The 442359-nt window shown below is 42.8% G+C and overlaps 14 protein-coding genes, 1 long non-coding RNA gene and 5 other non-coding genes across 31 annotated transcripts; 9 read left to right on the top strand and 11 right to left on the bottom strand.

Annotated features, from left to right (window-relative positions):
* Positions 1-11797: 11797 nt before the first annotated feature.
* Positions 11798-11869, bottom strand: TRNAE-UUC (transfer RNA glutamic acid (anticodon UUC)). The gene has a single exon. It is a non-coding gene; the product is annotated as a tRNA-Glu (tRNA).
* Positions 11870-12129: 260 nt separating this feature from the next.
* On the top strand, positions 12130-31711 carry LOC134490107 (uncharacterized). Its single transcript, XM_063292988.1, has 21 exons — positions 12130-12293; positions 13662-13720; positions 14612-14704; positions 15646-15773; positions 16504-16650; positions 18777-18860; positions 18981-19148; positions 19442-19538; positions 19697-19920; positions 20580-20733; positions 22148-22359; positions 23353-23470; positions 23850-24055; positions 25555-25672; positions 27272-27441; positions 27868-27941; positions 28377-28504; positions 29547-29736; positions 30326-30464; positions 31225-31321; positions 31674-31711. The coding sequence occupies exons 1-21, from the start codon at positions 12130-12132 to the stop codon at positions 31709-31711; spliced, it is 2808 nt and encodes a 935-aa protein (XP_063149058.1).
* A 4884-nt stretch (positions 31712-36595) lies between these two features.
* On the bottom strand, positions 36596-49835 carry LOC134490775 (transforming protein RhoA-like). Of its 2 annotated transcripts, none has more exons than XM_063294047.1 (5): positions 49612-49835; positions 40182-40342; positions 39348-39468; positions 38343-38473; positions 36596-37938 (listed from the first exon to the last, which is right to left on the bottom strand). In XM_063294047.1, exons 2-5 carry the CDS (start codon positions 40335-40337, stop codon positions 37765-37767), a joined length of 582 nt encoding a protein of 193 aa, XP_063150117.1. In that variant the 5' UTR covers positions 40338-40342; positions 49612-49835; the 3' UTR covers positions 36596-37764. The 2 variants fall into 2 exon arrangements, with proteins under 2 accessions (XP_063150117.1, XP_063150116.1); XM_063294046.1 differs by having other exon boundaries at positions 40182-40339; positions 49612-49834.
* A 3038-nt stretch (positions 49836-52873) lies between these two features.
* UBA1 (ubiquitin like modifier activating enzyme 1) lies at positions 52874-76414 on the bottom strand. The gene is made up of 26 exons (XM_063294042.1): positions 76308-76414; positions 68180-68296; positions 64448-64506; positions 64066-64234; positions 63828-63962; positions 63400-63506; positions 63079-63169; positions 62822-62954; positions 61820-61917; positions 61437-61583; positions 61043-61219; positions 60714-60821; positions 60178-60258; positions 59946-60101; positions 59506-59671; positions 58849-59045; positions 58457-58521; positions 58001-58196; positions 57818-57892; positions 56724-56913; positions 56224-56312; positions 55878-55970; positions 54564-54755; positions 53837-53938; positions 53610-53710; positions 52874-53510 (listed from the first exon to the last, which is right to left on the bottom strand). The coding sequence occupies exons 2-26, from the start codon at positions 68294-68296 to the stop codon at positions 53375-53377; spliced, it is 3180 nt and encodes a 1059-aa protein (XP_063150112.1). The 5' UTR covers positions 76308-76414; the 3' UTR covers positions 52874-53374.
* Positions 76415-95495: 19081 nt separating this feature from the next.
* LOC134490771 (caM kinase-like vesicle-associated protein) lies at positions 95496-116029 on the bottom strand. Its single transcript, XM_063294041.1, has 10 exons — positions 115935-116029; positions 107439-107570; positions 103707-103781; positions 102466-102604; positions 102147-102267; positions 101738-101813; positions 100806-100942; positions 100303-100381; positions 98298-98385; positions 95496-97224 (listed from the first exon to the last, which is right to left on the bottom strand). The coding sequence occupies exons 1-10, from the start codon at positions 116027-116029 to the stop codon at positions 97021-97023; spliced, it is 1146 nt and encodes a 381-aa protein (XP_063150111.1). The 3' UTR covers positions 95496-97020.
* Positions 116030-143164: 27135 nt separating this feature from the next.
* Positions 143165-191795, bottom strand: NDUFB11 (NADH:ubiquinone oxidoreductase subunit B11). Its single transcript, XM_063294040.1, has 3 exons — positions 191586-191795; positions 156955-157085; positions 143165-143343 (listed from the first exon to the last, which is right to left on the bottom strand). Exons 1-3 carry the CDS (start codon positions 191766-191768, stop codon positions 143214-143216), a joined length of 444 nt encoding a protein of 147 aa, XP_063150110.1. The 5' UTR covers positions 191769-191795; the 3' UTR covers positions 143165-143213.
* A 1216-nt stretch (positions 191796-193011) lies between these two features.
* On the top strand, positions 193012-224892 carry RBM10 (RNA binding motif protein 10). The gene is made up of 24 exons (XM_063294043.1): positions 193012-193157; positions 200997-201115; positions 204828-205014; positions 205907-206098; positions 206334-206403; positions 208666-208739; positions 210770-210856; positions 211754-211814; positions 211911-212084; positions 213422-213582; positions 214310-214407; positions 214532-214619; positions 215136-215343; positions 215448-215608; positions 215711-215849; positions 216001-216092; positions 216283-216459; positions 216988-217137; positions 217555-217620; positions 217948-218133; positions 223406-223480; positions 223578-223681; positions 223891-224020; positions 224641-224892. Exons 2-24 carry the CDS (start codon positions 201099-201101, stop codon positions 224764-224766), a joined length of 2823 nt encoding a protein of 940 aa, XP_063150113.1. The 5' UTR covers positions 193012-193157; positions 200997-201098; the 3' UTR covers positions 224767-224892.
* Positions 224884-231843, bottom strand: LOC134490774 (uncharacterized). 2 transcript variants are annotated; one of them, XM_063294044.1, is made up of 8 exons: positions 231764-231843; positions 229200-229453; positions 228931-228994; positions 227204-227331; positions 226621-226739; positions 225921-226056; positions 225392-225488; positions 224884-225222 (listed from the first exon to the last, which is right to left on the bottom strand). In XM_063294044.1, the coding sequence occupies exons 1-8, from the start codon at positions 231831-231833 to the stop codon at positions 225176-225178; spliced, it is 915 nt and encodes a 304-aa protein (XP_063150114.1). In that variant the 5' UTR covers positions 231834-231843; the 3' UTR covers positions 224884-225175. The 2 variants fall into 2 exon arrangements, with proteins under 2 accessions (XP_063150114.1, XP_063150115.1); XM_063294045.1 differs by lacking the exon at positions 231764-231843 and adding an exon at positions 231080-231729.
* A 5613-nt stretch (positions 231844-237456) lies between these two features.
* On the bottom strand, positions 237457-250732 carry LOC134490768 (adiponectin receptor protein 1-like). Its single transcript, XM_063294039.1, has 7 exons — positions 250546-250732; positions 249426-249578; positions 245861-246032; positions 242523-242709; positions 240845-241032; positions 239937-240130; positions 237457-237602 (listed from the first exon to the last, which is right to left on the bottom strand). Exons 1-7 carry the CDS (start codon positions 250663-250665, stop codon positions 237474-237476), a joined length of 1143 nt encoding a protein of 380 aa, XP_063150109.1. The 5' UTR covers positions 250666-250732; the 3' UTR covers positions 237457-237473.
* Positions 250733-252773: 2041 nt separating this feature from the next.
* Positions 252774-252845, top strand: TRNAE-UUC (transfer RNA glutamic acid (anticodon UUC)). Its single transcript has one exon. It is a non-coding gene; the product is annotated as a tRNA-Glu (tRNA).
* Positions 252846-253035: 190 nt separating this feature from the next.
* On the top strand, positions 253036-253107 carry TRNAE-UUC (transfer RNA glutamic acid (anticodon UUC)). The gene has a single exon. It is a non-coding gene; the product is annotated as a tRNA-Glu (tRNA).
* Positions 253108-253531: 424 nt separating this feature from the next.
* Positions 253532-253603, bottom strand: TRNAE-UUC (transfer RNA glutamic acid (anticodon UUC)). The gene has a single exon. It is a non-coding gene; the product is annotated as a tRNA-Glu (tRNA).
* A 1425-nt stretch (positions 253604-255028) lies between these two features.
* TRNAE-UUC (transfer RNA glutamic acid (anticodon UUC)) lies at positions 255029-255100 on the bottom strand. The gene has a single exon. It is a non-coding gene; the product is annotated as a tRNA-Glu (tRNA).
* A 1656-nt stretch (positions 255101-256756) lies between these two features.
* CCDC115 (coiled-coil domain containing 115) lies at positions 256757-260762 on the bottom strand. The gene is made up of 5 exons (XM_063294038.1): positions 260579-260762; positions 260188-260291; positions 258527-258633; positions 257908-258069; positions 256757-257115 (listed from the first exon to the last, which is right to left on the bottom strand). Exons 1-5 carry the CDS (start codon positions 260705-260707, stop codon positions 256991-256993), a joined length of 627 nt encoding a protein of 208 aa, XP_063150108.1. The 5' UTR covers positions 260708-260762; the 3' UTR covers positions 256757-256990.
* Positions 260763-262868: 2106 nt separating this feature from the next.
* IMP4 (IMP U3 small nucleolar ribonucleoprotein 4) lies at positions 262869-272225 on the top strand. Its single transcript, XM_063294037.1, has 9 exons — positions 262869-262969; positions 263563-263671; positions 264796-264879; positions 265000-265109; positions 265532-265664; positions 266219-266373; positions 267200-267294; positions 269496-269569; positions 271663-272225. Exons 1-9 carry the CDS (start codon positions 262967-262969, stop codon positions 271773-271775), a joined length of 876 nt encoding a protein of 291 aa, XP_063150107.1. The 5' UTR covers positions 262869-262966; the 3' UTR covers positions 271776-272225.
* A 754-nt stretch (positions 272226-272979) lies between these two features.
* PTPN18 (protein tyrosine phosphatase non-receptor type 18) lies at positions 272980-315040 on the bottom strand. The gene is made up of 17 exons (XM_063294036.1): positions 314867-315040; positions 299131-299239; positions 297403-297479; positions 296208-296303; positions 295587-295625; positions 295371-295439; positions 294203-294265; positions 292990-293132; positions 291569-291635; positions 289879-289956; positions 288987-289076; positions 281383-281462; positions 280429-280769; positions 278345-278427; positions 277265-277292; positions 276208-276306; positions 272980-273435 (listed from the first exon to the last, which is right to left on the bottom strand). The coding sequence occupies exons 1-17, from the start codon at positions 315029-315031 to the stop codon at positions 273368-273370; spliced, it is 1695 nt and encodes a 564-aa protein (XP_063150106.1). The 5' UTR covers positions 315032-315040; the 3' UTR covers positions 272980-273367.
* Positions 315041-325220: 10180 nt separating this feature from the next.
* Positions 325221-347347, top strand: MON1B (MON1 homolog B, secretory trafficking associated). 4 transcript variants are annotated; one of them, XM_063294032.1, is made up of 6 exons: positions 325221-325295; positions 330531-330635; positions 332213-332671; positions 336796-337594; positions 339277-339424; positions 340874-347347. In XM_063294032.1, the coding sequence occupies exons 2-6, from the start codon at positions 330551-330553 to the stop codon at positions 341093-341095; spliced, it is 1713 nt and encodes a 570-aa protein (XP_063150102.1). In that variant the 5' UTR covers positions 325221-325295; positions 330531-330550; the 3' UTR covers positions 341096-347347. The 4 variants fall into 4 exon arrangements, with proteins under 4 accessions (XP_063150102.1, XP_063150103.1, XP_063150104.1 ...); XM_063294033.1 differs by having other exon boundaries at positions 325226-325288; XM_063294034.1 differs by lacking the exon at positions 325221-325295 and having other exon boundaries at positions 330401-330635; positions 332213-332398.
* Positions 347348-352328: 4981 nt separating this feature from the next.
* On the top strand, positions 352329-379797 carry LOC134490763 (synaptonemal complex central element protein 1-like). Of its 3 annotated transcripts, XM_063294029.1 has the most exons (12): positions 352329-352640; positions 353648-353707; positions 355674-355748; positions 356447-356494; positions 357194-357248; positions 357519-357608; positions 358903-358966; positions 367143-367200; positions 369665-369779; positions 370147-370236; positions 377256-377348; positions 379639-379797. In XM_063294029.1, exons 1-11 carry the CDS (start codon positions 352601-352603, stop codon positions 377311-377313), a joined length of 753 nt encoding a protein of 250 aa, XP_063150099.1. In that variant the 5' UTR covers positions 352329-352600; the 3' UTR covers positions 377314-377348; positions 379639-379797. The 3 variants fall into 3 exon arrangements, with proteins under 3 accessions (XP_063150099.1, XP_063150100.1, XP_063150098.1); XM_063294028.1 differs by lacking the exon at positions 352329-352640 and having other exon boundaries at positions 353270-353707; XM_063294030.1 differs by lacking the exons at positions 352329-352640; positions 369665-369779; positions 379639-379797 and having other exon boundaries at positions 353267-353707; positions 377256-377333.
* Positions 379798-383244: 3447 nt separating this feature from the next.
* Positions 383245-418943, top strand: CXXC1 (CXXC finger protein 1). Of its 5 annotated transcripts, none has more exons than XM_063294024.1 (17): positions 383245-383467; positions 383607-383847; positions 384452-384567; positions 386606-386706; positions 388832-388974; positions 392016-392171; positions 392335-392361; positions 393238-393387; positions 396432-396539; positions 399270-399454; positions 400053-400260; positions 403950-404060; positions 408037-408086; positions 416066-416162; positions 416704-416856; positions 417684-417834; positions 418386-418943. In XM_063294024.1, the coding sequence occupies exons 2-16, from the start codon at positions 383665-383667 to the stop codon at positions 417828-417830; spliced, it is 1935 nt and encodes a 644-aa protein (XP_063150094.1). In that variant the 5' UTR covers positions 383245-383467; positions 383607-383664; the 3' UTR covers positions 417831-417834; positions 418386-418943. The 5 variants fall into 5 exon arrangements, with proteins under 5 accessions (XP_063150094.1, XP_063150093.1, XP_063150095.1 ...); XM_063294023.1 differs by having other exon boundaries at positions 392013-392171; XM_063294025.1 differs by lacking the exon at positions 392335-392361 and having other exon boundaries at positions 392013-392171.
* On the top strand, positions 414255-415814 carry LOC134490762 (uncharacterized). The gene is made up of 2 exons (XR_010067244.1): positions 414255-414692; positions 414989-415814. It is a non-coding gene; the product is annotated as an uncharacterized LOC134490762 (long non-coding RNA).
* Positions 418944-442359: the final 23416 nt, after the last annotated feature.

Below are 442359 nucleotides of genomic sequence, written 5' to 3'. Positions count from 1 at the left end.
TGTTTATTCTGTATCCTGAGCTCTATGTTAGAGAATAGGTAGACTCATTTTCTGAGTTCTACCTTTGAATAACTTGCAGAAGGCTATCCCCCTCTGCCATCTTTTCTCTAGACAAGTGTTTTTTAAACTTTTTTCTCTCAGGACCCCTTCCCACTTTTAAAAATTATGGAGGACCCCAAAAATACTTTTGTTTGTATGGATTATATTTATCAATATTTTCTGCATTAAAAATTTAAATTGATGCATTCGCTGCTGCTACCGCTTCTCACAATTTTCTGATGGGATTTTAATATTGTATTATTTTTCAACATACACTGGCAAATAATTTTGATTTTGTGGACCCCTGAGAGGGTCTTGGGGGACCCCCCAGGTGTCCTAGGACCACACTTTAAGAAACACTGCTCTGAACTAAAGTTGCTAGCTCCTTCAGTCTGTCCTCATAGGAGACTTAGTTTATAATCTCCTGCTCCATCCCCATTTCCCTTTTTTGCATCTTTTCTAATTTCTCTTTCTTGAAATATGGTACCCAGAACTGGACACAGTATTAGAAAAGGGGTGTGAGCAGTGCAGAATAGAATGAAATTATTCCTTCTCATTTGGGGGAAAATATATTTCCCTTGATTCAGCCATTTGCCTTTTTGGCAGCTTTATCCCACCGCCAACTCACTTTCAAATTGTGATCACTTCAGGTCCAAGATCATTTTCCCAAGTATGCTTAACCAAATATCCCCCATCCTATCCTTGTACATTTGTTTCCTCCGTGAAGAGCTTTGCTAAAATTACTTCTGTTAGTTTAGCCCACTACAATAATGTCATGAGCTTGGGATGTAGCCTACGAAGACCTCCAAACACAGCTTTACTGATAACATCAAGAACATTTGGTCCATATATTTGGTGATGCTACTACATCCTTGTATTCATGGAAGACAACAGCTGTGATGCTTCTATTGAGGGACTGACTGAGACAAACAACTTACTCTTGTAGAAGATTTTTGCCTGGAAAAGCAGGATGTAATTATCCCAGTAATAATGCAGGGCTGTGTAGTGGATTTTCAATCATTCAATTTTTCAACAAGGTCTTCAAGCATGTAGTATAGTCTCAACTCTAGATTTTTAAAAGAACGATATTGTGATCCTTTTCAATCTGGCTTTAAGCCTCTTAATTTTGCTGAAAATAATCTAAGTTGCTTGGACAAGGATAGAATTGGTAACTTATTGTTATGCCGGCCAAGTCCTTCTTTGCATAGTAGACCCAGAGGAATTTCTGTTCAGAGCCTTGGCTATTGTTCTCTGTCAGCCTCTTTCAACTTTGTATGTTCCAGATAGGCTAGCTAGATTATAACATCCAGAATTCCTAATTGGTATGCAGTTCTTGATGAAGGCCTGTATTTTTTTAAATTCTGTTTTCTCTAGTGCAGTGTTTCTCAACCTCAGCACCTCTAAGATGGGTGGACTTCAACTCCCAGAACTCCCCCAGCCAGTATGAAAGTTGTGAAGTCCACCCATCTTAAAGGTGCTGAAGTTGAGAAACACTGCACTAGTGCTTTAGAGTTCATGGCTGTTTTATTATTTTTGTTATCAATATAAACATTTTTTAAAATTCTCATTTTAGGTAAGTCAGAAAGGCCAAAATAAAATATGAATCAATAGCGCTGGCCTCTCTGCTCTTTATTATTCTTTTAATAAATTAAAAACTAAATCTGTCAATTGATGCAGATGTTTTATTGCTGCCATTTTGACCTGACCAATGCCAGCTTTCCCATAAAGCATGAGGGAAAGGGCCCTAATTCACTTTGGATTCCTACCTGCCAGGACTAAATAAATCAAAAGAGAGGTGAAAAGGGAACAGATGGAGAAAGCCATTTTTCTGCCTCCTGGTAGCAAGCTTGCTGTGATCAATCTTCTGCCAAAATTGTCAGCTGTAAATATTTCAATGATGGTGGTGTATAAAAAGAGTTCTGATGGGATCTCAATTCCATGCTTGCTCACATGCATGTTCATATTGTTGTGGGTTTTCATTTTGGAGGTTGGTGCAGAGGGCACAGTGACAAAGCTGCTTTTGTTTCATAGATAAGGATCAGAAAAATTGTTTAGTAATAGATATTGAAAGGCCCTGGAACTAGGGCTACCAGATTTGGACTGCAGAAATCCAGATAGCAACAAGAAGTTAGCACATCCTATACCTCTTTGCTGTCATCCAGTGGCTGTTCAGATGTTTGCAGTCCAAATCTCATAGTCTTACCATATTAGCTGCTCATTTCTTTCAGGCATTGGCTACCAGAATTGCATCACATTTATAGCAAAGGACAAAATAAGGTACTGTAAGTTCCATAAGGGGCCATTGCTAGAGGTTTATGGGGACTGAATTCCAAAACTTCTGGAGAACATCAGATTGCTTAGCTATTACTATGGTTTGTTGAATAAGCAACAAAGTCCAACACCAATTACATCTCATTACAGCTTGGTGTTGGGTGAACCCAACTTGTATCAGACAGCCATGGCAGCAAACATATCACTATTATAGCTAGTCCTGGTAGACTGCTTTTTTCTTCTCCTTTTTGAAAACCACATAAGTGAAGATTGAAATTGAATAAGAATATAAAAACCTGGTTCATACTGTATTAAGCCACATTTTGTTTAAGCATGGTTTATTGTCTAAGCCATAATTGGCTGGTCTCATACAATATATTGAGTCACTAACTATAATAATAGCAATGATAATTTATTAAATTTGTATGCCGCCCAACTCTCAATGACTCTGGGCAGCTCATAACAATCAAAGAAATTAAAATAAAGCAATAAAAAAATAAAGATAAAGATGGCAAGCACAATGAAGTGAGGGAGGGGACTCACTCTCCCTCACCAAAGGCCAGGGTGAAATTGCAAACTATGGTACACAAACCATAGATAGATTCATATAACACTCTAAGGCACAATCAAACGATGGGAGTCCACTTGCTATATCTGGCGCTAATAAACTTTTCAACAGCAGGCAGGAGCCATCTTCAAGTCTTCTCTGCATCAGAACCTAACCTGCCTTATGAGACGTACAGTTTTATATGTCAGCTAGGTTATGCAACAAGGCTAAAATGTAGTTGGCTGATTTCTAACTCTGGCTGTGTTTGCATTACATGCTTGCCCGCGCTTAACTAACTTGATCCAATTTTCTTGGTTCATATTACACGCTGAACTAGAAACTAACCAAGAGCTGGAAATTAAAAAAATATATTAAGCTAAAATGTGATTGGTTACATTGTTATTCACTGTGCTGTACAAACAAAGCCATTTTTCATGCAGACACAGCAAATGCAGTTAGTTTATGGGGCTGTACATTTCCTAAACCCAGGCAATGGGGTTAATTCAGTGAACTATAGCGAAGTAAACCACACATTAAAAAAAACTTGTATCTTTTGTATCTTCTCCATCTGTGTGAAATCTAGGCTGGAATCAGGTAGAGCAAGGCTATCTGGCTCTCTAAATGTCACAGGACTTCAACTTCCAGAGGTTCAGCCAACAAGGCCAATGGTATGGGATGCTGGGAGTTGTATTTCAGCACCTAGCAATCTGCAGGTTGCAGCACCCAGCAATCTGCCCCCACCACCACCACGAGAGGCAAGATGCCTTTTTGTTGTTTATTCATTTAGTCACTTCCGACTCTTCATGACTTCATGGACCAGCCCACGCCAGAGCTTCCTGTCAGTCGTCAACACCCCCAGCTCCCCCAGGGATGAATCCATCACCTCTAGAATATCATCCATCCACCTTGCCCTTGGTCGGCCCCTCTTCCTTTTGCCCTCCACTCTCCCTAGCATCAGCATCTTCTCCAGGGTGTCCTGTCTTCTCATTATGTGGCCAAAGTAATTCAGTTTTGCCTTTAATATCATTCCCTCACTTCAGCAAAGGATCGTTATCTTGTCATGGTGCTGGAGCTTGAGCACCTCATTGATGCCATGAGCTAAACCGTGAAGGGCCACCCAAGACGGGAAGGTTGTGACAGAGAGGTCAGACTAAATGCGATCCCTGGGGAAGGTAATGGCAACCCACCCCAGTATTCTTGCCGTGAAAACTAAATGGATCAGTACAACCAGAGATATGTCGGTATACCATCGGAAGATGAGACCCCCAGGTTGGAAGATGGTCAAAATGCTACTGGGGAGGAACAGAGGATGAGTTCAACTAGCCCCAGATGTGATGACGCAGCTAGCTCAAAGCCAAAAGGACGGCTAGCAGCCGACGGTGCTGGTGGTGAACGGCGAATCCGATGCTCTAAGGATCAACACACCATTAGAACCTGGAATGTAAGATCTATGAGCCAGGGCAAATTGGATGTGGTTATTGGTGAGATGTCAAGATTAAAGATAGACATTTTGGGTGTCAGTGAACTGAAATGGACTGGAATGGGCTACTTCACATCAAATGACCACCAGATCTACTACTGTGGACAAGAGGACCACAGAAGAAATGGAGTAGCCTTCATAATTAATAGTAAAGTGGCTAAAGCAGTGCTTGGATACAATCCAAAAAACGACAGAATGATCTCAATTCGAATTCAGGGCAAGCCATCTAACATCACAGTGATCCAAATATACGCCCCAACCACAAATGCTGAAGAAGCTGAAGTAGAGCAGTTCTATGAGGATCTGCAGCACCTACTGGACAACATACCTAAAAGAGATGTTATTTTCATCACAGGAGACTGGAATGCTAAGGTGGGCAGTCAACTGACACCTGGAATTACAGGTAAGCATGGCCTGGGAGAACAAAACGAAGCAGGACATAGGCTGATAGAATTTTGCCAAGACAATTCACTCTGCATAACAAACACTCTCTTCCAACAACCTAAGAGACGGCTTTATACATGGACTTCACCAGATGGACAATATCGAAATCAGATTGACTACATCCTTTGCAGCCAAAGGTGGTGGACATCTGTACAGTCGGTAAAAACAAGACCTGGAGCTGACTGTAGTTCAGATCACGAACTTCTTCTTGCACAATTTAGGATCAGACTAAAGAGATTAGGGAAGACCCACAGATCAGCTAGATATGAGCTCACTAATGTTCCTAAGGAATATGCAGTGGAGGTGAGGAATAGATTTAAGGGACTGGACTTAGTAGATAGGGTCCCGGAAGAACTCTGGACAGAAGTTGGCAGCATTGTTCAGGAGGCGGCAACAAAATACATCCCAAAGAAAGAGAAAACCAAGAAGGCAAAATGGCTGTCTGCTGAGACACTAGAAGTAGCCCAAGAAAGAAGGAAAGCAAAAGGCAACAGTGATAGGGGGAGATATGCCCAATTAAATGCAAAATTCCAGAGGTTAGCCAGAAGAGATAAGGAATTATTTTTAAACAAGCAATGCGCGGAAGTGGAAGAAGACAATAGAATAGGAAGGACAAGAGACCTCTTCCAGAAAATTAGAAAAATCGGAGGTAAATTCCAGGCAAAAATGGGTATGATCAAAAACAAAGATGGCAAGGATCTAACAGAAGAAGAAGAGATCAAGAAAACGTGGCAAGAATATACAGAAGACCTGTATAGGAAGGATAACAATATCGGGGATAGCTTTGACGGTGTGGTCAGTGAGCTAGAGCCAGACATCCTGAAGAGTGAGGTTGAGTGGGCCTTAAGAAGCATTGCTAATAACAAGGCAGCAGGAGACAACGGCATCCCAGCTGAACTGTTCAAAATCTTGCAAGATGATGCTGTCAAGGTAATGCATGCTATATGCCAGCAAATTTGGAAAACACAAGAATGGCCATCAGATTGGAAAAAATCAACTTATATCCCCATACCAAAAAAGGGGAACACTAAAGAATGTTCAAACTATCGAACAGTGGCACTCATTTCACATGCCAGTAAGGTAATGCTCAAGATCCTGCAAGGTAGACTTCAGCAATTCATGGAGCGAGAATTGCCAGATGTACAAGCTGGGTTTAGAAAAGGCAGAGGAACTAGGGACCAAATTGCCAATATCCGCTGGATAATGGAAAAAGCCAGCGAGTTTCAGAAAAACATCTATTTCTGTTTTATTGACTATTCTAAAGCCTTTGACTGTGTGGACCAGAACAAATTGTGGCAAGTTCTTAGTGGTATGGGGATACCAAGTCATCTTGTCTGCCTCCTGAAGAATCTGTATAACGACCAAGTAGCAACAGTAAGAACAGACCACGGAACAACGGACTGGTTTAAGATTGGGAAAGGAGTACGGCAGGGCTGTATACTCTCACCCTACCTATTCAACTTGTATGCAGAACACATCATGCGACATGCTGGGCTTGAGGAATCCAAGGCTGGAGTTAAAATCTCTGGAAGAAACATTAACAATCTCAGATATGCAGATGATACCACTCTGATGGCTGAAAGCGAAGAGGAACTGAGGAGCCTTATGATGAAGGTGAAAGAAGAAAGTGCAAAAGCTGGCTTGCAGCTAAACCTCAAAAAAACCAAGATTATGGCAACCAGCTTGATTGATAACTGGCAAATAGAGGGAGAAAATGTAGAAGCAGTGAAAGACTTTGTATTCCTAGGTGCAAAGATTACTGCAGATGCTGACTGCAGTCAGGAAATCAGAAGACGCTTAATCCTTGGGAGAAGAGCAATGACAAATCTCGATAAAATAGTTAAGAGCAGAGACATCACACTGACAACAAAGGCCCGCATAGTTAAAGCAATGGTGTTCCCCGTAGTAACATATGGCTGTGAGAGCTGGACCATAAGGAAGGCTGAGAGAAGGAAGATAGATGCTTTGGAACTGTGGTGTTGGAGGAAAATTCTGAGAGTGCCTTGGACTGCAAGAAGATCAAACCAGTCCATCCTCCAGGAAATAAAGCCAGACTGCTCACTTGGGGGAACGATATTAAAGGCAAAACTGAAATACTTTGGCCACATAATGAGAAGACAGGACATCCTGGAGAAGATGCTGATGCTAGGGAGAGTGGAGGGCAAAAGGAAGAGGGGCCGACCAAGGGCAAGGTGGATGGCTGGTATTCTAGAGGTGATGGACTTGTCCCTGGGGGAGCTGGGGGTGTTGATGACCGACAGGAAGCTCTGGCGTGGGCTGGTCCATGAAGTCACGAAGAGTCGGAAGCGACTAAACGAATAAACAACAACAACATCATTCCCTCAAGTGAGCAGTCTGGCTTTATTTCCTGGAGGATGGACTGGTTTGATCTTCTTGCAGTCCAAGGCACTCTCAGAATTTTCCTCCAACACCACAGTTCCAAAGCATCTATCTTCCTTCGCTCAGCCTTCCTTCCTACCTGTAATTTATTATCATCATCTGAGGTCCCATTGTGATAAACACCAGCATCTGGAAAAGCTAGATTGGTGGATATCCCAGATAAGGTCCCTTCAGTGTTAAGAGTCCTGAGAGTAATGAAGTTGGCTTTTCCTTTTGACAAGATGTAAATCCTGTGGTCTCAGCCTTTTAATATTGCACAATGTTTTGATGTACTCTATTTTCCCCCTTAACTTCAGTGTTTTGTATTTTTAATACATTTTAATTGACACACTTCATCAGCAGCATTACCTTGGCTACCGGGCAGGGAGACTGGATGATTAAAACTGCAACAATAAAAAAAGTAAGGCAAAATAGCTCTTCTGTATTTGGTGATTTCTGAAACAGAAGCTTGAGAGATGAGCAAACCCACTTCTCTCCGCAACCTAGAAGTAGTGTTTTCTGGCTCCAAAGAGCCTCCACTCCAGAGGAGAAAAAAATTGTTCACAGATACATATTCTCCCACCTCTCCTTTCCCTGCTTGACATTTCTTGCTTCTCTGTCTGCCCCAAGCAACAGCAAAATGTATTTCCCTGCCACACAGCAACCTGGGCAGTCCCCTATCAAACTAAACCAATTTAATTCAAGGGGACACCTGCCAGGGTTTGCCTATCATGTTGCCTAACAAGCATTACAGTTGGAAGAAAAAAGGTGGGCAGCAGGTGTGTGAGGCATACACACACACCCAGGATCTCACCCACCCTAGAGAGAGAGGGGCATTGTCTTTGGAGGCCTGGGAAGTGTGAAGCCAGTGGCTAACCAAGCACAGCAGAGTTGCCAGATGAACCGGGATTAAAAAATACACCCTACCCTTGCTCCTTTACCAGCCAGCCCCTGCTTTTCACAGCAAGATAAATCTGCAGGTAAAGCAGCTCTTAAAGTCACAGGAGTTGCAAACCAACTGATGAAACATTCTACCGAGATTTATGGATCTTTACACAGAAGGAAGTCTCTGAAATTGAAATAAAAGTGTGTAGAAGGCTGTGCGTGTTTTCTTGGAACTGATTCCCAATTAACATTGTATTGGGGAAAAAGTAGCTTGGAGCATCTTCAGTGTTTTCCATTGTCCACTTTTGTAGACCTGGAGACTTTCTGCTTCATATTCCATGCTTAGAATTAAGGAACAGATGGTTGGGCAGCTACATAGAAAGACAGTAGTTGGCTTTGGCCAAATGGGCAAGATGCACAAAACTGATGATATTCATATAAGCGTGCAATGCCATATTGTGGTTTGTCTTGTCTTGGGAGAACACAACCATTGTGGTTTATAAATCATGGTTTATCATGCAAACCCAGCCAATTGTGGTTTACATTAAACCATAATTAAAGACCCTGGCTTAGCATTGTACAAACCCAGTTTGTGAAACCCTGGCAAAGTAGCCAGATGACACTCAAAAAGAGATGGCAGCCCGTTTGGGCAGTTTTAAAAAGGAATCAGACACATCCACATTAATAATAATAATAAAGCCATCAGAGAGCAGTGGTCACAAAGACGGCATATTACCCTCAATAAGGGAAGTTGTATGCTGTGTTTCAGATGAAGAATCTGGTTACTCATGAGAAAAACACAAGTGGAATCAAAGTGTTTGACTCGCCAGGCTTTTGATCTGATCCCAGAGACTGTCTTATGTTCAGGGCAGTCATTTAGGCCAATGGACATTCATTCATTTAAAAAAAAAAAGCATACAAGCTTCTGACTCACCCAGAATTTTTTTCAGCCAAGTCCTTGGTTGATGTGAATTATAGCCTTCAAATGATTAACTGGAAGAGACTTTTAGAGACATGATTAGATTAGCTCTGAGCAATTTAACAGCCCTCTGGGGTTGTTTTAGACTTCTTTTGCCTAGCAGGATTAAGTTAAAGTTTCTGTATTTAGCTTCTTGAAAATTATCATTTGGTCTGGCAATTTCCGCAAGCAGCAACACAGAGAATGTTCCACAACTTCTCCTTTTTTAAAAAAAATAATTTTTATTAAAGTTTTCAACAGAATAAAAACAATACAAATTTTGAATTGAAGAGAAAAAGAATAAAGTAGAAAGTGGGGAAAAAAGAAAAAGAAACAAAGAAGTGGCTTCCAATCTTCTTAACAGTAGTTATAAGTACATTTATATTTTACCCTCTCTCTCTAAGGTTACATCATAATTTTCTTCTTTCCATAATCTACCCTTTCTAACCTTCAAACCCATAAATCTACCAGTTCATTCTTTTCTTTTTTCAGCAAAAAGTCCATAAAGTCACTAATAAATGTAGTCATTGATCTTTCTCTAAGCAAACAAGCTGATTTTGCCATCTCAGCAAGTTCCGCCATCTCCACCAACCGCTCCTCTGTTGTGGGTATTTCAGAGGCTTTCCGTTTTTGCACATAGAGTAGTCTTGCAGCGGTGATCATATATAAAAATAATCTTCCATGGCTCTTTTCTAATTGTCCATTAGTCCCAGCAAAAAAAGTTCTGGTTTCAGTTGAATATTAATTTTTAAAATTCTTTGTATCATTGTTTGTATCAAACCCAAAATTTTCTGGCTTTTTTACAAGTCCACCAGGCATGATAAAATGACCCTTAATGTTGTCCACATTTCCGACATAAATCTGAAGTACCATTATACATTCTAGATAATTTTTCTGGAGTCATATACCAACGGTGCCTCATTTTATAAAAATTCTCTTTTCAATTATAACAAAGTGTGAATTCCAATCCTTTCCCACATTTCCAACAATATAACCAAAGTTCTTAGCCCATTTTATCAGTAGTTCTTCCTCTGTTTCAAATTTCAGCAAAAGTGTATACATTTTAGCAATTATATGTTCGTCATTTGTACATAATTCAACTTCAAATTCTGTCTTCTGTTGCTCAGTTCCAAATGTCCTGTTATCTACTTTAAATCTTTATCTTAATTGTGCGTACAAAAGCCATTGAAAACGAAATCCCTCTGCTGCCCGTTTTTCTTAGTTTCATCTTATATTCTCCATATTCTTCTTCTTATATATCTCAAGAGGGTAACCATTTCTCTTTGCCTGCTGTTTCTTTCCTCACTCCTTCTTCTGAGAAAGAGGTGCTGTGCCTTTAAAACCAGGATATTCGAGAGGTGAATCTCTATTTTGGGGGAAGAGGCCTCCGAAGGATTTTTGCTTGCAAAAGGCTCAAGAGGTTGCCAGCAGTTTTTTTTAAAGAGAGAGAAATAACAAGCAGTCATAAAGCAAATAATGCCAAGGGAATTTCTTTAAACTAAATGGCATTCTAGGCAAAAAAAAAATCTTTCTGCTGGAAGGCCAAGGCAAAAACTTAAGAGAGTAACAGCTCTGTCAACAGGAGATAAAAGAAATGAAAAATGATAGGAATGTATAATGCCATGGTTGCCCACGTTCCTAAGTAAAAATTGCAGGCTAAAAAACAGATGAAGTTAAGACTCCGTGCAAGACTCACATGACAGATGCCATTGTCCTTTCTCTTTAGCTGCCATTCCTCCATAATCCATACCGCTCTTCTCTCTTCCCAAGTATGTCAGGCAAATTCAGAAAATTAACATTGTACAAACACACCACAGTCTGATTAGGACTCAGCTCCTCAATATGTAAAGAAAGGTATCAAGAAAGTCTGCCCCGATCATATGCAAAGTATATCCTCTCCCATAAGGCAGCTTTCCCACAAGAAGATATTTACATATCTTGGACTACAGTTCCCATAATCTTTGACCATGATCTTTGAGAGCGAGTGTGGTGTAGGGGGTAAGGCATCAGGCTGGAAACAGGGAGACCGTGAGTTCTAGTCCAGCCTTAGGCACAAAGCCAGCTGGTGACTTTGGGCCAGTCACTCTCTCTCAGTCCTGGGAAGGAGTCAAGGGCAAACCACTTCCGAAAAATCTTCCCAAGTCCAGGCAGTCACCAGGAGTCAAGACTGACTCAAAGGCATATCATCATCATCATCATTATCATCAACAACCACCACTGGAAATGAAAGGTAAATACCAAAACATCTGGAGGTGAATCAAAACACCTGTATGCTCCCAGGTTGGGGAATGATGTATGAAGTGGGCTGTATCTCTCCCTAAAATGGCCAACAATGAGGGATGTTGGGAGGCATAGTTCAGCAACTATGGTCTGGAAGCCATAAGCCTCTTCCTCCAAAATGGGCTTTATATAAGGCATATGCCCATCTTACTTTCTGTAAATTTGCATTGTAATTTTCAGGGTGTCAAGTAATGCAAATCTTACTCTAAGATGGCTGTATTTTACAAAAGTTGCATTAAACTATATTTTCTCATGCAACATTGCCTTTCTTAAATATTGTAAAATGCCCTTGAATTCATTTTACTGAAGGGGTGGTATGTAAAAATATAGAAAGTGTATGCAGGAAATGGAATTTACCGATTAATAGCACTTTGGCAAGGATTTTTTTTTAATCTAGGGCAGTATTTGCACAAGCACAGCACCTAACCAAAATATTTCATGTAATCTAACTTAAAATTAGCATTTTCCTGCTTTATAAGAAGGCGGGAAGCAATTATTATTCTAAAACAAAGCTTTCCCATACCGGGAGTCGAACCCGGGCCGCCTGGGTGAAAACCAGGAATCCTAACCGCTAGACCATATGGGAGAGACATACTAACACAGCTTCCTCGGCTCAAGTCAAGGCTGAAGAAAGCCAAGTCAAGCCAGCTCGTGTCTGCCATCTCTTGGAGGAACAGCGAACCCCAACAATTTAAAACGGACTCATTTTTTGAGCTACCATCCTTTGCATCGTCAGCCCTATGCAGTAATAAGGCTACTACAGCAGGACCTTAATGGAAGGATACCTCTGTGCCCCGCTTGAACCCCCCTACGTTTACCTGATAGTAAATGCCAGGGAGTCTGATGATGCTTACTTCCAGGAAGGCGCGCTTAGGACTGCAGCCCAAGGTCCGTTCCGCCTTAGATGGTGATCCCAGATCTAGACTGCAGGACTCCGAAAATCCACCAGAGGGCAGCAAAGAGGAAGAGGATGCTGTTTCGAATTGCTGCCATCCAGTGTTAGTCCAGAGGTTTGTAATCCAGTAGGAGTCCCCCCATAAGAGCAACATCATTCTTTGATGTATACAATTAAGGAGTAAGGAAAAGAGGTAACTGGCTGGAGATAACTGCGGACACCTGGGAGACCGTGGTGCTGAGCTGGTTAAAAAGCAGCTGCAAGCTCTGCTACCTGATGTTCTCTTCTGAAGTTATTTTTGTACTGATGGGCAGAATCTGAGGGGTTGCAGAGAAGAGGAGAACTTTTATCTTGGTAGTTTTGTCCTTCTCATGTCCCAGCAGAATGGTCTGGTATCTTGCAGTAAGGTGAGCTTAGGGGGTTGGTGAAAGCGTTGGCCTGGACTTGAAAAACTTTTATCTGGTTTTGTGTTACTTAAAATAGATTTACTAATTAGTATTGTGAGTCATATTAAGCTGTATTTTATTTAACCATGATTTATTGGGTAAGTAACAACTGGTCGGGTTTTCGTAGCTTGCTAAACCAAATCAATTATCTTATAACTAATTATATTTATTATAATGTCTAATTATAATTATATCTTATATCTTATGTGATATGTGAACCCAAGTATTTGGCTCAATAGGGGGTTAGCTTTCCTCAGCTGTATCCTACTAGTTTTATAACTATATTCTAAAAACCACCTAGCACCTTATACTAAGTCATAGTGTGGCTTGTTTTGTTTAATTTTGGCTTAATCTTCTGTGCCTTGTAAACCATACCATGTAGCTTAATGTGCCTTATAAAATATAGTTAATTATATGTGAATCTGGTTATAACTGAGTCTGCCTCTAACCCAAAGTTGTGTGCATGTTTGGCTTTATTCACCTAGTGCATCCTGTGATTTATTTGGTTTGGCCTGATGTGTTGGTTGAATCAACCCATTGTGGGTTGTAAACCATGGTTAAGAGCACTGTGTGAACCCAGCCAGTGGCACCACATGAATAAACTATGGTATAGTGTGAGATGTAAACCCAGACTGCATTTATTATGCTCTCTGGATTCACCAGTCAAACAGAACCATGATGTGATTTATCTGATTTTGTCAAAGTTGTACATGAACCCATCTACCGCGCCTTACGGTTTTTGGCTTAATACGAAGAATGAGCTTAAGCGTTAAATTATTCTGGCAGTGGATCTTCTGTGAGGACTAGAGCTGAATGAAAACTAATGAGTAGCTGCCCTTCCTGCTGGGGTCAGTTAGGGAGGCCTTGAAGTGGGTTTTGGCTTTCCGTTGGGCTGGAGGCTGAAATCTCAGCTTCTACCACAGCTAGCCAGCATCTTGTCAAACACACGGAGCCAGCCTGGGGAGGGTGAGGAGGATTCCCCCCTGCAGCTGGGTTGCCCGTATGAAATGTGACCCTTGCTCTGATTTCTCTTTCAGGCTGTTTCTTCTCATTGTTCTGGCCCCCAGAACGTGGCTCCAGTTTGTTTCTCTGGCAGGTAACCAGGAGGCTGAGCAAATGCAAAATGGGTTGCTTTGAAATATCCTTGCATGGCTTTAACTGCCCCTAGAGAAGATTGCTGGCTGGGGAATTCTGGAAGTTGGAAGTCCACACATCTTAAAGTTCCCAAGGTTGAGAAACACTGTAGTAGAATGTGTCCTTGATTAATCACATGGGCAGAGTGTGTCTTGTTCTTTCCCAAGAGTCCCTCCTTGGGAGGGAGATGGGCGGTGATAAAATTTGGTAATAAAAATAAATAAACCCTGCCAAGGAAAGAAGTTGGTACCTTCTAGATGTCTGGCCAGTCCTATCTTCCATTCCTAACTAGAATGGCTAATAAGGAGGATCAGATTTTTTGACCCAGCTGGAGATAACAACAGATGTTATACTTTGGGCTATTGCTACAGACTGGATAATAATTTTGGAACCAAATCTTAGGAAAAACGGAGAGTGTTGTTAGTTGTTAATCGTCCATGCTACTTCCATAATTCATACAGGTTCTGCACAGAGTAAGCTGGTTTCATGTTCTTTATCGCAGTCTTCCCCAACTTACCTTCTTGGCCTTTGGTTTTGCTGGCTGGAAAGAAAGGAATTGGAGAGTGGAATGTCTGGAGGGTACCAAATTGGTGCAGGCTTCTGTAGTTATCATCTGGAGTATGTCAGGAATTTCAGATGTTCTCAGAAGTTGCTTTTGGAAACTTTGTTCCCATGCTGATTCAAGAATGCCAAAACATTAGAGATCTGGTCGGCTAGCAACAGGACACAGGATGGTTGTTGGGAGAAATAGGCAAAGGGAGCATTAGGTACACCACCTTGAGCTCCCAAATGAAAGGTAAGATTAAAATCTAATTAATAAATAAAATAAAAATTCCCCCTCTTTGCCATTCAGATCGGGTGGAAGTGGAATGTCTAGGTAGCCTCGCAAAACTCAAGTTGAACCGGAGTTATTTCCAGAACAAGTATGTCAGTTTTGCTGCCCTTGGTGAGTCTTGATCCTTCTGTCTTGTATTGTGAATTATTAGGAAATACTTAATCTGGGTCTTGTCTTTCCATATGGGATTGCTGTCTGATGATGCAAGGCTGAATAGATGTTACCTAGTAGAGCCGTGCAGTGCCTCAGATTCAATCTCTACAGGGTGCTTTGAAATGCGCCACAGGAGCATGAATGTAGCATCTGTCCGCAGCACCTTGAAGCAGCTGTGAGTTTCCCCAGGATCATATGGCAGCTGCCTTAAGGTGTTGCGAACAGATGAAAGGTGTTCATTCTCTGAAACACCTTTCAGAAAGTGAATCCAAAGAGCTTTATGGCTTTTCTATCTGAGCAGTTAACTCTCTAAGATTCTAGGCAACTTGTGCTAGCTTCAGCTTGTCTGCCTAAGTTAACCTCCTCACCTCATTCAGCTTGCTGGAGATCAACAGGTTTGGGTCTGTTCAGTGTCTGGATGGGAGGCTGTCTGAAAGTCCCACCTAGGTCCTCCCACTTGCATACTGAAGGCATGTGCTTAATAATAGCTTTTGTAAGTTGTATAATTCCTCTGCAACTCCCCACCACCATCAGATTAAAAAACCCTGGTACACTAGGACTATTGATGTCAAGTGGTTTTTGAGGCAAAATCCATCTTAGCAACCATTTAGCATTGTAGACATCTCTGTAGTAGGGCCCGTTCCCTGCCAGTGGTGGCATGTCCCTGTAGTTATGATGCATATTTTCTCTACTCAAACTCTCCATCTCTTACGCTGTATCACAATGGAAGAAGTCACTTTTCCCAAAGATGTGCAAACCTGGAGCTGGCTTAAGTAGAAAGAAGGACTGTGCTGCTGTCTTTTATGCAAGATCAAACTTGTCAACAATAGGGTGCTGAGGTCCCTGTTTAGAAAAGCAGTTTCCTTGTTTCAAAATAACCAATGTATTTGTTCTTCTAGATCAGTTTGGCAGAGCATGGTTGATCGATGAGGTCCAGGCTACGAAATGTGGCTATACCATCTTCCAGGATGCTTGGGGGAACATTGAGTTCCGGGCCTCCCTGATTGGCTGCCATACTCAGATAGTGGTAGGTAGGAGAGGTGCATGATAATGGAAGGGCTGTAAACCAGGCTTTGGGATTCTGTACTGACATCTTAAGTCTGAATCAAGGCCATTTGTCCATGGGCTCTCCATCTTCTTTTGGGCCAAGGCTGCAGGTAGATGTTCTTTAGTGTGTTGAGGGGACCTATAAGGGTAGAGCAAAAAAGTAGGTGTGGTCAAAAGAAAATGGCTGTGTCCTTATAATGTCATAAACCAATCTGTAAGGTGCTCAAACATTTTCCTCACTATACCTAGGTTAAAATCAGTACATTTAATTTGAACCTACCAAAAATCTGAGGGACACTTAAAAAAAGAGGCAGAATGTTGCTCCCAGGTCAGAAGTTGTACACACATTCTCTAGCCTAGGGGTAGCAAGGTATGATGCTTCCATCTTCCTATGGAACACATAGTTCTTACTATGAAATCGTGATTCATCATCATTTGGAATTGTACAGGATCCCTGTCCCTGTGAAGCCTGTAATTTGCTCTGCAACACTATTACTCCTGCCCACAAGATTTATGTGGAAATTGTAATCCTGTTCCAGCCATTCTGAAGATGTCCTCTTCCTACATTGAACTGGCCTCAGTACATTCTAGCAACTTTGTTCCTTAAGGGGTTAAACCAGCACAACTTAACAAATTGGAGGCTTCGTTCCCATATGCACATCCTTGGCCTTAATTATTGGTTTATCTTCTTTCTGCAACCATTTATTCAGGATGATCAGCAGTTCACTCTAACCATACAAATCAAGGCAGCGACAGACCCAGAAATGCACAATGAGGCTTTGCTTATTGTCCCCGTGAGTTGCACATACGGCCCATGGCAGTCCAGGGAAATTGTCTGTGAGACGAACTATATGGAGGTAAGTTTGGAGAAAGGCCAAACAATCTTCAGCACTGATAGTGCTGCATAATCAAGATTGTGATGATTGTATAATTTTCCTATAAGTTTGGTGTGGCAGCTAGGAGGTCTCAAGTACATCATGACAGTGGACTGACATGTGACAACTAAACTGCACTATTCAAGGCATTGAATAGCTGTGGTTCTGTGTACATTGCATAGGAATGATGGGAGTAGAATGGAGTTGGTATTTTAACCTGTATGAATGCTTAGATTCTCCTTTAGATTTTTTAAGTATGAACAGGTTAAAGCCTGTAGGGAAATGATGTGCAAAAGAGGTTAATGCTGGAACTGTATGTTCTCTTTTATGGGGACCAACTGCAGAATCTGTACCCAAGAAGTCCTAATCCTCTGCCAAAGAAAGCCACAATCTGCAAGTATAATTCTGTACTCAGAGTAGATGTTGAATTGTGTCAATTTGGGAGAGAGGCAACTGCGGGAAGGATGAGGACATGGAACTATTGCCCAATTGCTACCTTTCATTCTAGGCATTTTGACAAGTATTGATAATACCCACAAGTAGGGCTGTGCTCTCCTCTGTTTGGCTGCCTGAGACAAAACAGGCACACCCAGCTTTCCCCTGTAGTGGCTGGATTTGACCTGCTTGCTAGGCTGAGATTGATCAGTAGTTCAATGTGTGATCAGCTAAGGCAGTGGCTGGATTCCTGTCATGTGAATGTGAGGCCATGGAATGTTTTTGTTATGGGGATAGTCTATTAAGTAAACATTAACCCGTTGTGTGATCATGCCAGCCATTGGATCCAACTGGACTGACAGCTGAGTCTGGTTTTGAGGGCTGTGCCGGAAGACCACCTCCTCCTTCAGAAAGAACCAATTGCCTAACTTCAGAGGAAGGGTCAATCCAATCTGGGGACCGGGGAGGGATAATGCAGGGCTGGGCCCAGCATTTTCTGTGTGAAGGAGTTCTCCTCCTCCTCTTCCTTTTTTAAACAGTAAGGCTGGTTCTGCTTTCAGATATCCTTCAATGTACCTGGAGGGTAGGACTGGAACTGAATAACTGAAGTAAACCATATAAACAGCCATATTATATCATACCCAAGGGCCCATCAGTTATTATTGTTGCCAATCAGATGCCTCCGAGAATTTAAACAGTGAGAAGTAGTTAGGGACAACAATCTCTCTATCCCTCAATTTTCTACTGATCCATGATGGAAAACACAGCTGAAGTCAGGACAGCCTGCGTACTTTAGCACAGGTTGGTCTCTTTGATCAGGAGAAGCAACAATACTTAAATGGTAGCATGGACATAGGATAAGGCTGCCCATCACCTCCTGCTTACAATTTAATGTGTCTTGCCTCTTCTCCTGCAAAGCCAGGAAGCATGGACCAGCATCCCAAAGAGATAAATTGTCTCCTGGGCTCAGGATTCCAAACATGAGGAAGGTGACCTCTTGCAAACCTGAGTGCTCATTTGCCAATTGCATGGTATCACTGTGGCAACTAGCCAGACTGCACTAAAGCAAGCCTCCATGCCAACTCAGGGCTTTCCCAATTTAGTGTAACACATTTGCTTTATATGACCTGCTAAGTTTCTGACAATACACACACACACTTCTGACTGCAGGAAGCTGTGGTGAACTGCCAGTGTGGCTGGTGAGCTAGATTAATCCACTTCTAAACTCTAATCCTCCTAGCTGAATGGATGTTTGGTGCTCCTGCTTCACATGAGCAGCAGAAGTCAGGCTGTGGAAGCAGAAGGTATTCAACTACTTTAACCTGGGCAATAGAATATTTATTAACCATTCTTGACCCTCCTGATTAAGGAAAGCGGCATCCGCTTAGTGTATGGCTGCACTATGCTGTGTTTTCCATCACAGATCAAGCCAGGATAGAGGGGCCCCAAGATGGTAACGCTGCAGATCAAAGCATGACACTTCTTGGCCAGCATGAAAGCAAGGAACAGGCTGTAGTTATTGATAGGGTTGATACCTTAATGTCTGCAAAAACATCCAGGCAGAATTCTTTTAACAACTGGAAGCGGGCTGGAACAATGGAGGTTTATGCTCTCAAACCTCCCAAATGCCTTGAAGTATCTCCCAACCATACTGTCTCTTGTTTCTCCTCAAGGTCTCTGTGAGAAGGAATGTTCCACCAATCTCAAATGATGTTCTTCAAGATCAGCCTGAAGACTGGGCATCTGCTTTCCCAGAGGTATTTCTGTGTCTTCTCCGTGATGAAGAAAGAGCATGAATAGCATAATTTCCATGCAGAGAATTATATACAGTAAGTCTAAAATATTTCCTTCTCTTGCTTTCCTCCCCCTCATTCTAGGCCAAAACTGGAGCTCCCTCTATTTGGCAAATAGTCTTTCACATGGACTCTGGGAAGAAGTCCATGTTGGTTGAAGAAGCTCAAGCTGCCGGTTATGGGATCAACACGACAGACACCAGGATTGTGTTGAGAGCTCCCTACAATGCATCGCAAGCTCAGAAAGTGGAAGTGAGCTCACTTTAATTTTCAGAACATATGAAGATGCAGGGCAGAAGGCAGTGACAAGAATCCATGCATTCAGCTAAAACCACCATAGCTTATGGGGATAGGTGAACCCTTCATTTCCATCCTTCTCCATTAGTATTAGTATGGATGGGCACATGGGATTGGTGCCTTCAATCTAATGAACCTAGTGACACCCCTGATCCCCTACCCATCTATCCATCTATAATCCAGGGATACTTGCTCTTTTTAAAAAAAATGTAATTTCATCATATGTGATTCGCACATTCACGATTCAGATCAGTGGGGTCCCTTTTTCTTCTGTGAGATCCAGTACCTACTACAAGCAGCGTTGGATGCTCCTGATGGTGGATACTGCTGTGGCCTGCCCTATAGGTGGGTAAATAGGGTAATTTATTTTTCAAATATATATATGATCTCCAGGCTATGGATCCCTGATGCCTAAACCTCTCAAGGCTTGGGTTTCCCTTCTCATCGCTTTAAGCTTTGACCTGTAATATCTTTTCCTCTTCTCCTACCTTGTTACTCCCTAGATGGTGTAACCTATACAAAGGAAACAATCACTTGGACTATCCCAAAGAGTGTCTCTCCTCTTCTAGTTGGAGTTGGTACAATCAAAGAATTGCGAATAGAGATGGGTGTTGACCTATACAAACTGCCAGCACAGGATATAAAGAGCCGAGGTTACATGCTGGCCAGTAACGCGGAAGCCGTTATAGTAAAGATACCCATTGGTGCGCCGGGTGGTAACTACAAGGTAGGCACTGGAAACCTTTTGGGTATTGCAAGCTGATGTAGGAGGTTACAAAGTGGGTGTTGTACATGCTGATGAGTCAGGTGCTTTGGTGTGAGTTGTTAAATTTTCTCTTCATTTTTATTGTGTTAAGCCCATTGTAATACAATATAGTTCTCATCTGTTTCCTGTCCCACAATAATGGGGAAAGGGACCTCTTTTTTTTAGCTGGAGAGGGTCTAGAGGCTGTGAAAAATATTTGAGGGCCTTATCAGTTTCTTAAGGTCACAAGCTTCTCAACCCTAGTCTAGCATAAAGAAGGACAAGGTGCCCAGATGTTGAATTCCTACTCCCATCAATCCTAGACAACTTAGCCAATAGTAAGAGATGATGGGGGCTGCAGTCTGACACCATTTGGAGGGCCACATTTTCACATTCCTAATCTATCAAGATTCGTTCTTTGGGGTGGAGAGAAGAAAAACAAATGGTTGACCACAGTTTAACTTCTGCTTCTGAATTGTATGCTGCATGAAATGTCTTGGTGGTACTGCTATACAAACTGATGGCAGCATCAAGAAAAAGATCAAACTGAATTATAAGAGTGCTGCCCATTTTAACACAACATGACTTGTGTTGGTATAGGGCCTCTTAAGCAATGATTGCTAGCTGATCTTATCTTCCAGAGTCACGTGGTTGATGGAAGATTGATGATCACCTACAGAATCAACACCTTTGTGGAGCATTTGTGGGAAGATGATAAGAGAGGTATTACAAAGCATCTTATACTGAAGAAGATCAGCACACCTCTGCAGCTTCCACCCATCAGGATTACAGACCGTGAGTCTTCTTTATAAGAATTAGTACAGGACGGTAGAAAGATGCCTCTGATTCTACAAAGATAACATTGCATAAAGGCTTTTAGTGATAGAATGTTCTCCATTCCCCACTGGTGGCTGGGTAAGCTCCCTAGAAATGTGGGCACGCTTGAGATATGCAGGATCTATTTGACTTTTAAAAAAGGTTTTACTAGAACAATGATCTATGGTTTAGATGGTTATTTAAGGAGGACTTGTTGTCTATATGCCCCCTGTTTCCCCTGAACTCTCCTTAGTTTACCAGCAAGCTAAGAGAGGAGAAGTCCAGGGAATATAAAAGCTGTTGTAAAAATATCCCTGAAGAAGGCATTGGCAAACAACTTCAGTGATGTTGCCAAGAAAACTGCATGGGTGTGTCTATGAAGTCATCGAGAGTTGCTTGAAGGAGATGTTATATTACTGCAGAGCACAGCTTTAGGCAACCACACCCACTGTCTTCATTTCCTAAAGTGTTGGAGCTCAGTTAGACATTAAAAAAAACAAGTTGTGGCAAATGCTGTCGTCATATCCCTCAATAGCAAGGGGTAGGGGAACGAAAGGGGCTTAGAAAACAAAGGTCTTTTTATTAATTTGTAAGCTGTGGGTCAGAAGACAACGAATAAGTGGCTTTGTACTTCTCAAGGACAGAGAGCAACAGGTTTGCTTTTAGAGGCAATGGTGGGATACAGGACCTCTTGTCCAGGTCCCCCTACAATCCTGGCTGCACCATTCTTAGTGTGTTATGTGTGTATATATATACACACAGAGAGGAATGCATGATGTTGTATAGAGAGGAAAAATCTAAAGTCAGCTTCACTGAGGCTTAGTGTATCTATCTGCAACTTTTTGCAAGGGTGGTGGGTGAGTGGCAAAGAAAGACAAAAAATGCACCACTTTGGGCAGTAAGGGTTGCTCTGGGAGCCAGAACATGGGGATTGGGTGATGGTCTGTGGATTGTTCATTCCTGATCTACACTAACTCATTCCTATTACCCTAGCTTTTTTAAAAAAAATGTCAACAGTAACAAAAGAGAAAATTGCTTTGTTGCCCCTGGACAATGGACACTCAGAAACCCCTTGAAGATCTTTCCAGTGGACCCTAATCCTAATTCCTGTCCACTAGTGATGGAAAACACACTGGCTGATGATGCTTTGCATCATGCCAACCTTCCAACTGATTAATTTATTTAAAACTTGTTAAATGCCATCCATGTTAAATAGGGTAGGAAGTCTGATGGGCCTCATGGGGTATCTCTGGGTACACTGGTGGCCATGGGCATCTTGTTGGCTATTCAAATCTTTGAGCCAGAGGCTTGTTAACAGAGCAGCTAAGGGAAAAGGTGAGAGCTTCGAGCTTAAACCAGCCTTCTCCTTCAAATGCCTTTCTTTCCCCTGCAGATACAAAGATAAATCTCCAGCTCTTCAATGCAACAGTTGGATCCTTCTTGCCAGATGTAGACCTGGTTGGTGTGACAGTGGGTCATTCAGGGCTCTTGCCTTTGCCTGAAGCTGAGAAATGGAGCTGTAAGATCCTTGAAATCAAACACCCTAATGGCAGCAAAGATTACCTTGTGCAGATCCCATTTGATGCTCCTGGAGTTGAGAAGGAGGTAAGAACAGGTATCAGTTTAGGCCTTGTTGGGTTGGAATGTCTTTCCATCAGCAGCAGCAGAGCATTGACAACAAAACTGCTGATGCTCCTTTTAACCCCAATACAATCATTCAACCAAAACGGAATTATAATGTGGAGTGGTTTGGAACATTTTATTTTTCCAGATGCTGTGTTTTCTTGGGCATGCTTATAATTAGCACACATGTACTACTTCAGACTTCCCCCTTCTGTGCTGGAGGGAGATCACCTCTGTGTTGAGCACCAATAGATCCTTGGACCATCCATTCTTGAGAATTCCTGGGAATTTCTAACCTGAGGATAGATTATCCTTCCTTAGTTTTCAAGAGAATTTTAGGCAGTTTGGATCTCTTTCTCTTCCCTCCCCAGCACAAAATGGAACATGTTGGTCAAAGGCTGTGTAAGAGCAGGTGTTAGATAACTATGTTTGCAGAGAAACAATCGGTGAGGCAGGCTTAGAATGCATGGGCATCTTTTATCAAGTTGTATAAAAGAGGTTGCTAAGATTCAAGCTGTAGGCTGTCTGGGGTAGGGGTATGTCAGTGTTTCAATGTACTACATGTGTAAACAAGTTTTGTAATGTCAGTTTTCCAAGATGGAGTCAAGGATCTTGGTGTTCTCCAAATATGTGGACTTCAGCTCCCAGAGTTCTTAGCGATGGCCATGCTGGCTGGGAAATCGTAAGAGCTAAAGTCCACATATCTGGAGGTTGCTTGGCTGGATAAGGCTGCTCTAAACAGTTTTCAACCGTCTGTATGCAACCCATTTATCTGTGTAAATCGTTAGCTAGTATGTAGGTTTTAACCTAGAATTTTTTTTAAAAAAGACTGCATGGTAAAGACACATTTTGTAATCCATAAATTTCATCCATCTATACAGACTGCATGAACACAATACCATGCCCAGCTCTCTTTAGTGGTTTCACTGTTAGTGATAATGTAGAAACTAATACCTCCCCATTAACTTTTCCCAGTATGTGCCAGATCACTTCCGAAATTATTCCATCCACCCTGTATTGCAATTCCGTGTGATTCCTCAGGCAGAAACCTTTGAAGTCCCAGTTCCTCTGTTTGCCTTGGTGAAGGATGCAGGTGAGTTGATTGGAGCTAATATTTCCTGCCTTTTTCCATTAAGGATACCGGAAGCAAAATGGGTAGAAGCTGGTTATAGATCCTGGGATAGTAGACATTTCCATTGCAACGGAGAAAATAGGCTATTGGTCCAGAAGATGTTACTGTAAAGTTGTTAGAAACAATTATAGTCTTCCATTGATATCTTAATGCTCTTTAATGAGGCAGTTAAACAGTGGCACCATGACATAGCTAGTCACTTGTATAATTATCAAGTAGTTACTCATGCCATTCTGTGCAACTAAGCTGTGAGACTCGTTAATGGCAAATGCTCATTGATTGGTGCAGTGGATGGGAAAGTGAATGGACAGGCACTGGTCTTGTTTCCTCTTCTCTGCAGTGCTGCCCTATGCAGAAGGGTTCTGTGATGATGAAGCCCTCTATTTAGTGGTGAAGCGTGGCAACGTGGACCAGAATTGGTTACCCTTTGTGGGGAACACCCCCTTAACCCAGGAGACCACACAGACCCTTGGCTATGGGTTGCAGGAGAACAGAACTCACCTGGCCCTGAGGGTTCCAAGGCTCGCCACTCATGTGTTCCTTGAGGTATGACAAAGCTTGTGCTGGGCAGCCCTCTATTGAAGTGTGGAAAGTGGTGCCTTTGGGGATGGAGTGAGAAAAAAGCCACCCTGGGGCCTGCAGGCACAGGTATGCATTGAACTCCCCCTTGCCCACTTCTTGTTCAACTTCAACAATCTAGGTGGCAAACATCTGGATGGCACTAGAAGGCAGCAAATAGTTAGTTTTCTGTGTCTCTGCACTGCCATCATCTGGATTTCATACGGCATGAACCATAGTGGAAGACCAGCACAGAATAAGCTGGAGGAGTGGGCAAGTGAGAGACCACCCACCTGCTGCTGTGGCTGCTACTATCTTCTCCTCTGCTGTTCCTGAATGAGCTGTTGCCCCATCACTAGCAGCATGACGCTGTGGGAGCTGAGCCTTGGAAATTGGTGGTGACTTCCTTACAATTGATGCTGCCCACTCACTTCCTCTTCTCCCTCATCCTACCTGTCCAGGGAAAAAGTCCAGGGAACTACTAAATGGCAGGAAAGAGGGGGATTCTTTACCATATTCAAGAGGCTTGTTTTGGGGGTGCAGAGCACCACTTATACCTTGGGTGGGAGAAGCAATTTGTTACTGTTAATTCCTGCTTCCCTGGAAAAAGGCCTGCAATCAGCTTCCTCTACTTCTGTGAGTTTGCAACGTGCTTGTTTATTAGAAGTCAGTATCAGAACCCCCTTGCTTTCAGCAACAGGATCTAGGCTATACATCATTCCTATCTTCCGCCATGGTCTAGATGTGTTATTGTAATCTTCACACTACTCCAAAAGAGGCCCTTGATTTCTGTATAATGAATGGGAAAAAGAGTCTTCCTGGGAGCCACCTCAGGCAAAGGCAGACAAGTTGATAGGACCAAGAGCTGCATTTGATCTCTGAATGGCAAAATGGAGCCGGGAGAAAACCTAAATAAAATATGGAAGTCTAATGTTAAATTGTACTTGATGGTATAAGGCTTAATCATTTCACCCTTCTGTCACTTGAAAGCCAATTTGCTAACAAGGGTACCAGGGGTAGCACAAGATGCCCTGGGGCCTCAGATTAAGTATCTCTGATCTAAGGCCTAAATACCAGCTGTAAGGAATATCAGTAGAAGAAGGCAGTCATTCTCATGTCCCATTTGTGGTTCATGGGTTCAGTTGACTGGCTCCTAGATAGGTCTCTGGCTTAACCCCAGCAAGGTTGTGATGTTCTCAGTTGATGGCTTAGAATCTTAGGGTGCCTCCACTCACCTGCCATTTTCATCACTCAAACTGTCACAATCAAACTCATGCTCCCCACAAGTATACCGATCATGCTGTTGAGTAAGCTTGCTGTATAGACCAGCATATCGTCCAGCTGGTCAACAGAGTAGATTAGACTCTCAAGCATGTTTCAAGGGCTTAATTTCTATTCCCCTATTTCTTCAGAAAGACTGAGGCTCATCAACTTTGACTAATAAAGCAAGCCTTCATGAGACTAATCTGCTCTTTTTTGTGCCCTAGGAAATAAACTCCTTTGGGATTGTGGCCACCTTCCAGTTGCAATTTAAGGACCATCTCAGTCAAACTGAAATGATTGAATTTACCATTTCCTGCAGCTTCTCTCCAAAAGATCTAATTGGTAAATGTCATTCCTGGGCTGGCTAAATGTTTGAGGGATGTTGATCCTGATATCCCTCAGGAAGTTGGTATGTTAAGTCCTTTTGGGAAGTAGTCTAGACTTGAAGATGTCACTTTCAATCTGATTTACTCACATACTTAGTAGCATATTGCTCATTTTATTTTGTACAGTACTCCTAAATATATCCAATGATTTCTTCCCTTTCTCCCAGCAAGAAAACTGTAGTTTATATTTGGGTTGGGGGCACTTAAATATTTTCTCGCAGATTCTTGGCTCCTTTCTCTCCCGTACACTGTAGGAAAACTGTATTGTACAGAACTTCACATAGCATAAAGAAGGTGTTGTACAGTGTAGAGAAGGCATTTTGGCTTTCTGCCAGCTTAAAAATTAAGGCTGCTTGCAGCTGAGGATTGCTTTTGGAATCGCTGTATCTTGTTTATTGATATTTCATTAGCATCAACACAACACACAATCTTTCCCCAATGCTGAGTTAGTGCTCTCCACTTATCCTTAAGTCTACAGGAAAGTCCTGGCTTGAATTTGGCTGTCCTCGTTAGTAACCTGTGTCCGTCCTCTGTTTTAAGTCTCTGCAGTCACCCAGCTTCCTTCCAATGGGTGGCAAAACCCTTCCTTCCTTCCTTCCTTCCGCCACCCAACACCTTGACAACTCTTACAAATAAAAAGAAAACAGTACATATAAAACAGATCACAGGTGACAGTGAGGACCATGGGGGAATAAAGGGAAAGTATTAATTTAATGCTGATACAGAGCTAAGCACAAGGTTTTCTCACCCATGGACTAGGAATGGAATGAAGGCAATGTCCTGGGGGCTAGGGGGGAATTGCTGCTGTTGAATGATTGTGCCCTGAGGAAGTGTAGATGGGGACATAGTCATGGTCCTCTTCTGCAATCTTCCAGTGTTTCCATGTCATCTTCATCTTTTTCAGGAAAAGGATCGATAAGTTAATGCAGCCTCCATAGCTGGCTGCAATGCACTCCATTCTTACTACTGTTGTAATTTCCTTTTTTCCCCCCCTTCTAATGAGGTGTGACTTTGATGTGGGCTCTGGGGGAATTATAGGGCAGGTGATTTTCGGTAGCTCTGCTTCCCTCCTCTTCAACTGTATAGCCTTATCACACTTTTCAGTCTTTTGCTGCTTTTTAAAAAAGGCATTACAGTATTCTCCTGTATGAAGGGTAGGAGATTAATATGTAAGTGAGGGAGGGAGTGAATGGTAAAAATGGTGCCCACTACTGAGGGAGGTGGTGAAACTGTTGTCTTCAGCAATCCAATTGCTTGCAACTATGACAAAATCCTATTTTGGGGGGGATGGAAGGCTAGTATGAAGGTACTGGAGTGGATGGGTGCCCAGTAGTGCTGGTTAACATGGAATGTCAGCTGCAATGCTTGCTTGTAGCTGACCATGCAAGACTGTGATCAGCATGGAGAGCTGATTGTCTGGAGGCATGCCGTCTATGGTGCCATCAGTGATGGGCCCTGTTCGAGGCAAGAGGTGACAGAGTTGGGATACTGGGGTTAGCAAGGAAGAAATCCTTATCCCCTGAACTGTCTGGAATGACCTGTCTATCTCTTGCAGACTGCCAGCCTAATGGCACAGTTGTAGTCTCCGCTCGGATGTTGCTTGGCATGCCAGACTTGGAGACCTCCACTTTAGTGCTGAGAGACAAGCGCTGCAGGCCAGCTTCTGTGACAAAGGCAGGAGCAGTCTTCCTCTTTAGTGTAACCTCTTGTGGCACAACTCGCAAGGTGAGAGATTACTGGGATTTTCTTCCCCCTCTCCAGGATGGTCTGGAAAGAATGCTCTAAAGTAGAATAGGGTGCATCCACTGACCTTCTCCCAGCCTGTTTACCCTCTGGCTGTGTTGGGATGATTGCTCTCAGAATTCCCAATCATTCCCAATGGGGAGGCCAGGATGGGGAAAACAACTTTACGCCCACCCAGTAGGACAAGCACCAGTGGTTGTGTGCTCTTAATGAGCAGCTTTGGGTATAAGTGACAACGGGAGGAAAACTGTATATTTTCTACTACGGTACTGGATCTTTCCTGCTTCACATGATTTATGCGGTGATGCAGGGGAGGAACATAGGCCTTTGAGTAACTTGGAGGAAGGGCAGGATCCAATTTCTAAGACTGGCCAAGCTTTGGAATGTTTCATTCCATCTTCTTTACAGTTTGAAAACACCATCATGACTTATGAAAATGAGGTCTTGTACTTCCTCCCAGGCCAAGCAACACCTGTTTATCAGTGAGTACTTGTGACTTGAGAGCTTGGGGACAAAGGTGAGGCCAACTTGTCCCTTCCCCGGGTGGCTTCCAAACATGCTGGAATGGCAGCTTGTAGAATTCCTAGGTTGGGAGAGTTTGAATTAAAGCATTGCATTAGGAGGTATCCTTAGCCAACCATGCTTGAGGAAGAATGGCTTTGACACCACACTGAATACTACTCTAAAACATCAAGCAGTGAAAAAATGGTACAAGAGTATCGGGTGATTTGGGCCCATCTGGGGAGACTCTGCAGACATGGGTCTCCAACATAGCCAGCTAAAGCTCCTCTGAAATTCCTATGTGCATCAACTTCCCCCAGAAGGTGTGAAAAGGGAGAAGCTATATTTTAGAGCAATTTGTGAGCTGGGTGAATAAAACAAGACTCCTTTTGCTGGCAAATTCTCATCTTTTCAAGGTTGAAATGTGCTTGCCAGTACTTCGTTGGTAATACACTGCTGCTCCAGTATAGCCCTGCACAAGCACCATCACCAAGCATCCTGCCTGGGACTGGGCAGCTGGAACTTGCCCTCAAACTGGCCAGAGGTAATCTCAAAGCAGAGGGGTCACCTATAACATATTTAAGACTGTAGTCAATGAAATTATAATGCTCTATTTTGTTGTATCAGCCACCAGCATGAGAAACAGTTTCTGTCTTGGATTTAGCACTAATTTGAAGGCATGTGCTTTGCACAGGGATTGTCTTAGAGGTGTTCCTTTTGGATGGGAAGGAAGAAAGCAACTAAAGGCAACAGTTATTTGTACTTTTAAACAAGCATTTGTATTTACCTTTTAAAAATCCAACTTTAAAAAGAATGAAAGATCTCATCAAAGATATTTTTAAGTATTATAAGCTTTGTAATAAACCAGGGCCTACAGGATTTCTAGCTTTATGTAGGATTCATTTTTGATGAGTCTTTCAACTTCCTCTATGTGAGCACTAGTCAACCTGCATTGCTACCTTGGCCTCACTGGGAGTTTTTATATTGTTAGGGAGTTGTGAGTTTGAGTCCTGAAACTTGGGCTGTTTAGACTTGAATAACTAACTTTAATTAACTTTGCATATCATGTTGGCCAGTTGAGGGAGCATGCCAGATCATCCAGCAGAATACGATTCAGTTTTATTGTCTCATTTGTCTGTTCCTCCTCCCAATCCAAGCATGTGGCAGGAGCCAAGAACACCTCTTGGCTGTATTTTGGGTTAACAATAAGCAATTACCTTTGATCTTATTGGCATAGCTGGATCAGTATGACGTGTGGAAGAGGAGCTTCTTTCAGTCCTATCACAAAATCTCTACTTTAATCAAAGATAAAAACATTCAGATCCTGGTTTTCTTACTAATGAAAGAATCAGCTCTGACTCTAGAGATGCCTTTGCCTCTACTCCAGTTGTCTGATCTGGGATTAAAATTTAAGTGTACCTCTTGCATTGTGCTAATACACAATGGGAGTGGGAGATACATATTCTTAGTTTAGACTGGTGATGCTGTACCAGTGAATGAAGACTGATTCCTATAAATTTAATAAATTAGTTTAGGATACTAGGCTCCTAATAAACCTTTCCTTTGCCCATCTCACTTTTCTGTAGACCAGTCCTACAGGGACTTCTACCACGACACCGAGTATCCAATAAGTCACTACCTTCAAGAGCCTCTCTACTTCCAGGCAGAGCTTCTCCACAGTCAAGACCCACAGCTGGAGTTGTTCCTGGAGGACTGCTGGGCCACTGCATCATCCGACAGGAACAGTTTCCCACAATGGGACATAGTGGTTGACAGGTACCAATTTTAACTGTGGGTTGGGGGTTGCTTGCCACTTAGATGAAAAGTTGAGCACCATAAGTGAAGATGCTGCAGAAGGCACATTGACAAGGCCTGAACAGAAAATGCAGCTGGCATGGGTTATGTTGGGGGATGAAAGACCTTCTGTAAAAACTACCCAAGGCAGAACAAGACACAACACTTTGTACTGGCCGCAGAAATTGCTGCTCTTCTGTGTTCAATAATCCAGCCATCTAAAGACCCCAAGACACATGGCCAATTCTTGTTATAACTTCAGAACCCATGATAGAGCTTGATGGTACATCTTCTAGAGCCTTAATACTATATTATCTAGCATGAGCACTGTAATTCATCAATCATATATTATGGCTTTCTTTGAGATTGAAGTTGCGCTGATATTGTAATTCTATGGTATTATCTAGTTAAGAGGTCCTTTCTGGTCTTTGAGGCCAGCTTGGCACAGGCTGGACCTCATAGCTACAGCTTTGTTGAGAAACAAAAAAAATATTTGAGTTATATGTATAGCATCTGTATAGGTGTATGTGTAGGTATATATCAAATGAATTATTTTTATCTTGCATGCTAGTTGTGAGAATACGGCAGATTCACATCAGACCATATTCCATGATGTCCCCAGCACTTCTGTCCCATTCTCTACACACCTGAAGCGGTTTGAAGTGAAAATGTTTACATTCGTGGTGAACAGCCAAGCTGTTCAAGGGCAGGTAAGGGTTAGGTAAGACTGCCTTCACTGGTCAATTTGGGTAATTTTTGACATGATGCTTCATGGTCTTATACTTGGAATGGTAATTGGATAAGCTGGTCCTACTGATGCTATGAGCCTCATGTGGCGCATAGGGGTAGGTGGCAGTATTGCATCCAAAACTCTCCCCACGACCCGAGTTTGATCCCGAGCTGGATTCTCGGGTAGCCGGCTCAGGTCGATTCAGCCTTCCATCCTTCCGAGGTTGGTAAAAGGAGTACCAGCTTGCTTGCTGGGGAAGGTGATGACTGGGGAAGGCAATGGCAAACCACCCCGCTATAGCCTGCCAAGAAAATGTGAAAGCGACGTCCCCCCAAAGGGTCAGACATGACTTGGTGCTTGCACAGGGGACCTTTCACCTTTCACTGATGCTATATCAGGGTGGCTGATTATTCCATTGATAAGCCCTAAGATTCTTCTCCAAAGTCCTACCTTGATAGCGTTACTGGCTGTTTCTATTTCCTGCCCAACCCCACCAAAGGTATTGTATGACAGTAAGGAAATACAGCTTTTCTAAGTTCCATGGACTTTTACAAGGATATTGTTGTAATACTGTGTTAAAACTGGAATTAGTGTCCTTCAGTTTTATTTTAAAATAACTTGAATCCAATTCTTCCCAAGGAATGAATACTTTCAGTACTTCACCACCTTTGTTTAGTAACATGCTTCCTAATTCTCTCAAACTATCTTGTGATGCCTGGTGATTTTTATCTGTTGTTCAGATCTACTTCCACTGTAGTGCAGTAATCTGTGATTCCATCCAGCCATCTTCTGATGCCCTTTGCACTAGGTTGTGCATTCCCAGAAAGCAAAGAGCAGGTAAGGGACTAGAGTACAAATGACCTGGACTGCTGTGCCCATGTGTGGCAAAGCACTCTGCTTTCTACTACAACCTTGCCCAACCTCGTATCTCCCAGATGTGTTGGACAACTGATATAGCCACTGAATGCATTAGCACGCCGCTTCAATAGCCTATTGGGGGCAGGGGGAGAGAGAATGGTTTCCCCCATGTCCATTGCTCTTTCTAACCTTTCAGTTTTTTAAAGAAGTGGTTATCAAGCTATATTCTGAAATGGAAGCTTGCTCTCTAAAATGTGTAGAATTACATCTTTTGTCATGTAGGTTAATGATTTTTCTTCTTGGGCCTACTCTGTCCATTACTTCCCTGTAGTGGCAGATATGGCTTGTGCCATGCTCAGAGACAGGTGATCAGCATGAGGTCTACCATAGCTGGTTTGTGGAAAATAAAAATACACCCGTTAGGCAGTACTTAGAGATGTGGTTCTTATATAGTTTTTGTTTTTTAAAAATGGATTAAAATGTTTTGTTTTATACGATACGGTAAAATTCTAGGTCTGCCGTCTCAAGTTCTAGGTCTGCCATTTCTGCCATCTCATGGTCTAGGGCTGGGCACTACTTATGAAAACACCTAAACATGAGTCTCAAAGAAGCCATAATATGCAAACATCCACATATTCAACTCCACATGGGTATTGGTTGGTCTCTAACTTTCAGTTCTTCCAGCAACTGCCCTGTCTTGGGTGTAGACAATATTGACAAAGAGCTAGGACAACAGGACATGGCCATAATCCCTTAACCTCCATAAGTGTTACAAGCGATAAAAGCCCTTGGTCTCATCCACGTCATAACCATGGGATGTGTCCTCATAGCATTGCTTTTGCCCTATCTTGAGCCCATGGTGGAGGCAGTTTAAATTCACCTTCAACTGTTCCAGGTTAAAAGTAGCATTTCCCCTTTTCTCCTGATGTAAGTTTTGCTCTATGATACCTCATTGACAAGACAGTCCAGAGCTGGGATCTGCTCAGTCCCTATTGAATACGTTATCCTGGTGCAGGCGTGACTCTTGCCTCTGTAGCCATTTTGGTTTGGACTACAGTAGCAACTGGATTCTGTAGAGGCATCTGCCCATGTAATGCCTGACTGATGCTTTCTGAAGTGCTTCTTGGGTGTCCCGGTTTTAAAAAAATTAACATTTGCTGGAAAGAGTGCTAGTTCTCAGATGTGAATGCACATGGGAAGGGTAAGGAGAAAGAGGTAGCCTTGGTTGCCTCTTGCTTTTCCACCCCCCTCCTTCAGGACTGGCACAAGTCCTCCAGCTGTGAAACTAGACAGAGGGTGTGAAGCTGATCAGGCTTTGAAAATGGACAAAAAAGCTGGCCAGGATCCTTTGATTCAGTTTCAATGCAGTGGCTTCTTTGGCACCTCCACCCATCCTATGTGTATCCATCAGTTCCACTTCTTGATCCTCAGCCATTCAGTTATACATTGGACAAGCAAAAAATGGCACCTGCGCCAGATTCCCAATCAGTCTGTTCTCAGCCAGAACTGAGGCTGTTTGCTCTATATTAGGGATTTTTTTTTGATAAACATGGGTTTATTGCTGCTCCAGAATAATGCTTCCAAATTGATACTATTCCAGAATAGCACTAAACCCATATCAGAATGGAGCACAATTATCAGATGAACATAGCCATGTGAAAGACTTGCACAAAACTGAAGCAATTTTTTGGCAAATGGCCTAAACCCACCACTTGAGCCATCTGTCAAAACTCACTTCCTCCCCAGCCCCATCCCATGTTAGGGGAGTGTTTTTCCCACCAGCTGGTGATGTTTGTTGGGAAGGTAAACAAAGTCACAAGATGCCACCAGCTCCATTCTTGCATCAGAAGTATAAGAACTGTATACTGGCTTTGTTACTGAAGCAGAATAGAGTCCGAGGGCCGTGCAAAATATGCCAACCTACATTTCTGCCATCTGAAGGACTAGAGGAAAGCCCTTTAAATGGTCCACAAGAAAGAGGGCTTTGTCTCTGCAAAACGGTACTTTCCCTCCTTCAACCCAGAAGTGTTAAAAACAAATACATTTCAATGTAGCTGATGTAAAATGAGCTGCAGTACATTCAGGATCATGTAACTAGCATAAAGGTGACAATGCTCTTCTGCTTGGAAACGTGTGGCTTTGAAGATGAGAAGGCTAATATTTTAAAATGCTTTCCAGGCCGGAGCATTGGTTCCTCGAATGACATCCAGGGATATGTTTCATCTGGAGCAATTGTGATAGGAAGGAGGAAGGATCCCTAAACATCTTATGAAAAGACTTGAATGGTGGCAAGACGTAACTGCTGAAATATTTATTTCTAGGTGTTGCAGCTGTGTATTATGTAATAAAAAGCCTACAATAGGTGAATTCAGGTATCTTTGTGCTTTCTGTAAATCTCTAGAGCAGTTTTCCCAAAACTTTTAGGGACAGTGGGCATAGCTGGAACTTCTAGGGTTCGGAGGGCATTGTCACAAAATATTGGTTACAGGAATGCTTTTGTAATGACTAGTCACAAAATACACATTATAGGAAGGGAAACTAGTGAGGATACTAGATCGTAACATGTACTAGAGGCAAGGGTCTGATTTTGAACACATTCCAAAATTCCCTTGCTTTAAGGCTTCCTGGTTTCCATGAAATGAAGTTGTATCAAGCAAGCTCCGTTGCAGGGAAAGCCATCCTACGTGATTTAGGCACAGCAACAGAAATGGCTGAGTGTCTGCTACACAGGGTGTGCAACATGCAACATTCCAAAGATAAATCATTTCTAGACTAGTAGCCATTCAAGCCAGTATTTTTAAGTGTAATGAGTAAGGCCTATATTACTCAACAGCACTTAATGTTGCTCTACATAATGTAGTCAACCACGACACTGTAGTCAGCTTCATTTACTATAGGTCAGAAATGGAAGCTTGAGCCTTCTGCGGTTCTGCAATATAAACGTGCCTTACACATTAAATAAAAAGCCATTTTCAATGTTCTACAGCTTCTGGATTTGGCCATGATCTAGCCCTGCCTCTGGCCCCTTGTAAATTTTACGTGTTACTTGAACAACCTCTGATGGCCATAGGGGTGTCCTTAACCTACATCATATACAGTATAGTACTAATATTGGGAGGTGAATATAAATATATATGTGGGTATATATGGAAGATAAATTAGTTTATCTCCAAAACGGGTGCACCATGTGGAACAAATGACAGGCAAGGACATTTTAAATTAACCATTGAAAAAAATCTGGGCAAAGCAACGAGGGGATTAAATATCCACAAGCACTAGCAAGTAATTTGGTAGGTAGAATGATAAGTGGTAGGGGAACCAGATTTTGAAGACAGGAAGCAAAAGTATTTAGCATGATTACCTGGCAGTCTTATCTAGCTGAAGTAATCTTTATAACTACTATAGAGAGGAAATAGAATGCAGCTCACACCTGAGAACATTAAAAAAAAACAAACAATATGCTGTGAAAGTCGCTAGTTGATAGGCGAGATTTCAGTGAGGAATGTCCTGCCAACTCACTTTTAGAAGCAACACTAGTGCTATCATGCTTTAGATCCACATCTCAGTTTTATTAGCCATTGCGCATTTCTGCTTTGATATAGTGGTCATTTTGGAGAAGATCCATGCACTCTAAGTTAAAAGTTGCATTAGTGTGTTTACACGGATTTCCCCATTAGAAAAAGCTATCATGCTGAATACTTTTCCATTATATAATTGTGCTTTTTAGAATTACTGAAGCCCCTAGCAATCGGATTTCAATAGAGTTTATCTTGCCACTATTCTGAAATGGGAAAGGACTAGTGCCTGGCTAGAAAATGGAATGTGCACCCTCAACCATGCTCAAGTAGCTTATACAGCAGGTTTTACAACCCCATTAATCCCAGCTAAGCATGGGAAATGCTCCTATGCAGCATATAAAGACTTCCCACTTGATTGCATTTTCTTAAAGTAGAAAATTACGTTTTCTCTCCATCAGTGACAACTGTTAGCAGCCCCAGTTCTTTCCTCTGTACAACATAAGATGCATGGGTTTTCTAAATCCAAAGCATCTACACTGCATTCAGCCACAAGTTATTTCATAAATAAGCATCTAGGTGAGCCATCCCCAACTTGCTGTCCTGCAGATGGGCCACACTGTACCGTCCAGAATGATCCAGCTAGCATAGTCTTTGACTGTCTTGTCTGGCTATGATGTCAGTTGAAGCCTTAATGTAGACCTTCCAATTACAAAGCAAACAAGTATGCTTTATGTGGGAGAAACTGAGAATGATTTCCAGCTTTTAATGAAGCAAGATTTCTCAGAATTGTAAAGCCCCTTGCCAATGCGAAACCAATGAAAGAATTTCTGCAAAGTTGCAGGATTGTTATTTTACTTGAAAAAAATTGATCTCCATGGTGTAGATTGCTTCAGTGTCAAATAGCAGCAGTGGAAATAAGATGTTGGGGAATTACCAACATCAGCATCATAATGCTTCTCCTGCTGGACAGATAAAGCAGCAGCACAAATATCTGTCTTCCCTTGAACCACTTTCTCTTTAACAAGGCTAGTAGTTGGGGAAGGTGTATGTGGATTGAGAACAAATGGCTCAGGTAGAACTAAGATGTACTTAATAACAAACTCAGAACATCCCAGTTGCCTGACACCAGAATGCTGCTAACCATTTCCATCATTATTTCCTTTACGACTAACTAGTAGTTTCTAGCAAGTAAAATGTTCCAAATTACAGCTAGGAGTACTGAGGTTCCAGTAGATTTAAAAATTTTAAATTTGACTATGAAACATTGACCATCTGACCATTTAAAATCTGACCCTGAAACATTGCTTTTGTTTAGTTTGCCTCGCTTCACCCATGTACGCTTAAAGTGGAACAGGTAGGTGCTTTTGTGCGTTATTACCGAAACGATATGGTCTCAGGAAAGTGAAGGGTTATCAGGATTGCTTGTGGCAGGATCCAAGACAAATTGTGCTTCCCACTGGATTTTCTTCTTTGCATTGTGTTCCTAACTATGTCGTTCTTAGGGTATTTCCCCCAATTTCTTAACATTAGGGGTAAGAAATGCTCTTTGTCTTCACGGTGGACATGAATTACTCCAAATGCAACATGCCATTCGCTCGACTTTCTTGAACTATATGCTCTAGTGAGAACTATCCTGAGACCCTGCCCTACCAACATTCAGCTTTATTGGCCACAGAGCAAAATGCTCCCTTTAGACAGCAGATGTGTAAAGAGGCAAGAAGCAGAACCCCACCTATACTAAACATTGCTACAAATTTATTACAGATTTGTCTTTCAAGTACATTTTGAAAAGTAACAACCACTTTTTAAACATGTGAATACAAATTAAACTCAAAAATCATACACCCCGGTGGCAACGCAGTGAATACAAATGGGGAGGGAAGAGAGGAGGCAGCAGCAGGAGTGAAAGAGAGCGAAGAGACAGAAGCAACAGAGTAGGTCCTTTGCACTTGGGAGCTGTGGCCATGACTATTTCAGCCACAGGAGGTCCAGAAATCTGGCCCATAGCACCTCTGCTTACAAATGTAGATCTGCTACTAAAAAGGGTCCACGCTGTAAGACCCAATCTCCTGGGCAGACTGAAGGAAAAAGCTCCCTGCTCTGCTGATGGGAGATTAAATATTCTATTCAAGAAAACCTTATTCAGGGTACAGGGTAGAAGGAAAAGATACAGGAGCCTGTGCCATTTTCATAAGGCAGCCCTCCAAATAGAATCTTAAATTAGATGGCTTTTTAATTGGTCTGTTTTCCTTGAGAGCGGGGACATGGTCCAAAGTAAGTCTGCTACATCCTGAACAGCAGAAAAGGCAGCTACGGGATCGATGTATCTGCCAAGGTAGGAGGTGCTAAGTGAATTGTTGCCCGCTGTGCTGGAGGACTACATTCCATTCCCCACCTCCCAAAGTGAGTGACTTGTTTCACAAATCAATAGTCCCTTCCGAGCTGGGGGAAACACTCTGGGACTGGATGTTCAAACTACTAAAGCAAGAAGCTTTCACACTTTGCAGGAAGTCTTCTCTAAAAGAATTGCCAAGAACAATGTAGTGCCATGGGCTACTAACAAAAGAGGCAAGACTGCTGTGAGCAAGCAGGCATAGAAGGACAAGGAGCTCTCCCACTGACCCATCAGAGGCCAGCACCTTCTGTGGAAGGGTCAGACTTTTGTAATGGAAGGGGAAAATGCCACCCCTGCACAGTGATGGGAACAGCCTGGGACAGATTGAGGAGCCCATCTCCATAGTTAGTTGCCATGCTCCAGAAGAACCCCTGCCCAGCTCTAGCAGGTTCCCCCTCCGAAGAGACATGCCAGTCCTGCCTTCAGCACAGTATCAGAGGGGAGGCAAGCCTGGAAGCTAACAGCTCAATGACTTGGCTGGCAGGCAGGGAAGGCAGGCTGGGGAGAAATTAGAGCAGTTGGCATGAGGTCTTCTTGCGCCCACGTTTGGCTTGTAGGGCAGCTCGAGTAGCCATCTCAAACACTTCCCGCACTCCATCCTTTGTTTTGGCAGAACATTCCAGGTAGCCAAAAGCACTAATCCTGTTGGCCATATCCCTGCCCTCCTCTGGCTTCACTGGTTCCTAAAGGAGAAAAAGAGAGTGAGGTCTCCTGGCCTTCATACTGAGGAAGGAAATAAGAGGCAAGTAGCACTCATAGCAAAAATCCACTGACAAGAATTATGGGCTTCTACAAGTAACTTTCAACAATCATTAATCTAGGACTAAGACTGTGAAGTTGGAGGTTTACCAAATGCAGTAATCACAGCCTCACAGACATCTTCTTTATGTCTCAGCAACCTCTCTTTCAAAAGAGAGGTTGCTGACAAATACTTATGTCAGCTCCTTCAGATGACATGCCACCCTAGATAAGGATCTTCAGCTACTTAAATGAGTAACTATTTGGGTTTTCTCTAACAGCATCCAAAGCATTTCCATTCTGATGACAACAGTAGGTCCAGCAAGGGATATTAAGCTCTTGACTTCACCTGCTTCATCTTGGCTAACTCCCGACGTGTATGTTCATCATTACGCAAATCCTTCTTGTTCCCTACCAGGATGATAGGCACATTGGGACAGAAGTGCTTGACCTCTGGAGTCCACTTTTCAGGGATGTTCTCTGTGCAGGAAGAGAACAGAATTCAACCAACACCTTTACAGGAGAGGCTCCAATTCATTGAGCAGTTTGGTTATAAGACAATAGTACAGTGGTGATAGAAAGTTTGTGAACCCTTTACAACTATCTGTAACCTTGCAGTATTGTGACCTTTAATATGATCTAAGCATCTTAATCCTATTAATATATAAAGACATCCTGGTTATACCAACAACACATGGAAAAACATCTTAATGCCAAAGGTTTCCCAGAGCCAAAATCTGAGAAACAGTTGCAATGGGACTACTGCCTAGAAGAAAGGTAAGTGCCCTTCCCCTTCATGGAACATTACTGAAATCCTCAGAAAAGGAAGAAAGTACAGCTTAAGTAGCAGCATGGCTGTGGGGAAATATAATAAATGGCACAAACATATCCTCCTACATTGACAGTTTTGCTCAAGAATAGATACCATGAGTATATTAATATTTCTAAAGAGATAAAGGAAAAAGAAGACAATCTGTGGGTTCCACATTCTTCCCTATACCAGGAATGGACAACCTGAGGCCCTGGGACAGCAAACAACCCACAAAAACCTGAAGGCAGTCTCCAGAGCCTCTCCAAAAGTTCCCTCTGAAATATAAAGCTTTAATAAATAGCACAATATTTAATGTAACCAACAAATTAAGCATGGTATACACATGGGGCCATCAAATTAACTATACTAAATTTTTAATTAAATAAAATGGGGGCACCCTGGTCCCACCCACCATTTTCCATGCCCTTACTCCAGTTTTTGGAGCACAGAACCCAATGCACTACTCAGAAGGAGAATAGGACCCTCGGCCCTACTTCCCAACTTACATATTCTCATCCTGGACAAAAGAGATTAAGGACTCACCTAAACTGTCAGGGCTGTCAATGGAGAAGCACATGAGGATAACATCTGTATCTGGATAGGACAGGGGTCTCAAGCGGTCATAGTCTTCTTGGCCAGCGGTATCCCACAGGGCAAGTTCTACCTGTACAAGTACAAAGTTGGCAAACTATAGGGACATGGGCTCAAGAGTATATTCTGAAATATTTATTTACTTTTCTATCCAGCTTTATTATTTTTATAAATAACTCAAAGCGGCGAACATAACCTCATACTCCTTCCTCCTCCTCTTTTCCCCACAACAACAACCCTGTGAGGCGGGTTGGGCTGAGAGAGAGAGGAACTGGCCCAAGGTCACCCAGCCGGCTTTCACGTCTAAGGTGGGACTAGAACTCACGGTCTCCAGAATCAAAGCACATGGTATTAATTGAATTCAACCAGAAAAAGAAATGCAGTTCCAAAAAAACTATTTTCTTTTTACCACATTTTCTTTCACACTAATTTTAATTTCTGTTCTTCAGCAGATAGAGCAAATCAGGGCATCAGCATTGCACAGATCAATCAGAAAAGAGAAATATGTTTAACCTCAGATATGTGCACTGGATGGCCCAATGCCCCGAAGCAATAGGTAAAAGACAGACCCATAACTTATGTCACACTTCACTAGACACTTCATGCATTCCCAAACTTATTTCAAAAACACACCCCACAGAGTTAAATAACTTATTTTCTCTTCTGCATATATCCAGAAACGTATGCAGAATACAAATGTATCTTACTGTCACCCCATTCCATCAGCTGCATTTTGAATTTCATACTCCTACAGAATCAGACGATTCCTGAAGATCAGGAAATTACCTGTTTTCCATCCACTTCAATGTCAGCCACGTAGTTCTCGAACACAGTGGGGACATAGACTTCTGGGAATTGGTCCTTGCTGAAGACAATAAGCAGGCAGGTTTTTCCACAAGCTCCATCTCCCACAATGACAAGTTTCTTGCGTATGGCAGCCATCTCTACTAAAAGAAGTATATTCTTAAGCAACTGATCACATGGCTCTAGATGCACTTTGGGGGGGGTAAGAAGTATTAAATATTGTCCCACTTAATTTTACTTTTAGACTGCCTTACCTTAAAGAAAGCTATCATGCTACAGAGACTCAAGTATAATCTTTATTTTCAAAACTTTTGGACACTCATATATCCCCGAGGCATCTTTAGAAAATTAAAACTGGAGGTGGCTGTTGTCAAGTACATGCCCCCCTGCTCAGAAAAAGGATGGAAATAAACCTGAGGTGGTAGAGAGCATCCTAGGAAGCAGGAACAGGCGCTGAAAATTACCAGAGGGCAATTGTGTGGTTAAGCCTGTCAAATGCACCAGGGCTGCTATTTTGAAAAAAAATCTCGAAACATGTTGCCAGAATTCCAGATGTGCTCACTGACCCCAAGAGTTGGAAACCCCACTGTAACTAAAGTTGCACTTTCTCCAGAACCGTGAGTTGCTTTATCTGCAATGCAGATAAACCATATTAATTTCAAAATGAAATATCAAGAGAAGTAAAAATCATCAAATAAAAAATGGAGGCCTGTATTCTGGTGGAACCAGAACATGAACTGCAACCCAAGAAGTTTCAAGAACTGTGGATGGCAATGCAGTTTCAAGAGGTACAGTATAAGATTAAGACTGTCTGAATATGGAAAGATCATCAAAACTGAAAAAAAAAATTAAGTGACAAGAGGATATACCAAATAAGATTTTCATTACTAAGACATTTTAAAATTTCACTCACTGCATTTGATTCCTGGTGAATAAACATTTTCTTGACAAGATTCCAGACATGATTTCTGGAACTTTCTCCTGCAATGCTTGACTTCCCAGTCTAGCAAACATTTATTTTTTATTCATATATACACAGTAATATCCATAATAAGCAGTTTTATTCCATTATCCGCTTTTGTATGCCTCAAGCTGCAGCAGTCTCTCTTAATTTAGAGCTTATTTTAGATCTTCTTCCTGCTTTTCTATTAGAGTTAACACAGTTGCATAGTTCTGCACAGAATGGTGGTGTCAAAACCAAGAATCATGACATAATAGTAAATCACTGCTAGTTCAGATGACCAATTTAGAGAAATTACTCAGTGACAATGATAGCTCCATAAGAATAACAGTTCTGAAACCTGAAGCAAATGCATAAGGAGAACAAGTAATTGCATATGGCACAAATATTCCTATTCAAATTTCGATCATTAGAGGGAAAGACAAGAAGCCAGGCAATGTATTAAACCATGACCCTTTTAATGAGTGAAAAACCTATCTGACCACCTTCTGAGCTTTCCTTACATTTTTTCAGGTATATAATTGTCTTCTACAAGACAGGAAACTTCTCTTTTTAAAGGAAAGGAAAGCAATAGTCAACCCCTTCCATATATTTTTGAGAAGATCAGTTCTGAACCCACAACTGGATCCACAGCAATCCTCTCTACTGCAAAGACTGGCCTGTATTAAACAGGCAATTCTCTTCAGAGTGTCTCTCTCACAAATGAGCTGAATGTGCTCAGTGATCTTTTTCCTTACATATCAAAACTGATTTAAACTGAATACCAGCTTCCTATGATAAATTATTCTGAAATTAGAAGAGGGACATGTATTACAACAATGCTGTAAAGCAACTCATATCCACCATCATATACCATAAAATGGGATCTAAGGTAATGGCTTGTTCAGGTAATACTGTATCAGTGTTGTTGGTGTTATCAGTGTTGGTAGATCCCACATCTCATGGGGAGCATTTGGACACAGTCCATGTTGGTCCCAAGGGAGACAGAACACTACTATGAATCTGTCATTCAAGGATTTCCAAAATGGCAGGGCAAGAGTTAAAGAGAAGTGGCAATGTGAAATTAAAACTATGGTTTTCTTAAAGTCAATCTGTTCATGACTGATATCTAACCTGGGGACCTCCTATTTTACACTTATTTTAATCAGTATGAATGTAAAGCCATACAAACAGAAGTGCTGTATTATCTAAATCCCAGAAATCTGAGGTTTACTGTATCTTCGGTTTGGCCCCAATTACTACCGTCTTTTCTAAGACAATATTCAGTTTCACTGGAATATCAATCATCTACAATCTTTACCAACCAAGGAAGCTAGGGAGAGGCAGGAAAGCATTTTGGGAGAGGCAGGGTGAGTCATTACTATGTAAAGTATTGATCTCAATTCTTGTAAATGTTGCATAAAACAAGATTGTTAAAAGTCATGTGGAAGGTCCTTTTGGCTAACAGATTATAACTCTGAAACTAAAAAAAATGTGAATTTGGCAAAAAATCATTTATCAGCAAAGACTGATACCGATACAATAATGGAAAAGTGAGCAAGTACTAAACACTGTTCTAATGTTGGGATGTACACTGAGCAGCTCTAACAGTGCAATCCATTCCTGTGGCAAAACATGTTGCGGAAGAAGGATTTCTACAAATGTTGATGCACAAAGCAGGCATAGTCATCCCCGAGATGCTAAACTTGGGTCTGGACATCTTATTTAAAACAAACAGGGAGACACAGAACTAGTAGGTCAAGGGATACAACTGAGCTAGAATCACATATAAATAAAATCAAACTTTTTTTCAAAAAATGCTCACCCTCACTTGAAATATTAAATTGTGTCACATAAACAAGCACAACAAAAAATTAGATCTCATAGACAGTTTTCTTTTGCAGTATTGGCAACGAAAGTCTTATGGGAATTTACACTAAACATATAATAATCTAAAACATTAAAATAATAGTCCAAATTTCATTTTAACTGTTAATTATTAAAAGTCTATTTTTAAAAATGTGGTGTCAGGCATTTTTAAATGCCAAAAAGGAGGTTACATTCCCAGTTCAACAGGGAGTGCATTCCAGAGGTTTGGGCCTGAGATTGACAAGAGATCTATTTCTGACCTGCAAGAAGTTAGAAGTTATGCTTCACTGCAAAAATTTCTTATAGTAGTACCACTACAAGTGAAAGCTACATTGTGTATGTAATGACAATATTCTATGCAATATATGCTCAAGTAGGTATTTATTTATTATTCAAATTTTGCTACCACCCATCTCCCGCAAAAGAGGGACTCTTTTACTTGTCCTAAAACTAAAGGTAATTTAACAAGTTATTCATCCTAAGTCTCTTTAATATGATTTAATAAAATCGTATTATTGATGCAATAAGCCATTATTCATTCATTCATTCAATTTGCATGGCCCCTCATCTCAACAAGTGACTCTGGGTGGCTAAAAAAATTAAAATACATAGCAGCTGAGAATATATCACCTACCATAGTCACTAATGCAATCAAGAAACAGATCCCTGCCCACACTTGAAGCCCCAGGCCCGGGCACACAGCCAGGTCTTTAAGGACTTCTGAAAGGCCAGCAGGATTGGGGCCATCCTGATCTCCGGAGGGGGAATGTTCCATAGGGTGGGCGCTAGGGCAGAAAAGGTACATCTTCTAGGCCCTGCCAACCAGCACTGCTTAGCTGATGAGACCCAAAGTATGCCCATCCTGCCTGACCAGATTGGGTAGGTAGAAACAAATGGGGAGAGGCAGTCCCTAAAGTAACCTGGTCCCAAGCCATGAAGGCCTTTAAAGGTGACAACCAGCACCTTGAATTGCACCTGGAAGCTCACTGGCAACCAAGCCAGTTCACCGAATACCCGACGCCATTTACTATCAGTGCTGCCGCATTCTGCATCAGTTGAAGCTTCCAAATGCTCTTCAAGGGCAGCCCCATGTAAAATGCATGGCAGTAGTCCAGACGGAAGGTCATGAGGGACAGTTATGCAGCTTGTCTCATTCTGCTTTTCTTACAACTTTGAATATATCAAGCACCCACAGGATCCCCAAATTAAATTACAGGTAGTCCTCATTTAACGACCACTTGTTAAGCGACCAAAGTTACAACAGCACTGAATGAGGGGGACTTAAGACTGGCCCTAGTAGTAGTGGCCGTTGCAGCATCCCTATGGTCATGTGATTGCGATTTGGATGCTGGCAACTGGATCGCAGTTACAACATTGCAGCATCCCGCAGTCAAGGGATTGCCATTTGTGACCTTCACTGCTGGCTTCCAACGAGCAAAGTTAATGGGGAAGCCGGCTGGAGGTTGCAAATGGCAAACGTGACCACAGGATGCTACAACTCCATGGGATTTGCCTAGTGACAACAACTGGGACCGCTGGAACTGCCATCGTAAGTCCATGATGTTGCACTTTACGATCTCATCACTTAGCAACTGAGTTCCCAATCCCAATTACCATCGGTAAGTGAGGATACCTGTATTTTTCAAAATGGCCAAAGTCCCATAGTCATTTTATTTTTGATGTCTGTGAAATCACATGGTATCTGAAATGTTTCTGATCCCTAGTTCAGTATGCTGTTTGAACCCACCTTTATATATTTGCTTATAAATTTTTAGAACCCGTCCCTATCTTTAAGGATTCTGGGCAGCATATAAATATAAAAGTCAACTTACAACATGGAAATAAAATTCCAAGTAAATACCTCTAATAAGTACCACTGCCCACTCACTCACTGGAGCCAAAAGCACTTGAAATGAAATAGCTTTAAGTTGCTTTGGAAGGCTAAAAAAAGAGTAGGAGCTGTACCTACTTCCAGGAGGAGAGTTCCGAAGGCTGATGGCTATTACAGAGAAGGCCTGCTGCCTAATCTACCCCCATACATCTCTTCCAGGGACAGGTATTGTCAACAGGCTTCCTCTAAGTGACTAGACTAGACAGTCAGATTCAGTTTTGCCAAGGCAGTGCCTGCTAGATCCCAGTGCCGCACCATGAAGAATGTTTGATAAATAGGCAGTCTTACAAAGCCAACAAATCAATACAATAACCAGGTATCCGAACTGGGCCTGGAAGCTTACTGACAACTGAAGTCATGATAAAAGTTGTGCTCTTAGAGGCTGACGGGACTTTTAGCCTGCAGTAGCCTAGCCACCACAAAATGATTTACATACTAAGTTTTATAGGACAACACATTATGCAAACCCAGCCAGCAGTGGCTTATTTAAAAGCATGATTAAACAAACCATAGCTTAGTAAGATGAGTGAAGCAGGTTAGCAATTGTATGTGCTCTAACCGTGCATTTACTTGCACTTAATTTAACTAATGCTTCTTTAATATAAGTAACAGCCTAGCCTTAGAAATCTGGAGTTCAGTGACACCAGGGGAAACGTGCTTCTGTGTATCTGTGTTCAGTATATATCACAAGTGCAACTATACAACATCAGATGTCGCTGTACAGATCCAATCAGATACAGCTATTGGCCACACTGGCGGGCAACTGATGTAAATTGCAGCTCGACAATAACCTGAGGGCCTTAAGTTCTGGAACCTTGATTTACAGCAAGACCAAAACAGCTATGACTATTCTCTTTTTTATTTAAAAAAATGTGTGTATTTAAATTTTTATTTGCATCAAAAATGTAATCTACCATATTAGTAAATGTCATATTGACAACGCTTATGAAGAAGGACTGAATGAGTTAATTGGCATTTTCTACAGTTTGACTCATCAGATCCAAAACAGAAGCCTTTTTCTCTAGGAAAAATTCTCATTGCCCAGTTCTGAAATCGGACACTACAAGTTTAATGTTGCTGGAAACCTGCATGCTGTTTTTAAAGATGATCAAGTTTTTATACCATAACTCAGGATGAGTAATGGAGGAACTGAATAATAACTGCTTTGGATGTGCATTGACAGGATATTTAAGGCCAGGAAAGTTACACCAGTATCTGGTGCTCTAAACAGCCTTTTCTCATATACTCAGAAGGAAAGAGCATACAATCTACTTGACCAAGATTTACAGTAAATACTTATTAAAAGATTTTAAGGGCAGGAATTAACTGATAAAATTCAGTTCCATATGAATCCTCCAGAGAGAGACTTCATACTACTAGAGAATCCTCCATTAGAGCAATCAGCGTTAACCTCTCCTTGGTGCTAGACTGCAATCATCAAAGAGACACAGTTCCAATTAAAAGAAACTCTAAAACTAAACTGTTATTCTCGTCTAGTGTATGATTAGAGTCAACATCCTCAAGTGACTCAGCAGGTTGGCAAACAATTTTATTATGATCTGATTAAGGAGCACAGGGTGCGAGCGCTAAAAAATGTTTCCTATATTTAGTCACCAAAACCAGCCCCCAAATTCTAGTATACAGAATTCAGGCTGGCCTCCCCAGAACAATTCTATTTGGACAAACACCCAGGTCAGCTGCTCCTTTACTCTTTCACTGCAATGGAATCTCTTTTCATAAGATTACTTTAAAAAGAGCAACAGACAGAGCCCATTCACCCTGCCTCAAACTACAATGAAATCAGCATCACCCCAGTGATCTAAGAAAGCCATAGAACAATCATCTTCAACATGATGCCCTCCAAGAGGGCTAATTCACAGTAACAATTTACCTGCCGAGAAAGTTTCACATAGCCCACAATTAAGAACTGTAGCAGCTCAGTATAGGGATTTGACAGCATTTTGTCCCCATTCTTATATACAACCTATCAACAACAGTGCTATTCATATTTGAGAAAGAATGCTTCTAATGTAAGAAAATTGTTAATTGTAATTTTCCAAAAGATTAAGATTCCCATACAATTGTCTCTAGAACTAGGGGACTAACAACAAATTGCTGGAAACAAATATTCCCATATTTCAAGAACAGTTAGGAGATAAGGTTGAGATGTGTTATATCCATAGTGCAATCCAGTGATTTTCCCTGTATTACAGGAAGAATAGTTGAATGTTTAGAAAAGAACATTAAGAGAAGGATGAGCAGGATTTAACAATCTGCAGCCCTTGAGATACTGTTGAATTCCAATTTATTATCAGTTCTAGCCAGAATGGTTGACTAAGCAGAATGATAGTTGATCATAAACATTGTGAGAAAAGTGCCACATAGTGCCTCCTCTCATTTAGAGAGATAGGATCTACTTAGTTAATTGCTTTTTTTTGAAGAATGGCTATAATAAATTGAAACTGAAATTGCTGAATCTCAGAACTTTTGGAAACAAATTAGTGAGCAAACAAAAACAAGCCTCAATAAATTAAATACAATCATAGAACAAGATTCCTCCAAGGACATGCTCAGCTCAAGAACCTGTATTCAACACCAAAATCAGAGTCTGCACCCAAGTTTTTAAATGCACTAATCTACTTCTATTTCCTTTCAAGATTAAATTTCTCCCAATTTAGAACAAGCAGTTTTTCTGGGAACTATTATTAAACGATTCAATCAATTCCTTGCTGATCTAATGTACTGCAAATCTTCCAGAGAATTACCACATGCTGACTGTTGCCCATCTCTGACTTAAAGAAAACATAAAGTTAGATAAGGGGGAATAAAAAGAGTGGTTGGAACATTTTGTACTCCTCCTGGGTGGATGTATCACCCTTCATTTTTTTCACTGGAAAAAGAGGAAGCTTTGAAAAACAGGACCTTACACTGGCGTTTCTCTTCCAAAATTAAAAAAGTTGCTTAAGTGGGCACTGTTATAGGGGTGCCACAAAAGAAGATCAATATACAAGAAATACTATTAAGAGCACTCAAAAATCTACCAACAGAGTAATAATCCATTATTATTATTATTTCAAATGTGGGCAACTTCACATTGAAGAGGTAAGTTTCATCCTTTATTTTTAGTTTAAGAACACTGTTAATGCCTATATACAGGCCTACACATGAAACAAATAAAATAATTTTGTAACTTCTGGCCTATATTTGAGCCTGAATGTGCAGGGGTTCCCCAAGGCCTGAAAAATAGTTCAAGGGTTCCTCCAGAGTCAAAAGGTTGGGCAAGGCTGCTATACATGATGCAGGCATCTGCAAATATACACATATTCAAGACACAAACATACAAAACAGCTGTCAAAACTTAATTCCTGAAAACTTTCAATATACATGAAGCTGAAAGAAAATGTTTAGATTATGGATCTTTCACATTGATTGGAGAAATGAAGAACAGTATTGCAATATATGCAGCACACTCCAAATTTCTACAGAAACTTAATTCACAAAATTCAACTGACTTAATAAAATTAAATTTGACTCCCAAATCAGCACACTGAGGATTGCACTTATACAGTATATAATGACTGAAACTTATTGTGCAATTGTAATCATACTTTAATAATAATGTGTGTGCTCTCTCTTAAACTGTCCTTCCTATTTATGAATGAGAATGCTTAAGTCCACAGACTAAGATGAAACTACATTTTTAAATTTACCACAAAATTTGTGGTCTTGGTTCTTCTCTAATTTTCAACTGGCCAAAACTAAGATATACCTAGAAGTGGTAAAGTTTCATGTTTAAAATTTGTTATTGTCCAATCAGGAATAAAAACATATACATTCACTTTTCAGTATTCTCAGGGCAAGAAAACACTGCATATATTTGAGGAGATTTCATTTTCCAACAAGAAAGGGAAAATGTGTTTTGCAAGGCTTCAAAAGTTCCCAAACTTCCTATTATCAGTAAAACTGTGATGTACAAACTTCTATACCCCTTTGTGATCAGGATAATACAGCAATTACAACTTTCTACTCCTTTTTATCAGGTCAAGTTTTCACTACGGTCCTACATCATGGTCCTAAATCTACGACCGCCCAAGAAACTATGTTAGAGACTGCACAAATATTACGTACAAACAAGTATTTGCGTCTGTCATCCGAACTCACTTCAACTTCATTGTGAAAACAGACGACGAAGGAAAGTGTAGAGGCCGCGGCAGAAAAACACGTCTAGAAGGCTTGCCCGCTCCCCTCGAAGGGGATTTCCAGCGCGCCTTTCCCACTTTTATCGTGTAAAATGGAGATTTCCGAATCGAGCCGGAAACCAGCGGGCGTTACTTGACTCTTTTTCATAAGCTGCCCCCGCCTCACGCTACAAAACTAAGCTGGACGTGCGCGAGGGACCCCGTAGATGCACCCCCCCCAACTTCATAACTAAGACCCTCCCCACCCAATCAAAATCCCTTCACCCCTCCCCAACCCCGGCTAGGAAGGAAGCACCAGCCGCCAACTGTCTTCTCACTTCGCGCATGCGCCCCAGACACCTCTCCGATTCCTTCCCACCCCGCAACCAACTTTACCCCAACAGCTTTTTTTTTTTTTTTTAAAGCTGCAGCCCTTCAACTTTGAACCCCCAAAACTTCTAATATGATCTCACGCTCTGGAAAAAAAGTGTTCTAATCTTTTCTTATCCAATCTCCTACGAATTGCCACCTTACCGGTCTGGTTTTATCCAACTGCCGGCTCCACCCGGCTCCCTGACCGCCGCCGCCGCCGCCGCCCGGACTCTCCACAGCTGCCCCTTACAGACCCCTCCCACTTCGTGATTGACAGAAACCTCCACCCTATTGTATAACCCTATGCAAACTTCTTGGAGCGCTGCCGTCATATAAAAGAGGGCCGAGTCCGCCCCATCATCAGATTGACAATAGAGGGCAAGCAATGGGAAAGCACCGTGCTCCTCAACTTCTGTTTGATCGTGTCATCGGGCGCTGTCTGATTCCGGAATGATGGACCACGACGACCAATCGCCAGCCACCTCCTGAAAAATCTGATAGGCGGTCGGGATAGACCAATCGTACTTGGATTAAGTAAAAATTTGTCCAACTACACACGGAAGGCGGACCATCCTTGCACAGACATGGTTGTCATTGGTCGCGTGCGGCGGCCAATTAGGACGGCTGAAGAAGGGACTCTGGTCATTTCCCAGCAAAGGCGGGTTTAGGTAAGAGGCCACGCCTACCCAGTGATAGGAGTCAGCGCAAACCAATAGGGACTTTCCTGGCAAGCTCCGCCCCTTTAACCCTCGCTACCAGGCTCCTTTCAGCCAACACACGGAGCTTCGCTTCCCGCCCAGTTATCGCTCTCCAGGACAAAGTGATTTTCTGTGGCAGCCATGTTAGGTTTCTCGCTCGCGCCCCCAGAGGCGAATGGAAACGTTGCCTCCCTTCCTCCGTCTTCCCACCCGAAAACCTGCCAGCGGATTCTGTCTCACGTCTGTGCCAGTTGGCTGGGTGGGGTGAAGCCCCTTGAGCAGCCAGGACGCTCCTCTACAGTCCCGGACTCAAGGGATGACGTCTTAGTGAAGGCGCAGAGTGGAACCGGGGACCGGAAAGGTTCACTTTCGACGAGCATCCAGAAGGGCTTCATAGGTAGCCAGACCATTGAAAGCGGCTGAACTAGGAGAACCAGAGAACGTTGTGATCTGATTGTATGATGCTAGAAGAATGAGGTGAAGCAGAAATACGTGAGGTGTGTTTCCAGTTTCTGAGACCTTTCTCCACCCTGTACTCTAGACCAGCATATCCAGGTTGCAGCAACAAGCCAGTGTTGGCAAAACATGTCAGAAGTTGAAATTTAATTGTAAATCTTTGGCATGCTTTGAGACTGCAATTCCAACACACTTAGCTAAGTCCAAGTATAGGGAAGAGTTGTGGCTTCCTAGCTGCATGTGGAGACTGCAGAGAAGTTATCCAGACCCCAATTATATGTGCAACTCACCCTAAAGGTGGAAGAACTAAACTTTATGTAGGACTAAGACTTGCAGATGCTAGAAGTTAAAGCTAGGATATTCCAATTCTAACTAGAAATACATGGGCAAAAGGAATGAACATGATAGCCAAAAGGGGCCTAACATTAAACAGAATTACATCTTGTGTATAGAAACTAGATTTAAATTTAATCTAGCATTGTCATGCTATGATATTTGGATGCTGGTAAACTCTTAATCCTAGCTAACATACTAGATTTGCAGTCCAACACCAGAAAAAGGCCAGTTTTCCCCTACATTAGTAAACCCATTACACATTTTTATGGCAACACATGCATTTGAACTTTTCCTGATAGATTTTTTTTTTGGTAATTTTTTTTCTTCTGCACAAAGGAGATTAGAAAACTGATGCCTTGATACCTCATTTCAAAAATCAAGCCCCAATTCAATCACTACACATGGGTTTTAGGAAAGCATTAAGAGGATTTATAAAAAGCATCAAGATGATATTCTTTCAGTAACACAGAATACTTGTAGAACTGAAGTGCAATTCCATTCACATCTTTGAACGGCAATAACTGCCACCTTTGAAATTAGTGTCATTTGATCCAATTGTCAAATTCCTTCTGGGATGAGAGAGAGAATTAAGTAATAGTTGCAAAATGAATTCACCACTCCATTAAAATCCTTCCATGTAAGCCCTCACAAGATTCTGTGAAAATTCATTTGAGAAACATAACTGGTGTTTCCTCACAAATGTATTTGGTAAAGCCTATGACTGAAGTTCCCGATGAACTTAGTGGATAAACCATACTGTGAATTGTTTGGCTTTGGCATGCATGTCCAGCTTTGTGCTTGTAAACTATAATTTTATGTGTTATGTGAACACAGCCAACCGTAGTTCAATAAATCATGCTTAACTAGGCCAGCTCAGCATGTTGCAAACTCATCAGCTGTGCTGCTGAAAGAGCAGCATAATTCATTTAATTATGAAGTTGTGAAAATATGTGAATAGATACGAATATCGATCAACAGCCATTAGATTTTTGCAGCTTCCAAAGACAATGCCACAATGATTTTACCTGACTGTAGGAGCAAAGCTGTACAGCTTTCACATTCCAAGTTAAATTTATTAACTAGAGCTGCAACTCTAAATAGGAATTGCCTGCTTGATGCATATTAAGCTTAAGTACACCCTGAAAAAATTGCTTTCAAGGACATATAGAGCATATTTAAGACTACAGCAGCCAATCAAATTGTGCCTAAGTACACAGAACTGTTTATATATTGTAGAAAAGTAGAAATAAATAAAAATGCTACCTAGTTTCTGAAAATGCAGACATCTTATTTATGTCCCATCCATGGATTCAAAATTCAAGATTTTATAGACTAAAGGAATGCTGTAAAGCTTACAGAAGTTTGTAAGTTATTATCACTGAAGTAGTCAATTGAATCTTTCTTTGTAAACAAGGAACGTTATAATCATTCACCTCTCTAGAGTCCTACTTTTCAGTGGATGCCAATCTAAAAAAATTTAGAAACACAAATAATGAAACAGCTTCTTCATATAGCCAAAGAACTGATAAATGATGACTGACTAGGTTGGGACCTTAGCCAATATACAGAATCAGTGCATGGACATAAAGTGAAGCTGCTTGCAGTCTAGTCTATATACATGCACCTAACTTCATTAGTAGTCCAAGGATAGACAGTATGGTTGTCACTGTTATTATTCCAGATGTCACAAACAAACAAGCAAGATACAAAAAATTCACAGCAGAGGATTAGAGGAAATTTCAGACAGTAGCATTAAACACCTGATTATAATGGAAACACAAGCTGCTTTCAAAAAATGAGAAATTATGCTATAAATCAAGATAAATTAGGAATCTGCTAGCATACTAGAAGTGCCAAGCATCTGAATCAGGATCAAAGTTTTATGTTATGTACATAGCAACTCTCCCCACTCCACTTGAACAATAAAGGACTACTGGCTTTTGCAAATGTTTATTGACTCATTTACTTCTCTTATCAGTTCTGACCTACACTCTCTACCCACTCGTATCCTCTCCCCGCAAAACCAGCCTGGGCAAGTTCTCAGAAGACAACAAAGGGGCATTTCCTCTCAAGATGAGAGAGGAGAGCAGCTTCCCTTACCAGTGAGTACTAAGGATGAAGGAGAGGAGGTGGTCCAGGAGCCAAAACACAACACGACTAACATTAACAGGAAAGGACAGAATGGGAAGTGGGTGTTAAGGCGCCTCAATAACATGACATAACTGCACGGGCTAAGGATAAGAGGGAGCAGCCGCAGGAGTGGAGAATTTCCCAGGCCCTGATGGACACAAAAAAAGGAAAAAAATCCTAAAAGATTACAAAAGTTATTTCATGTTTTGAGTCACTTTAACCGTGACAGGTGAGGGAGGGAGGCAGTTCCTCCCCCGCACTAACAGTCCGTGGCAGGCAAGTGGGCAGTGCTAGCGAGGGAGCTGCTAGCGGATGGTGTAGCGCACATACGGCACCTCTGTGTCTTCACCACTGTCGTCATTGCAGCACAATTCAAAGACCAGAGCTTTCACGTGACGCCCAATCTTCTTCTTGGAAACTCTGGTGACAATCTCCGTCATCCTGGGGGTGGGGGAGAGGAAAAGGACAGCCGTCAGACAGATGCAGATTCAATTGAAGTATCCAGTGCCCTTGTTCAGACACCCTTGAAACAATACATACGGCTGATCGTGGCGCTCCTTCAGCTTTGCTGGCTGCATAAAAAATGAGTAAAGCATAGAGACTCCTTGGGACAGCATTGTTATCTCCAGTTTGTGCTCTTTCTACATGTGGGAAGGAAAGGAAAAATGGCTCTTTACTGAAAAGTTCTTCATCTCCATTAGAAACCCTCCTTCTGCAGCCATTAACCTATTGTGACAAATGGCCACTGGGACCCTGTCAATTCTCACCTTGAAATAGGCCAGGAACTCACGCAGTGTCATCTCCTGTCCGTCCGCCTGGATACCTTGCACCTCAAAGCGGTCCCACAAAGTCCACTCGGTATTATAATACTGAAAAAAAAATGTTAATACAAGTCTTAGTTACTACAGTTAATGTTCAATAGAAGAGTCAACTATGTCTCACAGAAGCATAATTTATGGTCATCCACTCCATGTAAGAAGGTATCGTGGTTAGAATTTCTAACAAGTGAACACATGTGAAAGATCTTAGAGCCACTCTATTGAATTCTATGTCTCTACCCAAATAATGCATGGAGAAGAGGGATAGAAATACTCTCCCCTAACAGATGGGGATAGTGAAAACAAGGCAATGATTACAGAAACGAAAGAAATGATAGGGGCAGTTGTATAAAACATCTAAAAATACTTGGGAGTAATTAGATAAACACTCTTAGAAATGTTGATCTAGGTAAACTTCCAAGAGGCATCAGTGTGTGTCTGGTTCTCTCTCCTTTCTCCACCTTAAATTGCCAAGGAGAGATGTCCCACTTGCACCGAATAAAGAAGGAAAAAACTTTGACAAGCCTTAGTAATATTAACATATTCTTTGCACAGTATTCAAAGAAGGGACTATCAAATGCAAGTTGAAAAGAGTATTTTTCCATGTAATACCAGAGGCCACTTGTGTGAACAAAATAGAATTGAGTATATGTGGAAAAAAAGCCATCCCACTTACCTTGTTCTTGGGGCAAGCAATAGGCTCAGAGAAGCCAAAGAAAGGCAATGCCAGGTTAAGGAAGCCATTCTTGTAGGATTCAAGTCGCTTGTGGCCCTGTATTACTTTGTATAATTCTAGACATACCAAGCCTACTACCGCTGCAGTCGTCGTGGCAATTGCAGGTATAATTTTCCCTGCAATCAACTTGCTCTGAAAAGAGAAAAAATAGGAGCTTCTTTTATTTTTACTTATTAGATCTCTATCCCACCTTTCATTCAGGAGTGCATGGCAGCGTACATGGCACTTCCTCTCCCAGTTTTTCAACCAGGTGAGGCAGGTCAGGCTGAGAGGGAGTGATTGGCTCAAAGTCACCCAGTGAGCTTCCATGCTGAGGCTGAGGTATATGGAAAGTCTGCACTGTCCCCCTCACACCCCTAATACATTCAACTGCACATGATCTTCATCCATCAGAGTAAGCCTATCTCAGTGCCTAGGAGGCTGTAGGGGCCTGGATGGGGTGCAATGGGCTTTGGCTCAGCCCAAGCAAGACTGCCTCCCAGTACTGAGGTTTTTCCATCTTTGGTCCTGGAGCGGTGGCACTGCCCCAGATGGACCTGGTACACAATTTGGGGGTCCTCTTGGACTCATGGCTGCTGCTGCAAGAGCAGGTAGCAGCCTTGTCTAAGAGGGCCTTTGCACACCTTCGGGCTGTGTGCCAGTTGCACCCATTCCTGAACCGGGAGGCTCTACAGAATGCAGCTGCCTGGGTTGTAAATAGTGTTGACTATTCCACACATGTAACCCCACTGCTTCGGGGGCTGCATTGGTTGCTGGTGTGTTTCCAGGTGCAACTCAAGGTGCTGGTTGTCACCTTTAAAGCCCTTCATGGCTTGGGACCGGGGTTACCTGAGGGACCATCTTTTCCCTGTTGTTTCTACCCATCCAATCCGGTCCAGCAGGATGGGCATGCTCTGGGTCCCATCAGCCAAGGAATGTTGGCTGGCGGGGACCAGGAGACATGCCTTTTCTGCTGTGGCACCTGCCCTCTGGAACCTCCTCCCTGCTGAGATTAGGATGGCCCCGACCCTGTTGGCTTTTCGGAAGGCCTTGAAGGCCTGGCTTTGTGCCCGGGCCTGAGGCCCCGAGTGTGTGAAGGGCGTTTCATGGTTGTGCTAACACCAATGGCTTTTAAGATCTCTTGGCTGTATTTATATTTATATTTAATTTTTTGGTATTGTTTTTATTGTTGATTGTTTTTATTATTGTTAGCCACCCAGAGTCACTGGTCTGAGATGGGCGGCTATATAAATTGAATTAAATAAATAAGCCTACCTTATGCCGGTCAGCAGGAGGAATATCATAATTTTCAGCACGCAAGTTGGAAGCAGCCACAATAAAATCCATATGGAAATTTGTGTCATCATCCTGAAATTTGATACAAATAAAGTGACAGTTACAACCAGTGATACTACTGCAATGTCACAGTCCTCAAAAGATGCTTTTGACTTTGGGAGCTGCACAGTGAACCCCAGAAAAGGCCTGAAGCAGCTTGCAAGGCAAAACCAAGAGCTTGCCTGTGGCTTCAAGACTAAATTACAGAGATCACTTCTGGTCTCATTCTGATGTCAGATTATAGTTAAATAACAGTTTATCCATTAAAAAATGTAGTTTGTTTTACCTTTTCAAAATCGACTGGAAACATCCTGAAGTCATGAAGTTGCTGAGGACTCGGAAGTGAAGATTTTAGCTCTTCCAATCGGCTGTCATCTAAGAAAAATAAATATATAAATCTTGGAAAAGACGACTACAATGCATGTCACCTTTTCCTTGGCAATCTAAGATCCTCTCTGCCCTAAACTGATCTAGTACATTGCAATTTCAACCCCCCGACTTCTTTAGCAGTCAAATTCTACCATGAATCCACGAAAAACATTAAAAAAAAAGTATTACAATTTGATCGTAATTCTGCAAGCTGCCCCAGAAATGAAACAGAAAATCAAAATCTGCACAGTGAACTTGTGGGAGACAGAAACACTTAGAGAAGAAACTGGCCCCTCCATTCAACAGAATGAGAATTATTCAGAGAGAAGAGGTTCTCATTCAAGCCCTGCCATTCTTTGCTTTTCTTTGAAGTTAAAATCTTGCCTTTGGCAGACCCAGCTCTTTCTCAGTTCTTACCAACTGAAGCATTGGCATTCTGTAGCTCCTGATCAGAGATATGGATGCGGATGCCAGACTTGGGAGTGAATTCTGGAACCTGCACCTGGCACAGCAGCTCCACAATAGCTTCTCTGTCTCTAGTGCCAGTGATGCCATAAGTTTGGGCAAACAAGTTTGCAGCTGCCACTACATAATCCATGTGCAAAGGCTGTGGAGGTAACATTAGTTGAGTCAGACAGACAGTTTTTCTGAATTCAGTCTTGTTAACTGAAGGTTCTATACTGTGACCAGATGAAGTTACTTCAGCAACTAGCTTCTATCTGAACCCACTACCTAAAATGAATCCATAGATATATTTATATAATTATACAGAACTGAAGACTATCTACTACAGGTTAATTATATCACCCCTAGGTTTCACTCACTGTCTTATATGCTACATCCTCCTTTCCAACAATACCATATTTTCTTTCCTCCTGAGGATTATATTCCATGCATCTGATGGATTGTGCTCTATAGCATATGCAGTAATTTTGTTGAAGTGCCATACAACTTTTTTTTTCTACCAACAAACATCTATTCCTCTGAAGCTCCAATAACCGAGACAGTTTAAGCAAAAGGTCCAGACTGAATGCTAGTGGTCTCTCCATCACAGTGCCTTTAGCCAAAACTGACCAAAAAGAATTATTCTGACCCCCAAATATGATAATCAGATCTAAAGCAGAACCATTCATAAATTATTTTGCACAATTTTTCTTTTCTTTTATCCCCTATACCTCTCTGGGAGTTATCAGAAGGTGCCTGAGATGGGTAAGCAGAAGTCTGGAATAACCTATTTCATTGTTTAGCAAAAAATATATTTGCTTCTCACGAGTTCATTCACCAGCTAGTAGTCTACTCCTTTTCCAAAATGGACAAACTGTAAGCCTTATTTCCTTCCTTCTAGCCATGCTTCTCTTCTTATATCTTTATTTTAAAGAACATCTACATTTAAATATAATACCAATACTGCACTTTTTAAGGACAGCAGACAGAAGTAGAAATCCATTTCTTCCACCACCTATCATCTAATTAGTGAATTTTTCAATTCTCAAACAGATCACAATGCTTACATTTTTGACATCAAAAGTGAGTGGATGAGGACATCGCTTTGGACCTGACCAGAAGAGGGTTCCTGAATTAGTTTTCTGAAAAGGAAAATGGAAATAGTATTAAGAGGACACAGAATAAAACATACCATTTTTCCATGATAAAGAAGGGCTGAGTCCATGATACAACGATCCTTACCAACTCACCTGGTTTGGAGGGAAGTTGTGCAGCAACTGACGAATATTGTTGCTATACTGGGTATGCCAATGATTACAAGCCCAGGCCACACAGTCAGCCCATGATTTAGGACGGTCAGTCACTAAGCTTTTGTATACAGCTTCCAAAACTTCTAAAGGCTGAGTGCCAGGCAGCTTCTGAGTCCGCTCCATGAATTTGGAGTCTCTGGAGGAAAATGAGAGCTGGCTCAGTGATTTTCCAGATTTTTCCTGAAACTAAAAGAAACTGCAAAGCCACACCACAACTACAGGTACATATTTTCATCATTTTGAATCAGTTTGCTTTATCAGAGATGATCAAAGAAGCATTACACATTATTGACAAGTGTCAAATCTATCAATGCATGGAGCTATACTTTAGTATTTATAATGAAAATTTAACCACCTTTAGCTGATTTTGGGCCCTCAATACAGTACTGTACTTACGTGATATACTGGTTGACGTTCTCTGCAGGCTGCTTGAAAAGGCCTTCAAATTCATCACGAGCCCACTGGAAAATAAAACAATGAGTTGACTTGACACGGTAGTTTGACTGTCTTATACTAACTGGAATTAGACAAAATAAAATACCACACACTAGTCAATATATAGAAGTCAGCAGAATCTGCTAACAAGGTGAAGAGGGGATCCAGTTTGCTCCTTAGAAAGACAGGAAGCAGGAACCACAGGCAACATCGTGAAAAACAACTCCCTGCCCATGTCAACAGCAAGATCATTCAGCCAAAAAGGGTCACTATCACACTCCAACTGTCACCTTCCAACTAAAAAGATAACCCATTATTGTTGCTATTAAGCATTTACATCACTGGAGTCTCACCTGCAGAGTATGCTCAATAGCATTAGGAAAGTTCTTCAGTGTACAGATAGGGATGGATTTTTCAGGCGGATCTTGGCTAGAGCTGTATGACTCTGTAAGGAATGGGATCACCACCTGGATGTTCCCTTTGGTCCCCAGGGTCCCTGATTCCAACAGGGGCTTGCGGTAGTAGACACAGCGACGATCCATGTACATCCCTAAAGACAATTATACAAAAAATAGTGAATGACTGCCAGCCAGGACTGCACTGGAGGCTAAAAGCATCAAGTAAGGAAAGTTGGATCATTTGTGTTTTGAGTGCTCGAAGCAAGAGCACTCTTAACATTTCATTTCAATATCTATATATTTGCTGTGAGAACATTTGTGACCGAGAGAAGCAGACCAACCTCATCTTCAGTCACTTACAACCAATCCATTTTCAAAGTTAAATTTTGAAGATAATGTAACCCCCTTTGATAATGACTTGGTTTGATTCAGTCTGAACTCTTGGCATTGTTTCAAAAGTCACTGGAATTGGTCACATTCTTGCCTACTCTGTAACAATGAAAACACAATGGCATAAAGCTTTGCTACATTAACCTGGCTGCAGCTGTCACCCTACCCCCAGATATCTTTCTAACGTCCAGAGGAGTAAGGAAACCACTTGCAGTTACATACTAGCATCCACATTGTCCAGTGCATTTGCCACCCCATCAAGGTTCTCAAAGAAGTCATCGTCATAAACACGTTCCGTGTCTGGGCCTACACGATCTTGGTGGCTTGTGATGTGAATGTTTGGATTCATTTCTTTCACAGCAGCTGCTGCTGTATCAGATTTCATTTTCTAGATAGATTGAAAAATTAAGTCTTACTCTGGGAACAGAAACTCACATTATAGCTTCCAGACTTATCACTAAAAAAAAAAAGGAAAATAAAGAGCAAACAAAGTATCACAATGGATCACAAAATGGCAGGTTTCTGGCCCTTAACTTTGCCAAAAATCAACTGTTAAACCTCCCCAAACTCTCAGGGCAAACCGCGTCAATTTTTCACAGAAAATCCCATGACTGACCTTCTGGAACATCAGGAACCCTACCCCCGATACTAATGGAACTGACCGTAACATCCCAAGGCCGGAAGAGGAATTGCCGGTTAAGATTGGACTTCTCAATGGTGTCCATGTCAGTCACAGCCACCTGTCCCCCTTGCCCGCATCCTAGACCAATCATAGCAAAGTTCTTCAGCAGCTCACAGCCAATGGCACCAGCACCAACCTAGGAGAAAAAAAAAATGTCAGCAGGTTGCTGGGATGGAAATACCAAGAAATTGAAACATCATGCTAAGACTCACCAGAAAGTATTTTTGCTGGCTCAGTTTAACCTGTAATTCACTGCCAAAGACAGCAATCTGCCCATCATATCGGCAATGTTTCTATCAAGACAGGGAGAAAGAGAGACAACCAGTTTGCACCATTCTCCCAAGTATGGGATTTCCCCATTTCCCTAATCCTGTTCAAAATAATAAGAACCATATTTGTTTTATTACAGTAAATGCAGAATATTGCGTTTTGTTCATGTGCTGCTTCAAAAGTTTCGTATTTCAAACACTGCTTTTTTCATCTAAACGGTACAATAATTTATTTATGAGCCTGTTCCTGGTCTTAAATGCTATTTCAATTGCATACCAAAAGTATATCAAGGAACAGAATACATTATAACATACTCCACCATCAGGTTTAGTATAAACAATTAAAACTGCTCAATTTTTTGGCCCTGGGCCTCCATATGTAATTCTCCTGGTCTATAAATTATTTTCCCAGCAATCCTGAGGAGCACTTCTTTTCATTATTTCCACTGTACATCTTAAGCCTTATACTAATTACTCACAGGACTGCAATTTTCCTCAGTCAGGGTATCCTTATTTTCCTCAGGCAAGCACTCCAATGCATCAAAATACAGCCACTGGGTGACAGGCATGAATTTGCCTGAACAGGCCTGAAACAGAGAAATAGAAGAGAACATTGCTTTGATACCACACAGTTTAGTTCTGTCTGAAAAAGCCAACTTCAGGAATGAACTGGCATTATATACCATCACCTCTGTATCTTATTACAGAGGCTAGGATTTTTTTTACCAAATCCAAAGCTGCTAGTTAAGAGAGACTTGGACTAAACAGAAAACTTTTTATTACCGGGCCAGCTTTTCAAATATTTTACCTTCATAACCTCTTGTGCAGCCAGGCCTCCAATGAAGGCATTGACAGGTGCCAGATCTCCAGAGGCTTGAAAAGCCACTTCCTTGATGATGTCCTCATTTAAATGTTCTTGCTTAAGTGGGGGCATTGCTTGCTCATTCAGATCCTTCACCAAAGATAGCACCTCATTAGCGTCTGCCTGAGGAAGAATGGGAGAAGTCAGATAAAGGCTAAGGAAAGGCTTCATAGCAGCTGCGAGGAAGGGCCGTTTTTCATCAAAATCATAAACGCTAACTTCTTCATCTGTGCTAAATGCAGTCTGTATGATTTCTTTTCAATAATTAAAATGATGGCTATCGTTAAAAAAAATGCGTAAGCAGTACATAAAAGAGAAAGGGGGAACCTGAAGGGCCTACCTGATTACGAGGCTTGGGAAAATGGCTGTGCTTCTTGTGGAACTCATGCAAGGCCTGAAATCCCAAATGCAGCTGGCCTGGCCGATCAAACTTGCCAAAGTCAGTGACGACAAACTCTGGCCCTGGCAGAGAAGAGCGCAGAGATTTCTGAAAGAAAAATAATGGAGATCTCAACGAGACTGAAAGTAGGCAGTGATGCCTTCACAGCTACCCTTTTATGCAGGCAAGTTGCTTCCTTCCAACCTCCAAGCCGGTGCCTAGATACCACCCAAGGACAGGCACATGCAGATCAAAAGGTGCCAGACTGTTCCAAGAACACTGCTGGGAACCATGGGAATCTGCCCAGCAAAAAAAAGGCAAAACCTGTCAGAAAGGACACTTACAAAGCTAATCTTCTTTGGCATTTTGACCTGGGTAACAATGCCGCCACGCACATAGTCTGAAAAGTTGGAGGTGTCACCAATACTAAATGTGTAGGGGCCTAGAAAAGAATGAGAAGTACACCCATACACAAGTCACGTCATATCCATGGCCACAGGCAAAGAAATGCACTGGAAGAAAAAACAGTGGCACTGCAGAATTGCAGTATTATCTTGGACCAAGAGTCCTCAACCATCATGTCAAATTACCACAGTCTTAGAGAAACTTTCTTAATAGCCACAAGGAAGAAATAAGGGATTTTTCTGATACTTCCACAACAGGATTAAATTACAAGTAACTGTGGAAGAAAAGAAATATGCCCTAACGTTGCAATAAACAAGCAGCAAAGAGAGGAGACAGATTGTGGAAAACATTTCTGTTATTCTGTGCCAGAGGAATTATATTCTGAATAAAGAACTGGAGCATTCACAGGAGATCAGAAAAACGTAAAATTGCTCTTACAAGAGAACGAGGATGCTACAATGAACAGCCTTCCACATTTTCTAAAACGTTTATTTCTGACATGCTTAAGACTCACAACCCATTCAATGTTTGTAGGGTTCTTTTTTGTTTTCTGTGCCTCCAAGTCAAAGTCAGTCTTCACTCCTGGACAAGCCTCTACAGATTTCTTGGCAACAATTTTGGAAGTAGTCTGCTCTTGCCTTTTTCCTCGGGCTGAGAAAGTGTGACTGGCCCAAAACCACCCAACTGGCTTTGTGCCTCCGACAGCCCTAGAACTGTTGCTGGCCTGGTACTTTTAACCACTACACCAAACTGGCTCTCACTTGTAGGATAGCTCAGGCTAAAATTACAAATTGTTACATAATTGACACTCTCCATGATTCCCAACATGCCAGTTCAGGTAATTTTGTCAAACACTAAACAAGAAACCAACTTTGACAGATATTCCATTCCAGTGACATCTAAACTCTGTGCTGTCAAGTCATGGCAACACCATGCCTCACCCAACACTTTGATTTCCATTGGTTCACAGCTGTTAAGCTCCTTCATGCCCTCAACTTCCATGAAAGAAACAAAGTCTCCGCTTTCGAAACCATGCCGAGCCTCATCCAGACAGGTTACCTCTCCAGGGCACCCCTGCACAGGAAAAAGTAAGTTGAGGAAAATTGTGTTAAGACCTACTGTGTATCTCACTAAGAAAATCAATACATCCACCTCAAAAAGAACCCTGACTGCCAGCCTCATGAAATAATCACATTACCTTAGTAATCATTGACACCATAGCACTAAGTGGCTGCTCTCCATTGGTATCTGTCACAACCATGTTCTCACCAAAGTCGCAGAACAACTGGCTGTAAGAGAGAGAGAAAATGGATGAAGTTGGGGACCCCTGGAGCACCCTCAGCACTGTGACAAATGGCCTTAAAAGCCAAGATTGGGAGACCCATAGCTGGGCTGTGGGGGCACACCACCCATGGAGGGTGGGACTCCCAAAGCAGCTCATCCCAAACGGAAAGGAGAACCCTACTGAAGGAAATGGCTACAGCACAGAAAATGGCATAGACACAAGGCGCTGTCTTACCCAAAGAGTCCCTTTGTATCTGCCACTACAAGTTTGATGTTTTGGCTGTGACAGAAATCACCAATACGTAGCTGTTCCTCCAAGGGACAATTGGTGAGCACAACCACCTGCAAAAGGAAGAAGCAGCCTCTGAAGAACACCACACCAGAAATCCAGAGCTCTCCAGTATCAGCTCACTGATCACGCTTCCTGGGCTATGGCAAACAAAATTCTCCAACCATTTCTTCTCCCCCATCCTATTTTTTTCACTTTATTTTGTGATGCACAAGAACCTCTCAAGGTTTTTGTGGAACTTTTCACCACCTAGTGCCTGCATATAGAAAGTACAGGCCAAATACTTAACTAGATGGTTTACTCACCCAGGAAAGTAACTCTTGACATCAAGTGCTTAGTAACCCTCTCTTCTGAGAAACTAAGGAATTAAGTACCTGGAAGTTGTTAAGAAAGTCCTCACTGAGGGGCCCAGTATAAGCATTAACAGGTACATAGGAGTTGAGCTCAGCTAGCCGTGGCTGAGATATTTCAGCACGATTCTTTCCAAGGTCTTCCTCACGAAGGTAGAACTGGAAGAAAGGATGGGGGGGGGATGTTTTAGTAGTGAACATATGGAACAATATAGGGAATCACACACAGAGCCAAATTTAAGTGATTGGATGAAGATCCTACCTGGGAAGAGAGATCGGACCATTCAGCTATGCCCTGATCATGGATTGTGACTGATTTAACTCCACCCAAGATGATGTTTTTTGCTATCTCCACACCTAATCCTCGCAAACCAGATACCAGGATGTTGGCATTCTGCATTCGTTTCATTGCCTCGTGGCCCAATACGTATCTATTCAGGACAAATGGGAAAAAGGATTACATTTTCAGTGCCTTGTTTGTCCAGCTTGAAAACTAAGCATCCCATACAAAGGCAGCTTCTTCTCAGCACCTGATAAAGTTCAACAGCTCCAGAACACATCAGAACTTACTATTCACATACTAGACTAGTCCTGACAAACTACTTTTCAAAATGTTCCCCCACTCTCTTCCTTTTGATACTTACAGTTGCCTTGAGTATAGACCCTCATCAATGTCTGTTTCACTTCCATTCTTGGCCATACCCTGGAAAGAACAAATACAACCACTTAGCCACTTGCTGCCTTTTGACCATTAAAAGAATAAGATGAAGGAACACAAAAAACCCAAGAACAGCTGCTATTTGATTTCTATATTCTATCACTCTCAATGAATTTCGATTATTAATTATTTGCCAAGGAAGAATTTAAAGTACAAAAAGCAAATCAAGAGACCCGGTTAATTGAATCACAAATGGCAACTCAAGGAACAGTATTCCACAAACCCCCAACCGCATTATAAGAAATAAGAACAAATACAAAAGGAAATGGGTATTACAGCATTTTCTATCCCTCCATTTCCCCCAGACAAATTTGATATTTCTTTTAACAATATATGAAGAATCACTTTGAGCCCCATTAATTCCTTACAGAAGTGTGCTAGCAAGTTTTTGCAGGTGCATAGCTAAGGGTAGCTATTACTGGGGAGGAGGAGCTGCAGTTTTAATCCCTCACCACACCATCCCCATCTGTAGCATTCTCAATGCATAATAGCAGTGGTTTCCCAGTATTTGACAACCTGCCCCAAATTATTTCTCCATAATTTAAAGCTAAATAAAATTATTTATACACAAACACAAATTTTATTTAAATTTAAATTATTATTATAAAATATGTATGTATTCATTCATACCTAAGGAAAAGCTGGGCACAAGCCAGTCATAAATCATACAAGTGGGGTCTTTAGTCTCATGACTGGATGAATGATTGGGGATTCATACTAAGAATACCACCCACTGCCTGCTACACCACTTGCTCTGGTAGGACAGGAGCGTTTATGTTGTAATGTGTACAAAAGCCAGACACAAGAGATGGTAATAATGGGTACACTGGCATATCTTTGCACATCACTAAACGTCTCCAAGAGTTGTTAATGCAAAATCAGGGAATTTGGCTTCTATATAATCAAAGGCTGCAGATTCCAGATCATCTTATGTATTTTTTATAGAAGAATAAACTCTTGTACTGATCTCTTCCAACAACCTAAGAGACGGCTTTATACATGGACTTCACCAGATGGACAACACCGAAATCAGATTGACTACATCCTTTGCAGCCAAAGGTGGCGGACATCTATACAGTCGGTAAAAACAAGACCTGGAGCTGACTGTAGTTCAGATCACGAACTTCTTCTTGCACAATTTAGGATCAGACTAAAGAGATTAGGGAAGACCCACAGATCAGCTAGATATGAGCTCACTAATGTTCCTAAGGAATATGCAGTGGAGGTGAAGAATCGATTTAAGGGACTGGACTTAGTAGATAGGGTCCCGGAAGAACTATGGACAGAAGTCCGCAACATTGTTCAGGAGGCGGCAACAAAATACATCCCAAAGAAAGAGAAAACCAAGAAGGCAAAATGGCTGTCTGCTGAGACACTAGAAGTAGCCCAAGAAAGAAGGAAAGCAAAAGGCAACAGTGATAGGGGGAGATATGCCCAATTAAATGCAAAATTCCAGAGGTTAGCCAGAAGAGATAAGGAAGTATTTTTAAACAAGCAATGCGTGGAAGTGGAAGAAGACAATAGAATAGGAAGGACAAGAGACCTCTTCCAGAAAATTAGAAACAACGGAGGTAAATTCCAGGCAAAAATAGGTATGATCAAAAACAAAGATGGCAAGGACCTAACGGAAGAAGAAGAGATCAAGAAAAGGTGGCAAGAATATACAGAAGACCTGTATAGGAAGGATAACAATATGGGGGATAGCTTTGACAGCGTGGTCAGTGAGCTAGAGCCAGACATCCTGAAGAGTGAGGTTGAATGGGCCTTAAGAAGCATTGCTAATAACAAGGCAGCAGGAGACGACGGCATCCCAGCTGAACTGTTCAAAATCTTGCAAGATGATGCGGTCAAGGTAATGCATGCTATATGCCAGCAAATTTGGAAAACACAAGAATGGCCATCAGATTGGAAAACATCAACTTATATCCCCATACCAAAAAAGGGGAACACTAAAGAATGTTCAAACTACCGAACAGTGGCACTCACTTCACATGCCAGTAAGGTAATGCTCAAGATCCTGCAAGGTAGACTTCAGCAATTCATGGAGCGAGAATTGCCAGATGTACAAGCTGGGTTTAGAAAAGGCAGAGGAACTAGAGACCAAATTGCCAATATCTGCTGGATAATGGAAAAAGCCAGGGAGTTTCAGAAAAACATCCATTTCTGTTTTATTGACTATTCTAAAGCCTTTGACTGTGTGGACCAGAACAAATTGTGGCAAGTTCTTAGTGGTATGGAGATACCAAGTCATCTTGTCTGCCTCCTGAAGAATCTGTATAACGACCAAGTAGCAACAATAAGAACTGACCACGGAACAACGGACTGGTTTAAGATTGGGAAAGGAGTACGGCAGGGCTGTATCCTCTCACCCTACCTATTCAACTTGTATGCAGAACACATCATGCGACATGCTGGGCTTGAGGAATCCAAGGCTGGAGTTAAAATTGCTGGAAGAAACATTAACAATCTCAGATATGCAGATGATACCACTTTGATGGCTGAAAGCGAAGAGGAACTGAGGAGCCTTATGATGAAGGTGAAAGAAGAAAGTGCAAAAGCTGGCTTGCAGCTAAACCTCAAAAAAACCAAGATTATGGCAACCAGCTTGATTGATAACTGGCAAATAGAGGGAGAAAATGTAGAAGCGGTGAAAGACTTTGTATTTCTAGGTGCGAAGATTACTGCAGATGCTGACTACAGTCAGGAAATCAGAAGACGCTTAATCCTTGGGAGAAGAGCAATGACAAATCTCGATAAAATAGTTAAGAGCAGAGACATCACACTGACAACAAAGGTCCGCATAGTTAAAGCAATGGTATTCCCCGTAGTAACATATGGCTGCGAGAGCTGGACCATAAGGAAGGCTGAGAGAAGGAAGATAGATGCTTTTGAACTGTGGTGTTGGAGGAAAATTCTGAGAGTGCCTTGGACTGCAAGAAGATCAAACCAGTCCATCCTCCAGGAAATAAAGCCAGACTGCTCACTTGAGGGAATTATATTAAAGGCAAAACTGAAATACTTTGGCCACATAATGAGAAGACAGGACATCCTGGAGAAGATGCTGATGCTAGGGAGAGTGGAGGGCAAAAGGAAGAGGGGCCGACCAAGGGCAAGGTGGATGGAGGATATTCTAGAGGTGATGGACTCATCCCTGGGGGAGCTGGGGGTGTTGACGACCGACAGGAAGCTCTGGCGTGGGCTGGTCCATGAAGTCACGAAGAGTCGGAAGCGACTAAATGAATAAACAACAACTGATCTTATAGTAACTGCTATCTATAAACATGTTCAAGATATAATTACTTGGGCACTTAATAGTTTCTATTCAATTTCACTGATGATGGGGGAAGGGCTATAATTAAGACTGTTACAATCTGGGAGCAAAATTTAGAAATCCAGTTTAGATACCTGATACACACGAACAAATAACCCAGCCTCAAACGAAAGGACAGTACGGACCTATAGTGCGTACAGGTTGTAGGTGGTTTTGTAATATTAAGGTCTTTTGCCACCTCTCTGTATCATGACAACAGGCCATTTACCAGGAACAAAATTAATGCTGGATTTACCATTGCTCTTCCTTAAAACTTACATATTTTCTCTGTGCAGGCAGAGAATCAGAGCTAATCAGTACCATGCATTAATCAATACAGGAACTTACGTTGGCAGGCGCTTCACGCAAATCAGTCTGTACAGATTTTCCAGAGGAGCAGTTTGAACCCGTCTTTGACTCCGATTCACCCAAGCGACGCTTCTTGGACAACGGCGAGCTGGACATCTAAATGCCACAATGGAAAATACAAATGTGAGAATACAATGTTTGACAATCTGCTCATCTTGCAGCAGGATTATGACTCTGGCCAAAAACATAAATATCCTACGTAATAGGGAAAGCACCTGTGGGAATAGAAGAGAAATACAGAAATAGTGACTGTTGCAATGAAGCAGGAGCAGTCAGCGATTTCCTCCCAATACTGGCCCTCAGTCTTTGCTGCCTGAGTGATCCTAAGAGCTTCTCCATATGAAGAACATGTTGTTACCATGGCCTCTCAGGACATGCAAGAGGGACAATTCCCGAAGTCCCATTGGAGCTGCTAATTGCAATATCAAACAACTAAATCATACCAGTTAATCAAACGTGGCAGCAGCACAGTGGAAAACAACCTTCTTTGGGGAAGCACAGATCTCCTGACTTTAGTTCTGTGCTAAAAAAATGTACTTTATATTGGATCAACTGAAAAGGGCACTGCCTTAGATTTCTCATCAGAAAAAAAGCAGGTATTTCCAGTGTACTAAAACAATACAGCATGCCGTTTTAACTGTTTTAAAATATGAGGTTTCCTTTTAATCTACTGTATAAAGCAGGTGTTTTTCAATGCCACACCTATTATCACAGAAATCTGAAACAGATGACCTCAGTCTAGTCTGTTCTTTTCTGGTACATGTCTCCAAGTTGCCACAGAAAGAAAGTAATCAACAGGCTGACTGAGGAAGGGCTACTAATGAATCAGTTTTAGTTGGCAAAAATGAGCATATGAATCAATCTTAGCTGGCAAAAATGAGATCATTAGCAATTTCCCACGAGCTCTCTGCTCAAACAGCATTATAACGTGATATTAAAATGCTTTTACAGTTCTAAGAAAACTTCCAACAGTTTACAGTAAGGAGACTTCTGTAGAAATTGACAAAAAGACTCCAAGAGAAATACCTCAAATATAGAGATAAAGATAAAGAGAGCCAGTTTGGTCTAGTGGATAAGGCAATGGGCTAGAAACCAGGAGACCGAGAGATCTAGTCCCACCTCAGGCATGAAATACGGCTGGGTGACCTTGGGCCAGTCCCTCTCTCTGAGCCCAACTCACCTCACAGGGTGGTTGTTGTGGGGAAAATAGGAGGAGGAAGGAGTATTAGGTATGTTTGCTGCCTTGAGTTGTTTATAAAAATAATAAAGGCGGGATGGAAAATAAATAAATAAAGCCGGACTTGATCAAACAACAGCTAGATTTACATATCAAACTAAGCCAAAAACCCATGAATTACAATGGCTAGATTCATGCAACACCCATTACCACTTAGCAAGTTTGTAAACCCAGCAAATACTTCTTAGCGCTAAGAAGATTCAGTTCTATGCCTCTACATATATAGCCTAATACATACCAACTTTGAAGCCTTACTAAAATCCACAAGCGTTACTCCTTAGAAACTCTGAACTGCAAAAGGTTAAACTATTAGCTCAACACCTGGATTTAGCAATGTGTAGACATTTTATTTACTTGGAAAAATTCACACATTATTCATGCTAAGAATAGAAAATATCAATCCTAAGTGAGATTTTTTATTTTGAAAAATCCCTTGTATCTGCATATTAATATTTAGAAATTAAGCATACTAATCCTGAGGAGATACAAATGCTTTATAATATGCATAATCCCAACAATCCCAATATATACTTAGTCCAGCACTTTTTCCAATCATTCTAACAGATTCCAGTTTTACACTAGATTACTATTTAGTGGTAAATGCAGGTAGGAAGAAGCATGAAGGAAGACAAAGCAAAGTTAACTATCCAGTACCACAAATTCATTGGTAGGAAGCATATCCTTATTTCTTCCTATTCTCAACAAGGTAAAAACAGGGTTCTTTGACTGAATCCTAATGCTTTACCTACAGCCTGCTTAAATCCATCCAAAAACACCGTATTTATTCTTGTTGTGTAAGACATGCAGGAATATTCAGGGGTAACAGTTTCAGTTTCAGCACTTCTCATACCAGCTCTACTCATCCTCCTAGAAAAAAAGCTGCTTTACAATCCTGCAGAGTTATTGCATGCCATCCCTCGCAAGCTCAATAAATGAACATCCATTCTGGCAGCATCTGGCTCTTTTGCCATATGCCGAGTTTAAGTTAATTAATGGCACCCTACACCACACAGCCAGCCCACAGTGACGCAGCAAGTTAGAGGCAAGTGACTGAATTTCCTCAGTCAGAAGAAAACCGCCATCAAAAAGACATGTGAGCCAGACGCTACCTTAAAGTGCTGATATTCTATTCTAGCAGCAAGGTAGTATTAATCTGGTCCTGTCTTGAGAAATCACAACATGAAAGGGAAAAGTAACACAGATTCAATGGCTGCAATGGTTCTCACACCTAAGGAACTATAATGCTAGCTGCAAGGTAAGTTAACAGCGCTTTGAAGTTTTAGTTTAATTCAGTAGTTTCTGCAAAGCTAATAGCTGTTTCCCACCTTTCCCACCAATTGTCTATTTGGCTTTGGTGTTATGTAAGTAAACTTTCCTATCTGCTTGAAAAAAGAAATGACGACGACAAAGACAAATGAAGGGTTCCTTGTTCACTCATGCAGCTATGAAATGGCTGTAGCTATCAATGTTCAAGCAGGTATCCACAGCCACATGACAGCATTTTACTTTCTGATTACTTACAACTGCTGGTTTTTGAAAAAGTATGTACCGTATTCAATCATCCAACAAAGGTATGTACTGCAATGTCAACAGCATGTTACTTTGCAGATTCAAGAGAAGGAGTCTGAAAAAGAGCACCAATAAGCATAATATGCAGTAGGAAATAGAGTCTCCTGTATGAGAGAGATGGGCAGTGATAAAAATATGATAAATAAAAATAAGTACAACTGATTTCAAATCAAAACCAGACCAACAAAAATAGTGTGTGTTTTAATTCTAAGGCTTCAATATGTGCCAGAATATATACATTTAGCAGGGTTTTTATTGCTTCATAAAAAAGGAACAGAAAAATGAAAAAGCCTTTGGCAAGGTAGAGGAAAAATATAAACAGACTGAAGTAAAACTGGGGAAAAAATAGAATGCTGCGAACTCCAGGCAGACCTATTACTGAGATAAATCACAGCATTGATTTGTGATAACCAATGAGGCAATCAAGAGCCAAATAGTCATATGAAAATTTTAAATTAAAATCAGTTAAAAAACTGTTCTGCAGAGCTTTTGAAGAAAGAACATTATTGTTACATCTGAGTTATGGGTGTGCTATCAGACAAGAATTTTTTTTGAGACAGTTTCTGTTAAATTGTTTCTGATACTGATAACTGATCTGCTGGTTCAGTAATTATTGGCTGTTATGTTACAGTCCTAAACTGGTTTAATTGTAAGCCTCCTAGACCCTATATATGAAGTGGCATACACATTTTGTGTCTCTCTGAAGTGGATTTTGAGGCTGTTTGGGGGAGACAAAATTGTCCTATACCATAAAAGGACACTGCTACTGCTGACTGAAACATACAACTGGATTTCATCCCTGGACCCAACATGCTCAGCATTACAATTATGGAGCTGGGGCAAGGACAGCTTCCATTACTTATAAGTTAATCCATCCTTTATGCAGGGACCATGGAGGAAACCACAGCTGTCAGCTTTTTGGTTAATAAAACTAAGTGAGCAGAGCTCAGCAATTTTAGTATGATTGTTGTTTAAGCATTATATCTCTAATAAGAATGACAATTTTTGTTTAGCCAGTACATTCACTGAACTAAAAGGCTACTGAACAGTATCATTACCGTACTGATAGCCCTAAAAGATAGCTTTTACTGTATTCACCTCTCCAAAGTTATATTTTTAGTAATTTTCTAGCAGAAATGACTAAGTAGAATAAATTAAGCAGAAAAAGGCAAAAGGGAATTTTTATCTTGGGATCTGAATATACAATAATCCAACTCAATAATTTCCCTAAGAACTCTTGAAGATAAAGGATTCCTACATTTAATGAATGAATTTTTTTACCTCAAGATTAATTATCAGCCATTATTGTTCTTTTTCAGCAACAGAAAGCCACAGGGGAGTACTGGACATTCTCAGACAAATTCAATTAAAAACAAGGAAACAGTTCTTGCTACTCCTACCATACTGAATTATGACTCTATAGTCTGCAGTATGCAGTTCTGGGACAAGCACACATTAGCAAATATGTTCATTTTAATGGGCATCCAAGAGAGCCCAAAGTTTGAAAACAATTAGTTACTAAAAATACATGTACGCTATAGTAAAACAAACTTCCAGCTAACTTAATTAAAACAGAAAGAATCAAAATACAGAACTTTTTTTTCCTTTGGGTGCCTGAAAGGCAGTAAGAACAACCAATGAGTAATCATTCCAAACACCTTATAATATTAAGTCATTTCGAATGAAATTGATATCATATGGATATTAATCCTAATAAAACCTGATGAAAACACACGAGGTACATATATGGTGCTTTCACCTCCAAGTGTTTGCTCTTATTTGAACTGGGAGGGGAAAAAGCAGTAACACAAGAGTCACATTAAATTAGTATCAATAACTGTGGAATAAACTGTGAGAACCAGTGTGGTGTTGTAGTTATGGTGCTGGACCAGGAACAGGGAGAACACATGTTCTAATCCTTCCTTAGGCACAGAAATCAGCATCAGGCTCTGTGACAAAATGGCTGAAAAACAAAACCCCTTGTTGCTTCATGCACTGATAACTCTGCTACGTGGACTAAAGTGGGCACAATGCAAAACAAGAGGACCCTGCAACCAAGTGAGACGAACACTGCTACAACAGTGAAATAAACAGCTGTGACTTGAACCAAACAGGAAAAGAAAATACAGAGAAGCGCCATACAGTCACCAGAAGTTGAGCTCTATGCAAGGGAATCTTTCTCTTAGACTAAGGACAGGCAGAAAGTAGACCTGGATATCCTGGCATGAATGATTTGCTGTAAAACAAATTTCAGATATCCAACTATTTAACAATACAACAACAATAAAGTCTCCATATCAACAGGTTGCTCAAAGTTTGGGGAAAAGCCAGGAATAAATTTTATGTAAAATTATACTAAGTTTTGTTCTGACATTGAAAACAAATTTTGTTTGTGTGTAGTCAGATATGTTTTCTTTAATTATAAGTCAATGTGTTATATCTATTTCTTATCTGTGAATCTCAAAAATAAAGCAAATCTCAACTCTGTAGCCTACAACTTCCTATTCTAGACTCATTGGTGAAGTTTTCTATATGAACCGAAAACCAAGAATCTGTGTCACACACAGGGTATCTTAACCCTAGAATCTATACCCTGAATTTAAGCCCAGCAAAACCCAAACAACAATAAAAATGCAAGGTAAGTTTTAGGAAATATAAAGCATAATCTCTCTAGTAAAGCAAAAAGCAGGAATATTCTCTGTAATGATCAACTATCACATCAGATATGTTTCAGGAAAAAAGAAAGATAAAAAGACTTAGGGCAAATAGAATAATCTCTGCTATACAGAGTCAAGATTAAATTTAGTCCAGCTATCTAAGGATTTTCCATCTAACAAACACCCACTTCCATTGGCTCAACATGTCCCATGTTTCCGTGATTGACAATTTTGCAAGTTGGTGCGTGTACCAAATAGTAGATAAGACTGCTTCCAAAAATAAAGTTTCCAACCAAAAGATGAGATAGAAGCCAGGGCTAGAAATAAAATAAAAATTATTATGGATGTCAGAGATAAAAGTCTGTAAAATTTCACAACCTTGGGATAAAGTCCTCATTAGGATAACCGTCTACACAGAAACCTATATTTCATCTCTATATATGTTAACCTTCTTGCTTAGGGTTCAAGAAGAACCTGCAAAGGCATATTAATAGGCACAAACATTAAAATATGAGAAAGCATACTAATTCAATGAACTGTCCAAACTCAGCAGCCACAACTCCTATAATAAGCCTTTGTTATTCATCAAAGCAGTTTCCTAAAAAAGTGCTTAACAGCTCATATTTGGTATGTTTGTTCACAGCCATGTGCTACAAAGACATATACTTTTTTAAAAAATTAATCCTGAGCTAATAAAAGGACAGTAACGCAAAGGAAAACCAAGGCAATACACTGGGATCTTATATAAATGCCAGAATCAGATTCAGAATCCTATGCTTTCCATCTGGAGTTCAATTCCCAAACTTCTTGACCTCTATAAAAGAAAGCATAAAAACAGAATTGGAGATAATATACTCTAAATACTTTTGGCCTGACATGAAGAAGGAAGGAAAGATGAAACAGATAATTCTCATGTGAGATAAAGTTCTGAGCTTTCCTACTAGAAAATCCAAGAGCCAAGAATGAAAACAAAATCCATGGTTTCTTCCTCTCCACAGCTATCTCAGGTTGAAATTACAGTATCTGAAGAAATAGTTACAAATAAAAATAATTGCCATGGAAACCTGACCTGGCATATTAATTATCAATTCTCATTGGATCTACAAGATATATCAGGCCAACTGCCATCATTTTTTATACATTCCAAACAAGGACTACCAATAAAGGATCAGAGTAAACAGAGCATCTTTTAATTAACTTCTTTTGCAAGGCAATTAAGACACAATTCAGTTCAGGCAGCACTTGCCAGAATCACATTCAAGCTGCCCTATGACACACATGCACAAGCAGATAAGCACAATGAATATGGGCTGTATTACTGCTAGACGGGATTATCTGAAAAGATAAATGTGATTGTATGACATACCCAGAGGTGCATAAAGAGCAACAGCTCTGATTTGCCACAAAAGTCCTCACATATTCCTTTTAAGATATGAACTAGTAATCCTATTCTCTAGCTTCCCTACTTTCATTTGTATGGAGTCTACTCCAAACATGGGTTCTCAAAGTGTAAAAGCCCAGATAACAAAGCTTGAATTTTTTCAAAATGTCAAAAATTCTTGGAAAACAACTCCCAGTTGTAGAGAAAATCAATGGAAAATTGAGGGGGAAACTGTCATTTTGTTTTTGAAATCTATGTATTTTAGGGATAGGTACTGAGCTAACAAGTGCAACCAATGATGCGGAGAGCCTACAACTGGTTTAAACCCCTGCCAGAGACCAGCAGTGCTAAAGAATCTTGGTTCCCTAGACCCACCCCCAGGAGAGGAAAAAATCCTACAAAGATCTGCTTGCCCTCTACTGGCATGATTGAAAGAGATTCTGTTTTTAGCCCCTAATGCTTTGCAATTCCACAGCAAACTGAAAAAGTAAAAGGAAGCAGAAGTGAGCTGACATGGCCTCTCCACAAATACCGTTAGAACAGACAGATGCCAAGAACCCACCCACGACAGGGTTAGCTCATCACCCCACCCTAGCAATTCGCAATCCTTCCCACCAATTGCGCCCAGATGACTGACCCCCTGAACTTTTTATTCGGGCTCTTCTCTGAAATCCCCATCCTCTCTATCCTAAGAGGAAAAACAGAAGAAAACTACAGCAGCTAACGGCAGCCTACACTTTCCTCTCGCCATCCCCAAACTTTCAGCGTTCGGGCACACGAAAGGACAGACCAAGAAGCATCACAACCCTTCGCTCGGAAACGCGATCATCTTTTCGAAACGCGATATTTCATTCAGTTTTCATAGAAGAGGAAGGGAATTTGGGCGACGGAACGAAAGAGCAGGAAAGGGGGTATTTTCTGAATGGGCGGAAAACGCAGCGCAAAAACTAACAGGGAGGGAGGGAAGTTCCTGCTAAGGGCAGCTCTACCCCAGACTGCCTCAGAAAAGTGCGTTGAAAGGTAAGGAAGGGTGGAAATCCCAGGCGGGTAGGTAAGGAGCGGAAGCGAGGCAGTTACACGAGGAGCAGTTGGCCATAATGCTACTTGCCGGCGAGACGTGCTAGGCCTTGCCGGCTTGCAAGAAGGAACCCTACATAAAGGGAGGGGGTGTTCCTATGGAGACCAGATTCCTTTGGAATGTTCCTGTTTCTATGGAAACAGACGACAGAGAGAGGGGGGAGAAAGAAAGGCCCCAAAGGTTACCAATGAGGCTGTGTCAGGCCCCGCCGCGGCCGCCGCTGCTGCCGAGTCACCGCTCTGCGCTGCTGCCGTTTCCTCCTCCGGCCTGCACTGACATAAGATGGCCGCGGCAGGGCCCGGAACAAAAACCTCCCCAGTGCCGCACCGCTCCTATCCGGACTGCGACTAAATCCAACCCTTCCTCGGCGCGACTCCATTGGAGTCAGCCAACGTCCGTCACACAGAGGTTCACCCTGATAGGCTAGAGGAGGAAAGCAGCGTGGGCTACGCCCACTGACCTGGAGATCTGCCTCCCTTTATGATGAAAAACTGAGGCGGGGAAGCTCCTCCCGCCCGGCCTCAGCTTTGGGGTAAGGAGGCGGCCCTTGCAGTATCGGGGCCATGCCCCTCCGAAACTTTACGCGAAGGCGGAGGGAAATGAAGGAACCCAGCAACGCCTTAAGGAAGAGAAACGCGATTCTCACTCCTGAATTAGAAGGAAGAAAATACCACCCCTCCTTTAAAGGAATTGCAAACAAGAGGGCTATTTCGAAAGCAGAAACGTTTCGCGCCGGTGTGGAAAAACCCTACACTTACTAAAATTATCTTTGTTAGCAAGCAAGCATAAAAGCCTACAATATACTTTACATATTAATCCTATCTTGATTAGAGTGTTACATATACTTTTCTTATATGATCTCATTTACCCCTAACCAACTGTATAAAATAGGACAGTGTAAATAGTAATGGAAAGACCTGTTGTCCCAAATTGGAATTTATAGTAGGCAACATTTCAAATCAGTTATCTCCATTTGTTGTTTATTTGTTCAGTCGCTTCCAACTCTTCCGGACTTCATGGACCAGCCCACACCAGAGCTTCCTGATATCTCCATTAGTTTTTACCAAAACATGCACATCCAGCTCAACCACATAATATGAGACAGTATGGCCAACCAAGGGCAAGGTGGATGGAGGATATTCTAGAAGTGACGGACTCATCCCTGGGGGAGCTGGGGGTGTTGACGACCGACAGGAATCTCTGGCACGGGCTGGTCCATGAAGTCACGAAGAGTCGGAAGCGACTAAACGAATAAACAACAACAAGCACAACTCCGCACAGTACAATTGAAATAATTTCTGCTGCATACCTGTAGGTCAGCATTCATCATGGCCATTTGCCTTGACACAATTGCAGGATGTCTAGGGGTACCAATCATTGAACGTTTATGTCTGAAGACTGATGTTCAAAAATATCAAACCACATTCATCCCACCTCATTGCATTTACAAAATACAGTTCTATTCTGGAGGTGACACAAAGAACAATTAAGGAAAACAAAAATGGAAAGATCTGTTCTTACATGTTTTCAGATACAGTAACCTATACCAATCTGAAGGGCTCAACAAGCAATTACAATTATTAATTGACAAGCTCCCTGTAATCTCTCTCATGTGTAACTTGCATCTGCATAACTACCTGTCTTCTATCTTCCCCTCCCTGACTCATCCCAGTCTAAATCCTACATCAGTCTAGCTACTCTGTTGCATCTGATTTAGTGAGCTGAGGCTCATGAAAGTTTATGCCTTTTAAAAAAAATTGTTAGTTGGAAAAGGTGCTACCAGACTATGGTTGGAATAACCATCTCTCAGCCCATCACACCCTACAGAGATATTGTAATGACACAAATAGATGGAAAATACTATATATCTCACATGAAAGTGATACAGAAAATATGGGTTTTATGGCCCTGACCCTGCTGTCCTTTAGGAAGGCCTTAAAAACCCTAGCTCTTGTCCTGGGCCTCGTGCTTGCTAGAAGAGCCAGGGTTTCACGTTTTTCTCTTCCCCCAGGGCAGTTGTTTCGTTGTTTTATTGCCTGGCAATTTATGTTAAAAGCTTAAAAAGCTGCCTTGAGTCACTAGTGAACTGAATAGCTCTATACACTGAATTAATAAATAATAAATATATAAATAAAATTAAAACCTCCACCCCAAAATACCAGTATGTAGTAGTCAGAAGCAACCTGGGAGCACAGCAAAGGTTCTCTCATGACAATCTGCCATAATTCTAGGCACAATCAGCGGTCATCAGTGACAAAGGTCCCTGCTTAATGGGTGGACTGTTGGATTAGGGCTCAAGACCTCACTCAGTCATCTTGTGACCCTGGGTGAGACACTATCTTTCAGCCTAACCCAACACACCCAAAGGTGTTGCAAGAATAAGATGAGGTGTGCGCTCTATGCATGTTGTCTCAAGTACTTTGGGGGGGAAAGATAACAAGAAACAAAAAATCACTGTCATGAGTAAGGATGGCGAGCAGGGGGCTCCCACCCAGACTGTCAAGCGCATGCGTAGCACTGAGGAACTGTTCAGCCATTCAAAGAGACACAGATCGGGACCGCCTTAACCTTTGGGGTTTATATGGCTGGGTTTTCCCACGCTTCCTCAGTTTGTTAGGATTCTTGTTAAGTACTACTATTAAATATTAGAGACCAAGTCATTGTCTCAGTGTGTTTCCTGGTAATCAGGACAATCACTGCTTAAAAAAATCCTTTGTGTGTCGCTGTTTCATTATAATAGAAGGCAGAACAATGCTACAGGGAGGATTGAGTGAACTCACAAATCATCTATGAAGTCCAATGTGAGGCAGAGGCCTCTTTGCCAGGCTTTTAAGCCTGGCAGATTTATATGCAGAAGACTTCTACACCAGCTCTGGCTTACTGTAGCTCTGGACACCACCACACTCATTATATCAACATAGACATGGCTTTTAAGAACAGGATTAAAAGTGAATAAATCCTATCTATCTATCTATCTATCTATCTATCTATCTATCTATCTATCTATCTATCTATCTATCTATCTATCTATCTATCAAATTTATATAGCCGCCCATCTCACTAAATATGACTCTGGGAAGTGTACCACACAACAAACAGTTAAAAACAAATACTAAAAACAATTAAACATAAATAAAAACCAAGACTGCAGGACAATGGACAACATCCTAAACACAATACACCCATCTTGCAGGCTCCCTGTTCCCATGGGATCCCCAAGGTTGCTGGAAAAGCCATGTTTTAAGGAAAGCTGGTAGGGATGGGGATAACCTCGCCTCGAGGGAAATGATGTTCCAGACAGCAGGAGCCACAGCAGAAAAGGTGCATCTCCTGGGTCCTGTCAGATGGAACTCTTTAGCAGACAGGACGCATAACATACCCCTCCTGCCTGGTGGAGTTCACTCAACACACTAAGTCGTAAGCCACTCTTTACAAACTGCAATGGCTGGATTCATGCATCTCAAACTAGATACATGGTTTGTTTGGTACATGGACTCAGCCAGCGTCTTTCTCAGTTCTGGTACTTGATGTCTTTGAACCAGAGGCTGGGATTGAACTTAAAGTCTTGACCTCCTAATTGAACTTAAAGCCTTGACCTCCTAATTGAAAGATATTATATAAATCTAACAAATGTAGTCAAAAAATAATATATATCTTTGTAGCTTTTCAACCTTTGCTGCATCTTATATTAAAGATTTTACTGTAAACCACCCAGAGTCCCCCTTTTGGGAGAGATGGGCGGTAACAGAAATTTGAAAAACAAACAAACAAATAAAGTGCAAAATGATACTTGAACTTAGCATTTTTGTGGAGCTTTTTGACAGTGCAAAAAGTCACAGCTCTAGAGATAATTTAGCAGAGATCTCTAGGTTTGTCATTTCTGGAATTAATATGTGTGTATTTTTATTATTAACACACATATTACATACCCAGCGTGTAAGATACACCATTTCAGTTCTGACTACGTATATGTATGCAAAAATGAATGCTTTTCCATATAAAGTTTGGTATAAAAATTAGGGCCATACATGATGCTAAGCCAAAATGTTGTGTTTGGTTCTAGGTTAGCTTGTTGTCCAAATCTAGTTGCTCTGATTTTAAATGGTTTATGGCTTAGCTTGAACAAACCAGATCATTATCACTTATTCAATAAACTATTATAAGCAAACCATGGCTTAGTATGTTATGCAAACTAGGTCCAAATATTTCTTCTTCCAAAACACTTTTTAAAAACTCAGAAAGCCCAAGGAGTAAAGGATCAGTTTCCCTTGGATTTCAAGATGTTTGAAGGCTGGAGAAGGAAATGACAATGCATTCCAGTATTCTACGCAGAAGCCAAATGGACATTCACAAGGACAATGTCAGCAGAACATGATACTGAAAGCTGACCCCTCCCCCCACTGATTTAGAAGGTACCCATCAAGCTACTCAGGAAGAGCAGAGGATAAGTATGAGCAGAACTAATGCTTATGATGTAGCTGGAGTAAAGCTGAAAGGATGACCAGCTGCTGATATGCCCACAGCCAAAAGGAAAATTTAATGCTGCAAAGATATGTACAGTATACCACTGGCATGTGGAACAAGGCAAATTTGATGCTGCCAGAACAGAAATGTCAAGAATGTAGACAGACATTCTGGAAGTTGCCAAACAGAAAATGGACTGGAATAGATCACATCAGAGGAACATCAGATTTACTGTGGAGAAGGAAAGCATAGCAGAAATGAAGTAGCCATCATTTTAAATAAAAGGATAAAAAGGTAATTGCTTTGGTTCATCCCCCTAAAATCAAGCCAATCAGTATTACAGTAATTCAAGTTTATTCTCCAACCACAGATGCAGAGGTTGAACATTGCTATGGCAACTTGCAACTCCTTGTCAATATAACACCAAAACAAAAAAACAAAAAAGATCTCATTCTAATTAGAGGAGACTGGAATGCTAACATTGGAAGTAAAATGGCATCTGGAATAATGGAAAAATTTCGCATCGATGTACAAAATAAAATAGGAGACAGATGAACACGTCTGTCAAGGGAATTCAATGTTTACAACAAATACTTCTTCCAGTAACCTAAAAAATTATTCTACAATGGATATCACCTGATGAACAACCTCAAAATCAAATCACCATCTCCAGGCAAAGATGTGGAAATTCTCTTCAGATCACAAACTCCTGGCAAAATTACTTAATCTAAAGAACAGGAATATAATCATCAGATCAACCAAATGTGACCTTAGCAACATTCTATCTGATTATACATTGGAGGTATTGTTGTTTATTCGTTTAGTCGCTTCCGACTCTTCGTGACTTCATGGACCAGCCCACGCCAGAGCTTCCTGTCGGTCGTCAACACCCCCAGCTCCCCCAGGGATGAGTCCATCACCTCTAGAATATCCTCCATCCACCTTGCCCTTGGTCGGCCCCTCTTCCTTTTGCCTTCCACTCTCCCTAGCATCAGCATCTTCTCCAGGGTGTCTGGTCTTCTCATTATGTGGCCAAAGTATTTCAGTTTTGCCTTTAATATCATTCCCTCAAGTGAGCAGTCTGGCTTTATTTCCTGGAGGATGGATTGGTTTGATCTTCTTGCAGTCCAAGGCACTCTCAGAATTTTCCTCCAACACCACAGTTCAAAAGCATCGATCTTCCTTCGCTCAGCCTTCCTTATGGTCCAGCTCTCGCAGCCATATGTTACTACGGGGAACACCATTGCTTTAACTATGCGGACCTTTGTTGTCAGTGTGATGTCTCTGCTCTTAACTATTTTATCGAGATTTGTCATTGCTCTTCTCCCAAGGATTAAGCGTCTTCTGATTTCCTGACTGCAGTCAGCATCTGCAGTAATCTTCGCACCTAGAAATACAAAGTCTTTCACCGCTTCTACATTTTCTCCCTCTATTTGCCAGTTATCAATCAAGCTGGTTGCCATAATCTTGGTTTTTTTGAGGTTTAGCTGCAAGCCAGCTTTTGCACTTTCTTCTTTCACCTTCATCATAAGGCTCCTCAGTTCCTCTTCGCTTTCAGCCATCAAAGTGGTATCATCTGCATATCTGAGATTGTTAATGTTTCTTCCAGCAATTTTAACTCCAGCCTTGGATTCCGCAAGCCCAGCATGTCACATGATGTGTTCTGCGTACAAGTTGAATAGGTAGGGTGAGAGGATACAGCCCTGCCGTACTCCTTTCCCAATCTTAAACCAGTCCGTTGTTCCGTGGTCTGTTCTTACTGTTGCTACTTGGTCGTTGTACAGATTCCTCAGGAGGCAAACAAGATGACTTGGTATCCCCATACCACTAAGAACTTGCCACAATTTGTTCTGGTCCACACAGTCAAAGGCTTTAGAATAGTCAATAAAACAGAAATGGATGTTTTTCTGAAACTCCCTGGCTTTTTCCATTATCCAGCGGATATTGGCAATTTGGTCCCCAGTTCCTCTGCCTTTTCTAAACTCAGCTTGTACATCTGGCAATTCTCGCTCCATGAATTGCTGAAATCTACCTTGCAGGATCTTGAGCATTACCTTACTGGCATGTGAAATGAGTGCCACTGTTCGATAGTTTGAACATTCTTTAGTGTTCCCCTTTTTTGGTATGGGGATTAAGTTGATTTTTTCCAATCTGATGGCCATTCTTGTGTTTTTCAAATTTGCTGGCATATAGCATGCATTACCTTGACCGCATCATCTTGCAAGATTTTGAACAGTTCAGCTGGGATGCCGTCGTCTCCTGCTGCCTTGTTATTAGCAATGCTTCTTAAGGCCCATTCAACCTCACTCTTCAGGATGTCTGGCTCTAGCTCACTGACTACACCGTCAAAGCTATCCCCGATATTGTTATCCTTCCTATACAGGTCTTCTGTATATTCTTGTCACCTCTTCTTGACCTCTTCTTCTGTTGGAGGTATAGAATAATTTAATTGATTAGATCTGATAAATATAGGGCCTAAAGAACTCTGGACTGAAATTTGTGACATCATTAAAGATGAAGCAAACAAAAATATCCCAAAATGCAAAAACCAGAAAAAGGTGAAATCGCTGTCTGCTGACATGCTGAAAATAGCTGAAGAAAGGCAGAAAACAAAAAGCTATAGAGGCAGACAAAACTGTGCCCAAATGCATGCTGAGTTCCAGCGAAGAAGAGACAATCAGTTGCATCTAAAGAAGCGATGCAATTCAATGGGAAGGTTTAAGAAAATAGAAATCAAGAGAACCTTTTACGCAAAGATGAGCACAACAAAAAGGTGGTGTGGATATATGAAAGAACTGTACCAAAAAAGATTGCCAAATTGATATGCACAAAGGTTTGTTTGCTGATATTCTGGAAACTGAAGTTGAATGAGCCATAGAAAATTTTGCTAACAACAAAGCTGCAGAATTTGATGAAATACCAGAAAAACTGCAATTTTACAAGATGACACAGTTAAGCAATACTTGCAGTTTGTGAGCAGGTATGCAAAACAGAGCAGTAGCCAAAGGACTGGAAAATATCAATTTATATTCCAAAACCAAAAAAAAAAAAAAAAAGAGTAGTACTAAAGAATGATCAAACTGCCAAACAATTGGACTTATTTCAAATGTTAGTAAGATGTTGTTCAAGATTTTGCAATGCAGATTTAAACAATGCATGGAATAAGAACAGCCAGATGTACAAGCTAGATTCAGAAGTAGATGAGGTACCTGTGATCATACTGCCAACATCCAATGAATAATGAGAAATGCAGGAGAACCCCAGAAAGACATCTACTTTTACTTTATTGATTAGACACTTAACCATATAGACCACAACAAATTGTAGATAGCCCTTTAAAACATAGATGTATTTGGGCTACCTTATATGCTTATTGAAGAATTTATATATTGACCAGAAAGAAACAGAACAGAATATGGAGCAATTAATGATCCAAAATTGGGAGAGGAATATGCTAAGATTCTATATTATCCCTTTATTTTTTAAACTATTTGCAGAATATGAGAAATGCTGGAGTAGAAGAAATAGAAAATTGGTCTTAATATTTCTGGAAAAACACCAATAAACTTAGATAGAGTGATACAACTTTGATGGTTGGAAATGATGAAAACTTAAGGAATTTCCTATTGAGGGTAAAAGAAAAGATTGCAAGCCAGTCTACTGCTTTCTTAAGAAAAAAGCTAAGATTTTCCCAACGTAGAGATGTAGTTGAAGTAGGAAGAGACTATCTTCCTATGGTTGAAAACTCTGTCATTACCACAGTCACCATCCCTGTGAAGTGACGTCTGTTATTTGAACGAAAGACGTCAATCAAGACAAAATATTAAACTGTAGAGATATCACACTGACCACAAATATACCTATTGTCAAAGCCATAGTTTTCCCAGCTGTAGCAAACAGATGTGAAAATTGGATCATCAAAAAGGCTGAACGAAGAAAAATCAACACCTGTGAATTTTGAGGAAAGAAAAGATGGTTGAAAATATCTTGGACAGCAAGAAGAACCAGCGAAAAATCAGACTGTTCATGACAAGTACAAACAAAGAATCTAGTGCTTAGATATTTTGGCCATATAATGCAATGGCAAGAATCATTGGAGAAGACCCTGATTCTTGGAAAAAAATAAAGGCAGTTGGAAAGGCCATCAGAAGACAAGTTGGCTACATACTACTGCATACATGATAACAAGAAGCATAACTCAGAGAAGCAATTACTGGCAATCCTGGTGAAATGATGTTGATTGGGTTACCAAGAGTCAGAAGCAACTGAAGAACAACAGCTATGCTGTATGTTCCTTCAAATGGGGGAGCATGATGTCGAGCTGATTGTCCTCTTTTTTTGCCAATATACGGGCAAAATACTTTTCTGGAACAAGAATGTTCAAGGAATTAGATTTCAAATGTATGCAACTTCAAGAAACATTTTCACTGCCTGGCAAACACAATCATGTTTCTCTCTGGATAAAAGAGTAGGCTGGACATCCGGAGGTAAAAATGGCTAAGTCATAAGACCCTCTGAAAAACTTTGAAAGATAGCTCATTAATATTAAAAATAAGAAATGTCACACATAGTACTAAGCCATAATGGCTGGATTCACACATCTTACTGTGCTAATATCAAATCATGTTACAGTTTAGCATTGTAAGTCAGCAAGGGCGTTAGCTCAACTATTTTGCATTTACGGAGAAGATATCTGCTCATGAGTATGCATGGATCTGGGGAGGCTAGGGGACAAAAAGGAGGAAATGTGTAAGATGATGTCATCACACAAATAATACAGCAGTTTATGTACTCTGTTAGAAATTGAGATGGAAGTAATGGTGACATTAGCATGATGACATCATTTTGGCATCATTGTGGTTTGCTCAGATGCTTCTACGCCAGCTCTTTGTTCTAAAAGCTGATAGCCATGCACATTTAATTTAGTGAGTATGGTATAGTAGTGAAGGTGTTAGACTAGAACTAAGGAGACCCTCAGCCACAGAAGCTCACTGGTGACTTTGGGCCAACCTACTTGCAGAGCTGCTGTGGGGAAAAAAAGTGGAAGAGGGAGTGTTGTTTATGCCACCTTGAGCTCCTAATGGAAAGGCAGGGTGTAAATCTAATAAATAAAATAAATGAAGGTTGGGATTAAATGTTGCACGTACTGTACCACCTTTCTGCACTAATAAACTTACTGACCACTAGGGGCGATAGAATTAGCAGAAGGACCCTGCCCTTTTATCATTTTCCCTTGTCTAAAATGTTTACTTTACATGTTTCTACATAATATGTTTCCTGCTGGTTAAATTAACATTCTCAGGGTTATCATCACTTCAGCTCTTTTTTCTCTGTCTCTGACCTAAGCAATTCAGGTACTCATCTGAAATCCCTCTCTTTCCCTCTACTCTATGCAGATGATGCAGCAATACTTTCAAGAACACCTATTGGCCTTAAAAGAGCACTGAGAGCACTAACACAATATTGCATGAAAGACCAGCTAGAACTCAATTATCAGAAAACTAAAATCATGGCATTTGCCAAAAGGCCCAAGAGCCACTCCTGGAGCATAGATGGCCATAAAATTGAGGACGTCTCGTGTTTCAAATACCTGGGAGTAGTCCTCCATTCTGCCAGCAGTAGAAAAGCCCATGGGGACCACGTTGCTGAAAGTGCACAAAAGAGCTCATCTGCCAGCCTTAAATACCTCAAGTCAAGAGGTGGCCACTATATACCTGCAGCACTCAAACTATTTGAAGCCAAGCCAACAGCACAACTGCTGTATGGAGCCCAGCTTGGCCCCTTCTCCAATTCTGCACCATTGGAACTTGTGCAATCCAAATTTCTAAGATTGGCCATTCAAGTCCCCAAATGTGTCTCTAATGCCACCGAGACTAGAGGCAGGCCTCATGAAAGTGAAGGCTAGGGTGTGGGTGGTCATACTCAACTATTGGCTCAGATTATCCCCTTTTCCCCTTGGCCTTGCCCCATTAACTATGAGGGATGACTTTCAGTCCACATGGAATCAGGCAGTGGCAACTAAAATCTGATCCTTGGGCTTCTCTCTTCTACTCAGCACGGGATATGATCAGGCCAAACCACTCATTCAACAGTGTATAGCAGACACAGAGTGCCAACTGGATCTAGCCAGATCCCCAACCTTTATTGCCAGTGAATCCAGCAGGTATTCTGCCTCCTCTATGACATCCTTAACTAAACTCGAGGTACCCAGCCATTGGAGGGCCTTCACTCTGGCATAATGTCATGCCCTCCCCTCAGCTGTCCTTGAAGGCCAATACAGGAAGATTTCTTACCCGGAAAGCCAACGCCCCCATGACTCTGGTCACATAGAAACAACAGGGCATTGTACTCCTCCAGTGCCTGCATTATAGGGGCAGTTGAACTAGCCTCATTTTACCATTATTGTATAAATACCCAGGGCGCACAGGACAATTTTACACTGCTGTCAGATACCAACCCTGCTACAACATACAATGTTGCCAGGTTCTGCGCAGCAGCGCTTAAAATTCGCCAGATGATGACTGGTGCCACAAACTAGTGTTTAATTTTAATTTACTAGAGTACTATATTTACATATATACTAACTATTATGCTCCCCCACACTCATCTAATGCTCCTACCCCTCCCCCTAGATTTTCTTTCCTTTCCTTTTACTTTCTCCTTTTCCTCTAGACTTTTCTGTTTTAGCTTTTTATATTAGATTTGAATGTATTTTTTATCTCTGTGTTTTAGCTTTTTATAGCAGACCTTAATGTATTTCTGTGTTTTAGCTTATATTAGATTTTAATGTACCTTCTATTCTTTCAACTGACTGTATCCCATCCTCTTTACTTTATTTATTTACTTACTATCCCACCTTTATTATTTTTATAAATAACTCAAGGCGGCGAACATACCTAATACTCCTTCCTCCTCCTATTTTCCCCACTACAACAACCCTGTGAGGTGGGTTGGGCTGAGAGCGCGTGACTGGCCCAAGGTCACCCAGCCGGCTTTCATGCCTAAGGCAGGACTAGAACTCACAGACTCCTGGTTTCTAGCCTGGTGCCTTAACCACTAGACCAAACATGCTGGTCTTTGACCGTAATAAAGATTTGTTTGTTTGTTGTATATTCCTAACTTCCATGTTTCTGTCTAAATGCTTCCTTTCTCCTATGCAAAGCTATCTGCTGACCATGATTAAGTACCAAGTGAAATATGCCTCCCATTTTAATTTGGAAGGCAGAGGTGCCTCATATACCAAATTTTTTTGGGATGTGAGGAGAGGAGAGACCACCACTGCAAAAAGCAGGTTAGATGTTATGGAGGCATGGTACTTTTCTGACATTTTGTTGCCACTGACTATTTTCCCTGTAAGCTACTGTGCTATTCCAAGAACCAAAGACATGTGATAATAATATAGTGACACCTTGATTTAATGGACACCCATTTAGCAGATTTTGTATTCAGTAGACCAAATTTCCACCTGAACACCCTTCTCCTGAAATAGCAGATAGGTCCACTGCATCCACAATCAACATATACATGATTTTATGTCATTTGCAGTGATTAACATCGTTTGAGTCAATTTACGCCATTTGCAAAATTGTATTATACATATTATGTCACTTGTATTCATTTACATAATATATTATGCAAATGAAATACGTCACTGGGAATGACACAATTTGCAATTTAATGGACATTTAGGAGTAACAGACACCCTCCCTCCAAATAGTCCATTAAATGAAGGTTTCCCTATAGTCATGAATTGTTAACAGCACTGTTCTTACCCTACAGCTTTTTCACTTTTCACATACTGAAGCACTGTATACACTTTGCCTCCTAAAGAGGACCAGCCTCAGTAAATATCATAGATTTCTACTTTGTCGTATCTTCCCATAATTTCACATTCTGGGGAGAACCATGTGTCCTCAAATGTGTACAATCAAAAGCTATATGACTGTCAATCATGTCAAAGCACTGGCATAAGTTATCTCTACACAGGCAATTCATTTTTGCTCACATGTGAGCAGCTCAATAGTTGTGAAAAGTCGTGAGAAGAGGGAAATAAAGCAGGAGTATTTGATTTTAGCATACTGTCCATAGGAGAAAGTTGAACAACACTGGCCTCCTTCCTATATAGTACGGTCTGCACATTTGGCTGTCTGAGCAGAGAACAGCTTCTCCACATGGGAAGTTACTTAAGAATGAAACAAGAACTTCACTGGTCAGACAAAAGTCTCTCCATTCCCAATATTCTGCTTCCATACTAGTTAGTCAAGTGCATCAGAGACCTCACATTCACAAAGCACAAACAAATCAGCTCTTCTCTATAGTCTGCGCTCAATAACTAGTTATCTAAGCTATCTGACCACTGAACATGGACATTCCACTGACCATCAACAGAGCAATTGTATGAAACAGTTCCCCCACTGTACTACCTATCCCAATCATGCCAGAGCAAAACACCAATTGTTCTCTTCTGCCCCATAATCTGCAGTGTGTTCTGCCTGCCTTGTTTCAAGTGGCGTAATTATATGAAAAAGGACACTGAAGAAACATTTGATGTAATTGCCTGCTACCTCAGAAGACTTGAGAAGGGTGCAGTTTGGCAATTTTCTGGGAGCAATGCAAATCCTTTTTACTGGGGCAAGCATCTTCAGCAGGTGGCAAAGAACCTGAATTATAACGCCTGAAAAAAATCACATTTTTATTTGCTAGATGTATATCCCACCTTTCATTCAAAAGCACCATACACAGTCCTCCCTCCTCCTATTTTCCCCTACCACAACAATTTTGTGAGGTAGTCTGGGCTTTCAAGAGTCATCAACTGAAGATGGAATAAGCCAAGGGTTGGTGACAAGCTCATTGTCACCCAGTCAGCTTCATGACCAAATGGGAAGTTGAACCTGGACCTCACCAATCACAGCCTGTCAGCCCTTCCTAGCCCAACTAGCTATTAAATCAAAAGGTCCATCATCTCTTTTATAAATACTGATGTGTGCATACAATATAATGCATAAAATATTATATATAGTCCAGGCTACTGTCATTTCTGTGTTTTACCCATCTGTCTGAACAATGTGCCTGGGGCCCTGAGCGAGTGAATGGTCCCATTTCTTGGTTATATTAACATCCATACATTGCTTACTTGGCAGCCATCTATATTTATTTTGTATTTTATCATTTTAATTGTAATTGTTTTAATTGTTTTATAGTTTTATTGTTGTAAGCCGCCCAGAGTTACTTGTTGAGGTGGGTGGCTATAGAAATCGAATAAATAAATAAATGTGGGTATTTAAATAGGAATCAAACTATTCCATTGTTAGGAAAGCAAAAGCCTTCTGGCATTTTAAGCCAGGGGATGCCAACTGGCAACCACCACTTAGTTCCTGTTCTGTGGCCCCGAAAGCCCCTATTTTGAGATGGAAAATACATGAATGCTATGGAATAAGCCCATCACAGCTATAAAACAAAGCAGAAAAAACCCCCAAATCCCACTGCAAAACCCAGCCCCATCCATTTTGCAACCTCAACCTCTCAAAAAAGTTACATGGAGTCACCAAAAGATTGCCCACTCCTGCCTGAAAGACTTTAGTTCTAGCACGGTTCTTCAGCAATTCTCATCCTTCCTCCAGGACCAGCTCCATTCAGCGTTGACTGGGGGAAGAAGTTTAGCCATAGGCCTCTACTTTACAGGGTGCAGGCTTGACTCTTTCCCTGTTCCTATTTAACATCTGTGTGAAACTGCTGAGTGAGGTCATCCATTGGCTTGGGGTCAAGCATCATCACTATGCTGATGATACTCAGTTGTACATCTCTGCCCCAGGCCATCCAAGTTATGCTGTGGAGGTGTTTCTCAGTGCCTGGAAGCTGTGTAGTTCTAGATGGGGAAGAACCAGCTTTGACTCATCCTGACAAGACTGAGTGGCTGTGGTGTTTATGTCCTGCCATATCTAGTGATTTACCATCTTTAACTTTAGCTACAGTCCACTAGTTAGAGTTGGTGGGCAATCTGGGGGTCCTCCTAGACTCATGGCTCCTGCTCAAAGAGGGATTACTCACAGCGATTCATGCCTTAGTCACCTCCTGACTATTGCAATACACTCTATATGGGGATGCCCTTGAAGATCATACAAAAACTTCAGCTAGTCCAGAATGCAGTGGACCAGTCAGTAGTGGGCACACTACAGTACACCCACATAACACTGCTGCTACATGAGCTGCACGGAATCCCAGGGGTTGGTTGTTACCTTTGAAGCTCTATATGACATGAGGCCAGGTTATTTGTGGGACCAGCTATCCTTGATGGTTTCTGTCTATCCCACTTAATCTGGCAGAATGGGCATGGTGCAGGTCCCCTAAGTGAAACTGTATTACCTGGTAGGGCCTTAGAAACATGCTTTCTCTGTCAAGGCACCTGCCTTATGGAAAAGCCTCCCCCCAGAAATATAGATGGCCCCAACTCTATTGGCCTTCAGGAAAGTGACAAGCACTGGCTTATCCCACAGGCGCCAGGCCATGATGTTGATGGAGTTAGCACTAAGGAGATACAGTAAGTTATCAATCTATAGGAACTGCACAGAATTTTTCTTGTGATGTATCATAACAGATCTTTGACTAAGCAGCAGCTATCTTACCCTGAACTAGCATGATCGGCACTTTGGACCAGTTCACAACCACAATGAGCCATAAAATTCAAATAACAAGAGCTCAAATAATGTCTAGTTTTTGTAGAAAACCATTTCAAGAAGTGAACAAGCGATGAAGAGTTAATGCCACCACTCCAGTAAGTCTGCCTATCAGTCAAGTTTTGCTTTGCTAGAAAGCATGTTTCTTCTTTAATGTCTAGGTTGGCAACTGAAGGGCCCATTGACATTCCCATGGGACTCAATCAACATGGCCACTGACAGCCACCAACCTCTATCCTAAGGGGACATACATTTTTTGACAGTACAAGGAATAGTGCAAATCTTTTTCCTCCCCTTTGGGTGACATGCCAGAGGCTACCCTCCAAAAAACTGATGGAGCCTGATCAAAAGCTAAATTTGATTTAAACTGACTTATATTTAAAACTACTCTAGAGTAATTAGATACAGAAAAGATAGCTCCAACCCATCTATTTAATAATTTTTTCCATGGGTCACATTAAAAATATAAGTTTGGTAACAACTTATGGAGGGGCATTCTGGAGCACTTTTGACTTAAAGTACAAATTGTATTCTGAAGTATTTTAACAGCTCAGTAACAGGTGGCCATAAACTGAGCTATCCTGCTCCATGTTGACAAGATCAAATGGGTCAGTTACAAAGCATAAACAAGACATATAAAAAAGACTGAGAATTAATTCTAGCTTTTGGGGTGCTTACTCAAACCATTTTGTGACTTCACTGAAATACAATATACACAGTGCCTTGCTTTCCTGAACAGTACAGATTTACTCCATCACAAGCTTTTGCTGACTAAGAGTTCTGATACCTTTAGCCCTACAGTATAAAAAAATCCTACTCATTATATTCTGAGGAAGATTGGAGCCTTTATTAATCAACTACGAAATTTAGTTGATAAGGCTGAGATTTATTTTTTGAAATTCAAATGAGATCTCAGATGCTTTTCTTTCTAACAGGGCTTTTGCAAACACTACTGAGATCATGTCTGCAAAGCTTTTTGACTGCTGTTAACGGTATCACTTATACTGTTGCACACACAATAAAAATAATACATTCAGCCAAAAAACAAATGTATCTTGAGTTCAGAAGATATGCTTAGCTACAAACCAACCAAACTCAGAGTTTATAAACCATGCCACCTGTTATAGATGGAAGGAGTCAGTGAGAGCATGCCAGGCATAGCCACAAGCAGTACAGTATTACCTGTGCAGCCTTGTGTTAACCTATTCTACAAATGTGACCTCAGACCATTCCCTAGCAAGGGGTTCACAAGCACACAATATTAGATCTCTCTCCTGCTTCTGTCTTTAAAAAGCTTGCTTAATTTTATTAGGCATATGGCTGTCTAAAATCCTTTTTAGCTCCATATACAGTACTCCAGCTGGTAACCTAGATAGTCTAATCAAAACAGAGAGAGATCACAGAGATCTAATGTCTGTCCAGCTCTCCTTTAGTTCACATCAGAATGTCACTCTTACTCCCAGAGTTAAACAAGAGTGGAAGACTTCAGGTTTACGGGATCTATTTTGCTTTTTATTAAAACTCTGGAGATCTACCAACTGGAGCCTGGTGCAAAAGAGTAACTGAACAGAGCTTATAGTCCTGCCACACAAAAATCCATTCCTAGTGTTTCCAAACTTCCACTATTTCATCAGCATAATTTAGAGTGAAGCATTATAATTAAAAATCAGTTCCTTGCAGATCTACTGCAAATCACCTAAATTCCCTAAAAGTACATCGTTTTTGTTGGTCTTTGGATTAACCTTGCCAAAAAAGGCCCTCATTATCATTACCCATTGATGAGGAAAGTGCATCTTGCAGTATGCTCAGTGAGTCTTCCTTAGGTCTAAGTCTGGGCTGCAAACCTCCAAACAACCACTAGATGGCAGTAACACTACTTCTTTTCTGTCACCTAGTGGTGGTCCAGATTTCTGCAGCCTAGTTAATGCCTGCCTCATTTAGATTTACATCCCCTTCCTGACAAGCCCTACAATAGAACTGATAAAGACCCTTTGTCTCTTTCTCTAAATACAGAAAAAAAAAAGATTGGAGATGCTGCTAGAGGCTTCATAGCAGTGCTAAGGGCAAGGTTTGTTCTGTGAGGATGCAATAAGACAAAAATAAAGGGAGGCATGGAAGTGAAAATATCTAGCATAGATTAAGCCACCCTTTTTAATACAGTATTCTCTTCACAGGCCAAGGTGCCATAAATGTATATGTCGAGAGAAGAAAGGGGTCCCACTGGCCATTATAGAGATCCAGGGCAGGTTGCTTTGCTGAGGTCGGTTTTCCCACGTGCAAACTTAGGTTGCCTCCGGGGAGTTTTGAGAGATGTTCCCCTCTTTGCTTACGAAAGGGCAAAGTGCCCTGACCACTGCTGCGGCTCGCATAAAGCATACCAAACATTGCGGATTGTCCTGAGTTGGTTAAAGGGGAGTGACTACACCTTCCCGCTATCCTATGTATGTATCCGTGTATCTGTTTACCTATCTACCTACCAGCCAACGGACTGGACTCAAACTCAGCGAAGCACAGGATTGCCGAGCTGGGAAAAATGCTTTCGGTAAACCCGTCCATACTGCTTGATCCCAGCGAAGGAAAAATATGCCCAGCTGGGAAATACTGGGGTGGGGAAGTGAGCTACACACCCCCAGCCTGCAAACTGGATGACAGGCTGTGAACTTTCCTTCCCCGGCCATACGTTTTCCAGAGACCTTGATGCCCCCATCAGCAAAATGACCTTGTGCTTCAACGAGCCGCCTCCGCCCCCCGTGCCTTCTCCAATCTCACCCTTTCCGCCCATCATTTTACCACCATCTCTGCTAAACGATGCCCCCACGCAACCCGGGGAGAGGGCTGCTTCTTATCTTCGCTTCCCGCCCCTTCCCTGCCCCCTCTCTTCAGGTCTCCCCCGTTTGGATCTTACCCCCCCACTCTGGACCGCCTGAGTTCCTACTCCGGCTCCTGCTCCCGCCGCTACAGATGCCTGCAGGCCCTAGCCGCCGCCTGCTATGCAGAAGGGGTCGGCCTGGCCCATTCAGGCTGAGAGGGGAGAAAGGTGTCTCGGTCCTCCCTAAGCAGCCCTCCCAACTATCCTGTCATTCATATAAGTATTCCTGTGCAGTCCTGTAACGTTGTCCTACTTTTCTACGGCGATCCCTTTTGGAAAAGAATTGCTGGAACGAAGGAAGGGGAATCAAAGCAGTTATTTCCCCCTACCACGTTCAGAATGGTGGAGCTCAGTGAGCGCAAGGCTACTAGGGAAATGTAGTTTATAATCGGCTGGATGGGTGAGCGAGCACGTGGCTTCCGAGGTCGCGTGAACTGGGAGTAGATTAGAATGGTTGTAAAAAGGGACGGAGGCAGAGACGGATTAGCGGGATGCCACGAGCAGGAGAACTGAATAAGATCAAATATAGAGACAGACACCTGCGCGAGAAGTGTTAAAAAGGAGCACCGGACAGAGGAGGATAAGAAAGGAAGAGGGTAGATAGGAGAATTTGGCAGGTTCATTTGAATCGGCTAATGATGGAAACATGACCTTCTTTGAGGGCCTTAGGAAAATAGAGGATGCTTCTGAAAGCGTGTAGAATGGTTTCTTTATCCTGTTCAATCACAACAGCCTGGGATCAACCCTTTGTTGTTGATGGAGCAGCGTCAGTTGGTCCCAAATGTTTTCTTCAGGCAAATTCACATTTCACCCCGAGGCACGTGATGAGGAGGGAAAGATATAGCTTAATATGAACCAAGAACGACTAGAAACCTGTTTTCAGTGTCAAGGTTCTGCTTTTTAATATAGATTTATTCCAAAGCACACACAATAGCTTGGTCTCTGCCATTTGGGAACCAAGAAATGCTTCCAGACAGAAAGTATCCAAGCATGTTAGACTATTTTAACACATCCTTTTCTTTGATTTGGAGATGTATGGAAGATGGGTGGATACCTGTCAGATATATGGTCCTGGGTAAGAAGGTTGCTGGTTTTGGTGACAACTGAGCTACCTCAAGGTGAGTCATCTTGATTGATAGGTAACAGTATTTCATATTCCATTTAAATTCAAAAGGATCCACTTTTAATTTTTAAAAAAAAAACAAGTCTATAATATATATTGTATATTTGCAAAATTCCACCTCTCAACTGAGAGGCAAACCCAGTTTTCCTCCAGATGTGTTGAACTAAAATTTTGGAATTTGTATAGTTCAACATGTCTGGAGGGCAACAGGTTGCATAAGGTGGCAGAGATTAAAAACTTATTTAATGTGATCTTCATGTATTTTAGAATGGAACAGGCAGTCAAAAACCTCTGCTTATTCTGAGGTTTCTCTGTGCTTTTGTTTCAAGATATTCTCTCACTGGGAATCAAAAGATAGCTTTAACACAGGATGATTGATAAGTCATTGCCTGAAAGAGGTCTGAGCATTGTAATGTTAGATTTAAGCTGCAATAACCCAACACTTTTAATTCTGTTACTAAATTAATCTAATTAACCCATTTTCTGCCTATATACATGGCACTGAAGTAACCAAACAGACTGATCAAGGCTAACCCTAATCCAGATTCAGCAAGTGGTGCAACAGCAGCTGTAGGTCTTTATAAGTAGCCCGAATGAATGGGTTCTGGGGCCTGAACAAGTGTGTTCTATGAACACAACGTTATATTTTTCAAGGCAGGAAAATAAAAAGTATATCCTTACCCTTCTCCCCAAACCTGTTTGGGGATTTTTGAGGTACCTGGATTATAAATCTATCCCCAAGAAGCACATTTTTAAAAAAAGACAATAATCAGAGAAAGACCCTGTTTATTTTCTTTCCCAGAGCTGCCCCAGGGGAGGAAAAGACAGCACCAGGAGAGGGCAGCTAGGCATTTCTGTATTAAAATAGCATCTTCATAAAACATGCAGCTGGCCTGGACATGCACCCCACTTACTCCATTCCCTCCTTCCACAGTCCAGCTGAGGTTGAGATTCCAGGTAGCCGAGTAACAATTCATCATTACTCCCTTTCCAAGCTGTCCCTGCTGTTGCTAACAAATACATGCGAAACCAGCACTGTTGAATGGGGGAAAAGCTGGAAAGTTGACCTCTGACTCGTGGAATGGACTCTCTTCTGCTTCACTAGCTTGGCATCACCCTCTTTTCCACCGTCCTTGGATGTATTTTAGCCAGCAGTGTAGGAGTTCTTGGCTCCTAAGAGTACCTACAAGTAGGAGGTGAAGCTTTTCCCCTTTTGACTTTCCACCATGAGGGAAGCAACTGTGGATCAAACTCTCCTGTCCTCTAAGCCCCTGTGAAACCACAGAGGCAGGGATGCAAACGTTGTGGAACCTTGGTCTTTGGACCTGAGAGATACTGTCACTCAGCAAGGCATAAGGGTTCATTGCATGGGGGCAAGTAAAGCTGGAGGATATGGGCCATGGCTTATACTGGCTACTGGGAAAGGCTTCAAAAGCAGGCCTATGCTCCCATAAAGGTATGAGGCATATGCTGTGTATGACGACAGTTGAAAATCATCTATCTAATGGTGCCTCTGATCCTCAGTCTTTATTTCCTATACACAATACATATCTTGATGTGGTTGATTGGTCCTGATGTCCAGTTGCCTGTCCATCAAACCAAGTAGTTCCTGACCAATAGGCAGGGGTAGGGAAAGGGATAACACCACTGTGAAGCTCCAGAGTTCTTTGCCTCATGCTGCTGCCCCACAGAACCTCCCCTTTGAAGAGCAGGATGTGTCGATTCACCAGAGAAGGCATCAGGAGATAGCTTTGAGGAAGCAAGAGCAATTACTCTCTCTGCTCAGCAGCTACCTCTTTCTTGCTCTGTTGTTCCTCTAGTGAACATGGAGTCTCCAGATGTTCAGCCAGCCTGGGAGCTTCAATGGTGACCTCATGAGCCACACTCATGGAGGTGCGAGGAGTAACAGGGAGGCGGCCACTGACATCTGTGGCCCGGAGACGTTGCATGAATGTAGTGACACGAATGGCTTTCTGCAAGGAGAAAAGCAGTATCAAGAAATGGTGTGAAATGAGCTTCCAAACTTCTACCCCTTTGGTTCTTCATCCAAGAACCAAATGACATTGGTTCTTGGATGAAGAACCGGTACAGATCGAGGCATTTGCAGCTTGCAACTGCCGTAACTAAAGAAGTAAAACGTTGGGAAGTGGGGACATGGCTTTGTAGACTTACAACAACAACAATACACTTGCATCAATGGTTTCCCTTGAAACACTAGATTCTAAGGGTTCATAGGAGAGAAGAATCAAAAACATGACTCTATTTATGTGTCCTATAAGGCCTTACATGACTTAGGGCCAGGCTTCTCAGGACCCTGCTGGGAGGAGTCCATCCTTCTGCCCCATCACCACTGAAGATACCTTTTCCCTACTTGTTTCTTAACAATATCTTATTTTCTGATCGCTTGCCATATTCCTCTTTGTTATAGAATCATCGTTGGAAGGGACCTAAGAGGTCATGAAGTCCAACTTGCTCACTGTAGAATTCACTATGCCATCTCTGTTAGATGACTATCCAGCCGCTGTTTAAAAACCTCCAGTGAAGGGGAAGAAACCATTCCAGTGGTAACCTCTTTCACTGATTGGTAGCTCTTACTGTCAAGAAGTTCTTCCTTATATTTAATTTTTATCTGCATCCTTGAAGTTTCATCCTATTAGTTTTTGTCTTGCCCTCTGGAGCAAGTGAGGATAAGTCTGAATTCTCTACAGCAGTGTTTCTCAACCTTGGTGGCTTGAAGATGCATGGACTCCAACTTCTAGAATTCTGGGAGTCGAAGTCCACACATCTGCAAGCTGCCAAAGTTGAGAAACACTGCTATACAGTGTGACAGCCCTTCAGATATTTGAAGACAGCTATTGTGTCCCTCTGAACCTTCTCTTCTGCAAGCTAAACATCCCTAGGTCTTTTAACTGTTCCTCATAGGACTTGATTTCCAGTCCTTTCACCATCTTGGTAGCCCTTTTCTGGACTTGCTCCAATTTATCAGTGTCTTTTTTAAACTGGGGTGTGTAGAACTGAACTGCTCCACAAAATCATTTGGACTCACCCTCCATTTGGCCTTGGCAAAGTTTTTCTCAATCTGTGCACAGACTCCTTCTTTGAGGTTCTTTTCAGAAGCAATGTTTCCAGATATCCTGAGGAGAGAGAAAGAATGCAGAATTATGGCTTAGAGCACCCAAAGGGGAGGTGAAGAATTACCTAAACCAAATGGGGAAAATTTAAGCAGGTTTTCAAAATCAAGGAGCAGTTTAAGAGGTCTGCATCTAATTTTGCAAGTAATTCTAAATGAGAACCTGTAAAACAGAAAAAGAATTTATGGAAACTTGCAAATAGACAGGGTTATTGTTGCTGTTGTTTTAGGAAGGATACATGGAGACAAGGTAGAAATGGAATGATGGAAATAGATTAGCTGTACCAGTTGGAATAACCTAGGGAAAAGATACCCTATTTCTGTTTATAGACGTGTTCATTGGCTTCACCAAAGACTGCCTTAATCATTACTTATGAGTAGAACAGTTTTACCATTGCAGTTTCATCGTATGTTTTATATTTGATACTGTTCTTGCTAGCTGCCTTAAGTGTTCAGTTAAACAGAAAGGTGGGATATAAATTGAACTAACAATGACGACAACAGTAACAACAATTTAAATGATAAGGACCAGAAATATACACTGAATACTTGAAATACTACTGTTGTTCATTCTGTGTAATCAGCAGGGCAACCTGGGTTTGACTGAAAGTAAAAATGAGCTGTCACTTGAATAAACCTTATCTAATTACTTGGGAATTGGCCCACTAAGTTTCAACACAAGACAACATCTGCCTAGATGCATCAACTACATTTCTCTGCATTAGTTCATGAATATAAAAGTAGATCTAAAAGGGGGGAAGAATTGTCTCTTTATTTTGGGTAACTCATCTATCCTACAGGAGCTGGCATTTAGAAGAGGTGTTCCTAAATACAATATATGGGAGGGAATGTCTTTTATGTAGAGTGATCATTGGCTTGTGTGTACCTCCTCAAGGACTTGAATGCTTGTTCTCTATTCTGTACCAAGATTCTTTTATCAGCAGTTTAATTTATCCATTCAGGTGTATCCCTGTTCTTAATTACATTAGGAAAGAGCTAAGAGCAAACCAAAAGTTATTTGTAACAGGATAGTGGAAATAAATGATCACTAAAACATGATAAACTCTTTTTAACAGATGTGCACACTGAGAATTTATGAGTATGATTTGCTTAGCAAATTGGCTTAGCATCGAAATGGAGGCACTGATTTTTTACTTATTGACTTAATACAGGAATGGCTTTGGACCTCCCAATTCATGGGAGAAAATGTGCCTATCATAACAGCAATTATACCAGACTCTACATGATCAGCACAGGCCTAAGGTAACTCACACAGTTTGTGATACTTTTTATTAAGGATGCACTAAAGTTTGCTACAGTCGCTTGCTTCCAATATGACAAATAGGCCCAGCCTTAGGAGTTGGCTGCTGATCTTACAAGGCCACTGCTTCCAATCTGTTATTTATATGCCTGTCAACTGTAGTGGCATCAGGCCAATATGAACATAGAACCAAGCTTCAGCAGATTAAGGTTTTATTTTTATTTCACATTTTCCTCCAAGTTGTTCAAGGCAGTGTTTGTGCTCCACCCACCTCTTTTATCCTTGCAATAATTCTGCAAAATAGATTAATGCAGAGATAATGACTGGCCTCAAATCATTCAGTGACATTCATGGCAACCTGCATATTTGAATTTAGTCCAATGTTCTTTCCACTGCAATATTATTTTGGGAGAGAGAAACTTGCAGGTTCTGACTGTTGGCCAGAGGGAACAGAGGGAATGAGTTGGGAAGTAAAATGGCCATATTTTTAAAAGTATTCATCCTCATTCTGCTAGTATTGATACAATTGTGTGTCATACATAACTAGGTATGTAATGCTGCAATATTACATGTAAGCCATTTTGGTTCATGCATATGTACATGTGGGCACAGGACCCCACAAAGGATTCATTTGCTCCTGCCTGAAAGCGTTCCACTCACCAGATATGTCCCAAGGCTTCTTGGGCTGTGATTCGCTGGTCCTGATCCACCTCCATAAGTCTTGACACCAACTTTTTAGCTGCAAGAAAAAAAGAAAAGATAGGGAATTAGGAAATGTGTAGGAAAGTCAGATGATCACCCTCAGGGCTAGGTTTTGGATCTACATTCCAGAAAATGAAGAGGAACCATACTAAGGGAATAGAACAGGTTGTTTCTTCTAGGCTAATGCATGGAGAATTACAGTTTTGAACACTAGGTTTTCAAATAGGAAACTAGTACAGCAAAGAATGGGCAGAGTTACAATCTCCCTCCTTATTGTGCTTTTGCCTTCTTAAAGTTGGCAAGCATTTTCCTTTCCATAGTGACACCCCCAACTTGCAGAGAGGAATTGTCTTCATGGTTCTCCCACTTCCTGCTGCCACGTACGTGCTCCTGGCCTGGTGTAGTACATGAGAGCAATCCCATGTATATGAGAGAGTCTATCGAGACTGGGTGGTACTTACCAGCGAGGGAGATGTCATCCCAATATGGAGAGTCAAAGTCATAGTCCCCAGCCAGAATTTTGCGGAAGATGCGGCGGTTGTGACTGTCACTGTTTTCGTCATCTGTATCATCATAGAATGGGGGGTTCCCAGACAGTCTGTGATGGTGAGGGAGGGGAGTGGAAGAAGTCACAATCACCACAGGGCAAAGTGGGTATGTTTTCTTAGTGTTCATGCTTATAGCCAAACTTGGTGGTCAACTTCTTGTGATTTTTCAACTTATATTAACTTTTTCCCACATGACTCTTAGGCTTCAGACCCAAGTTTGGCAGTAAATCAAAAGTTTCCAGCCTCTTAATCCTTAATTCAACTCTAAGGTAGTTTTGGCAGAAGACCCTTAGACACAGTTTGGCTAGATTAGAATCTTTATTGCAGACAAGAATGAAGCCTGAAACACAACAGTTGGCAGCCTGTTACGATGCAAGGAAGTCAGAGATTTCTGTGTGGCTCTGCTCCAGAATTTAAGCACTGAGCTTCTTCCCCCCATTCTTCCAAATGAATGGATATCTGGGTGGGGGGGTTGCTTGGAGGCCTTGGGAAGTGGCTGAAACATGTTTATGTAACAGCCCACTCTAGCCTGGGACCCACTAGCTCTCACCTCACCCCTCACAGCAATGTGCTTCAAATGTGCTTGATTACAGCTCCTATTATGCCCACCTGGCATAGCATACCTAGGCTACAGAAATCCTGGTAACCAGTAGATGGCAGCAAAGAATTCGTATTTTCTGTATCATTCTACTGCTTAGCAGCTGTTAGGATTTCTGTAGCTCAGGTCTGATAGTACTAGCATAGCAATGGCAAAAAGATGGACCTGCCCTCTCCCCAGACATTCTGTCATGCACAGATGTGCATGCACACACACACACACACACACACACGCTAATGGAACTCACAGAATAAACATGATAACTCCGACAGCCCAGCAGTCAACAGGACGTCCATAGCGTTGCCGAGCAACCACCTCAGGAGCTGGGAGGGCAGACAAACGGATCAAAGAAAACTATAGAAAATGTGGGTAAGATATATCCCGCGCAGCAAGAGGCAGATGCTAGGTTTGCTATTTCACTTTTCCCAGGAGAACTCTGTTGATGCACAAAAAGCAGAAATTTAAGAGGTGAGCTTTTCTGTCTTACGTGGAAAAAAACTCCACTTGTTGAATTTTTGCCTGTGTAATTCTTTTTCAGGACAGGAAGCTTGCAACTGTATGCAGCTTCTAGTTTTCAGCCCAATTACTGCAGTGTAGCAGGGAGAAATTATCCCATGTCTGGGATATTTCTTCTCTGCCCAAAGGCAAGGACGTACCTAAATATTCAGGTGTCCCACATGGCTCTGTGATGGCACCGTTCTCAAAGCGTGAGAGATAAAAATCCCGCAGGACCACTTTTGAGCGGTTATTCTGGTTGTAGTACATGAGATTCTCCAGCTAAAAGAAAAAGCCCCAAATTAGCCATCTTCCTTGCACTCCCCTTCACTGCAGGGAGCAAGGGTGTGGTGCCCCCCATTCATCAAAATATCAGCCTTTTTCTTCCACCACTGAAAGGACAGCTATCCCAGATAAAACCACTAGAGGGGATAGTTGCTTTGAAAATTCTGGGTTTAGGATTCAGTGCTCTTTCTTTACCTTTAGATTGCGGTGAACAATGTGCAGATTATGTAAATAAGCTAATGCCTCCAGCACTTGCCGCACAACGTTACTGGCATCCTTTTCTGTGTAGTAGCCCTGGTCTAGGATCCAGTCAAAAACATCGCCGCCAGTAGCCCTGTAGGGAACACCACAGCCAGCTTGACTGGTGGAATTAACTGGGCCCCAGATGGCCACTCAGTAGCACACAAAGAGATACGGGAAAGGCTCATCCTTTGCTACCATCTCGTGGTCATCCAGACTTCCTCAGCAAAGCTATGGTATGCTTGACTAATAGGCAAAGATGCAGTATATATCGTGCTAGAGTAGGGCCTGCCATATGTGGAGGATCTGTGTTCAGACTGCTAAATGGCAGCAAGATGAAGGCTGGGCTGAATCACACTTGGGTTGGGTTATATATCCACTAAGCTATGGCTTGCTTAACTATCTTCTACTGAATAAACATTTGGGTGTATTCACGTAAGCTGTAAAGCATGGTTTAGAAACCACAATAGATTGGTTCAGTTTATTCATCATGCTAAAGTCTAAAATTGTTTGATTATAGTTTGGGATGGGAGTGGGCAACTTTCTCCAGGCCAAAGATGACCCCTTTGACATGCTAGGGGCTGCAGTCCAAAAATTTGTGGATGGAGCCAGGGCAAAGAAGTGGGCAGCTGCAATTAAAAAACTCCCTTTTGTGTCATTAAAATGTAATTCAAGTTAAATTATTGATATGATTCCCCTTTGTATGTAGAATAACTATTTTCTTCTGTTGCTTTAAAAAGTATAATTTGGTGATAATGTTAGGGGAGGCTTTCTGTGGGTTCTCAAATCTTCTAGGAGCAGCTTGGGGCTCCTGTGCTTCAGATTGGGCACCCTTGGCTCGGTGTGTTGGGTAAGCCTAGCCTAGAAATGGAAAGGCCCCAGTTCATATCAGCCACAAAAGCCCTCTGGATGACTTTGGGCCAATAAACCCTGTTCATATTAACCAATTTCATAGGATTGTTGTGATGAAAAAATGGGGGTATGTATATGAAAGCTACATATGCTATTTTAATCTTGGAAGGGTATAAACACAATAAAACAAAGCTGGCATTCCAGCCTAGAAAAAAAGGGGAACATAACTTTAGTACATTAATATTAATGTTCTGTGCTCATTTTGCATTTCAGGCCCCCTCCCCACCACATGGTACCATTTCCAGAAGCACATGTATATATCTCCACCTCTCAGTTAAACTTACAGTTCTTGGATAATGTAGAATTCCTTCCTTGTTTCAAATGTGTCAATCAGTTGTAAGATATTGGGGTGATTCACCCTGGAAGAAAAATGCAGTGATACCTTAATTTCCCCTTCCCCTTAGCCCAGGCATAATGCTTCTGCCTCTCATCAACTTGCCTGGCCTGTGATATTTTCCATCTCCTCCCCTGCTGAGATCTTCCTTGCCTTGCCTGTCCCCTACTGGCCTGGCTCTGTTGTTTGCCCCCCAGAGTTCATTTCTGCAAAGACCAAGTCAGCAGAAATCCCAACCTGCCCTGGGGCTATCTCAATAATTCATGCCTGGCCTTTAAATGAGTAAAGAAACTTAAGACAGTTCTCGTGCTGCGGGCAGGTCAGGAAATAAAAGGTGCAATTTTTTTTTGATGGGGAGCAGTATTAGTTACAATGAATGATGGGCACAAAGAAGGGAATGCTCTTTTTTTCTCTGAGGATGTGAACCTAGAGCTCATTCTTCCTTGCCATTACTTTACTTTTTGCTTGCTTGCATGATAGCTGTTGGACTCAAAGCACTGGAGATGAATTTAAAGCAAAAACTTATCCTGTTTTGGAAATGCTACTCTTTTACCATTCTGGAAACAAGTTAAATGTAGAAGCACCAATTGAGGACATTTGTCTTGGGTATCTGGTTTGTGATTTTATTCTTCTTCTTTACTCTGTTCTTTGCTGTTATATACTGCCCAACCTTTTGCAACTGGAGCAGAGTATTAGCACTGTTAAGGAATGGAATGGTGAGTTTTGCTGTAATTATGCCTCAGTTGTTTCTGTACCATTAAAAAAGAACAGGAACAGGAGCAGTTAATAACCTTGCTGTTATTAAGGCTATCATTAAAAGGTGTTAAACCTGTTGGCATTATTTGAGAACAAAAACAAGAAAAGCTAACGAACCTTACAATAAATCCTAGGATTAAGAGGCCTGGTGGGCAGCTCTGAGGCCTCTAGGTCCTACTATATATACTATGATGGGCATCAAGAGCTGCTAAAGAACAGGCTTCCAGTGAGGATTCATGGAGAACTAGACATCCTTGAAAGAACGGGAATGGCATTACAGTGGAGATTGGTGGGCCAGAAGGTGAATTCTGGCTTGTGCAGTCTCTCCAGAAAAAGGAGAAATGGTGAGATTGCCCACCTGCACTTCAGACAGCTGCTCCTCATGAATAGACTGCAGGAACTGAGGTTTTTGTGGTTGACTCCTGAGTTGAGCAGCTGGGAGTTAAGGGATTTCAACCAAGCTCAGAGCCGTAATGCAGCCTATATAGACTTATGGTTCCCACAAGGCTCATTTCTTAAACCCTTTCAGGTGTAACTAATTTACAGCTAAAGAGAGATTTTCTGAGTGGTAGGATGAGAGAATTCCACTTGGTGCGTCAACATTCTTTCCAGATTACAAAGGGGGAAAAATGTTTTAAAGATTTAAAAACTTTTGGCAAAAAGCTTCACAAGGAGAGGATGTAAGAAATTTTAAAACAGATAAAGGAGATAGTTATTTTGAAAGATTATTTTTTGGTGAAAGTGCTTTTGAACAAATTGGAATTAAAATAGCCAAACGAACTGGACCTTTGTGGGAATGCTTTTTGTTTACTATTAAAGAGTTCAGACAATTGGTGGATTTTACAGAACAAGATTCGGCATTACCCATCATGGAGGAACGGTTGGTAAAGATGTTGGAACTTGCTGAGATGGCTAAATTAACTTCTTTGATCAGAGAAAAGAGAATATCTATGTGTATTGCTGACTGGAAACCCCTTATGGACTTTTTGCATGAAACAGAAAAAAATGAACTTATGATTTACGGTTTTGATGATTAGACAGGATAGATTATAGAGAAAAGAGTTATGTTGTAACTATAGAGTAAGAGGTAAATTTATAATTGTACTTATAACTACTGTAAAGAAGATCAGAAGCTGCTACTTTATATCTTTTTTCTTTTTTTTTCTATTTTTCTATTACTTTTTTTCTTTCTTGTACTTTTAGATTTCTCTTTGATTTCTTTCTTCCTTTTTGTTTTGTTTTGTTTTTTTACTTTATATTAGCTTGTATTAGTTTTTATCTTCCTTTTTAAAAATCAGAGAGAAAGCTGCTAAAGAACGAATCAAACAGGTACAGATACCTTATGCCCAGGAGGAGCGAAAGAAACATAGGAATGACTTCCAGGGGAAAAATGTCAGGAGCAAAGATTACAAAGCACATCTTTCCTTATACTAGTTCTCTACTTCACACTCAAATTTCCATGGCTTAGTGTGCCTTTGGATGTGTTGGTTGCAGGGAAACATATATACAGTATTGGGAAATCAGTAATTTTCATTGAATGAATAGTTTTCCCTCCTTTTTCTACTGCTGCAATGATATATACTGTATATATAAAGCTTTGATTGGCAGGGAGCCCCCCCCCCCTTGTGCAAGTTTCTCCAGATCCTGAGCCCAGTTCTTCTATCATTTGGATAGCCAGAGACTTGCTGCAGTTGGTCCCAGCATAGCGTCTTAAGCTGAGTCTGGCTCAGAGGTTGTCTGGGAGATTCCCTTGGAACCATGTTTACATCAAATTAGTACAGTGCAGTAGATAAAAAGCAGGATGTAAATTAGGAAACATATACAGTAGTCCTTCGTCCTATGGCACTAGGTAAAGGTAAAGGTTTCCCTTGACATTAAGTCCAGTCGTGTTCGACTCTAGGGGGCGGTGCTCATCTCCGTTTCAAGCCAAAGAGCCGGCGTTTGTCCGTAGACACTTCCGTGGTCATGTGGCCGGCATGACTACACGGAACACCGTTACCTGCCCGCCGAAGCCTATGGCACTAGGAACTCTAAAAAGAAGCCATTTTGCCATCCCCTACTATGCCAACATTGATCCACTTTCCAGTGCGAAGGATCAGCATTGCAAGGTTCCAAGTAAGGCTGGAAATTGATACTTTAGCAGTGATCCATAGCCAGATAATCAGAGCATTCTCATCTAACCCTGCCTGATCTAAATTTGGCTACCTTGCACTGCCCTTATTTGATCATAAGTTGGTCAAACATTTTCCCCATAGATGCAGCTTTCATTAAGAGAACATTTTCCCACTCTTCAAAAATAGTGAGGAGGAAAGCTTTAGTGGACAATTTTCTGTCTTGTGGTACAGTTGTTAAAGGGCACAGAAGCCTTGCCAGGAAAACAAAGAAGCAGATGGCTCCTTAATACCTCAGCATGTTTGCTGCTGTCTGTGTTTTAATTTTCCTCAATATTTTCGTGTCTCTCTGTCCCTTTCTCATTATCCTAGAGCTCTCAAGTTCCTGCCCTGTACATCTGTCACCATCACTGAACATGTAGGCTACAACTTAGCTACAGGTGCCATTAACTCATTATAGACCCTCTCTGGTTTAGGCATCTACTGAGGATGCAGAAGTCTAGCACCAATGATGTTACCTACTTGCGTAATCAAATGTCTGCAAGCAAACAACCAAGCTCAGAGAGCACCAAGGACTGCACATGCAGAAATCTGGACAACCCCTAGATGACAGCGAAGAGTGGCCATCTGGATATATGCAGCCCAGGTGTAGTCTATCTAACCCACTTGTAATTGCTACAAAGAAGGGAGTATCCTTATCTACAGTGTTAGACATGGTGGCTCCTACTGAAATTCCTTTTGCTACCCAAGGATGCAGAGGGATAATGCCAATCCTTGTACATGCACACGCACACACACAAATATTGTCCACCTACATCTTTAGGATGAGGATTTCATTCTTGGCTGCTCTTCGCACTTTGCGCCCATCTTTCTTGAGAAATTTCTTGCAGATGTACAGCCTGTCTGTCTGGCGTTCGCGGGCCACACAGATCTCACAGAATTCCTTCCTGTGGAATAGTGATCAGAAAGAACCCTGTTTTTTAAGGATGTCTAGCTTGATGTTCTGTTTTCTATAGTGACTGGCCAAATATCGTTACAGGGTATATAGCCAAAATGGAAAGGAGATGCCCAATCCATCCCTGTTGCTTATCCCAGCATCCAGTAATTAGATCTTTTTAGCTATCAGAGCTAATAGACAGTGACAGAACTATATATGCTCTCTTGTCAGGATCAAAGAAAGCAAGACAGCCAGGGAGGGCATTGTTTCTCAACCTTAGCAACTTTAAGATATGTGGACTTCAACTCCCAAAATGCTGGCTGGCAAATTCTGGGAGTTGAAGTCCACATATCTTAAAGTTGCTAAGGTTGAGAAACACTGATCTAGGGAGATCTTAAAGCCCAATCTGTTCACCAGTTTTCAGCCTCACCTACCTCATGTGCTTATTGTAGGAATAAAGAAAATGTGTGTGTGTGTGTGTGAGAGAGAGAGAGAGAGAGAGAGAGGAGAGCATGTGTAGTGTTTTACCTCCTTGGAGAAAATATAGAATAGAAATACTAAGGGCAAGACACCATGGCAAGCTTGAAACATCTAGAATTCCTTTGAGTATTTGTGGTAAGATAAAAGTGATTAAGATTATTTCAATTCCAAGGTTGATTTACATTTTGGGAGGCCTTGCATAAACAAATTTTTAGGCCATTGAATAAATTTCTTTGGCAAGGACATACTATAGAATTACCTGTAAAGAAAGGTGGACTTCCATACTACCACCCTTATCACTGGCATTTATCTAATTACTGACTGAAGTAAGAACTTCAGAATTCAACTCTTCTTTGGACTCAGTTTAACAGAGGTTGAGCGACCTCACTGAAATCCTGGCACAGACTGGGATTCTTGCTTATGCCCTTAATGCTGTAAGACATAGTTTATGGAAAATATTGGGCTGCAGATGTAATTTTTATCTGCTTACCTTTTTTAAAAAGAACATACATTATGGGATAATCTCTATTCTAAAAAAATCACCTAAACCTGTTTTGTGGAAAAAATGGGCCTCTCATTACATTATTACTTTGGATCAGCTCAGATCTGAGGAAATTGTTTTTAACCCTAACCCTAAACTTTTTTTTTTAAGGTTTGATTGACCTCAGAGTGCCTCTTGGCATCTTACTCAACTTTAATATTTGTCATTTTAGACCAGGTGTTTCTGAAGTTCCACAATGAGGTTTTGGAGAAATTAACTGTGGCTCCTAAGCTAGTAACCCTATTTTATAGGTAGATGAAAAATTCACATTAGTTATTGATATGAACTCTGGAATAATGAGTCTGAGTATCCTGTCCTGATAAACCAATGGAACATTACTTTATTCAGGTGATTTCCTATTGCAGGAGTCAGAACATTAATCCGTATGCCTTAAATTTGTCCTACTATTGTCACAGTTTGGGTATTTTATATGACTGGATTGATCACTAAATGTTGAACATGCATCTATTATTTTTGGCTATACCTCTAATATTTGGAGTCTATCAGGACATCAAGGTTCATGGACGTTTGGGTCATGGGATCCAGCTATAAGAGTTATATCCCTTTGGTAGGAGAAATTTACCTTTGATTTGAGATAAAGAAGACTTTTATGCATTTTGTCACATTTGGAATTTAATTTAATTGATTTAATTTAATTTAGAATGGCCACCCCTTCAGGAAGACTACACACACACACACACACACACACAGAGTAAAACAGTTAAAACCCATCTAAGCAGACAGCCTGGACTACAACATCTAGATGACCAATGATACAAACAGTACAAAAGCACAACAGGGGCCCTGCCAATAAATAACAACCACATTAACCCCAGGCCTAGGAACAGAGCCAGGTCTTAAGGACCTTCTGAAACCCCAGGAGAGTGAATGCTGTCTGTACCTCTCTGCTGCTCCAGAGGGCAGGGGCCATAATACAGAAGGTGTAATGATTGCCTATTCTAACATACTCAGCCTCACAAGCGGGTTCTTAATGAAAACTGATTTATTGAAAGAATAGTGTGCAAATACAAAGAAAGCTGAGAATGACCAAAAGCGCGCCAAATACAAACTAAAACCCTCGCTTCAAACCTGATCCCGCCCCTCGCCCCACCATAGCAACCACCCCCTCCCAGGTGTTGGTAACCGTTACACATCGGCCTGGGAAAGTAACCTTGAACACGTGCCATAACCCAAACACACATTCCTCAGTAACATGAAGGAGAGTACAGCCATGCCAGGCTGAAATTCCTCTCCCAGCAAATGACAGACACGAACCTGGAAATTGACATGTGAAACGTTACGATGTACCCAGACCATTGGAACGATGAACATGACATACCGCCCCCCTTAAAGAAACTAAACTAAGGTGCAGGCTTAGCAGGATAGGCAGTATGAAAATGGGCAATTAAAAGAGGGGAGTGAACATCGCGGGCAGCAACCCACTCAGGATGAGGGAAATGTTTCCAACGAACAAGGTATTGCAGTGTAGAATGAAGCTGCCGTGAATCAAGAATTTCTTTGACTTCAAAGTGTTGCTGACCATCAATCATAATGGGTGCAGGAGGTGCAGGCTGTGGGTGCCAGCGATCCGACTGGTGGAAAGGCTTGAGCAGACTGCAATGAAAAACGGGGTGCAAACGTTTAAGATTGTGTGGCAAATCCAATTTAAATGTAACAGGATTAATTTGTTCCACAATGGGGAAAGGACCTATGAACTTGGGTGCCAATTTCTTAGAGAGTTGTGGGGACTTGATAAACTTGGTGGAGAGATAGACTTTATCCCCGACTTTGAAAGGTGGCTGCTGTGCACGCTTGGCATCTGCGTGGCGTTTGTAAGCAGCCTGGGCATCTGCCAGAGCCTGTTGAATTTTGGGCCAGGAGTCCCCCAAATGTGCTGCCCAATCCATAGGAGACGAAGGAGGAGACGTCGGTTGAGGCAGCTCAGGAATGGGAACAAAATCCCTGCCAAACACAGTACGGAAAGGGACTTGCCCAGTGCTTTGATGCACTGCATTGTTGTAGGCGACCTCAGCAAAGGGCAGGAGATCGACCCAATTGTCCTGCTGATAATTAACAAAAGCACGCAAATATTGCTCCAGCGTGGAATTAAGTGCCTCTGTAGATCCGTCAGTCTCAGGATGCGACGCAGTGGACAATGCTTGTTTAGTGCCCACCAATTTCATAAAAGCCTGCCAAAACTGGGAAGTAAATTGTGTGCCTCTGTCAGTCCCAAACGGGCGGGGCTCCCGTGGAGTCTGTACACGTGTACAAGGAAGAGGCGGGTCAGCTGTTGAGCGGAGGGAATAGAAGCGCAGGGAATGAAATGGGCTTGTTTTGAGAAATAGTCTTTTACAACCCAAATCACAGTTTTCCTCTGGCTCGGAGGTAAATCCACGATAAAATCCATAGAAATTTCCTCCCAGGGGTGAGAGGGATTGGCCACGGGTTGCAATAACCCCTGGGGCTTGCCAACCTTCCTTTTGGATCTGGCGCACACTGGGCAGGAGGCAACGTAAGTTTTGACATCATGCCTTAGCGTGGGCCACCAGAACTGGCACCGAATCAAGTTGAGGGTTTTCACAAACCCAAAGTGACCAGCCACTTTATCATCATGGGAACGGAGCAAAATGTCCTTGCGCAAATCGTCAGGTACATAGAGGCGATCGTGCTTCCAAGCAAAGCCCCGGTCAAAAGTAACATTGTTCATATTCACTTGCAACCAAGTGTCAGATTTCAATTTAGAGAGAAACTGTTGTTGCAAGTTAGAGGGAATTGGCAAACTTCCTGTACGGGGTGGAAGTGAAACGTTGGGCTGCTGTGCACGAGTCTGGCTGCGAGTTACAGCTGCCATCCCCAATTGGGGTTCAGTCCATAAGGTGCCCACCACATCAGGAGCAGAGCTTGAATCCTGGGGCAAGCGGGAAAGAGCATCAGCTAGAAAGTTTTTCTTCCCCGGAATAAACTTTGATTTGAAATCAAAACTGCTGAAGAATTGAACCCATCTGACTTGCTTGGGGCTGAGCTTTCGAGGCGTGCTGAGCGCTTCAAGGTTCTTATGATCAGTCCAAACCTCGAAAGGGTAGGTAGCGCCCTCAAGCAAGTGGCGCCAAGTGTCTAACGCAGCTTTAACTGCAAAAGCCTCTTTTTCCCAAACGTTTCACCACCTTTCTGTCTCAGAAAATTTACGAGATAGGTAAGCACAGGGCTTTAGACACCCTGACTCATCTGCTTGCAGCAGGAGTGCTCCAATGGAAAAGTCAGAGGCATCCACTTGAACCACAAAAGGCTTGGTTGGATCGGGATGTTGCAGAATAGGTTCAGCAGTGAATAGCTGTTTAAGTTTGTCAAAAGCCACCTGGCATGCAGGCGTCCATTTGAGCAATGCCCCAGGGTTCTTTACCCTTCGGGTATCCCCCAACCCTTTCGTTTTGAGTAATTCAGTGAGCGGCAGTGCTATCTCAGTGAACCCCTGGATGAACTGCCGATAATAGTTCGCGAACCCCAGAAAACTTTGGAGCTGCCTACGCGTACGTGGCCGCTCCCATTCCAGGATGGCTTGAATCTTAGCTGGATCCATTTCAATACCTTTGTCAGAAATTCTGTAGCCCAGATAGTCAATTTGAGACTTATGAAATGCACATTTAGATAGTTTAGCATACAGTTCAGCTTTTCTCAGTTTGCTGAGCACTTGCCTCACCAGTTTTTCATATTCCTCCATTGTTTCAGTATAAATCAACACATCATCCAAATACACTAAGACCCCTTTGAATAAATGGTCATGCAAGACCTCATTGATCTGAAGAGAACAGGAGCACCTACCGGGGAATTGGCCGGTTCAATAAAACCTCTTTGTCGACAAACTCTCGAAGCGTGGCCAGTTCCTTCTGGGTCACAGCATAAATTTTTGGCTTAGGCAATTGTGCATTAGGGATAAATTCTATGGCACAGTCAGTTTTGCGGTGCGGCGGCAGCTGATCCGCCTCCTTTTCGCCAAACACATCTGCAAAGTCCTGGTATTGTTCCGGCAGCCCGTCTAGCAGACTGGTGAGGAAATGCGGAGTTGCTGCTGCCGCCCTCCCCACAGCGCCGTTGTCCACGTCATCCCCCTCGGGCTTTGTAGAACCCATCTGCAAAAGTCACCGTCCTGTGCACCCAATTTATTTGTGGGTTCTGTTGGACAAACCAAGGCATCCCCAAAATGACAAACGGACCCCCCACAGGCGCCACCACAAAAGGCAGTTTCTCCCAGTGGCTGCCCATTTGCAATGCCACCATCCCTGTGGAGTGAGTCACCGGTTTTCCCCCCGCTGTAGATCCATCCAACTGGGTAAAGATCATGGGCCATTTCAAAGGGAACGTGGGTAGCTCTAACGCAGCCACCACGTCAGGGTGCATTAAACACCGCGAGCACCCTGAATCGACCATTGCCCACACTTCAACAGTTCGTGTACGGGACCCCAATTTCACCTTCACTGTCAGTGTAGGGAAATTTCCACTCACCGAAGCGTGGTCGCGCCCTTCCTCTACCACCTGCCCAGCGGCGCCTCTTAGGGCAGGTGGCTGGTGTTTCCCGCTGGCTGAGACAGCTCGGTCTCCCCTTCGTCCCCATAGGAACGCTCTCAGCCTCGGTTTCAGCCATCGCTGCCTTCATCTTCCTGGGCACAGAGGGGGATTTCCCTGACGGCTTTGCCGGACGCTCCTCGGTCTTCCTCTGCGGGCACGCCGCTGCTCAGTGCCCCTCTTTCCCACATCGCAGGCATTGCCCTTTTGCAAAACGGCTCTCCTTCTCTTCCTGCCAGGCCGTACATCCCGCTCTGCCAGTGGTGCCCGGTGCCTTGCTCATCCTCGTCATGGCCATTTGCTTTGGGCCCCTCCTGGTTTGTGCGAACTTAGCCTGCACTTGCTCAACATTCCCCGCCAGTTGAATCCAATCATATAGGGTGATCGGATCTGCCCTTCCTAACGCCCATCTCAGCAAGTCGGGTCTCATTCCATCTCTGAACATTTCTATTAGAGTGGTTGGCGACCAATCATCCACCTTGGCCGCTAGGGCTTGGAATTCTAGGGCATAGTCGGCCACGGACTTGGATCCTTGGAACAGTTCCCTCAGAGCCACCTTAGCTTTCTCCTTTGCTAACGGGTCAGCAAAGTGCATTTTTAGTGCCCACAGAAAGTCTCTGAAATCATCCAAATCCAGGGCGTCCATTTCGGTTAATTGGACAAACCAATCAGCTGCCCTCCCCTCCAGTTGGGTAGCTACAGCGTTTATCTTTGCCCTTTCCAAAGGAAACAGCCTCCCAACTTCTTCCATATAGCTTTTTGCATTAGTCAAAAAGAATGACAGCTTCGTGGGATCCCCATCAAACTTGACAGTGAAATCCCTATACCTGGCTCTTTGTGGGCTGCTCTTCCTCTCCTTCCACCCAGTCCTCCTTCTGGGCTCTGGAGACCTTTCCTCTCGAGGGGGGGGGGGACTCGCAACCCCAACTTTGGGACTTTTCTTCCGATCCCTGCTTCGTCCCCTCCCTTTGTCCTCAGCCCGCTGCGGGGGCGATGGAGACACCCGTCGGGGACTGCGCGGTGGCGATCCCCCCAGTACCTCCTCCGGTCTTTCCTCCTCACACTCGGAGGAGGGGAGGGAGAAATAGACAGGGATGACCATCTGGACTGATGTTCCCTTCTTCCTCTGTCCTGGCTGCCCCTCGCAAATGACATCCTCACCATCATGTCTTCTAAAGACTTTACCCTGGCTTCCAACCTCTGTGATTTCTCAGTGGCCTCGGAGACGTCCGACCCACTCCTCTCCATTATGGCCACATCTGGGTACAGCGGATACCTTGGCTTTACAGGTGCCTGGGGCGTTCCGGACAGGGTCCCCTCTGCCTTCCTGACCACCTTGGACTTTACCGCTTTCGCAGTAGCTGAGCTGGCGTCCGAGGTCTCCGACAATTCCTCCGATTCCGGAGTGAGGGTTCTTTCCCTTCTTTGTCCCATGGAATCCGAGTCCCCCACACTGGACTCCTCACTCTCTCCCGAGCGAGAAGTAGGTTCAGCCATCACTAACTTTATTTCCTCACAGTAACACTGGAAGGATGTTAGTGGTAAGAGATTTAAGGAATTCTCAGCTTTACGTAATGATTGCCTATTCTAACATACTCAGCCTCACAAGCGGGTTCTTAATGAAAACTGATTTATTGAAAGAATAGTGTGCAAATACAAAGAAAGCTGAGAATGACCAAAAGTGCGCCAAATACAAACTAAAAACCCTCGCTTCAAACCCGATCCCGCCCCTCGCCCCAGCATCGCAACCACCCCCTCCCAGGTGTTGGTAACCGTTACACATCGGCCTGGGAAAGTAACCTTGAACACATGCCATAACCCAAACACACATTCCTCAGTAACATGAAGGAGAGTACAGCCGTGCCGGGCTGAAATTCCTCTCCCAGCAAATGACAGACACGAATCTGGAAACTGACATGTGAAACGTTACGATGTACCCAGACCATTGGAACGATGAACATGACAGAAGGTAGAGAAGCTGTTCTGTTAGAACAGTTTTCTAAGCCTTTTTTTTCTTCTATTATTAGCATGATTATTAATTTTGGTGATATTATATTAGCAATACTGTTGTACGTATCTAAACTTCCCCCCTGTTAATTACTTGAGCGTAATAATCTTTATGTTGAAAAGGTTTGAAATTGAGCTGTGTTACATTATAAATACCATATGGACAAGACTGTCTAATTGGCAGTCAGAATGTTTGTTCCACATGCTCTCTTGAATGGGGAGCCATCTACTAGCTATTGCTCATCCCTCCTAGCAGCCAATAGTGCATCAGCAATCAGATAAGTCATTTCACAGCACCTACGTTGCTCTTCCTTCCCCCTGCTGCTTGTTGCAAACTGGCTGACCAGGTACAGGCTGAGATGACTCTCAGCATCATAGGCTGCATTTCAGGAACCCCCGTGCAAAGAGCAAGACAAGCAAAGAGAGAGGGGCTATCAGTCCACAATGAAAGGGAGGCCATAGAGCCATGACCTGAAGGTGCAAGGCCCAGAACCTTGGATGTACCAGGTAGCAGCAGGGAAGGTGGGGTACCTGTTCTGCAGTTTGGAATCCACATGCCTATTTTCATATTAGGTTGACTGTGAGAAGATGCCACAGTGTGTTGGATATGGTAGTGTGAGGGACTGCAGGAAGGGAACTCCTAATAGCTGAAAAAGAGAGGAAGAGGCTTCCTTAATGATGCATCTCCCAAATTATTAGGTCCCAGGTTGCAAATCCACTGCTTTCTAGGGTGGCCCTCAGGACTCCAGTAAGCTGGGAGTAGTTTCAGGCAGGGTCCCTACTTACGCTCGTAGCAGCTGTCCAATCTCATACTTGTCAGTGATGTCAGAGAGGCTGTTGTAATTCTTTTCATCCCGCAGTCCGATGCAGCCAAACGGCATCCTGGGAGGAAACAAGGACATACTATGAGTCTTGGTGTGACTTTTCTGAGGCTGTTTATCCTGAGCTCCCTACAGGTTATAAGCCAGGGATGGAGCTTGGCTTTTGCTGTAGAACCTCAAGCAGCCAGCTTTCAAAGGAAACATTAAAGCAAGTTGTAGCCATACAGTTTTTAGTACAGCCCTGAATGTTAGATTCCAGGCACAAACCAGAAGGATCAGCTGGCTTTGTTCTGAACCAACGGCGTCCTTCTTCTCTTTGCAGAATTCAGATGTATAACTTTGGCAGAACATGTGACAGTGCACTCTGCAGGTACCAATTCCCATGCTTACTTTTCCAGCCCCATGGGGCTGCCAGCATCTCTAAGGATATACTTCCCAACTTTTGTAACCAAATCCCCTATTTCTATCCTCTCGTGGCAGCTTCATGTATATTCCAAATGAGGTCTTAATCAGAGGCATTGTCCTTCAGTGGAGAGAGGGGATCAGGCTGTGTCATAGCATGAAGTGCCTAGGCATTCATGACCCCTTTTCCTGTCAGGATTCCCTTCATGCTTCATTAGCATAGCCTTCACACTTCACACATAGCAAAAGTGGAAAAACAAGAAGTCTTCTAGAGCTGGGGATAAAAGCTTAAGTTCTGCCTCTCTCTCCTCTCACCACCCCCACTTTCAACGTGTTCTCCAATTCTCTAAAAGTCCTCCACTTTTCCTGTGGCTAAAGAGGCAATAAAGGATCTTGGGTCCTATCATCAAGGAGGAAAGCATGATAGAGTAGTGTGTTGGAACATATACTATGACCTGAGGTCACACTGATTTCATGAGTACCAAACTTTTCATCTCCAAATTTATTGAGCATCTCAATTTACAGAAGGCCAGGTGCACTGAAATCTCTGTTAAATTTTAATTAATTAAATAACATTATGACTGATGTGTCCCAATGATTTCAATGGGACTTAAGCAATTTCCCCCAGCATGGTGCCCTCCAGATACGTTGGACAACAATGCTCATAATCTTTCTTCAGCATACTATTGTGGCTTGATTTGCATAAATAATTATCCATATGAACAACATCTTTATGATTGCTGTTTACTAGAGGCTTCTGATATTTTTGCATTTAAAAATTCTTCATATACAAACGGTCTTACTTTTGTAACAGCACCCATTCCCAAAAGGAGAAGAACAAAGTTTTGCAATATCTTATTAAAGTAAGTATTATGATATGGCTTTTTAGACAATATTCTATTTTGATTCATAATGTCATAGGCTATCTTTGCAGTTCTTCACCTCCTTCATAATCTTGTCAGGCAGCTCCAAAAACTCCAACTGATTTTAAGACTTGGCACATAAGTGTGTATGTGTATTGCCTCAGATCAATGTCCAAATCTATTTTAGGGTTAACGGCAGGCTATAGCATCTTCTAGCTATCCATGATGTTTCTTTCCTCCATTTATTGACTGCAATTATGTCTGGTCTTTCTCCAAAGATCTCAGGGTAGCATTCAGGGTCCATATCCAGTATGTGAGATAAAAGATTGCAACGGCTCAGGAACTTAGTCATTTAGAATGGTAAAGTTGGTCACTAGTTCCTTATTCCTAAGTTTTGTTCCAAATTCTCATACTTTATACCACATAGTACAGACCCAATGCTTTTGATGGAAATATGCATCTTGAGAGGCAAATTCTTTCTAATAAGTTTGTTCTTGGTCAAGCAGGGCCCATGGTGTGTAATGTGTAGCCTGAACCAAGGTTAATGGTGAGTAGCTATTAGTCCTTTAAGAAAACGAGGTCAGGCATAGCAGGAGCATCTGTTCTGCCATTCCATATTTGTTTTTCATCCTTTGCAGGTTTGAAGGGCTACCTTTGGGGAAAAAAGGGGGATGTGGGAAGGGTTAGACATTTCCTGTTTCCTGTGTAGTGGCTCTGTGAGCTTTCTGTTGTTTATCAGCTGATTACTGGGATACTATCCCTGCTAAAAGAGGAGAATGGGTGACACATGACTAGCTGTGATTTGCACTGGCATGGCCTAGTGGTTAAGGCAGTGTTTTTCAACCTCAGCAACTTTAAGGTGTGTGGACTTCAACTCCCAGAATTGAAGTTGTGGCGTTGGAACTTCAGAGAATTCTGGATGACACAGATTATCTAGACCCCTTCCAGTAAGGTTTCAGGCCAGGATATGGGACAGAGACTGCATTGGTCGCACTTATGAATGATCTCTTGCAGGAGTGGGATGGAGGGAGTGCATCCATCCTGGCTCTTCTTGACCTCTCAGCGGCTTTCAGTACCACGACCATGGTATCCTTTTGGGGCGGCTCAGGGAGTTGGGGGTGGGCGGCATGGTCTTGTACTGGTTCACCTCCTTCCTCCCGGGCCAGTCCCAATTGGTGGTGATAGGAGATGAGAGATCTGACCTTCGACCCCTCTTGTGTGGGTTGCAGCAGGGTTCAGTTCTCTCCCCTCTCCTATTTAACATCTGCATGAAACCATTGGGTGAGATCATCTGTCACCACGGGATGAGGTATCATCAATATGCTGATGATACTCAATTATATATCTCCATCCCAGGTGAGGTAAGTGATGCGGTGACTGCCCTTTCTCAATGCCTAGGGGCTGTGGGGGTCTGGATGAAGAACAACAGGCTTCAGCTGAACCCTGGTAAGATGGAGTGGCTGTGGGTTGATGGCTCCTCTGTATCCAGAAAGTTGTCATCTTTAGGTCTGGATGGGGTTGCACTGCCCCATTCAGACCCAGTGTGGAATCGGGGGGTCCTTCTGGACTCACAGCTCCTGCTCAAAGAGCAGGTGGCAGTCGTGGCCAGAAGGGCCTTTGCACAACTTTGTTTTGTGCGCCAGTTACACCCTTTCCTGGATCAAGGTGCCCTCCAAACAGTCACTCATGCCTTGGTCATCTCCCATATAGACTGTTGCAATGCGCTCTACATGGGGCTACCCTTGAAGAGTATCCGGAAGCTTCAGCTGGTCCAGAATGCAGCTGTGCGGACAGTTACTGGTGCCCCAAGATTGGCACATGTGACACCACTGCTGCGCGAGCGGTACTGGGTACCAGTTTGCTCCTGGGTCCAATTCAAGGTGCTGGTTATGACCGTTAAAGCCCTACATGGCATGGGGCCAGGCTACCTGAGGAACCATCTCATCCCTGTAACATTGACTCATCCCACCTGGTCATGCAGAGAGGGCATGCTACGGGCCCCGTCAGTAAGGGAATTCTACTTGGCGGGGTCCAGGAGATGGCCCTTCTCTGTAGGGGCACCCACGCTCTGGAACATTCTGCCCCTGGAGGTGAGGCAGGCCCCTTCGCTCCCAACCTTCTGGAAGAATTTGAAGACCTGACTCTGCCACCTCGCCTGGGATGGGAAGGGCAATAGTTCTTCCTGAGGGTGGCTGGCCCCGTAGAGTCCTCCCCACGGAATTAGATCTCATTGCTGCTTGGATTTTATACTTATTTTATTCCTATTTATATTTGGCTGTTTGTACTGTATTTTACATGTTTTATGGTTTTAATTGTTAATTTTATTGTAAACCACTCAGAGTCCCCCTTTTGGGGGAGTTGGGTGGTGATAAAAATTTGAAAAATAAAATAAATAAGTTGGAATTGAAGTTGAACTCTAGGAGTTGAAGTCCACACATCCTAAAATTGCTGAGGTTGAGAAACCCTGGGTTAAGGTGTTGGGATGGACTGGGGAGACCCAAGTTCAGTTCCTTCCTCTGCCACTGGATAACTTTGGGGCAGTCATTTTCTGTCAGCCAACTTACTTCAAATTTGTGTTTTTCTGGGGAAAAGGGAAGACAGAATATGAAGCTTTTATGTATTTGATGATTGGGAAGTGGGGGTGTTTGTTGGCTGCTTAACTATAATCATGGTTAACCATTAATCACCATATGTTTACTGTAGTTAAGCTTGTGTCAGCGTGTCACACAAATGCAGTCTCTTTTCCATAAAGATCTGAGAACAACTGTAGAAATAAACTTCAATTCATCGGTGTAAAACCTGCCATGATAGTGCTAGCAGGACACTTTAAAAGGGTGGGACAAGTGTTTCCTCAGGATCAAGGTAATCCATGGAATCCATCCTAAATTTCCAGCACCTTTTCACTCAAGGGATGGTTAAACTACCCATTCTTCAAATCTTCCTCCACAATGTATTCTAAATGTCTCAGCACACCAAGGGATGTCATTAGACATAGCTGCTGCTGCTTGTTCAAACAGAGCAATAGCAGACTTGATCTTCCTTGCTAAAAGTAACATTGAGAGCTGGAGCCATATCCATGCAGCCAATTCTGGGTGAGTCATCATCATGCATCTCTGTGATGAATCCATAGACTTCTGGCTCCCCACTTCAATAGCCCAAGATAATATCTGGAGGCAGCTGCATAGAGCCCAGAAGTAAAATATTGCAATTTTCTTTTATGGATGGTTTGGATTTGAATTTTCACTCAATTTCTCTCTCCTTAGTCTCTATTTCTCTCTTTGACCTCTTCCCCTTATTCTTCTCAATAAATCTATTCTTTTGACAACCAGCTTGCTAAATATCCAGAGTGACAGTGCTTTATATTCATTGCTGCAAAAAAGGTTGCAAAATGCAGAAGCCTGGCATAAGGAAGATCCTACTACTCATTTTTAGCAGTTTTTTTTAGGAGCTGGTGGATACTGGACATAGTAGGCATGTAGACCCTCTGGAGTTTTTGTTCTATTTCCTTCAACAGGCAACTTGGAAGGGGGGGGAATTATTGAGTTTAATGCCACTCCCTTCTGAGCAGTTCCTTGGATGAAGTCCTTGAAATGATCAAACTGTAAGTTCTCATGAGATAAAATATATAAAGTAGAATTAACAGCTGTCCATTATATGGAATCCAGTGACTTAAATCCATCAGTGAAGGAGGGAAAGGGGCGTAATAGAAAATCCCATTCTATGAGAATCTTCATTGCCAGTGTTCGAGTTTGCCCACTGTCTATTAGTCTCCAAGCTCTTATCCATTGACTGAATGGTTATGGTGTCATGGAATGGTTAAAAGCATTCTAATTGAAGAGGGAAGAACAATTAACAAATGAATGCTCACAAACACTAACATTTCTAAGTGGGAAGTAAAATGTCAGTGTTTATCCAGTGAGAACATCATGAAGAAGAACAAAGAACTGCATACAGAAAGACAGAGTTCAGATGATAAATGAGAAAAGAGAAAAGAGAACCTTGTATAAGGAAAGTAAGATTCGGGATCCCAAAGGACAGGCGGAACAGTTGAAAGAAGAACTGGAATAGGCAGTGATGGAAAAAGAACCTCATGGGGAAGACTTGCCAAAGAACAAAGGCTTGAGGACGAGGAGCTGAGGAAAATAATCAATATTGTTCTCACATATCTCTAAGCTGTAAACCACAGTTCATCAGCCACAGTAGCTGGGTTCATAGTGGTGATAATGATGATAAGCAGACCACATTAGGGCTAAGCATGATATGTGATCCCAGGAAGTAACAAAGAAGATAGGAAGAAGAGCTACAAAATGAAGGAGAACAAGAACAAGTGTACAGCAGAGAGAAGGTAGTTGAGAGCCAGGGAGCCACATGGCCGAAAGAAACAGAATGGGAAAGGGATGGCAAGAAGAAAGTATGTTGGGTCGAAAAGGAAGAACTGGATGAAAGACTGAAGTTTGGGGAAGACAGAGGCCTGGAAGAGTTGCAAAATTTGCAAGGATCTCAGGGAAAAGGGACTAAGAAAAACAAGAAATTGGCTGGGCAGAGAAAGGTCAGAGTATATCCACAAGATGGCAGCAATGTCATATTTGCTGGCATCTATAGGTCATCTGTATTTTTGCAGCCCAAATATGGTAGCCCAATCCAATTACATGAGGACTGGAAGCTGTCTTTAAGAAGGGCAGGGCACGTACTTTTTGGCCACTCACTCCCTGCTCAAGATATTAACAGACACATATCCTATATAGTTGTAGGTGGTTCATAGCATCAACACAACCAAAATCAAACCAGAAGACCGCAAAACAATACGGAAACACCAAGTATTTAAAATACTAAAAATGGTGTGAGAGTTATACACTGAAGGGTCTCCTAATTCTCCATCTTCTGGAAGGTAATTGCTAATGAGGAAGTGACACAGGCCTCCCGCAGGATGGAGTTCCAGAGCCTAAGTGCACTCACGGAACAGGCCCTCCAACCAAGCCTCTACTCACTGGCCAAACACAGAAATGCAGCAGTGCAGGAGCGGTTGCATCTTACGGGCTGAGTAAGGCTCATGTATGCAAGGCCTAATCTGACTGCTTTTTTGTCTCTTAACTAAGAAGAAAGGCTTTTCCCAATGGCTCCACATGTTCTCTGTCTGTCTGTCTGGCTATCAATCAAATTTTGCCACCGCTCATCTTCCCCCGAAAGAGGGACTCTGGGCAGTTTACAATAAAGCTAAAAATTTAAAATACAATAAAACCACAATTAATACATTTAATATAAATATAAGTATACATACAAACTATAAATTCTTGAGGGTGGCTCACACCTTAGAGTCCCTCCCACCGGATTGGAATCTTTATAGCCACTTGGATTCTATATCTATTTATATTGGATTTTATATTTTGACTTGTTTTATTTTTTATGGGATTTTAACGTTTATTGTTATTATATTAATTTTATTGTAAACCGCCCAGAGTCCCTCTTTTGGGGAAGACGGGCAGTAATAAAATTTGAATAATAAATAAATTTGAATAATAAATAAATCTAAAATAGAATCCAGATGGCAGTAAAAAGTTCTAAATCAGTTCATGTATATATGAGGACTACTTTAGGGTACCAGCCATCCCCAAGAATGACTACCCCACACCCCAAGCAAGATGGCAGAGCCAGGTCTTCAACGTTTTCAGGAAGGTCAGGAGAGAGGGGGCTTGCCTCACCTCTGGGGGAAGAATGTTCTAAAGGCAGGAACCACTGCGGAGAAGGCCTGCTTCCTGGACCCCACCAGACAGCATTTTCTTATCGATGGGGTCTGTAACATGCCCTCTCTGCATGACCAGGTGGGACGGGTCAGTGTAATGGGGTTAAGATAGTCCCTCAGGTAGCCTGGCCCCATGCCATGTAGGGTTTTAAAGGTGATGGCCAATACCTTGAATTGGACCCAGAAGCAAACTGGTACCCAATGCAGCTCTTGCAGCAAACATGTTACATGTGCCAATCTTGGGACACCTAAAATTGCCCATGTGGCCACATTCTGGACCAGCTATAGCTTCCAGATACTCTTCAAGGGTAGCCCCATGTACAGCTCATTGCAATAGTCTATATGGGAGATGACTAGGGCATGAGTGACTGTTCGAAGGGCTTCCCAATCCAGGAAAGTGCATAATGAAGTTGAGCAAAGGCCCTCCTGGCCACAACTGCCACCTGCTCTTTGAGCAGGAGCTGTGAGTCCAGGAGGACCCCCAGATTCCGCACCAGGTCTGTTTGGGGCAGTGCAACCCCATCCAGGACTAAAGATGACAACTTCCCGGATACAGAGGAGCCATCAATCCACAGCCACTCCGTCTTACCAGGGTTCAGTTGAAGCCTGTTGTTCCCCATCCAGACCCCCACAGCCCCCAGGCACCGAGAGAGGGAGGTCACAGTATCACTTACATCACCCAGGACGGAGATGTATAATTGGGTATCATCAGCATACTGATGATACCTCATCCCATGGTGATGGATGATCTCACCCAGCGGTTTCATGCAGATGTTAAATAGGAGAGGGGAGAGAGCGAACCCTGCGGCACCCCACAAAGGAGGGGCCATGGGTCAGATCTCTCGCTGCCTATCATCACCAATTGTGTCGGGCCCCGGAGGAAGGAGGTTCCTAGTCAACCCACCATCCTGAAGCGGTAACATTATTTCTAGTAGGATCATCCTGAAGACTCAGAAGACATCACACAAGACACTGAACCCTAAGTCTGGGTTAACAAAACACAAGTGCTATACAGTATATCACAGGTTAGACTCAAAGAATAAACCATATTATTTCTTAATGTGGTGTGGATCACACAATCTCTTAACGCAATGGCTGGATTCCCACAATGTACTGAATTGCAAATTACGCAACCCCATTTTTGCCCAGGCATCCCATGTCTGGGCTTCAAGAATCAAGAGAACCACTAGGTGGTAGCAAACAGCAAAAATGTTTGGTATCACTTGCTGCCATCACTTGGATTTTTGCAGCTGAGATAATGCGATCCCTATTTTAATCTAAGTAAATGGGGATGTGAATGGGGAGGCAACTTCCTACAGCTTCACTTTGTGTAACAGGAGGAAAGGAAGTTAAAATGCAATCATGAGCTGATTTGAACTACCTGTAAATTACCAGAATACAAGGCAGTACAGATTATGGTCAAAGGAGGACACAATTATTTTTATTTTTATTTCTGGCCAGAACGAGGAGGGACAGTGAAGCAAAAGAGGGAGGAAAGGTAGAGAAACACAAAATAAATAGGCAAGAGGTTTATAAACATAAAATTGAATAAACTGAGTACATTTTATTCATTTTCAGAATAACATTTGTACGTATTTGAATATCACCTGCAGATCATTGTTTATTAATATGCAGGTATCCACAACAGTAATTAGCAGAATATGAATTATAAACCTAAATGAACAATTAGTCTTATCTAGTCAGTTGGACAAAAGAAGCTATCCTTGTTTAACCAATTATCCAAGAGTTAAAACTTTAAGAGAAACCCCAATTTTGGATGTAGAATAAATCTATGAGTAGAATATAATCCAAAAATGGTTACCAAATCAGGTTAAATTTTGTATCTGAATTATTTTTCAGGAGGCGCACATTTAAACAGTTTATTTGTATTTATAATGTAAGTCACTTTGTAGAATGAAATGGGGTTTAAAATGCAATTGGGGGAGGGGAGTGTTTGAAAACCTAATTCCTGAAATGGTTATTGCATTGGGAAGAAGCCATACCAGCAAAAACAGGTCTGGGTAAAGAAAAGCAGAGAAGATGAACATTGAAAGCAGACTGAGCATGACTGGAAAAACGGGCTGAACAGCTGAGGCAGGAAGGGGATGTGGAGTCCAGAGGCCTCCATAGGTCAGGAAATTAGGTGTAGGAGAGAAAATGGCATAAAAAATGGAAGCAACTGACAGCACACCAATTTTGTGTACCTGCAGACATGGCTTCTAATTTCTGCAGATTCAACTGCTGTTCAAAAAACAAACAATCCAAGTCCCTTTCTGTTCTAGAGCCCTCCTTGGCCAAAGATCTTGCCGTTTGGCTGTTGCTTTTCAGGTAATCATTTCTTCTCTATTCCCCAATCCATGGAAATGAGCAGGATATAATTAATAAATCACTCTCTACAGCAGTGTCAACATTATAAAATGTTTGGGATTTGGGGTAGAAAGTGATTTATTTGGTGGTAGCTTTTCCAATATGTTTTTGAAGCAAAAGCTTTAGATTTTAACAGAATTACGGCAATATGTGATTGTAGTCTGCACATGCCACATCATTAAATGTACAACCTGGGAATAATATGTAAACAAACAAAAACAGTTTAGAGCTATGCTTGCAATCAGCAAGTTGACAGGAATAAAGAAGAAGCAAACAGACACAATAATCAAACTATAAAATAAACTGTTTAGAACAAAGGTAAGGAAGAGAAAGTTGGGTTCTTAACAAAATTACTCAGACTCCCTGTGGGGGCTTTACAGCTCTAAGTTTGGCTGGATTCAGGATTGCTTTCCAGGGAAAATTGTTGGGGCTATATAGTGTTTCAGGGAATAAGCTTCACTGAATGCATTGGGATTTGTTTTGGGGTAGGCCTTCATTGGAGGATTGCTCTGTAAGTATGATAAAAGCAACAGGGTGGATTCAGCCGTTGTAATCAATTGTTCCATTGGTTTCACAGGGTCTTATTTGTGTGTAAAGCAAATTTACTTAAGATTGCAATGTAAAGTTCTGCGAAGATCAAGTGATCTTACACAAAAAATGGCTACTGGATATTGGATAAGATATTTCTGCTTGGAAATAGATTCACCGTTATAGCACTCCCCATATTTTATATTAAGAATCAGTGCCTGAGCTTTCTGCTCTGCATAACAACAGCTCACAGTTAACACATTGCCAAGGGTTCTCCTGTGCCTCTAATTTAGCCTTCTCTGCCATACCTTATCTTCTTCCAATTTGGGTTTTGTTTTCTGTTTTGTTTTTGTGCCTTCAAATCATTGTTGACTCCAGGTGACTGCCTCAACTTGTCCCTGCAGTTTTCTTGGCAATATTTTGGAGGTGGTTTGCCCTTGCCTCCTTCCCAGGGCTGAGAGAGAGGAGCTGGCCCAAGGTCACCCAGCTGGCTTTGTGCCTAAGGTGGGACTGGGACTCACCCTGTGCCTTAACCACTACACCAAACCGGCTCGTCAAATTTGTTATCTGTAGTATAAAATATATGCTAGAAAATAAGGTCACATTTTATTGGAGAGTTATCAGCCATTCCAAATGTACTTCAGCAACTTAAGGATGCCTGCCTTTTTACAAATTAAAGACATCCAGCTTTCACTCAGTTGTACAGAGCACAATCCTTTACCTATCTCTTTAGAATCCCCACTGGGTTCAGTGGATTTATTCTTAGATGAATGTGTATAAGCAGGAGGAAAAAATCTGAGGCTCTTTAAATATCGTTGGACTCTCAGTTCCAGCTTCCCCAGCCATCATGATCTAGGAAAATGGAATTTGGAACCATCTTACTTTAGAGAGCTGCTGGCTGTTCAAAGTCTGATATACAGACTTCTAATGATCCTGAGCAAGAAATAAAACTCTTGAGAAGCAATTTCTGCCATTCACACTAACAAAAGTTTTAAAAAGCATTTTTTGCAGGAAAAAATAATAATGACTAATCCCAATAAACAGGTGTGACTGCAAGTCCATGTACCATCAGCAGCTGAGTGCAACTTGTGGGATACTTTATCTTTACTAAAAGTAGGGCCTTGGGTGGGATGGCTCCTCTCTGGCCAGGGGAAAATGTGCCAAATCAGTTCCATTGGTTCTTGAGAAACGCAGTGAAAATGAGATCCTTCTGCCAGTGTTAGACTGCTGAAATATCCTAATTAGTTGTAGATACTGCCTTCTGCTTTTGCAACACACATTCTTATGTTTTATCACTTCATTGTTCTTTTTCATGAATTTTTGCCGAGTTGTTTATAATATATATGACACAACCTCCCTGAAAGGCCTCGATTGGCAGAAAATGTAGGAGAGATGCCACATAAAATAAAATGAAACGGATTTTCTGTTCCAGATCAAAATTGACCTGGCACTGAAATTTGGTATCATTTCTCATTTTTCTAGGCAAGCTGGGGCACCCAGTGGAAGTAAAACAAGACAAAACAGATTTAAAAGAGAAATTCTTGGAATGGATGTAAATTTCCCTCTCTTCTTTCTCCACCCCAACAGAATTTCTTTTCTCGTACCAGCTGTTCAACAAGATGAAATTCAGCCCATAAAGGGTTTCTGAAGGGAAAGACTACCCCCATACTGTAAACCTCATTTTAAAAATATGATAAAAATTAGTGCTTCATTCATTTTCTTCTCCTCCTCTTTAACTACAAAGAAAAACGAGCAAAATTCCCTCTGTGGCTGTCTCCACAGACTCCAAAGTAGACACGCACCATGATGATGCTTCATACTAATAACTGGGTGAGAAGACAGAAGTGGAGATGAAAAAGAAGAGAAAGACAAGAGGGTACCAGCCTTCTGTAAAGGATGGGAAGCTTCAAGCAGTTTCTTGGGGAGAGAAGGTCTCCAGCATCTCAAGTGCCACTGAGAGGCAGAGTGAGGAGGCTGCCTTAGATGAGAGCTTTGGACCCCTATTATGCACCCTCATATGACAGTAAATTGTCACTTGTTCATTTCTAAAGGAGTTAAAGAATCCCTTTGGATTTTCAGTGCTGAAACATCTCAGGCAGCCGGGAAAGCTTGGGGAAAACAAGGAGAATTTGGGCAGAATTTACTGTGAAGTTTGAGGGGCACCCAGTAATGTTCACTGTATTCCATTATGGGAAACCTCAGAAACACAGAGTGGAAATCCAGAGAATTAGAAATTTAAGGAATAGAGATGGCTTAAAAGATTACACTGAGATTAGAAACATTTGACCACTGCCTTCATTCTGCCAGAAATCTGGCACAGTGTTCTCTTACCGCTTTCTGGTGGAAAAACTGCAATCTGTGTCTGCCTGAACTATTTATGTCCGTCCTTTGTTGAAGAAGAAAGCTGGTTTCGGTTGCTCCACTGCCCCAATGATAGCACAATGTTCTTCTGATATATAAAATATGTGGAATCCCTTAGAATCCACAAGGAGGTGCCACCACACTGCCAGACAGTTAGCTCATAGCTGCTGTGGTACTACTGGGTTTGTGGTCTCTGACTGATCAAGTATGCACATAGGGATAGGTGTGTAGGGGACAGGCAACTTTGTTACTTTATGAGCAACAGAATTCAGAGAAGGTGAAGTCATGACTTGAAGGAACCTGAAGGCAAGCTGCCAGGGGTGGATTTGGAGAAATAATGTGGAAGGCAGGTAGAAAAGGAAGAGATCAACTCAGAGAGAAGGTCAAAGTGGCTTTTGGTGGAAAGATCCCCAGTGGACCCAGAGAGCCAGGGCTGCAGTCCATGGGTGCTGCTACCTCCTTAGATGTGCACAAAATGTTATGGAAGTAACTGCATATCCCATAGTAGCTGGGACAGATTCCATTGCCGAATTGGGGGTCTGGCCCTCTTCTGTTGTCCTACTGCAAGGCAGCAGTCCTTCAGGCTGGTCTGAAGAAGCCTCCTCCTGCTGTCTGTCTCAACTTCCAGTCCTCCAAACCTGTTGCTGACAGAGAATGCCTGGGGGAAGTTCTCCTAACCCTGTTATTGGTGCTTTAACCCCAAGAAAGCTGGATGTTTCCATGGCAACCCACCAACTCATTAGCAACACTGTCAGGTAACTTAATGGGCCACAATGGATAGGGAGCCCAGCTACGTCCTGCAACACACATATACAGACAGAGCTAGTATAGGAAATGTTCAGAGGGCACACACAGGTGCGACTATGAACCTAGGGAGCCCTGCAGGCAGGCCACGTCTGTTGTCATCTGGTTGAATTACCAGTAGGTACCTCAATAAGGAAGATGAATCACACAGTCACAGTACTCAAGTCCAGGGCCACAGGCCTGTGCACAGTCGTGCCCAACACTTCTGTGGCAAAGTGCCCATCTGTACAACATTCACCTGCCTTGCAAGATGTACCCACACCACCAAATCATGCCCAGTGGTACATGCACCATAAGCAAAGACAGGAAGACAAATGCCAAAGAAGGTCTTTTCCTGAAAAAGCCATTTGCTTGCTAGAAGCCATAAACAACCACACTTAGCTGCACAAGCCTGCTGTGTCGCGTACCTCTCGGCATACATGCCACCGTCCCCAGTGATGGGAATGCCCCACTCACGTTAGCAGAATCACAAAAGGAACACTGCAAATGGAATGGCTTGCCTAAACCGGCTGATAACTCACTAGGCACACCCAGAACCCCCATAGTTTGCTACATTTTGGGAATTCTCCAGAAAGACTTACTTGTTTGTTTTATAGTATTTGGATGCGGCCCCTATCAGACTGGCTTGCTGTTGTAAAAACATAAAGAGAATAAAACCTGACATCATAAAACTACATAGCTAGCCATAATAAAACATGGCCACCAGAGACATTAGAGGGCAGGCACAATCACTGCCCACAAGGATGGTCTTCACCTGTCTCTTATATGAAAACAAGGACTGCTGAACATGCCCTCACACCCATGAAAAAATACCTAATTGTGGCTCCCAAGGCTGGACAGCATAAATCAGACTGAGCCCAGGCAACACAGTCTATCCTTTCTACCCCTAGGATTCTCGGCTTTCTTCCTACACCTACCCACCATACCATGAGCCCCCAACAGTATTTGTCCAGTGAACCAAGGTAGTCTTCTGATTGTAGAAAAGAATAGCTACTTCTGGTGAGGCATGAAGCAAGCAACGCAAAGCCATTTCTTTGAGCTACTATGCACCATTCAGGACTTTCAGAGATCTGATAACTGGTAGGAGTCAGCCACCCACCCACTCACCCCCACCTTCAAACCGCCTAATAAATAATATTTATTCTCCTTGCCCTCCTTTTGGAGCAACTGATCTTGCTGACCTATTGTTTTAAAAACCCCAGACAGTTTTAAAAAGTGGTCTTTGCAAGTCTGGTTGCCTTGGCGTTCAGTAGTCTGGGGAAAAAACAGCTCAAAACCTTCTGTGGGGTCCCAAAAATCCAGCTAATGGCCCTTTGAAATAAGCACATGCTGCCTAAGGCAAGCCAGCAAATGGTTTATCATCCTGACCCCAAGTGAAGGTTCATTGTACCTTAAACATATTCAATCCCAATCCGGTGTGATTGGGATGGATGGATGGATAGATAAAAATAAAAATAAACACACAGACATTGCAAATCAGCCACCTGAAACAACAGCCTCAACTTGCCTAAAGGCAAGCAAAATTCAACCCCACACCCCCAAATTATCCTTCCCTGCAGGAGAAACATATATTTGGAACCAAAACAGGGTAATAGTTTTCCTGGATGTGTGGGCTTTCAAACTTGGCACAAAGATAGCACACATCAACAACTAACAGAGATAGTGCAGCAATTTTTACTTGGTTCTACAATATTCCGGTGCCTGATCCCCAGCTATGGTTGTTTTTGACAACAGGATAATCTTGCCAGTGTACTCATGGTATTACAGCAGCCAACTCCAGCTTGGTGCCCTCCAGGTGGTTGGGTTTCAACTGATGTCATCCCGCGTCAGCATCTCTGTTGCCCTGCTGATAGGGAATTATGGGAGTTGGTCCAATTAACCTGGAGGACACCAAGTTCTGGATGGCTGCAACAAAGATCAGATCAAATAATCCTTAATTCACATTGCAATCCTTTGTCTTTGGCGCTCATAACTTTACCCAACCTGAACATTGGGGAGGAGGTAGTCGTTTCAGACGGCTTCTGTTTGGACTAGAGGATCATGAGAAGTTGCATCCTGAACATACAGGGCTTTTTAGGCATGAGATTAATGAAATAAAATGCTTGAACTAATATCATACCCTTCTCTCCAAAACTCAAGGGCAAACAGAAGAGTTACCCTCAAAACCCTTGTGTTAGAATGGTTCTTAAGCAGAGAAGCCTAGCAAAAAATAGAATTAGAAAAATTGCATATGTGCATTTCAAGAATCACAGCTCATTTTTCAGAACTCTTCCCTTTTTCTGCAGCTCACTTTCAGCTTCCTTCCTCTGTTCCTCACCAGCATTTATAGCTAGCCACCCTTTCATTTCAAATCTTTCCTTTCCTTTGCCATAAAATCACCAGATGGCCTTTTACAAACCATCATATCTTAGATGGAAGGCAAACAGTTGTTTTTGAGATAATTAAGTTTGCAAAGGTTTCAGTGCCTATGGCACACATGCCCCTAGATTTCATTTGTTCCACAGTTGTACCTAATGAAAGAGGCTTTCCCCTTTTTTTCAGGCAATAAAAAACCCTGCCAAATCTGTTTACCTCCATGAACAAAACTGGCAATCTTTATTTCAAGCTTAAGAGAATTAAGAAATTCTTCACATTTCAAAAGTTATTCTCCTTTCAGGGAAATCATAATACTGATGATAAGAATTGCTGAGATAATAGACATAAAGCACTTTTCACTTTCCAAAGTGATATTTAATGTCTACTGTTACTTTGCTTCTGCTGTTAAAACCACTATCAACTTGTTTATTATAACTGCTTTTATGTTATTTTCAAATAATCATTCTGATTTCAGGCCAGCAGGGAAGTGAATCCCAGGAAAATCTATCCTGGAAATCCTTCCTGTTCTTGGTTTGTTAATCCTTGTTAACCCTTGTTAACCTCACTAGCAAGCATTGGTACTCATGGTAAACTGCAGGAAAAGCAATAACTAAAACTATGGAAGCTGGCTCAAATGGGCAGGTACTGCTGGCTAGGCTCATCTGCATTCAAAGGAAAGGTCAGAAGAAGGCTAAAGTCATGAGGGATGCTAGGGTCCCTGACTGATATAGGATGGGGGGCAGCCCTCACTATGGGCTACACAGAGGACAAAGCATTCGGTTTATGTAAATCAGTTATTTTGTGTGGCTTTCCCTGAGTCTGTGGATGGCCTTGCATCATCCAGTGCCCTGGATGAACTGCATCATCCAGTTCATACATTCAAATCTCTACGTTTATTATTTTACCCTTGTTTAGCAACAAGAAGTGTGAGCATTGTTGAAAAGCATTTCCTTGGAGGAGCTAAAAAAGGGTGCAGTGGTGGGAGCTAGATCTATGATGCCCTATTCACATATGCAAGAATAGTTAAACAGTCCTCAGCATTTTGAGAAACAGAATTCTTTATTCAATCCACACCATGGCTGAGTCTAATGTTTCTCCCTTGCTTCACTGTTCCTCCTCGTTCTGGCCAGCAACCCGAAAAACCCCTCTCAGCAAGGAAGAGTCTCACATTCTCACTTTACTGTACTTTTTATTTATTTCTCACATTTATTTATTTCACACCAGAATCCAGTGATGCTATATGGGATGTATATTATTGGCCCTAGACACAGCCTCACGGTTGACCTTTCAGCTTAAGAAGAGATGTATCACTCACTGCTGAAGTGCGAACACAGCTGTACCAGGGCAGTGGACAGCCAGCCTTTTGCTGTTTTCAGTTGGACAAGATTGTCACAAGGGCAAATTCAAATACGGCATACAAAATGTGCAAGTTGCTGCTGAGCAGCAATTTGCTAGGGTGAAACACCCCACAGCCCACCCCAGCCAATAACACAGATGGGTCCTTGGCCAAAGAGAATTCCAGGGACCCCTGGCTAATTAGGAAATCAAACCAGGGTGAGGGTGAGGGTGGGGAGTGGGAGAACAACCATGGAGTGCTATAACTACAAATTGTGCTATGCTGTGTTTGCTTCACTATGGTTTATGTCATAAACTATAATTGCCTGGCTTTACCTAACTCTTTAAGTCATAAACTGGGGCATACAGACCTCAACGCTCCCTTCATACAACACATTACATCAAAACCAAATGAACCACCCCATGGCGATGTGAACCTGGCCATTGTACCTTCCCATCATCCCTTCTGTTTTTTCTGATCCGGTTCTGCCTGCTGGGCCTTGAATAAAACATGCCTCTTTGTTTCAGTTGAAAGGTGTGGATGCCACTAGGAAAATATTTAACCTGGTGGGGATAACACAAGGACTCCAAAACAATCTTTTCATCGCCACCGAAGGGGAAACAAGATACATGGAGGATGGGGAGGGGGTGAGAGAGGGGAAAGGAGGTAAAGTGAAATGTATTTTCACCTAGAGTGACAAAATAGCTCAAGCTGGCTCGAGTGTTAATGAGCTCACAGCTTACTTACTAAACCCCAAATCTAAATCCATTGCATTCTCTGCAAGAGAAAGAGAACAAACAAACAATCCTGTGTATGAAGGACCAGGGGCTTGCTCAAGATCAAACAGAGAGCTGGAAGCTAGGCTTATGTTTTGGTTCCTGACCAGCTGAGTGGCACCTCTTCTGGCCATCCTTAATTTCAAGGAAGCGATCTGCAGGGGTTGGTCCAATCCTTGCAGGCACAGTGAAGGTCAACAGAATTAAGTCTCTCCAAAGAACTATCCCCAGATGGCAAAATTGTGTGCCCATGAGAAGGAGGTCTTTACTTGGCTGAGGTTAGCAGTTTCTTAAATGACTTGTGCTGGACCTGAAGAACAAGGCTGAGTAGAAAGCGCTTTCTAAGGAGAACACTGCTGGATCAGACCAGCACCCCATTCCAGCCAGCACCAGCATCCTGTTTCCTACTCAGCTGCTTCTGGGAAAGCTCTGAGCAGGGCATGAAAAAAGTCTTCACACTGGTGTTTTCCAGCTCCTGGGATTCAGTGGTACGTTGTTTCTGGCAGTAGGTTCCATAGCCATGGAGAGGTCTCCTGTGCAAGCTAGGACCATTATGTTATCTTGGGGCAAGGAAATGCCATACATTAACAATGTAAGCAAATGATTTTTTTTCCTGCCCTGAATTGATTGCCAATGGGATTAACTCTTCTGCTATCATGGGAGATCCTCTATGCATTCATTTGAGGAGGGAAGCAGAGAAATCTTGTCTATTCCAGAGTATCATTTGATTTTAGTCTCTTTCTGAGCTGTGTTATTTTAATCCATGAATTTATAACATCTAATTGTGCAGCACACATAAGCAGGGCAGGCTTTTTCACTCACATACATGCATAAATGCCCAGAGTTTGAACATCATTTCTGACACATCCTCAGCAAGATACCGTCCTATAATATTTCCATCACTTTTTAGTATACTTCATCAGTGTGATTACACGGAAAGTTTTCTCTTTGATCCCGACACAGATTTCAGTCAGTGGGGAATTTTGAGACAATAGAAGAATATGAAAATGAGGCCTTTTAGCCTCTGGCATCCCCAAGCCTCAAATTCTACAACCAAAGAAGCTTCAGTTTGTAGGTTGTGCAATGCACACATGCACAGGCACAAATCAAAAACACATGCTCATTGAATCAATCAATCAGATGTTATTTACACACAACACAAATCCCATGGAGTATCAGCTGAGTGAGGACAGACTCTCAGGAAGCTCTTGAGTCAATCAGATCTTTTGCCCTAATTGCAAAACAATATGATGGGGAGGAGAAGGTGAAAATGCAATTCCAAAGAAAGTCATGGGCTGCAGAGAAAGGTAGACAAAGAGGCTTCTTGATAAGAGGAATGGACAAGGAGCGTCAATTAGACCAATTAGGAGTCTTCTAAAAGCATCTGTCCCACAGTCATGGGCTAGCTATTCTTGGATATCAAGTCCATTGCCCAGATCCCCAAAGGATGCCATCCTTGGCTGATGCCGCAATTCAGTTTTGTGGCTGTGGCTCTGCAGGGGCCCTTGGGCCCTGGCAACAGCTATTCCAGAGCCAGGGATGTGGCAATTTGCAGTGAAAAGAGAGAGAGTGATTTTCTGTGCATAAGGAGTCTCAAGGAAGTTGCCCCTATGGCTGTGGATGTACATGGCACACACATCTATGTCCAAAGACACCAACTAATTGCAGGGCAATCTAACAGGCGCTGTTACGCATAAACGAGCACATAGGAACGCACTGTTGCAGACGTCCATGGATGAATGGATGCCTTTCACAGGCACAGAAGATTCATGATCTTACGGGTGTGCTTAAACATATGCATATGGTCCACATTACACCCATCCTGTGAACATGTACAGAACAGCCAGTTTATAGCGTATCTGCCTTGGAGAATGAAGCAGACACTCAGACACAAGCTTGTTCAAAACCCTTTAGCCTCTGTGCACCTAATGCACAAAATGAAGTATCACTGCCTGTGTATGCCTGCAAAGTAAATTGCCTTTCTGTGAAATACTGCTGCCAGCCTCTTTTATCTACTGCTTACACACACACGTACACACACACACACACACACCTGCTCCTGATCACCCCACCTTTCCCCACACATGATCATACTCTGCCCCCTTGTCCTAAAGATGCTTCTAAACTTTCTGGCCATCCAGTGTATAGAAAATAATTATACTCACGCCGCCGTTGTCCATCGAGCAGCACATGCCCTCCCTTTTCAAGATGAGCGCCCTCCCCACTTCTCCATTCCTGGATTGTATGCCCTGGTACACCCGCCTTAGCCCCTTCTTGCCACCTTCTGCAGCCCACCCATCTGTGGATCCTACTCCCCATCCTCGGCCCAAAGATCAAGCACCCCCTCTTTGTTCCCAGTCCTACCTGGGGTGGAGCTGGGTGTCCCTCCCCCACCTGGGGCTGGCTGGCTGGCTGGCCGCGTTACAGCTTGCCGCGGGGCGCAGGATCGGCCGTCCGGGATGGCTCAGCCATGGCACGGAGTTGCCCGCCTCTGCGCTTCCTGGCAGAGTCTGAGCGCTGCCCGCGCTGGCAAAGAGCCCAAGTAGCGGAAGGCAGGAGCGGGAGGGGGCGGCGGCTGGGCGGGGGCTGAGGGAAGAGAGACCCGGAACCACGCGGAGGGGGAGCCCGGGGCTGGGGACGGGGGTTGAAAGCGGCGTGTGGGGGCAGATCCTGGCGACGGCGGGCACGCGTGCCTTTCTCAGAGACGGGGCCCGATTCCAGCTCCCGGGTGCCTGGATGGGCGCGCAGAAACGCGCTGCCATTTCGCCTCGCTTGCGCCTCACCTGCGCGGCGCGCTTTCGCTCGGCTGCTCTCCGCCGTTCGCCGGTGAGGAGTTGTGTGTGTTGGAGGAGAGTCCCCGCCGAGCAGCGAGGCTTACAAGCAGCTGCCACTTGCTCTTGGTCGAGGTGGATCTTGGGGGGATGAGAAGTTGGGGCGCGGGCAGCCATACGGCTTTCCCCGAGAAAACGGGGCTTGGGTAGGGGCGCGTGTAAAAGCCGCACACACCGTCGCCTGTTGCCCAGGCGGGCTCTGGAAGGCTTGTCCTTACTTCGGAAGGTGGGGATTATCACAACTACGGCCAAGTTCTAGGGGACCCTGCCATAGGCTTCTGCCGAGCGTCCTCTTTTAAGGGGCGACTTAAAGATTTGTGGTCCGTTCAGTGTTTAATCCCTATATATGAGAAATAAAAGCAGCTTTTCTACAGATTAGAACAGCGAGCTGGTATAGTGTGACGTGGTGTGCGCAGGCAAAATACATTCATTTGTTTGTTGGCTTATATGATGGCAGGCTCCTTGGATTTCATTCACTTTTCCTGGTTGTGCGTGTGTGGCACAATGTAATTCAGATTAACGCAGGTCAACATGCTAGACAAAGTGAGGAGCGTTGACCCTACAGGCACAATCATCGTGCGAAAAAGACCAGAAATTCGCAGTCTTCGACCTGCTCCTCCTCGCAGGAACCAGAAGGGGAGTCAGATACAGCCAGGAACAGGATGGCAGGATGTAGAAAGGGCTGGATCAAGGGCTGTAGATGGGGAATGAGATACAGGAATGGCTGGACCAGACACTGAGTTGAAAGTTGGGATGCCCAGATGAGAGAAAAGGCATACAAAACAGGAGAATAAAAGCGTTTCTAAAACATCCACTATCTGACTTTCAAGGGACTGGCTGCCATCACTTAACTGTGCATAAGCAATCATAGGAATCCTAGCTGTGTGCATCCAAGCATTTTCTCCAATATGTCATTGTGTAAACAAGAACTGGGCATTTTAAATAGCTCAAAATTTGCATGGAGATATAAGTCTGGGTACATGGGATGCCGAATATACCTCTCCTGAATTCTGTTACTGCAGTTGTGTAAGACACTCTTATGTCACCCTATGTATGAATCGGTAGAGCAGCACACCTCATGGTGTTCTTGTGCATATCCACCAGGTTTCTTCAGAAAGCGGAGGAGCGCACTCTGTATATTTCCTAAGGGGTGGGCAGATCTTTGTGCATTTGCTCCACATAGTATCCTCGGTGTGAATGTGTCACTCACTAATCTGTTTCTACAGCATGAAGCTCCAGGGGGTTGAGAGACATTGCCCACCATGTCCTGCTTGGAAAATGGGTGAGGCCAGTCCCAAATATGGTTCAAAGTCCCAGCCAGCAAGAATTGAAGATTGCTTGATTGTATTCATTCCTGGGGGTGGAGGGTTGGGTGGGGTGGATGGGGAGTTCAGTAATATGTAGCTGAGCTGAGTGATAGTGAGAGCAGAGATCCCTGGAGTGGAGGGTTGGGGTGTGTTTGGCAGTCAGACACCATTAGCCATAGGCCCCCAAAGGATCAGGTCACTTTTGCTTTAAAGCCCCAGAGGGCTTAGCTTATGTTTTCGGCCTATTTCTATTTCATCCTAGTTGCTTCTAAACTGAATGGGGATGAGAGAGCAGTTCGCGTGCTACCTGTCTTCACTCACTGCAGACAGGTGGAAATAGACTCACCCCAACCTTCAAGCTGCCCCGCATCATCCGCCCATAAAAGCAGTACAGCTTTGCAGCCATTAGTGGCTGACGCTGATCCCTGTGTTAGGAAAAGCGAGAGCTGCTGATTTCTGAAGCTTAAGCTCTGATTGAAAGCAGGAGAGCCAACAAGGCTCTGTGTGTTCGTAGGTGCGCATGTGTACGTGTGGCTTTCAAAAGTGATTCTTTTCCCCCTGATCAACAGGGCATTCCAGTTAATAAGAACCGCCACTTTGTAAGTTCAGCCACATCATGCGGTGAAGATTTTGACTTGCCTATAGCCCAAGAGGCAGGAAGAATGGAGAAGTTACACAATTCTCACCCCCACCTGAACAATAAGGCCATCTCTTATTATTAAGGTCTCTTCGCCATGTATATTTTATTATATTTATATTTTTATTGTATTTTTAATTGTAATGGTTTTATATTTTAATCTTGTTTTATTGTAAGCCACCCAGAGTCCCCCCATTGGGGAGAGATGGGCGGTGAATAAATTTATAAAATAAACAAATAAACAAATAAATATCTCCCTGTCCATGAAGGAAACGAAGTGATGGTCCTCACCAGCAGAAAGCTAAAGTGCTAACGTTCTACATGGAATGAACATATGGCATTGCCCCTTCTGCAATTTGAACTTTCTCAGAAATGGATTATTTTTTTCCCCATTTTGATTCTCTGCTGTATATAAACCCCATTAAATCCACACATTAGACACATATAGGGTGTGATTGCAGAAGCACAACCTTATGCAAACACAACAGCATGTGGTCCAAACCTTTTCTCTTCAGATAAATTTTCAACTTTCCAACTCTGCAGTTTTCTGCCAAGTAGCATCCAGGCCCAACTCTGCTTCACTTCCAAGTTCAGACGTGGGTCTACAGGCACTACCACCTGATTAATCCTGATTTATAGTGTAAACTGCAGTAGATGAAATTCACATTACAGGCAAAGCCAAGTAAACCATATTATGGCTAAATGTATATGAGCTTAGCCAATAGGTCGAAACAAGGCCCCATCTGTAGGACTATACCAAGGATATGCAACATGATACCCTCAGGTCAGATACTGTTGGCCATGCTGAATGGAGCATCATGGGAATTGTAATCCAAAACATCTGCAATGCACCTATTTCAGTGAGATGTACAGGACTGCCACATCTGGTGGCAGATGATCTCACCCAGTGGTTTCATGTAGATGTTAAAAAGGATCAGGGAGAGTAATAAACCCTGAGGCACCCCACAAACATGGGGCCATGGGCCAGATCTCTCGCTCCCTATAGACACCGATTGGGACCCACCCTGGAGGAAGGAGGTGAACCAGACCAAAACTGTGCCAGGATATCTATAAAACAAGATTATTAGAGTAATGTAACTGGCAAATTGCCAGATTTTGGCTGTGACATTAACAAAAATAACACAAAGATCTGATTCAAAGAACGAGACACTAAAAAAAGAGGTCAGGATGACTAAGTTTTCAACTAGCTACTAGAACTGTGATTGAAATGTGAAAAGTTTATTAGGGAATTTTTCTGGTCAATAGGCAACTCGATTGATGGCTAGGACAAAGGGAACTTCTTTTGCAATCATATTCTTTATTTTCTGCATTCCCTCCACTCTTTCTACATTGGGGCAGTATACATAATTTCCCAATGTATGCCACCTCACCTGTGGGACAATGTCATGCAAACACAGTGACTTGTCATTTTAGACTATCAAAATATTGCAAGGACAACATAGATAGTGTGGAGAGATCTCGAAGAAAGGCAGACTGATGATGCAAAGGGAGGCTTCTTGGAGTCCCAAAGCAGAGCCCATGGGCATCCATGTCCTGTGAGCCTCTTTTTTGCATCCTCCAGGCTCTGCCCAGCATTCTTGTTTTGAGACTGGCCATGCCACTGTAGCAGCTATTTTGCTAATGGGCAAGCAGCTTTGACCCTTCTCACTTTACAACACCCTCTCGCATGACCAAGCAACCCATAACAGGGAACACAATCACTTCTCTGAACCCCCAGACGTTAGCTTTTCCCTCCCTTCCCTCTGCCTCCCCACATCCCTAGATTTAACTCCCAGCCTCCAGATGTCTGCCTGCCACACATTGGAAAGGATACAGCCACCTTTGGGGCGGGCCTAGCAGTGCAGCCGTCTAGAGAGCTTCAGCACGTTGGCAAGATGAAATCACAGCTCTTCCTTGGCTGTGAATGGAGATTAGCACCATTTGCTGAATGGGAACAGCTGTGCCCGAATTAGGAACTGCTATTCCCAGGGAGAGTGTAGAATACCCTGGTGAAAAGCTAAGACGGCAAAGAGTTAGGACGCCTGGGTTCCAGCCACAGCCGAGAGGGGAGAAAAAGAGGAGCTGAGCACAGGGCAGGGCAGGGCTGGGGGAACCCTTTCTGCTCATCTTGGAGAGCTAAAAGAGGTGGGGCAGAAACAGTGAGAAGGCCGAGGTCCCAAAGCACTGCCCGCCGCACTCCCACGGCTGCCTGCTTGTGAAGCACGTGTGTGTGTGCGCGCGCGGGAGCAAGCGCAGGCATACATGTGAGTCATAGCTGCTCTTTGAGACGCAGTTTCTCTCCCCTCCCTCCACCAGGCGGGCAGCTTCTCCTCCCTCTCTAAACTGGAGTTGCACAACTCAAGGGAGACTCTACCAGGCAGGGTATAATCTGGAGAGGCAAGAGGCAGAGCAACGCTCATTCAGGCTGCTAGTGAGAAGAAAATACACAAGGACTGCGGCGGGTGTGTGCATGTGAAATGGGCAGAGGGCAGACCCTGGCCTGGTTCACGCATTTCACTGAGCCAGGTTTAAATAAGCCCAAGTCCATGGTTTCACACAACCTGCAAAGTCGAAACTAACCCAGCCACTGCATCTGGATCAAAGCAGGCGGTGTGGGTGCGACTGAAGCTTGATGACTGGCTGTGACTACTTTTCCCATAAGTAACAGGCAGAAATAGGTGTTTCTTTCCCTTTCTTTTCAAAAAGCAGCTGGCAGGCGGCTTGGCTTACCAGATCCAGCTGGCAGAGTATTATCCAATATGTTTTGTCTCCCCTTATTCCCAACAGTCTTCTCTGAAGCAGCCCCCAGTGTCTGAAACTGGCCTCGCCTGTATTCTAAAAAATAGGTTTAAGCAGAATGCAGAAGCAATCCAGGAACAGAGAAGGAAGTTAATGCTAACTTCCATCAGCCCCAGCCAACATGGCCAATGGTTAGAAATGATGGGAGTTGGAGTCCAATACTATAATTCTCACTTTTCTTGAGTAGAGAGGGCAGGAAATAAAGTTACGGGGTCGCCCTGTCCAACTAAACCCTTAAATAATTGTGCTCCTTTTCAACTTCAGCCACTAAGTATTTCAATCCCGTGAATACTATAAAAGCCCTGCTGTTTCCTTTTTGCTTCATCTCTTCAATGAAAAAAGGAGACGGGGGTGGGGGGAGTATGCAGCAATGGTCTCTCTCTGTTCCTTTCTATTAAAGAAAGGCCCAGTCAGGATGACAAAAGAAGTTGTACAACCAAGCATCTCTGGCAACAGGATAAGAAATCTTTCCTACAGAATCTAATGCAAAAGCTGAGGCTGCAGTGGCAAATGGGCACTGTAAATGCACCTCAGAAGGGCCTTACTTTCAGAACATCTGTACTTAGAGTTCTATCCCACCTTTCATTCAGGAAGTCAAGGAGGTGTATGCAAAACTCCAACACTTCCTCCTCTTATTCTCCCTTGCAACAACAAAGGTGGGGCTGAGAGGGACTGGTCCAAACCACCAATGAGCTTCCACGGGTGAGGATGGGCCAGAAGCTGGGCATCCCCACTCCTAGTCCATCCCTTTCGCCCCTAAATCACCTGGGTCTCTTTTGTATTGGCTGCCACAGCCCTGATGGGCACTAAGTTCTGTGACAATACAAGATCCTTGGTCTGGTTCTCACCACCCAGCTGCTGCTGCACAGAAAGGCTAGGCTTTTTCACGGTAATCCCTTGAGATGCTTCGATTACCAGCACCCAGCACTTGGGGGGGAAGGAGAGATTGTCAGTGGAGTTTTGCAGTTTTACTGTAAGAAAGAAACAACAGCAACTCCCCAGACGGGGGTTCCTCATTCAAAGTGAACCTTAAACATAGAAGTGATGGAAGAGCAACGTTAAGGTGGGAATCACAACACCCTTGATATTTAAAATGTAAATATGACATCAGCATTTTCAAGGGGAATGTTTAAACAGGGCCCAGAAATCTCTCCAACTCCTGTGTCCAAACAGGAGCTGTTCCTTTCGCTTGCACTCACACCCCTTCCATAACAGGGCTCCTATGTGTTTCCAAAAACATGTGCAGCAGACAAAAATCCAACCAAAACAACAGAATGCAAGCGATGTAATAGCATAGCTGTTGGATTTCTGCTTAACACACTCCTACAAAGACTTAATAGTACTGCCAGAAGGATTAATCCGATGGCAGTACCAATAACTGTGCGCAATGCATACATTCTTGTGTGGCCAACAAGTGATATTTATCAAATTCCAATGTGAGGGAAAAGGTACAGTGCTAGGACCCTGGAGAACTATATTCCAGGCTTGTTGCCAGTAAAATGACCATACTGGGATTGGCTGGATACTAGGTAGGCACTGTAGACAGAAAGAGCGAGTTGAGCTAAGGCAAAAATGGGCAGTGGTGTGTGTGTGTGTGTCCCTCCACTGCAAGGCACCAGGCAGGGCCATCTGCTCAGGGCACAATTTTGCCTGGGACTGGATGGTGCTGCCAAATGCTACTAGATTCTCAATAGCTTTAAGAGAAGCCTGGCAGAAATCCTTCCATTATCCTTCCCAAGAAAATATACCTAGAATTCTCAACTCTGAGGTTTACCCCCTTTTTCAATTCTAGAGTCTGCTGGCAATGTACTGCACCTGCCAGCATCTCAGCTCAATTTCTGTTCTCACCTTGGAAGGCCTTGTGTGTGCAGTTCTTGCCCCAGCCCTGCAGGTAGGATACTGACACCTACTACTAAGAGTAGGTATGCATGGGAAAAGCAGTGACTCCCCACCCCAGGAAAGCATCTCAGGGACAGTGACGCCTGGCCTGCTCCATACTGTAAGAAGGCCACTTCTTTCAAGTAGCCGAGTCTCTTTCAAGCCCCACAGACAGAGAGAGAGACAAATAAGAGAACGCTGGCAGCAAGGACAGATATCTTGGAGGTTTATTCTCAGCATACAGGCAAACATTAAAGTGATCATTCCTCTTCCTCAGGAGGCAGCACAATCTTGCTAGGGTCATAGTAATCAGAGGTAAGAACGGGTAACCCTTGTTCTGTTCGCTCCTTAATTTTTCGTTCAGCTTCCCGGCGAGCCCAATGAAACATCCTACAGGGGAAAAGAGACAGAAGATCTGAGTGAATTATCAAGAAGTGTCATCTGGAAGTGGTTATGTAGATGTTCTACACAAGTGAGCCTTTGATCCTGCTCCAGGAAAAACAGCAACAAGAACTCCCAGGTATCAATCTGCAGAGCTGAGCAGAGAAACAGGATATATGCCGGGTAACACACATGAACGTTTCTAAAAAATCAGAACTTGCATTACAGAAATGTTTTTTATTTCATACTGATGCAAATGTGCTTATTACATCATTTGTTCAAGCTGTGTGCTTTAACTGGAATCAGTATCTTTGCTGTTATGGATAAGACAGGGAGAAATTGTGGAATTTGTGTTTCTTTGGAAGGGGGAAAAATAGCATAGTAGAAAAGCGACATCAGAATTTCCCAGAAGGAGAGGAATGGCCAGCCCATCTGCAGAAATCCATTCTTCAAAGCACAGATCTTTTATGACTCTGAGGACTAGAAGAAACTTGATTAAACTAAAATTGTCCAGGACACAGAATTTAGCTTGACTAGACTGAAGCCAAGCATGCTCATGTCCTCAGATCGAAAGATACAAAGAGCCTTTAAGGGGACAGAAATCCCACGTAGCCCTCATACTGACCCCCACAAGTCCCACCACCTCCCAAGGATATGTTTTCCCCCATACTCTCTCTTACGCAGCACCCTCTAGCCGTGCTTTTGAGGAGCACCCCCAGCTGTTTTGTCCACAGCATCTTTGACATGCCATCAGCAGACAAAGTTCAGAGTATGAACCCAATCAAAGCTACAGCATTAATTACACTGTGCCAGGATGAAGTGCAAGGCTGCTTGCCTTAATTAGTGCTCCGTCAAGGAGTCACCAAGCTGCTGCTTAGCTGGAGGGAATGAAGACACAAGCTCTTTTTTTGTACAGTTCTATTCTGCTCCAGTTTGTGGGACTTTGGGAAGGGCCTCCCACAGAGAGATCAAAATCACAAGGATGTGGAAGGGGCGATCTCAAGTGTGATTTCCATCAATTCCATCCATCCATCCATTTTCCATTCCCTGCCTTATTTGGACCATTCCAGATCACTTGATCCTTAGAGCTTCCTGCTTGAACTTAATCAGTGCCACCAGGAAGAGCAAGCCTGACATGCCCAAGTGGCTAATTTGAGCCACACTATTTATATGTATATATTACATAAATAAAATCTAAAGAGCCAGCCATCTGCTTTTGTGAATTAGAAAGCAGTAATGGGGCCTGGCCTAGTTTACAAGTGCCTGCTGCTATTTCCATCTCTCCTCCAAATGGAAAAGTAGGAAGTCAGGCAAATTCAACAGGCAGAGGGAGAGAGGATGCTTTACAGCCTTCTTGTGTTGGATAGCACACTATTCTAGCATGGACAAAGCCACCTCTAAGCCAGGGTCCACCCATTTTTCTTCTCAACACTTTTCATCTCCCCAACCCAATCAGAAATCCTCCTTGAGCATGCAAGTAAACAAATCTCACACACAACTCACAGAGAATCCAGTCTACTAAGAACTAAATGCATCAGGATGGTCTAACTGGCACATGGCTCAAAGCCCTGTCATGGAAGAGAGTGTTAGTTCCAGTTATCACAGGCTCCCCCCTCCCCTCCGTCAGCCAGCAAATAGAAGGGGGATCATGTCATAAAGGCAAAGGACCCTTATCCTGCTTCTGCTACCTTTGAACCTTCTACCTCCACGTGTAGCTCCAACTTTAATATGAACCCTTTCTGTGGCAGAACCCTCTTCTGCCTAGAGCTTCATTTCCCACCCGACTTTGCTATGCTGCCTTCCTCATGGGATTCCCCAGCTTGACCTAAACCCAGGTTCCCCAGTAAGATGTGTGTGGATACCAAGGTGCCTGCAGAAAATTCTTACTGGTGTATTAGAGGCTCCCTGATCCACATATGTTTTGCTTTGCACGTCAGCCCATCTCGTGCCCTGCCCCTACAAGTTGCTCTCAGCATGCTAAATATGCCCTGTGACCAATAAAGCTGGAAGACATCAGGTCTTGTTCCTTGAGAGCCCCAGCTTAACAGGAAGGGTTTGACAACAGTTAGCATTACAGAAGGGGTGGAAACTGATTTTGTGGGCTTCTGATTTTGCTCCGTCTGCACAATGTGGGGACCCAGTCACTGTAGATTGTAAATCATAGTTTGTTAATTCAGCATTACATGTGAACTAGAACGCTATGCTTTGTCAGCAAATCAAGGTTAAAACAAACCATGGTTAAAACAGACCATGGTTTACCAAAAGGGTGGGCAAACTTTTGGCAACAGGGACAGTTAACATTTGGGGTGAGGGTAACAATGGGTGGGACAATGATACAAAATAGCTGAAATGTTCATTTTTAAAGTCATTTTTTGGAGAGAATGGTTGCTACTTATGGTGGATTTTGGTGCTGCTGCTGATTCCCAGGAAGGAAGGAGCGCATTCCAGGCAGATAAGAGGATTCACAGTCCTGAGACCGTTGCTGGGAAAGTTAAGAGGTTCAAGGTAGCTCCGCCCTAGAGTTTCCCAGGTTATTTACCCTTAGGTCAGTTAGAGTAGCTTTAGTCTGGCAAGATTCTGTCTGTACGGTGAAAGCAATAAAGAACTGGAGTTTGAATTACACTGACTCAACATTGTTCTTGGGCTGGCCCTGACACTACTAATTTTTAACTACCTGAAGTTTCTTTAAGTGCTTGTGCTACCATTTTAATACGTTGCATGCCTTAAAATGGCAGAAAACTATATTATTAAATTTTAGCAATCATGCCTCTGAAATTCAGTAGCAGTTGGAAGGATCTCCATGGGAGTGCATGGGATACCTAAGGGCAGAGTGCAAAGCCAGCTGCTCCAGGACATGACCAGACTGTATCTTTAGATTGGCAAATACCAACCCTTCGAGGCAGACCGGATCAGGAAATGCACTCCACGGGAAGACCAGAACTCTACTTTATTAAGATAGGCTATAACAACAGAACCTTGCAAACCTGATTGTGCTTCTCCTCCCCTCCCTCTTATATTTCAGGGAGTTAGGGAGGAGCCAGTTGGAGTCTCTCCTTAATACTCTTTCCCTTCCCAGGACATAAGGAACGCTTCCGTCTTCTTCCTTTACCTAGCGGTTTCTGAGTATTAGCTTCAAGGTCATCCCCCTGGCTCTCCTCGCCAAAGGAGGTACAGTAGACTTGAAATTTCTCTTGGAAACTCAAAGACCACATGCCACCAATATTGGCATTTCTACTTTTTTTTTTTTAACCGTGAGCATAAAAGGTGTTCTGCTGAATCAAGCCAAGTCAACCCAACGTTGGGTCATGCAGTGGCCAACCAGATGCAACCGGGAAGCTCAGAGACAGGAGGGCACAAGGCCTCTTCCATGGGTGCTTCTTAGCTGTAGGGGTTTAAGGGAAGTCCCATTTGGAGCCTCTTTTGTTTACATTCTGGAGGGGAAAAAGTAAGTTTATGCTTGAACTGTTTTTACTGTAATCTTGAGTACTAGATAGTTGGTTTCTACTGAGACTCTTTACCTCAGTAACCCTGGCCTACAGCAACTTTAATTATTATTCCTCAACCTTGGTGACTAGAAGATGTGTGGACTTCAACTCCCAGAATGCCCCAGCCAGCCATGCTGGCTGGGGCATTCTGGGAGTTGAAGTCCACACATCTTCCAGTCACCAAGGTTGAGGAACACTACTTTAAGGTAAAACCTCCTAATAGCAAGACTGAAATGTGAGCAGCTACTCTGAACTTCAGCCAACGATATATATAGTTGTGAACCATGCTATCTTTATATCTTCCGCCTGCTCTCAAAGCAACCATGACTCTCCCTCTCCAAGGAAAGGCTTATGCAAACCAGCCCTCCCCAACCTGTTGTCCCCAGATGCATTTGATTTCAATTCCTATTATACGTAGCCCCCAGAGATTAGAGAAGCTGCAGTCCAACACAGCTAGAGGGTGCCAGGCTGAGGAAGGTGGATAGGCAGCCATTGTAGCCCAGACCGTATGTGAGGAAAGAATAAACCCTCCACTCCCAGCAGAGGGCACTGTGGGAAACATTTTGGCTATTCCAGAAGAGATGCAAAAGGAGGGCATTATTAGAGCATCAGCATTTTGCACTGGGCTGATCAGTTGTACAATATAAATATAGGTTAATATGTACCTCCCACCCATGCTGCACTGCTTCTGGAGGATAAAGGCTTTCTCAAGACAAAGCAGTCTGTTCTGAATGAGCTGGAAGGAGGGGTGAGAGGACAAGGAGTGCTCCTCCAAATATGGGGCCTGATGTCCTGCCCCCTAGAACAGCAATGCCAAACCCTGGCCTACAGCAACTTTAATTATTATTCCTCATTCTGCAATGACAGAAGATCTGCCTTGTCAGCTCGTTAAGCAGAATATTAACGGGCCGGTAGCAAGCTTTCATCTGAAACCCTCCGGTAGACAAATGGGACTGTGGTAATTCCACAGATTACGAAAGGAGCCAGACCAGTGAGCAGCTGCTGTACACAGAAGGGAATCAGGAACCATGGCAGAAAGACATTTATGTGGTAGGGAAAACGTCTCTATGGGAAGAAGGGTGTTAAGAAGGAATGTAGAGCGGGGAATATCATTCATCAGCAAGAGCCTTCCAAAGGAAAGGAAAAGAGAAGGAAGCTGGACAGTGGAAAGTTCCAAAGGGCAGGCTAAAAAGGTCAGACTACTTCTCCCATTCTTCCCTGCCAGTCAGTGCAATGTTTGATGCCCCTTATGAGCACTGAAATTTCATATTAAAAATGTACCAAGTACTAATGAAGCGTGCTGTCTCACACTCAGGAGACATGCAGAAAATGTAGGAGCAAAATGAGACACGGCACACGGAGCAGAGCTCCAACATGGCCCAAGGGCTGGGACGATATGCAAGGCATGCAAGATGAGGGGCCAGAGCAGCCCTCGGCCACCAGCAAGCCTGAATCTGGTCAGACCTCATGACTCAGTTTGTCATCTGTAAAACGGAAGGGAACCCTCCATGCTCTCATGAGCTGTTCTGAGGAAACATTACCTGGAGGGTCCTTCTCATCCCAGCATGTGTTTGTATCTTTTCCTTCCTCGCCCTACCCTCTCCAAAAGTTGGTAGCCCAATTCCCTGTGGTCCCCCTCCTCTACCTCCTAAACTCAGGCAGCCAGAGATGCTCACTGCAGCGGTGTTCATCACTGGCTCCCCAAAGGCCTCACTAATGAGACCCCCATCAATTAGAGATAAGTTATGTCTCACAATCAGGCGCCTCCCCAGAACACCGAAGGAAGCCAGCTGTCCTCGCTGATACTCAAAGCACTCAAGACAGGATGTCCTCCAGCCTTTTGCCAAGCCCCCTCCCGTTTATGTCTGTCTGGGTCGGGGGACAGCTGCGGTAAAAGTCGGACTATTGGCCCACCATTCTTCTCAACGTCTGAACCAGACACCTGCAGAATTCAGAAGGTTACACATCAGGGAGAGGGTGGAGACTGGGATCCTGAAGAAGAGATACGCAGCTGAGCCCCAGAACTGTGGTTGCCATAACTGGGCAAAAAAGGTCTCCTCTTGCCCTTCAGTGCTTTTTCACAGCCAGCAGCAATCACAAGAAAGGATCCTTCCTGTGTAGAAACAAGTGCAAGTTACTGCAGCAAATATTCTAGGCTTCCCATTACATTTCCAAGCAGCCCTGACTCTGGATTTTTTTTCCCATAGGGTTCCTAGCTTTCACTGTTGCAGGAAAGATAGAATTGTATTTTGCTCAGAAGCAAAACTCCTGTGTTTGGCTCACCTCCCAACTCTCCCTTGTAACCTTAAACTCATTTGTGTCAGGGGACCCTCAATCTCCCCCAAATATCATTTGCCTTTCCTTTCTATTGTATCATTTCACAATTAGAGCAGAATACTTAGCATTGGTACTAGGCAGAGGAAGAGAGACTGGGCTACGGAGCCAACATTTGATGAACTCACGTGCAATTTGCTCAACGAATGTAGGTATAAGACATAAATTAAAACCTGTCGCTTGGGCTTGCTGAATCTAGCTTCCTCCACCCTTATTACTGCTTTCTGAGTTCTGACTTGAAGCAGGTGAATGTGAATCTCCGTGGTCAGTAGCAATGGCAGAGTACCGTGTGATGTTTCACAGAGAAGGAGAACAAAGGCAATTCCTTTGAAACACCCTACCCCCCCGCCCCTTCTCAATTGCTTTTTTAAAACTTGGTTTAACAAGCACACCTCTCAATCCCCAGCTGGGAAAAGTACTTTGGATGGTGATGGGGATGTACAGTACGTATGTATGCAGAATGTAGGTATAAGACATAAATTACAGGGAACTGGATATGGAATAGAGTTTGCTTCTTCTCCTGATTATTTGCTTTACTGATCAGAAAGTATTCAAAGAAGGCAGGCAGTGACTGGGAACAGGAATGGTCAGGGACCAAGAATTAGCCACAAGGATAAGAGCACCGAGAAATAGATGGCAGTAGGAAGAAAGGGGACAGGCAAAACTGGAACGGTCCAGGAAAGAACAGCAGAAGAGAGAACGATCTTACAAAAGCAGAGGCAAACCCAGGACAATGAAAAAGGTGGAAGGAGGCACAGATAGGATTGCTGCAGAGAGAGGCAGCAAGAAGAGATGAAAGGGTGGGATGGGGCAGGGGGAGGAAGGGAGAAAGAGTCTCCACCAGTCAGAGAAGATGAAAGCCTCGGAAGAATCAACCCTGAAGTCTTGCTGCTGGCTTCACATTGTGTATCTGCAGTCAGAGAAGTAGTTCATCACAGGTCACAACAGTGTGGATAAGACCGCATACCTAGTACCATTAAAAAACGAACACAAATGCACTTCTCTGATATACAGTATATTTAACTGGAATTTTGCATCAGGACAGCAGATAAGTGTGTGTTCAGATGAGATCAATTCTGCAAAATGCAGAATTGCTCATTATGTACTGTACAATAATACATAATGCTTCTTATTATACTGTATGTCCCAAAACCTACACAGGACATCCTATTCCTCTGTCACTTGGAATTTTGTTTAGCCAAACTTTGCTTCCTGAGATTCTTGAAAGCATACATGCTCAGGCTGGGCTGGGAGAATAGCAGTCATTGTACTCCCAGGACATTTGGAAGTAGTAAAGCTGAAGAAGATTGATCTGTAAAGCTGGTGTCATGCCTATGTGCCTTTTAGCTGAAGCTAAGAAATAATCAAATGCACCCTGTGATCTGATACATACATCACATTAAATTATGTTTTGTTTAACCATGACTTATTACTTGCCAGAGTTAATATAACACGCTAGACCAAAACTACGTACAACTCTGGGTTGGCTTAATCAGTACCAATTTCTACATTACAAAAGGAAGATTATATCCCTAAACACTGCTACATGGAAAGCACACTTTATTGCCTGCAATATGGCAAGTTGCAACCCTGCCCTCTGAACTCCCTGCTAATCTGCATCGCCCTCATTCAGACCAAACCTAAACCTTGAACAAGATTTGGAAGCAAAACAGCTAAGGAAGAGAGAACTGAGTAAGTGGGCTCTTGTATTGCTCCCAGAGGAACACAGCACTTAGAAGATGGGAGGAACAGCACCAGCCACCAAGGCTCCTGAATTCCTTTCTTGGTGCAAAAGGTGGGAGCAAAGCTCAGCTTGTTAATGAGGTTCCTCTGCAGGCTCTATCGCATGGGAACAGGAGCTATGCAAGCTGCTTCTGATCAGTAGGTTCTGTGTGCGTCAGCAGTGGAGCCAGGCTATAGCCTGCCCCTCCCTGCCAGCCAAAACAACACGCTTCCCAGTTCTGGGCCTTGATCTATCTATATCCCATAAGCTATATATACATACGCACACCTAGCACCAGCTGGTGCACCCCCAAAATAACTCCTCTCAGCTCTGAGCTGCAGTGAATTTCCGCAACTCCCCTTCTAAATAGGTTATCTTGCCTGAAAACAAATCCTTTCATACAGCTAGGCAGGACACAAGGCTGTGCTTGGAAGAGTCCCTGAAAAGATTCCGATATGGGGAGGAAGAACTGACATATGCTTGGGAGGGATGCTTTTACACAGGGCATCACAAGGGCTTTAAGAGAGAGAAGGGGGAGGGTTGGTGGATGATGCTGTAAGCAGAGGTACATCTTCTAGTTCCTGTCTGTACATATTTCCAAATTTACTGCTTTGAGACACAAGCAAGTTGAGTCCATTAATCATGCTCATCATCTGGCATCCTGAGAAATGCAGCTTCCTTTACAACAGTCAGAAGCCTTTTAACAGCCTTCATGGGTTGCAGAAAAATGATTTGCAGTTGTGCAAACAGTGTTTAGTTAAGGATGGGTAGTTCTTTAAGAGCGTGTGTGAGTGTGTGCAGTTGGTTGCTTTCTGCCAATCCATAACTCTACCATCCAACCCTACTTTCTATATATTTCCCTTCCTTTCCTCCCTTAAGAGTTGAATCAGGAGGCAGAAGAATGATAAAAAATTAATTACAAGGTTATAAGCATCTTGTAAGCAGGCCAAGGTCTTCTGGATGTGATTTTATTTAGGTGGGGAAGGGGAGCTGAATATGGGCTGGTGGAGACATAATGCTTGTAATTTTTAATCATCTTTAAGCAAATTAAAGAGGACCAAAGGCTGCATGCTTTCTCCTTCTACAGCCAAATATAAGTACAACACCCATTCTTACTTCACAGTTTCCCTCTCAGTCATCCTGTTTGAGAAATAACTGGGACGGCATTAAGACTGGATAATACTGAGTTCATACATCATGGTAAGACCATAATACCATGTACCACCTGACTGTAGTTTAGTTGGGCAGGAACAACTTGCATCAAAGAGGCAACACTCAATCCTGTAGCTTACTTTCCATTCACTTAGCTGTGGTTGAGAGATCAGAAGCCACCATGAGTTTCTTGCCCTTTCAGCCTTTCTCAGAAGGCTGAAATACATATTAGGCTGTACATAATTACACATAACTCAATCACATCCCTCTTGACTTGTCTTTTCACTAAAGAAAAAGCACCAGAGATTGTAGCTCTTCCTGCAAAGGGAGATGCTTTAGCTCCAAAGTATTATGTGAGTTATCCCTTAACAGATGCCTGAATCCTATTTGATCCACGTGTAGGGCAAAAATGATGGCTATTTGATTAATATACAGGAAGAGTTGCTTCCTAGAGACAGGATGCAATCTTCTTCCTATGCTCTTGTGCCCCTTTCCCATTGATTCCCCTAGGTCAGACAAAGACAATTTAGCTCAGACTGACAGGACAGTGTTAGTATTTCAAAGCAGGGTCTTTCCAGAAGTTGCTAGGAACTAAACCTGGCCTTGAACCTATCTGCATTCAAAGGATGCATTCTACCACTCAGTTCCAATGGAATTAGGCTTTTTGCCTTCTACTTCGCAGGTAAAGCTTTTCATGATGCCCTACTCTCCTCTGTAATACGGGTTTCCAGAGCAAGATATTCCTATAATTTAACACTCTTATATTTGCTCCTTATCAGGCTGGTGGTGAAAGGTCCCCTGTGCAAGCACCAAGTCACGTCTGACCCTTTGGGGGGACGCCGCTTTCACGACATTTTCATGGCAGACTATAGCAGGGTGGTTTGCCACTGCCTTCCCCAGGCGTCACCTTCCCCAGCAAGCAAGCTGGGTGCTCATTTTACCGGTCTCGGAAGGGGGGAAGGCTGAGTCGACCTGAGCCGGCTACCCAAGAGAGAATCCGGCTTCCGCTGGGATCGAACTCGGGTTGCAGGGAGTGTTTCGGTTGCGCTACTGCCACCTACCCCTCTGCGCCACACGAGGCTCCCTTATCAGGCTGGTTTCTATTAAAACCTCTGTACAATCTATGGATCCATCTATGTCATTCAGAAGTGCCAGTTACCTTGAACTCTCAGTAGAAGTCTTGCTGTAAATAAACTAAGACCAAGAGCAATCACTAACCATTGGCACAGATGGCTAATTCTAAGGTCACACTAATCTGTTTATCTACACATAAAAATGCAGCAAGGACAGAATTGCTGCCAGGGGCCCTGTTCCTGTTTCAGTACCTTCAGAACATGCAGCTAATTAGCAGGGATCCCTCTCTTCTCTATATTCCATGCTCTTGGTTACAATGGTCTATTTTGGACTGCTGGGTCTTGGAAGGAGGTGGAGGTGGGAGTAGATTAAAAATACAAACCTATAAAGTTTTACAACATCCATCCCTAACAAGCTGCTCTCCCGATGCATTGGGAATAGAACCCCCAGAATTTCCAGTCATGTGATATCACGCAGTGATACCAATTATTAGGCAACAGAGCCATGTGGTTGGTCTGATTGATGAAAAAGTTCCATCTTACTTGAATTGCTATGAATGCTTCATGATGCAAATGAAGTACTGCACATCTGAATCTATCCAAGTTTCTAGTCTTTGTGTGGGTAATCCTAGATTTTCTGACCTAAAATTTAATTCTAAGTGTCAGCAGGGGAAAACCTGAGGGAGGGAGGGAGGGAGGGAGGGAGGAAGGAAGGAAGGAAGGATCCCAGTGCTTGCAATCTGTGTACTTCAAGAAGTAAAAACTAGAAAAAGCAATATAAATTGTTTTATGTACTTTATTTCTATTTGATCCATGCTATATCACTCATTCCACTTCCTCTTAGGATTTGTTGCTTGCTTCTTTGTAACTTATTTGTTGTTTGTGCTGACTGCAGTGAAGCCTGGTCTCTCAATGGTCACTCATAAGTCCCATTTTTTTCTATTGATCTCTGGATAGTTTCAATTGTTTTTAACAGACATTCTGGTCTGTTTTTAGTGTTTTTCATCTGCCAAGATACATAATTTCTTTTCTTCTACTGCTCAAGGTCCCTGGAGGAAGGGAGGGGAATGCTCCCAAACTCGATTTTCCAAATCCTGCTCAAAACATAGTTTTCCATGGTTCCAAAATTTTGCCATTCCCAAATCAAAGCTAGTAAGAAGGGCATCCCAATTTCTAACAGCTGGTTTATTTTTGCTTCCCTGATCCAAAAACAGTCACCTTTGTATAGCATAGAACTGAAATTGAAGTAACAACTTCCCAGTTTTAATACTGCTGAGGACAGAAATGGACACTGGGGAAATCAAACAAGCAAAGTATTGACTGAATCTCCTATTGACTTGATTGGTTAAACCAGGGTGGGGCAACTTTCAAAGTATTTTGGGAGGGCAGAATGGCAGTGGGTGAGGCAGTGACAGGAAGTGAGCAATAGCTCATCATGCAGATATGGAGTATTCTAGTCGCTCCTCAACTTTGGATGGAGCTTCCTTTGTGTAGTATAAACTGTGTTAAACTTGTTTTTAGGGCTTTGAGTGCCTGCCATATCAAGACAATGGGAAATCATCTCATCCATTTTAGCCAACTGTAAATGGAGGAGGCTTTAGGGACAGCCCAGAAGGATTGTGAGGGCCACATAAAACTCTGGGGTCTCATGTTGCCCATGCCTTGATTAAGCCTTTGCAAATGTGCAAGGTATTGTGATCAAGGCAAGGGATTATGTCCAGATGCCCTCCCAGCCAATTGTGGCCACCATCATCTTCTTTAGCACCTGTGAAAACTGGCACCAAACTGGGGCCCTGTCTGTGAAAGATACAATTCCGTGCCACATATTTCATAGGAATGGGCTCATCTGGAGCCATGTCAGGGATGGGACAACAGAGAAGTTACAGGCAGAGTGCTGAACGCAGAGTACTCTTGGTCATCAGATGCATGCATCAAATGCCACAGACTTAGTTTCAACCCAAAGCCATGATGTCTGCTTCTTGCTAAGTGGGAGGAAAACTGCTTTGATGGCTTTCTGTCCGTCAAATCCATTTACCTCCCTAAAGGAGCTCAGACCTACTACAAGCTGCAGATTCAGGGCCTTTGATTTTTTTCCCCCCCTCTAATTACCTCCATCTCTGCTAAATCTTTCTCTCTGATCTCCTCAACACAGGATCCCTGTCTTGCCATAAAAGGACACCAAAGATGGTGAGAACTCCAAAACACTGATGCAAATCAAGCTCCCAAAACACTGATGCAAATCAAGCTCCCTCTGTGTGTGTGTGTGTGTGTGTGTGTGTGTGTGGTGGGAAAGAGATTTCTCACAGTCCCTACACACCTGGAAGGTACCAGGTTGGGTTAGGGTTAGGCTGCTAGAATGTGTTGCTATTCTTCTTATATATACTATCTTCCCCATACTCAAACTCATGCAAATATTGCTTTGGGAAAACAGTTATATAAAAAAGCAGGTAACAAACCTCATATAGATACCCATACCCATATACTCATTTATACAATGTCTGTGATAAAGAGCTAAAGAGCTAGAAAACCCCTAACACAGACAAACATAAAATTTTCTGGATCATGGGGCGTACCTTTGAATACTGCGCTGGCACACATTCAGGAAATAATGGAAGGGACCAGGCAAAATGTAAACATGATTTCAACTCATTTACTTGTACATTTAGATACTCCTGTACCTAAAAAATGTCATATTATTCCTCTATGTAATAATTCCCTACTTCCTTCATATTGAAAATTAGAATGTGGTACCAACTTTTGAAAGCTTCTGGGGGCCACATACAGTTCTCAGGTTTCAAGTTGTGCACTTCTCCACTAACCTATTGAAACTGTACATTCGTGTGCATGTTCAACACTGCTGGGGGCTACAAGCAGACATTTTGCTGGTATGCCAAGCTTGTGAGAAGAATCTATACTTTGAAGCTAGAAGGGTAGAATGCTATCATATTCATTAGCTATTATACCACTCCGGACTACTGAGCTTACTTTCTATGTATATCCCTTATAAGAGAAGAGGATATACTATACTATACCGACAGCTCACTAGCATGGCTAAAATGTACACTGGTAAACTAGAACATAGGGACACGGTGGCGCTGCGGGTTAAACCACTGAGCTGCTGAGTTTGCTGATCGGAAGGTCGGCGGTTCGAATCCGCGTGACGGGGTGAGCTCCCATTGCTAGTCCCAGCTCCTGCCAACCTAGCAGTCCGAAAACATGCAAATGTGAGTAGATTAATAGGTACCGCTTTGGCGGGCAGGTAACGGCGTTCCGTGTAGTCATGCTGGCCACATGACCACGGAGGAAGTGTCTATGGACAAACGCCGGCTCTTCGGCTTTGAAACGGAGATGAGCACTGCCCCCTGGAGTCGGACACGACTGGACTTAATGTCAAGGGAAACCTTTACCTTAAACTAGAACATAAGTTTAAAAGCACCCATGATGAACTTTTACTCTTATACATGTGATTATCTTATATCTAGGATTATTTCCTAGTCCCTGGAATGCTGGTGCCCTGTCATCTCATGTTCTAGGAGATCTCTAGAAGATCCTTAAAGAGGGCTCTCTTCTCAGAGTTATTTTAATCCCATTCCTCCTTGTAATGGGCCTTGCTCTTTTTAAGATAGTGGGAAAGGAAATATTGGGCAAATATGAGACTAAAAACCAGGTGAGCTTTGCCAGCAAGGAGGCATGGGGTAGATGACTTCATAGGGAAGCCAAGAATAAAAAGGAATTATGGAAAAAGTTGGAAGTGAAGACCCACTGGTCTTGTTGCCTTGAAACATCAGGGCAAAATACACAAAAGGCTTACAAGGTAAAGTACAAATGAAAAAAATTAGCTTGTGAATCTTACTTTTGGTCAGGCAGATAATACAGGAAGGTGGTGCCCAGTACAAGGCAAACAGATACGCCGAAGAAGAAGGTAACATGCATATTCTGCGCATCAATAACAGGATCTTCACTGAAGCCATGAAAGTCTGGATTCTGAAATGTAAAAATACAAAATGGAGTTAGTTTACAGGTGTACGAAGAGTATTCAACATACCTCCTTTGATATTTTCCCTTAAAGTTCTCCTTCATATACACCCTCATTCTAAATCTTGCCACCAAAAGAGAAATAGCTGTGATCCCTTGCCAGCATGGCCAATCCAATACTAATAATGAAAATGGCATCTTGTTTTATTTCAGGCCTAACAACCATTCCATGCCGAAGCCACACAGGTCACGTCCTTAAGTAAGGTTCTATTTATCTGCATTGGTCCATCCAACCTCATCTCTGCTATGCTGCTGGAGAATACAGAAGTTGAGGGCCGTCTTCCCCCATTTACAAAGACAGGAATTTGAAAAAGAGGATGGTTTTGAAAATCTGAAATACACATGAGGGTGAGAGATGAAGGAGCAGGACATGGAGAAAGTGATTTATCAGTTATCACCTGGACTTCCCCATCTTTCTCTAACCTGCGTATTTCAACAAAGGTTGATATAAGGAGGAAGGTGTATGAGGTTTGTGTGTGTTACTTCACCCCTATAATTTTGCAAACTCTCATTCCATTAAACATTTGCTAAGGCACAAAGATGAAGTGTATCGGAAAAAACAGTTCTAAACTAGAAGGGTATAGAATGGGCTCAGCAGAGGCTTCAGTTCCACCGTACATTACTTTTTTTTTTATAGTGTTCAACAAACCCAAAGCCACTTTGCTAAGACTAGAAGCTGGATGGGAAAAAAAGGAAAGAAGATGAATGCTGCCAAAAACCCTGCACCAGCTGTGCAAAAAGGAAAAGGTGAAAATTATTAAAATACACTAGTGGAGACCAACTGAAAGTAGGGAGGGGGAGTAAGGTATGAAATTCAAGTATTATCTGGCTAGGCATGTGCGTGTCTCTGTATGTGCGCCTGCGATAGATAGATTCTTTTATAGAAACGTCCCAGAACAAGGATATTAGTACGCATGTTGTTTATGACACAATTGCTTCCAAACTTGTCCTCCTTAGCTTCCTAGATTTGTACACAGCCATTCCAACTCTCTGTTGGTGTCCAACCTGCCCTTCTCGCAACAAAAGAACCTGTTCTGCTCTGGCATCCTGAACTTAAACAGAAGCACAGAGGATTCTTTTGGAGACATGTCTGCCCCCCAGCTGTTGCTTCAGCAGCAAAAGAAGAGGAGGTTACATCTTTGCACAGAGGCAGGCAGGTCACTAAAGCCACACACAGACAGCATGAGGCAACACAATGACCTATTCAAAAAGCTGAGGAGAGCCAAGGATGCAAGCTATCGCGGTTTGCCAACTGTGGAAATCAGAGCCACTTCTGGGGTTTCGTTTTTTAAAAGACAGATGCAGAGGCTCGAAGAAACACACCCACAGAGCAACCACAGGCATGTGGAAGCCAACTGCAGGGACACTGTGGAAACAAATGCTCAGAGAAACTCTTTTCCAATCAAACTGCAGATGCTAAACGAAACAGTTCCAGCCTAGACTAGGTAGGAAATAACAATAATATTCCTAGTGATTAGCACAACTTGAATTGCGAGCTGGAACGGAGGGGGAAGGAAAGCACACTCAACTCCCGGGAAGTCTAGGATACTGACACAAAGTGCTATACAGTAGTTTGAAAAACAGTAAATGATTCTAGCATGCAGCCTAGATTATTAAAGCATAAGCAAGGTTTTAGAGCCAAAGCAATGTTATTAGTATTTCAAATTTGCTTCACTTATCCAGGTACCCTTTCCCAGTGCAGTAACATGAGGCAATAAATAAAATATCTGCATTCATTTATAGAATATCTCACATATATTATTTGGGTGAACGTAGCACAACTAATATAATCTACTCACTGCAACAACAAATGGGCTAGTCAGAGCTACATGACTGAGAGGAGATTTAAAGCAAGAAAGTATGAGAAAAGGGCTTTGAAGTAGAAGCAGCCTATTTCTTTGATGGCAAATTGAAAGATGGCATACCTCCTGGTACTCAACCTTGCAGAAACCAGGACACTTTTGAGGTGGGAAGTCCACCCATTTCTCAAACGCAGGAGCAGGAACGTGTACTGTACTTCTGGTTTACTTTATCAGGCCCACTGTCTACTTACATATCAACATTTTGGATGCGTTTTCCCCCACTGCCATCACATGCACCAAAAGGGGAAATAAAAGGAATTTCAGAAAGCTAATAAAAACTGTAGAGCTGCAATCTCATTCAGCTGTTGCTTGGATACCCCTTTTGCCCAGTTCTAGGCGCCAGGGTTGTGAAGGACAAATCTAAGAGTTTGGGCGGGCGGGGGGGTGGGGTGGAATAGCAGCATTTGAATGAATACATTCTCTTGCAGCAGCCCCGCCTGCCCACACTTGGACACATATTTGTTTTCACTGCTTCCTTGAAACCACATGGAAGGCAATGGACGCATTCATGGGTATGCTGAACTAACACTGAACAGGACCTTCAAGAATTCTGTCTATGTGTAGTGGGGGTGAGATAACAAGTTGGTCAGAGAACCAGTCTGGACTATGGAGTTAGATTGTGCCACCACCCTATCTCCCCACCCGCCATCCCCTATGCCACGCACAGCAGGGATTCCTTATTCCTTCGCCTACATAACTGGTTGAGGCTGAGTCACAGCAGGCCTCCAAGTAGAGGCACCCCTCCTCCCTTTGAATCCATGGAGCTCTATCTGCAGTGGATTCTCCCCTCCTTCCTTTTTGTAGCTGAGCTGGGACAATTCAGCTGGGGGGTGGGGTAGGGGGGAACCTGACCTGGCAGATTTATCAAAACTGCTTAGTATGGCTTGTTCCCGATCAGTTAGTCAAAGTGTAGGCCCAAACTCTGACACCTCTGCCTGACCCCAATTTTCATCTCAATAAACAGAAGAAAGGGCACTATGTTCTGATGCTACAAAAGTGCTTAACGTTGCTTTAAGCTCATTATCCTCCACACCCAAAGTAGTACAAGGTTCTGTAATTTTTTTTTTAATCTTCTTTCTCGGATATGACCTTAATGCTTTGCATCAAGGAGTGTTGCCACCCTACCAGAAAGAAACAATGCAAAGGTGGTGCTTTGTTTTGGGAAGACAGAATTAAAAGCTTTCCCAAAATGCTTCACATTATACAGCCTTTGAGCTGCACCATAAACCTTATGGTTTTCTTCTCCTACCCCCAAACATGGCAGCACACTTGGCAAGGCCATGGCCAAAAGGAATTATTTTCTTCTTTTAGAGCTTAAGCCTAGAAGTAACACCCAGCAGGTATGCTCTCAAATCTCGTAGGCACCCAATTGGGCTACAGTGGGCTTATTCCTTCAGTGGCAAAGCAACAAATATGATCTACATGCTCAGAAATAGTCAATGCCTTATCTATTTGGAGCATTCAGGAGTGATCTACAGTTCAATACGGAAGAGTTATAGAAACAGTTTATTGAGCCATACCTTTCTGGTGGAGGGAGGAGACGTCTGGATCATTAACTGGTATGAGGTAGCTGGATTTAAAGGTAGAGAGCAAATGAAAGCGACTTGGCTAAATTGACTGGGGATAAGAAGCTTATTTCAGTGAGATCCTCTCAGCCTTGACCAATGCTTTTCTCTGCACTTTCTTATTTACCCCAACCTCATACATGCTGCTATGGAGCATTCCCTCAGGCAAGGCAGAAATTTCAGGTCACTATGATTTATTAAAAAGCCCGGGCAGCTTTATCACCTCTTAAATAATTAAAGAGATTTTGCAAAGAGGCGGGGCCAGTCCGTGTGTGTGCGTGTGTGCGTGCGTATGCAGGCAGGCACATGCAGAAAATTAGCAGGTGCTTTGCATGCCTCAAGACTAGGGTAGGTAAGAGGCTGGGAGAAGGAGGGATCTACAAATATTTTTTCTGGCAGTGGCTCCTGCTATCTGCTCATTTCAGGCTCCCAAGACAGGCTTCAACAACTCTGGTCTTCAAAGATCAGAGCCCTTATGGCTCAGTTACATTCAGCTTCCTCCCATGAGAGGTACTGAAAATGGTACAGAGACCATTTACTTCCAAATCCCCCACCATCTCTAAGGCCAGACCCTCACAGTGATATGCTGAGCTCGGCAGAAGGCAGGTCATCAAGTATATAAGGAAGTCTATCAAGGATTCAGTAAACTGCTACAACTGCTTCCCTAGGATTGCAAAAACAGGACAATACAGGCTTGGTGAGTTGTTCCTGATATGGTGAAGCAGAAGCAGAAGCTGCATAGACCTGGCATAGACTACCTAAAGAATGCACAATCAATTATCCCAGCTTATCTGGGTGTTGGTTGCTAGAGAGGATGTGTTCTGGTCTTTTTGTTTCCTTCCTAGCTTTTTTATTGTCTCTTTTGAATGGTGTGTAAAAGTGGTTTAGACACATAGAAATAAACCATATATGCACATCATTCAAAAGAGACAATAAAAAAGCTAAGAAGGAAACAAAAAGACCAGAACACATCCTTGCCAGCAGCCAACACCCAGATAAACAGGGATTAACACTAGACAACCAATCAAGCAGAAAATTATACCCTAATCAAGGCACTCCCAAGGAGAAAACCACACCCTGACCAACACTGGCAGGGCAAGCAAACCACACACTCTGTAGGACTGATGATGTTACCTAGTTTGGTGATGAAACGTCTGCAAGCAAACAACCAAGCTCGGAGAGCACCAAACTTCTTTTATGTTGCTCTGCCCCCTCCAATCATGAACAAGAAAGGATTAGCTTCACACCTCCCCCTGGCAACAGCCTGAGCCTCCTTTAAGGGAAAGCAACAATACAGATTTGTTAGGACACCCACATTCAGACATTAACGTGTGTTTGTGTGGAAAGAGTGGCTGAATTTTAAAAGACTCCTTGGTATCACCAGGCTTCCAGTGCTCTTTAATACCATCCTTATCCTGGGATGCCACCTCCAGAGATGTAAGCACCGTCTATCTCAAATCATTAGGGTTTGTTCTGCATCAATTCTGGTGGCACAGTAACTGGGACTGGGGGGCGGGTAAGCGACTAATCACAGAATCCTGCTCCCCTCCTCCCAAGCCCAGCTTTGTGTCACACATCAACTTGGCAGATTCATAAGTGGAGGTGTCTGCCATGACAAGCTGTCAGTAAAATCTTATTATTCCTTTACTGGCAAGTCTGCTGTGATACCTGACCTTCCCACCTACCTCCCACTCGGAGTAAGCGTGTTCCTGCACCCAACACAAAACACTGTGCTGGGAACTTGAAGTCCAAGCTGGGCCGGCAGCTCAATGCTTCTGCTGAGATATTTTGAAGAAATGCTGATCTTGGAATCAGTCCTCCAGGAGGAAAGGCAAGAAATCTCTAGTAGAAAGAAAAGTGATGTAGCTTTCTTACATCAAGCCCCCGCCCCAGAACAGTCTCAAACAGTTTTTTCTCAAACTCTATTGATTCCTGTTTGGAGGATATGTGCAAGTGGTCCCTGTATTAATAAAACACTGTCTTTTTCTGGAGGTTCATTGTTAGCGTGGAGGGTATTCAAAAGCTAAAGTTGCCCAATATTCACAGCTTCCTTTTATAAATAAATTGCCCTTCAGCTCAAGAAATTCAGGCTCCAGTTACTTTAATAAAAAAGCAGCGTGATGCTAAACTCATGGCTGCAAGGGAATGCTGGGAAATATACAATGACATTTAAGAGGACAACAAGGCTTCTAATTAGTAGTCAGCATGATTTTACAACAGTGCCTGGCCAGGTATTTTTTTCCTAAGGCCCTAACAGCTGCCTCATATCCTCTGTCTGCATCTTTCCCGTCTCATTTGGCCATATCAGAAGACTTTCTAGACAGGGCAAGACAGGATGGGTGAGATTAAGAGACATAGCCAACAGCCTTGTGAATGCTTCTTAATGCAACTTGGACAGTCTTTGAAAGATGGTTTGAATCATATTAAAAATGCAAGAAATCAGGTATAATAAACAAACTAGAAAAGCCAAAATGATTATTCAGTGCATTTAATATACTGCATAGTAATTAGTCCACTGAATGAATCCCAACTGCGCTGCATGATAATGCTAGAGATTTCCTCCAATTCATACTTCCTTTTTCATTGGCCCATCTCCAAGGAATAACAGTAGCTTAGGCTGCCAGTGTTTAACAAACTTCAGCCTAAGGTTCTACAAAAAGAGAGCAAATCCTACCTATCCATCCATCTACATATATTGCATTCATAAGTCAGGATTATTTTGTTGTTGTTGTTTATTCGTTCAGTCGCTTCCGACTCTTCGTGACTTCATGGACCAGCCCACGCCAGAGCTTCCCGTCGGTCGTCGCCACCCCCGGCTCCCCCAGGGACGAGTCCGTCACCTCTAGAATATCATCCATCCACCTTGCCCTTGATCGGCCCCTCTTCCTTTATGGCTTATTGAACAACCCAGTTTCCTACATCATGCTATGCCAAAAAACCAAATCACATTGTGGCTTAGTGATATGTGTCAATCAGGCCCAAAGAAAGAGAGAATATCCACCTACTCATCTACTGCACATGCTGCCCACCCTGGAACATTCAGTGGAATTTCTGGACTTAGTGTAACAATCCAAGCAACAACAACAACAACAACAACAGTACAGATTTTTTTCGACACCATTTTGACTTGGGATGTGTTAATATGAAGTGGAAAAGAAAATGCCCCCAGAAGACAAAATACTGCCTACAGTATTTTGAATATTTAGTATATTTTAAGTTCTCACATATCTCAGAAAAGTACCAACACTGAGGCTTCAATAATACAAATCTTTAATAAAATTGAAACTGCTGTATTAAAGTAGCTGCTTTACTAAAAATCATGATGTAAACGGTCCTAATTTCTCCTGCATTCCCCTTCCTCTCTGTTCCTGGGACATCACATGTAACTTTTTCATTTCTGAGGCAACCTCTTCAAATACCAGACATCAAATTTATGGGACGGGGGGAGGGAGGCAGTTTGGAATGGCAAGCTAGGGTTGCCATGTTGATAGGAACTGAGTGGTGACCTCTTGCACTTCATGTCTGTTTCCCTTCCAGTAACATCTCTGATTGCCAGACCTAATCATGTATTTTGGTTGCTGTCAAATACTGTCGGAAACGGCACAATACACCCTTTACATGGGTCTCTGTGTAGCAGAGACACCCCTTGTGTATTTCCATGACCTCCACCTCTTCAGGTGATCTTTGTATAGCGATTATTCAGTCTGTCTTAGAAATGGATGCATTTCGCAACATCAGTGGTCAAATTCTAATAGCTGCCATACCTCAAATTTTTATTTACAGCATCACAGTTAGCCAATGGAGGGAGGAGGGGGAGAGTTTCTCAAGCATAAAGCTGGCTATCATCTCCAAATATTTCCACAATAAGAAAAACTGAAATTACGCAAACAGACATGCGATGAAATACCACGTAAAAGCAGCATGCATATTCAGAGCTATGAACAGATTTGCAGGGTCTGGCATGGGGGGACAGTATAGCAGCATCAAAGGGTGCTAAGGCAAGGCAAGGGGCATGTAAGTTGAAGAATATGGCTAAGGAGTGGACCCCAAGGGAGAAAGTAATTGTCACTCTTGTCCAAGCAAAGAAGTGTCACTCCCTAAACACTCAAAGTGCCAGGAAACAAGTTCTCAGTTCCCTTTCTAAAAGGTAGTAACTTGCATAAAAGCAAGGAAAACACATTTCTCAGAACTCAGATTGGCACACAAAATTGTACATACCTCACTGCTCATTCGCATGCCTGTCTACCAATCATCATTTTACTGGACAATAATTGTACTTGAGCGCAGCCACAGTCAAGTTAGCAATGCTTCTGTGGGCTCAATCAACTTTTCCCACTGTGGCCCTGCAAAGCCAGGCTATTATTAAATTTACAAAGTAAGCATGAGCCCCTTTCAACTTGCAGATAGAAAATTTGAATGGGAGGAGTGGTTTCCATTTAGCCCTTTATTGCAACATGGATTATTCTCAAGAATGCTAAACACCCAGGAATAGCATCATGCTGTAACCTGAACCAACCAAACCTGGGGTACCCTGGCTCCTTTGGTCCCCCTATTCAGCAGAATTTGAATATGAAGTTTCAAATTTCTCAGAGTAGAATCAGTCCATTCTTTTTCTGTGCATGTGTAGCGAAAGGAAAAGAGCCTTGCCCTCTTTTTTGCCCATGAAATATGCCTTAATTATAAATGCACCTATTTGTACTTTTAAACCTGCACTTCCCCAGAGTTCCTTTTCTTTATTCACCAATTCATTTATTTAATGGAGATCAAGGAGCCCCCTGGGACTGGTCCTCCTCGCTCCTAAAGGCAATCTGAAGTATGAAGCTACCAAGATAGAGAAGAGGATGGCGGAAGCCAGCATGTCCTTTTCTTTTACAGAAGAAAGCAAATTCCAGCAGTCGGAGAAGGCAGGAGGAAGAGACAACCTAGAATTTGGCTTCCTGGAGACTGTGAGCTATTCTTTCACAGGCAATCTGCTTGGCATTTCAAGGTAGGAAGTCAAAAGATTTCCTACTGACAGAAGACCTCAAAGCTGTTGCAGCCAAGCTATAGCATCATAAAGGATACAATCCTATTCTCCCCATTCTTCACATTCTCAGGCACAATTGCATTTTTATGAAAGCTTAGACTTCAGATGTTCTTGCAGTGATTCACCAAAAGAGCAGGTGGCACAGTAAAGTCATAAAATTCCTTCTTTCAAATATCACCAGCAAAAGCTGAACTAGTATCCATCAAGTTTGTGAGATGACGAGTGAAAAGCAAATGCTGCAAGTTTAGACCTACATTAACAACTCACTCTGATTAACTGATATGAGACAATTTAATACTAAGATTGAGAAGCTGGGTGATTTTTTCTTCTGGACATCATCTTTTTCCTTCTTCTTCGTTATATGGTTTTTATATGGTTTTTATTGTTATAAGCTGCCCATAGTTGTCATGGACAGTTTTATCATTCTCATTCACACACACACACACGAACATCTGTTAGCTTTTAAGGGAACTTTGGCTTGCACAAGGTGTTCAAAAAGGAAAACGAGTAAGAGAAGAATTAGTACAAGATGTAAAGAGTAAGAAAGATTACTTTGAGGGAGATATGCAGGAACCATTGCATAGGCAAAAGGTGCTGAAACATTTTTAAAGTCCAGAATGAGATAACATTCGGAAGTGGCTCAGGCAGACACCTCCCTAATTCACTGGAGCATAAGCAGGGGGAGGAGGCACAGCACAATCAGACTTGCAAGAGTCTGTTATTATAGCCAATCTCAATAAAAGTGGTTTTAGCCTTCCAGTGGAGTTGATTTCCTGGTTTGGTCTACCTAGTGGGGCTGACGCAGGGCTTCTCTTGATAATGTGCACCAACTGATCACAAATGCCAAGGTTTAGGCAGAGAAACTACGCTGAGCCAGGAATGAAGCTCTAGTCTTACAAACAGAATCTTGACAAACTGAGCAAAACTAGCAGGTTCTAAGGGAAAAACTCCAGAGACTCTAAGGCAGGTCCTGCCTGATCTGCTTGGCTGGGCACCCAAGGTCTTCCACACTGTGAGTGCGTTTTTCCCCCTGGAATGCACCCCCCCCTCCTCACGTGCGATCTCCTAACATCACCTTCCCCCTCAGAGACACGTTCCATCACAACAAAGTTTCATTTAGATTCTGGTATAGCGATTCAGAAAATCACCTGATGTACCTCAGACCTATTCAGAGGCTGCCCAATTCAACTTGGGGTCTGAATCCCAAGTTCAGACAAAACCTTCATGCCTCAGATTATAATCATCCAGTTGATAACTAGGAAACAAAATATAACTTCGTTTTTATTGTAAACCACCAAGAGTCCCTCTTGTGCGGGGGAGATGGGCAGTGGCAAAAATGTGAATAAATAATAATAATAACTTCAGTTTTTCTGTTTGCAAGAAAAGAAGACACCATGAAAAGACACTAGCAGATTTATTATTTATTAAAAAATAATAGCCAGTGTCCAAGCATCCAATACTACCTTGTCATAGCTCTTGCTGATTCCAAAAGACTAGTAACATTACGATACATGGGAAGCAGAACTAGCAAAGAGTATGGAATACTGTATATAGGAAGCCCTGGTAAAACAACAGGCGGTAATTAAAAGTTAGAGTGATCACTCAAAAAACTCTATCCCTGTCTCCATTCCCACAGTGGGCTTTTCCTCATATTTCTTCTCCTTGAGGAGAAATACATCCATTTACAAAGATACACTGACCTGTTTCACACATTGTGCTAAAGCTATGATTAGTTTTAATCCAAGGTTTCTCAACCAGGGTTCCTTAGAACCCTAGGGTTCCATGAGAGGTCACTAGGGGTTCCCTGGGAGATCACAATTTATTTAAAAAATTATTTCAAATTCAGGCAACTTCACATTAAACAGGTACATTTCATTTTTTATTTTTAGTTTAAGAACACTGTTAATGCATATATACAGGCCTATCCATGAAATGAATACAGCAATTTTGTAACTTCTGGCCTATATTTGAGCTGAATGTTCAGGGGTTCCCCGAGGCCTGAAAAATATTTCAAGGGTTCCTCCAGGGTCAAAAGGCTGAGAAAGGGTGGTTTAATCAATTAGTTGAATAATCTACAATTGGCTGGGATCTCACATCATGCTAAGCTACATACTACAGTTTACAAATTAGCATTGCAGGATTTTTATAACATGGTAACTCAAACCAAGCCATGTTAGGGTTGTGTGAAACCAGTCACTGCATGCCTGTATGTCCCTCTGAATTGCTAATACGTTGTTAGAGGAGTCTAATTCAGAGAAGCAAATACTTATTTACGAAACACCTTCTGCAACTTTCCAAATAAGGCTGATTCAGTACTGGCTTTGGACAAATCTGAAACAGACCTCATCATTAACAATGAAGAGCACATTCTATTTTATGTCATACTTAATGCAATGAAATCACTAGAGGGTCCAGTTAAGGCCAAACACCCTAATCTATCTTTGAGGCAGATGAGCGGCACTGAGGCCATTCCCGTGCTTTGGCTGGTACAACCTGCCATTTGCTCCTCTACTGCCCAAGCCTTCCTCAGCTATCATTCCAAACGATCAGTAAAAGAACAACAAAGTAACTTGTTATAACTTTAACTACTACCTAAACTTGCTAGTTTTCCTCCTCACTCTTTCCCCCCCTTTTTTGGCATGAGGACAAGGGCGCTGTAATCTTTCACTCTTTGTGGAGTATATAGAACATTTTGGGTGCCTCTGTAAATATCCATAATTATACATTCACAACTACCAGTCTAAACAATTTTCAGTCAGTCAGTTATTTCTATTTTAAATTGATTGAAAGCCGTAATAATGCAGCATACATCTGGTCTATTTTAGTTCTGCGATGGCCTTGGGAAACAGCTTCTTCCATGTATCTTGACCTATAGCATGAAAAATTCCCAGGGTATTGGAGCTAGCACTACAGCAGCTATTCAAGGTTGCAAAGTCCATACACGCTTCTTTAGCAGTCCAGCTGAATTCAGGGTAGCTCACTTCTGAGTGGATACGTTAAAGGCTGACAGAGTAAAGAAACAGAGTTAAAAAGCTACCTTCACAACTGCTTAATCAGCAGATCAACTCACTGTTATACAGTACATCTTAGTCATATTCAGGTTACCAATATATTTTATAACTGGGCTCTACATCATACTAAATAATCAAGGTTTCCAATCTGTTTATAAATTACAGTTTGTAAACATACAGATTTGTGTGCTTTACAATTCACACAACACACTAAGGAAAAACAAATAAATCACATTTTTACATGGTAAGAGCCTCACTTTTATGGGGCTTGCTTTTATAAAGTGTTTGGAGACTGTACAGGCTTGAGAATGTCTCATCTAAAATGTTAATGGCCCACACAACGTACACATGAGTATAAACGCACACATACAGTATCACTAGTTTTCAAGCAATTCTAAGAACATTTGTGTGTGTGTGCGTGCCTTTGAGTCAGTTTTTGACTACTGGAGACTGCCTGAACAAATCCCTGCAGTTTTCTTGGCAAGGTTTTTCGGAAGTGGTTTGCCCTTGCCTCCTTCCTGGGGCTGAGAGAACGTGACTGGCCCAAGGTCACCCAGCTGGCTTCGTGCCTATGGCAGGCCTAGAACTCAGGGTCTCCCGATTTCTAGCCTGGTGCCTTAACCACTAGACCAAATGACTGGATCAATGGTATTTAAAGCATGGCCTTCTTCAGCATGATCTTTCTTTCTTGCTTAGATCTTTGAGGGAAAGCCTCTATCACAGCACCACTGGCAGTACAACTAATACATGTATAGGACAGAGCATTTGCAATGATAACTGGCTGGGAAATTCCCTTTCACAGCAAGCTTACTTGTCCTCCCACTGGCATTTCATTACCTGGTTGAAAAATATTCTGCTTTATCATACTTTGGGTACTGATTATTTGCTCCCTCCTCCTCTGTATAATCTCATGTTATATTGCTTGTAATTTAAGTGCTGCTTGATTTACTTTATTAATTTTATTGTTGCTCTTGTATTATTAGCTTATGCTCTGATTGTACTGTTATGCTTCTGTTATTTTTTGCTTAAGTTTCTTGGAGAAAAAACTTATGCAGAAATTTAACCTTCCTGTAAAAAACTCAAGATCAAACTGGAAGAAGTGAGTCTCCTGGTTTCAAGGCAGCAATCAAGAGTACTTTCCATATGGCCTCACTCTTTGGACTTGGATAAAGCAGTTGAGAGGGCTTTTCTGTTCGTCTATAAGGCTGTCAAATCACAGAAATGTAGTGCTAACCTTTTTAATTTGAAGGAGGTTACTGGGCCAAAGAAGTGGGAGAGTTTGACAGCAGCCACCCAGCTCTGACAGAATACTGGCTGTCATCTTCTGCACCTTAGTCTTTCCTACCCCTTTAGCCTCCCTTCAATCAGGCCTGTCCTCCTTTGCATCCCTGCCAAAGGGTGTTGCACAACCATTTTCAGTTAATGGCTGTACTTGGACTCTGAGTCGAAAGCAGGCGTTGCATTCCAAAAAAACTGGTGGGGCCAAGACAACCAAATTTTGATTTAATGCACACTGAATTAACATTTATTTATATCTATCTATCTATCTATCTATCTATCTATCTATCTATCTATCTATCTAATACAATTACTCTCAATGTATTTAATAATTTCCCTCTTTTAAAAATTACAATTCGATGGCAACTTTTGGGTGCATTTTGAAGGCTTTCTAGACCCATGTAGCTTTGGAGTCTTAAGTCAGGCACCCAACAAATGATTTTGAGTACCTCAGAAATAGGGATGGAGCAAAGGTGTAACAGAAGAGGCAATGGTTAATGCCTGAGGCTTCTCCCAGAACCTGTTCCAAGTAACCCATGCTTGTTCTATGACAGTGTTCCAACTTTTTGAGCCTATACCCCAAATCACACCATTCAACCTGAAAGCTGGCCCCTTGTCCAGTACAACCAAACACATTTACTAAGAGCTTTCTCACTCTCTAAGGTGATAGACAGTGGCCCAGGCGATAACATATCTGGAGATTAGAAACACAAGCTACTGAAGCAGGAAGTGAATCAATGAAATACTATGGACCTGACCTAATATATTGTGGGCCTGAGACACATAAGTGGTCACATGCTAGATCTGATTTTTGCCTTGGGGCAGCCACAGTGTGACCCAAAAATGGGGGGCACTGAGCTTAGCTCATCACGGACAGACCATTCTCTGATTGCTATAGAGTTTCATGGTGAAACCCCACTACACAGTGGGGAAGGACCTCTTAGAACAGTCTGTCACAAGTGCCTAATGGATCCAGGGGGCCATCAGAGGGCACTTGGGGAATTTTCTGAGGATCTGGTGGGCAGTTTGGTTGAGATCCCCATCGCCCAATAGAATAAGAGGGTGGCTATGGCCCTTAACTAGATTGCACTAGAGTGGCATCTACCTTCACACAGATCCACTGCAGTTCTTTGGATTACTAAACTCAGGGAGCTGAAGCAGCAGAGGAGATACTTAGCCTTTGCTGAAAGAAGATCCATCTCAAGTCTTACTGGACACTGGTAAGAACTCATATCTGTGTCTACAGAGTAGCATATACAAGCCTTTTTAAAGGTAACTTGCTCCCTTTCATGGGAAGGTGATTGCCAAAAACCTCTGTAAGGGCTACTATGAAGAATCCTCACAGCATCTGGCAAATAAAACTCCTCAGATTCTAAAGGAGTTGGACTTTAGCTGCACAGTGACAAAGCCTGAGTTTGATCTGAGACCAGTTTGAGTCTATGAACCCTGAGGAAGTGCATAAGGCACCCTATAGTGTCAGCTCTGCCACCTTTTAGTTGGATACCATAGTTGGTTGTGAGATGACAGGAGGTTGGATTCAAGTGGTAATCCATTAATTAATTAATCAATCAATCAATCAATCATTCAAATTTCTATAACCGCCCATCTCCCACCAAAAAGGGGGACTCTTAATCCATACTTTGAGTGAAGGATTGTTCCCATTACCTCTGAAAGGGGCTGTGGTATGCCCCCCACCCCAAGAAGCTTTTGTTTGACTCAACCATTCTGGATAATTTAGATCTGTCTCCAACCTTCCCTTTTCAGAGAACATTGTAGACAAAGTGATGGCCCTACAACTCCAGAAGACCCTAGGGAAAGTGGATTATTTGGACACTTGACAGTCAGGTTTCAGGCCTCCAAGTCCTTCTTGATGTCTCAATGGTTTTCAATTCCATTGATCACAGTATCATTTTGGACTGCCTACGTGGATTGGAGTGGGGGCATTGTTTTGCAGTGGTTCTCCTTCCTGAGGGAATGGTTTCAATCAGTGGTGAGACAGTAGGAGAGATCTGGTTGTAGACCTCTACTCTGTGGAATGCCTCGGGCCTTTCTGCGCTCTCCACATCTTTTTAGTATCTACGTAAAATTGCTGGGGGAAATCAAGTTGTAAAGTGATATATGCTGATTATACTGTCAGCCCTTCAAGGTAGACCAAGTCTGGATCAAACAGGTAATGCAACAGAAATGCTGATACAGCACCTGGAAGCTGTTAGGGAAAAACAGACTCAGACTGAATCCCTCTAAGACAGAATGGCTTTGGGTTGGTGGACCAAGCAATTCCACAGAAATACTAAATTTTAAGAGTTGTGCTCCTCCATTCAGAGGTGGTTTACGATTTGGAGGTCCTCCTGGGCTCACAGCTTCTGCTTGATCAGAAAGTGGCAGCTGTGCCCAGAAGGACTTCTGTACAGTACTGCGTGCCAGTTGTAGCCATTCCTGGATCAGGAGGCCTTGCTCACAGTCACTCATGCCTCAGTCACCGCACACTTGGGCTGCTGTAATGCATATTACATGGAGCTACTCTTGGAAAGCATTTAGAAACTGCATCTTGTACAAAACATGGCAGCCTGGGCAGCGATGAATCCACTGTTTTGGGAGCTGCACTGGTGTCAGTTGGCTTCTGGGTGAAATTCAAGGTGCTGGTCGTTTCCTTTAAAGCCCTTCCTGGCTCTAGACTGGGTTATCTGAGGGACCATCTCCTCCGATATTCATCTGTCTATCTGATCAAGTTGAACAGGGTCAACTCCCTCCAGGTCCTGTCTGTATGACAACACCATTTGATGGGGCCTCAGAAGTGAACATTTTCAACGGCCATTCTTATATTCTGGAATTCCTTCTTCGTGGAGATTCAGTCTGTTCTCTCCCTTCTGGGTTTCACGATAGCAGTTAAGACTTGGTTATTCCATCATGCACAGGGGGAGGGCATGCTGTGATTGAAAATTTGAATTTGGAGGATGCATGTTTTTCTATATTTTTAAATATAATTTTGATACTGTATTTGGTATGTTTTATAGGTGGGTTTATTCATTATTTTTGAAAATATATTTATTTATTTTGCTTAGTGATGTTTCGGATTGTTAGCTGCTCAGAGACTTAAACAATGGACGGCGCATAACATAACATATCGTAACGTACAGAGATCACTCTTGCAGAATATGGTTTGGCAATTTATACTTCTTTACCATAAAGTCCAACCCACTGACAGAAGGGGAGGTGGCATTTTAGCAGTTTGTGAGCCACATTCTCCTTGGTGGAAAATTTCTCAGGCAGAAATTTATTCTCCACTTCCTCTCCTGAGCCATCAGAAATACAGCAGGCATTACAATTAATTTCCCCTGGGCCTAATAAATGGCTACCCCCAGGGCTCCACAGTTGCTGCCTTCTCCACGCAGCATCAACACTGACACACATGGAACCTGTATAAAACATTGCCTGAAGCTACAAAACCAACTCCTTACTAAAGATGCAGCAGTCGATGTATCACGCACAGACACAGGGAGCCCCCCACCTCCTTCTCCCAGCCCACCCAGTACTGAGTGCTAATTATGGAGCCAGGTTCAAAATTGCTCCCAAGATGCTTAGACATCTCTTCACATTTCCATCCAGCATGAAAGGTGTAGGTCTGTTCTGGCTGTTGGTTAATGTCAATTTTGAGGTTTGCAGACAGAATGGCTGCTAAAATGAACCTGGCAGGAGATTTATGACAACAGCATTGCCAGTCTGGAAAAATCTCATTTCTCTACAGCAGGGGCTTCTTAACTATTCACTTATTGTGAACTGAAGTGGATTGTGATTCTAATACTTCTGATACAGCCTGCTGCTGTCCTAGCAAAAAGTAGACACCATGCTACCCAGAAAAAAATTAGCCATTACAATCCTTTTCAGGGCAGACATCACTTGCCTAGTATTGAACCATAATTTCAAGAACGGAAACGCATCTCCTAGTCGAGACTTCGTGCCAAGCTGGCCAGTACAATTGGAAGTGGGTTTCCAGATTGTGATATGAGCTAATTCCCAACGTCACTAATGAATGTCTATGTTCCGTACTGCAGAGCATCTCACTACTACTACATACGAACTTCAGTAAATCGATGCATGTCACAAAACGCAGATTAAGTGATCAGCTACGGCCTAGCATGGGAAGCAGGCAGTGATTCGATTTTAATATAATTTTCCTAACTTTCCTTGCATTTAGTTAGGCTCATGGATGTTTAACTTTTATTTGAACCCCTTAAGGCAGGACATATAAGGCTTATTACTGTGGGAGGTTCCATGTAGTGTAGTGTGAAAGGCTTTGCAAGCATGATGTCTCAGACTCAGATCCTGGGAATGCCATCTCTGGCTTTAGGAAAACTCAACTAAAATCCCAGCAAGCTACCGCCAGTCAGCATAGACAAGACTGTGCTAGATCGACCAACACCTTCTCATGCTAGCTGTTTTCATAACACCACCCTAAAAGCAGATGATAAAAAGTGTAGGACTGACAAAGAACAGTAAAACAGATGGATAGGAAAAAACAAGAGAAAGATTTAAAATTCTGCAAGATTAAAAAGAAAGAGGTGGCCTTGCATTTCCTAATCTTAAATTATATTATGATGCTGGCTGTCTATCATGGATAACAGAATGCATAATAGCAGAACATCTATCATAGATAGAGCTGGCTTAGCCAACAGACTTCATAGATACTTATGGTATAAGGAAGCCAAAGAAGAAAATAATTTGAAAGGACACATTATATAAGACAAAGTCTGATAAAAATGTGGAATCTTAAAAAAAAAGAAAGCAAGCAAGAATAAGTCCAGGGACTTCACCATCAAATGCCTTTTACTTCAACTCGAGTACGAAAAATGTAATCACATCTTCCAATATGGCGCATCCAGACTCAGGAAACAGGCTAAAGACACAGCAAGAAATGCTTAATGAAGGTAGAAATTTACCACGGCTGATATATTTACAAATTGCTGGAAGAATAAAAAATGTTCTTGAGAAAGATGACAGAATTTGAAACACTTATACAAAACCAAGATCACCTATTAGGATATATATATATGTATATGTATATAGTTATTGAAATGTAACATGGAGATGGAATAAAAAAGTGTAGCACAAAGTGTAATCTTTAAATATTAATGATTATTGCTAATGTCTGTTTAAATCCTTTTATCTATCAGTTTTGATTGATCTCATAACTTTCTTCCATATTCCAAATGTCTAAATACAAGGTTGCTGCTACGTAATGTGGTAAAAGAACTGGGGAAGATGGGTATACTGTAAATACGTTCAGACTGGCCTTTCTAGTCAGTGGTTTTTAAAACCATCATTCCTCTGTACCGTTCTTGTAGACTTATCTTTCTACCTTACCTACCTATTTAATGAATACTTCCAATTTCCATGATTATAAATAATGCTAAATTTATTGACATATAGTTGTGCATCTATACATGCTCCAAAATGTTTGTAGTACCAAAGGAAAAATACCAATAAATGAGTTCCACAGGGCAATACTTTCCCAATCATCAAGGAGGAAATACTTAACACTAAGGAAAATTGAGAGGGCAAGCAGAACATTGAAACAGAAGCTGTGTAACCCATGTCGTGCTTCCTATAACAAACGAGTTGATGTTGAAAGGTAACCTACTGACATTCACTTCAGTTGGGATGGGTGATAGTAATAGCAAGGAAACATTGAGAAGTGTATGCAGCCTACAAGACAATGGCTGAGTTCACAATACAATAATTGTTCACAAAACAATAACCTTAAAGGGGGTTAGTTTGATTTTAGCTCAGACAAGGAAGTGATTGTAGTGAGCTATGACTCATTTAACAAACTGCAGTTTAATATACCATGGCATAATTGAACACATGTGGTCACTGAACACATTGCCTACAACTGACAAAATAGGAGATTCCAAACTACCTTGTTTGATAGCAAATAATATACACTTAATACACTTTAGTACTCCATCCTCTAAATCAGCCTTCTCCAACTTGCTGTCTTCCTGATGACCTGGGACTATGCACCTCATCACCCTCTTTGAGCATGGTCACTGGTTGAGAACTGATGGAACTGCAGTCCAATACATCTGGAAGGAAGCAACCTAGGAAATGCTGCTCAATACTGATCACTCAGTCAGCACCTCTAAGGACATACTTCTTTCAGTAAGATGTTAAGGGATGACATTTTCACCATTCACAGCTCAAGCTCTCACATCCTCCTGCCCAAATACTATGGAATTGAATGAAATCTGTGAAACAAGAGGTGCTCCTGTTTCAATCAGTGGGAGAACAACGCTATTTGTATTTTGTACTCTTAGGCATAAAGTTTTAAACTGGATCTGATCCGGCTCTTTCTTTCACTGGAACTCAAATAGAACAGCTAGAAGAGGAGTAAAGGAATACTGCTGCTTTGGGTGTCTACTAGGGAAAAGCAGCACAGGTGCAGTACACAGATGCTCCAGTAGGAATGCCTCTCTAGTGGGGAAGCAATCAGCCAGCTGTTCAATGCTTCCAAGAAACCTGGATCCCAGCTGTCCATCCAACTGATACACTGGCTCTGAACCCAATCCATTAGAGCACAAAGAGCTGCCGAGACAGGTCGTCATATGTTCCAAAGCCACAGCTTCTCCATAACACCAGGGTTGTGATTCTCATCATCTGGGTCACAGCCAAAGGCCAAAGCTCTGGACAGGAAAAAATCAAAGAGGGCCTGTAGAGAAAATTGGTGTCCCCATTTCAGCAAGCATAGCAGCCACAGGGCCTCTGTGACACCTTGAGATACTGACAATTCTCTATCTCAATACATCCGCCACATATTTCTGAGAAACAGACTGCAGATTCCAGCTACAGTAAAAGTTTCCCTTGTGTATTCAGCAGATCTTATACCTGCACTGCTATGTTTCCTGTGACCCATATAGTACCATGCAAGGATTTGTAAATGAGATCTGAAAAAGGAAACTAGATCAAAGGTGTCAAGGTGCAGTTGGTACTGTGCCCAGATTTGAGGGATGAAGGATGGGAAAGGAAGTGTATGTATAAACAAAGCAGGAGACACAACGATAGGACTGTACAGTTTCAATTAATCTTGAAAACTTTGTTCCCAAAAGAATTGGGGGTAGATGAGATTTCAGAACTCAATTACAAATATTCTTCTTTCCCTGCAATTTACTTTCCACTCTTCCCTGAAACTATAATGCAATTTAGCTTTCTTTCCTTTCATCCTCATTCTTTCTTGCTTGACTGCACTCACGAATCTTAATAAGTCATGGTTGTGTTACTTTAGTTACTCCAAAAGCTACCACTGGCTATGTTTGAACAACTTTCTAAGTCACAATCAAACAAAATACATTATCATTTTGTGTTCTGCATGATCTTTAACAAACTCAGTGTTTGTTTACTATGCTGAGAACAGGACTGCCCCTGATGATTGTTCAGGAGTTGTATGAATACATGATACAACAGCCCATTTGTTAATGGGGGACAGTCAGTGACAGGACTACACTACACCACCAACATTCTAGCCCACACAGGAACTCCCTTTTTAAGCATAAGTGAGCACACTACCCAACAGCTTATATCTCACATAACTTAACATTATTTCTCAGTCTCTGCTGATGGTGTTAAAGGACCATGATTATTACCTCTTCACTGAATTCAATCAGGAACAGCCCAAAGATGAGTCTTTTCTGAAGGGCTCAAAAGTCACATTAATTCTCTGGAAATCTAAAGTTCAGCCATCATGTACTTTGGAACATTCTGCCCCCCAAAGTGAAGCAGGCCCCTTCGCTCCCGACCTTCCAGAAGGGTTTGAAGACCTGGTTCTGCCGCCTCACCTGGGACGGGAAGGGCAGTAGGTCTTCCTGGGGGTGGCTGGTGACGTAGAGTTCTCCCTACCAAATGGAAATTTTCCCACTTGGATTTTATATTTATATTTATTATTTTAGTATTTTAGATGCTGATCTGGTGATTTTGTGTGTTGAGGTTTTAAGGAGAATTTTATTGTAAACCGCCCAGAGTCCTCCTCTTGGGGGGAGATGGGCGGTAATAGAAATGTGAATAATAAATAAATAAAAATAATCAGAAATAGCATTACCTCCATCTCAGATATTATCAGAAAGAATAGAAAAAAAATCCATGTAAATATACTGCTTTTCTTCTCTCATAACTATAGGAAGGCCCTAATTTCATCCCATCTTTGGCCAAATTCATTAATTTTTCTGGTGGCAGTAATCTAATTTTCAAGGACATTGCTTCTCTAAAACTCAGGAAGGCCCAGCATTACAGTGGCTTCAGTGTCACCAACTGATGGAACAGTGGGTCTCAGAAGTACAAGTGGATGAATCCTCGACAGTCAACAATTCTTGACTGCATGACTTTGGCAGAGCAAATGCTGTTTTACCTACCTACCAGATATCAACTTCAGGATTACAGTATAGGGAAGTTGTGGCTATCATACTAATAAAGCGACTGCTAACAGGCAATCAAAGACCTATTCAGTAGAATAAGAAAGAAGCGTAACAGAGGGACTATTTTGTGGAAGAAACTTCTAAGTTGTAGGGATGCTAATTCAAATGTCATCCTTCCTTTTCAATATTGGCTTCCTATTTCCAGAATGCCTTCCTTAGTGAGGTATGTCTGGTGCCTACTTTATTATTTTTTAAGAACTAGGAAAGGATATTTTTTATTCTCCTAGGTTTTTAAATAGTTATAAATAATGTTAAGCTATAAGGTATGGTTTTCAGATCATTACAGCTGAATCTGCGTATCACACAAAATCAGAAGAACGCTTCCAGATGCACTGTTTGAGAAATTATATCACACAATTTTATGTTCATAGTAGGATATCATATAGTATTCAACAGAAACACTAATAGCACTGGGTGCATAATATTAATGGAAAACCCCTACCATCCTGCATACCCATACTCTTTTATAAACTAGAAATGTTTTTTTGTTAAATGAATAGAAAGATGAATGTTGCATCAGGTAAATGATGCAGCCCTGAGTAGTGTCTATTGCTTGATGCAAATAACTTCATTTGTTTTATGGTAAACTGCTGCTGAATCTGTACTTCATCAGTAGCCGGTTGGAGATTCAACTGCACACAATGGAATATAAGTATCCTAGAGATACCAGCACTGATTAAAGAAATAATATGGCTGCTTGCAAGTTGTAGGATACAGAAAAATAATTGCTAGTCAAAGAACTTTCCAAGATCCCCAGCACAGCCTTAAATTCTACAACCCACTCTTATTGTATACCTCAGTAGCTTTTGGCCATGCAAATCAAGAAATGAAAGGCATATATTTTAGCTATTCACAGAAACAGAAACATGGATCTTTCAACATCACTCCCAGCTAGACAGTCTTTGTCAAAACCTTATCATGCATTTGAGCTTTTCATTTTCTCTGCATCTTGTCAGGTAGGGATGCACTCTTTCCAAATGTTGGCATAGCTTCTCAGTACAGAACTAGGAGAAAATTCTGCTAAAATGCCTGAATGGGGAAAAATCTGTATTCATTGGCTCTCTAGGACCTACTCCAAGTAAACCATCACGCTTCCTTTTAAAGCTTCCTTTTGTCAGCAATTGGACGACAATCCCTATCCAATGGAAAACAAGACAAATTAGACAAACAGGAACAAAGAAAAATTATTTTTAATTAATTGAAACTGGGAGAGGATGCTGAAGTTATAGCAATGGAAAAAACCAACATACAGTACATGGATAAGAACTGAGCAACATCCAGCTCCTCCAATGATACATTTTCCTTTCTAGCAGCAAATGGCTACAGTTCTCTCTAAACACAATGGATATTATGATATCCTTTTAGTGCTGGCCTCGCTTAATGAAATGAAATGAAATGACACTGACTGGAACATTTCAATAAAGGTAATGGTAAATGTGAACTGCTTGCTCTCTTGCGCTGATACTTAATATTTCCTTGAGGCACCAAAGCTACATAGGCGGTAGGATCAACAATAATGCATGCTGTAGCAACAAAATAACCTAGTTATAATGGAATATAGATTCACAGCACCACCATGTGGCCAGATGTAACTGCTATTCCAAGATCAGTGGATACAGCTGAGAAGCCAAGAATTCAAGTTGGTCTTCAGCTCATGAAATTTAACAAAGAGGTTCAACATTATAAAGAAGCCTGGAAACTCTTACTAAGCATGGACAATTTTCTTTTTACTGCAGGGTACAAATACTTTTACAGGATTACTGATTGTGGGACCAGTTTCTGAGAGGAAGAGAAGCTAACATTTAATTAATTGTCTTAAAAGTCTACAGAACTGGAAAGCAAATACTGGCTCAAGAACATTCTTCTCTGAAATGGCTAAGGACTACAACAGAATATGACTGTAGTAACAAGTTATATAAGCGACTGTTAGCCATTGGAAAGCCAACTTAGCCTCCTAATGAATTCTGAAGGTTATACTTAACAGCACTCATTTAAGTGTATCCATGTAGCCTTAAAAAAAGTTCCTATACCCCTGTAGTTAAAACCCTGAGATTCAAAGGATACTGAAATCTGCATTCAGCACGAACCATTGTGCTTGAAAAAGTGCTCTTATAATATAAATCCTGTCAATGTATCAGTTCCAGAAATTACTTGTAGTTCCTGTGCCAGTACTATCCTTTGAAGCAAACATTTTATGAGCTGAGGTAGCCAAACATCTCTTTGTTAACTATCTGAAAGATCTGCAGGCAAAAAATGTTACTCTAGGAGCTATGGGGCATAAATATTGCAAATAATAAAGCAGAGGCAGAATTCTAGAAGCATTTGCAGCAACTCTACAGGTAGTCCTCGCTTAATGACCACAATTGGGACTGGGATTTTGGTTGTTAAGCGAAGTGGTCATTAAGCAAATCTGACTTGATTTTACGACTTTTGCAGCAGTCATTAAACAAACCATGTGGTTGTTAAGCAAATCATATGATTTCCCCATTGATTTTGCTTCCTGGAAGCCGTCTGGGAAGGTCGAAAATGTTCACGTAACTGCAGGATGCTGCAATGGTTGTTAGTGGGAGGACCAGTTGCAAGTTGGTTTTTTCAGCACCGTCTTGAGTCTGAACCATCACTAAATGAATGGTCATTAAGCGAGGACTACCGGTACCCACAGATTCTGCCTGGAGTGAGATTGGACTACCTCAGTACAGAAGAACAAGGGATTAAGCATCACAAGACAAAGGCAATTCTCATTTCCTATCTGCAGATAGGGTTTAAGAGGTCCAGCAGAAGCCCTCTAGATAGCACCACCTCCTTTGGGGTACAGGCTTAATAGTTCCTGTTGCCACCACCTATTTTCTGGGAGGTACATAATTTGATCTCTACCCACTGATCCCAGTGTGTGAGAAAGATAGAACTCTTGCAATCTTGCAAACTCTTTAATCTTTCTGGTGATTAAAAGATTTTTTAAAAGGTTTTTAAAAATGAATTAATATTATAATATCACCTCCTGGCCATGTAGCAGAGAGCCACGTGGCAATAGGATTTAGCCTTTTCTTCCCCCACTTGAGAGATGGACCAATCCCACAGGGGATAAAAGAAAAATCTAACTTTATGAAAAGAAAAAAATAATTTTAAAAAATAGCTTTAAATATTAAAAACCAAACAGTCACCCCTGTACATATAAATTACAGAGCTGTTCAGATCATGGGAAAACAGCACCTGGCAAATTAAACAAGAAAAATAAAAAAGGAATAAAATGCTTCAATCAGTGCATAAGATGGCATTGGTCTGCTACAAATGGTGTGATCCCTACTACAGTAACAAAAGAAAAATGTGGAGGATTCCAAATATATTACAGATGACAAGGAAACTCTGAAGAAAAATTATATATGGTATACAAACCCCAGTTTTCTAAGTTGATACAAACTACAATTTTCAAAGTTCAGGAAATTTGAACATGGGACAATGACAGTTGTACCACACAGAAACATAGATCAAGAACCTAACACAAATTCCTGGCTAAAACATGTTGCTTATTTCCAGAGAAATAGAATCCCCCAGAAGCAAAGATCCTCTGCTTCTCTTCCCTTTTTCCTGACATTCAGAGATAGTGGGGAGATGGTAAACCCCACTCTTTTCCAGTCCAGTTACTCTTGCCCCTTATTTTTAAATGACCATTTTTTTCTATCTCTAGCAGGAGGAGGAATTGGGGTAAAATTACTGTTGACAATCTTGTACAAGAAACTGTACTCTTTTGAGAGGACACAGATTGATCATGCTGCATGAAGGGATGGCATACACAACCGCTTTTAACAATACATTACAATGGCACTTGAAAACGCTGCTTTAAAACTCAAATATAAAATGCAAAATATCAATTAAAAACAAAACCACAAAACCCTCAATGGATAAGAATAGTCATTCACATCACCACAAATATCCAGGAGGAATGATAATGACGTTGAACTTCTTGTCATGACTTTAAAAAAAAAGAAAATTGGTTGAATTCCAAAGGACATATCCTAGTTTATTTCCTAAAATAAACTGCTCTAAGAAAGTACAGCTTTTTCCATCACAATAATTTTTCATCACTCTCTTTTAGTAAGTCACTCCCACTAACATTATATTCTCATGGGAGAATATTGCTTCCACTGGGAAAAATCTAATCTCCTGATCAAAAAGCATGCGCTAATACTCTAAAACCTACTTTTGTTAGTAAACCTATACAGAACTTTAAAGCTTTAAATGCCCAAACAAAACACATCTAGCTAATGTACTAAGTGCAAAACTGAATTTTTATTTTTCTGTGAATCTCTTTGAAAACAGCTTTCTCTAACCCAGGGCCTTCCAAATGTATGGCAACTACAACTCCCAGAATGTATGGAGAAAAACTGCAGGAGCTTTTTGGCCCTGGCTGGAACGTTGGAAGCAAACCTTCTACCTTTTTCTTCCATTAGAAGAAAGGGAGACTCTTGCCGAGGCTGCAACTTCAAAATTCTTTCCCACAGAGATCCTACAGCTACAATTTGGTGATCAGTGTCAGAGCCCCATGCTCAAGTAGACAGTGAAGCCTGCACATTTCTTGTTACTCTTTTCTGCAAGGAAAGGAAACCATGCAGTCCACTAAAATCAGCAAAGGCATCAAATTGTTGCAGAAGAAGAGTAAAAGAAGCCCCATACTGGCTGGGTTCATGCATTACATTAAACCACTGTAGCTTTTCCAACAAATGGTGATTAATGTTTTTGACACTTGAATAAGTGTATTTACGATAAAGTGATAATAGGAGACGATTTCAATGAAATATTGGATCCTGAGCTTGATAGAAATATACTGGCATGAAAAAAGTGTATGATGAGGTATTTGATAAGGGAATTTTATCAGTGGCATTTAAACAGGCTTATATAGAGTCCCCCTTTCTGAAATGTGCCCAGCTGGTTACCGGGTGTGGCACCAGCCAAGACTCCAGGATAGGGGCGGTGGGGTGGCGGTGTTCATCTGAGACACTTGGGAGGCAACCAGGGGCGCTGCTCCTCAGATTGCTGGGTGCGAGACCCTGTTTGTTAAGTTGGGCTCTAGGGATCAGCTGGGACTGTTGCTATTGTACCAGCCTCCCTGCTGCGTAGCAACCTCCCTGCCTGAGCTCCTTGACTCTGTAGCCCGGTTGGTGGTGGAGTTCCCCAGGCTTATGATCTTGGGGGATTTCAACCTGCCTTCCTTGGGGGCAGGGTCGGAGGTAGCTCGGGAGTTCATGGTTACCATGACAGCCATGGGCCTGTCCCAAGTAATTCAGGGCCCGATGCATAATGGTGGTCATTCACCTGACCTGGTTTTTCTGTCGGAGCAGCGGCAGAGTGCTCTGAAATTGGGGGAGATCTTGGTTTCTCCCGTCATGGTCAGATCACTGCCTGGTGAGCCTCCAGTTCTCTGGCGCCACCCACCTCTGCAGGGACGCTGTGCCTATTAGATTGGCCTGCCCCAGGTGACTGATGGACCCAATTGGGTTTCAGAGGGAGCTTGGGGTTGTTCCAGGAAGTCTGCTGCACGGTCCGACTGAGGCCTTGGCGGCCACGTGGAATGAGGGAGCAGCCAGGGCCTTGGATCAGATCGCACCTGAGTGGCCTCTCTGTGTCCATGGCTCCCGTGGCTCCCCACAGTTTATGGAGGAGCTGAGGAGGCTTAAGAGGGCTAAGAGTCGCCTGGAGCACCGCTGGCAGAAGACGGGGAGTGAAGACGACCAAACATGAGCTAGAGCTGCTATTAGAGCCTACCTCGTGGCAGTAAGGGCAGTGAAACGTGGTTATTTCTCCGCCCTTATTGCATCTGCAGATAGCCATCCGGCGGCCCTATTTTGGGTGACTCGGTCCCTCCTTGGAGGGAGTAATACCGAGCCTCACCTTCAGGGTCGCTGTGAGGAATATGCTGCGCATCTAGTGGATAAAGTCGCTCGCATTAGCTCTATGTTGGACTCCAGCTTTAAGGCAGGGTCAGTCTGGCATGGTTATCTGGGGGGAGTTTGATCCGGTTGCACCTGAGGAAGTGGACAGGGCCCTCGCAGCTACTAGTCTGGCCACTTCTGTATTAGATCCGTGCCCTTCCTGGTTGGTCAAGGCTGCCCAGGAGGAGGCACGTGATTGGGTCTGGGTGGTGGTGAATTCCTCTTTGAGAGGGGGGGTGCTCCCGCCGGCTCTTAAGGAGGCGGTGGTACGTCCTCTCCTCAAGGGGCCATCACTTGACCCAACCAGCCTGGACAGTTTTTGTCCAGTCTCCAACCTCCCCTTTGGGGGAAGGTTGTGGAGAGAGTGGTCGCATGGCAGCTGCAGAGGACCCTGGATGAAGTGGATTATCTGGACCCTTTTCAGTCAGGGTTCAGGCCAGGTCATGGGACTGAGATGGCATTGATCACACTCTTAGATGACCCCTGGCAGGAGCGGGATGGGGGCAGTGCGACCATCCTTGTTCTTCAAGACCTCTCAGCGGCCTTCGATACCATCGATCATGGTATCCTTCTGAACCGGCTTCGGGAGTTGGGGGTGGGTGGCACAGTGTTGTGCTGATTCTCCTCCTTCCTCCGGGGTCAGTTCCAGTCGGTGTTGATAGGGGGGGAAAGGTCCAGCCCACATCCCCTACTCTGTGGGGTGCCTCAGGGCTTGGTTCTCTCCCCTCTATTTAACATCTACATGAGACCGCTGGGGGAGGTGATCCGACAGTTTGGGGTAAGATACCATCAATATGCTGATGATACTCAGCTTTATATCTTGACCCCAGACCATCTGAGTGATGCCGTGGATGTCCTGACCCAGTGCCTGGAGTCTGTAAGGGCCTGGATGAGGTGCATTGGGCTTCGACTCAACCCAAGCAAGACTGAGTGGCTTTGGGTTTGTGGGCCTCCCGGTGCTAAGGTTTTTCCACCTTTGGTCTTGGATGGGGTTGCACTGCTCCAGACAGACCCGGTGCGCAATCTGGGGGTCCTTGTAGACTCATGGCTCCTGCCCGAAGAGCAGGTGGCAGCCAGGGCTAGGAGGGCCTTTGCACACTGTTGGGTTGTGCGCCAACTGCACCCATTCCTAGACCGAGAGGCTTTGCTCACAGTCATTCATGCCCTCGTGACCTCCTGTCTGGACTACTGTAATGCACTCTACATGGGGCTGCCCTTGAAGAGCATTTGGAAGCTTCAACTGGTGCAGAATGCAGCTGCATGGATAGTAAATGGTGTCGGGTACTCAGCACACATAACACCACTGCTACGGGAACTGCATTGGTTGCCGGTGTGCTTCCAGGTGCAATTCAAGGTGCTGGTTGTCACCTTTAAAGCCCTTCATGGCTTGGGACCGGGTTACCTAAGGGACCGCTGTAATGGTTGCCTAATCCCAAATACTCAGTCTCACAACCTTGGGCTTAAAGATAACTGATTTATTAAAGGAATAGTATGCAAATACAGAGAAAGCTGAGAATGAGCAAAAGCGTGCCAAATACAAACTTAAAAGCCTTGCCTTCAATCCAGTCCCGCCCTAAGCACCCGTCAGCACGCACCCCCTCCCAGGTGCTAGCAACCGTTACACGCGCCTGGGAAAGTAACCTTGAATAGGATTGCAAACCCAAACATACATTCCAAAGTTCCAAAACAAATCAGAGCGCACGAATGGAAAATACCAGCAGCCGGGTATACACGGAAAAATGGTTTGACATGTGAAACGTTACGATGTTAACAGAACATTGAAACGGGGAACATGACAACTGCCTTCTCCCAGTTGTTTCTGCCCATCCAATTCGATCCAGTAGGTTGGGTATGCTGCAGGTCCCGTCAGCCAGGGAGAGTCGGCTGGCGGGAACTAGAAGGCGTGGCTTCTCTTCCGTAGCGCCTGCCCTCTGGAACATCATCCCTCTGGAAATTAGGATGTCCCTGACCCTGCTGGCCTTTTGTAAGGCCATGAAGACCTGGCTTTGTGCCCAGGTCTGGGGCCTCGAGCATGTGAGTGGTCCTGTCTCTTGGCTGTATTAACATTCATGCATTGCTCGCTTGGTAGCCATGTATATTTATTCTGTATTTATTTTATATTTTAACTGTTTTAATTGTTTTATAGTTTTATTGTTGTAAGCCACCCAGAGTCACTTGCTGAGATGGGCGGCTATAGAAATCAAACAAACAAACAAACAAACAAATAAATATTACAGTTATACCAAAAGCAGGTCAAGATCACACTCAGTGTGCTAATTATTGTCCAATCTCATTGATTACCGTTGATACAAAGATTTTAATAGCAGTGTTAGCAAACAGATTACAGCAAGTGATATTGTTCATTATTAAGAATGATGAAGCAGGGTTTATAAAAACTAGGCAACAAGCAGACAACATTAGGTTAGTTGTAGATCTAAGAGACTTGAATAAAAATAAAGATCAATTTGTGATTTTATCAATAGATGCTTGAAAAGCCTTTGACAAAATATATAAACAGTACATGTTTGCCATACTAAACAGGTTTGAATTCCCTTGGAATTCATAAAATGGATCAAGATATATAAGTCACCTACATCTAAGAAAGGTCCCCTGAGTCATGTCTGACCCTTTGGGGGGGACGCTGCTTTCGCGATGTTTTCTTGGCACACTATAGCGGGGTGGTTTGCCATTGCCTTCCCCAGTCGTCACCTTCCCCAGCAAGCTGGGTACTCATTTTACCGGTCTCGGAAGGGTGGAAGGCTGAGTCGACCTGAGCCGGCAACCTGAGAAACCATTTTTTTTCTTTTTTCTTTTCATTTTTATATTGTATTATATGTTTTTATTATGATTATTGTTTTTAATTTTTAACAGACTAATTTATTGTAAACCGCTCAGAGTCCCTCTGTGGGGAGAGATGGGCAGTAGTATAAATTTGAGAAGCAAATAAATAAATAAACTTCCACTGGGAACGAACTGAGGTAGTGGGGAGAGTTTCAGTTGCAATACTGCTGCATAAAAATATATATATATTTTCTATAGGTTTCTTCAATTCTGAGAATATCTTTACAAAAAATGCAATTACCAATTAATGAAGGAGGAATATGCTTACCTATTGTCAAGTATTAAATACTGGAAGCCAACAATTGGTTTTAATTTTCTGATTTGGGCAACTTTGGAATATACATATATAGCACCTTTGGTTGGATGGACAGCATTAGGATCTAAATACACTAAAACTCTACTATCTCTGGAAACAATTATGTCAGTTAGAAAGTTATGTAGTATCTAATAAAAAAAGATTCAACCCTTTTTCCCATGCTAAATTGACTTTATGGGGAAACCCAACTTTAAAAATTGGGAAAAAGATGGTGATATGGAAAAACTGGATGGAAGCGGGGATATTGACTTTGGACCAACTGATAGATGATGAAGACAAATTTTTAACATATATTGATATTTGTTATCAATAAATCAATTTGATATACAGATGTGAAGAAATGAGTGGAATGAAGAATTAGAGGTTCCTATATTGCCTAGACAATGGGACAGTGTCTTAACTTCTATAGCAAGAGCATCAGTGGATCTCAAATTATGACTTATACAATAAAAATTATTATTTAGAATTTATTGACTCCACTATGTTTGTATAGAAAAAGACTGTCAAAACCAGCATTTAGTTGGAGATGTAATAAGGATAATGCTTCTTTAAAACATATATTTTTACAATGTCCTATACTTTCTAAGTTTTGGGAGAAAGTAGTGGACTATATAAATATGACTGTGCGACAAAAGCTAAAATTTTCAGAACATAATATTCTCCTGAACCACATACCTAGCACATGGAATTTGAGAACTGGACAACATAAATGGATTCTCCGTGCCCTTACTATGGCTAACATTGGAAAGATAAATGTATGGCCCCGTTCACTCAATGGATTGAAGACCTGATTATGCTTGTCACCTATGAGTAGATTGCCTATAGACGAAGACTTTGTATGGACAAGTATAATGAAATATGGGACTCATACAAAATATAGGAGGGAAAAAAAAAGAATGTTAGGGTTATATAAATGTATTAGAAATTAATATATACGTACTTGAATATTATTTACATTAGATAAGTATACATAGAATTGTAACTGTTAATTCTCATAATGATATATATATATTTCTTTTTTCTGTTATATTTTTTTCACTTTTTAAAAGCACTTTTTATGTGTTTTCTTCTTCTGTGAAAATGTATGTATTCACATTATAATTATTTTAGTGGTTTTTTTTCTTATTTTTTTCTTATATCTTAACATGATGGGTTAATCTAATCACTAACCATGTATCACCTAGTTAATAGTAATAGGTCTGAACACTTCTTTTTTTGCCTCTCCCACAAAAGAGGTTGGAGAAGATTACTTTAATAATTACTTAGAGTGGAGTGGGTGTTCTAGTTTGGAACATATGTATTGATCTGGCAAGGAGAGAGGAATCTAGCAACCATAGTAGTTGGCTTTATAACAACCACCCAAAAGTTGGACCCCTCCCAATTCCCTGTGTTACATTTTACTGTCTGAATTCTTTTCAAAGAGAAAAAAATGTAGCAAAAATGGGATCTTGTGGCAAACAAATATGAGGTGAACTGTTATTAACTACAGCTGATTTCATCAAATATATACACTATTATCTAAGTAGAGCAGTACATAAATGTATTCAGTTGTATGTTGTAAAACATACAAGTGAATAACTGTTGTAACCAGATAAAAGGTATCCACACAGATATACAGAGTTCACTGGAATTGGGTGGCCAATAAAAATTCTTATTTTCTTTAAAACAGCTGCGATTTTAATAAACTTTACAAATTTGCTAAGAATTGGAGACAGACATCCTTTTAAATAAAAAGTTATAATACTTTTTGAAGTTGAGGCTCCATTTGGGGGAAAGTAAAAATACATACAACGAACAGTACAATTTTATTTATGAAAAAGCTTTTGGTGTTGGGATTTGATTTAGCTAAGAATATGCCTCGTTCAGGGACGCGGTGGCGCTGCGGGTTAAACCGCTGCGCTGCTGAGCTTGCCGATCGGAAGGTCGGCGGTTCGAAACCGCGCGGCGGGGTGAGCTCCCGTTGCTCGTCCCAGCTCCTGCTCACCTAGCAGTTCGAAAGCATGCCAATGTGAGTAGATCAATAGGTACCGCTTCGGCGGGAAGGTAACGGCGTTCCGTGTCGTCATGCCGGCCACATGACCCGGAAATTGTCTACGGACAACGCCAGCTCTAAGGCTTAGAAACGGAGATGAGCACCGCCCCCTAGAGTCGGACACGACTGGACTTTACGTCAAGGGAAACCTTTACCTTTACCTATGCCTCGTTCAACTAATTAAGTTTTATTTCTGAGTAGAGATTCATATAGACCAGGTTCATACTGTGCCATGGCTTGTTTAATGAATTTTGAATAAACTATAATTGTCTAGATTCATACGACATGCTACTTTAAAGAAACTACTAGAATTAGTGCAAAAATTGCATATTATAAAAAGCAAATGTGTTAATCAGCTGATTAATGAACAGATGTCTATATAATAACCCCAAACCTCATGTCTACCTTCAACAGATAACTTAGTATGTTACGGGAAGTGTCTGGTTAAAAAACCATTGTTCAGTGGTGTGTGTGTGTGTGTACACACACACACAAACACTGAATTTTTGTCTGTACCTCCTTCCTTTCAATTCTCTCTTTCCACATCATATTAATTACATCCAGCTATAGCATTTATGTACTGCTCTACTGAGATAATACTGTAAATATTTGATGAAATCAGCTGTAGTTAATAACAGTTCACCTCATATTTGTTTGCCACAAGATCTCATTTTTGCTACATTTTTTTCTGCTTGAACAATAAGATACAATAAAGATATTTATTAGCTACTCTTTGGATCTCCCACCCCCATGGATCTACAGTTACTTGTTTATCACTAATTGACTTTTAGTTTTTAAGTCATGCAGGCACATGAGAGAAACTTTGGGTGGTTTACACACTGCACAAAAGCAAGGCTTCTTTAAATAAATCACAATTGTACTTTATCAGGCAATTTTATGAATGTTTACTGAGAAATAATTTCCAAGATCAATGATGTTAATTTCCAGATAAGTGAGTCTTGGGTTGCAATCTGAGAATGTTACAAAACCTATGTATTGTATAACTGACCAAATAGAATTTGTTTTCAAAGACTCAACTCATATATATATCACATAAACAATTCTGGAAACCATGAGAATCCTAATTTATAAATGGGGGAGTGAAATTAAGAATTAAATATCTGACCAAAACATTCCACATGCCTGTGACAAAGAATAAAGGTTAGTCTTATTCAAGGCCAGCTGCTTTACTATAAAAAAAGCACAGACCTAATATAATATAAACATATGCATGACATAATGCCAATCAACAAATAGATATTATTTGGATATTGTGGTGCTATCTTGGGCTTCAATTTAAAGAATACATCAGAGTGAAAAATCTGAATCACTGCTCTTCATGCACTGTTGTTTCATGTTGTTGCAGCAATTTGATTAATATTTGTAAAAATCAAGAGCATCCTATCTCCCATTGATGTTGGGGTTGTATAGTGCACTGAATATGGTTTGGAGATGATGACTTTCAAGATTCTTTCCAATGATAATTCTACAACATAATGGCCCTTAAAAAAAAAGAATTGTTTCAAAACTACGGCCTAAACTCAACAACCTCTCTAGTGAATATATCAGCAATTCAGGATCCTGAAAGCCTGAAATTGGATATACCAACCATTTTCAACTTGATAGAGTAAAAAAACTTAAATAGCACTAATCTTCCCATCTCTCCATGCATGGACTGTACACAAATCCTGAGTGAAAGAAGCACAAATGAGGCACACTTGGGCAGGATCCTTCAAACACTCTTATTACACTATACTAATTCCACTAGTTGCATCCTTGGGACACAGAGTTAGCATTAAGTGCATTATTTTGCAGCTACAAATTGGGAGCACCAAATACTCATTGCTCTGGGATAGGCAGTCTTCATTTCAGAATTCTCCATATGCGTTGGCAAGATCGCTGTCCAAGTCTTCAGTTAGCATGATTATCTGGCTGAGAATCCTACAAATTGTAGCCCAACCCACCCGGAGGGCATAGATCACAGAAAGTTGTTCTTAGAAAACGAAGAAGAGCCTTTCCAATTGCAAGGTAAATTGTCTCCCATTTTAAACTGGAATGGGAGCAAAATTCGTACTCAGCCGCCCCTATGATCCCCTAACCCTTTAGCTCTTCCCTCTAACGGTTCTCACCTTGACGAAATGGTTCTTCTCCTCCTCCTTCTCCACTGGGTGCCACTCAACCACCTCCGGAGGGCGAGGGACTCGGGGTAACCGGGCAGAAATTGTGGAATTCGTTGTTTGGTCGGAGGAGACCGCACGAACCGGTAACCCCAGCAACCTTTGCAAGCCCACCAGCCTTCTCAAGGCCGCCATGGTCAACACTCCAACCGGAAGCGGAAATAGTTTCTCCGGAAGTTGCGCGGGAGGGGAAACGAAATGCTTCACACTTTTTGGTCAAGGTGGCGCTAGAAGAGATCCGAGTCCAACTAATGTCTCGGAACTGCGGAGAGGCAGCCTATTTAAAAAAACAACAGAGTAGTTGAAAAAGCCTCTGTGACGGTGTATGATTAAATGCCATTTAGACTGTTGGAAAATGGTAGTGAACTCCAAAGGTTCCTTACTAATATAAATAAATGCTTCTGCTTAATGGCTTTCTCTTCCAATGCTACCTGGAATTTGCATTTTAAAGGTATTAGGCTTGACTGGTGAGTAATAGATCAAGTACCCCAGCTACCTTTTATTCTGAAAGAGAATGTTTCAACCTGTAACTTTATTTTAAAAGGTATGTTTCAGCCCAATTGTTTCTATCAATATTCCGTATTACGGCTATTAATAGTGCTGTCCTATTTTTTTTATTCTTCGCAGAAATAAGTATGAAAATTATTGGGGTGGGAGATTATTCCAACACCCTCGTGACTCCATAATGGCAAAAATGACTTAGAAGGGAGGAGACAGGTAAAAAATATCCTTGACGTCTGCTCCAGCTGTATTCTTTCGTCAAGGCCAATGCCGCTAAATGCTATTTAATATTTTAATGTATTATGATTGATAAGCTTGTAAACCTCTTTGGAAGATTTTACATCGTATCAGGAAGGATAGAAACAGTTGCTATAAATAATTAATTAAATACTTCCATTTACAGCTAGGTTTGCACAATGTTCTATGCTAAAGTATGTTTTGTGGGTCAATGTGTAATGCAAAGTCAGCCCGTGCAGTTAGTGTACTGTTTGACGAGTGGCCGAGGCAATTACATTAATCCAGAAACTCATGGTCAATGTAGGGTCCGCATAGTGTGGAAACCCAGCACCTTTTGGAGAGGCTTTTGCAGACAAGAGCCGATCCTTCTAGGCTCGAATGAACAAAAATATTCGCGTCTGTCACCAAAGAAACAAAACGAAAACAGACCAAACCATCCTAGCAGGTCGGAGAACCAATTTAGCGAGCTGACGCGAGAAAGGCAAGCAGAGCTTGAGCGACAGACTCTCATACCAATCTTAACACAGAGTGGGCGGTCAGTGGGAATGGAGTGTGAGCCAATCCGCGCGCGAGGGTGGGCTTTCGTGTGCGCGGGGGAAATGAGGAAGGCGGTCGGACACTCCGGTGTCACCGACGACAACGGTGACGAAGAGAGTCTTGGGAAGAGGCGGGGGAGGGTGGCCTGGAGAAGCGCCGCCATTTTGCGAGGTGAGACGGGTGGCTGAGCGGCCGCGCCAGCGGTCAGTCCCTTCCGTCCCTTTCGGGCGCCGAGGAAGCGTTCGCCAGGTGAGCGCGGCGGCGGGAGAGGCCCGGCGCGCCAGGGAAGGTGGGGCCTGGCGGGCCTGGACGGGGCGGTGTAGGCTGGGTCTCCCCCGGGGCTTCAAGACGTCACAGGCTGGGGCCCTGGCAGTCCCGGAGAAAGCGGCGTTCCTCCGGTTCGAGAAGAAAATCGCCGCCTAACCTTGGAGCCCTTTAAAAGGCCGACAGCTGACTCTGGCGTAAACTTTCTTGATCCAAAGCCCGATTGGTCTCCCGCGCCTGAAATGCTCTCCAGTTTGGCCCCGTATCCGAATGCATAAAAGGAGGGGGAAACCTGCTCAGCAGTGGGGCGAAATGCTGCTAGAGAGAGAGGCCCCATAGGTTCGCCACAGTCCTATGTGTATACGAAGAGCAACATGTGTTTGTGGTACCTTAAGGACAAACATCGGTTATAGAGCAAGCTTTAGAGGTCTAGAATCCGCTTTCTCTGGTGAACGGAGGGGGAAATTCTGCGAAATCCTGGCTTCAAAGCGGAAACGTTGAAAATAGAGGAGCTAACTGGCCAGGAAATGCAAGAGAAGCAGTTAGTCTGTAACACTGAGTATATGCAGTATGATCATGAACCCCGTGTTTGCCAATTGCTGATAATCTTACTCTCTTAATATGACAGTCCCGTTCGTATCTATGAGTATCTTCCGTTGAATTCATTGACATTTATTACCGAGTAGAAACAGTCGTTTTCTGAGAATTAAGAACGGATGGTTCAAGCCACAGTACTTGATCGGAATGCAGTCTTTCATATTTCAGCGTTCCTAAACTTGATTTAAGTTTAATATTTAAGCTTTACATGAATCTAATCCTGTAATTGACACAGTCTCTTTTGAAGACTCTAGTTGAAAAAGACAGGATTTTGAGTCAGTAGCCAACAGTTTTTTCTGGACTGTTAAGTGTAGATTTTAAGAATGTATTTATTTCTGCTACAGGTCTTGCATATCACTTATATTTTACCTCTTCTTTACAGATGTTCATGATACAATAGCTAAATGTAGTCATACTTGTTATAGGTGTTTAACCAGCTAACAAATCTAATGGTAAAGCACACTTGATCGGGATCCTAACCCAGTTTCTTTAGAAATGCTTCTGAGAATGAAAACTTTTATAGTCTAATCCTATAGTGTTTACATACTCCAAAGTCAGTGGGTATATAACTGCAGTAGAAGAATTAATAGTTTGCATACAAGTTATTTTACAACAACCTGAACTATACTTTTTGTTTTCAGCACCTTATTTCCATGAATGAATGACAATTAGTGTATAAATGTTATTAGCTTAAGCAATATGTTTTTAGGGATACAATTTTTTGATCCAATGAGTAGTTAGAGTGAATCTTCCACATAGGAACATGCTCTTCATATTTTGTCAGATAGTGCTAGGCACAAACTTTTGAGTGTAGTCTTGAATCCCAAGAGGTTAATATGAGTGATGCATAGTACTTCATTGAATGAGGGGGAAGGTTTGTGAACTACCTAAGGTTTATTTAATGACTGTAATTGTAGGATTTATATTAATATCAAACAGAAAAAAACCCCATTATACATGTCTTTCATTTTCTGTATACTTGGAGAGTAAGACAGAGTATATTTAATTTGATCCTAATCAATAGAGAAGACTTAGACATGGATGGAAGTAGTGGGAACAGGACCATGTAATACTGCAAATTAAAGATGAATATAATCAAATGCTGGTCTTCAACTTTAAAGCAGGTTTTGCTAAACTCAGAGCAGTGATAAAAAGGATTCTGTAGCAGGGGAAGCTAATGGCAAAAGGGGGCACAAAGTAGCTGGGAGTTCCTAAAAAAGAGACACTAAAAGTACAATTGTAAGTAATTCCAACGAGGAAAAAAGAAGTGAAAGACAGCAGTAAAAACCAATATGGCTATGTAAAATAGTTAGTGAAAACCTGAATATCAAAAATAACAAAATAAGGAGGGTCTGCATGAAAGAATACAGATGAGTAGCCCAGATTTGTAGCATGGTATCAGGAAAGCTAAAGCTGTGAGCAAAATTTAGTAAAGAATTCTAGTATCATCAAAAAGGGCTTCTTGGGATATGTTCACATTAAAGGAAAAACAATATCATTGCTGCTCAGTGAAAATGACAAAAGCAATACCAGATGACAAACAGAATGCAAAAATTTGAATTCCTATTTTGGTTCAGTCTTTTCTGAGAAAAGGGTTTCTGTTTGAGCTTGATGGAAGCATAGTCAACAAGTACCAATTAACCTTGAATGAGTTCAGAGTCAGATGGCCTCCATTCTAGAGTACTAAAGGGGCTTGGGGATGGTCTTGCAAACCTCAGTCCATTATCTTTGACAAATCCTGGAGTACTGTATGGAGGCCTTAGGTAAAGGTAAAGGTTTCCCTTGACGTAAAGTCCAGTCGTGTCCGACTCTAGGGGGCGGTGCTCATCTCCGTTTCAAAGCCTTGGAGCCGGCGTTGTCCATAGGACACTTCCAGGTCATGTGGCCAGCATGACTCACGGAACGCCGTTACCTTCCCGCCGAAGCGGTACCAATTAATCTACTCACATTTGCATGTTTTCGAACTGCTTGGTGTGCAGAAGCTGGGACGAGCAACGGGAGCTCACCCCGCCGCGCGGTTTCGAACCGCCGACCTTCCGATCGACAGCTCAGCGGTTTAACCCGCAGCGCCACCGCGTCCCTTACTCTCTTGAAAAAGGGGAAGAAGGAAGAATCAAGAACCACAAACCAGTCAGTCTGACCTTGATACCTGGGAAGACTCTAGAACAGATCAAAAGTAATCAGTCTGTAAATATCTTAAAAACTGAAGTAGACAAAAGTGCTCCAAATGCTGTACTTGCCAGCGGCTTCTTGAAAGAGCTGTACTTTTTCCTGAATTCAGAAAGGGCTTAGGAAAATACACATTTGAGTTAAAGAAGTGGTGACAGGGTGGTCACAGATGGCCACACTTTATAATGCCTCCTTTGTAATGCCTCCTGGACTCAAATGAGTATATTTCTTTGTCCATACGCTCAGTGCCAGGTAAAATTGTGGCCCCTTTAAGAAGTCAACAGAAACAGCAAGGTTGTCACACACTGCGTCCTTGGATCTATATGCCAGTGATGCAGTGTTGACTGAAAACATGAATGATTTGCAATGTATGTTAGGAATATGGATCTGAAAATTAATGTATCAAAGACCAAAGTAAGTTAGGTTTGACAGGGAAAATGGGGTGACGGTTATAAATGGCAAAAAAGTAGAGTGCGTTGATTAATTTGTGTATCTTGGTATAATGTTATAATAAATATAGGAAAATGGATGGAGAAATGTTAGGATTACAATGCTGATAGAAAAGTGGGTAGAATGTGAACTGTTGCAAGGAATGAATGTTTGTTATAAGAAGTGAAAATGGCTGTATATATGAGTATGCTTCTGCCCAGTTTGTTGTGTTGAAGTGAGAGTTAGGTGTGTCTAGAGAAACATAAAAGTAGGCTGGATGCAGTGGGAACAGGGTCCTTTCTTTGTAAAACAAGAAAAGATAGATTCAAGAATGCCAAGTTAAATTGATTGAATACAAAAGTATGTATGATAGTACAGAAGTACAGTCGATTCTTGTTATTCACGGATTCTGTATTTGCAAAGTTTCCTACTTGCTAAAAGTTATTTGTAACCACAAAATCAATACTCATCGCGCTTTTGGGGTCATTCGTGGACATGCAAAGAAGTGAAAAATTACCCGAAAAGTTACCTGATGCACATGTTCCTAGCTGAGGTTTTAGTATTCACTAATTCAGTGTTCGTGGTGACTTTATAGAATGTAACTACCATGAATAATGAGAATTTTTTATATGTTGAGATGATTTTGTCATATAGAGAGAATCGGATTGAATCACAAATCCAATATATGAAGGAAGAGAAGAAGAGGAACACTGGAAGTCATGGGTGGTTGGATGGAGTTGGTGAAGATTCTCAAAAGGAAAGCATTGAGAACTCTAAAAAAATAAAAGGAAATGTATAAAGCAGTATATGAAGGTAATAGAAACAAGGATGGTTTGCAAAGATAGAAAGATACGGAGTGGTATATCGAATGGTTTGGGATAAATTAGATTTAGTTATATTCTCTTTGTATCTGATGCCTTCATTACTTTGGCTTACTATTTTTACTCTTTTTCTGCACTTTGCGGAACATTGATTACCTTGAAAGTGAATAGCATAATAGGTATGTACTGTATATACTGAGAGATAAGCCAGGAATTTTAATGCCAAAATTTATCCCCCAAATTGGCTTCGGCTTATCCACAGATGGATTTATCTGCAAGTATATATGGCATTTTTTCCCCTCAACTTTTTAAAAGTACTCCTATATCCTGCATATTTATTTATTTATTTATTTTTTATCTCGCCTTTATTAGTTTTCTATAAATATACTCGTGTATGAGCACATCGGCATTTAAGCAGACCTTTGACAGAACCAAAACAGCAACGAAGAATGCACCACCATGCAGATAAGCTAACTGTGAAAATTAAAAGACAGAAATTTTGAGGGCTGACTTATCTGCAGGTAGCACATTTTTCATAGTATTTTGGTTAAAAATTTGAGGGTTGGCTTATCTGCAGATGGGCTTATACATGAATATGGTATATATATACTGTACAGTACTGCTACTTGAGAAATAAACTGAGTTTACACATTGTGCTGTGGAATGTGTAATGGGCTGTGAGAATGATTTGGGGAGACAGGAGGAACCGCAGCCTAGACAATGGTCAGACAAAAGATATCTCAGCCCACAGAAGGAATGGGGGCATGGAAAATGTTTCAGAAGAGACCCTCCATAGTTCTCTGGAAAGTAAAGGCAAAATTGGGGAGAAGTGCTTCCAGACATGCAAGATTCTGTTACTGTAACTTTACAATAAAGGTACTGCAGTGTTGGTACTCACAGTTTTGGTTTCTTTTATGGACTACCTCAAAGGGCTGACAGAATGGCTTATTTACTCCTGCTTTATTAATGAAAAACAATTTGCTCGTTTTGTACAAGATATTAAGCAAGCAATTGGCAGTGTGGCTGTTCCCATCAGAGCATCTGCAAAACATCAAAATTAAGACAAAGTAATCAAAATTTTGGAAGACCAGCAAATCTCACAAAACCTTGATGTGAGATTTTGGAGTTTTTAAAAAAGTGATGTCTACACTATTGTGCCTGAACGGTTACACTGACCTCAGATTTAAAATATAAATCTTGGTTCCAAAATCACATTGGCTAGATCAGGGTTTCTCAACCAAGGTTCCATGGAACCCTAGGGTTCCACGAGAGGTCACTAGGGGTTTCCTGAGAGATCACAGTTTATTTAAAAAACTATTTCAAATTCAGGCAACTTCACATTAAAGAGGTAAGTTTCATTCTTTAGTTTAAGAACACTGTTAATGCATATATACAGGCCTACGACGTTCCGTGTAGTCATGCCGGCCACATGACCACGGAAGTGTCTACGGACAAACGCCAGCTCTTCGGCTTTGAAACGGAGATGAGCACCGCCCCCTAGAGTCGGACACGACTGGACTTAATGTCAAGGGAAACCTTTACCTTTACCTTTACACATGAAATGGATATAATGATTTTATAACTTCTAGCTTATATTTGATCCTGAATGTGCAGAGGTTCTCTGAGGCCTGAAAAATATTTCAAGGGTTCTCCAAGGTCAAAAAGTTGAGAAAGGCTGGGTTTTTGTTTTAATCTGTTCAATCATGTCCGATTCTTGGAGACTGCTTGGACAGGTCCCTGCAGTTTCCTTGGCAAGATTTCAGAAGTAGTTTGCCTTTGCCTCCTTCCTAGGGCTGAGAGAGAGTGACTGGTCCAAAGTCACCCAGTTGGCTTCATGCCTAAAGCAGGACTAGAACTCACAGTCTCCTGGTTTCTAGCCTGATGCCTTAACCACTACACCAAACTGGCTCTCACATTGGTTATCTTTGAGTGGATTTAAATTAAACATCAGAGGAGAAGACATTAATGTGATGTAAGAGATGTAATGACTGATTTGACAGCTGGGAATTTGTCTTTCTTGGTCAATTTTAATTAGAATTTTGTTTGGGAGGACTTTTTGTTAGTTCCTTGGAATATGCTTTAGTTACATTAAAATTAAATTTTGGTTTTGACTTCTGCTCTAAATGTGGCAGCAAAAAGTAGTGATTATCTTGCTGTAGCGAACAAGAAAGCAGCTCACGGAGTAAGTCATGCATGCGCAAAGAAACTTAGATTTAACCTGGCAGGGGATAAGAACATCTTTATTTCTTAAGAGATGGATTCCAGTTTTTCATGGGAGCCATGACACAGTGAGTATGTGAATAGTGATAGCAAAGTACTGTACATTTGCTACAATGCTCACAAAGAATAGACAATTTTCTGTTGTCTTACCTGTGTTTGTTCCTGTCCTTGTTGAAAACAAATAAGAGTTTCGTTTTCATAAGCAATTGCAATCTCTAAGAAATACTATATAATTAATTCTGGAATTCTACAAGAGAATGACAGAGAACGTTTCTACCATGAAAGGATTTTCTTTTTGCATATTAGTGGAGACTTTGTATATTGAGGCTCAAAGTACTTTAGATCCATAAATCTTTCTAAATCTGTTTCAGACCTCAAAAATGCAGATTATCTGTCTGATAGACATAGGAATTATGTACTCAAGGTCATATAGCCAGCTGGTTAAAAAGCTAGGAATACATCTGTGAAGTTTTGACTAGTAGGAATACGTGAAAGAAGTATTAGAATTCAGTCTCTTTCTGGAGCTCAGGAAGTGGGAGGGATCTGGAGTGTATAGTGGGAAAAGTGATGGTCCATCCTGCCTATGTTTTGTGAAATCATGTCGGGGTTTGCGCATACAACGCGTCGTGGCGTTCTGTGAGCGATGCACGAACAAATAAACAGTCCACGGTCTGTCATAGAAAAAACACTATACAGACTTTACTGTGCAATATATTACAATCAACCTACAGACCTTACAACCACTACTCCAACACCCCAGCAACCAACACCCATGGTGCACTGTTCGTTATACGTGCATTGTGCTGTGTCATGCCACACCCTACAGGTGTGGGCGCTGAGCTGATACAACAAGCAGCCCAGCTGTGCTTCGTGCACACAGACGGAAATATACTATATGGAGTGTACCCTGACAAATCATACCATTTTCCACATGAACAGTTTACAAAAAACGCTATACGTTATCTACTTAATAATCAGGGCTACAGGTTTGAGCTTACAGTATGGTGTGGACATAGCTGATTCCAGCAGTGAGATACCAGATTGATTTAGTATTTATATTGACAAGTGCATTTGCAGAGTTGAAGATGATAGAGTTTTTGTGGAGTTGTGGGTTACTGCTGTTGGGAATTGCAGATTTGAGAATCACTCAAGATGCAACTTGTAACCATTCTTGTATTATAATGTAATATATGGCTTTGTGCCATATCCAAAATTTTCTTATCTATAGAATTATGTACATCTTAATCTGATCTATAAGTTTTAGTATTAATCTAATGTATTGCTTACTGTTCATAGTTTTGTCAGTGATTAGTACTGTGTAAACCAAGTATGTTCACTTTAAAGTCCAATCAGGATAATTATCTGTATCTTGTTTCCTGTTTTTACATGTTCTGTATTTTCTGTCTTACATTCTTTTTCATTTACCTTGTTTCAAAATGTTAAATACAATTAATTTAAAAAGTATACAGCCTGTACATGTGAAGCTGCAAAGACTTTGGTTTTAGGAGAGGCTTTAATTACTGTTGCTGGGATTAAGCTACAGTGAGCATTTGAATAAAAACATTGTTGTGTTCTATTTTCCCTGCAGGAATCTTTATAATCCACTTCTTATGACCTTCTGGAATGGCAACTATCCATTGAAGGGTTTGCATTGGGAGATTCCTGAAACATTTGCACTTCACAGATAGCAATGGAGTATGAGAGACGGTAACGTATTCCTTCAATTACTTTAGAGCTTAGGAAGAAATACGTTGTGCCTCTTTTTCCTAAGGATTGCTAAAGTTAGATAAGCCATGCCATTAAGCAAAGAAGTTGTGAAAAGAAGTCACTACTAATTTTAGGATCTCTTTTGTTAAAAATTCAAACAACCAAAATGACACCCCTATACCTGGACATCACCAGATGGAGTATATAGAAATCAAATCAACTATATTATTGCTAAAAGGAGGTGGAGGAGCTCAATTACAGCATCAAAGACATGGCCAAGTGCTGACTGTGGAACAGATCAAGAACTGCTCATGTGCAAGCTCCAAGTTAAGCTAAAGAAGAAGAAAGCCAGTCAGTTTCCAGGAGATGATCTTGAACATATACCCATCAGGAATTGCTTTGAAGTCCTGAACCTCATTGATAGAAAACCAGAGGAATTATGGAATGAAAGAAGCCGTTAAGGATGAATGTGAAAAGACACTGCCAAAAATGAAGAAAGAGAAGAAAGCAAGCTGGATGTCAGAACAAACAATGGAAATTGCCAAGAAGAGAAGCCAAAGCCAAGAAAAAAATCCCCAAAAGGAACTTAACAAAAAGTTTCAGAGAGCTGTTAGAAGAGACAAGAAGCAGTGTTACAGCAACATCTGTAAAGACATTGAAGATGGAAACGAACATGGAAAAACAAGGAAAGTCTTTCAAAAGATCTCTGAACTCAGAAGGATGTTCCAACCTCGAACTGGTATGTTAAAGGATGCCAAAGAACAGGTAGTAACCGATTCAAAGGAGATCAAAGGAAGATGGAAGGAATATACAGTAGACATGTCAACATCCAAGATACCTTAGAAGATATTCCTTATTTACCAGAACCTCTAGTACTAGAATATGCAGTTAGATCAGCACTCCAGTCATTACCAAGTCAGAAAGCCACAGGAACTGATGGAATACCCACTGAAATATTGCAAGTAACAGAAGAGAAATCAATCCAGGTGTGATGACTGGAATACTCAGCTTCCCATTAAATTCGACTCATAAGTAATTACTTAGAATTCTCTTTAATGGTGCATAGCATTCAGTACAGAAGAAAAAGTTGCGAATGAAAAAGCCCATGCTTTTCCCCATTAAACATCTTCAACAGTTTCAAATTCCACCCCACTCCCCATCTCAGGTATGTGCCCCTCCCTCTCATGCCAGTTGGTGGAAACATCTGCAGCTGTGTCCAACGCTCCTTGCAAACCACCTTGGCAGAGCAAGATAGTCCAAACAAAATGATTTCACACTCCAACGATGTTCCCCCCTCCCTTCCTTCAACTTGCAAGAAGATGACACGTGTTGACTGAAACATGCATGCAAGTCCAATCAATTGTTCTGCAAACATTTGATCTGGGAGCATGACACAAGGTTCTAACCAAGCTATGCCAGCAAATCTGTAGAATGACACAGTGGCCAACCAATTGGAAGAGGTCAGTCTATATTCCAATACCAAAAAAAGAAGACTTAACAGAGTATGCAAAGTATTGTACAATATCCTTAATTTCACATGCTAGCAAAATAATGCTTTGGATCATCCAATGCAGGTTAAAGCCCTACATGGAAAATGAGCTGCCAGATGTTCAATCTAGCTTTAAAAAAGGCTGAGGAACATGAGACATTATTGCTGATGCACGCTGGATAATTGAAAAAGCCAAAGAATACCAAAAAGAAGTCAGTGTGTTCATCGATTATAGAAAAGCCTTTGATTGCTTTGATCATGTCAAGCTGTGGAATGTGCTCAGAAAAATGGGAATCCTAGAACATCTAATTGTTCGAATGAGAAACTTATATACAGGTCAGGAAGCCACAGTATAGACAGAACATGGTGAAACAGACTGGCTCCAGGCTGGCAAAGGTGTATGACAGTGCTGCATACTCTCCTCTTATTTATTCAACCTATGTGCAGAATATTTATTAAGGGCAGCTGGATTGGAAGAAGATGAGCATGGTTTTAAAATTGGAGGAAAAAACATCAATAACCTGTGCTACAGGTAGTCCTTGAGTTACAACTGCAATTGGGACCAGAATTGCTGTCACTAAATGATGTGGTCATAAACTGCAATGTCACGTGACTGCATTGCTTAGGGATAGCAATCCTGGCATTCCCAGTTGTTGTTGTAATCCCACACATGTAGGTTGTTAAGCAGGAAGCAGAGAGTCCCAAGTGAAAACTGCAGGGATGCCGTAGCGGGGTGGGGAAGGCCCTGAGAGGCCCAGCACAGGCCACACACGAGTTGGGGAGGGGGGTGCCGCAGTGCAGCCTGAGCTCAGGAAGGCTGGGGAAAGAGTGTGCGGGATGTGTGTGAGCATAGGGAGGCTGGGAAAAGAGGACCAGTCATAAGTCCCTTCATTCATTGCCATGATAACTTTGAATGGTAACTGGATAAATGGTCCTAACTCAAGGACTACCTTGTATGCTGATGACACTACCCTGATAGCCAAAAATGCAAAGGGTCTTCACGCCCTAGTACTAAAAGGCAAAGAGCACAGTGAAAAAATGGGACTAAAATTAAATATAAAGAGGAGCAAATTAATGACAGCAGGTGGAACAACCAGCCTTATAATTGACAATGAAGGTATCAAAGTGGTGGATAGCTCCTGCCTTTTAGGATCAACTATCAACAGTAAAAGAACAAGCAGTCAAGAAATACGCCCCAGACTAGCACTTGGTAGAGCAGCCATAAAGGCCTTGGAAAAGATATCAAATGCCGCGATGTGTCTATACCTACAAAGATCAGAATCATGCAAGCCATGGTATTCCCTATGACACCCTATAGAAGTGAAAGTTGGACTTTAAAGAATCAGGATAGGAAGAGTTTTGATGCTTTTGAACTTTGGTGTTGGAGAGGACTCCTGAGAATATGGTGGACAGCCAAGAAAACAAACCGATGGATCATTGAACAAATCAACCCAGAGTTCTCACCTGAGGCACAAATGACCAGGCTCAAATTATCTTATTTCAGAAACATTATGCAAAGACCCAGCTCTCTGGAGAAGGCTCTAATGCTGGGAAAGGTAGAAGGAAAGAGAGGCCAACCAGCAGCAAGGTGGATGGACTCAGTTACAGCGGTGATGAGTGCACCGTTCGGAGACATGAAATAACAAATTAGGGATAGATTGTCTTAGAGAAAATCTATCTATGTGATCGCTAGGAGTTGAAAATGACTTGATGGCACACAATCAATCAATTTGTTAAAACTAAATGAAGAATAGTTAAATTAAGGCCAGTCTCTCTTCAGTCATCATTAACTTCATCATCATTAGTAGAATAGGGAGAATTTATAGTGCTGTAATGATGAACATGAACCCCTGTGTGCTGGCCTACAAGTACAATTAAGTCATTCTGGGGCAAAGCAACAATACGAGAAATGTGTGAGAATAAGAATTCCACATACTATATTTGTCCACTGTTCTTAATATGGAAAAGAAAAGATTTAGGACAAGGAAGGCACTTAATGCATTCTGCCAGAGAAAGCAGCTACGGAAAGGGCTTGGAAGTACTGGGAAACCTTTGTAAGCTGAGCTTTGCCTGCTTTTTTATCACTGGAACAGCAAAAAGAAATGAAAAACTGTAATTTGCAATATCATCATTCATATGCCCTTCCAAGGTACAGAAGTGCAAGAAGGAGTAATCGATCAGTGGATCCTTTTTTAAAGCATTTCTTCATTTTGTATACTTTAGAGGTGGCCGTGGGGATCGGACAGGTCGGTATGGTGCTGTTGAACAGATTCAGGATGAAGGTTCAGAAGGCCGGAATCAGAGGGACCATGACTACAGAGATATGGATTATCGATCCTACATGAGAGATTTCAACAGCCAGGAACCTGCAAATGATTATGATGATTCCTCCGAAGAACACAGTGTGGAGGTAAGTTGAGGGTAAAGTCTGTTTCCCGTCAGGCTTGTCTCCTGTTGATTTCATGGTCACATCCATGTCATTTTTCTCAGTAACAGTAAGGTAACGGCTTTTCTGAGTAATTGAATAACTCTGAGCCTTTGAATAACTGCTGCCGCATGGGTAAGGATCCCTCAGGCTTATGCTTCAGAATTTCTTTTCACCGTAAGGAAATCCCATGCCATTCAAAGTGCAGCTGACTGGGGAGGGCTATTGCAGGCTGTACGAAGAAATCATGTAGGACTGTATGCAGAATGATTGAAAGACACTGGAACTGGGCTTGTAGATAAGTGTCCATAAAATATTGTATCCATTTGGCAGAATGCTTGGAGGGCAACTGTAATGGTTGCCTAATCCCAAATACTCAGTCTCACAAGCTCGAGCTTAAAGATAACTGATTTATTAAAGGAATAGTATGCAAATACAGAGAAAGCTGAGAATGAGCAAAAGCACACCAAATACAAACTTAAAAGCCTTGCTTCCAACCCAGTCCCGCCCCGAGCGCTCATTAGCAACCACCCCCTCCCAGGTGCTAGCAACCGTTACATCTGCCTGGGAAAGTAACCTTGAAGAGAGTTGCAAACCCAAACAGACATTCCAAAGTAGCAAAATAAGGAGCACAGCAATAATGGAAAATACCAGCAAACGTTCAAGCATGTAAAACACGGAAGAACGGTTTGACATGTGAAACGTTACGATGTGAACAACACATTGAAATGGTGAACATGACAGCAACCATGTGATGGTACTGTGGTTGCCTGTACATTGCTAGACCTTGGCCTGCAAGACTGGGGGCTTCTTTGTCTGGGTCAGTCTTGGCCTTCCTCCCTGCTGAGCTGTTGTCTTCTGTGCTATTGTTGCCTAGGATTCTTATGAGGCCTCCTCAGGATCAGAGACCCAACACAGAAAAAGAGATAGCCCAAATGAGCACTTGGGATTTCCTGGTGATGGCGATTACCGGGACCAAGACTATCGAACTGAACAAGAAGAAGAAGAACAGAAGGCTAGCAGTATCATTATGCTGAGGATGTTGCCTCAGTCTGCCACTGAGAGTGATGTAAGTTGGTTGCTTGGGCTAAAAGGCACTTTGGGATCTTTCATTCAGGGATGGAGAACCTGTGCTGCCCCCCCCCCCGTGTTGTCGAACTCCATTGGCATGGTGGTTAGAGTTACTGGCAGCATCTGGAGAACAGCCCACCCAAGAATTCATTGACACTTCCTACTTCTTTCAGTGATTGTTACATTAAAGCCTCCTGTTACTGGCATTATTAACAGTCTCTCTGCATCTGTAGATCCGGGCCCAGCTGCAGGCACATGGATTCCAGCCCCGTGAGGTGCGGCTGATGCGAAATAAAGCCTCAGGTGAGCTCCTGTTCACAGTTTTTTCTACTCCTTTCTCTTGATATGGCTGTAATGTTTCAACTACCATTTGACACACTGCAAACTAGAGTGTGGTATGCTATGCATGTGTGCATGTGGAGCAGTTTTGCCCTGTGGCATTAAATATTCAACAGTAGTTTTTGCTGTACTGTATTTAGGGTCTGCCAATCAGTGATTAGGATCAGTCAATCTTCCAGATGTTAGCAGTGGATTCAGAAGTAGCCCTTTAAGTATTATTGTCTGTTATCAAAATCCCATAAGTGTGGGCCTCAGTGGTTCTTCTGCTGTGAGATTGGCCTGAAAAAGTAGCAGAAGATGTGGCCTGGCATTTCCAAGTTTCACTGCATTCTGCATAAGTGTGAATCTTTGGAGGTTTAGCAGTTCAGTATTGCTTTCCGTATTAAGATGAGTTCTTTCTTGTTCTCTGTCTTTCTTATTTGGCCTCTCTCTTTGAGGTAAGAGACACAAATACATGGCAAAGGATGAAGACCAACCCTTTTGGTTATATATTGCACTTTCTGTTTGGCCATATTTTATATTTTATGTTGGTGTTCCTCTTTAGATCTTTGCAGCCTAAATTAGACTCCGTTTTGAGATTGATTCTGATGAAGCAGACATTAGGGCAAATAGCCAACTTTTGATCCCACCAAGTTAACTATAATCCCCCAGGCACTTGTGATTCACCAAGAACTTAATAAACCTCCTGGCTTTTTTCTGCCTTTTTTGTGATGGGATAGAAGAATTGTCAAGCACCTGTATGAACACAGTACTTGATTAGTGAACTTGTTTGGTTTAATAGACCATAAATTGTGCCAGCCTACATTAAGGAAGATAGGTTGCCAACAAGGTGGATAGGTATGGTATATGCAAGTATAACAAGAGATCTCCTTAGTTTGCTGCAAGACAAAATGATGTAGGACTGTTCTGGGAATAAAGTAAGTTCTTTAATCAAGCAGGTAAGTATACTTCTTCTTGCCAAGGTTATTCCCGACCTATCACACACACTTGCAGGCCATGAGATAGGGCTGTGTAGCTTCTCTTTTCTCCCCCCTTCCTTTTTTTTTTTTTAAAGCAAGGCTTATGTTTTTGATTATAGTCCTCTGTATCTGCCCTTTGTTGTACAAGGCCTGAAGTGGACTGGCAGATACTGCAAGATGGAGGGTACAGAAAGGCACCCTGCTTCTATGGGCAACCAGAGGCTAAGATAAGGAAATTACAATGCAAAATGAATTTTACGTTTTCACAAGGACTGGAACTGCAGACTTTGAGAAAGAGCCCTTAAGAAGTGTAGTTTCTTGAATGTTCCCACTTAGTGGACCGGTCTTGCCTATGTCAGTTCGGTTTCCTTTAAACATTTTATCTTAATTCCAGTGCTGCTAAGGAAGAAAGTGGGAAAGCTGGCTGAAATCAGTGCCTCTTCTTTGGATTTTTAGTAAACTTCTCTCAATCTAGGCACGTTATATTAGTTGAGTTTATGTTAAATTTATGCAGGCAATATTTCTTTATCATTCTTTTTTGCAATAGAAAGGGACCTTTATTGTTTCTGTTGGACAAATGGAGCAATGAGATTGAAAGACTGATTGACTCAGAGTCATCAAATGAATGTTAAGGTTAAGATGGAATTTAAATCCAATTCTTCCAGATTCAAGTCCAACAGACTGCAGCTTTTTATCTTTGCTTGGTCCTGTTCTGTTATGTGGGGTTATTTTAACCCTTCCCAAACCTAAGCAGGGAAGTTGATAGGACAAGTGCCTTACTATTACAATAAGAAGTAGCCTCCTGCATAGATCCGTTGAATCAGCTATTGCTTAAAACATGAAAAAAAGTGCTGGATAACTGAATCTAATAGTGCTAGAAATAGATCTCTTCAAAGCCAACATTCTCTCTCCAGCCCTTATCCTTTTGGAAATACAAGCTGACTGATAAGCAGTGACCTGGGAGTTGGGACACCACAGTTCTCAATTCTAGGAAATAGAAACAACTGGATGGTTTGAGTAGCAGTGAATAGCATCTCTCCATCAAAAATACATTATTGGAATGATCAGAAGAGATGCTGGTGACCAGCATTTGAGTCTGCACCACTCCATTTTGCAACTAGGGTGCCTTTTCTGTGCCTTCCCACTCTACCTTGTTTTCTCCCCCGCGCCCTGCCCTTGCCCCATTTGGTACAGCGACAGGGGTGCGTGATGTTGGCTGGATCTGTTGACTAACACACTGCGTCTGTATCTGAATGCTGTCCTCCAGGTCAGAGCCGGGGCTTCGCCTTCGTCGAGTTTAATCACTTGCAGGACGCTACACGATGGATGGAAGCCAATCAGGTTGCTTTGCTGCACTTGAAACCCACAAGTACTGCTACTGTTAATGACCAATCTGAACACCTGGTTCATGTGACAAATCCTAGATGCCTTCCCCTTAGGAAATCACTGAACTGGGATTAGGAAGAGCAGCTAGATCTGAAAGTCAGATATCTTGCCTTGTTTACAATTCCAGGAATCAAAACAGAGTACTGGGAACTGGGTGTTTGACTTCTGGGGTCTGCCCATGACCTGAAAAAAGGGGTTCAAGAAAACAGGGTTTCAAAGTGATATTAAAAATTCAGGCAGTAAGTCAGGACTTGATTTAATTTCCACCATGGGGACGACAGTGGGATCTAACAAGTTGAGCAGGGGAACTTAGGTGCTGATCCACAATAATGGGGATTGTGGGAGATCCTAGCAGTAAGAAATGAGGCCTTGGGAAATCATGAGTCCAGTCTGTGTTCTCCTGCTCTGGAAAGATGCATGCTCAGTGTGACAAAGGCTCTGCTCTGGCAGTTTACAGCTGTAGCTGAACAGTTTGAGTAGATATGAAAGCTGGCCACCTGTCAACGGGCTGTCTTTTTCTCCATAATCTGCCAAAGATGATGACAGGAATGTGAGTTTAGAATGGAAACTTCCCTAGGAGGTTTTTTTCTCCTTTATCACAACAGCTGTCTCTTGACAGCCCCTCTGTGTGAGACCCTATTTTCTCTTCAGCACTGTAGGTTTACAGTAGAGATGTGAATGGCAACGTGCCAAGTTTTTTAGACCCAAACTGTGTCTGTTCGGACTGGTTTCAAACTCTAATCTTATTTCTAAGCGACCATAACGTGGATGAAAATGCAATCCTAGCCCCGACTGTTTGGGTTTCCCAGGGTTTATGCAGCTATGGCAGATACCTTTGCCATCTCCTTTTCTTCCTGTTCTCTTGTGTTGACCATATAGTTGGGCCATGTGTGCGCATCCCCAGTGGGAGCTGACATGTGTAGCCCAAGCATGGCTGAGATGATGCATGTTGTTCTGGATGTGGGAGGGATGTGGAAAAATTGGGTTGAGAGACATATGATGAGGGTTTCCTTTGGAGCACAGTCTGTACAACTATGTGTGAAACTGGCAGTGTTTCTCTTTGAAGGCTGGCAGTGGGCCAGAGATAGGCAAGGTTCTTGCATTTAGCAGAAAGAAGTTCTAGTCAATTAGGCCTTGACTTAGCAGCTTCTAGAAATTGGTTTTGGAAAATAGTCTGGCTTAGTGTTCTGGTCCTTATGGAGTGTATGCCCATAGTATTGGCTGATGTCCTCACCAAGTGTTGAGACCTTGCAATTGAGTAAAATAGCAGTTTTGATAGGCCATTTAGGAAATATACAGTTACAGTAGGCAGTTAAATTGGGGTATTGCCTATGGTAGAACAGAATAGAAGTCAAGTATTGAACCTCTGGGGATGTGTGTGTAGTTTAAAAACTCTCCCGAAAGTTTTCATTTTCAAAGAAACTTGCAAACAGGAGATTGAGCATTTCTCCAAGCATGCCCCTTAAAGTGGAACTTGACACTAGCGTAGCAGAGATTTTTACTGAATGAGGGAGTGGTGCCTGGGTAGGGAAATTTGCCCATTGTGGGGGCACAGTGGCACTGGGTTGGGAGAAGAGAAGAAAAGAGAAATGTTGCTAGCTGGTGGGGCAGAAGGTCAACAAAGGTTATTCTAGTGGTCTAGAGGTACTGTATAGTGGTGTCTCACAGCACGGCTGCATTTCTCTTGTCTGTTTCTCCTTTTCTTCATCTTTCTCTCTATCTCTCTCCAACACTCTCCCTCCATCACAGCAACCGGACGTCCCGGTGCCTTGGGTAGAAACAGGTGCCTTGGTCGGCCAGATTAGGTGTGCACTAGCCAAATAGCCAAGTTCCAAAACTCTCTCAGCCTATGCTCCCTTCCCTCCCTCACCCTCATCCATTCAGCTGAAGGGTTTGAACCTCTCCTTCTTTCTGCTGCGGCAGTGATGGGCACCTTCTCTCTCCTTCTGCTTCAGAGTCTCATTGGGGTGTTTCTCTCCCTGCAGCATTCCCTCACCATCCTGGGTCAGAAGGTCTCCATGCACTATAGTGACCCTAAACCCAAGATCAACGAGGACTGGCTCTGCAGCAAGGTATCTGCTTTGAATCAGTATGTAGAGGTATTCTGTCATGTGGTACTCAGAGCTGTGGGTCTGGACTGCTGTGTGAAGGATGTAGTGCTGCTGAGGGAACCAGACTGGAGGGCTCAGTGATGGCCTGGTGTTGTACTTAGAACAACGACTCTGACTTTTTCCAGTTGCAAGGGGTAAATGTTGAGTGTTAATCAGAGGCAGAAGCAATACCACCCAATTTCTATGATCAGACTCAAGATAAGTTCAGCCCTCTTGCTTATCTTGAATAGCTATGCTTCTAAAATAAGGATTTTTTTTCCTAAACATTTTTCTAAAATAAGGATTGCAAATGTTTTTGTCAAAGACTGCAGCACTAACAGGAAAATAAAAGATACAGAGAAATCAAGGAAGTTTGACTTGAGGAGCAGAGACCGAGGCATAGTAGGACAAAAGGACAGTCTTCTAGGATTATACTGAATATTTTTCAATGCTTTTCCATCACAGCCATCAGGACAAGAATTTAAGTCATGCATTTAAGGGATAGTACCAGCAGGTACAGGTGGCTCAAATTCATGGGGATCCTATTCCAATGGAATATCTGCGGATAACAAAGGCATGAAAACCACTTTACACATGCACAAAGGCTTGTTTGCTGTTTTGAGCAAGCATAAAATAACACAAAAACATGGCAAAAACTGGGATACGAGAGATAATAAATCATGGACACCAAAGTCAGGGTGTGTATTTTCCAACTATGAGTATGTGAAACCACAGATACCAAGGCCTTAGATAATGAGAGCCACCTGTATTTGTGATTTTGCAGTAAGGGACATATCTTGATAGGGAAACACTTTTTAAAAGTGTATGCCATGGATGACATTTACTTGAAATTAAAGATGAAGTCTTTTTTCTCAACAGTGTGGAGTTCAGAATTTCAAGCGCAGAGAGAAGTGCTTCAAGTGTGGCATTCCCAGATCTGGTAAGATTAATAGCCCAGTCCTTTTAGCTCCATATGTGCCTATAGAAACCATGCTAATTTTTCCCCCCCATTTCATCACCCTCCAATTTGCAACAGAAGCTGAGCAGAAGCTACCCCCTGGTGGTCGTTTAGATCAGCTAGTGGCGTTATCAGGGCGTGAACTCAGCCAAGGCCTTCTGCCTCTCCCGCAGCCATACCAGGTGTCAGCAGCTCTGTCCACTCAGCCTGTGGCCCCCATATCTGAACCATGTGCAGAGAATGCTAATGACAGTGAGTATAGAGTTTGATATATAACTGCAATAAAGTCATTTAGTTTTCATGGTGTTTCCCCTATGAAACTGTTAATTGTTATAGAGGAGAGTGTTGAGATTAATTAATTAGGTTTCCTCACTGATTTGCTAACTTGAAAACATCAAGGTTCCAAGGAAGGTTCCATAATATTTTAGATAGCTGAATTTTTGTGTGCAGGCTTAGGAGTAGGTTGGCAGGCCCAACTTGGCTGTAAAATGGAAATTGGCTGGTTTAATCAGTCTAGCTTTTAAATGTAATTACTAGCTCTAGTAAAAGAGTTTGGTAGATTGGTAAACTTGGTTGACAAATAGGGGGAAATGTGCTAATGAGTAGATATTTTATAGTAGGTTTCAAAATCTTATACTGAAGAAGGTGCCTGCAAAGGTAGATTTTGCTACCAGAATGGATTGGGTCAGCTGTTTTTGAAAGTAATCTGATAGCAGGGCTTGGAATTGTCAGTGGTTTGAAACAGTTGAGAACTTACAAAAAAGTGGAGGCATATGATACAGGCTGAGGGTTTGCAGAGTGAAGACAGTTTATGAAAACTAGAAAAGTATGTGACTGCAGTGAGCTGAATACACAAACACACACAAACACAAATAAATAAAACAGTGATATACTTCATCACTGTTGCCTTCTTCCCTTTCTTCCCTTCTCCTGTTGAGGAACAATATACCACAGCTTGTTATTTGATAAGAGATGTTTTTTCCCCTCCAACAGGAGCAGAAGATAGTTGCAATAGCAGTAAGAAAACTGAGTAAGGAAAGAAGTTCTCTGTAACTGAATGCTTATCTGCCCTTCCACTATTTCATGCTATTGCTGAGAAAGGAGACATGTCATAGTCTAGTATCTGAAATGAAAAAAAGGTCATCCTCCTGACTTGAACAACTGGTTGGAAGGCTGTTGTTGCCCATCAGAAGCTGTTAACAAAGGGAAGCAGCCAGCCAGTAACAGCAGCATATATCAGAATTCAAAGATCTGCAACTGCCATACATACATTAACAGGCTAGCAAAGAGGGCTCACAGTGTCGTGTAAGCCTTTTAATACAGGTCTGGTTTGTTTTCTTCCTGTATTTAACAGAAAACGATGATACAGAATTAGGTTTCCTTTATAGCCACAAAGACAAGAGTCCTAGGAGCCGGGTGGCATATAAGTTTTATTTATTTATTATTTAGAAAGGAAGCCAAACTTTTATGGGCTTTTACTAATAGTATTTTCTTAGCTGTGTGGAGTTTTAAATCCCTTCAGCTGAAAATTCAAATGTACTTGAAAGAGTCTACAATTCCAACTACCATGCTGTTTCTTATTCTGCCAGCCATTATCTTGCGAAACCTGAATCCGCATAGCACGATGGACTCCATCTTAAGTGCCTTGGCGCCATATGCAGTTCTCTCCTCATCGAATGTCCGTGTCATTAAAGACAAGCAGACACAGCTCAATCGTGGTTTTGCTTTCATTCAGCTCTCCACTATTGTGGTGAGTGCAACAAATAGTACGTGTGGCAGTTCAGTATTGCTTTAGAGGTTGGTCATGGGAACAGTGGGCTTTAGGAATATCTTAGAAGAAAGAGCTTAATTGAACTTTTAGTCTGAGGAAGGCCAAGGAGAAGCTGTAGAGGACCTTATGGGCTCAAAGCATCATCTCCCTCCCTTCTACTAACTACAGCTAGACTTAGGGGAAGAAAACAGAAAAGGGCACAAAAGTAATATAGACTAAATTATTTCAGTGACTGGTTTTGCAGTTTATATACTTCATGGGGAAGTAAGCATACTAATACATTCCTATAACAATTTAATACTGGGAGCAAAACACAACCTTTGTGCAACCTTGGACCACCGTCCAAAACCTTTTGTGTATCAAGTCCATGTACTATTTTTGCTATAGAATTATCTGTAGTACAAATTGGAGAATGGAGGTGGGGATTAATAGATTTTGTTCACCTCTAATTGTGCACCCTTGATGAAATCACTAAAGACTAAATGCCAGTGGGACTTGTGCTTTTCTGGGTAGATGGAAAACAACTCTGTGAGATAGGCTGGACTGAGACCGAGGAATCAAAGATACCCAGTGATCCTCTGTGGCTGAATGGGAACTTGTATGTGGTATTCCTGATTCATCACCTTAACGCACTTAATACCATACCAAGCAAACGGTATCTGTTGGTCCTTCTGAGGGTTTAATTTCTTGTCCTTTTCTCTCTCAGGAGGCAGCTCAGTTGCTGCAGATCCTTCAGGCCCTGCATCCACCACTGAACATTGATGGCAAGACAATTAATGTGGAATTTGCAAAAGGTTCCAAACGGTGGGTAAGAAGTCCTTTGCCAGGAATTGGGTCTTCTCTTTGTGTAGGAATACTAGAGTTGTCGGGAGTTGGGTGGGTACAAGTTGAATAAAATAAAATTAAAAAATTCTTTATCCCCTTGCAGGGACCTAAGTTCATCAGATGGAAACCGCATCAGTGCTGCTTCAGTAGCCAGCACTGCCATTGCAGCTGCACAGTGGGCTATCTCACAGGTAACTGATTGAGGGAAGAGAAGGGTAAGAAGGTTGAACTGGTTTTGGACAGAGGAGGGAGGAGGGACTTTTTCTCTCCTCTCCTCAAACTTATTCTGGACAATCTTCTGACTTGTTAGAGCACTTCTGGACAGGAGGGGGCTAAAAATATCAAATATTTTAATCTGTAGTCATTTTAGTCTAATTGTAAACCGCCCAGAGTCGCTCTTTGAGTGAGATGGGTGGTGACGAAATTTGAAATATAAAATAAAATAAAAATTTAAGCGTATTCTGTGCAGCAGCAGAAATGCTTTTTTACATGCAGTAATATACAGTGAATTTCTACCACTGATTCAGAACAAGCTAAGAAATATATTTAACATTACAAAGCCTTGTGCTGTAAAATAATTATTTTTAAAAAGAAGAAAACATCTGTGTCCAACAGTTTGAAGCTCTTTTTTATTTCTGTGTGGGAAAGAAGTGTAATTGCTGCCCTGCCTTAGTAATAGATTTCCTCTTACTTGGTCTTCCCAATAGGCATCGCAGGGTCGTGAGGCCTCCTGGGCTACTCAGGATGAGCAGTCTGTAGATTATGGCTACTACCAGCACGATGAACCCTACAGTGCTCAAGAGGCCAGCGTGTACTCCCAGGGATACCTGAAAGGGTCCCAGTCTCAGTCTGGCACCTCTGGGACAGCAGCTGTTGGGAAGGCAGACAAGAGCCAGGGGGAGGGATCCGTGGCAGGTAAGCTCCTCTGCCGCCACCTCCTCCTCTCTCACTGGTGGGATGTTTTGTACCTCCTGACTGACTGGCTGCTTTGCCTCCCTGACTCTCCCCTCGTGAAATAGCCGAGGCATCACAGGAGCCCGGGGTGCCAGGTATTGATCCCATGCCTGTCCTACCAACTTTCCCTCGTGCCACCCAGAACACAGCTGTGCCGGCCGCGTACCAGACAACGGGAAGCTCCGAAGGGGCCAGCCCAGCCCAAGGAAACGCTGCCGTTGCACAGGTACAATTGGGGTGATGAGGTGCACATGTTAAAGGAGGCTTTATGCTCTGTGCGCCAGCTGACCCAACCTCTCTCCCTGCCCGCTCTTTTCCCTGTTCTCAGTCGTACACCATCGTCTCCCCAGCTGTGTTGAAGCCTGATGTGCCTAATGCTGCCCAGCCCTCCGGTGCAACTCCCAGCATGTCCACCAGCACTTCGAGTTTGCCTGGGTCTGCTGGACAGGAACCTTACACACAGTACCGTGAGTGATGGAGGGAGGAAGGACTGGGGTATGTTCAGGTCTTGGGAGCAGGGAGCCAGCTGGGAGCGGGTGGAGAGCAGACCTAGACTGCCAGCTCTCCCTGGCCGTGCTGCCGCTCTCGCTCACCGATCTCTCTCTTTCTGGCCGCCAGCTGTCCCAGATGTCTCCACGTATCAGTATGATGAAAGCTCTGGCTACTATTATGATCCTCTGACTGGCCTCTACTATGACCCTAATTCCCAGGTGAGTTGTCTGTCTTTGGGCAGACTTTGTTACTTCCTGCATGTGGCAAAGAGAGGAGAGCAATGAGCCGAAAGCCAGGCTCATTTTGTAGTGCTACGATAGCTGGTCCTAGCAACTGGACGGCTTAGCGCTCAACTTTCGTGACGTGCTGCAGTATCAAAAGATGTGCCGTGTCCACGTTTCTTCCCAGTATTACTACAACGCGCAGACGCAGCAGTATCTGTACTGGGAAAGCGAGAGGTGCACTTATGTCCCAGCCTCGGACCAGGCGCCCGACGGCCACAAGGACGGTGGCAGCTCGGGCAGTGGCAGCAGCAAGGAGGGAAAAGAGAAGAAGGAGAAGCATAAGACCAAGACAGCCCAGCAGGTGAGAACTGCCCTTTTTTCTCGTGCGGCCTTCCTCCCTCTCTCCACCTTCGAATTCTGCGTGTTTCCCACCTGAAGAGCCCTTTGGGTTCTTCTTGCGAGCTGGTGATCTTGCTTCTGCGGTTATAGTTCTGTCTTGGCCTGGTTAGAAGGCTCTGCCTTCTCCCTCAAAGAATATGTATTCCTCCTCAGTCTGGGCCACTGAGGAACAGTTGCATAGAGAAGGACTTCGCACCGTGAAAAAGTTTTTATTTTCCAAAACAGGAAAAAATACTCCATGGTCCCATGACTGGAAACAGTTGCAAGCCATCCCATACTGGAAGAGCATTTCCCTCCTGTGGGGAGGGGGAGAGAAGGCAGTGCACTCTGGAGCCCTTTTGATAGAAACTTAGCCCTCTCTTTCAGTCTTGTTAACATTCCTGCTCTTCTGAAGGTAGCCTATCTTCTCAACGTGAAATGAGAGCTCATTCCTCCTTGTTTTTTCCTTGTCCCCTGCGCCTTCCCTTCTTTTTTATGGACGGTCCTCCAGATTGCAAAGGATATGGAGCGCTGGGCCCGCAGCCTCAATAAACAGAAGGAGAACTTCAAAAACAGCTTTCAGCCAGTCTCCTCCATACGAGAGGATGAAAGGCGGGAATCGGCCACAGCTGATGCTGGCTATGCTATCCTTGAGAAAAAGGTAAAATTTGTGGGGAACTCACCATTAAACCAGGAATATATCTGTAGCTAATTTTTGACAATTTAAACAAAACCATTCTGATAGTTACTAAAGGTATGAACACAGATTCATCAGCATTCTTTAATTAGTAAAGAAATATATTGGATATTACTTCAGCATTGAAGTACATATATTGTACAATTGCTGTTGCAACGTGGTATTTTGTACACTTTAAAAAAAAAGATATTACAACCATGCAGAGATAGAGGATGAGTGGTTATACTTACTTGAGTTTATGTTCATTATTATGCAAGGTCCTGAACAGCCTCCTTGTGTAGCTTGATGGACTGGTTTGACTGCTGAGCAGAAAAAAATGTACTTTCATGTGGAAAAATGATTACCTTCAACACTTAACTGTTTTCTTCTGTGTGTTCTTAGGGGGCACTGGCTGAGAGGCAGCATAGTGGCATGGACTTGTCCAAGCTTACTAGTGATGACAGACTGGTAAGCCTTTCCTCTCGACTTTCTAACTTAAAACTTAAACTTTCTAGATTTTCACTCTGTGCAGAAGAATGGGTAAGAGTGCAGAGATTCTACAAATCATGCTTGTGAGTTCTCTCAAGGATGGGAGAATATCTAATATGCTGAGGTATAAAATAAGAGATAACCACAGTGTTTATGTATCATGGGAAGTCTTGAACACAAGAGCTCTCAGAGCTGAAAGCTGTTTCTGAGATAATCCAGAACAGCGGGGATTCATTAAATTGAAGAAGGTTGCCCTGGATTATGGCAATAGTTCTGATTCTGGCATGTAACTCTCCCCACTTGCAGAGTCCACCACGGGGCTTAGTGGCTGCCTACAGCGGTGAAAGCGACAGTGAGGAGGAGCAAGAGAAGACAGCCGATCGGGAGGAGAAATTAACTGATTGGCACAAACTGGCTTGCCTGCTTTGTCGCAGACAGTTTCCCAGCAAGGAGGCACTTATTCGTCACCAACAGCTCTCGGGGTTACACAAGGTATGCAGCTGATAAGAGTGTATCACTTTCAGTACAATCAGCAATAGCAACCAACTAGACTACTTGGGTTAGGGAGGCCATGGAGGCATTTTGTGATGATTCTGGTTCTTCCCAGACAGAGCTTTAATACTTCGACCATGCAAGATCCAGCTAAATGCCACAGCTCCTCAGCAGCTATATGAAATGAATGGCAGATCATCTAGATTGTGGGGGTTCCGTACTGTCCATAAATTGATAGAAAACAACTCCGTTCTTGTCAACAAGCCATGAGGAGACTGGTTGTTTTGAATTTTGTTGTTTATTCGTTTAGTCGCTTCCGACTCTTCGTGACTTCATGGACCAGCCCACGCCAGAGCTTCCTGTCGGTCGTCAACACCCCCAGCTCCCCCAGGGACGAATCCGTCACCTCTAGAATATCATCCATCCACCTTGCCCTTGGTCGGCCCCTCTTCCTTTTGCCCTCCACTCTCCCTAGCATCAGCATCTTCTCCAGGGTGTCCTGTCTTCTCATTATGTGGCCAAAGTATTTCAGTTTTGCCTTTAATATCATTCCCTCAAGTGAGCAGTCTGGCTTTATTTCCTGGAGGATGGACCGGTTTGATCTTCTTGCAGTCCAAGGCACTCTCAGAATTTTCCTCAACACCACAGTTCAAAAGCATCTATCTTCCTTCTCTCAGCCTTCCTTATGGTCCAGCTCTCGCAGCCATATGTTACTACGGGGAACACCATTGCTTTAACTATGCGGACCTTTGTTGTCAGTGAGATGTCTCTGCTCTTAACTATTTTATAGAGATTTGTCATTGCTCTTCTCCCAAGGATTAAGCGTCTTCTGATTTCCTGACTGCAGTCAGCATCCTCAGTAATCTTCATGCCTAGAAATACAAAGTCTTTCACTTCTACATTTTCTCCCTCTATTTGCCAGTTATCAATCAAGCTGGTTGCCATAATCTTGGTTTTTTTGAGGTTTAGCTGCAAGCCAGCTTTTGCACTTTCTTCTTTCACCTTCATCATAAGGCTCCTCAGTTCCTTTTCGCTTTCAGCCATCAAAGTGGTATCATCTGCATATCTGAGATTGTTAATGTTTCTTCCAGCGATTTTAACTCCAGCCTTGGATTCCTCAAGCCCAGCTTGTCGCATGATGTGTTCTGCGTACAAGTTGAATAGGTAGGGTGAGAGGATACAGCCCTGCCGTACTCCTTTCCCAACCTTAAACCAGTCCGTTGTTCTGTGGTCTGTTCTTACTGTTGCTACTTGGTCGTTATACAGATTTTTCAGGAGGCAGACAAGATGACTTGGTATCCCCATACCACTAAGAGCTTGCCACAATTTGTTATGGTCCACACAGTCAAAGGCTTTAGAATAGTCAATAAAACAGAAATAGATGTTTTTCTGAAACTCCCTGGCTTTTTCCATTATCCAGCGGATATTGGCAATTTGATCCCTAGTTCCTCTGCCTTTTCTAAACCCAGCTTGTACATCTGGCCATTCTCGCTCCATGAATTGCTGAAGTCTACCTTGCAGGATCTTGAGCATTACCTTGCTGGCATGTGAAATGAGTGCCACTGTTCGATAGTTTGAACATTCTTTCGTGTCCCCCTTTTTTGGTATGGGGATATAAGTTGATTTTTTCCAATCTGATGGCCATTCTTGTGTTTTCCAAATTTGCTGGCATATAGCATGCATTACCTTGACAGCATCATCTTGCAAGATTTTGAACAGTTCAGCTGGGATGCCGTTGTCTCCTGCTGCCTTGTTATTAGCAATGCTTCTTAAGGCCCACTCAACCTCACTCTTCAGGATGTCTGGCTCTAGCTCACTGACCATACCGTCAAAGCTATCCCCATATTGTTATCCTTCCTATACAGGTCTTCTGTATATTCTTGCCACCTTTTCTTGATCTCTTCTTCTTCTGTTAGGTCCTTGCCATCTTTGTTTTTGATCATACCCATTTTTGCCTGGAATTTACCTCTGATGTTTCTAATTTTCTGGAAGAGGTCTATTGTCCTTCCTATTCTATTGTCTTCTTCCACTTCCACGCATTGCTTGTTTAAAAATAATTCCTTATCTCTTCTGGCTAACCTCTGGAATTTTGCATTTAATTGGGCACATCTCCCCCTATCACTGTTGCCTTTTGCTTTCCTTCTTTCTTGGGCTACTTCTAGTGTCTCAGCAGACATCCATTTTGCCTTCTTGGTTTTCTCTTTCTTTGGGATGTATTTTGTTGCCGCCTCCTGAACAATGTTGCGGACTTCTGTCCATAGTTCTTCCGGGACCCTATCTACTAAGTCCAGTCCCTTAAATCTATTCCTCACCTCCACTGCATATTCCTTAGGAACATTAGTGAGCTCATATCTAGCTGATCTGTGGGTCTTCCCTAATCTCTTTAGTCTGATCCTAAATTGTGCAAGAAGAAGTTCGTGATCTGAACTACAGTCAGCTCCAGGCCTTGTTTTTACCGACTGTACAGATGTCCGCTACCTTTGGCTGCAAAGGATGTAGTCAATCTGATTTCGATATTGTCCATCTGGTGAAGTCCATGTATAAAGCTGTCTCTTAGGTTGTTGGAAGAGAGTGTTTGTCATGCAGAGTGAGTTGTCTTGGCAAAATTCTATCAGCCTATGTCCTGCTTCATTTTGTTCTCCCAGGCCATGCTTACCTGTAATTCCAGGTGTCATTTGACTGCCCACCTTAGCATTCCAGTCTCCTGTGATGAAAATAACATCTCTTTTTGGTGTGTTGTCCAGTAGGTGCTGCAGATCCTCATAGAACTGCTCTCAGCTTCTTCAGCATCTGTGGTTGGGGCGTATATTTGGATCACTGTGATGTTAGATGGCTTGCCCTGAATTCGAATTGAGATCATTCTATCATTTTTGGGATTGTATCCAAGCACTGCTTTAGCCACTTTACTATTAATTATGAAGGCTACTCCATTTCTTCTATGGTCCTCTTGTCCACAGTAGTAGATCTGGTGGTCATCTGATGTGAAGTGGCCCATTCCAGTCCATTTCAGTTCACTGACGCCCAAAATGTCTATCTTTAATCTTGACATCTCACCAACAACCACATCCAATTTGCCCTGGCTCATAGATCTTACATTCCAGGTTCCAATGGTGTGTTGATCCTTAGAACATCGGATTCGCCGTTCACCACCAGCACCGTCGGCCGCTAGCCGTCCTTTTGGCTTTGAGCTAGCTGCGTCATCACGTCTGGGGCTAGTTGAGCTCATCCTCTGTTCCTCCCCAGTAGCATTTTCACCATCTTCCAACCTGGGGGTCTCATCTTCCGATGGTATACCGACATATCTCTGGTTGTACTGATCCATTTAGTTTTCACGGCAAGAATACTGGGGTGGGTTGCCATTACCTTCCCCAGGGATCGCATTTAGTCTGACCTCTCTGTCACGACCTTCCCGTCTTGGGTGGCCCTTCATGGTTTAGCTCATGGCATCATTGAGGTGCTCAAGCTCCAGCACCACGACAAGATAACGATCCTTTGCTGAAGTGTTTTGAATTAGTATTATTTATTTATGGCCTAAGACGAATCATAAAAGCAAATTACAATAGATACAGTAAATAAAAGAATAAGATTAGATTAAAAACCTGAAACAGTTAATAATGTGAAAAAGGCGCTGGGTGATTTATAAGTCATTGCTGTCAATAAGAATTTTGCAACTTTCTTAAAGGTTTCTGAGAATTGATCAAACAGGAGAGCTGCAACCTCATAATAGCAGGAGCAAGTGGAATTACTGACAGTGGGAGCTAGCAGTTTTGATCGCCATGGGGTATATAACAGGCATGTCAGTAACACGTGTGATGTAGATGCAACCTCTGCATCTGAGCACAGGCAAGGGTGGCTTCCATACAGAAAGTGAATCTGTTTTCTGGTGCTTGTCCAGATGGGTAGTACCCCAGTTTGTGCCAGAGGAAGAAGTCTCCAGTGAGGAACATGTAAGATATTAAAGAAATACCTAGAGACTGTCCATGGAGGAGGGGCAATTATGTTGTAGAAAAGATGGGAAACACTGGTTCCTTCAATATGAATATATCCCAAATCCTACACTTCGATTCAGCCAGTTTTATCCCAGCCAAGGGGAGAACATGTCAGCAGGGAATGCCAAATCGTCGTTCCTGTGTCTCCTTGGGGTGCAGCCAAGCCTGTCTAGCAAGGTGAGATGGGCCAGGAAAGTTCCCCAAAAGGGTTGCTTCAGGTAGAATTTTGAGTCGGCAAAGTCTTAATTGAGCCCCAAAGAGGATGCAGCCTAATTCTATCTGTATTATGAGATAGCATCTGAGACAGTGATGGGCAAAATAGGTACAAATAAATAGGAAGTTTAATCTGGATAAAACAGTATAGTTTTATGAGGACGGCTTATCCAGGCATGCAGTTTGCTTTGGTTAAATTGTATTCCTCTTGAAGGATCAAATACTACAAGCTTAGATGTGCTGCTGAATCTGACTTTGCTCCTGAATACATCTGGTGGCTTTGTCTAGTGTGCTCTTGCCAGCTTGTAGGTGTATTAACTGCAGTTGTTTGTGGAGAAAGCAGACTTGGATTTCTTGGTAATGAATGCCTCAGTTTGATTGACTAGATGCCAGACAGAAGACTTTAAGAGACTGAAAAGGGGCCAAGTGAACAGAAAAGGCATGTTGATTTGCTTAAGTTGCCCCTATGTTACAATGTAATTCCCTGCTTCATTGGGGGAAATTTCCTAAATGGAGCCTACAACTATTACATGTTACTTTATATTCAGTGTTTGGCAATTGAAGCTAGGTCTAAGTGAAATGTGGTACCAAGCTTAGTTCAAATTGCTGTTGAACCAAAGTCTGGATGCAAATGATTAAAGGCTTCTCCCCTTGTACCTGAAACTGCATATGAGCTTAGATTTGCCTCGAGAGTGAAAGTGGACCTCTGCGTGCCCCGTCCGAAGTGAGGCTTGTGGGGCTGCATAGAGAGCATTCTGGGTTGAGTTTGGATCCCTCTTCAGTTGGGTTTAGAGGCAATCTGAAGATGTTTGCTCCAGCAGGCCTTTCATCGATATAGTTTTTTTATACCTATATATTTTTAATTTGCTGTCATTTATTTCCATAATACTTCCTGCCTTCAGTGCTTCAGGAATGAGGTCTTAAGCTGGAATTATAAACATGATACTGCTAGTATAGAAATGATTGCATGTGCCTGGGAGCAATGTGGGTCTCCAGAAAGTGTTTTGATTCCACCCCCACCCCCACCCCTCCCCCTCCCCCTGATCTTTCTGTTCTTTTCTCCCACGCAGCAAAATTTGGAGATTCACCGACGGGCACATTTGTCAGAGCAAGAGCTTGAGGCACTTGAAAAGAATGACATGGAGGTATAATGGTTGGGACAGATAACGGGGGGCACCAGAAGCGAATGTAATATGAGAAGCATCTCATCAGCTAACACTGTCCCTTCCTCACTATTGTCAGATGAAGTATCGAGATCGCGCAGCTGAACGAAGGGAGAAATATGGTGTTCCTGAGCCACCAGAACCCAAGAAAAGAAAATATTCAGCGGTGACCCCAGCCACTGTGTAAGTTTTGCGCCGTGTAGGAGAGCCATGCTTCACTTTTAGAAGAGCTTGCTCTTCTTAGCAAAGAGAAAAGTGTCCTTTGCCTCAGTCACATTAGAAACGTGCCCTTTGCCTCGTTGCGTTGGGCCGTTTTCTTTGACCTTGACTGACAGGAGAGAGCACAGAATCACCTTAACTCTTTACTTCAACCCCTCCCCCATTGGCAACAGGGATTTTGAACAACCAACACGAGACGGACTTGGAAGCGACAACATCGGCAGCCGCATGCTGCAGGCCATGGGTTGGAAAGAGGGCAGCGGGTTGGGTCGCAAGAAACAGGGTATTGTAACCCCCATTGAGGTAACTTTTCAGATTGCTCTATATGTAAAAAAACAAATTTCATATTCTGGAAGGGCCTTCAGTCTCTCCAGTTGCTTTCTCTTCTTGTATACCAGCTTTGCATAAAGGGAAACTCTTTAAGTCTTCTTACACAGCATTAGAGCTTTGAAAGATCAATGTATATGCATAGCTGCCTTGTGTTTCTTCTGTCCCAAATACAACACTGTCTATTAAAAGGAAATTGCTATGATAGCTAGGAATTAAGACTGTTAGAAAAACAGAAATTGGGAGCAAGAAGAGAACTGTTTCCACAAGAAGAGAGTTAGTACTGCGGTTGGGCGGCATTAATAAAAAGATGGTCTAGAGCAGTGTTTCTCAACCTTGGCAGCTTGGAGGTGTGTGGACATCAATTCCCAGAATTCCCCAGCCAGCAAAGCAAAGCTGGCTGGGGAATTCTGGGAGTTGAAGTCCAGACATCTTCAAACTGCCAAGGTTGAGAAACACTGCTCTAGAGAAAATATGGCATCTTACAGCGTAGGGCAAAGAGTGTATCTGTGGTGAAGGTTTGTTTTTTCCTTCTGTAATGATACATTATCTTGTTTGGGAGGCTCAATGTGATTTTATTTTTCCTTCTCTCTTAGGCCCCAACTCGGGTACGCGGGTCCGGCCTCGGGGCCCGTGGCAGCTCTTACGGGGCTGTGGCATCAGAGTCGTACCGGGAGGCATTGCACAAGACAATGCTCACTCGCTTCAATGAGTCAGACTGAGCTCTGCAAGGAGCACCTACCTGTACAGTATTTTGCTGCTGTCTCCCCTTACCTCCCCCACCACCCAACTTTCAGAAGGTTCTTTTGGTTGACTTTTTTTTTAATTAAATGTTCAAATGGACAAAAGAGGATTTTACATGGCTGAAGCATGTGGGAAAAGAAAGGTGTACTTGGTGCCCTTGTGACCATTAAGCATTTCTGGTGCGCGCTACGTATAAACGTGGTACAGTAAAACCCTGAGCTTACAAGCTCTCCACACAGACCAGCTGAAAAGGGGCAGTGATTGCAGAGCTGAACGGGCTCTTGTAGTCTGTGTCCTTGGGGTTTCCATTTGAGACACCGGTCTTGGCTTAGCGAAAACAAAACATGGAGGAGCTCTGTGTCATCTCGGCAGGCAGCCCTTGGCCTTTCAGAGGGTCTGGTGTAGCCCTTCCACCAACTCTACATAATGAGGTTCTGAAAAGGAGTGAGATAAGCAGAGGAAAACTCTGTATCCATGGTACTCGCTATCCTTTCAGTGTGTATCTACAAGGAACCCTGCCCTTGTTGTTTTGGCCCCATTCTCTCTTCCCCTAGTCCATACTTGTTTACTTTTACTACACTTCAGCTGTTGAGGAACGCCTACCTTGATCAGGTTGAACGTAACTATGTCTGATTAGGAAATCCAGTGCTACCATTGCACAGTTGGGCTTGAAATCTGAAGATCCAATGGCCTCTCTCACCTGTGCAAGAGGAAGGGTTACAGTTAACATATAAAGTAGAAATGGCAGCTATTGCTCCAATGTCTTGCTTAGGCTAAGATATTGCTGCCATAGCATGGAGTTGGTGAGAACGCATGCTGAGGTAAGAAGTGTTGTCTATCATTCAAGAAATAATGAATTCCAAATAATGTTAAAACCTAAACATAATAACGGGCTAGGAGACTACGGGACAGCTGCAGTCCTACCATCTCTTGTCTGAAATACATATGCTTCAAAATGGTATAGGACCTGTAATGCTTAATCAGTTCTCATTGGGCTTTCCAGAGCTAGATTCATCATCACAAATAAATGGGAGTAGCAAAGAATACTGCTTGCTTGTGGGAAGCCTTGGCAGCGCTGTCTTTTATTGTTTCAAAGGGACCTTTGTCAGTAAGCAAAACAGCACCTACAAACCTTATCAAGTGACCAAAGGTAGAATTCCTGCACTTCTCCATCTCCCACTTGGGGGACAAATTCTTCAGGCAGCTCCAGGTCAAACACAAACTGGCATTCAGGATAGATACCCCCATCTGATCCTTCATAGGTGTAGCTGGGATGGGAGAAGGCAAAGGAAAATAATTCAATAGCACCAGTGACTTGCATAAATAACATTCAGGTATATTCTCACGTGGAGTAACATTGATCCAAGTTACAGAGAGGAAGTGACCTCTTCCAGAGCAGCCAAAACCATCTTTACATACTGCTTCCTGGATTCCTATGAAATTAGGAGTGACATTTAGCGATCATGATCACGTATGCTTTTTGGACCCATGCGGTGTGCTGCATCAAGGCAATCTGGTCTGGAAGTTCTACGTGTTAACACTGCTTCTATACTTTGACATACTTGTTTTCACGATTCAGCTGGAATATGTAGCAAACAAGAAAATCACCATATAGCAGTTGAAATTGGGAAATTACTGGTCAGGGATCAGTTATTTGTTATCTTTCAATGTTGTCATATTTCTTGAGTTTCTCTGCACCTACTAGAATGCAAATAGCCTTTTTAAATACAGTATGTTGGCTGTCAACTTTAAGAGAAATACGTATGCACACAAGCAGACATGAATATGGCTACACTACAGTGTACCTTGGATTTAAGGAAGTTTCGCATTACCTGATAGTTCCAACAGCTTTGGATAGTGCAGCAAGGGAAGCAGGGATGCAAGCCTCTTCTTGGCACTCTTTTATTATTGTTTCTCTGACACCCAGCTCTGATGAAATGCCACCTGCAGCCTAGCAACAGCAGTGACAAAAGAATTAACTGCTATGGTTCGCCATAAGGCTAGCAGTCAACAGTAGCCTGTTCTGGTATTTAAGGAGGATCTTTTCTGGCCATCAAACAGATGAATAATTTCTGAGTCCTAGTCCCTCTTACCATAGCAGTTGGCAGACTAGAAAGCTTCAAGGCTTCTTTGGAACTTTCCTATGCCTTTAACCTGTAAGAAAAACGTTGGCAGCAGGAACTTCTCTATTCATGTTGCCAAGAAAAACGGTTCATGCTGAAATTATAATTTTGTATAATTAACAAAGGCCTGTCTATATTTTGGGCATCCAATCCAATACTGTGGCCTGCCCAAGCTCATTTAGCTGAGTGATGTCTCTGGCTGTATTGGACCAACAAGTGAATTTTGACAGCTGTTAGCTAATACCATCCTCGGACAAGAGAGATTCTATTCATCATCATCTTTGTCTCTTACCAAATTATCCAATAAGCCAGGATATGTGGGTTTGTCCAGGGCCCTACGGGCCAGCCACATGTGCATTTCACCATTTCTCCAAGTATAGCCATTCAGATGGGCGCCATAGCACTTCACTCCCAGCAGTGCTGGATCAAGAAAAAAATCAGAAAGGACTAGAAAGGAATATTATCAAGGATAGCCCTTGCTTTTTCCTCCTGCTGCTGCCTAAGCCACACACCTAGTTTTGCACCACATGTTCTGATTTTATAGGTAATTTCATCTGCTTAAGCCTGCATAATGTATTTATGCAGGCTTAAGCAGATGAAATTACCTATAAAATCAAAAAAGTTTTCAAGGGCTACGTAAGTAGGGAAGTGTTGACAAGAAAGTAGGATATTAAAGGCATGGCAGGGATGATCCATGAGCACAAGAGTTCCTCCTTTAAGATTCACAATGCAGTTTTTGAACAATTCTTATCCAAGTTCAGAGTTTTCTTTATTTCTCTGGAGCTGCTGGAATTGACCCAGGATTGGTGAACCTTTAAAAATACCTAAATATCAAAGTTCCAAATTTTCAATAAGCAGAATTTTACACTGAAGATACTTCATTGTTGTTAACTCCAGTGCAGAACATAAATTGTTATAATCTCTACTGAAGTGATTTACCTGCTTAGCTTCATATAGACTTATACGTCATCAAACCCCATGGAAGTCTGACTCTTCTGATTAGCGAGTCATATGGAGGAGGAATGCTTGCCATGAACAATTTTTTTTTAATAGGAAGAAATCTAACTTTTCATAGGAAAGGAAAATCAGTGTCTGCTTATATTGACACGTTGTTGTTGTGCAGTGATCTTAACATGCTTTATCGTATTCATGCCAACAACAATTTGAAGGGATAGTGATCTACCCTTAACTTCCAAACTCTGCCATCTGTTTTAAAATGCAATTATAAAATTTGTGCTCAAAGGCCTATGAAATTAAATACTGCTATGCAGGAAACAATATCAGAGCAAAATGTAATCACAAGATTCATAGAATGTTCATTCTTATTTTTGGGGTGGGAAACAGGATGAAAATATTTCTCATTTTCCTTTAGAATAGAAGGTGATTATACCTAAACATAGGCAAAAGTATTTTATATACTTGCTCATGGGACACCTTAATAATGAAAATAGTTTCTGAAACAAATGGAGTATTATTTAAACATTGTCAGTGCGCGTATTTAAAAGAGTATCAGCAAGGAAGCCACATTTCTTCACTAAGGTTTTTTCACTTCACCAAGGTGTTTACTATCTAAATTTCCTCAGTAGGTGACATACTTTGGACTTTGATTTGGCAAGGATGCCATAAAGTCTTTAGGGGAGGCCTTATCCCATGTCTCTGTAGTTTAACGCAGTTCATTTGTTAGATTTATCTAGACTTACCTAGATCCCATATTTTGTACAGGAGCTCAAAGCAGCAAAGCATAGTGCACCCTCCTATTTTTCCTCACAATAACCCAGTAAGGTAGGATGGGCTGAGAAAAAGCGACTAGCCCAAAGTTACCCAGTGAGCCTCCATGACGGGGTAGACTAGAATCTGGACCTCTCTGCCCCTAGTACAACACCTTAACTAACATCCCACCCTGGCTCTCTTTTCTAAAGATAATAATTTTAAAAATTACAGTGGGAGGTATTACTTTGCACAAGTCACGTCATATCTATACAGCAAAATAGTAGCAAGATTTTTAAGTTTCAGACTCACGTGTTGCAGCACGTTCCATGCTGAAGAAAGGTGTATCACAGAAATAGAGGCTTACATTGTACATCTGAAACAAAGGCACATTTTCATCAGTGAACAGCTCTGGTTTTGCACCCCACTGCATTGCCTTCCTTCTAAGCTGTTACTCAGAAGAGAAACACTGGATTTTTCTCCCTTACGTCTCTTCCATAGTCAGAAATAGAAGACAAATTGATAGAGCATGCACCCAATCTAGTCCCTTCCTTTCTCTTGGTTGCTCCAAAGCATCTCACCTCATTCCTCCATCCTTTTAAACAAGGAAAAGCTTGCTGTGCTTTCAATTCCTTGAGCACCCCTTGTACAGCAGCTGTCCTTTGGTCATAAGAAGTCAGTTGTTTGTTAAGCTCCACCTGTGGAGGTGCTTCATCTCCCTGAGACACTGAGAAAACAGTTGGGTACTGATGGAGACATTTGGCTACAGCTGGTGGCACATAGCCTACCTGTTGTCCAGCAACCATAAATGGCGAACACAGTGCTTTGGAAGAACCTGCAAAGAAATCAACCTAAATCAATCATCTACAGCAGCTGAGATCTAGTTCCTACAGGTAAGTCAAATGTGCCAGAGTGCTTCCTTGGAAAACGATCTGTGGGCTATTACGTTCCTACAAGTTTAGTAAGTTCAATATTTCTACAAATATTAGAAAAAGGAACGGCATTTTTGAACACAGGTAATCATTACCCACTGCCAACATGATTTTCATACTGAAATCATCACCACTTGGCAGACTGATTTAGTATGCCTTAAAATACAATCTGATGCATGTTGATGAAAGGCAGACTGATTACAATGGGGCACAGTTTCAAGTGAAAGTGTTTAGGATTGCATCTGAACTTTTAGTAACCTTGCTTTACAAAAGTACATTTTAATAAGGAACAGCTTTGCAGAATCCAAGGTGCTTGTCCTCATTCCCTAACAATACTACTTATTTATATAATTTATGTTTCACTCTTCCTTTCTTCCCTTTAAGCAAAGGGACACTCATCTTAGGAACCAGCAACTGGAAGTCCATAGCTTAGTTATAGCCCTTGAGAGGAATTGTCAGCCAAAAGATGATGTAGAGAAAGTAGCTTTCGTGGTAACAGAACTTACAGCAAAATCATTATGAGGAAGAAAGGGATTAGTAAGAGCCATACGGTATTGCCTGAGACAAAATGCCTACATAGACCAACAGTTGCTTCCAGCCTAGGCAAATAGGTGGCCATGTGAAACCCACAAGCAGCATACAAACAACTAATACTGAAAAGCTCCCTGGCTTTATTATTGGTATTAATAACAATAATCTGTATCATGATTAGTTGCCATAGGTAGCTTTACTGATGGATTTCTCTAATTTCTTTTCCCAGCAATTCAAGTTCATGGCTATCATATTTTGAAGTAGCAAGCTAAAAAGCTCCAAATGTCTTGAGCTTTTGCATTCTCTTTTCTGTACTTTTCCAATACCTACAACTTTTTGAGGTGCAGTGATCAGAACCTTAACAAGGATATTAAGTGTGATCACTGTACACATTTGTGAAGTCATTATACTTTATTTCTGATCCATTTCCTGCTGATCCATTATACAGAACCTGCCTTTTCAAAGCAACTGCCATCCTTCAGTTGGTGTCTTGGTGTAGTGGTTGCCTATCCTGACAGACTCAGTCTCACAAGCAGGTGCTTAAGGATAACTGATTTATTGAAAGAATAGTGTGCAAATACAAAAAGCTGAGAATGAGCAAAAGCGCGCCAAATACAAACTAAAAACCCTCGCTTCAAACCCGGTCCCGCCCTCGCTCCCGCTTAGCAACCACCCCCTCCCAGGTGTTAGCAACCGTCACCCACATCGGCCTGAGAAAGTAACCTTGAACACATTCCATAACCCAAAGATACATTCCACAGTTACAGTAAGGAGATTACAGCCTGGCACGGCTGGAAATCTCCACCCAGCAAACACGGATCAGGAAAGTGACATGCGAAACGTTACGATGTATTCAGAACATTGAAACGATGAACATGACACTTGGTCCAGGAATTCACTACAAGTCCCAGTTTCTTTCCTGGGCAATCATTATGTCAGATTCAATCAGAATATGTGTGAAATTAAGCCTTTTGCCCCACTTTGCTTACATTACTTACCTTAAACCATGCTTGCCATTTGATATCTGTTTCCCCCGTTTGCAAAGAGCTTTTCACTGTCATTTTCTTTAAAAAAAAAACCCCACAACAATCTGATGGTATCAGCAAACAGATCCACCTCAGAGTTCTCCTTCATTCCAGATCCTTTGGGAAGGTGTGGAAAAGCATCAATCCCAATGTTTGCAAAAACCGTCCACTTATTCCTACTCTCGACTTTCTGCACTAGAAATAATTAAGCCATAAGAGAATGTTCCTTTTCCTCGGCTGCTTGCATAGAGGTCTTTGAAGAACTGACTGCCGCAAACGATTTGCAAACTGAGGTAAAGCTAAGCAAGAGAGTGATTTAATTCCGTTTCCCATTTATTTCTCCCGCACTGTTAAAGGAAACAGCCGTTGCTTTTATTTGTCCCATTATCCGGGTGTCTTCCCATGGTAAGAGGAGGGCGGCAGGTAATGAAACATGCCCCTACGAGGTCAAGGTCGCCTTTAAATAACCCGCGGTTATGCCCTGGCTTACCTTTCCGCATTTCTAGCGGTTGGATGTCAATCCTGTCCAGGACCTTTAAGAATGAAAGGCGTCTAAACGCTGGCTTTAAACCTGCTGTGTGTGTGTGCGCGTTCGCGTGCCGGTGGCTAAATCCTGTAGAAAACTGTTCTCACGGAAAGCACCCGCCGCAGTCGTACCTGCTCCACGAAAAGAATTCATCTTCTTCAGCAGCTCCAGGGCTCGCTCGGACCATCCTTGAGCCGCCATGACGCCCCATGTGTCAGCGACGCCCCACCCCTGCTAATCTCATTGGCTCGGCCAGCCGCTCTGATTCCTGATTCGCTTTCCTCCTCTCCAGCGCCATCGGGACGGTGTGGGAAACTCAAGAGACGCTGGTTGGGAGCGTTTCGCCCGTCCCGCCGCTGAGAGTTGCGGCTGCAAGTGAGGAATGCGTTTTAAAAGAACCCTTGCACGGAGAGGACCATGGCTTAGAGGAAGAGTGTGTCCCAGTTTAAAAAAAGAATCAGATGATGTTTTTAGAAAAGCTTCTAGTAGAGAACTTGGAGAGCGATCAGGATGTGGGTCTGCATTGGCTGGTAGATCTCTGGGGTTTGCAGTACAGTGGATAGCAAGGGTATCCAACGCTCCGTGATTTAATAATGCAGACATAGGTACCCATCCCACTGTCTCTTTCAGGGAATGCAGCATTGTCCAAAGTGCAGAAAAAGAGAAGTGGAAGGCAAAGGAAACTGCAATCATAAGCTAAGAGAAAAAGGAAACCTAATTAAATCTAGCTCACAGCAACACTACTCGATATTGCTGTCCATCCCTAACCCTGAAGGCACCAAAATGATGAAATGTGTGTTGTGACATTATCCAAGCTCCACCCCTTTTATTTGCGCTGTGATGTAGCATGCAAACACCTCAGGGGCAGATTTGCTTTGCCACAGCACAATGCCCGTTTTGTCACTTGCCTCCCTGCTGCGGATGCCTTCCCTATCGCTGGCTAAGGAATTCTGGGGGTTGAAGTCCACACATCTTAACCAGCCAAGGTTGAGAAACACTGTGCTAAGCTTTGGCTCATTGAAATTGCGTTTTCTAAGCAGGTGGGAACCTAAGTATATCTAAGGTCTGTCTGTTCCTGGAGCCACCAATACAGAGCCAAAACAGATAAAGCATAAAGCATAAAGGTTTGTTGGTGCATTGGGTTAAATGACATGGCCTTTCCCTTCATGCCCATCAGGCTCCCTGCCTGCCTCAACTGATTTTAATTTTTAAATATTGTTTAATTAAATGAGAAGCTGCTAAGTAAACCATCAAGCAACTGTATCCTTTGTATTTACAAGAGTGGCTTTTGGCATTTGTGGAAAACGAAAATGGCAGGTGTCCCCTACCCCACACTGTCCAGAAAGGAGGACAAAGATAGTGGGAGAGAGCACACAAAGCAGTCAGAAGGATGGTAATGGCTGGGAGTCTGATTATCTCTTGTAATTTGACCCCCACCCCCACCATGGCAGCTATTTAATAATATTTATTCATTATACTGACCAGGTAGCCATTTTATTCTTTCAACTACTGCCCCAGTAGCCATTTTTGAGTGACTATTATATGCTTTCTAATGTGCCTTCTGCACCTAAGGCATTGACTATTTGTCTGTTGGCATATTCATAAAGATTGTTCTGTGTTAGCTTTCTATCTCTATTCTTTCTGGTCAGAGTTTTCAGTTTTCAGGAAACTGTGATCCTTACAACCCAACTCGTGTGTGTGACACAGCCAGGAAAAACTTCATCATTTGATTCAGCTGGAGTTATTATCCTGACTTCCAAATCCAGGCCAGGTAGATCCAACTCTTTCTGCCAGTCTGGTGATATGACTTATATGTTCATATAAAAGATGTAGAAATGTAGTTCTTTAGAAAAGAAAATAATGCCAAATAACAACAGGCTAATGCAAGACCGAACAGCATTTTGTTCTGTTGTACATAGGGTCGCCATGAGTCGTAAACGACTTGACGGCAACTAACAACAGCAATATCTTCTAGAATTGACTAAAATGTCAAAGATAGTGTGTAAGAGCTTGAAAGCCCACTTGCTGTGCCTTTGATTTAATTCCAGTGTAGCTATTAGTCTGCTGTGACATTGCTCACACAGTGCTTTGTTTAGCTACTCAGAGCATTATGAAGAAAGCAGGGACATCTGATACCAATTATTTTCTAATTACACTGGCTACCTGTGTTTGGGTCCAATGTGGCGCTGGCTTTGAACTTGAAACACTCAACTTTGCAAGACCAGGTTATCTGAAGGACCTCCTGTGCTCCAGAGAACCTGCTTAAGATTTGATCTCAGTGCCTTCTATTGAATTGATAAATAAATAAAGTTGCTGAACAACAGAAATATAACCTAGATTATACTGGCATTTTCTTTCCATTACCAGCCAACCACATGCTTCCTAAAAGCTCCCTGTAATTGTGTACCTAGGATACACTTTATATAATGAATTGTCATTTCCTGGGTTCATACAGGAGCTCAAACCAGAAACCAACTAAATAGGCTAAGCAAAAATTTAAAAAAAAAAGCCCTTTCCCAAGATTAAAAATAAGCTTGCAAGTTGTGCAGATGGAGCTACATGGTGTCTTACTAGATCCAGTGAAGTATATTGTATGAAAACAGCCAATGTGTGAAAATAATTATTCCACTGTTGTTTACTTCAGCATCTAGTAATGGAAATATGCTGCCTCAATAAATGGGGGCTCCATTCAGCTATCAATTTTAATAGCAGTTCAAAAGAATCAAACTTCAGTCAGATTGAGTTAGGGAACCCATCTTCTTTATTTATATAATTATTAATATTACACTTTAAATATTTTTACATTTTTCTTTTTTTTAATTTTGTCCTAAAGTGTCTGGTCTCTAAGAATTTTTTATCACAATGGCCAGTAGAAAAATAACCAAACTCTTAAAAACATAGGCGCTCTTTAGCGCTTCCCACAAAGATCAGGAGAAAAGAGAACTGTGGAACAGGGCAGAGTGGAGACACTTTACAGTATGGGGTGAGGAAGTGATGGATTTAGCGCATATCACAAAGGGATGCACAGTTTATTATGTACAGACCAATTAGGTATTGATGGCTATGCAGGCGCCCTGCTTTGAATCAAACAGTTGGAAAGGCGAGGCTGAGTCATAAACCCTGTATGGAGGATAGTAGTAAATAAGTTTTCTCCAGAGTGCTTAATTTTAATTTATCCTTGGTTGGTTTCTGCTATGACCCACTAAGCAGCAGAACCCCTTGTGACTGTAGTGGAACTGGGAATTTGGAACTATTGCTTCATCTCTCCAGGTTGAACCAAGGAATTTGAGGGAAATTAATTGTTTTTCTGATTCCAGCTGTGAATTTACACTCTGGCAAGCAATCCAGAAAATCAAACACCATTTCCAAAAAAAAAGGGTCAAAGCTTATAGGGTTGGGGAGTGTGAGGAAAAAGTATTTTAAAGGACACTTGATCTTGGCTGTTTCATCTCAGGGGAACATACCAATAATATATCCTGTTAAATCTAGCTTGTTCTACTTGTTACCCCAGTCCCCAATTTAAACCCACTTGACTGGCATTGCTTAGCAATCCACTGAAGATAGCAAGTAATTTTCCTACCTTCTTGGGATTGCACAAAAGTGTTGATTAGTATTGTAATCAAACATTTGTGACACTGCAGCACACAGCTAATATGCTGTGTTTGGGTTGACAGGTCAAAATTTGTGCACCCGTTACATGATCACCTTATCTCCTTAGCTCTTCCTTTGGAAGCATGGTCTCCAGGCTCACTTTCCAGCACGTTCCATTGTGCCTAGGGAAGTGCCACACCTTCTCGATATTGTACCGTGATGACAAAGGGGTCTAAGCCTGGTTGCCCCTCTCCTTCAAAGCTAGCCAGGTTCTGGACTGAATATAGCAGCTTTGTACTCAGAACAAAGCATAACGGCGTATCTTAGATACCACTCTTTTTTCCCCTCACCTTTTCATATCAGTCAGACCAGATGATTCACAAAAGAATCCAGATGATCGTCTTTCTGACCGACCTCTTTTTCTTCATCCGTTTCTTTTATCCACAGGTTCCATTATATCGTGAAAGAAATAGAACCGTCTCCAATGTACTAAGCACTGCTTAGATTAATCTATAGATGTTATCAATAAATTAATAAGCAAGTAACTGACCTCCCCATCCTGCCTCAGCATCTTAATTCTTTGTGCTTCACAGTTATTAAAATGCTTCAGAGGGACCATGTGCTGCAGGAGAGAGAGGGTGGAGCAGACTTTACTCTAGAGCAGACTTTCAGCACCCGGTGCCACCTCCAGACACATTGGCTATGCAGACTGAGAATCCGAAGGAAACCAGGTTAGGGAAGAATGTCCTAGAGTGCTCTAGGCATTGGCTTGGCTGATGTTGGAGTCCAGGGCTTTGGATTTGACTGCAGCATGTTTCAGTGAACTTTCAATGCTGGGATCAGATTCTAGGCTCTTCTTTGCTTCTCTCCTGCAAACTTCAAGATTGGTGTGCAGCCCTACTGACAGCATCCCAAGAAGTTGCATCATTGTGCTGCCCAGGATGAAAGTTAGAGCCCCTTGGTCTTCTAGTGGCAGGGAGGGATGTGTGAAGAAAGAGGACTCTGTGTTACACGTGACTGGTTTTTCCCTTTACACCTCATCTTCAAGAGAAAAAAGTGTGAGGAGTCTGGAGCAAAACACCAAACAGACTGATGGTCCTTCGATGGACAGAGGATCAATGAGAGTCCTGTTCTGGTGAATTTCATCTGCTGTCATCTAGATTCTTGGGGAGAAGAAGAAACCTGACCCCTCACCACATGCACACAATAATAGGTATACACACAACCTATTATTAAGAGGTGTCCTATCCTTAAAACTATTTGTCAGGGATTAAAGAACAAGAGCTATTGTAATTTCCAGGCTAGTAAGTTGATGGTAAAAATATGCAGGCTTCTCCAGTCAAAGCCCCTGACCTCTCTATATAGTCATGATCGAAAAAGTTTCCCTTTCTCTACCCCTGCCTTCTGACTGGAGTAAGAACCCAGGAAGGCTAACATGTAGACAGCCACAAATCTCTCAGAGTAGTGGGGGGAGGCTCACAGGCCCACGGCTGCATCCATCTTTATCTCAGGAGGGAAATAAGGTGTGCAAGTCACCCATGCCCTGGTTTTGGTCTGGACAGTACTCCCCCATAGCTCCTAGACTTTACTACCTACATTTTCACAGGATATCTGAGTCTGCAGAGAAGCAAGCAATCCATTGCTTTCCAGCAACGAAGCCACTTGGACCTGCCTTGTGGTCTCCTCCCTCACTTTTTACTTTTGATGGGAAAAAAACAGTTGTATCTTTCAGCAGACAGCATGCTTCCTTGGCACCCATCTGAAAATAAGCCTCCTCTTAAAAGGGCGCCAGTTCACAAACTGAACTGAGCAAACATGCACAGCTTGGACAGACCTGAGAATGCTTAATTCATTTTTTTTTAAATCTCCTTAGCCTATGGGAGATATGCATCCATCGTGCTCTGTAAAAATCCCCACCTGAGCCTGCATTTTAAGCTGTTTGAAGGGACCAAATGCCTACTGACATCCATCTCTCTAGCTTTACACCAGTTGCTGGCAATTCACACATGTGTAATCCATATGCTCACGCACACCATACACAAACTGATGCGTGGGCTGCCCTAACAGAGGAAAGCAGGGCCCCCCACTGCAAAAAAGACCTGGGACACAAAGATTGTTTTTCAAAAAGAGGATTGGTGCAGTGCCCTTTACGAGAGGCCCTGCCCCTCGTGGTCCATGTCCAGCAGTGTGCAAGGTGACTGGAGGGCTGCCCTCATTCAGCAGAGGTGGTCACTGGGGCCTCAAAAGGGATCAGAGCACAGTATTCTCCGTGCAGCTGCCGCCCAGTGATGAGCGGAACGCCTGCAGCTGGGAGACCCCGTGGAGATGGACAAAGGCAGCTGCGACCACCAAGACGTGGAAGATCTGGTGGGAATGGAACTAGAAAGAGAGGAAAAGAGAGGCATTGGACCCCAGACTTCCTTGCATTGACCATCACCACCAGGGCCGCAACTATGGGGGGCAACCAGGGCATGTGCACCAGGCGCTGCACTGGTGGGGCATCAAAATGAGTGCTGGGGGGGCGCCAAAATGGGCGCGGAATCCATGTTTGCCCTGGGTGACACAGACCCTAGTTGCGGCCCTGATCACTGCATTATGAGATTTCTTCATGTCCTTGCCATTCACAAAGGAAACAGAAAACAAAGTAGCTGTGGCTTCTGCAGCTTGGGCACCTCTGGTTAGCCCTGCTCTCCCCCTGGGCATGCAGAAAGAAGGGGGAAAGGAGGAGATGAGAAAGAAATGTGCACTGAAGCCACAGTTATTTTACTTCCCATTATAGTAGAAGATTTAACAGTAAAAACCCTAAACCACAACCTGGCTATACTTCCTGCAAACCTCATGAAATCATTGCAGTCATACAGGACAAGGCATTCAGAACAGAAGTCTTAGCAATCTGGACTGGACGACATCTAGAGGCTTTAAGTTATATGCCTGAGAGCCAAATAACATCCAGCAGATGGATGTGGTGTTGAAGAGTTTTATGGCAGTAGGTATGTTCTTGCCTCCTTTATGTGAAAGAAGCCCACAGTGGCATTAATGCCGTTGGCTTCGTCAGAGATGCATTTCAAGTTTTTGTGCCAGATAGTAGAGGGTTGAAATATTAGGCCAGGATATTTCAAGGATGAAATTTGGTCTATATTATTATCATCTACCACTGAGGTTTGTCATGTCTAAATCCCTTCAGAAAAAAACACGCTTTTGGTTTTGGAATAGTTTATTGTGAACTTTTCTTCCCAACTTTTCTTCCCTGCTAGAGCCTGTAGACTTCTTCTAAGGCCACCCTGAGTTAAGGAAAGAATGGCTGCATCATCAGCATAGAGAAGCATAGCCAGCTGTCTATTGTTAACTTTTGGAGGTGGAATTCTGCTTTGGTTAGGTTGGTAACTATTGAGTTCACATACATATGGAAAAGAAGAGGGGCCAGAAACAGCCTTGTTTCACTCCTTTCTGAACTGCGATAACCAGCAAAAGGTGGCCACTACTCCCACATCTAAGTCTGGGCCTGGGAACTGGGTTGGTCTCTGCTGGGATGGGGAAGTTCTCTCCTAAAGGAACAGGTACACTGCCTTGGAATGCATCTGGTCAGCTGCAACCCTTTTTGGACAATGTTGCCCTGACTTCAGTCGACCGTGCTGTGGTGACCCCACTTAGATTACTGCAATAGGCTCTGTGTGCTTCTGCTCTTGGAAGTGACTGGTAGTTGCAAAATGCAGCAATCAGGCTGTAGTGAAGAATACACTTCACATAACAGGAACCCCCCAAATAATCACACTGGCTACCTATATGCACCAGCTGGACTTATTTATTTATTTTATTATTCCCATTTCTGTCACCACCCATCTCCCCCCAAAAAGGGGGACTTCAAGGTTTTAGCAAGGAGGTCTAAGACTGTTAACAATTTGGATCCTGATACTTTACGGAGTGCTTCTCCTAGTATATACCTGCCTTGAACATTAATATATGCTGGGGGATGCTCCTCAGTATCTTACAGTGGAAAGAGATGTGCTAAGTTGAAAAGTGAGAGAGGACCTTCTCAGTAGTGGCATGTTTGTTTTGGATTGATCCTTCCAACATTCCTGCCTTCAGGATTTATGACTTAGTGTCCCTAGCCTGATCATGCCTTGAGTGTACTCAGATACTCTGATTTCTCTTGAGATCATATAAATGTTTCATCTTAGTGTTTCTCAGCACTTACTCTGTGTTTTACACTAATTTTTATACTTGCATGCCAACATACATACATACATTAATTATGTTAATTTTGTATATATCTGAGTTGGGTTTTTTTTTCCATCTTGCTTTTATGGATTGCAGTCTGTCACATCCTCTGGGCAGGCCATCCTTAAGCTTCCTTACATCAAAAAAATGGGGAGAGGCAAAAATGTCACTCTGCCAGTTCTGGGAATGTTGCCATGTTGCCATTTCTCCTGGCTGCAAAAAGGTTGCCTACCTTATTTGATCTGGCGTGTGCCCTCCGTAGTTTGCCAAGGCAAAGGATTTATCTTAATTGCTTCCTGATACTTTGGACATGGCAAAATCAAGGGTCAAATCTGTGCATGGCAAAACAAGTTTTACCACAGAACGAAGCTATGGCCTTCACCGAGAGAACATAATGTGGAAGTCAAATGAAGATTCAGGGAGCAGTCACTCTCAGTTTCAGCTTGCCCTTAAATATCTCTGTCTCTCTTCCATATGTTACTGCAAAATACGTACCCAGATGTCACACTTGCCCGGGAAGAAACGTTCAGGAATGCGGGCAGCATACAAGCCCACTCCCAGGATGTAGAGGATTGCCATGAGGAAGAGCCACCCAATCTGTCCCACTGTTGTGGCCTTGATAAAACCTTCAGTGATCATGAAATGGAGGGTAGGCACCAGTCCACTCAGCCCTAGGCCCAGGAACACACCTGCCCACAAAAGAAAGAGAATGTGGCTTGGAATTACAGTTCCATGGCTTTAACATCAATCCAGCTAGTAAGGTCTTAATCCCCAAACTGGAGTCTTAATGTTGATAATGGAGGAGCATCTGTTGCAGAATTAGGCAACCAAAAGCACACACAACTTTTGGTACTGAACTGATGTTGGCACTGGCCATCATATTATGCCAGTTGTCTTGTTCCTGCATCTCTTATGTTAAAAACTCAGTATGCCAGCCTTCCCCAAACTGGTTCCCTCCAGATGTGCTGGGATCACAACTTCTTATTCATGTTGGAGTTCCATCACATTTGGAGGATGTTAGATTTGGGAAGGTTGTGTTGTGCTAGGCAAGTTCCTGTATATTATATAATAACTAGCTCAGTTTCCAATGCTCAAGTTATGAGGGTTGTTTGTGTACTGAAAAGGGGACAATCTGAAAACACAAGGAAGGTTTTGGAATCTTGGCACCCCTGAGATTTCCAGAAGCATAGAAATAGGGGACTCCGAAATCCAGTGCAAATTGTGTGGGTTCAGTGGCCAAAACCATGAACTGTCATGGGAAGAGTGGGGAGGAAGGACTGGACAAAGGGAATAGAACAGAAAGTCTAGGAAGCAAGCAGCAGCATTCCCTGTCTTTTGTAGGATTCGCCACACAACCTATGGTGAATGAGGACTACCTATGCAGTCAAATCAAGAATAGTTACCTGCCCTCACTGCCCGATATTGTGGCGTGGCAAAGTGGTCCCACTGCGACACCATGATGGCAGTTATACCCAGCACACAGATGATGATGAGGTAGATGAGCTGGGGTTGTGGTGAGCAGTAGAATGAGTAATACAGCCAGGGAACAAAACTGCCCATGGTGAGCAGAGCAATTCCAGAGTAATCCAATCTGTACAGAAAGTACCACAGAAAGCAGGGTTGGGTGATCAGTAGACATCAGGTGGAGGGCAGGGCTTGGTGCAAAGTTTAAAACACAGAAAACTTTAACATCTTTTACTAAAATGCAGATCTCTATAGTCTCAGAGTGGGCAGGATGTTGTGAAGGACCTCTGGCCTTCGTTATACTACTGAGATGATCCATGTTATGGGAAGCATGTGTGCAGACATCATGGATAGCAAGGATTGTACCTACCTGCCAGATTCTACAAGGAAGGTACACGTTTTTGCCACACTATTGTGGCTTAGCTTTGAGGAGAACAATGAAACCCTCTTGCATGAACTAGAAACTGAGGTTGTCACATCCTCCTAAAATAGAGGCATTCTCCATAGATCCCCCTATAATCCCTGCCCACAGATTTTGCAGGCTTCTGTAGCACTAACCAGAGACAAGAAAGGAATCGCTGCGGGTATCACAAATGCCCAGGGCTTTTTCACAGGCCTGCACTGCTTGTGGCCCATGATGCCAGCCTTGTTGGGACTGCAAGGCTTCAAATTCCCACCTAGCATGGCCTTTGACCTGGCTGCCTGGGAATTGTCATCTCCACACAGTCAGGAAGTCCTCAGGAGGTAAAAAACTGCACTAGACCAAATATAGTTCTTTTCAATTGGCTTGAGAAGTCATGAGGAAAAGGGCTGTCTGTTGGACTTCCCTGAGAAAAGCAACAGCAGCAGGGACCCACAGGGCCTCTAACAGCAGCGAGAGCCACTACTGAAATCCCCTAAATATCCCTCACATAGCATACCTTGGAGTCTTATGGGGAATGTACTTTGTGGCTTACTTGGGAATCACTTACAGCAGTGTTTCTCAACCTCAGAAACATTAAGATGTAAGATGTGAGGACTTCAACTCCCAGAATTCTGGGAATTGAAGTCCACAGATATTAACATTGCTGAGGTTGAGAAACACTGATTTAACAGTGCTCTAAAGAACACCATTGCAGGGGCATTGTCACAAAAATGAATCAGATGGCTCCAAGACACAGCTTCAATTGGAGCATAGCATTTTATTAAGTTTTAAATGGCGAAGCATCAGCTGTGAGGTCCCATCAGGACTCTGGGTCGCTGTCAGCTGTTGTGGTGCTGCAGGCCAGCCCAGACAATTGCATACCAGAGCCTTGATACACCTCCAGCACTTGCTGCTTGTGTAGCACAGAACAGGAGAAAAACAAAGGTTGGAAGGTGGGGAGACAGCCAGACATCTGCCAGAACCCAGTACCTGATTGGCCATCTGCTTTGGCTTGATGGGTTTATATATACAGTATAATTTTTACAGTACTGTTGCCCAGTTATCACCCAGAGAAGATATTTGCCTCAGATGCTCCAAGTCCTCACACCAGAGTTTCATTATGAGAGAAAACATCTTGATTCCTAATTCTTGCCTGCTAGTCACATGCACCAGAAGTTTGTGGGAGGATGGAGAGAGAGGAGAAACCGACTTACTTGGAGAAGGTGCGGGAAACCTTCTCAGAGTGGCAGTAAACTGTATGGAATAGCCAGGAGAAACAGAGGCAGAGGATGGCTCCTAAGAAAAACATGCCAAAGACCACACGCTCCTGGATGGGGGCCACATATTTCATGTTGGGACTGAACATATATCCAATGCCCAAAACCAGGAAGAAGAGAAACCCTAAGAAGAAGGAAGAAAGTTACCAATATATAAATGCTTCTGCATGTATTCAAACATTGGGACATGTTTGGAAAGACAGGAGACACATCTGGCTTGGCAGGGACTGCAGGGGTCCTTTCTGAATCTACCCCTGGAAGAGACTCCATTTCAGGAACTTCATAGGCCATTCTCAAGTTGGGAGAATCAATGAGGGAAAAGGGGACTGGAGAACTACAAGCAGCTTCTGGTGTGAGTCATGGCTGAATGAAGACGTCTCGGGTACGAGCAGAGACGACAACTGTTGTGAAGCATGAAAGACTGGCAAGTAGACTGGTCCTTCGAATCTCTCTGGAGAAGGGGAGAACAGGAGATCACCCATGAGTGCTCTGTATGGCAGCTCCTTGTAAGGAGACCATAAAACAGTGATCTCCCATGGGTTTGAGCGCCAGGGGTTGAGGGAGAGGACAACTTTGCTCTTAACAGCGGTGGAACCTTTCATAAGGACACTTACTTTCTAGTTAGAACTCACTTTCTCATCACATTTGGAAATGTTCAATTTAACCACTTTACGGATATTAGGGACCTTCAAAACGGTGAGCTTAATTTGGCACCTGGTGAGTTTTACTTTCTTCTTCAGAGTTAAGAAATTTTAAACAGAGATTTAAGAGAGAAATGCAATTGGCAACAAGCAAAAAAAAAATTTTTTTTTGATGTAAGAAAGTTTTAAACAGATTGGGAGACCAGAGAGATTTGGAATATTAGTTATTTTTGCTGTAAGATTTGAAAAACAAGTATATAATTAAATAATATACTCATGGGAAATGACTGTAATGGAACTACTGTAAACCCATATTAGGAACTGAGGCTTGATGAAGGTTGCAAATGGACACTAGAGAGAACTAAAGGACCAGGCAGAAAAGAGTTAAATTGAGTAAGCTGGCTATAACTTATTCTTATCTTAAAGAGGTTTTTGAAACATGGCCTGTGATATTAATAACTAATATTTTAAAATACAGATTTCAGCAGATAAATGTTTAGAAGACGATGAGGAAAACTTTAAAAAACTTTTACCTGATATAGACATTATAGTTTGAAGGCATGGAAGACAATAAAGCTGAGTTTCTCAAAATGGGAATACAAAAGAGAAATCAAGAAAAGGATCTGGATGTGGAACAGCTACGACAAGAAATCCTGGATGATGCTTCTTTATGGGATTTACAAAGTAGGGCTGGTGAAAGCTTTAAAGACTCCTTTTAAATGCCAAAGAGTGATGAAAGTTCAACTCCTCCAATGCCACAGGAATGATTTAAAGGTCAAGATTGTGCAGAGTAAAAAGAAGGAATATAAAGTTGGACTATTTGACCAGGGATAAAGTATTTGTTTGATATTTCTAGTAACTTCTAATGAACTTTTTGCTGAACTACGACTGAAAAGATGATTTCTGGATTGTGTATAGATAAAAGTTAGGCTATGGGGAGAAGAGGTTTTTTTTTATTTGTAACTTTAAAAAGGGTGAAAATTTACTATATTAGCTTATGCTTGGTATGATGAAGGTTGGAAGCCTCTTCTTTATTGTCTTTTTCTTTTCTCCTCTATTTTTTTTCTGCTTTTGTTTTTCCTTTTTTCTGCACCTTCTGAACTTTTCTTTTTCTTTTTTCCTCTAGTTTAGTTTGTATTAGTTTTTACTATGTTTATTAAAAACTTCAATAAAATTATTTTTTTAAAAAAGAGAGAACTACAAGTGTTACTCTGTTAGCCAGGAGAGGGGAAAGACCAGGTACTTGACCAGAGCTGGCCTAGCCTGCTGCCTTAGAGTTCAAGAGGCAGCCACTGAGTTAGTCCTGCACTGATCATGTTGCCAGTAAGCCTGGTTTGGGATAACAGGTAGTCTTTCAAACTGCAGGACCTTCTCTCTTGTTTAGAGCAGAGACACCCACCCACTCACACATAAGCCCCAGAATCTAAGTATTACAAAAGACGGGTCAAGGAGAACAATATCAGGCCAACTGAATTGCCTTGCTCCTGGTAGTTGGAGAGACTTTCTAGTATCGTCCAGTGTTGGATCACGTTTGGTGCTGGACATCTCATACTGAAAGAGGATTTTAAGGCCTAAGAGTACACTGTTCCCAAGAAATTGGGCAGGTGTGATTATGTGAAAAGGCATCCAAGGGTAAACTTCGAAGTCCCTGACCCCATCATCATTGGGGTGGCTGCAGAAATGTAGATCTCCACAATGTAGAGTTCATATAGCCATTCTTTTAAATTCCTTTTTAATTTTGCAGACATGTTTTCTTACTGCAAAATTTTGCCAGCTAGACACTGGACCACTAGCTGCATTTAGTCTCACAATAATGATACAATCCATGGATCAAAAAGCCTTGTGGGGAAGTAGAATCAATTGATTAAATATAAATAGGAAGCCATGAGAGAGGAGTACCTGCTTCATGTGAAAGGAGACTTCTTTCTCTATTCCTGTAATTACTTCTATGGCAGCGGAAGAGCAATTTGGTTTGGCTTCTAAGTGAGTGAAGGAATAAGGCTGGAGAGAAGAGGACACTTCTAGGACCAATGCCTTCTTCCTCCTTCATCTTTTAAGCACAGAGGGAATTCAATTATACTCTGATCTCCTTTCACCCCTAGTGATCACTATGCAGGGACAGAGGAAGATGGGGGAGGAAATTTGGCTTAGGACAGGGCCATGTTTTCCTTCATATCACCAAGATCTTTTCACTGCTGACCGAAGACATCATTTTCAGTCATTTTTAGCAAAAATAAGGGTGGAAACGGAGGGACAAGACATATCACTTAAAGCCCACAAACTAGGGCAACCCCCAGGCCAAAACTATTGTCAATCCCATGCTAAACCACAGGATTTCGCCCCCAGAACCATACATTACTTTTATACACCCTGCTAGGGTATATAATGTGCTTGGTTCATATAAGATGCTAACACAAAACCAGGCCAACCATGATCCAGTCAGTCACTAAATCACACTAATGTCAGGTGTCAATAAACACCACTGGAGAGTCATGACTTTTAGCCAAGTTTTTTGTTAAAAAACAATGAAAAAGTGCCTATATTACAGAATGGAAAGAGGTTGACGCAATGGAATGCAGTTTGTTTCCCACCCTCAGTCTATAGAGCTATGCAATCCTCTGCCCCATGACTGACCAAGCAGATGGGTCCAGATGTTGCCAGTCTCAGTGTGGAGTCGGAAGATGCTGCGGAAACAGGCGCGAAAAGAAGGCATGGGTGGCCGATGTCCATGCAGGAGAAAATCATTGTCCTTCAGCCAGTCAGGCAGCACATCATACGGCATGACACGCCAGCGACCCTCCCAAACCTACAACAGCAGAAGAGAGGCTAGGAGGGTCTCAGAAGGAGCTTGCCTGCTCCTCCTCCTGGCAGCTGAGAAAACCAAAACAGTGAGTGCATTTGTACACTTGTGTGTATAGTATACTTATGATAAAAGAACAACCTGGGAAACGGTGTTCTAAAAAAGATTTTTCTAGTGTTCACATCAGTAGGTTCCGAAGTGGTTTTTGCCTTCCTTCCCTATAAACTTGGGAGTTGCAATGTTGAGGAAATGCTTTGCAAGTTTCCAAAGTGCTTTGAAGTTAGGGCAAAGTTGCACAAACTAAGGCCCCAAAGATTTCGATGGAGGTAGTCCCAGGGGCCCTCCAAAAGTTCCAAGCAAATTGCCATTTTTCATGCCAAAGTGGAGGAGAATTGTGCAATGCACCAGGGATGAATTATATTAAAAGTATTTATTTAATTGAATGTAATTTAAAATAAATCTGTTTTAGTTTAAATGCACTGTCCTAGACCTGGCTTTTTTTTTCTGATGCACAGCCACCAGCATGCCAGCCAGAGGTAAAGTGTGGCCCTCATCTTGAAAAATGCTGCACACCCCCAAGGTAAATCAAACCAAAAGAACTACATGGGCATATGTATTTAGGGTAGAGATGCACTCATTCTACATGATCCTGTATTTTGAAAAGGGGTGGTGGGTATCTTCCAGCTGAAATTAAGAGTGCCATGTCTTTTGGCTTGAGCTTCTTGGAAGAAAGACAAGATATAATTATTTATTTTTAAAGATGATGATTAAGTCCCAGCAGGAGTCAACACTTGCTTTCAGGCTCTCCTTTAACAATGTATTTGGTATCATGATTCCTTCTGCTTTGCTTGCTCATTTTAGGCGCAGGAGACAGGCAAGCGAGCAGAGCTTGCCCGGCTTCTGACAGCATTTACCTTCCATCTTGAGAGAATGCCTAGTTGAAAACAAGCGTTCCTCCAATGGGGAAAGCTACTGTAATTTCTTCCTGTTAAAATCAGACAGCTTCTATCATAAAAATGTGGCAGTTCTGATCACATAAACTTTTTAAAAAGGCAGAGTGTGATGGTCCGTGAGAATGTCCTTGAGAGACAGGAGGAGGAGGAGGAGGAGGAGTCGAGGACTAGGCAATGGTCAGATAAGAGGCAGCTGAGCCCACAGAAGGAATGGGAACGTGGCAAATGCCTCAGAAGGGAACCTTCCTAGTTTCTTGGGCTGTAAAGGCAAGGAAAGAGAGATGTACTTTCAGACTTGCAAGACTGATGTGAGCCCTTCGAGGTAGTCCAGACAAGAAGCACCAAATATGAGTTCTGACACTACCTTTATTGTAAGGCTACAGTAACAGAATCTTGCAAATCTGAAAGCACATCTCTTTCCTCTCTCCTTTACAGCCTAAGAAACTAAGGAGGGTTTCTTCTGAGATGTTTGCTATGTCTCCATTCCTTCCGTGGGCTTCCACCTGCCTGTTATCTGGCCGTTGCCTAGTCCTCGTCTCTTCCTCCTGTCTTTCAAGGACATTCTCACAGACCATTACGCAGAGAGCTACAGAGATAAAAAGGGGTGTTTGCAAAATACTGACAATGAAATCAAATAACCATCTAAGCTGGGATGGTGTACTGACCAAGAAGCCTTATCCCAGGGACAAGCCTGGGAGTGCGTACCACTGCATCATTTAGAGGCATCAAAATAATAGGAATTATGTTGTTGTTGTTGTTATAATTATTATATCTCATGCAAGAACATGGAGATATTTTGAGAAGTAATTTTCCCAAGAAATTACAGCTGTTTTAAAGAACAACAACAATTATTCCATTTTGGCATTTAGTGGGTGCAATCTAATAGTGTTGTGGATACCTGCAAGCACCATGTTGCCAACCCTGGCCTTACATAGGTTCTGGGAACTTCATGGTTAAATGGAGATTTTAATCTAATCTTTACATCTAACATTTGAGACACACTGTGCTGAGGCACTTTTACTCAGAAGTCTAAGGGAATTTAATAAAGCTTATATCCAGGTAAATGGATATAGGATAATGACAGCATCTCAAGTTCTAATTCTATCATACCAAATTCAATAGAGGTAATGGGAAACTGTTAATAACAAGTCTTCCCATTGAGGAATAAAGCAGGTGGAAGGATAGAAGAAAGAAATAAAAGGGTAAGGGGGAATTCTCTTCTTTCCTCTTTCCTTTCCCCTTCCCCTAGTATTTTCTTTCAACACAAATACCAAAAATGAACTAAGGTGGCAGTTCGTTCCTGGAAAAAGAAAAGAAATGGGTAGGAGTAAGAGACTTCACCTGTCATCATCTGCATGACCCTTTAGATGTAAACAAAACAAAGCAAAGCAAAAGCAAAACTTCCTTGTTTTTTAATGAATAAATTATCGGCTTTCCTCTGAAATGCTGATCATCCTTCTATCACAAACTCACTTGCTGGCCTTCTGAAAGCTGGTCATTGCTGAGCCACAATATCAGGTGATGCAGTGAAGAACTCTAGACCCTGGATGTTATAATATTATTTGAGAAGGGGGCTCTTACATAGTAATATATATTACTTTAAAATGTGATAAGCCAGCCCTTTTGCATTTTGGTGACCCCTTACTTACTCTGTGGAATGGTAGCGTGGATTTCTGCTCTAAAGCTCTGGCTTGAGGATACCACTGATGGCTATCAAGACAAAAAAGTAATAAGGCTGCTTTGAATTTGGTATGAATTTCTGAGAGCCCCAGATAAGATATTTTACATGCTAGAGTTTTCTCAATTTCAAAAGTAGGCTGGACATAGCTTACAAAAACAGAGGACAATGCTGATCGATGGGGAGACTATTCCTAACTTTTCTTACTTCTCACTTGCCTTAATCCGGCAGAAGTCCACCTCCAGATCTTTGGAGATATAGCCTTTTGCTCTTCGTGCTGCCTTATCTTTCCTTCCCATGGCCTCCCTCAGATGTGAACCTGAAGGGAACTCAGCTGGGTAATTGAGTTGCATGTCAGGAGAGTGGGTCCACAGCATTTCCAGTTTTGCTCCTTCTGGTCTCCCTGGTTCTGGGTAATGTGGCCACATGGCCTTGCCCTTCTATGAACCTGTCCAGAAGCTGGCTCAGGGGTTGTCATGGCAGAGAGGAGACTCTCTTCCCCAAGATAAATGATGAAAATCTTATGGCTCTCCCACTTCCAATCACTTGGCAAAGGGGTTTATTTTTCCCTGCCTGGAAAAGCTGAGAAAGAGAAGGACGTTGGTCAGCAGCTGAAGTCATAATGATGCTTCCTGGAGTACTGCTGTGACATATTGGCTTGCCTCAGAATCAGTAGGGCTCATTCAAGAGTTGACTGCTGGAGAAGAATGTAGTGGCAAAGGGGGTGGCACCTAAGAAGGCTTAATTTAGTGGCTTTGTGTAACTTGCCTTCAAAACAAATTCCTCCATCTTCTCCATGGCATGCTGGGCCTGAAGTGGCAACATCAAGACCCGCACAGGATCTGGACCAATATCTTCCTCCTCTAACTCTGGATCATCTGATCCCCAACCTGTGGGCTCAACCTTCATTTCAATACCATCCTGAAAAAGAAGATGCACACACTGAACAATGGAATTCTAGAGAAAGAGAGATAGTGTGAGGGGAGATAAAAGGAATGAAGGGAAACGAGGAATAACATTTCCCTTTTATGCTATATAGTACTCTGCTAATAGATTAGGCAGAGAGGTTCAGTGTCCCTTCCCTCTTGGTGCAAGGGGTAAAGGATAGGCCTAGAAATAAGATAAAGAACTTCCTCCTTCAAAGAATCACTGCCTTGACCTTCTAATTGGTTTAGATTTGGCCTGGAGGGTCTACCCTTTGAACCAGCCATTCAACTCAGAGCACAGAGAATCATCTTCAGGCTCTATCTTCAGAGTCAGTTTGGTCCAGTAGTTAAGGCAACAGGCTAGAAACCAGGAGTCTGTGAGTTCTAGTCCCGCCTTAGGCATGAAAGCCGGCTGGGTGGCCTTGGGCCAATTCCTCTCTCTCAGCCCAACTCACCTCACAAGGTTGTTGTTGTGGGGAAAATTGGAGGAGGAAGGAGTATTAGGTATGTTCGCCACCTCGAGTTATTTATAAAAATAATAAAGGCGGGATAAAAAAATAAAATAAAAATAAAATAAATAAATCTTCAGGCTCTATTTGGTAGCTTGCAGTCCACTACTCGGGACATGCTAGTTTTTCATCTGAGCTGCTGGATATGGGGTTTGTAATGCTATTGTTGGAAGACAAGCAGGAGACCAAATAATGGAACTGAGGCTGAGTTGATTCAGAAGCCAGACAGAAAAATTAGTAGCAAGTGCTGCCCCGGCCAGAAGTGATAGTTTCAGCTTTGAGTTCAGGCCTTTCTCGAAACTTCAGCCCAGCAAAACCATTTTTACATTCTTAAATAAATGTAATTTGGGCTTGGAGAACAGAGTTTGGGTCATCATGAGTGCACACAAGGGAAAGATGCAGAAGACGGGTAATAAGGAGGGAGGCCCAGTGGGTGGCCTCCCTGACACTCACCTGGCCAGCATTCTCGTGCAGCAAAGGTCTCATTTCAGCCAGCGCCTCCTCCCCCAGGTACCCTGCGCACCACCCAGCCCGCTCCTTCAAGGGCTCCATGATGGGGGAGGAGGGGGGCATACAGTTGAAGCCTCTTCACAGGCAGAGGCTCAGTTCCCTCTGCAAGCCACCAGCCCCATCGTCCCCACTGTCTCTGTGGGAAAGCAGAGGGGGTAAGGGATACAGAGGGATGAATCTCTGGATCCTTTTGTTCTCCTTCTCACCTTGTGATCTGCCATTTCTCCCCCTTCACTCCTGCTTTCCCAACCATCCTGCATGCTTATCCACAAGAGCTGTGCTTGATGTCCTATCCCTTCCTCTTTGTCCCCCTGAAATCACTTCCTCTCCAGCTCAATTGTTTCCTGTCTTTTTTGCTTTTATTCCTCTAATCACTAACATCCTATCATTCCTTGTCCCTCTACAATTTGATAACTTGCTCCCTAGTTGCACTGATTTCAGCTCTAAATATTGCGAATGTCCACCCCATTAGTTAATATATTACTGCTTGCAACCTGTTGTTGCTCCCATGTTCCTGCTTCCCCTAGATTCCTGATAAGGTGCATAGGCAGTAAGATCTGTGCCACCCCATGGTTGGCTTCCCATGCGAGTACACACAATCCCTTGAAGATTTGTAAGTGGGGACCAAGGAATACGTGCTCATCGGCAGCCATTCCTCAGTCTCCCTTTCTTGCTATCCAAGAATGATTCACATCCATCACATCTCCGACCCCTACAAGCCTACTCTTTGGATATTCCCAGGTTTCCTTCTGCCCCATAGCATTCCTGGCCATGCTTCTCCCTCATCCCCACTACCCTGAGACCCACCCAAATATTTCTGCCCTCCCTTCCCGTCTCCATCGCTCCATCACCTTTCCTTCCATTCTACTCTCCCAGCCCCTTCATTATACCCTCACCCAAGAGCCCTAGCAGCAGCATCGGGACCCAGCTGCCCCTTAAAGCCCTGCCTCCCGCTCCGATAAGCCTTGGCACCTGTCCATCAAATTCGGATCACTTCCTGGCAGAAGCCGAGCATCCTCGACTACTTGGATTGGGCAATGCATGGGAAAAAATTCCGGCGGAGATAACTTCCGGCTGCTGCTGGAAGCCTTCCGGCTGCTGTTGCCATGGTGACCCTTGAAGAGCTGTGCCCTCTGTTTTTGTAGCTTTCGGTAGGAAGAGGGAAGAATAAACTCTTTTGCAGCTGGTGCAAAAAAAAAGGGGGGGGGAGATCATTTTTTTGCAATTCGTGCAGAAGATAAGCTTGCAAAAGATGAGGACTTTTAATCTCAGGCAAAGGTCTGAGGTCTGCCCGTAGAAATCGTGTACATGCATTTTGTGCATGGGCAACGACGTCTGTACGAGCAAAGCGATGTGTGCGAGTATAGCAGCGTACGCACGTGTACGGGGGGACTTATATGTCACGATGTAGGTGCAAAATTGAATGAGGCAGGTTTAAACGCACTTTTACGCACGCGTTTAATTGCTGACTGGGGAATTCTGGTGTTGAAGTCCACACCTTAAAGTTGCTGAGGTTGAAAAACACTGCATTCGAGGAAGAATATTTCGTGGAACCAATAATGTTATCTTAATTTTACTCTAAAGGAATTGGTGGAGTAGGGAGTGAAACTGAGAAGGAAAAGACAGGTGCCGTAGGGTACATGATACATTCTGCCTTAATTCGAGCTTCGTTTCAATATAGGAGATTTCGAGTAAGAGTTCAAATCGGGAGTAGAATAGTTCGCCTTATATCAGGGCGTTACCTCTGCTAAATCTCAACTATTTCTTGCCAATGAAGCGAGACAGTTCAAGGCAAATTCTGGGGAAAGTCGTCGCTACAGCTCGAGAAAATTTTGGTGGACGGGAGGTGAAGTGTGTGCTAGGTTTTCAATGGCAAGAGCATTTCCTGCTTCCCAAATCAGGGAAAGACATTTTTTAAAAAATCCCTATTTTTCTTTGCACATTTTAATTAGGCTTGGCGTTTGAATTTCCAGACATGTGTATATTAATGTTTAAAATGTCAGTCTCCCACTTTTCTACTCAAAGCCATCAGAACTTCCAACAAGTTTATGCTAAGGCGGTTGGATTTTGAAGGATGGCGGCTGCAATTCCTACATACACCCATAGGTGGCAGAAACGATTGTTGTGGCTTAGATTGGACCACCGCTGCCTAGATCATTTTTCTGTGCCTCTCCCATATGGTCTAGCGGTTAGGATTCCTGGTTTTCACCCAGGCGGCCCGGGTTCGACTCCCGGTATGGGAAGGATATTACTTTTTTTACCCTCCTTCGTTTTTATTTTTAGGAATTCTATTGCGAAATTCTTTTCTAATTTAAAAATACTGTATACTTTGTCATTTAAAAACCGAAACCTCTTTACCGTACGTTGAAAATGAGAGCAAATAGTAGCCACTACAACATCAACCTAGGTTACAGGAAATAATTTAGTGTCTTCTCCCATATGGTCTAGCGGTTAGGATTCCTGGTTTTCACCCAGGCGGCCCGGGTTCGACTCCCGGTATGGGAAAAGCAGCCTTTTACTTATGATAGGTTTCTTCCCTTACTCTTAATAAAAACCATTAAAACCCATTGAACTTTCAAGCTTGCTTGGTTACAAAGAGCAGGGCATCAGATTCCAAACTGATATCTTTTCAATACGAGCAGGGTCCTTAAGAAGACACAGAGTTGATAGTTCACTGGGCAAAAGGAACGTGGAGGTGATTTAATTTCCTAGAAATATCCAGGTCGTCGACTTCCCAGCAGCTTCATATAACGTGTCTGCCATAGCTTGTGGATATAAAAATGGGAAGCCCCATTTATTTTAAAAACAGCGAGTCTGCGTGAAAGTTCGTCTTTTTACAAAGGGAAAGGGGTAATCCGAGCGATCACTTTTCAAGAATCTACGCATGGAAGAGAAAACTCTGAGAGAACTTTACTATAAAATTCCAACTTTCCCATACCGGGAGTCGAACCCGGGCCGCCTGGGTGAAAACCAGGAATCCTAACCGCTAGACCATATGGGAGAGCACGAAAACCTACTTAAGTCACCAAAGGTTCAGTCTGATGTTCCGGATTAAATTCTGCCACCACTAGCAACTTGCAAGAATTAATTCTTCAGGCCGTCCATTGCTGCAGAAAGAAAAACGCGAGGCAGCGATTAGATATGCAGAGTCTACCCTGCTTTACGGTACTGTATATGATTGCCTAGTGATGTGACATCAATGGATGGGCTCTGGGCAACTTCTCCAAGGAAGGAGAGCGACTCCAATTCACTCCGAGAGGCAGGAGAAGGGAGGGCATTTCAGATTCACATACCGGCCCTTAGGTTTGGCAAAGTTCGCCTCGAACAAAGGCGCGCCCGCTTTTGGACGGCCCTGCTTGTAAATTGCGCTGCCGCCCGATGCCCTCAGTCACCTCGAGCGACCCGCGCAGGGGGGCGGGTGGATGCTCTCGCTCCTGCAGCAAAGGAGTTTCGGACTCAGGAAGCGTCGGCCGGCTGGCCTCCACTTGAGCCGTGCTAACCAGGCAGAGGAAGCCCTTTCTGGGGGTGCGCACTATTGCTGCAAGCCGGGAAAAAATGGCTGAGGCCGGAGAAGAGACGCTGCTCCCAACTTGGCCACTTCGAATAAGCGGGTGCTTAAAGAAGCGAGCCCAGAGGTGGCTCCAAATGTAATTTCCCTCCCCCCTACCTCCCCTTCCCTCCCCCCTTGCATTCGCCCCTGCTCGGTCTCCGAAAGCGAGGGGATCCTGCATTTAAACATCGTCTTCGGATTTTTTATTAATTTATTTGCACGACAGATTGGAACCCATATTGAACCTCAGAGGCCACTTTACATAAGAACAGCCACGCGAACGATGGAAATTGTAATCATTGAGGTCTTTTTGTGCCATGGCAGGCTAGGTTGCCTTTATTAAGGCTCCGCGCTCTGGCCATCAGCCTTACCATGAGCAAGTCGCGCGCAAACCTTTCCTTTTCTTCCCCGATCCGCCCCCGCCCCTTCCGCATCGCGGTACTTTTTGAGAGAAGCTCTAAAGGCGTAGCGACCCCTATTGAAAGGCCAGGGAAGTGCGCCTTTAAAGGTCCCGGCACATGTACGTGCAAGTCGGGTTGCAGAATAGCCTTTGGGAGGTCCCGCCGCCGCTTTCCTGCCAAGGAAATGGATTCCTTTTTGCTTTCGTGTCCTCATCTCAGCTTCCGGAGAGCAAGTTAACCACAAAGAGACAAAACGGCATAATGTGTCCGCTTCCTAAACATTTCTTTTTAACACAAAGGGTCACCAACAAGCTTTTTCTGAGGTTCACTTCCTTTAGGGTCCCGAGTATAGGGATGAAACTGGCTTTCCATTAGTTCTTGGTCCACTTACAAAAAACAGAGAAGTTGCTTCAGCTGTTTTGGTAATGCTCGTGTCTCCGCAGTAGACAATTCGTAAATATTTAAAAAGTTCTTCTTCCCATACCGGGAGTCGAACCCGGGCCGCCTGGGTGAAAACCAGGAATCCTAACCGCTAGACCATATGGGAGGAAACTAGCAAGAAGGTTGCTCAAGTGACTGCTATAGTAACAGCTCTATGAAGGCAATAGCAAAATCCACCTCTCTCACAAAGGCCTTTTAATTTTCTTACATCAATTACTATCCTTTTTTTAAAAAAAAATTGGTAGCTTTGGTTAACATCACTGATGCACCAGGTTATATTTTTATCTTCTCGCTCACCCCCCAGGAATAAAATCCTAGGTAGTTGGCAATTTTATAAAACCACTAAACTTGCACAAAGACATCATTCAGCATTTTCTGGTCTGCTTCTTTCTTTTGCTTGGACAGTAGGCTTGATGGTGGTAGACTTTTTTTGGACCATTTGTACTAAGGCTCAAAAATACAAAACTTTTGTGCTCTGTGAAGGGTGGGCATGAGTCAGCCAGGTCTTTTTTAAAGACATTCTGCAGCAGCAAAAAACGGCCAGATGCGGCTGTCTTCTTTTTCTCCCATCAGGGGCGCTCGCAGCATGTTTCGGCTCATCACAACAAACCCCACAAGGGAAGTGCTCCTTTCCAGCATTAGAGCTAACCTGTGTACCCCTTTTCTGCAGTCTGAGGTATTCCCTTGCTATGCTACTCTAGCAGATATAAGAAGAAAGATCTCCACCTGAAGCCCCCAAATCCAATTGCCTACTAAAATAGAATAGGCAAGCAGTGACTTTTAAATGAGCGATGACAACCAGGTTTACTCAACGGCACACTGATTTAGCTTGAAGTCAACTCATTTATAGCCTTATTAGGTTTGAGGCAATTTCCAATGTTCCTCTAGTGCAGTGTCTCTCAATCTCAGCAACTTTAAGAGGTGTGGATTGATTTTGAGGCTCATTTTCAAAATCACGACTTTGCTCTTAGAGGAAATTGGAACATCAGCAACCACCACAGGCACAGTGCAAATACAGGTAGTCCTCGCTTAATGACCACAATTGGGACTGGAATTTTGGTTGCTAAGTGAAGCGGTCATTAAGCAAATTCGACCCGATTTTATGACATTTTTTGTGGCGGCCATTAAGCGAACCATGTGGTCATTAAGCAAATCACGCAGTTCCCCAGTGATTTTGCTTGCCACAAGCTGGCCAGGAAGGTCAAAAATGGTGATAGTGTGACCACATGACACTGCTGTGGTCATAAATGCAAACTGGTTGCAAAGTGCCCAAATTGTGATCATGTGACTGCAGGGACACTGTGACGGTTGTGTGAGGATCGGTCGTAAGTAGTTTTTTTCAGCACCATCGTAAGTCTGAACGGTCACTAAATGAATGGTTGTTAAGTGAGGACTAACTGTATAGTACTGAAATTAAAACCCTTACCCTGCATTAGTTTCACTGTTGAGCTTTTTCTTAAAGAGACACACATCCACGCTAGACAAGATAGGTACCTACTTCTCTGGGGTTTCCTCCATTTGTTTTCTTCAAGATGCCAAATTTGAAAAAGCCACCAGAGATTATCATAATCAAAACTTGTGCCTCATGTGAATCTTTTTCTGGTTTGAAAAAGAGTCACATGATAGAAAAGTTCTGTTATGATCAAAGCATATAAGGCATGTAAGAATCTAGCTACAAATCAGACTTCTATTTCAATTCTCTAAGAGACATACTACCCCAGAGAAATAAAAACAGGCAAGATGAAGAATATATACACTAGACTAAGTTTTCCAGCTATACTGTATTTCAAAACACATACATCCATTTCTACCTTCATGCAAACAAATCTTTCTAAAGTGCACCTGTAACTTACAAAGCCCGTTATTAATAATTACATTTTACATAGAGATTTTAAAAAAGAGTTCAGAACAAACAGGGAGATTTCCAAGATTGCTCCAGTCAATATAAGCTATGCTCCTTGTATTTTTGTATTAGCACAGAGATGTTCCTTATTGATCAAGTAGAGCACTCCTTCTTGCCAGCTACCAGTTTTTGTTTTTTTTCCAGCAGTGACTGGTAATAATTTTGAGTGGCCTCAATTTCACTCTGTATTGAGGCAATTTCTGCAGCCAGGTGGATCCCTGAAGCAGGACAAGATGGAAAAAGCAGTTATTAACAGGCAAATCTAAAGATAGTAGTGTTTTTTAAAAAAGAAAGTCCATTCTACTCTGTCCTTAACTTGGATTGCTTCCAGATATGATGGAACTCCCAACTTCCATGTTGCCAAGCACTAACTGGGAATTCCAGGAGCTGAAGTCCTCATTTATCTGTGGGGCATTTTGGTTGGAAAAAGCTGTTTTATGAATGGGGGCTAAGTGAAGATCTCTAGGTTAGTAAAAGCTCATCTCAACGCACTATATCCATCTGCTTGTGAAAGTGACAATCTAGGGCAGTGTTTCTCAACCTTGGCAGCTTTAATATGTGTGGACTTCAACTCCCAGAATTCCCCAGGCAGCCCTGATCTAAAGAGTGCAAAAATCACAGGGCTGCAATGCCAACCAAGTTCTTATTGGTACCTGTGGTATATAATTAAACTGTCTATCAATCTCAGCTCTGCCTTCTGTTTACAACAAAGTTACAGATCTGGAGTGATGACCTTACTGGCATCTAGGAAATACCACAGGATAGCAACTTTAGTATCAGAAATTTAGTCTGATTCCTCAGATGGTGACCACCATAACATGAACGGAATTTGGCCACAGAGTGACTCCCCCAGTTGGTGGTTCTGCTGCCCAAGTGCTGGCTTTCACACAAGAAATGGAAACAGTGGCTGCGTGGAAATATTTTTTCTTAGATCTTTAGACAGAGAATCAGAAGGGGACAGAAGTGCAGACGAAGTTCAACGTGACTATCACAGCTGCCATTTTCCTCACCTTCTCGGAAAGTCTTCTGAGCTTGTCGGAGGCTTTGAGGCACAAGGATGCCAAACCAGTTCAGGGGGTTTTGGTGGCCTAAGATCTCTGCAGGCGGGGAGGCTGTATTCTGGGGTTGGGCCACATCCTCTGCTTTTCCTGGACCTTTTCGCCGTCGTAGAACTAAAAGCAATTGAACAGTACCTTCAATAGAAGGAGACTAGGAAGCAAGGAAACAGATACTGCTGAACTACAATTCCCAGGATGCTTATTATAGGCCCTTCTGGAAGCTCAGTTGAACATGTCCCACCCCTATCTTAGAATAGAGATTGAGGCTGATTTCTGATATTTTCAATAGCTACCTTGCATTCTTCCTTTGAATGGCTGTATTCTACTCCTCTTATTACCAGGGAGAAAGGTTTTCTGATTTGCGTCTCTACTGTACAGTAAGTGTTTATTTTCCCAAATTGTTACATCTCTGCTATTACTATTATTGCTGTTGTTATAACCAAAAGAAGTTTTTAATACCCACCTGGCAGGGAAAGAAGACCTCCACATCAGACCTTGGCAACATGATTGCAGTTTCTTATGAGTTCTGATCAAGTGGGCTCCAAAGTCTTGTGGGGTTTTGCTCCCTTACCTTGTTCACTGGGGCCAATCTCCTCCACAACAGCTGGGCTTTCATCCTTTCTTTGGGAAGCATCTTCTGTGATCACCTGAAACTCAGTCTGCCCATCTTCTCTCTTGCTAGATGGAGCAAAGAGAGAGCCAGATGCAAGATTGAGCACATAGCCTGAAACTAATTCACTTCCAAGGAATAGGCAATGGCGATAATCATTATTTGGGGCTCTCTGTATGAGACAGAGATCATTTACATGGCCAACTATTTACTGCAGTTTTAGCCCTCTCTTCTTCCACAGGTGCACATCATACCTGGCCCTATCAACATTATTCCCAGAACAACACTGTGATGTAGGTCAGGTTATGAGAGAACTATTGGCTCAAGGTTACCCAAAGAGTTTTCCACATGGAATGGGGATTTGAATCTAGCTTTCTCCAGTCCTCATCCCAAAATCAAAGAAACATAACAATCTTCCAGGGCTGACTTTGTCAACAAAGCAATCCAGATGATCCATGGCAAAGTCTCTTTCAATTGGCTGCAACCTTACAGGACATAAAGCTCTCATGATTAAACTTTGATTGAATACAGCCAAGGGAAGCTGTCCCTTCTTACAGAGGAAGATGGGTTAACCATTCCTGGGATTATTAGTGTGACCTGGATGTTATGGAAGACCTATTATGGAATGGAGCAGTCTTCCCCAATCTGATGCCCTCTAGGTGCTTAACTCCTATCATTCCCCTGTTATGTGGCAATGAAAATAACAGCACTCGGAGACTAAATATTTGCAGGAAGGTTCCAATAAAAAGAACATAGAATGGACACCATCTGTAACTACTTTAGAAAAAGAAAAAAAGGGCAAGGGCAAAAGCACCCAGTTATTTCTTCCTTTCATTCAAGGTGTGATGACTGCCTACTCAGCTTACCATTAAATTTGATTCATACGTGATTAAGTAGAAATCTCTTTAATGGAGTGTAGTGTGCAGTACAGGGAAAAAGTTGCGAATAGAAGTTCCTGCGCTTTCCCCAAGTTAAACAGTCCAATGAATTCAACCCCCTCCCCCGTCTTGGGTATGCAGCCCTCCTTTCCGTGCCAGTCCATTCAGTTCTATGCAGATGTCTGCAACGGCTCTGCCGGTTGACCTTGGATGCCAGAGATAGTCCAAACAAGAGGCTTTCACACTCCTGGCTTGTCCCCCTCCCACTTCTACTGACTCGCAAGTCGCAACACGTGTTGACTCCATTCATGCATGCGAGTCAGATCAGATGTTCTGGGAACGTTTGATCTGGGAGCAGGACACAAGGTCATTATACTGGCTAGCTACTTATATCCATTTTAACACAAATATCCATTTAGTGGGTGTGTCAGTTAATAGAGAGAGGAAAGCAATGAAACTGGAAATCTTCAGCACCTAACATGAAAACCTACAGAACTTTCTAATACCTCTGTTCTCTCAAAGACAAGATTCACACATTATAATAATCATGGTGTGACTGAGTTTACACAGCATATTAGGCCATAAACCATAGCTCATTAAGCACAATGACTGTGTCCATACAACTAAACCAAAAGCAAAGCAACCATATTTTGGTTTAGCACAATGTATGGATGCAGCTGCTGCCTCTACCTCCCACCATAGGATTTTCCTTCTTGCCAAAAAGCCAACTATCTTCCCACTCACCTAGTTTCTATCCGAATAAGTGGAGTCATCTGGTGTCCATACTGCAGGGTAGAGACAGATTTGTTCCCCATGGCATAGCGAGATTTGGAGAGTGAGAACCAACCCTGGAGAGGCAAAATCAAAAACATGCCTTAGAGCAGTCTTTCTGACCAGATACCTCTCAATGCAAACAGTGACAACTGCCAGAATTCTTAGTCATCATGAAAAGAGAATGAACTCTTTCTAGATTTCCTGACACTTGGAAGACAAAGGCAGACTCTGGGACACAGTTTCCAAAAAGGAATCAACAGCTCTGCCCAGTTGCAGCAACAGCTGGGGAAAGGGAAGGTAAGCCTATCATTTGGCCACATGCCCTTGGCCTCTACCTAGGTCTTATGTGCCATGTTCTCACCTGCTCCACCAAGCTATTAAAAGCTTCTCTCTTGGTCTGGAGCATTTCCAGAGCATCAAAAAGGTGGAGGATAACACGGTCCAATTCCTCGCATACTTCAGCTTGTCCAATGTCCTCTGCAGGAGTCATCTGAATGGAAAGTTGTACAATGTATCCTACCTGACCTTGGTCACACAGGTTTCAAGAGTTATCTACCACAATAGATAAACAAATATTCATGTTGACATAAATTATTACTTTGTATATTCAATTTGTATGCTGTCTTTCCATCAAACAGTGCTCAAAACCACTTATCAGCAAAAATACAAATATGATAAAATATCACAAATTAAGCCATTAAAGCCGCTTGCAACCTATTTAATCATGAGTTAGATCCAGATTTAGATGCATGCAACTGGTGGAAGCAGATTCCCTGCCCTTTGTCCCAACAGCAGTATTTCCTTTAAAATATTATAGAGATGCTGAACGAACCCACTGAATGGGATGTACTCCAATGGAGAAGGAAGGATCTCTAAAAACAAGGCAGAGTGGAGGAATGCTGATAGAAGGTGTCTCTGCTGAATTTTTAAGGATCCCACTTTCTCCTCAGGCTCCCTATCCCATTTAGCAGGACCTCACAATTGTTTGTGCAATATTTAGAGAGCTTTAGGACTATAAGAGAAAGGAAAGGTTAGAAAAGCTTGTTCCTTCCCATCCAGAGACACAACATTTGGATCTGTGTCTGTATTTACAGATCAGTCCATCAGCTAAAAGCCTGTCTGAATAAATGCTGCTACTTCTGTTTGTGGAAAGGCATCAAAGAAGACTCAAAATAAGCTTTCCTTGGCAAAATTTTTTAGGAGCAACTGCAATCTGGAACTGCGGTGACAATACCAGGTGAAATCCCACTGGATTTAGGAAGACTTACTTCTGAGCAGACATACCCAGAATTGCTCTGCTTCATCAGGCCCAATACCACCACCCTCACCTTTCTCTTCCCTTTTAAAACATGCAGTCTGAACGTTCAATACTTTATTTTTCGCCTTACTTTCCAACTTTCCTCCAGAGCTCACGATGGTTATTTGAGGATTTTAAAGAGTTCTGACCGATTCATGAGTTTATTCCGCTTCGCTACACCCGTCATTTCAAGAGGCACAGACGCCACACCAGCGTGCTGCATTAAAGCTAATGAGGGTTCTGTGTTGACATTACAGCACTGCAGTCTTACCTATGACGCCACAATAAAAGAGTCCTGAGAGACCACAAGTCTCTCATTCTTTTTACTTGCCGTTGTGATCAGCTAACCGAAGGGAAGAAAAAAGATACCTTCTTAAGCAAATATATCGGAGCTAGCGAAGACCAGCTGGGCGTTCAACCTACCCAAAATTCTCATTCGACCCGATCCACTTTTCTCAAAGGACTTCCTGCCTTTGAAACATGACTCCACCTCCTCTTCCTCCACGGCCAGTCAGATGAGAGATGTTAATCTTTGACCAATCGGCTGTGACCGAGGTAGACAATAGAGCTTCGGCTAATAAGCATAGCCGCTTCCGGTTGTGAGGCTTTTGGTTTCTTACCTGTAGAGCAGGGTTTCTCAACCACAGCAACTTTAAGATGTGTGGACTTTAACTCTCAGAATTCCCCAGCCAACATGCTGAAGTCCACTTATCTTGAAGTTGCTGAGGTTGAGAAATGCTGCTCTAAAGGCCTGAGCGAGATCGTGTTTATTAAGGGAGTTTTTTGTGCGCGCTTGTATGTGTGCTGCTACCTCTAATGTCACGGGCAAGGGCGGTGATGGGCGACTCTTTCGAGTCGATAAAGCCGACCAAACAGGGAACCCCTCAAAAGGCCGGAAAATATAGGGCTATCAGATCTGAGGTGGAAAATCCAGTGGCCCAAGAGATGAGGCAAAGAGTTAGTTTTTTCTGTGTGTTGTCTCTCGCGGAAGTAAGAATGCCTGCAACTTAGATCCGATTGCCTCCAAGAAGCCTCCAAGAACATTTTCATTTCTGCTTCAGATTAGTCTGTGGGGCAGAAGTGTGGAAAAGCTTAGAAAAAAGGCAGAAGGGGAAAAAACCCTAGACTCCAGTATTTTAATATTGTTTAAGATTTAAAACAAAATCTCAACAATGTTACTCGGAATTCGGAGGCATCACTAGACTTTGCACCGCGCATTTTAGTCTGCCCGCGCATTTTAGTGACGTCACTGGGGTGCTTCGTGCAGCCCGTTTGCCTAACATCATCTGCCTTTGTTCTGCCATCTTTGGTGTGGGCCCTAGGCTTCACTTTTTTCATTCTCGTCTGTTATAGGCCATTTCTCTTGACCAATGAGAACTGGCATCACGGGCGGAAGTGATTGAAAGAAAGTGAATCGTAACGTGGTCGGGTCTGGGATGTTCTGGGGAGATCATGGTAAGAACTAATGTTTGTGCAGCCTGAGACAGCATTGACATGTTTTGCTTTTTGGAAAAGTGAGCAGTAATTGGTTTTGCTTTCTGGCTAAGAGTGTAGAGGCAGAAGTTCCAGATAGTTTTGTTCAGTTAGGTTTTGACCAACGATTCGAATCAATGAAGCCTGGGATAGTAGACATTCTAGACTAATTCGGGGCAAAGAGCATAGATTTTGCATATGCTCTTTAGAAATTACCTTTATTTGAGCAGGCTTCCCGACCTGTTGCTTTCCAGGTGTATTGAATTACAGCAGTGGTAATGCTGGTTAGAAAATTTTTAAAGGTGTCCCATAATTTTACAAATGTCTACTCAGCAATCCAACTACATTTGATGGGACTTATTCTCAAGGAAGCTGGTGTAGGATTGCAGCCCTAATCTGCAGCCCTAATTGTGGCCTCTGTCAGAATGCATGCAATTCAAAAGTTAAAATTTCAGGGTTTTTAGCAAGTGTTTCAGGATAGATCCATTTCCTCCCATCACTAAGTATATTGAAGTCAGAAAGAGAAGGAAAAAAGTGGTATCAATGAATCTAATTAATACTTTTGCATTTCTTAGTTGCGCCGGGAAGCTCGTCAGAGGCGGGAGTATCTTTACCGCAAAGCCCAAGAAGAAAAACTCCGGACTCTCCAAGAAAAGAAAGAAAAAATTAAAAAAGCACTAGATGGTATGCATTAGTGGCTTGGATTTGCAATATGTGGCAGCAGAAATGTATTTTGTGGGAATGTGAAGCTTGAGGGCCAGTTGGCCTTTAAGCAAGCCTTACTAAACTTAATGGATCCTATATCTAAGAAAACATGTATAGATTGTCCTGTAGTTGAACCAATGTGCCTTTTTATTCACTTATTCATTTGTCCCCCATATTTCCTTCCATTTGCTCAAGATTTTTCCTCAAATGTTATCTTCACAAATAACCTTGAGAGGTAGGCTAGGTTCATAGTTATCCATGAATTCATGGCTTCATGGAGGTTTGAAGCTGAGTGTCTTTAGTGCTTGTCTGGCATTCTAACTAAACAAAGGTTAGGTTTTGAGAAGGAGATGCTGATTCATTAAGCCATGTTATATCTCAGCCAGCCAATCTCACAGAGTTGTTGTGAAGATGTAATTTTTGGGAAAACCAGCATGGTGCAATGGTTGGACTAGGATAAGGAAGACCCAGATTCAAGACCCAGTTCAGCCCTGGAGCTGACATTTAACCAGGCAGTTTCCCTTTACCGGCTTCAAAAGGTAGCCATCGTGGGGATAAAATTGGAGGAGAAATATGATGTAAACTGACTTTCTTTTCTGGAGGAAAAGCAAGGTAAAATTCAAATAGGTACATAAAATAGGTGGGAATGGGGTGGGGAAGCTGTTTGTAATGTATGCATACAATGGATAAATAATCTTTCCAAAAGCCAGTTGAAAGAGTTAGGCCTTGCATTTCTTTACAGTCCTCACCTAAAATGAATAATGATGGGCATGCTAGCTGGGGAGTGGAGGAATCCTCTCACCTCAGCTTTGCTTTCTCATAAGGATTGAATGAATCTTCTATTTATCTTATTTTTTCCTCTTTGTCCTAGTTCCCTTTTTATGCTCAGTCTGCTTTAATTATTGTATATAGTATCTTATACTGCAAAATCATGGATGTATTTTTTTTGTCTAATGTTTGTATTTTTTTATTTTTAATTGTAAGCCATCTAGAGTTGTTGGTAGTCGGGCGGCCTGTAAATTGCATAAATGAATCAATAATACAAACTCACGAATACAGAGTTTTATCATTTTTTAAAAGTCATCTTTGCTTTTCCCTTCCAGAGAACTGCCTCATTCCCACAGAACTTCGGAAAGAAGCCCTGGTCCTCCAGAAAGCACTGGAGTTTGATGATGGAGGGGCAGAAGGTGAGTGGCTCACTAGAGCCAAACCTCTGGGCTGCTGCCCCCAACCTGGAGCCCTCTGAATGCTGTCTGGGGACCTCTCTGTCTCTGGGAAGGTTTGTAATTACCATGTTGGCCTGGCAGGAGTGACGAGTCATGTGGATGATGAATACCGCTGGGCTGGAGTGGAGGATCCCCGCATTATGGTCACCACCTCCCGTGACCCCAGCTCCCGCCTCAAGATGTTTGCCAAGGTAAGTAAATAAGTAAGTGCTTTGCCCTACTTTAGGTGGAAGCATGGGGTGTAGCGAGCAGGATGATGGGGCAGGCTTGACCGAAGCAGCTTAGGAGAAGTCTTACTTTCCCATTGGAGGACCTGCAATCTTTCTGGGACTACTTCCTACCAAACCTGGCTGCCAGTCTGCAGGAAGGGAGACTCATTGAAGGGTTTTACATTGAGCAATGGGAGGTCAAAGCAAGCTGTTTAGCTGAGAATCTGTGTCAGGGGATCCTCTGAGATCTCAGCTCAAGCTCTCCAGATGAAAGGATTCTCTTTTCGGCAGATTGGATCTAACTGTGTTATCACTAGGTATGGTGACATTGGCTTCTTCTGCTCAGAAATCTGATCATATATGGTTCCTTATAATCTCATGTCTTTTTCCCATGTCCTGTTTAGGAAGTGAAGCTAGTTTTCCCTGGGGCCCAGCGGATGAATCGAGGCAGGCATGAAGTGGGTGCTTTGGTCCGTGCCTGCAAAGCCAACGGGGTCACCGACCTGCTGGTGGTGCATGAGCACAGAGGGGTGCCAGGTAAGTGATTTGCCTGGAGTACAGGCGGGACAGGTGTGGTCTGAATTCTGTAGCTATCAGAGTATACCTGGCAGAGAATCAGTGGTCATTTTATTTCATTTGTAGTGGACTTGAGGAGAACAGTTTTGCTCATTTGGGAATGGCCTGAAGCTGCTGCTTGCCTGATGTCAGCATCTATTGGCAGTTGCTCTACTCTTGAGAGGCAACTTAGTGCCTTCCAGATACTTTATGTTATAGTTCAACAATCCTTTGCTAGGATGGCTGGGGTTGATGGGAGTTGAAGTCCAACATGGTGCTTACTTGATTTCAGGCAGTAGTTATTATTTAGTGGTAGAGTATAGGGTAGAGTTGGGAAGCTTTTGATGAGCTAGATGGAGTGGCTGGTTACGAGCCATGGGTTAAGTAGAATTGGCGGAGAATGCATCATTCCCACACATCACACTGTGTTTTGATAACAAATTCTTTCCTTTTTCAGTGGGTTCATCTTCTTCCATTGATAGCAACTGGACCTAACTAATTTCTCTTCTCCCTGCTCCCACTTCCTCATTACTTAGATGGACTCATAGTCAGCCACCTGCCTTTTGGCCCCACTGCCTACTTCACACTCTGCAACGTGGTCATGCGCCATGACATCCCAGACATTGGCACCATGTCAGAAGCCAATCCCCACCTCATCTTCCACAATTTCACATCTCGTCTTGGACAGAGGGTAAGGTGCAGTGTGGGTCAGAATGTTATTTCATCGGGGTTTGGAAACTGTTTAGACAGACTGAAAAGCAAAATGGGGAATGTAGTTAACCGGTCTGTAAGCCAGGGCTGCATCTGCAGTTGAGGGAGAGCAGGGTAGGAAATCTTTTTTGACTTGGCAGTAAGACCTACTGGCAAAAGTGTGTGCCAGAGTTGCTAAACATGGTTGCTGTTTTCTGGGTTCATAAAATGTATCATAAAACAACCAAACAGGCTGGGTCTATTCAACAGACTAAGCCACAATTAAAAAAACAACAGTCGAAGTTAAAGCTGCTACATCGTTGACTGTCCTAGTTCAGCATATTGTGTGAACCCAGCCCATGAGTTCAGTGGAACCCACTCCTGGGGAACTGAGTATAGGATTACACTTTAGCCTGGATCCATCAGTGCTCTTTATACAGTATTTTGGCCGAAGTAGCAATGTGAGTGATAGGGAAGTGGTATAACCACAGGAGGTTTTCTTACTATTTTTATGTACCAGAATTCATCCAAATAAATTTTAGTTGGGTTGCTAAAGGTCATGCTGGCTGGAGATTATGGGGGTCCATAGTCAAGCACCTTCAAAGACCACCATGTGAACAGAGTCTGATTGATTAGTCAGATCTTGCAAGTTGTGTTCAGTTACGTATTTCTTTAAATCTGATCCCATTAGCTACGGCAAGGGGAAAACATGACTTCCAGACTACAGGAACATTTAATCCTTCATTCTCTGTTGTTTCTAACTTTCATCAAATATCATCCACTTTCTACCACCAAGCTTCTGGTGTTTTCCCCTTTCTCTTTCTCAGGTCACTAGCATCCTCAAGTACTTGTTTCCAGTACCGAAAGAAGACAGCAAGCGGGTCATTACCTTTGCCAACCAAGAGGACTACATCTCCTTCAGGTATGGGTACCTGGTTTAGATTCCAGCTGGGGCTGAGCAGAAATGGTTCCCCTCCTTTTTATGAGTTCCTTATGGGAGAGGAGCTAAGCAAACTTCACTGATGCTAGACTTGCTTCTTGTTGCTGCCAACTGTGAGGTCTTATTCATGGACAGTGCTCTGTGTTGTGGTACAACCTTCCCCAGTTTGGTCCCTTCTGGATCGTTTGGATTATAACTACCATGCTGGTTGTAGATTATGGTAAATGTAGTACCAACACATGTGAAGGGACTCAGGCTGCAGAAGGATGAGAGAGCATTTTTCAAGAAGCTCTAGAAATAAGAGTGATTGATAAGCAGCCACAGAGAGCATTTGGGGGCTTGTTTGTGGATTTACTTTGGTTCTGCACTTCATTGATTCCTTTAAAATCTAAGAGAAGGGAAACCACAGCACTCCTCTTTAGCTAGTGCTGCCCCCTCCTAGCTTGAGCCTGTCATTATTTCATAAGGAATAATTGCCACTAGCTCCCAAATACAATAGGTGATGCAAGTTCCCTCTGGAGAGTCTTCAGTCACCAGTCATCTAGCGGGCAACTTTATCATCTTGTGTGAGGTACCCATAGTTCGTAGGTAGGCAGGATAAAAATTATGTAAATAAAGAAATAAGCTTTGTGCCTGGCTTCTCCTCTCTTTGGGGCAGGCTACAGATGGGTTCATGCAACACGTGACACCAAAATATGGTTTATCTGTAGTTTAATGTACTGAGTCAACTAAGTAATCAACAAGTTGCGTTGTTAGCAATGGCTGCAAGGAATGTACGAATGTAGATGTTGACAGATAGTGCTGTTAACTGTAGGGGGGTTGAATTGAACTGATGCAGATTGTTGTAATTTTTGAGTTTTTGCTAAAACCTGTGGTTGCAAATCAGGTAGTCCTTGGTTAACAACAATAATTGGAGCCAGGAATTCCTTTGCTAAATGATGCAGTCATAAAGCGTAATGTCACGTGATCAAGTTGACTTACGATAGCAGTTTCGGTTTCCATCATTTGGCAAATCCCACATGTTCATTAGGCATAATGTCATGTGATTGCCATTTGTGATCTCGTTCTGGCTTCCCCATTATCTTTGCTTGTTGGAAGCCAGCAGTGAAGGTCACAAATGGGGCTCATGTGACTGTGGGACACTGCAGCGTTATAACTGCAAGCTAGTTGCCAAGCACCCGAATCATGATCACATGATTGCGGGGATGCTGTGACAGCTGCAAGTACAAGAACCGGTTATTAGTCTCCTTGTTCAACACTGTCATAATTTCAAACAGTCGCTGAATGAGGACTACCTGTAAATGCAATAAAAATAAACCAGGTCAGTTGGGATTTCTTAATAAACTATGGCCTTGTTGTATTCACCCAGACCATGTGTGTTTGGGAGGGGAAGCATACTAGCTAAAGGCCTTTTTCATTTTTTTCCAAGGGCCATCTTATATTTTTATTTGCAGAATCAAGGAGTGGGACTTCTACCTGAGCTCTTTCAGTTGGGGCTGCAGATGAGGAAATCATGTTTCCTTCAGGCCCTTGGAGTGAGTGGTTAGGTGAGCTCAAGCATATAAACTGGACCAGGCAGGTCTTGATTGTCATTGGCTTGTGTTGGAGCCCAACACTCAGATGTTGGAGCCCAGAGGTTGGGTTGGGTTGGCCAGCCTCTACTTTTGTAGGAAGGGCTGGTCAGCATGTTCAGCCAGCTGCTGCTTCAAGGATATCCCTTTGCCTTGGCCTAGGTTTCTTGTATGGCCTTTGTGTTTCACTCTAGCAATGAAACTTCCTTCCAAAATTGCATATGCATCCTATGGCTGGCCTTCCATTGAGGAGAATGAAGCAGCCGCCTCGGGCAACTGATGTGGTGCCCCTTGAAAAGGCAGCAAACTGTCAGTTTGGTTTATATTTGGTCATCAAAGATGGGGAGAGACATTTGCCAACATTATTTGTGTGTGTGGCTTTTGCTACTTTGCCTCAAATGATAAAATGTTTGCCCATTATCAGGCTTGTCCATGTCTTAGCAGCTGGGACTCAGGCTGTACTCATGTTTAGTGAGGAAGGAAGCTCAGGAGAGGAGGCAGGACCCAAAGAGGCTGATAAAAATTATGGCAGGGCCTGATTGCTGGGGAAGAGGACCTCTCTTGATTGTTCCCAGTACTAACTCTGTAATTTTCCAATGTTATCCGGGGCAGGCACCATGTCTACAAGAAGACTGACCATCGGAATGTGGAACTCTCTGAGGTTGGGCCAAGGTTTGAAATGAAATGTAAGTATCCTCTTCAAATTGAGCTGTGAAACCAAAAACCTCGTCTCCACCACAGACTTGCTGGAGCAGTCTTAACTGAGCCACTGTTCTCTCAGCCTTTGCCACATGGGGATTGGGAATCCAGATGTGTGGCTGGGAGAGAGAGAAGTCTGATCATGGCAGCTGATTGGTCTCAAACCCAAGTGGACTGAATAAATATGTGAGAGAAAGCAGGAATCTGCAATGAACGGGAGGGGCAACTTCAACTTCGTAAGCATCAAAAGCGTTGAAGAAGAGAGAGGGAGGGGAGGGAGAAAGCCTGGAACAGCCTTCTAGATGTGTTGGAGCAAGTCTCATTGGGAATTCTAAGAATTGTTTAGCACCCCTTTGATGGGGAAAGCTAATCTATTCATAACATCACTACATTGCAGGCTTAAATGCCATGGCTTTTTTCAGGTAAAACCTCCAAGTCAACATTAGAACCACCAAGCTTTGGGTAAACATGCATGGAAAGGACTTTTTTCCTCTTGCTTTCTTATTTCTGTCTCCCCATTTTTTTAAATTATGGCTGATTCCTAAGTAAAGAAACGTCCACCCCAGCCTTACTATTTGCAACAAATGGCAATTAAAAACAATATGACGCAGTGTATACGGATTGCAGTAAGGTTTTTTTTTTAGCGGAAGTGGATTCCTCAGTTATTTTCCTCACAAGTATGGTGCAAGGGCTATAACCCTGATTTCTCCTGAGGATGACATCAGGGTCAATCAAAAGGATCTCACATTCTAGCATGAGTCAATCTACTTATTTCCTTCCTGACAAAAAGAGGCAACATGTATATCAATTCTTGCTTTCTAGTACTACAGATGAAATAATGAAACAATTTTCTCAGGGTATGGGACTCTGCTGATCTTTACTGTAAGGCTGCTTCTTAAAAGAAAGCGTCTTCCTTACTCACGAGTGGGTTTCATGGCTGGAAATTCTGAGAATTATAGTCCACCACATTTGATGGAGCACCAGGTTGGTGAATGCTGCACAAAAGGTCTTTTAGTGCCACGCTTGTTGTGTTTTCATTGGTAACTCAATCATATTACATGGATTTTCACTGTGCACTCTTGAAACAGGATCAGTGTGTAGATTTGTCCCATAATACTTGTCCTCCTGAAAAAAAAATCTTTCTGTGCAGTTGCTTTAGGGAAGTGAAAAACTAACCCAGTTGTTCAGTATTGATGGTTGTTCACAAAATTTTTCAAATGCCTGCTGTGTTTGTTGAAAGAGAATGGATTGGGTAACCCTTTTCAGAGTTTAGTATGATTCTCTTCCTGTCCTTATTCTGATCTAAAAACAATGTGGTTAGGAGCATGTGTAATGATCAAGAAGTTGATGATTCAAATCTCAGCTGACGCATGAAGAAGCTGAGAGGCCTATTGTAAATCAGAATCTTGGCTTCTGTCCACCTGAATTATTGTAGTATGAGGGTAATTACCATCAAATAGTGGCTTGTAGCGACTAGTTTCACCCATTGCAGTAACTCTAATGTGGTTTCATTAGCTTTAGATAAGCATGTTACTGCTTACTCCATTAATCATCCTTAAACATGCTGTTGCTTACCATAATCAGTGAGACTCAAATTCTGGGAATGTGATTATTGTGGCTTTAGTTTACTGTGGGTTTGCTTCCAGAAATATCTATCTGGGTGTTTGGAGGTTGTTGGCCTAGAACAACATCTGGCCTGCACCAACTAGACCGTGGTACACTTAACTGTGGTTTAAAGAAGAATAGTAGTTTGGGTTTGCATATAGTACAAATCCCTAACCTCTGGTTGTGTTGCAGTGGCTAGGCTCTCAACATACTAAGCCAAAACTTAACAAACCCCATTAACCTTCAGCAGGATGTGTGAACTCAGCCGTTGTGAAATGTTCTGAGTTTTAAGGATTCTTTCTAATGTTTGGATAGGGTTTTTCCTTCCTTGTCCTCTGTCCTAAAAATTCATTTTCTGCAGCCATTCAGACTGCAGTTGAACTGGACTGAATATGGAATTGCTGGGTTTATTCCCTGAGGCACAGAGCAGAACAGTCCCGGATCAAAATATGAAACTTTTCTTCTCTTACTGCAGTATACATGATCAGACTGGGAACCTTGGAGCAAGAGAACACTGCTGATGTGGAGTGGCGCTGGCACCCTTATACCCACACAGCCAAGAAGCGGAAGTTCCTCAGTGTTGAGTAGCAATGCCTCAAAACTGCCACTGTCTCATCAAAGAAGCTGACTGTATGTTGGGCTTTACATGAACTGGATTCTTCATAAATATAAAATTTTATTTCTCCCTCTTCTGGGACTGATCATCTCTTTGGCTCATGTCAGGATTTGGTTCTCACCCATGCGAGGACTTCCCCGTTATGATACAAAACTCTTGTTTTTGTCCAGCAGAAAGCAGGATCTTGGACTTCCCTGATCTGACTGCTCTGCCTCCCTGGTTAACTTGTGTATTTAATTTAGCAGAAACATACATTGGAGCTGGCTGTCCAGTTCTAAATATGTCTGCAGGGAATTGATATCGAAGGCTATATTAGCAGCAAAGAAGGTAGTCATACCGCAGTTGTTAAGACTCATAATGAATGGAGGACATGTTCACTATAATGTATTACAGCATTATACAACTCTTGTGCTCTTCTCAGACCTTCAGCTGGTTTTTATTACTTCATACCTGCGATCTTTCTACAACAACTTCTTTCCTCTTTTGATATCTACTATGGTAATGTTACCTAGACATATAAATAGGACTAATAAAGAGATAGCAAAATGGGGCAGGAGACTTTCCTTACCTGCTCTGTTGTTTTTGCTTTGCTTGATGTGTCTGTTGAGTTCACCACAAATGTCTGGGTTGTAATTCATTAAGCTATAGTTAACTAACTAAACCACACCGGCTAGGTTCAAAACAGACTTGGCTAAAATGCAGCTTGATCACTTAACATTACATGGTTTTCGGAGTCACGTTGGGGGCCCTGTGAAGAGTGGGGTGTGTGGGAGAAAGCCATGGGGGGAGGGGGGCACAATGAGTTAGAGCTTCCTTTCAAAATAGTGTAGCTGCCTCTCCTTCCATGTTGGTCATGTAAAATACATTTCTTCTGAAGACTGAATTAGCCAAACCCACTCAGATGCAATCTTTTGAGAGTGCATAATAAGTGTATGGGAGGGACCCTTCCTTCAGCAACGATCTTTTATAATTTTGGTACAGTCACCTACCATTAGCTCTGGTTTCTTTTTTCTATGCTTTCTGTTTAAAACTGAGACCATCAAAGTGTTGGCCATAGTTAGGCTCACACCCTGTACAAGTCGCAACCATCAGACAACATTAATACTCAGCACAATAGGTAGCATCTGATAAGGCCTATACTTCATGCGGTGGCTATAACTTAAGGATAACATTACATAAATAGCCATATGTTTTGTTTAATTGGGGATACTGTTCTGGATTTCCTTGGCAAGATTATTACACCCAGTACTGGGCTTAAATGATTATTGCTGAGAATCTGCAAACCAGCCTTACTCTTGGCTCCCATAAGCAGACAAGATCTGGTGAAGAAAAGATGATGTCAGAGTAAGTTCTCCTAACTGGAGGACTGGCTCTTCTCAGAAATGTCCTGAGCTTTAGTGCTCACAGTAGCTGTCCTTTTCTTTGTGGTCAGGAAAACTTGCTTTTTTTGCACAGCTGCTCCTTACGAAGGAGGTGAACATGTGGTATTTAGTGCTGCTCTTTGGCAGAAGCAGCACCCTTGTTTTCCTCCTGCTGTTGGCAGTGTCCTTCTCAGAAGTGCAGCCTATACTCTGCTCCACTCAGCAGGAGGGTCTCTTGGTCCTTTTGGCTTCCCGATCCGGAAGTTAAATCCTATGGGAGAACAGGAAGGATGATAGACACCGCCCTGAGAACTTTGGTCATTTTTTACAATTTTCCCCACCTGATTTTTTCCTTATATATCTCAGCCTAAGATACACAGTGCATACTGTTTGATTTTATTTTAATTCTCATTTTAACAGTATGGTGTGAAAAATACAAGATGCATGGAGGGAGGTTCCCATAGCGCTTGTCAGCAACTCCTTAAAGCAGCTGTGTCTTTCCTAGAATTGCAACCCTGCAATCCAGGAAAAGATGTAGCTGTTTTAAGGGGCTGCTGAAGGTGCTATGGGAATGTCTCTCAGTGCACCAAAGCCCCTTTCCCCCTTCAAATCCAAAGTACTTGAACAGCCCAAGTCGATACTGGTTTGTGACAAAGATGTTTGCCCTCTTTCAGATTTTCTGAATAATTGCATCTCTTTGTCACTGAATGTCAGAGCTTCATGTGGGTCCTGCTGATATATAGGGGGAGTCTGGGTGAACAAGTAACACTAATTTGATGTTTTATTTATTCAGAAAGTCAGCCAACATGCAATGTGCCACTGAAAAAGTAATCACTCACTTAAATTCAGGAACTGGTTGCACCACTTTTAGCTGCAGTGACTGCAACCAGATGCTTCCTGTAATTGGTAATTGTCCTCTTACGTCACTGTACTGGAATGGTAGGTCATTCTTCCATAGTGAACTGTTTCAGCTCAGTAACCGGTTTCTGGCATGAACTACCTGATTCAGGTCATGCAACAATATTTTTATGGGGGTTGGATCTGGGCTAGGCTTTAACTTTCATTGCAGAATCTGTTCTTTATTCTCTTGTGGATTGTATGTTTGTGGATTGTTCTCTTGTATGTTTGGGATCACTGTCTTGCTGCACGGCCTACTTGCACTTCAGCTGGAGCTGTATAGATTGATGGCTAGATGTCCTGTAGAATTCTTTGATACAACCTCCATACTGCAAAGTAGTGTTTGGTTTCTGCCAGATGTAACAATGACCATTAGCCTGAAAAGTTGCGCTGTTGACTCATCTTACTTAGAACATTCCTCCAGAAATCTGGAGGATCAAACAGGTGGCTTTGGGGCAAACTTGAGACAAGCATCAATGTTTTTCTTAGTAAGCAATGGCTTCCGCCTTACTATTTTCCCATAAATCTCATTTTTATCCAGTGCTTTTCTGGTGGTAGAGTTATGAACACTGATTTTAATCAAGATAAGAGAGGCCTGAAGAACCCTAGATACTGTTTTGGGGTTCTCTGCCACTTCCTGGACAATTTTATGCTGTACTTTTGGAGTGGTTTTGGTTTCTCAAGTCACTCTTGAGAAGATTCTCAATTGTCTTAATCTTTTCCACATCAAGGCTGAATAACTGGAGCTCCAGAAATGGCTGTGTGACCTTTTCCAGACTAATGGCATCAATGACATATTTATACATGACTTTAGAAACTTCTTTTGAGTGGGTTTGATGTGCCTCTTGGATCAGTGTGGTGAGAATTTCACTGATAAGGAGACCCCAAGTTTGTGAAATTTATATATGGCAAGACTGGTCGAAAGCAGCTCTGTTTAAGGAGATACTTGCATAACTGGCCCTCGCTATTCCTTCAAGTTAACTGACAAGTAGGGAAGCAAATTACTTTTTCACCAAGCGCAATGTTTTTCAAACTTGGCAACTTTGAGATGTGTGGACTTCAACTCCCAGAATTCCCCAGCCAGCATGCTGGCTGGTGGATTCTGGGAGTTGAAGTCCACACATCTCAAAGTTGCCAAGTTTGAAAAACACTGACAAAGCACAACGCATTGTGGATGACTGTTTTGAAATAAATGCAACATGTTTATTCATTTAGTCTTCCTTGATTTATCAGTAAGGCCCACATGAAGCTCTGATCACATTCAATGGCAAAGGGAAAAACATCAAGAAAACCGAAGTTGGAGGAGCAAATGCTTTTTCAGGAATTGCAGCCCTTGTTGGCCATGCCTTAAACCAAATGCATATTTTCCTGGGACCTCAATGCAGCCGTGGAGGGTAGCCACACAATCCCAGGAAAAAATTAATTGCTTTAAGAGGTTGCCAACCGGTACTATGTCAACACCTCCACATGCTCCAAATCACATTCAGGTGCTGCACAGCCATCTTAGATACTGAACTTGGGACACAATCTGTCCCTCCTCCCCGTTTTTAATTCTCTCTCTCTACTGAAGCATCCTTGACATTTCTTAAATTCAGTTGAGGGCTGCTAAAAGCAAATGGGCACCCAAGTAGCTGCTCTTAGATCAAGATAATTAAAATGAATATAAAATTACTAGAGTCCCCTACTGTTCTAAACGTTAATTTAGTAAACAAAAGCTGTTCAGGAAGTGTAGGTTTTCATGGTTATTTTTTGGGTGAAACTGACTTCTGACAGTGAGTATGAGTTAACTTTTGATAGCTGTGCAGTTCGATACCTGCTTTGAAGAAACCAGCAGCATGGCCAGTGAGGAATGAGCACTTACTGATTGTCTCTCACAACCTGGCAGCCATTTCACTGGCAAAAGCTGCTGCTGTTTGCTGGGGCGTGGTAATATTCTCTTCTTTAGCACCAAAAGCAGAATTGGGGAAAAAAGTTCACAATTGATCCTGAAAGTTGCTGATTAATTGACTCAAGGTTTACAGTAGTTAGATTAAAGACTGCAGTATTCAATTTCAAATGCTGAAAATTGGTTCTCCCCATCCTAGAGTGTCATACAATCACAGCTGGAAGGTTACCATCACGATGGCCTAAAGATCTCCTTCCTCACCCATAGTAGAAGATCCTGCAGTATTTGGGCAAGTCCTGGGCAGGGTGTCAGCCACATCCTCATACATCTGTGTGGGGACCGTACGAGATGACGCTGGCACTGTTCAGAAACAAAAGTGACCTCCTGACACTTGCCAGCCTGGGGCAAGAAACAGTGAAACAAACATTCTGCAAGAGCCAGAAAGCTAAGAGGCCTCTCTTCCAAGCCTGAGTCAAGAATGGCATCTCCTGAAAAAAGGGGTGTTGAAAAAGGAAGGGGAAGCTGTTTCCATTTAAAGCTTTTTGGTACAGAGATGCCTTGGCCAAACTTAAAATAGTTTCCAATGAAGCAGCGCATCTGGCTGTGGCTTATATTAGCTGCATGACATCTGCACTCCGAATGTTTCAAAACATAATGTTTTGCACACCCCTAGTTATTTTAAGATCATCCAGAGGATCTGTCTTATTGGGAAATTTAAAGCTGTGCATTTTTAAAGTGATATACAAATGTGATAATACAAGGACAGCCTAGTCCTGCTGGACTATCCTGAAGAGCAAGAACACTCTGGTGCCTCAGTAGAGATCATCCAGCTGAGATTTTAAAGTGGGTATTATATATCAAGGAGAAGAAACCTATGGCCTTCAGAATTACAACTCCCAGCATGGCAAATGAATGCTGAGAATTGGCTCAGCAACATCTGGAAGACCATAGCTTCCCCACCTTTGGGCAAGAGCAAAGACCATCTCTGTTACTGAAGTAATTAGCTGGAAGAGATGCAGATCCACTATATAACACAGTGTTTCTCAACCTTGGCAACTTTAAGATGTCTGGACTTCAACTCCCAGAATTCCCCAGCCAGTGGTTGAGAAATACTGATACAGCATAATTATCTTCTAATATAAAGTTAGGAGGAATCAAGTTTTATGTTTGATAGACTGTAAGTTTCTCGTAGATAAATTTGATAAATAATTACAGGTTTTTAAGCTGGACTCTGGTCCTATCTTTGTAGTTTCCTTGGCAACAGTCATTGCCACTTCCAGATAGAAGGTGAACCCTATATAAGTCCATTTGTTCTTACCTTTCTTTCCGGATGAGGAGCTAAAAACCTAAGAAGTAGAAGGAGGGGAAAAAAAAAAGCATTTTGAATAAAATTTTGTCCCAAGAAAAAGTGAGTTCTCCAATGTCTGTGAATTACGGAGCTGAAACTTGTTCAGCTGGATGTTGCATCTGGTATTCTGCATGTTCTTCAAACAGCCTGCTAGCTACATAGTGGTTGTGTTTACACAACTTGCTCACCAGGACAGGTAAATGCCTACCAGCTTCACTCACAAAACATGCTAAATCTTCATTAGGATTTTGTAAGAATTAAGACTCTTTTGTTGTGTTTATGGTTCAATCTATCGTGTAAACCTAGGAAATGGATTAATTCAATAACCAAGTTAAGCATTTTGTGTGAATGCAGACAACAGATAATATGATACTCAAGAATAAAGAGAGATTTATTTTCATTTCTTTAGCTCAATGTGAATTAGGCAAAAGCAGAGCATGAATTTGTCTTCGTAACTGTCTACCTGTTTCAAAAGGTTGGTTAGGAATCATACCACATAACTACTGCCTAGCTATATTAACATCCTAGATTTCTCACTTAGTTTTTGTGAAGCAATAAACGTTCAGGGAATGGTTAAAAAAAGTTCCCTTTCTGTAAGAAATGAACTACCTTTTGCAGACAATGTATAGGTAAATATTCACTGAAAAACAGAAATAGGCTGTCCTTACAAAATAGGCAGAATGATGACTACAGTAAAGGTAAAGGTAAAGGCTTCCCTTGACGTAAAGTCCAGTCGTGTCCGACTCTAGGGGGCGGTGCTCATCTCCGTTTCTAAGCCTTGGAGCCGGCGTTGTCATAGACACTTCCGGGTCATGTGGCCAGCATGACGACTCGGAACGCCGTTACCTTCCCGCCGAAGCGGTACCTATTGATCTACTCACATTTGCATGTTTTCGAACTGCTAGGTTGGCAGGAGATGACTACAGTACTCAACTTCTAAAAGGGCTACAGATGAGTTCTTTAGAAAAAAATTAAATGGGATTTGTAGATTATGGCACATATAGGAAGGGTGTGGGAAACTGAAAGGGGGAAAAAAACACCTCTACATACTGGGGGCATCAGATTCCTGAGGAGTGTTTTCCCAAGTCCGTTTGTATGAGATGGAGAGGAGGTGGCTCCAGAACTGGATTCTCCTGAAGAAGAGATATCAGGAAAAAAATTATTCCCAATTATCAGAACAAAGAACCCAGAAAACCCCAATCTACCCCAAGATATTCTCTATTTAATTCCAGTTGGTCAGAAAAGCCTTGCAGTTACATCACTGAGGATTTAACAAACAATGAGATCTGGACCATTTTATATTTTATTATTGATATTTAAACCGGCTTTTTCTAAAAGTAAAATCTATGCCCAATAACGCTAGATTATCCCATTGGCGTTTTCTTGAGTTCTGCTAAATGTTGCAAATGGCCAGAAAAGCCAACATCTGACATTCAACCCATTTTACTTATTATCACAATAACAAAGATGTTTTTTCTTTGAACTTGCATTTTGTTACACTCAGTGGGTTTAGAACTAATTTAGCACAGTAATTTAAGAAAATGCAATTGGGATCAATTCATGGTGAGGTTCACACATCCATTGTGGCTTGGTTAGCGCAGTGGACTTGTTCACACAAGGATTTGTGTGAACAAGTCCATAAGCCATATACAGTAGACTCTCAGTTAACTGGAACTCAAGCAACTGGCACAAAAATCAAACCAGAAAAAAAACAGCACTCAAGCAACCAGAACCCCCCCCCCCGCCCGGCACTCTCAAGCAACCGGCAAAAAACTCTCAAGCAACCAGAAACTACATTTATCTGGCATCTACCAATCCCCATGGGTGCTGGTTAACTGAGAGTCTACTGTATTACTAACTATAGTAGCTGGGTTCCCACATCAGAGTAAGCCAAAATCAAGCAAACCTCATTATGGCTTAGTACAAATGCAAACCCAGTTCAAAGACTCCATCAGCTATTAACTGACAAACAGTCCATGTATGCTTACTCAAAGGTAAATGCAATGGGCTCAATAGGTAAGCATATGTAGGATTCCAATTATAATGGCTTTAGATCAGATAGCAGTCTCTTAGCACATCCTGTTTTCTGTATCTGCAGTAAAATATAGTCTTTACAAGGCTGATAGAGGATAACATTTATGAAGAGCTTTGAATGCTATATAAATATTAAAGCTGACTTCACACAATAAGTTAACCCATGGCCTGTTTAGCTATGGTATACTGAGCAATCCAACTTTATCTGGGTTAAAACCATAGGCTGAACCATTAAGGATGGTTTTCTAATCACAAGAGCTGGATTCACATTACATATAGCCCTGAACGGTTGGTTACAATCACCTTGCTGGGAGATTCCATTCATTGCTCGAACATTAACTCGTATGATTTGGACTTGTTCCATTATTGCCATAATTGGGCCTTAAAATTAAAGGATTGTCAGTATGACTTTAAATGATTATTGCTTGTCAAGGATTACATGTCCTTCTTGGCTATATACTCAGTACTTAAAATTGATCAATCCACAGAATTGTGGATTCTCTAGTCAGGTGAGGGAGGATTTTGTGGAGCCAAAGTCATTAATGGACAATATTGGAATACACCTGAACTACATCAACGGAGTGAGGATGTGCACTTTTTGGTCAACATTTGTATTAATCTTTTTAAGGCAGAGAGGCAAAGAAGAGTTTTGATTAATCAGGTCAAATTTCCTAGAATTATTTTGCTAATCACATAGTTTCTGAGCATTTTTTTCTTCTTTTCCTTTTAAATTGTGCTTTTAAATTGTACCTATTACTATTACATGTATTTAGCTATTGCTTAAGGCAGTGTGTGTGCACACATACAAACATACGTATACAAAACCCTTAGCCAAAATCAAACAGACTTTATATTGGCTGAATTAAAACATCGTAAGCCAAAAGGATTTAGCTCCTAGCATGTTATATGAACTTCGGCATCATGATTTGTAAACAGTGGTTTATAGTGATTGTGCTTTAGCCAAAAAAACTTTGGTTAAGCAATCTATGTCTGAACGTGTCTGAAAGTATGAATTCTTTGGCTTAGCAAAATGAACAAACCCAATCTAAAATCTACAATGCTGCACTTTTACAAAACCCACAGCTATTCCCGCACATCACCTGGCAGAGATGGGCTAAGATGGGTGTATTCACAGGCTGTATTTGAAGATGACTGGCGTACGGGGCTTCCGGGCAGTGAGTAGCTGGCCTGCACTCCTACAAAGGCACTTGGGTCTATTGATGGAAAGTCAACCACGTTGCTGTTGCGTGGCTTCACCGCAGTATAAACCTGTGTGTCTCCAGTGGATTTGTCCTCACTGGCAGAAGAAACAGGAGTAGCTCCTACTCCACTTCGCCGGAGTTTGTTCACAACAGCATAAGTATCGCCCATGTTCTGGACCAGTTTTCTTGGCAGTTCAGGAAGCGGTGCTGGTGTTGGATCAGCAGGCACTGAGATGCTCCTAGGTCAGAAAAAACAGAGGCCTAAATGAAATACCACCTATCAGGATTTCAGGGTTCTAGCCTAGTGAAGTTTGCTTCAACTAAAGAATTATAAACAGATAGGCTTGTAATGTACATGGTACATCCAGTCCCCAGATCTTTTCCTCCCCACCTGAACATTTTCCTCTCATGCCTCTCTGAGATGCCCAGGCCTGATGCTTATAACAGCGATGAGGCCAGAAATACCTTCATTATTCTTCATTCATACGCAGCTTCTTTCCTGACTACAATGGCTGTGTTAAAGTACTTATGTATTTATTTATTTACTCACACCAGTAAAAGATGCTATTGTCCTCCATACCTCCAAGATGATTTACAGCTCAGCACAAACATTTACAGGGCAAAACAACAAAACAATGCAGGTGCAATTATTAAATCAACCGATCTAAAATATGACACACACATACAGGCATGCATCAGTAGTATTAAGAAGGCTTTTCACCCCCTCCTTAACACTACCCAGTGTTCGCACCCCCTTGGCTTTCCCTGCGAGGGGTCATTACGAAAAAGGATCTGCTGTTCTAGGGCTGACCATCTCTCCCTGCCGAGGCACTGACCCTAAGCCCTCTTTACCGGAGAATGGAGCTTCGCTTGAGCAAGGGAGCAGCCGGTCGCCGGAGGGAGAGGGCGTCGTCATAAAGGGGAAGATGGTTCTGTGCAAAACAGAGGAGAAGGGAAGTGAAAAATGTTTTAGATGAGGACAGCTGTCTGAACTTCCTGTAGCAGGAAATTTACCATAAACCAGATTAACCCTGAAGTAGTCCTGCCTGTGCTAGAGAGAGAACAGAAGAACAACTAGAATTATGTCTTGAATTACTGTGCATTATTAAAACCTATCCTGTGGTGTTTTGTTGCTTTTGGAAAATTCCCTCTTCCTGAGCATAGGGATTTGCCATGCTTTTGGAAAATGACTCCATTAATGCACCAGCATGGTGTCAAACCATCTGGAAGGCCCTTTTTAGCTTCTCTGGCAAGTTCCTCCCAGCTCCAAATGCTTGAAGGCTCCTGTCACAAGACTGAAAATGTCACTGTGCCAAAAATAAAGCATCACACTGCCCATGGTACCTAAGATCCAGGAACAGATTCTAGCCTGGTACTCTAGTCAGCCTGCCAGTTTTCTGGTTTGACTGATTGCTCTAGAGAGACTTTTCTCATGGGTTCCCAACCTGTCAGTCCTATAAGACCCAGTAACTCAAGAAGAAAAAACAGGAGTTATCTACAACGTACAGTGTAAGGACTGTAGCAGCCACTATGTAGGACAGACAGGCAGAAGACTAGCAAAGCGCATCCACAAACACCAACTCGCTGTCAGAAGACCTGATGAGAACTCCTTAATCTCACAATACATGGACAGGCTCAACCATAGTTTCAACTGGGAAACTGAGCATCCTAGACCAAGCTAAATCCGAAAACACTAGAGAATTCCTGGAAGCTTGGCACTCAGACAAGTCAGCCATCAACGGACACATAGAGGTAAACAACATTTACACACCATTCAAAAGAGACAATAAAAAGCTAAGAAGGAAACAAAAAGACCAGAACACATCCTCTCCAGCAACCAACACCCACATAAGCAGGGATTAATACCAGACAAAACGAAACAGGACATAGGCTGATAGAATTTTGCCAAGACAACTCACTGCATGACAAACACTCTCTTCCAACAACCTAAGAGACGGCTTTATACATGGCCTTCACCAGATGGACAACACCGAAATCAGATTGACTACATCCTTTGCAGCCAAAGGTGGTGGACATCTATACAGTCAGTAAAAACAAGACCTGGAGCTGACTGTAGTTCAGATCACGAACTTCTTATTGCACAATTTAAGATCAGACTAAAGAGATTAGGGAGACCCACATATCAGCTAGATATGAGCTCACTAATATTCCTAAGGAATGTGCAGTGGAGGTGAAGAATAGATTTAAGGGACTGGACTTAGTAGATAGGGTCCCAGAAGAACTCTGGACAGAAGTTGGCAGCATTGTTCAGGAGGCGGCAACAAAATACATCCCAAAGAAAGAGAAAACCAAGAAGGCAAAATGGCTGTCTGCTGAGACACTAGAGGTAGCCCAAGAAAGAAGGAAAGCAAAAGGCAACAGTGATAGGGGGAGATATGCCCAATTAAATGCAAAATTCCAGAGGTTAGCCAGAAGAGATAAGGAATTATTTTTAAACAAGCAATGCGCGCAAGTGGAAGAAGACAATAGAATAGGAAGGACAAGAGACCTCTTCCAGAAAATTAGAAACATCGGAGGTAAATTCCAGGCAAAAATGGGTATGATCAAAAACAAAGATGGCAAGGACCTAACAGAAGAAGAAGAGATCAAGAAAAGATGGCAAGAATATACGGAAGACCTGTATAGGAAGGATAACAATATGGGGGATAGCTTTGACGGTGTGGTCAGTGAGCTAGAGCCAGACATCCTGAAGAGTGAGGTTGAATGGGCCTTAAGAAGCATTGCTAATAACAAGGCAGCAGGAGACGATGGCATCCCAGCTGAACTGTTCAAAATCTTGCAAGATGATGCTGTCAAGGTAATGCATGCTATATGCTAGCAAATTTGGAAAACACAAGAATGGCCATCAGATTGGAAAAAATCAACTTATATCCCCATACCAAAAAAGGGAAACACTAAAGAATGTTCAAACTATCGAACAGTGGCACTCATTTCACATGCCAGTAAGGTAATGCTCAAGATTCTGCAAGGTAGACTTCAGCAATTCATGGAGCGAGAATTGCCAGATGTACAAGCTGGGTTTAGAAAAGGCAGAGGAACTAGGGACCAAATTGCCAGTATCCGCTGGATGATGGAAAAAGCCAGGGAGTTTCAGAAAAACATCTATTTCTGTTTTATTGACTATTCTAAAGCCTTTGACTGTGTGGACCATAACAAATTGTGGCAAGTTCTTAGTGGTATGGGGATACCAAGTCATCTTGTCTGCCTCCTGAGGAATCTGTACAACGACCAAGTAGCAACAGTAAGAACAGACCATGGAACAACGGACTGGTTTAAGATTGGGAAAGGAGTATGGCAGGGCTGTATCCTCTCACCCTACCTATTCAACTTGTACGCAGAACACATCATGCGACATGCTGGGCTTGAGGAATCCAAGGCTGGAGTTAAAATCGCTGGAAGAAACATTAACAATCTCAGATATGCAGATGATACCACTTTGATGGCTGAAAGCGAAGAGGAACTGAGGAGCCTTATGATGAAGGTGAAAGAAGAAAGTGCAAAAGCTGGCTTGCAGCTAAACCTCAAAAAAACCAAGATTATGGCAACCAGCTTGATTGATAACTGGCAAATAGAGGGAGAAAATGTAGAAGCAGTGAAAGACTTTGTATTTCTAGGTGCGAAGATTACTGCAGATGCTGACTGCAGTCAGGAAATCAGAAGATGCTTAATCCTTGGGAGAAGAGCAATGACAGATCTCAATAAAACAGTCAAGAGCAGAGACATCACACTGACAAGAAAGGTCCACATAGTTAAAGCAATGGTGTTCCCCGTAGTAACATATGGCTGCGAGAGCTGGACCATAAGGAAGGCTGAGAGAAGGAAGATAGATGCTTTTGAACTGTGGTGTTGGAGGAAAATTCTGAGAGTGCCTTGGACTGCCAGAAGATCAAACCAGTCCATAGTCCAGGAAATAAGGCCAGACTGCTCACTTGAGGGAATGAAACTAAAGGCAAAACTGAAATACTTTGGCCACACAATGAGAAGACAGGACACCCTGGAGAAGATGCTGATGCTAGGGAGAGTGGAGGGCAAAAGGAAGAGGGGCCGACCAAGCGCAAGGTGTATGGATGATATTCTAGAGGTGACGGATTCGTCCCTGGGGGAGCTGGGGGTGTTGACGACCGACAGGAAGCTCTGGCGTGGGCTGGTCCATGAAGTCACGAAGAGTTGGAAGCAACTAAACGAATAAACAACAACAACAAATACCAGACAAACAATCAAGCAGAAAACAATACCCTAATCAAGGAACTACCAAGGAGAGAACCACACCCCCACCAACACTGGCAGATCAAGCTACTGTATATAAACAGGGAGCAACCCCCACTCTCACTGGCACTGATGATGCTCCCTAGTTGGGTAATGAAACATCTGCAAGCAAACCACCAAGCTCAGAGACCACCAAGGACTCCACAACAGGATAGGTGTTGAAGAAGACAGTGGTCTCTCAACTCCAGGAAGGGCCAGATACTGTTGATGCTGATAACCTTTGGGGCTGGTGGACACACTTAGAATTTTGAAAACATGTTGCAGGCACTCTTCTGAAGTGGCCCCCGGAGCTTCAACAGTTCACAAAATGGCCGCTATGAAAACATCACCAGTTATAAAGCAGCATTTTACAGGAATGGTATCTGCCACCCCCTTTACTTCTCCCTTCACCCTGAGATGCTTATCTTTGTCCTTTTTCAAGGCAAAGGAGCTCACTTTGGAAACCAAGCACTATTTATTTGTTAGATTTGTATCAATGGATGTGATTCTGTTCCTTTCTGGAGGAGTAATCTCTCTGAACATTAGGAAAAACTTCACAATTATCAAAGCTGTTTGGCAGTGAACCCTCTGGGGGCACAGCTCCTTCCCTGAATGCACAAACAAAAGCTTGGCAGACTATTTTCAAAGGTCATGGTTCTAAGGAAACCCTACTATTTCATTTTTGTCACTTTTGTAGCCCAGAATTGATATAAGAAGTATTGTTGGAAAAATCCATCTTAAAAGGATGTTGAATTATTGGCTCCAATCAAGATATTTCTTTTTCATAATGAAAGGTGGCAGCGATGAAAGAAAACAGTAAAACAAAAGAGTAACGTTTCCTTCAAGGTGAGCTTTACTCCTGCTAACTGTTAATGTTTTCTACTACAGATTAAGGTTACTATGGTAACTAATCATTCTGGCCGGGTGAAGAGGTTGAATTTAACTGTCCCCTTTTCAGTTGTTAATTTTTGCACCTGGGGGGAAGAACTTGCCTGGACTTGTTTTAGTTTCAGTTTCCCTTCTGTGTAGGCATGTAGAGAGTTAAGCAGCTCTCACTGAGAGCCTGTAAGAATGCAGAAGCTTTTAAATATGTTTTGCTTTCTGTAAATAAAATTATTTTTATAGAAATGCCTGGTGTGTGACTTTTCTGATCTCTCCTGGGCCAAAGGCTTTCCTAGCAATCTGCCAACACTAACTTCATGGCCAGATCCATGTAATTTTCTAGCAACCATCAGAAGTGTTTGGCCATTGCCTTCTTCCTGGATGTTTTTCAACTTCTCAATCTACCCTACAGCCCTGTTATTTCCTAGTGGTCTCCCATCCAAATACCAACCAGTAAGTGAGTGGCTTGCTAGCAACTCCCAATATTCTACAATTAAAGTGTCTGTCCTTGTCCAGTGAGAGACTAGGGGAGAGGAGAAAGTGAGAGGAGAAAGTGAGTTCCTAAGCGGTCTTGGGGGTTGCCGGGGCCTGAAAGCAGCAAAAGGTTGTAGAAACACATTTTCCCTGGCCGAGCCTGAGATTCAGGCCCAATGCTCCCAAAGCCCTGGAAAACTGGAACCAATAGACAGCCATGTGACAGTGCTTCTATTACTTTGATTGAATGGTTGATTAATGGGAGAAGTTTTACATCTGCTCCCATTCTCTGTTCCTCTGTTGCTTTGTTTGCTCAATCTTTTTATAAGTTAATGCAGGGGTACCAGCCGTGGACGTGGTGGTGCAATCAAAGCTCGGTTTGTTTCTTACGGGCTTAGCTTTTTGAAACCAAAAGTCAAAACATAACTGGGAGAGAAATAAAACTGAGATAGAATAGTAAAGTATTAGGCTGTATTAGGAGAAGCAGAACAAACAGAACTAGGAGAGAAATTTTGGTCACCAGTCTGCCTGCATGTAACTTAAGGGACATTAATCTTTTCAATGTTAACATATACCGTATTTTGTTTACTATTCATTTATTTAAAACATTTGTATAGCTGCCCATCTTATATCAAACTCTGGGCGGCTCCCTATATTTCTTGCGTTTAGTTTTGCAATAGAACAGTCCAAAGGAAGGAAAAGGACTGGTGTCTAATAAATTAATTCTTGAAATATCCCTGGAACTGAGGATTCCAAAATGACAGGAGCATGAATGAGAATATCAAAGCCTATATAGGTGAAGTTTCAGCAGATAGGTCTAGCTGAGCTGTATCCTGCTCCAAAGTGGATTTCCATTCCAGTGGATGCTTGAGTTTGGGTTCCTGTGGAGGGCAGGAAATAGGACCTAATGGCATATGAGAAAAGGGGTAGAAAGAAGACCACGTTACCACTGCCAAATTCCCATGATTCATTTCAGAGACACATACAAAACTTCAGAAATAATTCATGCTCCTGTAATAGCACAGAACTTTTGTCTGAATGTGCAATACTGGATCTGCAGTTCTTCTAGGACAGAAGCAGCGAGCTCTATCTTATAAGAGAGCCAAGCATTTGTGGAAATGTCCCCAGATTTCAAGCCAACAAGATAGATGGTTGGAAGAAAGTTTTCAAAAGGTAAAAGAAGACGGAACTAGAAAAGATTCAGTTCGCTGATCAGAAACCTCTTTCCTTCCTGCGCAGCTGCAAGATACGGTCATAAGAAAGGGAAATGGAGGGGGTGGTGGTGGAGAGAAGAGTTGGGCTCTCAAACTGCCACATCTGCACCAGCATGTCCTCTCATTCCTTTCCACACTACAAGCCCAGAGGAGGTAACGTTCAGCTGCAGAGTTACCAGCCTCACATCAAATGTGGCATCAGGGCTACAGAGCACTGCATAATATAAAGTTTTCATGGGAAACCTTTGGAGAAAGGAATAATCTCAAAATGGATAGCAGAAGTCATTTGTTGGCATGGAAGGGGAACTTTTGATGACTGTGGAGATGAAAGCAAAAAATGAGGATGATTGATAGTTTGTTCAAGTTATTTTTATATGCACTGAAGAGTTGTGACTTAGCTATGATGTTAGACTGTGACCAGAGAGGCCTCGGTTCATCTCCATTCTCAGCCATGAAAGCCACCAAAGGAAGAGAAGAGATAAATCTAACAACTAAAGAATAACACACAGAAGTGCACTTTGGCTGAAGTGCAGTGGGTACAGGGGCAGACCCCATAGGCCAGGGCCCCTCAAAGAACGGCAGCAACAACCAGACCACCTTTTTTTCTCTCTCTCTTTTTAAACATCTCACAGCAGGACAGACAGGCTCCTGCTGAGCAAAGCTCCAGCCAGCTGTGCCCACCCTCTTCGTGATGCAAAAGTTTCGTGGAAGGTTAAAAGAGAAGACGACGTTGCAGCTCTTTTGCTGCTGGTGATGGAGAATATTTTTATTTCTTTTCAAACAGAGAGAGCAACCAATTGGGGCAGGGTAGGGAGAGGCAAGGGTGGGTTAGAGCAGTGTTTCTCAACCTTGGCAACTTGAAGATGTGTGGACTTCAACTCCCAGAATTCCCCAGCCATTCTGAGAGTTGAAGTCCACACATCTTCAAGCTGCCAAGGTTGAGAAACCCTGGATTAGAGTCTCTAACGGGAAACTTATTCAGGGCTTCTTCCATCCTGCCAGCATGACTACTTATACAGTGGTGATAACTACATTTCCCCCACTACCTGGAGAGATAATAGCACCTTTGGGTAGGGAAAATGTAACGAGGGAGGCTAAATCTTCCTTTCTCAGCATCACTGCAGCAATGAAATGGGAGCCCCTGCTTGAACTACAAGATAGCAGGATCTTTTCATCTTTGCATGCTGATCTAGGAATTAACTCACTAAATACAAAGGGCTTAGCTTCAGAAGACAGAGCAAACATTTGGGGAATGAAAGACCATTATGGGGATTAATATGATCATATAATGGGATGAGAGGGAAATTTAAATCTAAATCCTGAGCCTCACAAGGAGAAAGCGTCGTATCTCATACTAAACAAATAAAATGCAATGAATAATACAGCAACCGGACTTAATTTTTGCCTGCATTAAACAGAGTATATCAAAGTACTTCTTTTAAGGCTGCTCAGCTCCAGCTGAAGTCAGAAACAGGGATGGGGCAGGTACTCAGGATATCCATGCCCAGTATTTTCCAACAAATTAAAGATGCCTCATGTCTTTCAGGCCTGAGGGGAACACCGGTTTTCATAGAAAAGCCTGGAAACCGTGGAAAAAGCTTGTTTGGTCTCATCTCTTACCTCTTCGAGATTTTCATAATTTGGGCAAGAAGAGGCCAGGGCAGCCCGGAACATTTCAGTGACTGCACGATACACAAACTCATACTGTTCCTGCCAAAAAAATATGGGGCATAAATGAATGGGAAGCCTATAATTTTTTTTTTTAGGCAGAGAAATAGTTTATTCATGCAGATAGGGCTATTATATCTAGGCTGCAAACTCCAGGCCACTACTAGATGACAGCAAGGAGATACAAAAAAGTCTAGCTCTTTGCTGCCATCTAGTGATGAAGTGGATTTGTGTAGTTCAGACATCGTAGACCTACATGCAAACAAATATTTGGCACCAATTCTCAGGGGCTCCCATTGAGTTTTGTCAGATATAGTAAAACAGGCACAGTTGACAGCATGAGAAAACTGACCCTGAAGGCAATATTAGCTCCCATCCCAGTGGTGTCCCTAAGGATGCCCTTGCAATTTCTCTCATTATTTTAATAAATGTATATGTTACCATACAATTCCTTTAGCAGGGACATTCTTCAAGGTTCTCAGTTCATAAATTGCCTATTGAAAAAAGTGGATTTAATCATCCACACCTTCAGGCCTATCACTGGGCATTTATTTTAGCTTTGATTATTGGTTGGAGTAAAGGATTTTCAGAATTCAGCTTCTTTGGACTCAGGTAGAAAGTAATTATTTAGTCCCACTGAAATCTTAATAGATAACTAACTGTGCTTGTTCATAGATTAGTTTCAATACCTGCATCATAATCCCTAAGCTAATCTGTTCCTCCCAGCTCTGGTAGACTATACCATCTGTCTACTGGTCAAGCCAGCTTCTATATAGGCAGGAAGGGGCAGCAATGGTATTTTGTCTCAGTCACTCAAATATCTTGAGCTGGCTATGGGACTCACCTGGGTCTGAACAGCAGCTGGCCTCTGCTTCCTCATTTCTAGGACAATGTCAAAAATGCTGAAATATGGAGAAATCCTCTGAAAAATAATGGAAGACTGACAAATGAAGATACACTCTCTTTCTCCTCACAGAACAACTTACTTATTTATAAATAAATTTATACATAATTTTAAAAAATGCCTGGCTCTCAATGGCTCTGGGCCCTTTAAACTATAAAAAGCTAGAACGATAAAGTATAAGAACAAAGAGATGTGTGTCCGGTGAAAGAAAAGCCATGTCAAACAAAACCAAATCTTACATGGTGTCACTACCATCCTACCTCAAGGCCTAGGAGAATAATTAAGTTTTCAGTGCTTCCGGGAATGTCGTCACGGTGGGAACCATACGGATCTCAACTGTGCCTCATCAACAGAAGTAATCTGCATATATGCATTCATATGCTAATCTATTTTACTATTCCCTTCAATTATAGTCCTCTTTCAGCTATGAGGGTATCTTAATAAGAAGCTATCTGCATGAAAAGAAGGACAAGCAAATCAGGAAGTTTTCTTGAGAACAAGAAGTATCTTGGTGATGATGGGTGATGAAAAGATGGGGCCACCACTTACCACAATCTTCTTCTGATTTGGACTGAGACCTCTGGGTACAGTTGAAGGGTATTTAATCCTATACTCTGTGTTTGCACCTGTTATTTGCATGGGGAAAGAAAGTTCCCTTTGAAATAAATATATAGGGAACACCATAATCCAGTCAAAGGTTAAGCTTTCGTCCAGCCCATTTAGTCAATTCTTCAGGAAAAAGAGTTGGGGCTATAGGACCTTTCCCCATTTGCATCTAACAGGGTACAAGCATGGCCTCCCATCCTCCTCCTGCTTTAGCCTGTCTCAGCTCATGAATGAGACAGGCTCAATTCATGCGTATCCTTTTCAGTGTTTAAATAGTGTTTTATCCTTGAGCAGGCAGTAACCTGCAGCAGTTCCAAAGTGTGTAAAATGTGATGTGCTTTGCTGACTCTTCTGACAGTGGCACAGTCAGGGGACCCCTTGGGGGCAGAGAAGACTGATGCTATTGGCCATTTCAAACTGATGCAGACCCTGTCCTCCCAGCTGTTAGTTAGTTAGCTTAGAAATCTTTCCAAAACACACCTTGCACTGCCAGGTTTTGAATACAGATTTAGTTTTGATATCTGCCCTCTCCCAAATGGCTGAGCATTATGTAGGAATATGCTTTATATGACTAAAATGCCACCAATCTCTTTTATGACCTCTTCTGAGGGAAAATTAACACCGAATAAATGATGGCACCCTGGAATGCCTCATTGCTTGGAAGTGAGGTGCGTGCAGGTAACAATATTAAAGGTCTATATGTGCAGATGCTCCAGGCATATGTTTTATTGAACAAACATGTTCTTCCTCTTCATATGTGATGCCTTAATGTTTTTGCAGCAGTCTCAGGTTTCCCCAAGCTGATGTTCTCCAGATATATTATACTATAATTCCCATATCTCCAGGCTGGTAGATAGTATGAATGTCATAGCCCAAGGCATCTGGAAGGCTTTATATCATATCAGCATAGACACAGGGCAGAAATAAAAATACAAAGCCATGCACCCAAAGTCAGACCCAGTTCACCAAGAAATCAACTCCTCTACCTTTTTTTTCATGAGTTTACCTAATAGGCTCCAAATACCTCTTTAAGCAGCAGCTGCCGTACATATTCCAATGTACAGATCACACCTGTCCGACCACAGCCAGCACTATAGAGAAAGGAAGAGGAGAAGGAAATAGTAAGAGGGGATCTATATATTAAAAAAAATACCTGGGATCTTGCAAATGTGATTGGGCCAGTTCCTACAATGCAAATAATAATGTTTCTTAGATATTTATTCAATATTTCTGGAGCTCTTTACAGTCTGCCTGGATCTTCTCCCTAAATGAGGATGTAGGATTCTTTTGCATCTTAGGGTGGAATTTTTATTTGCAATTAATTTAAAAGCTATGGTGTTGAGGTGTTCATGTCACTGAAGGGTGTGGGCTGGAAGTTTGGGCAACTTTTGCCTCATTTGTTTTAGATTTGGTTGTTTTAGACCTAAAATCAATCTGCTGTTCCTGCTTGCTATCTTAGTGTTGGTGGTGCAATCTTAGGGAACTCTGGGGGTCACAAGAAGGGGTCTGTGAATTGCCCCCCTTTGCCCTAAATATGACCATCTTATTATTTATCTCTATTTCCTCATTATTTAGGGTCAATGTAATCCCCCACTAGCAATTTGTACAGTAGTATCTTTTAGAATAATCCAACCATTATAGTGCTATACTAGTAGTAATGTTGATGGCTTTATATCACTTCAGTGGCTGAAGAATGGCTGAGTGATGCTATGAAGATGCTGTAAGTCACTACTGAAGAAATCACTCAAGGAACCCTAATACATATCCTAGGGGAAGCTGATGACATATCTCCTTCTGTCATGGTATGTGGGAATGACCTTGGGAGACAGGAGGAAGAGCCACAAACTGGACAACTGTCATGTAAAAGATATCTCAGTCCACAGAAGGAGGGGGGGTATGGGAAGTGTCAGAAGGGACCCTCCCTAGAGGAGGGGAGAAATACTTTCAGTCCTGCAAGATTCTGTTAATGCAGGGTTCTCCAAAGTGGTCAGTATTGACCCCCAAAGGTTGATGGTACTATGCATTATTATTATTATTGTTAGTAGTAGTAGTAGTACTACTACTACTATTAAAGTATTTATTAAATTATTTTCATATAATAAATGTTTGGGGGTCGATGAACAGTCTGAAACTTCATGAAGTGATCGATGAGTTGAAGAGTTTGGGGACCCCTGTGTTAATGTAACCTTACAATAAAGATAGAGTTAGTACTCATAATTGTCCTTCTTGTCTGGACTGCCTTGAAGGGCTAACATCTTCAGTGCACAAATTATCAATTTATTCCTACTCTCTGCATCCTTTAATCCATTCATTCATTCATTCATTCATTCATTCATTCATTCATTCATTCAAAAAGCCTGTTTTCTCATCTTCCATTGCTAAATTTACTCAGTGAATCAGCAATGCGGTCTTTCTATAGGGCCTTGCCTCCAAATCCTCCCCTACCTGCAATGCACACAGATGGGTACGGTGTCCTCACCCTGCTTAACTCTCATTTGCTCAATCATGTTGAGGAAGTAGCCGTGAGTGTCTGGGATGCCTCGGTCTGGCCAAGCCACATACTGGAAATGGGAAATCACCCGTTCTTCCTGAGATAGGAAAAGCAATCACTTACATTTGTATTACAAACCAATGAGGAGAGACCACATTTAACACCTTCATGCGAGAAAATATTATTACATTACATTTACATTATGTAAACCAGGTTCACAAACATATCAAATCTCATAAATACAACCACAAAACTTCGAACTGGAATTCTAGGAAGACCTCTTTACAACTGGGGTTCCCAACTTGGAGCCCATGGGCTCCAGTGTGCCCACAGACATCAACCTTGCCTTCCACAAAGCTCCCTGACCAACTGGCTTTAAAAAATGCATTAAAGATATTACATACAACAACTTGCACAGCATAGTGCCCACCTCCAGTGTCAACTTTATTTCCAAAAATGCTTCTCAGCTCATAAGCATTATTAGAAAATAAAAATGATGAGCGACTGCAACCCAATGCTTTGTTTTGCAAAATGCTCACCTACCCAGACAATAAACAAAGATAAGATGGGAGGAGTTGCAGTGTGTCCTCCAAGGTCAAAGGAGGCAATGGGAAGTGAAATGAAATTTGTGCTTTGTATGTTTGTGTGTTTGTTTGAACAAGTTAGCAGGTTTAAATGAAATTGTGATTTATGGTTTTGATGATTAGACAGGATAGATTATAGAAAGAAGAGTATTATGATGTAACCTTAGAGAGAGAGGTTAAAATATAATTATAACAGCTGTGAAGAATATCAGAAGCCACTGCTTTGTATCTTTTTTCTTTCTGTTCTATTTTTCTTGAACTTCTTTTCTTTTCTTGAACTCTTTGCTTTCTCTTTATTTCTTTTTCTCTTTTCTTCTTTACTTTATATTAGTTTGTATGAGCTTTTATTTTCTTTTTTAAAAGTTTTAATAAAAAAATTGAAAAAAACCGAGTTAGCAGGTTTGTTTTCCTTGACAGACTGTGTGTCTGATCAGGATTTGTATGTGTAAGCACAATGGATGCATGTGTGTTTCTCTCAGCATCCCTTTTTTCTTTGGCGCAGTGCAGACAGCTGATCTCAAACCTTGGGGAGTGTAGTTTCAAGAGATGAACTGGATATGAATCCATAAAATGTGAAGCTCACCTGCTGAAATGTCAAGGTAAGTATCCGCAAAATGACATCTGGGTTGAGTTCCTGCTCTTTGACCTAAGGCAGAGTCAAGAAAACAGGCTCAAAATCATTGTGAGATTTGAATTTTGAGATCCCCCATTCCCTCAGTTATAGGGCTGCAAAAATTCAGATAAACCCTAGAGAGGAAAGAGTTGAGAATTTTCTTTATCTTTTTGCTGCCATCTAACGGTAATTTTTGACAGTACCGGAGATTCCTGCGGCCCAGATCAGATAGTTATACTCAATTATGCTATCTAACTACAGCAGAGATGCAACAGTGAAAGATCTGCATGGAAGTTATACAAGCAAGCTAATTGATCCTCTGCTCAACAGTAGCACATGTCTCATTCAGTTCACCAACATAAGAAATGGGATGGTCATAAATTAACTTAGGTCTGGAAAGAATTAGGTCACTTGCTGTGCTGACTGGGAGACAACAGGGACTGTAGTTCAATGCATCTAAAGGGCAGCAGGTTTGGGAACGCTGAATTAGACCAAGTCATGGGGGTTGGTTTAACAACAGCTTTTAGCTAAACGTAGGCCTGGCTTTAAATCTGAAGGGGGGCTTATCAAAGTACTATGTAATGGATCTCCTTTCTGCAGGGCGCAGAAGCAACAGGTGGCTATGGACTGAGTTTCCATTTTTAAGTTTCCCACAATGCCCTGGGAACAAAGCATCATGGGAACATTTAAATGCCAATTTGAAGATTCAGCATTCTGCTGTGGGAGAGCCCAACACAGGCCTATGCATCAGTGAGCTCTGCCAAGGGAGTGTCTCCTGCTCTGGATGTTGTTCAAGGTACTCTCAATAAAGTTGAGCTTCCTGTAGACGTTCTGAGTTCAAAGGCTATGTGCCCTGAAGCTCCAGTGAGCAAACCAGGAATGGCCATCCTTTTTAAAGGCCTGCCTGTGAACTTCCAGCTGGCTGGCTGAATGCCAGACTAGGGGACTTGGCTTGATCTAACCAGGCAATTTCTTACATTCTTAACTACGTTTCCAGAATTTCTGAATGAGAAATGTTGGCCCTTAATCCAGGTGTGGTGGATGGTGCAGATGTCTCTGCTAGACTGAGAATCAACATAGCTTGCAGTGGTTTGGATTCCTCCTCCTAGAGTTGCATACCCAAATATAACCACCTTACCTGTGCCACAGAGAAGGGTCCAAAATGCAAGGCTTCCTCTGAAGAAGGCCAGTAACGTTCACATTTTTTCTGATTTTTTTTTTAAAAGAAAGAAAGGATGTTAGCTAAGATTCTGAGATGGTGACAACACTTCCCCCATCAAGCCGCAAGACTGGAGTGAGACAGAGGGAAGCTTCCCTGCTTCCCTGACACTGTTCCTCTCTCGTGAGCTCTTACCTTGCCCATTTCTACTTCCCGGCAAGCCATGACAATCACCTGCAAAGAGGGAAATGTTGTAAAAAAAACCCCCACACCTTTGTAATGATATAGTGAAGGAAGGAGGACTCTCAGATTGGAAGGATCCTTTCTGGAGCAATTCTCAAAGGTGATCGGATGATATTGGGTTTGAGGAAACGAGACAAGGTTTTGTCTTATCTTGCCATTATCTCAATAAAATAAAATAAAATGAAATGAAATAAAATAAAATATAAATAAAATCCTCTATTGTTTTTTGTAAGAAATACTGACACCCAGCCATCCATGCTCTCTTTGGCAATTCTATTCTAATTCAGTTCTAAGATTAAGTGGGCATCTCAGAATAACTCAACCCCCTGGATTTCCCTTTTTCCAATTCAACATCCTGTGGTATTGAGCATGCAAACTTTTGGATGGATGACCATATGGGTACCCACTGTTTCTCAGTGGCTTCATTTCTATCAGCAGCATCCCCCCCCCCCTGAGGTCTGCCACTTTTACCAGGACCCCAAGGGCAAAATTATAACTTATGGAATCCAATTGCCCTCTAAGATTTTGCCCTGAGTGCAGTTGCTGCTTCTGCAATCCAGTGCTACAACCTACCTTCACTTTGTATTGCCAAATCATACGCCAGAAATCAAGCACTGTATGTGCAAGAGGCCCCTGAGTAGCAATGTAGCATCTCTTGTTGTCTACACCCTGTGAGGAGGACAAGAATGGCAAATATCACTTAATAGCAGCTACCCTCTATCCTACCCCAGTTTTGCTGGAAAATCTATCACTACAGTGTCCTTTATTTCAGAAAGCTGTCTTTTAGATTTATTTATTTTTTAAAAACTCACTTTTGTCCTTTATTTTGGTCATTTAACTATTACTGTGCAAATGGTACCACTTAAGGCATAGTCTTTCACATTCACGTGAAAAATATGGACATTGAATTGTTTTTTTAAGATCAATTTACACATATTGTCTGAATTTAGGTATTTTTATTAGAATATGTGTTTTGTGTAAAGTTTTTCTTGGTTTTACTCTTGAATTTTCCTTTGTAAAGCAAAGTTATAAACAATTAAAAAATTTTATCCTTATCCTTTCAGATTTGCTCCTTTTTGAAATTCATTCTTTATTTTTTCCAAGAAAATATGGTCACTGTAGCTATCACTGATGTTCAGTGTTGGTTGAGGTTTTCAAATATGCCGCCAACCCAAAAAGCTATCTATCCTGAGTTATGCAGTTGTACATTTGCTAGTCTTTAGAGAGCCATATGGGTGGCTCTCTAAAGTGTATCTTGAAAAAAATAAAATGAAAGTGTATCTTGAAAAAAATAAAATGAAATCATAGAAGCAAGACTAAAATATCTATATTTGGAAGAAGCTGCATGTTGTATCTCTGCATGACTTATTGTGCTAGTTGTGCCTCTTCTCATTTGCCTCAAATGGAGGCATTCAGGCAGTGGGTGTGGATACCTTCCAAAGCAAAGACCCAGCAAAACAGTCCTTGTGAGAAGGGGTGCTGGTTAGCTTCCCTGCCTGACCCCCTGTTCTAGGTTGTCTCCTTCCAGTCACAGATTCCATCCAGTTCCTTGATTCTTGCAGAAACACTACTGAAGATGGGGACTTCTTTGAGAGCAAGCGATTCTTATGCTCTCCCCAAATAAATTTTATAGGCTACAATATGTAAGACCAACTTGTGCCTTCCAGTTTTAATTTTGAACAATGAGATGCCAGTTGCTCAGCTCTTAGAAGTTTGGGAAATTTTGCTCTAGGGATCTGCTATTTAACAGCTGTAAAATATCTATTACCTGAATGAAATTGGCATTGATGTAATCTGCTTGGCATTCTTCTGCCAGTAAATTCACAACAACTCTGGTTTGGTCATCTGTAAGAGATACACAATTAGAACTTAGTGCCATGGAAAAGACAGATAGGGACCAGGAAAACAGTGGAGAAAAGGGATCTGGGAATGGCTCAGAAGGGTGGCTTTCTTCCTGAGGTTTCATACACTGGATCAGTTGGGTTAATCTTCCATGAACCAGGATCCTACCGATGCGTAGACTTCAACATCCAGAATACCCAAGCCAGCATGGTTAATGCTGAGAGTTTTGGGAGTTGGTCCATATACCCAGAAAGCACCCAGGCTGGAGAAGGCTACATTGTATTAATTGATACCCATGAATTTTCAGTGTAATTAAATGCACAGTTATAGGCATCTGTGAGTATATGTGCACAGAAGTGATGAAACATGCATCAAGACACCATGATGCAAACTCCACCCTTATGTCCTTGCTTCCTAACAGTAGACACAAGTATGAAAGTTGCAGCGTTTGTCTTGTGATGTTGCTGTGCATCTATCCTTTTTCCTCTATTGTGGCTAGCTTTGGACACCCATATCATGGAACTCTCCCTCCAGTCAAAAAAGTCAATATAAGGCCACCGCTGAGTAATTTAAGCCATTCCCTTTTTCAAGAAATCATGTGTAAAAAGGGGTGGGGTTCTATCTCACAGTTGTGGCCCCAAGGATGCTCCTGTGACAGCTGCTTCTCAGGCCAGTGTGACATAGTGGTTCAGAGGTAGCACTTGGACTGGGGAGCCATGGAAGCTCACTAGTAACTTTGGGCCAATCCTCTCTCTCAGCCCACCCTACCCCACAGAATTGTTACTGTGGGCAAAAATGGGAGGAGGGAATGCTATGTACAGCACCTTGAGTGTCTGTTTCTCAATCTTGGCAACTTTAAGATGTGTGGACTTCAACTCCCAGAATTCCCTAGCCAGCATGCTCCCAGAATTCTGGGAGTTGAAGTCCACACATCTTAAACCTGCCAAGGTTGAGTAACACTGCCCTAGAGGAAAGCCAGGATATAAATTAACAAATAAACAATTAAATAAGTAACACTTCTGATTAATTCCCTGCTTAATTTCTTGATGGACTAATATATTTATATTTGGTTTTTTTTCTTTAGGTACATCCTGTTTCTGAAAGAGAGATCAGGTCCCCAGCCTTCCAAAACTCAGGAACCACATTAGTGTTGTACAGTGAAGCCTGGTGATATCTAAAAAAAGGCATCAGTGTGACACCGAAGCAGAGCCCAGAGATGTGGCTTCATATGCAAAAACAGTGGCTAGGGACAAGATTTAATTGTTGGTGGGGTGGAACACTCCTACCCATTGCTTCCAGTGGCAAATCCTCTTTTGCATTATTTTTTTTTCCCAAGTTATCAGTGGATTTTTAGATAACCATGTTACAGCTGATTACAGAGCTGCAAAGCTCCTGGTTGATGGACCTGAGAACTCTTGTGCCACCCTGAAATGGACCCAAATCTGCCAGGGGCAAAGTTGGAGAACAGAGCGCTGGAGAAGAGCAGCTGAGTGCCAGTCAAGCCATCCCTGGGGAGAAGGGCTCCGAGCAGGAGAATGTGGTAGCACGGCTTTGGTCCATAGAGTGATTGCCCCAAAGGGCAGAATTTTTGTTCCTCCAGGCTACAGATGGAAGCTGTCCTCAGGAAGGGAGTCATCCATTATTTTTAACTCACAGGGTAAGATGTCTTTGTAACGGTTCTTCTTGATATTCTCCTTGTTGCACCCAGCCTCTGTTGAAATGGCCTGCTGTTGCCGAAATGCTAGAGTCCGGGCCTTGATTTCCTGCCAAGAGAGATAAAATTTCATTTTCTTTATTTCAGATCATTCTGTTCTGCCTTTCTACCTAATATCTGGCCTCCAGGGTGGCAAAAAAAAAAAAAAAGGAGAATATTGAAAGACTCCTTTTCTTTTTAAATGTACTAATGCCTGATGAAAGCTCTGAAGACCAGGAAGGAAAACCTTCCTCTTCCTCAGTCATTTTCATTTGTGTCTGTTCTGGGCCATGTGCCCTTGGTTATCTATTATAGCCACAGCAGATAAAACGAAAGCCAGCAGTAGAAGCTAGCAGTGGTTGGAGCGAAAGCTAGTCATGGGTAGATCCATGTCTTCCTGGCACCCTCTTCTCACTTTCCATCACACTTTTTCCCGCCTTTGGCTATCTTTCTGATTAGCACAGTAGACTCGCAGTTAACCAGAACTCAAGCAACTGGCACGCTCAAGCAGCCGGCAGAAAAATCTGTGTCTCTCTGCTGTCATCTAGTGGGTATTAGGGTTTAATAGTAACTCTCAAGCAACCAGAAACTACATTTATCAGGCATCTACCAATCCCAGTGGGTGCTGGTTAACTGAGAGTCTACTGTACTTCTTTTCCCCCCTCGAACATCCTTGTTTACCTCTCCTTTTCCTTCTCTCCCAAGATCACATGTGCCAGAAACCTGAACTTGAGACCTTTTGATAATCAGGATGGGAGTCACAGGCTATTCATCCTTATTGATTACTACTATATTTCCCTAACTTCAGGAAAACTAGGTATTTTAGCATAAGCAAAAAAAAAAGGGGGGGGGAAACAAAAATAGAAAAATAGAAAAGAAAAGAAAAAGGAAAAAAGGAAAAAAAGTTGCTTTTGCGGCAGAAGCCTTTATGAATCACTGGGCTTGCGTAATCTCACGATTCCAACCATACTAGATGTCTACAGACTAATACAAAAATTAGCTCTTTTTTTTCCAAGCCAGGTTTTTCAAAACTGTGGCTCTCCCAGTGAGTTTTAAAAATAGATGCTTGTTCTGTACTGCTGTTCTCAACATATACTGTACATACATAGATACTTTGAAATGAGAAATAGGATGCTTTGAGCCAGTCCTTCCTGATCATCTTATGAATTTGGGATCCAAAGTCAGATTTTAATTATTAATTAAATAATGTAGATTTATATCTCAATTAATTAATTCAATTTATATCTAACATAATTAAAATCTTTTAATTTAGATTTATATCCTGTCTTTCATTCAGGGGCTCAAATGGCATAACCAGTGCTCATTTCTCCTGTTCTTCTCCATAACAACAATCCTGTGAGGTAGGATGGGCTGAAAAAGGTTGACTAGTCCAATGTTACCCAGTGAACTTCCACGGCTGATGGTGGTCTACAAGCTGAGTTTCTCTGCTGCTGGTTGAACACCTTAACCACTACACTATACTGGCTGTCAGACTGCATCAGTACATATGTTTTATGCATTATCTTTTAAATCATGCCTTACACCTTTGAATTAATTCTTAACCTTTCAAGAATTTGGTTTTCTGCTGCTTTTATCTCTTAATTTCTCCTGATCTGCCTTTATTGCTTTTTTTAAAATCCATTCAATCGTGTCTGATTCTCGGACACTGCCTGGACTAGTCCCTGTAGTTTTCTTGGCAAGATTTTTCAGACGTGGTTTGCCATTGCCTCCTTCCTAGGGCTGAGAGAGAGTGACTGGCCCAAGGTGGAACTAGAACTCACAGTCTCCTGCTTTCTAGCCTGGTGCCTTAACCGCTACACCAAACTGGCTCTGTCTTTATCACTTACATTTTGTTTATAAAGCCAGACCGACAGAAGTGTGGCACTTGTTTCTTCAAAGGGTTTCATAAACCAAACAATTGCATTGCATCAGATAGTGAGAGTAAGGTGGATACCCCCACTTCAGACTAATGGCACCTTACTTTATTTAATATATCTTTCCTGTGTCAAAGGGGGACACATCTTTGTAAAACATCCACACAGTCTCCCCCACATCTCACCATGGCCCAAACATGTCCTAGCAGCATCTTTTTTGTGCTGTGTCTTCAGGACATTGCCCTTGCCTTGTCCTCAGCCAATTAGTGTGATAGGCTTAGGTCACCCTTAAGGATGTACTGATGTTGAAGTAGTGCTTCCCGCATTATTCCCAAACCCTCCAAGGGCAACCTCAAGGTATGTAACATCTGTTAGCTTTCTCAGCTATTACCTTGGAGGGAAGACTGTCAGTGACTTGAAACAGAGGCAACAGAGGCAGGATAAGGATCAGCAACAAGGACAGCCAATTTCATGATGCTTCAGTTCTTGTATGCTTCCCAGGATGGGTGGAGAGCATTTCAACTCAGCAATGAGAAGAAGCCCCACATTAGTTCCAGTCAGAACCCAAAGACGACAGAAAAAAGGTACAAGTTTCTGGGGCCCAAAGATAAAGGAGGTGCTAGTCTCATAAATAATAAACAAGGAATGATTGTTCCATAATGGTTGAGAAAGTGTACAGTATAGGGATAGTATTCCTTGCATCTATTTATCTATTGTCCACATCTATGACAACTTGTTCTACAGCAATATCAATACTTTGGTGGCCTAGGATTCACACCACACACTCAGTCAAACCCAAACTTAGATGTTAAATTTCTGAAGGGGAAATAATTTTGTATTTTCATGAGAATTCTATCTTAAGTGCATATACTGTATGTAAATACTCTTGATTTTGATGGAAGTTAATAGTTAAGTTGTTTAGGACTGCAGTCCACTTTCATTTCTATTTTTTAAAAAACTGATTTATAACTTGTATTTGTAGGTATACTATAACTGGGCTGTAATACTCCAGGCAGCCACTAGAGCAGCAAAGGTGAAAGGTGAAAGGTCCCCTGTGCAAGCACCGAGTCATGTTTGATCCTCTTGGGGGATGCCGCTTTCGCAACGTTTTCTTGGCAGACTATAGCAGGGTGGTTTGCCATTGCCTTCCCCAGTCGTCACCTTCCCCAGCAAGCAAGCTGGGTGCTCATTTTACCGACCACAGAAGGGTGGAAGGCTGAGTTGACCTGAGCTGGCTACCTGAGAATCCAGCTTCCGATGGGATTGAACTCGGGTCGCGGGGAGAGTTTCGCTTGCAATACTGCCGCCTACCACTATGCGCCACATGAGGCTGTAGAGCAGCAAAGCAATACAGAAAAATCTAATTCATTGCTGCCACCTAGTGCTCAGCCAAAATGCAGATTGCCTAGTATGTGAAAAGCTTGTATATAGATATGTTTCCTTCACATAATGGGAAGGTCAACAACATGTTCAGGAGAAGCTTGTTTTGCTGCTTCCTTATGCTGCTATTGCTCCTGACAGATTTATTATTATCATATTATTATTATTATTATTATTATTATTATTATTATTATTATTAGCATCATAGGGACGCGGTGGCGCTGCGGGTTAAACCGCTGAGCTGCCGATCGGAAGGTCGGCGGTTCGAAACCGCGCGGCGGGGTGAGCTCCCGTTGCTCGTCCCAGCTCCTGCTCACCTAGCAGTTCGAAAACATGCAAATGTGAGTAGATCAATAGGTACCGCTTCGGCGGGAAGGTAACGGCGTTCCGAGTCGTCATGCTGGCCACATGACCCGGAAGTGTCTATGACAACGCCGGCTCCAAGGCTTAGAAACGGAGATGAGCACCGCCCCCTAGAGTCGGACACGACTGGACTTTACGTCAAGGGAAACCTTTACCTTTACCTATTAGCATCAGAGTGGCTGTGTTTTCACAACATGCTGTAAAAGATGGCTTAGAAAACAAAATGACCAAGTCCCAACCAACCAAACCATATTATCTTTTATCATGCTGTGTGAACGAGACCATTCTACTAACCTATAACATGGTTTGTTTATTTTAGTGTCGCATGTTACATAAACCTATTATGGTTTGTTAACCCTTTTGTGTGGACTGTCATATGTTGCTGAGGTTCAGCAGTCTTAGGAACATGTGAGAGATTCTGGGACTTGTAGTTCAGAAATATTTGGAATGTCACAAGTGGCTTGCCTCCTACTTCTCTGAACACATACTGTCCCTGCCTACTGTCTTCCATTAACCTCCACTCCATTTCAGCCTCCTCAAGATCAGCTGGCTTGAGATACTTTGCTGCCTTAGGTGAAGGACAAGTGCCTCCCATTAGTAAAGGTAAAGGTTTCCCTTGACGTAAAGTCCAGTCGAGTCCGACTCTAGGGGGCGGTGCTCATCTCCGTTTCTAAGCCTTGGAGCCGGCGTTGTCCGTAAGGACATGTTTTCGAACTGCTTGGTGTGCAGGAGCTGGGACTAGCAACGGGAGCTCACCCTGCCGCGCGGATTCGAACCGCCGACCTTTCGATCGGCAAGCTCAGCAGCTCAGCGGTTTAACCCGCAGCGCCAATTTGGACCTTTCTTTCAGGTGATGCATATCTGGGGGCAACAGGCTAGTTTAGAAGGTGACACCCAGATGGTGGAGCACATACCACTCAGTCCTCCAATATTTCACTGCTGATTTCCACTCCTGCTGCCCGAGGTGGGTGCCTCCTTCTGTTAAATTGTCCTGCTTCCTGTTTATTATGTCCATGGCTTTCTCTGAATAGGACATTTGGTTTGGTGAGCTGTTTACCTCAATGACAACTAAGCCAAAACTGTTGAGCAAGCAAAACAAGACAGAGATAATGACCATGGCAATAAAAAAAAGAGAGTCTCCTTCAAGCCTAGACAGTATCCTTGTAGGTGTCCAGAGGTGTCCATGGGGTGGGAGTTGGGGGCTGGGGCAAGGGACAAAATGTACGTTGCAATGCAAACGTTGCCACTTATATAACTTCTCTGCAATGTTGTGACACAAGTATGAAATGGTGGAGCTTGCAACATGCATATTTCGTTATTTTGGCATCACTGTGGCTCGGTTTAGACACCTATGAATACATCCATGTCAATTTCTTTGCAACAATATGAAAGTGGTTTGTATTTGCTACTGCCTCCTTCTGAGATGGGTGGGGTTTTTTTGTTTCTTTACTTCCAGATAACTAGCTGAAGAATGGAATGACGAGATGGTTTACAGTGATGGTTGTGAGGATACGATTGAAGCAAAAGCCCTATACATACATTAAATTCTGTATTAATGAACAATATGCTATTGATAATTAAAGCCTTTCCTAGCCTCTTCCATTTAAGTCCTTCTGATCAGATCAGGTCATCCTTTATTTTGGTCATTGACCAACTGAAGTCCCTCCCAGAATAGGCACTTACATAACCTACTGGCCTCTCGTTATTATTGTTCTTATCTCCTGCCATTTGAAGCTTTAACACTTTACCACTTTGCAGAAGTATAGAGTCAATAGTATAGAACAGTGTTTCTCAGCCTCAACAACTTTAAGATGTCCCAGAATTCCCCAGCCAGCCAGCATGCTGGTATAGAAGACTGTAGAATACACTGGTATAGAATCAGTGAAATACAGAGCTCCATGAATCCAAAGACATAGCTTTCCAGGCCATTCCTCCCGCTGACTGTAACTGTGCAGTCAATAGCCAAATCCCTAGCCCTAGTTTTGAAATTGGATGGTCTCCTACTGACTATATTTTTAGAGCAGAAAAGCTTCATTGATCCCTGCTGGGATTGTAGGAGGTCATCTTTTTGCTTTGATATTTCCTTTTCCCAGAACTGGTTTGGCCACTTAATGGTTTCTTGGATCTCCACCCAGGGTTGCTCCAGGTAGGGTGTTTTTTGTTTGTTTGTTTTTTAAGATAATGCAGACATTCCCTTGAGCTAAGCTGAGACTACAGATTGGAATTGGTGGAGGATCTAGAAATAACATTCATGATCCTTGGGCAAGGTGTAACATTCAGAAATAAATCAGACCACAGGGACAGAGTTTATGGATTCTCTGAGAAAGGGATGGGTCATAGAGCCCTTCAACATTGTAAAACTGGTATATTTGGGGATCACAGAGTTTAAAAGATCTCCAAAGCCTGTCTGATTTACCTTACTGCTGATGAGAAATGTTATCATTAGCAACATTTCAAAGAAGTCTATCAAAACAGCTTATATCCTTGGAAGCTCTCCCTAATGTTTTATCAAAATCCTCTTTTGTGTAACTGGAACCAACTCTGCCTTCTGTGGCAAAAGAATATACAGTAAATGTTCTTTCTCATCTACATGAGATTCTTTCAAATATTTTGAACGGGCCACATTAACTTTTCAAACTAAAGAGTACTGCTGATTAATTGCCTCAATTACCAAAGCATGTCTAGGTGGCATATAAGAAATTAAGAACAGAAATACAGTAAAATATGAAATAGAAATATATGACTGCATTGGGGGACAACAATATCATTAAAAACAATCATCAGATGGTTACAAACCACTTTGCCCCAGAACCTACTAGAAAAGCCAAGTCTTGCTGGGTCTTCCAAAAGCTAGCAGGGTTGGTGCTAAACAGATTTCCAGGAGGATGCCATTCCACAGGGCAGAAGCAGCCACAGTGAATGCCCATCTTTGGAAGGCATGCTTCAAAGTTTCTGCACTGGATGGTCTCCAACTCCTCACTATCTCTGTCCTATTCTAGTTGTATTTGGCATCATCCTTAAACTGTGGTGTTTGGATCTAGATCTAGTACTCCAGGTGAGATCTGACCAAAGGAGAATGTGATGGAACCACTTTTTCTTGCAATCTAGACACTAGGAAGGAGATCATCCTTTGTGCTAAGTCATGCTGTGGTTTACTTGGCTTTGGCTGAGCATGTTGGTTGAATCCAGCCAATGTAATATGTAAATGTATGGCTTGAATTGTTCTGTGAATCTAGGTAGGTGTGACATTCAACAAACCGTGGCAAGCAAATGAATTTGCAAGATATATGAAATCAGTCCATATTGATGCAACTTAGAATTCCGTTACATTTTGCTTATAAGCTATTACAAACCCTTGTTCCTTTTCACGTGGATTGCCGTTGAGCCAACTGTTGTCCATCTTATTTGGAGAAAGGATTCTTCCTTTTTAAATGCATTATCTTACAGATCTTTTTTGAAATGTGTTTTGTTAGTTTGTCCCAGTCCTACAACTTGCCAAGATCATTTTGAATCCTGTTTTTAACTTCTAAACAAAGACAGGCAAACTTTTGAAACTGAAAAATGTTTACACTAAATGGTGGGTGACCTCACAAAAATGTCTGCATGAGAGACTTGCCTGGTCAGAAAATGGCTGCCATCACAGGTAGGGCCAGTCACTAAGCACCCATTTACCAGAAGATGAACTATCTAGCAAGAAGGCTCTGTTCTATACAGTGGGGCCTTTATGGTGTCCACAGACATTATTACAAGTATATATGCTAAAGGCTAATCCTCTGCTTCCTATTTTTAAAAATTAAAATTACAGTACTTTTAAAAAAGAGTCAGGTGAGGCAGGGAGTCTAGTATGCAACAAAGGAATTGTCTAGCTTTTGCAGAAGGGACAAATAGCAAAAGAAGTTTAAGCAGCATTGCAACTGTGTGATGCAAGCTTTGCCACTTTTCTATGTGCATTGTGGCAATATTGCATTTGTCATTTTGATAGAAGTCTCCAATCCTGCGGATGCCTCTGGAGCCACCACCGTCATGTTACTTAATCCCCATTCTAAAGTCTTTCCTTTCGGGCATCTGGTTTGATTTTGTCTGCAGCTCTCAGATTCCCTGTTCAAGGCAGTATTACATCAAAAACAACACTGAGCTCAGGCCAGAACCTGGTGGTACTCCATTGTCACTTTCTGCAGGCTGGAGAAGAGCATTTTTTGAGGTGTGAATCATTAACATGCAGAGCAGGACTTAATATGGGTCTCACCCTCAGATTATGGGGATGAGAAAAGTTGAGTTCTTGGTGAGATCCAGAAATCCTTTCTATGATTTTAGTGCAGCCTTGCTTCTTGTATAGCACTGCTGAAAGCAATGTAAGTGGGTTGAGCAGGAGGTAGCAGAGGACAGCTTTTCAACAATTTCCACCCAATGGTTTCTACAGGTAGTCCTCACTTAACAACAGTTCATTTAATGATGGTTTGGACTTAACAACGGTGCTGAAAAAACTGACTTATGATCAGTCCTCACAGTTACAACCATTGCAGCCTCTCCACGGTCACATGATCACAATTTGGGTGGTTGGCAACCAGTTTGCATTTATGAGGTCACATGATTGCCATTTTCAACCTTCTCGGCTAGCTTCTTGCAAGCAAAATCAATGGGGAACTATGTGATTCGCTTAATGCCCATGTGGTTCGCTTAATGCCTGCAGTGATTTGCTTAACGACTGCTGCAAAAAAGGTCATAAAATTGGATCAGATTTGCTTAATGACTGCTTCGCTTAGTAACCAAAATTCTGGTCCCAATTGTGGTTGTTGAGCAAGGACTACCTGTATTTATTTTATTTTGTCTGCTCCCCCCCACCCCCATTGAAATCAGTGAAGGACAAAATGCATAAACCAACCTCAGGATAGAATGGGCTGTGGCCTTAAAGACTTTAGAAGAACTGTGTAGCTTTCTATACAACGGGTGCAAAATCCTCCAGCCAGTGGAACAGGAAGTTAGGATTGTGCTCTTGAATAGGGGTTTTCAAATTATTTCAGTCTGCAGAACCTGTTAGTTAAAAAAAAGTCCCCAGAAGCCCTGATCAAGAAGCAAAGTTCTAGTGATTAAAAAAATGATTGTTTGAGGGGGGGGGGGTTGCCCTTAGTCTCTCACAAGACACCATCATGTTTTTGTGGAGCCCTGGCGTTCCACAGAAAACAGCTTGAAAAGCCTTCTAAAAAAAAGCAGGCTGCCCCCTTGAAGCATGGGGGAAGCCATTAGGGAATGAACGTTTAATTTATGGGCCTGCAGAATTTGCAGAATTTGCTATGAAAGTGAAAACCAGAATTAAACCAGCAAACTGTTGTTTATATATTTTCCTTTGCTTTCGTGTTTCCCTCCCCACCTAAATACACACATTGTTTGTACCTGACAGCTTTTTCTATGACACTTTGAATTCAACTCCTCCCAGGTGTTGTTTTTTCTTTTAGCTTAGTCAACAGATGACACCGTATAGAACCCTGTGCTGACTAGCCTGTACGTGGCTCTGACATATCACATGAGTTTCCTTTGTGGCCTTTGTTCCTCTCTTTGCCCAACCACAGTTGAGAAATGGCAGGTGAGAGAAAACAGCCCATGGCTTTTATTTATATCTTGGTCTGGATATGGAGAGAGAGAGACTGATAGACAGCATCAGGCAGAATGTCCTTTTCTTTTACCTGTATCTGGGTGGCTTGGATCTGGCGGAATACGTTTAGCTAAACCCCCTGTACAGAACCATTTCTGGGCACAGAGAGATTATACGATGCAGATTAATCCTATATTACAATTTTATCAATAGCTGTCACCCTTCTGTCAAAATTATCCCATCTTCTAGGCCACCTGGGATGCCTCCCTAAAACACTTTACTGATTTCCCATTCCCTTTCACATTTTATTCCAATGAGCCTTCCTTATCTTTAATGCTCTCCACAGCCATGCCCAATTTTCTTTCTGCCCTTATTTATTAGGTTTATTAGATTTATATCCTGCCTTTTTTGGGGGGGGTTACATCTCAAGGCAATGTACTTCTCTTTGTATTTTCCCCACAACAACAACCCTGGGAGGTGGGCTGGGCTGGGCTGAGACAGAGGGACTGGCCCAAAGTCACCCAGCTGGCTTCTGTGCCTATGGTAGGACTAGAACTCACAGTCTCCTGATTCTAGTCCAGCACCTTCACCACAAGACCAGTCTGGCTGTTGTTGCCCATTAAAGCCTATTTGATGAGAATATATACTCTTCCAGCAAAGGTTTTAGATTTCACACTGAAGGCCTTTTCCCCTGTTGAGTTGCTCCTCACCTATTCTTGAATCGGAAGAAAACTGTATCAGCATGACATTTCATGTCCCCACTGCTGATCTCTGTCCTGCCTTTATTCCTAGTTACTGCAGTCAACTGGGTTCCCTCCAAGATGACAAAGCTGAACAGATGTTATAGACCTTGAGGCCTCCTTTGGACAGAATCGGAGTAAGAAGAAAAATCCTACCTTAACCCTGGAACAGCCAAGGACGACTTATTCGTGGCTTGGGGTTGAGATGAAGCCAACATATTAGGGACAGGGCAGAAAAAGATGTTGCCATGGTGTGTTTGTCCCATGGATACATGCGAGAGCAGAAATTTTCTGAGACAAAGGCCTGCTTGTTTTTTGTTGATTAAATCCTGCAAAATGCATGGACCTTGATAGTTGGGGGATTTAGACCAGCTGTTGGAATGGTCTAAATATATTCCTTCCAGGAGAGTATTTTTTTAAAGGAGAAAAACAGGAATGACAGTAAATACTACTCTTGTCTCACTTCTACCCTGCTGCTCTGCCCATGTAATAATAAAATGGTGAGTACTGTGCATGTGTGGAAAGTTTTTTTTCCCCCCAGTACTGGATAAAAATGGACAGCTCAGATGCTCCTGGAACTCAATGTGCTGGTATCTGGTACTAAGTTAATTACTGATTGGGGACTAAATTATTTACTTTGGAAATACATGCAATAAGACAATAGCATGTATTTCCAGGGTAAATAATGCATCTTTTTCATAGGCAAGCTTGAAACCCATTTTAGAAATTAACCATTCCTCATTTATATGCTCTATGGAAGCCAGCTGTGCATCCCTTCGGTGCAAAGAGACGCAGATGGTTCATGGTTTTGACTGCTATATTACTTTTTAGTGCTGTAGGCCACCCAGAGTTTTATGGAGTTGGGCAGCCTTTAAACCTAATAAACAAACAAACAAACAAACAAAAGGGGATATTGCAGACTTTGTTTGAACCAACCTTCCCAAACCCTTGCCTTCCAGACATCTTGGACTAATACTCCTATCATCCCCAGCCTGAAAGCTGGATTTAAACACGATGAACCCTAGTAGAAATTGGCGCCAGACCTCTCATGCTCTGGGCTTTTGTTGGCCTTTCTTTCACACGCAGGACAATGCCGCCAGTTTTTGAAGGCGCTCATATGTATTCTAAGGGCTCTTGGGAAGAGCCTTCAGGAAGAGCCTTGGGTTATACGTACAACAGTGAGGAGGAGTGAATGTCTTGGAGAATAGTCAGCGTGAGCAGCCTCACGTGGCCAGGCAGGTGAGGCTCAAACATGCTGCAGCTTGTAGAGATCACAGTAGCTAGCAGGGAAACTGGGATGCCTCGATGTCACTTTCAGTCTTCTGGTGGAATATGAAGCCTAACTGACCGTATTCGGGGTGGAGGAACTTGGACTTGTGCATCAAAACATGTCTTTATTTGTTTACTTGTTAAAGCTGTACACTGCTGCGTTCTCAGCAGTTTACAGAATGAGAATGACATACAACCCAAACGTTCATGATAAAAAAAATACCATTTGATAAAAATTAGAATGACTTTAGGTTAAAATTATATTGTCCGTGGTATATTTGCAGTTAGTTTAAAGATAAGGGCTTTTCTTCCCTATTTTCAACACCTATCGTCTCTGCTGCTTCAGTTTCTAAGCTAAAAGTGAAATATTTCACTTCCTAGTTTGTGTGCGTGTTGATGTGCATTGAAAGCCAGTAGGGAAATGTTTCCATTTCCTTTTTCAGTTTAATCAGCAGGCTATTAAATTAGGCTTATCAGCCTTGAAGTCAACATTTCTAGTATGCGAACCAGGCTTGGAGCCATAGCACAATGTATCCTTCCCCAACATGGCACCCTGTAGATGCATTTCACTACAACTCCCAGAATTCTGAGCCAGCAAAGAAGTACTTCCTTTTGTTTGTCCTGAAACTTCCATTATTCAGTGTTATTAAATAAGGATGGGGCTGAGGAGTGCAGGGGGGAGGAAGAAGGAATATTACTTTTTCCCATCATGTGTAATTTCATGCTGTATGTGCTAATCTATTATTAATATTAATATTATTAATATTAGCTAGTGCTAATTTTATTTGCCGTTCAATCGTGTCCAATTCTCAGAGACTGCCTGAACTAGTCCCTGCAGTTTTCTTGGCAAGATTTCAGAAGTGCTTTGCCCTCCCTAGGGCTGAGAGAGAGGGACTGGCCCAAGGTCACCCAGCTGACTGCGTGCTAAGGCAGGACTAGAATTCTAGCCTGGTACCTTAACCACTACACCAAATTGGCTCAATGCTAATGTTAATAATATTAATTAATATTAATTAATAAATAATAATCAACATTATTTATTATTATATGATTAATTAATATTAATAATTAGCATATTATTAATACTATGCTAATAACAGCTAATGCTAACCTAGGCCTTTCATAATTTTAGTTGCCTTTTTCTGTGCCTTCTCCAGTTCTACAATCCTAAAATTATATATTAAATGGGAATTCTCCTTATTATTAGTTCTGCTTTCAATATTGACTACCAAAATGCCTTACTGTGGCAGCCAGTGGGTTTATGCAAGGAAGTAAGGAGGAGCTGAGCATTCCTAAATGTTACATACAGATGCAAAACAGGCCCAGTGAATCTGGAGCACCACTGCTCCATCTGCTTCCTAGCAGGATATAATCACATTATGCAAGGCAACCATTTCCCAAATGATTTAATCCAGGACTATGTTTGCAACTGTACTCATTTTTTAATCTAGTGCATGCCATGTGGCTGCTGACCAAACAGGTTGAATGACAAGTCATGATAAATCTGAATTTAAATGAAATGTATCTATGTTATCAGGGAGTGTTTTCTTTGTGAACACTTTATAATAATAGCATTTTTTTTTACTCATTTCAAGACAGACAAGCCTTTTGGCTACGAGGTATGGAGAAATATAATATTATCAACTTGTCATAGGGCTGGCAATCAAAATGGTTATTAAACACTCAACGTACATGTATAAATGGTATTTTGAATTTGCAAGATGGATCAGTAGGGACATATTATGCAGAATGGAAAGCTATCTGTTTGACTTCTTAAAATGTAGTTGGCACTGCAAGCACCAAAATTTGACTCACAAAATATAGAGGGTTCCTGTATGTGGGCCTTTCGGTCAAACGTAGCTGCTGGTGCTTCTCATGCCAATTGGGAGCATTTTCCCCATCTCTCTAAGTGAGCCAGGCAATCTAATGAGCCTTTCGAGTCAGTTCACCCATAAAGTGACCAATTCCAGCATATCTTGGCACATGAGGTGCAGTAGCCAATTGGGAGGCTGGAGGGGTTAGAAGGATTCATAATTTCAGCTGTCTGGCTGAGCATGGAAAAGCCCTGTTGGCCTTGTGTGCCAGGAACTTGCAGTCTCAAAGAACATTTGTATTCAGATTTATATGGTACTGTATAATCAACTCTTCATTCTGCATAGCTTTTGAGTTCTAACAATTGTCCCACACCATCATAAAGAAAGCATTTGTTTTGGGGGATCACAGAGGAGGGAAATGCAGTCCAGTGCAGCTCTTTTGGGCTTGCCTTCAGGGAACATGAAGAGATTCCACAAATAGGAATCAACAGCTCCTGCCTCCAGATCATTCAGTTCTCATTTGGAACTGGGAAGTTCTCAACTTGGAATTGGGAATTATTAGGTGCTGTTAGGGTAAGAATTTGAGGCAGAAATGCAAGGTCCTGCTCAGTAGGGATCCCAGTGCAGCAGGGCTACATTACCACACCTTAAAGCAGTGTTTCTCAACCTTAGCAATGTTAAGCTGTGTGGACTTCAATTCCCAGAATTTCCCAGCCTGTCATGCTGGCTTGGGAATTCTGGGAGTTGAAGTCCAGACATCTTAACGTTGCCAAGGTTGAGAAACACTGCTTTAAAGTAAGTGGTTACATACATCATCTAAAGAGGAAAAGGGTTCAGTCATAATGTCCTGAGTCTAAAGTGACTGCGTCAGTGGCTGAGAACAAATCTAAAAGCACTGGTTTCTAGCATCCCCTTCTTAATGTCTATGTCTGCAGTATGGATTTAAATCAGTTCCCCATCTTTTTAAATGTCAGGTCTTTGGATCAAACACCTCTTCAATCTTTGGTTCTACAAATTGGCTGGCAACTTCTATTGTAGCATTAATACTTTTGCAAAACTATTGCAGCATTAATACTTTTGCCAAAGATGATTTGCAGGAAGATTTAAGAGTCAAATGGGCTTTAGTACAGTACAACAGGAGCCACAGTTTGCATCTATAAAGTACTTTGACAAGGCAGGAGTGAAAGCAGTGCAGTATAATTGTTCATCCTTTAAAAAATTCTGTAAGACAAATCAGTATTACATTGCAAAGGAGAGGGAGGAATAGAGAGAGTGGCTTGCCTTAAGGTCATCTACTGGATTTATGGCAGAAATGATTGAACTAGAATGTATGAATGAATACATAAATGATTGAACTAGAAATATCCTGGTTCACAGTTTCTTATATGCTAATATAAATTTGTAGTAACTCTAGAGTGGTATTTCTTAAAGTGTGGTCTGAGGACCTTTGGGTATCCCCCAAGACCCAGGAGTCAGCAAAATCAAAATTATTTGCCAGATATTGAAGATATTTGCAAACATTTAAAACAATGTCACGCTTCTCATTATTTTTTTATTTTTTTAAAAATAGAGGATTTTGCATGGAAAGTATTTTATTTATGTTAATATCTAATGGGTTTAATGTGGTTATTTTTACATGATTCAATAAATAAATATTCTATGACTACGTCAGTTTTAATTTTTAATCCAGGAAATATCAATAAATATAACCCATAGAAACAAAAGCTCCTTGGGGGTCCTCCACAACTTTTAAAAGCTGGAAGGGGCCCTGGGAGCAAAAAGTTTAAGAAACACTGCCCTAGAGTATGTCCTCCCCTCCCTCACCACACTGAATACATTGTAATTTGAGAGAAACGTCTGCCACATCTGATGTGTTGGCTCACTCTGGGGGCAAATGAGACATTGTCCTAGACTAATGCCATAAAAAACCTCTTAGCAGCTGTTCTTGGTACTTTCTTTCCTGGCCTGGCTACTCTACAGCATTTAAAAGGGAGATAACAGGAGAACACAGCCCAGTTGCTAAAGTGGAGCACATATCTTAGGTCTCTCCAGCAGCTACAATAGCCTGGCCTTCTCTCTTGGCATCCATCACCTGACCACTTAAAACTCAAGAGTTATCACTGACCAGCTGTAGAGGGATCACCTTCCCTTCCCCCTAGCTTGGGCAAAAGGGCCCAACAGCACTTGCAAGACCATCAAGCTAGGGTTCATACGAGAGCACATCAGCCCCTCAACAGGATAGAACACCCACTGACACATGAACAAAATGACCTTTTCAGCAGGCCAATTCCAAAGAAGAATTTACCAGGTCACTCCCCTCATGCCCCCCCCCCCACATCCCTGCCATGGTTCCTATGTATGCAAAAATGCATTTCAGAAAAAAAATCAACATGTGCACCTTTCTTGGAATAGAAAGACAGAGCCAGGAACAGCTGTTGGATTTCTATTTGCTCGGTACCTGATCAAGGCACTAGAAGACTGGGAGAAAGGGAGAGAAACCCCAACAAATAGCTTTGCTCTGCTTCGCTCCTAGCAAAGACATATCTTTGACTGTGGAAAAAAGGGGGAAAATAGGTGCTGACAGGGACAGCACAGGGTAGAGTGAAGTTTACTTCACAGCTGCCCTGAACCCCCCTCTTCATTTCCAGAGAAATAGGTCTCACCCACCTGGAATTCCTCCGCCAGCTGCCCCTTCTCCTGTCCTGCTTTGGCTTCCACTTGGGCTAAAAAGCCCTTTAGGTATTCTTTACAGCGGCTCATCCCTCTGCTCAGGAAAACGGATCGACGGCAATGTTGGAGCTGAGGGCTCTGAAATGCTAAGAGGAAGTTCATGTCCTTGCACCACGCCTCCAGATTGTGGCTAGTGGGATGGGCCCAGCAGACCTGCCTGGCTCTCCGCCTGCTCTTGGGAAAAGGGATGGTAGTTTTTCTGCACACTGTGAAAAGGGTGTGAACACCGAGCACCTGAGAGGCACAGCTCAACCAACACTATTCTTTGCCAGGTCTCAGGATTTACAACACAGATATCTAGCAGCATCCTAAATTGTTGGTCCCCCATATAGTATCTGGGGGAGACTGTGCCCCCTAACATGTTCCCTGGTATACACATAAATACCTCACCCTACCTAATTTTTAAAAAGCTTTTTTAAAGTTAATGAGAAACCAGCGTGCTTCAAAGAAAAGCCCCTGTATTTCCAGCAATGCCTCTTGGCTCTACCAGCATTCTTAGAAAATAAAACACGGAGTGGCTCTAATCCCAGGCTTTGGTTGCCTTCTGGGAAATGGGTGGTTCATGATCAGCTACAATCCTCCCTAGCAACCATTTTACGAGCGTTCCTACCACATGTTCTCAAAATTATATATGCCACTGGCCAAAAAGAATTGGGCATTCCTGCCCTAAGACCTGTCCTGTTCAGAATGGCAGCCCTGTGATACATTCAGAGCAGGATCCTACACATTTATTGCAAAGTAAATTCAACTTGGTTCAGAGAGACTTAGTTGCCCAAGGAGATAGTTCTGTATTTCAACAAAGCCTAATCCAAACACTTCGCTTCTGTAATAAGTGCTAGGGATCCATTGAAAATCATCATATGCAGCATGTTCAGAATTATCCCTGCTATATTCTCAAGAATATTACAACAGTTTCTGGTATACAGCTCTCAAAAGATACATGGGTGCCAGCTCTGCAACATTCTTAACTTCAATATTAATTTTTATTTTTGCTTTTAAAGTTTTTATCCTTTATTTGATATTTCAATTTTTGTTAGCCACCCTGAGTCCTTGAATGAGTAGAACAACAGGATCTCGTCAATCAATCAAATAAATAAATCAGATTCTCCAAAAACTGCTTAACCTGTTAGAACTGCCCTCAGCTGCATCAATAGTGTATTTCCATACCATAATTTGTGTCACATGATACTTCTTTCCATGTTATGTTTGCACTGCTAGCTCTAATCTATGTGTGTTTCTTGTAAATACTGTAGAAAGTTTATCTTAATAATAGAGGGACACTATTGTATAATGCTGATATCATTTTATTATATTCTTCTCCTGTGTGTAGTCCCTCTTAGGGTAAAAGGACATAGGATCTGGTTACTGTTCTATTGGTGCAGTAACAGCATAAATTATGTCCTGTGAAAACACATTTCAGTGGACTAATTCAGCAGATGGGTGAAATAATGAAGTCCAGGAAACAAAACAAAAAAATCATTCTGGCAATGCAAATGATGACTTTTGTATAATTTACATTATTTGCATGGTAACACCACTGCAGGAATATCACTAGAATTTGGTCTACTGAATCATGAGAAGTCTGTTCAGTCAAGATCCAGAAAATTGAGGTCTCACTGTATATGGAATTTCTCAGCCTATTTTCTTTCATTTGAATTTCGTTTCTTGGCTCTAATCTTCATGGATTTCCAATACACATGGGCTTTCTCTTCTCATAACAGAGGATTTAAATGCCTTTATTTCAAGCAAGCGCTGAATTTTCATATTGATTTCCTTCATTCACAAGTTCCCATTACAAGACTGCATTGTGCTAAAACCGCCTGGTGGGTGAGGGCCTTGAGAAAGAAGTATGAAGCAACATGGTTTTGGAATCTGAAGTAAGCTTGATCTAACTTTAGTTAAAAATACAACAGACCAAAAAAAGCATGAGCTCAAGAAATTACCATGATTGTCAGTTGTGATAGGAAGAGTGGGGGTAATGACTTCAGCTTGTGATAATCATAACTGAAAGCTCCTGACAATAAAAAAGGCCAGAAAGAGGGATGACATGAGATAGGGTGACATTTCTAGGATCATCATGGCAAGTTCTTAATTCTTTAAAGAGGACAGACTCAAGCCTTTCCACGAAAGAATGACAAATGTTAAACTGAAATGGTATACAAAGGATGAGTATATATTAGATTTATATCTTGCTTAAGTAAGTATTCAAGGCAGCTAATAATAACTAAAATACAGAATACAAAATGAAAAGTTAAGAAGCACACATTAAAATTAGTACTTACTTCAATTAACAATCCTGGTAAAAGAGATGAGTTTTTGGTTGTTCTTCTAAAGGTAGACCAGATGGGAGCTAAAAACAATTCCCAAGGGAATGCATTCAACAACCTTTCCCACTGCCAGTGTGGCGTAGTGGTTATGGTGTTGGATTAAGAGCAATGAGATCAAGGTTCTAGTCCACTCTCACACTGGGTGACTTTGGGCCAGTCATTCTCTCCCAGCCCAACCTACTTCACAGGGGTGGCGTTGCGAGTGGAGACAAATTGGAGGAGGGGACACACTGTATGCTGCCTTGAGCCCCTAAAGGAAAGTCAGGATATACATCTAATTAATTAATTAATTAGAAGTATTAATTAATTAATTAGCAGGGCCTCTCCTGCAGATCTTCATAGATAGGTGGCTTTTCCAAGAGCATGGCTCTAAATCATTTGGGCTGTAAAAACTAATATCACCACCTTAAGTTGTCCCAGCGCAGATCTTTCAGGAGAGGTGTTATATGATCTGAGTGCTTCTACAACCTAGCTGCCCCATTTTGCATCAGTTGCAACTTCCAGATAACTTGGTAAGAGTAATCCTGTGTAACATGCATTGCAATAGTCAAAACAGCAGATTTTTTGCATAATGTTCCCTAAACAACTGCATGAGGAGCAGCTAAAGTAAACGAATGCTTTCTCACTTAACCACACTGACCTCCCAAAGACGAGAAGGGAACCACCAAACACAAATATCATAACAAACACAACCTTTTTATAGCAGGGAGGTTCACTTTGAATGGGCCTCGCATGGTCTATACATAGCTTTCACGCTCTTGATTGAGCTCAGAGGGGGTGAGTGGGTAGGCTGTTTAGGCAGAGAAGTTCAGTTATAAAACTATTAATAATTTTTTTGGTTTTTTTTAAATGTCATTCACTCCCATTGGCTTGAAGGGTGTCGTCAAAACAACCCATCCAGAATTTTGACTGGTACAGGGATCTTGAAGCTTCCTCAGCTCAGTAGACCAACTGCCCTCTAGTAAAGCTATCTCACCCCGAATCTTAGAAATTTCCAATGCAAGCAAGTAGGAAGCAAGACGTGGCATGTTTCAAAAAGAAAGTTAAAAGAAGAGGTGTGCTTTAACAACTCATGTCCATTATACAATGGCCTGAAAAACGTTAAGCAAATCTACAGGTTAGGAATATTCATGTAAATTCTTTTTTCCTCCGCTTCCTTTTTCTTTTTGCAAACAATAAAATAACGTGTCATAAAAATCACCTGTTGTGTTGCACAGTGACCGTATGCTCCAGTTATGCCCAAGGCAGAGATGCAGTGGCATTACCAGTCTTTAGCAAGACTGGAAAGAGGCATCGTGACCACATGGAGATGCAAGGGCAATCACAACCCATCCTGTAAAGTTGGGCCTGTAAGAGAAGTGAGTAAGAGTAAGATCCTTTGGATTCTGGGGCTTAATGTTTAATAAAAATTCATTCATGGCATTTTATCTTCCTCTTCCTCCAAAAAGCCCAGGTAGCTTTCCTTCTTCAGGAAAATTGGTCTGAGAGAGACAGAGAAACTATCCTAAAATAACCCAGTGAACCCCATAGATCTAGTTAGAATCTTTGGCATATAAAACATTGAGCCAGAATGTCATTTGATTTGTTTGTTTGTCATGCTGGGTTGCATAAGTGTAGTCAACTATGGTTTATTTGGTAAACCATGGTTAAACAAACCATGGATTAACACAATATATGAATCCACTCTAATATATTAACCCCACTTTCCCCAACCTGGGGTCTTCCAGATGGTTTGGATCACAGCTATCATAATGAACTACGTTGACCGCATGTGATGGGAGCTGCACTCCAGCACATTAAGAGGTAACACAGTTGCGGAAAGCTCCTCTGAGCATTTTATTACATGGATCCAGAATAATCAGACAATCAGGTTTCATAAAAACAAAAGTTGCAAATATCCTTTAAGTTCTTTCCTCTCACTCACCAAAAGCCACGACAGACTATGTGGATTGTGTTATTTTAAATTTCGAATATTATACATCTCTCAGAGTTGTAATGGATCTGGGTAGCTTTAAAATGTTATTAAATAAATAAATAGAATGTAATTTTTCAAATAGAAACCTTATTCCTTTTAATTTTAGAATACTGGCAATCTATAGAACTTTGTCAGAAACCACCACACTTCTACTATATCCTTGAATTTTTATTTGCCAAACAGTAATTATATGAATCTCTTTCTTTGACTTCTGATTCAGCCACCTGTATGAGGAATATATTTATTTACTAGACTTTGCTCTCTTGGGGTTGGGAAATATGATCCATTTTTCCTACGATTTAATCATGGGTCAGTGACTGCATATGGAAAGTCCCTACAAAGATGTTGTCTGTAAATGGAAGAATGCAAAGCCAAGAAAGGCAGAATTCTAGTAGCTCTAATTTTCCGTATTTCCTTTTCAAAATGAGAATTACTGAGACTTAAGCTAGGGTTACCAGATCTGGACAGCAAACATCTGGATGGCCACAAATGGCAGCAAAGAGTAAGAGTTTTCTGTCCCTCTTTGTTACTGACTGGATTTTTGCAGCCCAGATCTATATAAGTTGAAGTCTCATACCTCTTTTTTCTGTAAGCCAATATTCCCCTTAGTCTTAGATAAGTGAGAACTATGATTAATCAGTGGCTACAGCTTGTTGATGCTGTCATGTATCTTCTTGCTGGTTGTTACTTCTTGTTACCTAAAACAAGGTAGGAAAAGAAGGCATAGCATGGCTTCTGGAATTCTTTCCAGCCCCTTGACCAGCAGCAGCCATATATTTCTGTGCTTGTAGGCACTTGGAAGAAAGGGGCAGGATACATATGCTCTGCTGTGGGTCATGTGACTGGAAGAGGGGAGGGATGGGGTCTTAGAATGGAGATGTGACCAATGTCCAAGTCAGTGGAATGTTGGGCCATCCAGCCTAATCTGGCCCATTCTCTTCCTCCACACCAAATATGGTTCCATTCTGTTCAGGTTTTGGAAAGCTATGTGCTGATGGACAATCCCAACCCCTTTTACATCATTTCTTTTCAACATTCCAGTTGAACTGGAAATAATAATGAGTATGTCCTATGTATATATTTTGGGAGCCTAAAAGAGGAAATGAAGACAGGAGAAATTTTATATCTTGTTGGAAAACCTGGATGGCTAAAGCAATTTCTGCCTGGGAAGGATTGTGTAAACAGAATTACCAGGATCTGCAGGAAATGAAACTAGGAAACTTTAGCTTTCTATACAGACAGTCTGTCAGTGGGTTCACACAATACACTGAGTGATAAACCAGTCAACCACATTTTAGCCTAGCGTATTGTGTGAACCCAGAAAATGAGGTTGAGGAAAAGTTGGCTCAGTTAAACATGGAGAAAACATATGTAGTGACCTGTTAGAACTTCTGGAGAGCAAAGTATTTGCAGAATGGGTCTCCTCTGCCCACCCAGGGTGGCCATTGCCTCCCCTCAAATGAGAGGAACTATTTAAAAAGCTTCCTATCTTGGTTGAGACCCCACATAAGCAACAAGGACTTCCAGACTGTGGAAGGTACTTCAGTTCTGACTTCCTTGATGATGGTGTGGCTTACCTCTCAAAAATACTCATTTATATGTAAATTGATAGCTGTCAGCATTGCGAGGCAGTTCAGACAAGATGCACACCCAGAAGTACTAGCTCTAACTTTACGTTTAAGTTACATTAACAGAATCTTGCAAGTCTGAAAGTAATCTCTCTCCCCTCGCCTTTACAGTTCAACAAACTAGGCAAGGTCCTTTCTGAGATGTTTGCCACGCCCCCATTCCTTTTGTGGGCTAAGTGGCAGCTTGTCTGACTGTTATCTAATCTGCAGCTCTTCTTCCTCCTGTCTCCCAAGGTCACTTCCACGTACTATTAGAATAAGCAGCTGAAAACAAAGTTCCAAATACCTATTGTTTGTTTCTCTTAAAACTGAGATGTTTCTAAACAGACCTTTTAGTTCCAATATAAGGGAATATATGTAGCTCAGAGTAACTGTGGAGTCCTTGGTGGTCTCTGAGCTTGGTGGTTTGCTTGCAGATGTTTCATTACCTGACGAGGGAGCATTATCAGTGCCAGTGAGTGTGGGGTTTGCTCCCTGTTTATATACAGTGGCTTGATCTGCCAGTGTTGGTGGGGGTGTGGTTTTTTTCCATGGTAGCTCCTTGATTAGGGCACAATATTGTTTTCTGCTTGATTGTTTGTCTGGTGTTAATCCCCACTTATCTGGGTGTTGGCTGCTGGAGAAGATGTATTCTGGTCTTTTTTGTTTCCTTCTTAGCTTTTTTACTGTCTGTTGAATCCATCAATCAACTCTTTGAAGGGGTGGATATTTGATTGCCATAGGTTTGGGAGGATCATTTTAGTGATTTGTTAGATACGTCACACCTCCCACTCCTCTCTTATTTCCTCCCACAAATATTCAGATTGTGAATGTGCATATGGGTGTTTTAGTCACCTACACATATACCTTTAAATATTTGAGGGAGGAGGGATATGGTAGAATTCCAGAATTACAAAATGGTGGTTTGAAACAGGTCTTGTGTCCCACTTATGCCTCTCTTTTTACTTTTAATTTTAGACCAAAAACAAAAAGTTTCATCCAATATATGTTCAGAAAGAGGTGATCTAACTGCAAACACACCTTAGGCATGAAAGCCGGCTGGGTGACCTTGGGCCAGTCACTCTCTCTCAGCCTAGCTCACCTCACAGGGTTGTTGTAGTGTATAAAATAGGAGGAGGAAGGAGTATTAGGTATGTTCCCCACCTTGAGTTATTTATAAAAGTAATAAAGGCAGGATAAAAATAATGTAAAAAAACCCCTTGTCATTCTTTATACATGGTACCTGTGTACCAATATGACATTGATTCTGAGGACAGAAAGCAGATATATGATACAGTTACAGTATAAGCTTTCTAGTAGATAATGGATAAATCATTTTCCCCTATCCTTAAGACAGTGATTGCAAATAACAGGTTTCTTTGCTGACAAGACCATGTCTCCAACCTGGAGGTCTTGGATCACATGGAGTCCACCAGCACTGAGTCCATGATTATCAGAGCCCAGATGCGGTGGGTGGGACACATCATCAGAATGGATGACTACCCTATGCCTTGCCAGTTGCTCTATGGTGTACTGCAGTCTGCGAAGAGACTTCAAGGTCGTCCATGCAAGCGCTACAAAGATGCTGTGAAAGAAACCCTACACCACTGTGATATCCAGCCGAAGGAACAAGAAGCTGCGGCTGCTGATAGAACCTGCTGGCGAGCCCTGTGCTGTGAAGCCTCCACCAGTTTTGAATACTGGTGCCACCAAAATGGCGCCACTGATAGAAAACCATGAGTGGCGTCACAGAATAACACCCATAGTTACAAAAATGGACTTCCAATGTCCCCACTGTGCTAGACTCTGCGCTTCCAGACTGGGACTGCAGAGGCACCTCTGTGTTCACAGATGAACTGCACAACAGCGTGTCTTCTTCAAACTCAAAGGGCTACCATATAATATATATAATTACTGTAACACAGAAATGCCATTATTTAGATGAGAAGATTCAGCAAAGGACATGGATTAGAATTATTTTGTAAAAAAAATCCTTTGCTGTGGAGAACTGATCTTCTTATGCTCTTAGGAATATATGTAGTGAGGATTAGTTTACCAAATCTAAAGTAGTGTTTTACAGATTCCAATTTTGCCATCTAGTGTCTATTATGCAAAATGCTACAGTAAGGCATGAGAATATACTGTAACGAGAATTTTAAATTCCTTTTCTAAAAAGGTACTTTAAAAACCTAATAGTTGTAGGCAGCATTTCTGATATTTATATAGGATGTTTATTTAATTTCCACCACCTAATCCTCCTTTAATGTGTTAAATAGTGTAGGGGCCAGGATTCAACCTTGTCTCACTCCCTTATTCACTGTAGTATCATCTGTAAGTGAACCTTTTCTGTTGCATCTAACTTGCATTATACTATCTTGATATAGTGCCTGTTATTAGATAAGTAAGATTCCTGTCAGGAACCAAATTCTCCAAAGTTTGGTTCTGCCCTTTAATGTGCACCAGCTCTTGTTGCAGTGGAGCTGCACTCCTTCTTCCACATCTCCACCACCACCGCTAGGAAGGAGGAAGGGATCTGGTTTCTTGGTGACAAAAGGGTTCTTCGCTTTTTTCAGTGTGCAGGATCTACCATGGCCAGATGGCTGCTCTGTGGGAATGCATTTTGGAAAGAGGGTCTGTCAGCCACTCGGTTCCTTGGCTGTCTGTCTGTCTCTCATTCAAGAAAGGAAAAAAGTTGATCCTCTGCTTGGAAGCAGCACCCAAACCTTGCTCTGTTTATGGAGCACACTAGAAATGGGGGGTGGAAGTCCAGGTGTGCAGAAGCCACTGAAGGCCCAGTGGAGCTCCTGGCTGTTTAATTTAGCCTGGGAAGTCAAGTCACTGTAGGCAGCAGCATCTCATCTGGCTGACCTTAGCAGATTTTGGAAAAAGTGGATTCAAGACATGTGTCCTTTATTGATTTTTTGAAATGTTTCTATATTGTAAAAATGAGAAGATGGAACACTGTATTTCTATATGATCTAGATTTAATGTTAAAAGATTGAGTTCATTTTTATTAATATTACATGGAGTGTTTTTCTCTTCAGTTTTAGCTCACTTTAATCACAATTATGTATGTATATTTTTCCTGACTGGATAATCACTGTATGGCTATTTTATATTTTCATTGCTATATTTCACCCCAAAATGAAGCAGAAAATAAGACGTAAGAAAAGTTAAGCAGGATCAGGCCTGGATATCATTTGGAACGGAATTCAGAAAATCCAAGGCCCTAGCTAAACTGGGAATTTAAAAAGACATCCTGGAAGAAAGCAAATCTCCCTCTTACTACCACAAAAACCCAGAGTCGAGCTCACTTGAGGGTGCAGGTCCTTCCTTATGCTAGACAAGGGCTGTCATTTTGTCTGGAAACGAACGTCGCGCTTGTTAGGAATGGGCCCGTTGTTTTCTTACCCTCGTCACTCTCCGGGGAAAAAAAAGTCTTCTTTCTCCCGATCTGTAATTGTATATGCGGGTTTTATTTTATTCAGGTATCGTTTTGTTTCACATTATGCTCCGGGAACTTCGCAGTTCTTTTCTGTAGTTGCAAACGCTAAATTGCAAAGCCATGAAAGGTATTCGTTTGCACGGAGGTGAAATCGAAGACAGGAATCAGCAGAAGGAGCTAACCAAACCGATGTGAAATGTTAATTTGTCGCTCTTATGTTTATATTATTCTCGTTACTGGCCTTACACGGAACGACCCAGAGAATCAATCGTCTTAAGGTGCCATATATAAATTACGCCTGATTTGTGATGATTGTAAACATCATTCCGCAGCGCAAAATGCCATTCCGGAAAAGGACTTCACCTCCGCCCCATTGGACAACAATAACAGAAGCCACCGCCAAATAATCAATCGCCATATATTCCTTCCTAATAATCAAGCGAGGCCAAGGCATACAAGCAGACGCCCAACCCCTCCCACCGCTTCTGCAAATAACGACGGCATACACCAACTTCGCCGGCCTCGCTTTATATCGTTTTCCAAAGTAACGTCTTCTCTCTGATTGGTACAAGAGAAAAATATGACCGTCGCGATTGGCTGAAGCTCTGACTGATCCAGCCCTCTCCTCTCATCCAATATTTTACGTTTGAGTGACTGATTCAGTCTTAGGCTTGCTCCGCCTCTCGCCTTTCATCTTCCTATTTTGATTAGCCAAGTTCCCTGTCGCTCTCTCCGGCTTCTCAGGGTTTCCCCTCCGCCCCCCTTTAATTGACGCGCTTGTCAACTGGGGTCTCCATTGGTCTTCAGCGTTACGCTCTGACTGTGCGGGCTACGATTCGCGGTTGGGCTTCGTAAGTCACACCCCCTCCTCTCCACTCGTTGTGTGATTAGTGGAAGCGGCCGTCAATGCCTATGCTTCCTCCGCCTTCTGCCACTCCGAATCAGGAAGTGTGGTCGCGGAGTGCTGGGGTTCTGTTCAGCGATGGGTATGCGAGCAGCTCCCGGGTCCACGGTGAGAAAAAAAGCCGGTGGTTTTGGAACCGAGGGGCAGCGCGGGATCCCCCTGCGGCTCTCGTTTCCCACGCAGGGTTAGGGGTGGTGCTGCCGGCAGCGAGCCTGCGGGGTTTTTCCTTCTTTCCAAATCGGATGGCCTCAGGTGTTGTCTTGGGTTGAACTGAAGGCTCCCGAGGCGGGTCGGGACGTAAGATTGACCTTGCAGGACCAGTTCTCACAGTCCATCTGGTTCAGTATTCTGTTTTCAGAAGCAGCCGGCCAGATGTGCCGGGAAAGATCCCAAGGAAGGAGGGGAAAAGGTATTGGCCTTGCTCTTCGTGTCCCCAAGGCTGCTGCTTGGAGGTTCTGCTTCACCGTCAAGCTAATCGCTGCTCATAGAGCTAGTCTGTGTCCGCACCCAGAGCTAAGCAGTAGCTTGCTGCGTTTGTTGAATTTCTAAGGAGTGTGGGAAAACCTCCATTGCGCCAGAGAATTGCAGCAGTTTAGCCAAAAGTATAGCAAACGTGCCAATGATATGGCAGGAGGTCGTTTTATGGAAACATAAAAGGCTGCATCTGACTCCTTTGAATGAAAATTGTTTTAGACGCAGCAACACCGATAGAATTATCCACTAATGGTACACAATGTTAAGAAAACAAAACAAAACTTCCTTTTGGCAATCGTGACACTTTCTGCCACTTTATTTCCTTGGGTCACTCACTTATAGTAGAGGAGGACACTTAGTGGGGACAAAGGGGTTGTAAGTCTGTTTGTGAAACAGTAACTTGTGCTGCTGAGCTTCTCTGAAATGGTTGAACTTGTTAACATGGGATCTCACTCTGGGCATGTAAGTGCTGTGCTTTCTCAGCTTCTAAGATGGGTTCGTGCCTGCGTAATACTGGATGTTGATGTCGTTATAAATAGATCTAGGTTTGTGTAGAGAGGTAAAGAGATTTTGTTTTATCTATTTTATTTATTTCTCATATTTCTACACCGCCCATCTCGCAAGCGACTCTGGGCGGTTTACAATTCAGTTAAAATAACAAGAGATTAAAAACATAAAAACAAATACATCTTAAAAATATAAATATAAATATAGAAAAAATATTTAAAATTTATATAAAATATAAATTCCTCAGAGCCACATCACGGCGCCAACCATGTTCTAAACTTGGTCATAGATGAATGGGAATATGTTGCACTCTCTCAGGTAGTGTTGCCAGGGGTTGCTTGAGAAGTTACGGAAAAGAAATATGTCCCCATTCCTTTGATATGAAATATGTGGCATCTTCTGTTTGAAGTTAGATCCATTTGTACAAAATAATAAATGGTTCACATCCTGTTTGCAGGCTGCTGGCTTACAGAGGCATCTGTCAAAGAGATTGTCCAATTCCTGAATTATCCTGGGGTGAATTCAGATCCTGTGTGTCTTCTCGATTATTTATTTATTTGAGACAAGACCCAATGGTAGCAGGTTTCATAAGCAATCCTATAGCAGGTTGTTTTCTCACTCAGTTGCTCTCAGTAACCTCACCATGCCTGAATCCTTAGAGTGTTTGTGGAGGAGATTCTTACTTGCTGGAAAATGTTGCCTTCATAAATTAATGCTTCAGATGGGCTGATGCTACTTGAAATGTATAAATGCTTTTCTCCTACTTGTTTAGCTGTGTGGTACAGTAATGCTGTAGTACTTGGGTCATCAGTATGATAACTGAACTTTAAACAGTCTCACCTAGCACTGCAAAACTTGTTTTACCCAACCTTTGAGGATGAAGATAACAGTATATGCAATTTGGGAGCAAGGCTGTTTTTTCCCACTTTTCTAGAAGCCTCAAAGTTGCCAGCCATGGGGCAGGGATGATGTTATGGCATCATTTGAGTAGGATGTTCTCTCGGGTTGGTAGCATGGCACAGTCATGTCTCCTGTGGAACCCCAACTTTTTCATTACCATTAAACAAGAATGGTTTATTTTACACGGTTTCAGTGTTCTTGCATGAGATCCTACCTGAGGCAACAACACTGAGTTTTTGGGAATTTTTGCTGATTTTATTTATTTTAACTTTTACATATGTGGGCTTGCCACGTCTCTGGAAAAGGTAAGCAATGCCAGAACTATTTGCCTGGTGGAAATTGTTATCCACGATCGGTCCTATATCATATTGGCCACTGCTGTCTCCAAGACTGAGGGAGTAGAAGACTGCTGAGCAGAACATCATTCCTTGAAGAAGAGCTAGATTTTTCTGAAATGCAGCCATTTCTAAATCCTCTATTCAGGTGCTACTGTTTGAGATGGCAAAAGGAGTGTCTATAAGCTGGAAATTCAGGAAGTAGCTTTGCAAATCAGTTAACGAAAGTTATTGACAAATATTTTTACCAGTTGACCTTGTTTAAGGATGGTGCTGGCCTAATGAACTGAAAAAGGAAAAGAAGTATTCAGGCATGTTTTTTTTTTCCTCTTCCCCTCTTTTCCATTTCCAGTTAATAAAACTTTTACTACACCATAATTTGGAGGTATTTCTTCCTTGACTCAGCCTGAAGACTATTTATAAGCCTGTCATAAATGATTTGAGAATGGGACATTCAGAAGAGAGACTTCTCAGCTTAACAGTAACTGAAATGGCAAATGTGCACAACAGGAAACCAAATACTATACTGATTTAGCTGGTAGTCTTGCTTCTTTTCTGAAACTTTAGTTGGATCCTCTACTTAATTTTTTTTTTCCAGGAAGCTTACAAACACATGAAGGAAGACCTGGTTCTGCCGCCTTGCTTGGGAGGGGGAGAGAGATGCTCCACCTGGGGATGGCTGGCGCCATAGTACCCCTTAGTGATCCATCTCCACTTGGATTTCATGTTTGCTTTTATGTATATTTTAATGTAATTTTTATCTGGCTATGTTTTAATGCTATTTATTGTAAACCGCCCAGAGTCCCCCATTGGGGGAGATGGGCGGTGATATAAATTTAATTAATAATAATAATAAGGAAAGTCTATGTATATATATGTGCCATCTCAAGTGCTAGCTAATCAGTGCCATGCACAACCAGCTTTTTCTGAAGAACTTTTTTTGAGTTAGGTACTAGAAAGCAGGGGCTTCCTATGATGTTTATTTATACATACCCACTATTTATAAGAATATATGAATAGCCCTCCCGAATCAGCCCAGGACCCATATTTATGAAGCATTTTTTTTCTTACAGTGGCCAGCCAGCTCTGGGGTTCTCTCAGCTATGAGATGGAGACATATACCTCTTCCACCCTTTTCTTCTGAAAATGCTGTTTGGAAGCATGATACCTCCAGTTGAGAGGTTACATTGAGTCTCAAGGCTAATAGCTTTTGACATACCTGTCCTTTATGCATTTATTCAGTTCCCTTTTTAATGCCGTCCAAGTTAAAGGCTGTCATCATGTCTTATGAATTCTACAGATTATGTGAGGAAGTGCTTTCTTTGAGCACTGAGCCAGCTTTGCTGAATGGCCCCTGGTCCTAGTCTTTTTAGATAAGGGTTTTCTAGCTCTATAGGCTGGATTCATATGCTGTACTAAGTCATAATGTAGTTTGCTTAATTTTGGCTTCTGTTATGTTGAGCCACCACAGTGGTTTACAAATAATGGTTTTTGTCTTTGTGTTATGTGAGAATTAAGTCAAGTGTGGCTTATTCAACAACCCATAGTTAAAAAAAAGTTTTAGTGCAATGTGTGATTCCAGCCATTGTGTTACATCTGATTTCAGTCAGTATCAATCGCTGTCCCTCTTTTCAGATCTGAGATCTGAACCTGGAACATAGTAAATTTCCAAAAATGTCTGCTCTCTTGAGTAGAAAAACGAAAACAGGGATGCTCTTCTTAATAGCTGGGAGGTTCATTTTTAGTTTTTCTTTACATGGCAAGTTGCGACTACCAAAATGTCCTCTTTTCTACAACAATTTAAAGTAAAAGAGCCCTATCCTTCTTAGCATCTGCTTACTTCCAGATTATTTCTGTTCTCTTTAGACCAAAATGGAACAGCAAAAAAAAGTCTTCAAATGCTTCTCTTTTTCTTAAGTATGAGTGCAGTCAATTTTTATTCTGTGTTCATTTGACACATTGGATTACAAACCAGCCACCTACACTGTAGTCCAACATACTGTGTAAACCTAGCTATTGGGTTTATTTTATGGCTTATGCAAACTCCTCAAATCGGGCTAATTGAGGACACCAATTAATAATAAACATCTTGTGTGAATACAGTCTTACCAGTAGAGGGCCGAAAGAGGGAGAACATGTTTTCCCCAAAAGAAAATCTGGACACATACATATAAACATAAAAGTTTTCTGTGCTAATTTATATGCTTCGATGAAAATTTAGAACTAAATATACCTCCATCTGTAAAACTGTTTTTACAGAATAAGGGGTATTTAAGATTTCATCTTTCTCTTCAAGATTACAAGATGTCTTTGTATATATACTCCCAAATAATGTGTTTGCTATTTGCTCCTGTACTGGCTTTGTTTTTTTATTTGTTTTTGGCTTTATTATACATTGTTTATACTTTCAGTGCTTTGTTGATGCCATATGTTTGCTTTGTTTGTTTTTTTTCTTATTTATTGAGATAATAATTCTTTAAGTAAAAATGCAACCCTCATTAATGTGGGGGAAGCTGACCCTGGATGTCTTTGTGTCTAGCCGGTTCAGCCTCCTGTCCTGGTACTAATAATTAATGGCCAACTTCAAGGCCTTTGCGTTCTTTTAATAGTTCTTTATCTCAAAACCAGGATTCAAGCAAAGAGCTCTTCAGGCCGGGGACTGTCTTCTGTAAAGGAAGCTTACAGTTCGGTTGAATTTTATCGCTTATAGCAATGATAGAATGGAGATCTCTAAGGAGATGCAGCCTCTTCCAGGAATGCAGCTCCAGGAACTTGCATGTAGTGATCAGTGACCAGGGTATTTCCTGCTGTCTCTTTGAGGCACCCCTGCTTGGGCATGTGACTGAGATTATAGCTGGGAGGGCAGGCACGTCTCACAGATTGTCTTTTGCAAAGAGCCTGGAAGTGGCTGTGTCCTTTCCCCCCGTCTGGATTGGTACATTCCAACTTGAAGGGTTGCATTAGCTCACTGTTTATTAGCGTGGAGGGCACAGGGCACTTGGGAGGTGGTACTGGTAGCTCTGTTCCTAATTTGAGAAATGGGTTGGGCCTGGTGAGGAGGCACCACAGCACCTGCATCCTGTTTGCTACTTGGGGAATTTCCTCATGTTTGCTTTTGCCTTTGCAGTTGTTGTTTGAGATGTAGAGATGGAGAACGAAGACCCTGGCTTACCTTGTAAAGGGGGCATGGAGCTCCCTGAGCAGAAACGTGGGCTGGATCCTACAGACAGATGTGAGTACTTTGAGCTATCTGGTTTGGAGCTGCAGAGCAGGGGCAGAAAGTGTAGTGCCCAGAAACCCCTCCTCTGATGTCCACCAGGCTCCCTGCTTGTCTGACCTAGGCTCATTTACCTAAAAAAAAAATTAAGTAGGAAACTACATGCTGGAAGCTATATCAGTCTCTCGCAACATTTATTTGTGGTAATGCCTTTTGGGTCTCTCTAGTATAATAGGGAGCATCTTGTGTGAACCAGTTTACTTCCTGGGAAGTGAATAATTTCTAGCAAGCATTTTGTGGGCAGGCAGGATTTCCAGGACAATGATTTTGTGAGTGCACCCACTGCATACAGTTACACCCTCCCTGTCTCAAAAGTTGCCTAACTTTGATGCAGTGCGTTTCTTCTATCCCAGACCTTCTGATTGGCTATAGTGAGCTTTTCATTCTTACACTGGATTCTTTTCACTTTATGGTCACTATTTGGATCAAGCTGGCTGGTGTGATGTGATCACAGCTTGAACTGAATATAGGGCAACCAATACGTTTGGTACTGTTCCAAGGACTGTAAGCAGAAAATGATAGATCCTTGCTCCAAAAAATTTACAGTTTACACCTCTGCACAACAAAGGGAAAAGAAAAGATAAGAACTGTGTGTGAATCCACACATTTGCAGATATCTTACCTTTGTTTTCAAAAGCACTGGGACTAGTGGAAGAAAAAGTGGGCTTGGAAGAAGAATTTGGAAAAAAGAGCAGGGAGCACTGAATTCACATGGTATGTTAAAACAGGGTTTATTGACCAAGCCTCTATGGCCTTTTCACACAAAATAAGCCATAAAATATTTCTGGTTATTGTAGTACTTAGGTTCACATATCCTCCTAAACTATAATGTGAGGGGATTGGACTTTTGGCTTAATATGTTGTACGAACTTAGCCAGCTTGTAATGGTATGTATTAATCTAGCATTTATAAGATATTCAGCAAATCATGGTTGAAACAAATCTTGATTTAGCATGATGTATGAACCCTATGCCTTTGTTCATACATCACATAAGGAAACAAAAAAATGGTTTAGTGCAGGCTTTGGAGCCTACTTATCCTGAACATGATTGCTCAAAACTGATAGTATAACTTTCAGTTATACTTTTAACTTTCAGTTATAGTTTTATATAGCTTTCAGTTATACTTACAGCTTTATATAGTTTCAGTTATACTTATAACTGTAACTATACTTATAATTGTAAGCAAACAAGCAAACTCCCCAAACATTTTCTCTTATATAGGGGGTAGCCCTAGCCACTTTGCAGCAATCAACTCCTCCCTACCTCAAATATCCTCTTTTCTGGGAACTAGTTCAGGCATAATGAAAAAAATAAGGGAGGCTTGACCATTTGATTTAAGACAATAGGAGGGGTATGTATGTGTGCTCAGCTTATTGATTTGTTGTGAAGGCTTTATTTATTCATTGATATACTTGTTTTAATCTGCCTGATAAGTGGAGGTTTCTAGTTATCGGTCCAGATTATGGAAGGGGGATGGGCAAAGATGATTTCTGGATTCTTTTACTGAGATTTCTCAATATGCTTTTCCAGATGGTGATGAGTCCTGCCCTTTCTCAGAGAAGCAGGAGGAGGTACCTGCTGCCCCAAATAATGGACCCTTGAGTATGGTAGTTGACAAAGTGAATGGGCAGGAGTCGCTGAGAGAAGCCCCAGAGGACTTGAGTGACAAAGATGTGTCTGATTCAGCCTCAACTGACAACACTTGGGAAGATTCGAGTGAATTTCGCCCACAAATGGTGATAGGTGATGGACCATCAGGAGAGGAGGAGGCAGCAATACAGTCACGCCTGGCTACATATCGAGATGAAGATGTGACTGCTGAGAGTTGGCGGGCCCACAGGAAACATGTCTTCATTTTAAGTGAGGCTGGGAAACCCATTTACTCACGTTACGGCAATGAAGAAGCCCTCAGTTCCACCATGGGTGTCATGATGGCACTGGTGTCATTCATCCAAAGTGGGGATAACTCTATTCGCTCCATATACTCTGGTATGGAAAAAGTTTTAAAAGGAGTAATGCTTGGTAAATACTGTAATTGATTAGGAGGCTATATGGGCCTATGATTTATCTACAATAGGAAAAGCTTGGGATTGCAGTGCTTAGATTTCATTAAGGGCCACCTACATAATTTAAATACTGGATTATGGACCAGTTGGCATGTTAGTACCTATTTTGATAAGTATTGTTTATTTAAAAGTCTGAGGCCCTTTGCAACTAGGCTGGTCTAACCACTACCACAAAAACAGTTGTATTTCCCTTGACACTTAATGTATCTTGAAGTTGTCCTTATTCTATATATATATATATTCTAGATCAGCCTTTCTCAACCTTTGGACCCTGGAGGAACCCTTGAAATATTGTTCAGGCCTCGCGGAACCCCTCACGTTCAGGCACAAATATAGGCCAGAAGTTACAAAATAGTTATATTCATTTCATGTGTAGGCCTGTATATATGTATTAACAGTGTTCTTAAACTGAAAATAACGAAACTTACCTCTTTAATGTGAAGTTGCCTGAATTGGAAATAATTTTTCAAATAAACCATGATCTCCCAGGGAACCTGTAGTCACCTCTCACGGAATCCTAAGGTTCCACAGAACCCTGGTTGAGAAACCCTGTTCTAGATGGTAGAATATAGGCAACAGTATGTCAACTTGCAAAGTAATTTCTAAATTAGAAATCTTACCTTGCACAGAGTAGTGTGAGGGTGCTTGGAGTAAAACTGAGCTTTGGTTAAGCTTCTATTATACTGGCCAAAATTTGCCCAAACCTGACCGGTAATGGGACTTTAGCATTAGCAGGGAATGCTTTATATAATGTGGGTACAGCTAAGGCTGATAACCTAGTTGATACTTTTCCTATCTTACTAAAAATGTTATGTAAGAGCCTGGGCTGATGAAAGCCATGGTGGGCAGGAGCAGTCAATATCTATGGGCCCATCTGGCAGTGACCACCGTATGCATTTGCTTGTTGGATTTATATTCTGCTATTTCCCCAAGAGCTCAAGGCATAATACATAGCATGTATTTTTTCCCCATAGTAGCAATGCTATGAGGTAGGTTGGGCTGAAAGAAAGCCCAAAGTTACCTAGTGAACTTCCATAGCTGAGAGTGGACTTGAACCTGAGTTTCCCTGGTCCTTAACCACTACACCATTGTAACATAGAGAAGCTTGCAACTTGGAATGTAAGTGGAATAAATCTTAAAGTGCAAGAATCACAGGGAAGGGAAGGGAAGGGAAGACTTATGTGTGTTTGTGAAATTAAAAAGGGGAAGGATGTCATAGATCTGAAAGAAGGTGATCTAATTTTGTGGAGCGGAGTTGATGAATACATATACGGAACTGAGGGTGTAACGTTAGATTATGAACAAAAGGGCTAACAGTATATCAGAAAGTATAAATTAGGTCAATCATGGATGAGTTTTGGGAAAAATGGTGCAACATGAATGAATGAATGAATGAATGCGATCCAGGAGAAAAATTTATTTTTAAGTGACTTGAGCAGGTGGATGCTCAAGATAAAAGAGCATAGAAAAAGTGCCTGGGCCATTTGAAGACTCACGAATGAATGCAAATGGTGATTGTTGGTGAATATCTGCTTAGAAAAAGATGTGTTTGTTTGGAATGTGTGGTTTAAATAGGTCTGTTTGTTTGAACATGTGCCAAAGGAAGGAATCTAAGTCTAAAAGCATGACTGATTTGATAGTTTATGCTGAAAAGGTAAATCAGTGAGAATCATATTGCAAAACAAATATATAAAGGGTGAAGGGGTCAAGGGGAAGACCAAGGAAATCACGGTTTTGTGGTGCTGATGAGCTTCTCAAAAAGAGAGGGATGAGAAGTTCATGGAACAAAAGGCAATGTATGAATTGGTATACAGCTAGTCCTTGCTTAACAACCCTAATGGGGACCGGAATTTCCATAGCTAAGCAAAGTGGTCGTTAGGTGAAACATCACATGACTGCATCACTTAGCAACAGCGGTTCCAGTTCCGGTCATTACGCCAGGATTGTGCTGTCAGGATCTCATGCTTCTCCTGCTCTGCCATGCTTGCCTCCGCTTCAGCTTCCCCCACCCACCTCTCTCCCCCCTCATCTCTGCCCTCTTGGCCGCCCTGCACGCTGCTGCCCCTGCTGACCCCAGCTGACCTTCACCGTCTTCCTCCTGCTGCTGCTGACGAGGCATACCCAGCCTGGTCCTTTGCCAGGCAGCTACTGCGCATGGCCTTCCTGAATATGGAAGGTAATATAGAAAACAGAATGTACGCCTTTTTACTACAAGTTTTTTAATAACCTTTTTTAAAATGCAGAATGCCAGACAAACATGCAGTCTGTTACTGTATTTTCTCCACTGCTAACTAATAAGGCAAAATTATGATCAAGTTCTACATGGGATGGGTAAATGAACTTGGAGAATAGCTATATATGGCTATGGCTGGAAGAATCAAAGCATGCTTTGACTGTTTTAAAAAGAAACTGTTGTTCCAGCTTGTATTTGATTTGAGTTCTAAGTTTAATAGATAAAATTCTGGCTTTTGTCTTAGTAGAAACCACAGACTATGATGTAGTATTATGCTGAGCAAAGAGAAGGGTGATTTTATGAGCAACTCTTTATCCAGGAAAGAAAAAATCCCAAACTCTAAAGTAGTTTACGGTGAGCACATCTTAATTCTGGAACTTTTGCCATGCTATAAATACTTTGGTATGTGCAGCCGATTGCCTGCGTGGTGCAAATGCATGCTTCTTTTTAAAGTTCCCAACCGCACGTTGATGCTCCCAGCAGAAAGCTTAGAAAACTGCTGATGTCACCAAAGTCTAATGAAGGGAAAAGGAACTGGATTCATGCATTGAACTAACTTGTGCTTTGGTGCCAGGATTCTCAGCCATGCCGGCGTGGGATTTACGGGCATTGAAGTCAGGATGGATTTAGTTTAAAATGGATTCATTTAAAGGGTTAGGCCGGAAAATTCAATTTAATGATTTAAATTCTATTTCACTACTCAGACAGTATAATCCTCATTTCTGATAAAAGTTAATTTTTGTTCAGGTTTGATATAACCTGAATACATATTGTTCAGTGCTCAGTGAGACACGTGGACTTCATGTTTAGAAGGTACGTGACGTATGCCACACCTAGCCAATCTAGGCAGATCTTGGAAAAATTGGTAGTATTTGGATGGGGTTGAGGAACCAATGCCTGGGTATTCCAGGACCGTTGGTGAATTTGGGAAGTAAAAAGAAGAAGAAAAGACAGTAAAAAATAACTTCCATGTTATTGCCAAGGTGTTAAGCTTGATTCAAGGAGTTACTCTGCCAGATTTTTCATGTTAATTTAAAAAATGGAACAGTAGTCTTAGTATCAGGGAAGCAAATAATACTTGCAAAGTCATTAGGAGCTGAACCAGTTCCGGTTCAGTTCAGTACTGTGGATGTTTATGGGATATTTTTGCTAGAATAACCATCACCAGTTTTTAGTATTACTTGGTGGATGTACTGATAAAAGTGGAACAATTAGAGGAAAATACACCTCTTTTTCTCAACTGCATTGAACTGTCTGACCTTAACTCTAAGAGGAATTGACCATAGATGATAAGATTAAAAAAAAAGGATGACATTAAAAAATATTTATTATTCATAAGACTTGTTCTCTCCAGCATCTTCAATGCAGGAGCAATTTTCACTGTTACTTCATTCAGTCCTTGAATTTCTTTGCCATGCCATAAATATAGGACTTTCATTAAAATGTTCTCAAATATATCTCTTTTATGACTTGTTTCTAGTTTTAATCAGTAGAAGATACGTTTCAGGATCAGAAGCAGTCTCCTCAAATCCTCATGAAAACAGAGATGTGTTCTGCTCACTTCTTATTTCATGGTCTGTTCTTCCCAGTTCCTGGCATTTACACTGAGACTCTTCTTCTTTGCCCAGATTTACTCCGTCAGCTCAAATACAGTAAATCCTTGATTTAACTTTTTTTTTAAAAGAAAAGAAATAGAGATTCTAAGAAAGCTAATAATTGCATTTGTTGAGTTTCCAAAACTCATATCATATTTGTGCCACACTCCATCTACTGAAGCAACTGACTGGTTTTTTTCCTCCCTCCTTTTACCACAGATGATCATAAACTGGTTTTTGTGCAGCAGGGCCCCTTGGTACTGGTTTCAGTTTCACATACCCTACAATCAGAGCAGCAGCTACGCCAGGAGCTTTTGTACGTCTATGATCAGATCATCAGCATGCTTACCCAGGCCAGCATCACCCGCATCTTTGAGCGGAAAAAGAACTATGACCTCCGGCGTCTGTTGACTGGCTCAGAGAAGATCCTTGACCGTTTGCTGAACCTGGTAGAATCAGATCCTTGTTTCCTCCTTGGAGCTGTACGCTGCCTTCCCCTCCCCGCCTCCCTCCGGGATTCCCTGGGCACTTTGCTCCAGAAAGCCATCACCCCTAATCTGGTCTTCTCCATTTTGGTGGCTCGTAGTCAACTGGTCACCACAGTGCAGGAGAAAACAGTCATTGAAGATTGCCGGTTGGAACCTACTGACCTGCACCTGTTGCTCAATCTCATTGGGGCAACCTCTGCCTTCCAAACTGGGGAAATTTGGACACCTATTTGTTTGCCACGTTTCAACCCTGATTGTTACTTTTATGCTTATATTTCTTATTTGGATTCAGAATGTACTGTCTGCCTCATCCTTCTCTCCACGGACAAGGACTCTTTCTATTCTGTCTCGGACTGCAAGAAACGAATTGAGGAGGGCATGAGGACTCAGAACTACCTGCAGGCACTCTCAAGTGGCTTAAAGAGCCCATCTTATAGTGTGGGGCTGGTGGGAGTGCCAGATCTTCGGCACTTTATGTATAAACCTCTGGATATACCGGATAATTACCGACAGCTTCCCCAGTTCACCAGGTAATAAGCTTTAGAGGGTTGAAGTTGACTGTGAGCAGGATCAAATGTGTCCTGAAGCAAAGAGGTATCTATGATGATCAGCACAGGGTCCAGTTTCAGCTGTTTTGGGGTTCCGATTCCACTAGATGTCCATGGATGTCTTAATGTGACATATCACTCTGTTCATGTTTGGAGTAATATCTAAAAATATGGCTACTTTTTTTTTTATGTCCTGCATCTGCCTAAGAAAGAGTTCCTGAGATTTTTTGTTGTAACTTTCTCTCGTCGCAAGTTAGTGTTCCTTTTGATTTTGTAGATGTTTTGACAATGTGCAGGTGAAGGTGATGTTCTGACATCAAAAGACAAAGCTGAATTTAGCAGTGTGTTTTGTCATTCTTGACTGCCCCTCTATTGTTCTTGTTTTGTTTAGATATGTCCTGACATGCACACCCCCAGCAGGAAGTCTCTTTTGAATTATTCACATAATACCAAAGTTAGTCTGACTGAAGTCATGCAAGATAAATAAATGATTAATGGTTGGTATAGTTTTATTTTGCATGTAGAATTACAGAAAGTGAATCTGGATTTTCTTGAAAAAGAAAAATAGGAATAATCCAAATGTATTGGAGAATTATAGGCTTGAAGAATTAATTAATATGATGCTTGGTTTGCAAGTTGCAACACAACCAGTCTTCATCCCACTCTGCTTTGCTCCTTTCATGGTATCTGTATGTCTTCCTGCCCTTAATATTTTGAGGTGTATTGTTTGTTTCATTGAACTATTCATTTGTCAAAATACAAACATGTTTGTAAACATATACTATACTGCATTTTGAGTGTATGCTCTGTGGTAAAGCTGGGCATGCTGCCTTATCCAACAAAAAAGTTCCACTTTAGGATTAATCTTACTTAGATCTTTTTTTTTCTTTAAAGTTTGCTGAGCTGAAGCTGTTCCTTTTCAGTCCTTGTCTCTTCCCCTCTTTATAACTCCCAGCCAGAAGCTGTGAGAATAGCTAAGCTACATTTATTCAGTTTCACCTTTAAATAGGGCAGTCATGTGGCTTTTCTTTCCTCCCAGTTCACAAGAATCTATGTGTAGAAAGAGGATTTTGTCTTGGGACTTCTGGGCTTCAGGAAGGGAATCAAAGGCTGAATGTCATGAGATCCCAATTAGTTGGCAAAATTTATAAACAATAATCTAAAAGATGTCAAGAAGTAAAATTGACTCTGATGTATTTTAATGGTTAAAGGGATGGTGTTGCATTAGAAATCCTCCTCCTTCCCTCCATTTGCTTCAGGAAAAACAGCCTTAATAACAGCCCTTCCTTACTGGAATGGGCCATGTGATTTATTTTGGCAAGAACTTATTCTGCAGTTCCTTCTATTAAACTCTTCCAAGGTCCAGGAAGCCTCTTCTGACTGATATAGCACAATACATTATAGAGCAGTAGGCCCAGCTACAAATGTACACTGTTGCACAATCAGATCTGCAGTTGCTTTAGAAGATTCCAGTGTGATTGCCAAAAGCTGATGACATTAAACTCAAGGGACTAGCAGTAGGCTGAGCATTGCCACATCTAGCACTATCTGTAGAACAACAGCTTGTTATGTATGAATTCTGGAGTCTCTTCTGGGGTAAGACATTGTGTGTGTGAACTCTAAGCTGCTTGTTTCCTCAATATCTTATTCTTCACCTACTACAGTCCAGAACTGGAGGGACCATATTGCAGTGAGAATGAACGGCACCGACTCTTTGACCTCTACCACTACCTTCATGGTCGCATCCACAGTACCTCGCGTCCTCTACGGCTCATCTACCATGTAGCTGAAAAGGAGACCTTATTGGCTTGGGTGAGGCATGGCAGTGTATCTCTTTCTTGGCTAAGGGTAGAACTCTGTGATAGACCGGCAGATGGATGGGCTGGACCTATGTTATATGGGGACATGAGAGAGTTCCTAAACCCCTGTTTTCTTCATACGTCTGATTATATAAGATGGTTATAAAGGGCAAACATCTTGCAGGAAAGAATTAGAAAGATGGAGTCATCAGTCTTTCTACTGTTTTCTCATTCCCTGCTAGGGAAATTTTTATTTGGGTTTTTTGGCCAATAGTAACAAGAACTATGAATCTCCCCTTACTGATTTTAATAATTGTAACATCAGTCAGTTTTCTAAACCTGAAATAAATAAATACTAGTGGCAGAAGGAGGAGAAGCAGAAGGCAGAGGTTCTCATGCTGCATTTTAAAAGTACATTGCACTGGCTTAAACTAGGAGTTTTCCACTTTGTTATTAGTGGTAAAGGAAAGGAAAGGTTTTGAAAAAAATTAACCATCGGTTAGAGAGTCATTACTCTCAGGAACAATATGAAACTAGTCTACAAAGGCTCAGGGAGGACCCTTCAGAAAAGATGTAAACATCTTGGATATTCTGAAGCAATGACAAAATAAAATCTATTTCCAATTTTGAAAATGGGAGAAGTTTTAACATGTTCAGTATTTTCTTATTTAACTATAAAATATATCATGCATAATTGTAGTGCATAAAATTAGGTTACTTGCAATATTTACAAAATTACAAAACAATCCTATGCGTGGTTTGCCCTTGCCTCCTTCCTAGGGATGAGAGAATGATTGGCTCAAGATCACCCAGCTGGTTTTATGCCTAAGGCAGGACTAGAACTCACAGTGTCCCAGTTTGTAGCCTGGTGACTGAACCACCACACCAAGCTTATTCCCACATAAATGCAGTAGGATGGAAGTTTCAAAACGATAAATTTCAGTTTGTTAATTGACAGAGTATTGAGGAGTTAGCAGTATGTTTAGACCTCTAGTGAAACTTGTATTACAGCGGTGAAAACATTTGAATGCTTTCAAAAAGCTCTACAGCATGACTAAGAATTAGCATTTTTGGCACTGAACATAATATTTTTCATACTGTACATCTTAAAGAATTCCATATCCTATAAAACAGAAAGTATTTCATGGAAATATTTTTTGCTTTTTTGCAAACTGAGAGCATTACTTTGGGCTCCTAACGTTACGTTTGGAGACCATTTTGGTCACTGAAAATTTTTAGGAACCACAATCATCGATATGCTTTCTAATGAATTAAGGTTCCATCTAGGAATTGGGAAGGAGCTGGGATATTTTAATCCTTTTGCTTATTGTCAAAAGTTCTCCTCTCTTTCCTAGTTGGAATCTTTGGTTTCCCCTGTATTCCCAAGTTAATGTCTTATACATGTTCTGTGGTGGTAGCCATGTAGCCCGAATGGTCTATTTTTTTTTTTCCTTTCTCATAGGTCACCAGTAAGTTTGAATTATATACATGTTTCAATCCTTTGGTGACTAAAGCTGGTGCCATCAATGTCTTGACCAAGCTGTTACGTTGGATAAAGAAGGAAGAAGACCGGCTCTTCATCCGTTACCCACCCAAGTATTCCACTACACCTAATCCTGGCAAAGGAAGCAGGGCCCCCCGAACGGATGGTCCTGAGAATGGCTTCTTTGGAGGAGGTCACTAGACCTAGGACTTCCAGTTGCTCTGAAATGCATTCTGAACGTGTGCCACCTTACAGATAGCCCTGGATGATGGAACTGTTCTGTGAGCTGGGGATGCTCCTGGTCTTGTTCTCTAAGCCAGGATGGGGGAGGTGGATATGAGAAGGATCAGAGCTTGTCAGGCTGAGCTGTGTCCCTTTGTTGGAGATAAATTCAGAAAGCTTTAGCCTGATGTTTTTAAATATTTTTTTCCACTTGTAGGGAGGTACTGAGTCTGGGTAGAGATCCTGAGATTGACTGGGAATAGCTAAGGAGGCTTTGGCTGATACATCTCTGGAAGTGACACATAACTGGAAGTTATGGGATTTCACAAGGATTGTGCTTAAATTACATTGACGCTTCTGCAGCCTAGTGGGTTTACATTTCTTTTAGTGAGTGCTTCATTTTCTCCATTCAGATTCCTCTTTCTCCTTAGCAATTTACTCATGCTGAATGCTATTTCTTTCTCCAGAGTAAAATCAGGAGGTAGGGAATCTGGCTTGCTCTGCTTGTCTCAAAGAATATTCCAAATGGGGTAATAGTGGAAAGACAGCCCCAGTTGGAGACAAAAAATAAAGTTATTCTTAGAAAAGTTTGAAAATACTTGCTGCTTTCTTATAAACTGCTTGATTGTCCATAGTTCTTCTGGAATGGATGTCCATGGCAGATCTACAGTAGTGAATGCTGCAGATTTATTGGAAGGCTGGCACTTTCAGACAGTGTAATTTAGTAAGATGATTTTCTACAAAGGTAGCTGATTTGAATCATTTTAATGCAACTTTGGGAGTAAGTCAAAAAACCCAGTTCCAAAGAGTCTTTTATCCTGGGACTATCTAGCAGTATTTTTGATTAACATACATGTTGTATCTTCATTTTGTACTATAATTACCCTTTGAGTGAGAGAGGCTGCTTCATCCCTTTGTTTTGATACCATGAGAAGGTATATAATGTGTGATATGTGGTATATAATGTGTGAAGGGTATTTTGTAGTCCTTTGAAGAATTTGATGTCTGTATGTAATCGCTCAATTTGTACAATGTAATTAATTATGATGGAATTTTGACTTACTTTTTAACGTCTTAAGTTTGAGCCTAACTGGATTTAAACTGTCCCTTTGCCTTCCATAACTTTCTTCCTGTCTTCCTTATCTTCTCTTGCTCTGTTTTTCATGTTTTAAAATTCCTACTTGAATGATACACTGCTCTTAAAAAGGTTCTTGTATTTTTCCTATATTGAGATGCCCCTGTTCTCTTTCCCCACTGCATAACTAGGAAGACACAAAACCCCATTGTAAACTTACTTTTGGGTTTAGTACTGACACATATCTCTCTTCTCATGTCTGCCAAGTTCAGACTTTGTCTGGATGTACTAGCAGATGGGAAAATGTTCTTGAAAGGTGACACCACTGACAAGCAGTTAAGAGTTGCATCCTTTCCCTTCCCAAGCAGCTGCTGCTCTGCCATGCAAAATGTGTCCTGTATAAATTTGCTGCTCTCTTACTGGATCTTTTTTGTGTTTGTATCCTTCATATTTGTTAAAAATAAGACTTAGGTTTGGGAGCGTAATCCTGCCCCTCTGTCCTATCTTATGATGGAGGAGGGGAGAGGTAGTATTAATTATGTGCATAGTGAGGGAAGACTTAATTTAACCTGGGATTCCTGGGTAAGTGTGTTGGTAGTGTTGAACTGAGTATGAAATGGATTTGACCCTCTTTGCCAATGCTACAGGAAGCGAAGGAATTACATTCTTTTGAAGGGTGCATCTGTTGCTATTCAGTTCCTTCTCGTGGTGCAGGCTTGCTTCTGGCTGGCATTTTTTTCTACCCTGATAAAAGAACAGCACTACTTGTATGCACCGTATGGCTGGCTGACGACGAAGGTTTATATTTCTAGCTAAGCTGATACAGTGAGAACTGGAAACTTCTGATTAAAGTCCAACAAAATCCATTTTAGAATCAGCTCCATCTTGGCATGTGTCTGTTCCTTTCTCCATCTGCTGGTATGCTCAGCAAAAAAAATCTCTATGCAAAGATCCAACTGCATTATTTGATTCCAGCAATCCTCTGGGGCAATGTTGCAAATAATAAGGCTGTTTCTTTCAACTGTTAAAACTAAGTCTGTTTTAATTGTATGCAATCTAGGTGATCAGTTAGTTAATTTATTTAAACCTAATCAAATCTGGATATATGGAAGAAAGCAATGACTGTAAAAGAAGGTCATTTTAAACATGCCTTTCTTAGCAAGGCAAACTCCTAAAAGTGGCATTCTTCCTTCTCATTTAGAAGGGAAAGAGTTTTGACGGTTGCTGCATTCTGTAAGTACTTGTAGTGTAAGTTCTTGTACTTTTATACAAGTACTTCTGTATGTACTTGTAGTCCCTGTGGTTAAAAAAAAGAAAAGAAAAGGAACCTATTTAATTGGGAGTGCTTAATCTATGCAAATGATTTTAATCAATTTAATTATTTAATTAACTAGATATTGAAGATGTGCAAAAAGTTTACTAACTTAACGCTTTATAACGTTAAGTTATAAGTTAAGTTATAACGAGGCTGCCTGTTTTTATGTAGTTTGGCTAATAATTATTTGCTTGAAAGAACCAGGTTTTTTTTATCTGGAAGAGATTCCTTCTTATCAGATGTAAGAAACATACAGAGTTTCCCCCCCCTATCTTCTGTGTTATAAAATTTACCTTGAGACTGTACTCAACTGATAACCAGTGGCATCAAAAATATCAAAGAGATCCCATAAGTGGAACTGGAAATTTAAAAGTTACGTTCTCTTGAACTCTAAAGTTTAGAGAGAGGTAAACTGTAATTTCTAAACAATATTTTTCTGTAACAGTTGAGGAAGAAAAAGGAAATCTGAAACACTCAACAAAAAACATAATGCTATTGTCAGTGGGCATTCTGCATGTTGACTATGTTTTTCTTCCTTTCCTTATTTTGTGTCTTTCGTGCAGTTGACTTTGTTCCTTCTGCTGGGCTCAAGAGACAATTCTGTCCTATGCAAATTAGCTGGCATTAATGAGTTATGTGTAGTGTTACAACATATACTTCACTGAGATGTTAATTTATTTACTTTTAAATTATTATTATATTTATAAACCTTCTCTTTAGACAAGTAAAGACCAAAGGAAAAGATGTCCAGGTGGTCTATAAATACTAATTTGAGAATATTCGGAATTCTCAGAGTGAACAATACACAAAAGAAAGTCTGTCAAAGCTATGTGGGACAAGGCTGAGGTGCAATGCTGTCTGCCTAAGGGCTTTTCTCCACTGCTGAGTTAAAATGCTATCTGCTAGTCTTTGAGTTGTCAAAAAACTATAGTAGCGTGAAATTTTCTCTTCCCATTGCTGATCCTGCTGTTACTGAGCATGTTCCAGGTCATTGCCAGATGGTGGTATCTAAATTATACATACTGTATGTCATCAGCTAATGGGACTTATGGCACTGTAGTAGAAATGGGACAGGTCTGACTACGGGATCCTGTCCACCTTCTTTTGAGCCCTCTTCCTGTACCCTAGTCAGACATGACACTTTGAATAAAGTTTTTTTGTTAAAGATTGGACTCAAAAAGGAAGTTGAGTCATAAGCAGCAGGATTTCTCTCCCCTTCTCATTCTTTCTTTATGTAGAGAATAAATGCTGACTTCTAGATTCCTTTGTGGACTATTTGAGAGGCAACTGGAAAGAATTTGATCTTGTCATTTTAGTGTTGCCCTATTTTAGTGATTTATGCTGCTTCAGCCTGGTTTTGTTAACACCATTCCACAGTTCTGCTGCTTCAGCCTTACTTTAGAGCAGTTGAAATATTGACAGTATTGAGCTGTACCCAGCTCTTTAGAGCTGATGGCAAAATAGTGACAGAGGAAGATGACAGACTGGAGAAGAGGGGGCATGCTGCATCCCCCAGAATTTGCCAGAAGGTGCCACTCTGATCCCACCCACACTGGTCACCCGAAGGCCTTTCCCCAATTGCACCTAACCATGAAACAAACAAGCCACTTTTCTGTTGTGTCCCCAGAGTATTGCCTTCATCTCACCCCCAATTTATGCTGAGACAAGCTTTACTCATTCTTAGCTGTACTGCTTAAGCTGACGTTTTCCTTAAGCTGACAACATCCAACAGCAGCTGCGATGGGTATAAAATTGGTTATGCTTTGCCTCCCATTACATTGGAGATGAAGCAGGTTTTGAACTCTAATTTGGACATTCATTTGTCACTTTTACTCAATCTGTTGTCCTGTCTGGAATAGGGGGAGCGCAACTTAACATTGCTGATGGCTGATCCACTTAAAACTATACCAAACCTAGCGTGGAATGGATATATTTGTATCGCAGAGGTGGGATGCACTTCAGCCATGGTTCATGCCATTTAGACCTATCTGGACTCTTTCTGCATGTCCCCCTTCCTCCAGGGAGTGTGGAGGTGACTTACATGTTTTTGGATCTCTCCTGAAAGTGTTGGCTGTTTTCTGTTGTAAGATGTTGTATACTTGAAGAGCATATTTTGAAAACAGACTTGAAAAACAAGGCCACATTTTCAAAAGACATTTTTTTCTTGTCTGGGCTACACAAAGATAGTCAGAGCTTTTCTCCTAGGTTTCTTTTCTCTTTGTCACAAAACCTGTCAGCAGTTATCCTGCAGCTGCAGAATAAATTAGATTTCACATTACCAATGGAAGAATATTATATTATGTGTAGGTGAAAATTGTGTGTAATTTTTCATTACATTGGAAACTGGAGGCAGGCAAGCCAATTGTATTTAAATCCAGGCAGGATAAAAAAGTAATGCGTGGCAAGCTTTGTGGCATGAAGGGCTTGAGTCCATAACATAAAACAAACATGGGCAATGTTTTACTGCCCAGAGCTGTACTTTTATTTTTACCTTTTTCAGCCACTGAGGGCCACGGCGGGGCTGGTGATATGGTAATCTCCCTGGAGGAGGTGGAGCTGCCTTTTTTGTTTTGTTTTTCTAAAAATGGCCTGGGTATTCCTTTAATGCAAAATAATGTGTTGTTTTATGTGTCCCCTCTCCTGAAATTGCACTGCTGTCAAATTGTGGGAATGCTATGGAGGGGAGGGTGCCTGGGGGCTGCAAAAATGGGTCTAGGGATCACATGTGCATCCTGACTTAATACATTTGGCCTATTCTATTCATTTAGCGTGGGGCACTGCTGGATTAATGACTGAGTTTGAGTATCCAGGGACTGACAGTGATTTTTATTTTTAGAATAAGCTATGATCTTTTCTGATAGATACAAGTAATTCAGGCCTTTGGAATGCTACAGGTAGGCCCAATAATGTCTATTTATATAGGATTTTGTATAGGTGCTTTCAATGGCTACCTGAAAGGTCAAGGAAAATCCTATATGCTTGCGTGTCTCTTCTCTCTCTCCTTGTTATTTACCAAATGTATTTCAAGGAGCTGGTGATGACCAGTAAAGCTGTAAACCTTGTGCTATGCCAGAAGCATTTCCACCCGAGAAATGCTTCTGGCATAGCACCAATTGTAAGCCGCCCAGAGTCACAAATGTGAGATGAGTGGCTAATATAAATATAAATATAAATAAAATAAGTACATCATCCATTGTAAAATTCTGTATGTTGGGAGACTTAAAGCCAAGACTCCTTTAATTTTGGAAGCAGTATAATTCAAGTTGGCTTTGTTTGCTCTGGACAGAGCGGGTCTTACAAACTAATTTCTTCTGAGCTGGGAGGGATTGACTTGATTGTTTAAAAAAATGTCATCTTTCCTTTTTTGGTGCTAAATGAAGAGTAATTCCCAGTCTGTTATTAATTCAAACAGCTCCTCATTTTCCAGAAACATGTGTTTGACTTTTGTTTCTTGAACTTGAAAAATGTAACTTTCTAGCAGATCATGTTTTCAGTCTTTTTGCTTTTCTTCCATCTTTTTCCATTCTCCACACTTTGCTGGACACAGCATTTCTCTGATCCTCTTCAGTTGTATAACCTTCCCTAGGATCTTGTATTAGTTACATAGTGTCTTAGGACGGTTACACTTGACCATTGTTTTATTTCCCCCTTTTTGCTGCTTTTGTATACTATAGAAAACTTGATGGAGTGTTGTAAGCAAAGTATCCTTGGCCCAATCAGAGCATTTCTCTTGGACACAGTCTCTGAGGTCTTGAAGGAAGAACTGAGCTCTTGTAAATAAATAATAAAGCTATGTCAACAGCTACACTTGAAGGAGCCTAATAAAATACTGGAGACTTAAGCATGGTTGGTGTCTGAATATATGCATTTCTGTGTCTCTTAACAAAAGATTGGAGTAGCAGCCTGCTTCTATTGGTTGCATCATGTGCTCAAATCAGCTTCCTCACGGTATTAATAACAGTAAGATGCGGACTCTACCATTTTTCTGCTAGAGGTTTTTTTTCCCATGCTGGCCACAGAAAAATCAGAAATTTCATCAGAAAACCTCCACAACTGGTCAGCGAAAAAATGATGAAATTTCTTAAAAAGACTGGAAGCCTTATATGGACTTTTGTTAAAAGACAAAAGACTGAATTGATGATTTATGGGTTTGGGGATTAAAAAGGGTTAAAGAGGAAGGGGAAAAATTAAGATGGCAATTACTCATGGAAAGAAGGGCGAAAGTCATAATTCTATGTTATCTTTCTCGCTTTTTTTCCTTTCATTTTCAATACTTGTATTGAAAAATTTTAATAAGAAGTATTAGGAAAAAAGAAAAAACCCATCACTAAGATCCGCAGAGTAACACTTTGGTACGCGTGTGCTGATCTTGCATAGGAGGGCAGGATAAGCAGAGGCCTAGTTCTTTCCACTGAACCTGCGGCTGGGCTCTGAGCAGCACAGCAGTTGCCTCTGAGTCTTCCTGCACAGTGTCGGTTGAGAAGAGGCAGGTGGAGGAAGGAGCCTCCTGCATCCCGGGGGACGAGGATGGAGGGGAGCCACCAGGGTAAGAAAGGGATGGGTGTGAGGATGGGACCGTGGGAGGGGAGGCATCCAGGGAGACGGTAGGAGCCGTGCCAGCATATTTAGCAGAAGTAACGCCATTTTTAGAACGGAAGGAGTAGAAACCCCATTTGAGCGAGGTGGGAGGATCACGTAGACTCCCCCATTTTTTTCCTTTTATTGTAATATTGTAAATCATGATACATTGTCTAAATTTCTGAATATTTAGCAGAAGTATGCCATATTTAGAACAGTAGGAGGGTTACATTTAAGAGGTAGGAAGGATAATACTTTTGATTGTAACTGCTATAATGAAGGTTGGAAGTCACTTTAATTATCTTCCCCCCTTTTCTTTTAACTGTATTGTTTCTCACACTTTTTCTTTTCTTCTTTTTTCTTCTTTCCTTCTCTTGTATATTTCTTATATTTCTTTTTTTCAAGTAAAACTTCTCAATAGAAATTATAAAAAAAACAGAAGGAGTAGAAACCCCATTTGAATGAGGCAGGAGGATCACGTAGACTTCTTTTTTCCCCATTCCCCCCCCTTTTATTGTAATATTGTAAATCGTGATACATGCTATTGTTTCAAGGCAGATTTCAGTGCAGTGAGGTTTATATAATATGATTAAAAATTACTAACATTCTATTATTTTAAAAGCCTAAAATATTAAAAATAAAAAGAAGTAAAAAGCTTAGTCCCTGAATTTGAGAAACACCCAATACTTTTGCAAAGTGGCTTTTTTGCCCCCCAGCCTCGACAAAATCCAGTCCCTCTCTCTCAGCCCAACCCCTCTCATAGGGTTGTTGTTGTGGGGAAAATAGGACGCGGAAGGAGTATTAGGTATGTTCACCGCCTTGAGTTATTTATAAAAATAATAAAGGCGGGATAGAAAATAAATAAATAAATAAATAAATAAATAAATAAAATGAACCACAAGGTGAAAGGCCTCTATTAAGGGGGCAGTCAAGTTTTTATATGGGGTAGAGAAACAAATGATACATTTGATATATGTAATGCATCAGAAAGCAACAAATGAAACAATAAAAGACATTAGATGTGAGAAAAGACAGACACCCTTAAAATATGTTGTGTCTCCTCCTTTCCCACCAGGGTTTGTTTCTTTAACAACACTCAAGGACTTCAGAATACAACCCTCTTGTTTGGTTGATGGTCCCCGAAGGGGCTCGTTTTTTGCACATCAAAGGAAATGGCTTTGGCTCAAAGGAAAACATGATTTCCTAAACTTCAAAAGGAGGCACGGATGCCATGCTAAAATACTAATATCACCTTTATTAAAATCCTAATAATAAAGCCTAAAATTCTACGTAACAGTAAGAAAAGAAGCAGGACTCGTCCCTGGGGGAGCTGGGGGTGTTGACGACCGACAGGAAACTCTGGCGTGGGCTGGTCCATGAAGTCACGAAGAGTCGGAAGCGACTAAACGAATAAACAACAACAAAGTCAGCTAGGATGTAGATGAAGGTGTCTCTACGCAAGGAGGTGCCGACTGTTAGGTGCAGGCTAAAAAGATAAAAAGTAAAGTATAAACGGGGGTATTTGGCAGTGGTCCTGTGTGGACTCGCCAAGCCTGCTTACTTGCTGTGCTGGGGCTTTTTTAATAAACAGAAACCTGATTCTCCACAGGTGTCGTCCGGCATCTTCTTTTCTGGCTTGGAACCGAACACCACGAAGGGTTTTTTATTTCCTTCTAATGGCAACAAGGAGAAGGGAGGTGCTCCTCACAAGATTTGATAATTATACACAGCGGGGCTTCCCCCCGCAATCTCATCCATTTTATCACATCTCCCCCTCTTCTCGGCCAACTTAAAAAAATTTTTTTTTTTAAGTTGCAGTTTACTGTTAGGCGGGGAGAAGCATTTGGCAGATGAGCTGTGGTTTATCTTCTTCTTTCCCTAGCTGCTCAACCCAGAAGAAAGGGAAATGCTGGTAGATAGGGCAATGTAGTAGCTAGATTGGCGCATTTTTCTCTCGCCAGGTGCAAGTGTTTAGCTTTCTGGATAGAATTTCCTACCAAATTTAAGCTGAGGTCTTCCAAAACATATTATGTACTAAAACTCAGAAAATAAGTGTGATCCAGCATTATGCTATGACAGGGTGATGTATGTTATGATTGATTAGATTTATAACCTGCCTTTCCTTTAGGGCAGTGTTTCTCAACCTTGGCAACTTCAAGCTGTGTGGACTTCAACTCCCAGAATTCCCCAGCTGGCTGAGGAATTCTGGGAGTTGAAGTCCACACAGCTTGAAGTTGCCAAAGTTGAGAAACATTGCTTTAGGGGCTCAAGGTGGCATACATAGTACTCCCTCCTCCTCCATGTCTCCACACACAACACCCCTGTGAGGTAGGTTGGGCTGAAAGTCAACCAGTGAGCTTCTGTGGCTGGGGTTGACATGGAGCTGGTCTTCCCCACTCCTAGTCTTTTACCACTACACAGGGAAGCGAAATTACAATGTACAGCACAGCTTGGTTTTGCCTCCCTGAAGGCTCCTATGAGAATTTGCTCTTTTGGAATGCTGCCTAAAACTGGACTTTTAGGCAGCATTCCAAAATGCTGATAGAAATTTGACAAACAAACAAACAAATAAATAAATCTGGACTTTTGTGGGAGGTCCCTGGTTCAGTCCATCCTTGCTGACAGATTTGTTTCCAAGTGGGAAAGTTAAAATAAAGTTCTAAGTGGGATTTGTTTCCAAGTGTAGCCAAGGATTTAGCCTACTGTATTGTGGTTTTTCAGTTCAGTTCTTAATCATGCATGGCCAGAATGAAACCTTGATAGAGGCCAAACAAAGAGCCCTCAGTTTGGGCCTACTGTACAGAGGAAGGCTCAACCCTCAACCGTAAAGGCCCTCCATCGTACAAATCCTTCTCTACTCTTAAATATTTATACAATATTCTATATTAATATTTAATATAGAATATAGAATATTTATGCAATATTCTATATTAATAATATTAATATTATTCTAGTATTCTATCTGATGGATATGTTGGAGGGAAGGTACAGTAATATTCTTGTTTGGATGAAGATAGTTGCCTATATAAGGTTGTACTATCCCTCATGGTGCTCCAAGTGAATATTCTTGGTAAGTAGTCAGGCTGGCCTCTGAAGGAGGTAGGGTGTTTTCTGTTAATGGTCCTGTCCATTAATATCATTTACTGATGACAACAGCTAAATTCTGTTCCCCTGAGACCAGTTTTAGGAAGTGTGGGGTTTGAATTTGGCCTTTCTTTGTCTTTCATCTGTTTTATGAATCTTCATTAATTGTACTATCTGATTACTATAACTGGCTGTCTTTGGTCTATGATTAAATAATTTTTTATTATGTCCACCATGGTGAGTGCCATGAAGAAAGGGGATATAAATCTAATAAATGATAAATAAATAATGAATAATAGCCACTATATCATTAAGCAAGTTCTGCTTAATGTGTGTGAATTCAGCTATTATGGCTTAGTGAACTCAGTTTTAGAATAAAGCTCCATTGGCCCACTTTGGCAGTCAAAAACAACTTTGGAAAAAGATACTTTGAAAGGAAAGGTAGCTGGGGATTTTTAATCCAGTATTTCCATGCCACTTGCTTTCCAAGTAAAATAGACTATAGTTCAACAGCCAAGTTGATACAATTGGTAAAAATATAGACCATACCAGCTTTATTTAAACCAGCTTGAGGGCTTTAAAATGCAAATAAATTAATTTAAAATAATATAAAATTTAAATACTATTAACAGCCATAGAGCAGTAGATAACAACATAAGAAGAAAACCTGAAAATAATATATTTTTTTAAAGTAACAACATTTTAAATAGAGGAGTCCTGAATGCTTTTAATTTGGTGTGAATAGGATAGTGTCTGAAATACTGAATTGAGGATGGTAGGAAATGTCTTAGCATTACAGGGCTTCGCTGTAGAAAAGGTCCATTTTCTGGCTATCAGCCCCACTAAGTAGGCCAGACCAGGAAACCAACCCCATAGGAAGACTAGAACTACATTTATTGAGATAGGCTATAATAATAAAACCTTACATTGCATTGTACCTCCTCCCGCTTCTTACATTCCAATGAATCAGGTAGGTGTCTTCCTGAGCTGCTTCCTAATATTATCTTTTGAGTATTTCCCAGGGCTTAAAAATGTTTCAGCCCCCTTTGCCTAGCTATGCTTCTTGTGTATTTCTATCAAGGTCATCTTTCTTACTCTCTAACAGCACTCATTTGCTCAGAATCTTTGTATATTGTTAAATAGTACCATTTAATTGCTATTATCTTTTCTGTGTGGAAAGTATTACAATTTTGTTTTTGTAACATGCACAGGAAGCAGAATATTACAATTTCCATTTCATAGGTGGAGGCTTGCAGCTAAGAGAAAAATTATTCCGTACAGGCAAAAAGCCTATATGCTGTCCATATTTTGATATCTGGGTTAAATACACTTGGGTGAATGACGTTACATAACTTATGTGGATTATGACAACATTTAAACAGTTCTGTTTATTCTTGTTCTTTCTCCAGATTCCTGGGACTTTGCATCAAAAATGGAAGAGATACTATCACTTGTGAAACAAATGCAAAATGGTATTTTTAAGTTAGGGCCAACGGTTAGAGTGGGATACCAGGCACTAGGCACCTTAGGAGGATCTTGGAGTGTGCACATGACAGCAACATGTGTGAGCTATCAGTGGCAAAGTGGGGAGCCCTCTAGAAAATCTATAATCTTTCACATTTGAGCTAGGGCTGATGGTTTACTAAAATCTGGAGGATAATACATTGCTTACCATATAGAAAACAGCTGGGAATTGAGACATTTGGATTTCTTTTCCCTCTTATTATGGAAAGTTATTCTGACTAGAAGATAAAATTGGACAGAATCTAGGGGCTGAAATTTCTGAGATGTATTTGTAGGAAATGAGTTTGCTAATTTGTTAACTATAAGCGAATCAGGAAGAGGAGCTCCAGATGTGTAGAGTATCCTGCCACATCTATCCATGCATGTTGCAACATTATGCCTGTGCAGTGGAAATAGTTGATTTCATGCCTCCTGGGGGGCACAGCCAAATGCCATAACACATAATCTAGGGGACCTTCAAAATGTAATCAATGTGTATATTGTGACTTTAATACTGTTTTGATGCCAGGAATGTGGCCAGATTCTGTGGCTTCTGGATCAATTCATTTGAGGGGGTGGGGGGTGTTTTTGTTTCTGTCTGTGTCTGTATGTTTGATTTAAACAGAACTGCATGATGAGAAAAAGCTAGAAGTTTTACTGGGTGCCAGAAGAAAAATATCATGGAAGAAGGGATGCTGATTTTAGGGGAAAGGTTTGGAGACCCAGTTTTCATTAAAAATAATTCCAAACCAGGATGATATAAACTTTCTATCAATATTATTTGACAGAGAATTATTTTAAATTATCCTATTTACGCTCCGAAGCTGTCAATTACATTGGCACTGGAATGAATGATATGCAGTGATACACAGGAAGGTGGTTATGGTGAAGTTTTAAGGTACTAATATAATAACATAGATCAGCATGAAGAATGCAGATGAAACTTTCTCCTCCTTCTTCTTCCTTTCCTTGGTAGTGGGAAATCTAGAGCCAAGAATCGAAGATCTAGTAAAAAGAATTAATAAATTGCAGCAAGGTAAGAGATTCAGATGGGACACAAAGTAAAGGGCTGGCTTCTATGGTAGGCTGGCAGAAGTCACAAATTACATTAATATACTTGTTTGATAGACTTAGTTGAATGAACATAAATTGGGAAACAGAAATATTTTACCTCATTTGAAGAGATTATTTGATTTAAATATACTGTGATCTTTTGAGACTTTTGGTAGTTCACAACAGTTCTAAAACAACAATAAAATTTCCTTGCTAAATAAATAAATTCAAAATAAAATTAAAATAAAATTTAAATCACATAACCCCAAAACCCTCCAGAATAACTCAGTCTTAACTAGCTTCCCGAAGGCTCTTACCAATGCAAATAATCTCACCTCCAGGAAGAGGCCTGGGACTCTCAAGAGAAACATCTCCTGGCCTTGACCCCTCTGGAAATGGGGCAGTCCCAGAAGTTTTTTCCTGAGAGACACTTTGGATGGGTTAAATCTGGTTGGTGGAAGCAGTCTTAATGTACACAGGTGCCAAACGGTACAGGGCTTTATATGTTAAAAACCATATTTTGAATTGCACCTAGAAATGTACTGGCAGCCAGTGCAGGCAAGAAGAACTGAATTACACCTGGGCTAGTGTACTCTGAATGCAGTTTCTGAGTGGTTTCCAATGGCTACTCCATTGTAAATATTTTGGTTTCTTTTCTATAAAAAATTGATCACCAGAATCATAATAATAAATTATGATCTCCTATGACACATCCAAAAGGCATCAGATTGGGCGAAGGCTTTTCTGTGAGATGGGCATAAGATTGTAAATCCATGATACTTCCTCGGATGGGATAGAAACTAAACTAAATAAACATGTACTGTAATAAAATAGGTACAGATGCTTTCAGATGGAGGCTCCATATAACAACTGGGGAGGTGTTGATGATGAATAATGTTTTATGAAAGTAATACCCTTTCTTTGCATCTATTTAAAGAGAAAGGAGACCTGATTATATTTGTTTTCTCATTTCCTGCCCTCTTTTAGAGTCTAGTACATCTTCAAGGAAGCAGTGTTTCTTACAATGAGTCTAGGCTGTGATAATACACAATTACTTTTTTTGGGATTTTCCCATAAGCCTAACAAGTATGTGGTTTGTGTGTGGCTGGTGGCCATCTGTATATACCCAGTTTATTTCAATAATGGGATTGTCGGTCTATTTTCACCACAAGTAATGCTAAATTTGTGCAATGATTTTGTATTAGTAGTGAAGTGAATAACTTCTATATTAGGGTACAGTCAATACAAATCTTGGGGAAAAACAAGCATATCTGGCAGATAAAAAAATAACAGTATAAAGTTTTGTGATAGTACAAGTTGATAATGATTGTTGTAATTGATTGAATCAAGTGGCACTTTTTTGAATCTCCTCTAGCAAATATTGTTGAATGCTGTATATATTATTGTTCTTGTGCTACCCTGTTTGTCCAGAACCGCAGTATAACTTCCTTCCTTCCTTCCTTCCTTCCTTCCTTCCTTCCTTCCTTCCTTCCTTCCTTCCTTCCTTCCTTCCTTCCTTCCTTCCTTCCATTTGGAGTAATAATGAATACATATACAGAATTATATGATGTCAGAGTGAAAGCTGTACTTTTAAGTTGATGGGCAAAGGAAAGGAGAGAATTTTATAGGAGTGGAATTCTTGTCTTTGGGTTTAATGCTCTGATTTTTTTCCCATTTCTGTTTCTATCTTTTTCTATCTGCAAAGTGGCCTGTTAAAAATAAAAAGCAGAATAGTTCCACAATAATTGTTATTATTAGGACTCCTCCATCTGGAAGCTCTAGGACAATCTTAGTAGACATTTTTATTTTATTTGAGTAATATGATAATGGTTTAAATGTGGTTTTAACCATTATACTATAATGTTACTCAGATGCAAAATGTCCTTGGCATGAGCTGCCCACTCATCATTTACTCTCTCAATCTATTTGTTGTATGTATTTTTCTTCAGCTAAGAAGATATTAAATGAAGAGATCTCTGAGGCAAATGAACATAGTAAGACACTTCAGAGAGAACTGGAAAAGTGTAGGTATCTATTCTGACATAGTTCAGATTGAAGCCAGTAATTCAAATGCCACTAATCTCCCTCTCCACAACCAGTATTTAAAAAGTGTATAAACTTTAAAATGCAATACACTTTGAAGCATGCTTAGGTTTAAGTAGACATGTAGAAAACTGAATTATTACTCTATTCACATGGTAATACCAAGCCAGGTTTTAAACCATGGTATGCCAAACAAGTCATAAGTACATAACCTAAATCATAATGGCTGGGTTCGCATATAATAAACAATAATGGGAGGGTATGTACATTACTAAGCTAGCAGCCACATTATGCTATATTGCTATGTATGAAATACAGTGCTGTTGATCTGCAGGCACAGGCCAGTTGATTTAACTTTATTTTAAGAACAGCCAATATATTACATGAGCTGTGGGAATGACCCTGGGAGACCGGAGGGAGAGCCACAGACTGGACAACTGGCATATAAAAGGTATAAAAGATCAATGCAATAAGGTTACCTAGAATTGTTCTGTTCATGCTTCTAGACAGAGGATACTTTAGCTGTAGAAGATGTACAGTAGCAGCTGGGGGCAGAGGGCAGATTTTTATAATGCAGAGTCTAAGAAAAACAAGCACCAACATCTGAGGTTTCTTCCATTTGTGTTTTCTGCAACATCATAAAAATAATGCCTAAATGACATCACTCCTTCTCTTGTAGTAAATGCTGAGAAGTCAAGCCTTGAAGAAACATGGAATGAGAAAAAAGGTAATGGCAAATTCAGAAATGCCTGCTTGATTTTTTAACACTATCTGTTTTAGTGCTTGTCCACAATAAATTCCTTGAAATTGCATATTTGTTGTAAGGGCAATTCACTACTGTATTAATAGGACTGCAATACGAAATGCAGTTTCAAGAGACACTTTATGTTTTGGCATTATTAGTAAAATTAGTTTACTCAAGTCACATGACAAAATATCGCTAGAAAACAATGCTTAAAAATAGTGTGCAGGGCAGAGAGAAAATTGTCTCTATCACTTTTTCCACCTGATAACTTTAATAATTTCTGTACATGACAATATTGTCCATTTTATGTTGTTATTTACTTCCTGAAGTTTTGTAAGACGGAATTAAACTTTTTCACAGATAATACATGCTGGGCCTACATTTTCATCAAGCTGTTCATCACAGCCCCAAGACCCTTTCCTGATGAGGCTTTTCTCTTTTGGCAGCCTTCCAATTACCTGGGTACAGAGGAGAAATAGAGCACACTCTTTCCTGCAGTCCCTTGTTGCTTTATCTAATAAAATTTTGTCATAGTGTGATTGCACATGTTCTACTCCCTGGACACTGAAAGTAGTGGCATTACTTTACTGATAGAGAACATGCATACAACCATGGCAGAAATATTATGCAGAAAAGAGAATAACTTGAACCGCTGAGCATTAATATTTACCTTTCTTGCAGAGATCAGAAAAGTCATGCAGTTGCACTCAAAGGAGACAGAAGTGGAAATGCAGAGGTGAGCTAGGGCCCCTGATCCACCTGCACTGTGGACTTAGCCACTGAAAAGTTCTGAGCAATGTTATAGAGTTATCAAGACTACAGCAGGAAATATGGCAAACTACTCTTAAGAAAATCTGTATATCAAGATGGCTGTCAATATGTATTTATGCCTGTGTTTTCAGTATAAATTATTTATATTGCCATCCATGGTCCCAGCTCAAAGTGATTACCATCACAAAATTAAGAATTAGCCCTTTCTATATCTTAGCTTCTTCTCATTTACCAGGGAGCAGAAATTGAACCTGGTCTGTAAGCAACAAATTGAAGAACTCACAGCCAAGATCCAGGTGGAAAAACTGAAGCAGAGGGAGCACAGGTTATTTCCTAAAACTTTGCAATTTTGCCATAAATGTCTGTGTGCTAGCATCTTCTGATTGCACTTAATTCATGTATTATCAAAAACATGGTTGCATTTGCCTTCATCAAATTACATTTCAGACTGTCTTCATTCCTTTAGCAAATCACTTTCTGCAAAGGACAAAACTGCAGTGATTGAAATAATGAATAATAATGCAACTAAATAAATCTCTGATTTGGTCACAATATTCAGGTCATTCAATAAAATTGTTTGCTGGTAGGTTTAATACTAACGAACAAAAATATCATTTTACGCAACATGTTTAGTATACGGAATTCCTTACCATGAAAGGTAGTGACAGTGTTCTGAATTAAATAGTTGTAAAACAGCTTAGACAGACAGAATAGTCTAGCTGCATGCCTTAGCCATGATGGAAAACTGTATGCAGTCTCAATATTCTGAAATATTATACTGTACTTATTACAAGGTGCAGAAGACAAATATGTGGGACTTACTATTCCATTAATTTCCTCCATTGATGACTTCCTTAGGAATCTGGATAGCTAATGTTGAATACTGAATGTGGAACAAGATGACTCTGTGTTTCAAGTATGTTCTGTGTAATATTGGTGTTACATGAACAAGTCGGCAGTATTTTTACAAACTCCTGCAGGAATGCTGTGAGTGTGTATACCTTGTGCATCCTCTTTAAAACCAAGCCACTCTTGCACATGTTGGACTGCACAAGTCTTTTTCACAGCAATTCAACATGTCACACAGACCAGCACTTTGGTGATTGAAACAGGGAAACCATAGTGCTCTGCCTTGACAAAGATTTGCCCAGGCCTACTGCACAGTGGCCGCAGCTCCATTACGTCAAGCAACAGCACAGCCGGCAGAGGTCACTGAGGAGCACTATCAGACCCAGAGTACAAATGGATCCAAAGCTAGTCAAAGTGACATGGCGGGTGCTGCAGCTTCTTGGCTTACTGCACAATTAATAGGCATGCCCACCCCAAGCACACAGTGCAAAGCAATGCCCTTTAAGACCAGCACCTGCTTCACCTTTTCCAACGGGTACAGGCAAAGTGGCTCAGTACTTCCACAGTTGAGGCCCAGGCTCTGCATTTGAGGCAGTGTTTCTCCTTGGCCAGCTCTTCAAGAAAGCCCACCCAAGTGCATGATCTGCTAGCTCCTGTTGCGGTTGACATTCCCTGGAAGTATACGTGCAGCAAGAAGCTGGAGTTGTCTGCAATGCAGTAATTTAATTCTGTCCTATTCCTGCCCTGCATTTATTTTTTTCTACCTTCAGATTGGCATTTGAGCAGTTACTTGATGAGTTGATGGAGAAGCACAAGAATCTCTGGGAACTTTATGTAAGGCCTGTTTTGTTTTTCCCCTGTAGCATAAATCATATTCTGTAGTACTCATTAATATTACAATAAATGTAGGCAGCAAAACTATGAGTTAGAGATCTTGAATTCCAATTTTATTACCGCTGGGAACCGTGACATCAAATTAGCTAAAAACATTTGGCCCTACAAAGAGACATTTCACAGTTCCATGCTGAGGTCTGAAAGTGCAATAGAAAGAGTAGATATTATACAGGAATGGGAAAATCATCTCAGGAGAAGCAGCTACTACATTGGGCAAATAAAGGATCTGTGGGTGTATAAGGAACAAGGAGATGAATATTATTTGCTTACAGACTGACTGCTGACTCCTGGATTCTTGGGTGCTCTCTAATGAGCCAAAACTGTGCTTTCCTCAGCTTCCTATTTTAACTCCTAGGAGCACAGCTGGTTGGTACCATGTAAATGAGATAAGATGAAATGTCAGGCTGAAAAGGGCTGGGCAACTGCCACATTGGGAACAATAATAAGGCCAGTGACATATGGAGAGAACTTTCCCCCACAATAATTGTTATGCCCAGGGCATCTTTAGCAAGACTGCCTATTATTTACCAAGAAAACTGTTATGTATCTCTTAATGGTTTGCCCAGAATGTTTGCAAGAACATGCATACAAAGAGACATGAATAATGGTCTATACAATTTAGGTGTAGACTTAAGCTATCCCACCAATGGCTCCTGTGCCAATGTATGATCGCTGCCAACCAGATGCTGTACATTCATACACTCTGTCTGTATCTAAAGGGTAGGGCTAGTTCAAGCATTCTTGATAGTCTTTTCATTATTTGGTACACATTGGAATTGTCCTCTCAAGCACTATGGCCAACCCATGGTTGTCATGAGTGCCGTTGAGCTAAAGTCATCAGCGCAATGGCACTCATGACAATGACAAGGAAATAGGTGAAGGGGTACAAGTTAAGTAGCCATCAACCTACAACGACTAACGGCCAACAAACAATAGCCAAAGGAATCACGGAGCCACCCAAACCATCAGCGGCAATACAACGGGGATCGCCCAGCTGAAAGCAATCAGCAGAAGAATGGAAACCTGATGATGGGCGATCCCGGAAACCCTCACCCACCGGCAGGGCAACGCATGGGACAAAGGGGGGTGACGTGACCGTGAGCGAGGGGGCGCTGACCGGCGCGGGGTATTTAAACCCCGCACCGGCGCGCTCCTGTCACTCTCAGCTTTTTACTACCAACGCTGTACCTGCCCTGCAATAAACCAGAGCCTGATTCGCAAACCAGTGTCTGATTGTTATTCAGGGGAAGGCAGCGCATGACATAAAGCTGAGAGTCATAAATTCAGCCTCGCCGAGCCCCACCGGACGACAACGAGCCGCGGGAGGAGTAGACGGCGAGAAGACCAGCAAGATGAGGCCGGAACGGCGCGGGCAAGGAGGGCGAGCCGCGCGGCAAGAGACAGAGGAGGACCGACCAAGGCCAGAGGCACCGCGGACTCCCGGAGCCATGGACGCCCACCCAACCCGACCCGAGCCTCAGCTCCAACCCCAAGGGGAGATGGCGACGGAGGCAACCCGACCGCGGGAGGGAGCAGCACGACTTCCGAAACCAGCGGAGGACCCCGCGCCCCACATCGCACCCCAGCAACGGGCGTGGAGCGACAGCCCCACGGCGCTCGACACGGAGGAGGACGACGGAGACACCCATCAGACGGCGGAGGAAGCGGACCCGCGGCAGAGGGACGATGAACCCCGCCGGCAACCCACCCCCGAGGACGCGCCAACGGAACCGGCCCCAGCGGCGGCGCGGGCTGTGGACGAGGAGGCACGAGCTGAACTCGCGGCCATGCGGGCTCAGCTGACGGAACTCCGGACCATGCTCCAGGCGCTTATGCCCCCCGCGCCACCCAACGACGTCCCCGCACAAGCCCACACCCCGAGCGAAGCATCGAACCCACACGGGCCAGCGGAGGGCCAGCAGACGGCACAGGCGGCCGACACCACACCCCGAGAAGCGAGAGGCGGGGCCGCACAAAACGCCCGGGCCCCAAAGGACTTCCCCATCTTCTTCGATGGGACCCCCACAAAACTCTCGTTTTTTGTGACCAACGCTAGGGAGTTCATGGGGAGGCACGGACACTCCTATGACTCCGAGGCCGACAAGATCGCCGCCGTGGCGATCAAACTCCAAGACAGGGCGGCGGACTGGTACGTCCAACTGTACGAGTCCAGCTCCCCCGCCCTCGCCACCTTCCCTGCTTTCATCAAAGAGATGAAAGACTACTTCGAAGACCCCCTAGCCAAAGTAAGGGCGAAAAGCGCACTCCAAAGACTTACACAGGGCACCCGCACGGTCCCTGACTACGCCCTGGAGTTCAAAGCCCTCGCGGGGAAGGTCAGCGACTGGTCCGAGACCACCCTGCTGGAAATCTTCAAAAGGGGGCTCAACCGCGACGTTCTCCAATGGGCCCTCTACCGCGACGACCCAGAAACGTTACACGGGTGGATCCACCTCGCGGGGAAAGCCGAACACGCGCACCGCACCTTCCTCATGACAACCACGGAAGACACAAACGATGCCGGGAAAAAGGTACCCGCACCACACGGGGGGATGGCCGGCCCCATATACCCTAAAAAGAAGTTCAACCGGGAGCCCTGCGGGAGGTGTGGCAAATTAGGGCACAAGACGGCGGATTGCTTCGCCAACCGACCGCCGACCAGCGCGCCCAAGCCCACCCCGAAAATTAGCCCCAAACCACCCAACCCGGGGCCGCCGCCTCACCGCCGAATGACCGTGGCCACAGCGACACCGAAAGAGAGCTGGGACGCTTACTGGGGGGAAGAGGACAATACCGACCCCGACCAGCCGGCGGGAAATGCTCCCCGCCTGCTCTGAGACGCGTGGCGAGGCAGGCGGTGGGACAGCAACGCGGACCACCTCAACGAAACGACAAAAGCTCCGTAATATTGGCAGCAATTCAACTCTCCACCGGAAACGGAGCCACCACGGCCGCGGCACTAGTGGACTCGGGGTGCTCAAAAAACCTCATCCACCCCGACCTAGTCGCCAAACTCGACCTCCGCTGCTTCCCCCTCCCCACGCCGCTGGCATTCCACCAGCTGGACGGCTCTACAGCGGGAGGGAAACCAGCCACGCTACAAACCGAGCCGGTCACCCTGCAAATGGGCACTCACACTGAGCGCACATCGTTCGTAGTCACGCACATCGGACGGCCCATTGCAGTCCTGGGGATGCCATGGCTCGCGAAAAACAACCCGCGGATCAACTGGGCGACCCGTACCTTCACATTCGGCGACGGCGAGTATCGAGCACCAGTTCCAGCCGGCAAAAGCAACCCCACGGTAGGACGAGCGGAGGCGACCACACAAGACAACGCCGCTAACCCAGCAGACCTACCAGAACAATACGCCGACTTCTCCGAGGTCTTCGGAGAGGCAGAGGCTGACCAACTACCCCCCCACCGCAAGACGGATTGCCGGATCGACCTACTGCCCGACGTCCCCTTACCTCGACCAAAAATCTATTCGATGACCCCGAAGGAGATGGCAACCCTCCGGGAGTTCATCGATAAAAACCTAGACAGGGGATTCATAGAGCCAGCATGCTCACCGGTCGGAGCCCCCGTCTTATTCCGGGAGAAGAAAGACGGGACCCTACGGCTCTGTACCGACTACCGGGGCCTAAACGCGGCTTCCCTGTCCAACAAATATCCCTTACCCCTGGTGAAGGACATGCTCGCCCACCTGTCCACGGGCAAAGTCTTTTCCAAATTGGACCTTCGCGAGGCGTACTATCGCATCCGAATCAGGGAGGGGGACGAATGGAAGACGGCGTTTAACTGCCCCCTAGGCGCTTTCCAGTACAAGGTACTGCCCTTCGGACTCGCGGGGGCCCCTGGGGTGTTCATGCAGCTCATCAATGAGGTACTGCATGAACATCTGTTTAAAGGGGTCCTGGTCTACATCGACGACGTCCTTATTTACACAAAAACACACGAGGAACACGTAACCTTAGTCAGGCAAGTCCTCGACAAGCTCAGAAGGGCGCAGCTCTATGCGAAGCCTACAAAGTGCGAGTTTCACAAAGAGCGCCTAGACTATTTGGGGTATCGAATCTCTGGGGACGGCATCGAAATGGACCCCGCAAAAGTCGAAGCGGTGCTAAACTGGGAGCGGCCCCGCAACAGACGGCAACTACAGAGCTTCCTGGGATTCGCGAATTTCTACAGGTCATTCGCCCGGGGGTTCGCTGAGATAGCCCTCCCCTTAACGGACCTCCTCAAAACCAAAGGGGTGGGGGACACCCGACGCGCCAAGAACCCAGGCACAGTGCTGAATTGGACTCCCGCGTGCCAGACCGCATTCGACAAGCTGAAAGCGCTGTTCACTACGGAGCCAATCCTCGCGCACCCGGACCCAGAACGGCCGTTCGTGGTCCAAGCCGACGCCTCAGACTTCTCCCTGGGAGCCATCCTACTACAGAAAGACTCCACGGGGCTCCTGAAACCATGCGCCTACCTGTCAAGGAAGTTCTCCGAGACAGAGAGGCGATGGCACGTCTGGGAGAAAGAAGCCTTCGCGGTGAAATCGGCACTAGAGACATGGCGACACCTACTCGAGGGAGCCACCCAACCATTCGAGGTCTGGACGGACCACCGGAACCTCGAGGCCCTACGAACGCCTAGACGCCTTAGCCCAAAACAGGTCCGATGGGCCCAATTCTTCAGCCGCTTTGATTTCCAGCTGAAGTTCATGCCGGGCAAGAAGAACTTCCTGGCCGACGCCCTCTCCCGACTGCCCCAAGACGAAGAGCCCGCCCCAGACACCATTGGGACGGTCCTATCCGCCTCGCAACTGGGGATGGCCGTGACCACCCGAAGCGGCGCACGGAGGCAGCTCGACGCTACGGCGCAGCCGACGGCGGGACAACCGGCGACGGAAAGAAGCCAACCGCAACTACCAGGGGGAATGCGCACGGACCTCGCCGCCGCCCTCAAAACCGACCCCTGGTTCCTGGCGAACCCCGACAAGGTAACGATGGCGCAAGACCTGGCATGGGGGGAAGGCAGAATCTACGTCCCGGACTCGCAGCGCCAGGCGATCTTGCATAGGTCACACGACGCCAAGCAAGCGGGACACTTTGGGTTCCTCAAGACCCTACACCTAACACGGCGCCAATTCTGGTGGCCCGCGCTCAGGCGAGACGTAAAAACCTACGTGGCGTCCTGCCCAACGTGCGCTAGGGCCAAACGGGCACCAGGCAAACCCGCGGGGCTATTGCAACGGGTGGCAGAACCCTCCCGCCCATGGGAGGAAATCTCTATGGATTTTATAGTGGACCTCCCACCCAGCCAGAAGAAAACGGCCATTTGGGTGGTGAAGGACTACTTCTCAAAGCAGGCCCACTTCATCCCCTGCACGTCGGTCCCATCCTCACAACAACTAGCCAAACTCTTCCTCATCCACGTGTACAGGCTACACGGATGTCCCGCACGTGTGGTGACCGACAGGGGCACACAGTTCACCTCCAAATTCTGGCGGGCCTTCCTGAAGCTGACGGGGACCCAACAGGCCCTATCTACGGCTTGGCATCCGCAGACGGACGGAGCCACTGAGGTTCTTAATGCCACCTTAGAGCAATTTATACGATCATATACGAACTACCACCAAGACGACTGGGCTGAACTGCTCCCGTTCGCCGAAGTCGCATACAACAACGCCGTCCACACGAGCACGGGGAAAACTCCGTTCGAAGTAGTCTCGGGGCGCGACTTCGTCCCCATACCGGAGCTACCTCAACCCCCGGAACCACAGGTGGACGCCAGCGACTGGGGACGGAAGATCGCGGAAGCATGGCCAGTAATCACGGCGGCGCTAAAGGAGGCACAGGCTGCTTACAAAGAGCAGGCCGACAAGCACCGGCGCCAACAACCGACGTTCCAGGCGGGGGATATGGCCTATCTATCCACCAAGTTCCTAAAGTCAACCCAACCCTCGAAAAAACTGGGGCCTAAGTACATCGGGCCGTTCCGAGTCACGCAAATAGTGAACCCGGTAGCAATACGCTTGGACCTGCCACACAACCTCCGGAGGCTCCACCCGGTGTTCCACACCAGCCTCCTAAAACCGGCAACCACCTCCCGATGGCACCCAAGCACGCCACAGCCCGCACCACTTATGATCGACGGGCAACACCACTTCGAGATAAGGGACATCCTCGACTCCCGCAAGCAACGAGGAACTCTACACTATCTGGTCAGGTGGAAACACTTCCCCCACCCGGAATGGGTGGCGGCGCACAACGTTAACGCGCCTGACCTGACCAGAGCATTTCACCGGGCATACCCCGACAAACCGCAACCAAGGTCAGCAAAACCAAACCCCCCCCCCCGCAGGCCTCCCCCCGCCTCCCGTGCCCCAAGGGAAAGGGCCCCCCCCCAAGCCCGCGACTTGGGTGGACCTTCCCCCCCCCGGGACTCACTCCCCCCGCCCCGGGCCCACGGGGTGGTGACAAACGATCGCCAGCACCCTCCCCCCGCCCCCTGGCCGCGGGGGAGTGGCAAGCAAGTCAACAGGGCAACCTGGGGGCAACGCCCAGGAGACACAACAAAGGCGACGCAGTCTAAATAAGAAAAGAAGGGCCCTACCTGGAGCTGAGCAGCACCCGACCAGCCACGCCTCTCGCCTCGCCGAACTGAGCCAAACAAACAGGGTGTGGTTGGAGCATGCGCACGCCAGGTTAGAACCCGAGCATGCGCACCATGGACACACCCTGGGAAGGCACGTGGTAGAGGGAGGAGCAAAGGGAGGGGCGACAACTACTCCGGCGGGAACTTTGAAAAAAAAAAAAAAAAAATGTGGCATTTTGACAGCTCCACGGGGAAAACCCAGAAACCCGAGGGAGAACACTATTCGGAAAGGGGGCAGTATGTCATGAGTGCCGTTGAGCTAAAGTCATCAGCGCAATGGCACTCATGACAATGACAAGGAAATAGGTGAAGGGGTACAAGTTAAGTAGCCATCAACCTACAACGACTAACGGCCAACAAACAATAGCCAAAGGAATCACGGAGCCACCCAAACCATCAGCGGCAATACAACGGGGATCGCCCAGCTGAAAGCAATCAGCAGAAGAATGGAAACCTGATGATGGGCGATCCCGGAAACCCTCACCCACCGGCAGGGCAACGCATGGGACAAAGGGGGGTGACGTGACCGTGAGCGAGGGGGCGCTGACCGGCGCGGGGTATTTAAACCCCGCACCGGCGCGCTCCTGTCACTCTCAGCTTTTTACTACCAACGCTGTACCTGCCCTGCAATAAACCAGAGCCTGATTCGCAAACCAGTGTCTGATTGTTATTCAGGGGAAGGCAGCGCATGACAATGGTAGATACATGGGTTTCAGTCCTATTTGTGGTCCCTACATCCCACTGAGATTGCATCACCAGAATTCAGCAGTAGCTGAATTAGCACAATTTCTGCTCATTTTTAGAAGGAAAGGAGTAAGTACATAAGTCCGCAATAGGCTGAATCACTGATGAAATGTTTTTTAAATACCCAGAAGAGAGAGAGAGAGGCCCAAATGCAATCTTTCTCTCCAGTGATGTCATCATTTTGTTACCCATTTCTGCCTCATCAGCGGACAAAATATTTATAATAGTATGGACCTAGTCACAAAAAGATTGCCAATCTCTGTTTGAATCCAGCTAAATGTGATTCTGCACTCTTTAGTTAAGACTTAAACAGATGGGATTTTTAATACTAAAATTCATATAATCAATGTAAAAAGCATTATTGTTATTTGTCTAACTGTACCTTTTACTGTAATATTTTCCTGATTAACATATCCTACCTTTCATACTGCACCTTCATATTGATATCTGGTTGATGGGTAAAACTAGAAGCTATTTACATCGTAAGTATTTAAGTCTTTCCCCTGTGAGACAAATACAATTTCTCTCTGATTTCATTTGGGGAAATAGCATGAGCTACAGCACCTGTCTATACATTTTTTGGTTTTGCTGACCTTATTATGGACATTTAAACAATTTACTGGAGTTGGGAGATGCTTTTTACTGATTTCCTTCCTTACATCTACAACATAAATTTTTGTTGTTCTTGTTTCTCTTCATCATATCCTGTTCCACTGGTCAGGCCAGGGAGAAACCAGTGGCTGACATGAGAGAGAGTAAGGAGCGATTGCTAAATGAAGGTAAGAGAGAGAATGTACCATTTCAGGCATCTAGGAAAGGAAAGAATCTAAAATTATTCCTAAGCATGATTTTTTTTAACATAGTCATTGTGCAGTTATTACTAAGCTGTTGTGTGAAACCCAAACACACCTTCCTTCTAGGCTGTACTAGTGTTAAAGGATTTTGAATATTCACAATATTTAATTTTCTTGTTGCTGAAAAACCTTTAATCCCCATTCCATTCCTTTAGATTCCATGACCATGACATTTGTGGAATGCTGATGTTACTGGTCTCTATTGGAAGTGCCTATTAAATACTGTGACAAGTAACAAAGCTTGTCAAAGTAACAAGTAACAAAGCTAATTTTTTAATCTACATTTGTTTGCATCCTTAATGCTAAAATTCATTCATAAATTGAGAATTCCTTAAATTAATTCCTTAATTTGCATTGGGTTTTGTGTTACAAGCATTTTAAATTCAGTCAAATCTTTAAATACATTACCTCACTTTTTAAGCTCCTTTTGAACTATACTGCTTATTTGAAGTCAGTGAGTTGTTTTTGGCCCTTCCAAGGAGAAAGTTTTGAAAAATTTTATATTTGTTTTATTATTAAAGATTAAATCAACACTCAGAACATCTGAGGGCTTAGGTCTTAAATATAAGTTGTTACTGAAATATGATTCAGGAATGAAACAAGTCAAAGACTGCATGATTAAATGGATGCAGAATTTGAACAGGACAATTGATATGCAACAATGGGAATATCAATGCAAGTTAAATGCTAAGTTTACTATGAATATTATACTCAGAGAAAATTAGTATAAGATCTTTTTCCATTGGTATATTACTCCAGTGTTAATTGCCAAAGTAGATAATACATATTTTAAAAAAGTGCTGGAAAGATGCAGAGAAGTATAGAGATGGCCTTGAAGAAGGAATTGAACCTCCATTAGGTAAATACCAGCTTAGCCCTGAAAGAGAGGAGGGAGTGAGAAAGAAACTCAAGATTGTCCCTCTTTGCTTCTCTTGGATATAACGGGGGAAAGAGAATCTTTGTTAGGCTTCCAAGATTCTATTAGTATACTCTACATCAATAAAGTAGAATTCCAGTAGTTCTTGTGGAGTCTGTTTCCTGTTCTGGCTTATCTCAAGGGGCTGACAAAATGTAATTATAAGGTAGAATCATTCATCCAAATCTAGTGACCATGTCACAAAGCACAGCAATTTTGGAGGATGATTCATTTTAGGATAAAACAAATTTTAGATACAAGTTTCCTTTTCTATGAGTTGTTTTTCTATAAGTATAACCAAGCCTTATATTCCTACGAAATATACTGAGTTAGCTTTATCCGATAACTGCTACAAGGATACTTTACAGTTCTTAATGGAAATTACATCTAATCCCTTCATCAGAAGAGTAGCAAATTAAACTTTGGGAGTAAGCATCAGTGTAAAAAATAACTTTATATTGAAAACAATAAGCCTAATACTAACTTTAACTTAATTTGGAAATTATTTATAGACTATATGCACTTAGTCTTTGCCACATCCGAAGTGTGGGTTCCTTTTTACAATACTAGATTCTGTGTGGCCATAAAATTTAGGATGACTATTTTTGATCCAGCCAGGTCTTTTATGCCACGACTGGAAGAATATAGTGGCAGAGATGGTTGCTTGCTTGCTTGGAAAGTTAAGTGACCTTGTCCTGCTCTGCCTCATGCTCACATCCATTTTATCTTGATCACATTCTGCACATTCTGGGACTGAGCAGAAAACAAATTAATGATTTAAAGCCTTCAACACATGATCTTATTCAATATTTATTCATAGAATTTATACAGCTGCCCATCTCAACCTTGTGTCTCTAGGTAGCTCACAATATAAAAAACATAAGAACCCAGAACATCATAAAAACAACAGCAGCTTCCAAATCCTCTTCAGGGGTAGCCCTATGTAGAATATGTTGCAAAAGCCCAATTGGGAAATGACATCATGCCCTCAGAAGACCTCTGCCTGAAAATGTGATCTGATTATAAACACACACATACACACAAAATTGAATAGTTTTGCACTATAAATAAAGCTGTATAAACAAATGAAGCTGGTCTGGAGATGACTTTTTTTTTTTTTTTTGCACAGACAGTCCTATTTTCTTCTTTTTAAACCGGTATGAGGGCTGGACTCCATAATTTCTGATTAATACTGGCATAGTGGATCATCCTCTCTAATACTGAACTAGTCAAATATAAAGGAACTTTTTAAATATAATTCCTTCTCCCTGGGAAGCTATGCTTGTGGCAGTGTCTCATTATAAAGGAACTGATGTTTTTGTCCAATGCCTGAGATCTATACCTACATTAATATAGCACTGCCAAGTAGTTAATTTCTAGTCTACTTTGAAAGTACCTTTAGTTTCCAAGGCAGGTAGGAATTCTTAAATGCGATGTGCCACAAAGGGCTTGTATGTTGTAATGTTCCACTAGAAAAACTAATCCAGGAGAAACTGGCTCATGTTCAAGATGAAATGGATTTGCTGAGCCAGGGTGCATTCAGTGAAGAGAGGAAGTTCCTGAAAAGCCAGGCAGCTGCATCTGCCCTGTGAGTATACTTCAGTTCTCCTCTGGGAAAATAATATTTGATGCTCAGATAAGTAAGTTTGTTCCTTCCCAAGGATATCCAAGGAATTACCTTTTAACATTTAAAATGAACGACAATAGCAAGTAAAAGTGCTACTTTTAAAGACAAGTCTAAACTTTCTAAGAGTAAGGTAATTAATTAATTACGAATGTCTTGAGCAAAATTACATGAGACATTATTAAAAGTTCTGGTGCGTCTCATTATATTTTTTGTAATTTGGGACTAGAATAAAAAATGCATGTACCAAATAATTTCTCAGCATAAAGGCAACTAATATCTTGATAGATTTGACCTATGAGAACTCTTACTCCTGCTTTTTCATTTCCAGGGAATTATTTCAAAAGGAAAACAAGAAAGCAAAATATTATCTTGAAGCAGCCTCAAAGTGCAATTCTGATTTGCAACAGAAATGTAGCAGGTGAGCAGAAAAGTGAGGGTGTATTTTGCATAGGTAAACATAATCTTCTGCAGATTCACCCCTGAAAGATGAGAGGTTCTAGGCAAGAGAGTTGTTAGCTTTAATGCTCTGTCCTTGGACTGTGGTGCACTGTCTGATTGAAACAGATTCGAAATGCGAATTTTATATATAATTAAACATTTGAAATCTATTAGGATTCAGGCAAAAGTCAATATTTAATTTAAAAAACAATATACTACTGAAGCCCTCTAAAACAAAGATAACCACTTCTGTCATCCATGAGGATTCCTGCTCCTGCCAGCTTTATTTATAATTTTAAAAACTTAAAAAAAAATGAATATGTGGCCACTAGCTTTCTGTCATGAGTGCCGTTGAGCTAAAGTCATCAGCGCAATGGCACTCATGACAATGACAAGGAAATAGGTGAAGGGGTACAAGTTAAGTAGCCATCAACCCACAACGACTAACGGCTAACAAACAATAGCTAAACGGATCACGGAGCCACCCAAGCCATCAGCGGCAATACAACGGGGATCGCCCAGCTGAAAGCAATCAGCAGAAGAATGAAAACCTGAGGATGGGCGATCCTGGAAACCCTCAACCAATGGCAGGGCAACGCAGGGGACAAAGGGGGGTGACGTGACCGAGAGCGAGGGGGCGCTGACCGGCGCGGGGTATTTAAACCCCGCACCGGCGCGCTCCTGTCACTCTCAGCTTTTTTCTACCAACGTTGTACCTACCCTGAAATAAACCAGAGCCTGCTTTGCAAACCAGTGTCTGAACGTTATTCAGAGGTAGGCAGCGCATGACATAAAGCTGAGAGTCATAAACTCAGCCTCGCCGAGCCCCACCGGACGACAACGAGCCGCGGGAGGAGTAGACGGCGAGAAGACCAGCAAGATGAGGCCGGAACGACGCGGGCAAGGAGGGCGAGCCGCGCGGCAAGAGACAGAGGAGGACCGACCGAGGCCAGAGGCACCGCGGACTCCCGGAGCCATGGACGCCCACCCCACCCGACCCGAGCCTCAGCTCCAACCCCAAGGGGAGATGGCGACGGAGGCAACCCGACCGCGGGAGGGAGCAGCACGACTTCCGAAACCAGCGGAGGACCCCGCGCCCCACATCGCACCCCAGCAACGGGCGTGGAGCGACAGCCCCACGATGCTCGACACGGAGGAGGACGACGGAGACACCCATCAGACGGAGGAGGAAGCGGACCCGCGGCGGAGGGACGATGAACCCCACCGGCAACCCACCCCCGAGGACGCGCCAACGGAACCGGCCCCAGCGGCGGCGCGGGCTGTGGACGAGGAGGCACGAGCTGAACTCGCGGCCATGCGGGCTCAGCTGACGGAACTCCGGACCATGCTCCAGGCGCTCATGCCCCCCGCGCCACCCAACGACGTCCCCGCACAAGCCCACACCCCGAGCGAAGCACCGAACCCACACGGGCCAGCGGAGAGCCAGCAGACGGCACAGGCGGCCGACACCACACCCCGGGAAGCGAGAGGCGGGGCCGCACAAAACGCCCGGGCCCCAAAGGACTTCCCCATCTTCTTCGATGGGACCCCCTCAAAACTCTCGTTTTTCGTGACCAACGCTAGGGAGTTCATGGGGAGGCACGGACACTCCTATGACTCCGAGGCCGACAAGATCGCCGCCGTGGCGATCAAACTCCAAGACAGGGCGGCGGACTGGTACGTCCAACTGTACGAGTCCAGCTCCCCCGCCCTCGCCACCTTCCCTGCTTTCATCAAAGAGATGAAAACCTACTTCGAAGACCCCCTAGCTAAAGTACGGGCGAAAAGCGCACTCCAGAGACTTAAACAGGGCACACGCACGGTCCCTGACTACGCCCTGGAGTTCAAAGCCCTCGCGGGAAAGGTCTGCGACTGGTCTGAGACCACCCTGCTGGAAATCTTCAAAAGGGGGCTCAACCGCGACGTTCTCCAATGGGCCCTCTACCGCGACGACCCAGAAACGTTACACGGGTGGATCCACCTCGCGGGGAAAGCCGAACACGCGCACCGCACCTTCCTGATGACAACCACGGAAGACACAAACTATGTCGGGAAAAAGGTACCCGCACCACACGGGGGGATGGCCGGCCCCATATACCCAAAAAAGAAGTTCAACCGGGAGCCCTGCGGGAGGTGTGGCAAATTAGGGCACAAGACGGCGGATTGCTTCGCCAACCGACCGCCGACCAGCGCGCCCAAGCCCGCCCCGAAAATTAGCCCCAAACCACCCAACCCGGGGCCGCCCCCTCACCGCCGAATGACCGTGGCCACAGCGACACCGGAAGAGGGCTGGGACGCTTACTGGGGGGAAGAGGACAATACCGACCCCGACCAGCCGGCGGGAAATGCTCCCCGCTTGCTCTGAGACGCGTGGCGAGGCAGGCGGTGGGACAACAACGCGGACCACCTCAACGAAACGACAAAAGCTCCGTAATATTGGCAGCAATTCAACTCTCTGCCGGCAACGGAGCCACCACGGCCGCGGCACTAGTGGACTCGGGGTGCTCAAAAAACCTCATCCACCCCGACCTAGTCGCCAAACTCGACCTCCGCTGCTTCCCCCTCCCCACGCCGCTGGCATTCCACCAGCTGGACGGCTCTACAGCGGGAGGGAAACCAGCCACGCTACAAACCGAGCCGGTCACCCTGCAAATGGGCACTCACACCGAGCGCACATCGTTCGTAGTCACGCCCATCGGACGGCCCATTGCAGTCCTGGGGATGCCATGGCTCGCGAAAAACAACCCGCGGATCAACTGGGCGACCCGCACCTTCACATTCGGCGACGGCGAGTATCGAGCACCAGTACCAGCTGGCAAAAGCAACCCCACGGTAGGACGAGCGGAGGCGACCACACAAGACAATGCCGCTACCACAGCAGACCTACCAGAACAATACGCCGACTTCTCCGAAGTCTTCGGAGAGGCAGAAGCCGACCAACTACCCCCCCACCGCAAAACGGATTGCCGGATTGACCTACTGCCCGACGTCCCCTTACCTAGACCAAAGATTTATTCGATGACCCCGAAGGAGATGGCAACCCTCCGGGAGTTCATCGATAAAAACCTAGACAGGGGATTCATAGAGCCAGCATGCTCACCGGTCGGAGCCCCCGTCTTATTCCGGGAGAAGAAAGACGGGACCCTACGGCTCTGCACCGACTACCGGGGCCTAAACGCGGCTTCCCTGTCCAACAAATACCCCTTACCCCTGGTGAAGGACATGCTCGCCCACCTGTCCACGGGCAAAGTCTTTTCCAAATTGGACCTTCGCGAGGCGTACTATCGCATCCGAATCAGGGAGGGGGACGAATGGAAGACGGCGTTTAACTGCCCCCTAGGCGCGTTCCAGTACAAGGTACTGCCCTTCGGACTCGCGGGGGCCCCTGGGGTGTTCATGCAGCTCATCAATGAGGTACTGCATGAACATCTGTTTAAAGGGGTCCTGGTCTACATCGACGACGTCCTCATTTACACAAAAACGCACGAGGAACACGTAACCTTAGTCAGGCAAGTCCTCGACAAGCTCAGAAGGGCGCAGCTCTATGCAAAGCCTACAAAGTGCGAGTTTCACAAAGAGCGCCTAGACTATTTGGGGTATCGAATCTCCGGGGACGGCATCGAAATGGACCCCGCAAAAGTCGAAGCGGTGCTAAACTGGGAGCGGCCCCGCAACAGACGGCAACTACAGAGCTTCCTGGGATTCGCGAATTTCTACAGGTCATTCGCCCGGGGGTTCGCTGAGATAGCCCTCCCCTTAACGGACCTCCTCAAAACCAAAGGGGTGGGGGACACCCGACGCGCCAAGAACCCAGGCACAGTGCTGAATTGGACTCCCGCGTGCCAGACCGCATTCGACAAGCTGAAAGCGCTGTTCACGACGGAGCCAATCCTCGCGCACCCGGACCCAGAACGGCCGTTCGTGGTCCAAGCCGACGCCTCAGACTTCTCCCTGGGAGCCATCCTGCTACAAAAAGACTCCACGGGGCTCCTGAAACCATGCGCCTACCTGTCAAGGAAGTTCTCCGAGACAGAGAGGCGATGGCACGTCTGGGAGAAAGAAGCCTTCGCGGTGAAATCGGCACTAGAGACGTGGCGACACCTACTCGAGGGAGCCACCCAACCATTCGAGGTCTGGACGGACCACCGGAACCTCGAGGCCCTACGAACGCCTAGACGCCTTAGCCCAAAACAGGTCCGATGGGCCCAATTCTTCAGCCGCTTTGATTTCCAACTGAAGTTCATGCCGGGCAAGAAGAACTTCCTGGCCGACGCCCTCTCCCGGCTGCCCCAAGACGAAGAGCCCGCCCCAGACACCATTGGGACGGTCCTATCCGCCTCGCAACTGGGGATGGCCGTGACCACCCGAAGCGGCGCACGGAGGCAGCTCGACGCTACGGCGCAGCCGACGGCGGGACAACCGGCGACGGAAAGAAGCCAACCGCAACTACCAGGGGGAATGCGCAGGGACCTCGCCGCCGCCCTCAAAACCGACCCCTGGTTCCTGGCAAACCCCGACAAGGTAACGATGGCGCAAGACCTAGCATGGGGGGAAGGCAGAATCTACGTCCCGGACTCGCAACGCCAGGCGATCTTGCATAGGTCACACGATGCCAAGCAAGCGGGACACTTTGGGTTCCTCAAGACCCTACACCTCACACGGCGCCAATTCTGGTGGCCCGCGCTCAGGCGAGACGTAAAAACCTACGTGGCGTCCTGCCCAACGTGCGCTAGGGCCAAACGGGCACCAGGCAAACCCGCGGGGCTACTGCAACGGGTGGCAGAACCCTCCCGCCCATGGGAGGAAATCTCTATGGATTTTATAGTGGACCTCCCACCCAGCCAGAAGAAAACGGCTATTTGGGTGGTGAAGGACTACTTCTCAAAGCAGGCCCACTTCATCCCCTGCACGTCGGTCCCATCCTCACAACAACTAGCCAAACTCTTCCTCATCCACGTGTACAGGCTACACGGATGTCCCGCACGTGTGGTGACCGACAGGGGCACACAGTTCACCTCCAAATTCTGGCGGGCCTTCCTGAAGCTGACGGGGACCCAACAGGCCCTATCTACGGCTTGGCATCCGCAGACGGACGGAGCCACTGAGGTTCTTAATGCCACCTTAGAGCAATTTATACGATCATATACGAACTACCACCAAGACGACTGGGCTGAACTGCTCCCGTTCGCCGAAGTCGCATACAATAACGCCGTCCACACGAGCACGGGGAAAACCCCGTTCGAAGTAGTCTCGGGGCGCGACTTCGTCCCCATCCCGGAGCTACCTCAACCCCCGGAACCCCAGGTGGACGCCAGCGACTGGGGACGGAAGATCGCGGAAGCATGGCCAGTAATCACGGCGGCGCTAAAGGAGGCACAGGCTGCTTACAAAGAGCAGGCCGACAAGCACCGGCGCCTACAACCGACGTTCCAGGCGGGGGATATGGCCTATCTCTCCACCAAGTTCCTAAAGTCAACCCAACCCTCGAAAAAACTGGGGCCTAAGTACATCCGGCCGTTCCGAGTCACGCAAATAGTGAACCCGGTAGCAATATGCCTGGACCTGCCACACAACCTCCGGAGGCTCCACCCGGTGTTCCACACCAGCCTCCTAAAACCGGCAACCACCTCCCGATGGCACCCAAGCACGCCACAGCCCGCACCGCTCATGATCGACGGGCAACACCACTTCGAGATAAGGGACATCCTCGACTCCCGCAAGCAACGAGGAACCCTACACTATCTGGTCAGGTGGAAACACTTCCCCCACCCGGAATGGGTGGCGGCGCACAACGTTAACGCGCCTGACCTGACCAGAGCATTTCACCGGGCATACCCCGACAAACCGCAACCAAGGTCAGCAAAACCAACCCCCCCCCCGCAGGCCTCCCCCCGCCTCCCGTGCCCCAAGGGAAAGGGCCCCCCCCAAGCCCGCGACTTGGGTGGACCTTCCCCCCCCCGGGACTCACTCCCCCCGCCCCGGGCCCACGGGGTGGTGACAAACGATCGCCAGCACCCTCCCCCCGCCCCCCGGCCGCGGGGGAGTGGCAAGCAAGTCAACAGGGCAACCTGGGGGCAACGCCCAAGAGACACAACAAAGGCGACGCACTCTAAATAAGAAAAGAAGGGCCCTACCTGGAGCTGAGAAGCACCCGACCAGCCACGCCTCTCGCCTCGCCGAACTGAGCCAAACAAACAGGGTGTGGCTGGAGCATGCGCACGCCAGGTCAGAACCCGAGCGTGCGCACCATGGACACACCCTGGGAAGGCACGTGGTAGAGGGAGGAGCAAAGGGAGGGGCGACAACTACTCCGGCGGGAACTTTGAAAAAAAAAAAAAAAAAGGGCCTTTTGACAGCTCTATGGGGAAAACCCAGAAACCCGGGGGAGAACACTATTCGGAAAGGGGGCAGTATGTCATGAGTGCCGTTGAGCTAAAGTCATCAGCGCAATGGCACTCATGACAATGACAAGGAAATAGGTGAAGGGGTACAAGTTAAGTAGCCATCAACCCACAACGACTAACGGCTAACAAACAATAGCTAAACGGATCACGGAGCCACCCAAGCCATCAGCGGCAATACAACGGGGATCGCCCAGCTGAAAGCAATCAGCAGAAGAATGAAAACCTGAGGATGGGCGATCCTGGAAACCCTCAACCAATGGCAGGGCAACGCAGGGGACAAAGGGGGGTGACGTGACCGAGAGCGAGGGGGCGCTGACCGGCGCGGGGTATTTAAACCCCGCACCGGCGCGCTCCTGTCACTCTCAGCTTTTTTCTACCAACGTTGTACCTACCCTGAAATAAACCAGAGCCTGCTTTGCAAACCAGTGTCTGAACGTTATTCAGAGGTAGGCAGCGCATGACACTTTCTGCCTCCTAGTATAATTTTTGTTTCCACCATTGCTTCTGGCAACATTTGAGGCTTTGTTTCTCTTTTATTTACCTTTATTTTGATCCTGTTTGCATTGTTTTATTTCAACTATTTAATTTCTTTCAGACTAAAAATAGAGCTGGAGGTCTTGGGGACGGAGGACGGCAGCATTATTGAGGATTAGCTTGCAGTCCACCATAGTGCAGCACAGGATGAAATGTAAATACTTTTAATGCATTCTTTTAGGCTATTATCTAACATTAAGACACTTGCACACAGGAAACTGTCTGTAAATCAGGAACAGACTTTGATGGGAGCAGCCACAAATCTGGTGTTCTAAAATAAGAGATGATTAATAGAATAAGACAGTTAAGCAAAATTAGAGTTAAATGAACTCTCAACACAACATTTCTAGGCTGTAACCTAGGAGTCCTTTCTTTCTATATTCCTGCATTCAAGAACCAATATTGAAAGGTTTGGGATCTTATGCAACAGTAGATATGAGATCACAGGCACAAAATGAAAAATGGCTTCTTTAAAGTTTCAGTAATTAGTTCCTATTCACTCAGTGTGATGTGTCATCCCTCAACTAGGCTGATTGGGCACTGGTTAGGGTTTTTGGAGAAGACGCTACAATGCAACAGATGGATGATCTGGTCAGAGGTCTTCCAGTGAGCCTTGTGATTCCATCTTCCTTTTATAGCCTGCACAGACTCAAACTTTGCCCTGAGTAAATTGTCCCCTTTCTGGTGGAATTTACTCTTTACTGTTGCCTTTAAATGCATACTCACTTTTCCAATGGACTATGATATTTTTTCTACTTGCCTAGACTCCTCCCATTTCTCACCTTGTTAGGTTTATTTTGTGTGTAAGTTAAGTGCTTGGCCTCTCATGGTCACAAATAGTATCTCAGGTCATCTATAACAACTGTGACATGTCAAAGTGGATCTTGTGGATGTACAATCTTGTAGACTTCAAAAAGGAACTAGGATGGATGTTCCTTAATGAAAGATATGGGTTTCTATGGGCACTTCCATATAATGACTTTCAAAATGACATCAGCTGTATTTATTTATTTTTAGCTCAGCTTCAATATGTTTAGTTGACACCTTTCCTACATCCCAGTGCCTAGAGGCGGTGCAGGTTTGGATGGGGAGCAACCATCTCTGACTCAATCCTACCAAGACCTAGTGGCCGTGGGTGTTTGGACCACTCAGATCTGAGGATATTCCATCCTGACCTTGGATGGGATAGCACTTCCCCATTCAAGGGTGGTATACAAATTGGGGGTCTTCCTTGGCCAGGAAGGCCTTTGCATAGCTTCATCTGGTGTGCCAGTTGCTCCCTTTCCTAGATAGGGGGGGACTTCAGTCACTCATGGCCTGGTCACCTTATGACTTGACTACTGCAACACGCTCTACACGGGGCTGCCCTTGAAGACCACTTGGAAGCTTCAACTAGTCCAGAATGCAGTGGTGCAGGCAGTAATGGGCATACCTCAGTATGCCCATGTAACATCTCTGTTTTGCAAGCTGCATTAGCCAGTTTGCTTGCAGGTGCAATTCAATGTCCTAGTCATTACCTATAAAGCCTTACATGGCATAGGGCCTGGTTACTTGAGGGACTGCCTGTCTCCCATAGCATCTGCCCAGCTGATTCAACCTGGCATGGTCGGTGTGTACCAGGTTCCTTTGATTAAACAATGCCATCTTTTGTGACCCCAGAAGTGCACCTTCTCTGTAGCAGGGCCTGTCCGCTGGAATGAGGTTCCCTGAGATCTGGATGGTCCCCGCCCTGCTGGTGTTTTGAAGGGCCTTGAAGATCTGGCTCTTTGCCCAGGCCTTTGGCAAGGATGATTGAAGCCCCCCTTGGGTTGTGTAGACTTTGGGTTTTCTTTTTCATTCCTGTCTGGTTTCATCACCTTTGCCCTCTTTTACTCCTTTATTTTTATTATAGTATTTTTTTCCCTTGTTTTTAATGCTTGTGAACTGATCAGAGTCACTTGGAGTTAGGCGGTATATACATTTCATAAAACAAATTAATAAATACATTCAAAGCCTCAGCAAACCTTTGAAATGCAGCTGTAAGGAGATGGAAGGCAGTCTTTCTCAGTTGGCAAGAACACTTGCTTTCCCTTACCTCCTGGTTTCTTGAGTTTACCACTTTCAGTGGATCTTTCAAAGGGAAGACACCTTGATGGTTTTGGAACTTCCTCTCATAGGAACCACTTGGATTTTTTTTTTTGCATATGACCAAACAAATGCATATCGTAAGAATTTACCTGAAAACAATTTATTTCTCCATTGTGAAATTGGCAGAAGAGCAGTTCAGATCTTCTTCAAACTGCTTCTGAGGAAATGGTTGTGTGGCAGTGCCTTTAAGCCAACCTTGGTTTACTGAACACTGAAATTCATTTTTCCTCTCTCCATACAAGGAAGGAAGCACTTAAAAAGATTATACTGTAGAGGTAATTTCCTAATTTTACATCTCTCTCTATTCCCCATGATAGGTTTATGTGTACAGCAGGAACTTTGCTTTAGCACTGACAGAAATCATCTTCGTGGAATATTGGATGTCTTGTTTTACCCTTAAATTTGTGGCAAACGATTTGCAGTTAATAAATTCCTGTTACCAGTGCTGTCATGAAAATGGTGTAATGGAATTTTTAGTATATTTCTTAATGTTTATTGCTGCAGAGTACCTCTAGATCAGTGTTTCTCAACCTCAGCAACTTTAAGATGTGTGGACTTTTAAAGACCACACATCTTAAAGTTGCTGAGGTTGAGAGACGCTGATTTAGTTATTAGAGCTTCAAAAAGCATTTGAAACAGATTCTTCACAAAGTGTATTAAGAATAAATGAAACATTTGCCTTCAAAGCATTAACGTAGCTGTGTTTTTTTGCAAGGCTTGCACACCTATTTCAAAAGCTGTTTCCATTTTCTTGTGTTTACATAAACTACCAGTACTTCTGCTTGGACCCCCAATAAAGTAAAACAACCATGCTGCACAAGCCTTGCAAAAAACACAGCTTCTTTAATTCTCCAAACAGAGATGCTTCATTTGCACAAATGTACTTTACAAAGTATTTATATATTTATCATATTTTTATCACCGCCCATCTCCCCCACGCAGGGAGATTTCAAAGTAGCTCTTCTGAACACTTTACACAGCCTTTCCACATAAAAGAACCATAATTTTGGGTTAACATGGAATTTTAGTAGCATTTCTGTTGCCTGTATGTATATTTAGCACCTTTCCCCAAACAAGTATCTTCTTGATGTAACATGATTTGGCTATTATGGCAGGAATTATAATAGCTACAGTCTACCCCTTAGGAACAAATGGTGCAATCTTTTGAATTACTGTTATCTTTGATTAAACAAGTTAAACAAGTTTTTGAAGCACTAGCACAATCAACTTGCCTTGAAGAAAGAAAGGAAAAAGAAAGGTACATTCAAAGCAAAAGTGCATTAAATTGCTGCAAGGACAAAATTTTCAAATGTTTTGTAATATTTTTTCTTAAAGTTTTAACAGAAATCCTTATATTATCATTAAAAATTATTCACATAAATAATGACCCCCCAAATGTAAAAACGCAGCAGCAAGGTGGATGGACTCAGTTACAGTGGTAATGAGGTAATGAGTGCACCATTGGAAGACCTGAAAGGCCAGGTTAAGGATAGATCTATCTAAATGCTCACTAGTGGTCAAAAACAACTTGATGGCACATAATCAATCAAAATGTGAAAACAACTATACAGTAATTGGAATCCTTGTTTCAAATCCTTAGTATTTTGCATTGTAGATTCCACAAACTAAACTGGCAGCAAGCTCTTGTAGCAGTGAAATCCTTCAATGGCATGACCTGTTTACATGTAGAGAGTTCTCACATCTGCCATAATCTGAGACTCTGGTTTGGTTGTATGAGGGCTTTTTTTTTTTTATGGAAATGTGAACTGCCTCTGTCAGGAACTCATTGTTTCAACTGCTTAAGGTCAAGTCCAGCAGTGAAAAATCAATCAATCCAGAATTCTCTTGTCAATTTGTTAACAAGGAATCTCTAGTCACAGAAGCAGAGGGAGGGTATGAGAAAATTCTTTATTGCTGGTCCAGGAAGACAAAGACATTCTTTTGCTTCCTCTTTCCTGCTGTTCATCTTAAGTATTAACAGACAGACTTATTCTGTAAATAACATGTTAAATCCTTTTATGCTGGCAGCAATTCTGAGGTACTTAGGGCTGTCAGCCCCTATCAACACATCAAAAGGCCGTTGTTTTTCTGTTTTAATATCAAACAATTCTGCTCAAAATCCAAGGCTGTTGATAAATGTCATATATCTCATTTTACTAAGAAGAAATAGAAAATTAATCACATCAGCCCTTAAACAGATGCCATACTGACTATATGGTCACATCCCAAATAAGCCATTTTCAGACTATGAAAGGGTAGTAAGATAAAAAAATCTGAATAAATGCATCTTTATGTATTTATTTACCTAATTTGTCCCCGCCCATCTCTTCCCATTGGGGGACTCTGGGCGGTTTACAACAGTCGATTAAAAACCATAACCACAAATACACAGAATAAAATACAGTAATAAATAATATAAATAGAGGTAAACATAAAGAATCCAAGTGGTGAAGAATCTAAAACAGTCCAAGTGTGGGAGGAGTGGTCTATAGCAACCATCTTAATTTCATTTCAGTGGAAAAGAGGAAAAAAAACTCGATAGCTGTGTTAGTTTCAAATATCTTGAGATAACAGTTGCAAAAGACTTGAAGTAGTTAAAAAAAAAGAATGTTGACCATGTAATTAGGAAACTGAGGATTTCGGATATAAAATATTCAGTTTACCAGGACTACAGAATATTGCTGCAGCTAAAATTATTTTAATTATTAAAAATTTTTTTTTTATTATTTCTCACTTGAAGTACTCATTTTTATTCCAGTAGTGATATTCCCAGATTTGGTGATAAAATGGGAAACACTGATTTTGTATTTGATACTTTAATTGGGATAAGGGTGCATATAGCAGAAGCTACTGTACCAGCATCAGATGAAAAGGTGTGCACTTTCCAAGTGTTATATTATGATGAATGTTATATTAAACAGTACCACTACTTCATTAGTCACTTTCTTGGATAATAAGGAAGTTTTTTCTTGAAACTAAAAACTTATTTTACATATTATAAAGCAGATGCAATATTATTCCTCCAAATAGTGAACATTTGGGGTCACCAGAGTAAAAACTTTCCTCCCTCCTTTTCCAAATCATCAGATCAGGAATGAAGGACCTGTGGCCATCCAGATGTTGCTGAATTTCAACACCCAGTGGTCCCAGCTGGCATAGCAAAGGAGGTTTCTGGAATTCCAGCTTATATTTTTCCACGCTTAATTTAGACAATGAGAAAGGAATATTAAGAATAAAAGAGGTGGTAATTTGGGGTCAATTATCCTCCAGACAGGATAATGAGAATTATTGTAGGTTCCACAGGTACTGTTATAGCAAAATCTTAATATAGAAGCAGAGTTTTTTTTTACATTGGCTTAAATACTAGCAAAAATATGCCTAACAATCAACACCCAATACTTTTATCTGTATTGTCTTTATAAATAAGAGATCCAGGAAGCTCACCAACATTACCTGGCTTTTATGGAATAATGGCTGCAATATCTTAGCCAAATTGTCCATTGCTGCATCATGTTTCATTGATCCTTGATATATCAGCCTGGTCTTAAAATCATTCACCAGGCCTTCACTAGAATTTTCTCTGGGCAAGGGATTGGACCTGTGCAGCAGTGAGGGCATGCTGTGCTTCAGCAGCCAGACTGGATTCTGTTTAAATACTGTTTAAACTGGATCCACCTATGCCTACCACTTTGTTTATAGCCTCCAAGCCTTCATGAAAATAATACTGGTGATGTCACTTAACCTAACTGCCAAAACTCTGAAGGCAATCTGAAGCATAAGTGGGATCCAGGGAGCTAGTGTGACTCCACTGCAGACTCTTGAGGCAGATGCTCTGGCCCCAGAACATCACCTACTAACACCGATTCGAGTGCAGCGCCTCCTGCCTCGACTATCTCTGCTCCTCTGAGCGGATGACCTCACAACTTCCTGCATCTGGATCCCGGGTTGAGCCTGGACTACACAATCGCGTAGGGAGACTCCTAGGCTTGGTCCGCCAGATGTTGTGCTAAAATCCCCGCCATCCTCAGCTAGCACGGGCTTGTCGGCGACGACTATAAACGTTGGGAGTTGCAGCACAGCGTAACAAGGATGGCTGTGGACGACGGAAGATGTAGTTCTACCCCCATTTAGAGAGTCCCAAGCTGGGTAAGAGTACGCTTGGTCTGTAAAGTCTGGGGGCTTTGCCTCTCCCCCACGCTCCGAGGAAACAGATTAGCTGGGCTCCCTTTCTCCCAGCGCTACCTAAGGGGGGTTGGCATGCCCACCTCGCCTTCCTCTCCTCCAGAGCGCGCTAACTAATCTCTTTTGGGAATAATTCTGGAACCCGTGTAGTCCTGCCGGAAATGGCTACGAGGCCCGGCCATCTTTATAAAGGGCAGAGGAGACCCAGCAACACGGATATTATTTCTCTCTTTCGCGGAGTGATAGCGGAAACGGAAACGAGCAGGCCGTCTGGCTTCCTGTTATCTGACCCCTTACCTTGGTTTAGAAGAAGGGAAGTGGCGGACTTCGAGGGAGAGATCATGGTGAGTGGACAGTCGCTACGGTTGTACTTCAGTTGTATCTCGTCCTATGAGAACGGGGCCATTTTACGGCAGGGATGTTGGTCGAAGGGAAGCGGGATCCCGGGAGTGGAAGAGAAATGGCAGCTTGGGGGAGGCAGAGTCTTCTGGAGTCTCTTCCGAGTTTTTCCATGAGTGAGACCACTCAGTGGGTTGGCCAACGGTGGAGTCTGGGCTCCGACCTTTGCAGATAAAACGGGACGTATCAGATCTGTGGGATGAGACGACTTGTCTGTTGAGCCAGCCTTGCCTCTTTTGCTATCAGCAAACCTTTAAAGCTTCTAGCAAAGAGAATTTTCGAAGCCCTTTTTTCCCCAGCATCTTTTTTTTCCGGGGGGGGGCGGGGATCAACAGCTGGGTTTTTACCAGTGTCTTGTCTCATATTTCATTCAGGGATAAGATCTCATGATGTCAATTTACACTTAGTAAATGTGTATAAGATTGCCCATTGCCTGATTCAAATACTTGAGATAGTGCAATTTAAAGACCAGAAATTCCTAGTGTTAGCTTCTTATAGTGTTCATATGTCATAGTTTATTCTTTCTATTTTTTTTTTCCTGGAATTCAGGATGAATTTTCTGATCCTGATTTGGCTGTTATGGGTGAGGAATCGAAATCTGAGAATGGAGAGAATGCTCCTGTCTATTGCATCTGTCGCAAACCTGATATCAATTGTTTCATGATGTGAGTACTGTTGAAAGAAGGAAAAGAACTTGGTAATGGGAGTTCCTTCACACATTATGAGGTTGCCCTGAGGATGGCATCCAGTGCAAAAACCTTTTGCCAGTATGATGCGTGCTGGTTCATCTCTGCAAGTTTTTCTATTTTAAAATTAATACTTACAATTATTATAAAAATTAAAAGCTTTGTTCATTCTGTAGATTACTTTTCAACATGAATACACTACTAGCACATTCAAAGGGGAAGATGGAAAAGGCAAGGGAAGAAGGGGTTCTGTGAAGGGTACAGTAAAAAGGAATAATAAGAAAGACAGAATATTATTATCTTATTGAGTGTACTTGTGAGGGCAAATTACCCACGTTTACTAAAATTTAGATCCCACAAACCAAATATTAGAAAGTAATTAGAAAAATGGGAGTCACAGTTTAGGTTGACTCAACCTTAAACATATATCCAGAAGTTAAAGCCTTTAAAAGCCCTGAAAGCACATAAGAAATTATTGGAATTGGAGGGGTATGGTCTGAGATTTGGGTGGCATGGCTATTTATGGTACGAGAAAGTTAAAGTTAATAGGGATTTTAAAAATCATTTTGTTAGATGTACCATACTAAGAGTTTGGAGTAAATATAAAACAAGACTGTCTCCTTATGGTTATCACCCCAAGAAGCTTTTTTTAGAAGAGAGATGAGTGTGAAACCATCTTGGTTGATGTATGCTGAGCTACTAACCTTTGTGGAAGGAGAGCCTAAGCTAAAAACAAGAGAACAGTTAGAAATGGAGGGTCACTCTTGTCATTGGTTTACTTTTGCACAATTAAGAGAACAATTTAATTCGGATAAGAAGACTTGTAATTTTGTTAATGAAAAAAACCCAATTTGAAGTGGATTTATGTACTAATGATGAGCATGTTATCACTAAGATGTATAAAAATATTATTGCAAAAGAATTTGGAGGATGAATATGTTAAAGAATGTATGATCAAATGGGCAAAAAAATTTGGATGTAATATCTTGCTTGATCAATGGGAGAATATGTGGAACAAAAAGCCTGATGCCTGAGGCATACAGAACGTTGATACTGAAGAAGCTATTTCTGTCTGGTAACTTGAAGGAATATAATTCAATAGTAAGCAAACACCATTAAACCCAAGCAATGCTTCTAAAACAATCTTGGTGAATGTACAAAAATGCAGTATGGCAAGTGAAGCTGTAATGGATTTAAGAGAGGAGTCATCAGTCAGAAAAAAGGGTATGTGATAGAGGAGATGGGCATACCTTAAGATGGTAAGAATTGCTTTGTTTTGCTTTTACCTTAATTAGATCCACAAGGTCTGTGAGTTGCAGAATTGTGGTTTGTAGCTCACCTAGGATTGCTTTGGATCTCATGTTCAGCCTGGGAATTTATTTTCAGTACCAGAACTTTAACTTTTCTGACACTTCTGATTTTGCTTTCAAGTGCACTTCTATATGAGGAGCTTAAATCAGGAGGAAAAAAAAGACTTTTTTTGTGCTGCTGTTAGACAGTCGAGAGGTAGAAGCAACTCTTGATCCTTTGAAGTTCATCTAGATCAGGGTTTCTTAGCCAGGGTTCTGCGAGAAGTCACTAGAGATTCCCTGGGAGATCACGATTTATTTTTAAAATTATTTCAAATTTGGGCAACTTCACATTAAAGAGGAAAGTTTCATTCTTTATTTTTAGTTTAAGAACACTGTTAGTGCATATATATAGGCCTACCCATGAAACGAATATAATAATTTTGTAACTTCTGGCCTATATTTGAGCCTGAATGTGCAGGGGTTCCCCAAGACCTGAACAATATTTCAAGGGTTTCTCCAGGGTCAAAAGGTTGAGAAAAGCTGATCTAGATATGTATCATTCAACTTTTATCTCTCTTTTATCCACCCCTTTCCAATAGAAGATGCTATACTTGTTAAGAGTTGCCTGTTATGCTTAAGCAGACGGGTTAGTCCTCTTGTCCAGATTCTCAAATGCAGAAGAAGCTTGTTTAATGAATCCTCACTTCCTCTTTTTTTCTTTCCAGAGGCTGTGATCACTGCAATGAATGGTTCCATGGCCACTGCATTAACATTACTGAGAAGATGGCAAAAGCAATCCGGGAATGGTACTGCATGCAGTGCCGAGGTAAGTATAAGATCCTGTATGTTTGGGGGTTTTTCCTGTAAATCTCTGTCTCTTGAAGCATTTGTGGATATGTCCTTAAGTTGTGTGTTGGAAACTTGGAAATTACAGGGTTTTTCCTAAAACTTAATAATGTTTAAAAGTGTCAATAATAAAAACAGAAATATAAATTGAAAAGAAAACCACATCCTTCTGATGTTTGAATTTATATAGCAAAGCTTTTTGTAGAATATATTTTTAAAAATAATATTTTAAGACTAATTGTTCTGTATAATAGCTATGGTTGATTAAGTACAGCATAGCTTGAACTGGTAAAAATGCAGTTTCCATGGACAACAGAGAGCCAGTTTGGTGCGGTGGCAAAGGTGCTGGCCCAGAAACCAGGAGCTGGTGAGTTCTAGGCCTCCCTTAGGCATGAAAGTGGCTGGGGAACTTTGGGCCAGTCCCTCTCTCTCAGCCCAACCCACCTCACAGGGTTGTTGTTGTGGGGAAAATAGGAGGCAGGAGTATTAGGTATGTTTGCTGCCTTGAGTTATATATAAAAAAGGCAGGATAAAAATCTAATAATAATAAATTAAAATTTGATTGTTTATGGAAATGATCTTAGCTTCCTCCTACTTTATTTCTAAAGGAGGAGGTGTGACCTGACTATTCCTTTTGCTTTACATTGGGTAATGTTGCTTTAATTCCTAAGATTATATTCTACTTTTCGAAGTAGAACAGAAAAATATTCATAGTGTTACCTTAAAAACTTAGGCACCCCAAATGGTGTGGAGCTGAAGACCTATTCCTGAATTTGGCAGAGAAAACAATTTGTCATGAGTACTGATGGCGAGCAGGAGGGGGCCTCTATCCAGGGGGGGAAATGCATGCGTAGTACTGAGGAGTTAAGCAGCCATTCAAAGAGACACAGATCAGACCCGCCTTAACTTTTGGGGTTTATATGTCTGGGTTTTTCCCACGCTTCTTCAGTTTGTTAGGATTTTCTGTCTTATGTAGCAGTAATAAACACTAGAGACCTACTCCTCGTCTCAGCGTGATTCCTGACTGTTAGGACACAATTTAACCTTTGCAAAGGTGGCTTTTTGCCTACCTGAAAACATGAATCACACAGTAATTTAGGCAAAAGCAAAAGCATTTATTAAAGTGGGGGGGGGGGGGTTCAAGTCCTTTTATAGGGTACAGAGGCAAATGATACATACATTCAGTATATGTGATATGTCATAAAGCAAGTGATCAAACAATAAAAGACATTGATTACATGTGTGAATTGAACAATAGAAAACATGGATTCTAGATAACATTCCACAAGTGGCAAATTTACAGGTTACATCAATCCATTTCCCAGCAGAGTTTGTATCTTTAAAACTTGCAAGTGTATTCAAGGACCTTCAGAATATGCCTCCTATTGTTTAGTTGCTGAAAAGGCAAGGTCTCACATACCAAAAGAAATGGCCTTGGCCCAGAAGAAAAACATGTTTTCCTAAAGTTAGAAAAGAGGCTTAGACTGCTATGTTAGAAATGCTAATATCACCTTTCTTTAAAAGCTAATAATAAAGCCTAAAAATTCCAGGTAACAATTCCCCCATTTGGTTCTCAAACTACTTATAGTTTGCTGAACCACCATTATATTTAGCAAGTGAGCTGTTAACATTTGAAACTGCATAGGGTCTATGGTTGCAGTGCATTGTGGAGATTTAAAAGAGTAGTGGCAACATTGCATGGTAGGTAAACATTGTATAAGACAACATCCAAGTGTAGCAAGAAATACCAAGAATATAATAGTAATCACGCCAAGCAATAAATGTTTCACCCACCCCCAATCTGGTAGCCAAGAAGTGAGCGAATCCCACATGGATTGGGTGTCCTGCTGTTCTTGAAAATGTTCCCTGTCTTTAGTCAAAGAGGCAGTTACGTTAGCTAACGTCTGTTGTTGTGTAATCAAGCCTTTATTTCTGTCATGAAACATGCAGCAGGTTTGATTAATATAGACACAAACTCCTCCATGTTCTACTAATACCTGATCTAAGGCAAGTCTATTTTGCATTGCAAAAAATCAGTTACAGTCAGATAATTCTCTGGAGTGGGATGCAGAGTCTCACAACTTACATCTCTTTCTCTTTTGCAGAGAGAGACCCCACCCTTGAAATCCGATATCGGCACAAAAAGTCCAAGGAGAAGGACCGTGAAGGTGAGCGGGAACGTGCTGAAAAAGATGAGATGCGTGTGAAAGCCCAAGAACTGGCACTGGAGCAGAGTCGCAACTCCAAAGTAAGGGGTTGGGGCGCAGTGGAGATTACTCCATCTTACAGGGACCAGCGTTCTAACTCCAGAATGTTGACATATGATTTGAACTGTTGGGTTCCAGGCGTTCTTTAGCATATTGAAGCAACTGCCTTGCCCCAACAGTCAAGCTCAGACTGTTTATTATCATTTATTAGATTTACATGGCCACCAGTTCAAGGTTTGATGTAGTCAAATAGGTAAATATCCTACTTTGTTTCTGGCTCCTCTGTGACCCAGCTATTCTTGCCTTTGATGGGACCATGGGAAGATGAAATCATTTTTAGAAAATCATGGGACAGTAACCGATCCCTGAAGCAAATTGCATTTGTAATTCAAGGCACTCCTTTCAAGATGTTTATTTGATATGCTAAATCAAATTCCCTTGAGATTTTCCTTCCCTTTCCTTATTGTTACTCATATTATTGTTACTTACCTTATGCACCCACCAAATTATTACTTATTTTAAATCAGATGTGCCTTTTCAGGGTATATGTAGAGAGCTAGTTTGGGATAGTGGTTAATGTCTGGACTAGAAACCAGGAGACTCTAAGTTCTAACCCACCCTTTGGCATGGAGGGTCACTCGGTCTCAGCACAACCCACCTCACAGGGTTCTTGTTTTGGGGAGGAGGAAGCGTTTTGTATGCAGTTATACAAGATAAAGGTGGGGTATAAATTGAATAAATAAATATCAGCTGGGATAATCAGTTGCCCTTGTTAATATTGAATTTTTAAGCATCTCCGACTTTGCATTTTCCTCCTGTATTCTTTCTATGTATCTAAGATTATCTAACTATAAGGCCCTTTTGAATCATTCATACAGTACTGGAATAGGATTCATGAGATTTTTGACTTGTGCAATTTTAGAATTTTGACTTGCGCAATTTAAGAATTCCTATATGGAATTATGTACTAGCAACTGTTTTATAAAATGCAAAGCATAGAAATAATAGGTCAGTAAGAGCGTAGTAGGAGAGTTTAAAAGCAGAATTTAAAATGCTGATACCAGCATGTTTCTTTCTCCCTATTTTCTAACCCTGTCGCTATTGATCTAAATCTAGGAAAGTTTTGGCAGAATTGAAAAATACTAGCTGTGTGTTGGGGGAGGCTGGGTCCTCCAACTGAACAAGCCATGCTCTTAATCAGAATTTGCTTGGCAGGATGTTCCATCTCCTGAAGAAGTGCAAGTGGCCTTGGTTCTTCCTGGGATTTTGCAAAGCGTATGGTGTAGTCGAAGCCTTCCTTTTACTCTCCACTGTAGTTTGGATCTTTGGGTGGGGGTGGGGGTCTTCTAAAACCTGCTGAACTGTACTTCCTGGCATTCACAGCTGTAGTCGGAGCTTGCCCTCACTTTTACTAAAAGAATACTAACACATGCATATTTTTAACTTGATTTCATCCTAAGCCTTCATGGCTATGAAATCCATGGGAGAATATCTGCACATTGGTTAAGTCTTCCTCCATCCCACCAGTGTTCAAAGGGACTGAAAGGAACTTTTTGAGTTTTGTGAGCATGTTGTGGCCGATCTTATAAAACAATTGCCTTGGGGTAGGCACTTGTGTTTTCACAAAGTGTCTGGCATGTGGATGTGGTCAGCCATACGTATAGTAGAAGACAAATCGATGAGACCACTCCCATCATCTGCTTTGGTCTCTTAGGATTTACCCTGCCATCTCCAACTTACTTTTGTCTTTTGTTCTGGCCAGGTAGGCAAACATCCAAACAAAACCCAGGGCTACACCAGCTTCTTATTAATGTTTTAGGAATGTCAATGTGGGACCTTGAGGCATGCTCAGAAATAAAGATGGGGCTGGAAGTTGGGGCTTTGCATTACAACATGCCAGCTTCCGTATAATAGTTTTTAATGAAAAGCATCCTTAAGAAAAGCAAATGTAGAGGCCAGTAGGCACAAGGAAAAGTGTCTACTAGCACATAGAAATGAATTCAGCTAATGAAGGGAGCAATGACATGTTTGCTGGGAAACTGGCTACAGAGATATGTGATTTCCCACTTGCTGCATTGATCATAATGAAACAGCAGGAGGCAATAGATATACTGAAAGCTGCCAAGAGAATCTCTTTCCCCTCTATTCTGGGGAAGGGGGCAACCTGAGGTTCCCAGGCACCATTCTTATAACCTTGGAGGCACTGGTAACGATGGAGGCTTGAAAACTGGTGGCACATTTTCCTATCACTATGAGTTGGAATACGATTAATAAATAGACCCTAAATAAGGGTTAACACACCTTGCAAAAACAGAATCCTTAACCTGCCAAAGAACCCCTCCCCCAGTCCTGTTTCACCCCTTTTGCCTTATTGCCCCACCCAGCCACCCATTATTACCATTATTACCCCAAGACAGCCAAAACGTTATGTGTAGCCCTCAACCATGAGAAGGTTGCCTGTCTATATTCTACTAAAACTCTCGTGGCTGTTTGATACTCTAACCTTTAGCTGGGTGAAATGATGCTTCGTAGGGCAACACTTTTTGAACCAAGGTACCTCAAATGGGCTAAATTGCAGAATGCGTCCAAGATCCGGGACCCATGACTCCCATGGAATAGGAATTTGGCAAATTTTATAAAACATTTATGACATAATACAAAATGTCATAAAATATTTCCTGTGGTCAACCCCTGATGTTTGACTGTGCTATACAGTTCAACACTGGCTGCTTTCGATGCATCTCTGAACGTCTTCCTGAATTTTAAAAAACTTTTCCAGTGCATTAGAAGCTCTGCCATGGTTGAAGGCATTGAGGAATCTGGTAAGGAAATGTCTCTGAAATGACCCAGCGGGTCACAGGTTGTCTAGTTCCCCTTATATTTACTTACCAAGCCCACTGGATGGAACTTACTTCTGAGTAAAGCTGAACTAGAGGTCCTTGCCCCTGATTAATCTCAAGTCCATGCTTCTTTTTGAGGAACACAGCGATGACAGGCTTTGGGACCAAGCCAGGGATAGGGCGGATGGATTCCTCAGGTTCGAAGCCCTTCTTGCTTCTGTTCATTTTCTTATCCGCAGCAGATCAAGCGCTCAGCCCGCATGTGTGGAGAATGTGAGGCCTGCCGGCGTACGGAGGACTGTGGGCAGTGTGATTTCTGCCGGGACATGAAGAAGTTTGGGGGGCCTAACAAGATCCGCCAGAAATGCCGCCTGAGGCAGTGCCAGGTTCGGGCTCGGGTGAGTGTCGTGGTGGGCATTCCCTGTCCTGAGATCGTTGCATGTTTTCTCTAGGGGGCATTTTCTTGGCTGCTCACTCCCAAGATGCAGCCACCTCGAATTGAAGCTGTTGGTTGTGTGTAGCTCACACGTGATTTTTTTTTTCCCATTCTTTTCTTCCTAGGAGTCCTATAAATATTTTCCAGCTTCGGTAAGTTTCCTTTTTCCCTCCAGTTTTTTTTTCTTTTTTTTTTTAATTTTAAAACTCAGGATTAAGAAAATAGGTGAGTGCTAAGTTGGGACTCCTGGGAATTTTTTTTTCCCTAGATAGGGAAGCAGAATGAAGCTTGGCCTATATACCCAGTATAATGAGGTGGTGATAGTCCAGAAGTGGTGGACTGAATTATTTCAGCTTGTGGGTGAAACTAATCTCTTTTACATATGTAGCATGTGCACCCACGTGCATCTCCCGTTTAAGGTAAAACTAACACAGCAGGGAGAAAGTTTTTTCTGTGCCCTATTCAGGGTTTTACAACCTTTTAATTGGGGTTTGCTGTCCTCTTCTTCCAACCCCAAGTATGGCAACAATTGTAATTCTGTGCCTTTCTCTTCTAAGTGATACAGTCCATCCTTTCATCTTATTTCCACCTCATTCTGCTGCTGGTATAGATCTGGCCTACTACTTAGTGGGTTAATATTTGGAAGGCTGGGTGCTCAAGGACCCAGATTGCATGTATTATGTATTAAGTGGCAGGTTTTGCTGGGCGATTTGGCCCCGCTTCTTTGAGCTCTAAGCCTTTTCTCCTCTCCTCTTGATTTTTTGTTTTTTAAAAAAGAAGTGGGTTTGGGGATTCTTTTTTGCCGCTCATGCTTTGCCGCTTGGCATTCAGCAAGCCCCATTTTCTCTGTTTACCACTGCTGTGCACAGGAACAGAAGGGTGTGTTTACACTGTCTTGGTGCCTGGTGCTTATGAAGCCAGGCAGTTGGCTTCTTTAATGCTTTCCTCTCTCTTTCTCTTTTCTTCCCCCCTTTTCCTCTCTCACTGCTTTTTCCCGCTCTCTCCCCATTTCCCCAATCGCTCAATAGATGTTACGGGGGCGGGAGGATGATCTGCAGATGCTAAAGGAACAGCTAGAATCGGCTGCCACACCTGAGCCTCTGTCGGATGATGATCTGCACATAGACCCCGATTTGTATCAGGAGCTTTGTTCAGGGGCCTTCGATGATCAGAATCTGGTGAGACCTATGGTAGACCCATTGCCTTGGGATTCCTAGGTCATGTTGGCAGGGTAATGCTTGCTTGGGTAGAAAAGCACTGTTCTAGGATAGTGCGTGTCCTGGGTCCCCTCCCAATGTAATTTGGTGCTGTGGAAGGATTTGTATCAAAGGCGCTTGGGAACTCTAGCTAAATATTTGGCTCAATTTTTCATATGGGACATGACCCAGTTCCTCAGCATTTAAAGCTCCCTGCTTATACACTTTCAGCTATTTCTTGAGCCTTGTATCTTCAGTTTATTCTCAAGCAATCTTTTTTGCCTTGATTTCCCCTTATTCCTTTATCTTCTCCCTCTGAATTCTTCTATCCTGCTTCCTCTCAGCTCTTTGCTTTTCTGCTGGCTAATCTGTCTCTCTCTCTACACAGATTCCCAACTCTAGGCTTTTTGCTTGCCTACTACCCTTTGCTAACTGCCCATAGGTTTTCTTATGGACTTTTCATGTCTCTCATAAAAGCTGCACTTTTGACCATTATTCTGCTGACGGTTCTTCCCCTAGTCCATAACTAAGAATGTTTGTAAATGGTCAGAGATGTTCTTACTGCTTTGTCAGAGAAGGCCTTGCAAATTGACAAACATGGCATATATCTGGAAAAATATGTTTTTTAAATTTGGTTTCTAAATTATTTCATTAGTATAGTTTGGCTTTTCCAATTTTTCAGGAAAGATTACTATGGCATGTTTACCTGAGACTGCAGTGAGAAGTACAGGTAGTCCTCAAGTTACAACCACTTGTTCAGTGACCGTTCAGAATTATGACGATGCTGAATTTACAGCCTCGAAGTTGGGCTGTTGCAGCATTCCAGCAGTCATGTGATTGCAATTTAGGCACTTGGTAACCAGCTTGCAGTTTCAGCATCCTGTAGACAAGTAATCACCATCCGCAATCTTCCCTGCTGGCTTCCACCAGGCAAAGTCAATGGGGAAGCTGGCAGGAGGTTGCAAATGGTGATCATGTGATGTTGCGCCTAGCAACATTGCAGGATTTGCCTAATGACTATAAATGGAACTGCCATAACTGCTGTTCTAAGTTGGCATGGTCACATGATGTTGCACTTTACAACTATGTTGCTTAGCTATAGAGTTCCTGGTCCCAGTTTCTGTAGTTAAGCAAGGACTACCTATGTAACAACCTTTGGACGGAGATCTGTGGCAAGATAGGCACTAAAGGCCCATTTTTTGATGACTACAAACAGCCAACTTTACTTTTGCTTACTTGGTGCTGGTTCTTTCAGTGAGACAGTACTCTGTATCTTGGGACATAATTACATACCTTTTGTTACTTAGGTCCTCCATAGATGTAACTCCAATATGTGTAGTCCAAACTTACCAACCATTTGTTCAGTGACCATTCAAAGTTACAGTGGTGCTGAAAAAATAACAATGGCCTATTTATGACCTTTGCAGCATCCCTCAGTCATGTGATTGCCATTTCAGTCAGTATATGTTGTCCTGTGCCAGACCTATGGGTTTTTCTCCCCACCCCCTTGCCAAGCAGAGAGATTGGAGAAAAAGGGATTACAAGAAAGTAAGTGGTTTGCACTTCTGCACATCAAAAGCAATGCTATTGTGCCAGCAGCCTGGGGCTTGCAGTACTCTCCTGAAACCTCTTTCTCTCCAATCTCTCTGCTGTGCGAGGGGGGGGTGGGGAGAAAAAAAGCAAGTGATTTCTGTAGGCAATCTCTCCTTTGCCTGACCCTCCCTACTGCAAAGCAGAGAGATTGGAGAGGGATTTCAAGAGAGCTGTTTGCTGTTCTACACATTGAGAGCAATGTGATTGTGCTGGCAGTCTGGGGCTGGGAGCTGCCGGTGAGCTACGCAAACAGCTTACTCTCTTGAAATCTCTTTCTCTGCAATCTCTCTGCTCTGTGGGGGGGAGGAAAAAAAGCAAGCAATTTTGTAGGCAGTCTCTCCTTTGCCTGATTTGATTGCGATTACGCTGGCAACGGAAAAGGGTCAGTCAAAGGAGAGATTGCTTATAGAAATTGCTTGCTTTTTTTCTCCCCCACCTGGCAGAGTGGGGAGATTGGAGACAAAGGGATTTCAAGAGAGTAAGCTGTTTGCACAGTGTGTCCATGGCTCCCATCCCTGGGCTGCAGAGTGATCACATTACTTTCAATGTGTACAAGACATTAAGCAGGCACTTGAGTATTCCAAAGGGCGAGGGAATAGTTAGGAGGCAAACAAAAGCCAAGGTTTGAAACTGAGTAGTCTTGTCTCTTTTCAGCCAGAAAGCACAGTCATGGTCATATGATTTCCCAACTAGCAACCACTTTGCTTAGTCGTAGAGTTGCTGATCCTGATTAGGGTCATTAAGCGAGGACTACCTGTATAACTATGAAGCACCTAGCTAGCAGAGGTGTATAATTTCCATGTCTATTGGCCATAGCTGGGGATTTAGGAGTTATAATCCAAATATATTAGAAAGACCCTAGGAAGCTGGAAACAACTTGTGTGAATAGAGTGACTCACGAAGTGAGCCCAGTACAGATGTTGCAGTCTTATGGCTTGGAGCAAAACTTACGGAGTTTTTTTGGTTGCTTCCAACAGAGAAGGTTGCTGAATTGCTACCCAATTTGAGATTGTGTTGTATGCTTAATTAATAGTTTAAAGAACAGCAGTTTTGGCTCCTGGGCCAGATCTGCTTCCCTTCCCAAATGCCAATCTTAGGAGAAAAAAAAATCTTGGATTGTCAGCATCTGTGACAACAGGACCATTAATGGAGCTGGAGCATGCAGTTTCCTGTATTAAATACAATTCTATTTTGCATTTTCATTGTTTTTTTAAATAATCCCAAAGTGGATTACCCTGGTGTCTTTTAACTCTTTTCTCAAAGTGGTTCTCTTACACAATGAGTTGCTGGCCAGAGTAATAGAATTACAGGATGTCTTTTCTGGAAGAAGAAATGGAAGCAAAGCTGACTTTCCTCTCTGCTCTTTGACTGTTCTCAAAAATCTTGTTCTGGAAATGATAAGCTTCACTTTCTTTTCTTATTCCTTCTTTTAGCCATGGCTCAGTGACACAGATGACGTGCCCTTCCTTGACCCCGTGTTGCGGAAACGTGCAGTGAAAGTGAAGCATGTCAAGCGCAGGGAGAAGAAATCGGAGAAGAAGGTATGAACCCAACATGGCAAATTGCCAAGATGGAAGGTGGAATTTTTAATGGGAAGGTCACATTCTAAAACTGTAATACTTTCCACAGTGTGCTTACAAGTCCATCAAATTTGGCTTTCTTTATGGTTTGTGAGGGACCTACTTTTCATTTCCTTCCTCCTTGATTTAAAATATCCAAGTCCAAATCTTCTTCCATTAGAAGTACTTCCTAGTTTACTTATTTATATGTTAGATGTATATCCTGCCTTTCATTCAGGAGCTCAATTCAGCAAGCATAGTTCTCCCTCCTCCCATTTTCCCCCACAACAATAATCCTGTAGGTTGTAGCTGAGCCGAGAGTAAGTGACCGGCCCAAAGTCATCCAGTGAATTTCCATGTTTCAGATGGACTTAATCCTGGGCCGCCTCAGCTCTACTCTGGCACCTTAACTGCTATATCACACTGGCTCTCAACCACTCTTCCTTGTTTAGCCTTGGTTTCCAATTGCAACCAGCCATCTGCTGGATGTGCAAAACAGAACAACAGTAAAAAGGATGCCTAATAAATAGGGATCTTGATGTTGAGCTGTCCTCTAGAGCAGTGTTTCTCAACCTCAGCAACTTTAAGACATGTGGACTTCAACTCCCAGAATTCCCCAGCCAGCATACTGTGAGTTGGTCCACACATCTTAAAGTTGCCGAGGTTGAGAAATACTGCTCTAGAGAGATGTAATTGTAGACCGACAGATCTGTGCTACAGAGACACAACCAACTGGATACGCTAAGCAACCAATTGGATATACTAAGCTGGATGATAGGTCCACTGAGGTTACTTTTGTCTTCATTCTTTGGTAACAGCTCTGTGGGGTCTTTGGGGCAGAGGTGGGTCTTTCTTATCATCTGCTACTTGATCTTTTTAACTGGAGCAGCTGGAGATGCATCTACGGCATGCAAGGATATGTTTCAGCCCTTCCCATCTTGATATATGTGCATTCTGAGATTTATTGCACCATAATGACGATACAAAATGTTATATGAAAGGCATAGTTGTGTGACTTTAGTATAAAGTCATTTTGAGACTTTAGCACAGAAAGAAAATATCCTAAAAATACATACGGTACAAATGGGTCTTTTAGGCCAATATACATACTGTCTTGATCAGATGATAAAAGCTTGCAGCTGGGTTCATACTTCATGTTAAGCCAAAATGTGCTTTGTTTGGTTTAGTGCAGTATGTGAATTCGTCCATTTAGTCTGAAAATCATGGTTTAGCCTGAACCCTGTATTCAGCATGCAAAGCTTGGTGCAAAATGTGACCTACTGTATACTGGGGGTTGGCAAGCTTCTTCTATATAGGGGCCCAAGGCCATGTCTCTGAGTGGATGGCAGGCCAGTCTTGAGCAAATACACTGGCACTTGGGAGGACTCTTTGGGGTGAACCATACAGATGTGTTTTTTTCTTTGGGGAAAGAAAGGGAGGTGCAGCCAAAGGGGAAAACAAGGATATGCTACACAAAGTCTCGAGGTGCCTCTTGATTGGGGAAATAAATGCTTATGGTGGGAGGAAGAAGAGATATCAGTAACCAAAGGTATGCTATAAACATATATGCATATTCATATATGGGCTTGTAACACCATCCAGATCATTACGATTTATTAAAATAGTGTGGTTCTGCATCAGGCTGAGACAATTACAAACTTAAATTCTTTTTTAGCACCACCATGACCTGGATGGGTATATTTCCTTTTGGGACTATGGGCTGGATGATTTTGGGTGACGGACAGGCCAAATTTGGCTTGCAGGCTGTAGGTTGTCAACCCCTGACCTAGAGAGTGGTCTGGTGTAGACATTATATTAGAGAATAATATAGATGGTTTGGTTTTGGCTTAGCATATTTTGTGAACTCAGCCAACAATAGTTAATTGCATAATTTCTAATTTAAACAAGCCAGCTGGCATGATACTGTGTGTGAACTAGCTACTACATTGTTTCCATGACAAGAATGTTGGATTTGGTGTGGGGAGACCCAGGACCAGATCCTCACCTAAGGGAAAATCCTTGGGTGACTGTGTGAGTCACCATCTCTCAGCCTAAACCACTTCAGACTTAAAAAGGTAGGGAGAGGTGCCATCTGCATTCTGAAGGAAAAGCAGAATAACACATAGAAACATTTTCCATCTTGTCTTTAATTGTAGATAAAAATACAAGAATTGGCCTCAGTCATAAGGGAGAGGCTGCAGTGAATAGGTAGCTTGTGGCTTTTTTTAGCATGAAATGCATGGAGAACCTAGCTTCCCTAATCATAGTCCAGGACTTAAACTGCTGTGTACACTGGGTCTCAAATAGTATTCCTTGTTTAGATCAGATCAAGATCCATCCAGTCTAGCCAGTGTTTCTCAGCCTCATCAAGATGTGTGGACTTCAGTTTGCAGAATTCACAGCAGTTGGAACCCATGCCACCTGGGGAATTCTGGGAGCTGAAGTCCATACATCTTAAAGTTGCTGAGGTTGAGAAACACTGAGCCTAGCTTTAGTTTCCAGTTTCAACCAGCCATCTGCTGGATGCACAAAACAAAACAAAAACATAAAAAAGAAGAGGGTGCCTGATGAATATGGGTCTTGATGTTGAAAAATACGGCCTTCACTTTGTGGGTCTTCTCACTGGGGGAAGGAATGGGGCTGCAAGTGGTATTGATTTCCTTTTGAAGGTCTCTGTAAAAGTGAGCCCTCTTTGTGGTTCTTGGTCTGCAGAAGGAGGAGAAATATAAGCGTCACAAGCAGAAGCAGAAACACCGTGATAGGTCAAAACATGCTGAACGGGTGGATGCCAAAGATCCTTCTTCATTACACCAATGTCTTGGCCCCGGCTGTATCCAGGCTGCCCGGGCTAACTCCAAGTACTGCTCTGATGAATGTGGAATGAAGCTGGCGGCCAAGTATGTCTCCTTGGTTCCATTTCTCCTCTGTGTTTATTTTCCAGCATGGATTAGGGGAGGGGAGGGGAGCATTGCCCTTGGAGTTGCGGTGAGATGAAAGTGTGAGACAAATACTGTCAGTGAAATATGGGCATATTTGGGTTTTTTTTTTTCAAGTTCACTTCAGCTGTATGGAAGGTACAATTATGATGAAACTAAAAAGGGCCATTTTGAGGATGAGTGTCACAATCCATAATAAAAACCCATAATGGTAGAAGAGCACATGGGCACCACTGGTCTTTGGTCTGTAAATTTTCTTCTTGTTCCCATGGATTGTCTCTGCTGTAGACCAGGGCAGCGGGGGGCTCTTTGGATAGTGCATACAGAGCTTTTAAACCACTTTTACCTTCTATTCATAGAAAATACGTTCATGGCTTCCTTTTTTGTTTTAAAGCATCTGAGCCATTTGCTGTTCTATCATGGCTTAAATGGTCCCTTCCAAGCTTATGATAGCCTTGAGGCATATGAATTGGGTAGGATAATGTTATGTTGCATTGGATGCCCACCCTTTTGTATTGCCCTGTGATTGGCACCAACTGGCTTCTCCCTCCTTCCTCAGCCGCATCTATGAGATCCTCCCGCAACGCATACAGCAGTGGCAGCAAAGTCCATGTGTGGCAGAAGAGCATGGCAAGAAACTGCTGGAGCGGATAAGGCGGGAACAGCAGCAGGCCCGGCTTAAGCTGCAAGAAATGGAGCGCAAATTCCATGAACTGGAAGCTCTTATTGTCCGGGCCAAGCAGCAGGCAATCAAGGAAGATGAAGAGGTACCTAGAAAACATGGAGAAGGAGACAGAATTGCTGGGTCGTCTTTGGATGATTGGGAACATCAACACCTTCTTAGAACAGATAGGGGAACTTGGATAGATGAGGCTAGAGCCCTTTGGCATCTTGATGATATACATCTGTTTCTAACCTGTGCAGCCAGATAGACATTCACAAATATTTCTGAACACCAGTAGCAAATGTGCATTCCTAGATTAAATTGAGGCCATCTCTATAATGTCCCAATAATTAAGCTGTCATTCCTGAGCTTTCTTCATTGTCGTAATGGCTTCATGAAAGCACTATTAACTCTTGATTTAAGCCATGGAGGAAACGTGAAAGGATATCCATCCTCTTGTCTTGAAGAATTAATTAATGAGAAATCAGTTGCTTTAGCTGCTACCTATTCTGCCAGTCCCTTGTGTTTGCCCTGAGTTTGCTTACATTAGCATCATCGGTCGATTCAGACTGAGCCACTATAATCCTAGGTTGAAGTTAAAGTGTGATGGTGATGCTACTGACCATTTCTTTTTTAACATTATAATACCAATGTAGGAGACAATAGCAATACTTCTTGGTTAGAATACTAGGTTATACTGGAAATTCTTCTTAGGATGTTCTCTAGCATGTAGCAGATCATCTGTCCCTTTATTTCCTTAAGCAAACACTTGGAGTTCCCCAAATTATATTAACAAAGTATATCCCAGCAAGTGGAGTGTGTTGAATTGCCTACCTCCTCCTGCCATGTATGTGGTACTTTCTGGTGTGAATTGTGAGTGGAATTTTCTGTGAGCCTGAACCCATTATGTGCTGTGTGATATTGCTTCAGCGGGTGAAGCAGCCTGAACTTTTTGGCTTCCTGGTTGCGGGGGCTAAAAACAGTGGGCAGGACCTGGTGAAAAAGAGGACAGTGGTGGTGTGGTGGCAGATGCTTTGATTTGAAAAACTTGGACAGTTTTCTTTTTTCAAGTCTGATTTGGAGCAGGATTACCATCGCCTTTTGGGAAGTCTGATTGGACAGAAACTGTATTAGGCATCTACAGCTTATGATCCATCAAGCTGAATCAGTTTACTAGCCTATATAATGCCCATAAAGAGCCAGTCGAGTGTAGTGTAGTGGTTAAGGCACTAGTCCCACTTTGGCACAAAGCTGGCTGGGTGACCCTGGGCCAGTCCCTCTCTCTCAGGCCTAGGAAGAAGGCAAAGGCAAAGCACTTCTGAAAGTTAGATAGACCTTGGGTTACGACCATTCATTCAGTGACTGTTCGAAGTTATGACGGTGCTGAATGAATGGTAGTTACGACCTGTCCTTGAAGTTCTGGCTGTTGCAGTACCCCAGTGGTCACATGATCAAAATTTGGGTGCTTGGCAGCCCACCTGTATTTACGACCACAGGGTGTACTTGAACTCCCCCCACCCGCCTATCTCCCCCCACCTCTGCCCTTTTGGCCACCCTGCACTCTGTCCCCCACCACTGCCATCCCCAGCTGACTTTTGCTGTTTTCCTCCTCAGGCTGCTGGCCTGGGATCCAGGGGCTGGGCAAGGGTGCAGCCCTCGGACGCATGTGTGTGTTAAGCACAGCAGGGTGGTGGAGCCTTGTTTGCCAAAGGAGGCAGCAGGAGGGAGCTGGCAGAGGGGGCAGGGTGGCAGTGCAGGCAGAGGAGCCCCATCTTCCAGTTCCAGCGCAAGGGGCAACAGCCTGCAGAACATGGAGAGTGCAGTGGGGTGGGATGGCGAGGTGCAGCATGCTCCGTTGCTGGGCGAGGCAGGAGAGGTGGCTGCGGCTCCCCGAGTGAAGGTGGCGGCTATGTGGGAGGCGCTCTTTGTGGTGGTGGTGGAACTGAGAAAGTGGAAGGACAAGGGCTTCCTGGAGGCACAGCATGTGCTCCACAGCTCGTGTTGGAAATGCTCCGGGCGAATGGTCTGTGGCCAACAGAAGCTGCTGGCCCTTTGCAGGAGGAAGGCTGGGCCGAGAGCAAGCAGAAGGCCTGTGGGTGGGCTCTGTCGGCTCGCCTCCACCCCTTTCTGAAGACTGCAGGCCAGATCTCTGGGAGCACTTCTAACGCGAGCTGCATAGTGTGCTCTGCGCCTCTGAGAAGCCCTCATCCCTCTGGTTCTGCTTGGCAGCCCTGAACAGTGCCCCCCACATATCTGCCACGTTTGCCTGGGGAGCCGCCACTGCCTCGCCTGGTGATGGAACGCGCTGTCCCATCCTGCTGTGCTCTCCACAGTCTGCGGGCTATCGCTCTTTGTGCCAGGGGCAGAAGATGGGGCTGGTCCTCCTGCAGTGCCACCCTGTCTCCTCCGCCAGCTCCATCCAGCTGCCTCCTCCCTAGCTGGGCCCGGCAAGATCTGTTCAGCAGATGAGGCTCCGCCGCCTTGCTGGGCTTGCTGAGTGCATCCCAGGGCTGTGCCCTTGCCCAGTGCCTGGATCCTGGGCCAGCAGCAGGAGGAAGGAGACGGCGAAGGTCTGCTGGGGCCAGGGGGTGAGGCAGCAGAAGTAGGTGTCAAAGTGCAGATTGCCCAAAAGGGCAGAGATGAGGGGGAGATAGGAGAGTGGCAGGAGTTGAAGCAGAGGTAGTTTGCACAGGGCAGGAGAAGCGTGAGGTCCTTGCCTAATGACCATGCAGTCCTGGCCTAATGACCGCAATATGGACTGCTGGGACTGCCGTTGCTAAGCAGCCCGGTCACATGATACCTTAGTGACGGAAATTCTGGTCCCAATTAGGGTCATAACCCAAGGACTACCTGTATAGGGACTAGTCCAGGCAGTCTCCAGGAGTCAACACCGACTTGAAGGTGCATGTACACATACACACCCACCCATAAGAGGCTTAATAACCTGTCTCTGCAAGCTTGGTTGAGACAGTGGCTGGATCTGCAGACAGTGCTTCATGATAGTGTGACTTATTTAATTAGTATAGTGTGATATTATTATTAGATTTTTATCCCACCTTTTTTAAAGATATAACTCAAGGCAGTGAACATATCTAATTCTCCTGTCTCCTCTTTTTCCCACAACCATCACCCTGTGAGGAGGGTTGGGCTGAAAGAGAGGGACCGGCCCAAGGTCACCCAGCCACTCTCATGTCTGAGGGAGGCCTAGAACTCACTTCTCCTGGTTTCTAGGCCAGCACATTCACTGCTACACCAATGGCTCCTCTTTAAGGCTTAGCTTTCTGAGTGTATTCCATGTCACTCTGATTTATTTATTTATCCATTCAATTTGTATAGCTGCCCATCTCAAACCAGTGACTCTGGACGGCGAATAATCATAAAAACAATTAAATAGTTAAACACAGAAAAAAAGAATTTAAATACAAATAGCAGCCAAGAGATATTATAATCCATTGGTGTTAGCACAGCCAAGAAACGGGGACCTTCATGCACTTGGGGTCCAAGGCGGAGGCAAATAGCCAGGTCTTCAAGGCCTTCCAAAAGGCCAGCAGGGTCAGGGACATCCTAATCTCAGGAGGGAGAATGTTAATCACGTTACAGTAAAAAATACCTGGCTTAAGTATGATTGAAAACACATAATTCTCTGTACATGGGTTGTTGCCAGGTTCTTGGTAAATCCTGTTTGCCTTTGCTTGTCTGGTTGGATTAAAAGTTCTGTATATGGTAGTATGAAATGAGGTGCTGTTTTCTTTAAAATCTAGTTCCTCATTTTGACATCTGCTTGTTTCTTAGACCAGTGAAGGAGACAGTGATGACACAGATTTGCAGATATTCTGTGTCTCCTGTGGTCATCCCATCAACCCCAAAGTTGCCCTTCGCCACATGGAAAGATGTTATGCCAAGGTATGTTGCTTTTCCCAGTGCTGCTTAAGTGTGCTATTGAATTGCATGTTGACCAGGTTTAAGCATTGTACTGTACTAAGCCATAAGTTGTCTTGTTTGTTTTGAGTTAGCATGATGTAAAATATTAAGAGGAGAAGAATCAGTAAATAAACCATGGTTTATTGTAGGATTTCTAAATGCAACTGTGGCTTAGTATGATTTGCAAAAAATAACCATATGCTCAGTTCTGGTTGCCTTTTAACTCACAAACCCACTGCCTTCAGGACCATGAGTAAGATATGAGCTGGGCAGCAACAGCAACTCAGCTTGTTAATGACATTTTAACAAGCATCAGAAACATTCACATTAGCTGTGTTTGCACAAAACGCTTGTTTATGGTTACCTTAACCATTCTTTTACTCAACTTTAATACAAAGTGGAGTGAGGAGAAAAACACCTAAAAAGATGTGAAAAACAATCAGGAAAAAGGAAGAGAAGAGTATTATCAGTTAAATAAGAGTATTTGAGAACGAAAGATGCCAAGGTACTGCAGTATAAAAGTACAGGTATTTAGCTGTAGCTTAATGTAATATATGAAGCCAGCCAATTATCACTTATTCAAACAATATTCATTAAATGAAGTTAAATGACTGCTGCTATTCTTTTTATTTGTCAAACTTGTATAATTAAGGCTTCAGGAACTACTATGTCAGAAAAGATTACATAACCTTTTAGGGATGTCCAAAATGTCCTTGCATGGAACATTTTCAGGTGGTGAAACGTGCATATTACAGATGCTGTGATCTGTGCACAGAACAAAATGGAGAAGTTCAGGGCAGATGGGATTTATTTATTTATTTAGATATTTATATGGCCATCCATCTTAAAACCAAACTCTGGGTGGCTCACAACGATAATATAAAACGATGTCATACAAAGAATAAAAACAAAACACAATAAAATTGATTGGGGGTAGAGTGGGGAAGAAGCCAAGAGGTGGTTGGTAGAAGGGAGAGAAGGTCACAGCTAGCGTGCATCAATCCTTCTGTTGCCATGGCAGTTCCTAGAATGATATATCCCATCTCCCACTTGTCCTTTAGTCTTCCCATCACCTCCCTCCCTCCCCTCAGCTACTACTGATAGTGCGGCCTATCCCACTGGAGTATATCTCACTGTCCCACTTGCTCATCCACCAATCTTCCCAGTGTTTTCCCTCCCCTCCCTGAGTTGTCCTTGATGGCTCAGTGCAGCATACCCCATAGGCCTGCTCACCTCCAGTCTTCCCCCTCCCCTTAGTTGCTACCAGCATCACCAGTGCCCCTTATGACATATAGGTAGTCCTCACTTAATGGTGATAATTGGGACTGGCAACTCTGTCACTAAGCGACATCATAAACTGCAACATCACATGACCGCACTGACTTACGACAACCATTGCACCAGTTCCAGTTGCTGCTGTTAAGTGAATCCTGCATGGTTGTGAAACACAATGTCACATGATCACCATTTATGACCTGCCAGTTTCTCATTGATTTTGCTTGTTGGAAGCTGGCAGTGAAGGTCACAAATGGCGATTGTGTGACTCTGGGATGCTGCGATCATTGTAATTGCAAGCTGGTTGCCAAGCGTCTGAATCATGAGCGTGTGACCATGGGGATGCTGCGATGGCCGCAGCTACAAGGACTGGTTGTAAGTCTCTTCATTCAGCGCTGTCGTAACTTTGAACAGTTGCTGAATGAGCGGTCGTGAAGCAAGGATTACCTGTATTCCAAAGGCCTCCCCCCAATGTTCCCAGTGACATATTCCATTGGCCTGACTGCCCCCCATCTTCCTACCCCTTTCTCTCCCCTCCCTCCCCTTAGCTGCTGCTGCTGCCGCCCTCCTCCTCCTCGGGTGGCACATCCCACTGGCCCGCACCACCTGCAATTTTCTTAGCATCTTTCTTCCCTCCATTCCTCCTGGATAGGTGCAGGATCATGGCAGCTATGTTCCAGAATGCACTCTCTATTTGTTCCAGGGAACACAAAAGCAAAACAGGCTTGGGTTTTATCACACAGAAGCTGAAAGCATCTTCTAGACCAGCCATTCACATCCTTGTGCCTTCCAGTTTTGTTCGGTTACAGTTTCCATCATCCCCAGCCAACATGCCATACTTCGGGATTTCTGTTTAAAAGCACAGAGGGCTTCATATCCCCAAATAGTATTTATTTACCTGATAGGGAATAGAGACTGAATTCACACGTCACACTGTCATAATTTCTTTTAACAGTGTTTTGAACACGCTAGAAGCAAATTACAGTTTATGTGCCTTTACATTCTACTTTGTAAGCAGGAAGGTGAGATAGAAAACAGAAATCATTATTGTTTTTGTTGATTCTTGGTTAGTTTTCCCCTCTTTTTCATTGCTTTTCTCTCATTGTTTACTTGTTTTTTTTAACTAATCAGAGAAATATGATGGTTTATGCCAGCCCCCCATTTATAACCTGATCCATTGTATGTTTCTTTGGAAGCATGTCCTCTTGTACTCAGGTAGACATTTATATGGTCCAAAACAAAATGAATTATTAGCATAACTCAGTGGTCGTGGGTTCACAACGCACTAAACAACAATGTAGCCAACTATATTTTAATCTAGTGTGATGTGCAACCCATGTGTGCAGCCCATGCTTTTGGTTGGTTGGTTGGTTGGTTTATTTATTTTCTATCCCGCATTTATTATTTTTATAAACAACTCAAGGCGGTGAACATACCTAACACTCCTTCCTCCTCCTCTTTTCCCCACAACAACAACCCTGTGAGGTGGGTTGGACTGAGAGAGAGCGGCTGGCCCAAGGTCACCCAGCCGGCTTTCCAGCCTAAGGCGGGACTAGAACTCTCATCAGTCTCCTGGATTCTAGCCCAGCACCTTAACCACTAGACCAAACTGGCTCAGTGTGTTGTGCAATTTGATTGCATAAAGAATGGTTAAATTAACCACAGGTAAACCAATGTGAATGTTTCTGGTGCTTGTCAAATGTCATTATACGCTTTTAATAATGGGTGTTGGTGTTGCTGCCCAGCTCATAATATTTCTCATGATCTTGAAAGCTGCAGGTTTGTGATTTAAGAGGCAAATGGAACTGAGGATATAGTTACTTTTCTCAGCAGCTAGTTCAGAGGTTCCCATTCTTTCTGGGCTGCTAGGCATGTTTTTTAATTTTGAGAGCAAGTTTGGGTTTGCAAAGTGAAAACAAGAGGCCCAAGGTCTTGTCAGTTGATAAGATAACACTCACAGTGTACTTGGCTAATAATAAAAATACCTATTTATGAGATGGCAAACTAGGTGAGGTTATTCCCTGTCTCCTCCTTAGCCTCTCCCACTTGGAAATTCCCTGTCACCTCCAGCTTACCTTTGTTTTTTTTCCAGGTAGGTGGATACATTTCTGAACAGAACTGAAATGGCCACTGCTTTTCATTTTTCTTTTTAAAGAATCCCTAAGGAAATTTACATAGAGCTAAAGGGAATTCTTGGAAATACAGTAGACTCTCAGTTATCCAGAACTCAAGCAACCGGCACTCTCAAGCATCCGGCAAAAAAAAAATTGAATAAATAATACAGTAGACTCTCAGTTAACCGGAACTCACTCTCAAGCAACCGGCAAAAAAATTGAATAAATAATACTTTAAATAAAATTTAATAGTAACTCTCAAGCAACCAGAAACTACATTTATCCGACATCTACCAATCCCCATGGGTGCCGGTTAACTGAGAGTCTACTGTAAAATGATACTAAAGGCTGTTGCCTTGGTTAACTTTACTTGTGCTTCTATTTTTGAAATTGAAAAAGATCTTGCAACACTTCTAAAAACTTCAAGTGGAGTAGGAAGTCTTCTGAGCTTCCAGGTTAGGAACTAACATTCCTGATATTGACTAATGTTTCTTCAGGTAATGATGACAATGATGCTTTTGTTCTACTGAGATTTTACAGCTCTGCCTTACTGTTTCTTCCCTCTGTAGTATGAGAGCCAGACGTCCTTTGGGTCTATGTATCCAACACGTATTGAAGGGTAAGAAATCTGGGTTCTTTGCTGTCAAAGGCTGCTCTCCCAGATTCTTTCTGCTATTCTGAGGCATTTCTTTCAGCCCTCCCTTATTTTCGTGAAAAGAAGATGGTCCTGAAGTTAAGACATCCCCTCCCCAGGAAGAACAGACAGGGGGGAAAAAAAACATGCCAACCACTCTCCTTCCTTCTCTCTCTTTCCTTGTAAATTAATAAGTAAGAACGTGTGTCCTTCCCTACAGTAATTTGTCTTACAATTACTGAGAATATCAGAATGAATTAGCCCAAACCTTCTGCTTTGCCTAGTCAAATTTAATCCTTTTTGTAACCCCTAAGTAACATCTCTCTCTCTCTTTTCCCACCTTGTCCAGTTATCTCTTTTTTCATCCACTTCCAGTTTCCTTTCCTTTCCTCCTTTCCTAGTTTGGCTTCTTTCTCCCTTTAACCCAACTCCATATTGCTTTTTCTTTGGGTTTGGGTTTTTTTTTTTGGCGGTTTCTTTTGGAAGGAGAGAGAGCAACATGCAAAATTTTGCTTGTGTATTTCTGTGGGAAAGTGGTTTGCATGTGTGAGAATATATGTTATATTCAGATATAATTAATGTTATGAATCTTATCCTATAAATATCTTCTGGGGTATCTTTTCCAGCTGGCTTTGTGCCTAAGGCGGGACTAGAACTCTCGGTCTCCTGGTTTCTAGCCTGATGCCTTAACCACTGCACCAAACTGGCTGTTATTTTACAGCCAATTCATTTTAACCAGTAGTTATTAATTCAGTAAATGCTGCTTTATTTTGGAGTATTGCCTTCTGGCAGCTATATGTATGCACACATATATGAAAGAAAGTTATATGCACATACCTAGGCTTTGCTATTATACATCATTTTGCCTGTGTTTATATTTTTATTTCTAATAATCTTTTGGGGGGCATGGGAATTTTTATATTAAGAATCATCTTCCTTTCAGATAAATACCGTATTTCTCTGATAGAAAGATAATTGTGTCCCTTCAAATGACTATTTGTAATGTGGGTGGTCATTTTCCCCTTTCTTCATATCCATCTAATTATATTTCCTATCCTTCTTCCCATCCCTCTCAGTGCAGTGTACCCTTATTGCATTGCCATTCGGTTTTTCTTTTAATTTTATTTTTGTTATTGATGGGGACTGTGTAGATATTTGTGTGTGAGATTGTTTATAAGAGCCTTCTCCCTTAAATAATCATTTTTAGGGGAACAGCAAGTTAAGAAGAAAATCTTTCTAAAATCCCTAGGCTCATGTTCACTTGTGTTTTCACTTGTTTGTAATTTGTTAGTTCGTTTCTGTTTCTATAACAGTGCTTAGAGCTGCATATATCCAGGAAAGGAGTAAATCCCAGTGATTAGTGCATTAAGTAGGTAGCACCAAGTGCATTTCGACCACCCTTACTCTTTTATTTTAAAGAAGCTTTTTAGGGAAGTGCAAAAGAGAAAAAACTAGGGTGGAGCAGAGGAAGAGGTATAAATAATAATTCTTGTTGTTGTTAAAGAAAATCCAGAAGTGTAGCTGTTATACAAAAACACTATACAGTCACCTTGCATGTTTAAAGGCTAGCAGAGTTTTATGGCAAAAGCTTTTGTGGCTCAAAGTGTATTTATTAGATGTATGAAGCATTATTTCAGCAGGAATGCATGTACATTAATTCAAACAATATGTACTGTATAGAGGGAGAAAAGATGTGTTAGCAGAAGGAATCGAAGACATACGATTGCTTAAAATTTTGTAAATTGATTACAGAAACCCTTCACAAAGTGGTATTAATGAAACCAGTGCTGGGATGCCATGTTTTCAGCTGGGATTAATGCAAGAAAAAGCATGCCTGTAATATAATTTTGGGTTTGATGTCTATTTTAGGTACATGTGATAGAGAGAATGGCTGTGGTTTCAACCCTAAGACTTTTTGCTTGAAAGGGAATGGGTAGATTTGGATTTTATTAATGGGGCCCTGAAGGTAACTCTTCTTTCCTAAGGATTCTGTAATGATAGTGATAAGATATAACTCTCACTGAGTGAATAAACTTGTGGAAAGATATACCATTTCATAATGCAGGTAGGGTTTCCACAAATGCTCCTTCATCCAATAAGTACAGTTTTAAAATCTTTCTATGTAGAAGGCTAGCCTACGCTTCTCTCTGGTTTTGATTTTGTTTATGTAAGACACATGGAGAACCATTGGTGGTTGTATGAGTTTCTGTCAAGAGTCTCTGAAGTACTACACCTCTTCAGTGAGAATTAATGTTGTCTTCAGAACTTAGGAAAATATTTTGCAGTCTCATTTCCTCAGAGAGAAGATACTGTATCGATTTATTTCAAAAGTAGAAGGGGTCTTAGCTCAAGAACAGAATGCTTGTTTTGTATACATGAAGTCCCAGGCTCCATGTGTCTACATAAAATGATTTGAATAATACTCCTGGGAAGACCCAGTAGAACCCCAGAGAATCTTTATTAGATACCATATGATCAGCAGTTATGAGCTAGGTGGACCAGTGGGCTGACTGAACATAAAGTAAGTATAGCTTCTTTTTTCTAGCATATAACCATAGACCTGTCCATACATGAGTGGGTGTATGCTAGATTTGGTCTTTACTTGAGACCAAGTGAGATGTGATCTGGAGATGGAAGATACTGATGTCTGTCCTTTGCTGTGGTCAGATCACTTCCTTGTCAACCTGCTTCACGGTCAACCTGGACCCTTGCTTGGGCAGTGAGCCCTTTTGGTGGTTCACCCCCTGCACATGAGGGCTCCTGATAGTTTCCAGAGGGTCCCTGGGGATTTTCCTGACAATTTGGTGGCCAGTTTTGAGCACTACTAGGAGTTCATCTTCAAGTCTACACAGTGGCAATAAGAGTGGCAAAGTATCAGTTCTACTCTGTAACTATTGTGTCTGCAGATTCCTGCCCAGCAGCCCTGTTCAGAATTATCCAGAGTCTTTTAGGGAAGGATAGAAGGATAAGACACATTTGTAGGTGACCCCCAGAGGGCTTGGAATGGAGGTGGTGTACCTTCTGGTCCTCCTGGCTCGCTTAGCAGATTTCGATACCACTGACCATGGTATCCTTCTGGACCAGCTTGGGGATTGGGAATGGAAGGCACTGTTTTGCAGTGGTTCTCCTTTCTCTGTGGCCAGTTCCAGTTGGTGTTGGTGGGCGGAGAGGTCTAGCCCTAAGCCCCTGCAATGTCGGGTGCCTCAGGGCTCAGGTCTCTCAACACTTTTCTTTAGCATCTACATGAAAGCACTGGATGAGGTCACTGGATGGCACAGGGTGCAGTATCATCACAATGCTGATGATACCCAGTTATACATCTTCACCCCTAGCCAGGCAGGTGATGCCATTTTAATGTTGGCCCAACCCTGCAGGGTCTGGACGGAGAGGAACCAGCTCTGACTTAATCCTAGCAAGACAGAATGGCTTTGGGATTTTGGCATCCCTGGGTCTGGTGAGGTATTATCATGATGGAGCAGCACTTCCCCAGAGTTGGTGTGCAATTTGGGGATCCTCCTGGACTTGCAGCTCCTGCTCAAGGAAGAGGTGGCAGCTGTGGCTGGGGGGTAGTGTCTTTGCACAGGTATGTCTTGTGTGTCAGTTGTGCCCATTCCTGGATCAGGAGGCCTTGCTCATGGACTCTCCTGCCTTGGTCACTTCCCAGCTGGACTAATGCAATGTGCTCTACATGGGGCTGCCCTTGAAGACCACCCAGAAGTTAGAACTGGTCCAGAATGTGACAGCTCATGCAGTGCTGGGTACCCCTTGGTTTGCCCATGTTACACTGCTGCTGTGTGAGCTGCACTGGCTCCTGATTTCTTTCCAGGTGCAGTTCAAGGTGCTGGTTATTAGCTGTAAACCCCTACATGGCACAGGCCAGGTTATTCATGGGATGGCCTCTCCCTGAGGGTATTTGCCTGCTCCATTAGGCTAAATAGGGTAGGCGTGCTCCAGGTCCCCTTCCTTAAGTATTACCATCTAGCGGGACCTAGGAAGTGTGCCTTTTCCATAGCAGCCCCTGCCTTGTGGAACATTCTCACTCTGGGATCCAGCAGGCCCCCATCCTCTTAGCCTTCCAGAAAGCCATAAAGGGCTGGCTTTGCCCTGAGGCCCTGGGATAGGGTAAGGTTGGAGCCCCAGGATTATATAGATTGACGCATTGGATATGATGGGTTAGGCACCTATTATTCTTGTTTTTTCTGTCTGTTATTTTTTTTTATTTGGTTTTATTATTGTTGTGCACCATCAAGAGTTCTGTTTGACAAGATGGGTGGTCATATAAATCTTTTAAATGAGTACCATAATTAAATAAATAAAGGCTTATCACTGGAGGTTTTCAAGAAAAGTTTAGACGGCCATTTGTCCAGGATGATATGAGGATTCCTACACTGGGCAGGTGGTTGGACTAAAACAGCAATTCTCAGCCAGGGGCCATATGGCCTCCTGAGAGCCCTAGGATATTTTAATGGGGCCACAGGTGAAAAATATGTAACGGGGCCATGGCATGTGCTGATGGGGCCAGGGGGCCACAGAAAAGCAAATGTATTATACTGCTAATACTGTCTTTATTATAAATAAAAGCATATAATTCTATTTACAAGCCAAGTATGTAAGTGGCAGTCTTTTTCACTGGTAACAGGACCTGGCAGGGGAGCCACAGGAGAAAAACAAGGTCGGAAGGGGGCTGTGGGTGAAAAAAGGTTGAGAAACACTAGACTAGAAGACCTCTAAGATTTCTTCTAATTCTATTATAAGGCTTCCTAAATGATTTTATGAGGTTTTTGGAGAATCTACTCCCTTGTATTTACTCTGGGTTGGATGCCAGTTGGATGAATCCACTGTGATGAGCAAAGTTGGGTCTTGTGTTGTTATCTGGGATTCATTTGAGCTTCTTGAGCTCCAGGAAGTGGATATGAGCTTCACCATCTGCGGGCTTTATCCATGTCCTTCCTGGCTCCTTCAGGTGGCTAGGTGGGGTGTGATTAGCTGGATCAGGGAAGTTATGAATGTTTCTTTGAGAGAGAGCGTCATGCCATCTATTTTAAAAGATGCAGTTGTGCACTCTTTCTTGAAGAAGCCCTCCCTTGACTCAGCTGTTTTTGATGATTTTTGCCCAATTTCCAAATGTCCCATTTTAGGAAAGATTATTGAAAAGATGATGACTCAGCTAGAGGGTCCTAGAAGAAATGGATTGTCTCAGGTTGCTGCTAGTGAGGATTCAGAAGGAATGGATGGAAACCACTTTCTTTGCCCTGGTGGAGGACTTTTGTTTGGACCTTGATGGGGGAAATGCAGACCTCTTGGTACTGTTAGACCTTTTGGGCAGCCACAGAATCTTGCTGGACTGCCTCCAAAGGCTGGGGGTAAGGGGCACTGAGCTTCAGTGGTTCTGCTCCTGCTTGAGTGGGTGATTCCAGTCTGTAATTAAGGGGGATGGGCAGCACTACAATACGGAGTACTACAGGCTTCAGTGCTGTCTGTCACATTATTTAACACCTGTATGATGCCATTAGGAGAGGTCATCTGGCAGTTTGGGGTGAGGTGTCATCAGTGTGCAGATGACATTCAGTTGTCCATTGCTACCCCAGGTCAGACCAGGGATTCTGTAGAAAGCTTGAGCTGGAGTCTGGAGGTTGTCAGGGTCTGTGTAAGGAAAAATAAGTTTAGGCTGAATTATTGCAAGACCTAGTTGCTTGTTCAGCATTCGGGAACTCCGGCCCTCGTACTTATTCTGGATGGGGTGACACTCCCTCGAAGGAAGTTGTCTGGGATCTGGGGGTTCTCCTAGACTCATGCCTCTTGCTAAAACAGCAGGTAGAGGCGGTGGGTGTCTTTGCCCAGTTTTGGCTGGTGTGCCAGTTATGATATTACCTGGAGCAGGATACTTTGACAACAATAATGTATACTTTGATCATCACTCGGATTACTGTATTGTAACATGTTCTTCTTGGGACAATCTTTGGATATGATCCAGAACCTGATCCAAAATGTGATGGCTAGACTGTTGATGAGACAATCCCATCACAGTAGATTAACACCGCTACTGAAGTTGCTGCGCTAGTTACAAGAAGGTGTCTGGGCCCAATTCAAAGTTCTGGAGTTGACCTACATGGCATAATATCAGGTTATATCACTGCCTGTACAGTAAAGGTTAAATCTACCTGTACAGTAAGAACATTATGACGTGAGCTGGACATGGACCAGGTGGCAGGTATTTTCTGTTTCATGTCTTTCTTTTTGTTCTTATTCTGTAGTTTTACTCTATTATATGCTGCTCAGAGACTGTAGATTGGGATGAGTTATAAAACTTGTGAAGTAAATAAATAATCAAGCTAGCGAAAGTCGTAAAAGTAGAAGGAAGTGTCCCCAGCTGTATGTGCAGACAGATGAATTCTAGTAATGGCAGATTTCAGCCTCAATTTAAAAAGTGTGATGTAGCAATAAGGCAAGGAAGCAAGGTTGCCAATATATCTGGAGAGAAAACGTATGGATGGATAGGTAAGAGATAAAAATGGGCTAGGTAGGTAATTTGAGTGCTAGATATCCAGGGAGTGCTTGAACTTTCTCAACAAAATACAGTTCAGTGTTGTTGTTTTTTAAAAAATCATATGGCATAGTAGCTCGGTGTTCATGCTGCTTTTTCTTGCTGAGAAATCCTTGTGAGGTCTATCAGCCAGATGTGTAGACTATTTAGCCATGACAAGTCACGTTTCCCGGGGTGCACCACGAGGAGGCTAGTCTACATTGCACCGAGTTGGGCTGAGAGGGAGTGACTGGCCCACCCAGCTGGCTTTCATGCCTAAGGCGGGACTAGAACTCACAGACTCCTGGTTTCTAGCCCAGCACCTTAACCACTGGACCACACTGGCTCTCAGTTCAGTGGTGAGAAAAATAGGGTTCTGCACAGATAGAAAAAGTCATATGTACAAATATACAGGTACAAGATAGGTACCTGACTCAGCAGTAGTACTTGTAGAAAAGTCTGGATGTCCTGGTAGACCACAGATGATAAAGAAGAATTAAAAGGACCGGGTATGTTTAGCCTAAACAAGAGAAGGCTAACAGGAGTTATGATAGCAGCCTTTCTATACTTGAAAAATAGTCACAGAGAAGAGGGTAGTGCCCAAGGATAGGACAAGAACTGAGTGGAAACCGTATAGAGAGAAGTCTAAACTTAAATTAAATAATAATTTTCTGACCATGAGAGCTAGTAAGCAGTGGAACAACCTACCTGCTGGAGTCATGGGTTCTTCATCACTGGAGGTTTTCCAACAAAATTTGGACAGCCCATTATCTGGGTTTGTCTGAGAATTCCAGCCCTGAGCAAGTGGTTGGGCTAGAAGACTTCCAAGGGCTTTTCCAACTTATTCTATGATATTTCAGGAGAGGGATCTGAGGTACTAAACTATGACTCCTAGAGTTGAAATTACTGTTCTAACAAAATTCATAAGATGCCCAAAAGGTCATTCTTTATGTGGGATTAGAAAGTGGATAGTGAACACCACATGTTTAAACAAGGAACCAAGGGGGATAATTGAATGTGCGTGCAGGTTCTAGTGGAAAATATTTTTAAAGATAAAATTATCAAGCAAACATAAGTTTGCTGAATATGGTTTCTGTAAAGTAAATCCTCAAAAGACTAGGAGATGCATCTTGGGGGGGTGTTGGATACATCAGTGAAAAAAATCTACACAACTTGTAGCTATTTTTTAAGGGGCAAATCTCGTTTGGGATCATTAGGAAAGAAGTAGGCAACACATTTCTTAATTTTGTGATGTATTTACAGAAATCTCTAGTGCAATTACATTTGAAATGCTTCCAACCACTGAAATGAACAAGGGGCTGAAGCAACTCCTCCATGAGGAAAGGTTACATCTTTGCAGGCTTTTAAGCTTAGGAAAAAAAAGTAAGTGGGGTGTGTTAGAGGTGTTTAAAATGATGCATGGGTGTTTTTTTCCTCCCAGAGCTACTCGTCTTTTCTGTGATGTCTACAACCCACAAAGCAAGACATACTGCAAACGCTTGCAAGTCCTGTGCCCAGAGCATTCCCGTGACCCAAAAGTAAGAATAGAGTTGCATTCCTTTGAAGGGCCGGTGTAGATGTTTGTGGGCGTTAGCCATTGGTCAGACTTCAGTAGAAAATGGTGTAAAGTGAGTTCAGTGATTCTGGTAACAGTGCAGAAAAAGTGTGGAGCATCATATAAAGCATTTAATTGAATTTCATTTCAGGATAAAAATAAGTTTTAATACTTAGGATTTAAGTATTTTATACTTTATAGAAGTTTGTGTGTGTTTACACACACACACACACATACAGTATATATATACACATACACCCACACCCACACTTGTACCTATACAACTGTATCTTATACAGATTCTGGCAGTGTCTGTTGAACCCTTAACAGGGGGCATGGCGGAGTAATATTTCCCCAGATTAGGAAGATTTTACTGTCCAGGATAAGTTACGTAAATAATCAAATCTGAATCATCCATACTGTTAGAATTGCACTTTTCTTTGCTGCATTTGAAATGTCTTTGGGTGGATTATACTTGGTCAGAGTACAAACAACTCTTGTTTTTTCCTGTGACTTCCTCATAGGTTTCAGCAGATGAGGTGTGTGGCTGCCCCATGGTAAAAGATGTGTTTGAGCTCACTGGGGAATTCTGCCGGGTGCCCAAACGGAAATGCAATCGACATTACTGCTGGGAGAAATTGCGCCGGGCTGAGGTGGACTTGGAGCGAGTGCGCGTGGTACATTCAGGAACTTTTTATTATTATTTTTAATTAATAACAACCCCCCCTCAAAGAACCACAATGATAATACAGATGAAGATATATGCATTGTCATAAAGAGGAAAACACATAGAAAGTGCTTTACAAAAAATTGGAAAAAGTGCAACAACAACCAAAAAAACCCAGTATATGCGACATTATAACCAGTTACAATTCTATATATAGTTATCTAACAGAAATAGTACTCAACGTTCAGGAATTTTTAGGAACACAAAGACTTACCTTTTGTTTAATCAAACTGCTAGTCTCTCTAGTCCAGAATTTTCAATATGGACTGGCGGCAGCTCTCCAGCTTTTCAGGCTAGAGTTACTTCCAGATCAACCTGGAGATGTTGAGGAGTGAACAGGGAACCTTCTATATCAGTGGTTCCCAACCTTTTTGGCACCAAGGACCGGTTTTATGGAAGACAATTTTTCCATGGACCAGGGGGGTGGGGATGGTTTTGGGATGATTCAGGCGCTTCCTCTTTTTCCCGACCTTTTATTCTTTTTTCTCCACACCATTTGGAGATAGCAGCCAATGGGCTTGCTTTCTCTGACAGGAGGCGGAGCTCAGGCAGTAATGCGAGCGATGGGGAGGGGCTGTAAATTCGCTTGCTCACCCACCGCTCACCTCCTGCTGTGCAGCCCAGTTCCTGACAGGCCACAGACCGGTATCCGTCTGCGGCCTGGGGGTTGGGGGCCCCTGTTCTACATAGAGAGCAGTTGGGGAAATGGTTGTCTTGGGTTTGATGTAAAAATGGTGATGGTAATCTAGGATGTCTTTACCCCTTATTCATTGGCAGTGGTACAAGCTGGATGAGCTGTTTGAGCAGGAGCGAAATGTACGGATGGCTATGACTAACCGGGCTGGGCTGCTTGCCCTCATGCTGCATCAGACAATCCAGCATGATCCACTGACCACAGATTTGCGCACAACCACTGATCGTTGAGCTGGTGAGTTCGTTTGCCTGGTATTAATCCTGGCTTTTGATTGGGAAAGATTGATTGTGCGCCTCCAAGTTCTTAAGGAATCTGGGCAAAGAAGGTCTAGGGCATGTTGGCATACCTCCTTGAAACAGAGGTGAGGGGTGTATGCGTATATTTGTCCTACAATTCCTTGTGCTACTGGGAGGAGTCTGGAATATATAGTATGCAATGTCTATTTTGGGGATAATGTGTATTATCCCTGATCTGATCAGCCATTGCCGCAAATCTGGGCCCCAATAACTGATTAATGCCAACTGCTTATGGCACTGAAAATGGACTTACGAAATAGGGTATAGAGAATGTCAGCTGTAATCCCTGGCTCAGCTAAGTGAAAAGATACAGACTGAGCTCACATATTATGGCAAGCCATAATGTAGCTTGTCTGCTTTTGATTCATGTATCCAGCCAATGATGGTTTATTCAACAAACCATAGTTAAAACTATGGCTTATGCAACATGTGAACCCAAAATCCTGAACTGTGTTTCTTACCTTGATATTCATTTCTTTTTTTCTGCAGGTGATTTCTTGATTGCTGATGAGGCCTTCATGATTCAGTGCCAACTGAAGCAGAATCTCTAAATTATTTTTCTTAAGCTTTTTTTTCATTAAAACTGTCTGGTATTAGCCCAGTCTCCCCATCACTCCAGTAGAATCTAGTTTCTCTTGACCCTAATCTCTGTGTCAGTACTATAGCCTTGCTGTGAATAGTCCTTTTTTATTATTTTTTACATTATTGCAGTTCTAAGGTGGAAGCCTGACAGTAGGGTCTTGGGGAAAGGAATGTAGTGATGGGTCTTCCTTTTTTTCTCTCCCTGCCCTTCCCCACCTTGAAAAAAAAGCTTTGGCTCCCACTGGCATGAGATGATCCCTGCCTTTGAAGCAGGATTTGCAGCAAAGACCTTTATAGACAATGGGTTCCCATTGCCCTTCTGTGTAGCTTCTGTTGGGAACCTGGAAAGTAGCAGTTTAAGCTGTTAAATCAGGGCAAAGGAGGTAGCCATGCACAGATGTATTAACCTACTGTGTGTGCTACTGCCTGGAAGTGAAAAAGAAACTAATAAAATACCCAGAAATACTCTTTTTGTTTGTTTTACTGTAGACGGAGACCCTGTGTAATTTTTTTTTTAAATCATACTAATTTGCTGTTTCTTTGTTCTTCCTCTTCATCCTGCTATCTTTGCATAGCTTTACAACTTCCCACTTTCCATTTTGTTCTATGTACAAGATGAACCTTCCTCTCCCCGCATTCTATTTTAACTACTAACTTGCAGAAAGCCAGATTCATCAACCATTTACAGCTCCATTTTTTCTACATTTCATATTCTAACTTGTCTTCTTTGTTCCCTTCTGTAAAAATGAACAGTTTGCTTCTTAAACATAAAAGCAGTGGATCAAAAAGTAATTGTGTTTATCTAAGATTGGTAAAACATGGCCTATGACTTGGTTCACCTATTTGCTAAGCCATGGTATGGTTTAATTTTGTGGCTTTTGCATGCTAAATTAGTTTAGCATGAACTCAACCAATTGTGGTTTATTCAACCATAAACTGCAGTGTAGCACGATATGTAAATCTGGTTTGAGTTCCCCCTGAAACATCTAAGAATCAAACCATTCTCCCTCATTTACTTTTTATTTTTCAAAATCAGAATTATGCTACATACATGCATACTCATCATGGTAATCCTCTTTGTCACACTATGCAAAGCACAGAGCTGAAAAACCCAATCTTCATGTTGTTCAATTAGTCTTTATACATAATTAGCTCGTTGCTGGATATAAGTAGCCAGAATAACTATTTTCTCACTTAGATGGCATGGCTGTTTGTGCAAGTGGCAACTTTCCTTTAGGGATCTTTAATCTTCCTCTTGGTGGTCAGATTTGAAGGGGAAATTTTTTAGATTGGGCATATAATTGGGGATATGCTGTGCCTTCAGATCTGAATTCAAAAAGTTCCTTTGGATCTGAGAGTGCCTCCTTAAAGAAGTGATCCTACAAAGGTATAATTTAAAGGGCTGATGGTACCCCATGTCAGCTCCAGAGCACTTTGATGCACCCTATTGGTGCTTCCTTAATTTAAATACCTATCTTTCTGGGATTGGAGCTACTGTGTGACCTCAGGAAAAGATGCAGCCTCTTTGAGGAGTCACTGACAGGTGGGACATCCATGCCCACACCCACTCTGAACCACTGTTGGGGAAAAGAGGCCCCATGCCACCCCTGCAGGTTGGTGTTGTTCAGTTGTTAAGTCATGTCCAACTCTTTGTGACCCTATTGGCTATAGCATGCCAAGCCTTCCTGTCCTCCACTGTCTCCTGGAGTTTACTCAAATTTATGTTCATTGCATCAGTGATGCTATCGAACCATCTCATCCTCTGCTGTCCCCTTCTCCTTTTGCCTTCAGTCTTTCCTAGCATCAGGGTCTTTTCCAGTGAGTCCTCTCTTTGAATTAGGTGGCCAAAGTATTTGAGCTTCAGCTTCAGTATCCTTCCAATGAACAGTCAGGGTTGACTTCCTGTAGGATTGACTGATATGACCTCCTTGCAGTCCAAGGGACTCTTAAAATTCTTCTCCAGCACCACAGTTTGAAAGCATTAGTTCTTCGGTGCTCAGCCTTCCTTATGGTCCAACTCTCACAGCCATACATTACTACTGGGAAAACCATAGCTTTGATTATGCAGACCTTTGTTGGCAAGGTGATGTCTCTGCTTTTTAATATGATGTCTAGGTTTGCCATAGCTTTCCTCCCAAGGAGCAAGCGTCTTTTAATTTCATGGCTGCAGTCACCATCTGTGGTGATCTTGGAGCCCCAGAAAACAAAATCTGTCACTGCTTCCATTTCTTCCCCTTCTATTTGCCAGGAAGTGATGGGGCCAGATGCCATGGGATACTTAAAAAGGTTTATTAGACAACAGTTGTTGGGCTCAACTCAGCCCACAGAAGAAGAGCCTAGATAAAGAAAAGGCAAACAGTTTCATAGTTTACATGTTTTAGTAAGATTTCCTGTTATTTTAGGTATAGTAGCAGGACAGACAAAAAACAGAAAAGCCATCTGCTCTTCTAACACTATTATTAGTCTAGAGATGCATACTCCAGCAGCTTATTTTGCTTCTTACTTTCAGATACATATTTTCTAACTTCTTGTTTCTTTTTTTCTCTAATTGGCTGTCAGCTGTGTTGGTATAGCTTCCTACATGCTGATTGAAGCATAAAGCCATGTGGATGAAATTAGCAATGGTGAAATATACAGTGAAAATCAATTAAATCATCTCTATAACCAGGACCTTTTAACTCATCCCCCTTGGCCCTTTGCCACCTTTTTGGTTTTGGATCCAAAGTGTAGGACATCCATACTTAACGATGTTTTTCAGTTCCACTGTTTACTTAATTACACTAGAAAATATATATCCTACATTTTCATGTAATTAAAACATTGGCATTAACTGTGTTCTAGGAGGCAGCATGGTGCATGCAATGCCACTAGGTGGCAGCCAACAACCAAAGAAAATATATTTAAAAAGTATATACAGTTGCAGTATATGAAATAGCCAAAACTCACCAGATTCTTTATTCTCGCATAATCTCATGAGATTTTGACCATTAAAAAAAAAACTTTTAAAATGATTTTATAAAAATTAGTTTGTAGCCATAGTATCGCATGAAATTGTGGATGGAACCAACAGTTGAAAAGGTTGTAGGCTGATTTAATAAATACTAATACTAATATTTAGTATTTATTTATACTAATAGAACACATGTAAGGGATCAAATTCAAGCCTATACTATGGCAGTTAAGAATGGCAAAGCAAACTTTTTTCTCTGTTTTGACTGCATTTGCAAATAGTTGCCACTCTGATAATTGCCCAACAGAATTATTTCAAGTAACCAGTTGTGAAGTTCTTGATCTTTATGCCCCAAATCCAGCAACTCACAGCGCGAGCCACTAAGAGATATGCGTAGTTCTTTATTGGGACAGTATCAAACTCTGTTAAAGCCACGAATGGGGCCTACTTCCTCCTGCCTTCTTTTTTAAGCCTCCCACCGTCTGCTTCTGTCCTGCCCCTTCCTCTCTTCTTCTTCGATGGCTCTCCTCTGTGGTGACAGCTTGTTCTGTTCATTCTGACAGTTAATGGCTACTCATGCCTCTGGCTCCAAATGCATTTTCTTGTTCCCCGTCAGTCTTTTTCTTCAGTTCTGTGCAAGGCTGGAGCGCCCAGTTGCAATTAGCCATTGAGACTGGGTATTCCATCCTTACATGCCGCTCCCCTTTGGAAAGAGAGCCTTCCTCTCTTGCCCCCTGGATGAGGAAGTACCTGGAAGGAAAAGGGAGAGTTAGTATATGGAAGTAACAGGTTATTGTCCCCAAAAGCTAGGTTTGTCTGGGTATCGTTTGGAAATCCCTGACTAATTGGGGTGTATGAACGTGCCTGCTCTCAACCCACTCATCAGCTTTAAGAAGATGTTTCCAGTGCATCAAGTACTGCAACCCCCCTCACTGTCTTCTCAAGTCCAAGATTGCTTGTATTTCAAAGTGCTGCTCCCCCTCCACCAATGTAGGGGTGGGCGGGGGAGGTTCGGGGTGCCATCGCTCAGAAGATTGCACTGGTTTGAGCAGGCAGCAGTGGAAAACCAGGTGGATTTTATGTAAGTTCTTTGGTAAGCGGAGTTGTACTGTAACATCATTGATTCATGAAATTGGAAATGGGCCAATATACTTAGGGCTTAGTTTCTTCGAGGGCTGAGAGGACTTAAGGTACTTCGTGGACAAATAGAACATGTTCCCCACTTTCAAAGGCCATTCTGGGGCTCTTTTGTGGTCTGCATATTTTTTATAATCAGTCTTGGTGCTGTCAAGAGCTTTTTTGATCACTGGCCAGCTGTCTCTCATCTGTTTGATCCATTCATCTAACAAGAATATCGTATTTTCATCTGGAAGTTCTGGTATGGCCACAAAGTGTTGTCCATTGGCTACTTGGAATGAGGTAAATCCCATGCTGCTGTGTACCGCGTTATTGTATGCCACCTCAGCAAACAGGAGCAAGTCCACCCAATCATCCTGTTGGTGGCTGATGTAACACCTCAAGTACTGCTCGAGTACTTGGTTCCGCCGTTCACTTGCCCCATTAGTCTCCGGGTGATGGGTGGAGCTTAAGCCCTGCTTCACCCCAATCAACATCAGAAATTTCTTCCAGACTTTGGATGTGAATTGGGTCCCATGGTCGCTGATGATTCATTCAGGGGCTTTGTGGATGTGGTATATGTGGTGGATGAACATCTTGGCTAGTTGGTTGGCAGTGGGTAGCCCAGTGCATGGGATGAAATGCATCTGTTTCAAAAATAAGTCGGTAATGACCCATACGGTCATTTTCTTTTTGCTTTCCGGAAGGTCCACGATGAAGTCCATGGCGATTTGCTTCCAGGGGCGGGTAGGGCTTGCTACATTCTGTAACAGACCCCTGGGTTTGCCCCCGATGCGCTTCGCCGTGGCACAAATGGGGCAACTCGCAACGCACTCCACATCCTTTCATAGGGATGGCCACCAAAATTGCCGTCACACTAGGTGTAGAATTTTCACAAAGCCATAGCGCCCTGCCACCTTAGCATCATGGCACTGTTCCAGGACTTTCCATCTCAAGGCTTCCGGTATGTATATCCTCTCTTTCCACCATAATCCCAACTTTTCCACCAAAAAGGTTTTATTGTTCTGTAGCCAGCCATCTTGAAGCACTGCGGACTGAAATTTGGTGCATAAGTCCTTTTCCACCCATGCAGCTGCACCGGCTGTCTGGCTCCATGTGGTAGCCACCATCCCGAATTGGGCAGGAGAAAGGATGGAGTCTACCAACTCTTCTCTCACACTGTTACGTTGGGGTAGGTGAGATAACGCGTTGGCCAGGAAATTCCTACCACCAGGCAAGTACTTTGGGGTGAAGTTAAATCTACTAAAGAACTGCGCCCACCTGATCTGTTTGGGATTCAGTTTTCTTGGGGATTTCAAGGCCTCTAGATTCTTCCAGTCCAGACCTCGAATGGGCGTGCAGCTCCCTCGAGCAGGTGCTGCCAGCTGACAAGTGCCCATCGTACCACAACAGCCTCCTCCCAGATGTGCCAATGCCTCTCCGTCTCCAAAAATTTGTGTGAGAGGTAGGCACATGATCTCAGCTCTCCGTCTTCATCTTTCTATAAAAGGATGGCCCTGATGGCTACATTTGAGGCATCTGCCTGGATGATTAGGGGCCATGCGGGGTTGGGGTTTCTCAGAACCAGCTCAGATGTGAAGAGTACTTTGAGGCGGTCGAACGCATCCTGGCATTCAGCTGCCCATTTGATTGGGGCTCCAGGTGTCTTCATTGTTTTGGGGTCTCCCTTTCGTCTTCAGCAAGTCAGTAAGGGGCAGTGCTACTTGCGTGAAGTGGGGGATGAACTGCCGATAAAAATTGGCGAATCCTAAAAAGCTCTGTAGTTGCCTCCTGGTGTGGGGTGGTTCCCAGGTGACTACATCTCTGACCTTAGCTGGGTCCATCCCCATGCCCTTGCTAGTGTTAGGATAGAGAGTGAGTCGGAGGAGGAAGAGTACAGTCTGGAAAAACCGCTAAGTCAAGCCAAGGAAAAAACTGAGGAAGGTTTACAATTGAAAAGAAGCCTTGGGTGGGAAGAAACAGAACAGCTGATGGGGGCGGGCAGTGAATAGATTTCACCACCACAAATCAGCGCTCGAGAGCGGCACACTGCAAGGAGGGCCGAGCAACAAGAAGCCTGATTGGCTCTCAATCGGCAACGGTGTGATTTGGCAGCCTATAAAAGGCATAGGGAGGCACAGAAGGTTGCCAGAGACAACCACTCCTCTTTGAAGCCATTTGAATCCACCTCAGCACCTCCTGAGCTGCCTCTAGAATTGGAAAAAGCTGGTAATCTTGATAACTCTGATCTTCCTGTGGCGCCTATGATCCTTCCACTCATCTTAACTGACCCAATTCCTGTAACTGAATTTCCATTAGAGGTTTCTGCCTCAGGAACCACTGCCGCTCTCTTGCCTTCAGAATCCTCCGTTCCCACCGTTTCAGCACTGTTGGCCTCTGACATCTCCATTTAACCGTCAACCAGGAAGTCAGATGTGTTTTACTTACCTCATAACTTTCCGTCTCTGCTCTGTAATACCTCCTCTCAGTCTCGTCCTCATCTATCGGGTTTGTCTGCCTTAGCCTTCCATGCTGCATCTCTTCACTCAGAACCACTTGATTTCACTGCCTCATAGTTAACGGCTCCTTTCCAATCTTCAACCAATTGGTAACTCAACACTGTAATCCATTAATTCAACTCTATATTGTATTCTGTGTTGTCTATGATTTCGTTTGTTTCTACTTGAGTTTGAGAATCAATTTTTACCTCAGCTTTTGTTGCCTTGTCATTGATAGACTATTCCTTTGTTTGAATTGTTGAATGATATATAGTCTCTAAATTAAACTAATACTTTGCAGGTTTCTCATAGATCACTCAGTTATTGAGTAATTTGTTTAATAAAGAATTATTATATACCGACTTACCTCCCTGTCTTATGGTCTGCATACTAGTTCAGGCCTTCACTGCTGCTAGTGGGTCTTCAAATCACTCTTTTAGTGCTCGCATAAAGCCTTTGAAGTCTTGAAGTTCTGGGGCTGCTGCCTCGTGCAGCCCCTCTTAACCATTCCGCAATCACTGTTCTGAGGCACCCCGATATGTAACACACCTTGGCATCCTCTGAACGGAAGGCCCCCTCAAATTCTTCCATGAACCCCCTAACGTGTAAGAAAGCATGCTAACTGCTTGGAGTCTCCATTGAATTTGATGCTCAGGCCTCTGTCTCCAAAGAATTCCTCCCTCTTCCATGGGCTACTCAGCCCCATGGGGGTTGTGGTCCCCACATACCAGGCTCCCTGTGTGACACCTTCCCAGTCGGTAGTTCTTGTTGCTTCAGGTTCACCGTGTTCCTGCCTGTAGAGGGTGCCCACCCTCCTAATGTCATTGTGTCTCTCGCTGCAGCTCTGGCCTGGTTTTTAGGCCTCTCAGTTTCAAATGCACCCCCCTTTCCACACTTCACTTGCTTCTATGGGGGTAGGGATCTGTGCTTCCCAGGTGCTCAGCATGATTGCCTTCCAGGTAGGAAATCTTCCTCCAGGTGCGGCTGCCGTGCTTTCATGGCTAGGCTGCATCCCTTTCCCTGTCGCCACTGGGCTTCATGTTGCTGTCTGGGCCGGGTTTTTGAGTTTCCCACCTTTGGGCCACCCCGCCTTTCTCTGCTCCACTTGCTTGTTTGCCTATTTGCCTGGGGTTCGGGGTCCTGGCTTCCCAGGGTCCAGTGCCACCTACCCCAGCTGTAGGCCCTCTCCCCTTGCCTTCAGGGGTCGCTAGCATTGCAGCTCTGTCCCTTGTCATGGGGGCTTGGGCTCCACAGACTAGCCTCCAGAGCAGGCCTTCAGTTGCCCCTTGTAGGGCTGACACATCTCGCTCTAGCCATGCCATCCTCCTCCCTGATTCCACCAGTGAGTACCTTATGCTGGGGTTGGAGCTTGCTGCCATCTCCCCAGTTGCGCTTGGGTATCAGGGTCTCCAGGGTCCTTAAATTGCTTTGAATCCATGCCTCACCCTGTGGAGCCCCTTGCGCTTCTGGGTTCAGCTCTGGGTGGGTTGTTTCAGGCCTGCGGCCCAATGTCCTCCATTCTCCCTGTGGTTTGGGTGCTCGGCCATCCAGGTTGTCTGCATCGCTCTCCCATACAGTCACTCCATGTGGGCTGCCTTCTGGGTGCTCTGCATCTTTTGGTAGGGCCGCCATTGTGAGGAAAAAGGATTTGTGGCTTTCTGTGAGGTTCTTGATCTTTATGCCCCAAATCCAGCAACTCACAGCACAAGCCACTAGAGATATGTGTAGTTCTTTATTGGGACAGTATCAAACTCTGTTAAAGCCACGAATGGGGCCTACTTCCTCCCGCCTTCTCTTTTAAGCCTCCCACCTTCTGCTTCTGTCCTGCCCCTTCCTCTCTTCTTCTTTCATGGCTCTCCTCTGTGGTGACAGCTTGTTCTGTTCATTCTGAAAGTTAATGGCTACTCATGCCTCCAGCTCTAAATGCATTGTTCCCCGTCAGTCTTTTTCTTCAGCTCTGTGTAAGGCTGGAGCACCCAGTTGCAATTAGCCATTGTGACTGGATATTCCATCCTTACACCAATTAGTAAAAACTGAGCCAGAAATTGGTTGCTTGGTCATTATTTGTTAGGCATCTGGAGGATAGAATTGCTCATACTTGCTTGGAGTTTGATATTAGTGTGATGACTGCCCACTCAGCTTACCATTAAATTTGATTCATACGTGATAAGTAGAAATCTCTTTAATGGAGTGTAGTGTGCAGTACAGAGAAAAAAGTTATGAATAGAGGTTCCCATGCTTTCCTCAAGTTAAACAGTCCAATGAATTCAACCCCCTCCCCCATCCTTGGTATGCAGCCCCCTTTTTTGTCCCAGTCCATTCAGTTCTGTGCAGATGTTTGCAATGGCTCTGCCAGTTGACCTTGGATGCCAGAGATAGTCCAAACAAGATGCTTTCACACACTCCTGGCTTGTCCCCCCTCCCACATCTACTGACTCGCAAGTCTCAACCTGTGTTGATTCCATTCATGCATGCGAGTTGGATCAGATCTTCTGGGCACATTTGATCTGGGAGCATGACAATTAGCTATACAAATCCAGCTAAGAAACAGAGGCTGCTTCTTGTGGAGATATAGGGGATCTGTTTGAGCCTATGTGTCAGCACTAGACCATTCGAGCATTCACACAATGACAGTCAGGAGCCCAGGATCCTTTAACTGTTTAATGAAGCGAAATGACTAGGACAGAGGTAAAGCTGCAAATGGAGAATTCCCGCTAAAACATACATTTAAAAGTACATTCCCTTGATTGCCTTCCTTTCCCACGAAAGTATGTCACCCCCCTTTCCCATCCAGGTGGTGTTGCTGGTGTATCTCTACTGACTGGCCTTGATGTGAACCATCATAAATCTGTAGCCATAATAATGCAATTCACACTCCAACTCAACACCCCCTCCCATCCAGCAACAGAGAATCTACCCCATTGATAAGTGATGGAAGATGCTCTGATAAGGGGTTCTGTGATCCTTTTGATCGGAGGAATCTGACATATCGCCCCCCCCAAAAAAAAAGAACAGAAAAGAATAAGATACAATAAGTCTGAGAAGAAAGAGAACGGATAGGGTGGGGAAATCTTGTAATGAAATTTCTTTGTTAGAAGGGGTGTGTTTACATGACATGTATCAACCCATTCAGGATCTGGAAAGTGTTTCCATTGTATTAAATGTTGCAATGATTTGTGATGAAAATGAGAGTCCAGGATTTCTTTAACGTCAAAATGCTGATGGCCATCAATCATGATGGATGGAGGGGTTGGTGCAGGCTGGTGCCACTTAGAATGGTCCAGCGCTGGTTTAAGCAAGCTGCAATGAAAAACAGGATGAAGTCGCTTAAGAGTTGAAGGTAATTGCAATTGTACAGTCACTGGATTAATGATTCTAGTGATGGGAAAAGGTCCAATAAACTTAGGAGCTAACTTTTTTGAAGGTTGCTGAGATGAGGAATTTCGTGGAAAGGTAGACTAAGTCACCGACTTTCATTTTCCACTCCGGGCTCCTGTGGCTGTCAGCAAACTTATTATGGGTGTCATGGGCATGATCCAGAGCCTGACGAACGATCAGCCAGTCTGTGGCCACCTGGGTAGCCCGATCGGCAACTGAAGAGTCAGGGAGAGATTGTAGCTGAAGTTCAGGAATTGGAACAAAATCTTGGCTATAGACAATGCGAAAAGGTGAAAATCCAGTACTTTGATGCACTGCATTGTAAGCCACCTCAGCGAAGGGGAGGAGATCAACCCAATCATCCTGCTGAAAGCTAATGTAGCAATGCAGGAATTGTTCTAGAGTAGATTGAGCCCATTCAGTCACCCCGTCTGTCTCTGGATGGCTAGACGAGCTAAGGGATTGTTGGACTCCAACTAATTTTAATAGCGCCAAAATTTTGAAGTAAACTGGACACCATGATCTGAGATCACATGGTCAGGGCATCCGTGGATCCTATAGATGTGCGTTACAAACAATTTAGCAAGTTGCTGGGCAGTGGGGATCTTGGCACAAGAAATGAAGTGGGCTTGCTTTGAAAATAAGTCATTAACAGTCCAAATAACTGTCTTATTTTTACTCTCTGGCAAGTCCACAATGAAATCCATGGCGATTTCTTTTCATGGGGCTTTGGGGGAGGCAACAGGTTGTAAAAGCCCTTGCGGTTCCCCCCCCCCCCTTCCTCTTTGCTTGGGCACGGACATGGCATGAGGTGACGTATGAATGCACATCAGAACGAAGGGAGGCCCACCAAAATTGGCTCCTGACCAAGTGTAGAGTTTTTGTGAAGGCAAAATGACCTGCAGATTTAATGTCATGGGAATGGTGTAGAATTGTTTTGCGCAAAGATTCAGGCACGTAGGTTTTGTTGTTGCAATACCAGATGTTGTCAATTTCAGTCAATTGGACTTTGTTACATTGTAGCCAGGGATTGTTAGGGAGCGCCTGAAGTAGTTCCTCTTTTAGGTCTGCCTGCACTTTCACTTTCCCAGCTACTGCTTGTTTGCGCATTACGCAAGCCATTCCAAGCTGTTTTTGGGAAAAAATGGTATCCACAATTTCAGACTGGGTGGTATTATATTGTGGAAGGTGAGAAAGCATATCAGCTAGAAAGTTCCTCTTTCCAGGGAGGAAATTAAGGGTAAAATTAAAACAGCTGAAAAATTGAGCCCAACAAATTTGTTTACCATTCAGCTTTCTGGGAGTTTGTAAGGCTTGGAGGTTTTTAGGATCAGTCCAGACCTCAAAGGGATGTTTAGAGCCCTCAAGCAAATGCCTCCAGTGTGTTAAGGCAGCAAAAGCCTCTTTCTCCCAAATGTGCCAATTGCACTCAGAGTCAGTGAACTTACAGGAGAGGTAAGCACAGGGGCGGGGGAAACTGTTCTCATCCTTCTGAATCAAAACTGTCCCTACTGCTGAGTCAGAGGCATCAGTACAATAAAGGGGCAGTTTGGGTCTGGGTGGGCCAAAATGGGTTCTTCTGTGAATAGAGCCTTCAAACTATCAAACACAGCTTGGCAGTCATCTGACCAAGCAAGCTTCGCCCCTAGGGAAGTTACTTTCTGTGTCTCCCCCCTCCCTCTAGTTTTTAGTAAATCTGTCAGGCAGCGCAATCTGAGCAAATTGGGGGATAAACTGTCTATAGAAATTGGCAAAGCCGAGAAAACTTTAAAACTGCCGTCTGGTGTGAGGTTGTTCCCAACCCCTTATGTCTTGTACTTTATCCGGGTCCATTTCAATGCCATTCGAAGAGATACGATAGCCCAAGTAGTCTAGTTGACTCTTGTGAAACTCACACTTGGAAAGCTTAGCATAGAGCTGGACATCCCTCAGTTTTCGCAGCACTTGCCTAACCAAAGGAATGTGGTCTTCTAAGCTTTCAGAGTGGATCAGAATATCATCTAAATACACCAAGACCCCTTGTACAAATGCTCATGGAGTACCTCATTGATATATTGCATGAATACTCCAGGGGCCCCAGCCAACCCAAAAGGGAGAACCTTGTACTGATACGAGCCCAGTGGGCAATTGAAAGCCATTTTCCACTCATCCCCCTCCCTGATTCGGATTCTGAAGTAGGCTTCTCTGAGATCAAGCTTGGTGAACACCTTTGCCTTCGATAGGTGAGAGCATGTCTTTCATGAGAGGGAGGGGATACTAGTTGGTTATTGAGATGGCATTTATTCCATGGTAATCTGTACATAGTCTCAGGGAGCCATCCTTCTTTGCCTGGAAAAGCACCGGGGCAGCCAACGGGGAGTTAGCCAGTTCAATAAAGCCCCTAGCCAGGTTTTTGTCTATAAATTCCCTGAGGACCTTTTTCTCAGTCTCTGACATAGCATATAATTTTGGCTTAGGTAGCTTAGCTCCTGGGTCAATTTCTATGGCACAGTCCATTTTTCTGTGAGGCGGTAACTGGTCAGATTCTTTTTCATCAAACACATCAAGAAAGTCTGAATATTCAGCTGGTATGGCTACTGTTGCCTCTGGCTTTCCCACAGGTATCTGATTCAGGAGTATTCCCACCACATCCCTCTTTTTAGGTGGTGGGACAGGTGGGTTGCTCACACCGTCTTTAAATGTTAAAGCGCCCATCCCCCAGTCTATGTGTGGTTTTCTACTTTTTAGCCACGGGAGCCCCAATATGATTGAATAGTTCGCTATGGGGGCTACAATAAATTGCAGGGTTTCTTTGTACCCCCCCCCCTCATGGCTACAGTTTCAGTTTGAAACTCTATGGGGCTCCCGTGGCCAATGAAACCATCCATCTGGGTAAAAACGATGGGCTGTTTAAATCTCAGTTTTGAGGCTTAGTGTGTTGATTAGTGCGGGTTGTATTAAGCATTTGGTGCATCCTGAATCTAACATCGCTGTCAGGTTGGCTTTGTGGCGTGTTCTTAAGTTTTTTAATTCCACCCTGACTAGCAACATGGGGCAGTCATCACTCACCAGAGGGCCCTCTCTTTCCTCCTCCTCAGAAGCAGGTGTGTTGTGCCCAGGATTTTCCACCTGCTCGCGGGCACAATTCAAAACAGGTGAAATTCGTCTCCCTCCGGCTTCTGCTTTTCCGGTTCAGAGTCCTCACTTGACTCCAGCAGTGGCCCCGCATATAGGTCTCTGCGCACCAGCGCGGTCGCTGCAGCTCCTTTGCATTTGGTTGGTGGGGTCTTGGCTGGTTTTGTTCCTCCCTTGGCTGCCTCTGGTTCTCCGCGGGGACACTCCGCTGCTTGATGGGTGTCCTTACCGCATTTGAAACAGCTGCCTTTTTTTCCAGGTGCAGTCTTTGGGATCTTCTTTCTCTCAAAACAGCTTTCGCTGGGCAAAGGGGAACTGGCTTGGAGCCCCGGTATTCCTCCCTGCCGCTTGTGCTCTGAGTTGCCTACGAAATTGGTATTGGGTATTCTTGACCTCCCCAGCCAGGCAAATCCATTCTTTTAGAGTTGGAGGATCTCCTCTGCAGAGTGCCCATCTTAGGATCTCCGGCTGCAAGCCCCCCTTGAAGTAATTGATCTTGGTGGTCTCTGACCAGTCCATAACTTTCCCTGCCAGGGCTTTGAACTCCATGGTGTACTCTGCCACACTTCCCCCCACCCTTGCCTAAGCTGCTGGATGGCTGATTTCACCCTCATCTTGTCCAGCAGGTCCTCGAACCTCTCCCTCAGGGCTTTCATGAACTCCCTCAAACTGTGTAGCTCAGGTGCCATGGCATCATGCAGCTGCACATACAAATCTGCTGTGGCTCCTCGAAGCCTCACGCTGACCTGGCTCACCTTCTTGTATTCTGTGGGGAAGCAGGACCCAAATTCTCACATGTAAATGGACACATTGGTCAAGAAAAATGCCAACTATTGGGGATCTCCATTGAATTTAACTTGTATCTCTTTTGGAGTCCCCAGAGGCACTGCCTCACCTGTGGTAAGTCACCCCAACTCTTGGCTTTCCGCGTGGCCTCCGCTCCTTCGTCACCTCACTGGGGAGTCGAACCCCCTGGGTGGGGTTATGGTGCAGCGTCTCCCTCGTGGGTCCAGTGATGCCACCCTGGAGAGTTGGGTCGAAATTTCCACCAGGGGATATGCCATAGTGTCAAGGGTTTTCGACACATGCTGCATCATCACCTCCATGGCAGACATCCTCGCCTCCAACCCACAAATCGCTTGCGGGGTCCCATCGATGTCTGTCACAGTTCCATGAGACCCCAGGCTCAACACCCTCATGTGTGCCTCCAGGGGTGGAGGTGCTCTCCTTTCCACCTCCTTAGTCCCTGACTGTGAAGGTCCCATCTGTGGTTCTTCCAGTATCGCATCTGGAGTCTCAGGTTCTCTCACGAAGTCGAGGGTAAGGAGTGTGCTCTCCAGCTTGGTAGTGTTGAGCTGGGTTTCCGTTTCGCACTCACTTTCCCCGCTCCCAGAGCTCCTTTCTGACTCTACCTTCTCTTCTTCCTCCTTGGCGTACAGCACTGTCCTCTCAGTGGAGGTTGAGGACAATGGCTGCTTTGCCTTAATTCTTCCATGTTTTGGCATTATTTTGTCAACTCTCAGCTGAGTTACTTTCCCAGGAAGAGTTCTCGAACACAATGGATTTGCAGCTTAATGTCAGCACTAGACCATTCGAGCATTCACACAATGAGAGTCAGGAGCCCAGGATCCTTTAACTGTTTAATGAAGCGAAATGACTAGGACAGAGGTAAAGCTGCAAATGGAGAATTCCTGCTAAAACATACATTTAAAAGTACATTCCCTTGATTGCCTTGCTTTCCCATGAAAGTATGTTACTCCCCTTTCCCATCCAGGTTGTGTTGCTGGTGTATCTCTACTGACTGGCCTTGATGTGAACCATCATAAATCTGTAGCCATAATAATGCAATTCACACTCCAACTCAACACCTCCTCCCATCTGGCGACAGAGAGTCTACCCCATTGATAAGGAAGTGATGGAAGATGCTCCGATAAGGGGTTCTGTGAACCTTTTGATTGGAGGAATCTGACACTATGAAAGAAAACTAGAGAGAAACTAGAGAGAAAGAAAGATGACCTTAGTGAAGACACGCAGAAGCTGTTGCCGAAGCAAAAGGAGCTAAATATTTTTTAAAGTCTAGAATGTCCAGATAACATTCAGAAGGAGCTCAAACCCACACCTAATACTGAACTATAAGGAGCACAATCAGGAGGATAGCAAAATCAGACTTGCAAGATTATGTTGTTATAGCCAAGCTCAATAAAAGATATTTTAGCCAAAATCCTCACAAGACAGAGTAGTTATGGATTCAGAAGCCAACTCAGTCCAGAGATAGTCCATCTCTGACTCTGGATAGGGTAGTGCTTTCTGAGAAAGCTGGTCCATAACTAGAGGGGCGAGGGAGGGAGCGGAGGAGAATTTTTACACAGTTGCAACTTTTCTTGGATAGGTTTTATTCATAGACACTCAAGCGCATTTTATGGATTATTGAAATGTGCTTTACATGTGGCTGCTCTTGAAGACCATTGAGAAACTTCAGCTGCTGCAACATGCAGTAGCCCAGATAATTATGGGTTCACTGTGTTTCCCGCTATTATGGGAGATACTTTTGTTACTTTATGGGTGAAATTCAAGATGCTGATTGTTACCTTTAAATGCTATATGGCTCAAGGTCTGGATAGTTCTATGACTGCCTTCCTGTTGAATCTGTCCATCAAGATCTGGGAGGGAGGGCTTGCTGAGGGTCCCACCAGAGGGAATGCCAACTTCAACCACCTCAGGCTTGAGCATTCTTGATGATAACACTCCCCCCACTTTAGAACAGATTACCCCCAGTTATCCAGACCAACTTCTCCTTTGAGAGAGCAGTAAAAACATGCTCTTCAGGAAGACATTTAGAGATACTGTTCTGCCAAGTGTCCAGGCAGTGATCAGGTGCCCAGACAATTGGTTCTTTTAGATCCAGAGATAATAAGCACAACAGTGAATAAGGAGATTTTAAGCTTTATTATTAACTTAAGCAAACAGATTTAAACAGAAACATAGTTTAGGCAGATTAAATAGAAGCATAAACAGTGTAACATAAAGAAAGAAAAATCATAACCTACCAAGTAAGATGATACCCAGTCTCCCATTGGCTGTCAGGAGCCCCTTAATAATGACAGTGGAGATACCCCAGGGCGGCTCCATTTCCACAGCACCAGCGCTCAGGTCTGTGCAGAAGCTCCCCGCAAACACACCTCAGGGTGGCTCCATTTCCAGAGTACCCAGCCCTAAGTCTGAGCAGAAGCTTCCCAAGCCAATTTTACACACCGCACCTGGTACCAGGGTCTGCGGCCAAGCTCCCCACTCTATGGTATCGAGACTGCAGGATCTGACTTTGACTAGATAGTTCCCAGGGTCTCACCTGTTTATGACATAATCCAAGAGCCTGGGAACTATACAGATAAGCTAGAGCTAACATTAAAAAAATTGGGATTTTCTCTTCTCCCCCCTCTTCAAGCAAGAGTGAAAAATAAGCAGGTTAAACATAACTCAGAATGAACTCTAAATTTCTATAATTTTCTTAATATGAAGGAGAAATCAAAATATGTCACTTAAACTCCTCGAATGTCATGTTCACTGTTTCAATGTATTGTATACATCGTAATGTTTCACATGCCATGGCGCTGGTGCGTGTTTCTGTTTGGGAGGGAGCTGCTGTGAAACCTTGTACCAAGCTCTGTATCTGTGTTCATTACAATGGAATGCGTTTGGGTTCTGTTCTCTGTTCAAGGACTTTTCCCGCAGACCATCAGAAACCGTTAGGAGCACCTGGGATTGTGAACTTGGGAAGATTCTATGGGGGGAGGGATCTCGTTTACACCGAGGGTTTTTAGTTTGCATTTGGCGCGCTTTTATCATTCTCAGCTTTCTCTGTGATCCTGCATACTATTCTTTAATAAATCAGATATCTTTGAATTCCTGCTCATGAGTCTGATAGTGTTTTAGAATAGGCAACCATTACATAAAGCTGAGAATCACCAAAGTTGTACTGTTAGCTCCTACCAAGATTAGTTTCTTGTGAGGGAAAATAGTTAACGATGGCAGAGTCCAAGCTCACGACTGGGGGACTTGAGGAGACGGCTAGCTTGATGCCCGAGTCGACGGTCAAGAGCGGAGAACTGAGCCTCACCCCAGAACCTTCAGATTTCCGGGAGGAATCGAGTTCCAGTCCTGAGGTAGAGGAATCTGACGATGGGGGAGAACCAGAGCAACCGGCACCCAGCGAATCGCCTGCAGAGTTGATCACCTGGGATGAAGTGGGAGAACCCCAGCCAGGGACATCCCAGGCATCCTGGAAGTATCGGTTCCCACTGACCCCAGACGTAGAATCTACCATGGTATCAACAGAGAGACAGCCTAACACACGAGGGAGGGAGGAATCTCAAACCCCTGAAAGGCTAAGAGTGATGGAGGCTAAAATAGAATCAATGGAGTACATGCTAAGAAACCTGTCTCTGTCATTGGGGGGGCAGGGGAGGCGCGGAGGAGATCCCAGCTTCATGCAACCATCCCCCATCCTCCCATCCGGACCGCCGGTGGAGCGGGGCTGGAGACAGCTCCGGGATGAATCTCAACCCACAGGGCTTGACCACCAGTGTCCCCACCCCGAAGAGGGAGAGCTACTGTAACCTGGGGCCCAATCACTCAAGCAGCCGCCGATTCCGCTCCAACAGGAGTGGGGGTGAGAGACTTTTCTGTCAAGTTTGATGGGGATCCAACCAAGTTAGCCTTCTTTCTAACTAATGCTAAAAGTTACATGAGGCAGTTTGGAGCATACTTCCCTTCTGAAGAGGCTAAGATAACTGCCATTGCCACCAAGTTGAAGGGTCGAGTGGCTGACTGGTATATTCAATTAAGTGAGGCTGACTCCCCTGCACTTGATTATTTCGAGGACTTCATGTGGGTGTTAAAGCTGCATTTTGAGGATCCTCTGGCCAAGGCAAGAGCTAAGAAGGCGCTGAAGGATCTTACCCAGGGCCAACTGTCTGTAGCTGATTATGCCCTGGAGTTTAAGGCTCTAGCTGGGAAAATCCCCAACTGGTCTCAGTCAACCTGAATAGAATGGTTTAAAGAGGGACTCAACTGGGACATCCTACAGTGGGCGTTGTGTAGGGATGACCCAGAGTCATTGTACAAATGGATCTGTCTGGCAGGCAAGGCTGAGCACGCTCAGCATACCTTCATGCAAACCAGAAGATCTGAAAAACCACCAGCCACCATGAGGGGACCCCGAAGTGCTGTGACTGCTGCCCGGCCAGGCTATAGAGCCTGGGATGAGGAGAGAGATCGGTGCTATGCGAGGGGTCAGTGTCTCTGATGCGGAAAGGAAGGGCATCGAGCAGCTGATTGCCCAAAAGCCAAGGCTGGAGATCGAGTGGGCAAGCCGCCGGCCAAATCGCCTCCCCCCCTCACGGCAGATGACAGCAGCCAAGGGCACAGCTGATGCTGAGGAAGTATTCTACTTCTCGGGAGAGGCTGAAGATGACTCTAAGGAGCTGGCGGGAAACGCCAGGCACCTGCCATGAAGAGCGCCTGTGGGCAGGTGGAGGAGGATGGGCGCGAGGATGCTATGGTGAGTGCTGACTGTCCCACTTTAGCAGTAAAAGTGAAATTGGGCTCCCGCACAAAAACTACAGAGGTCTGGGCTTTGGTTGACTCTGGGTGTTCCAGGTGTTTAATTCACCCTGATCTGGTTGCTGCTTTGGACCTGCCTAGCTTCCCCCTCCAGCAGCCTTTGATCTTCACACAGTTGGATGGTTCAACGGTGGGGGGAGGCCCGGCAACGCATTTCACTGGAACTGTCGCAATGCAAATGGGCAGCCACCATCAGACTTTAAAATTCGTAGTAGCACCTGTTGGCAATCCCTTGGTAATTCTGGGGATCCCCTGGTTGACCTATCGAAGCCCATATATAAACTGGGAACACAGAACTGTGACTTTTAAAGATGGGTTTTACCAAGCTCCTACAGTGGAGAGAGCTGCACGTGCGGGGGTTGGAAGGGCTGCGGCCGCCATGCCGTGCCCTAACTTGGCACATTTAGAAGGCTTGCCCGATTGATACCAAGACTTTGCAGACATTTTTGGGGAAATGGAAGCAGATCAGCTACCCCCCCCATCGGAAAACTGACTGTGCAATAGAGTTGGTTCCCAATGCTCAATTGCCCAAGCCAAAAATTTATCCAATGACTCAGAAGGAGCTTGGGGCATTATGGGACTTTATCGACAAAAATCTGTCAAGGGGGTATATTGAACCTGCAAATTCCCCAGTTGGGACCCCTGTGCTATTCTAGGAAAAGAAAGATGGCACGCTTCGACTCTGTAGACTATCAAGGGTTAAATTCCATCTCAATTCTCAACAAGTACCCTCTCCTGCTCATGAAGGACATGTTAGCTCATTTGTCTAAAGGCAAGATTTTCTCCAAGCTCGATCTTCGTGAAGCCTATTTCCGCATCCGCATATGAGCTGGGGATGAGTGGAAAACTGCTTTGAATTGCCCATTGGGTTCATTTCAGTACAACGCCCCTTTGTGGTCCAAGTTGATGCTTCCAACTCCTCAGTTGGGGCTATATTGTTACAGAGAGATCCTGAAAATCACTTAAAACCCTGCGCTTATCCGTCCAGAACATTTTCTGAAACCGAACGCCAGTGGCATGTTTGGGAAAAGGATTTTGACCAGGGGGCAGATGTGGTTGGGACTGTTCTCACTGAACCACAACTGGGTTTGGTTGCTGTCACTTGGAGCCAGACCTGTGCGCAAGCAACCCTGCCCCCAGCCCAGTCTGGGAAGTGGAAGGTGCAAGTTCCTTGTCAGTTACAGGACTTTCTCCAGGCGCTGAAACCTGACACTTGGTTGCTAGCTAATAAAGACACTGTTTCTTTTGAAAATGGTCTGGCATGGGTGAAACACCGCCTTTATGTACCCGAAACTTTAAGAGCTGAGATTTTACAGCGTTTCCATGATGATAAACTTGCTGGGCACTTTGGTTTTGTCAAAACATTACATTTGGTTTGTTGTCAATTCTGGTGGCCTACCTTGAGATGCAATGTAAAAATCTATGTGGCTTCCTGTCCTGTTTGTGCAATGTCAAAACATAACGGGGGGAAGCCACAGGGGCTTCTACAGCCCATGGCCAGCCCGTCCCATCCCTGGGATGAGATTTCTATGGATTTTATTGTGGATCTTCCTCCTAGTCAGAAGAAATCTGTCATTTGGGTTGTAAAAGATTTTTTTTCCAAACAAGCACATTCATTCCATGTGCATCCATCTCATCAGCCCAATTGGCACGCCTATTTCTCATCCACATCTACCGCCTCCACGGTAGCCCCTCCCATTTGGTCAGTGACTGCGGGACAGTTTACTTCCCAGTTTTGGAAATCATTTTTAAAATTGATTGGCACCAAAAAGCGCTATCCACATCTTCCCATCCTGAGACTGATGGTTCTACTGAGATTTTGAACTCCACTCTTGAACAATTTCTTAGAGCATACATTACCATCAGGACGATTGGGTGGAGTTACTACCTTTTGCTGAAGTGGCTTACAACAATGCTGTCCATCAAAGTACCGGGCAAACCCCTTTTTGTGTGGTTTCTGGTCACGACTTTGTTCCCATCCCTGAACTGCCACAACCCCCTTCCCAAACATGTTCTGCCTCTGACTGGGCTATTAAGCTGTCTGATTCCTGGCCAGTGATTCAACAAGCTTTGGCTGATGCCCAGGCTGCTTACAAGTTTCAAGCTGATAAGCATTGTTCCTTGCAAGACGACTTCAAGATTGGGGATCAGGTGTATCCATCTACCAAATTTATCAAGTCACCACAACCCTCTAGAAAACTTGCCCCCAAGTTCATTGGTCCTTTCCCTATTGTTGGTTTTATCAATCTAGTTACTGTTAAACTGGACCTGCCTCACAATTTGAAACGCTTGCACCCTGTTTTCCATTGCAGCTTGCTCAAGCCTGTCCACCACTCCTCCCGCTGGCATCCTCAACCTCCTCCTCCTGCTCCAATCATGATTGACGGCCAACAGCACTTTGAGGTCAAGGAGGTTGTTGATTCTCACAAGCTTCGAGGCACCCTCCAGTATCTGGTCCATTGGAAACATTTTCCTTATCCTGAATGGGTGTCTGCTTGCCATGTTAATGCTCCTGATTTAGTTCGCTGTTTCCACCTTGCTTATCCTTTGAAGCCTGCTTAGTCTTTTCTTTCTTTTGGGGGGGCAGTATGTCATGTTCACTGTTTCAATGAATAGTATACATCGTAACATTTCACATGCCATGGCGCTGATGCGTGTTTCTGTTTGGGAAGGAGCTGCTGTGAGACCTTGTACCAAGCTCTGTATCTGTGTTCATTACAATGGAATGCGTTTGGGTTCTGTTCTCCATTCAAGGACTTTTCCCGCAGACCATCAGAAACTGTTAGGAGCACCTGGGATTGTGAACTTGGGAAGATTCTACAGGGGGAGGGATCTCGTTTACACTGAGGGTTTTTAGTTTGCATTTGGCGCGCTTTTATCATTCTCAGCTTTCTCTGTGATCCTGCATACTATTCTTTAATAAATCAGATATCTTTGAATTCCTGCTCATGAGTCTGATAGTGTTTTAGAATAGGCAACCATTACATCGAAATACAATGGTCTTCCGCATTGCCACTACAGATAGGCAAGAACAAATGATGGTACGTTGGACTGATTATAATTGTATGAATTTTGTTTTTAATCATCTTATATTACTATTGTATGCCACTCAGAGACTCTGGAAATGGAGTGACGTATAAGTTGTAATAAATAAATGAAACCAGTGAATGAAACTTGATGCGTTATTGTTGGCCAAGAGGCCCGTAACTGTTGTCACCCAAAATACCACACTGAGGTGGGAAGGTCCTTTGTTCTCTTTTATTTCTGTGCACAGCAACAAGAGAGGTCTCCTGCCCAAGTGGAAGAGCCCAGAACAACACACCTGACTTCTCTTTTATATGTTTTCTAGCAGGGAAATAAAGGCAACAAAATTTCTTTATTGGCTATTTCTTTTAGCACTTGCGCAGTAACTCTACATGTTACATGCTATCCCATAATATCCCTTAGCATGTTCTTGTTTTCTAAGACCCCCCCATCTTAGGGGTGTGCATTTTACTATGTTAATTAGTCCTTAGGTTACAACTAGGTCAGCTGGTAGTCTTGTAACTAGGTCAGTCTGTGGTTTCTGAATACCTCGAACCCAATCTTCCCTTTTTCCAAGTACAGCAGACTCTTCCACCTGCTGCCAGTCACCTGTTCAGCCCATATCCTCTTGAAAAGTAACCACAAGCATCTAATATTGTCTGCTAGCAGGCAAGCATTAAACAGTAAATTTTCTTATGTGTCCCTGGGCCCTCATTATAATGTGAATTTAGAACATGTTCAAGTCTGAATGTGGATGAGAAATGAAAGAATGAAGATGAAAACTACAATACTCAGTAGTGAGGTCTCAACAATTTTGCTTTACTAATGTACTTGTATGATTGCTGTGAACCTTATACTGTCTTACTAAATAATGAGCTCTGTTGATTGTTGTTGTTTATTCGTTTAGTCGCTTCCGACTCTTCGTGACTTCATGGACCAGCCCACGCCAGAGCTTCCTGTCGGTCGTCAACACCCCCAGCTCCCCCAGGGACGAGTCCGTCACCTCTAGAATATCATCCATCCATCTTGCCCTTGGTCAGCCCCTCTTCCTTTTGCCTTCCACTCTCCCTAGCATCAGCATCTTCTCCAGGGTGTCCTGTCTTCTCATTATGTGGCCAAAGTATTTCAGTTTTGCCTTGAATATCATTCCCTCAAGTGAGCAGTCTGGCTTTATTTCCTGGAGGATGGACTGGTTGGATCTTCTTGCAGTCCAAGGCACTCTCAGAATTTTCCTCCAACACCACAGTTCAAAAGCATCGATCTTCCTTCGCTCAGCCTTCCTTATGGTCCAGCTCTCGCAGCCATATGTTACTACGGGGAACACCATTGCTTTAACTATGCAGGCCTTTGTTGTCAGTGTGATGTCTCTGCTCTTAACTATTTTATCGAGATTTGTCATCGCTCTTCTTCCAAGGATTAAGCGTCTTCTGATTTCCTGACTGCAGTCAGCATCTGCAGTAATCTTTGCACCTAGGAATACAAAGTCTTTCACTGCTTCTACATTTTCTCCCTCTATTTGCCAGTTATCAATCAAGCTGGTTGCCATAATCTTGGTTTTTTTGAGGTTTAGCTGCAAACCAGCTTTTGCACTTTCTTCTTTCACCTTCATCATAAGGCTCCTCAGTTCCTCTTCACTTTCAGCCATCAAAGTGGTATCATCTGCATATCTGAGATTGTTAATGTTTCTTCCAGAGATTTTAACTCCAGCCTTGGATTCCTCAAGGCCAGCTTGTCACATGATGTGTTCTGCATACAAGTTGAATAGGTAGGGTGAGAGTATACAGCCCTGCCGTACTCCTTTCCCAATCTTAAACCAGTCTGTTGTTCCGTGGTCTGTTCTTACTGTTGCTACTTGGTCGTTATACAGATTCTTCAGGAGGCATACAAGATGACTTGGTATCCCCATACCACTAAAAACTTGCCACAATTTGTTATGGTCCACACAGTCAAAGGCTTTAGAATAGTCAATAAAACAGAAATAGATGTTTTTCTGAAACTCCCTGGCTTTTTCCATTATCCAGCGGATATTGGCAATTTGGTCTTTAGTTCCTCTGCCTTTTCTAAACCCAGCTTGTACATCTGGCAATTCTCGCTCCATGAACTGCTGAAGTCTACCTTGCAGGATCTTGAGCATTACCTTACTGGCATGTGAAATGAGTGCCACTGTTCGATAGTTTGAACA

Source organism: Candoia aspera, chromosome 2, assembly GCF_035149785.1.
Source record: "Candoia aspera isolate rCanAsp1 chromosome 2, rCanAsp1.hap2, whole genome shotgun sequence".
NCBI lineage: Eukaryota > Metazoa > Chordata > Lepidosauria > Squamata > Boidae > Candoia > Candoia aspera.
This window is presented reverse-complemented; position numbering and strand designations above follow the sequence as displayed.

Bases quoted from the DNA above. Each gene is read 5' to 3' on its own strand.
- LOC134490107 (XM_063292988.1), top strand. From the start codon at position 12,130: ATGCTTACTTCCAGGAAGGCGCGCTTAGGACTGCAGCCCAAGGTCCGT. The intron at 22,360-23,352 runs GTAAGAACAGGT...AACTTTTCCCAG, and splicing joins CTCCTGGAGTTGAGAAGGAG to TATGTGCCAGATCACTTCCG. The intron at 23,471-23,849 runs GTGAGTTGATTG...TCTTCTCTGCAG, and splicing joins TGCCTTGGTGAAGGATGCAG to TGCTGCCCTATGCAGAAGGG.
- LOC134490775 (XM_063294047.1), bottom strand. From the start codon at position 40,337: ATGGCTGCCATACGCAAGAAACTTGTCATTGTGGGAGATGGAGCTTGT. The intron at 39,469-40,181 runs GTAATTTCCTGA...GTACTTGTACAG, and splicing joins TTGAAGTGGATGGAAAACAG to GTAGAACTTGCCCTGTGGGA. The intron at 37,939-38,342 runs GTGAAGTCAAGA...TTTCTCCTTTAG, and splicing joins AGTTAGCCAAGATGAAGCAG to GAACCAGTGAAGCCAGAGGA.
- UBA1 (XM_063294042.1), bottom strand. From the start codon at position 68,296: ATGTCCAGCTCGCCGTTGTCCAAGAAGCGTCGCTTGGGTGAATCGGAG. The intron at 59,672-59,945 runs GTCAGTTCCATT...CAATCTATCTAG, and splicing joins TCCGGCCTTGGGATGTTACG to AAAATGAAATCTGATACAGC. The intron at 58,522-58,848 runs GTGAGACTCCAG...TTTATTTTCCAG, and splicing joins CTATTGAGCATACTCTGCAG to TGGGCTCGTGATGAATTTGA.
- LOC134490771 (XM_063294041.1), bottom strand. From the start codon at position 116,029: ATGCCGTTTGGCTGCATCGGACTGCGGGATGAAAAGAATTACAACAGC. The intron at 102,268-102,465 runs GTAAAGAAAGAG...TTTTTCTTTTAG, and splicing joins TTGTTCACCGCAATCTAAAG to CTGGAGAATCTCATGTACTA. The intron at 101,814-102,146 runs GTACGTCCTTGC...CTGCCCTCCCAG, and splicing joins TGGGACACCTGAATATTTAG to CTCCTGAGGTGGTTGCTCGG.
- NDUFB11 (XM_063294040.1), bottom strand. From the start codon at position 191,768: ATGGCGGCCTTGAGAAGGCTGGTGGGCTTGCAAAGGTTGCTGGGGTTA. The intron at 157,086-191,585 runs GTGAGAACCGTT...TTTACATTTCAG, and splicing joins AGAAGAACCATTTCGTCAAG to AATCCAGACTTTCATGGCTT. The intron at 143,344-156,954 runs GTAAGATTCACA...TTTCCCCTGTAG, and splicing joins TATTATCTGCCTGACCAAAA to GATGTTTCATTGGGCTCGCC.
- RBM10 (XM_063294043.1), top strand. The intron at 210,857-211,753 runs GTATCTGCTTTG...TTTTCTCAACAG, and splicing joins AGGACTGGCTCTGCAGCAAG to TGTGGAGTTCAGAATTTCAA. The intron at 215,344-215,447 runs GTAAGCTCCTCT...CTCGTGAAATAG, and splicing joins GGGGGAGGGATCCGTGGCAG to CCGAGGCATCACAGGAGCCC.
- LOC134490774 (XM_063294044.1), bottom strand. From the start codon at position 231,833: ATGGCGGCTCAAGGATGGTCCGAGCGAGCCCTGGAGCTGCTGAAGAAG. The intron at 229,454-231,763 runs GTACGACTGCGG...ATTTCTTTGCAG, and splicing joins GAATTCTTTTCGTGGAGCAG to GTTCTTCCAAAGCACTGTGT. The intron at 227,332-228,930 runs GTGAGTCTGAAA...TTCTTGATCCAG, and splicing joins CATGGAACGTGCTGCAACAC to CACTGCTGGGAGTGAAGTGC.
- LOC134490768 (XM_063294039.1), bottom strand. From the start codon at position 250,665: ATGCCCCCCTCCTCCCCCATCATGGAGCCCTTGAAGGAGCGGGCTGGG. The intron at 249,579-250,545 runs GTGAGTGTCAGG...CTTCTTTTTCAG, and splicing joins TGCACGAGAATGCTGGCCAG to GATGGTATTGAAATGAAGGT. The intron at 241,033-242,522 runs GTAAGTCGGTTT...CTTTCTGTACAG, and splicing joins GTTTCCCGCACCTTCTCCAA to ATTGGATTACTCTGGAATTG.
- CCDC115 (XM_063294038.1), bottom strand. From the start codon at position 260,707: ATGACTCCTGCAGAGGACATTGGACAAGCTGAAGTATGCGAGGAATTG. The intron at 258,634-260,187 runs GTGAGTGGGAAG...TGCTCCATCTAG, and splicing joins CTTATTCGGATAGAAACTAG to CAAGAGAGAAGATGGGCAGA. The intron at 257,116-257,907 runs GTGAGGAAAATG...GTCCTGCTTCAG, and splicing joins TCAGAAGACTTTCCGAGAAG to GGATCCACCTGGCTGCAGAA.
- IMP4 (XM_063294037.1), top strand. The intron at 264,880-264,999 runs GTGAGTGGCTCA...TTGGCCTGGCAG, and splicing joins TGATGATGGAGGGGCAGAAG to GAGTGACGAGTCATGTGGAT. The intron at 267,295-269,495 runs GTATGGGTACCT...TATCCGGGGCAG, and splicing joins GAGGACTACATCTCCTTCAG to GCACCATGTCTACAAGAAGA.
- PTPN18 (XM_063294036.1), bottom strand. From the start codon at position 315,031: ATGAACTTCCTCTTAGCATTTCAGAGCCCTCAGCTCCAACATTGCCGT. The intron at 299,240-314,866 runs GTGGGTGAGACC...CTCTCTTGGCAG, and splicing joins AGCTGGCGGAGGAATTCCAG to GAAATCAAGGCCCGGACTCT. The intron at 280,770-281,382 runs GTAAAGAGGGCT...TTTCTGACCTAG, and splicing joins AAGCGAAGCTCCATTCTCCG to GAGCATCTCAGTGCCTGCTG.
- MON1B (XM_063294032.1), top strand. From the start codon at position 330,551: ATGGAGAACGAAGACCCTGGCTTACCTTGTAAAGGGGGCATGGAGCTC. The intron at 332,672-336,795 runs GTATGGAAAAAG...CTTTTACCACAG, and splicing joins TATTCGCTCCATATACTCTG to ATGATCATAAACTGGTTTTT. The intron at 339,425-340,873 runs GTGAGGCATGGC...CCTTTCTCATAG, and splicing joins AGGAGACCTTATTGGCTTGG to GTCACCAGTAAGTTTGAATT.
- LOC134490763 (XM_063294028.1), top strand. From the start codon at position 353,596: ATGAAGAATGCAGATGAAACTTTCTCCTCCTTCTTCTTCCTTTCCTTG. The intron at 356,495-357,193 runs GTAATGGCAAAT...CCTTTCTTGCAG, and splicing joins AACATGGAATGAGAAAAAAG to AGATCAGAAAAGTCATGCAG. The intron at 367,201-369,664 runs GTAAGAGAGAGA...ATGTTCCACTAG, and splicing joins GGAGCGATTGCTAAATGAAG to AAAAACTAATCCAGGAGAAA.
- CXXC1 (XM_063294023.1), top strand. From the start codon at position 383,665: ATGGCTACGAGGCCCGGCCATCTTTATAAAGGGCAGAGGAGACCCAGC. The intron at 392,362-393,237 runs GTAAGTTTCCTT...ATCGCTCAATAG, and splicing joins ATAAATATTTTCCAGCTTCG to ATGTTACGGGGGCGGGAGGA. The intron at 399,455-400,052 runs GTATGTCTCCTT...CTCCTTCCTCAG, and splicing joins GGAATGAAGCTGGCGGCCAA to CCGCATCTATGAGATCCTCC.